Source organism: Diachasmimorpha longicaudata, chromosome 6 (assembly GCF_034640455.1).
Source record: "Diachasmimorpha longicaudata isolate KC_UGA_2023 chromosome 6, iyDiaLong2, whole genome shotgun sequence".
Lineage (NCBI taxonomy): Eukaryota > Metazoa > Arthropoda > Insecta > Hymenoptera > Braconidae > Diachasmimorpha > Diachasmimorpha longicaudata.
The window spans coordinates 4,727,493-5,304,208 of NC_087230.1; the positions used below are offsets into that span (position 1 = coordinate 4,727,493).

General features: G+C 37.8%; 18 protein-coding genes and 4 long non-coding RNA genes across 51 annotated transcripts; 14 read left to right on the top strand and 8 right to left on the bottom strand.

Moving 5' to 3' along the window:
• Positions 1-6,365: 6,365 nt before the first annotated feature.
• On the bottom strand, positions 6,366-16,380 carry Etf-qo (Electron transfer flavoprotein-ubiquinone oxidoreductase). Its single transcript, XM_064122463.1, has 7 exons — positions 16,163-16,380; positions 15,646-15,753; positions 14,316-14,971; positions 13,645-13,886; positions 12,769-13,163; positions 12,066-12,287; positions 6,366-7,168 (listed from the first exon to the last, which is right to left on the bottom strand). The coding sequence occupies exons 1-7, from the start codon at positions 16,194-16,196 to the stop codon at positions 7,005-7,007; spliced, it is 1,821 nt and encodes a 606-aa protein (XP_063978533.1). The 5' UTR covers positions 16,197-16,380; the 3' UTR covers positions 6,366-7,004.
• A 4,418-nt stretch (positions 16,381-20,798) lies between these two features.
• Positions 20,799-24,359, top strand: LOC135163628 (serine protease inhibitor dipetalogastin-like). The gene is made up of 7 exons (XM_064123222.1): positions 20,799-21,043; positions 21,401-21,544; positions 21,795-21,947; positions 22,046-22,216; positions 22,535-22,729; positions 23,409-23,567; positions 24,014-24,359. Exons 1-7 carry the CDS (start codon positions 20,842-20,844, stop codon positions 24,043-24,045), a joined length of 1,056 nt encoding a protein of 351 aa, XP_063979292.1. The 5' UTR covers positions 20,799-20,841; the 3' UTR covers positions 24,046-24,359.
• A 2,024-nt stretch (positions 24,360-26,383) lies between these two features.
• Positions 26,384-33,382, top strand: LOC135163629 (aquaporin AQPcic-like). The gene is made up of 6 exons (XM_064123224.1): positions 26,384-26,597; positions 26,914-27,080; positions 29,862-30,049; positions 30,155-30,298; positions 30,867-31,295; positions 31,446-33,382. Exons 2-6 carry the CDS (start codon positions 26,948-26,950, stop codon positions 31,449-31,451), a joined length of 900 nt encoding a protein of 299 aa, XP_063979294.1. The 5' UTR covers positions 26,384-26,597; positions 26,914-26,947; the 3' UTR covers positions 31,452-33,382.
• Positions 33,383-34,471: 1,089 nt separating this feature from the next.
• Positions 34,472-41,747, top strand: LOC135163630 (aquaporin AQPAe.a-like). Its single transcript, XM_064123225.1, has 5 exons — positions 34,472-34,677; positions 39,417-39,607; positions 39,866-40,009; positions 40,455-40,910; positions 41,063-41,747. Exons 1-5 carry the CDS (start codon positions 34,653-34,655, stop codon positions 41,069-41,071), a joined length of 825 nt encoding a protein of 274 aa, XP_063979295.1. The 5' UTR covers positions 34,472-34,652; the 3' UTR covers positions 41,072-41,747.
• Positions 39,527-48,242, bottom strand: LOC135163634 (uncharacterized). Its single transcript, XR_010299160.1, has 4 exons — positions 47,924-48,242; positions 47,392-47,704; positions 46,514-47,284; positions 39,527-39,664 (listed from the first exon to the last, which is right to left on the bottom strand). It is a non-coding gene; the product is annotated as an uncharacterized LOC135163634 (long non-coding RNA).
• Positions 48,243-63,369: 15,127 nt separating this feature from the next.
• LOC135163625 (alpha-mannosidase 2) lies at positions 63,370-151,112 on the top strand. Of its 2 annotated transcripts, XM_064123216.1 has the most exons (7): positions 63,370-63,598; positions 69,086-69,758; positions 77,611-78,072; positions 114,700-114,792; positions 124,751-124,923; positions 128,275-128,408; positions 145,837-151,112. In XM_064123216.1, the coding sequence occupies exons 3-7, from the start codon at positions 77,782-77,784 to the stop codon at positions 148,446-148,448; spliced, it is 3,303 nt and encodes a 1,100-aa protein (XP_063979286.1). In that variant the 5' UTR covers positions 63,370-63,598; positions 69,086-69,758; positions 77,611-77,781; the 3' UTR covers positions 148,449-151,112. The 2 variants fall into 2 exon arrangements, with proteins under 2 accessions (XP_063979286.1, XP_063979287.1); XM_064123217.1 differs by lacking the exons at positions 63,370-63,598; positions 69,086-69,758 and adding an exon at positions 70,751-71,115.
• On the bottom strand, positions 100,600-182,164 carry LOC135163632 (uncharacterized). Of its 4 annotated transcripts, XR_010299157.1 has the most exons (4): positions 181,490-181,621; positions 103,449-103,784; positions 101,878-101,976; positions 100,600-101,281 (listed from the first exon to the last, which is right to left on the bottom strand). XR_010299157.1 is itself a non-coding variant. In XM_064123227.1 (3 exons), exons 1-3 carry the CDS (start codon positions 181,612-181,614, stop codon positions 101,140-101,142), a joined length of 366 nt encoding a protein of 121 aa, XP_063979297.1. In that variant the 5' UTR covers positions 181,615-182,164; the 3' UTR covers positions 100,600-101,139. The 4 variants fall into 4 exon arrangements, 1 of the variants encoding a protein (XP_063979297.1); XR_010299158.1 differs by lacking the exon at positions 101,878-101,976; XM_064123227.1 differs by lacking the exon at positions 103,449-103,784 and having other exon boundaries at positions 181,490-182,164.
• LOC135163633 (uncharacterized) lies at positions 137,431-174,234 on the bottom strand. Its single transcript, XR_010299159.1, has 3 exons — positions 174,162-174,234; positions 138,371-138,496; positions 137,431-138,286 (listed from the first exon to the last, which is right to left on the bottom strand). It is a non-coding gene; the product is annotated as an uncharacterized LOC135163633 (long non-coding RNA).
• Positions 151,480-153,159, top strand: LOC135163635 (uncharacterized). The gene is made up of 3 exons (XR_010299161.1): positions 151,480-151,730; positions 151,810-151,832; positions 151,970-153,159. It is a non-coding gene; the product is annotated as an uncharacterized LOC135163635 (long non-coding RNA).
• LOC135163624 (sterol regulatory element-binding protein cleavage-activating protein) lies at positions 156,620-170,998 on the top strand. 3 transcript variants are annotated; one of them, XM_064123213.1, is made up of 9 exons: positions 156,620-157,464; positions 160,683-160,861; positions 160,959-161,192; positions 161,791-162,123; positions 162,964-164,050; positions 165,216-165,489; positions 166,244-167,624; positions 167,784-168,135; positions 168,500-170,998. In XM_064123213.1, the coding sequence occupies exons 2-9, from the start codon at positions 160,746-160,748 to the stop codon at positions 168,677-168,679; spliced, it is 3,957 nt and encodes a 1,318-aa protein (XP_063979283.1). In that variant the 5' UTR covers positions 156,620-157,464; positions 160,683-160,745; the 3' UTR covers positions 168,680-170,998. The 3 variants fall into 3 exon arrangements, with proteins under 3 accessions (XP_063979283.1, XP_063979282.1, XP_063979285.1); XM_064123212.1 differs by having other exon boundaries at positions 157,004-157,725; XM_064123215.1 differs by lacking the exon at positions 156,620-157,464 and adding an exon at positions 157,781-158,397.
• LOC135163627 (facilitated trehalose transporter Tret1-like) lies at positions 173,726-181,086 on the top strand. 3 transcript variants are annotated; one of them, XM_064123220.1, is made up of 5 exons: positions 173,726-174,082; positions 177,378-177,592; positions 177,925-178,338; positions 178,681-179,258; positions 179,637-181,086. In XM_064123220.1, exons 1-5 carry the CDS (start codon positions 174,054-174,056, stop codon positions 179,958-179,960), a joined length of 1,560 nt encoding a protein of 519 aa, XP_063979290.1. In that variant the 5' UTR covers positions 173,726-174,053; the 3' UTR covers positions 179,961-181,086. The 3 variants fall into 3 exon arrangements, with proteins under 3 accessions (XP_063979290.1, XP_063979289.1, XP_063979291.1); XM_064123219.1 differs by having other exon boundaries at positions 173,745-174,082; positions 177,375-177,592; XM_064123221.1 differs by lacking the exon at positions 173,726-174,082 and adding an exon at positions 174,776-174,797.
• Positions 182,165-182,312: 148 nt separating the features above from the next.
• On the top strand, positions 182,313-186,101 carry LOC135163626 (ATP-binding cassette sub-family F member 2). The gene is made up of 6 exons (XM_064123218.1): positions 182,313-182,457; positions 182,534-182,709; positions 183,125-183,838; positions 183,961-184,430; positions 184,727-185,122; positions 185,533-186,101. The coding sequence occupies exons 2-6, from the start codon at positions 182,544-182,546 to the stop codon at positions 185,674-185,676; spliced, it is 1,890 nt and encodes a 629-aa protein (XP_063979288.1). The 5' UTR covers positions 182,313-182,457; positions 182,534-182,543; the 3' UTR covers positions 185,677-186,101.
• A 921-nt stretch (positions 186,102-187,022) lies between these two features.
• Positions 187,023-189,074, bottom strand: LOC135163631 (transmembrane protein 98-like). The gene is made up of 4 exons (XM_064123226.1): positions 188,733-189,074; positions 188,458-188,567; positions 188,161-188,293; positions 187,023-187,991 (listed from the first exon to the last, which is right to left on the bottom strand). The coding sequence occupies exons 1-4, from the start codon at positions 188,907-188,909 to the stop codon at positions 187,716-187,718; spliced, it is 696 nt and encodes a 231-aa protein (XP_063979296.1). The 5' UTR covers positions 188,910-189,074; the 3' UTR covers positions 187,023-187,715.
• A 629-nt stretch (positions 189,075-189,703) lies between these two features.
• Positions 189,704-192,471, top strand: LOC135163389 (uncharacterized). 2 transcript variants are annotated; one of them, XM_064122788.1, is made up of 4 exons: positions 189,704-189,818; positions 190,108-190,669; positions 191,092-191,292; positions 191,387-192,471. In XM_064122788.1, coding segments are annotated over exons 1-4 (786 nt in total). In that variant the 5' UTR covers positions 189,704-189,816; the 3' UTR covers positions 191,408-192,471. The 2 variants fall into 2 exon arrangements, with proteins under 2 accessions (XP_063978858.1, XP_063978857.1); XM_064122787.1 differs by having other exon boundaries at positions 191,092-192,471.
• A 633-nt stretch (positions 192,472-193,104) lies between these two features.
• LOC135163810 (synapsin) lies at positions 193,105-264,769 on the top strand. 4 transcript variants are annotated; one of them, XM_064123626.1, is made up of 10 exons: positions 193,105-193,140; positions 203,647-204,078; positions 206,862-207,168; positions 210,510-210,763; positions 212,139-212,274; positions 212,338-212,442; positions 257,772-257,977; positions 258,082-258,346; positions 259,016-259,277; positions 261,205-264,769. In XM_064123626.1, exons 3-10 carry the CDS (start codon positions 206,920-206,922, stop codon positions 261,393-261,395), a joined length of 1,668 nt encoding a protein of 555 aa, XP_063979696.1. In that variant the 5' UTR covers positions 193,105-193,140; positions 203,647-204,078; positions 206,862-206,919; the 3' UTR covers positions 261,396-264,769. The 4 variants fall into 4 exon arrangements, with proteins under 4 accessions (XP_063979696.1, XP_063979695.1, XP_063979693.1 ...); XM_064123625.1 differs by lacking the exon at positions 193,105-193,140 and adding an exon at positions 193,449-193,697 and having other exon boundaries at positions 206,850-207,168; XM_064123623.1 differs by lacking the exon at positions 193,105-193,140 and adding an exon at positions 193,450-193,697.
• On the bottom strand, positions 212,942-247,132 carry LOC135163812 (metalloproteinase inhibitor 3). Of its 3 annotated transcripts, none has more exons than XM_064123631.1 (5): positions 246,775-247,132; positions 219,618-219,744; positions 217,751-217,833; positions 215,757-215,993; positions 212,942-214,834 (listed from the first exon to the last, which is right to left on the bottom strand). In XM_064123631.1, the coding sequence occupies exons 2-5, from the start codon at positions 219,742-219,744 to the stop codon at positions 214,613-214,615; spliced, it is 669 nt and encodes a 222-aa protein (XP_063979701.1). In that variant the 5' UTR covers positions 246,775-247,132; the 3' UTR covers positions 212,942-214,612. The 3 variants fall into 3 exon arrangements, with proteins under 3 accessions (XP_063979701.1, XP_063979702.1, XP_063979700.1); XM_064123632.1 differs by lacking the exon at positions 246,775-247,132 and adding an exon at positions 231,416-231,604 and having other exon boundaries at positions 219,618-219,751; XM_064123630.1 differs by lacking the exon at positions 246,775-247,132 and adding an exon at positions 231,416-231,602.
• A 2,393-nt stretch (positions 264,770-267,162) lies between the features above and the next one.
• On the bottom strand, positions 267,163-268,865 carry LOC135163811 (leucine-rich repeat transmembrane neuronal protein 2-like). Of its 2 annotated transcripts, none has more exons than XM_064123629.1 (2): positions 267,752-268,864; positions 267,163-267,303 (listed from the first exon to the last, which is right to left on the bottom strand). In XM_064123629.1, exon 1 carries the CDS (start codon positions 268,766-268,768, stop codon positions 267,755-267,757), a length of 1,014 nt encoding a protein of 337 aa, XP_063979699.1. In that variant the 5' UTR covers positions 268,769-268,864; the 3' UTR covers positions 267,163-267,303; positions 267,752-267,754. The 2 variants fall into 2 exon arrangements, with proteins under 2 accessions (XP_063979699.1, XP_063979698.1); XM_064123628.1 differs by having other exon boundaries at positions 267,165-267,303; positions 267,720-268,865.
• Positions 268,866-271,904: 3,039 nt separating this feature from the next.
• Positions 271,905-274,900, top strand: LOC135164116 (uncharacterized). The gene is made up of 6 exons (XM_064124190.1): positions 271,905-272,290; positions 273,036-273,191; positions 273,260-273,478; positions 273,676-273,883; positions 274,136-274,390; positions 274,616-274,900. Exons 1-6 carry the CDS (start codon positions 272,216-272,218, stop codon positions 274,705-274,707), a joined length of 1,005 nt encoding a protein of 334 aa, XP_063980260.1. The 5' UTR covers positions 271,905-272,215; the 3' UTR covers positions 274,708-274,900.
• Positions 274,901-275,075: 175 nt separating this feature from the next.
• Positions 275,076-301,096, top strand: LOC135164114 (uncharacterized protein). Of its 15 annotated transcripts, none has more exons than XM_064124181.1 (12): positions 275,076-275,645; positions 277,798-278,169; positions 278,244-278,436; positions 280,247-280,411; positions 289,252-289,379; positions 289,539-289,664; positions 291,207-291,561; positions 291,677-291,848; positions 292,072-292,358; positions 293,197-293,337; positions 293,705-293,953; positions 295,291-301,096. In XM_064124181.1, the coding sequence occupies exons 2-12, from the start codon at positions 277,834-277,836 to the stop codon at positions 299,418-299,420; spliced, it is 6,282 nt and encodes a 2,093-aa protein (XP_063980251.1). In that variant the 5' UTR covers positions 275,076-275,645; positions 277,798-277,833; the 3' UTR covers positions 299,421-301,096. The 15 variants fall into 15 exon arrangements, with proteins under 15 accessions (XP_063980251.1, XP_063980254.1, XP_063980248.1 ...); XM_064124184.1 differs by having other exon boundaries at positions 277,843-278,169; XM_064124175.1 differs by lacking the exon at positions 275,076-275,645 and adding an exon at positions 275,670-276,354 and having other exon boundaries at positions 276,470-278,169.
• Positions 301,097-318,167: 17,071 nt separating this feature from the next.
• Positions 318,168-322,809, top strand: LOC135163367 (retinoid-inducible serine carboxypeptidase-like). The gene is made up of 8 exons (XM_064122746.1): positions 318,168-318,360; positions 319,529-319,659; positions 319,735-319,818; positions 320,128-320,612; positions 320,681-320,791; positions 320,875-321,205; positions 321,281-321,525; positions 321,955-322,809. Exons 3-8 carry the CDS (start codon positions 319,782-319,784, stop codon positions 322,039-322,041), a joined length of 1,296 nt encoding a protein of 431 aa, XP_063978816.1. The 5' UTR covers positions 318,168-318,360; positions 319,529-319,659; positions 319,735-319,781; the 3' UTR covers positions 322,042-322,809.
• Positions 322,810-437,845: 115,036 nt separating this feature from the next.
• LOC135164136 (MOXD1 homolog 2) lies at positions 437,846-564,297 on the bottom strand. Its single transcript, XM_064124223.1, has 9 exons — positions 563,613-564,297; positions 498,487-498,782; positions 469,242-469,391; positions 448,471-448,665; positions 445,446-445,532; positions 444,661-444,837; positions 443,662-444,114; positions 443,144-443,337; positions 437,846-442,474 (listed from the first exon to the last, which is right to left on the bottom strand). Exons 2-9 carry the CDS (start codon positions 498,745-498,747, stop codon positions 442,012-442,014), a joined length of 1,980 nt encoding a protein of 659 aa, XP_063980293.1. The 5' UTR covers positions 498,748-498,782; positions 563,613-564,297; the 3' UTR covers positions 437,846-442,011.
• On the top strand, positions 444,013-444,768 carry LOC135164137 (uncharacterized). The gene is made up of 3 exons (XR_010299232.1): positions 444,013-444,128; positions 444,187-444,548; positions 444,640-444,768. It is a non-coding gene; the product is annotated as an uncharacterized LOC135164137 (long non-coding RNA).
• Positions 564,298-576,716: the final 12,419 nt, after the last annotated feature.

The window sequence follows — 576,716 nt, forward strand, 5'->3', positions numbered from 1 at the left end:
TTGGAATTCTTGGGGGTTGAATGCACACGGGACGAAGAGTTGGATGGAAATTTACCCGGGAAAATGCTCACCGAAAATCAATAAACGCTGTTCGTAATAGTCTTCAAGTGATAATGAACATTCTCAATATTATAAGCACTAACTCAATATTATAAGCAGTGGCAAAGAAGTACAACAAAGTAGATTGATTTATTTCTGAGTTTTTGAGCGATATCTCCGGATCTAGGGGAGATAGTGTAATTTTTGTTATAATATTTTTCTCAATACTAATACTATTCTCAATATTATAAGCAGTGGCAAAGAAGTACAACAAAGTAGATTGATTTATTTCTGAGTTTTTGAGCGATATCTCCGGATCTAGGGGAGATAGTGTAATTTTTGTTATAATATTTTTTCTAGCACACAATTTGCTCCATAGAAATGATAATAATAAAATTTTTCTCATCTTCCTTAGATCTCGAGATATTTATGAAAGTGGGTAATATTCTAAATTCACTTACCTCGTTTTAGCACTTCGCTATTGAATGTGAGGCCATTAAGAATCCGGGAATTTAAACAATTTTTAAAATTTCATGTACGTAATAAATTTATTAAAAGTAAGAAACATGTTTTATACAGGACATTATCAGAAAATAATAAAATCAATAGGTTTTATAAAGCAATAAATGAAAAAATTCCTCTGCGTTTGATTTTTTTTCTCTTTAGTTTTCATTTTTTTAAATGAGACTAAAATTATTCTATTGCCCGCGTTTAATTAAAATAATTAATTAATTAAAAATGAATTTGACCTTAATAAACAAGTTGTCAATAAAGTAGTTGTCCATTCCCATTAACCAGGTTCCAGTTGTTGATTGGTTTTTACTGAATAAGTTGGAAATCTGCAATTATGATATTCTCACCCCTTCACCGCTCAAATGGTGATCTCAAGGCCCTTCCTTCCACACCAATAGTTCCAAATATCCTAATGTATAGCTACAGCTGATCCAGTATCCCCCTTACGCACTGGACAATGGTGTTTGCTGTGAGTCACCAGAACACACATTCACACGTGCACGTGTGACACACTGTAGTGGCGTGTAAACGCTTTGGCTCGTATCCTTGCGATAAGGGCTCAACCTACACGGACACTGAGTGAGCTATACGACACTGACGTGACTGAAATTACGGTGACAATTGGCTAATGTACGCTATTACATTGATCGAGGGTACGCAGTCGAATAGGAGAATGGACGCTGCAATCTCAGTGTTTTAGAGTCTAATTGTAATTTGGCTTAATTAGGGAAATTAATCGGGAAGGAATTTCAGGTTTATTTGGACAATCTGGTGAGGATGACAAGATATTGAGGAGGATTTGGCCGGAAGCGCTGGTGGGAGAATTACTATCAACTTGAAACTAATTTTTAGTAGTTTAAATATAGCAGAACTAATTATTTGTTACACAGAGAGGAAAGTCTGAGAAAAATTATTGTGTCGGGCAGGAGAATTGAGGTACAATATACTAGAATAGGGGAATGTGTCTTACTCACATATAAAAATTACTATGAATACCGCAAATTTTGTAATTAATGATATGTGGCTTCGTAAAACGGCTCGATACGATAATTTAGACAGCAATTTCTGTATCAAAACACAACACAATTAACAAATAGCTAGTTAATTTCTACTGAAATTTTCTCTCCATAAGATAGTGAGAAATTTGAGGAATCCTGAACTGTCTAAATGTTCCCATCAATCAATTCCGAAATTAATTATGTATCCGGGAGTCAAGAAATCTAGGAATGACCATGGAATATCAAATGACATCAACTCCACGAAGAGCCCTCTCCATCTTAACTACTCCGCTTCCAACAAATTAGCCAGCGATAGCCTATCATCTTCGAGTTCATCACTGTTTATCCATTATGCCTCTCACTGAATTCGCAATATCACATTTCACAGCAGGCGATAGACTATCATTCCGCTGCAAGTTGCTCGGAAAATGAGGATTTTCATTTCCATTAATGATGGAGGGTAATTACATCTCACGAGTATCTCCAGAATCCATATCATCAGTGGACACAGGAATGTACAATAGTGTTAATACTGGAAATGCGAATGAATTATCTTATTTGATGCTCCATTTCAGCTTATGTATGCACCACATTTGAAATGATTTTGCAGCCGTGTCTGCTACTGCCTATTTCGACGTGTCAATTAATCGGATTAATTTTAGTAACATCACTGATAGGGCTTCCGGGCCAATTGGCACAGGACTGTGTACAGACTAATTGGAATTACTTGGGGCTATCGACATGTTTCATCAATCATCTGTTAATTTGTGTCTTTTCAGAGCCTACGTCTCCGTCATTCGCGATCACTGTTGATAATGTTGATTGACTGGATCACTCCGACAAATGAGTAATGGGATTAATAGTGATATGAGTGGATGTGAAGATATTTTTAGGTCATCCTCCTCCCACGTAGATTAATTTTAGTATGCGAAAGACCTCCGGAAGATCTCCCTGGTGACCCAAAAACATTCGTCACAGATCTTTAGAAGACAATTTTGGTTTACAAATATATCTAGAATATTTTTAAAAAATGATTCTCAGAGTAAAAATTAGAACATCTTTGGAAAAAAAATATTATCTTACGAAGATCTTCTTCGAAAAATCATTTTGGATCACCAGAGAGGTCCTCCGAAAATCTGTTTACGATTCCTTTGAAGATTTCCGAAGTATCTTTAGCAAACTTCAATTCTCCAAAAGAAAAATTCATTTCAAATTTTTATGTTAAATTATTTTGCTGTTCATTTGGTATGACAAAGTCTTCAAATCACAAACGATCAGTTTCAATAACCATTGAAGGAAATAAAACCTTGAGTGAAGTATTTGATGTATCATAAACATTTCTTTGAATGTTGATTATTTATATAACTGCGTGATTATTCTTCCCAACATTCACGAGAAGACAATAATTGGTGGAATCATTAATATTGTTATTGCATTGAAGATGTTCAATCGTTATTCGACGTTGTAGTTATCAGAATGATTATCATTCGTTATGCGAAGATTTGCAATTATCGCTGATGAAGTAGACACGTTTGAAGCTATTGATAGAGTACAGACTGATATCAGAAAATAAAGATACATCTCATGAAGGATAATTATTCACTCGAATGGATAAGCAGGAGAAATAGTTGACTTTGGAAAAGTCAAAGGATGTTCAGGAAATAGAATAAGAGAGCTGATTACTAATCTAACTTTGTAATGAGTCTGCCTCGAATAAACTTGGACAAATGTTTGGTTATTTCATGACTATGATTGCGTACGTCATCATCGTGATTTCTGTGGAAGACAATGATAAAAAAAAGTCACATTATTATTGGTTATCTGGAGAGAGATTTTCCGGTTGTTTCATGGCTTGGAATTATAGCTGATAGAGGAGGTAGCTTTCCTGAGGGATTATTGGATCGATACTGCTGTGAATGGATAGATAATGGAGACACATCTCATGATTGCCAATTGTCCACTTCAATGAATAATCCATGGACATGATTGACTTCGGGGAAGTCAAACAAAGTTGAAGGGATGAACTGAGACAATTTGATGCAAACTCCGACTTTGTGATGACTTGATCGTGAATCATTTCCACCACAGGATTGTCCTTCTCGTCTTCATGTTCATGAACATCCTGATACTCTTTATGAATATCTTCAAAGTATTTTCTTCATCGTTAACATTTCGGACGGAATGATTTCCTAATAATTGGTCACTCATAACAAAAACGAGTGGAGTAGACACCTCTTGCAGAGGAGTAACAGAGAGAATATTGATTGTGATACGAATGATGATGAAGCTCATGATTGACAACTGTATGCTGCGATAAATAATCCTTGGACATGATGGATTTCCGAGGAATCAAGCAAAGTTGAAAGACTAAAGAGAGAAAATTTGATCCAACCGACTTTGTGATGACCTGGTCACGAATAATCTCCTCCAAATGTTGATCATTCTCATCATCAATGCCACGGACATTTTGATGATAATCATGTTCCTCATCAGCATATTTTCTACACCAAACAATAAAAAAAAAATTACCACTACGATTATTCCAAAAATAATGAGTCTAGACGTCTTCATCAAGAGATTAACAAGATTACCACCATAAGCACATTTCATGATTAACAATTGATAACTCCAACGAGCAATTACCATACATAATTGACTTCAGAAGATTCACGGAAAATTGAAGTGATAAAATGAGAAAATTGGATTACTAATTCAACTTTACGAATAAATTCTACCAAATGTTCCTATTCAACTGGGCTCATCGTTGTCAGTGGGTAAAGTAATGAGACATTGAGTTGAAGGCCAAGCGCAACAGTGTCCACAGATGCCGGTAGCATTTTCAGGGGAGACACTGATCACATTGCGGGGGATGAGGGGCGGTGAGGGGGGCATCCAGGGGCGACGGGTAAACGCACGTACGAGTGCAACCCTCCTGCGAATTGGCAATGGGTTGCCAGTAACCATGACAACGCCATCCTAGCCCGGGAAAGTTCTGTCGACAAACCCCTGTCCACCCCCTTGCCACCCCTGCGCCGCTTTCACCCGACAGAAAGGAGAAGTTTAAGACAGAGATGGTTGAATTCAGAATTGGAGTGACGGCGAGAGTGAGGGAGTACTTCCAAGAATTTAAATTGAGTGAGTGAAACTGCGGGAGAAGGGGATTTCAGGGATGATGGGGGAATACAGGAACAAAGAAGTATTACTGGTTAGGGTGATTTAGGGTTTTTGCGAAACGAGTGGAAATTTGCATCTTTCGGACTTTTTGGAATAATTAAAAATTGCTGTGAAGGGGATTTTAATGATATTTTGGAAGATGAATTAAATTTATTTCCTCAGGGGTTGAGGTGAGGGTTCAACATTTATTGGATAATACGAGTGGAAATCAAGAGTAAATTTTTAAGATTTTGAATAGTTTATAAGTAGTAAAATCAAACATTAGAAGACTTGTAAAAAATTCGTTGTTTTTTAATCCATAAATCGAATGTTAATTTATGAAATTGAGAAGAAATTATGTGTTGGTATGAGAAAATTGTTTCCAGACATCCTCCACAAATTCAAACAATTCCCATTTTTTATTAAGGGAACAAACATTGACCCAGAAAATTGAAATAAAAAGGTTGAATTTGATATTTTTAACTAAAAAGACGAGCTGAAATTTTTAATGACTTCAGCATAAAATTAAATCTTTCTTGAAATGATTACGAATTATAATTTTTACAGGGAAATAATCAGATGCATAAAAAGTTCTCTCGTAAACCTTGTACTATCGTAATCACTCTCTTTTACATTTTCTCTCATAAGAAAGTAAAGAATTTTCATTTTGAACGGAGAATTCAATCATAAAGGCGGCAGTACCTCGTTACTGTCAATAAAAATTGAAAAAAATAAAAATCATATTGGATTCTTCCGCGTCTGTCTCAATACTCCGACTGAAGTGGTGCATATGGCGAGGGGGCGTGGAATCAGAACCAACACAAAGAAGATGACAAGCCCATCGAAATCAGTGGCCCATTATGTTTGATTACTTTCTCAAGGGGGGGAGAGAGGTTTCAACGTGATACAAATGGATCCTGACAGCAGCAAAATTACGTACACGATGACGCACCTTCCGGGTTGTATTTCATCCACTGGTTGGCATAATAAAATCCCCTTTAATATATCATGACAATTTTGGGTGAGGCGGAAGGGTAAGATTAACCCCAAGAATGATAATGACCGGAGTTTCGATAACAAATCAATACCTATGCGGTGAAATACTGCATTATCAGTGGTCAATGATTATTACTATGTGGATTCTGCGGATTTGGGCACAACTCGTAATGTCATGGCATATTCAAACACAAATAATGATCGTCAATTCGAAAATTACTGAAAAATAATGATCTTCTGTCCTATTACCTTATAAACATCGCATAAAAAGAGATTTATATGAATTGAATATTCACAAAACTACTCCCATATCTTTTGTACTAATCAAACCACAGAAATGTGAAGAGAAGTTGAAGCCATGAAATGAGAGTTTAATTACAGCTGTAACATTGTAATGACTCGGTCGTGAATAATAATCACCGAATGCTTGTCATTCCCATCTTCAATTTCATGAACGGTTCGATAATGATTATGTTCCTCTCTAATGTATTTTGAGTAGGGAATGGTGTAATAGCCTGGAAGAGAGCGGGGCAAAGTGGATCATTACGTGATCTCAGGGTGTCAGTACCTTGGTTTAAAAATGAATATTTTGTCATTTCAAGAGGATCATCACTTTGTTTTGCTTTGTGCCCTCCTTCAAGCGGAAATGATGGCTAACCCAACAGCTGTTTCAAAAATTGTGATAAATTCTTTATTCGAGTATATCAAATATAGACTTACAGTTTCAATAAACAATTTAAAACAGATTCAACATGATATAAAAGGAGATCCAACTAATTCTTCATAAAAATACCTGCCTGCCTTCACATTAATCATCCCACGAAATATTAACCTGACCTTCAAATAGATCCACCAATTTACTTTTTAATGAATATATTTACACATAGATAAGACTTTAAAGGCACTTGTGCATAGTCTCGAACATGGGATAATTCATTCAACGAATAAACCCTATTGTTTTTTCTACAGTCTTGCATTGATTGGCTTGCAGAAATTCCTAACAATCATTAGGATTAACTTAAGTTACATTAATATAAAAAAAAGACTAATATAAAAATATTTAGTACGTTCAGATTGAATAAGACGAATTCTCTCGTGCTGTGATAAAACGTAATAATTTAGACGCGCTTTCCCTGGAGTATCAATTATCGTGATGATTACCCATTCATCAGACTTCCCAATAATTATTCATTTATTTACGCTCCATCACTCCACTAATGAATTCTGATTTTCACGTTTTTACGGATGGAAGACTTGTACTTGATCATGCGATGGTTAAATCGAAGCGTCATTAATCGTCCCATCTTACATGCCATTGTAAGCAGGCCCACCACCACCCTCTGGCACCACCCAGTTGATGTTCTGGCTGGGGTCCTTGATGTCACACGTCTTGCAGTGGATACAATTTTGGGCGTTGACCTGTAGCCGCTGTCCTTCCCCCGTCTCCAAGGGTACAAACTCGTAAACGCCTGGAACAAAAGACGTTTAGAATATCAATGAATATAAATGCTAAAAAAAATCAACAACGTCAAAATAAATTATATAAAGACTCATACAGGGGTCAGGGAGGGGGAGAGTGATAGTGAGGGGTACGAGTAAAGAATGAAATCTGTATTTGTATGAATTTAGCTTCATGTGTCCAGTTTGGAAGATTTCCATTGTCCAATTGTTGATTCCCCAATTTTTTGTCAAGGGAAAAGAATTTTTTTTTTGTATTAAAATTACTTTCAAATAAATTCCAGAGAAGAATTATAATCTTACACCTGGAGAGAAATCAGTCCTAACATCAATCGATCTGCAGATTAGAATTTCACGTAAACACCTGACCCGGATTTTCTGTTTAGACATCAATTGCTGTTAAATTTCGATCTGGATTTTAGGGCAACACCGGACAGGAATTCATGTCGAAATTTGAATTCTACTTCTATCTAGGCAAAAATTTATGCCAGGACAGGCTTCCATTCGAATCACACCCCTAGAAATTCAGTTTTCGACAGATACTTGAATCTAAATATAATAAATTCCATCATAAAAAAATCTCCGACATAAATTCATGTCTGACCATGAATTTTTGTCCACAATATTTCATTCTATCGAGATATCCAATGTGAACATCCATAGCGACGAATTCGTAATCACCTCTATAATTCTCCACCCTCCTTCATTCACCCCCTTATCGCGCAATATTGAAAGTACCCGTCTGGCCAAGAATTTATATCCGAAGTTCAATTAATGCCCAGACCTGAACATCACTCTAACCCCTAGACCGCAATTTACATATCAGACATCAATTTCTGTCCTGAATTTGACTGATTAATGTTTGACCCTTAATTTTTGCTCCTAAAAATCCACATATGTGAATTCGCACTTTCTTCCCCAATAGTTCACCTCCCCCACACCTCATTCATCCTCCCCCCCCTGTCACATTATATTTCCAACATACCCTAAACATTCCGATACCATCAACTATTCATTCACCGATCGAATGAGATAGAAAAGTACCAAGTGGTGGATAGCAGTAGCATTTTACGTTTCGAAATGGCCTCTCCTATCCATTCACAATTCATGCCCGAGCGTGCTCGGGCTGTGCCTACTGACCGTGTCTGACCACCATGGAGGCAAACATCCAGTGGAAGAGCATTGTAACTTCCACTCCATAAAGCACGTATCGTTCCTCGCTGTACACCATTCCCAACCCACAATTTCCCAATGTCCAACGGGAAATCCATTTTCCCAACCAATTCGTATGGTTCTACATTCACTTCCTCTTTTTCCCGGTCTCTTCTCTTCCAGGACTTCCAGTCCAGTCATTGTTTAAATAGATCCAAAGTTTATTTCTCTCTTTCAGGGTTTTATGGAATGGTAAACGAATTGAATTCTGATACAGAGACACTTTGGAATATTTAGGGGACCGGATGAAACGATGGATGAGGTTCAGGAGCACGTAGCGTAAACTGGGGGGTGTCCTTCAGGAATTGGCTCACATGGACTGGTTGAAGTGGTCATTTCCTTGCGAAAATTTAGAGGATTTTAGAATTAATCACATTAATTGATTGGGGATTCGTACGGTACGATAATTTAGAAGATCTTAGGACGTTGCACCTCTTTCAAACATCCAGTTCACATAAAAATATGACGTCACGATTTTATGAATTGTAATCTAGAATTTCTCGATTTAAAAAGAATCTGTACAGTGAATGAATGACCGAGACATCAATTGCAATGAACTAAAAAACTTCCCTCGTACCATTCAACAACAAGAACTTCTCCCTCTGATCACTTTAATAATTGCACTGTATTCCATTCCTCCAAGTATTCTTGATAAATATGCAATAGTTTCACCGAGTTATGGACAATAAATTTACCCAACCACTTCCTTAGTTAACGATTTCCTGCTTCCGCATCTCGAGGTATATACCTCCTTTTTCTTTCCTCATTCCTTTCATTTCTCCGACGTCTCGGAGTTGCCACCCCTGTCGTCGCAATGCTACCCCAGAAGACGAATGGAGTGAGAGGGCTGCCGGGAAGTGAAACGAGTTGCTTCCTCGAGGCACTGTACCCAACCCCCTTATTCATCCAGACGAAGTTGTTGGTACGGTGGGTGGTGAGGGGTTATCGACTGTCTGAGGGGAATGAGGGAAGGAAAAAGGTATTTTCCACCGCCACTTCAACTGTCAGTTCAATTCAACTCGATTTTTACTTCATTCTCAGATCATTTATTCGATTCTGGGGATCATTTTATTAATGCAATATCGATTGGGGAAGTTTTAGGCACGCGAAGTGGACTTTGAATAGTATATTTCGCAACAAGTGGGGTAAAGGGACTTTTTACGCACGTTCGCATGTCGAAAGCGTCGTTTTCATGGAGTGCGATGAAAAAATTATTGAATACTCGTGAAGAAAGTCGTTTTCGACCCGGGGAACGGATCGCTCGTCTCCTTCTCATAGTGTAATCCTCCCACAAGGTAAAAACTGCTTTTTCCGATCAGCGTAATGAACATTCAATTATTATGATAACGACGATCTAATTGAAGGGGAAAAAAATTAACAATTGATGGACGTGGACCCATTATTCCCTAATTTCCTCAATAGCTCATTAAAAATTCTCTCAAACGTTGAAAATCTATGAAAACACTTCAATAAATACCCGAAAACTTGCTACAACGTCCAGACGAAGATGTTGAAGGAATTAATCGGTATTTCATGTTGAAATGGTCCGGGGGGATGGGAACTGGCTGGTTTTCGTGATGGGTGAAGTAACTTGCGCTTGGTCCGGGGTTGTCTAGCCGCGCGGGGCTCGTCCGGGCGAGTCAGGTTCAAGGACACCGCGGTCGATACCCCCCCACTTTTCACTGAAAGTGCTGTAGCGGGGGTGCGAAATCTACGGGTTGAAGAGAAAGAAGAGGAGTTGGGAGGAAACAAGCCAAGCTCTTCGTCTCATGAGTTACCCAGGGAATAAATTGTCGCATCCCGATAATTTTTCGGCTTGCGATATACCTTCGCGTTGCCAATGGGGTTAGAGGTTGTACAATTTATTGGTATTGCCTCTCATGTATTTTTTATCGCACTTCTTTATTTTTTCTTACTTCTTCGGACGTCAAGGTAGCCTACTTTCATGGTGATATACGGCGACGAGAATTCCTCGCAATTTTTATCAGATGAGGTTCAACTTCTGGGTAGAAATGAAGATTAAGAGCTGTTGGTGGTCACAATTGTAATGGAGTAGAGGGTTTATGAGCATAAGATATGAGAAATATTTTTTATTGGGGCTGCTTTTTCAACAGGATACGCAATATTTTTTTGCGTTAATTTTAAACTTAAATTTCTGAAAGAACGGAAATAATTTTCGTTACGTTGCAATTTTTCAATGAAATTTCGTTAAGAGGAATATGTTGTAATGTCTGAGTGAGAAAAAAATGATGATTATGAGGGAGGAATCGCACAAAACGGGACGATGGGGCAAAACGAAACCGTCCGGAATAATCAATATGGAGGGAAATTCAGATTTCTTTTACTCGACAAATGTGAACGAATAAATTATTATTGGCGGGTAGAGGCTAAATGGAAGGCATATTATGTTGCAGAGGAATGAGTTAAGTGACATAAAGTAATACTCCATCGGTTCCATCAGCTAAAAAAAATATATTTATGAAATGACATCAGATCAAGAAACCAGCCGGTTGCAAAGCATTTTCTCTCGAATATGGAATCCGATGAGGGTAGTGGAATTCTGATGAATACAACTGAAGGTCATCATCACCTATTATGTACTCGATTGTCCCCATAATTTAATATCCAACAATAACACATTTGGAATGCAACATTTTACCACTTCACCACCAACACAACGTGCGCTATTCATAGCAATTCGCAAAGAGACGAACAAGGCCTTTTTCCGTCTTTGTTGCTACCGAGAGAAACAGTAGATCCCCGAGATCTTTCAGAATAATAGAAAATGAGGAAAAAAGATAACAAAAGAACGCGAGTGTCAGCCGCAGCGTTCGCCACGGAGGGAAATTACGGTAGAATTTTCATTCTCTTGGTTTATGTCAATTGCAACATATTCCTATTTCCCATCTGTTACGTTTTACATTTAATCGAGCCTCTTGTATTCATAACGGAAGTGGCAGCTCAGACTAGAATGACTTAATAACAAACATCAAGCAAATGTTTCTCAAAATACTCAATTGAAATGTCAGTGAAACGATGATACGACGAAATCCCCCGAAAAGTACTAGAAATTTCTCCGAAAAAATTTATCAGCCTCGAATTTTAATTTTTTTTCTCAATTGATTTACGTCGTGCAATTTAAATCGTCGAGCAATCTGTCCCCGAGTAATAGTAACTCTGAACTGTCGAGTACAATTGAACATACCCGGGTGATTCCATTGGTGCGAATAAACGGCAATCGACAGAGTGATTAATGGAAACGATAAAACCAACTGCCAGTTCTGCATTTCCCTCTCACTCATTCTCAGTTTATCTTCTCACGTAGACTGGAATAAATGATTGTTTGAAGAATAGCCCCAGTGTGAATTGAAATTGTGGCTATTTGTTTTTTTATTTTTTTTTTCACCTCCATTTTTATAGAAAACATTTTGAACAGAGCCATTCGTAACCAATATCCATTTTTTCCAATTGAACTGGAATGTGAAAATCGAATTTTCCAACTGTCAATGCAATAAATTCAAGTTTCTCTCGATACGTTAGAATTTAATTCTAAGGGAGAAAGAGAATTGCAAGATTGGAAGGTGCTTTGAACTGGAATAAGTTATTAGTATGGAGATTCTAAAATTACTCCAGGGAGTTTGAATATAAATATGGAATTTCTGAAGTAGCAAAGGGAATATTGAATCAGAAACTCACCAGCAGGACAGAATCTACCCTCGGGGCCATCGTAAATGGCCAAATTCTGCTTCACTGGTATCGTATCGTTCTTCAGGGTGAGGTGAGGTGGCTGATCACCTTCGTGATTCGTTCCAGTTAATGCTACAGAGGAGAGAAGATCAAAAGACACTTCGTTGTCAGGTTTTGGGTAGTCTATAGGAGTGCAATGAGAGGCTGGCTTCAATTTGGTGTGATCAGCTCCTAGTACATATTAAAATGCAAACATTAATTAAGTAGGGAGTGGCGAGGTAAAATTAACATATTTTTATCTAAACTAGTGTGCTAGTACTGACAATGAACACTGGAATATCATTATCGAACTATAGAACAACTATGTGAAGAAAAAAATATGTTGATTTTAGTGATTTAATTACTGGATAATTGGACTGGATAATTCATGGCTGCAAAAATATCGTCTTTTTCAGCTATTTAGCAATTCAATAAATTTATCACAGGGAGTACAATGAAAACGTGGCTCAAAAATAATTTTTTTTTGTTATCGTGAACAAATTGATTCTTGAACAAATCAATAATTAAAGAAATTAATGGGTGATTTAAATATTCAACACCGACGATAGGGCTTACCAACGCCTATATCTGACAGAAGAAAAATATTCAATTCCATCTATTCCCTAGCGCACAATCAAGAATAAATGTTGTTCGATGAAAATGTGAAAATTACCTCCATGAGATAATGTCCAAGGTTCCTTGCCCCCAACGACCATGGAAAACCCGGAGTACATAAGGCCCCCATACATTCCCAGCTTGCTGTGAAAACTAGGCCTGAAGTTCCTGACTGCATACAGCTCCTTCCATATCCAACTATCTTTAATTTTATCCGTATAATTTTTGGGCTCGAGTCCAGCTGTCGCAGGAGAATTCGTCTCAGCATCGACAATCGCCTCCATTGCACTCTCAGCAGCCAACATCCCACTCTTCATGGCATTGTGGACTCCCTTGATCTTGGGAACGTTCAGAAATCCAGCTGTACAACCCACAAGACATCCTCCAGGGAACTGCAGTTTTGGGAGACTCTGGAATCCACCTTCTACAAGTGCTCTAGCACCATAAGCCACTCTGGAAAAGAACGCATTATTTTTCTGGAGGCTTTCTTCGTTTTTTTACAGATTTACTAGCGTGAGGCACTCAGTTAGCGGACGATTAAGGCGAAAACTGAGGGAAAAGTTCAGTCGTGAAAATCTTGGCACGAATCCCTGAATGTAAAGGGTGCTGGGATAATATGGGCACGAGGTAAAATGGACAGCTATGAAAAATGGTTTTACTCTCAATTTTTGAAAATATGTCATCTTTCAAAGATAAATATAAACAAATAAATGAAGTACTTCGGAATTAGTGGATTCATGAAGGGGCATTTCTCAAAAATGTAAATACCGAAGAAAAATCCGAATAATTATGGAAGTTGGTGACAGGGCTTCAAAAATTGTCTATCATATTAATGAAAATAGACATCCAACAGGATTTCATAGAAAATGATACACAGCTCATTAGAGTCTATCATAAGCTACTATACTACATCAGAGACAGTGAAATTTTTTACCTTTTTCCTCCCGCGAACGTCGGTCTGATGGCAGGATGCTGCTTAAACCTCTGGAACTCCTTGAAGGGGTGCAAGTACGGATTCCAGTAATCAAGACCGACGACAAAACCCACTGCCACTAATGGGGTTTCCTCGTTTAGATGATATAAAAAGGAACCTCCGTAGGTGTTTTTATCCAGTGGCCAGCCAATTGTGTGCTCTACTGCACCCGGCCGGTGTTTGTCCGGTTGAATCTCCCAGATCTTGGAAAAAACGTGATTAATTCGTCTTAAGTTAGTTCAAAGATTTGGTGTGATGGATGATGGAAAGAAATCCCGGATCAAAGAGTGACTCGTTTAAGAGAAATAAAGTCTTGAAAGAATTATTGTGATACACAAGAAATTTACCAATGAATCAATCTAGAATTTTTCGCGTAGAAGATAAAATAGCAGTACCGTGAAAAAAGAAATTATTTAGAGACAAAAATTGTTCGAATTCGATTTTTGAATTATTCGGAATGATTTTACTCATCTATCTGTTAACTTTCACATAAAACAACAATCGACTGGCCATAATCCTGTATTCTGCATGATTCCCAAACAAAAATAACGAATAAAAAAATCGCAGAAAAGCACTGTTGCCATTCTAAACCAAAAAATCAATTTAAAGTACAATCGGCTTTTTGGTGTTACCTCTTTCAGTCCAATTCCATAACTCTGGGGTTCACAATTAGCTCGAAGATTCAATTTATTGGTCAATTGTTTCGTCAGATGTCCATGACAGCCCTCAGCGAATATCGTGCACTTAGCATGTAACTCCATTCCCCTCTCAAAACTACTTTTCGGTGAGCCATCCTTGGCGATACCCACATCATTAGTAGCAATCCCCTTGACCGAGCCATCTTCATGATACAGAATTTCCGAAGCTGCAATACCACAGTAAATATCCACTCCAGCAGCCTCAGCCTGCTCTCCCAACCATCCAACAACATGCCCCAATCTCACAATGTAGTTGCCATGATTGTACATTGGCATTCCCTTGAATATTGGAATTGGAATTCTCCCTTTCTCAGTGAGAAGAGCGAACTTATCCTCGGTTACTGGGGTCTTCAGTGGTGCACCCAATTCCTCCCAATTTGGAATGAGTTCGTTAAGGGCCACTGGATCGATGCAAGCACCACTCAGAATATGACCGCCCACTTCTGACGCTTTTTCTACTAGAGTTACACGAATGTCTTTTCCAATTTTCTCAGCCAATTTCTTGGCTTGAATTGCTGCTGACATTCCTGCTGGACCTCCCCCGACTATGAGAATGTCGGTCTCGTCCACTGCCCTCTCCATCTCTATGTCTGCAAAATTATTAAGTCCATTATATTCGAGATTGCTTTTACTCAGAAAAAACGGGGCAGAATGAGTAGTAGACGTTGCTGAGATGTTAATACCTTTGGAACAATTTTGGGAATATTTTTGTATTCCGACCCTTTCTGCCCTTCGAAAACGAAAACATTGAATGAAAAATGAGGAGATTCACAAAATTTTTCATTCGTTTTAAAAATTCACGTAAATTGTTGGTTTTTACGATAAAACCTCATAAATTTTTCATTGAAAGTTTTAAGTTTTAATTGATTGTCAAGAGTTTGAAAATTCAGAGATGTGATTGTTTGGCTTTTCATAATTTTCAATGTCTTCCAGTACCACGTGAATTTGAAAATTGATAATTGCTTGAATACTCGAAGAATTAACTGTCAGGCTAAAAAATATCCAGCTTTTTCACTTTCAAATATGTTTTTCTACCTGGCTGAAGGCCATCGGGCAATGCCCACTTGCAGGAGATTTCGTAACGACTCACGTTAGAAATAAAAATCAATAAACATAATTTTCTAACAGTATAGAATGCAAAACGTATTTTTGACAAGCTCGTCTTCTCACTGCATTCATGAATCAAATGCCCCGCGAGTCAAACATAGTCCCCCTTAATTAACTAATCCACTTCATTAAATTATTCTAATGTCAAATTAATCACCTTTCCATCGTGGATCCGTCTCTCTAGGAACTATCGTGTAGTGAGTAGTGATTTTTGGAAAGACAGCATTGGAGTACGTTCTTTTGGACAGGTTCTGCAGTCCTCTAACTGAAAATAAACAATTCGTACAATTATTCCAGATCCACTCACTGGAGCGCATCAAATAAATGTCAAAAATGACAACCGTCTCCTCAAAAAAAGATCACAAATTCTTTTATCTCACCTCGTGAGCAGAGAAGTCTATTATATAATTCAACATATTTATGGAGGGCCTCATGTAATTACAATGTCCTAGTTTTTATTCAAAATAGTTCGCGAAAATATGCAATGAAATTCTAGGTTATGCAACGGTACAAAGGTTTCCCTAATCAACAACTAAATAATAACTCAACTAATGTCATGTCCTCCAGAACGAGTTCATTACTAATTAGTGGGGATTTACATCGTGACCGATTTTCAGTTGGAGAAGAAAATAACCCGAATAAAATAAGTGAATGACATCGGTTGGAGTACTCACCCAATCTAGCGGAATGGAGAACAGCTGAAGTCATAGTTATACACTGATAACCCACAACTCCGATGACTAGTGGCTGGCCTGCAGGTTGCCCTTAACAACTGATCAGTTGACCACCATTAAGAATGAGTCTACTACTGACCCAGAAAGGTAAATATTTTTCACTTTTATTTTCGCAAAAATATGTTTGCTGTCCAAAGGAATTGGCCAGTGGTACCCCTTCATCGGGTGTTGAATTCGTCTCGTATTGGGCGAGGAACAAGAATGTGGAATTACTGTTGGAAATGCGAGTTGCTAGAATGAGCGTCAGGGGGCAGGCCTGCGGAGGGAGTATTTGAATCGGGAGTCATAGGAAAGAGAAGCTCCATTGAAGCCACTCCATCAACGTCAGCAATCTCGCGTATAATTTCTGTGGAAACATTCAACAGGGCAAATAAACCTACAATTTTTATTTTATTTCATGGAGATACATCGATATCATATTCATTCCCGTAAACTCACCATGAACCATAAAACCGCGACGTTTTCCCCCTCCGTCCAAGTGACCCCATTCGATCGTAATTTTTTCCGAATTTTTGCTCTACATAATAACGACAAAGCTTCTATAAGTAGATACAAATTCCACATATGAAACCGATTCCTAAGACATGAACATATGAGCTATCATCTCACAAATAAACGCACAGCTGGAAAGTACCACACCAAAAAGAAAAATCATGAAAGGTCCCCGAAAATGTGACAGATTAAGTGGATCTGCATCACCAGAATGAATAATTCTCGGTTGCAAAGTCTCTTGATCCCTAGCCTCCCACTTTGTCACAAACCCACCCCGAGTCAGCCTCCTGATACCCACATTGAACGTGGATAAAAACGGGAATCCCCTTTTCACAAAAATGGTTCGCCAGTAGTGTCCCACGATTTCTCGCATAGTGTGCATCTTCAAATAAGACTGAAATATTTCCGGTTTATTTCTCGCACTTGAAATGACCACTGTATTGAGAAAACACGCGACATTATCACCAGCAATCAGTCGTTCATAGCAAAACTTGGAAGAGTATTCCGATACAGTTCGCCCAACGATTTTCTGTATAACCTCATCGTTGGACCGATTCAACAGTGAGAAATGTTCAGGATCAGTCATCACAATCAGATCGCTGTCCCCCAGTTCCTTCAGCGTATCGATTCGCTTTTCAAATGGTGGATTTGTCATGTTTTCAACAAGATGACTCTGCTGAATGGAAAGAAACAATCCTGTGAACACGATCCAACTGATGGCGAGGATCCTCTCAGACAGTCTCGAACCTACGTGATAGAACTGATGATGAATGAGCAATCGGAAGGTGTTCAGGACCGGTGCATTGATACTCTTGCAATACATGTAAATTATCGGTACTAGACAGGACAATACCAACAATGTAAATATCACAACATCAAAATTTTTGAATATCCTTATGATTTCAGGAAGAACTGCGGGCATAGGCACCACAGCGTCAGATATAAAACTTGTGTGAGGCAGAAGATACTCGACGAGATCACTAGCTTCACCCCAGATATGACTGTTACCAAGTATTTCAGAATAATTCGTAGTCAAATCGTAGGTGATGCCAATTACTGTACCATTTGGGGATGTCATTCTGTAATACTCGGCGGTAGACATCGGCCGGCTTCTGAGGTCAATCGTGAAATTCAGCCAGGATGACAGAGACAGCAACAACTCCACGTCACTGTTGGACCCCAGTTGGGAGATATTGGTCACCGATTGTGAGAGAAAGCTGTCGTACATCGATACTGCAATAGGATATCTTTGGAGATTCTTCATCTTGTTGGGGTAGAGTAAATCGGCGCCCGAGAGGATGTACACTCTCCCTTGATGTCCTTCCTCATTGTTCCAGAAGGGATCATAACTGTGGACAATCAGCTCGTGATTGACTGGATCAGGGTTTGTTGAGACGAGGATGACATTCAAGTAACCGAGGGACCAAAAGGTTCGGAAGGCACTTGTTATGAGTTCGGCGTCGACTGAAGTCGCTATCCAGAGGACGATTTTGGCCCGGGACATGCTGGATGCACCGCAGAGAGTCCTCCAATTGGTGGGATCCACGTCGGGGATGGAATCATAAATTGCAACGATGTGACGGAGCTTGGGACAGATCATGGTGATGCATGGCAGGGTGAAGCTGTCTTGTTGAACGAGGAACGTCGGTCGCAGGGATATGTATTCCTTCGTGATAATGTTCGATGTAGTGTGGTCGGTCTGGGGATTATGAAAATAGAGGTATTGGATTATTGCGGTTCATTTTATAGTCCCAGTGGCGGTTACAGAAATTAATCGACGGCGATGGCGGTAGGGTCATCCGAGGGTTTTCATAAACAAACAATATTTGGTGACGAATGTTCTTTCAGTCTCTGTAACTAGCTTTCAGTCTCCCGGAGGACTCGTAGAGCACACACGTCTCTTCCTCGTGACATTAAAAGGGAATAAGAGAAATTAAGTTTAATCCACTGCGTTTAGTATTTATTTATATATTGCATTGCATTTCTATGGGAGGAAATCAGTGATGAATTGATTGAACGAGATAACGAGATAATAGGAGATGAAATAAATATTTGTCAAGTAGTTTTTGGAAAGGATCTGTCCTCAAATGATCTAACATACCAATTAATTTTCAAGGTTTATTATAAGGAACCCTAGATGTTTATTGAAATAAAATTGCTCCACTTACTCTAGAATGTGTGATTATGTGAATGGGTGAGAGTCTCTTGACTTCCACCAAGTGACGTCCAACGAATTGTTGTATGACTCGCGTTTTAATCTTTGGAAAGTCATGAAACGCGGCTGCAGTCGTTAATGACGTGAGCATTAACTGTATTAGAGGAGCCGAAACACAAAGGAGCCGGATGATGCACATTCTTCCTTACTACAATTTTTGTTAAAAATGAGCCTACCGGTTATGGATGATATAGGGTTCCGATCACTTATGGTAATGAAAATGTCCTCGCGAGGCTCTTTGGCGAAGGTATGTTTGAATTATTGAATATGGTGGAAGGACTTATTCGGCAGGAGTGAAGGGCCCTTGCGAGGTGATGGGCAAACTGGTGATTGTCATTTAATCGGTCATGTTTTTCAATATTTGATGGACTTAGATCACCAGAGAGTGTCTCGGGGGGATTCCCCGACGCAAATGTAACCCCATATCAGAATTGCTTGAAGTGCGGATGAGGCTCATGCGCACTTGGGAAATTTTTCAATTATATAATTCAATATTTTTTTTATTTAAAGAATCTAAAAATTTTGGGTTTACCATACTGTTGGAAAAATTCTAAAGAAACCCATAAATATTGTAAACAAATAATGTAAATAACTGTAAAATCAAGATACATGACAACTGTCTTTGGATTTAAATTCAGTGAACCAGAAGCTATGGGATAATATTTTTTTTCTATTCACTTATTCAAAAACATGAAAGTGTCGACGATCAGAAACTTATCTATTGATTTCTCCGTGGATGTCTCGATCTTAAAAACAATTAAAACAATTAGGCATTCATTTCGTGAGACGACTTGTGATTTCTCTAGGGCTCTGGGAATATTCTAAAACCCTTTTTGATGGTATTTACATATTCTCTGCTCCTGGGCCTCCTACATCGACAAAAGCCTCCCAGCCCAGTGAACCACGTTCTCCGTGGTAATGCCTTACCGACAGGCACATTCACCATCCCCCTATAATATCTATGAAGTACTGTGCGCTCAGCTTATGCACTAAGCTTGCGGTTGGCAGTCGGTAAAGAAGACGCGGGTTGCGCCAGCGCTCGTGGAGAATCGGAGTCGATGAGTATCTGTAAATATCTCTATCGATGTCGCGTTAAACTATTGAAAAACATTGTTTTTTATCAATTTGCCGGCCAAACTCACACTGGATTTTTAATATTTAAAAATCGACGAAATAAATTAAAATACTTTTAATTTGCCCCCGAATTATCCAATTATTACCATTTTCCATAGCTTCATGAGAGATTTTAATTAGAAAATCATGTTTCATATTGTTATTGAAAAATTCCTGTATCATACGCTAATCTGAACGTTTGATGGTGATCGTTGTTTCTAATTGTCACCGATAACTATTTGTTGCCAATTTCTACTCAGCATCAAAATCACAAGCTTGTAATCGATTACGCGCCGCTCAGCTAATGCGCCCAAAGGGCTGTCTAGTTAATAAAGAAAAAACGTTATGCGAATTTTTTTTCAATCCTCCTTCTCCCCCCGCCCCCCGTTTCTATAAATTGGACGTTTATATTTTTGCAACAGAAGGGAAAATACAAAGAAAAAAACATAATAGTCGATTGAGCAACGGTTACATTTGACTTTTGACTTATGTTGAATAGGGTTGCCAAAAGAGATGTGGTTAGTTGGTAAATCACATGGGAATTTTCCAGGTATTCTTTTGTCTGCTACTCACTGTTTATTCAATGAATAATCAGTCCTTAAATGGAGTAATTAAGTTGGAATTGAGAAAAAAATTCGCCCGATAAACACGTACACCAGATTCACTCGGATCAAGCAAAACAGTCGTGAGTTAATTTCATGAAAAAAGCACGACTCTCAGATTTCAGAACTCGATGATTGTATAAAATTGTCATAATTATAAATTTTATGATCACACGCCTGACAGATCATTGCTCAAAATGTTCTACATTAATTATTTGACATATTTGTTTATATTTTTGTTACCGGAGATTCAGTGGGGATTGGCAGCGAAGTCTCAGGAAGATTGTGATAAGCTAAATGATAGCAGTGCGGATGGTGGTGAAGTATGTGGCACTGACGGAAACACTTACACTAATAGTAAATTTTTGGACTGTATTAACAAAGTGAAGGAGACAGACAGTAAGTATTTCTGATTCAATTATTTCTTGATAGTCTGCGAAGTGTTCCCTTGACATACGTCAAGTGAATTCTGCTCTAAGAGAAAAATATAATTTTGCCAATTAAATAATCTTCTGATGAAAATTTAAAGCGCATTGTCCAATGGAAAGTTTGGGCATTGGTTTGTTTAAAATAAATATGATTGGCAAAATTATATTTTTCTCTCCGTGTGAGGTTTAAACATTCGCTGCTGAACTTTACGCATGAGTGTGCAAAATATTCTTATAATAAAGTCTCCTCGTCTCCTATATTGTTGTAATCTCCACTATTAACTGTTTTCCATGTACATTTACTGACTATGTAATTTATTCTGTTCAGTTGCCATTGTACATGAAGGCAATTGCATTGCGGGACATGTTTATTGTGATCCGGATTTAATTTACGCACCTGTATGTGGATCTGACAATCAAACCTGGCCGAATAAGAAAGCACTCGAGTGCAACAATCAGAATGAAAAAATTGGCAAGTATCAATATTCTTATTACAAGATTTATGAAGTCGAAGGGCTTAGAAATTCATTTTCTTCATAAATATTTTGTTATAATAATTTGCAAGGATGAAATCTCAGTTGGGAAACATTTTTTTTATATTCAATTATAAATAATGTTGATGATACGTGAGCGGAGATGTCATCGCAATTTAAAAAACGTGATTAATCTTGAGATACTGCTCAATTAATGAAAAGAAAGCTTTTTCATTGCAATGATTTCAGAAACATCTATACAATTTCAAGGCGAATGTTCAAAGATTGATGATTGCTATCGTAGGGGTATCGATGAATACGGATTGAATTCCGTGTGTGCAAATAATGGTTATACTTATGACAATGCTGGACAGCTAAAATGCCTGAAAAAATCCAACAATGGTGAGTATAAATTTTCGAACTATCGACAGCTCGTGTAGAACAAATGTGATCGCCCGGACTTATTAATGAACCATCACTGGGATTCAACGGGTGCTTAGATCTGGAGATTTTACATGATGGAGGCTGTCGGGTTGAAGAAGTCTATCCGATCGTTGGCAATGGAAAGCTTGCATGTCAAATTTCCAAAGAAAGATATGAGTGGAATCCACTTTGTGCCAGCGATGGAAATACCTATCCTAATCCATTCATTTTTCTTTGTCAAAAACCAAGTGAGTATTTTCTTATCCCGTAAAATAGAAAATTATGTTCAAAATTTTGGGCTCATTCAAATAATTCCTCATTAATTATTGATGAAAGCAAAAACTCAAGATGTTAGGCGTAAAATTAGGACGTTCTCCAATTTTAACTTGAGATTATAAAGTCTTAATTTTAAGACTAATTTTCATTGCGACTTTCTAGAATCTCAAGTGGAGATTATGAACAGTTTTAATTTCAACATTTCACTCATCTCAATTTGACATTTGGTATTTGAGTCGCAAAATAGTTTTCTTTTGACTGCCCTGTTCGAGACCTGATGTTCCTTTCAGATCTCCAGGTCTTGGCAGACTGTGAATGCGACACATCTACTCAAGAAGCCTGCGTTACAGCGAATAAAAATGCTAAGATGGTAAATGGAAAGTATGTCAATGAAGATTTTTCTGCTGATGATCGAGTCTGCGGAAATGATGGCAAAACGTATAAAAGTATTTTTCATCTTCAATGCGAATCTCTTCACAATAAATGTGAGTCAACGGTTATTCACTTCTTGATTATCATAGCCATAATTTGAAGGATGATGCGCTGAAAAACCGTTTTCATGTAACAATCAAGAGTAATGGTTCGACCTATGGGACTTTCACATTTCATGAGTTAGTGTCCTTGGCCGAAAAATACCGTTAATATATGAGGAAGTAACATTATTTTTCAACGTCAGACTTGAAAAAACTGCAGTTCAATTCCTTGTTATGAAATTCAATGGAAGAACTCTTTTCCTTCCGGATGACGCACCTGGATCGGTCGATTTTCAGATTTAGCAATTTTGATGAACAATTGTATGGAGTAATCCGAAAGATAAAAATAACCTCCGGTGGTTACATCCAGGTGTGGGTATAGAAAATTTATCAATTAAGAGGCCGGAAAAATTCCAATAATTCTGCACTTTTATATGATACTAAACATTAATAAGAACAAGCTCAGTGCAAACTTTCAAGCTGATTAATTCAATAGTTTTTGAGCCAACGCATTTTAAAATATTTTCAAAAGATTTTTGAACGTTTTCAAAACTAGGGGACCCATTTTATATCTAGTTCAGATTATTGATTTTGATGTATCCGCCCTCAAAAATTCCGATATTAGGGTCAATGTGGGAAAGAAGCTATTTGTAAAGCACGTGCCTTATTAACTCCTGGAAAATCTGTATAGACCTGAACCTTCAACACGAAGGGCGATGCAGCGGTCCCGAAGATAATCCGTGTGGTGCAGTATCAATGACCCCAGACAGCATGCCGGTTTGCAGCAAAGACGGAACCACATACATCAGCATCCAAGCCCTATTCTGCGCACGAAAACGTGGAGGAAAAGGTAAACACCCTTCAGTGTATCCATTAAACTGGATATAAAAATTTGAGAGACTCGGAAGTGACGAGAAAGCCCAGATGAACCGATGATTTAACTGGCTCAAGCCAGAACAGTCTTAATTTCACAGAAAATTAATGACAGTCTACAAAAGTCTAGTAGTGCAGGTCTTTTTAATACAAATATCGTGTAAAGTCTGCATTAAAATAATAAGCTTTGGAGTAATTCACGTCATCAGAAGGAACTTGTTATAAAATATTATACTTCATGCTTTTAAAGCTTTTTGAAAAGAGTCATTCTCTCCTATATTGGGATTTACAAAACTCAGTTAAATAAGAGAAGAGAAATTCAGGTATGAGTACAATCGAAAATATAAATACTTTCGTTTTAGTTCAGTAATGGTTTCAATTTTATTAATTTACTAATTTGAACATGTATTCTATTTGTTATAGAGATCAAATATCGTCACGATGGTCCCTGCTGAGTCAATTTTGGAGCGATGAAAAGAGACGATGAATCAAAAAAAGATGCAGCAGATTAGTGGAAAATTATAATAACGAAAAAACAGATATTATTTCACTAATTAACAAAGAATGAATCAGTGCTCCACCTAAATTGTTTAAGAATGCATTGATATATCTAAAATTAAATAGCGAATGTGCAAATTAAATAGTGATGTGTGACTAGATAAATCGTCACTTTTTCAACATTATGAGAAAGATAAATCGTATTTTACAAAATAAGCGATTGAGGTAGAAAATGTGAACAAAAAATAACACTCGCAGCATTTGGCAAATATCCGATCAGAGATTATCATTGACTATCACCCTAACTGGAATATAGCCTGTTTATCTGACAATACTGTCTGATCAATATCAACGCGGTCTCCAAAAATTGGAACTACTTATCTTAGATCGACGAAATTTCGAAGGGTGTTCGACTGTAATGTGTGAACCTTTACGCAGACTCACTTATTCCACGGATATGAAAAAGGCTTGAGGTACCAGGCCAACTATTTCAGCCTTCTGCTTACCAGTATCAGCTTTTAAACTTCGATTTTATCGAGTTCTGGCTTTCCTGGCGGATCGATCAATGGTGACTCGATGAGGATCCCAAAGGAGATCGACTGGTGCCCTCGGTCGTTGGTTGGTTGATCACTGGATAGATTGTTAGACAATTAAGGGGTGATGATCAATTGTTGGTCGATTACTAGTCCATCATTGGTCAATCGTTATTTAATTGATAATCAGCCAATCGAACCGTCATCGAAGAGCACTCAACTGACTGCTCAGCTCGACTCTCATATCGAGTGCCCGAATAGGGCCGAATTCACCCATTAATCATTTTATAGAACATCTTCATTAGATAACTAATTGAAAAACAAACAAAGAAGGTTAATCTTTGAGGTGGGTAAATTTCTTTTGCCCTAAAACGTGGGCTCCTGAAGGTTTAAACCAAATTTTAAAGATCAAGTTATTGGGAACTTTATTTAATCGAAACTTCTATCGTTACTTGACGATATTAATTTTGTATTTATAATTTTTTTGCATGAAAAATTACAATTATTAAAAGTCCAGAGTTGGTATGAAGGATTGAATTATTAACTTAAACGTAATTGTCTGAGTCATTTTTTCTGTCGTCAATACTACTTATGACTTTATCATTGCGTTAGTGAATCATTAATGATGAGGAAAGTGAAAACGGAAAGATAATAAATAAACTCGTTATTAGGAATTGCAATATTTACTGACTGTACAGAGCCAACGAATTTTAATCGCATCTGACGAGCTTTAGAGTCGTCCACTTGACCAAAATTTGTGAAAATGAAATTGTTTGAACGAATGTATTACTTTGACTTCTGCAGAAACTATTTTATATGCTGCCATTTAGAAATGAGAATCACTTTTGACAAAGCTGTGTTTTGAGTTCGAAAAAGGTTTTCTTCACTGAAAATTTATTTCCGTCCTAACAGTCGGAAGGGTGCCAACGAAAGCCAAAGACTACTCACACATGTTCATGATGATACACTCGTTGAATTTCTATTTTTTTGCACCTATCAGAGGATCATAAGTGAGTATAGAAGTAAAATTTTACAGAAAACGCTCTGAAGAAAATTATTCTTCTTTAGAGGAAAAGTACCAGCCATATTAAGCAATAAAAAATGGTTTAGGGGATGTTTTTTATGAAGGTTCAAGTACCCTCCTGTTCGTTTTCCACTTTTCCTCCAATATATGGTGAACCAGTAAAAAACCGTGATTATTCCACTGAAAAGTACTGACACAGTCGTTGGATTTCAACATTTTTCACTCGTGAATCTATCAAACTTCTGGATCAAAAACATATGTCACTGAAAAGTAGCAATAAATCATTTTTAAAAAATACGAATCACAAAGAAATTATTAAAAAAACAAATAAACATAGTGGAAATCAAAGCCACACCATGAAACATCCAATGGATTGTCCTGTGGATTATCTGATTGCTATGGGGAGAGCAATTCTGAATTAAAGGACTAAAACCATTATTTATAACATAAAAAATTAGTCAAATTGCGATGAATTAAAACTTTTCCCGACTGATCCACAACCGAGTATATTTTTGCCAAAAATTCTTCCATCTCCCACAAACAAGCGTGAGAATAGAACTGCAAGTGGGTGTTGACAAAAATAAAAATATTTTCATTTCCTACGATTGTAGAGGAGCGCGTGTGTAGAGAGTTGCAAAGCCGATGGTAGTGAAATTCTCCCATTGCAGAAAAGTGTAACGTAAGGCAGGTTTTGCGGTAGTCAGTCTGTAGTGGAGGGTTTTCGACATATAGAAGGAGTGTGCGCGTTTCAAACCAATTCAGTCTCTTCCCGACCACGCGAAGGCTGAAAGCCTTGATGCAATGTTATTAACTATGATGCGACAAAATTACTTCCATTTCATTCCCCAGTGTTAGAAGATGAGCAAGTAAAAATTCGTCGTCGTGTGTTGTTGTCAGTTGTTTGTTTATAAAAAAGTTAATACGCGAGAATAATTTCGCTTGATTATTTTTGGTGAGTGATTGAGAAATTTTTCTTCATAAATTATCATGTGAAGTGATCAGTATTTTTCATGTGAACTTTTCCTCATCTGAAGAGGGTTTTTTTTCTCTGGAATTTCGACGATTCAGTGATTAAAATTACTATCTGTTATCATGCACAAATCGATCCTTAGCATGATAAGTTGATAATTATCAATGTGACTATCATTATTGACAATAAAGTAGATATCGCGAGGTCAATATTAACATTGCTAATTGCAGATACTCTTGTTTTTTTGATTCTTATAAGCACGACGGTGATAATGATTTTCCATTAATTGTCGTTTCAGATTCAGCAGGAAGAGGTTTGTCTCCACTGATATCATGGAGCAGAATAATACACCGATTGTAACGTCTAATGGTATCACCGAGACGATCAATGGAAAAGCTGACCCAACAACTATCAGGATCCCCTCAGCTGCAAGGTTTAGTAATGCTGTCAAAATCAAGACTCCTTGTAAGTGAATTATTATTTCCATATGTAATAGTGGGCACAATATTGTTGTAAATAACTGGTGAATCAGTAGCTCCAGGGTAAAACATGAAAAACGCTATTTTTCAGTAGAGAAAGTCCTTAACAAGGCTATGGACTTTCTGTGAACCAATTTTCTCTGAGCTAAACAACTTTGAAGATATCACAGATGATCATGATGATGTTGATTTCATTCTGCCATTGATTGTTGTTTATTTGAAAACTAATTTTGTTGGAAATTTAAATGAAATCTGGAGAAAAATCACCAGATTATTAGATTCTTTACTGAAAATGATGTTATTGCTTGCAATGTGTCATGTGTGTGTGTTTGCAAAAATTTTGATGAGAGAACATAGATAAAATGAGATATAAGATAACACTAGATATTAGGGGATATTTGAGTGGTGTAATAAGTAAAGAGGTCCGATACTTTATTTTTTCTTCCATTTCGCAATTAGGAAAGGAAAATTTTGAAGTATCAATGATAAAAATATGAATATAAATAGATTATAAACATTTTGTATAGACCACATGGCATTCTGATAATTTTTTATAATTTCACTGGTCATAATATCGATATCTAAAAAAAAAAGATTGGATAATCGACACATACCACGACCCAATCTGGTAGATTGAATTATAACTTTTGAATAATAATTCTATCTCATCGTGCAATTATATTCACCGAAATGTGAATGAAAAAAGAACTCTCAGAATATTATCCAAGTTATTCGGGTATTTTTGTCAAGGTTCCCCGCTGACAAACAAAGTCGTCAAGCTTCTTCATAAAAAACATTCGTGTTTGTCCCGCGTGTTTTTTTGTAATTGAAAAACTTGACTCATTCTTTAGTTTACAAGACCCCATCGAAAAATACCCCATAGTTGCAAAGGTTTTGTCATATTTCCAATAATTACGCTGGAAATATAGAAATTTTTCATTGAAATCACGATACACTACTTAATAATTTTGACATAAAATTACAACAAAGTAATTATAAGTCAGTCGGAATTTGTATCCAAATAGAAAAGAGTAAAACCGAGTAAAATCAGTCTATATATATTTCCTTTCTTAATCCTAGAATATTAATTCCAGAGTCGGTGGAAATTGAAATAAGCTGGTCCTCGTCGTCGAAAATACCGCACCAAAACAAATACACTCATTTTTTTTTCAAACCAATTTTCCTAATAGAAAAATTGGTTTTATCTCCCATCCCTCTCTTCAATATCGCAGGCGGTGCATCGCGTCACTCAATGATCCTGAGAAATTTAAATAACTTACATTGTAATAAAATCGTCAAACGTGGTGTGATGATACCGCACGTGGGCACTATTACAGATGGTCATGATTCAAGGTCTCATTAGAATTTTTTGTCGACCGTTAGAGGAGGGGGACGGGGAAATGCGAGAACTGTTATTTGTTAGACGCCCCTCGGGGCTGGTCCAGGCGGCTGGTATTGATCTTCTGGATGTTGAACGTAGGCACGTGGAAAATTACGGGCGCGGAGAGAAAAAATCTTGACAAATTACGTGCCTGTTCCGTAATCTGCCAGCTAAAACAATATTCGGTAAAAATTACGGAACTGTTACCCACTTTTCCACTTAACTTTTAAGAAAAAATCCAAATGTTGCGGAAAAAGTATGAAACGTTCAGTGGAAAAATGCCTTACTGCTCCGTAATTTTTACTGAATTCTATTTGGACTGGCAGATTACGGAACAGGTACGTCATTTTTCAAGAATTTTTCTCTCCGCAAGCGGTATATTGCAATGTCTCAAATCGGGGGCACTATTGGCCAGAAGAATTAGAAAAAGTGAAATATGGAATTTGAGTTAATCCAAGATGTAACTTGACCACATCCAACGTCACTCAGTCACGTTGGGTTTCCATGACGCCACTAGCAATCATTGGGAAGGAGTTTCCGGAATTCTACTGTAATAAGACTCACTGCGTACCCGATTCACGTAAAGTGATTTCAGGGGAATGCTGGCAACTGTAGTAAATAATGATAACGGATAATGAGGGTGTAATTATCTAATAAAATGGAGATGGCAAGAAAACGATAAATAGTGTAATCATTAATTTCGATGTGATCTGACATTCTGGAAATTGCGTAACACGGAAAAGTGGAAGATTTGGTTGCCAGTATGGTTAATGATGTTTTCCTATCTGCCAGTTTTCCTCAATGGATTTTCCCTCTGATTTTGAACTTCGTTTGGCAGAGATATCTCTGTTATTAACTGAGCAAATAGCGCCCGTCGGTATCACACCAGTTATCGAATGGCATTTGAACAATCGGACTCTTGTTGATTGTAGATAATGATCATTCTAGTGATGGAAATATTTAGCAAAATTTTACACAAGATCTTGCTTTAAAAAGTTTCAAAATCTCTGCAGGTTCTCTGCTACGAACCTGCATCTGCGATATTGACAACAAAACTGGAAAAATTGCCAAACCCCATTTTGCAATCGTGAATACTATTTGTTATTACTTCTCCAGATTTCCACTGACTATTCGTCTTCTGACTTTTCCCCTCTAACTTTCTCCTTCCACTCAACCATCAACCTTCTCGAAGAAAGTTGAGTTTATTTAAATTACGATGAATAACAATCACGTCAAGTAGTTTTCCAGTTTCTTAGACACAACCGTCTAGCAGAGTTTATTTATTTATTTATTTATTTATTTATTTATTTATTTATTTATTTAACGCCCAGAAGCTTCCGGATTTGAAGAAGCGACTGAAGTTACGAGTTTGTTGCACCTTTCCAGGGATGAAAGAGCTCCTCCACGAAGATTCCTCGATACGGGACACTTTGAAATGTGGATTAGCTGAGTTTATCGGCACTAGTCTCCTCGTATTTCTGGGATGTATGAGTTGCATCGGAAGTTTGGGTACTGCACCTGCTCTTCTCCAAATATCCCTTGTCTTCGGCTTAGCTGTCATGGTTATTATCCAGGTGAGCAATTTTATTTCGCGCAGAAATATTTCAGTGTTTAAAGGGGCCGGAGAAACGGTATGTAGAACGGGAGCAATATTATTTTATTTACGAATTTTATAATAGAGTATTGGTCACATCAGCGGTGCCCACATAAATCCGGCCATCACAGTTGGTGCGGTCATCCTGGGCAAGAAATCTCTACCTGCAGCGTCCGTGTATTTTCTGGCTCAGTGTCTAGGGGCCATCGTAGGATATGGAATGCTGAAGGTGAGTGGAGACAAAAATAATAATCATACTCTGCTCAATCGCTGATGATCACTCAATCAATGAGACTTGAGCAGAATCCTATAATAAATGAGTGATGGAACGAGAGGAGTCCAGTAGCTCAATAATAAGTTTTGATCATAATAACCTTCAGTTAAGTTGATTATTAGTTGAATAGAAATCTCTTCAATTTAACCCCTCAAGTCTCCGACTTTCTACTTCTGAATTGTTTCTATGGTCGTGCAGTAGATGACGAATATGGGGATAACGTCGATATGGTACACAGACTCCAGCTCATACCATGGGACAAGTTGTGTGTACCAACCTCGTCATCGAGGGTTTACTAATATGAAATAACGAATCAAATATACATGATAGGAAGAAGTGATGTACACCCTAATCATTCCAGAGCATATTTCCTAATTTATTGACAAATTGGTATATACAAAGTTCACGTACTAACATTCATATAAAATACTCATTCATTGGATTGGAATCATAAGAAATTTGTGCAAAAATCCTAACAGCTTCACTTGATTTTTTTTTACAGAAAATAATGTTTTTTTTTTAGATAATTACACCCCGGTTACTGCTCCACACTGGGGATCCATCTAAAATGAGTAGTTTTTGTGTCACTGAGCTTCACGTGAACATATCAGTGATTGAGGGCCTTCTAGCAGAAATAATGGCAACCGCAATACTAATGTTCATGACCTGTGCTTGTTGGGACACTCGTAATGAGAGAAATACAGACTCGGTTGCCATTAAATTCGGTTTAACTGTGGCTGTTCTCTGTATGGCTGTGGCACCTTATACAGGATGCAGCATGAATCCGGCAAGATCACTGGGACCTGCGATATGGAATAACAACTGGGGCCATCACTGGATATATTGGTTTGGGCCACTTGGAGGATCCCTCATTGCTTCCATTCTGTATAGGTCTATATTTTCACTGAGTCCTGAAGAATTTGGGAGGTCACAAGTGTCAACGAAGGCTGAAGTAATTTTGTGACAATTTATTCAATATATTCATTCACACGATAAATCATGTCATACTATTTTTAATGGCTGTTACTGTGAATTTTTAATTTGTCATAGTAAAATAAATTCCACTATTTCGTCAATTAATTTATTAATTTACATATTTCAGATTTAATGTTGTTGAGTTTGGACTGCGGTCCTGTCATTCCTAGGGGGGCAACATATCTGCAGTGATTGCAGGTCAAGTGCGACCAAAGGATGGAATCTCAGGAGTGAACTAATGAGTGAGATCCATCTGAAAATGAGGAAATGAAACTGCGAAATTAATTAGGATCTTCGTCGAGCAGGATCTTTGATGAAGTGTTCTCGCATATTAATGAGGCTTTTGCAAAGTTTAAATTTGTTATCGATAAATTATAGATTTTAAAGGCTCGTGCTGTACATACCAGTCAGAGTGAATATTTTTGTACAAAAAAAACTCATATGGAAAAGTACTATAAAAAGAATACATACTGAGATATTATTTTCGATTATAAGAAGAACGATCAACCTTTAAATTTATAAGAAATTGTTATGAGAAGATGAGTCTAAAACCTGTCAGAGAGTATTTTCCTAGAGCACAAAATCTCATAAAATATCGTACGGGAAATTTCAATGCTCGCAAAATGTCAAACTTGTTTTGTGGACGAAACGTTTTTGCTCATTACTATTCCATTCGTGTGACACAGTTATAAGCAACACCTGTATCCTTTCAGAGGCTTAATGATGATCACTCGTTAAACTATCATTCATCTCGCAGATGAGTGACACAAGGATGAAATGTCGAAATCTTTTTGTTCTAGTTAATTGTATTTTGTATAAATATGTATTATACCGAATTCATTTAATTTTGGTTTTAAAGATATTCTTTAGCGCTGAATTTTTTAGGCACATCGACTATTTTGTTCACAGATCCGTTTATTGATCAATCATTGCCAAGACAAGATAATTGCCGAAGCGACAAAGCCGTTTGAGTTGACTTATCTTTCAAAAGAATTCCTGAGAAACATCTCGAAATCCGAGGATATTTCTGTCACGGTCTTTTTCGTAATGATCAATTTATGCTAGAAAAAATATCATGATAAAAGTTTAACTATCCACCTTAGATCTCAAGAGATTGATTGATAACTAATCATTAGTGGAAATTGGCTTCAATCGTTTTACTGCTTCATTACCGTGAGGCATACGAGATGTCTATAAAAAATCAAGATTATCTGCAAACGAATTGCCGAATTAATGTTGAACTAATCTTCCACGAGTATTTCTATTTAAAGCGAAAGTGAAAAACAAAGTTAATGCGTATTTTTATCAATACTTATTGTATTTTACAGTGCTCCATAAAACATTGATTATTTAAGTTTATCGTCAAGTTTCGCAAAATCTGTTTTAGATTTTAATGGAATTAGTTGTAACGAAATAGCTACTTTGTAATGCACATTTTAGGGTATTAGATTCAATCTATTTTGAGCTATTAGAGGGGACGAGTTGAATTTTTAATTACTCTCAATCAAACTATAAATTTCATACGTCAGTGCATTATTTTGTTCACAGCCATTAAAGATATTAAATTATATACTATCTTAAATTATACATATCACCGTTCAATAAAATTCCTGTCTTGTTCTTTCTCCTTTGACGAATACTGGGATAGATTGAGATGTTCCATCATTATTTTTACTGTTCACAGATGCACTGTTATCATTATTATTATTCAACGTTTAAATGTTTTTAATATGCATTTTAATTAGTCACACGGAGTTAAGTTTATTATTCGTCAGCCACGTGTTCATATCCTCCTCGCTATTGTTATTCTATGAGCCACTAGCGTAGATAAAAGTAATGAATAACTTTCTTGTTTGAGTTTGATAATTATTATAATTGACTGTTAATAAGCCTGCAAAAGTGATATATAATGCAATGGTGGAGTAATAGAATCGTTTTAAAAATATCGAAAGGTTCGAGAATGTTCAATTATCAAATTTGCAGTGGAAATTAAATGATAACTTCATGGGAACTATTTTCTTGTCATCTTAGTTTATCCACGAATAAAAATATCGTTCACGACTAGTGCCTCAGGGATTTTTACTCACCTGGTGTGTTGATTCTCGCCTTCGGCTCGTACGAAAACGCCACCCAACTCCACGAATGCAGCTAACTTTAATAACTAATCAACTAATTAATTATCAAATTCAGCACATAGTTGATTCATCATTCCAAGTTGAAAGATTATTCGTTCAGAAAATAAGAATACACATAACGATTTTGAGCATCTTTCTAACTATTTGGCAGTCCATTATTAATTTTTGTTGACAAGGAAAGTCCTTACTGTCACGTGTTGCTTGGTTTTAATTAAAAAATTGTATGTTTATATTTTTTGGGAAGTTCTCAGTGACCAAAATGATTTGAAAACGTCACAGCTTTGCAGATGCAGAAATCAAATTTCAAAAAATCGAGAAAGCGTTCGGTAACAATTATACCTGGGTTTGAATTTGAATTTTTTTTTATTGTAAAAATTTTTGGAGTTTTGAAAGTTTGGAAACAAAGCAGTTGAGTCTCATGGCATTTTTATAAAACCATTTCATAATCAAAAAAATTTAATTAACTTCCCATTTTAAAACACCCCTACAATTATTGAATGAATTTTGTTTAATGTCGTCAAACTTCGTATAGAACTGCATTGACTGCATAAAAAACTTTTAAATATTGTTATTCTAGAAAGAAAAATGGAAATTCGTAAGAAAAATCATTATTGACCTATTGTTGCATGTTTTTTACAAATGACTCAAGAATCATTGAGGCGATTGTCTTGCTATGCAAATAAATGGAACTAATGATTGATTGTGTACATCGTAATGAAATAAGACAGAATTTCTACAGTCATCCTCTTACTCAGGTAGTCCGCCAGCGGTTGAAGTTTATGGGAGAATGTGGCATGGAACCGCAGAGAAAAATCATAAAAAACTGTCAAAATGCTTATGGAAATAGCCTCACTGAAACTCCTTTGCCCATGACATTTTTTTTTTCATCTTTTAGTACCAGACATATTCTGACCAGAGTCGAGCGAGTACGCTTGACCTCTAGCAGATAACGACTGTTCAATGGTGATGGTCTTTTTGAGGAAATGGAGGGGGCATTAATCGTAAAATCGAGGGAACTGTGCGTGCACTCGTGATAAAACTCTCAAGGCTTGTTGCTGCTGTTTCGGTTAAAGTGATATTTGACGTGTACACAAGCTCCCGCGACTATCTCGCACTTTCAAAATCACTCGCGGTCAGGGGAGTACAGTGGCAGGAATTATTTAAGTTACCGGGTGATTGACCAGTATTCCTCATCAGTAATGTCTGACGGGGGAGCAAAGAAGAGTGAGTGAACTTTTTATTATGGAATTTAGTGACAAACAAGGTTGGAATTTTCGTCATCAAAATTACTTTTCGAAGTGAAATTTAATTAAGTTTGGTGCAGTTTGCCTCTTCGTGCATTATTTCATTGATTTGATTGAATTACCGCGCGAAATAATTGGTAACATTGATTGGATAATGTAAATTTTATCCATGCGTCTAATCAACTAAATTATTTCCGAAATTAAACTTTATAATGCAGAAGTTGTTTCCGCCGAAATGTCGTATTTATTTCGATAACTTCCCGCTGAAGGATTTTCATTAAACTACAAGAATATTGTCTTCCTCATCAGTTTGTTCCCAATACAATGCAAACACCAATCGAATGATTATTAGTGTACGTGTATTGTTGCGTATGATCTGCATAAAAAATCCTATATACTAACTTTCACTTAGTTTCTAATAGAGTGCCATATGATTTGCATCATTCGTCACATTCTCGCATATTTTAGGCTCCAAAAACTATCAGTCTGCAGTCGTTAGGTAAAATCACTATTTGAATTCATGAATTTTCCTCCACAGGCTTCGTATAGTTAACAAAAGTTCGATGAATTTTTACAAAAGCTCTTTTGTGCTGACCTCATTGATTATGCATTCGATGGCTCTGACCTTCCCTTTAGCACGAAATCTCCCGTTGGACTACTCACTGGGACCCTTCGACCTCTCGTCTTATTTTATTCCCCGGCACTGTTTCGTGTCGTATATATTGGCAAAAATTTACACACACGAAGCGAAATTCTCAAATGCAGAATATTGTCAGCATTCATGAAATCCAAGCTGTTTTTATTATTCCCGTATAATAAAAATAAATGATATGATAAGAATAATAAATAAAAGAAAAATCATATTTTGAGTTTGTGGGGAAATATCTAGTGAAAACAAATGTGCAATGCAATATATTTTTTACCGAAGGATAGATTTCATAAAATGATCTTCTAATTATACACCTATAATGGTTAATGTTCTTTCTAATTACGTGGTTGAATATTTAATTGATGATATACAAAATAATCCACACGGAGAAAAAATATTATTTTTGCCGAATATCCATTGACTTCCGAAAAGTATTTATTTTTTCAAAATTATATTTCTTTGGTCTAATTGCTCCCACTGGGGATCGACTTAAGTTTAAATTGTGATAATCATATTACTCTAGAGGATGAGTATTTTGTACGTGACCTTGAATCAACTCCATTCCAGCCGTTTATTCCGTAACTATCAACTCCGTTGATAATTATTTCGTTTTTCTGAAGTTTCCTGATTTTCTTGAGGGAAGAATTTCGATGAATTATTTAATGCTCATAATTATAGCAGGAGTTCACTCAACGCTATAATTAACATAATTATGTTCTAAAACAATATAGGTGACGCAATTCAAACCTGATCAGCATTATCAGGGAATTGCTCAATTTTAGACATGAAGGATTGCAAAAATAAATACTTCTCTGAAGTAAATGGATATCCAGCAAAAATATTTTCTTTTCTCAGTGCAGTTCATAAAAACAGGATTTTTCTCAATTTGAAATGGACGATTAAACTGAGGTCTGGGTAAAATATTATCTATTCAATTCAATCAAAGGACTCGTTTGGAGTTAATGAATTGGTCGTTTTGTCTGATTAAATGACTGCAATAGTGTATTTTATTTATAATTTCTGTAAGTGAAGAGTCTTGGTAACGACTGAACTTCCTCTAGCTGCAGTAACATTGCGACATATTGACAATTAGTTATTACAACCTTGCGGTATCCTCGCAAAATTGGAAGCGCACTAGAATCATTAACCAATTTGTTCGTCTAATGACTCGAATTGATAGCCTTCGCGCACTGTCTCTGCTAATGGACAGATCGCACCGACGATATGTATTCGTTCCACGAGGCTTTTTTAATGATAGTCTAATCTTATACTCAGCATTATTGCTAATCTCCTTTCATGCTTAATATCAATTTAGTTCGGTTTGCTGTGTCTGAATTGTGTTGACCGCTCATTGAAGTTTTCAATTCATATTTCTAGTAGGTAAATTCATTGAGTCAAGTCCATTTGCGTTCAAAATCGATTTTCAGGATAAAATATTATGTTATATCAGAAATAAATGAATTTAGCAAAATGAAGAATTTAAATAGTGCTTGTCCACCGAGAGAAAAATTCTTGAAAAATTACCTGCCTGTTACGTATCCGTATCTGCCGACCAAAACAATATTCGGTAAAAATTACGGAACAGGAGAACCACTCCCAGGAAAAAGTCCAGGACATTCAAGACGAAGTATGAAACGTTCAGTGAAAAAATACGTAACTGTTCCGTACTTTTTACTGAATATTATTTTGACTGACAAATTACGAAACAGGTACGTAATTTTTCAGGAATTTTTCTCTCCGTGTCCTGTTGGCTTTATCGTGGTCCTCCTCGATTGAGTTTCCAGGCATTGAAGTCTTCTGCAATTGCTACAGGCAACTACTGATTTTTTTCTCTTTTTCATTGATTCTATAATTTTTTAAAAGGAATTCATTGGCAAAATTCAAGCTGGGAAAATTTATTGACATAACGTAGCTCGATCGATACATCAAATGTACATTTATGGAATAAACAAACTGCTCAGCAATAAGTTGCAACATATTTCTATTGCAATATATCATGCATGAATTTGCTATATTGGATTAAAGTTTTCGGGTCGAAGGTGATGACTATCACTCCTTATCAATGCACTCATTGATGAACTCATCAACAAAGAAGAAAAAAGAATAATTGTTCGATTACGCCACTAGTGATAAAAAGATTAGTTATGAAACAACCTATTGATTTAAATTTTCGCTCTTCACTTAATTTAATTGATGACTAATTTTACAGTTGCTAACATAGATCAACTTTAAAAATGAAAAGTGAATTTCTAATTATCTCAGCACCAGGATGCAACAACATTCCATTTAAACAACAAAATAATCTTCAACTTCACATTCTTAATAATATTTGCGGTTATCGTATATGTGAGAATAAATTAAAATTATCGAAGATTTATCAAATCCACTCAGAACTGCTGAAACAGTTCAATTGCAAACATTCGCTATAATAAGAACTCAATTAAATGGTATGCATTTGGGTTATTGCACATTATTTTTCTCATGAATGGGGTGATAAACTATCCAAATATGACAACAAATACCCAAAACGATCCGTTCATGTGAGATAATTTAAATCCAATTATTATAAATTACCTTATCAACAGAATTAATTTAATTACTTCAAACTTCCTCTAATCACTATCAAATTACGGAAATTTTACATAATACAATATAAAATAAACTGTGATATTTATTATTCAAAAGGGGTGTCCAGAAGAACTTATCATTTCTCACTAGAGTTTATTTTTCGTCTCAATACTCGTAACGATTTATAACCAACTCAGACGCGGTAGAAATAGATTTAATTTCATTCAATTTAGTACCGAGAGCAATAATTACTCACTTGGCAGCTCCAAACCAGCCAGTGCGAAGGCTGGAAATCCAGGTTGCAATAAATTACGAAATATCTACCGAAAAATTGATGACGACTGGGAGGAATATTATCGCCGCATTTTCCTCATCATTTGTTCTTATCTGTGTACTCTGACGTTATAGAAGACAACAATGTAGTTTCCTTTGGAAAACATAATTCTTCTCGGGATATGTGTGTCACTTTGATTTGTGGCATAGTAAAAGAGTTTCTTCAAAACGCAACGTGAATAGAAGACAACAGCTACTCAAGTCAGCGCACATGTCAATAGAGCACATTGAGTTCAAGCCTATCCTGAGTCGACATTTCTGCCCCTAATTAGGCCTCAATACTCTTGTTTAGTCATCGTTCAGAACTCAGAATCGATTTGGAACTGAAATACGAGGTTTGAATGAGTCCTTAACCAGTTTGAACCTCGATTTTAGTCTTCGTGAACTCCTGAAAAATATTCCGGGTCCTCCATGGCCTCCTAAACGTTTTGGTCTTCATTTTTGACCTCTGGCCCTTCTGTAACTTTAATTAAATTTAATTAAATTGATAATCTACAATAAACGTAAATGATAGTAAAATTGTAGTGTAAATAACAAAACGGAATAAATAAATAAGTCAATTATTCAATAGAGGTTTATTTAAACGACATGTACATGTTTTTCTTTCTGCTTGAACTATGTCAAGTAGTGCACTTTTCATTGTTTCATCTTGCCCCGTCGATCTATTTTGACAGACTCTTCCCTACAGTGGTCGTGATTTGTGATGCTAAATTGGGGACTATCCGAATAATAAAGTTTGAGACCTACGAGGGTTCAATAAGAGCCAACCGATGGCGTCGCTTAAATCTCTTGAATGATAGAAGTGAAATTATTATTTCCAGGTCTATGCGAGGTCCCAAAACTAATGCATTCTTTCGATGCCCAGATCTCACAATAGCCTCATTGCCCTCTCGTTGGAACTCAGTTTGAGACCCAATCGAAGACAAATATGTCGACTCGAGATGTTATCAAACAACATGTCTACATTGTTTTTCCAAGGGAGTTCAGTCAGTGATAAGGTGGTAAAACAGTCATATTGACTTAAACAACTTGATTGGTTGAAAAATTCATGCGATAAAATGACGCTGAGGAAGAGCACGAAGTACCACGTACATCTGTTACAGGAACTCCGACTTCAACTATTCAAACAAATGTCTCTCCGAGTTTGACTTATAATTTGTTTTGTCCAGGATGGCAGAGACTGATGCAGGGAGATGGCGATATGTGGAATATTCTTCTATGTGGAACAGCAGAAATCATGGGCTCTGCCCTTCTCATATTGCTCGCATGTGGTGGAGTTATTGGAACCACACGAGCCGGAGTACCTGGTCTCCTACAAATGACACTCAACGTTGGACTCACTGTCATGCTCATCATCCAGGTGAATGCATTCATAAATCACAGCTCGACGAGTTTCACACTTCATAGGTTTGCGAATCTATAAAATTGATTTCATCAGCTTCATGTTGAAAATTTTTGATGAACATTTAATTGTTAATGATGGAGTGGGTGGGTGGTGGATGATTGGGACATCTGTATGAATACTCTATCTCTTATATATTGGTCTCGTTTCCATTGGTTTGTAGGAAGCTTTTTGTTGCATAATGATGTGAGTAAAAATGTTGGCTGTCATTTCCAGATATTCGGCCACATCAGTGGTGCACATATCAACCCAACAATTACCCTTGCATCTCTGATACTGGGAAATATAGGCCGGACTCAAGCTGCGGTTCATATTGTTGCACAATATATTGGGACCATATTGGGCTACGGTTTACTGAGGGTAAATAAAGATACACGATATATGTTATTATAGATGAATAAAAAAACAGAACTTGATTGCACGTAACATCGATTAAATTAGAAAAATAAATCTGAAGAATGAAATTGTGGCCTATAACAGCCTGACCTCTCTAGTTCCTTACACGAGTCCCCCGACACTACCACGATTGGATGGGAGTTTCGGGGGAGTCCCAATCCCCAATTCCCACCCCAAATTTGACTCAAGATCCTCGGGGCCGTCACACTCTGCCTCCAATAACAGTTTCTGAACCACTATGACACCCCCTGTGGTCTATGGAGTTTGACAGGCACATCTTGGTCTTCCTTCAACTCTTTTTGTTCATCACACAGAACTTTCGTTAGGCGCCGTTTTCATTTCTATTAATTTTTCCAAAATTTTCGGAGTAAACCCCTACACAGAGCTTTTAAATTTCAAATGTTCTCAGCTGGCAACGCCGTCAGGAATGATGCGGGCCACGCCGCAAGAAAAGGAAGAATTATTTTGCACAACCATCCTCGCCGATAAGGTGTCACCAGCTCAAGGTGTGTTCATGGAGTTCCTGGCGACATTCATTCTTGTGCTGGTAGCTGGAGCAGTCTGGGACCAGCGAAACCACAACAATCGAGACTCGGTGCCCTTGAAGTTTGGTCTTACTGTCACGTGCTTGGCCATTGTTTTTGGGCCCTACACTGGCTGCAGCATGAATCCAGCTAGGTCTTTTGCACCTGCAATTTGGAATGGTGTGTGGCAGGAGCAGTGGATCTATTGGTTGGGACCTTATGCTGGATCTCTTGCTGGAGGTTTCCTCTATAAATGTGTTTTTAATGCTAGAGAAGTAAAAAAGTGCGACATCCCAGAGGCCATTGCACTGAATCATATTGATACAGACAAATCACAAGAGGTGCGTATTGATTGATCAGTTTCATCTAAATCACATGATACCGAGTTAAAAAACTCATTTTCTGAAGTTAAGAAAATCTTCTATATAAACAATGTCAAGAAATATTTCCAACTTCTTCTGCATGTGATCGTGGAAAATTTAATATTTTCCAGAATGTCTGATCGGGGAAAGCAGCTCACCAAATACTGTGGGTACCAAACAATTTACTGTCCCATCGCAGAAATCTAGATGTAGGCATGTGCACGACACGGATATTCTGAATACTCGTTGTATTATCGTGAGGTGTGGTTGTGCATCCAGTGATAGGGGTGAGCAACCCTTTCTGCATAAACCCCAGGGAGAGTTTACCAAACTGTACTCTACTTTCAAAGACATATAAACGTTTGTATGTGTCGTAACGCGTTTGTGTGTGCCATGACTTATATGAGGGTGTCTCACTGTCGAGTTGAAATGAAAAGGTAAAATGGTTTTAACTGGGACTTCCATTATCCACCATTGGAAACGAGAAACGCACCCTATTTTTTGAATGAAACAAGTGAAGACGAGTTCATAGGATAATGGATGCAAATGTTTTTGTGCATTGTGTACCTGGTTTTTAGTGAAGGAAACACTTGAAGATGAGAGAACATGTAGTTAAACATAGATCCATGTTATTTTAGTTTTGTTTGAGTGGCCAATATTTTCTAGGGGGATAGATTAAATATAAATTAGTGATAGATTTTGCAATGTCAATTTTTCAATTGTAGGGGTAATTTTGATCATTTTTTCATATGACACAGAATTTCATTGGTGTATATACAACTGGGGATTGTAAATAAATAATCGTTGACCCAAGAATATGATTTTTTTTTATTGATAACTCTATCGAGATCTGTGAGATTCTCAAAAATGATAAATATTCAGTTTTTGAAAGCTAGAAACAATTGTAAATGGTTGCAAAGAGCTTTTGTAGAAAATATCGCTACATTTAACACAATATTTACTAGTAGTCTCTGTTTCGGGTCAAAATAAAAATATGCTCTTCACTCCAGGGACCGAATCCTAGTTCTAATATCCTTCAGATGAGTTGATACTTTCGAATGATCTCAATTTATTAAAATTGAATAGGATGATTTTCAGATTGATTGCCATAAAAGTATCGAAGGATGAAATATTTGCCAATTTATTCGTTCCCATGAGTTCAAGAACTCTTCGTTCACTAATCGTTATACATATATATATTCTCTTTATCGCCTGCGCATGTCGATTGTGCACACGGATGTTATGATAACATTTACACTTGACAATCGATGCCTTCTGTTCGTGATGATTCTTGTTCTTATTCTCTTACGTATTCGCTTCTAACCGAATTGATTTTAGAAAATTGGCTTTTGTTCCTTAATAAAATTATTTAAATTGATATTTTATTAATCCCAGATTTCTATGCAAGCGAACTTTTCAACACATTTTTAAAATTGTTAAGCCCATTTTTATGATGAAATAACGAACATTCAATTCCTTAATTTTCACTTCTGTGCTAGTGAAACATTCTCGTATGAATTCCACAGTGAAATCAGTGAAGGGTAGCAAGACCTCCCCATTAAGACGTTGAGATGTTGCGTTCCCTGGAAGACAATCCGCCTCCTCATTTCCGTTTATACCCGGGGGGGATAGAACTCATGTGAATTTAATTGCTTCAAATTCATGCAGAGTTTCTCCTTGACATTGCGTAAGTATTTAGTAGTTTTAGTATTTAGTATTTAGTCTGATAGTCATTATAGATGTCAATAGGTATTGACGAGCAGATAGTAAGTTAATTACAATTATAAATTGCAAATCAACGTGAGTGTCAACTCTTTTCGTGGTGTCATTAAGTCAATTGAGTCTAAAACAAATATGATGGGTACTTTTTCGTTCAATACATAACCAGGTAATATACTAGGGTTTCTCCCTGGGGTTTGACCAGAAAAATGACTCAAAAAAGGACATACGACACTTGCGGTGGTCTCTACAGATCCGGAAACTGTTATTGTTTCTAGTTTTGTTCCAAACACTCCCTTCATTTTATTTTCTCCTATCTCTCTCAACGAACTTCGATTAGTGAGTACGTGAAAACCTACGAACACTGTGAATTTCATGATATTCGAAAAGTTGGTTTATTTGTGGTCGAATTTCCCCTCATCCCTTGTTATTCACCATCTCTTTCACTTTAGTATTTTCTTCCTCAACGACGACGAATGAAATAAAATTTCTTTTCGGGAGGAAAGAAAAATTGCTGCCCGGGAGTTTTATTGTCGGGTCACATTGAAAAACTTTGAAATCGGTTTTTCACTCAAGTGTACGTGTAAGAGAACAGTAGATGGAGAGAAGGAGGAAGTTAACTGGAATGAAAGTGCGTAGAAGGCGCCGGAGGGCGAGGGAGTCCTGTGTAAAATCTACTTGAGTTTCCGGACCTTGAGATTAACTTCAGAAAATGCCTTGGACATTATAATATTATTATATATATTTTTCGACAGGAAGACCGAGAAAACTTTCAGAATTAATGGGCAGAGAAGTTCTGTAATGGCGAAGTATTCTGTGTGGATTGCAAGGAAAAATTGTGTGAAATGCTTTTGATGGTCGGAAATTATATGACTCAGAGAAATTGGGATAAGATCGTGTTTGGATGAGTGATAACCTCCATCATCCTTACCCTGAGCGGTAAAAATACCTAAATTTAAAGCAACTAAATTCCTCAAAGCCGAAGAGTAATATTTGAGATCGATCCATAAACAAGTGAGAGGGTTTAGGCTCTTGGTGAATTAGTGTTCCTCACAAATGCGAGGAAGTCTAATGAGCCTTCCGGGCATTTTGCACTCTGCCATTGGCAGCCGGTTACTCCATATGTGCCAGTATGTTGACCCCCCATGCACACTCGTATAGCCCTGCTATTCCATCCCTATCAGCAAATATATCCTTGATGCAAGTGGTCCTAAAGACGTACCACCGGATGTCGTCCGGCCCACCGCATCTAGTGCTTAAGTAGTGCGGATCCTCTACTGTGAGTCCGCCTTTCGGGCATGCGAAATTGTTCACCCTGCCCCTTTTCGCCAGATAAGAGGTCAAGGCCAGTGGCCAGTGGCCAGGAATGAGTCCCACTAGCGAGCGGAGGCCTCTTTGCCCAGCCCCATCAACTCGTCAGTCAGCTTTTTCATAGGGTACCCCACAATAACAACTGCTAGCAACAAAATATACTCCACCATGAGATCATTAAATTTTTACTTCAGAGTATTCCATATTTCGTTTCTGTGATCCAGTGATTACCACAAAAAATGCAGCAGGAGAATACATCAAAATTGTGCTACAATTTCTGCACACTGGCAAAACACTCGATAACATAATTCTACAGAAATCGAGAAGTCAAAGGAGAGAACGGAAATTACGTTGAATCTGCTGGAGTTTAAAACCGTTGCAATAACGTTTGTTGTATCATCTACAAAGTGCTCGCATTCAGATAAAAGAGATTGAGCAGAGGGACGCGCTTAGTAGGGGTTGGGTGGATGGATATCAGTATAGATATCACCTAGCAACGAAACCTGATAGTTAACAAGTAATCGATAAATGTATGTATGTTGGCCTTGTCTGAGTAACACAGGTATATCAATACTTGTACACGCGCCATCGCACCTCCTTCAATCGCTTTTCACTCTTCCCCTCCACCCCCAGTATCCCCTTTTCCATTCGCGTAACACCCCTTGTACTTTGTCGTTTCACCACAGTTGACCCTCTGTACGCGCAAATACATATTTTGAGACCACCTTGTTTGGGGTACATAATACGAAATGTAATCTACGTTTTCATTAATTCACGTGCATTTGCAATGCAACCACCCCTTCGCCTCTTACGGCAAATGAATTCATGAATATATCAATGGAGGGATAAAGGACAAGTGCTTTTGTCCTTTAGCTTCGTGCTTGAATTAAACTGTGAAATGGTGGTAACAATTAGATTGTTATTGTTACGTTGCTGGGAGAATAGCTCGAACGAGTGTTGGGTCTAAATTTTCTGATCGGCGGCGACGAGAGCTCGAGAGGGGAGGAAATTTTAGGGGAAGGGCGAGCTTTAATGGGGCAATAATAGCTACATGAGAACGACCATACTACGCCCATACCCCTATCAATTTTGTGGTTTTTTTAATCATAATGAATTGATATGGCACAAAGAACTTCGTAATTCAAAAACAAAAAGTGATTCAGAATCGTTGAGTTCAATATTTGGTACAATTTTTTTTACTTTAAATTATATGGAATTTATAATTCTTGTTATTGAAGTCCTTTGAAATTACGTTTTATGGGGATGTAAACTGGTGATAGGTCGTTCAATACAATACAAGAAGAAGAGTACGATAAAGTGTCCATATGGTGCCTTGAGTAACTCAGACGAAATGCAAAGGGATACGAACAACTAGATAAAACCGAGTGGAATGTGTGTTTGTGGGTAGGTGAAGGCAATGGGGTGCGGGAAGTGAGAAGGGACCAGGATGGAAAATCAAGAGCTGGCACGCTAAGGTGTTTTATCTCTGTAATACGCCTTGCGTCGATGCCAAATCTTCACGAGACAGGAAATCTCGCGTGTTTTAAACAGTTCCTCTATAGTATTCAGTATCACATACTCCCACCAGAACTATCATAAATTGTATTATTTTAACAATGATTATAAATTGCTTTAGTCATGGCTCAGGGGAGGATTAATAATATGTGGAGTAGACTTTGAATCCTGAGGTCCTCGTGGAGATATAAAAAATAAAAAAGGAAAGCAGAGGTTGCGATCCCTTTCTTGTTTGTAAATTCTGATTTATGAAGGGCTGTGACTAATTTTTTCCTGACATGAGAACTTCTCTGACACGTTCACAGACATCTCTATTTCTGCTATTATGACTCTATGCGACAAAACATTAACGTTGGAATTCAGGAATCAGTCTTTTCCACAAATATTAAAGAATTCATTACTTTTAACGGTTGATTTAAAAAAAAAAATTTATTCAAGACCGAACAATTTTATTAATGAAGTCTTAATAAATTCGCTCTGATGTTCTCTTGATCGACCTTCAAGAGACAACAATTGTGTTATTCATTCACTCGGTCCAACATTAGTTCAACGTTGGTCCAACATTGGTTTAACGTCCGTTCAATGTTGATTTGAGGTTCGTTGAAGGTTCGTCAAGAACCATTCGAAATCGATAATTTAATAGCAAAAATAATTGTAAAATATGGAATCAAAAGCAATATTCAACGTGTCTTTTCGATTCCTTTTTTCTCCACGTGAATCGATATCAAGGCATTGAAATCGAGACTGGATACACAGAAGGAGTATGAGTATACATTGCTGGGGGCATACCATAAGTAATTAATGTAATACATAATGTGAGCATTATATTCTCTGGCAGCTCAGTGTGCAACTAACGGTTTACAGAGGATAATCGATGTCGACAGGGAAGCCCGTTCGGGAATGTGAGTCTTGCGGCATGGGTTTTAGAAAAACCAGGGCGAGGGGATTGGATGTAGGTAGAAATGACAGATGCTATATGCGGAGAGATTGCAAACAAAAAGCTTTTCATGGATTTACCCTCGGGAACGTGTACTTACCCTCGTTTGTCGGTGGTACGAGTGGTATTCGTTGGACTCGTACTCTCATTTACCCTCTTCCTCTACACACAGTCCGCCCTTATCAATCCAATTTTCCATATATCCACGCTGGTACCGAGAATCAAACGGTTTCTGTGATTGAATATCGTGATGGTCTATAGGACTGATTGCACGGCAAACAATAAATACTGCAGTATTAATTATTATTTTGTTTGAAGATATTTCAGTTTTGATATCGGTTGAAATAAAAAATAAAATAGGAGTTGAAGGGCTTTTTCTGGTCCAATTTTACTGCAGTAAAAGTGCGTCATTTCAGTTCAGGTTTAATGTAATTTATTGGAAGAACAATCGAAGTACGGAGACTTGTATGGACTTTTTCCTGAAAGTTCACTAGAAAGTGCGTAACTGTTCCGTAATTTTTACCGAATATTATTTCAACTGCCAGATTACGGAACAGGCGTAATTTTTCACGAATTTTTCTCTCCGTGTAAGTAGATTTATATATTTTAGACTGAGCATAATCCTTGTTCCATGTTATTTTGGCAGCTACGATCTAAGAAAAACACTTGTAATTTTTTCAAATAATCAAATGTAAACGTCATAGAAAATACCCTTTTACGAAGAGAAAAAAAATGATGCCAACTCTCGCGAAATTCAGCAAAAAAATACGGGATATCGTGAGATTTATTTCTCATTGAAAAGGAAGATGTTAACGCTCACTCTATAGATTATGAGGTATTATGGCGTTTTGCACGTCCCTGCCGAATACAGCTATAAAAATACATGATATTATATTACTGAAAACTCCAGAAACCAATAATCCCATCTCGCCAGATTCTGTTCTCCGATTTCGTTATTTTCTCTATTACTTCACTCACCGATGTCTTCTATATATTCTCCACTTCACCATGAAATTATATTAAAAGCGCCGCCCGTAGTGCACCAACGCTGGTCTGATTGCGAAAGTTTCTAAGTGAATTAACCGCGGGCAATGATCCTTCCCGGCCCGAAAATGTAGAGAGAACAGGACGCCTCTCAATTAGATAGGGTTTACTCCTCGAGGATCAACTCGAGGGTGGAAGGGGGTTGAATGGAGGCCGCGTAACTGGCACCGACATCCAGGGGGGTGACCATCAAAATCTGCCTCCATCTTTCGAAGTATGGAAAATGTACTTTTACCGGTTCCTGATCCTAGAATGCGACAGGGCACCGGATAGTCTAATCCCATTGTCAATAGCCTCATGAGGCTATGCTTTCTACTACCCTTAGAGAATAATATAATTTTGTCAATTAAGTATTTAAATATTTAAGTGTTTAAGTGCATTTCGGGCATTTGTTTGTGAAATAAATGTGCTTGACAAAATTATATTTTTCTCTGAGTGTATACATATAGGGCGAGAAAGAACTGACTTCCTGTGATTTACCGGATCATCAAGTTGAGACGGCGCTTGGCCTCTCAGGGTTCTAGTTCAGGAGTTCGGTCTGATCAGTGAATGGAGTTTCCACTGGTCAGCAACTCCATTTATATCCTCCGCGTGACCCTCCAACTTTCCTCCCACTCTGCGAATTTCTCTGCCCGATAACTTCTCTACCTACTTTACCGCTTCAATTGATTTTCCCTGCGATATTACCGACCGCCACTTTTATCTGGAGTTGGTAAAATTAATTTTTGATTGATTATTTTTATTTCTTGTTTTATTCTTTTAATACCATGGAAGTGGTGGCTACATCACGCCTACCAATCGATTTCTCCACCTTGAAATCAATTTAGAAACATTTGTAATGTTCTTTAGGAATTTTGGGAATTTTTTATCATTTTTTGTAAAAGGCGTTTTTTCAACTTTTTAGTCAGTTTAAAAATAACGTAATGATGACGAAAACCTGGAGTGTTTTTATGAGGTGGGTTAATAAAGTTCTATACTGGCCTCGTAAAAATTCAAACTCTCGGGCAACATTTCCGATGACGAAGGACAACGTCGGCAATATTCGGCGCTCATCGTTAACCAATCACAATGAGTTATTTCACGAAGCCACATAGGATTAATTTCAAAATTCATTACAAAATTTACGGTATTGATAGGAATTTTTATGTGTTAGTCAAAGACATTTTAGTATTCTAGCATATTGCCCCTCAATTCTAGTGCCCGGCACAGTAATTTTTCACAGACTTTTCTCTCCGTGTACTCATTCATTAGTTATCCAACAATTTTAATATCGAATAAAGTTTTTTAGAATTTCCTGAAAATTTCGTGGTCAGAAAAAGTTACGCTCATCCCGGATATAAAGATCCTTTTAAAAAGTTCTCTGACATAATTGACCTCATAAATAGTCACTAAAAGTAGTCATAATTGTGAAAATTTTCATTCTATATTAAAAATAATCTTTAATATCCATTACTATTGATATCAACTCTTCAATATTATCACAAACAATGAGTCGCCTAGTCCTCGACTGTCTAATCTAATTGTCCATTCCACCTCGACCAATCACACCCGTCATTCCATTTTCCCTGATAGAATTTTCTCCTCTCCGCATCCATTATAATCGCGACAAAAAATTTTTTGTTTAAAATCTAAAAAGAAAAAAATCTATTCCATTTAAAAGAGGAGAACAAAGGATGAAGATTAATCAAGTGAGCAAAAGAATAGCGGAATAATCATATAGATACAGATAATAATGGGCGTTTCCCTTTGTCAGTACCAACAGGAGGATAATCCCTTTGATAACGCATATCGGATTAAAATAGGGAGAGCAGACGGGCTGAAAGAGCGAGGATTTCTCTACTGAGCTTCACTGATAAACTATAGACCACTCTCACCATCTAATATTTCTTTTCCAAAGTTTTTTCAGCGTCTGTAACTCGCCGGCGAGTTTTTTAACGTTCCTTCCCAATGTGTCTATTATATTCTACAAATTATCATTTTTACACTGGGGATTTCCCCATAATTTTCCCCGATACTAAACACATTTGTTTTTATCGAATAATTTTGAAGATGAAATTCATGACATTACAGCCTCTCACCCCTTAATTACAGAGGTCTATGGGATATGGAATAAAAAAAGGTTGTGGGGGGTTTGTGCAACCTCCAGACAATTCAGGGAAATCTGACCACACCAAAGGATTCTCAAATCTAGAGCTGGCCACAACTGTTCAGTAACCAGTGGTTCATGCCTGTTCCTCTCCTTGGCCTCAAGGTTTGACTACGGAGAATGTCATATACATATATACCCTCCTGTGTTCAGTTAACCCGCACTATCTGCACCTCCTGTCCTCCAGCCTTTCCCGATTGTACACGATCGACTCGACAGACTCATCCACATATATACCCTTGGACTCGCAATTACTTTGTCCTCTGGTATATAAGGTACAGAGAGCAATATCCTCAATTCGTTTGTCCTCCGATCCGAATGATTGCTCGTACGTCTTCTGAGATCGATTTCTTGACTCTCGCAGACATTTCAAGATGACTATGGTATTATCGTTGCAGTACAGAGCGAGAAAAGTATGTGAAAAATGACTGTGACGAGCACTAGAATCGATGTGCAACATGCGAAAAATGGAATGGAATGTGTTTTACTTACACATAAAAATTCCTATCAATACCGCAAATTTTGTTATATATTTTATAATTGATAATATGTGACTTCGTAAAATTTCGTAAAAAACACTCGAATGTAAAGGTCTATAATTTTTTAATTGAGGTTAAATGAAAAATTGATAGAAGAATTGATAGAAGTTGAGCCTTCCTTCATTTTTTACTGTGCCACACGGTAATTTATCGGTAACTCATTGTGATTTGCTTAACGACGAACGCCGAATACAGCCGATTATTGCCGACGTTGGACTTCATCATGGGAAATGCTGCAGCCGACTTTAAATTTTTACGAGGCCGATGTAGAAGTTTTCCTCAGTCGCTAAAGGAAATTTACTAGATGGTATAGTAATTTTTCTCAGGCCTCCAGTTTGTGCGGAGATTGTAAGGTAGGACGGTAATTTTTACCATAATCGCACTATAAAAATTGTCAGATTATTCTCTCCGTCTAGTCGAGCATTTGTGATGGAGAATTTTTTTTCAGGTCATTATTTCCCAATAATACTGGAACTATTTTTTCCGAAGGGTTTACATTCCTGTTTTTCTCTTTGTTCTTTTGGAATGGAAGATATTTTTCTTTAGGGGGGTGAGTTGTTGGGGCAGTGGAATGGACTGATGAAGGGGAATTCTTTCTTTTGAATCTGAATCAAAGGCATTTCTTGTATTCTGGAACATTCATCCGCACTTAATGAAATCATTCATCTGTAGAGACTTTTATTACATCAATTGATTTGCTTGCATGACAAAGTTCAGATGCCCTTTGGCCTAGTTGGGACTTTACTGCTATTCTTTAATGACAATGATAATTGGTGAATGAACATACGAGGATGGAGACTGCTAACTATGTTAAGATTGATCTTTAAAAAAAGTTCAATGTGTGAGGCCAATCTGAAGGCGGGGAGAAAAAATCATGATAATGTAGTTAAAGTCGAGGTCTCAATCGACTCTCCATATCTCTCATTGCAGTGAATAATTTGTGATTTCTGATTTTTTCAGCGATTGTACCGAATTCAATTTATGCAATTCAACTGTAATTGATTTAATTTGAAAGCATCATTGAAATTCCAAATTTATGGGATTCTGGAAGAATTGGGTGAAAGTTATCATAAATAAAAGGAGAATATAAATAAATAAAAGGAGAATATGTCCCGAATTAACTAACGAAGTGGTTACAGCGCTCGGTCAAACAGCAAAACCCCGAAATAATAATTTGTTATTGTTAAATAAAGCACAAGAATATTAAAGGTCATGTGGAGTCGCAAGCCTGAGATACTAGAAATGTTGGCCGATGTTGAAATATTTTCGCAAGTTCATAACCCTTAAATTCTCTGAGATTAGCCATAATGAGTTTCCTAGACGTATTGATCCCCCTGATTACTTTTGCGAAAAAGCGCCCCAGTGAATCTCTCTATTTCTCCTGTTAGGCAATATCCCCCCGGCGCAATTACACCAGCGGAGGGATGTAGCGCCCTTTCGTTGGCTTCCGCCTTGCGCCGTTCTCTATCTCTCTCTGACGCCTGTCATCTATACCGTGCCGTAAAGCGCAGCGTTAAGTCGTCCCTTCGCTCTTCCTATTACGATGTATACACCGCAACCCATTACTTGTGATTATTACGCGGGGTGAGAAAATTCCATATTTTTTACCAATAATTTCGGTAACGAGAAATAAAAATAATTTAATTTTATTCAAATGAAGGAATAAAACAAATTGACTTGTAATTTTGGACAAATTCTTCGTCTTTGAATTCTAAGACCGCCCTTACACAGACGCACACTTTTTTTTCCACAGAATTAATTCAGCAGCACAATTTGTCATGTACGAAATTTTCATAAAAGTGCCCAATCGATTATCCTCCAATTACATTGACTCGAAAATATCATGACGATAAGACAAGCATCAGCCATCAACACACACCATAATACACAATACACATACTGCTGATAGAGTCAAGGAACGGGAGAGAGGGAACAGATGGGGATCAAAGGTAACAGGGGTGGTGAAGTGACAAGAAGGCTATCTATTCTACCAGCAGCTTGCTGGATCCACTTCTCCAACCTCTGGATATATTGAGTATCGATCGTCTGCTTTTATCTCCTTCACCTCAAGTTCACGATTTACGAGCCGACTATATCCAACGTTCTCATAAACTCGGAGATATAAACGTACTGCTAGTCTGACGATCCTGTTATTGGTATTATGATTGGAAATATGGAGGGGAGGAGGGACTCACCCTGAGCCAAGACTTGAGTTTAACGTCGGGAAAATATCTTATTAAGAAAATGTATTGCTCCTTTATGGGGAAATGGTGTACACCTGTGAATCATTCCTCAGATAATCCCCTGGTCCAGAGTTTTGCAATAACCAGATTTTTAGTTTTCACGAATATTTTGTCTCCATTCCCATGAGGCAATGCAGTCCAAAATGCACACCGAAGTGAAACCACAAAGTTAGTGAGGAAAAAAACACGAAAAAATAACGCCCCAAGAGAAACTACTGGCGACAAACAAAAGTAGCCCCAGATTACCTGGAGGGTACTGTAAAACGATTTACTAACTCCACCGAAAAGTCCGTCTGCTACGGCTAAATTACATAAATAAATCAGGCGCTAACTATCCACTCAGCACCGCGACAACCCCCACCCCTTTTTCCACTTTTCGCACTCTTTGTCCTTAGACAGTAGCTATTTAGCTCGCCATTAATGCTGACAATATACACCCAGTACATACAATGCTGCAGCATACAATGTACCCCGTGATCAAGTTATTGCTTTGGAAGGATCCGAACAGAGAGATAAATTATTTAAAAATTACGTGCCTCTTTCGTGATTTTCCAGTCACAACAGTATTCAGTCAACATTAGGAAACAGTTGCGCATTTTTTCACTGAACGTTGCGGACTTTTTTAGAATATTGTACCTCGATTCTAGTGCCCGGCACAGTAATTTTTCACAGACTTTTCTCTCCGTGTGTTCCGTAATTTTTACCGAATATTGTTTTGACTGGGAGATTACCGAGCAAGCCCGTAATTTTGAATGAATTTTTCTCTCCGTGCGCCGCTAGACATCCACCGCTAAACATTGTCAGGAATATTTCCCCTCCTTCTGGGGACCATAATGGTGTGTTTTGCACAAAAATTACTTGGGTTTGTGCTCTCATGGGAGCGCACGTGTGGCCAACCAGGGGGTATATGGGACCTTGTGACACATGTACTCAGGACATCGACCTTTACCGCTGAGGGGGTAGTGGTATAGTTATGAAAATGATGAAGCATCATAAATGACGATATACAAGAGGTATTTTCCTATATTAATTATTCAGTTTATTTCCGGAATCGCCCGAATTGGAATGATACAACACTTTTCGGGAAAGGACATCGACCTCTTCAATTGTTAAGGGTCATTCGTCCATTCGGTGTCAAAAATTGATGGGAAGATACATATTCAATCAAAAAAACGTATCTTTTATGTAATTACGGAGCGATATTTACACAGAGAAAAATAAATATTTTTGCCAAATGTCCCTTTACTTCCGAAAAGTATTTATTTTGTCAATCCTTCATTTCTGAAGTCGAGTAACTCAATACAATTTAATTGAGTCACTTATATTGTTTTAGAACATAATCATGTTAATTATAACGTTGAGTGAACTCCTGCAATAATTATAAGCATTAAATGATTCATCAAAATGAAATAATTATCAATGCAGTTGGTTCAAGGTGACGTACAAAATACTCATCCTCTAGAATAATATGATTATCACAATTTAAACCTAAGTCGATTCCCATCGAAAGTAATTAGACCAAAGAAATACAATTTTGAAAAAATAAATACTTCTCTGGAGTCAATGAATATTTGGCAAAAATATTTTTTTTCTCTCAAAATATTGTTTTTCATGTACGGTTTATATGAGAATTTTTTATATGGAGCCATACAAAGTATGGGGATGAATATATTCAGGGAGAAAATCATTCCGTTTATAATCCTTATTGTTTCTTCCTAGTTGATTCACCGTTTCATTTCGCTTATTGCTCCTGCATTTCTCTCCCTTAGCCAGGGGACAGATGATTGCAAAAATACGAGTGAGGCGGCCGACGAAAAATGCAATTCGTTAGATATTTTCCACATTTGGTAGTTTTCTCACGGACAAAAATAGTAATTTTTCCGGATTCAAAAGTGCAGATGCATGAAATGAAACACGTACAGGCTGCAATTTCAATGGTAATTGTCGGAAAACTTAAGAAACGAGAGAAAAATTTCAAATGACAGACAGATAAACATTCTTCAACTGTGTATCTCTAGTAGCACTCTATGTATGCCATTACTGATAAGCGTCGATGTGTCGGCGTCGAAGAGGGAACCATTGAGTGAAGCAACCAAATGAATCTATTAAATTTTGATAACACTCGGCAGATAACGGAGGGAAACAGAAAAATCCACCGGTCAAGGAACACATGACGTACTCTCTCATCTAGAATTGGAACTAATCAATAAATTCAACCGATTCAAATGATATTTTCCACTTGAAATCATGAATTCACGGTATCACGCTCAAATATATAAATTTAATATTATTGGACAGAATATTATAAAAAATATAATGGAGACATCATACTATAACCGTAATTATTATAACATATAATACTAATATCCTCAACATTATTTATCGATTATATTATTGGGTAAAATTTCATGCTGACATGATATTATTCGCCAAAAAATATTGTTGCTATATTGTCCATGAGTAAACAAAAAGAAACCTAAATTTCCCTGGAGCGACTATAAACACAAAGTTTTATCGGTTCCATCCCTTTAGTTGATTCGTGTCACATCATTAATTTACCCCATCCATCCACCCCTACCCATCCCCCCATTCAATTATTATTTTAACCCTCAGTCCTCTAAATATTGTCTCGAACGATTGTATTTACCGCAGCAATAAACGTCTCAATAGAATCAAAGGGGTCAACTACCACATTCTAATTCCTCCCCTCGAGTCCATGTGCTTGCAGGACACACTAGGAAACCAAGAAAGCCCTCACTTCGTGGAGAAGGGAGGGAAGCGTCATTTCACGAGGGTGTGAGCGATATAGAGGGATCTCAAGGTCGAGTTATATTCCTTTTACAACAGGGTGTATACTCCTTTCTCAGGGTATAAAAGTGCGGAGGTACACTGACAAAGGGACTTTGTAGTGTCACCCTCGTTGAAACTTCCTTCACTCGCAATTTTTCTCCCTTTATTATTATATATTCTTTCCACTTTTATCTACCTGCCACCTTCGTACCAGTCTTTTGAATCTCCTCGGGTCTGGTCGGTGCCTTTTGCCCAATGACGCGCATCTCTTTCACCCACCCCTTGTCGTAAAACTGTGTATGAGAGAAACACAAAAGCACTGGGTTTTCATGAGCCCCTAGCAGCTTGAGAACGTTTGAACCAATGAGAGCCATGCTTTCCTCTCACATTGTCCGGAAATTCTTACTATTGATTTAGGCTGTGCTGATTGATACGCTGAGAGAGAAATATAATTTTGCTAATTAAATATTCGCCTGACAAAAATTTAAAGCGAATTTTTTAATGGAAATTTCGGATATTTGCTTATCTCAAACAAATATGAATGGGAAAAATATACTTTTCTCTCAGTGTACGTAAACGTTAAGTCGCTAGATTGTTAAAAGACCGCATTCACACACGGAGAGAAATATTTAGTAAAAATTACGGAACAGTTACGTACTTTTTCAGTGAACCTTCAGGAAAAAGTCTAAAATATTTGAGAGAAAGTATGAAACGTTCAGTAAAAAAATGCGTAACTGTCCCGTAATTTTTACTGAATACTGTTTTAACTAGGAGATTACGGCACACACACGTAATTCTTAAAGAATGTTTCTCTCCGTCTACATAACAGTATCGCAATTTTTCACAGAAAGTTTAGATAAAAATTACGAAACGCTGCGAAAAAGTTTTATAATAGTTCTGTAAATTCTCCTCCATTGGACGTCGCTCCTGAATCATAAACAAGTTACGTAATTTTTATTGAACATTTTTTCCCGTGTAGGATTCCAAGATTGACAAAAAATGACAAAACAATACGGTAAAATAACCTCCATTATTTTCCTTTGCGAGCCTTCATAATCCTTCCGACATTAATTGTACCTATTCCTTACATTTCCATCCGAATTTTCTGATTTATTCATCTCGAGTATCCCCCATCGATCAGACGACTCGACTTATCACTCCTCACTCATGAGACAGTTCTCGAAATCTATTAATTCCTCACCTTTCCCATAGTTATAAAAAAATGATACCGTAATTAATTCCATCCCGAGTCAAACCAAAAATCTATAATTAAATGTCCATCTCCATCCCCAGTCTCTAGACGACAATTACTCACTAAAAAGTTCTGCATTGATTCTCAACAAGCTTGATGTAGCTCAAGCTCTAGAAATAACTAGTTAAATAGACGAAGACGTCACATTCGGAGAATTGGTGGAACGTTCCAAAACCAGACAACAAATTAACGTAATTAGGACTGAGAAAGAGAGTTGGATTTGAGTCGAAATTAGACTGGGACGTGACTTTGGGGTATTCAGCGTGTCTTCTCTCAACTTCTTCCTTCCTCTTTTCCCTCCCCCTGTCGCCCACCCGCCCTGACGGCCTGCAGTTGGCACAAGATACTGAGACAGATGGATTTCTCTCACTTGTCTCCACACTATAAATGCAATTGCGACTAAGAATGATGCGTAACGAGTGTTAATGTGGGTAAACGATCATGAATGACCGTCTGCCCGGTCCGGTTCACCCGGGGCTTCTCTACTGTACCCAGTGACTCAAGCCCGAGGTCGAATGAGTCAACAGCTCTGCACCATTCGATTGCGGAGAGAGGGGAAAAGACATTTTATTTTCAACATCGCAAAGAGGAGGTGAGAGAAAGAAGTTGGTGGTCTGACCTGTTGTTGTCTAGTCTGGCCAATGCCCTCGTGACCCCACTTGGACCACATACGAAGACTTAATTATATTTGCTAACATCGGGTGAAGCTGTTAGAGGGAAAATTACCCTTTCATGTAATTAAGAGGAGAAGGTAATGTGGGGTTAATGGGAATAAGTTATTTCTCTAAAGAATTTGGGCAGAGGGAGCGGTTGAATTAATGTGGTTGAGAACTTTGTTTTTATTTTACATTATTCTTTGTAATTTTGGACAAAAGGGTGATTCAGGAGAATGATAATTTCTTAGGGCGAAAAATAGACTGTCTAGGTTAGGACGTACTGAGCGAGCGAGAAGGCATCGAGTTTTTTGCAGTCAGGATTAAAATCATAGACAGAACTTCCTACAAAAGGTCGAGTTGTCAAGTTATTCTTACACTGATGGAACAATTTATTTATTCCAATCGAAATTGTTTAACTAGTAACGATTGGTAGAGTTCAGTATGAACCAATGAGTATTCAATGCATAGACTCGGATGGCGGATGTCATGTCAAACAAGGTCTGTCAAATATACATTGATTAATTATTTACGAGCGAACGTTTGGTGAAACCAACTGGCTTCTATAAACTAAGATAAAAATCCGTCTGTTTGTAATAATTAATCCGTTCTATCAGTGTATATATGCTATTCTACTCCAATATTCTCAATATTTAATTTATCTGTAATTTGATTATTAATGTCATAGGTAATGAGAAGATAAATTTGATGAAATCCGTTTGGAAGTGATCAAATAGAAATTGAAATAAAAAAAAAACTCGTCTGTCAAGAGTCAGTGCCATATGACTACTTTGAGAACCCTCCATCGCACCTCTTGTTTCTTCTGAAGATAGTAAATGTTTACTGGAAAATTCGTTGTCTATAATTACATTGAATTATTGATGTACTTCCTCCCCTCTTCTACATCGTTATCCTTATCGCGGATATAGGCAAATCGACTTGAATCGAATCGATAAATCGGCCTGAATCACATCAATGTCTGCGTCAAGTGGATAAATCCACTTGAAGAAGACTCTACTTCCGGTTTGTTATTGTTTGTGTTCTAAATGATTCATTTCGTCAATTCGACATGAAACCAATCGATTTCCGCCATAATTCAGTTCGACTTAATGCAGATCGATTGTGGATGTGGCTTTTGGGGTTTTTGTTGGTGAATCTTCAGTCGTTCCACACCGGATGTTCTTTTTATTGTACAACACTTCGAGATTTTTAACATATTTATCTCATTTTTTTTCAGACAATGACTTAATTCACTGCAATTTCAACGTTTCATTCGCAGTATAAATCAAGTAGTTCCTGAGACCACTGGTCGTATTTTCGCGTGTCCCCAGAGGGGGTAGCGCGGCCGCCCACGCCATATTAAAGTAACACCCGTCTAGTTCAAACCACCCAAAGGGATAGTACACTCGTAACGGAGACAAAATGTTGCGTTCCAGCGCTAATAGGCGATCAGAGAGGTCATTTGTCCTTCGGCAGACCGAGTCCAGGTCACTGGTGAAATATTGTCGATCGTTTTCAACGGGAAAAAATAATCTAGCCCTTAGTCATCCACTCATACACCTCACAATTTACAATTTCGTACATGGAAACCACCCACAAATCACCCCCCGCATTTCACTTATGGATATCCACGTCTCGCGTTCTATGTGAATTTCCAGGGGGAGAAGAAAAACAATGAAATCGTAGAAAAATTCCCACTCCCCAAGATACATTTATTTGGTTTCTTTTCATTGCCATCGAATGGGTTCATAGTTTTGCAGAGGGTTTACAAAGTGAGAAAAATTCAGTAGAAATTACCGATCCGTTGCACAGAGAGAAAAATTCTTTAAGAATTACGTTCATGTTCCGTAATTTGTCATTTAAAATATTATTCGGTAAAAATTATGGAACAATTCCCAGGAAATGTCAGTGAAAACGTTGGTAACTATTCCGTAATTTTTACTGAATACTGTGTTGACTGGCAGATTACGGAACAGGCGCGTAACTTTTCAAGAATTTTTTCCTTCGTGTGGATAATCGTGTTGCATATTGCACGACGCGAGACCTGGGTTCGATTCCCGGTGGAGTTCAAGCGAAATGTTTCACTTTCTAATTCTAATTACCTTCGAATTATTCGGCGGTAAGATCTGTGACTTTTCTCGAACGGTTCAACACCTTCTCCTAAGCAGTCGGAAAATTTTACTGTACAATAGGAGTTACTGATGAAACCATCAATCGCATTCGGTTCTTCTCGTTCGTGCTTTCATTCAAGAAGGACAAACGGTTCCATAAACACGAAACAGAGTCCTCCCGTGAAATCGTAAATCCGGTATCAAGAAATATGTCGAAAAATCTCTCCAACATGTTTCCATCGTGATGATAATAACAACGAAAAATCCACGTTATCTACTTCTCCCGAGCTCCAGTGGCAAGTTCATACGTTTTACCCGTGGGCACAGTAAACTTCCATCTTCAGTCCAACATACGAGCTGGTTTCGATCCTAAATTCAAGTACACGCCAAGCTAGTAAATATATATGTATATAAAGTCTCAGTGTGACCACATATATCCTAACTGGTGCGATGCCACTTCTATCTACCCGGGTCACAGAGTTCGCAAAACCAGCGGACTCGTGAGTACAGTGCAATGAATTTATTTACGTTTTTTTTAGTTATTCATGGTGGCTTTATTTATTCATGACGCCTTCTGATGTTCCACTATGTATTGTTCACAGTTAACCAAAGTATTGTTCATGTTTTATACTGTGAAAAAAAATGCCCCAACAGATCGATTTCTCATGAAATTATTATCACACCAACACTTGCATTGTGCTTTTTTTCCTATCACACTAGGCTTTCCCCCCTTCGCTTGGCTTTTACCCTATCAAATGCCTGAAACAACTAATAATAACATTTCAAGCTCTTGAAATACTTCTCCACTTCTCTCTCACGAAATCTTTCGTTTCATCTCTAACTGACCGCCTGAACAATATTCTTGTGATAAATATCAACTCACATCTGCTCTCATTTATATATATTATTTATGTTTTATGTTATCAATGTTTTGAATTGACCGCGTTAATTGCTCGTTGGAAGATCGGAGGTCGGAAAAAGGAAACATGGTGATTCATTCGATTTTAAGCCGCAAGACAAGTCGGTTTATTTTCACTAAAATATGTCACGATTAGATATCCTTTTGTTGAATAGCCGTTGAAATTACAGTTTATAGTTGAATTACGCAGATGAAAAACAAAAAATAATTGAGCGATGTTGAACGACGTTGAGACTGTTAATGCACAATTTGATAAAAGACGTTGAACTGGCGTAATATTCTGAGATACATAAAGTTGTCGTACTGTCACGTTGAACCATTCGAGATAGACGAAAAACTAATATATAAAATATATATATATATAAATGTATATATCTCACGGATCTAAGTTGTTTCACAACAAGTGTTTATAACATTTACTCTCAGGTCACTATTTGTTTTTTTCATGGTCTGTTTGCATAAAATAGCCCGTAAAATACACAGTGTCCCCGTCTCCGTTAATCGACTTTTCCTCTTTTATTTCTTCTCACAAGTGAAAAAGAAAGCAAAAGACTACAAAGTGAGGAGAAAACGTGCGCAGGTGTGTCGGACGTGGGTAATTGGCACGCTAATGGACGCCGACACGGGGAATTCGCGGATGTAGTGGGGGATGATAAAAGGGGTGTTGAAGGAGCGGTGAAGTGGAGAAACAAGAAGTAAAGTGAAGAAAAAAAGCTACGTAAAACCGGAAGAGCTCAGCGTGTCACGTCTGTAGGGAAATATTATTGTGGTGATGAGACACAATGAAAGGCCGTTGGGCATGTACAAGCCCTGGGGCTAATGGTTTTGCCGCGTGCATCAACGCTACTTCGTCCGCCCCCCCCCCTTTGCCCCTCCCTCCTTTCCGAGGACATTTTTGTATTAATCGTCCTGTCGTATTTTCAATCTCCGCGAGGTCCCGTCGGCTCAGACAGTCGCAGTTATTACGATTTTGCTGAGTTGGAGGGAAAAATGAGAATTTTTTTTTTCTCATGTGAAAAATTGATTTCATTTTTACTCACTGGCATGGGAAATTCCATTATACTCCGGAGGTTTATTTACTTTGATGCTTAATGGGATATTTGTGGAGAAGCGCATTTGCGGAGAGTTACGATGAGGAGTCTTGACGGATGTCATTGATTTTTATAAAATTTAAAATTATCTATTGGATTTTATTTTTTTTTCTAAATTTGGTGGTAGAAATTGGATCTTTTTACTGTTCGAGTTATTCAACCAATTGACTTTTGGATGTCGAAGCAACAGAGATAATTCAATAATCGCGTAACAACGAAGACAACGAGGATTTCCTGCTGATGCTTTATGACTGCTCTCACTTCAATCTGTCTCCTGTTCCACTATAATTTTTACGATTCGAGGGTATGAAAGGAGGAGGTTTCGTCCCCCTTTTGTCGTAATTCTCAGGTCAATCGACGTAATAAAAAGTATTTTGTCAATTTTCGGCAGATTTTTTTACGAGTCCACCTTTTTGCGTCAATGAGAGGTACGTCTGAAAGGTTTAGGATGAGGAATAGCGTCTGTGTCATGAGTGGTCCCTCTGGGCGTCGTTGGATAAACTCATTGAATGCTCGAATTTCACGAGAAAATCGAGTTACCGGCCCTTCTGTTTCACCCCTCCTGATATTTCGATAATCCAATTATTGAGAGGGTGACGATTTTTACTCTTGAAGTATATTGACATTTGGAGGAGAAGAGGAAATGTGCTGAAGGGAAAGAACAATAAAATTTTGGGGGTAAGTGATGATAAAAGATGAGTTCGAGCATTCAACTTCGGATTATACTGCAAACATCTTGGAAATGGAGGGACGTAAATGAAGTTGTCAGGGGGAATTGATAGGAATACGAAGGGAAATTTTTTATAAAAATTACCCTATCGTTTTGGAAAAGATTATCATGTCATTGTTACCTGATTTTTATACTGAAATTATGTAAAAATTGATATATTATGATGAAATATTGTTGTAGATCAGAAAAATGAGTGTCGAGTGAAACTTTAATTACATTGCAGTCAATGACAATTGAAAATAAATTGGTAAATAAAAAATTTATCTTAAAAATTGGTGGCATTTCTAGATTATTCGGAATTTTTAATTTACATCTGAGGATGAGCTGGAAGATCATTGATCCTATGCGATTTGAAACACAAAATTAATGCTAGGAAGCTGAATTAATGAGACAGAGAAAAGTAGTACATTATGTTACGAGTATGAAAAACGGGGAATATCAATACGAGTGGAGAACGTTTTTAGGAGCAGTCGCAGTCTCGGCTCTGCTCATGCTCCAGCCGCTCTTCATTCCCATCCGTCGCGTGGCTGTGAATTGTCCTACGACTGCTCCTAAAAACATCACTCAACTAAAGTCGTTGTACGACTAAAAAAGTTAGAAATGCAACTGATAAAAAAAATCAACTTTATGTGTAAAACTGCAATATACAAATCTCAGTCGAATGAGAAAATAAGAAAAACAAAATGTAAAATACCTATTGTAACATTAATGACGGTATGCATTAACAGTTTATGTATTAACAATTTTAGCAAATAAACTTTTACTTCCAAGGTGGGTATTTCCTTCTTACTTTCTGATCAAATGTGGAAAGATTTTAAACACCTTTTTATGTTATTGACATACCTTTTTAGTTAATGAAAAACGTCTGTGCAAGTAAATAAAATTTCAACTTTCATTCTTTCTGTTATTTCCACAAAAAATTGTTTACCACTAAAAAATATCCGAGTAATTGTTTGAACCCTCCCACGTCATCAAAGGTTTCGCATCAAAACGCCAATCAGAATTTTCCCTCGAACTGAAAAACCACAATCCTCCAGTCCATTGCCCACCTCAATCTTCCAAACCCCGAATAATAATAATTCTCCGCGAGGAGGACCTCCTCCATGAAAATTGAGTACACATCCTCATGAAAATCGCCATCGAATCAGTCTCAACATCTGCCAGCGAATCTCGCCCATCCACCTTGTGTAAATACTCCCCTCCCCCTCACTCTGTCGCCCTTATATCCGCCGAGTCCTCCACCACACGTATTTTTCCACTTTCGTCTATCTGTCCGTCTTGCCGGGGCGAACTACGTCTGACTCTCACTTGCCTTCTCCACTCACACACACTTTTCGGGGGAGCTTCTCGTGGCGTATCCGTGCCGACCAGATTATTGGCACATGCGCCAACGTAACGCCGTTGGGAAAAACCTCACTGCTGACGGCGTGTCAAAAGCATTCGGCTCGAGACACACCAGTCTAACGTCGTGTTCCACCCAGAATGCACGCGTCGGTGGTCTGCAAGTGAATTTATTACGAAAAATATTTATTTAACATTGAATTTAACTGAATGGTACAGTGGATATGTTGTTGTTGTACCGTTGAGAGTGAAAATCGTTGAATTGTGCCACAGCTGATGTTGTTACGATCCACATAACGGAGAGGAGAACGAAGACACGAAATACGGTATAAGAACACAATCTCTCCTGGGAAATTTTTCGAAAAGTTGACTTGGGAGTTTGGAGTTTCCCGGAGTAAAGATCAGAGCCTAGAAACTCCGGGGAGACTTTCTCATAGGACTTTCGGAGAATTCAGGTCCTTGGGGAAGGGCCAGCATTTGTATCTGCCGGCGAGACCCAGGGTCGTGAGGAAATTCGGCGAACACAAATTTTTTTCCGCTAGTCAATGTTACTTTTTGTTCTGTTGGAGTTTTTGAAAGTGAGAATTAATGTTGGGGAGGGGGAAAGATCGTTGTGTAGTGGATATGGAGAAGTGTTTGTTTCTTGTTATTGGTTTTTGGGAGCATCTTATGGCGTTGAAAATATTATTGTTTCTTTTTCTTTTGAAAATGAAAATTTTTTTAGTGTTTTCAGAATTGTATTGGTGTTTTTAGAAAAGTGGCTATTTGGAAATTGTGAGAGGTTGAGTTATGAAGCAGTTTGTTTTGGAATGGTTTCAATTTCGTTGCATGGAGACATTTTTTCATAAACAGTGATTGTTATTATGGGAAACTTGCACCGAATTTATCAAAAATTCTAGCAGATATATCGAGTTGAAGAGTATTACATTTTCTCAATACTAGAACTAGAGTTTTAAGGAGGATTTTTCTTCGTGCAGCTGTATTTACACCGCTGAGGAAGAGATCGATATTTTGTGAGGAGTTCAGGGGCGATTTTTAGGAGAGCAATGCTCGATTCAATTTCGGCAGGAAACTTTTGCTATTGAAAGAAATTATCAAATTTCACTGCAACCTTGCACAAGTGTGAAAAATTCCTAGGAACCAGAAGTCAATAATTTTCTCATTAGCATTTTCAATAGATCCAAAAGTAAAAAATAAGAGATGCAAAATTTATAGTCTCCTTTGATTGTCCTATTAAACTGTCGATTTTTTATAAATGATGATTTTTGAATTATGAAAAGTAAATGGTGTTTTTATAATTTTTGTAATTTTGGGAATGGAAATCAGTGAAGAAGGAAAGGGAACTAATTTAGCGAAGTCGACGGAACTCGATAGAAGAATAACATAATAATTATTTCAGCTTCTGCCAACGTGTAGTCGATCTCCAGAAATGTTTATCGGAGCTTCAATAGAAAATAAAAATTCACTCTAGTGAATAATCCATAAAATGTTACTCGTAGAATAACATTTTATAGATGAATTCTTTTTCAAATATACTTTGAGGTGTTGAGAATTTTATAAACATTCTGTACTTTTCCCCTTACAGGACGTTTCAATCATTCGAATTTGAGTTTAGCCATTTTGTGTATTATATCAGCCCATTATGATCAATCAGTTCCCTTCGAACGTGGGTATTATTTACACCCCATTCATTCACGATAAATAACATTATCTATACTTAATGTAATTTTGATAATCATCGTTGGAAATTGCGATTTGTTTTAATTTTTGAAAACGTGAACTTTCCAATGATTCGCTTTAATTAATTCCAGAATCTGCACGTCGATGAAATTTTCGTATTACCATTTTATGGGAGAATCACGGAGAGAGATGGATTGGTAATAAATTCATTCTGGTACATCGAAGAAAGGGAGAAATGATAAGAATAATGATAACGATGAAATTCAATTAAATTGAAAATGGAAATCTGAAAATTAGGGGGGGGGGAAGGGAGAAAAGCTCATTACTATAAATTGAACTGAAGAGTTGCATTCAATTTAGCATATTTTATACTTCAAATGAATATAATAATCTCCTTATTTTAAGTACACGTTATATTAGTACTTTTTTATGGCAATATCGATTGAGAAAATCGATTGCGCCCCGGTTCTATTATCTACTATGAATAGATTAAATAGCACAGAGACGTTTATTCTCAGTACATATGTATATGGGCCATCAAAAACGACCGTGAGATGGCGGTACTATATTCTAGTCCCTGATGACAAGGGGGCCCTAACCCCTTACTACGGTTCTGATATTGTTTTGCACGTCTCCATTCCACAACATCACGGCCCTTCTTTTATTTTTGGCGCGAAGTAGGGGAATTTAATAAAATAGATCACGTCATTCCTTATGCTGACTGATTTCAAACACTGACGAGCTAAACTATATCCAGACCTTTTCAAAATTTTCAAGCAATAGAATAGAATTGAATTAAAATTATTGGATTATCGATAGGAATTTACTGAATAATATCAAATAATTTGGCTATAAACTTCAATTCTTTATTATCGCACGCAGAAGGTATATCTTTTTCCTATGATATCTCCAGAGGAACTACCCATTAGTGACAAAAATTTTCACACTCTGGACCTATTCAACAAAAGGCCCTTGTTCTCTCGTTTCTTTCTTTTCCTTCTCTGTTTCTGTTTATCAAAACTATTCTAAACATTCCGGCACTGTTCTGAGAAAAACTATGAAATACTGATATGGAGTAAAGACAGCTATAGACCGACGATTAATTTTTGTCCACACATACCATGCACTCTCAATAAAAAAACACGATTTCATTCCTAAAAATCCGAAAAATTCTTGTCATATGCCCGTCTCTGAAAAAAAGGCTAATAAAATATTCTCTATATCTTTTTATCCTGTTTCGCGTGTGAGAGAACGAAACATAGCGAGTGTGAACTTTTCCCCTCTGTTGATTTTATTTCCTGCAAAAACTATTGAAGTGAAAATTTAGGTTGCAAAGCGGCTTCCTCTCTCCCCCACCCCCCGTCCTTGCCCCTCTCTCACCCTCTGCTGAGGTAAAACTAACTGAATGCACGACACTCGATGGCTCGAAGTAAAGTATCGGTAAACTCAATGTGTGCCTATAAACTTGGTCAAAGTTTGTTCCTCGTGACGCTTTGGTTGACAAAAATAAAGGGAATTTGCTTTTTTTACCGCAAACTTTTAACCGCAGGGACAAAAAATCGTTTGCGCGGGCGGGTAATAGGCGAGAATGTGATAGGGGAGATGGGGAAAAAAATAACATTAACGAGTAACTACTTGAATGTACCACTGGAATTAGTGGAAGGATGAATTTCGTTCTTGTAGGTTCAATCAAAAATTCAAATTTTACGAATAGTTTGGTACAATATGCGTTGGTATTCTAGAGGGACTAAAACGTAAGCGAAAAATTCCTGTGTCTGCACGGTAAAGTGGGTTCAGATGACCTTTTGTAGATGAAATGGATCGCAAAAATGTTGAAACAAACAGCGTAAAACCCTTTTTGGCAGAAACCATAAACGAAAAGAGGACGAAACGTGGAAGGAAATGACAATCAACCACTTTTTAGGTCAAGTTTTGTTGAACACGTTAGACTTGGGAGGGTAACTTTTGGAATAGAACTAACCTTCCTCCCTCGTTTCACCCCCTAGAGGTGTAATTTTTACCTAAAATTTCTTTTCGTCTATTGTTATTACTTTTTGGGTTATTAGAATTTATCTTTTTATTTCAATAAGTTTCATTGGTTATCAGCTTTTGAATGGAAGTAATTCTAGTTTTTAAGGTGATCAATACACAGAGTTTATCCACTTACTCCGATCCTTGTCGTGCACTGAAAGAAAAATATAATTTTGTCAATTAAATATTCTTCTTATAAGAATTTAAAGCGAATTTTCCAATGAAAACTTCGGGCATTGATTTGCCCCAAACAAATGTGACTGACAAAATTATATTTTTCTCTCAGTGTAATGGTATTCCATACCATATTACATACTATAAAATATAAAAATTATAAATTTATGTCATCTTACCTGACTGATTTATGTCATAGTACTTTACGTATGTAAAATTTGTCTTTCAAACTTTTATTTATGAGTTTCAACTCATAAACAAATTAGTTAACGAAACCTTTATGGCACTTACTCTAAAATGATCTGTCTCCACTAATATTTCGGCGAAAAAATATAGGATCCTATGGAATTGACCGTTGAGAGATGGAACGTGGGAATTTTTTCATCCATCACTTCACAGCTTTCTATTCTCATTTAAAATTACTATGTTGTCCAGAAAAGAAATTTCCAACAGCTCTTCTTTCCACCTTGAGTCGCTCCACAAGTAACTCCACTGCAATGAAAAGAAAAGTCAACTTACCAAGTCAATGAATACCTCGTCGTACAATTCAGCATTTCCCGAGTATAAAGACAACTGTATCCCGTGTGGTAACTCTCGATTCAAAAGATCATTTTACTTCCAACAAACGCGCTTCAAAAATTGTTGAACGATCGAGTATGCAGAATATCTCGCTCGGTTGAACCGCTATTATACACAATGTGTGTTGAATTGTTTTTTACCATTTTTTATTCCCGACTTTCCTGTTCAGTGAATTTGGAGGGATTTCCATCATGTGAGGAACAAAAAAGCTTTCAATTTTTGTTCATGTTTTATGCTACTTGAGCATCCGTGGCAATTAAAAAATGCCAGTTGAATTAGCGCAAATGACTTCTTTTGAATTTTTGTTTCACTTCTCATGTATTTCCAGTTTTCATATTTTTGGACTTTTCCGCTACAGCTTGCGACACCATTTTTTTGGCTTTTTTTAGGACGCGGAGTTTGGAGTTTTTTTTATTATGTTTGTGGGGTGAAAACATCAACGCGTTTTAGAAAGTTTTTTTGTTTACCTCAAACTACAGCGGTTTAAGTGGATGAGGGGAGAGCAGAGAGAGGTAGCAAGGGCTCAGCGAGTTTGTTCTACGCACGTTTACCAGGTTTTTTTTACCTTCTTACAGTTTCGAGGTTGACGAGGCTTTCAAAGCGGACTGAATAGTTTTTGTCATGTTTGGGGATGTTAAAAGCAATTTTTTTGTCCACGTTTGGTGCTTTAGTATTTTTATATAGTGGTGGAAAAACAGTAATGTTGGATGGAAAATTTGGGAGTAATTTTCGGAAAGGCGGTGATCAACTAGATTTTAATTTACAGTTCCATGAGACCTCATAACACAGAGAGAACAATTCTATAAAAATTGCGTGCCTGTTCCGTAATCTGCCTGTCAAAACACTATTTGATAAAAATTATGGAACAGTTTCGCATTTTTTTACTCAACGTTCCATATTTTTTCTGGAACGTTTTGAATTTTTTCGTGAAAGTTCACCGAAAAAGTGCGTAACTGATCCGTAATTTTTATTGAATTATGTGTTGACTGGTAGATTACAGAAGAAACACGTAATTTCTAAATAATTTTTCGCTCCGTGTGCCAACAAAGTCCTTTTATCCATTCATTTCTAATTCGCCTATTTTTCAAAATATTTCCAGATCTATTAAAGTATCAATATTAACACATTCTTTTCAGTGTAAAATATACTTCACTAAAATCCTCCACTACATTTTTTCCTGAACCTACTCCCCCATAAAATATGACGATAATTCATCCGAAACTTTTGCACTCAACAAATTCTTCCCCTTCCAAAACTCTCATCAAACTCTCAAATCAAACTACGCTATAAAAATAAAAATTGTTTATCCGTGAATGACCCTAATTCTCGCCTTCTTCTGTCTGTTGCAGATTGCATTATCCATGGAGCGAAAAATATACGGATCTATAATGTTGAAAAACAACAAGAAGCTGAAAAAAGCCGTCAGTGAGTGAAAGAACCGCGTGACGAAGAAATTAATCTATTTCGGGGCGTGAAGAGGAGTGAAATCAAATTACGTTCCCAGCCCCACCTATGGAGTTGCCCTTGTTCACTGACGGATGCACCAGTATCTTATAAAAAAATTCACTCGCGCTTTTTTCGTTTTTTCCTTTCGTACCCACAGTGAGTCGACAAGACGCCGGCGTCGTGTCGTCGAGTGAATCGTGATAAGTACCCTCGACACGTCGCGGTCGAGTCTACCGTGTGTCCTCACCCTCACCCCAGCAGCGCCAACAAAAATTGGTCGTCTCACAGCCTAAAAAAAAAACAAGAAAGAAAACATTTTGACAGAGTTTTGCCACAATTTTTACCCATCCAGATGGCCCCCACTATTTTTATCTCTTGAATCCGCTCCTCGGATTTTTATTTCTCACATACATCCATCTTCAATCCCCGGAAATCCTCGAGGCACCACCCAAAGAATTCTGGCTGTCCTTCTCTTGCCAGGAGTTTCAGTGAACACAAAATCTTGGTGAACTCAGCGAAAAGGAACCACTGCCGGGAGGATAACAAGATGTGAATCGTCTGCATCTGTGAAAAAAGGTAAGGAGGCCCTTCGTACGTAGAGACGTGAAAATATTTCAATTTCCATGCGAAGATTTTTAGGGTTTCAAGTTTTTATTCCTGGGGGAGTGGGGAGAACGAGGGAACGAACGTACCCGGAGAGCAATATTTTAAAAAATATTTAGTTCGAGATTTCTGTAATTCTGGGGCGAATTGCGGTTTGGTAGGAAGTTTTACGAATTATTTTGCTCAATCGGATTCCAGCCAATCAATGCGCGGTATTTGAGGTTGCGGAGAAAAAAGTATCAGAAATTTTGCAAACATGGGATTCTACTATTCCGATGGAATAGTTTCTTCCCGTCTGGGCCGCAAAAAATCATTCTGACTTTATATTTGAAATGTTTCTGCAAGAAAAAAAATCAAACTTTACCAAATGATGCGCCTTAAAGGAGCTCCATCGTCGGGTCGGTATTTTATCGACCGGAACCGTTGCTTTTCCATATTTTCAGTTGCCAAATTTTCAGACTAATTGCATGAGTAAAATTTGAAAGAAGATCGCAGGTAGTCACTGGTATCTGAATTAAATTTTGGAAGAAATTGGTATATTTCAAAACATTTCTTTTTAACAAATAAATAACAGAACTTGTTACCAAACCAGTGGATTATTTTTTATCACGAGTCGGAAAATTCCATGATTTTCTCACATCTAATGACCAGAAATTTTCGTTTTAATCTTTAACTCCAACGAAAATGTTGGTTTTCCCATAATACACTGTGTTAAGTTTCTATTTTTCAAATTTTTTGCAAAAGAGAAACAATAATTAAATCGCAGACAAAATAACGATTGCAATTATGATCGAGTGTTCTACAAATTTTGTGTACTTTTCGATATTGTTTATTGAAAGGGCTGCGCTGCTTTGAATGTATCCATAAATCGTACAGGGTATACCTCACCCATGACGGAGAGTTACCTTACCAATCCCTTACCACGTGGTACGTCTCGTTGCCCCCACTCTTCTCACCGCAGCAAGCCGTAATGTTGTTGTCGTTCACAGTGGAAAAACGCTTGATCAAACAATTCTCCTTTCGGCCCGACAATTAAGCCAATAATAATCATAGAGACGTTACCAATCCCAATGAAAATATGAAAAAGTGTCGTGAGAATAAGAATAAGAAGACGGTGAATGTAAATGTTGGCTTCGTGGCCATTATTTCCGCGGTTCGTGAATCGACCAAGGATGGATCAGCTGATGGCCGCGATTCTTTTCATCCAGTCCTGGCAGAATCGTCCAGCAATCAGTGAATAAAATAAGTGAAGGTTAATGCACTAGTGATACTAATAAAATAAGTGAGTGTTGTTGTTGTTACGGCTGATTTCTCATCCCGGAATTACAGGGTAGGCATCGATTAAATAATATCCTAAAGAATAATAAAAATAACCAAAACTCGCGGACCATTTTTTTTACTGAACTAACAATCGTCATTTCTGGATCAATTTCGTAATTTTTATCGATATTTGATGGTAAAATTTAGTACGGGATATAATATTCGTAATATGGTGGTCGTTCCATGTGATTAAAATTCAGTTTGAAATTTTTATCAGATTTTTCTCTCAATGTCGTTCGATCTCGATTTCACCTTTCAAGTCGACTTGTTCTCGGACTCTTCAACAGCCAAAACAAGAAACTCGTCATCACTGTTTTTGTTTTCTCCTCATTTGAAACGCCTGAAGGCATTCTATACATTTCTTTTATTAAAACAAACGCATTAGTCCTTTTCACTAATTATATTTCCCGTTCTCTGTGAAAAAAATACGGCAGTTTTATTCTGTAATTCAATTGATTGGATTAGAGTGGTTTTCGAGGTTACAATCGTAGTCGTCCTTTGGACTTTCGATTTTGCTGTTTGATTTCATTTTCAATGAGTCTATTCATTTGAATTTACTGTGAAAGGTCCTGTTTTCGGAGGAATAAGGATTTTCCACCGCTAAATAACTCGTGAATTCAGTTTTTTTATGGTTCACTCATCACTTATGTTGTTTTTCCGATAGAATAATATTTAATTGTAAGAGAAATGTTCGATTGAGTCTGCAATCAATAAGTTCGGTGAAACTTTTTTTTTCAAATAAGTTACCGGCTCATTATTCTATTACCGGAGTAAAAAGGCGGTAAATTACTGAGCATTGAAGTCCTCATTTATGTCCCTCAGTGTTGACATTTCTAGTTTTGTGGTTCTTCTCTAAACATTAAATCTTGATTTTTTATTCTGATTTCCTTGTTTGTTTCATGAGACAAAGGAATAAGTAGTTATGGTCAATATATTTTTATGACTGCAAAAGGATTGCAGGAGAAATATTTGAGGTTATCCCACTGGAAGATATCCGTCCGGCAACTCCTCCGTCGCGATATTCCCTGTCCTAAATATCCGTACTCCACATTTTGGGGAAAAAAATTATTTTCATCCCATTTTCGTTCCACGTATCATCTGCAATATTTATTTAACTACTCACAACCCATAAAAATCAACTTTTCATTCATGTTTGCACGTTATAAATTGAGTTTTTCTGGTTAAAAACTCGGATTTTTCCTGAAAAACTTGAAGATGTTACAGGAAACCTTCAGGGAAATGCGAGATAATTTTGAAGCCCTTGTGGTATTCTAGGGATCATTTTTCCGACCCAAATATCGGCCAATAGAATTGCACCATGAAACCAAACTCACAGTTAAGAAATAATAATTTCATAGATTTAATCTGTCAGTTTGTTCTGGGGTTACATTGACTAGATCAGATTGTTTTTATATCTAGCAACTACCAGAAAGAATAATCAAAATTACGTCAGTATAATACCGTAATATCTTGTACCACCTGACGTCGAATGGTACAGTTCTTCTATTGGTCGATATTCGCATCGGCAAAATAATCTGTGCAATTCGAAAAATTAATGAATATTGAAAATTATAAATATACGTAAACTATTCAGTCCCGAAATACAGGAAAGAATCGCATCGTTGGGGCCCTATTAGACTGGTCTTAATTTCGGGGAGTGGGGATACGCGACCCATACCTAAATTCAAGAAAGTGGGGGAGGGGGGCCCATGCCAGGCCCATTCTTATGTTGCCGTTAGTATACGTTGAGAACCGTTCGCGCATCAGTAATGCTAAATTCTGTCGGGAGAGTACTCTGGGCCTGGAAAGGGGGTACCGCCCGGTTTCTGGGTCTCACGGTATTTCTGCTCAATACTTTGCCATTTTGCCAAACGGAAAAATTGGTATTCTTATCGTTTCAGTTCACATGGTATGATATGTTCTGCGTATAACTTACCTTCCTTCGATTAAATATAAAAAAATTGATTTTCACTTTTACGAGTACGAAGAAGGGTCAGGGCCGATGGTCGAGTGAGGAAAAGTGAAAAACACACGGAGAGAAGAGTTATTGAAACATTACATGCTTGCTCCGTAATCGACCAGCCAAAATAGTATTCAGTACAAATTACGGAACAGTTACGCAGTTTTTCGCTGAACATTCCATATTTTTTTGAAACCTTTTGAAGTTTTTTCTGAAAGTTTACTGAAAAAACGCGGAACTATACCGTAATTTTTACCGAATATTGTTTTGACTGGGAGAATTATTATTGAATCTATTGGAACCGCAGGATCCAAAGAAAACAGCCCAATTCCCTTAAAAAATACCATCTTTCTAGACTAGTGCGCTAGGGATTTTAGGCGCGTGGTACGCGAGTAAGAGCGAAGATGAGATGAAATCCTAGGGGAATTGCTACACGATAGGAATTATCCGAAATTTAAATAGTTTTTTAAAATAATGTATTGCCATCACTTCCATATTTGGAATCGGTCAAAAGGACATACAAACAAATTTCGTGAGCCTTCATCCCATTGGCTGCAAATACTTCTTCTCAAGTTACCCTGAAAAAACTAAATTCCAAAAAAACGTAAAATGAAAACAATGGATTAATGAACGAAACGTTAATTGATAGCGAAGGATAGTATGTACAATATGTACATTTCCAGATGAAGATCCAGTTTCATTAATTCATTGGGGAGGAATCCACAGGAATAAAATTAAAAATTGTTATGTATACAACCACGCACATGCGTACAGGCGGTCGTAAATTGCATTTTCTCATTCATTGGAACGTGTTAGGTGAACAACGCAAAAAATACGACGCTTGAGTTTGATCGATTACAATATTTCCATCCAACAGAAAAATAAACAAAGAGAATATTCGATATTTAAGTAGATTTACTGTGCACAAAAAAATATATGACGCCACATTTGTCTGATGCTATTTTTATTATCGTGGGACACGAGTTATTTTGAGTGTTTCTGTTTGCTCAATGTTTTATTTTTTTCAACTGTTTAATTGAATCCCACTCACGTCTCTCTTGAGTGAAAAAAACCCTGAAAAATAAACTCCCTTTCACGATTACATGAATTACTTTGTGATTGTTCTCCAACTTTGTTCACAGGGAAATGAATGTTCTGTAGTTTTCTTTTACGGAGAGTAAAATAATTTTAGAATTTTTCTGGGAAAATTAAAACAAAAACTATCATGTCATCTGGTAGAGTGGATTCAATTGTCTACTATCAAAAAAATTCCCATGGTATATACACAATTAAATTTCCGGTACGGCACGATAAAAACTTCATTGCACAATAAATCCCATTGAATACTTGAAAAATAGGTATCGATTGATATCCAACATATCATCGTGTTCATTTCTTTTAACCTGCCCTTTATCGACTCTCCGATGCCCCATGAGAAGCGCAATGCGCAGCAAATCTACTAAAAGCGTTTGACAAGCAAGTGGAGCTGTTCAGCGTCCCCGGTCGATCTCTCGATGATTACTGGTCGATTGTTAATCGATAAGGAAGTGATGAACAATCACTGGATCCGCCAGTGTCCATCGATAAGCAATCGATTGTTATTCGATTATCAGTCGGTGGTGAATCGATAGCCATTTTAATGGTCGATCGTTATTCGATAGCCAGTCCTCAGTCGATCAATTAAGCAGAGATCAGCGAGTACTTGACTAGTATTTACCTGAGTGCTCAACTCCATCGCAACTGACATTTCTGACATAATCGAGAGTTCTCTTTTGTTAGTAAAAATTGTATGTCACATGAGTGCGGTCGATTCTCAACCTAGTAAACGTGACCTCCTTTCTTCAATTACTCCCGAGATATCGTGCTTTCCCCCTAGCATTCCGGCAGACTTCGTAGAGTGGTTTTATTAATATGATTAGTCCACTTTAGATTCCAGTGCTCGACCGCTAGATTTTTGGCCCATTTTTCATCCGTCTCAAGTTCATGGAAGTATTCTTCTAGTCGATGTCCGGTTTTGAAGCTTTTTGGCCGCCCCATCTGCTATTTCATTGCCTTGAAATGCTTGCGGTGATACGATCCAGATGATGGTCACGTCTTTCTTTATTGTTTCTAAATTATCTATTTTCAGATGGATAGTTTGGGTGAGGTTATTATAGGTGAATCGGTTCTAGGGTCGGGTCCGCATTTGGGATCACCCCATTTTTCGGGCATATCTCGGAAAATAATATAGATAACGCTATAAATCCAACGGCATTTGATTCGTGAGATGATTTACGATTTTTTAAAAGCTCTGGAAATATTCTAAATTCCATTTTTTTGTTTTTTGCGCTTTTCTCGGTTCTTGGGCCTTCTACGGCAAAAAAGTCCCAAATTTGGGATTACCCCATTTTTCGGCGGATATCTTGGAAGATAATTAAAATAGGGTCAGAACTCCGACAGTATTAGCTTCATTAATATATGTAAGCGTGTGTTTTTTCATAGTTTTTATAAAAATGATGGGGTACAACAGTAATTTTTCTCACTCTTTACGATACATCTTCCCTGGAAATACTATCTGTATTCACTTTACTGTACGAGTACAGTAATTTTTCTCTCCGTATTTCTCTTCATGACCAAACAAATATCAATTCATTCAAAAATAACAGCTGAACCAACTGTGATCAACGATTGCTCTTGTTCACGTGTGACTCGGTATCAGCTCGAGTTGTAATTGTGGCAACGAGACTATCGATCAGTCATAATTTTCGACTGGACGTTTAATCAACTGCCTCGATCCCTTTCCCGCACCCGACCTACACGTAATTTAAACTGCAATACAAACTGCCAGTGGGATGTGAGCGTTTTCCATTTCACTTTGCTATATTTTCTCTCAGTTCAACGCGTTTGAATGCCACAAAATGCTGGACCATTGGTTTGACGTCGGTAGAGGTTAACCCCGGAGATGTGACCTGGGCCGACGGCCCAGTGACTTTTCCATTCCCTCAACTACTTTATTCTATTCATCCAAATGTAACAAATGAGATAAGATGTGAAACCCAAAAAACAACGGTTCCATTTCTTTTGTCTTTTATTTGCAATACTGCGCAGCTAAAAGTTTTTTAACTGAAATGATTCTGTCGGTTTTTAAAAATTTTTCGTAGTATTCTCTTTCCACTGAAATTTCTAATCATTTTGCGTTATTTTCAGTCGACATTTTCCAGAAAAAAAACCTGAAAACCGTCAATTTTGATGTAATTAGTTCTTCAAAATCAATAATAATAAGAAATATTGCAGGCAATATATTTTATGTGGCTGTCGCAAACGCGTGTTTGACCGAAGGAAGTGAGCCACGGCCCAAAAAGTGATTCTGTCAGTGATAAATTCTGATAAATTTAACAAAAATATCCAAAAAAGGTTATAATAATTTATTAATTCATCATCCTCTCGTCTCCCACAAATTCTGGTTAGCTTTTGTCTTGTCTTTTGTTGGTAAAATTGATGACTTTTTAAGGCCCGAAAGAGAGAAAAACCCACCGTCTGTGAACTCAATCTGATTTTATGTTCGAGAGCGACTGAAGGAAATGGCCGAGGATATAATGTCGTTTCACATGATGGAAACGGGGGAATCCCTTTTCACAGTGAATCTACCCCTATGTGGATACATATATTCACAGTTATGTATGCATGAGAGTGTGTTACTGTGTACGAGAAATGTCTCGTCGCTTGTTCACTGTAAACGAACTCAACGTGAAATCTCCTTTCAGGGTCATTCGTGCGTTTGGTTCTGTAATCGTTTCTTCCATTTATTTTTATTTTTTTGTTATATTTTTATTTTTCTGGCGTTTTACGCAAGCGGGCAATGTACTGAGATGATTTATCTGGGGGATTATGAAGTGTTTTCTCACTGAAATGTTTTTTTTCACCCCATGGTACTACTCTTTAATGATTTGCAGTGAATTGCGAATCGTTTTTGGTTGTCTTCGCAAGACGTTGACTTGTACAGATCCTTCGACAAACAGATCTTTCTATCTCACACAAGTGTTGACGTCTTTTAACACAAAACTTCCCCACAGTGAGAAAAAAAATCATTAATATATAAATCAATATTTATTTTTTCAATCCTTTATTTCTGAGATCGCGTAACTCCCTATATTGTTCTAGAATATGATCATGTTAATTATAACTTTGAGTGAACTCCTGCAATAATTATGAGCATTGAATAATTCATCGAAATTATTCCCTCAAGAGCATCAGTAATTTAGGGCAACTAAATAATTATTAATAGAGTTCATCTAGGGTCACGCAGCAAATCGTCATCTTCTAGAGTAATATGATTAACGTTATTTAAACTTAACTTGGTCAAATATAAAGAGGAATACAATTTTCAAAAAATAAACACTTCTTTGAAGCAAATGAGTATGTGGCAAAAATATTTTTTTTACTCCGTCCAACTCAGTAAATTATTTCTCCGGATGCAATCGGTGTCGAATCGATTCGTGCGCATAATGAGCCCATAGATACCCACGTTACTTCAGTAAATAACCTTCATTAATATTTTTGTTGCAGCATAAAAACCACCGATGAAGTCTCCAGGGAACAGTGACAACTAAGGGGTTGACCACGGACTTAACCATTCCCCGAAATGGTGTGAATATTCGAAGCCAAAGCTCACTAATAATTTAGTCTTGTGTCATCACAAGTTGGATCTGACAGTGAAAAAAAAATATATTGTAAAAAATGTATAAACTACTGCGTCGCGGCTCGGGTCGTACATTTCTACTATGTGCACTACTGCTGTCGTTACTACTTTGCCTGTATTATGTCAGCCAAACACAAGCCCCCTCGTCGGGTCAAGCCCCAGCCCTTCTAGCCGCTCCCGTGGGCGTAAGATACGAGAGACCTACGACACTTGTGCCAGATTATAGTGAGGCACCTGATGCTCGTGTCTCCCTGGCCACCTGTCCATTACTGCGACCCAGACGGGCGGATATCGAGGCTCAGGAGGAATTTGATAAATTCGACTTCCAGGTTAGTGGAACAATATTCTCAGCGATATTATGCTTTAATTTTTTCTACTTTCCAATCATTATTGGAATCATGCGGTTCTGGGGTTAAGTTTCTCTAACAATAACTTCTCCAAAAAATCGTAAGAATGAATTTCTTTCCAAAATTATCCCACCAAAATTTCTCCCCTACAATGTTTTCATTGGGAAAATTCGTCAAATTTAAAACGGATAAATTATATAGCGTTCCACATCTTGCCACATCACTGAAATTTCTTCGAGGATTTTGAATTAGGGAAGAAGGGGACTAGGATAATTCTCGAAATGTTTTTACAAGAAAAATTGAAAAAGTACTGGGAATTTTTTGAATTTTTATTCACTTATATTATGAACATCCAAAACATCTGTACAAGATTTGTTGTGATGCTTCTTTCCATCTCGATCTATTATTCAAATAAGTTTTTAATGAGTATAAATAAATTGGAAGAATCTTCCCGATAATGTATTCAACATCGCATACTCCCAATTGAATAATATAATTGGGGAATTGTGAATGGTCAAAAAATCGAAAGAGTGACGATGTGGACTTGTGTTCCCAACTCGATTAAACGCCACCTCCAGCCTTCGGTGGGATTTATTTTAATCGTACGCGGAAAAAGAAATGGGGGTTGGTGCTGCCCAGCATTTATAAAGGACAGCCGTGACACATTGGTGTACACGTCGGCAAACTAAACGTGCTGCACTACTGATTGGTCGATATCTCAAGTAAAAACTATTAAAAAATCGGAAAAAGGGGGCGAAATACTAAAACCGTGAATCACTTTTAATTGAAATAGTTTTGCCATGGGTTTTTTTATTTGCCGAAATATTTCAACAATTTGAATGATATTTCATTATTTGACAGAAGACCTTCCTTGACGCGGTCTAGGTCAAGGGCTGTTGAGGCACAAGAATTCCTTTAATAACTAATCGTGAGAGTTTTTAACACTTGATTAACACGAACACAAATTTATGGTACACAGATAATTCCTTTTATTTAATTAGTTCATCCGTGGACCACAACTCGTCTTCAAATTAATTCCTCATTCAATTTAATCTTCAGATCTCTTGGAATATATGTGATTATAATTTCAACTTCCTCGTTAACTCTCCACTCATTTAAAATATCCATGAGATAGTCCCCAATTTTAGGGGCAGAGGGGGTGGAGCGAATAATTTTGCAAAAAGCCCGGAAATTACCCCGAGAATGACGAAAAAAAAATCAAAAATTGCTTGGAATCACCACCAATTCTGTTGTATTCTGTATGACGTCATTCAAAAATTGCTTCTACACATCAATGGCTCGAAAACTCAAATTTATGCCCACAAGAGTGAGACGTAAAATCACGCCTTGAAGGGGTAAAAAAATGAAAAAACTCGAGGGGGCAAAAGTAAGTGGCACTCCCCTTTAACTTCAGGGCAACCGACTGAAAATTATTTCACTCCAGAGAAACGATTACCAACTAGAGAAGAGAGGGCCCTAGTCGGAAGAAAAGCGTTTCCGCCTTTTTTTCCTCCCTGAAAAATGTCGTGAAAGAGCTTTTCGCCCTTACCTACGGTACGTCGTACTCGTAAAAATCATTATTTCTTCTTTTATCTTCTCCAACTTTTTATTCCGCTTTGTCTCCCTTAGTAGTTGAGAGACGATACGAATGCAAATTGGCCGCGCAATTTCCACCCAACGTTTTATTTTTTTATTTTATGAGTGAGAGCAGGAAAAAATAACATAAATTCGCGAGAGTATGAAGAAAAATAACGTAAATTTCTTTGTCACTTCATTATTTAAAGTTGGGAAGAAGAATTCATTCCAAGTCCTTCAATTACCAGTACAATATTATTTTTCAAAGTCATTTCAGGGAATCTACCCTCGTCCAATAATATCAATACGAAATCACCACGCAAAATCAGAAACAAATCAAAGAGAAATGATAATTATTTGGTACTTTGTACTTGGAAACTTCGAGGCGGGGAAATTTTTTTCTTTCTCAAAATCAGTTTTCCATTATGCAAGAGAGCTTTACACACTCATCTCACGTGAAATATTCCTGGCAGTACGTAAACCACTTGAAAAACTCTCGTCGATCCCCCATCTGCACTCTTCGTTACTATCATCATCCCCTAGAGGGAACAGTCATGTAGAAACAAGAAATGGATAATAGCTGGATGGCGTTGCTCTCCACTCTCACTTGTCCAGTGAATCAGGTAAATCCCTAGGAATTTTTACCATTCCCTGTATGTACACACAGCTTAACACAAATACCAATTTCCACTCGTTTCCAATGTATTGAATGTTTTACGTGTTGTCAATGTCATCGTTTCCCATTGAATCGTTTCATTGTGCAAACGAATCATTCATACGAATTGTTTCAGTGTGACTATTCACACATGAGTTGTTCTTTGTAATATGGAGTAGAAAAAAATTTGTGTGTGAAGCAAAAATTTGGCTTTTTTTGCTTTTGAATGGAGGCATTGTAATCGTCAAATTCTAGGATTCCAGTTTTTTCTGTTGGGATGACTAGGCCTGGACTATCAGAACCTAATGTTTTTAGTAAATGTCGGCATACACATATGTATTCATGTGTACACATGCCTATGTGAACAAGATAGTCCTTCAGGTGTAACATGTTCATCAGAAATGTCCTCAAAATTTCAACGCAAACAAATTTATTGATAACTATCAATAAATATTCATCGTTTAACACGAAAAAAGTTTCAATCGGATTTATTAAAATTTATTTATAGTGAGGAAGCCTATAATGTCAGTCATTTATACTGTCATTCTATTGCATTGCTCTTCTGTATACATTTATTTTCGCTGTGAGACATCATTTGTGAGATTTGTAATTCGCATTTTTTTTTATTGACAAATTTCCTTTATGAACCTATGGTCATATGCGTCGATGAACTTTTTGTCGTGTAAGGTTTGGTGCAGTTCGTTTTCTCCAGTTTTTTTGAGGAGGTCTGACATTATCAGTGAAAAGACACTAATTAACGACGAATTGAGATGGTAAATTTGCGAAAAATGGCTGAATAACTTGAAAAAACGCAGTTTTAAACAAGAAAATTGTGAAGTAAAATTTGCAAAACCCTAAGACCACACTTTATTGGTTGAGTCCAATAAACTCCCGAAATTTCAAATGATTCTCATTAATCATGGCTTTTACGATTAATCAGTCTAATCACCGTAATGCTCTGCCATTGAACATTAACTACTCTCCAACTACTAGCTTCTGAGTCAACCAGAAAACCGACTGATGTAATCTCAGTTCACAATTAATCTCCCAAGATGTTCATCTGCAGCTGCTCGTGACGAACTAAGACATTATAACCCTGAGAACGAATTTGTCTCAGGGAAATATCAGATACACGTTGAAAGTTTATGATTTGAGTGCACAAGCCTGGAATCCACAATTTTGGTTTATATCGGTGGTATATATTTATTCTATATGTGACAACAATGTCAACTGCTTCAGTGTCTGGCGTAACGACCTCGCGTGAGATACAATAATTTGCAGGAAATTTTCGTGTGTGAGAGAGGGGAAGTGCTCGAGTGGACTGTGAGGATACTGGGGAAGTTGTTGACCCCGATTCGTCACTTCACTGGTGAACCTTTTGTGCAGCAGTAGCATGTCATGATTTAATGTCTTCCTGTAACACAATTTCATAATTTTTTTTTATCATTCTTTTGTGATTTGGCAATAGTGAAGCTGATTTATTTGCGAATATATGTGAAGGGGAGGGATTTAGGGGAATTATTCATGAAGACATTTTTGCACGAAATATCATGAGCTATGAGAATAGTTTTTAGAATTTACTAGACGTTTCTAGTGGCTTTCCGTGCAAGATATTTTTTTTTCAATTGAAATTATTTCTTTCACTCATAAATACTGAAGAGAGCAGACCTGTCAAATTCTAACAAGTTTTTATTAGACGCGTATGATTCTTTGAGGTTGTTGAATAAAATATTTGCTCGAGTGTTTTCTTTCAAGTTTATATGGGGAACAGTTGAAAAAACGGATGCAAGGTGACTACTTTGTGTTTAAGATTGTCAGCTTTGAACTTGAGATTAAAATTTTGGAAATTTGGGTAACCTTCCACCTCTTGCAATGGAATTTTTATCAAATCAATGACTCGAAGGAATACAATCTAAACCATTAAAAGATTGAATCGATTGACTGTTGTGTATTTGAGGAATAATTATGGAGAGTTCATAAAGGTACATTATTAATTATACTTCCAGTGGAGAATATGTAGTTATGGTTTAGTTTTTAACGTTTTTTGTTGCAAGAAAAAATACAAGAACTGGAATTTTTCTTATAATAGGGTATGGCCTGAGGGTAAAATGAGTTGAAATTATTTATGATCAGACATATCGGCAGTTACTTAACATTAAAAATTAATCCCAATATTAACGTTTACTGTGTTTCGGGGTAGAAATGAGGTAATGATGACTAGTGATCCCGTTTTATAAAACGGTAGGGTAATATTTATCGAAAATTTGTCTCCGTGTAGGCACGTTGCCATGTTACCCCAGTGCAATCGGTGCAGTAATTATAAAATACGTTTGACTTGTCATTGAACAACAAGTCGGGGTTACATCCTTTGTTCTGCCTGAGTGGCTTTGAACCGTGATCGATTCTGATGCCCCTACAGAGCAATCTCCGTTGTGGTCGTGGAGAATTCTCTGGCTGAGACATACCATCAGTGACCCGAGACTCCGGTATAGTTTTGTCGGGAGTGAATTTCCATGAATGTTAGCAATTGCGTTTGTGGTTTTCGAGTTATTAGTTTGGGAAGTGGAATGCTGCTGTTGGTTTTGTTATCTTTGCTTGATAAATATGGAGTTTCAGTTATTTTAGGGAAAATTCAATATAGAACTGCAGATGAGAATATGAAATTAGTGAATATTTGGTGAATATGCACGGAGAAAGTTTTTTTAAGTAAAAGTATTACTAAGGGAGGAAGAGAAATGTAACTAACTTGTTGGCGAAGGAAAATTTCCAGTGCTAGTACTGGAAATTGTTCTTCATATTTTAACAAATGTTAACAATTTTCATGTGCAGTTCGATTTATTTAGATTTTCAACTAAATCATGCCTTTGGTTTACATATTTTTAACAATGCCAAAAGACGTTGCTGCAAATGTTGCTAAAGTGGTAATGGCTCGCTCTCAGATGATTGATAGTAACTATTACTTCTGTCGGAATTTTCCAGTTTTACATTCGTTTAGATAATTCCATATTTCTTTAATGTATATATCTGGTTAGTTGCATCCATGATGGATGTTCACTTGTTTCAAATTTTTAAGACATCATAGCTCCCCAGAAATTTCCGGGAATTCGACGATTGCAAATTCAACGTTTCATGGAGAATTCGTTACGAATTTAATTCAATTTTCGCCCGTTAATTGTTCAATACGAATTAATAAATTTAATCAATCGGGAGGTATATAACACATTTATAAATAATGGCCAAATACATCGTTTCACACGATCAATAAACCGGAAATCCTCTAGCGGATTCAGTCACGAATTTCCGCAGTTATAGTCACCGGAATTCGGTATCTCCGACTATTGCCACGTAACGATACGACGATAACCATTGACGATATAACGCTTCAATAATATTCGGAAAAACGACAACTACCAAAGCCCCACCCCTCCTGGTATAATATGCAGAATGTATAGAGCATTGCAATAATACCCGATCGTGAAGACATTCTCGTTTTCGATGAGAAACTTCGAAACGTATATATATTCGTAATGTCTTGCCATGCGGAATGCATGGAAGTTCGAACGAGAAAAATTCTTTTTCACGTCATTGAACTTTTCTCTCACAGTTATAGATTTCATTAAGTATTCAGCAATAAATTACTTCCCACGACTTTTTACGGTGGATAATTCAGTAGCGATCGACGAGTTCAAGTCGAGAAATTTTACCAAACTCATAACTCCTGCGGTAAAAATTCGAGTGCACTTTCTCTCCGTCAGAGGGCACCATTAGTAGGCGCTACGAATCTGCCGCTTAAGGTTGTTGGTGTGGATTAAATTTTCAATATTTTTTGATAAAATTTTTTTCATAGATAGCCCTAATGATTAACTCTAAAAAGTTCCCAAGAATATTTTTGATTTACCGCTTCAGTTCTGATATATATTTTTTCAAAGTTTTTCAACGTCCCTCGCAGACTTTTTAGAGTATTTTTTGCTTTGTGTACTGTGATTTTTGTCGAAAATTAATTTGGGTGCAGTATTCTCGTGACCAGTTGCTAAAGGAACACGTGAAGCTGGACTCCGAATGGATTACGCAGGCCGCGTCAAAGTGGTTGGATATGGTGCGCTCAGCCGTGATAAACATTGTGTATTCCTGTGTCTCCTGTAACATTGTCGTTTCAATTCGGCTCAGTGCAGGTAAATGGATAAGCGTGTACTCCCTTCGGCTGTTGCTCTCTATGTTTCAATTGTACGGCCAGGAGATGGATTCTGAGGTTTGTTACACAAATCAACCGATTCATGAGTGTCAGCCTGTAGTTGTCAGTCCGCCTGAGAAGATGGAGATACTCGGTGACTTTGAAACTCCTGAAATTTGTTTTTTTCATCTAACCTAGGGAGAAAGTACTTGGTATGCGCGCGCATATCACGTAGGGCTTTCAACTCAGATCAAATTATCATTGGGGTTTACGCACTTTTTCAGTGAACTTTCTGGAAAAAGTCCAAAATGTTCCAGAAAAAGTATGGAACGTTCAGTAAAAAAATGCATAACTGTTCAGTAATTTTTACTGAATAGTGTTTTGACTGGCAGATTACGGAACAGGCACGTAATTTTTCAAGAATTTTTCTCTCCATGTGTAGGAAAGTCTATTATTATTAGAGACTTTTATGAATTTTTATGGCATTTAATTGATTGTTCAATCCGTAATTATGAAGAGTTCCTTTTAAGTTTTTGGTTTCCCTAGTTCCCACCCTGTGAGTGCTCCAAAGTCCACCTAAGGGTCTCCCCTGACCCCCGCGAGTTCCTCCAGAGGGTTTCGTTTGATACTAATTGCCCTTCATGCCACCAACGAGGACAGCGAGGACAACGAAGGTTACCAGGAGAAGATTACTAGCTTCCCGCCCCAAAATCTCCGTCTTCGACAACACGGATTGATCCGGAAAATTTCAACAAATCCTTCACCCTCTCATTAAACTATTTCCCCACAACTCTTCTCCATTCTGTTCATTGGAAACTTTCACTCACAATGAATTGTGATGACTAGGAGACAGTTTTCTCTGGTTACTTATCGCCAGTCTGGCTATTCAATCGTTCAGGGCGGGAAACTGACACACTGGTCGTCCTCTCAGCCTCGATCCAATGTTCTTTCTCCTCTTGTCTCATTTTTACGGGTTATGCCCACAGTATATCGGGCGTTTACCCCGCTTATACACACTCCACCCCAGGCTCTTGTGACCGCTCGCACTCACATCACGCTACTCCTCTCTTGTCGTACATTCTCAACCCTCTGACAACCTAAAGCGTCGAACCTAAAGAGCCATAGAACTATTCACTGCATAATGCAAGTCCCAGGGCACCACTCGGAGACACGAAGAAGGGTAGAACTCTCACCCTTGTGTATTTTCTCTTTCTCCTTCGAAGACATCCGAGGGTACATTTTATATGGATAAATCTCAGGCTTCACAGTCAACCGTAGCATATTTGAATTTGTATTTGACTCAGGTGAAGGGACATTTAATTTTTCAAACTCACACCGCGAGAAATATTCCGTAATAATTACGGAATTCGCAGTTCGCTCACCCGATTATGGAATTGACTGGGAAATTTGATGTGAGAGTATCGTAAATTTTCACAGTCGATTCAGCTAAAAATTATGGAACTTTCAGTAATGGAAATGGGGCAAGAAATAATTGTGTGAAACGCAGTGAATTGAACTTTACTTTCTTTTATTATTAATATGGCACGAGGAAGTGTGCTGAAGCAGAAAAAAACCGGTCACTAAGACCAAAAGAATATTGTCATCTATCGACAAAGAACTCAGTTCTTTCTTCCTATGAAATCATTGTTTATGTTTATATTAACTCTCCGGATCTCTCTACATCGATTCTTTTTTGTACCAATAATGTTTATTAAATCTGCTCTCCGAAAACGATAGATAATTTTTCTTGAATCTTTCCCTCCGTGTACAATAAAAACAGGTACAATCGTACGAAGGGCCGTAGTCATGGGTAAAATTACCGAGGATGAGTTAATATAGAGGGGAAAAATGGTCGAATGAGTACACATTTTTGTTCGATAATCGTGAAGATATTGCGACAGCCGATAACATGAAAGATCACACAACCAGAGTTGGTCGTCCGCCCTTCGATTCCTTGCCAAACTCCTCCATTGAATCTTCTTCGCTTCGATAATCTCCTGGAGTCAATTTTTGTATCAAACCGAGTCCACGTCTCCTTCGCGCTTCAACGAGATCCTTAGCCATCTCCCTTTGGCCTCAGAGGGATAAGACTAACGTCGATCCGGCCGCTCGCCATATATTTTTTTTTTTCAATTTTCCTTCTCCACTTCTCTTCTGCATCTTCTCGTTTCTAGTAGAGTTCGACTGAATAAAGGACGGTATCTGGTTACATCATCTTTCTGCATTTCTCAAAGACATACCACAAATACGGTACGAATGTATTTGGTGCTCTTAAAGAAATTGAAAATGCTGAAGACACGCGCGCTCTATTTCCTCAAGGTTTCAAATTCACGGGACCTTTTACTTTCAGTGGAGCCGAGACGAATGACATTTACGTTATCGGTTATGCGGTATTGGAGAACTATCCTAATTGAAGTGGTATATCTTGAGGCGGAGGCCTTTGTCGAAGTGAGGATGTTGGAAGTTTCGTAAAACTAATTTAGGTGAAAATATCATGAGATGTTCGATGGTGAGTTGATAGGATTGTTCTGAAAATTGGAATAGAATATATTTGCATTCTGGAAAGTAGTGAATATTTGAATACTTGAATTATCCATTTTCCGTGCTCATTCTGATGTTATCAGTTATCACATTTCAATAATGTTGTCAGACTGATGAATTTGTGAAGGATATTTTTATGGAGCATTTATTAAGAATCCAATTTGATTGGAGTCAAGAACAGTTATAGACGCCAATGAACAGCGTGAAATTCTTTTCTCATGAACTCGTGCTATCAAGTTGTGATCGATTTTAGATTGTCTTTCTATATCGAGACCTGCTCCCACAATTAAACGAACAAATAACTGCAGTCAAACCGAAGGATTACTTCACTGCAGAATTTTCCTTAATGTAGTCAGGTACTTCGGTTTAACCGACATACTGGAGTGATAATTGATTGATTGGAGTGATATCAACTATTATTACACTGATTCGTCAATTACATGATGAAATACCAGTGCTAGAAATTCATCTGCACTACTGCTTCAATCCATAACAAAGCACTTAACACGACAGCTTGTCAGGTTTAGGATTAGGTTTATTTCCGGATTCATTGTGGTGGTTTTTCAAGGATATTAGTCATATGATTCCAACTCGGCATTAAAGCAGAAGCACCATTCCTTCCACCGTCGGAAACAAAACTGGATGATTTCTACTGAACTCATAAATTTAACAAAATTGTCAATCAGTGATCAGAAACTACTCGTGATCAGAAACACTCACAGTTACTTTGGCTATTTGTCATTACAAGTTATTTATGATAAAGTTCCTTATCACAATTCCTAACTCCTGAACGAATTCCTATAAATCAGATTTATATCACATGTGTGAATTCGCTCTGCTCTTATTGAAATCATAATTCAATTACGAGTCTTCTATAACTTTGGAAAATTAATTCGCAGTAAATCTATATTATTTTTATCGCCAATAACAACTTTAATGTTTCATACATTTTTCATATCTGTCATCCACATTCTGTGGATATAAATTTCTCGGTTCAATAAAATTTTCCAAGTTAGATAATTACATCTCAATATTTATGAGAATTTTTTATTGTATCATCAGTTATAGCCGGGGAAATTTATCGCTTCTCCGTTCATTATGTTCGGGTAATTTATCGCTGTTTCCAATTGCATATTGAAGTTGTAAACATAACGGAAAATACCATCACTAAACCACATCGTAAGTTCCACTTTTATAATCATTGCGTTCGTTAATATCTAAATATTCCAGAGCTTAACAGCGTTAAGGGGAATTTGGAGAGAACTATTTCCTGGTAAATTTTTAAAAATATTAACTATCATTCAGAGCTTCCAATGATCGAGATGTACAAGTCTGAGTTTGTTCTTAGTTGTTCTGCATTGATTCTAATGCGCTAATTTCACTTCAGGCCACGTTTGACACCTGCAGTCATTTCCGCCTACTCGATGTCATATTCAACTCAATGAATTTCATACTCCACGACAATTATACTGACTTTTATGCTCAATTCATCAATTAGCATCTTGATGTTGTTTTTCCTCTCTTGAATTAGAAATTATTTGTGCCTCCGACGATGGATTTATGATCTCCGAAGTTTTGAAAGCGCTCTGCACCTAGTTTTCCGTATAAATCCGTCTTAATTAGTGGATTTTATATCTGAAGCACCGAAGAGGAAGCTAATCGAACTGCTTTCTATTCTCGTCCCCTTCGACAAATTGTCCTACTTTGATTATTTCTGTCTCTTTAATATTTCAACACATTGGAGTCTGTGCTCATTAATGCTTCATAGATTTGTATAAATTTTGATGAAGTCTTATTTAAAGATCCTCAGTAATTTTTATTCGAACATTCCATGAAATCCCTGTGATAACTTCCACGAATAATTTTATCCTAAAATATTTGTGAACTTTTCATTATTTTTCCATTCATCTGAGATTCTCATTAACTTGAGAAAAGCATTCGGTTCCATTTTTGTATAGACTCAGGGATTAATTTCTAATGAAGTAATCTTTCTATTGGACCAGTATTTGTATTTTAGAGAGTTTTGAGTTTCAAGATTATATATACTATTTTTCAGATACGTAAACACATTTTTGAAATTTTCTACCGATAGATAATAAAAGGCATGTTTTACACAAAAAAAAATCTAGATGATAGTTGCCATTTTTTTTTCAAAATTCTCGTTCTAAATTTAGGGTTTAAAAGGACAGCGAAATTTTTTTCTGAAGTTCTACCCTCCGCGTGGAATCCAAAAACTCGTATCCGATCCAAAAACACTCATTTTTTTCGCTGCGCCATAAATATAACCCAGTTGTGGCCCATAAGTCGTTATAAATTTCGTTCCACCTTTCTCTACCAATATAACATTTTATCCATTGAAAATACAGGATATTTTTGATATGGTAATTTTTTTCCGATTTTTCCGTCCATTTTAATTAAGTAATTAACATCAGCTCGGATAGTTACGTTTCAGTAAATTCAATAATAATAATTTCAGCGTTATAAACATCAATCCAGAGGGGCATGGGTCCATTTTATTCGGCGAAATTTCCTCCGTTATTTAATAATTAAAATTGATTGAACGAATTCAAATGTTACGCATATGAATTGAATGTATTCCAGGTCAATCGATCGTAAATTTTTCCCACGGGAAATCCGATAATCAGTATTGCAGAATATTCTTTTGTTTGGCAAACAAATGTTCCGTAGTGGAGAAGTATATACAATATGACGAGGATTATTCAACTGTCCTCGAATTGAGATTCGAGAGTTCCGCATTCATAATAGTAGTATTCATATATGGAGTTGCATTCACACCCACACACAGGGACAAATTCACCCGGGGCTTGGATTCCCTGATGTTCCACTGTGCAATAACGTTCTGCCGGGGGGATCAACCGCGTTGTGTTATTCTCGAGATATTTGAATTCTACATATGGGACAAATTGTGGACCAATGTTGCTGAAAGTTCACCTAGATGTATTTGTGCTCGGTGTTCCGGGCTGTTGAATGAAATTCAATCCATTCGTGCATTCGGAAGGAATGGATTTTTTACTTTGAACAGGGAAAGAAACTTATTTGCATAAACAATATTTATCATTCGTTAAACTTTGAAATTTTATGGAGTGCTTTTCCACATTACGGACGGAAAAAAATTGAAGTAAATATATTTTAAACCTGATTTGAGTATATGTGTTAGACTTGGAATAAATATGGGAGCCCGAGTCGAGCCGAAGATGAGACACGAGTTGAGCGGAAAGTCAGGCCTCACTTTCGGCTCGAGGCACGTAATTTTTCAAGAATTTTTCTCAACACGTGACGAAGTCCAATATCGGCAATTGTCGGCTACATTCGGCGCTCATCGTTAACCAATCATAATAAGTTACCGAAAAATTGCTTTGTGGTACAATAAACAATGACGGAAGGCCCAATAAAATCAACTGATTTACATAGGAATTTTTGAAAGATTTCAATCAATTTTTCATTTAACCTCAAATTAAAAATGATAGACCTTTAAATTTTATAGTGCTGTTTAGTCAATTCTACGAAGTCACATATCATTAATTACAAAATTCATTATAAAATTTACGGTATTGATAAGAATTTTTATGTGTTAGTAAAACACATTCCAGTATTTTACCATTTTGCACGTCGATTCTAGTGCCCGACAACCGTAATTTATCACAGACTTTTCTTTCCGCGTATGAGCTGGTTTGAAATTTTTACCCCGAGAGATGCTTTGAAACGAAGGCCTTCATATCCAATATCTTTTTGCGCTTGCAAAGCCCATCTTTGTGAATTTATATCATATATTATGTGTCTGGCTTCAAAGGAGCTTTTGCAATTTTTTAAAACTAACTGACAATTGCGGTCTACATTTACTCTGTCTATCCACACTTTCGCCCCTATTGAGCCGAGGGGTTCAGTGTTTCAAGGGAGCTATTGATTATCTGTGGAGAATCGATTGAAAACATTTTCTAATACCAGATTGTCCGACTGCCCACTCCTCCAAAATTCTACGGCTTTCGCCTAATAATCATGGGTTAATACCTCTGAATCAATTGGACATTGATCATTATTATTCATAAAATCCCCCATCCTACATTCTAATCTACATCTTCTATCTGTTGAAATAAATTGAAAAGTAATTCTCCTATAATCCAAACCTATTTCAATCCATCTTTTCCCACTTTACCCTCATGAAAATACTCCCCAATCCTTCTGAAATGTATTTTTTATTTCCTCACTGGATAACTTTCTTGGCTCTGAATTTCGAGTCTGAGACCTATAAAGGCATGATATTGCAACCGCAAGAAGGTGGACCTTTCCACATTCCAAAACGATTTTTCCAATAAAACCTGACACTCTTGGCGAATATCGCTGTCCCTTCGACCATTCAAATGGCCTTGAGAATTTTTCAAATTGTTATCCAACACTTTTACATCGTCACTAGTATTCCAATCAATGCCCTATCCTTTTCTCCTTGTTCGTATTTCCCATAAAATTGCATAAAAAAAAAATAAAATAACGAACTCATTAAAAGTTTTATGATTGCTTCGGGAGAGACATTTAACATCCGTGACATTTTTTTTATTTTGTTACTCTCAATTATCTGGACAAGCTTCACTTCTTTATCCCTTCAGGCTGCCTCATTCTTTTTGTTGAAAGGCTTGAGCGGAACTTCAACTTTAACATCGGAAATTGTGCGGAAAATTTCGATTGGTAGGTGGGGAAGGAAATATGAGAGGTTTTTTATCAGTTCCTGAAGATCTGGATTTTCTCATTTTTTCTATTGAAACTATTTGGATTGTAGTATTGGTATATCGAAATTATTTCTTATTTAAAATTGACTCTACGATATTTTTCAATAACTGTTTTTGGGACAACGCGATGGCGAAATTGCTGACCCCCAATTTCAATATTGCGCTACATCCCTAAAAGGCCAAAGGACTTGAAAAGCGTTAGTTCAAAAGCAGCATTATTATTATTATTGCAATTATTATTACATGATTCCCCAGTATACTCTTCTTGTAAGAAAGATCACTGAACTCAGGGTTATCGATTCCGAATCTGAAACTCATTATCTCTAATTCATTTTCTAACATGTTTACTTATTAATTATCCGTCATTCACGTGACAATTTGTCTTCCAAATCATGATCACAATTGCCAACCCAACTTGATCCACACGATATATGCGATTTCATGTTTTTACAATGTTAATTCACTTTTGTTTAACATTGTTCAACGAAGAGAAATTTTTTTTTGGAATTACGTGCTTGTGCCTGAACGTTCAGTGAAAAAATTCGTGATTATTCCATAATTTTTACTGTTTTGAGTGGCAGGTTATGACATAGGCACGTCATTTTTAAAGAATTTTTTTCTCCACGTGTATATTCGAGATCGTGAGCTTTATTTGACATGAATCAGGACCTAATATATATCACTAAATAAATAATTGAAATTTAGTCGAAGTAGAAAGAAAAAGCCTTTCAGTCTCAAGGATTCATTGACATATAAAAATCCTCTGTTCAGTGAATGAGATTTTTCTTCTCTGAATTAAATGAATAAATTTCTGCCTCTCGTCGACAATTTTTTTTTCACATTTTTAGTAATCACTTCATACTAGCAGTACCTTTCTGTCCAACAATTCTCATTGTTACACCAATAAAGTGAGTGCTGCAGTACAACAATAAGCCAGGAGAACAGGTATATTTCCTACCATGACTACGACTCCTTTTGTATCGGTTTCACTGTAGCCCGTCAATGAGAATCGATTGGAATCTATCGTGCTTTATTGGAAATTAGCTCTTTGCAATTCCCCCGGTTAATTTCTAACCAGAATCGATGCAATAAAGTTACCTCAAACCAACGAATACCTCATTTTGATGAATAAAATTGCATTTGAAATTATTCAAGCGCATTTGCGATGTTTTAACATTTAAAAGGGCATGAATTAACAATTCTGGGAATTCTACGGTGGAGAAAATTTCAGTCCTCATTAAATCGTAGGACGTGAACTCACTCTGGTTCTTTGTTCACGGCGCCACATATCTTCATTTAAAACTCCTCTTCCTCCTACTATAAGTGCAAAAAGGCAGACAGAATGCGACCTGAATTCAAATTTCCTAGACTGTCAGATTTTATTTATTTTTCATACTTATTCTATCTTTATGTTTGAGGAACGCCGCATGTGTTAGTCTCGAGTAATTCAATTTTTTGAATAATGGCTTCGAGCTTTCAAACAATTCATGTGCTTTCCTTGTCAGGCTACAGAAGAGAATTTTCTATCTAATTAAAAATACCACAAACATTACGAGTGAATTCTAAACGTAACACGAAAAAACAAATTTTTACGAAATGGAAATTCTATGATTAATTCAAACGGTTCATCGATTGAGTAATCGTAAAAAAAATGCTTTTGGGTGACACCAATATTTATGTATGTCATAACCCAAATGGAGATTTTATTGTACCCAAGAGTTTTGCTTCCCATCAAATCCTCATTTTATCTCGATTGATTAAACGACTTCGTCAATCCCTTATTTAAAACCTTAATGACTCCAAAGGGATTCTCTCTCAATTCTGAATAGGGAATTCTGAATAGGGATGATTTTGGAGTAACTTTTGAGGTCATTCTGAACCTTTTTACCATCCTGGTGGGCATTGTGCCAACATTGCCCCAACAGTGGCTTGAGCCGTCGCATGGCACGCACTGTTTACGCTTTTTTCTCTCATCGAATCCGTAGGGGTGTTTTAAGGGTGGAATTTGAATAAAAATATTCAAAATGCGCCATTTTTCCTTTCATTTTCATAAAAAAAAATATTTCAGAAATGTACTCGGAAGCCATTCACCTGAAATCCCCCATCTCGCAATTTGAATAAATAATAGCCCCTTTGATATACCTCGAACAAGGGAAAAGGCACGTACATATTCCGTGCCTTTCGTTTTTCCCGTATCGTCCACTCGAACAAACTATTCTGGTTCGTAGATCGTATGCGTCCCGTAGGGAGACGAAAATAAAGGAATTGGGATGAGAGGGTACCCGTAGAGTATGCCCGCCGAGTATGTGACAAGGTAAAAGAGAAAGAGGGCACTGCAAGAATGGAGAGGCCTTTATGTACCTCGCAATATGAGGGTGTCCAGGAGAATAAAAAGAAGGGGAATGTGAAGTTCATAGTCAGCCTCCGGGACGCGTCTTATCGGTCCTTCCTCCAGGAGCACAAAAGCTGTGGCTGATATGTGCCGAGGGAGAGATCAGGAGAACAAGTACACTGCTGTGCTCAACATTTTCTCCCATTTTTTTCTCCAGGTATTTTTTGCTTCTGAATGGAAGCTTTATAATCGTGCAAAGTGAAGTTTTTAATTTTTTTGTGTTGTATCGACCTACGGTGGCCTGACAAGTTCGAAAATCCTATTTTTCGGAGGTTTCCACATTTGGAAAATATCCTGAGTTGGGATCGGTAGTTGATCTGGTTTTGATCCAGTGAATTTGCGCAAAAATAATGGCCGCAGCGCTACGGAAGAAAGCCTGATCAGAATCTCGTGGAGAGGAGATGAACTCAGTCTGCGGTCAGACAGCCAGAAATCATTCGGTTGGAAATTAAGTCATGCTCCACTGCCTTTACACAGAACTCAGATATTCTGATAGTAGTGTGAACTAAATCAGATCATACTCATCTGACTACACTACACGTTCATAAAATGGCGGACTTCTTTGATACTTTAAAATATACCCCACCTTTTAGGGAACAAGTTTTATTATTTGTTTATATTATATTATTTTATTATTTGTTTTAATTTTGTTCCTGCAATTAGTTGGAATATTTGGTATGTGAAAATATTGAGGAGCATTTCCAGTCGGTAAATTACCGACCCGAGAATTTATACCGTAAAATTTATTCTGCAATTTTAAAACAACTAGTTGATTGATGTTCGCATGATAAAAAACCGGAATTATAAAAAATTTCATAACATTTTGTTCTCTTCTTCATTCTCCTCTCAGCTCTTCTTTTCATCCCCCTTTTTTTTGCTCATCCCCTCAGGGCAGAGTCGGTTGCACTAAGCCTCTCAGCTGGACGATTCGATGATTAATGAGCTTAGATACTCGGAAGAGTTGAAAGGTTCACTACTCCCACCGAATTACCTCTACGTTTTCATTGCAGATTTACGTACAACTGTGTTTATATCTTCGTTAATAATGAAAGCACATACGCTGGATTAACGGGTATTCAACCATTTCCATTGGCTCATACGACGAATGTCTCGAATAATTTTTTTTCCTACGATCTCCGGGGATGGATTAGCAGCATCGGTAAATAAAAGTCCGATAAAATATTTGAATGAGTTATTTCATCTGGGAGTTGGAAAATGAACTTGAGAGTCCGAATTGAAGTTCCAGAATTTCCTAAAATGAGCAGTATTTTAGCTGCCGGGTATTAGCTATCGGCTGAGAAGATCAAACAGGAGTTTCTCCTGGAATATTCAACCGCCTTGTTTTCGTGATTACAAGCTGGCTTACCTTGTGATCAGAAACTCCTCCCTCAGTAAAACGTTGATCAGTAACTGCGTCAAAATTGAATTCTTTAAAAATGTAATTTCAATCAATTATTTAATATTTTATTTCAATATATTTCTTGATATATATTCATAAGTTTCCACAATTCAAGTTGAGAAAAGTCTCCATTGGATCTCATTGACCTTTTTTCATCAGTATTTCATCTCTATCATTGGGTTTAATTGATCAGAAACTGCAGCAGGTACCTTCCAACGATTTGCAGTGACTCCATTTTAATCTAAGAAAAATATTTTTTGATTCGCACGAAGAAAAATTTCGGCCGATCATTGCCGAGGTTGGACTTCGTCATGAGAAATGTTGCATGAGATGTGGAATTTTTAGAATGTTTCCTAAACTGGTAAAGAAATTTTACTATACGGTATAGTAATTTTTCTCGGGCTTGCAGTTTCCGCTGAGATAGTAACGCAGCACAGTAATTTTTATCGGAATCACACTATAAAAATTATCAGATTTTTCTCTCTCTGCACTGCCAATTTTATCAATCCATCCCCTATATCCGTCTAATCTAATTCGAAAAAAAAAACCTATTCCGTCAGTTAGGATTCAACAGCTCTCCAATTATGACGCAGACGTGTGAATGAATGAATTAAATTCATTAATTATGAATAATTGCAAAAACCTTCAACGAAAAGAAGATGGAGAATTACAACAGGCATTCACGTGCAAGATTGAAATTTCATAATTACGTGATTCATTAAAACCGAGGTGTGAATCGTTAGGTACACGCGGCCGTGCAGCACAGTAGAATAACGCGGTTTGTTTCCGTGATGGTGTCACTTGTCATTGTCGTAATTGTGTCGTCAAGGGGCGAAGCGATGCATACGACAGCCGGTGGTTTTTGTCGAGTCCCGTGTCAACGCACGTACACCCAAGTTTGCTCCTTGAAAAATAGGGACAGTGGAGCATTATGCAAGTGTCAAAACATTTTGGTTATATGTCTGTAATGCTCACGCAAGCCTATGTTCCGCCTTCATGAGGCAATTCATATTTATTGCGGAAAAAGAACAGCGGAAACTCAGACATGTGACCGTTACTGTACACGCAGAGAACAATACTCGAAAAATTACGCAACTTTTATTTATTTGCTTATGCAACTTTTATTTATTTACGGGAAAATTATACGAACTTTATTGAATTTTCACGGGTCAGATCGTAATTTTTCCCTAATATCATTAAAAAATTCAAGTTTATTTTGTTATTTTTTTTCTCAAGGACACTTCGCTTCAGAATTTTCAGACTTTTTGGGTAGTTACTACCGAACTTTTTTCTCTGTGTCTTCACCCTCACAGTATATCAGCATTTTATTGAAAAATTAGAACATTCTCAGAAAAATCTACTAAATATTGTCTCTAGAAAATCGTTAAAAAAATCTTTTTGTGTCCACAGAGAGATCTTCCAAAGATCTTTCAATAATTCTTCTGATAAATTCTGGATAATCTTCGGCAGACAATAACAATAATATTTTTTTTATCACGTAGGTGACTAAGCCCTGATCAGGTGTGTCTACTCACACCTTAGAATTTATCCGAAACACAGAAAAATTCTTTAGAAATTACTGGTTTGCCAATTGCGTAATCTTCCAGTCAAACAATATTCAGTCAACATTACGGAACAGTTATGCACTTTTTCACTGACTTTTCAGGAACGAATCCCGAAAGTTCCCGAAAAAGTATAAAACTTTCAGTGAAAAAATGCGACACTGCTCCGTAATTTGCCTGGTAGATTACGAAACGGGCGCGTAATTTTTCAAGAATTTTTCTCTCTCCGTGACAGCGAGTATCCATTGATACCCATTGAATTCCGATCTGGCATGCCATAATCAGGTATATCGTATTGATCCAGGAAAGGGCCCCTTCCCTAAACAGGGTCTCCTGGTGGATTTTTTACTCAGACTACAATTGCCCTCCCCCGCAATAACCTATGGAACCGTTCCAGCCTTCTAATAGCCAGTTTTTGTGCATCCTATTAATCTCCTATGTGCCTATTATTCCCATATATTCCAGGTGATGGGCGGCATTCAATTTCACCAAGGTTCTAGGGAGTCGGAGGGCGTGGCAGTGTGCCACCCCGGAACTCGCGTGATACCACGAATCTCGATAAACCGCCTGCACTCTCACCGTCCTGCCATGCATTATTACATTTTTAAAGGTGGCATGAGATTGGATGGCATGCGGTTACGAGAAAAACGAAATTGGATGAAAAGAGTAAAAAATACCAGGGTTTTCATGAACGGATCGAAAGCTTGAGGAAAGGGCGGTCGATTACAGTCACCACATAATCAGTCATTTCATAAATCACGTAAACTTCCGGTGAATATTTTAATTTCTTTATTAATGGTATACGGTGTGAACGGAACTTTCCAGGGGGTGGTTTTCTTCCCGGGTGAGAGGTACCAAGGGGTATGCTTGGCCCAAGGGTGGTTCTAAGGCTGGTCGAAAACTGGGCCTCATTCCGTTTTCACTCGTTAGTCATTGCAAATGTATTGTTGACTGATTGAAATGATCTAAAGTCATTATCATTATATTATTTTTGTGGTTTATTGGCGTTTAATTATAACGTATATACTACAATCAAGCATACCATATACTTCATTAAAATACATTTTTTTCCTCCGTATTTACTCATTCAGGTGACATTCGAGATGTCAAAAATTCATGAATCCACTTTTTAATACAAAACATAAACTTTCTCCAATCTCATAACTGAATATATATCTTCCAACTTTCAAAATTATATATCCATTCAATAGGATTGAATTTCCGCAACTCTGATTCATCCAATCGAATATCACAGATATCATATCCCCATACTCCACACACGGAAACTTTTATTTCCATTTGAAATGGTTAGTGCAACACGATGAAAACAAGGGGATCTAGTGAACGAATCGATACTAGCGTGAAAATCCCCTCGCCAGCATTTCCACATCAAATGTATTATCAGGAATTTAATCAAAATACGAAATCGCTCGGATGACTCGTCGTTTCTAGTGGAGTCGAGGAATGGGGGCTCAATTAAAATGGTGATGCTGGTTTTTCGGCTGACTGTCGTTTTCTTCTTTTTCAACTCTATCGAGTGGCCAACGCCCATTCGTCCATCCACCTACCTCTCCACCCTCAGTGATATTGAAACAGACTGTCGAAAGCTCACCGTCCGATAAATCGGTTCATCAACGCCAATACTCTACGAATATCCCCAGGATCCGACGATCGACAACGTTCCAACCAAATTCAATTACCCCCATTGGTATTCACATAACTTTGTTTTCACCTCTATTGCTCAAACCCTCTCACCCCCCTCTTTACCCATTCCTGCACCACCTCGCTCTTCTCCACGCGACCAACATCGTCTGCACTCCACAGTCGGGTGCATTGACTTGCCTACAGTCGATGTCATTTTGGTTGACATGTACGTGTATCCTTTGATTTCTCGCTCGAGTGACGAACTGTTTGGTAATTTATCTGGTTTTAAACAGTAGTCAATTACGGGATTTGGTCAGACGAGACGGATGAAATTGTTGGTTGAATGAGTTGAAATTGTGGGGAGTGAGAGGATGTGTCAGTTTAATTTTTTAAGGGGAGGTATTTAATTGGGCTGATTGTTGACTGAATCGGGGAGATAGAGAGAGAGATAGAGATGGGGAAAAAGAATTTTTTGGTCAGGACGTGTCGTTGATTTTGAAAAACCTGACATTAATTTTCGATGATATCCAGGATTTATCAGAATATCTGTAATTGGCAGTGGCGCATTTCTGACTTCGAGAGATATCTTTGGAAATTACTGATGATAGTACTTCCATCGAAACAGAACAGTTGGTAGCGATGTGTTGAACTGAGTGGGACCTGTTGCGGCCATTTATTATTAAAAAATCGTTAACGAACCTTTAAGTATATATGTTGATACACACCTACAGACATCTCTTGGAAAACGGTCTATAAATATTTAAAGGGCTTGAAACATGAAGATATGATAGGAAAAAGATTAAAGATTAATTTAATTAATTTGGTGCTTTATACACAACTGAGATTCAGGCATTAGCTAAGGCATTTGATTGAAATATAATAAATATGATACTGTTCGATTAATTTTTTTTCGTAAATGCACAGATAATTTGCCTGATATGATGTGCACAAGATGATTATCAATAATGAACAGTTAGAGAATCAGATGGCTAATGTGCTGGTTCCTTTAGTTTTTGAATATAAAGACGTGTTTTGAAATAGGCGACGTATCGCTCTTTCGTTATTGGTGGATTCCTGTCACTTGATGAATGGCGGGTCGCGGGAAAATTCAAATTAAGATATAAAATTCAAACATGGTTTTGAACAGAGTCATCATAGTGATGTATCTTGAAACGCGAGGACGTTGTAAAATATATGTAGGAATTAGATAAAAAAGAGAAGATTATTGTCGGATAAATCTAGTTTATTATATTAACAAAGAACTACACGTGCTTCACTCTTAAACTACTCTTTAGCGACTAGTCTTCAAGTCCTCCATACCTCCATCTCCATACCCTGGACCCTATAGTTCTCTCTCTTTCTCTCTCGCATTCATTCTCTATCCACTAAAAGCACGTGTACACCTCACGTCCATTTGTACTGCCCAGCATCTCAAAGTCTCCTTGGTTTATTGCTTTTCTGGGCCCACCGCCCTAAACACTCTTTTTCTGGTTTTGGGTTTTCCGCTACGTCAGTCCATCTACACACACACACACACACACAGCTTTATACACGATCCTACATATATTTCTAATATCAGTCTAAAGAAGGTTAGACGCAGTAACAGATGGATATTTACTGAGATAATCGGGTAATTAGCTGTAATATCATACTGATGGATCTTGAAACCGGACGAAGTTGTAAAATATACTTTTTTTGTTTATGTAAACTGAGTGGAAACATTCTGCAGCCTTCTACGTCGATTCGTTTATGTAACATTTATTCTTTCTGTAAATAATTCGAAGGAACATAGTTAAATACTGATATACAGATTAATATCATTTCTTACCAACTCTCGTTTGTAATGAAATAGTGAAATTTCTGAAATTATCAGAATTTCGTTAATTCATGACACTTGATCGCCAGTAGCTGAACATGGAATTGAAACATTTAAAACCGTTCCATCTACATTTATCACTGACGTTCGAATAATTAATCGAAGAATAATAAAATTTCTCGATGCCACCTATTTTCCTTCCGTTCCGGAGATGGTGAATCGAGATGCGTTCGCGTGCCATATATAACTCGCGTGGCACGTCGACTTTTCAAATGCAGCAATGAATGGCCATTCCCTTCTCCTTTTCCATATACTCACAATTCCTCGTACATGTGTTTTATTTGAAAGATTGCAGGATATCACGCGATTTCACAACGGCACATACCGTCATCCTTTATTTCTGACCAAAAATAAAAAACCTGGAGATTCAATGGTAATCCTGAGATATAGAACGCCGAAGTTTGTGCTCAGGTTAGATGGACAGTAATCAAATCAGATTTCATAAAATGTTGACTCATTAAGGGTTACCAGGCGTGATCAGTTCCTTATCCATTAATCTAAATTGATATGGAACACGAATGCTGTAATGTTCCGAGTGTTGATCGTCGATGACATAATCTCTTCCAGATGACCTCTCGGTAGTGCTACCGGTTCTTTGTAGCTACGACAAGTGTCATCAGTCGAAATGGATTTCCTAAAAATTTTAAATGTCATTTTGAATCGGAGAATTGCACGGAGACAAAAAATTATTTTTGCTAAATATCCATTGACTTCTCAGACGTATTTATTTTAACAAAATTCTATTTCTTCGGTATAGTTACTCCCGATGGGATCGACTTAGGTTTAAATTATGATAATCATATTACTCTAGAGGATGAATATTTTGTACGTCATCTTGAACCAACCCCATTGATAATTATTTGATTTTACTAAAGTTCTGATTTTCTTGAGGGAAGAATTTCGATGAATTATTTATATACTTAACGTTATAATTAACATGATCATATTCTAGAACAAAATTGTCAGGAAATTACTCGAGTTCAGAAATGAAGCATTGAAAAAATAATTACTTTTCTGAAGTAAATGAATATTTGTTAAAAATAATTTTTTCCTCAGTGTGGTTAATATGCCTGAGTATTTAACAATTTATTGAGTTATTGTCAATTTTTCTATTGTATATTGATCATAACGCGAACAGTAATTGACTAAAATGTTTAGTTTTCTTGCAATTATATCCTCGAGCTGAATTTATTCGGAATCGCGATACGTCTTTGGAAATATAACACGTACCCTTTTATTACAACAGTACTCCATGTTTTCAAAATATAAAAAACTTTTTCTGCCGGCTCATATCTAGACCGTTTTTCATTCCACTCGGATTTGTTCAACCTAAAATAACACAAATAATGTAAATGAGTCCGAGAAAGGTTTCCCCAAGTTTCCCTTATCTCTTCTCCAGAGTCTCTATTCAGAACATACGGTTTATCACTTTTTCCTTCGTAGAAAAAAAAATTATGTACCGCCCAAGTAGAATTCAGTGCTAAAAGGCATACCCGAGAGTAGATAGAGATAGAGAGGATTCCACCTCTCATTTTTACTTCTCGGTTCTCTCATTCTTCTTCTAACAGAGAGAGAAAAATAAAGAAAAATAGACTCAGCTGGAGAGATGTAAAAGAAGCAGAAAAAAATGAGATGAAAAAAAAAGTGAATGCACTTTATTTCACTCACTCTCACGTGTTCACTTCTGCCTCTTATTCCTGTAGTTGCTGGAAGTGATGCTTTGAGGTGAGCACAGAGTGCAAAAGAGTGAAAATCCCAAAGTGTCAGAAACGACAAAGCAAAAGAGGAGAAGGGTGAAGGTAAATGGGTGCATAATGTTGAGTATAAACTGCCAGTACTGAAAATTTCGTCGGATTCAATTTATTTGATTCGTGCCTGTCACTCTGCACGAGAAAATAGGTCAAAGGTTTTTAATTTGCATATAATTTGTGAAGCCAACTCAAGTGAAAATTCACCGAGATCTTTTAATGTTATGATCAGGTTGGCAGACAGGTTTAGGTGGTTGGAAGGAATGTAAACTAAGTGCGACAGTTTTTTATGGGAATTGATCAACAATGATCAGACACCTCTCTAATACCATAATTGATATGATTAAACATGAATAGAATGAAGCATTTAAACTTAGAGACTTCGGTATCGATCCACACCGGACGTATTACATCAGGTCTCCCAAATCCTGAATGATAAATATATCTGAATGAATCAATGATTCAGAGATAATTGAGCAAATCATTTCTCGTTATTTTCTCAACATCTCCAGTCTTGGAAATACTTTCCAATGCATGAGATATTCATGTCATTGGAAACGTTCGAGCAATTTCGTCTTTTCAAACTCCATCTTATTTAATTCATTTCGCTAATTTCCTATCGATTTTTCGTTTTCCCAAAAGCAGATAAAATGTTGATTAAAATGGTGGATGTTATTTTCAGATAATTTGTTATCTTAAATGCACGAAAGCTCTTTCCTCTCTGCATAATATATAATGTAAAATGGAATTACTCTCATATTTCTCATTGAAACCAATGTCCCATAAAAACATTACAATATTGCAGATAAAATTGGCTCGAATTCACCAGGTAATTAACAAGGTTCACCGGGGATCGTGTATTATTGGATTTCGAGTTGGCAAGCGGAAATTAGGAACGCACGATTCCACCGAATAAATATCAGGCCAATTCGGTTCAACATGCAGCTGCTAATCAAAATCCCTATTTGCTCGCCCAGATTATATGCTCTTTTTACCATTCCTGATATCCTACCCTGAATATTTTTCTCTTATTCCCACAATTTCCGAACGTACCAATACTCTTGCACCTTTTGTTCAATTGCCCATTTTCTGTACTCAATTCTTTTCAATTCATTTTTACGTCTCGTAGTATTCTCATTCAATCATTCAGTGCTTTCCACGTCTCATTGCTTCGTCATTGTACCACAGAACTCGAACATTTTGTATTGTTGAAGAAGAAATACTATTTTGTTGGTTGTTGCAACTTTCTATTGCAAGATTTTACGTGAGAGAGAGAATTGAAAACAAAATTTTCTCCTCTCCTGCACAAATAAAAATCGGATGACGATCATTCCTCAAGGGCGCGTTAATCATCAGAAGACAATTCATTCTGCTCCCTCCCCGTAAACGCTGAAAAAAAAACATAAAAACATTAATCTTAATAACCCTTTTAATGGCGTTCCTCCCGCCAACTTCAGTCCATATAAAACAACGTCACCAACGATAACATCGATAAAACTCCAACCCTTCGCCGAGTGTACCCTACGCATTATGAAACGTTTACACTGCTAAAACGTGAAAGTTAGATATTAAATTATCATTGAGAAAACAAAGGACCGGGTCCCGTGGTTTGCATTATGTAATACAGAACGACCATTATAGAGTTATAGAATATCCTGGGGGGAATTGGGCAAGGCCATTTTCCATTTATTGTTAACTCTAACGCATAACAAACGGGAGAACGGGTGAAATGTGAAGCCGTTGAGCCTCAAGCTCACCCAAAACGGTTGTAGTTTCAGGTTAATTTATCCGAAGCTTCATCTGTTTTAATCCCTTTTAATTCAATTTTCATTCATAGTTGTGCGAACAGAGATAACATCCGGTGGATGTAATTTTTCTTTAAATTCATGTGATAATTATTCTCGTAAATGAGATATTTAACAGAACTCGATAGTGGTATTGTATTTATTATAATTAATTATAAGGTAAAATGGAATTGACTTCAATGACACGCTTTCTGCAATTTCATGATAACTAGGGCGAACTTTTGGATGGGGAAATTGTTAAGATGAATTTAGTTGACCTGATCAAGTCCTAGTCCACCTGATAAAGTCCTAGTCAATCTGATAAAACACTAGTCGAACTGAAAAACTACTAGTCAATTTCATAAATTACTAGTCGACCTGATAAAGTACTAGTCAATCTCTGTTTAATTGGCCGACTCAGGATCACCTAGCAGTCGATTAACTATCAATCATTGATTGGCGATCGAGTTGCAATCAACTGTCCATCGACCATCAACTGATTGATCATCACCTACTCAATGCGTTATTATGAAAACACTCTTGTAAGGTTATGGTTTTTGGAAGACTCGCATGACCTATCGATCGACTCTACTTGTATGTTGTCAAGCACGATCATTACCTTCACAGAGAGGAACATTCAAGAAAAATTACGTATCTTTTCCGTACTTCCGGAGCGAAATACCGCTGTCGGAAATTTTACGGAACTGTCAGAGAATTTTTCCTGAAAGTTCCGTAATTTTTGGTTAAATCGACTGTGACCAAGTGCTCAAGTCGATTGGCAATCGACTTATCATCGAGTAGTCATCGAACGATCCGCCAAAGAAGGAAGCCCCGAAAGCAAGAGCTTATACAGTTTGCTTACTGAACCAAACACTAATCTGGGAGCGCCCGAAACACCAGAAGCTCCATAGCTTCTCCAACAACCTCGGTTCCATTTCTCTCTCCGCTGTTGTCATTAACAATTCTATCTGCACCCGAAGTGACCAGCAACCACTGGTTGGATTGACCGAAACGAGGTAACTGGGGCTCTCTCTCTGGTGGATATCAAACCAAAGGTGAAGAAGGGGCAGAACGGAACTAGCCCTGAGGGGCTTACCTCGCAAATCCCCAGGGGGTGACTTACGAGCTTGGGACAGGGGGTGGGAAGAAGAAAGAAAAAAAATCCATGAGAAGTTATACAGAGCCCGAGAACCCCAGGGTCTCCTGTAATAACTTGAAGAATGCTGAATAAATAAATGAAATTGTTTCATTTAAATGGTGCACGAAGTTTGAATCTTTCATGGGCTTCTGAGGTGTTTACTTTTTATTGGCCTTCGTGACTTTGAAGGGTCTCAAGTTTGATGTCTTCCTAGTGGAGTTTGCCAAATAGCGAATGTATGGCTTCGTGTTAATACAAAAAAATTGGACTTTTCATTTTCATTTGCTGACTTCAATGTAGTATTATTTTCCAAATTTCCGAATTATCTTTGTTTGTGATGGGATATCAATACGAAGTCCTGGAATTAATTATCTAAAGTATAATCAAGACCATACGATTGCCCTCTTTATGACGTCGAGTTTTAAAAAATCGATAAAAATAAGTTTGACAGACATTTGACAAAAGTCGTTATTCATTATTCAGTATTCATTTGCATCTGCCCTTGAGGGAATAGGGAAAGCTGGACGATTTTTAACGCCATTTCATTGATACACGAAGGGCCAAACAATAATCAAATCCCACGAGAATTTACAAAGAGACGAATAAATAAATGAAATTGCCTTCATTTGAATATCGCATGAAGTTTGAATCTTTCATGTGCTTTTCAGGTGTTCTCGTCTTTATTGGTCTTCGTGACTTTGAAGGGTTGGAATCTTGATAGGTATCCCTTCAGCACACACAGGCTTTGAGTAGTATGAAATGTCCGGCTTCATACAAATTCCCTTTTCTTTATTGCCCTTCCATTTCAGTATCGAATTTCGTTGTTGACGGTGCCGAACCCAACTCCAGGGTTATTGCACCACTTCGGTATGGATTCACTCTCAGTTTGAGACCCACTCCGACGATAGATGGGGATGAGGAGAGGGGTCGATGTTGATGGAAGTTTCAGAGTTCTGTCGATAGTTCCACATCACAAATGTCAGAATGTATTGAAGGTCGTTGGTAAAGTCAGTAAAGTTTTTGAACATGGATAGCACGTCTTCAAGTGCTCTCAAGCCAAAAGGCATCACTCGATCGATACATTTTTAAAGAAAATAGCTGAAAGCGTACTGACGTTTTCTGAAGGGAGTGAGGGAGTTTCGTATCTCCAGGGACTAGGTAAAAGTGAAATTTTTGATAATTTTTTAAATTAAACTGTAATTTTGTTAATAGAGGTATGTAATCGCGCTGTACACTAAACTTTCACCCTGGAATGGACCATTAATTTTCATCCTTTCGAGGAAATTGTGGAAGCTCTCGGAAAATTCGAGGTAGTGTTTCGAAAATGGATTTAGGAACATGTTTTAGTTCTACGGGAGATTCGTGAAGTCGTTATGTTCCATATAATAATACTTCATTTTCATGGAAAAGCTGGGAGTTGTAGATGGAGACGTAAACTGTCGTGAAGGTGGTAGTTCTCGGATATGCATGAGTACTCGGACTGTGTCTCACTAATTACGAATTATTTGGAAATGAAATGCAGTTTATTCCTTCTTTTACGTCCAATTAAATCATTCTTGTGCATGAAAACTATAAAATGTTCCACCTCAACTTGGTCTTTCACTTTTAAAATGGTCATACACCAAAACTGTTATTTCGTAGAGGACTGCATTTACACAAATACCTCAGGCAGCATTTTTTCACGGAAATCGAGACGCTGGCACATGCAAAACAGAACGTATGCAACAACGTAATAAAATCACTATTCAGGGTGCAGATACGACTCCATTAAGGGATGGAAATACAAATGTACGGGAAATTATTTCATCGTTCAAATGTGCTTAGACACGTGAACTGTTTTTTTAAATCATATTGTTAAAGATATTCTAAATGTGTGTGTGGTACGCTTGTCGTCATGTGTCCACAATTGAAAAAGGGACTATAGAAAGGGATAGAGAGTCCACTTTTTGGAAAAAGTCCTTGACATCTCTGAAAATGTTTTTAGGGACCTTTTTATTCGCACTATCAAGTGCTAGGGACCAAATATTCGAAATAAGTATTTGTTTAAAATTTATGTAGTTGTTTGGACAAAGGACAAGTACTGATATAACTTTGATGATAAATTTGCAAACGCTAAAACCTAATTATCAAAATCTTTATACAGCAATGTTGCCTGGATTTCCCCGCAGATCGAGTGCCTTTACCCGTAAAGCCACGGCAATATCTTTTTAAGGTTCCTCACTATAGCCACTTCCACGCCCTCGAATAGTCGCAGTGAAGTACCCCCGATGCCGAGTTTCGTTGTTAAATGCCTCATCTCCACCTCTGCCATTGGCACAACTAGTGGCCATTCTCGTGGAGTAGAGAAACAGGAAATAACAAAAAATCTAATGTAAACATTCTTGTACCAAAAAAAAGGTGATAATTTTTTCCACACACCCCGAAATTATTCAATCCATAGTCTCTAGTCTTCATACCCCATTTTCCAAGGAATTTGCGTGTGTGTATGTGTGTACCAATGTACGTACACCATTTTCATTAACGATTTCTCAATAATAAATAATGGACTCGCAGGGATCAATGACGCTATCGCTAGATCTTCACGTAACTTACTGCTGATTCGATTTTCGAATAACTAATAAACTCTATTCCCTGAGAGGCTCCTAAAACCCCAAAAGAAAATAAAACAGAACAAATTCTTGTAATGATAATTGCATTATTGCAATGAGAACGAAATCTCCAATTCAATGAGAAGCGAACAAACAGTTTCTCCCAGTGAGAGAATAATAAATTTTTCAAAGGAAAAATGTAAATCTACACGTGCAAAAGGAAGTAGAACTGAAAGAACGTAATACCGCCATTTTGAATAGAAAATTTTCCTGCGAATGGTAGCTACCCTGAACAGTTTTCGTCCATTCCACGTGAAAGTTGCAATAGTAAACGAACCATTTCTCTCAACAGCTAAAAAAAACTTTAGTGTAACCATAAAATTCTTATGCGTCCGGTGCATATAACCCAATTCTAAATTTATGAAAAACGAGTGAGTAAAATAAAAAGAAAAACGTTGTAAAAAACGAGTGGAAGGGAAAAAATAATAATGGTATTCACGAATAGCCCGATGAAAGTGTCCCCACTGAGCACTCAAGTTCAAAGCCCTCAATAAAAAATAAAGGAATAAAGGTGGAATAGACGGAAGGGATCTTTGGGTTTTAATGCCTTAGTGAGGATTCGCGAGAGGGCCGTTTACACGCTACAGAGAGAACGTTACCCTTTTTTTTTTTTTCACACCTCTCATTTTCTCATTTTTTTTCCCAACACACACTATCCATCCAGTACAACTCACCCCACTCACCCTCACTCACTCTTTCCTCTATTCTAGCGTACACTGGCAGTTTGATCTACCCCGCGGTGCGGTGGAATGCATTTCCATACATTTTCCGGCGTTACCCGTCGACATTGCACCAGACTATAAATCATAGTGCCACTATGCTGCACCTCTCCACCACCCGGGCCCTCCATCTCCCTTTCTCCTTTGCCCCTGTCGTACGGTTTTGGACGCGGTGCGATTCCACGTCTTTCGCTGGGGTGAAGGAACCAGGAGTCGAGGGGACTGTCTGGGGAGACGGCTAATGCCGATTGAATTGCCGTTCTGGGCGGGAAGCCCTTCGGTGGCGGCCTTCGATGATGATGGCGAAGACGGTGTAGTTCAACTCGGGTGGTTAATTGAATGATTTTGATCATTAATGGAGGGGTAATTGGGGGGTTGATTTTAGGCGACAATTAGTGATGATGGAGAGGGAAAAGGAGGATATTGGAATTGAGGGGATTAGAGAAATGGAGAGATGAATCTGATAATTTTTATTGGGTGATTATATAAAAGTTGGGAATCTGGTTCGTAATCTGCCGGACAAAACAATATTCGGTCAAAATTACGGAATAGTTACGCAATGCTTCAGTGAATCTTCAGGAACGTTCAGTGAAAAGACTTGATCCTCTATATTTTTTGCGTGAACATGAACAGAAAAGATTTTCAAATATGATTATAAAAAACCAGTTCTGATGTGTCAGCATTTCCAACAAAAATTAGCATATCGAAAAGAAATCGATTAAAATGCATTCCTTCAAAAGTAAAAACTGGAATTGCCGTGCGGTGATCCTCAGAATTAGAAATTTTGAATGAAAAAAGTCCTTAAAACTTTAGTGGAAATGTTCGTTGCTAAAAATCCCGAAGACCCTCCGAGAAGAGTACGATTTTTTATGGTACATTGCAATAACTCATGGACATTGGGTAGTTCAAAAAAATATCGACAATACTCTTGAATTTTGAAGGATCGTTTGAAATTTAATGGCTGAAATGAAAGGGAAATTCACAAATGGACCTCTCACAACGTTCGTCAGACCCATAGATTTTCATCGAAGTTTAACGACAGCTCTCCAATTAATACCTGAAAATATGATTGAATATGGCACTTTGAAGTTATGAATCATCTATGCACATAATTAATTCCTACTGCCTTTCTGTAGTCCCTTTATGGTTGGAGATTCTATACCATTCAATTTTACGTATAGCATGTTGATCACTTTGACGATATTAAGTGAACACGTAAAATTAGAATTACCATGTATCATTCACACAAGCATCTCTGCTGTCATTTCATTGATATCTCTGGATATTCAATGCTGTAGGATTATATTCTACGGGGCTCTCAATTATCCCGTGCGTTCTAAATTACTGTCAGTGCCATTCTGCGAAATTCAATTATTGAATCAATCACTCTATCGTCAATTAGTCAGAATTACATCATATTTCTCCTTCTTCATATATATGACTCCATTTCAATACTATAATCATAATATTTGATATCCAGGAGAATTGACAGCGTTTACTGACAGTTTTCGTGTGGCCGTTAATTTTGAGTTAAAAATAACTTATTTAAATTTCAAATCATTAAAATCTCCGGCTAAATGATCAGTATTATACAGATTCTCATGTTAATAATTGAAAGTTCGTGGGTACAACTACCTGTGGAGCAATTTTTTTGTGTTAAATAAAATCGAGTGTCACATATTTTATTTTTTCACGTTGTCTCATCCTGAGTTTATCAGCAAGATAATAAACAAAATGAATTTTGACGTAAACAATGTAGAACATCCTTAAAACTTGAATTCGGAATCGCTTGGTCAACATGGAGAGAAAAATTCTTGAAAAATTACGTGCCTGTACCGTAATGTACCAGTCAAAACAATATTCGGTAAAAATTACGGAACAATTTTGCGCTTTTTCAGAGAACTTTCCGGAAAAAGTCCAGAACATTTAGAAAAAAGTATGGTACGTTCCGTGGAAAAATTTTCAACTGTTCCGTAGATGGAGAGAAAAGTCTGTGAAAAATTACTGTGCCGGGCACTAGAATTGAGATGCAATATGACCGAATAGTGGAATGTGTTTTACTCACATATGAAAAATACTATAAATACCGGTAATTTTGTAATCAATGATCTGTGGTTTCGAGAAATTGACTAAACGGCACTATACAATTTGAAGGTCTATTATTTTTCATTTGAGATTAAATGAAAAATTGATGGAATTTAAAAAAAAATTCCTACCTAGGAGTGTTTTGTTATAGTAACATTTCCTCCCTCGGATTTTCAATTCTTTAAAAATAACATTCTAAAGTCTGCAATTCCACCGCTGAAACAGGTGAAATCCTTGATCCAAAAATATGTCAATAATAATGTACATCAATAATAATTTTCCCATAGTGTAATCCTCCATACCCCGTCATTAGATTTAATGTATTTATGCTTTCGCCAACGGATTTACGGGCAGCAATGCGTTATGCGTCCTTTAATAATGATTTACTGGAATGGATTATGGCGATGTGGAGTATAACGTTTGATTCGAGTAGTAGGAGAAAATCAGGATGCTCCTGTAACTCATGCCATCCAGATTTACTGGTGTCGTTTAGCTTCGGTATGTCGCATAGTGGCATAATAAGACAATTTGTGGGCAAGACGAGGTTGCCGGCGAACCGAGCCAAACTTCCGCCTTCGTTGGTGGAATCTTGGCTATTAACCTCAAGTTTTGCATGGATTTACGAATAGAAAAGCTCTCAACTCGGTACGATTTGATATAAAAATTTTTCATCAGACGAACATCAATATTATCTTGGATTATTACAGAAAAATCGTGAAATTTTGCGGGTTCTTTTTCCGTTGGATTTTATAGAAGAATTTTCCCGAGTTTTTTTCATTCGTGTCGAAGTCGTACTTCAAACATAACATTCGCGATAAAATATTGAGGGGAAGAAATTATGCAGGTGTTTGGGATAAATGGAGGAGGAACAGAAAGTCATCCACATGGAAATAACTATAAATATATCATTATCATATATTATATCTCGTAATAAGTAACACTTGTTCAAATATCCTGCGCTCATTAACGTATTCGAGTTCTTAGATACAAAATAAATTAATATTTAGTACTTTAATTAATTCTATATATCAAGCGATGAAATATTCAGTATTTAAAGTGGCATTTAATGAGAAAAGTCTTTAGTTTAGCTCATCATTAACAATTTTCTACGTCAGTCCAACTTTTTTTTCGTTTCAAATAAACTACAGGAGTTTCGCAGTTTGCACTTTATTTCTAATGTTGAAGACTAGAATTTTTCACGCGACTTTTTCCTCTGTGTCGTACTCATTTATATTACCTCCTCCCCACCCCCATCCCTACCGTCCCAAAGAGCAGAATTAAAATTGAATAAAGATCAAACAAATTTATTCGTTCCATCATATAACTCTCTCTTCAGTGTCCACACGTGAAAATCGATATTCACGAGACCGAGTTCTCCATCATTTCCTGGAAAACTCGTGGGGGAGGTCGGTCGTTAAAGTTCATCATATACGTGATTTCCCCATTCTCATGGAATACTCGAATTTCTAACGCTTTCCGTTATACTCCAGATATCGCATGTTCCATCAGGCGATTACGTTCACAACTTTGTGAATTACTGGCGTCATTAAAATAACCAGGTCACAATAGTATTTACGATGATAAGATGATCTCTAATTGAAACAACTTGAAAATTGATATGGAACAGACACGTAATTTTTCAAAAAATTTTTTCTTCGCGAAGGGGGAGGTTTGGGGGCTTGTGACGTAGAAAAGTTGGGGATGCGTAATGTCGTAGTGTTTATGATCGTTAGGAATTCCCTGGAAAAGGTGTATGAAAGTGCACTGTGGGAATTCTCAGTAAAATGTAAATTAAAGTTTCGAGAATTCAGCGTAATTTTAATTGTGAAACGTACGCTCAGGAAGATTAGGATAATATGAACATTTAGATTGAAATATTGGGATACGCAAGAAAATTGAAGATTCCATAATTTGGCAATGAAAACCATAGGAACATGATACCTGAAGCTAAGTTTTCACTAGAAAAGAAACTTTAGTTCAACTATATTTCCCCTAACCGTTTATCTGTTGCATAGTTTACCCTAATTCTGCGAAGGAGATTTATTTCCGACAAACATATGCGGGAAATTGTCCCACAAACTTTGACTGCAAATCTTTTCTGACACATATTTGACTTTTCCATCGCTATTTTTTCTCAGTCCTGTGATATTGACGTGCCACAAGCCAAGTTTTCTCACCAATAATAGAATAACTCGTATTCCTCCTGTGCTTCCATCGATACACAGGAGAAAGTGCATCAGTCGAAAGTCAGAAAGAGACCTGTGATCTCACCAAATATGTTCTACCCTCATTGAAAGTGTGTATAGTCAACATGGATTACACTGTACAACCTCTCCCTCCCAACGTGATTTTTATTGTTGAAAAAACCCAAAATCGTTCCCCATGCACTGAACGCTCCCCCACAGGAGCTCATTGAAGTGCAGAAAATCGATTCTGACAGTTCATTATCTCACCCTCATGGTCCTGACAAGTCTCAGTATACGCATAAGTGGTGGACCATTATCTACCCCTCCACTAGTGGAGAAATAGTTGAACAGACCAGAATGTGTCCACAGCCGAATTGCGGAGTTGGATGTCCGGCCTCGGTCACCCATAGCCCATCCATTAGTTACTGGTTTGATAACGTCGAATCGGCATTGATTGGGCCTAATTAATGAAACTTGTTCCTCACCCTCGAAACACTCAGATTTAGTCCTTCTTCCTAATCCCAAATTCCAATCCTCGTTATCCTTCTGCACCTGAGATGTGATGTCCTGATTCGAGGCCGAGGGTAGACCGATGTTTGGCCGATTTCAGGCCGAAGTTTGGCCGTTTCAACGCCATTGGCGATTCTCCCTCGGGCGAATGGAATATTAGATAGCCGTGAAAAGTTGTTAGTAATTCTCAACGACGAATTTCCGCTTCGGTTGCTATTGTCCACTTCTCTGTATTTCAAATCCATTATCAAATTCACTGGTGAAAGCACCACTAGACTAGATGTTACTGCCGGGGCGCAAATGGCCCGGAAAGCTTTCAAAACTCTTCCATAAATGGGAATGTCGGGGATAACAAATTTTCGGACACTCTTAGAAGGTTCTCGAAATCCAGTTCATACGAAATAAAATCAGATCCTACATCTTCATTAGTTTGTTGACTTAATGGTCTTGAAGTTAAGGACTGTACGAGACAGGGCAAGACATAGTAATGCTGCTTTTAAATTAAATTAAACTATTCAATCATTCGAAGTAGAGGTCTCTGATATGTTCTTTTAAAAAAAGAGCCCAAACTTTTCTTCCACTTCTCCAATACTTTCATAGTAATGCACATGAGTTTTGAATAGCATTGAAGAAGATTTGTAAATTGCCAATGGGAGTTGAATGAAAATATCTGGAATTCGAAGACCAAAGTTATTGAAGTATAATTTTTAAATTTTATCTTTGGTTATGAAAATTTTATTTCTATGAAAATAAAAGTTATAAAAAAGTGCAGATGAAGAAGTAAAAATGATTAGTGGATGAGCAAATGTAGTAACATTGGTAAGATTCTCTGGACATGAGCAACAGTCTAGTATTGGTCAATGGTTGGCCGAGTGTTGGGCGAAAACTGGTAGCACTGGTTCAATCCTTGTCCATTCCTGATCACATACGAGGGAATTTCCGTCGAATGTCCGTTGAATTGGAAGAGTTCAATTAGTTGTCTATCAAAATAAATTTTCACTCACCGAGAATCAAAATTAATTACTATATAAGAATTTCCACTAGATTTCGAAATATAAATGAAGAATCGATGTCACATGACGCAATGGGAATTTTCGTGCTTATCTCATGTATATTACAAAGTAGAACACCTGCAGAATTCACTTACAGAGATATTGTCCCGAGAGGGCTAGGACCCCAAGTATTTGATGAGATTTGCCAGATGATTAATTAGTGTCTTGCTTTTGTATTACAGCCGTCTTGGATGAGAAGCCGGGAGTACTGGGACGACAGCTTTGAAGCTAGGTACACCGAACTGCGAAAGGATTCCAAAAGGCCTCCCCTCAAGGTAATTCATCATCGCAGCGATGACAGTTTTATTTGTATTACATGTCACGGCTTCTTACAATGACCAATTAATTAAATCGTTCATATTCCAATTTTTTAATGCCCCGATCTAGGGACATTATAGTACCTCGGAACCTCGAAATCGATTCTCAACTTTCCACCACATCCTAACGTCTCAAGGTCTCTACAATCTTTATAGACCATTTTTCCAACAGATGTTTGGGAGCGTACTATCTCTGCTCGGCTTCGCCTGGGGCCGCCAACTTCACGATCATTTCAACCCCGTTGCACTTGTATCGAAATATACTAATTGCATACGATTCCGTTGATGTTGCCCGCAATAAGTTGCTGAGTCGAGGGAATGCGACACATTCAAATAATTATTTAAATGTGATGAAATATTCAGGGAATCCAAAGGAATTGTATTCCGCGATTGAAATAGTTCACTTTCTAAAACTCCTTTTATTTTAATGAAAGTCTTACAATTTTTCAAAAGGGATCCACCCTACACCTGAGGACTATATTCTAGAGAAGTATCTTCTAGAGTGGTCAGGGTAGGAGTAATGATGCTCGGGGTGTTACATGCGTCTATATTATTTATCAAAAATGCTTATCTTCTAAAGGATGTTCTGTCCTGCAGTACGTTTAGGCAGCTGCAGGCAGTTAGTGGGGAAAAATGCATTTATGAAGTTTATTTAGGAAATTGTAGATAGGAGAATTCGGATTAGGATATTTATTCGGGAAATAGTAGATAGAGGCTGAGGGCACTTAAGTGTTCCCTTTTTGAAAATATGTGAGAACTAAGGTACTTAGGTTGCTAGATAATAAAGGTTATTTGCTAAGAATCGGTACGTCTTCATACTTAGTTGCAATGCCGTTGATTACTTGGATCAAATAGTTGAGGCGTTATCCAACAGAATATACGATAGATTTGAACCCCTAAGTGATCGAATCAAAGAATAATCCGACCGTTTTACTAGATTTTACTAGACATTTTTCTGTTCGTGTAGCAACGCACCCAAATTTAATTCTCACCCCTAGTTTTTAATTAATGTCGCGTTACATTGGTTGCAGGTATTTGTACCCTTGTAGATCTCAATGTTTCTTGAAAAATGGAGTGACTTTTGCACATGCTGCAACAGTTATATCCAATGTAACAAGTAGAAAAACACCCGGTGAATAAAAGTGCTGTGGGACAATGTCGTTGTCCCTCTGAAACTGGAACGATAAATATTTCTACGAGTTTACTCAGGAGTTTCGTCTTTTGTTGCAGTAAGGCTGGAGATTCGAAAACTGTCCTTCAGTTTTCCCTCCCTCCACCTCCTCCGCCCATTTCCTTCTAACCGTGTTCCATGTTGGATAAATTGTCACACAACTTTTATACTTCTTTGGAATTAATCAACGTCTCTGCAACGGAAAATAACTTTCCCCTGGCAAACATCTAATTTTAAAAGTTTGTGATTATTCATGCAATACAGTTAAGAGGAAATAGTGAAATTACGAACTAAATATTTTTCAACAATTAATTTTCACAGATTGTGAATGTTTGGGAATTTCCAAACAATTAAACATTAAGTGCAAAATTGCATTTGTCGTGATAATTTGACGTCAAGCGAAGGAAACATCGATTTCTCGGTTATTACCACCGCCTGGAAATGAAATTACTGATGAGTAATTGCTTATATTATCAAAAAAGTTGGAAACTCATTCCTTCCAAATTCTGAAATGCGAATTATCGTAATCGAAGAACTCACTCTTCTGAAAAAAATGGTGGAAACGTGGGAGAGTGCGAGACGAAATGAACAAATTCACTACCACACGTGAGGGTTGATTGTTCCCCAATTATTTTAACCCTCTAGTGATCACGAGTGGTTGTCACCCGATCGTTTTTATTATTTTCGCTATAACTATTAAAATATTTTGAATTATCAACCGGAAATTTATGATTGAAAACAATTTTTCACGCCCTATTTATAGTAACGAGACCGAACGGGCGCCTGCGCGCGTGTGACAGTGTGTCTTCCATTGCAGATTATTAATGTGTAGTAAAGTATATACATACATGGTAATGGAAGCACGCCACTGAACATTGACTTTTTGAAAATATGTCCCTTCAAGAAATACTACCTTTCAAAAAGATATTCTCCTCGGTCAAGCACATCAGCCCTTAGCGTAACTATTTTTTTTCCAAAATAATTCTCTCACAACTGTTTTTTTATCGCAATGCGGAACAAATAAAATCGCTAGACCCTTTTTTTTGAAAAAGAAGAACTTGTCGGAAGTTTCTCGACGCTTTTAAAAATTCATTGCTGCGCTGCAACTTAACATTAAAGAATAAAATCGCTCAGCTCACCGGAGGCCATAGAATTTTTAGGGATTATTCCGCACTTGGAAAATTCATTCCTCGACTACTCATTGAGATTAAGGAATTAACTCCCGAGTGGAAATTGCTTCAGGTGGTTCTGAAGTCGGATTAGTATTGCATCAGGTAGATATCCGGTTTTCCTGATCAGCTGATTCATTATCTGAACCTAATCATTTCCGAAAAAGACATTTTCAATAATGTATGTGAAGGTATTGATCACAAACCCAATTCAATTGATTTGATGAATTATTTCACTTCACAGATTTCATTCACAATTCTGTGAAATCCCAGAATTTTCTGGTTTTCCATTAATATTCAGGGAACAATGGAATTGGAATTAAGAAGAATCAAATTAGACCTTATGGCTCACTCATTCTCCCAGACATTTATGAATTTCCAATAACGATAAGAATTGAACTTTCAATGTGAATTAAATATATAAAAAATTTTGAGAAATCCTCCAGAAAATTAAAACTAAAATTTTAAACCTTAATTTTCTGCTTTTTCTCTCAGATCTGATTATTCTTTTTGACAGTTAATAAAATAGGAAAATTTTCCCACCACCTTGAGACTTCGTCAAACAACTTCCCTATGCCTCAATGAGTAATAAATAATAAATAATAACAACGATAATACCAATAATGACATAAAATGGTTTTAGTGTTGGTTTTGTTTTCACTGAACTAATCGTGTGGATCTCAGGCGAAAATCCTGTCGTCGCAGGTAATTCTGTATTTCCTTTAACTCCGTGTGTCTTAGCTTCCAATAAATATCAGAGCCCCTCCAATATCTCTTGGAAACCCATAAAACCAACGAGAAACAATTGAATTTTCATCATTCTCACCCAGAAACGGAGGAATCTCTTAATCTCCCCCGGTGCACAAAACAAATACCTGTTTCACAGCGTGGACACAGTTATCAGTTCGTGGCTGCGAAAGTTGAAAACATTTTCCACTGATAACTTTTCTATTTTATTCGGTTCATTCCACAAAATAGAAGAACAAATGCTACGTCAAACAAAACTGCACAGAGTCACTAATCTCCAGCAAAATTAAAATAGCTGGAATTACTTCCATATGCTGTGAGCATGTCTGCCACTTCGACTCTGTAATTTCTTCTCACCCATTTAAATACTCGAGTTTCGGAAGGTAAAATTATTCTCAAGCATTTCCCTCTCTGTTGGTGAAATAAAATCCTGGTTTTGTTTCATCGTTTGCTCTGGGGATAAGGATGAGGGTCTCCGGGATAAGTCTGAGAAAGAGGTACTGAGCTTATCGCGATCAGATCCTAATCCTGAAGACTGTCTTCCTCGTCTGGTTGACAAGAATTTCTTCAACTCTAGTTACAAGTTTTCTGTCGCTTTTTAAATTGACGTTTTCAGTTTATCTTGGTGTTTTATACATCACAGAACATACGCTGATTTTTGGGAATGATGTCATAAAGTACTAATTTTCTTTTGTGTTTATTGCTTAACCATTAATTTTATTCAATTTCTGCTTTCAAACGGGTGCAGTGTCATCGTGATTTTTTTTTCGATTTGTTTATTTCCATTGGAAAAGTTGAGACATGTGAACTACGTTTTACCACTTCACTACTCATTTAAGATTTAGAAATTTGAAATGCAGGCCCATGTCGCTTGTCATCAATTCTATTTCATAAAAAATAGAACACGGTTTTACTGCATCATAAATTATATCAAGTAAATGACCCATAAATTCTGAATACATTCTTCTTTAAATTGAGGAATAATGTCAAGGTATATTTTATGACACTAATAATGGGCATTTCGCGCCCTGAATTTAGATTTTGACGTGGGGGATGTTTATTCATGAAACTGATCACCACGGAATTAGTTTTCTCTTGTGTTTGACTATAATCCTATTTTATTCCCAGCACTAGGAAAACAATATAATTCTGCTAATCAAATATTCTTCCGACAAAAAATTAAAGCGAATTTTGGTACTGAAAACATCCTGATCAGGGGCCTGAACCTAATTTGCCCGGGGATTATTATTCCCGTCTGCACCATAAGGAATTATTCACTTAATTTCAGTAGGAAACCCTTCACCATTGGCCCTGAAATCGCCTCGAATATTCCTCATTAATTTCGACGAAGAGAACCCTTGGGACCATTCATTTTTCTATCTCGTGTTTTTGCTTGGAAACTATGTTAAACGACATGAAACGTGAATATATGATATTTTTCGAAAATGTATGTACGTATCACCAATACCTCGAGATAATTTTTCGCCATTTTATTTACAAATTACAACCAAATATGACTCACAAAACCCCTGGCCTCAAGGCTTTTATTTGAAAGCTAAAATACGAGAGAAATGTACATCAACGAAATTTGTTCTGTAAATGAGTTTATTTTTCATTTACAAATCATTTTCACCTATTCACATGTTATCAATTGTATTTCATGAAGAACAGCTCACAACTTTATGACGACATAAATCTTGAAAAGAAAAAAAGATTACGGAGTGTCATGTATCCCATTTCAAGAGACATTTATTTTTAAATAATCGGCACATAAAAACATTTACGAGAATTTTATTTCCAATAAAACTAGAGCAAAATCGACACGAGGGAAAACTCAATTTTCGTTTACGTACATGCGTTCATCTAAAAAAATTGAAGTTTATTCGATTAATGGTCACCATGTCGCAGATGGACTGATCGCCGGTAATCACCTTCAGAGATCTTTTCCCCGTTTGAAATAATAATTCCTTCGCTAAAAAATTTTCATAATCCCCTGGTGCATTGAGTGGACGAGTCCGGGGGAATTGTAGTTGTCCACAGAAGCGTCCGTGAAAGCATTGATAGACAGTGAGAGAGTTTCTGGAGGGAGAGAGAATGGTCGCTCATCATGGCATTGTCATCGGGGGTACAATGGATGGCCTTCGTTGGGCCAAAACACACCATGACAATGCAACTGGGGTACTTCGTTCAAGGGATGCAGGAGGAATAGTGGGATGAACAGGTCCAGAGAATCGTAGATCGCGAATTTCGAGCGCACTATGATGGGATTTCACCGTCACCTGCACCACAAACCTCTAGTGATGGTATTGGGAGCTTTGGAGATACCAACCACCAATAATCGTGACTTGAATTGACAATATCGCCGCTCGTGCTGCTGCAAATTCATCGCACTTTCGATTCTTTCGAGAATGATTGAAGTGGAGGTCTCGTGGGGGCTACTACAATTTCGAATAATAGGGGAATTCTGATTTATGGGTATTATTGAGGGATTTGGTGAGGAAGATTAGCGAGATTTGATGGTAGATTATTTTTTGATGATTGTGATAACTGTTAGTCGTTAGGGGGAATGTGCACACGGAGAGAATAATCTGACAATTTTTATAGTGTGATTCTGATAAACATTACTGTGGTGCCTTACAATCTCGATGCAAACTGCAGACTTGAGAAAAATTACTATGCTCTGTAGTAAACTTTCTTGATCGGCTAAAGAAAACTTCTAAATCGGCCTCTTAAAAATTCAAAGTCTCATGCAACATTTACCATGGCGAAGTTCAGCGTCGGCGATAATCAGCTGTATTCGGTGCTCATCATTAACCAATCACAATGAATTACTGTAAAATTGCTGTGTGCGGAATTTTTGAAAGATTTCTATCAATTTTTCATTGAACCTCAAATAAAAAATGATAGAACTTGAAATTTTATAGTGCTGTTTAGGAAATTTTATGAAGCCACTTATCACTAATTACAAAGTTTATTACAAAATTAACGGTATTGATAGGAATTTTTATGTGTGAGTAAAACACATTCCAGTATTTTAGAATGTGGCAGCACTGTAATTTTGACCAGACTTTTCTCTCCCTGCAGGGACGACAATAGCGGTGTCAGTAATTTTCGAAAATTATTGGAAATAGTTTCGTGAACATTTCGCTGTTCCGTCATTTTTAATGAATTAAATGGAATCCTACACAAGAGGGCGATTCAGTTAGATTGGAATTCCCTCATTTCTCCTTCGTTTAAGCAAATTAAATGATCACTTTACGTAAACTTAGGTGGGTTACAATATCCACAGGGAATAAACCTTGAGGTTCAGCGGCATTTACATGAAAATAGAAAACTACCGTAGCCAACTTTAGATTCATCTCGTAATTTTATTCATGCCCCGAGCACATTGTTCGGTAGCGTTTTAATTCTATACAGTTCCTTAACTATCGAATCTATAAGCAACTTGAGAACGAATTCATTGATTATAAATAATAGCTGCTGATATTCAACCACTGAGCTGTACACAATGAACAAGTTATTTCCGGGAGTCATCAACAACTCACTGAATCTACCTGTTCAGTCTTTGAATGCCGGAACTAATTATAACTATTGATTACCACTAGATTAATTCACCGTCGTAACACGCAAAGAAAACATACTTAAATGAAGTATATTTTATATTCGCTGGTAAAATCGAGAACCAATATTGATTTCATTATTATTAGAGTTTACATTTCAAACTATTTATCAAAAATTAATTTACAGTTGTACTGAACAGGTCTTTGTACAAATTGTATTTCTTTTGATCTCGTGTTTCCACGTGACATTGGAAAACATTTTTATGGGTGAAAACAGAGGTGCATGAGTAGGACTATTGATAATGTGAGTCATCAGGTCCAGGGTGTTGTGGCCCTTTAGTCTTTTTAGTTAGTTCTTCTAAGGAAACCAATCAGAGCGGTTGTGCCTTTCGAGCGTATAAAATAAGAGAGAATAAATAACATTCACGCATGTGGAATCATTATGACTATCCCATTTCTAATAATTATTAAGTGAGATACGCATTTTGATTCATATCTATCGATTAATATATTCGCAGATTCTTATCAAAAAGTTCATGGTTTTGCTTCGAATGGGACCGTCGATGCTATCGGGTTGATCATATCCTTACGAATCATATCCATTTGTAACAGTTCATGCCCAATAATCCAACAAATCTTATACCAATCACTCGAACTCTTCAAAGCGATTGCAATTTCGTAGGTTAACCCCACCGTTAAAACACGAGACCTCAGCACTCGGGTCTTCATCTCCCCCCAATTTTACGAGAACATTAAAGGGGTTAAGACTTAGTTCATGACTTTGTGAACACCAGTATACAGGTGACCCGCCTACTCCTATTGCTCCGAAGGTTTTCAACTTAACTCTATAGTTGCACAGTTACCTGTAACGACCTTCAAACCCCGCTTGTAATTACAGTCTATTTACTGTGAAAAAGTTAGCATCAACCAGCTAGCCCTTGTTCCTTACAGTTTATTGACTTCCACCGAATTACTCCCTCGTCCATGAGGCACCATTATTGCCATCCAGATGTGTCCACGGTACATTCACACATACGTGAGGCGAGTCGTACAGAATTTGACAAAAGTTTTCGGTCTAATTCAAGCGCGCCATTCACCGGACGACTAGCGCCCAGCGTCGAACATTTTGACACCGCCGGTCTCATGACAACAACCTTAAAGATTCGAGGTAATGAATGAGAAGCCACTAATTAGTGCAATTAACCGTTCTACACAGAGCGAATAATCTGACAATGTTTATAGTGTAATTCCGATAAAATTACTGTGCTGCGTTACAATTTCGGCGCCAACTGCAGACCTGAGAAAAATTACTATGCGATCTAGTAAAATTTCTTTATCGGCTTCAAAAAATTCTATATCGGTCTTGTAAAAATTCAAAATCTAATGCATGATGGAGTCCAACGTTGGCAATAATCGATTACATTTTGCACTCTTCGTTAAATCCCAATGAATTATTGAAATATTGCTTAAATTAGAATACATTCGTTAAAAATTACCTCACAGCTCAAATAATTCTGCAAAGTCTGTATGAATCACTCAAAGTCGCGTCCTTCAAATTAATTACATAGTATAAAAATCCAGTGTGGACGTGGTGATAAACTGATTGATATTGAATGAACACCGGATGTACGCGTGACACCTTACGGTGCAGAATTATATCTTAACACCGCTTCTCTACAATAAAAACGGATTGGACATTCTGATACCCAGATTGGTGTCACAAGAACATTCAATTTTTTTCAGCGTAAAAATTGCTATTTTCACTCCAACAGGAGATCAAACCACATCAAACCACTGCATCCCAATATAGAGGTATACTCTCCCCTTTAGCAAATTTCATAACAGCATTAAAGGGGTAAGCACTTTGTCCATACCAGAGGTGGCCGTGCACAACAATCTCGGTTTATTAAAGAGCCACCCGAAAACCATGAAAATACGAGGTTTTTGAAGATGAGGGGGAACGTGCCGGTCTCACCTCCGTCTCATGCATATCAATAAGATATGTTGGAGGAGAGAGGGCCCGTCTTACTCGCACCCTTCGTGCGTTACCAACTTTGCCTCGGCTTATTAGGGCGCTGCTCCCTGGAGTCCCAGGCAATTAACACTTTGGGCTGTTCTTAGTATATCAACGGTGAATCTTCTCTCTCGTGTTTACTAGCAGATATTAAACCAGAATGTTGGTGTGTTAAACCGGTGAGCCAGAGCAATTGTTAGCTATAGGCGATATAACTTCGTACAATGTCAGGAAAAAAGATACAAATTTCGTCGGCTGTTCGCTGGGGCTTCGGTGGAACCGAGAAGCGAAACAGGACCTGTTTTCCAGGACGGCGGAGTCAGGGTTCAAGCTCCACAATTACTTGAATACTGACTCAACCATTGGCAGTGGTTCGGAACCCATTCACAAATGTAGGTCCACTCGTGTTCTCAGCAGAGGATGCGAAGATAAATAAACACTTCAGTGACGATTATAGTAGTTACGTGGAGAAGAAATTTAGCCACGAAGAGCAAGCCGATGAATGAGACAAAACAAATGTTAGTGATGCTTAGGAGGCGACTCTTTTTTTTGTTCGAACCTTGACTGAATCATGGGCCTGGATGCTGTAGCTACGTACATCGAGGTTGAGCCAAGCTTGGGCCGATTCTTCCAGCTGGGCTTTCCTGATCGAACCCCGAAAGCTTCTGGGTAAACCCAAGCGCAATTCCTTATTTCTTGGTAATTTTTTACGATATTTGTTTGATGAAGGAAGATTGCTACATTGGTATGGGTGGAACGACGTCTATTCACCCATACAATGGTATCTCTCAGTAATAGTAATCCCTCAGTACGGAATGTACAAAATAAAAGAACGATCTGTCTTATGAAGCTGAAAGCTCCATGTTTGTACTTCCCTCTGAAATCGGTGAACGGAAGTTCAAGAACGTCTGTTTCGCCTTTTTCTATCGGAGCCTTGACGAGAAGGTTCACTTTATCACTGCACCATATGATGTAGAAGGGCTAATTTTATTGAACGGTAAAAGTGAACATAAATTTATAAAACGAATTTAATCTACGAACACTCCAATCAACGAAGTTGGAAGAACTTTCATTACAATTTTACTATTCCGCAAACGCTCCAGTCTCCTCAGCATTAAAAATCCACCCAATCATGACTCACGATGAGGATAATCCATCTTTCTCCGAATCCCCAGAGCCCCGTTGAATCCCTGATACAAAACTTCAGAAGTTTCCGAACTTATTCCAGATAAATCAATCATTCTTCGCATTTCAGGTGATCCTGATGCCGCACAGCCATACAGACCCTGGTTGGTTGAAGACCTTTGAGCAGTACTTCCACAGCTCGACCCGTTCCATCCTCAATAACATGGTGACGAAGCTCCAACAGTGGCCGAATATGACGTTCATCTGGAGTGAAGTCTCCTTCCTGTCGCTCTGGTGGGAAAGGTAACGACGATTCTTCTCATTACAAATATCACCTACGCCAATAAAACCATGTCTCTCCGGAATCTGCCAGTCCAACCATATTCGATCAAAACTACGGAACAGTTACGCACGTTTTCACTGAACTTTAACGAAAAAATATGGAACATTCAGTGAAAAATTGCATAACTGTTTCGTAATTTTTACTGAATATTGTTTTGTCCAGCAGATCACGCATCAGACACATCATTTTTCAGGAATTTTTCTCTCCGTACCGCAGTCATTTCCAAATGAGTTTCTAAATCATCTATCAATTGTACTTTTTTATTGTTGTACTCAAAGTGACTGGAACAGAGTTAAATGACACTACCACAAACGCAACACATACACCTTGTGCATACTGGAATATATGTAATAATGGTTTCCTTGCGTGTGAAAATTCATTAACAAAGAGTAATAAGAATGCTGTGCAATGAAAGGCGTCTCATTTAACACGTTGTTTACTCGAGTAATCAAAACCGTTGAACGCATACGAGGCCTATGCACAATCCCTGGTAATCATAAGTGATCATGATGCAATCTAATTCACAGATGATCCATATTTTTCCTCGTTATTGATCTTCGGTGTCAGTGTCTTATGGATGTGAGCAGGTATATTTATTTCTCGCGCCGTTTCCTATTTTATTGGCATTATTATTCTGGATCTATTGGAGATCGTAGTCTCGATGGTAACGAGACCCTAACAATGATCAAACATCGCGTTCATCAACGACCAAGTCTTGGTCCTGTCTCAAAGTTGGAGAACGTTAGCCACATGTCCTCTCAACACAAATATCACCTGAACCAATAAAACTCGGCATCCGTCGCTTAAAACTTTGCAATCACTTCCAAATGAGTTTATCACGAGTGCTTGAATGGCTATTGGGAGTCCTGAGCAATCTTGAAATGGCCAACAGGCGCTTGCGTCTTATCTGCTTTTAAAAGACGCTTTTATTGGGGAGGGGATGAGTCGTTGGTGATATTACTCCATCTCTCTCACTCTCCTGGGCGCCATCACCGTATCGTAGATGGGATTGTCGTAAAAAAGAGGAAAAGGGGTATTAAAGTGGGACGAGGTATATTGCAGAACGTGAATCGAGATAAGACCAAAGGCAAAGGTATAAAGAGAGGGATGGGATGGTGGGTGAGGGGATGAGGAGAATGAGAAAAGCAGGGTTACGCGTTCTTGCACGAAACTTGCGCCACTGGTTGACGTCGTTGGTGATGCTATGCTGAGGCAATTTTCTAGTGTCCGGATAGGGAGAACGGCAAAAGTGTCAGAGAAGAATGCGGGTGCTATGGTGGAGGACAATGGACACGGAATGAAGAGTGAAACAAAGGGATGTCTTTTAATTCCTGGGGTAATGTCAAAGTTTGCTGCTTCAGGGGTTTTCAGATGAAACTCATGGGAGTGATTGGAAGATTGGGGTTTTTAGGATTCATTACCTGGAGGTGGTGGGTCGTTGATGTCTATTGAATTTCTTGAGCTCAGAATTGAGGTTCCCCCGAGTTTTTAGACAGAAAAAGTTGGGGTCCAAAGTTTTTAGAGTTTGGAGGGATATTGCATTAGACAGGGAGTCCGGTTTATAACAAAATCTTTTGCTGATGTACAGTTGATGTGAATTAATTGGGTGAGGAAATTTCGGTGGTATCTGCTAGGTCAGTTGGTAAGGGTGCCCGCATGCGCCCCTGGGAAACCTGGGTTTGGTTCCCGGCTGAGTTTCAAGGGAATTGTTTGTTTCTAATTTTAATTCTCTTCGGTTTTTTCCTTTTTATTTCCAATTGCGTTCTTTTTTGGTAGAGCAGTTCAAGAAAAACATTTGAATTATTTTATTCACGCGTACACAGACTTAACTTCCTTATTCAGAAGCTAAAATTCAAAAGACATTTTAATACCTGGCAATAAATGTTTCCGTGACAGTAACGCAATTTTTCACCGAAAATTTAGATAAAAATTACGGAACACTCCGAAAAAATTCCATACCGATTCGCTCCGCACGAAGAGAAAAATTCTTCTAAAATTACGTGCCTGTTCCGTGATTTGTCAGTCTTCAGTAAAAATTACGGAACAGTTACGCATTCTTTCACTGAGTGTTCCATACTTTTTCTTGAAAGTTTTGGGCTTTTTCTGAAAGTTCACTGAAAAAGTGCGTAACTCTTCCGTAGTTTGTACTGAATATTGTTTTAACTGGCAGATTACGGAACAGACGCGTAATTTTTAAACAATTTTTCTCTCGTTGCAGAATTCCAAAGAAGATACGTAATTTTTATTCAATATTTCTCTCCGGGTATAAAAAAAAGAAATAAAATGCATTTCCGGTCACCTCCTACTGTACCACAGTTTTTTACGATAATTTCTGAACAAATGATCGATATTGCCGTCATTAACGCCTGTCAGCACCTGAAAAATTTTCCCCTCAACAACAAAAAAACCCAGCCCTTCAGGGCTCGTCATTAAAAGTTGATAATTAACAATTAGTCATGGAAATAACGGGTTCCCCGACCTCTGATAATTCCTATTTTTCGATAACAAACGGGGAATTTAACGAACAGCGATCATAATAACTGAGTTCTGACTGCATTTTCTCCCACACAACAAACAAATTTTCACATGAACCAGACTATAAATAACGCACCATAACAGCGAAGATGACGAGAAATTGAGCGCAAGTTCTCATAAACAGAGTTTCGTTGATTACATGGACGTAAATTAACATTTTGATGAAGTTCCAAATTTGATTAATTACAGTATAAGGAGATTGCTACATTAGTACTTCTCCATCCATTCGTCTCCAGGAGATTAAAAAAAAATTAACCCCCGACTGCCAGCGGCCCTTCATCGAAAGTCGTTGGTAGCACGTTAAACTCTACGGCGTCCACCCATTATCAACTAATTAACAAAAGAGGTGATGACTGCAGGTATTAGGGGAGGGTAGATCCATTTATCTTTGCTGCAATGAGAAGCACTCGAAAAGAAAATCCAACACAAGTATCAATATCATATCATCGATATCAATACCATAACATACCATAAAGTCCTAAAAAATATTTATAATGACACTGCACTGAGAAAGAAATATAATTTTGGCAATAATATTTAGTTTAGACAAGTCAATACCCAAAATTCTCATTCAAAATTTCACATACAATTATCTTCAAACGAGTATTTGGTTGGCAAAATTATATTTTTCTCACTAAATGTATTATTTACCAATTTTTCCTTTAATTTTTTATTAATTTAATAATGACAAGATATAACGAAGATATTTGAGAATAGATGTGATTAAGTGGTGTCGTCTTATCACTCCTGGTGAACCAAAAACGATTGATTTTCAGTGCCCATCCAACCAAGAAGGCTGTGGTGAAACGTTTGGTGAAGGAGGGACGCCTGGAGATGACCACTGGCGGTTGGGTGATGACAGATGAGGCCACCTCCCACATTTACGCCATGCTCGATCAGCTTATTGAAGGTAAATCACCACATCCTCATGCTTGAACAATTTTTCAATTTGAGAGAGCGCTCCTCGGGTCTCTATCGGGGTTTTGTGGTCTTCATGAGTTGGTGAGAAATGGAGCTGATTAAAATGCATCAGGTATCGATCAGTCCTTTATCTGGTCGCGTAGCTTTGATGCATCTGTGACGAAATTTTTTTTGCCATTCCGGGTTAATCGTCAGTAGAGAGAGAAAGAGAAGGACACGATATTTTCTGTTTGTTCTCATATCTCGCGAAGTTACGTTATTTGGTGGGAGAAAATGAGAGGAAAATTCCGTAGTTTATCCACAATTTTCCCCGGTGTTATGTGTTCTTCAACAAATACCTCCGCAAAATGCGAAAGTTATATAATTACACGGATTAAATTCTCTTTCCGGCGAAGGGTGGTGGTAATTTTGATAGGAATCACCTTTCTTTCTTTGTATTTATTTCGTCTATACACGGAAAGAAAAGTCTGTATAAAATTACTGTGTTGCGCACTGGAATCGAGGTGCAACATGCGATAATACTAGAGTGTGTTGTACTTACACATAAAAATTCCTCTCAATACCGTAAATTTCGTAATGAATTTTGTAATTAATGACATGTGGTTTCGTAAAAGTGACTAAAAAGCACTATCAAATTTGAAGGTCTATCATTTTTTATTTGAAGTACGATGAAAAATTGATAGAAATCTTTTAAAAATTCTCATCTACGTCAATTTATTTTATGGGGTCTTCCTTCATTATAATATATACGCTTATTATCGATTCCCCATAAAAAACCATAAGACACTCCAAAATAATTCAGAACCAAATTCCCCACCGCCATTCATCTCGGGAATTCGAGTAACATTATCGCCAATTCTCTAATTTAAATATGAAAGTGAGAACTTTAAAGGAAAACTCTGCGGTTTTGCGGAAAGTCCCAGTGGCCACCCCAAGTTATGAGGAAAAATTAAAACTTCTAAACGAGAAGTGACATCGTACCCAAAAAGTAAAACTTGGGAACCAGAAGCGCCATTTTATGCTTAAAAATTAGCACTCGCCTTCGACTCAAACGATAATTCCCGCACCCAAAAATCATGACTCCAGTCTCCAATACCATTTTTCCGTGTTAATTTTCATTTATTCAAGTTCAGAAAGTGCCACTGCCAATCTCCAAACGATAAAAACTCAGAACGAATAATTTATCAAATCGTATTTCATATAATTTTTAATTAGCGATAATTGATTCTTTTTTCTGCCAGTCCACACCCTACCATATCATGAACTTTTTCAATTGAAATAATCCTTCAACAATTTTCCTTTCCACTTTCTCTCGCGGCTTATTTTGAAGTGAAGAGAGACGTATCAGGTGTATCGATCAAGAGACTCGTCGAAAATGCCGGAAAAAAAAGAGGGAAGAGGAAAACTGGTCTGGCCAGTGATGTCGATATCGAGCCTCAGTGCTTACACAATACGAATGCGCCCGACTATCGACACTCCCGCTGGGAGGATTGATCGCTTCTGTATGGTCTCACTGTGTGCGGAAAATTCCTACGGGTTCAAAATGTCTGGATGATCGAACGGTGTTTACCCTGTCACTCGTTGGTGGATAAACGTGTGACGGTGAATAGATGAAAGTGTAAGCTGGAGAGCAACGGGCTGAGGGAAAAATGACATTTTTTTCAACGACGACATTAGTTCGTTTTATAGGAAAACATTTGAAAGGGGGAGGGGGGGGTGGATAGAACTGAATAGCCGGATTTTATGTCCATTTAGAGGATTGAGAGAGCTTCAACGTTTTTTAGAGACGTAAAAATTGGTGAATAATTTTTTTGACGTTTGAGATGACCCTTATTTACGTGTATTCACTTACATGTGAAGGATTCATTCTCTTTTAGTTTCCGATTCTTTTTGAATTTACGTTGTTTTTAGTAGCTTTGTAGTTTTATTTATTAAAATCTTCTCCATAACATATACAAATCCGAATAAACTATTAATTTTACTGGAATTTGTGTATTCACTGCGATCTTATAGGTTTTCTACCCAGTTTCATTAATTTCCGAAATGACTCTTTTCTGAAATTTCACGATTTCTTCGTTTATGAATCCCGGCATAATTTCAATAGCGAAATTGATGCAAAAATGATGGTAAACTGGACTAGGACCTTTTCAATTTTGTTTTATTCAATAATTGATCGGCAAATATTTCTTTTTACGTATTTATTAGTTAAAAATTGAAAAATATTCTGGACAATCGTGATAGCAATCATTTCCATCTATTCGCTTTGAAAATAAACAAACGGGAAAACTCATCACAATATCGAAGCTTAATTGCCCAGTCAACTATATCCCCACAATCCACGACCATCTGCATCAAAAAAATTCGAGTGTTTGTCGATACGTGAAAATTGGAAGGGGAGATTGCTGTTCTCAACGTAGGGATTTCCACTTCATTCGTTAAATTTGCACGAAATAATCATTTCCCAGAGAGCTGACATCAATATGGCTCCATAAAAATTTAATATTTAAAGAAAAATGAGAACCGCTCGTAACTGTCTAATTTAATATCAGCCCAAGTGCACATCGATTTCAAGTACAACATGAAAGGGACAAACAAAAAGCTGAACTACAAATAAACTGTATCCTCAAAGCCTAGCATTGAATACTCATTTTCAAAATTCAAAATCAATTAAAAATATTAGCTCTTTCCCTTCTCTGTCATCCCCAAAAAGGGAGAGGTTTACAATTTTTCAGAATTTTTGATTTCATACAAATAAATAATTATTAAAAATAAAATGTAATACCAACTTTTTCGCTCATCAGTGTAGACTCATCGAATTGCAGTAGCACTGGCCCTAGATTAAGGGGAGGAAAAGGGGCAGGAGGGAATGCGAATCTCTTTTCTGTCATCCCCAGAAAGGGTGAGGTTTCCAATGTTTTTTTTATTTTTTAATTTCATACAAATAGATGATTTTTAAAGAGTAAATGAAATCCGGACAATTTTGTTTGTCACTGCAGCCTCATCGAATTACAATAGCAACGATCATGGATCTGGAGGGGGGATAGGGGGGAGGGGACTAGGGGATACGAATCCGTAGAAATTTGCGACATGTATATATTGACACCAGGGGGGATGAGGGTTTCGATAGTGAAGTGAGGGGTGAGCCATGCACACACCTCTGAGGCTTGAGTCCGTTCACGTCCATCTGCAATTATAATGTAATCAGGCGGGACTTTGGATTACTCTCCCGCGGCTCGTTGAACCAGGGGAAATTCACTATTTGACGGTGTGGTGGGCAATGAGCTACGCAGTTCATTGTAGTCACACATGACTATACTCATGGTCATCAAGTCATCCTTCATGAGAGAATTGAGTTGATATTATGAAGTACTGATTGACGAGGGAGAAATTCACGATTAAATTATTCATCTGAGAAAATGAATCTACCGAAAAATCAATATTGGTTAGGAACAAATGAATCAACAATTACGCTAACTAGGATAATTATGAGTTCAGTAATGAAGTCGACTTCTCTCAGTCGCCTTTTTCATCAAATGCTATGATTATAAGGGGAAGAGTGGAATTTTCCTGATTGCATTTGTTGTAAAACTCAATTTGCTCCACAAAATAGCGGAATTTTTCTGATTGCATTTGTTGTAGAACTCAATTCGTCCCATAAAAAATGTGTGAAAAATTACGTAAAAGTTTCAGAGTTATAATAAAATATTCCGCGATGGAGCAAATGTGATATAAAAATTGGGGATAAATTCAATGAAATCAGTAAAGGAAAATCACAAAAATCTCTAGAAATCAGAACTGGAATTTTTCCCTTGAAAGATCTTTCATTCCTATCACCATTTACTTGAGAACTGCTGCATATAAATATTTTCACGAATTAATTTATGTCCCCAGTCATGGAACCAAAATGCATAAAAAACCAAAAGGACTAACAGCCATAAACCTGTCGTGATTTTCCCAAAAAATACTACTTTCCGGTTGAATATCTACTAGCAGAAAATTGCAGGAGCTAGAGATCCCGTTGAATTCAGCAGCAACGAGTCTACCTCTGAAGCAGCAAAAAAAGTCAGAAAAAAAAGTAGAGAAATCCGACGAGAAAACACGAAATAAGACGTATCCAGTGCAAAAAATGGTAGTTCTCGTGTATCCAGCGACAAAATATATCCCCTGTGCTTTTCAGGATCTCTCATATCGGATGCAATTCGTAGCTAATGGGGAGAATCCGAGAGAAGCTCCAGACGCCCTCATACCCTCTTCTTCTTACCCATTCAATCCCACGTACCTACCAACGTACCTTCCTCATGTCGCCTGCTTCATTTGCATTGGAATGGACAAGCACATTGTACACCCATACACTCAACAACCCCTGTACAAACTCGATACACTCATACACGGAATTTGCCCTGGCATACGGGAAAGTGGAAATGGATGAAAAAAAAATTATAAACAGCGTGAAAGGGCTGCAGAGGGCCAATTTTCATCCGGAGGCATTTTTCTTTATTAAAAAATTCATCCGAATATTGGCTGGACTTTTTTTCACGCTCCCAAGTGCACTTGGAATGATAATGTTGGGTTGAGTGTCTATTTTTGGTATTTTCCAGTGCTCAAGAATTCTTGTGAGACATTTCCACGGAAAATAAGGAAAATTGAGGGTTATTGCTGGTTTATTATTCGAAATTTTTACCGAGGAATGGGGTCATGATTTTTTTCAGCAGAGTTTTATTATTTTTAATCAAGGAAGTTGAATTCATATGAGGTGCATCTGGTCTTTAAAAATTTTAGGTCAGTTTTTTTTTATTTGTTTAAAGTGTTGATGCCCAGAGCTAAGTTCTTTACACTATCTTCACTTTACAATTCACGTCCTTTCTTTAGGTTGAAATATTAAGTATTTCAAATTTTTTAATTACACGCTTTTAGATATTTACATATCTCTTTGATGTACTTATGGTCAGCAACATCCGCTAATTTTTTCCACATCAGTTTGCGAATTTTCTTAGGATAAAAAGGGCTTCAGTAGAATTTTGTGTGTGGAATGTTTTTTAACCGTTCGTCAGTTGTAAAATAAATTTGTTGCCATCGAGACACGCCGTAAAGTCTCGGGTCAAGTCGCACCTCGCAAGCTCAAAATAATAACGTCTTCAATAATGATTTTTCAACAATTAGTGGAATAATCGACTTCGATATTTTTCTGACAGTGATTTTCGCGGATATTCTCACGTTTAAAATAATCCACGTTCATGAATAAACTAGAGAGGAAGTTTATTTGATAGATAATGTACAAACACTTCAACTCAAGGTTTTTTCATTTCATAAAAGCTAAATATCATCTCCCAAGCATTTTATGCTGTACGGATATCCGAGTTAAGTCGAGTGGTGACGGAATAGGGACGCCAATGCCTTCTGAATTTTTTAAACACAATTTCCTGTCGACGTCTAAAATGCAGCTTTTGTATTCCCCTCAGTTACTGAGGGTGTCGAGAGAACGAGCAAGTGCTCAGGAAAAAAACATACCGGACTTTCTACTCATTCATTCACATCCACCCCGGGAATTTAATTAATTACGACTTCATTCGGAAATCCCATTTCGTTAATTTTATCCTCACCCTCTAACCCCCGCCCCCCCTCCCGCAACAAGTACAGAGAAAAAAAAATTGTCATTAGAAAGATAAAGATAGTGAACGATAAAAAAAAAGAACCAAAAAGAAAAAAAAAAGATTATTTTGTCGGATTTACTTAGTCTCTTTAATTACTTCATTATTTGTCTCTCTTGACACGGGTACAATAAATTTTTCCCAACTTAAGGGGGAGTGGAGTCACGAAAAAAATGATGGGATATATTTTTCTCCTTTTAACCCGACGGTTTTTCTCTTCGCGCGTTGCAGAAACTTAATTAAGCCCCCAGTGCGTTTTTCATTTGTCGCAGCATCTCTACCTTTTCTCCGAGGTTTATGAAGGTATTCTAGTCGTAGAACAACTGCGAAACGGGTCGAGTGAAGAAATATATAGAAATCAGAGAGATACAAAAGTCCAATGACATTACAATTGTCTTCTCGGGACAATGAAGTTTATTATTTTCGGTGGTTTCTTCTTGTTCTCATATTTATGTGCGAAGTCGGGGGAATAATAATGGAAACTGGGTTTGAATTAGAATAGATTACATTGGGTAAAATTAGGTAATCTTACGTCAGGATAAAATCGATCATCATGTATTAATTTTTAATGAAACCATTCTGAACCGAATTTAGTCCTGAAAGTTCACTAATGGAACCACGAAGGGAATAGAAATTTTAGACAAATCCAGAGGGTGAATCGACGGATGAAGTTTAGTTTTATCACCAAAATTAGCCTCCCAAGTCCAATTTCTCCAACAAACGACCTAAATAGTGGTTGATTGTCATTTCGTCCTACGCTTTCCCCTCTAGAGGTCTAATTATATCCAAAATATTTTTTCGCGTAATTGACGTTCCGAAACAATGAAGACGTCTGGACAAATGGCCACAAGTGTGCACACACACACACCCACACTCAGCTTCCAATAAAAATTAGCAAATCGAAAAAAATATCCCTTACAATACTTTCATTTAGAATCAATAAATTGCCGATTCGATTTTATCCAAAACGCAAATAGAAATCAGGTTTAGCTCTCCATAAAATATTTGTGACGATCTATTTCATCAAATTAGTCCAATTAATATGAATCGTTTCTCCGAGTACACAATGTATCAACCCCATTCGATTAATCCCCATTATTAGTTTTAATTTACATTCAGCTATTGGCTCCTTTACTCGAGAAATTAATTTTAATTTAACCATTGCCATTCTGATCAAACAAATCTTACCCAAAATCCCCCACTTAAACGTCAGATAACTAATGAGAACTCTGCATAACAGTCGAATGTACTATTCACAATTAGACTAGCTATTAATAAACCCAAGGCGGCCCTTAAACCCCCTTTCCTCTGTTCCCATAAACTTCATTTACCATCTCGTGTGTATACTAGATCTTCAACTAATTGGATTTTCCCAGAGCGTTGGCATTGTCCAAAGGGCCAATTTCCAAAGCCCCAGTGTACCTTTCTATCGTACCTCGAGTCCTCATAAATTTGAACCTGAATCGAACCAAGAGCTTCAATGACTCCACCCATAGAAGATGAAAAAGAAAATGAATGAGGGAGTTAAGAGGGTGAGAGAGAAGGAAGACTTCTGTTACTTTGAAATGAAAGAAACGGCAAAATGGTAGCACCGCAGAGACTCACTCAGAATTATATTTGTCTGTATGTGTGTGGTTCAATGGAACTGTTTTATGGGTCTCGCCTTATTAGATCCAACTCCGATTGCCGGGGGAATTGGAAGAGGTGAATTTGGGTGATATAGAGTCGAGTGGGTAGACAGAGACGACGTGCGATAAAGCAATTGCGGTGGAACACTCGTTTTTTTCAAGATCTGTAAGATGAGGGGTGAGGGAGTGGTGGGGTAGTTTTTACATTTTTATTTTCATCAGAATAATGATGCGCGTCATGAGGACGTTGAAGGAAATCTTGTCCTATTTATGATACCACAAGGACACAAATTAATTTATCCACATAAACCATCGGCTAACTTCATGTGTGAGACTCTTTATTGGGAAATGTAACCGCCATATATTCATATTCGAGGCGGGAAATACGAATTGGGCGCACAGAGCGTGCATTGAGTCTCGTACTATTTAAAACTATCACAGAAAACCGGAATTATGTTATTATCATTTCTAAGTTTGAGACTCTCGTGGTCATTGTTATTGTAAATCATGTTGACATCCGGATGGATGGCGCGTTGAATTTCAGCGTTGGGTACAACATTATTGTGGCTCTATTCGTTTGAGAAAATCATCGAAATGCAAATCGAAACAAATGCGAAACCCCTGACACTTTTCATAATAATAAATTATTTATCCCGTCATTTAAATAATAACATATTTCGAATATTTTCTCTGCTTGATATTGCAGTTTTTCGTTCTTCTTTTAAATTTTCCAAAAACCTTTTTTCCATTAATTTTGAGCAATATTGGAATTATTCAAATAAATGTAGTTAATTACATTGTTTGTAAAGCTGTTATTGTTGGGAATTAGTTGGCTGCAACTAATTCCCAACAATAACCGCAGTATCTAGCAATTTATACATCGAATGCGATAATGCTACCATTTGCTTGTCCACCTACGATCGGATATCAGCCACTCAGTCCTATGGCTTAGCATAATTTATCTGTATTGTATACCTAACACCCCAGAATGTAATAGCCGTCAGAGTAAGTTACCTCGACTGCTCCTCGCCACTAGAACATTACCAATAGCTATCCAATACATCCTCAATGGATTCACCTAAATATTCGTTATTCATTCCAAATTGAAATTGTGGAGAAAATGCATGAATACCGTCATTATGGCATTGATTCATATTTTTAGTTAGAGAAAAAACTTTTATGGAATATCTGCTTCGAAAAATCCCTTTCCGCGTACTAATTTTAATGCGTAAACTGGCACTTTTCCTCACACCTTCAATTTATAAACAAAAAGTTTTGTTTTATTTACTCAAACCTACAGATTTATAACGCTACTACGAAAATTTATGCCTCGTTTTTGCCCTTCACTTTTCGCTTACAGATTTCACTCCTCATTTACAAGTTTTATTGTTTATTTACAACTAGAGGTTCCTCCATATGCCACCACAATTTTTCCCCCCGTAAATGGCATTCGGTCTCACGGTCCTTAAAATTGATGGTTAGCTGTCCATGAAAATTCACTTTTTTCTGGTAGTGAAGCCCTAAAATCGATGAGAATCACTTGTTCCTGGGTAATTTTGTTGCAACATTAACTCTGCAAAACGAGAATAGTGAGAATTGAGGGAGGAAATGAACGGATGAGGAATCATCCCCCCCCCTTCCCAACCCCTCTCCCTCTTATCATTCTTCCTCCCGTGGGAATAAATCACTTGAACAGGAGAAAACGATCGATCAAGATGCAGAAAGTAATGGGAGGAATTTTTTTTTCTATCATTCAACAGACCACGAAATAGAAACTCGAAACTGACTACTGATAATAAAGGAAATATCGTACTTCAGACAATAGAGGCACTCGATAACAAGCCGTAATATAAAACTCATTGTAATGGCTCCTCCAGGGGTTTTTTTGAGTTTTCAATTTTATAGAGAGTTTTATATACGAATTGAGAGGTAGAAATTTCCGTAACGAGTTTTACCACCGGGTATTTCTTGTTCCATACCGACTACCTGTAGACAACCTTCAATGGGAAGCCATTATGGAAAGGTATAAAATTGGTAGAGAGAAGAGGTACGACGACGATATTTTTTATTCGTCGCATTGTTGGATGGAAAACATGGAAAATTCGAAATCGTTAACATGAGGTACTGCCAAGTAAATGAAAACGGCTGTCGTCTTCAGCTTCCTTCGTCTACGAAGCCATATATGATGTCAAGATGCAGTAAAAGTCATCTTCTGGTTGAGGAGAGCAGTAGTGCAAAACGATCTTTGAGATGAAGTCAGAATAGTAAGGGATCGAGAATAGTTTAGCAATTTCATTTACAATTGTAAAAATTGTAATGAGCCAGGTTTGGGCCCTACCCAATTCTCTCAAATGAGTCCGTTTAATTCATCAGCCGCAAACCGTCTCTTGAACTGCCGAATCAATTTTTATTGTCGTTCAATTGGTTTTTATTCCCCTGTACATTTTCTATCCGATCAAATGGCCCAGACGTGATCGGCTTCAGTTAGAACCCACTCGTGATAATAGCGAATGGTTCGCTGTACTCGGGTATTATGGCATTATTACCATTTACATTGGAGAGCACCGGCTGTACTCCAGCACCCCACCATCCTAAAACCAAACGGGACTTTCGTTAGTGCACACATTCTGTCTAATGAGTTATAATCGGTATTAAATCATTGACGAAGGACTTACTCACGTATGTAACAGACGTGGGGATATTATCAGGATACTTCATACCCGACTCTGTTATGGAATGATATCGGATATACAGTAGTGGTATTCAGATATCTCCTTCGAAAATGTGTTTTTCGGGTTTTCCTATTTTTTCAGATAATTTTTATTAGGTTTTAAAAATGAAAATCCATATTTTCAACATGTCCTTCAAAAGTGTGAATGAGGTAGGAAGGGGGACAGGATTAATCTCGATAGAATTTTATAAGAAAATTTTACTGATTATTTTTCCCACCCAAATTTCAGCCAATAGAATTGCACCATTTGTTGATATTTTGTATAGCCTACCTCGAATATCAGCGATAATTTTTTGAATATTTTGGTAAACAAACGACACTTAACCAAATAAACCTCTTTTCATGTCATGGCACAATTCTCTTGGCCTAAATTTGGATAGGAAAAATAATCCCCTGAATACCACTCGAGCTTCAAAATTATAGAATATTTCCCTCTAGGTTCCCTGCATACAAATGAAGTCGTCAAGTTTTTCAGGAAAAATCACTCGTGCTTCGCACTCGTGATTTTTTAGCCTGAAAAACTTGACTCCTTCATTTGTTTGCAACGAATCTATCGGGAAATATTCGATAATTTTGAACCACTTGTGGTATTATATGTGAAAAAATGAGGAGTCCAGACCGGGATTCGAACCCGTGACCTTCCGATTATGCATCGGGTGCCCTTCCAACTCGTCTGTAAATATACTATTCCCTTTAAAAAATTGAAAAATTAACAATTTAATAATTGAAACCATGGAAACTAAATACCTGAAACTAATTTCCTACGAGAAAACTAGATTCGGTTGACCTATGCATCGCCTGACGGAGATAATAATTAAATTAAGTCATAAATTATTAATTATAAACACTGATAACAAATTTTATAATAAAAAGGAACCATTGATACCCAACAATTCAACTTCTACCCTCTTATCTACCCAATTTTACATTCCGAAGTTTTATTTCTATCGCGTGGATGAATTTCACGCATCAGTTTTTTTTAAAGTCAAATATTCGTCAACATTCAACTGCCTGTCACTATTTAACGTGAGGCCAGTAGTAGTCCGTCGTAAAATCACCCCCAGATTTATAATTTATCGAGCCCATTCTGTGAAACACAACTGAGAGGTAAAAAATATCGAAAAAAATGTACAAACGCTCAAGTACGTAGTCACCCGATTATCGATTGACGGTTCAAGTAAACGACATCCGGTGCACCACCACCAAAGTGATTTGTTACTGACTCGTTTGACCGCAATTCACTTTATCCTCCCTCTCTGCTTCCGTTCACCCTCTCAGTTATTTAACGTTAGGTTTTTTTCCAATGCCATTTCTCGTCGACATCGCCCACAGTGGTATAATTGAGCTGTTAGAGAGATCAATTTTGAATTACCCGCCATATAGGGACAGCCCAGAGGGGTTTAATTTCCGAATATTTTTGGCTATTTTCACCGAGTCCTAATGGCACTCACATGAGAATCGAGAACATCTGGCGCTTAACCTCCCAAATGTAAATGTTTCAAAACTGCTAATTAACTTGCTCGTTACACTCGTTAAATGCTGACGGGGTAATTGTATTAATGAAAATCAAAGTTTGCAGTGAAGGATCGTAGGGAGATTAGGAGGTGTGATAACTGGTGTCACTTTCATTAGTCGGCAATTCCAGCAGATAAACAATCTGATTTATTAGAGATTATTGAGCTACATTAATAGTGATTTTTGATTTAGGACGTAATTAATCGATAATTACATTTATCTGTTATGAAGGGTGAGTGCTATTTATTTGGCACTTCAATTTTCTATGTTTCTACGGTACCATTTTTCCTCAGGGTCGCGTGGAAAATAATGACCGCGCGGAGAGAACAGTCTGTGAAAAATTACTGCAAATTCTATAATATTGAAATGTATTTTACTCACACGTAAAAAACCCTATCAATACTCCAAAGATTGTAATAAATTTTGCAATCAATTATACGTGGCTTTGTATTATTTACTGAACAGCACCATAAAATTTGATAGAAATTTTTAAAAAATTTCTATCTACGTCAGGTTATTCTATTGGGCCATCCTTCAATTTTTTACTGTGCCATAAAGCAATTTTTCGGTAACTCATTGTGATTGGTTAACGATGAGCGTCGAATGTAGCCGATTATTGCCGATGTTGGACGTTATGGGAAGTGTTGCATCAGACATTGAATTTTTACGAGACAGATATAGAAGTTTTCCTAAGGCAATAGAGACATTTTACTACATAAAAAGAAATTTTGGATCAAAATTACACCTCTGAGGGCCAAACATCTGACGAAATCACAATGAACCACTTTTTAGGTCAAGTTTTGTTGGAAAAATTCAACTGGGGGGGCTAATTTTCCTGATGAAACTAACCCTCGCCCCTCCTTTGGCCTGCAGTTTGCGTCAAGATTATAAGGCAGCACAGTAATTTTTATCGAAACCACACTATAAACATTGTCAAATTTTTCTCTTCGTACAAATCTCATTTCAATGTTCTTTTTCAACAAATAAATAAATTTCACGATAATCGTCGATCAGTTTATACGAAATATGAATTCTAAATTATTGATTGTCACTAACTAAATACCATTTTTCAACAATTACGTTATCATCAATTGTCATTTCCATTTGACGGCGTAAATTCGCTTATCAAAATCATATCAAACGTCATGGTTCACATTTCACATAACACAATCCATTATCATTCCTGGATTCGCCCTCTTTGAAAATCCATGAGTTGCTGGTGGCAAACCAACGAGCCTCTCCCCCATCCCTTTGCCATCTTACTCATCCTGCCTGAACCGAGGGATATCCACCGTGCATTTAGCCAGACTAGAGCGCATTGTCCAACGATAGTAATTCAGCGGGACGTTCTAATTAGATTTCGCCGCTCACAGGACCGAGCGAGGGCTCTCACCGGATATATAATACCTTTGCCGCCTAGAAACACCGTGGGAAACTCGATTCCCCCCACTCACGTTTCATCCCTGATGATAATTTGATCCAGCGAATTTCGAAAAAATTTTCATTTATTAATGGTTAATTTACAGTTGTTACTGCGCTGATGAGAAAAAACTCTTCATTTTTATGATTTTTCATCAATTTTCCCGGAATAATTAAACTGCATTTTGTAATCTCTGCATATTTCGTCACAAGATTATTACGCGTTCTGAATCGCGAAAGCCATTTCCGTTGAAAAAAAATACGTAAAACATATCGCAAAATTCAAGCTGTTCCAGATCTACACGAAAAGAAAATTTTCGATAAAAATTAAACCTCTAGAGGGCGAAACGTGGGGTAAAATGACAATCAACCACTTTTGGGGTAAAGTTTTGTTGAAAAAATTAGACTTGGGAGACTAATTTTTATGATAAAACTCACCCTCGTCCCTTATTTCACCCCCTGGAGGTCCAATTTTGACCTAAAATTTCTTTCTGTGTATCGGAGGGTGTAAATTCAAAGCACTTAATCCCCTAGTTGTAAATATCAAACGTATAAAACGATTATCAAGTGATTACGTAGATTGTATATTTAGGAAATATATCGAATAATATGAAAATCAAATCGCACCTGTTCAGGTTTTTTAATTGATCAGCTGATCAATTTAAAAACCCGGGGACGGTTTTCCAGAAAGGGTGCGCTTGATAGCTTTATTAGAAAATTGAAAAATTTTAACCCTCAGCTATTTAAACAGAAGCTGATAACAATCAAATTGTCCCCCGCCCCTTCAGATAGTTTTAATAGGGAACTCATATATAACAAAAACTACTAGAACGTAACAAGTCTTCCCCTTCACTGTAAAATCTAAAAAAAATCATAAACCTGCTCGTGAATTTAAACTTTTTATGTAAGAAAATTATACCTTCAACATTTTATCCCACTGGCAGAATTGAGAATTTCATTCTCCGCAAGCTTATGGCATGGCAAATCCCTTTCTCATAAATTCCCCTTCATTTTATAGCCTCATTATTTTTATCTAAATGTAAAAAATCTTTTGTTGCAACGCTGTTCGTCTACCGCACAATAGCCCCTGGCCAGATAAAAAAAAACAACGTATGTACGCTTTTTACGTTTGGTGGAATTAACGTTAGCCATTTGCAATTTGAACAAATACGTGTATCGAGAGAGACAGAGACAGAGAGAAAAAAAAACTTCAGTCTCAGTCGGACCATCCCGTGCGGTTGCACAAAGGGGGCGAAACACATAAAAAAAAAACACAAAGAAAAATCAATGGGAAAAAACAGGAAACACGTGCCGATCTAAAATTTATTGTTTCAGAGGACTGGGAGGGAAGGGGACGAATTGGAAAAAATGGCACCACCCACTCCTGCCAATTTTTTTTTTGAGGATGGATGAGTGCCATTTATTCTCGTTATGTAAAAAAAACGAGTTGTAGATTGTTGCCAAATGGGTCAGCGATTTTTGCTTGCTAACGATTCCGAGAGAGAAGTATCCTAAAACATTTTGACTTTAATACTATTGCCTGACAATAACTAAGGTAACTAAGGTAACTCCTGGAGTTTCTGATCAGTTAAGCCCTGAAGCCCTGTAGTGGGAATTGAAGGGAGATAAAAAAAAGTCAATCAAATCCGATTGAAATTTCTTTCCACTTGACCTGTGGATATTTATTTATAATTATGAATCAATTTGTATGAGTTAAACATTAGATAGTTAATTAAAATGAAAGTTTTAAAGGAATCAATTTAGCAGCAATTTACGATCCACGTTTTACATGTGTTAAATAGAAAATTATACGTTAATAAAAAATAATGTATTGGACTTTACATTTCAAACTGTTCATCAACAATTAATTTACAGTTGGATTGAATAGGTTTTCGTACGATTTGTATTTCATTTATTCTCGTGTTTCCACTTGAGATTGGAAAATATTTTTATGAGTGAAAATTTTGAGAAGTTTAAGGTGTGATGTGTGTGCTCTATTTTCTTGGGTCTAAGCAGAGGTACATGAGTGGGACTATTGTTAATGTGAGTCATCAGGTCCAGGGTGGGGTAGCCCTTTAGTATTTTTAGTTAATTCCCCTAATGAAACAAACCAGGCCGGTTGTCCCTTTCGAACGTTATAAAATAAAACAGAATAAAATAACATTCCCACGTTTGAATCATTATAACTATCATTTCCAATATAATCAATTCAAACAAAACATTCATTTGTAGTATTTCCATCATAAATTCGACCTCGGGAAAGATGGCTTATCAGTCGTTGAAGTAACTATAAGTATAAATAAACATTTCTTCTCCGATTGATTGATTTCATCCGCAGTCGATTGTAAATATCGGGGAATGGGTTGGGTAGGGGTCAATAGTACTGTAATCCATCGAGAAATGTATATACCAGGAGCTATGAAAGATGGAGAACGCTAGGATTGAAGAGGAAGAGAGATATTGTAGATTGAGAGAGAGAGAGACGGAGAAATAGTGAGTTCAAGGCATTGAAAGTGCTTGGTTCACGAACTCGCGTGGCACGGTTATCTGGATTAACTCCGTGGATTCCTGGAGGGAACCACTGATAAATAACAGACGATTACCAACCCTGTCGGCTCTAACCACGTATCGAAATCCTGAATTCCAGTTACACTAGCTCTTTACCCCTTCCTATCGTCATCACCCCCATGGACTGGAGATATTGATGGGAAATCCAACCGCACTATTGGGTGGGTCGGGTTACAAATGGAATGGATGCACTGGAGTGATCGAAATATTTGAACTCCTGCTGTTTTCTCGACTCATTTTCCCTCTGCATTTACGGAACGAGGGAAATGAGAGAAGGAATCAGAGACATCGGCAATAATAATAATCAAATTTTGTGGGAAGAGTGATTGCATACCTTTGACGGTTGTTTTCTACAGAAAAAATTGCTGAACTTGAGTTTGTTTATAAATTACAAAAGTGGCTAAAAAATTTTACATAACATGTTAGAAATGGGATAGATATAATGATTCAAACGTGTGAATGTTATTTTATTCTCTTTTATTTTATACGTTCGAAAGGGACAACCGCTCTGGTGCGTTTCCTTAGAGGAAGTCACTAAGAGGACTAAACGGCCACAACACCCTGGACCTGATGACTCGCATTAACAATAGTCACACTCATCCACCTCTGGTTAGACCCAAGAAAACAGAGCACACACATCACACCGTAAACTTCTCAGAGTTTTCACTCATAAAAATATTTTCCAATCTCAAGTGGAAACACCAGAATAAAAGAAATATAAATCGTAGAAAGACCTATTCAATCCAACTGTAAATTAATTTTTCATAAATAGTTTGAAATGTAGACTCCAATATAACAGTTTCGCAATTTTTTACAGAAAATTTAGGTAAAAGTTACGAAAGGCTGCGAACAAATTCGGTAATAATTCCGTGAAAGAATTATGGAAAAGACGTTTTTAGTGAATATTTCTCTCCGAAAAGTTCGTACTTTGCTGCCGCATGAGTAGGAGGAAAGTGAATACTTTCCGCGCTAGGGCAATATGACTTTTCGCCCTTGGGACACAACCTACTATTCGTCCTTTAAACCGGCCGACTTGTATCCATTTAATCACTTCCCAAGCCCTGTCTTTTACCCCATGACTTTTTTTCGCTCTCTTCGGCGCAACAAAATTGTTGACAAAAGAGATTCAACTCTGGATATCAGTTTACATGAGAAAATCCTTTGATCCACCCCTGGAATTTTGTTTAATCTCCGCCGCGTCCTTGCGATCATGTCGACACGCTAGACTAGCATCGATCCGTCTTGACCGAGGGAAAATATAGGGCCCGGATTAAACGATTCACACGGGTATAATGCCAAACGCTCCGTGAAACTTTTGAGTTAGAAACGGCGAGAGGCAGTCGAGTGGATTAAAAGATATATACCTTCACCTCTTCCAAGTTTCATACCCCGGTCCCTGTGTCTAGTGGGGGGGAAACCAGTGACAGCGAATAGCCGAAACTTCAGTCTAAATATCCGAATTAGAGTTCATTAAATTATCTGCGTAGATATTTCAAACTGTGAAGGGAGTTGCAAAGGTTTTTTGGCAGTGATTTCACTGGCATTACGCCTCGAAAAACGATCTGCTAAATATCTTCCAGAAGTCTTCAGAGGAACCATCGAAAGACCGTAAGGTCTCCTTGGGGACCCAAAAAGATTCTATAAAATTCTGTTTTTGGAAGACAATATTTCCCTCTGAGGATATTCTGAATTTAACTTTGGGAAATATTCTTAAAAAGCTCTCTCCCAGTCATAAAAATCGTCTTCTGAAGATCTTCGAAAGAATCTTTGGGGGTCACCAGGGAGATCCTCCGAGGATTCCATAATTCTTCTGAAGATTTCTCAAAGATCTTTCACAGACCGAAATTTTTCTACGCGGGATCTGTGAAAATTTTATGAAAAATAATGATTTTTATTATTCTGTTACAGGTCACCAATGGCTGAAATCGAATTTAGGCGTTATCCCCGAGTCCGGTTGGTCAGTCGATCCCTTTGGCCATGGATCCACTGTTCCCCATCTCCTGAAAGCCTCCGGAATAAGCGGGACAATAATCCAACGGATCCACTACGCCTGGAAGCAGTGGTTCGCCAAGAAGCAATACGGTGACTTCGTCTGGCTACAGCCATGGGACCAAATTGGTGCCTACGACATCCTGACCCACAACCAGCCCTTCGACATCTACAACATCAAGCATTCCTGTGGCCCGCACCCCCACGTCTGTTTGAACTTCGATTTCCGGAAGATTCGAGGCGAATACACGGAGTACTCAGTGCGAGCAGTTGACATCACTCCCAACAACGTCAAACAGATGTCAGAATTGCTGCTGGAGCAATACTCTAGAACAGGTTCACTCTTTCCCCACAATGTTGTCCTGATTCCCCTCGGTGACGACTTCAGATACGACCAACAGATCGAGTGGGATCAACAATACACCAACTACAAAATTCTGGTGGACTACATCAACAGCAGAAAGGAAGAGTACAACGCTGAGATAATTTTTGGAACTCCGAAGGACTATTTCCACGAGATTCAGAAACGAACGGAAAAATTTCCCACGTTGGGAGGGGACTTTTTCGTCTACTCCGACATCTTCAGCGAGGGAAGACCCGCCTACTGGAGTGGCTATTTTACAACTCGTCCTTACATGAAGATCCTCGACCGAGAACTCGAAGCAAATCTACGATCCGCTGAGATTCTCTACTCCATTGCTCTGAACGTGGCTCGTCAGAGTGGCCATGACATCAAACTCTACGAGACGTACTTTGAGAAACTAGTAAAGGCTAGAAGGAACCTTGGACTCTTTCAGCATCACGATGCCATCACGGGAACATCTAAATCCTTCGTCATGAAAGATTACGCCCTGAAAATGTTCGAGTCTATTTCCGACATGACAAGTCTCCAAAGTTTCGCTATACAATCCTTATCGGCGATAAAAGTAAAAACAAATTCCATCTACGTTCTACCGGAGTCTGACCGGGACAGCTATGAGAAATTACCAAAAAAGATTCCAATAACCATCAATGGTCGTGAGTCACGGAGTGTCGTATTATTCAACTCATTAGCACAACCTCGACAGGAAATAGTGAGTTTGCGAGTTAATTCTCACAGAGTTCGAGTGCTGGATCCCAAGGGTACCCCAGTACCTTATCAAATAGCACCTGTTATGAATGCAACAAGTATAACTCACGACACCTACGTTCTTCTCTTCGTGGCTGACCTAAAACCCTTGACCATAGCAACTTATCAAATTGAACACAGTGACAAGGTCCCAATGGAGTCAATTTCCACAGTCTACTGCAATAGATGCGGAAAAGACAGTGTATTTCCAATAAAACCAATGCAATCCAGTGATATACAGCTGGAGAATCACCGCATGAAGCTCCTTTTTGATGGACAAACAGGATTTTTGAAGAGAGTCACGAAAAAGTCCACTGGCAAAGTCATGCAATGCGCTATTCAGTTCGCTGCATATGCTTCAGCACAGTTTCATTCTGGTGCATATCTCTTCATGCCTGATCCAAATCTCAGGGATCAGGATAAGGATATCTTGGAGGCTTATACACCACACCAGAAGATCTACATTGTGTCAGGGAGTTTGAGTTCCAGATTGACAGCTGAGTATGGTAAGCTATTAGCTCACCATGTCTCCATCTTCCACCATGATGGTCCACTGGCAGATGCCATCTACCTCAGGAACGTCGTGGATTTCGAAACACCTCCCAAGAACAGGGAGACGGAAATGTTCATGAGAATACAGACTGATATTTTGAATGGAGATCCACCTGAATTTTATACTGATCTGAATGGACATCAGATGATCAAACGAAGGAAAATCGAGAGAATTGGAATCGAGGGGAATTATTATCCTATCACTGCCATGACTTACATCGAAGATAGTGCACACAGGCTGACACTGGTGGTCAATCATGCGCAGGGGGCGGCAAGCTATCAGCCCGGTTGGCTGGAGGTCATGTTGGATAGACGAACTCTTTACGATGATTCACGAGGAATGGGTGAAGGACTGCTTGATAATAGAAAGACTGTTATCAAGCATTGGATGCTACTGGAGGACATCAATGGGGAGAAGGACCAATACTCCAAGCCTTCTCTGTTCGCTAATCACATCAGCAATGCACTCAATTATCCCATCAATATGTTCATTGTTGATGGCAATGAAAGTGATATTAAGATGAAATCTGAAGTGAAGCTGTTGAGTCAGAGCTTTCCATGTGATCTCCATCTGCTTAATTTGAGGACCAATCATGATCAGAAACTGCCACATTTTCCAGTCAGCAGTGCTTTAATGGTCTTACACAGACAGGGATACAGTTGCGTTGTTGGCGCCGACGTAGCGTTGAAACATTGTCCACTGAGTGATAAATTGAGTTCGGGGACTGGATTTTATAAGTTGGGGAGTGTCAATGTTACGAGGACTACTGTAACTGGAACGAGAAGCAAAAAATATCTTGAGGATGGGTTTATGGGAATTAATCCTATGCCCATGGAGATCGAGACTTATAATGTGCAATTCTCACAGTGATATTCCAAGGGGGGTTGGGGACTTCATTTTTAGGGGGAGCTGGTGTCACTGAATATTTTTTATTATTGGGGAGGTAAGGGACAAATGGGAGACGAGTGTTGATGTAGCTTGCTCTGGAAATATCTTGAGAGTTCAAGAGAATTTGGGAAAATCTCTGTTTGTGATTGTTTCTGATTACCTCTATGATACACTGATAGAAGAATTCAATCGATGTTAACGAGGTTCGCTAATTGTTACTGAAAGGCGTTGGTGAATTAGAACAACTTGATATTCATGGCGTGTTCAGTCGAGGGAACCACTCGGTAAGTGTTATTGAATGGGTTAGTTGCCGTAAAAAATGAGTTGGTCTTTAATGATTAATGTGGAGTACATAATGAATTTTGGGGTAAGAGGAAGTTTTCAACTTTCAATGAGTATACAATGACCAGAGAACAAAGGACAATGATTTTGGGATGAAGTGACTTTTTTAGAGATTTGACACGATGATTCTAATGGATTGGAATTTTTCTCCTTTTTCGTACTTAATCAGTGCAGAAATGATTGAATGATTAAAAATTAATGATAAATTCAGTATTCTTTATTCTTAACCTGTCTGTTCGTCCAAGGAAATTTATTTTATTGGATTAACAAGATTGGTAGGGAATTAAAACGAATATGTAGATCATTCAGACGAACTAGAAAAAGAGATTCATTCGGTAATATCAACGGAATTCTTCTAGTAGTGTCCCTTGATAAATTTTATTGGAGTTCACTGTTTCGGAAGTACTTGCAGAATACTATATGAGAAAAACCCGAAGTTACCATTTTATCCCTCCTCAATTTGGTCATCCTGAGAGAATAAGCGGTAACACGAATGGAAAAGAGTTCTGAAGATAATCGGAAAGGGGTAATCACATTGTTGGGATTTAGTAGAAAAATTTATTAGAAATGCACTTTGGGTTTTGGGTTTGAGCTGGAAGTTTTTAGAGAAACTTATTTGATTTAATTAGGAAATTCTTTATAGTTAAGGATCCGGTTTTTGTTACTTTTGTGTGTGCATAGAGAATCATCTTCGATAAATGGTAGATAAACAATGAACACAAATTAAGTAATGAAATGATGAGAGGAGGTTACACAAAGAAAAAAAAATGCCAAGAATATGATATTGCTAATGTCCTTTTGATATTCTTAGCCGGAAAAAATATCTCCTGTGCGAAATTTTCTTTTTAAAGATTATTGAGCAAATGGCATTGAAGGAGAGGAATCGCATTCAACAAACATTATTACCGTTCTTAATGATTCACAATTAATTCACCTGAAAAACTTGAATTCGGCAAATGTGGAAGATGATAACGGGATCTCCATCAAGGTCATGTACAACCTAATAATCAATAATAATCAAGTAATAAGCTTGAAAAATATATTTTCTTCTGATAAGAATATCAATTCTTGGTTGAAATATATTTTTTCCTCAGTGTAGTTGATAACAGATTTCATACATTGATTTCATACATTTTGTTAAAACTGAACTGTTTTCAACTTTTTCATCGAATTTTTAATGAAGGATGGAGAATAATTGATAAGAAATATATTAACTATTGAATCATGGAGTTGAGGTGAACAAAATGTTGATACTGTTCTTCCAATTTTTCGGTGCGAGTGGAAGGTAATTTTTTAAAGTGCATTTTCAAGATTTAAAAATCATTTGTACATACTAGATTTAAGTATAACAATACAGGTGACATCGTGAGTGACATTGTAATGAATATCGTGCAAAGGTCTGAGTGTGATTATCTCCATTGATTTATTAATTTGTAGCAAATAATGAGAGTGAAACGTCTGTGCAATTTCATTGAATTTTAATTATGTATGGATTGGTTTAGAACATTTTTATTGTAATTTTAATTGAAGTATAAATAATACCTATTTGGGAGAAATTTCGTGAATCTCCCTCACAAAATAAAACACTAACAGCTTGAAATATTCCGACAAAATGCAATCTGCATACCTTGACACGAATAGATATTAAAAAAACATGGGATTTATTGAATGGGGTAACACACGATATTTCGGAGCTGTGAAAATAATTCACGAGCCAATAGTGTGGTGTCAGTATTTTTCTATTTCTCTCTGATCAATTTCTACAACGCAGCGCAACATCTGTATTCTCCACTTAGTTTGTATTAGTTTTGTATTTCTATTCTCTTCAGTTATTATTTTTTTTTTAGTTTATGAAGTCCAATTTCTGGAGATATTGAATTTTCTCACGGTGTGCGCCGAGATATTAGGGAAACAGTCGTTGTAAGGATAGTGTACCATACCTACGTGTTTGTGCTGTCTTTAGGTGAAAAAAAATTAAATAAAGAAAAATTAAATAACGGAACAAGAAATGAGGTAAATTGAGCTGTATGGGAGATTGAAAAAAATCAGAGATATATAAATAGTTATAAATATGATAAATATTATTATGTATAACTGAAGAGAATGAGATAAATATATATATAATATATATTTGTAACTGGTCTCGAGTGATCTCCGCTCCTGGAAAAAAAATTTAATAAACCGACGATTAAATTATGCGGAGGGACGCTCTGATGGTTATCCGAAGGGCGGATGATCTAGTATGATTATTATTATGTAACATCCAATATTTATTGAATAAAGATAAGAAGTCGTATTTTTAAATTTATTCGTCTCTACCATCATTTCATGATCTTGCCTTATCTTGAGAGGATACAGCAGTGAAATTTAAGGTTTCATTGAGCCTTGAAGATTGATATCTGTTGGAAAAATACGTGACAATAAACCCCTTCAAAAGATGAGCTTTATTTTCAATTCTAAGTTCAAAAAATTACGCCAACCAACGCTCCAACCATGACACTACCTTAAGGGTGTTCCTTAGAAGCAAGTTCACATTTTCGCTAAGAAAGATATGTGAACGTGAACCCAATGCATTCCACCATATAATTTAGATAATATTGACTACGCATCATTTTTTGTGAATTTTACTCATGCAATTCCTTCGAAAATTCGATAATTGACAGTATTCATGAGCAGCACATCCGGCCGGTAAAAAACCGACTTGAGAGTGGAGCTACTTTAAGCGTTTTAAATCATTTTCTGGTCCACATAACCTCAAACAACTGTTTCTTATTCCAAAAATAGTTGTTTGAGGTTAGGTTAGAACATCCAGAAATAAATTTTCAACCCGATGATTTCGCACAATCAATTAGCGATTATGTTTAGCGGTTATGTTTAACCTCTTGCAACGTCCAATCACGTGATTACTGGGACATCTCAAAGGTAATATGGAACATTACAAAAGTTACCCTCTTTTTTTTAATGAAGGATTTCGTATAAACAATTTTTATTTAATTTTCAGGCGAAAGTAGATCTCAGTTACAGGTAATCCCAACTCCTCCACAACTCTATATTTATTATGATTCAATGTCAATAGCATTTTTAGTTGCATGTCCTCAGCAAATACTTCACTGACATCTACTCTGGTTTTAGTTCTGAATTCTAAATGGTACCTATTTCAGGATGTTCCTGAGCACAATATCGGTACTGGTAAATGTAATTGAATTTGGAATAAGCTGGTATCTGCGAGCGAGAGAGTAAGTGCCGTTGGCAATGAGGTTAAGCGCTCTCCACTATGTGCGATAATTAAATTACATGCCCCTGGCCCTTGTCGAGTCATCCGAGGGAGACTGTACTCAGCACGCGATGTCACCCGTATACTATTAACTACCAATGATATCGATAATTAAATGCTCCGTATTATTGTTTTTTTATAATAACTTTCATAGGGGTACGCATGAATTGTTCAAATGGGGATCTATAATGAGTTCCTTGAATAGTTTCAATTCTCTACTGGGGTAATTACTCCAGCACAGACCTGAAACTATTCATTCACTCGACCCTCATTAGTTGGAGTAACTGGCCAATACATAGATGGTCGCAATTGATGATTATTCGAACAAATTAATGCTTTTGCATTTTTGGGGTGTGTGTTGGGGATTTTTTAACGTAAAAACTGTGGGAACGGCCTCTGGGAGATCGCGGGACCCCTAGATTAGTAATAATTCGGCTGAAAACTCCAAGAGACTTTGAATTATGAAGTTAGCTTAATTATCATTGGAGATTTCCGCGAAAAACCGACGTCATCTGGACTCTCGCAAGTGGTAAATGGACGAGGGTTGAAAATAGGTCTGTTAAAGGTTTATTCAAAATTCCAAATGTTGGATTAACCGCTAATCATTGCTTCCTTACACCGAACAAAGTTTTTCCCTCTTATCAGCAAATGCATTTATCCCATTTTATTGATTGGAGTATACAACGTAAAATGGTAAATCTAATAAAAACTACATTCCTATCCCCCTTGGACTGGTATTTTTCAAATGCAACTCGACTAGCGATGAATAAACTGGATTACCGGTACTCCAGTGTCAAAAGACGACGTGATTTTCCCTTTCCTAAAGAGATGAAAAAAATTGTGAAGGGACAGGGGGTGATGAAAAGCAAGGATACGTAACGAGATTGGGTCTTTCGAGACTCATATCGTGGAACTCTCTGAGGGGATGAAATGAGAATCGAGAAACACGATTTCTGCGTTATTGGATTCCGCTGTTATTAAAAAGTTCATGCGCTGAGGTAAACAGAGCTCAATGCAAAGGGAAACTGATCTGTTTTTGCTCAAGGAGATGTTTCATGATTTAATCTTGAATTCAAGGGGTTTTAATCAATTTCGAGAGGACGAATGTACAAATCTGTTTGCGAAAATAAATGAATAATTTTGCAGCAGGATTACTGGGTAGGAAAATTTTCCGCGATTATTTCACGCAACGAAAAAGACGCGATATGGCAATTGGAATTTTTTTGATGTCATATTGATGTGAGGATGAATATTCACGTTGGATAGCATAACTGCGGAAAAACTGAAAAAAAATCAATCGGACTTGAGGTGCCATCTAAACTAATTTTGTAATATTCTGTAGGTTTAGAGCAACTTTACCCGAGTTACCGCACATCGATAATAATTGAAAGATCCGGTTTTACCATCAGCTGAATATCGCCAAACAAGTGTCAATTGTTCCTGTATGGTGTTTAGTATATGTGAATTGCACTTTCACCTCTTTAATGGAATAATTTTGTTTTGCATTCTTCCTATGTTTTTTATACATCTTAAGATTTAAAAAACTACAAATATCAACAAATCCACAGGTCCACAAATATCAATTTTATTAACCTTCTCTTTGGTAAGACAAACCCAAACGTATCTTCAAGTTCATTATTAGTGAGCGCTGCTCTGCATCTATTATTAGGGTAATTTAACACAACAATTACCATAAAAATGGAATATCTAAAGCCCAAGGTCACGTCTTCGACAATTTCATAAAATACAGATAAAGATAAATTCAATGCATTTACAAAAACCCAAGACCGATAATCATTGCAAGTCCCTCCCTCTCACTTATCTCACCCCTCCGTAATACTTTATCACAAATGCATTGACGTACCTCAACTACGATAAAACTTATCTCTTATTTTTTGTTGACCCCCAACTAATCAACAACCCCAAGTGACAGGAAAAAATGAACGAATTTTGTTCTAAATTCTTTCACTATTTTTTATCAAATTCGCGAAACATGACAGGCGTGAATTAATGAATGAATGAATGAAAAATTCACATTGTATAGATACAGTGACACTCTAAAATCGAACATTAAATTATCATTTGATTGATCTCTGTTGCGTCAATGTCAGAATTACACGTAGCCTAGACAACTTTGTGTTCTATGATTATTGAATGTTCTCCACTAGTTTTTTCATTACAGTGAAAAAACAAACAAGTGAGAAGTGCGTCATATATGACATAATTACATTTGCTGATTAATTGACAGTTGACTTTCGTATAAGTCTTTTGCAAATCATTTACCTTTAGAATATCTAATTCATTATTTGTTTCATTTCATTCAATTTAATAAGTTTGTTCACATAAGATTCCGTAAGGTTGAAGAAAATTCCGTTCAAGGGTGGAAAGTACTCCTTTTCCTCCCTCTTCAGACAACAAAATACAAACTTTCCTTTGCAGAGAGATTGAAAAATCCCAAGTACCCCTCGTGCGGAAAACATGAGTTTCTGAGGAGCGGAACGTGAACCACATGTGATCCAATGAATTCCTCGGAACATTGACCTCTTAATTTTAACGAGAATCAATTCTACCATTGGATTATGCCATGATGATGGTGTGTGTAAGGAAATTTATGGGAACTGAAGGTCTCGGAGATATCGTCACTGTGGCAAGGTCACGGCCACTCTCAACCAAGTAAGACATTTATATTGTATTTACATTGGTAGTTTATCGGTGTCAAGTGTGGGAAAAATTGATTTTAATCAGCTGTTCCGGTCTTTCAGTTCATTTTATGGATACGATTGGAGGGAAGGTCGTTAAAAGAACAATAAGCAACAATAAGTAAAGAAGTTGCTATATTGCAGGATCTTCTGGACCGATTAAGATGCAAGAGCACTTCAATGTAAAGATTAATCATAGCTTTCATGAGTTGAAATTTAAAATTTTTAGCGTTAAATTCAGGTATTTATGGTAAATTTTCTAAAAATTAATCTTCACAATTTTGAATTTTCCAGCGCATACACATCGACACGATCTAAAAAAATCATTTTTTTTTTCAATTTTCATTACATTCTAAACAATTTGTAATGGAAATTAAAGAATCGAAAAATCAATCAAATACAGAAGTTCGATTCGGAAGCAAAAAATACCCGAAGGAGACAGAAAGATTATCGTCATATGTAATAGAATATTCGACGTTCAATGAAATTCCAATACAATCACATTTTATACGGAATATTTCAATACATTTATCGAAGAATCGATAACTACAGCAGCTTGAGTAATAGCTCGAGCAAGTTCCCATTCATTCTTCACAATTTTTGGAATCTGTTGTCACAATGTACGATAACTTTTCTACAAATTCTCCTCTACACGCGCTATGCTCAGATAACACTCAAAATAATCCAAGGTCAATTGAAAAATCGCTCACCACCAAACAAACACATTCTAATCCAATTCCTAGAGAAGTTTTATCTCTTTCCATAAACGTACTTTCCAAATACATCGTAACCTGCCATCAAAAAGAAAATTGCGTAACCACTTCAAGTTCAACTAAGCTCAAGGCCCATTCCACCATTCATTATTCCAAAAACTCCCGATAACTAGACAAGCTAGGTCTTATCAGTTGTCACCCCTCTGCCACAGTACCACGTGCAGTACGTCATAAGTTAAAATGAAAAAAATAATTAAATAATGCTATTCTTTAAACAAATATTGGCAATATAGGGTACAGGGAAGGAACTAGTTCAGTATAAATGACGTAAAAATTCCGTAATTTTCGAGCGAGAATAAGGGTCCGATAAAAATGGCAAAGGGTCCAATAAAGAGTACGAGTACTGCGTAAAAATTAGATAACCAATCCCACACTTTTTACTGGATCTTTCGTAATTTTTATCGGCTCCATATTCTCGTGTGGAAATTACGGAACTTCTAACTCTTTATTTTTCTAATAGACAATTAATTGATTAGTAATCAATTACGAAATTTTAAAACGAGATACGTTGACTTATCTCTCAGTTGAGTTTTTTAGCAATATCTCCGAATCTACGAGACATGGCGGAAATTTCATAACACATTTATTGTACTCAATTGCCTCCACAGAAAAGTAATAATACAAATTTACGTATCTCCCTTACATTCCGGAATATTTATCGAAAACTAATCAATAGCCCAAAGTGACTTATCTCGACTTACGAAAAAGAGAATCAAAGGAGATTCAAAGAGAGCAAAGCGCTCAAAAGAGAATCAAAGGAATTTCAAAAAATCGGTATCTGTATTATTTTTTCACACTTAAATTGTTGTATTCTATGATTGAAATAATTCACTTCCGAAAACTTCTTTTATTTTAATGAAAGTCTTACAATTTTTCAAAAGGGATCCACCCGGCACCTGAGGACTACATTCTAGAGAAGTATCTTCTAGAGTGGTCAGGACAGGAGTAATGATGCTCCGGGTGTTACAGGCGTCTATATTATTTATCAAAAATACTTATCTTCTAAGGGATGTTCTGTTCTGAACTACGGTTAGGCAGCTGCATGCAATTAGTTGGGACAAATGCATTTATGAAGTTTATTTTGAAAATTGTAGATCGGAAAATTCGCATTAGGATATTTGTTTGGGAGATAGTAGATAGAGACTAAGAGCACTTAAGTGTTCGCTTTTTGAAAATATGTAAGAACGAAGGTACTTAAAATGTTACGAAAGCCATCAAAAATACGTAATAGCGTATTTTGTACCTCAATTTATTTTCAAAAATCGTGACAATTGTTCATTATCTTCCCCTCATATTGTCAAAATAGACTCAAATTGTATCGGGACTTAGTGCATTTCATTTAATCGACTCTCCTCAAGTCGATATCATAAATCTCAATCGATACTACACCACACAACATCTACTTCCCCCACCAGTGAATTCTATTCCATAAAAACCTAAACAACTCCCCCTTCTCGTCTATCTACCTCCCCCCCTTGAGCCACAGACAAAAAAAAACGATAGACTCTCAAAAAAATACGACATAAATTCCTACCACTCACCTCCGCCTAAAAAATAAAGAAAAAAGAAACCAACGTTGACGAAGTGTTAGTTTCGACCACGTGTACTTCCCCCCTCTGCCCCTCCCCGCTCCATATCCTGCGAAAAAAACATCAAGACCACCTGGCGATTGGTCGCCGAGTGGAGGCTCGTCGCAAAATAAACCAGAGGAAAATAAGCGCTGAAAGGAATAAAAAAAATACCTCGAGGTAGAGTTATATCTCCGTCTGTGCTGGTGCCGCGAGCCCAGACTTGTGTATCCGAGTTAAATTGAAACCGGCCAGTGCACTCGTGGAGTTGTGCGTGAGTGTCCCTCTCTCTCGTCGTCGATTAAAATACAGCATAAAACCTTGGATCCAGTGCACATCGAGGTGGGATTGAAAAACTAATAAATTATTCCTCGATATTAATTTTTTTTGTTTCCTCGTTAAGTGATATGACTCGGATAAACGTGTAAACAGTGCTGTTTTGATGGATTTCCAATAAGTGAAGTTGACTACAAGAAAGATCTAACCGCATGTTTGGTGAACACGTGGGTCATTTATTTCATGTGATTGGAAAAAGTGATAAATTGTTGGCCGATTAGTTACTAAAATAGCATTTGGAGGGGTCAGGTGGATTTTACAAGAAGGGTAATTGCATATGTATTAAACATAACCTAGAAATTCACGATATTATTGGGCTTATTACGACGTAATTTAGTCGGCACTGATTTAATTATTTGTTTTTGTGTGTAGAGATTATTTGATTGTTCATTTGGGGCGTTTGTTTGTCAGATAATAGGGGAATTTTTGTGCGAATTAAATGAACACGTTGCGTCATCCAAGTTCTTGTTGGAATAGAGAAAAAAATTTGCACTGGTTTTACATGATTAATTTGTTCTGTTGGGAGATTTGATTTGGTGTTTGCGATTGGGATTAATTGAAAAATATTGATGATGAGAAAATTGGAGACTGAAATTGAGTTTTATCAATTGATTTGACGGCTTGTGCGACGGTGATTTTATTAGCCAGTGCTTACAGCGGCCTTGTCGCTAATTTTATTCGTGATTCGTTTAAGGGTCATCTTGATTCTTTTCATTTTATTTACTTGGGGAGAGTAACAGAAGTCATTCGCTTATTGCAGTTCATTGTGATTTGACGGTATCTTGTTTTTTTAATTTTCGCGTTTTCGCCAGAGTGGGGAGGCAAGAGACAGTGTTATATTTTTATCGATTTTTCTCAAAGTGCATTTTTCCGATAATGAATTACTTTCGGGTGAGGTTGATGGAAATTTTTTCAAAGCATTTTCGCTGCCACGAAAAGGTATTTTGAGATTTTTTGGTTGAGGGAATACTTTTGGAGATTGTTGGAAAATAATCGAAATGATATGACAGAAAAAGAAATCATTTTTGCGAAATATTCGTTTAGTTGAGAAAAGTATTTTTTTTTTTTTTAAATATGTCTCCGGTTTATTCATCCCCGGGAGAACTTAATTAATTCTCAATTAAGGCAATTTGATTGCTCTTGAGAATGACATTATTGCACATGACCTTGCGTGAACTCCGTTAATGATGATTCATTGTTTATAACATTCTCCTTTTTTGGAGAGAAGGATTTCCATAAACTTTTTAATGTTCGTTATTATGGAAGGACTTCACTCAAGATAATAATCGATATGATCGTGATCTAGATCGATATAATTGACAGAGTTTAAGCCGAATGAAGATCGTCTACTAACAACTCGATGGAAGAAATGTGGCATTTAAACATTAACTACTTTTCTAAAGCAACTGAATGTTTAACAAAAATAATTTTTGTTCTTATTGAACGCTAATGGTGTTTGAGATTAGGATGGGGGTACTGTACATTAGAGTTTATTTAGTGATGTCTGAGTCAAGGGGTAAAGGTTGAAGATCACGAGATCTTTTTGGAGATAAAAAGACAGATAATAGGGATTTTGACCGGACAGATATTTTGATTGTTTAAATTAAAAACCACTTATTTAAAAGATATTCAAGAATTAATTCTTATGTAGTTTGGACGCATTTTGATTTTTTGATATTTTTCATGGGGATGTGACATGCAGTAATAATGTTTAGGTGCGCAGCTCCTCTAGAAAGTACAGAAATAATATCTGATCCAAGCTGCACTTGTGGTGCTGAATTGCCGGACATTAATCACGTATTGTGGCATTGCCCTCTTCATTCTCACCAAAGGGATAAATTAGTGAACAAATTCAGTACTGAAGTGGTAAAGCGAGATAAATTCACTTATCTCTGAGTCAATTTTTGGAGCAATATCTCCAAATCTGAGAGAGATAGTGAATGTTTTGTTATGACATATGTTGTAGCACTCAACTCGCTCCATAAAAAATGTGATATCCACAGTTTTACGGTTTTCCATAGATTCCGAGATATCCTAAAAAACTGGTCAATTGTCAAAAGTGACTTATAAAGTGAACCCCCTCTCACACAACCAAAACACTTCCTGATGCAAATTTCAATTATGTAGAACAAATAGGCAACTACGTCACAGAATGTTGTGTAAATGTTTAATGTCAATGGAAGTTATAAGATGTATATAAATACCGTGCGAATATCCAATTGTTAAAGATACGCCATTCAAACTCATGCAAATAACATCGAAATTTACGAATCTTTGTCATTCATACTTTTGGTTTTCGGAGACATGAGAGAAAATCTAGAGAAGAAATCAAGACGTCTCATACAATTAATTGTCAGTGGCGTTTTTATTATCATTATCCATTCTCGTGAAGAGAGAAGAGAAAAATCTTCAATAAAAGCAACAAAAAAATAATTGACAATCGGAATCGTTCTGCATCTTATTATTTTTTTTCGTTACAATAAAAAAAAATATGAGTCTTTAAGATGTCCGGGATTAACCTTCGCGTGGACTTTTCGAAAATGTTGCCTTCTACATTTTGCATTTGTTAGTGAGTAAATACTGATCACTAATTTTGGGGTATTCAATGATAATCGATAGACTGTTTGAACGTCGTGGTGTCAATAGAAGTGTTATAGTAGAATGGGAAATAGTCGAATTGAAAAATTTGTATAAAACAGGACGTAAACAAATAAAATATCGATTGAACTGGAAATATGTAAATTTTTTTATCAAACACTTCGGTTTCTAAAGAAAATCGACGGATTACAACGGATTTATTTTGCCCGAAAAAATCCCGCTGGTATAAAAATAAATTTCTCTCATTACATGAATTATCAGTCAGCAAATGAACAATATCAAGTCCCGTCACGAAATAAAAAATTAATTCCCATGGATCCCGTGAAAAATCGCAAGTTTAAAATCAGCAGAAAATATGAAATTAAATTCATCAAAAAAGTTACTAAATGCCATCGTTGGCTCATTGGAACTACCTACGCAATTCCTCATGCGTTATACCACATTCATTATGCTAATAACACGGAAAAAAAAGATGAATTGTAAAGTCAAAATAGAAAACATGATGAGAAGAATCGCTCACTCTTTCACAATTCCTATTCATATAATTCATTTAAAATGAAAACTAAGTACTATCACCATAAACTAAATTTAAAAATTGGACTAACATATTAGTGAATATTTTTCAGTTAATGATAACCACTGAATTGTGACTGAAACGAGCAATGTTAACGAGGTAGCCTTGAGGTGAAATGTCCCGAAGCCTGCCAGATAGAGTGGCAGGGGTGTATTATGCCCATGGCCTCTTCTGCTCGTCACATCCAATTGCAGCTCTTTCACTGGCAATTACAATCGTTATACTATGTTGGTGAGTACAACTGAAATATCTAATGCTTCATAAAACCTTGTATGTAAGATGATGAATTTATAAATTTATTAATGTGTAATTGCTTTTTATTTCTCAGTTATCCACTTGTGAATCTTCCTATGCCTGGCAATGCCCCAAGGACAGTGATAAATCAAACAATTTTTGTTTCCAATGACACTACGACTTCGTCACTTTATGTTCAACAAGTTGTTTTGCGAACTGGAGTTGTACCATGGACCAACGATCTTGCCTTGTCCGATGCCTTTCGAGGACCTCTTTACGAAGTCTTCAATCTTTTAGAAATCATTCAGAATTATCAGGATCCAGAAACGTAAGCATGCTTGCCTTGAAGGACAAGGAGATATTCACTCGTTAGATTTGATCTTCCGTTTTTGAAATTAGTTGTTTATGATGATTTCCATTGCAACAGAGTGAGATACGCGATGAGAATCAGAAATCATAATTTATCGAATTAACAATATCCCTCGGAAAGATTGAACAGAGAATTTCGAAAAATTAGTCTTGAAGATTTCACATCATCTGAAACGAGAACAAATATTTTTTACTGAGCTCTGGCTATTGACATTCGTGAATTGATATTCGAATTTGCAAAACATCTCAGAGGTGCACAGATTGGGAAAATAATTTCAAAGGGCTATTTTGACAATCGTGAAATTTTCTGTACAATTATATCTTTCACTTCTTCTCAAGATCATTATTAAAATCATTTAATGACTGAAAGCCAAGGAGTAGAACATCGAAACGAATATTTCAGAATTTGACGATTTCTTGAATGATAATGTGAAGGTAGGGTTTCTTCATCGATAACTTCATCGATGATGTTATGAAAATAAACTAAAATGAAAGTGAAATATTTACATAATACAATATTTAAAAATTGACTCATCACATCCTGTTTTTAATTAAAGGTTAAAAACTCTCGGCCAAGTATGTTTGCACATAGAGGCGGTAAAAAAACGGAATGCCAATGCAAAAAAGCCAGAGGTACTTCCTGAGTACAATTGTTTAATTTTGTCACCGGCAAATCTCTGGCAACAGAGCATCGAGCTATTCAATCAGGACAATGACGTAATTGGCACGATATTCTCATACCAAAATCTTCAGAAGGGGAAAATAAGTCTTGCTGAAATGCTGTTCGGTATGAATCTCAAAGAAACCGGTGTCAAACGGTATCCAGTGAGAGTGAGACAGAGAATACTTCAATACGCAGTTACAATATTCCTCAAGGAATACGATCCTAGGTAAATATGAGGATGATAATGGTTGTGAGCAAATATTTACGGCTTAATGTGTAAATCCACTATGACATAACATGAAATTCTAGTTTACTGGAATTATTACGACAATTTCCGGATGAAAATCTGTTTGTAGAGTCCAACCAAAATTTTTTTCTGTTAAATACGATTGTTTATCTTTGATGTCACCAGAAAAACCATGAATTGACGTTTTGATTGAAATTTTAATGAATTAAAATTATTTCAACTTCAAAAATATTTAAGGGGTATTACTGAAATGAGACTGTCTTTCATTTTGACTGCTCGGTTAATACGGAAGTCTTAGGAAGCTGTTAGTTGAAGAATACAAGTTAAATATCCTCCTTTTAGTAGGGGGTTTCGAAAATATGCGTGAGAAATTGCAAAACTTACGAATATTTAGCGTCATGTAAATGACATTCTGCAGATAATGAATATTTAAAAAGCTAGTAATTATATGAAAAATATAATTTAAATGGCACTGAATATTCACGTTTTTTATATTTAAAAAATTATCAATTGGCTGAATTCATAGTGTGGAGCATACCAAACAAAAAAAATATTTACATATCCTTAATCACTCAGTAATGGCTTCAGAATCGAAAAATGTAAATGGCTGATTGTTTTCTTAAAATTGCCAAAAATACATTTGATACCGTCATTGTTTAATGAACATTAACCAAATTAACCTCCTAATTAATGGACCTCATAGACAACGATTACTTTTAACAGATTGAAAAAAACATGAGAATCGAAAAAAAATAAAATTCAAGATCATTAAAATTTCATCGTAATTAACCACGTATTATTGAAACGCCTTCTTTACAGATTCATCGGAGGATTGAAAAACAGATTGACAACGTACTACTCCCTTCATCAGCCTCAGAAAACAGAAACACCCCAGCAATTTGACGAAACCCTTCATATTTTCTATCCGGGGGAATTCAATTACAACGACTCCTTTCCCCTGATGATGACATTCTTCGCTCTCTTCGTGTATGTCTACTTCTCAGTAAGAAAGATCGAACTTGTAAAATCGAAGATCGGCGTCGCCTTCAGTGCAACTGTAACAGTTATATCATCCCTATCAATGACAGTTGGTGTTTGTTTTTTCTTCGGATTAACTCTGAGTCTCAGTGGCAAGGAAATATTTCCCTATTTGGTGATAATAGTGGGTCTTGAGAATGTTCTTGTTCTTACAAAAAGTGTGGTGAGCACGCCAGCTCATTTGGATGTTAAAATTCGAGTCGCTCAGGGTCTCTCCAAAGAGGGATGGTCAATAACAAAAAATCTCCTGACAGAAGTGACAATTTTAACGATTGGATTGTTTACTTTTGTTCCACCAATTCAGGAATTCTGTATTTTTGCTATTGTCGGTCTTCTGAATGACTTCTTCCTTCAAATGGTCTTTTTCTCGACAATTCTTGCTATGGATATTCGAAGAATGGAGCTGTCAAGTGATAATTCACGATTTCAATTTACTCACATAGCCGCTACAAGGAGACAGCAGTTTACGACAACTGTATTGAATAAAAAACCAAATTTCTTCAGATCAAAGTCTCATCCCAGGCTCAATGGTATGACAGGGCCGACTAATGTCATTGCTCCTACTACTCAGAATACTCAAACACTCGTGAAAATACCGAAGAGGCTCAAGCTTGTACATTTCTGGGCGAGAACTAGGATATTTCAGAGGGCCTTCATGGTGTGGATGGTCGTGTGGATTAGCATGATTATTTATAACTCTGGGATCATTGAACATTTGATTCATCTCAGTGACACCTTGAAACATGATAGCGAGATTGAGAGTTATACGGTTGATGGACCGCAGACTTTGAAAAGTTACGTGGAGTTTAAGACGCTGAAACCAGTCGTTGTTACAACTTCTACGAGCCCACCCAGTATTGTTGATGAGGTGAGTAGGGCTGGATGGGATAATATGGGATTATTTGGGAAGTTTGAGACTTGAGGTAGGTTTGATGAAGATATCTTTCATTTTTTTATCTGAAGAAAGGAAGTTACTAGGAGAGTTTCGGAAATTGAATGTTGCGTTATTGAAAAATATCTTTCATCATCGATATTTTCCCCAGAGGTTCGTACAATATTTCAGAATATCTTAAATATCTAGGAGACCTAAGGCCCACGAAACATATCACTCGTTAAAAATTCTGAAAATATTTTTGCACGCGCGTTCGTCACGAGGAAGATAAAACTCACTTGAGAATGTCCATAAATGCATCTTTATCTGACTAAAAATTCAAGATACTTTCCGGTAATTAATATGTAAAAAAATATAATGCGTGAATGTAAGGTAATTGAATAATTCATAATTTTTTTGCGCTCAACGGCCTAAAAACAAAAGTGGTAGTTCTTTCCCATTTATATCGACTGGCAAGAGTTTGAGGCAGTAAACTTCCTGAAATTATACAAAAACTAACGTCGAGCTAATTAACAAAAAGTTGTTGACATCTTCTAATATTCCTACGTCATAATGTTTGTCGACATAATTAGGTTTTCACTTTTGATTGAAAAATTTTATATTCACCAAACAATCTACCTTACGTGAGAAAAAAACTTGAATTTTACTGCGGCATCCCCTTCAGTACCTGCCAATTCAAATGGAGCAACAATATAAATAAATAATTACTCTGTGAATAAGTATTGACCAATTAATATAATTAACGCGCAACATACATTTCACTCTGGAATTGATTGGGTATCAGAGGCTTGTGCAATTAAGAAACTATTAAATATTGAAGTATTTATTGTTTCTCGAGCTTCGAAGTGCTAAATGAATTAATATTTAAGATTTTTATTGATTATAAATATCCAACGACGAAATATTTGCTGTTCAAAATGGCCTTAAATCATGCTAAATAATGGAAACAAATTTCATTTCATATATTGCCTAACTTTGGCCGGAAATATCACTTGAATTTACTCCCAAAAGCTCTCTTGATATGTGTTAACTATCCAATCTCAAGTCAAATGAATTTCAAAGGAACTTTTATCTGACTTCTCTGTATCTAATTACCCATGCACTATTGTATTTCTGAGTTTCTGAGTTATCATTTTTGCAGGTCTCCAATACTAATAACATAACCGAAGAGCTGAAGAAACTCCGTCCCGTAGACTTCCCACCATGGAATCGTCTATCGTTGTATCACTGGTCCTCCATTCTCATGATGTACAACATCTCGACAGCCGGTGAACAAATAACAATTCTACCGACAATAAAAATATCCCATCCAGTGAATCCAAAATTATCACGACAAATCAGCAATCCAAATGATGTACAGCATTTTCAATGGCAAAGCTTAGCAACAGCTGCCCTTGATCCCCTGGACTTTTCAGGTATGTTTGACGCAATTACATGATTTATTCAGTGAATTTCAAAGACATTCGCATCACTGCAAAATTATTAGAAGAAATAGTCGTGGGGAAAAAAAATATTGGTTGAAAGATTGAGAAGAGGAGATGACTGTTAGTCGTTCAGTAGATTTACCTTAAGGATATCGAAGTTTTCTTTATAGTGTGGGGCGTTACTATGTATCTTTATTTGTCTACCGGAGGTTAGCTGGAGTGACACTATTAATTATATGAAACTAGGGATTTGCTCAAAAGCAGGGCTACTAAAGGGATCTATCTTGATCTATAACGTTGCTATGTTTTTTTTTCTCACACATGACATAACAAATTTGACAATTAAATTGAGTGAGAAAAAATTTGAAAAAAATGAACATTGAGTGTCGTTCAAGTTGCATTTGGCATAGAATTTTTACTCTTCATTATTACTATTATTCTTTAAGAGCTCCGTCAAACTGACGGGATGCAAATTAAAAAAATGGAGTACATATATATATCACTCCTGTCCCACCGTCTTTTTTACGGCAAATAAATTTAAATGTAAAGACTATTATCACGTACTGTTGTTCGAAAAGTACGGATATTCATAATAATACAGTTTCACAACTGTAATTGATTTAAACAATATGTCGGGGGTAAATTTGAGGGGGAATCTTTTACATTTCTGTTAGCATTAAAACTGGCCATAAAAGGCCATAAGGCCTCTGATGCCTGGACTATTAATTTTATCTCGTAATTTCAGACATCGAAGTTCCGATCAGATCCGAAGGACGTGGTTTCTATACAGACACCCCCTTCGTTCCCTCCAGCCCCATGGAGATCTTCCTGGCAGCTCTTCTCTGCCTAATAAGTGTGATAGTAGTTGCCTACACAATGGTAGTTCTCTATCGATGCATCTGCACACGAAACTACGCAGAATGGCGAACGAGTTGGCATCAACAGGAGAAAACCCAGGACTCCACTGAGCTTGTCTTGGAGGCCCTCCCCATAGTCCTCGAGGGTCACTCCCAGGAGATTGAGTGTATTGCCACAGACGGTGATACAATAGCCAGTACATGTTTGGCTGGTCACATAAAAATCTGGGACATCACCACTGGCGATATGCTGACCCACATCGATCGAAAGAAAATCTTCAACTCTAGCCAAAGGGACTTGATAAATCCGACACCCGATAATGAAGAATTAATGTCCGATTACGAGAGTGGATCACCACCATCAAGAGGAGAAATCGACAACAACACTTTTGGACTTTACTCGTCACCTGGGGGACGACCAAAGTATTCACCAGGTGGAACATTACACAGGAGCTGTCAGGGGAGAAAACGACATTCGATGAACTCGTTGGACTACGACTACCAGATCAACGATTACTCCAGTGACAAGAGGAAGATTTTCACCAGGAATACAAATTCTTTTGAATTCCCCGATCTTCGTCCCTCGATCAATACAAAATTCTCAACCATCAAGTTTCAACCAAAACAACAGTGCTACGAGAGTGGATTTGATTTTGGTAATGACTATAAACAGTTATTTGATCAGTTCAGGAGCTCCATTGATGATGTGCACAAGTGTGGAGGAAGTGAAGTGTTGAATAACTGTGGGAGACTTGGGAAATTTGAGTTGAATGACAGTGCAACGTCCTTGAGCACTGATAGAACAGTGCAGACTATACAAAATGTTGCACCAATTTGGTGCATTGATTATCAGGAGAATATTTTGGTTGTGGGGTGTGCCAATGGGGTCCTAGAATTTTGGGAGGGTAGTACTGGGAGATTCAAATGTTTCTTTGATGATGGCAGTGGTTTGGGAATATCTTCGGTGAAGATCGTGGGGTGCAGGGTAGTTGCAGCTAAGTTGAATGGGTCAGTAGACTTTTTGGAATTGGAGAGGTACAGTGAAGGCCATCAGATTGATTGGGGTTTCACGTCTGGGAGGAGGACACATGTGAGAACAGGAAGTGCTGGATCACCGATGGATATTGGAGGATTTCCACATGTTGAAGAGGATTTGCGGTGTCTCAAAAAGGGATCGCACAGGGCTCATCAACAGGCTATCACGGTTCTTGATAGCGAGGGGGGACGAGTCCTCACTGGGAGCCAGGATCACACACTCAAAGTTTTTAGGTGGGTAATTCTTGATGCTCTATGATATTTTAGACGTGGAGAGGTAAAATATGAGTTTATATGAGTAGACCTACGTCTCTTTTGAACAATATCTTAAAAACTAGGAGACTCGAAGGACTATTCCTAATGATTTTTTTCTCTTTTGTATTTGTATCTCAGGTTGGAAGATCAACAACCACTTTATACTCTTCATGGACACTGCGGTCCTATCTCCTGTCTATTTATCGACAGGGCGAATCCCATGACGTCTGGAAGTGGCTCTCAGGATGGACTTCTCTGCGTTTGGGATCTATTAACAGGAACGTGTATGTACAGTATACATGCACATGATGGAGCTGTGGCAGCAATAACATGCTCAGCTTCGTACGTGATAAGCATTGGCACAGACGAGCGTCTGTGCGTTTGGGAAAGATTTCAGGGTCATCTACTCCATGCTTTACCAGCTCACAGGGCAGCATATAGTCTTCAATTAGTTATGCTCACTCATCAGTTACTCATAACTAGTAATCAGGTTAGTAAATACCAACACATAATGATATCTAAATTAGTGAAGAAAGATTAAACAATCTAAATGGAAATAGTAAAAAATTCCATTCGCTGCTGAATGTATCTAAGTTTTGACTTTTGAGTCTTAATTCAAGTGTAATTGTAAAACAAAACGTTAGGAATATTTATTATAAAAAGTTTAATATATTTCGTAGATGGGGTTCTTCAAAAAATAGATTCCTACTGAAAACTTTTGAGATATAGAAACACGATTGACATATGGCCTTTTCACTCATCTCTTTAGAGTCAGATTGATATAACAATGATCTCTGAAATGATCTTCGAAGGTGCAAAAAATAACTTCAGTCATGTAATTAATGTTTTTTCAGGGTTCTCTGGTCGTTTGGGATGTGAGAACGGGTGAACCAATGAGAGAAGTACGACTAGATCACAAAGACAGTTGTGTTTATGTTAAACAAATGATTGCACTTAGGGACAGCGTTATTTGCGATTTTGGTCGACAGCTGCGTATAGTCAGATTTCCCTTAGTCTCTGATAAGTTGGACTGAACCATTTTTATCTATACATTTTAGTAGAGAGAAAGTAAGAATCTGTACATAGATCATTCTCATAGCCCGAGTGGGACATTGCAAATTTTCTAACACAAGCAGTGCTTTAACCCTTCTCCCCACCTCACGAGATTCAAATGTATACACGAAGAAAAAATAATCAACGAATAGTTGCAAGCACAATTACGAAACTGTCCATCGAATCTATTTAGTTAGATTTTTTTGACGTTAAAATAATCTCTGTAATAATTTATTAATTCACCAAATCGACCCTAATAAACTCCAATTTTCTCAGTCGTTTACGATCGTACTTTAAAATTCAAATCAAAGGAAAAGTATAGACTGATCAGAAAATTGAACGAAAAAATCCTTCCTCCATTTATTCGCGTTTAGCGCACCGGAATTCTTCATCGGAATGTTTTACGAAACAGTTTCCGCAATGATAAAACAATAAATTTGTAGTTTTCACTGTATCCTAGGATCGAATTGTAAATCGATAGAGTTCAATCCTCGTGTTACAGATAAGCAGACTTACGCAAATCCAATTTGATTCTTTTTACTGCACACTTGTCTTGTTATCGTAGTAATCTATTAAATGCTTCAATTTTCCGTCCCTTTTGTCAACAACAGAATTATGGAATCAATCGCTTATTTTTTATTTCGAGTTTTTCTTTAATTTTCAAGGAAACGTGACCTAGATTTTGCAGTAATTTTATTGCGATATTTTTTCTTCGTGTGAACCTTCATTTACTTCTCTTGAAGTATCATTATTACTAATTATCATTGAGCGTACCGATTGTGATCGACAGGGTGTGGTTATGGAATTAATGGTATTGATGAAAATTTTGGTAATTTTAGGCGAACGGCTGTGCAAAATAATGTTTGTAGATTTATCAATGCTTGAAGCCAGATGTATATCATCCGCTCGTTTATTAATTAAATCCTCAATTAATATTATTGAATGTAATGTGGGGAGGGATATTGTTACTCGACGGTTGTCAGTGACTTTTTTCATGGTCTAGAATACTTTGCGGAAATTTTTTCAGCAACAAAATTTTGTGTGACTAGTAAGCAGTGGATGAAAATATACCTGGCTTCATTTAATTTGTAATTTTGCATTTTTAATATTTGAGAGTGCCTTTATAAAGTCCGCCACGTTGTTTTTTTTTTACTATCTCATCTTTTGAGTTTAATAGTTGAATGATGAATGGAGAGAATTTGATTTCACTTTTAAGTTATTATTGCGAAATGTCTATCAATAAAAGCAATTTTTTTGTACTATTCAATGACTGTAAGGAATAAGGCACTTGAGGCAGAGTTGCCTCACGATTTTTTTGATAAAACATGTGAGAAGAGACATTTATATCTTTATTAGATTCCAAAATAACCATCAAAAACTGCTGTGAAGGTGATAAAATCAACTTTAACAGTTTTCTATGAACATTTTTCAGTTCTAAAAATCTCAGAACATTTTTAAGAGATAGTTAACAAGTGCTAATGTTTTTAAAAGCCACAACACCTCAGTTCCATTCAGTGATTTATTAATGAATAATTTAACAATGTTCGAGACGTGAGAAAATGTTTGTTAGAGATATTCATCAAGAACTCGTGTCTTTCAGAGGGAAATTGCCTCATTCCCACTCACTAATTCATTGGATCAAAGAATAAAAACTAATTTGTACATATAGAGGTTGAGAATGACTGCATCGTCAGACAATGAATTATTTTCATATTTCATAATAAACATAAAATGATTGAAAATTGCAAATGATGACGAGAATTATTGAAGATTTTATATGAATTTAAACAAAAACCTAAAATGATATTTTGGTAAGAATTAACGTAAGAATATCGCGGGGTTCTGCAATTAGTTCTAACATAGCAATTAAATTACTGAGAGTAATAAATTGTAAACAGCATCATGAATGAGAATATATTTTTAAGTGTGTGGCAGCTGATAGTCGATGAGGGTAAAAGTTATCTGAAATTCCTTGATGTTGTTGTGCCTGCAGAAATGACAAAAATCATTCTGATTTTAGACTGAACGTAGATTCAAAGATGAAAATGATGATGGAGGTAGGGAAGAATTGATAATTGTCACCAATACGAGAACATTTTTTATTAAGAAGGGATGGTTCTCGTAGAGTTAGTATTTTCATCGACCAAAGTGAATGTTGAAGGAACGTACTTGAGACACTATTTGATTATTCATATTTTTACATTTTAATGTTGATTGATTCGTCTGTAAGCACAGTTTGATGCGAGCTGCGTGAATTTTTCTATTTATTAATTTAATAATAAATTTAGACTATCCATCAATGAGTTTGTGATTTATTTGCATTTTAAGTTGCTTCTGACTATTTGATGAGAATGATATTGAGTGAAATATCGATAACAGAATACAAAGAACGAAACCAGATCATTTAACATGTGAACTACTTCCCAAGAATCATGTTTTCAAAGATTATCTGTATGTGTGTGCATACTTGTGATTATTTATCCAGAACTATCTTTATTACTCGTGAACGATGGGTTAAACGACGCTGAAATTTTGGCTGTTAATTAGTGCTTCCATTAGGCAAATTTTGAGACTGCATTCGGTTTCATTCGTTGAACGATTCTGGAGCTATACCAATTTCTCTATATCTGATATCTCACCCTTATGTACTTAGCCAGCGGGGGGTCGAAACGAAAAGACTAACTAATATATCTATTTGTGCATTGTTAGTACATCGTGGTGAATGTATTGATTGTGTTTGTACCCCCACGGATAATTAATAATCATCATTTTAATTTTGCCCATGATGCTGGCTCGAAAAAAAATAAAAAATCAACCTTTTCAATTGATCTGTAGCTAGTTTTGTAGGGAATCGTTTGTACATCACGAATATAAAGGTTTGCTTGTTTGTATTGCACAAGACTCTTCTGATAACATCCCTCTTCATGCTGGCAAGGGATCCCGCAGTCCTTCACTAAATACCTCCAGAGGATTCACATTATTATCTGCCATATGCCACTCAACAATGACATAAATAATCCAACAACATCACGACAATTCATTATTCTGATAGCCACAGCAATTCTTCACAGAAAACACCGTGGAATTGTGTTGATTGAGGTTATGATGTCGTCTGTCAACAAACCACCGATAAAGTGGAGGAAAGACTAATGATCTCATGGGTTGGGCGACTCACGTGAATGTTAGTAATAACACCCACTGTGAGAGACGCCACGATCGATATTGGTAGCTGGCAGCGACAAAAAAACTCACCTTGGGATAGCCAGCAGGTGATCCTCAGGTCAGCAGGTAGCAGGGGCTTTTCGTAAACTGAATTAATTATGTTGTTTGTACTATGTTTGTACCGGTTTGTACTGAGTTTCAAATATTTGTAATTAAATAATGTAAGTGATGACCTCTGTGTGCGGCACAATTAATCATCATCGAAAAAATTAAAATGATGATTATTATCCGCGGAGCTATCAACAAAATCAATAGATCTACAATGATGCACTAACGATGTACAATCATGTGCATCACTTAGTTTTTCCATATGCAACCCCCTGTCAGTTAACTAAGTTGGGGTTCATATCTCATTAACCGTTTGACCGATTTTATTATTTTTTCTAAATACTCGTTACGACGGCGCCTATACCACTAAATCGAGAGAACATTCCACCTGCCGTAATCTAATTATATTCTGGTTTTTCATTTTTTCCTTACGAATCCCCATTGAAAAGTTCAGAGATATTGTCATGTTTCTATTTTCCAGTTACAATTGACTTTTAAATATTTTAATATGGGCTCAAAGTCGGGGCAGACATCTGAGCCAACGGACAGTAGCTCGAGGTGTCAAGTGACACATCAAATACTAGGGCAATATCCTCAGTATTTTACTTATGTGTAATTTGTTTATTAAAAATATCTAGATTCTCATTTCTCTAAATTTTTGTTAAATTGACGTTACGCTAATTTTCCTCGACTGGCCAGAATAGTAATTTCTATTTAATTTTCCTCTCCGCGGAGAAAATCTGTAGATAAAATAATGTCAATGCTTCCATTGCGATGGAAAAATGCAGAAAAAGAATATCTAGAACGAGCCGATTTATCTGTGGAATAATACCACAACGAAAGCTTTTTATTTTTCAGTAAAAGTGTTAATATGTTTTCCTCACGAATAATCACCTTACTTTTGCGTCTCGCGTCATTCAGTGATCCTTAAGAATAAATCCAGACAGATGTGATGAAGATTACTCGCATACAACGTAAATATAGTAATCTCTTGCTTAATTGGAAAGTATTTAGACTGGATTATGAACCTTCAGCCGACCATCAAATCAGAATGTGTATAATTTTAATTTTGCTTAGCCAATAGTTCTTAATTATTTCTGAATTCTACCGGTGATGAGTCGTTGAAACATTTTCAAAATAGAATAGAACTTGTTTCTCAAAAGGTAGATTATCTTTTATAAAGTGTTAAGAAAAGCATTGATTTATTCACATCTAACGGACAAAATATCAGATTTCAATCTCAAAAGAAAGTGTTAAGTTCTTATTTTTCAACTTTTTTTTGGGAAATAGAAATGATAATTAAATTTAGGAAAAAATTACAATTTTAAATTGTGATCGAGTTTAAGTGAAGTCCAGTTTTCATTGATTCTTCAATAAATATTTCAAAAATTACAACAATTAGTGAATTTTTGCAAAATATTTGTTTTGGAGAACGAAAAAAATAGAGCTACTGGAATCTCAGTGTCAGTGAATAAATAAATAAATCAGAACAACAATTTCTCAATATAAATACTTATAATCCAAACTGAATTCTTCTAATGTTCCCACACAACAACAATTACCGATCTGACAGGAACGCACGTGTGTAATAAATACCACGTGTACTCCTTTCATAATATTGACCCTCTCCCACACTTTCTAATCTGCTCACCTCCTTCATCGATACCAAAACCCACCCCATCCCCTATTCGAATTCGAATTTCAAAGAGTTTTCAAAGAGATATCTGACGCAACAGACGTCAGAAAAAAATGTCCACAAAAGTAGGACATAAAAAAAATATTTAGGATTAGCGAATCGAGATAAAATCTAGTGGCTGGAGGGAGTTAGCGGCTGCAGGAGGGAGTGACTGAAAGTACAAATGCTCGTGGCTTGCTACTGGCCAACGACAATAGTAATCAGTAAGTGCGTTCAGTTCAACAGGAAAGGTGCAGTCCGAAAAAAATTGCCAATTTTTAGCCGATATTTACTTCATTTCCCGAAATTAAAATTTTAAAAATTTCCAAAGTGGAAAATGTATCGGTAGTGGATTGACTATTTCCTGAAATCTAAAAAGTATCAGCAGTGGTCAGGACAATTAGTGGATAATGACGGAAACCACTGATGTCGCTATCAGGTATATTTCCACCGAAAAATCAACAAATAAAAAAATAAATTTGCATAAGTAAAAAACTGTTGGAGGTATCAATATTCACCTTCGATTAGTGTTGACATTTCTCTTGGCTTTGGATTTTAGTTATAGTTATTTTTTATTGTAACAAATTCGTATACTTTTCACATTATGTGACTCCGAACACGTTCACTTTCTGCAAATAAATCACATAATATCTTATTTCGCGAAAGACGAAGATATTGAGCAGAGTAAACACAGTGGAAAAATACGAGAAATAAAATTGATGATTAATCAATTTCAGGTGTCAGACGCGTTTCACCTGAAATAATAAAACAATCCAAAACAATATCTTGGGGGATATCATGTATTTTTTTCTTTACGGAATTAATGTAAAAATTTTAGTCTAGATCTCTCTCTGTTGATGTTTTTTTATGAAATAAAAAATTGAAAGTATTGCATGAAGTTGTGTTTATGGAATAAAAAATTTGTGAATAATTTTGACTTCAAGAATGGGATAAACAGGAGGTGGAATCCGTGAGTCCGAGTGAAAGTGACCTGTCGTCAGTTGGCATTTAGCGCGCGTATGTTAGGTAACTGGAGAGCAAATTGTACCTGACGATACTCCGTAAAAATCGTCAATTGTTTACGTTCAACAATAATCGGGAATGTTAAATTGAGTCAATACATCGGCATTTCCATTGGAATTCAATACTATGCGGTGACAATTTTGTTTCGTATGCATTTTGTATTTTGAAGATGCAAATTCCGGCAGATATGTACACAGAGAGATGCCTGGAATTTAGATATTTGTGTTTGCTGTGTAAATCGTGGAAAAATTATCTTTTTTTTTTGGGGGAAAATTTTTGTTAAAATTTTCCAAATTTGGGGTGGAACATGAAGTCTCTAATTTGACTCTGAAAATGTTCAATTATTGAGGGATTTGACATCTGCAAAAGACATATTTATCTGCCCTTCATGTTTTCAAGTGAACCCTTGGTGAGGATTATCGTTTGGAATAACACAGAGTTTGGTTTATTCTGTCTGGAGTCCTGATGCAAAACGCATCGCATCGTATTACTTTTCATTGTAATTAATAAACTGCCCCAACCGCTTAAGAAACTTGTCTCGATTCTTTCATCGCTACATACAACAGTATTATATGTTTATTAGGGAATAAAAAGAAAGATTTTATTAACCGGAAATCACTTTATTCTCTAAGAATGTTGAGTCAACTGGACGGTCAGTTGGTCCATCCTGCGATTAAATCACTCCAAATTTCAACAACCACTGCACAATTTTGTGTTTCAAAATATTTCCTGCCCGTACTTCAATCAAAATAATAGTGAATGACGCAATTTCTGGGACGACAGTTTGAAGCTTCTAAACTGAAAATTTATTCGTATAATTACTGAAATTTATTCATATAATTACCCCCTGCTGAATTAATTACACGTTTCATGATAATTGAATATTTATGCAATGATTTCTATCTTCGTGAATTCGTCATTTATTCCGCGGTTGTAACGAAAAAGTGGATTTATTAATTTTTTTTCCTTGAATTGAGATTCTCTTTTCTGCGAAGGATTTAGTCTCGAACTTAATCTTTAGCTTATCACAAATGCTTTCATAACAATTTCTGATTCATCAGAAGTGACGAACAATTTTTTTAAACCAGAAAAAGTAAAAAGTTGAAGTATAATTCGGACAGAATTTGCTATCAAATTTGCCTGAGCTTTCTATAAAAATGTTTCATACAGTCTTTCATTTTCAATAACTAAACTCCGTCTCCATGCTCTCCCCGTCATTCTCATCAATCCAGCTGATTGTCTAGAAGTAGCCACTAAAAATCAGACATAATAATGAGAAAGTAGGATTCACATTTGAATTATGTCTGGTTCTTTACAATTGGCACGAGAAAACTGTATGAGCAGCACGTTTCAGACCTCCATCAGATATCTCGATGTTTACACTTGGATGGGACAGATCTCATAAGCGCATTGGTGATAGTTCAAAGAATAAAAGGTCTTTAAACCCATTCCTCAACGTCGACAATGCTTGATATCATGACGACGTAAATTTGTAATCAGCGTTTGCAAACACAAAACTGTCAATTAAAGTAGATCTACTCTCAGGTACATCTCGTTGTGGGCATTTTCATGGAGTAGACCATAGAAATTCATTCGGAAATACTTGCCACTTTATCCTCTTCCCGTTACTTTTATAATTATCATTTAAATTCAAGAATTCTACAAAAACGATGAAAAACCCATAATTTCTATAGCCAAGAACAATAAAATCGTGTTGATTTAAAAAAGATAATAAATAACTCTAAAGCTCAGTGTTCTTCCTCTTACACATGGCGAAAAAATAGAGGAAAAAGTACGTGACTAGTCACGTAATCGTGGACCGGAGAATCATTTGTCATTGTTATCTAAAATTATGGGAAAAAATAACAGACTGCCAGTAAATTTTATTTTTTGCTCCGGAAAATTTATCGTACGGTCAGGTACATTTTTTCGCACTTATAAAACTAACAGAGTTTTAAATAAAAAGAACGCTATAGAACATAAAAATTACTCAATTTCTGGTTAATTTTCCTACTCGTGTGGTCATTCCCGGTTGATTTTCAGGCCACTAGCACATTCTTGATACTTTGTTTCCCCTTCGAAAGTAGGAAACCAAGAAAAAATGATCAAGGAGTGGTGCTATTGAACCTGTCACCGGATGTCTAGTTAATAGCGTTACCAAATCCGCAATTCCCCCTTTTATGATCGTAATTTCGTTACCGGATACTCTAAACTCAGATCTAATCCACGCTCAAAGCAAACTGGTCATTTTAACGGCCATCAACTCGAAGTAACATACTTATTAGAACGTATTAGAACTATTACTGAAGGTCTCTGCATTTCCTCCACTAGTTAGTAAATCAAATCTAGGTGAAGGTAAAATCAGCGAAGAGGAATAAAGTTTTTAAATCCATTTAAAGATCTCGAGAAAAAAATCTTGAGGCCACAATAATCCCGTCAATAGAATTTTTCGATCACGTCCAAACAAAATGTTAAGAGGCATCGAAAACAAGAAACGATTGAATTTTCGTTATAATCTGTAGATTGGCATCCCAGAAATTGATTCAATAGAATGATTGATGTTATCAGATCATGGTCACACGTGTATTAAATTGAATTTGAAAGCGAACATACCCTGACCGTGAATAATCTCTTAATCGTAAATTTGATGATCAAAGAGTAATTTATGCAAATGTCTGAGAAATTATTCATATGATTATTATCCCCAGCAGAGAGAAGCTACCATCTCACGATCACAACGGAAATGAGGAGAAGAAGTACTATTCCACCTGGAGGCAGGCAGCACCGCAGGTGTGTGCTGTCATGGCAAAGAATCTTCTGCTATTGACGTTTGGATCAACTTTAGGCTTCCCAACGATTCTCCTTCCAGCCCTGCAGAAGGATGATCCTGACGTTCCAGTGACAATGGAAGACCTCACGTGGATCAGTGAGTTAAAATATCGATCAATTTCAATTTGATAATTACATTTTTTATAATTTAATGCAGAATCTGCAAAGGTACAAATATTAACTAGATTATCCGTTATTCAGAAAAACTCCAAAATTATAAATCTGGTTAGTAAGAAAAGTGTAAAATAATTTGGCCAGTTTGAGAGAATGTTCTATAGATAGTGGCCCAGAGTCTTAAACTCGCCTTAATTGATTATTGGTTGACATTCATTTAAATCAAGACTCCATCTGAATTGGGACGCAACAACCGCAGTCCACAGGAAGAGCATAAAGACACGAATTTGATATTCATATTTTTTTTTATAACAGGCAGTATAAATTTGTTTGCTGTGCCACTGGGCTGTTTGGTGAGTGGTCCGATCTCCCAATACCTTGGGAGAAGAAAAACAATGCTCATATCGAACATCCCATTCGTAGCATCCTGGATTATCCTTCACTATTCGACTAATGCACCAATGTTATTCATCGCCCTATCCCTGACTGGTCTCACGGGTGGGTTAACTGAAGCACCAGTACTGACTTATGTTGCTGAGGTGACCCAGCCACACCTGCGTGGCATGCTGTCAGCGACTTCAACAATGTCAGTTATCCTTGGTATTTTCACACAATTGCTGACAGGAAGTCTAACGGATTGGAGGACAGCCTGTCTCATCAATCTTACTTATCCTGTGCTCTGCTTTGTTACACTTGCTATTGTACCTGAGAGTCCTTACTGGCTAGCAGGTGACTATCTACTGTGATGCCACAGTCTGATGACTAATTATAACTAAAAAAACTAGCCAATAAACTAATATAGGAAATGCATAAGCTAGTGGTAAGACCAAGAACTTCACGAAACATCACAAGACAGTCGTTAGAAGAAATTATTTCGGTCCCTGGACCCCGATTTTTCCCGGGGATGAGGTCTTTAAGTTCCTGGTAAAATGCTCCATTAAATTAAATCAGACCTCACGAAATTATTAAAAATGTACAACATTATTCCCACGAATTGATCAGACAAGACTTCCCTTGTCCCCACAATGCCAATTAAATCGGAAGCTCCAATAAATTATCTCCCAAATACAGGTAAAAATAGGATGGAGGATGCAGAGAAATCCCTGAGATGGCTTCGAGGCTGGGTCCCGTCGTCCAGCGTACGGGAAGAGCTGCAGCTCATCTTGAAGACCATTCGCCATCCTCAAACTGATGAAGAACATCCAAAAGAAAGTCATTGGTCTCCATTCTTCAGACGGACATTCATCGTCCCCTTCATGCTTGTCAGCCTCGTCTTCTTCCTTGCAGCCTTCGGCGGCTCCGCAACTCTCCAAACATTTGCGGTCTCCATATTTGATAAAGTCGAGGTACCAATGAACAAGTACACAGCAACACTGATCCTGGGAGTAGCTGAGCTTCTTGGAACTGCCATTTGTGTTGCCTCGATCCATTTCGTAGGGAAGAGGAGGCTCAACTGGGTGTCCATCAGTGGAACTGGCTTATGCTTCTTGGGCAGTGCCATTTATATTTATTTGCTCGAGTTAAAGCAGATTGAGAGAGGGACTTACAGCTGGATCCCAACGACATTCCTCATTGGGTCTGCTTTCATCTCTCATATGGGAATCCGACAGCTTGCTTGGATCCTCGCTGGCGAAGTCTTTCCAGCAAATGTGAGTGTTAATTATATCGGTGACCGGGCTCAATCGGATGACAATTCTATTGTTGTGTTGATGATATCAACGACCTGGTTCCAGGTTTAATTCCCGGCTCGATCGAGTTTTGACTAAAGGGCTCGATCAGGGCGACTAAGAATTTATTTTTTAATATCTTTCATTGTCACAATTATTGGACTCATTGCTTCTTTCACATCCTCAGATTTCTCTTCATTTAGAAGTCTCATAATTACTCTCACTGTCCCCTTTTCCTGAGCTGCTTCTTTTCAAAATCCTGTGTTGGACAATAACCGCCTCTTCGGCTTCTCGCATGAAAATAGTACCAGGAAAAAAATGTTATTGTTATTCACAATATTTGTATTTTTTTCCTTGTAGATAAGAAGTTCTGCAACTGGAATAGCAGCAGCAGTAAGTTACATCTTTATGTCCGTCGTAAACAAGATATTTCTGTATATGGTCAATGCGCTGGGCCTATCAGGAACATTTCTGTTCTACGCTGGTATGAATCTGGCCGGTGGTATCGCACTTTATCTATCATTGCCGGAGACTGAGGGTAGAACGCTCAAGGAAATTGAAGAGCATTTCGCTGGCATTCAGAGTCTTCATCACAGACCGAAAAAGGATGGATTCGAGGATAAAGAGAAATGGGCAAGCGCCAATCCGGCCATGGTCCTCGACGATGTTGAGAGCAAACTATGATCACTTTTCGGGCTCATATGCTGACGTGATATATTAGTTTCGCTGGTGATGAAAAATTTGGGGCATCGGATATTATCAGGAGTAATGAAATGTATGACATTGCGCAATAAGGTGTCCGGCAGGGAGAAAATTTTCATTGGCCACCCCCTCAAATTGTGATACTATGGTCCGGGAACGTCTCTGAAGTAAATCTTTCGGGGAAAAAAACAGGACAGTTCTCTTTTTAAAATTTTTTCCGCGCAAATCTGTTTAAGGTTGTTGTCATGTAGATTAAGCTGTCGACATTTTCTAATGATTTTTTTTCGTAGATAATCCTGACGATTTCCTTTAAAAAGTTCGTCGGATTATTTTTTAGTTACCGCCGCAGTCCTGAGATATATTTTTTTCTTTTTAATTTTTAAAACGTTTTTTTCAATAAAAATTGAAATTATTATTCATTGTTCAGAGCTTTGACTGAGCTCAATCAATTCATTTATGGTTATAAGTAGTTTTCAAAAAGTCTGATGAGCCGTCTTACCCCATCCCCACGTATACGGCAGACTTAGGGGATTCCCTATTGCCGGTGGGATTGGAATGTTTCTTGTTCAATGATGTTCTGATTTGTTAGTCTAATATTAAATGTTAATTTCTTTATCGCTCTCATTAAATTTAATTCTCTAATTTCCTTTACAAGACAGAATATATCAGGTGTAGGGGAAGCCAGTCTTATGTGACGTCACAAGATGTGGAACGCTAAATAAATTTCCCGTCTTACATGTGAAAAATAGTGGAGAAGCAAAATCGTGAAGCGTTCTACGTTTTTCCAGATGGTGACCAAGCAGAATTGCCAGATGGCTATTTTTTTAAAAACATCACATTGATTTTACACAGTCATGATCAATGGCAGAAAGTCAATAATGCAAATGATTGACGTTTCACGAACGACGTTATGGACATCTCATTGAGATTTCCTTATAATGTACTCGATAAGAAAAATCAAACAGAATTTTGAAAAAATCGTCATTTAGCCTTTAACTAAGACCTAAGCAAAAAAACTGATTCTGATCAATTTTATATTCCTCAGTCATCAAGAAAGATGTCACAGAATCGAAAATTTAGTTCAATAAAACAATTTTTATTGCAAAAATTTATGATCCCAAACTTTCCCTATTTAATTAAACAAACTTTAACCCGTCTTGTTATTCTTCTTCAACTTTGCTTCAAAGTTCCAAGCCGATACTCTCTCGATCGGTTTGAAGAACCTTGTGACAAGCTTCATGAATCTATCATGACGCAGAAGGGACAACACCCTGAAAACCTTTCTCGGGACAAATGGCATAACGGCCTCTTCATTGATGATCTTCACCGATAATTTATTCGGCTTATTAAGTCGGTTATTCTTCACGGCTTTCCTTCTGAGGGTCATTTTAGTCTGTGTCTTCGTGGAACTAGACGAAAACATCACATGCAGAAATTCTCCCCCCTTAGGTTATGTCATGCAAAGCAAAGCCATGAATAATACTTAAATAATGAACGATTATCAAACTCACCTAGTTAACGACTTCTTCAATTTCTTCGCAACTTCCGCCGTGTTCCAAGGCTGATGAGTCTCTTGGTGAACTTCCCGCTCTATTATTTCCTTCTGCCTAACGTGTTGTGCTCCGTCATACGCCATATTTATCACAATTGAATCCAAATCACGGGGAAAACTGATAAGAATTTTAGTAAAAAATCGAGGGAAAGACGGTTGACATAATAACAATCATAAAATTTCAATAGTCAATTTTTGAAAAAAAAACAAAAGGATTCAGTATCGCACTCTAGTGAGATTGATGGCAACTTCGAAATATTCGAAGTGCAAGTGAACAATTTGCGATTTTTCTTACGACTAGAAACCACTACACTCATTTGTTCCAAAATTTGATCGGCACTAAGCCACATGAAGAGCTATCGATTGCGTAATTGATCGGTACGATCGATTCCGTCATCCCCCAGTTAACAATTCTGCACAAATTTGACAACGCGATGTGACATTTGAATGACCGCGGTACACATCGGAGAGAACAATGGCTGACATGGGGACCCTAGATCCCACTGCTGCCCCCTCAAGAAAAATCATGATCCATCGGTATTTGACGGCTGTGAGCCCTTTCATGCATACACGTGAAGCTGTCGTGTCGCTGGTATCCCTCGTTTTGGCGCACAATAGGGTAAATCATTGCAATTAATCGTTAATTAATTCACCAAGCATCCTAGAACCCCTCCCTAGACGTCCTTCGTCCTTCTAAAATCAAGTGTTGTCCCGAAATCATCGTGTTAAATGTAAAAAACAACAAATTACCTGGCGGAGGTCGAGCACACGTTTCTGGTGACCAGACGGCGTGCATTAAAAATTCAGCACGTTTCCATGCGGTTGCATATCTATTTTCGAGTCAACTCCATCGGAGATCTTCAAAATGACGGTTGTGGCTTAATCGACCATCAAAACCACTGATTCACCCCTAAAAATCATCATTACGTAATGGAAATGAAATCCATGCCAGGTTATATCCTCGAGAATATTCTGGGTGATTAATTTTTTTTGTCATTTCCAGTTGAAGCAGAATGCCGTCCGACGCCAAGAAGAAGCAACAGCAGAAGAAGAAGGAGGCTGCCAAGGCCAGGCAAACAGGCAAAAAACCAATCGCACAGGCCAAAGCTGAGGATGTGAAAGAAGGCACTCCACCAGGAGAAGTGCAAAATGGTACCAACGGGGTTATCTCTGCCGAAGGTAATAGAATAAAACTTTTACGGTCATTTGACATCTACTCTTTTCCTTCCATTATCACTATCAATGTCTCTTTTTAGTCATGACAAGTATTGCAGGAAGCATTTTTATTAGTCCTGAGGAAATAAATTTACCTTGATATATGTACAGAATATTGTGGAAGATATTTTAATGAATTTTTCGAGTCGTTTAAAAAATAACTCAATCAGAGAAAAAAGAAATTGGAATGCTCTGGTGTAACAATTCTTTTAAAAATTGGAATAACAAACACGATATTTTTCAATGGTGTCAACAGAATAAGTTCTTGACGCTATGAAATATGTGAACGCTTTCAATGGATGCCGTGATTAAACCGTAAACTTTAATCGTTGATTCTGAGGGCTCCAAACATCATTCGATCAACCCCTTATCTTTTCAGAGGCTCTCTGTATGAAGCTAGAGGCAGACGCCCGCCTGAACGCCGAGGCTCGTTCCTGCACTGGAACTCTTGCGTCTCATCCCCGCAGTCGAGACATAAAGATCTCCACCTTCTCCATAACCTTCCACGGTTGTGAACTTCTCCAGGACACAATGCTGGAATTGAATTGTGGCAGACGTTACGGTCTTCTGGGTCTCAATGGCTCCGGTAAATCCACTCTCCTCTCAGTTGTGGGTAACCGTGAGGTACCAATTCCCGATCAGATCGACATATTCCATCTCTCCCGAGAGATGCCAGCCAGCAATAAAACAGCTCTCGAATGCGTTATGGAAGTCGATGAGGAGCGAGTTCGTCTTGAGAAATTAGCGGAGGAGTTGGTGGATTGTCCTGAGGAAGACGCCCAGGAACAGCTGATGGATGTTTACGAAAGATTGGACGATATGTCTGCTGATACTGCTGAGGCACGTGCTGCTCACATTCTTCATGGTCTTGGTTTCACTCCAAAGATGCAGAGAACTCCTACCAAAGATTTCTCCGGTGGTTGGAGAATGCGCATCGCTTTAGCACGTGCCCTCTACGTTAAACCTCATCTACTTCTTTTAGACGAGCCGACGAATCATCTGGATCTTGACGCCTGCGTCTGGCTGGAGGAGGAGCTGAAGACGTACAAACGCATTCTCGTTATCATATCTCATTCACAGGATTTCCTGAATGGTGAGCATGTGTCCTGGTTTATGATGATTATCTAGTTGGAACACTGGGGAAAATAGTGGTATCAGGGATATATTTGTATACTTAGGATTATTCCTCATGTAACATAAAATCCATAATTCCAGGTATTTGCACGAATATCATTCATCTCAATAAAAAGCAACTGAAATACTACACTGGAAACTACGAGGCATTCGGTAAAACTAGAATGGAACTCCTGGAAAATCAAGCTAAGCAGTACAACTGGGAGCAGGATCAGATAGCTCATATGAAAAATTACATCGCCAGGTTTGGACACGGTTCAGCTAAACTTGCGCGACAGGCTCAGTCCAAGGAGAAGACACTGGCGAAGATGGTGGCACAAGGATTGACTGAGAAAGTCACCAATGACAAAGTGCTCAATTTTTATTTCCCAAGCTGCGGAGGAATCCCTCCTCCCGTAATCATGGTGCAGAATGTAAGCTTTCGATATAAGGATGATGCTCCCTGGATTTATAAGAATCTTGAGTTTGGAATTGATTTGGATACGAGACTGGCCCTCGTCGGACCCAATGGAGCAGGAAAGAGTACACTGTTGAAGCTGCTTTATGGAGATGTAAGGATTAATCGCCCCTATGGGACTAGAAATATAGAGAGGGGGACATTTTTTATATTGAAGTCTCAGTGAAATCTGAACCTCTTATGGGAATTAATCTATTTTCGTACATTTTTGTGTCGTTGAAAGATATGATAATATCATGTATATCTTTTCTGTTACATGATAGCAACAAAAATATCGTCAATTGACTTTTTATTTTTTTAGCGTTCTAGTTAAACAATTAAAGAATAATCCATTTTCGGTCTCTGACGCCACTGTTAGTATTAAATTGATCTCGTTATTTTCATGTTTAGTTGGTCCCAAGTAGTGGAATGATTCGCAAGAACTCTCATCTCCGAATTGCGAGATACCACCAACATCTTCATGAATTACTGGACCTCGACATGTCCCCCCTTGATTACATGCTGAAGGCTTTCCCGGAAGTGAAGGAGAGAGAAGAGATGAGAAAAATCATTGGACGTTATGGGCTCACTGGTCGTCAGCAAGTCTGCCCAATCAGACAATTGTCCGATGGACAGCGTTGTCGAGTTGTGTTTGCATGGCTTGCCTGGCAAGTACCACATCTCCTTCTGATGGACGAACCGACGAATCACTTGGACATGGAGACAATCGATGCACTTGCTGATGCTATCAATGATTTTGACGGTGGAATGGTTCTTGTTTCTCACGATTTCAGGCTAATTAATCAAGTAAGTCATTAACCATTTTTAAGAAAATAATTCCATCCTGTTTATTTCCTTTATTTTTTCATATTGTGCCTTTATATTAATTAATTCTCTAATTTTTCGATATAAATCTAGACATTACAATCGAATTTATACAAACATTGATTTTAATTTTTTTAAATTGATGTATTAAAAATTCGAATATAAAAGGGGTTCACCTTTGCCGCGTGTGTGTTTTATGTGGCACCCACGCCTTCTCCAAGTGAATACATTATTTTTTAAACATTAACTCAACTTCAAGATGACTCCGATAGACAGAAGTCTAAAAGACGTTCAAAACTTTTTTACTAACTTTCGTTCATTCATTCAACGGTTGATTCTAAAGGTGCGGTCTATTTTCGAAAAAAATTATATCTTAATTTATATCATTCCAGGTTGCTGAAGAGATTTGGGTATGTGAGAATGGAACAGTGACTAAATGGCAAGGTGGAATATTGAATTATAAGGAGCACCTTAAGTCTAAAGTGCTGAAGGACAACCAGAAGAGAGAAAAGGAATTCACGAACCGAGGAAAATAATAATGTCCATTTTTGAAGAACGAAAACTGAAAATCCGAAATGAACGATATCCACTTCTTGGTTTCATTGCCGTCAATCACATCCACTGTATGAATCGGAATTCATTCATCGTTTGATTTAGCGCTGCTATGTAGCGTTCAAACGGATGGGTTCATGCTTACCTAGCTAATTTATTTAAATAAAATGAAAAAAAATGATTTTGTCCGGGCAAGTATCTGCAAAAAATCATTATCAGTGAGTTTTGAATGATGAGAAATGTGCGGATAAAATTTGCGGATACATTTAACTTGTGACTATCGCAATTAATTTTCCATGATCACTTTCCCCCCACTCTGGAACATAACAAATTGATTAATGACATTTCAAAATAATTACTACTGTATTAAATAAAGACACACCGTTTGAGGGAGAATTTAATAACGTCATATTGTATTCTTATTTTGTTTGTAACCGTAACATTTTGAGATAGATTGTTAGAAATTTTTCGCTGAAATTTTAGGACCACATTGTGGAGTGTTTTATCAAACTATAGATTCATTAAATTTGTAAGGAATTTAGGTGTTGAATAAATAGATATATATTCTTTGATTTTCAATAAAATTTTAATTCAGTGTGATTTTCACGTTTTTTTGGAAATTAAAATTGTGGCGGTTAAGGTGTACGAAGATGCAATTAATAACTGCGGTTTGTAGAATATAAAGGTTGTGGATTTGAAAGATTGTTTTTACTTAGAATCTGAGTAGTCGACAGATATTTATATGTGACCGGGTTTAACTAGCCGACTCTGATGATTAAAGTAGCTGTACCCTCTTAGTTAATTCTAAGATTATCGAAAATTACACAAAATTTCTAGAAAACTAACACATTTGGAATCAATTTTTTCCTGAATTTAATAATCGTTAGTCTAAAGAAAAAAATGTGAAAATCATTTCCGTTGTAGCCGAAGATTAAAATCGACATTTTTTATTAAACGCGCAAAAATCAGTACTTTTTACCACTTCGTAAAAGATCATCCACCGTTTGGTAAAACGAAGTTGTATTATTTGTTTATAAGAAGGAAATGTTTACAAAAATGTCAGTACTTTGCGAAATTGAATTCCATATCACGTTAATAAGAAATTTGGATTGACTTCGAGGGCTGTTGTCCTGGAGAAAATCTCTCTACAATCAAATGCCTGCGAGAAACCCTTCAAGGATGAAGAGAAGGAAATCCAAATTCCGAAATGCTGAAACCCATGCTCCATTATGTGACGAGACAGAGAAGGTGTAATCACACGAAAGAGCGTTCGATTTCGTCATAAAAAAAATACACGATCGTAGAGCAGAAAATCATGACGCAGTAGAAATCTTTTTAATTAAAACTTTTACGTTTATTCAACAGTTGTATAATATTCAAACAATAACAAATACTCTGGAATAAATTTTTTGAATTGTGAACTTATGGTATTTCCATTTTTTCATGTCGTGGATATGCCTTCAGAAGAACCAGTTTCAATCAATTTTTAACATTTTTGAAATTTAAAAGCAGATCATGTGTGATATTGTTCGCTGAGTGACTTCTTCACAATTGGAGAACAATGTAGTGATTGAATAATGGATTATGGAATCAATTTCATGCAGTCTTGCATAGTAATTTGTATAAACTGGAAGACCAAATGGAAGAACTGGAATTGTAATTAATTAGTTATAAATATTTCTAGGGCCTAAATTCATGAAAAATTTCAAAACTTTTTCAGTGAAGCAAATACGTCGATAGAAATCCCTTACTTTATATGACTTCTTTTCTCTGATTTATTTTGTCAACGAGTAACGCCACTCGAATTTTATTTTGAGTTTTCTCCCGTATTATAACGTTACGAGAATTTTATTTCTAATTTAGTTTTGTTTCGTCTTTACGTTTCATGCCGCGAAACCCATAAATAATATATACAATGTTTCAGAAATAGTGTTTTACTATTTTCAGTAATATCAAAGGTAATTATAGAAAATGAAGAGAAAAAATATCAAAAATTGTCGACGAATACTGTTAACATCGGAGATTAAACTGGGGTGGAGGCAGGTATGCTGCACGCTGTTTCCTGTGCGAGTGCAGCATTTCTGAGGACGAGGAGATGAGAATCCATGTCCTGTAGTGCCTGATCGATAAACGCCAATTTTCGTGCCTGACTTTTTGGGATTCCATGTTTGGTGACGAGGGCTAGATGAGTGACAGCTAGAACTAGAGCTGCAACTCTCGCTTCGAGGAGTCTGGCATCCAGGGGCGGGTAAAGACTACGAACAACGTCATCTACACGAGGGGGAATGCGTCGTGCAACCTGGAGAAATAATAAATTCAATGAACTATTGATTTTAGTGAAGTCAATAAAATCGATTACTAGAAATTCATTGATCGTTATTGTTCCGGTTTAAGTGGAAAAATTCAAAAATGAAATTATAGTTTCAGTTTGGAAACTGTCAACTGAATAGAGAAATGATGCAACTCACATCGACAATTTCCAGGGGCACAGTATTGCTGTTAACTGTTCCAGCAATTGCTGTTAGGCTTGCAGCTAGTGAATGACAGGATCTCAGGACAGCAATGCAAGGTGGTGCCAAGCCAGTGGCATCGTCAACCCATCTGAATCCCAGAAAATCAATCTGATTGAATTTTAAATTAATAAGAAGAAAGCGAAATCTCATAACCCTTTTTTGCCTTATCAGCCTTTCTTCCGGCCCTGCGCTTAGCTGATCAGAAACCTCAGCATTTACTTTAAAGGACAAATTAAATTACTGAAAATACACCTTTCAGCTCCAGCAATCCACTCCTCTCCTTCCCACACGTCCAACCCAAGTCCCAGTCCGTTCTCACCCTCGAGGAGATCAGAATTCAGATCATTGGAGTCTTTCTGAGTCTAAAATGGAAAAAAAACCATCAAAATTTCCACTGTTTCCCCAATTCTTCGTCATTTTCCATCCTCAACACGGCCATAAACCTGTGGATCTTGATCCAAACCGGCCGGACCCATTAATGTAGAGCTACAGTAAACATCAATTAATTATCTCCATCATTAACGTACATAATAACATCGTTGTCTCTTGCAGATGACAAGGAGAACAATCAGAGCCCCTAGGAAGACTGCAGCGAGAGCTCCCAGTGCAACAGCCACAACGGTTTCCATTCCAGGTGCCCCTGTGGAAACATTGGAGCTGCTGAACGACAGTGGAGAGCTCATCATTGACACCACATTTGACATTTGACTTTTCACAAAAAAAAGAGAAACATGAAACTAAAAATCGTAGCTGGAGTGTATTATCACATTTGGTCACTAAATCATCACAATGAAATCTCCTGGCGCAAGCAGCTGACGCGCCATTCCAGAGAATTACAATCAGTGGGAGGCGGTGACAGTCACCAGCAAAGAGGACAGACGGTAGAGGCAAAGATTATAGGGGGGATTGCTGGCGCTTATGCAGCGGCTACAACCGCAAAATTGAGTAGCGGTGGCGCATGAACTACCTCGGTGAACGTGCCTGTCGGTAAGGGATTACCACGGAGACCGAGGGTAACTGGCTTGGGGTGCTTTGGGCTGTAGGACGACCAGGAGCCGAGAAAAATGCGAAAAACGAAAAAATCGATTTTAGAAAATTCCCGGACCCCCAGAAAAATCGGAAATCGTCTCACGAATCCAATGGCGCCAGCCAAATTGTCCTAGCTATGATATTTCCAAAGATATGGACGAAAGAAGGGTTGATCCCAAATCCGGGCCCTTTTTGCTCTAGGAGGCCCAGGAGCCGAGAAAAATGCGAAAAACGAAAAAATCGATTTTAGCATAGCCATGGAGCCTTAAAAGATTCACAAATAATCTGCCCCGAATGGTATGCCACGTAGTTCCGCTGTGAGACATACCCGCAGTTACTTCCACTCTCCTAAATGATATAATATTCTGATCAGTAAACTGGCCGATGTCGATTCAATAATATCAACTATGAATAAAATCAACTTTCTACTTTCATCTACAGTCGGATTTGCCCACTTGAAATGCCAAAAATTCCGCTAAAATTCCCAACGAAAACTCAGTAGTCCTTGTTCCCGCCATTTTCACTGTTCTATTGTAGTCCGAACTGATCCCATACGTCCACTTGGGACAGCGATATTTCACAATGTAAGTACCTAAACCCCCTGAAACTTATTCATGACTGATACTGGGGACTGTAGAATTATCTCAAAGTATGCGAGGACACATGAAAGTTCATGTTTCCATCCAAATAGGAAGATCAATTAATGCCTACTAAAACCTAACCTTTGCCGAAATTGTTGATCATGGGATGCTAAAGATCAGGACATGATCTTTGGCATTACTTCAATTCAATTGATAACGAGACGAGATATGAGGAATAAAAAATTGATCTCTATAATTTCACTGTACGATGATGAATGATCATTCATTACAGGTCCTCACCTAAGCGACAAAAAATCGTGGCCTATACAGAGGAACAGCTTCAGCAAGCCCTTTCTGAAGTGAAGAAGAACATGTCGATACGTCACGCCGCTAGAAAATTCCACATTCCATACTCTACATTGCTGACCAAAGTGAAGAAACTTTCAAGTCCTAGGATTCATAAACGAGGTCATGTGCGTATTCTTAGCCAAGAACATGAAGAACAATTGGTGCAGGGAATTCTTCACAGACGTATCAATGGTTTTCCTATCACGAAACGCCAAATCTATGACAGTATTACAGCGCTTTTCAAGGCTCTTAAAATTATCACATGTTTCCCAGACAATGGTCCAGGAGCGACCTGGTACAAAAGTTTTCGCAAGAGACATAAACTCACTGAGACAACGTTGCAAAATGTCGACACTTGTCGAAAGGCAGGAACTGAAGAGTCCCTGAAGAATTGGTTCACAAATGTGAAGAACTTTCTCGGTTGTCGTGGTCTACTGGACATTGATGCATCTCGTGTGTTCAATTGTGATGAAGCAGGTTTCATTCTTACCCCAAGACTAAAAAAGGTGTCTAATTATATTTTCTATTACTTTAGAAATTGTTGGGAGATTTTCAAACAAGTTTCAAGGGCTAGCACACATTCGCATCTCTTCGAACCTTCCTGAGTCATTAACTAACGGCAAATCGAAAAAATGTTTTCTTTTTTATTTAAATACTCAGTGTTTTTCACTCGTGCCACCTGAATAAGTCCAATGACTTGGTCGAGGCTTGATGAATTATCACCTTATACCTTATTTTCATTCTCATTCCAATTCTTAAATGTAAATTCGTTTCATCCAATATAAATCATATCGTTGATAATTCAGATCTCTACCTTCTCACATTTCTTCCTCGTTAGTTCTGCAGATGGAAGTCTTGTACCAATTCGTGTCGGTAAATTTTGAATTTCAAAATGCCGAAACTTTGAGATAAATTAAATTTTTTACAGGGGTTGGTTCGTCGAAAAGAGAAGACTGATTACAGTTTTATCCCTGGTGATGAAAACGAATGTGTTGCTGCAATGATATGCGGGAATGCCGAAGGACAGTTGGCTCCACCCTTGGTAATGCTTTCATGTGCTCGGATGTCTCATACTCTTACTGAATCAGTACCAGAATTGTGGGCAATAGGGAAATCAGGAAATGGTTGGGTAAATAGCGACTCATTCTTCACATGGCTGACAGCTTACTTTCACCCTTGGTTGAAGAACAACAATATCAAGTTCCCCATCGTTTTGTATTTAGACGGATACAGACCCTATGTGACATTGGAGGTCACTAATTTCTGTGAAGCGAATAGTATAATACTCGTAAATCTCCATCGCAATACAGCACACCTCATCCAGCCCTTTGATGATGGCATTTTTAGACCAATGAGACTTGCCTGGAATGACGCAGTCTGTCATTGGAAAATGGAGAACAACGGAGAACGTCTGACCTTTGAAAATTTTGCTCCAGTTCTGCAGAGGGCTATCGATTACTTGGATTTGCAGCAACTCCTTCCTAGTGCTTTTAGAACAACAGGATTATGTCCTTTCTCACCTGAGGCTGTGGATTATCAGAAGTTTTTCAAGAATTTAGCCGTCAGTGCTCCTGTTGATGCTGGGGGCTATCAAAGTACTCCTCCATTTCCTGAGTATGTTACAATCTTCGATGAAAACTTGGAATGGATCTTGTAGGGGTTTTTTGTAGAGTTAGAGAGAGGGATCCTTAGACAGGAGATGAAAAGTATGAGATTCTATTCCAAATATGGCAGAAATTGAGAATGCGAGCATCCAGAGATCGCCCGATTGACGCCGATGAAACGGAGGCAGACGAGGAGCGACACAGTGGATCGACAGTTGATCCCAAAGTGTCGGAATGATTTTTTATCGTTATCGGTCTATGTGCAATTGCCGACTCGTTTTACCGATTTTTTTGAAACATTCCAAGGCTAGTTAAACTCAGATCTCCGCAGTCATTTACTTCGCCACACATTAAATACATATCAACATCCAAGAATTCATTAAATGTAAAAAAATTAAGGAATTTTTTACACTTCGTGAAAACTAGTCCACCGCTTGGGAAACTACTTCTGTGATTTATTTATGAGGAGGAAATGATGAGGAAAGTATCAATCCTTTCCGAAATTTAATTTATATAATATTGACGATACATGAATTTTTACGAATTTCACTCTTGAAATTGTTGGAAAATTTTGCGACCAAAAATATTCAAAAGCAGCCCGTCCGGTTGGTAAAATACCGATTTGAGGGTTACAGCTCCTTTAAAGTTATCATGTTCATTATCAAATTCAATGTATAAAATAGTAAAACAATTATTTTTCGCAATCACTTAATTTATTTTCCTATTTTTGAAAATGATCATAAAACAGCCCATTCGCGAAAACAACTGAAGAATTCAAATTAAAATTGAAAAAATAAACAAATCCATCAACCTATTCGCAAACTAATAGATAACAAGTTACGAAACGTATGTATATAATATAAACACCCATACACAGTCAAAAAATGCCATTCTCGAACTTTTTGAATAAGTTAATATACTACAAAAATACTTATAAGGCTCCCATTCGGAATATAAAATACTTCACCCGCGTTAATTTGACCCAGTCTGCAGGTTAAAGGTTAACCAATCAAGGTTACAATACCCTAATCCCTGGGAACAAGTGTCACCCCCCAATTTTCCATCCTAATGAATTCAGCGCCCCTCTCTCTCCCGAAATAAACACGCGAAATTCCCACTTTCTCCCACCCAGTAGTACAAGTCGATTGCGCACCGGCGAGCCCCCGTTTGTTGTTCACCGATTTTGTCGCTGCAATCGCATTCGTGCCATTTTACCCCACAGCCTACATATTGCGCCACCCCAGTGATACGCTGTGTGCGCAATCGCTGGGTCTATCGATCCTGGGAATACCCCGGGTGACACCCTCCCAACACCACCGCTAGCTTCACTGCTTCACCGGCAAACTAGTGAGTAGTACACGCACACGACATAGGTAAGTCGAACTGAGCGGATCTCCTGCTCATCCCCAGTGTTGAAAATTTCGTGTTGTCATTATTTTTTCTCTGCCATATTGACGAATATGATATTGCAAAAATTTTTTAAATCCTGCAAAATAATAGCGTAATATTTAAATTGATTAAAAAAAATATTTTCACATTTTTTTCATCGGTTTTTACGATTTTTCATTGAAAATTTTTGAACCAACGTTTGCGCGATTTCGAACTCGCCGCAAAGACGCTGGCCATGATTGCTGGGGGGACCAAGTGCGCAAGCCGACGACTAGGAGCGACGCAGACGAATCGCTAGTACCAGTTTCACGTGATCGTTTCAACCCACTATCGTCTCCGTCTTTTCTCGAGTCAATTGGAAATTTTTTTCGTCGGTTTAAAAAATAGGTGAAGGACCGATTTTTCGAGAAATATTTGTGGGTCATTGGGGGATTTTTTTTTGTTGAAACGGTGGGAGTTTGAGGTGCGGTTTGTTGGTTCGGAGATTGTGAAATAGTCAGACGAGGTTTTGAGGTGTTTAAAGTGGAAGCGGATCGTGAAGGTAAGACTTTCGGAAAATGGGTGATTTTCTGGACGCGGTTGGGGATTCCAGGGGCTGGGAGAGATGCATGAAATTTTTATGAGGTTGACCGGCTTTTTTTTAGATGGAGATGATGAGGGGTTTGTGGGGCAATGGGTGTGACACTGGGGGGTGTAAATGTGCCAGGAGGGGAAAGATTTTTTTTCAATAGGGGTGAGTTTTTTTGATTTTTTGGAGTTTTAGGGGGTCCCCATTTTTTCAGGGATAAATTTTGGAAAAATGGGGGGAGAGGGGGTTTTAGAAAGCACTAGTATCTCGCGAATGGCCGATTGCTAACAATAAAACGGAATATTTTTGAAGTTTAGGACATTTTCGTCATGACTTCAGATGAAAAAAAAATTTATTAGGGTAACGAGAAGGTTTTAAAAGATTAAATAAATGGATTTACAATTTTTTTGTCACTCGGGCAAAAGGACATTCAAAATAATTTTTTTAAACCTTCATCCGATTGGGTGCGAACGTTTTTTAAAGTTATCATAAAGAAATTAAATTTGAAAAAATGGACTTTGGTCGATAAACTGAAAAATTGTTGATGAAAAGGGTTTTTATTGATGGCGAAGGCTAAAGGGGTAGAGAAATTTCTGTCCGGCAAAGATCTTTCAGAAATCTTCAGAAGAATCATCGAAAGATCTTTGGAAGATTACCCTGGTGACCCAAAATGATTCGTCCGAAGATCTTGGGAAGATCATTTTTATTTGAAGACATGTTCCCAGAAGAGCTTTTAAAAATATTTCTCAACATAAAATGCTGAACATCTTCAGAAACCAAATTTGTCTGTTGAAATTCGCTCGCATAATCTTTTTAGAGCATCAGGGAGATGTTCTGAAGATTTTCCGATGATTCTTCTGAACAATTCTGGAAAATCTTTGGCAGATAACAGTATAATATTTTTTTATGTGGGTAGGGCCCAACAACACATACACTTCAAAGATCAGATTTAATTCCATCGAGTCATCCGAGGGGTTGTTTACGGCCAAATGTCATGACACAATGATTTCCTATTTCACTAATGACTTCCATAGCTTAGGAACAACTAAGATCTTGTATGAAGATCTTGCATGACGTTGCATGAGATTCACCCTCCAAGGAATCAATAAATAGCTCATCAGTTCCCAAACCTGGCTGATTTCCGGTTGTAAATTTCTGACACGAAGTTTTTGAATTTGCAATAACGAAAAAATTGAACTTTCAATGGAAATTAAATGTGTTAAAAATTTTTGGGAACTGTACCACAAAATTCAGACTAAAATTTGCAACAGTGTCTGTAATTGTATTTTAGAGATTTTAACAAATAAATTGTCGTGCTCGTTAAAGTCAATGATATGCAACGAAGGTTGACCGGCTACAGCCAGAATCAATTAAACGGATGTACAACTTCGCTACTGAATTTTAATTGCATAATTCGAATAATTCAGTTATCAAGGTTTCACGTACAATTCAATGACATTTCTTCGTCTCTTTTTTTCGAAAATTCATAAATTTTAATTACTGGTGCTGCCGTTACCCAAAACTGCACGAAATTATCGCCCCATGATTTTCCCTCTTGCTCAAAGGGTAATAATCGACACGTAAATCCCAAATTAAATCAAATAATTATTAATTACGAATTTACTCAAATTAATTAATGTTCCATTAGCCTCATAGGTTCATCGGCATTTTCCGCTGATTTTCACAATAATTGTACTGATTGTTGGTATCTGGTGGTCTCATCATAACTGAAGTCATTAAAAATTAATTCAACGATTCAGCTCAGCTGTGCGTACCTTCGTTATCAATTTGATTCCGTGCAGGATAAGTAAATTCAATTTCGTGTATGTGCACATTCGTCTAGGGCTCTTCATCATCATCTCTCTCAATTCCTGTTTGATATATCCCCAGAATTAATTGAATCTTTAATTAATTCCTCCATCTGTAGAATGTGAACTGAAACTTCTGAATTACTTTCTGAAATATTTGAAGACAATTCCTTTTATCGAAGACTTTATTTTAAACAAATTGCATCTTTCTTTTACTCCGGGCAGGAAAGTTTTGCGCCACTGGGAATTACCGAAGTAAATCAACTTTTCTGATATATGTAGAGCGGAAAATTCAGAACAAATGTCGAGAGAATATAAACTGGAAGAAGTTTAAACTTCACCTCAAAATTTAATTTTCCATCCGATTATGAAAAATGTAGAATTTATGGAAAAACTATTTTTTTGCGATTAAATGTCGACAGCAGACGATTTTTGATTGATTGACGGGCGTAAGTGATATAAGTTCCATGCTCAAGCTTGTTTTTTATTTATTATTAAAGGGTGACTTTATCGTATCAGGACCTATTTAATGCAACTGTAAATTAATTTTTGATAAACAATTTGAAATGTAAACTCCTATAAAAACATTCGAAAAACGTAACAAAACAGAATGTGAATAGAATTTTCCATTGAATCAATTACAAAATTTTGAAGTCAATGGATCATCAAATATAGATTTTCGTACGATGATCACCATCATTGTACCTCGGTAATGATAATTGCTTTGACGTTATCATGACATTTTGTTCACTGATCCCCGACGTAACTCTTGTTTTCTTTGACCGCGATAATCACAGTGGAAATCACTGGAGCAGTTTGAGCTTCACAGAAATTTCGAGGGAGCAAAAGCTTGACTGCTAGCCAAAAGCGTCGGGAGGCGAACAATTGCGAGTGAAATGTGGTAACGCATTCCCGTAATTTTCAATATTCAAGAATGAACTTTGCCGGGTAAAATTGTATCGTACCACAGTACGAATGACAGAAAGAATATTTTTCCAATTTCTTATGCAGTCGTGAAGCCATCACATTTCGCTAAAGTTTGGAAGTTCCACCGGAATAGGTAAACGTTTCGTATATGGAATGAGGGGACAAGAAGCAGAGAATAAAAATGGCATACTCGCAATATCTCAGATGCTCGGCATTTTAAATGTATGCAGATAAAGTTTGCGGCCAATAACTTTCATTCGATTGTGTGTTAGCTAGCTTCTGAACATGAAGTCATCGTAAATCTTAGGGAAGTTTTAAATTCGATGCGCAGTTCTGAATAATTTTTAAAACCACATTTTTCAAGATTAACCCAATTGCCACATTATTTTTGTTTTTTAAACTACACGGTTACAAGTTTTGCCAGAAATTTTTAACACCTTTAGTTTTTTTGAAGCTTAGTCTTTTTCGTTATGGAAATTCACGAATATCAGTGTCAATGAATGCTAACCACTATTTTCGGTCGCATTCTTCCCTGGAAATTACTGGAAAAGCAGCAAATTCTGGTACACATGTACGCGAACTTTTAGAACAGTGACATTGACTAACGGTTACGGAAGAAAATATAAAATTGGAGGAATTGCGAAAAATTCAGTGCAATTGGGTACTGAATATTTGAATTCTCTCTGAAATTTTGATGGACTGAAATTTTTCATCTTCATGCTATTTAAAATTCTCGGATTTCACAGAATTTTCCCAGTCAAATCTGAAATCTCATAATTTGCCTTCCCCTAAATCGCATTCAGTGTTACGGTCCTGAAAATCAATGGTCAACTGTCCGTATAAATTCATTTCTTTTAACAGTGAAAAGAAATCTGTAAAGTGCTCCGAAGCTTTCTGGGTTTTTCTCAAAAATTTTCACACTTCATATCGATTTATGTTCTCCAAAAAGACACGATTGAATTTACCGGCCCGTTACCATTAATTTCAAAGAATTTCCCGAGTTTTGATCAATCTTTACGCCCTTATTACACTGAAATGAACATTTACTTACAACTGTCCGATAAAACAGCGAAGTCTCACTGCCCGAATAATTAAAACTGTCCCTGTGTTTGTCTCTTGACTAAAATTTCAACAAATTAGCAATAGATTAGTTCCCGCGACGCTCACAGAATAATAAGTTCTTTAACGATACCAAAACTTTTCCCAAATTACATTTTCTCCACAGTGTACCGAATTTTCCTTTATTATTATCACTTTCCTCGCGTGACAAAACATCCCCCACAGTCTCTCCGGCATGATAAAATCCTCATTTTTTATCTTCCATTCATTCTAGCGTTATTGCCAGTGACAACAGGCTTCGAGTTACCTAACGAACTTTTACACCCGAACGAGCTTGCTGCACTGCGCCCCATTATGATAGTTTACAAACTCCGGGCTCACGTTTAACCTTTCAGTCAGGCAAAAAAGCGCGGAACACGCAGAACCTCTCATCCCGTTGAAATTAAAACAAATATCCGAGTCCCATTCTCCTATTTAACAATACCGAGTATCAATTAATTTCCGGAATTCGCATCCCACTTCTGCGATAAAACTCTAGTGATAATGATTACGAAGGAATCAGTCGTTTGGAAATTACCCAGCGATAAAAACATATTTCAATAATTTCAATGAGCACATGATATTTGATTGTACAATTGCTCAACACAAATGACATGTGTCTCTGCTATTAAAATGCCAATAATGGACTAGTAACTAATTATTATATTGCATGTGGGATTTGAATAGTTAGGAATAGGATATATATTCAATGGAAAATTTTGGATATATATATTTGAGTAAATTAACACGATAGTTTACTGCTAACAAAAGTTAGTCTTCATCTGCATTCACGATCCGTCAACTTCGATCTCCAACTCAAAACTGACACGATCTTAATTCCCTCATTTTTTAACTGGCGGTTTTTTCAAAGAATTCTTTTGAATTGTTTTTAGAATAGGGGATATTATAATGAAGTTTCGGGGAAATATAAATAATGTCGGTTGAAAAACGGTAATTATTCGTGTTATGAACGCCATCCGATTGATTGCGATTGTATAAAATGAACAAAATGATTTTAAAAAACCAGACAACTGGCGATTCTGATCTGAAGCACAACAGCGACCTTACTGAGGGTCATATGGGCCCTCCGTCATCCAAGAAGTACACAAAATCCTAACCCAACTGTAATAAAATTGTCACACGACACAAACAGTTTTCCTGTTACATGACAATTGCTTATGCTACAGATACACTTTTTCGAGACTGAAAAATTTGATGTGTCTCCTATTGCGTTTAACTCATACTCGTAAATTAAATCGTGACATATTGCCCTTTAATTGATTCACAACAAACCCTTTTTGCAATGAAAGAATAAAATATAAATATATTTTATTTTATTATGTATTGGATTAATTTAATCCAGTTAATTAGTTCTCAAAATTCTTTGTTCCGGGCAACAGTATACAGTATAGTTAATAATTAATTAATTTTACGGAGATAAAGGTCGAGCTTTGAAATTCCATGACAATAGTTTTTCCAACGTCAAGAATTCTCATTTCTCAGGGTGAATTACCGTAAAAGATATTATGAGACTCCCCTATTTTCGTATACCCACAGTGTGTTTTTAGACTGTCATATATCCAGATACATAAATCTTGCAGTAAGGCCATTGAAGTGCGTCCCGAAGTGGGAACCTCAATCCCAAGGGGGATTGATTTTTCCGTAGCAATAAGAGCCCCATACACTACCATTTGTTCCGATCCAAGAACCCTTCGCTCTTTGTTTCCGACATTTTATTCTGCTATTGATCTCGAAAGACACAAAATAGTGCTATCAAAATTCACAAAGCTCGTCGACTAGAAAATTTCACCGTCAATTTTTCCGGAGTAAGACATCGAATTCTCTCATTTCTGCATTGTTTTTTTCACCTCAATCTTAATATCGAAATCAGGTTTATTAAAGCCAGGAATAAAGGAGTATTAGTACACAGAATTATGTGAATATGTGCATCTAATGAGAATCATGTGAAGAATTTATTTCATGAGCCCACGAAAAGAAATTTTGGGTAAAAATTAGATATTTGGAGGGCGAAACGTGGGACGAAATGACAATGAGCCACTTTTTAGGACCAGTTTTGATGGAATAATTAGATTCGGGAGGATAATTTTCGTGAGAAAACTAAGCTTCGTCTCTTGTTTCGCCTCCTGGAGGTTTAATTTTTACCCAAAATTTTTTTCCCCGTAAAATGAAAAATTTATCAGTCGGAGATCATATTAAGTTTAAAAAATCAACCCTTTCATTCTTGTGGTGAATATACATATATGACTCGACTCTCAGAGCTGTTTTATTTCATTCAAGTAAATATAACTCGTCGAGAAAACCTTAATATTCCCCGTACGATCTTATCTACTTCAAATAAATCTTACTAACTGATACCGATCTCAACCAAAAAATAGCTTCATCAAAATCATTTTTCCCATCACTCTAAACATTTCCAGTTCCAAATTCAATCGAAATCGCCCAATTCACCGATTGAAACTGAACCCCCCTCAAACTTCATAAATGATCTTCTCCAAATCCCCCTAATGACATCCCACCCCCTGAAATACCCTCCAAATGACACATTGATCACCTGCACATCATCATCCCCTCCACCAGTGTTCAACCTCTGGCCCTCATCCCTCATAACTCCCAATCCCCAAATCTCTCCCACAATTTCCCAGATTACTTGAAAAGTTCGTTACCATCCTCATCAACGACCTCCCCCCCCACCCTTCCATCATTCCCGAAAAGTTTAACCCCATTCCTACCCCCAAAGGGACAAGCGAAAGAGCCCAAAAAAAGTTTAACCCTCGATCGTGTATTAATAGTTCTCCCGTCGGCGGTGGGCAATTTCGTGTAGTTCACAAGTTTCAGTTTGTGAAAAAAAAAAAACAATGACAAAGAAAAAAACATTCCGTGATAGGTTGAGAATCTAGATGTGGCTTGAGGCGATTCATATCGAAATGGTGAAAGAGTGAGAAAATCACCGAGTGTGTGGATCGATAAGAGCTGGAGCGATTCCAGATGAGAAAGTGAGACAGAGTTCAATATATGCTTTTCAAAGGAATTGGAATGGGGGGGTTGGAGGGGGGACGTGGGGGTGGTGGTGGGTGGGTGTCTCAGTGGAATGGGAGTGAGTGAGGATTAGTGACGTTGCGGGCGTTGGCTTCTACCATTTCCGTGTCCTTTTTTTTTTCACTCTGAACTAGTAGCCCCTTGAAACGCTTACATTTCAACGTTACTGTATACAACGGGGGTTGAGGGATGGGGCGGGGGGTGGAGTTTTCACTTGGTCGGTACATTTGCTCCTTTATGTGTACAGTGTACATACCAGACATCCCGTTCTCAACAGCTACCTGAGTGCTGTTACTGGTGCAATGAGGGTTGATGCACCCGAGGAGTCAAGGAGAAAGACCAAAAGGAGGGAGGGATTCAAGATTTGGGGATAAATCTAGCGTGGGTGGGAAATTTGTTGGTGAAACAATAAACAAGGAGTGGGATAGGGGCTTGTGATGGTAGCCATATGATAGTTATTCCTGTCTCTATATATTTTTGTCACTGAAGTATATATATACATTTGTCACCTTCAGCCCGTGTCAAAAAGTCCCTTTTTGGTTACTTGTATACAAAAGGTCGACGTTTGTAAAGGAAAGACGTTTCGTTTACTGAAATTATTGTCCGGATTGCTCGGTTGTATACAGACGAATCATCGCTTAGCTGGGGGGAACACATCATTAATCCAATACTTCTATCGGAATGACCCTAAACGGAGAGAAATCGTTCTCGGATATTACCTTACCTCTTGTAAAAGTGAATCGAGTCATCGTTACGTCATTTGTACCCTCGATTTTGGTGAAAATGAATATGGGATGATTAATTGTTATTCTGGGATAGAGGATTAAGTCTGACTTGTTGTGAATTTTCCACTAGCATAGCACAGTAATTTTTATTTTACCGGTACAGCAGATTTCATTTTTATTCGGCCAAATTTTCGCTAACCTATAAGACTAGTTGATTATGATGTACTTATAGGAGGGGGTAGGAGGGATGATGAATATTATGAACATCTAAATAAGAAATTAAGTAAATTCAGTACGAAATTATATACAAATCATTTAATTCTGAAAGAAACATAAAAATTATGACGTTCTTACGACGACCTTAAGAGGTTTAAAACAAAATAAGAGGGGAAATCAACGTAAACTCATTTTCCGAAACTTAAATTTTTCATTTTCATTATCTCTGTAAGTGAGCTGTGAAATTACATAATTACATTTAAAGCCCATAGGCCTTGAAATTCTCATCAAGGAAATTTACATAAATTTCTTTGTTCATCTTCAATATGCGTCGAAGAGGAAGTCTATCCTTTTTGATATGTGTTCTCAATTCTTCAAGAACGGTCGTAAGAGGACTCTACTAGATTTCATCTCCTGATGACCAGAGGAATCCCGTCTATTGCTCATTACGTAGTCCCCCTCCCCCAATGTTTTGGGAGAGTTATTGTATCGTTATTCGCACGATAAATCTCAGGGAATTAAAGTAGAAGAATTGAAGTAGAAGTTCAGTAGCACTTGGCCTGGTGGCTTCCTTTTATTGGGGACATTTATCACAGACACTGGAGAGGCGAAAAAAGGGTGTTTGTTGTGGCTATCCTCCACTCGAGTGCGTTAACGAACCAGCGGGGTTTCTTCCTTGGTTAAGTGAGCAGTGAAAGTTGCCAGAAATTATGGGAGGGTTTGCAAACAATTCGGTAGTTTGCGTAATGGTACTGATGCGTGAGAAAAATTGGCTCAGCGGGGGTTAAACAAAGGGGGTGGAAAGCGAGAATTGAGGATGAGAAGAGCTTACGTGCACATTCAGGACACGTATATCGGTGCTCCAATATCGAGTAAGCACAATTGAAAACAGAAATTCTTCTTTCATAATAATCATTATATTGAATGTCGAGGGTTTAAGGGGGATATGAAGTTGAAGTGGGGCTGTGGGGAGAGAAAAGTTAAAATTACCTACAAAATCTAATGGGCTCATGAAATTTTAAAAGAAAACATCACGACTTGTACCGTAATTCATCTTTTTTGTGTCGCTCAAGTGTAATAAATAGACGAAAAATATACTTGAATCAAGTATTCTGTGCATAGATTGAACCATTAATCTTTAATATGTATTCTGAATCCTGTCAAAACGGCCACGAGGTGGCTCCACTGGGTTTTATCCTCTGATGACCAAAGAAATTCCTTCTACTGGTCATTACGTTCTCTCCCCCTCCCGTGGCCCCTTCCGCCATGTTTCGGTGGACGCCATTCCATCATCATATCGTTACCCAAGTTTGTTTGATGGATTAGTGAGTTTTATGAAATAGGTCGTATTAATTAATGATAGAGTAGTTAGAAATGGAGAAAACAGTTACGTTGAAGATCCCTAATGTCAAATAAGTCCACAAAGAGTGGCCCCTACTGCCCCAAATCCTTCATGGTAAACCCTTTTAGTCATATTTTACTCGAAATTTTCCCGTCAGTTATGAGGGCTTGATTGCACCTATTAAACGTTTCTGTGTTACTGAATCCATTCATTAGCTTATCGATTGGTTATCGTTTTTACCATTAAAAATCCACTTAAAATAAGAATAAAAAATATACTTGATTAAGATATTCTTTTTTCCGAAAAACCCCAGCAAAACTGAAATGTTGAAAAACATTCTAAGGATATGAATATACATCACCCCACAAAAAAAATTCTTTTTAATTTTTTAGTACTTTATTGCACCCCAATCAATACAGTCGATCCTCCAAAACTTCGTTTTTATCACCTTTCAAACAATTAGAACTAAAAAACGAGAAAAATTGAATTTCAATTAATTTAACTCCAATATATCGAAAACATGAATCAACCATTTCAGGGTTAACAAATGAGTCAAAGACATATATTCTTATCTCTCTCTCTTCCTGTGTATCAAAAGCCCTTTCTAATGAACCATCAACTTCTCATGTCTCTGACATTTACAGAATATCACAAAACATCCGTCGGATTTAGTGTAAATTAAACTTCATCCAACTTTTCGAAGATAATGAAAGCACTTTAATGAAATTTTCGTTGTCTTTCTGTTTCAGATTTCAAGTTGGATTGTTTATTTTCTCCTTCTTCACCTCTCTTAGTTCACCCTTTGATTTACAGTTAATTTACGTTCAAGTTTCTCCAACAACTTTTCAAGAAGCGTAAAAAAATCTAACAGCAACAAGAAACAAGTTGAAGTGTCGAACACCCAGCGAACAAAAGTAACTCAGAGTAAAGACCCACGGAGCCAAGACAAATTAAATATAAAAAAAACACTAGGAAGGGATAATATAGGAGGCACTTTGTCAACATTGTAAAGAGAAAGAACACCGAGAAATTTTCATTGGGACATCCGCGACATCCACCAGCAAGATTACCGGTCGCGGCGGCTGCGCCAAGTATTGTGGGACTGCTCCATCACCCGGCAACATTTCATTCTCCAGCTTCCGCCAATCCTTCACTACCAATGTCAACTACCTGAAACGAAGGTAAATTTTTATCTTGAAATCTTGTCACTTTACTCACAGAAAATCCCTCGACATTTCACAATCTCAGCGAGCACACTGGCGATAATGAGTCATTTGGAGAAAAATAATTGTCAGATATTTTTTGGCTACCATTTTGATCCTCAGGTCGTCCTTTTCCGAAGTAATTGCAATCTTTTAAACATTAGTTTCGGTATCAGGGATTTTATGAGTGAAAAACTCCTATAAAAAGTTTTGCTGTTTCCATCGCTCATAGTAGTGTTAAGGAGGAGAAACCTCGAAAATTTCTCCCCAAAGTATTGTTTAAACAATTCAAATCCGCAGGGTAATCGTTTTTACTCCACATCTCGGTAAATTTCGAGTAAAAAATGTTCGTCTAAGATCGACTCCAATTGGAGAGCATAAAGTGCTAGATCAACCACTTTCATTCATTCCATCAATGCATCATTTTCCAATTCAATTCCTGAAATTTGCTCCACTAAATTCATTAGAAGTCCCTCAGAAGTTCTCCCCATGTCTTCATCACCCTCAACGAGGAAAATCAAAACTTCCTCTGAATCCTAAAAATGCAATTTCTCAGAATGATCAGAAACATCTTGAACGTGTACCATTATTCCATCAACCTTGACTCGCCTCAATTTTTCCCGATTCATCCGCTGGAAAAGAGCGTTTTGAGTCACGTCACAAAACTCTCAGCAATGCTGTATATCCAAGATACCGGGAATTCTTGAACTAGTTGGCAAACTGCCACAGGAATACTTCATGCAGAATGTACGATAGAGTCATCTCGACATTCATTAACGCTGTGTAATCTTATGAGGCGTGAATTAAAGTTTTTTCTTCCCATCTGTCTCCTCCTGTATAATAAAATTATAGAGCGATGACGGACGCCCCTTAGCTAACGACAGATGCTTCTGAGCTACCTTCTCATATAATGAAGCTTTTATTCTACTAAAAAGTCGATTGTTATGAGAAATACCGATCGAAGGGGAGACCTCACGAAAAAAAACTTCTGACGTTCAAATAGCTCGTACAATCGATGAGAAAATTTTTTGTTTCTCTGGTAAAGCACATGATAAGACAGGGAATCATGAAAATACTGAGATTACACAAAGAAAAGAGTAATGTCAGAGAGAACAATATGAATATTCATATAGGAGCGTTCTGTAATTTTTATCTTAATTTTCTGGGAAAGATTACGATACCTCCACATAAATATTTCTAGTGATTTATTCCGTAATTGGTATATGAACTGGAATTCCGTAATTTGGACTATATATTTCGATTACCAACTTCACTCTGCTTTCTATTACATTGATTATCGATGATTTCCCCCAATTTCACTGATTCTCATGAGCCATCAACAAGGGAAATACCAAGAAAGATGTGTTTGCGAGATTTCTCACTCAATGATTATCATTTGATTACCAATTTTGTAAACATATCACTCGCTTTTACGACTTCGCTGTTGATTTCTTCTGTCGTATAATTTCCATTATTACATAATTGGCAATAGAAAACGGTGACTTTTTCGCTGAAGTGCCATTTCCATATGTTTTAGGATTAAATACCTGAATAGTCTTTTCGCAATTTTTTTCGGTTCCCTGCAAAAGACATTGAGTCCTCTTGAATTGAAAACGAGTTATGTGTAATTACTTGGCGTCCTCTGATAAGATGATAACATTCCGGTTTCATGATAGGTGTTGGCATGTAGCCATTCCCCATCCCTTTCGCATTTCCACTTGACCATAAATCCATGGCATTTCCACGAGGAGACGAATACCAGAGCAAGCATCTACCAAAGCCATCATGCAGGACTGTATGTCTCGATTAAGGACCTTCGAACCCTTGATCACTTGCTCCATAATAGATAGAGCATCGTCACACCCCAAAAAACTTTTCGATTCCCGGTAACAGTTTCTCACTGAGTGAATAATCCTCTCACTCCCTTCCATAAAATCGCCAACAAAGAACAAAACTTCTTCGCTTCCGCAACAGCGGGACAATATTGGAATCTTCACAACGGGTCTTATTTTGAGAAGTAACAAAATTTCGGTTCTGGGTGGTGATCCAGCCGAGTGAAAGCCGCGTTAAACGCAATTGCATTCAGATCTTCACGAGAGCAACATCTGCACGAAAATAAATATTACATTTTATACTGAGTTTCAGTATATTTTTTAGTTGATCACAGGATATTCGATTTTCAATGACAATATTGTGAAGAAATTAATTTTCCCTCGGGTCTAAAATCCACTGTAAGTAGATCAAACAGTTCGAAAACATTTATCTTCAATATGTGTACTCAATGTTTTGGAAACAATCGCAAGATGGCTTCAATAGATTTCATCTCCTGATGACCAGAAGAGTCACTTCTACCGCTCATTACATCTCCCCCCCACCTGCTGTGTTTTGGTCGACGCCATTGCACCACAATATTGTTACTCTCAAGTTTGTTTGATGGATCAGAAAATTTGGTGAAATAGTTCGCAATTGTTAGTAATAACATGGTTAGTAATTGATAGAGTGCATCGACAATCAGTTAACAAATAAAGAAGATGACAAATCTACCGAGTGGTTGGAATTATGGCACATTCAGCCATTTCTAAATTATTCTCCATGGTAAACGCTTTTCTCTTTTGTGAATAAATATTTGGCAATGATATTTGTTTTTATCACAATCAGTGCACGATATATCTATTTTACTCAATCCCTTGGGCACTTAATACACAATATAACCCAAGGGCCAATTGTCAGGATCACAGCAGCCACTGTAGTTTGCCTTCCAGGTTCTCCTCGGGGGACTTGAGCTCCGAGCTTGACGATGAGCCCAGCGTTGAGCCTGGGATGGCCTCCGTGGTACGGCAGGACTCCAGTCAGCCATATCAGGGGGCCCCGGATCGTCCACTCCAGTGTCAACCAGCCCCTATACCACCGCCATCGCAACCACCAGTTCCTGGGGCACCACCTGGAGGTGACTTGAGCCTCAATCTGAGACCGAGTTCGAGAACTACAAGTGCACCCTCGTCACCGGCGAAGACAAGGGAGAGTCTACTGCAGAGGGTTCAGAGTCTTACGGGAGCTGCACGGGATCAGGTATTTGTTTTGCTATATTTATAGTTAATTCGGTAGCGGAGCGTAAATGATTTGAGACAATTTTTTCGAAAGCGATTTTTTCGGGTCAATAAACTCTTGAAGATGCAATACATTTGTTGCAGAAATAATTTGAGTTTGAGAATAAATTTAGCGATTTTGTAAAAATAAATGAAACGGGTTAAGTCGTAGTTTCGCATTAAATAAATTTTCAAACAGTTATTTTCATAGTCTCATAAAAAATCATTAAAGGAAAGTGCTACCGTTAATCTGACTTCTGCCAAATTTTCCACAAATCCCCAGAAATTCTTCCGAAAATCCCGAGAAATTTTCCCTTAATAACATTAATTTTTTTTACAACCGATGAATTGTAATTTATTTTCGTCCTCATACTAGAAGTTTCATAGATTTCATATATTATTTCACCACTATTATCACCTGTTATTTTTCACTGACGGAACGCCAACACTATAAAATCAAAATTCATAATATTGTCCACCAGGGAAAATGTCAAAACATTCTGATAAGAGTTAAAAAACTAACATATTCATGTCAAACTCCTGTCAGTTTTTCCAAATTATACTAAAATACGCCTCCCCTTTGATGATATCACTGATGATGGGTCTTTTACCTGCCCCAACTGTTCACCTCTTTGGGAACACACGCGATTTCTGAAATTACCGAAGTTACGATGTTTGCCCCGAACCAAATACTAGTTCATCGATCTTTAGAATACCTCTGTTCGCTCGGTAATATCAACAGGACGGGCTTCAGTTTTGAAACGGCGACGAGCGGTTATCGGAAACCATTGAAGCCCACACCTCCACCCATAAAAAAAGTCAAATCGGATAGAACAGGTCCATTAAAACTGAGATAAAATACCAAATAAATTTTCCCAGTTTATTTTTAAATTCTTTCAGCTTTCGCGTTATCATTATGGAAAATCTGAACTACAGGCGGGGTTGGAAATAAAGCTCAATAGTTTTAGTTATTCATTTATTCACTCGAGGGATAGGGATGAATTGTTGAAATAATTCAAAAGTTAGAAAGGTGCAAGACTTGTAACTTGACGGCTAGAAAAACATTTCAGTTCTGGAGTTGACACTTTAGTTGGAGAGAAAGTGAATTTTTCTCCCCTTTTAGGAAAAATTCACAACCACCCTCCTCTATTAAAAACAGCAGTGTAATGGTTTTCGTGATCGACCTATGTCCCTTAGTTTAAACTTGAAGTTAAAGTAAAACATTTAAAAAATAGATTATTCATTCTAATTATCTATTTAATATTGTTGTTTATATACAAGTAAATACATAATAAGAGAATTATGTAATATAATCCATCTTTAATGTATAACGTACACTCATTATTTTGTCATTTTATATCTCAAGCCTTTGTAAGCTCAGGAAGAGAATTCCTCCTCAGTTTATTTCATTATTTAGTAGAAAACATAACTTTACACAGCTCTTTAATTTTGAGACAGCATTGTACACTACGACACACCCATTAAGGATAATTAATATATAATTCCATTACGTTTGAATTATTCGGGGCTCTCCATCCATGTTCTCCACTAGAATCCCAAAATTCCGAAGCATTTTCCCAAAACTTCATAGGAAAATTTTATACCCTTTAAAATCTTGCATCGTATCCCTTTAAATTTGTCATACCCAGCGCTTTGCCTCGAAATTAATCTCTTTTAACATCAGAACGTCAAATTCCGCATATACGAGATTACTACGTCCTGCACTATGTCAATCACGCTATGCGGAGACCAAACGCTGAATACAGATACAATTGTAATGCACTAGTTAGGCGCCCACAGAACTGTTTGCCGAAATCCTACCACCAGCTAAATCCCCGTTATGTCAAAGGAGTTTAATTATAAGTAAACCCACTGGCAATAGTGAAATTCACGAATACATCACCTGAATCTCTACTACATTCAATAATTCAAGAGTATTTTACCAAAACTACCCCCTACATACCCTCTTCATCTCTCTCCTGGAATTGATTGTTTTTCATCGTCCATTAACTCCATATTTACTTCAATAAATAATCCTTCCGGTTGGCGTCGTTTTAATAGACAAGCCCTTGTGTAATTTCCATTCGATTTTTTTTTTATTTACACAGACAAAAATGTGTTTTACGGCATTCAATAACTTATGTTATGAAGAATTATTTGGATACGCCGACAATGAGGGAACAATGAATTATTTAATTGTTTAATTTGCTGAATTTATCCGCGTCACGCATCACCAATGAATTCTCATTTATGATCATAATTCCTCATTCCGTCATTGATATATTGCACATTGAAATATTTTTGCTAATAAATTAGCAATTTGTTTTGAAATACGGTTCCTGTCGAGATACTTTTTCATAAAGTTTATTACCCATCAAGAATTGAATTTGAATTGTTAACTTTGCATTCGATTTTTGGCTGATACTAGAGTTAACATATCGCTTTTTTCCAAAAATTATTTTTAATTTTACGAGAATAAGGTAAATCTCGATAAAGTCACGAGGAAATAGCAGTTACGTTCTTTGAAAAACGTAATTCATTCACGTCATGTTGAAAATCGGCAGCAAGGTGGTAAACCGATATGAGTTGACTTATCTCGTAATCGACTTTTTGAGCGACAACTTCGAATTGAAGGGAGATAATGGAATTTTAATAATTACATTCGTTGTAGAACTTAATTTGCTCCGCAATAGAGATTCTGATAACAATTTTATTGTCTTAGATTCTACGATATAAAATAAAAAGTGACTTATCTCGTTTTACCACTTCGCTACTGAAATCAATAAGACTAGCACATTAACGCGTGCCTTTCATGATTTCACGATTAATTAGAGACGTAGCACCCCAAGTCAATCTAGTAGTGGAATATAAATAGCACAGACAAATAGTTTTTATAACTGTTCCAGTCCATTTGAATGGGATACATGTGGGTTGGAGTTGAATATAAATATTGTTAATGTTATAAAATATAGTTGTTCCATATATTATCGTATATTATTTTATATTATCTTCTACTATCTTACAGCGTTATGTATTGACATATTTCATGGCACTTTTACATCGTGGATATCCCATCTGCAGTTTACAAATTCCAAAATCCACGTTATAAATCACTCAGACCACATAACCCCTTATTTAACCATTCACCTGCCCAACAATGCACCTCACCTCTCATTCTAAAATTTAACCGACCACACACCATACTTCCCCCTCCACCAATTTGTAGTGTACTCCCTCCGATAAATAATTTCCCAGATTGGTGCAGTAACAATTTCCATTCCAAAATCCCATACCAATACATTTAAACTTCTCTTTTTCTCTCAGGGTGCATCAATACTCGGTGCAGCTGTCGGTGGTGCAACTCGTGGCTCATCCTATAACAAGGATCGTTGTTTCACTCTGCTAGTGATCGATGATCAGAATACAGACTGGAGCAAGTACTTCCGTGGACGTAGAATTCATGGTGATTACGAGATCCGCGTTGAACAGGCTGAGTTCCGGGAGTTGTCTCTCACGGCTTGTGAAGCAGGCGCCACCGTGTCCATGGCTGTCTTCCGCAATGGGACCAAGGTTATCAGGTAAGAAGAGACGAGTTTCGTTGGAGAGTTGTTTTATCGTTGTTGATGATTTTTTTTAGAAGTGCATGAGGAATTTATTCACCAGATATTCGCGCTCGGGGGAAATGTAACGAGATGGGAGACGTGATTGTAGGGGTTGATGGGGGAGGGGGGGGGTAATGGGAAATTATTCATGGTTGTAATGCTGGCCAGTGGGGCCTTTGTTGAGATCCGAAATGGCGAAATAAATCGGTTTAATCTATGGTGTCAGATGTGATGGTACAGCGAGGTTTATGAGTGTCAAGGGAATCTGCTGTGTTTATGGAATACGATTTCAATCGTATTTATTATTTAAGGTAAATATTGTTCACTTTAGATATATAATTTCACGTTTACAGTGTTGCTACCTCGAGTTACCACAAACAATAAATAAATAGAATAAAAAGGGAAGTTCAGAGAAAACTACGAGCTTTAAAATTCACGGGCTATTGGAGCATTTTTCGGGTATTAGAGAACAATTACAGATGCAACAAAATGAATTTAAAGATTTGTGAAAAAATCATTGTCCGGTTGTTTTTTGGTCCTGGTGATGCTGAACATGTGAGGAGTAGTTTGAGGATAAGGGACAGGGAAGAGGGTTGCTCCCTTGGAGACGAGCGCATTTTAACGGGGGGAAAGTACTTGGAATTCAACAGGGCTAGCGAAAAGTACGTTGATGGCATGGGTAAAACCTGGAGGGATAAAAAACGAGTCAGAGCCGGGGCTTCGGGAAAATTTTATGACTGTCATTTGGATAGGAAGAGGGGTGGACTGGTCAATCTAAGAGAAAATCATTTTTTGTACAGTCGAGTTGACATGGATTTTCAGGAGAGAAAATATCAGGATTTTATGACTTGTACGTGCGTAAACTGAATGTGAAGGGACTAAAAATGTATTCTTCTGGTGCATGGGGAAATACGAAATTGGGGAATGACTAAAGAAGTTCGAAGAGAGGAAAGAATTTAGTGATGGTCTTAAATATTATTATATACGTGCGCCTGACACCCTCTATTTTCAAAGCTATAGAGTTTTTTGTACTACCTTTGAAGAAATTTTTTTTGAAAACTTTTCACGAATGGTGTACAGTAACAATAATGAAAGTTCCTTTCGATTCATCTTTCATCCAATTCATATCATTACTTGTTGGAAATGCGTTAATTTCAAAGCTGCTGAAAAGAGCAAAATAGATTTTTAGAAAAAATGCGCCAAGCCAAAGTTTTACCCCTCTGCCAGTGATAATTCTTCATTAAAAAAATAATTAAGCGATTAATTAAAACGCGAATGTTCGATCAGTCAATTAAGAAACGTCGCTTGAGGGGGATGAAGCGCAGTTGTAAAATAATTATTAATTTTCCAGATCGTTTAAACCCGATTTTGCCCTGGTCCGGCAAAACCTTCGTGACGCTGGGGAAGACAATAGAAATCTTCTTCTGGGACTTATGTATGGCAGCATTCCGAGTGTTAACAACCTCACGGCGATATACAACTTCCAGGTAAGCAGCCACAAATGATACTTTATTATCCTGATACACTAATAATCAATTTGAATGGTGCAGGATAAACCATGGGTGTTTGCCCACCTGCTGGGTCTCCAGCGTCGTCTCGGCAAGGATAATTTCCCCCTCATAGATCAGACGTTCTATCCGAATCATCGGGAGATGGTGAGTCATGATTTTCATTGTTCTCATCAATTCACGATTTCGATATGAGTGCACGTTTCGCCCCCATGCATGACCACGAAAAAAGCACCTGATAAAATAGACCGAAAAGAGCTGTACACCGTCTGTACAGTTCGATGTGAAAAATGATCATTAACGGTCCAGAAAAATTGGAGCCGGCGCAAAAGAGCCAATTTCAAGATCGGAATAACAGACAATCCGATCAGAGACAGCATAATCTATTTTTCCGTACGGATATTCACTTTTCCTCGGCCAGGGGTTGGTATCGCCCCTTCCTTGAGCTCGATAAAGGGAAAATTACTATACCTAAACATATCGTCGATGACTATTCTCCTTTCGTCCCGAACAATGTCAGGCGAGTAAATATCGTACGTCACTGGTCCTGAAATATACTATTTTCTCAGCGTATTTCACTTGCGGAATATTTAAAAGATCTCCGTAAAAACGATTGCGTTATGTACTAAATTAGGCAGCGAATAAATTCATTTAAACTCATTTTAATTGTCTTCATTAGATTACAAATTTTGGTCGTACAAAGTGAGAAGATTCAAATAATTTCCAATTACAATGTAACAGGAAGGCAGCCATAACTTAAGATCATAAATATCGTGACACAACATCAAGATAATATTGCAGTACTGAAGTGAAGCATTTGTATTCCCCACAAAGGGGAAAAATTTTTCTGCTTTCTCAATGTTTTCTTTTGAAAAACTTCCCTTCACTTTCTCTTCTGAGTAGGATGTGAATTGTGGGTTGAACGCATATCGGAAATCGAAGGGAAACTTGCGGAGACTAGTGCGGAGTTGAGAAAAAGAAGGAAGAGGTTGATATCGTTGGATAATAAAAGAAGTTGGTGGGCGTCTTTGGAAGGGTGGTTTCATCAAAGGATAGTATTCAGAATTTCTGATATTCCCAGAAGCGACCCATTTCACTGAAATCATTCACGTGGGGTGAAATTCCATATGGAATTGAATAATAGTACCACGTATAATCCATTAATGAACCCATTAAAGTGATCGTTTTTCTCAGCTATCTATTTTCACTTGTAATAGATAACATATAATATAATATACGACGTAAATTGAAAAAAAAAATATTTATAACTAAAAATGAACGGAATTCCAGTTTATTAAAAAATTTGATCGTTTTTTAGTTTTGTTTGAAGATTTGCAGACCTTAACTGAGAATTTATAAAAATAATCGAACAATCATGAAACTTTGTGAGCTACTGAATGACGATTAAATCTAAAAATAGTCTATTTCTTTGCATGAATTTAATCCACTACTTCTCGATAGGGTTCTCCTCGTAGAAAATATTCATGTTTAGATGAAAAATTGAAGGGAGTTCGATAGTTTTGATTTTTCCGCAGTTCAAAAATTGAAAATGTCATCTGAAATCTAAAATTTGATGATTCATTCATAGCACTTCGAGAACACGAACGCCATTCTGATAGCCATTTTTTATCAATTTTCCTGTGAATTTAACATTCTTCCCAATACATCGATTCAGGAATCGTGTATGAGTCTATTAATCATGTCCTCTAAAAGTATTTAATGATACACGACATGAAAACGCGATTTTAAATTGTAAAATTCCCTCTATCACTCAGGAAAATGTAGTTGCGACTCGATCAGTACAGGAGTAAACATCTCACGATTATTAGTAACTTAGAATCTACTCGTTACGGTATAGAATAATTTAAATATTCAATGTACATCGAAAATAGTAATAACCAAAACAGAATTCTTAAATATTTACAGTGTGAAATAAGCTAATCTTTTTTTCACAATAAAACTTGAATTCACCACACCTCTCTCTCCAAATAATATTCTGTCTCTCTGATACATCAAGCCCCCATTCGTTCATAACTTTAACATTCCGTAATTATCTCTGAAATTGATAAATTTAGGAAAAGTCTTTTGACATAATTTCTTCAGTAAAATTTCTACCGCAAAAACTCCTGTTATTTTATACTCAGAGATGAGTACCTTCGAAAAATATTAACAATAAAAACGGAATATGATCTATTCATTAATGATCTATATAATGAATCAACTCTCATGTCTGCCCGCAGTAAAAAAATCTTTTCATTAAATAAAATAATGATCTTAAGTTCAATTAAAAGAATTTCATTCATGATCCGCTAGCACGTTAAGGTTCTCTATCGAGTTTCTGGTTCCTCTCGCGTTGATGTTGGTTAAGACACTTTTTATATACAGGAGAAAGTTCCCATGAGCAGCCGCTTTTCCCCATTCTGCATATGCCATATCTCTCTTGGCAGTGTGTTGGTCCTGGTTCACTCTCCCACAGACATCCTTTACCAGCAGTAGAATTGAAGACTTGGCCTTTGTTACGCCACTGGGTATAGATGATCTAAAGATGCACAGGAACAAAGAGAAAGTTCTTGTTTTATCATTCGAGTGATTTTCATTAAGAAAATGAAAGATTAAAGAGATAGTGATGTTGGTGAATTGAAGGTGATGCTGACAGTGTTTGACAAGTTCACGAAGACAAATATTTACAATAATAGATTATCATGATGGAATGATTAGTTATTACAAACGAATGGATTTCAGCGGCAGGTTACCACCCATTTGGTTCTGCCAAATGTGCATTTTCTAATAGTTAACGAATGCGTACTAGATAAATGTACATAGTAACAGGCCCCCTAGTTGACTGGTGACATTTACCCGATTTAGGTGCATGAGAAAAATCACTACACAACGTAGTAATAAAGTCAATGTAATATAGTGAACGCTAAACAATACGTTGAATAATTTTCCCCCAATAGGGAAAATAGTAGAACGACTAGCTCTCATAACTATCGTAACCCTTATCATATATTTAATAGTTATCATTGTATCGAGAATAGTAAAGCGTTGTGCAAATAGTTTACAATATCCACAATAGTAAAGCATCCCATAATAATTCGTAATGATTGCTACAGTAAATAGTAACCTTTACTATGGTCACATAATATTAATTACTGTAGAGCAGTCATTTCGACTACTTTATATGATAAAAATTACTACTAAAATGAAGCGGAAAAATGATCTACTATATTCTTCTACTGGAATCACCCATATTATAGTTGTCTGACTAAAAAAAGTTACACGAAACTGGAAAACAATTTATTGCAATATAGTTAACCGTCTAGTCTCCTAGTAAAGCGATTAGGAACGTTTTACCGCTTCACTGGTAAATCCGAGTTTTAGGAATCGATCAAAATTCCCAATTAGATGAGGAAATTTGATGAGGGTAAATTATCTAAAGTTTGTTGTCCTGATGTACTCACGGGGCAAACACAGCTTTCATTGTATAACCCCCGGAAGCCTTTACGTTGTCTAACAGTAACTTCCGACCAGCGCATTGCCAGATCGCATAGAACTGTGTAGGGTTTACCATCCTTTATTCTACCACCAATAACCCAAGTTTCGTTTGGTAGTATGCCCATATGTTTACACGTACTGTCCGAAGGCGATGTCCACAGCATTGGGTGTTTCTTTAAAGCCTTTTCTGCTTCCGGAGTAGCCTGTTACATTGATGCATAAAAGATTTTTAGTGCTGTTGGGGTGAAGTGACCCTGCTTTCAAACGATTTTCAGATTAAAGGAATATAAGAGTGATGGAATGAATTTTTTTTCCCGGGTGATGTTGGAATTAAATTTTAAGGGAAAATCTGGGATTCAGGGGTGAATTTGCATTCTATTTCAGAGTAGATCTCATGGGAAAATATGAAATTAAATAGAACGTATGGTTATTTCAGGATTATACTGAGAAAAAAAATTATTTTCGTCGATAATATGCACTGAGATACAAAATTTATTATGCCAAGAATATTTGATAATTGCAAGAAAATTTACTCGCCATCAGCATGTCTTGCGGAAATATTTAGGGAGATTTACTGGCATTCAGTAAATTAATTTAGCAAAAGAAATGAAGAGAAAAGGGAAGAAACGGAAAGAACAATATTTTTTTCCCCGATGTAGAAGGATTTTTTGAACGTGCCTTTAAGGTCTTTTAATACTGAAACTGCATTTGTGTCAGACATGGCGAATATGCGAAATGAGATTTGTTTCCACGAAGTGAAGAATTGATTGTCCCTCCGTATGGTACCTTCATCAATTGATCTATTTGTTCCTGAGTCATGAGCATGAGAAAAGAATTTTCAAACGTTGATTTCATCCTGCCCTTCCCCGACACATACTCTTTCTTTCAATAGAATGACTCATCAGAAAAATAATGGAAAAAGTAACAAGCTTCCCCCCCCCCCTTGGAAAGACTGATTGTACCCCCGAGTGGTGGGAGATGTTGAATGAAGGGAAATTTGTGAGAGTGGGGGTATCGATCTTGGTAAGGATCAAAAGTAGTAGGTAAGGACTATAGCTCCAGTGTTTTATCATGTTCGATGAAGAATCGAGTCAATCAGCCAAACAATACCCAACTCACGTACTCATTCTGGGATTCCCCCGATTCTCTCCAATACCATTCGCGTTTTGTTGTTCTTCCATAACGATTTGAAATCAATCTCATTTGCTCTCATGGGAATCACTCAAGTACTCTCGTATCGTCGATAAATTCCAATGGCACCATTGGTGGTATACGTATCCAAATCAAATGGGAACACACGATCATGGGTGGGAATTACTGCCAACTTTCACGAGACAGTATTCAAGCGCAAAAGGAGAAGGTGACCAAGTACATATAACGCATCTGATAACGAATGAACGGAAGTTGTTGGACAGGGCCCCGAATATGTATTGAGGACATCATGTCCATGTTTGAAGAGGTTCACTGGAGTCTGATTGCAATCAATGGAGAGAACTTATCCTACTTTGAATGGAGTTGTATTCAAGAGTTCTCAGCTAGTTTATACATCAAGATCTTGCATTTGGAGAGATATTTGCGGGAAGAAAATTCAGGTCGATGGGTCTTTCATTGTTGGCTGGGGAAATCAATGGGGGAAAAGTTGAGAGTATTTTGAATTTTATATTGCGAGAAAATTCCGATATTTTTTATGTATTTTTACTTAAAAACAATTTTGAAGCGATCCGGGTCAACGACCCTAACTCTTTAATATTCGATCCTTTATTCCAGTCCTATTTGTTCTTAAGTTTCCAGACATTTTCTAATGATGGTATCATTTAACAATTTACGTACTTCATTGCATAATTTGATATTGGAATTTTTCGGAATATGTAGAGCGGTGGATAAAAATCTTTTAATACTCTTAAAGGGGCCGATATCATAATCTGAAACTATCTTCCCTTTGTAGGAAGATTGTATTTACCTTGAATATCTTCCGAAGCTTGATCGTGTAAGCAGCTTCATCTTTACTGAGCTCCTCAAGAGTTTTTATCGTGACCCGGGCAACTGCAATAGATCGAAGAAATACAATTTAATAATTGATTTCAGTGATATCCTTCATCTCTTGAAAATTACACATTATAAAGTCCCCCAACGTATTTCCTTCAGCTCCGAGGAAATGAAGGAGTTTACGGAGAAAAGAAATATCCTTCCGGAGATAGTAATCTCCGGTTCCAACTGAAGCTCTAGAGAGTGCTACAGAAATAAAAAAAAAATCTTCCATCTAGTTTTTCCAATGATTATGTTTCTTTAGTTTCTTTCAACTCTCGAGTTTTTCCAACTGGAAACGTGTTTGTTTTCGGTTGTTACATAAATGCTCGGACTCGTTGAGGGGCAATAAATTCACCGATGGAGTCGGCAAACAATTTCCGCTCACTAATTTTCGTGCGATAATTAGTCGAATTGCATTGGATTTTTAGGGGAGTATTCGGAATTTATTGTAGTACATCGGTTTGGAGATTTATCTCGGAAATTTTATTCGAATGTTTATTCGAAATTTTTTCATCTGCGTTAATGGAAACTTTCGCTGTTCCTGGAGTTCAAATTCTTCTCAGTACTTGTAATTAAACTGTAGAAACTTTCATTGTAGCGTTATTTTATCGTAGATTACATGGATATAGGAACGTACTGAAATGAAAATCAGTTTGTCTTGGGAGAAAAGAGTTGTTTAAATATTTTCAGATCTCGAAGGCAGTGCACTTGAGATGCATTGTAAATTAGACGATATTTATAATTACATGAAAAATAATATACTTCATTGAAATATATATTATACTTAAATTAAGTTTATTTAATTTTCGACGACAATAGTGCGAAAAAACAACAATTTTCCTCGCTCATGAAATTGTCTATAAAAAACTTAAATCACTCTGTCCTGTAACTCCACCCGGAGAAAAATCGAACAAACCATCTGTCTTCACGAATGTAATTGGCTACCAATTTCCGGTCAGTGATTCATTACAGTAATGATCCGATACTCCACGAATTTTCGACTTTTCCGTTAATTCCATTGTCAGGTTTACCGTATATCACGAGCGCTGCCATCGTGAATTTAACAATAGACTCGAAATTACCATATTAGTTGACTTTATCACTACGGGGAGTCATGGTCGTGCCAAGGAAATTCATTCATGACCTCCAGAGAGTTAGCAAACACTCGCGAATCTCGAGGTTCATAATTCAAGGACGTGCGCACGGTAAAAAAGTACTCTTGTGTCTTTTCGTTTGTCCTCGAGGGCGCTAGGAATGAAAGGCTCTTGCCTCTTTAGCATAATTGGGTTACCGATTTTTTTTATTGAATGGAAACACGAAAAACTGATTGTTGGAATATTCGAGAGTACCGTCGTTGTTGGTAAAAAACTAGTCGACAACTATTTATCACATACTGGGGAACACAGTTTTGGGAAAGGACTCGATGAGGAAAGAGTTCCTCATCGAGTGTATTCCGAAATCGATAACGGTTTAAATAGCTCTATCCCTAATTATATATTTTGTTAAAAAATCCGAACTTAACATACTATCTTAAGGGAAACTTAACATTTCCGTTGTATTCAACGGTTAAAATAGGAAATAAAATTAAGGCATTTTTTGACAGATCGAAGAAGATAACATCGCATCGTTTGGAAAAATAAATTCTATTATTTCTTTATAGGAAGGAAGTGTTTAAAAATATAAATACTTGCTGAAAGTTAATTTAATACTAACTGATTTAAGATAGTACTGACTATTTCGGAGTCAAATAAAAAAGTTTCTATCAGAAAGTTGGAAGAAGGAACCATGTTTATAATTACCCCAATCTGCTCTACAAAATTGCTTCTGGGGATGCGGCCTTTCGCAGGAGCAAGCCTCAGCATTCTCGATCGTGTACGCTGATATGAGAAGAATTATCAGGGGACTCCAACACGTTAACCGCCGCATCTGAAATCAAAAGAAATCCGAAAATGATAAGAGACTTTATCCATAAATGAAAAGAATTTCAGAATTCAGAGGATTCTCATAAAATTGCAAATGATCAAGGAAAAAAATCAATGTATATATGCTATATTAATTCAAGTATATTTTTTATTTGGTCCTGGTATATTGAAATTTCGATGTCAATATTGACAACGAAATATTTTTCCCCCAGGACTCTATTCGCGACTGTAAATAGTCTAGAGCCTAAAATCCTGGGGAAATCAATTTCTCATCGATTTTGTTACAAATATAAAACAAATATAAAATAGATTTACAATAAATATGATAATATACTCGATTTAAAAATTTTCTCTTTCTGTCATACTGATGTTTCATGAAATCATGAATGTCACCTGCAGCTTTTTTACAGAAAATTTTGTGTTTCAATATCATTTTCTGGTTATTTGCCTAAACTAATAATAATTCATTCAATACATGGGTGTGATCTCAACTGCGCCATTACTCCACTGCTCGAATAAATAGATACAGCAAAGATATAAAGTACATAAATGTCATTGAATATGTAAATTGGGAAACATGCAGCAGCATGAGTAAATATCAATTGCCCTCGCTGATTTAACAAGAGCAAATGTATTGATTCTTCTTTCCAAATGAATATTTATATACGTTCATCCCCGAAACAAGGGATTTTAATCGAAAATTGTAGACAAAAGCGTTGAAATTTCCCTCTGACAGACATAACAAATTTCCAATTATTCGGACAATTCCAAATTTCAATTTCATTTAGCAATAGTTTCGGATCAGGAAGTTGAGAAAAAAATGGACAATATCAAGTCCGTTAATTGACACAACATAATCGATAAATAGAGCTGCCTCATCCCCCTAAATGATAATTCCTTGTTAATTAATTCCTCCCTCTGCGTTCAGCAAAAATTAGTGTGGAATTTTCGTTCAAAATTTCCTATCAACCGTGTTACAGTTTAAAGATCCGACAAATTCATCGTTCTCACGTTAGATATCTGTGTTAATCCGTCTGAGTTTATTGACGCCAGCTGTTACATTCTCGCATCATCCTAAACATAGACACATGAGAGTATAAACGAATTGAAAACCTCATGCTCCACTTAGAATAGAATCCAGAGGATCGAATACGCTGTCCCATTGATGCGTAACCACTGTTTGTATTTTCTCACTCGTGATTAATTACTTTTCCAGAATGAAACAGTTCTGTCATGATTGCTATCTGATAAAGTTCCTATTTATTGCGTCCAATCGATACAATAGCGCTATTGTATTATGAGACATTTTTTGCAATAACTTCCTATATCTCTTATTTTTTTTCTGGTGAATTGTTTTCATTCTGCTGAAGTTCATCTCAAGTTTTAATTGCAGACGTAATTTATCGTTTACTTCCTCATATTTTCCATAAATTTTATTGCTTAAACATCGCAGGTTTCAATTTTAATTTTAATATTGAACCATTGGCAAGAATTTTCAGAAAACCCCCAGCAAAAATAGAAATTTTTGAATATTTGAATATTAATAGTTAACGAACGTATATTTGATAAATCTTGTTTGACTTGACTTTCAATATTCAACTGAGTTATTTGTTAACTATTAACGAATATTCATTTGTCACATACACAGAAAAAAACTTGAATCAAGTACTCAAGTACTTAATACTTGATTTGCATATGTAAGTTATACTTACAACAAATATAATTATATATTTGATTGAAATAAGTACAATAATATACTTATGTTGAGTTCTTTTCGTTTCGTGAACATTCCAAATAGTATCATTTCAAGTCTTTCGAAATCCCCTCGATCATAAAAAAAAATCCAATCTCTGAAAACGAAAGATTGCGTAAATGCCCCTAAGCGTTATTGAGGATCGGCCCTTATCCACCAGTTAACCGAATAAATACCGATAGTTCGGCCGTAAATTCCGAATGATATATCCAGGGAATCCGTTTGCACGCACAGGATGGTGGTGAAGTACGATCAGAGGAAGTACTTCAAAAGAAAAGAAAGATTGAACCGATCGTTAAAGACGATTGAGTTCAGAATCCGTCTATGAATCGCGAGACACAAAATGCTGTTTCGATGCCGTATATGTATACACCTGTGTTGCAGACTGTGCGTAAATAATAATACGAGATGAGGATCTGGAGTGTGATTATGGCGGTTGTACCCGATAATCATCATTTATTATATATATTCATACGGTTTTATCACCTGCTAGTATCGCAACCTTGAATTATAAGCGGTAAAAACAAGTACGTGACGAGTGAAAATTATTCTGATGATTATGGTGGTTTTTTTCTTTTTCATGAGCGAGAAGAATTATGTACTTAATCGTCTCGCTTGGATTATTTTTGATAATGCTTTTTTTATGTAGAAAAAATAATTGTTCAATGAATTTTTCATTATTATGCTTCAATTTTTATGATAAATAGTGTACGTTTTGAAATTGAAATAGAAATTTGGAAAATTTTTAAAGTAGTTCAACCCTCTTCAACATTCGGTTTAAATTAATGTCATGCAATTCAGTTGGTAAATAAATAATTTAAAATCTTTAAGAGGATTACTTCAAGTTTCGGGATATGAATGGTGAAAGTCTGGAAAACATTTTTGTTGCAAAATGTTTTTCAACTATATGAAATACCGTGTGACATTTTCCGATGAATCCACTAGTGTCCGAGATATTTACAAAAAGATATCCAAGAGCAACCCCCGACTCCCATTTCACCGCAAGTTTCAATGTTTTGAAATCCATTTCCCCAGGAATAGCGGAAAAATTTCCCAGAAGTCTATTCACTCTCTGATGGTTGAAAAATAAAAGTATGAAAATGTTTACCATTTCCATTCGGTGTGAGTCCAAGCTTGCACCCCCATCCCCTTAGAACAGCGGAAACAAAGTAGCCACTATGAACCGGACGCATATTCGAGGGTATAGATTTTTTTCATGGGGTGAAAAAAAAAACTTTTCAACGTAGTTATACGTAGTTATTTCTCTGCCGGGTGAGAATGAAAAGCACCCCCAAGTGGAGAGGGAAAAACGTTAGCGGCCAAGTGAAAAATCGTGACTGAATGAGAAAAGCATTTTTAAATCTCTCAGTCCGCGGACATTCACAATTCAACATTCATCATTCAACGCATTGCTCGAGCTTTTTTTTACGGCTTGCATGTAAAATCTGATTAGTTTGGCACGGAAAAAATGAATACAGAGAAAAAATTCAATCTCGGGTATAAAAGACTTTTTACAAAACTATTTTCAATTTTAATATTTTTTTTCACTGTTCTCGCTATGTACAATAAAAGTTTATGAATCCTCCAGTTTAATCTGGAAAACGTCAGAAAGCTCAACGGTGCGGGCTAAAACGTTCTGCTCTCTCCTAAAGTCAAATATTGATGTAGTTATTCGAGCAAAATTGTGGAACATTAGAATTTTATTGATGAACTTTTGGTGAGAATTTGAAAATTTCTACGTAACTTTTCTTTTATTTATTCCCGTCGATGTATCTCTATAATCGGTTACTTAAATATTTCCAAATAAACTTGGTGCATTTTCTCGTATCGTGAAAAATCACCCTCAGTTCGATTTACTCAGATTCCCCATATTTCGGAAACGCCCGCGGACACGGACGACGCGAAATTGTCCGCATAAGAACAGACGAACTCTCCAAAAAAAAAATTATCTTCTCACCTCATAACTATTCCGCAGAACAAATTTCCTCCTTCACTGCATCATCCCCATAATCCGCGAATTACCACCGTCTGCAAATGACGTAGAAAACCCACAACAACAGTCCGAATCAAAACACCTTTCCAATCTTCTCAAAAGGGCGGAAATGACGGGGAAAAAACCGTTCAACTTCTGAGAAATAAAAGGTTCTTCGCTCCAGCTTTTATCGTCACCGAAGTGAATTTCCTCCACTTAACTCAGCCCAGTCTTCCAGCAATTTCTTCTTGTCCAAACGGAAGAGCCGAGGGAGTTGCAGGGAAAAGTATGGGTGAAGCGACTCAGTGTTATCTTCGCGAGAATTATTCCGAGTATCGATTTCACGACTGTACGCATGGGAAATTCTGTTCTCCCCAGCCCTCCCTCCCACCCCCCACCCCCTTTCCCCTAGTTTTTTCCCACTCCCCCCTTTCTGCAATTTATCTTCACTCTCAATACCTCATCTGCACCCTGAGATAAAGAATTTTAGTATTTCATGGTGGGTAAATTGCAGGAATTGAGTTGGTGGTCATCACACCGTGAAACTTATATCCACGATGAACATTTAGGGGGTCCCGGGGAGTTGTAAGCCAAATAAGGGTCTACCGTTGGGCCTCAGTATGTCAGGGCTTATCTTTATTACACGTTCGTTCACAGCCTGGTATTATTGGACTACCGTCGGATGCTGTTATTTTCATCTCTTATTTTTCTCCTCTCTCTTGTTCCGTTTTTTTATTCATTCGTTTTTTTTTACAATTCCCATCTCACTTTAACTCACGTACAATTTTTTTAATAGTAGAGTTGTGTCTCGCTTGTTGCACACCTGGGAGTGCAAAATTACAGGAGCAATGGAGTCCCTGGTGGGTCCAGCCTGAGCGTGACGAACGTAACACGGTTTATCGGCGAGCAATGCAATGGAATATTGCTGGAGGTTACATTGACCGTATGACGATCTTCTAGTGAAGAATTTTACGACGTTAAACGTCACGAATTGAAGATCGATGGGAATAAACTTGTGGAGAAAAATTTATTTATTTATTCGATTTTTTTGAGGGATTTGTAGATTTTGGAGAGTTGCACATTTTGCAAATCTGTTGTTTTGGCCCTCTGGGGGAGGGGGAGGGCGGGGGCGGTGCATGAAGATTGAAACGAAAATTATTTTGAAATGAAAAAACAAATGAATTTTCCGTTCAGTAAAAAAAAGGGAAGTTGGAATGCTCCGGGTGTTAAATTTTCAATTTTTGATGAATTTAAGTTTGACGCGAATTCGAGATTTTAATTTTGAGATAATTAACTAATGAAAATAAAAAATTACTGATTTGTAATCTGATTCCAACTGGAGTTATGAAATTTATTCATGCATTAGAACTCAAACAAAACAATATCACCAATAAAAAAAATGTAACAATATCTCCATCCGACAATTGTCAACGTCCCGAGACAATGCGAGAAATTCGATCCCAATCGATACCGTAACGTATCTCCGTTAATCGATACACAGACGACGGAATGTCGTTGTAATGCTTGTACACACGTACAGTTAACAACGTGAAATGCATCGCCAATGAAAAACCCGTTGGGTACATGTACAAACCCGGCCAGTGATATCGCACTAACATGAGCGTTTGGTGCGTTCATTTATATATCCAATTCGCCCATTGGCGATGACAAACGTTTGGCATGTGTGTTTAAAAACGTGTACACAAACATTAGCATCGTACAAACTCCACTCCCTATATCATCTCGTGACGCATCGATGAGTTTCTCTACCTTAGTGAGCAATTTTCTACCGGGTATTTTGCTTGTGTTAGTTTTTTTTCGGCATCGATGAGGTCACTTTGGATTCGTCGATTGTGCGGACGAGAAGATAAATAAATAGAAATTCGGTTGTAGTTGTTTTGACAATCGAGTTGAATTGGAGAGAATTTCGTTAATTTATTTCGTTGGTTGAAATTGTGTTCTCGATTTTTGGTGATTAAAAATATTACTGTAATTGGATTTACGTAGGGGTTCGAAGCCTTGGGCGAAGTTGGACTCCGTCATGGGCAGCCATTGGGCGGCCATCTCCTCGTCGCCCACTAGACTTTGAATTTTGCCGGGACAGATATAAAAGTTTTCCTAATCCGACAAAGAAATTTTACTAGATCGCATAGTAATTTTTCTCAGGCCTGCAATTTTCACCGAGATTATCAGGCAGCATAGTAATTTTTATAAACATCACACCATAAAAATTCTCTGATTTTTCTCTCCGTGTACGAGCAAAAACAAAAAATCGATATGACACATTTTCTTTTATAAAACCCTGAGTTTTTTACTTTTTCCCTCGGTAATATTTTTATCAATTACCTTTCACCTCTACTTTTCTCACCCGTCTGCCCCTTTAACGCGAGTGCGTTAAATTTATGTTGATTCGTCTGTAGCATTTAGTCCGGAGGTAGCGCACACCGCATGACTGCACAAAGGGAAAGATCCCCTCGAATGAACAAGACAAATCGAAAAAAAAAATATATAAAAAGAAATAGGATGGGTAACATTCAAAAGAGGATGCTACTCGTGATGATCTTGCAAGGATATTTCATGGGGTGTTGAACATGAATGACGCAGGTGAAATTGCTTTGCATAAAAAGCCTCGAGTTCGAATATATCTGAAGTGAGTGCATGCCTCAGTCATATTGCGAGTCTCGAAATATCCTCGTACTCCATCAAATTTCAGGAATACCTGAGGTAGTTCTCACCGTTTCGCAAATATGTTCCTCGGAGGCCGGCGAAAAAGGCGAAATCAAAGAGTTAAAATTCATTTTTATCTTCGTTTTTTTCTCCCATTTTACTGTGAAATACAAACACGACGAATGAAAATCATTTCAACTTCGATTTATTTATATTTTTATGTATTTTTCTTTTATTTATTTTTTTTCTTTTACTTTGAGTAATGGTTGAGAGTGAAAGCCACAAACTGAAGGGTCGAACGTTGGACAACTCCGAGGGCTAATATTTATGCTAATGTAATGACTAGAATATCAGAATGACAAATAATATTGCCAACACCTGCATTACCTGCTCATAATTTTTTACCATTAGTGGGGAAAATAGTGTAAAGAAAATAAACTCTGCGTTACACTGATGTATTTTCTTTTTTTTTTGTTGACTGACAGAACAATGAACCATTGTCAGCGATTTTTATAAACGCGAGAAAGAATTTCCGTTAGTGACAAGTGAAGTTTTAACGCTGAGAGAGGAGAAAAAAATAATGGAAAATAAAGGGTTGGGTATGAGTGGTGCATTTGTCGAGTTGAGCTGCGGTGGAAAAACTCGAACGAATAGTGCCACGGTGACCAGGCTCAACATCATGACAAAATGAAATTTATCCCTCAGGGATGAGAGAAGAGAAGGGGGTAATGAGAAGAGGATAATTGGGTTCTTCGGTTCTTAGCGTTTGTTTTCCAGAGACTAAAATAAATATTGTTTCGGAGGTTTTCGCTGATAGTCGGTTAAAAGACCGATTACTCTAAGGGAAATTTGGTTTTACAAATTGATGGAGTAGGAGAGACCTGGGGTAACATGGGAGTTCCGGGCAATACGGGACACTATAGCGTTTTTGACTCATTTCCACTCACTTTTTTCTGATAAATCAAATTGGAAACTGTTTGACAGTTTATGACATAGCTACATACCATATTATCTGATACATATATAATATAACGGATAAAGTAAAATGGTATAGTATAAAATTTTTTGGTTGACGAAAAAATCTAAAAAAGCATCAAATTTTGACTTTTTAAACGTGAAATTTCCAATACATCGATTTTAATTCTGAAATTCTCTGTGGAAAAATGTAAATTACAAAGATCGTCAAGTATTTTCCAACGGCAAATTTCCACGCTCACAAACAAAAATGTTCACAATTTATAAAAAAAAACAAAAATTTCGATTTTTTCTATTCCTGTACCACATTATTCTCAGCAATTTGATCGAACGGTGTTCAATTACCCTTTAATACACCCCGAGCCCATAAATTCGCTCCCCTATCTAATCAAGAATCTCCAGAATCTGAAATTCAAACGAGTTCCACGGAGGTGTGAACATATTACACTTTACGACTATCCAATCACGCCTTAAATTTCGCTCTAGCAATCACCGGAGCAAATAAAATCCAATCAACACGTACTATCGTAGACACCGAGCATATCTCAATGATTATTACTTAATTATCAATTAGCCCAGGGCGAGTCTCGCTGATTCTAATGATCACTTTGAATACGAGTGGGTGTCTCCATAATAATCTCGGCAATCGACGAAAATCGAATTTATGGCCCCAGTCGCTCTATAAATTGTCATGATTCATTTCCTCGATTGAACATGTCATTTTATTTCAACGGTACATGGAAATACAATTGAGAGATAAATACTCGCGGGCCAATTGAAGTGTTAATAGTCTGCATCGTGATCGTAAGATATCATATATCTATCTGTCTCGTTTTATTCCTCGCGACGCATAATGGACACGTCGATTACGTGTTACTGCGTCTGATGGTAATTATCGCCTGATACGGGAAGTAACGCTTATCGACTTACGACGTGTATTCACATGTCTCCGCACTTTTAATTGGATTATAATGATTAGAATGTTGCTGCACGATCGTGAAATTAATGGAACATGTTGAAGCATGAAGAACAACCAGTGAATGAAATTAAAGCGTTAATTTGGCCTACATTTTATGGAAGAAAAATTGTTGAATTCGAAGCATTTTATGCTCGATCTAATACTTGATTTTGTGCAGTGGTTTGCGCGGAAAACTGTTTGATAAATAAATAGAAATAAATAAGAGCGGCAAACCAAAGTTCTGTTTGATGGAACAAAATAGTTGAAGGAAAATCGAAATTCCGGGCGCAGATCTTTTTACATTACTTTCTGTTAAACCGTATAGCATCAGTTTAATTTTCCATTTTGTAATCCACGACCACTTTCTATAACAAGGTTAAAGTAATTTTCAGTACCTGAAATTGAGACCATAAGGCGTACGTTGGGGCTATTCTTGGTTCACTCGAGGGCTATTTGTTCCAAACTCATGATGTCTTACTTATTTTAGCAAGAAGGTCATTTCTTTTTTCTCATCTCCGATGGTAAAGATTAACGAATTTTGAGGTCTATTTTGCATCCATTTTAATTTAGCACTACATGGAAAGAAATTTTGGATGAAACTTAAACCTCTAGAGGGCGAAACGTGGAACGAAATGACAATCTACCGCTTTTTAGGTCAAGTTTCGTTGGAAAAATTAGACTGGGGAGGGTAATTTTTGGGATAAAACTACCCTTCGACCGTCGTTTCGCCGTCTGGAGGTCTAATTTATACCTAAAATTTCTTTCCGTGTAGACAGAGAGAAAAAATCTCTAAAAGTTACGTACCTGTCAGTAAGAAATACGGAATAATTACGCATGTTTTTCACTGAGCGTTTCATACTTTCTCTGAAAGACTTTGGACTTTTTTCTGAAAGTTCACTGAAAAAGTGGGTAAATGTTCCGTAATTCTTACCAAATATTATTTTTACTGGCTGATTACGGAACACACAGATCATTTTCAAGGAATTTTTCTCTCCGTGTAGCTCTTGCAATCCTGACATGAGAAAATTATTCCATTTGTCATTTTTGATTTTTGAGAAATCACTTTTGTGGTGATTTTTCGTTCAACGCATTTTATAAATTTTTGACAGCCCCTAAAATTAACGCAAGACCACTCAAATCATTCCCAGAACAATGAAAATGTTCGATTTTATTTTGCCCTCGACAATCGATAGTATCAATTACCACCGTCTGCAGCGACCGATTAAATTCTCTTCCTCGAATCATCCGAAACATTTCAATGTCATCTTCTGACTGACACTCAAGCACTACAAGGTACTCTCAGACGTTATGAAGTTACATGAGAAAATGTTAACACCCAACGGACTATTCGTTTTTTAATTGATCTCCTTTCCCAGATTCGTAGACCGAATGTACAGTGAAAACCCGAAGAAATTCTATTTCGAGAATTGCGGGTGTTTAGCTTGTAAGGTTTCGCGATGATAACACTAACGGCCTCGAGGTTAAATCGCAATCATCGTGGAATTGCTACTGTGACATCATACGTGATAATGTCATCCTGGATAATCAAGATACTTTGAGAGATTCCGTCTTGGATTTTATCTAAAACTTTGATTAATTTCATTCTCCACCTTGATAAATCTATTTGGTTTTAGTTATCAAATTATTATCCCATTTAGTTTGATTAAATCTACTTGAAAAATTAATTTTCCAATAATTATAGCTATTAATGACGAAACTAATGTCATCTGTCTCCATTTAGATAAGCGGTAAATTTCAGTAAACTTAATTGATAGGCAGATAAATAGATAGACAATCAGCACTTTATTGAGAGGAAAATATAATTTTCCGAACAACATTAGTTTTGGACAAACCAATGCCCGAAATTTCCATTGGAAAATGCGCATGAAATTCTTGTCATCAAAATATTAAGTGGCGAAATTATATTTTTCTCTTAATGTTCACCATTTATATGTGATTACTTTGTTTATCCAATAAAAATATCACTAATGAGCCCTAATCAATCAAATTGATATATGTTCATCAATATCAATGATGTTATAGATAATTTGTAATCCTATTTTAACGATTTAATATTAAAGTTGATTAATTTCTTTCACTGCTCATCTCCACGAAATTTTGTGAATTTTTCCAACCCAATAATTACTACTGAAATAAACTCTTCACCATGAAAATACAGAATGACGGGATTATATAGTCTCACAAATATGTTAACGCAACGTTAAATCCGCAAATAGAGCCATCGAAATTAGTAAAATTTTCGAAAGAGCGTTTCCGATAACAAACAATTCATGGCGTTATACATTATTTATGAATTACATGAGTCACTCTATTTTCAATATCTCGTAGCATTCCAAATACGAGTATCTGTCATTCGTACACTCATATAAACACACGAGTAATAGTTTGCAAATGCATGAGTAAACACCTGTGGGTGCAATCCAGATTGGATGAGCTTGAAGGCTCCTAATGTCAAGCGGTGGCACGATTTCCGATAAATCAATTTTACCGGAATTTCAGTCGTAACTGATGTGATCGCATTAACTCGTCGGAGATATGTTCCCTGAGATTTTCAATTTGAGTAATTGATTCTGAGCGGCGGAGAGAGCAGGAGTATAATCGATGAAATGGAATAGATAATTTTTAGTTTTTGATGGACTTTAGCGCCGGGAGAAGATAAACGAAGAAATTTTCTTATTAGGGTATCGCCCGAGGACCTTCAGCTAAATTGGAAAAGTGTTGAAATTTATCAATGAACATATATTGAGGGCTTCCTAATTATCCGGTCATTATCCAGTAATTCCGGATATTTACGTTAATCTATAAACTGCACGAAAAAATAACAAAATTGACGTAAATTATTAAAGACTCAGAACAGCACATTATTTTTTCCGATAAAATTTAACCCCTGAAATGGTTTTCGATTTGAATTTTCCTCACAAAAATTTTTCCCCCAATGTGATCCAATGAATTCTCATCCAATAAATTCTCTCCTAAAATACTGATAAACTCAACGAAGAATTTAGTGACAGCGATTGACACAAAATGCTGAAAATATTTCACCTGAACGCGCTGAAATAAAATATTGAAGTTCACTAATTGCATTTACTTCTGAGCCTCTCATGAAACGCACTATAAGAATCCCGTCCAGACTCAGTAAAATCAGCAGCACTCAATATTTTATCACGATTCATCATCAAAAAAACTTGGCATCATCGCACACATGAAAAATTATCGAACTAAGAAGTTCATTAAATTTGACACCCCAAAACGAGCCGGAAGTGCTAAAAAAAATTATTCGGTCTTGTCGAAAGCCTTCAAAATTTTAAAATAAACAGTCGGCAACTTACTTTTAACTTCAAGAAAGTAATCCAAGGTCAGTGAATAAGTATCCAAATAAATATTTGAATTATATCACTAAATATGCAACGACTCTTTTCTTCGATTGGAGATTAGCGAAGTAGTGTAACACCGCTTGGATGCGCGTCACCGCAAGACTGGCCCAGTTCCATCGTATTACCAGCGCTATTATATTCCGGGCCAGCACTAGCATCCCGGTCTGCTTGTGAACCAACTGCGTGCACAATATTCCACCTCTCTTTTCTTCGACGTTCGTACACATAAATGAAGTTTAAACACACACTTGCATTCCATTGCACACCTCCGAGATTCGTCCGACGAGGCAAATGCAGAAATGCAGAAATGGGAAATGCAGGAAGATAAAAAAAAATGCTTTCTGGCAAGACAGGTTAAATAATAATTGAATGGATCACGGATCATGCAACAAAAGATCATTGACCATTATGTCGTTACTTAAAACAATAATAATAATAAGCCTCAGAGACGGGAAACGTCAAGATTGATTAAACAATTTCTATAAAACGTTTTATTATTTTTATTGCTAGTTTCAGGGCTAACATACAAAAATGTTGTCCCGGATATATTGTTTAAATAAATTACTGTTGGGGAGTGCGGCGCACACTTTCGGGCGCTAATATTGCTGATTGGATTGTTTTAATTACCGAAAATTTTAGATCTTTTTTGTTCGTAATTTTATAAAAAATTATTTCGTATTTTTGTTTTTTTTCCTTCATTATCGATATTTATCGAGATACGGAATAAGAACGAAAGAATGGCGAAGTCCAATTGTTGGAACAATACTTCAGATGAGTTTGGGAGGGAGTTTTTGGTCTTTCTCTACATTAACATTAATGCGAGCGATAGAAATAGAAATTTTTTTTCAGTTTTTCGAATCAAAAAACTTCTGGCGCTTGAAGTTTAAGACGTACATTTTACGGAACTGTTATGATTTTTTTTACAGTATGTCGTAATTTTTACTGGATATTTCTCTCCGTGTATTTAGTAGAATTCTTGCAAGGCTTCAATTTGAAGAATCGCTCGTCTCATTAGTTTATTTATGCGCCCAATTTTCTAGCGCTAAAGAAAATGAGAAAAAAGCAAATCTGTTCTGTATTGTAACTTTCCATTCGGGTTTTCAGTGGAGAACACGTGTCACCGGCGTCGAATAATTGGAATTCAGTGAAATTAAATTTTCATTAGTTTCAATCGGTATTTTATAGCTTTTAATACATTCTTTAGATAAAAATAATATATTAAAAATGAAAAAGATGTCTTTTCTGATGTAACAAAAGCATAAAACATGTAATTATAAAGACATATAGTGTGTAATCACCAAATGATCATTAAAAGTATTTTAGGTAAAAATACTTTTATATCTATTTATATTTACAATAAAATTGTACATTTTCATAAACTGAATAATATAATATAGTATAATATTCAATATAACATTAAATTTCAATACATTTCAATATACATATTCCACGTAACTCTACCCTTTTAGTAAATTCAAAGATTATCGAAAACTACCCAAAATTGTTGCAAAACTCAATCAAAATCGTAATTATTTCCTTAATTTAATGATCGCGTTTTTTGTTTTTCAAAAAGGAGAAAGTTGATAATTCAAAGTTGATACTGAACATTTTTTTCACAGTTCTGAAATGTTTATTTAGTTGGCAAATCATAAATAACATTTGTGAATAATGAATGCTTGTACCCAACACCAGTAACCGCACTACCCAACATGTCAGAACTTGCCGGCAATAAAACAGGTTTTTCTCATTATTGGGATGCGAATTTCAATATTCTTCACGGAGGAAAAAAAGTTTTACATAAAGTTTATGTAAATGGTAAATAATAATAAACGATCATTGCCGAGCGAGCCGAAGGTTCCGCACCCGAACGATTAAACACCGTAAACCCCAACGGTGTAGTTTGGGAATTGTCAGGGCATTCTTCAAGTTCTTTGCACTGTAATTTTCACCCTTTTTGCTTTTTTAATTATCTCCCTTGGTACACCAGACGTTAAACTATTAAACAATAAATTTAATTTTCCTGACAATGATGGCCGGAGATATTTTATCACTCCAGTCCGTCAGGAAATTAAAATAATAAAAAATGACTATTTCAGAAACGAAGAATTCATCATAATCATCAGTCAAAAAGATGGTCACTTTCTAGTTCTAACATAATTCCATTAAAGAACGTGACGTTCAATTTTTTATTTTGAATTTCATTTTAAAAAATAAAACTCGCAGAGAAAATATTGATATTCCACGTAAGATGTCACGCATTTCAAATTAGTTCTAGTAATTGTTACTCGCCTCAACTCAAAATATTTTAATAAATATTATTTTGCATTTAAATATGCCATCTACTTCGATGCATAAAATTTTTAAAAATGAATGCAAGACATAATGAAAAATTTTGAGAATTCCATTGAAAATTTGCGGCAAAAATTAGACTGTCCTAGAATTAAAAAAAATGAAAATTTATATCCCCCATATACCATACAGTTTAGTACCCTCAGGCCGCGAGATCGTAAGTAAAGAAGAATCACAAAACAAAAATAAATTGTAATGATTTAATGAATAGATTTGATGCTTATGCTTTTCACTGACTATTTGTTTTACTGAATGAGCCACTTGAGTGTTTATGCGCTTGAGGTCTGGTATTATACACGTCCTCATCTCCGGTGGTCGACTCGTATTCATATCGATAATCACTGGGTTTAGAAATCTAGGAGGCTGGCGATAGCAGCAAATAAAATAAGTAATATGGGATGAATTTAAATCTGCTATCTGTCACGATTCATCATGTCATTCCTGGCTCCATTGATCTCCCGACCATTTACCAGTTGAATGGAGTTAAAGGGGAAAGGGAAAAAAATTGTGGTGTGCCACACGTCAGTCACAATCGACCTCCACATCCGCTCGATTTAGGGTTTCATTCATTTTTTTTTCTGTTTATCATGCATTTAGAATTTCAGAAAGGGGAGAAGTGAGGAGGAGGGAGGAATTATTGGTGAGTCAGGAGTCGCTGGAATTTTCCAATTGTTGAGTGATGGCGGGTGATAAAATCGTGTATTTTATTGGAGAAAGATGATTAATGATTCATGGAAGTCGAGAGCAGGAAATGGGTTTGACAAATTCACGGAAATTGTTCTCGCGATGAATGAGAGCGAAATTTTGCGAATCATTCCGCTGCAGGCAGAGGACGAATTATTTCTGCCGAAACTTTATTTCCTCGTGAAGGGATTTTTGAGGGGTGAAATTATTTACTTGCGGATAGAAATGAAAATTTCTATCAAAAGATAATATAATACATGATGGTCACATTTTTCTTAGATTAGAGAAATTTTTTCTGATAAAAATGAGAATTACCGTACTGATAAAGAACAACAGTTATTGATCGTTCTAGAGCTTTCGTTGCGTACACAACAATTGCTGAACTGAAAGTGGAAATTTATTACAAGAATAGAATGAAATTTTTCTAAGAATATCAATAAATCATGAGCTAATTTTTTCAAAATTTCGGGATCGAAACGAGGTAACGACTTGTTTAAACTCACGACTATTTCACGGTATTTCATCTAGAGTTCCGTGTTCATATTGGTTTCGTTTCGATGGTACCCTCATATTATTTGACTAAATCCAATATTTTTAGTTATCAACCAATACACATATTTTGATATAATTGAAAAGATTCTTCCATCTCTGAATAATAGAAATGTTTATTCTTTAATAGAACTCCCCATGCCTGACGATCCAATTTGTCGTGGAAATCAGATTGAATTTTTTAAGTTTCTTGTCAAGTGTTATTAATCGAGGGAATTATGATTTCCATCATGCGAGGAAGGTCGCATACCACCCGGGAGTGCTTTTATAAACTTTTTCTGATATGATCAAACTGGAAATATGCAAGTTAATAGATCTGCATTATTACTTCTTGGAACCGCCAATTGATTCAGGAAATAATTTTCCTGTGAACGACCTTAAGAGTCGTAATTCGATTTATTAAAATATTTCCAACGTAAACCCGACACAATTAATTCCAAAACCATTCGTCACCTCCAAAAGTCGGCGATCTAACACTCTCTAATTCAAAAAAATCCATTAAAATTCATCTGTTGACACAGCTCCCTCCGGTGATCCTACAATTGCCTCGATTCATTCAAGAATCCAATCAATTCAACTTGATCCTCTGATTCCATTTAATTCAGCGATTACACGATTAAAAAATGAATGAAAATATCCTCACACTCTGGGAGGTCTTAATTAAAGTCTGACGGGTTTAGATACACCTTTGAGCGTGTCTGTGAACGACGGAAAAAGTCGCCATGTGGATGGGTGGGGTGGGGTGGGCGGTGGTAGGACGGAGGGAGAACTATTGAAGCCGTAACGCCGTTACGGTTAACTCGCCCGGGGGAAAAATCGATATTTCGTTTCTAAAACAGGAACAGAGGCCCGGGGTTATGATCCACCTACGGTGTCCGACAGCTATCGCCGAGAGGTGAAATCATACTCGGGCGAATTGTGCGTTGCAACGTGTGGGCGACTCTCTTGATGCGTTTGTATGACCGGTAACACGAATTTTCGGATTGGCGCACACTGCAGATTTTGCGTGGTGACCTCATCTCTCTCTTCCATTACCATTTCGCATGGTTTGTTGGACAATACTTCGGTATCGACTATTTTTCGTGGGGGAAAAAGTTTCGGGGATTTTTTTTTTTATTCACGGTCATGACGCGAAGGTAAACACGAGAGTTGACAGAGTTGTATTGACATTCCCGGGATATTTTTCGTTTTTGTTATGAAATGCGTTTATTTGGATAGGAGTCTGTGGAAAAATTAATTACAATGGCGGATGAATTCTTTCATGTGGTATTTTGCTTCGGTACATTTTTTTATCAGTGATTCAGTTTTGGTTGAGTGTTCCTGATGGATGGGGCGAGGGGAACAAAACTCAATTTCAGGAATTTAATTTTTTTATTGAATTTAACTCTGGAAATGGGTCAGAGGGAAATTACAGGGGCGGTTAAAAGGTGGACACGAGAGATGGATGATCTGATTTTATTTTGAAGAATGGGGGATGTGGATGATGGGAAAAATGATTTTTATTGAGGTACTGATCAATCAGCTGAGTACAGTACATTACGAACTGCGATTAGAGTTAATGAAATTAGAAAATCAAAACTTAATTTTACTGTACTGCCTCATAATTTCCTTATGTCTCATTTATGAAATACCTTTAATTTACCAAATACATATAAAACCGTCTGAGGCTTTAAACGGACTCCCCATTCTAAATAAAGTCCGCATTTTCCTCACTTGACGACTGTTTCCAATCCTCAGACAGACCCGTAAAAAAACTCCACTTCTCAATTTCCTCTTTTATACCATTTTTCAAGGTTCATGTACCCTAAAGGGACTCTCCCCTATTAGTAGTCCTAAGTCTACCTCTCAAGGTGCGACATCTCCTCAAGTTTGGAGACTCAATATTAGAATAAATCAATACTAATCAGCACCTCGTGTCTCCAGTTTTTCTAAATAAAATCTATCAAATATTTCTATCAAACTACAACACTTTCAAGACCTTAATATTTGTCTTAAATTTGACTCTTAAAAGAATAGCAATTTCTGTCGGTCATTGGGAGGGGGTGAGGGGGAGGCTCGTGTATAAGATGTAAAATGATACACAAATACAAATTCATTATGACTGGTCATAACACAAAAAAACGTAAATTTAGTAGTAAATTCTGAAGTAAAAAAAATGAATGAATTTGCGACTATTCAATTTTTCATTAATTAAACTATCAAAGTATTCGTAAGTAGTGAGCAGTCAGCGATATATAGCGGCATTGAAATACGCACATTCAACAAAATTTTCATTCATTTCACTGCCGCGAATCGCGTTGGGTTTCGTGAATGAAATAGTTCATTGCTGACTCATCTGTGGAAGTTATGGTGTACGGTCGTATCTCCAGCTAGATCGTATGGAACGTAAAAATACGTGGGTGGATCAAATTGTGGAATGCGAACGGGGTTTGATTCACGACCTCGAGACATACACCTAATATACACATGTAAATAAATTCCCCCGGAATTTAACAACGTCGGCGAGGGTGTATTCTCAAGAATTTACTCGTCTTCGAGACACTGGCATTAAAACGCCTTCGTTTTTTTTTATTCTCACAAATATCTGTTTATTTCTCCATTTCATTGCCGTGAATCAATGAATAAAAACGAGTCTCAACATCCACGCGGAGATCATAAAACACTCTGGATTACCAGTGATCATATGAAGTGTTAGAGTTCTTCGAAGATTTCTACTAGCGCATCGTTATAAATCTAATACGACATTTATTTGAAAATAATAAGGGAAAAGATGAGAGGAATAGAAAATTTCTCAAAAATTGGGAACAGTCAATTTGCAGATGAAAAATTAATTGGCATCTCCACACGTTCCATAATCTACGAATCAAAACAATATTCGGTACAAATTACGGAACATTCAAAGTCCTTTTTCACTGAACTTTCAGAAAAAAGTCCAGAACGTTCCAGAAAACGTATGGAACGTTCAGTGAAAAAATGCGTAACTCTTCCGTAATTTTTACTGTTTTGACTGGCAGATACGGAGCAGGCACGTAATTTTTTAAGAATTTTTCTCTTCATGCAAAATAACTCTACTCCGGTCATCACTAACCAATCTATAACTAACTATTACGAACTATTTCACCACATTGCCCGATCCATTGAAGAAACTAAAGATGTTATTGTGGAATCGAGGCATTCAAAACAACATCAGGAGCGTACAACATAGTGAACTCCCTGGGTATCGCAACTCATTTTCCTGACATCCGCAGAATGAAGAGATTCAACGCAAAACGCCAGGGAAATTTTTTTATAGATTTTAATGTGCAAAAAAATGGCTGACTTGCGCTCACTCATTCCCATGGCGCTGATGGGATGACGAGATAAGCATATTGGGATTTATTTTTTTTTCTCTCATTACGAAATTATCTTAATAGACATCGATTCCACGATGACACAGCGGACTACCTTTAAGGCAGAGAATTTTATAAACTCCAATAAAGATTTATGAACTTTCCTTATCGTGACTTTTAAAGCCACGAGTAGACTATAAAAAATCTCAATTACTGACGATCACAAAATGTATCGAAATTCATGGAAATATCTCTTCGATTTTATAAATTGAATCACTACTCGATATTTTTCAAACACGACAGTTAAAGCCACGAGGAAAAAACCATAAAAAAACCTTTAATTAGCATTGATCCCGGAAATTTAAATTCTCAGGCAATTTCCATTATTTTATGATCATAAATCCTTCAAGATATTTATCATAAAACAATGCCGCAGGAAAATCGGAGAAATTATCCGAATAAAAAATAAAATTGCAATAAACATTTGAATTGCAATGACGGATGATTAAAAGCGGTACATAACGAAATATACATTTTCCATGGTTTATTACAGTTTATTACAGATGCGGTTTATAGATGCCGCGAGCTCGACGCAACACAACCGCTCTGTGGTTATAAATTTTAATACCAACTGCTGTAACTGCATCTTCTAAAGAACCTCGTTATTCGCATTCTCTCATGTTTATTTTCTCTACACTTCTGGAGCAAAGTGATGAAGAGCGGAAGATAACTCCGAAAAATTCATACGAATTATTTCGCTGATAACTCGGCTACGAATGGGTTTACGGGAAAGTGTCAATTGAAATTTTTTGTAGTTCATAAAATTCTGTGGGCAAAGTTCTGACGATGATCGCCATCACGATTTGTTATTACAGTGACAATAAGAGTGCGATTCAGGAAAAATAATTCGGAGACTGTCCACAAAGGACTGAATTTTTTTTAGTAAAGAATGTTTAACAATTCCGTTGGCTGAGCATAAAATAATAAGAAGAGTTCGTTGCTGAAGATTAAATTACAAAAAAATGCTCTTTTTAATTGAACTGAGTCTAGTGACAGCCAGGATATGCATAAAATACTCGATTAACACGTACCCTCTCGTGTGACAAAGAAATTTGGTTAAAAATTTCGAGCACCCGAGGAATTCCTGGCGCTTCCACAAACGTTAAAGCATTACGTAACGGGAGAAACCACAGAGGATCCTCAGGCTCAACAGACCCAGCATCCGCTTCGGCAATTTCGTAATCTCCGTCTCTCGTGCTTCGAAGCTCTCATATTCACTCAAAATAAGAAATAAACCATTGAACGGTGCGATGAAAACTCCATGAATTATTTACACCCGTTGCTGAAATTATTTTGGCACAGACTCAGTTATTTATTTTTCTATCTCCGCTACTAGACCTATTTTAAGTCCTTCCCCTGCTTCATTTCACGATCGAATCGACCTCGGCCTTGGGGAATAAACGTCATTCGAATCACTAAAAATTGTGGTCTGATATCGTGAGACGTAAAATGAATAAATTTATATTGGTCGTTCGGTAAATAAATCACTCCAGTTAATGGGGCGAGTTTATTATTCTCGTACTCTTTAAGAAAAATTTACGGAGTCCCGTTGATTATTAGTAGATTCTCAGTATCATTAAAACACGGATAAAAATTTCGGGTGAAACCCGAAAACCTCCCGAGGGCGAAGCCCGGGATAAAATGACAACCAAACACGTTTTAGGTGAAGTTTTGTTGGAAAAACGAGACTTGGGAGGTTTTCTTTTGGAGTAAAACTAACCTTCGTCCCTTCTTTCGCCTCCTGGAGGTCTAATTTCGACCTAAAAGTTCTTTCCCTGCAAAGAATCGCAGATATTGAATTGATGTGATCACAGATCATTGATAATTGATTGGCACCATTTCGACTACGGCGATCACTTTAGGCCCAGGTGGGAAATGCTCATCCTGATGAAGCCTGGGAAAGCGTGGAAGCAATCTTAACTCCATCGTTGAATCCTGTATTGATCGAACATGAGTCATATGTGGTCCTGGAATCCCAATTCACTCTTGAAACCGTCTTGTTCGTCCAGATCCAGGATAGAATGAAACCTTTATTTCATGTTATGATCATTTTGGCCAAAGTCAAAATTTAATTACTAGAGTTGTCAACAGTTTCGTTATTCCGACTCCAAAGAAATTATTAAACATCTTTGGCAAAACAGCTCCTTTCGAACGTTTCTATGTTTTCATCATCAAAACTGATCATTACATCATCGGATCATGTGTTTGGCTCCCGTTCGAATGAATCCCAATCAATCATTTGTTAGCAAATCAATCCGCACGACGACTGAATTAATCATCACTATTTTCTCCTGAAGCGTAAATCCATAGCCTTGAACTTCGTCGCAATGACGCCGATGAGACGAAAATAATACGTAACCATAGAGAACCAAAATGATCAAGACGTGAAGGAAATTGGAGCGTAACAAATTTACGGTTGACCAACGCTGGAATCGTTGGAATGGAATTTGGCACGAAATGTTCAGCACGTACTACCTTTAATTCGTGCTGTTGAATCGTCAAAAAGTTCGTTGAATGTCACTGCGGTGTACGTGTATGTGTGAGCAACCAGCCACCGACACGGAGATAGATTCAACGGATTAGCCTGAGTGAGTCTTTGGGTTTGCCAGAAAGTTTTCGGGACTACGTTGAGAGTGACGATAACGAGAAAGCCATTAGTCGTGGAAGGTAATCAACTTGAGGAAAATCGGTAAATTGTAATTGGTCTCATTGACCTCCGCCTGACAAACCGGCTGGGTCCATCATCTTGAAGTCGCTCTATTTTTAATTGAAACTGGGTATTCACAATAAATAAAATTCAATTAAAAATCCGCGTAACAGACAGGAAAAAATCTAATCGAAAAATTAAGTGTTTTAGATCGGATTTTGATTGGACTTTATTGGAAATGGGTTATTTGACATAATAGTTCTGGAAATAATTGAAACTATTTCTCTACTTTATTACGTAACTCGAATAATTGTGCTTGGAAGGCACATCCGCTCAGTACCGATTCCTTAGAGGAACTAACTAGATTTACAAAGGGAAACAACACCCTGGACCTTTTAGTCACATGCTCTCAAAGAGTCCTATTCATTCCACTTTGTCTACATACTTAAAATCAAACCTAAACATCATACCTCACACTTCTCAGAATTCCAGTCCATAAAAATGTTTTTTCAATTTAAAGTATAAACACTAAGAAGAGAATAAGATTGATTTTTGCTTCTATTTATTTATTTCATGAAAAATCCAACAGACTTTTTAACAGTTTTTGAGACGACTGGGTTGAAAGGCTGAATGTTGGTGAAAATGTTCTGTGGAAAATCTGACAAGAATCGAACATATTTTTTTATGTAATTGCATTTCAGTAGCAAAGTAGTTTAACATTAGACATTGACTCACCTCTGAGTCGTGTTTTTGAGCGACAGCTTCGACTGTAAAAGAGATATTCGTAATTGATGCGCCGATAATTTATCCAGAAAAAACAGAATTTTGTGAGTAAACGCTGCAGGCGGTACTCGATATGAATTATCAAAGATCTTGGTAAATATTGAGGTAAAATGGTTCACCACCGAACATTTTGCGGCTAAAACTTCCCCAACAATCTCTCCAATCTGCATAAATTATTTTTCCAGCAATTTAATTTCCATCAACTTAAGATGATTAAAATTCCCAATCCTGAAATTTTCCCGCAGCAAGTCACGTACACCATTTCAAATGAAATAACGTATACATTTATTCAGGATTAAAAAAATCAGTATTATGTACCGAGAGGAAACAAGAAAGTAAGAGAGAGAAGGGCGAACGGTTGTATCTACACTTTACTCTTCAGACTCTCGCTCTCTCTCTGAGTCTGGCGCCATAGAGTGCTTTTCCACATGGGCATTAACCAACGGTAATATCACGTAAACGTAATATTATACGCGGATTCCATGACGCTGCCGAGTACACGAGATGACACTGACATTAATACGTAAGATCTTCGACAGTAGAGAAAATAAAAATCGAGAGCTCATCAATTTATTGGTTGGGAAAGGAAAGTTCAGCGAATGGGAAATTATCATCAGGTTTCAGGTGTTTACGGATAAAAACACTCGTTTGCATTTGTAAACAGCGAATATAAAAGGCCAAGAGAGCCAGTGCAAATACAGAAGAGAAGAAAAGCGGTGAAGACGAGCGTAAATTCCCGGAGAGTCGTAACTCATTTTTAAACCCTTGGCATTTGTCTCCGAGGTTTTTGAATTTTAGATGCAGTTGGTGTATAAAAATTAGGGTCTACGTGACGTCTGAATTTAGAACATCAGAAACAAAAATGTCCGGCTTACTTTGTGATGCCTGAAATTTTGAATGTCTGAAGATAAGACATTTTTACTTCTAAAGGGAACTATTACATTCATCAAATCTAAAAAAAATTGTTTAATGGGACTCAATACCATTTAGCCTATAGTTTTTATTTAATAATTTTATTCAATAGTTTTTCTCCTCATTTTTCTGGGTCCGGGAAAGTTCGGTGTGGTGCGATGATTTTCATGGTTTTTGTTGAATTTTTCGTGAAATAAATAAATAGAAAGCAAAAATCAATCTCATTCTCTTCTGAGTGTTTATACTTTAAATTGAAAAATCATTTTTATGGACTGGAATTGTGAGAAGTGTGAGGTATGGTGTTTAGGTTTGATTTTACGTACGTAGAAAAAGTGGGATGAATAGGACTCTTTGAGAGCATGTGACTAAAAGGTCCAGGGTGTTGTTTCCCTTTGTAAATGTAGTTAGTTCCTCTAAGGAATCGGTACAGAGCGGATGTCTTCCAAGCACAATTATTTGAGTTAAATAATAAAGTAGAGAAATAGTTTCAATTATTTCCAGAATATTGTTATTTCAAATGACCCATTTCCAAGAGTTTTTTTCACAGTTTGTGAGTCTTTTTAAAAGTTTATGCAAACGCAGAATTAACAAAGGATTCAAAAAACGGAGACCTTATAAGTTTGAAATAAGATATGCTCCAGTAAAGCCTCCAGACCCTCTGGAACGCATGTTTTTGGATCTTAGTTCAAGACACTAAATTTGAATTTTGAAACACAAATCTTGACGCACCAGTTTTTTTCAACGGAATGGGAATATGTAATGAAGACTATTCCATAATAATTGAGTGATGTCGATAGTTCTTATGCCTCTAATTGAGGCACCGGATGTTGTGCACGAGGGGGGAGGGACGTGCGTCCTTCTCTCGGGTCAGATCGATCATTACGTCCGCTGGTTGGTAACCTCAGTTGAGAGGGTGTCAGTCACAATTAGATGTAATGCTTTGTTTAATATGCACAATTCTCTTGGAGAGATTCACAACATAATGATAAGTGTCAGACAATCGATGTTCGAGCACGTAACATCAGGTTGAAGCTAGGAACATCGATACTTTTGATTAATCGAATTTCATGGTTTTTTATCGAATTTCATGGTTTATTTATTTTTATTTAAATCGATCAAAAAATAATCGATTCTCGAATTTGGATGTTTCGATAATGCTGCATCTGTTTCTTCGGCAATACGGATACAGCTACTTAAACATTTACTGTCCTCATGCCCTCGGCTCAATCTCAAATTTTTTGAAAATAAATTTGGAATCATTGTTCAACATGCTTGAGGTGAACGGACGTTTATACACAATAAATACTGTTGTGGTTTCTTCCACTGGTCTACGTGATTTCTCTGAAATGCCACCAAAAAATCCGAGGTTCGTGATTCTCGAGCTTATTTGAGTGCAGCACACAAGCCACTTCTGCCAAATAATTTTCACTCGAGTTTCACGTGGATTCTTGGAAAGCCCTCGTAGACGAGGCAAAACGACAAGACCCCCCGCTCAGCCCTCCTGTTCGCGTTTTGCCGTTATGTACATATAGGTATGAAAAGCGGCGAGACATCCCAGTGAAAATCTTGGGGAAAGTTTATTGCGCACCGACGTATATTTTCGGTGGTGAAGTAGAGAAGGTTTATACGTCTAGTCTCCTATATGGAATACCCGTTTGCTCAGTCGCTTTGTGGGAGGAAATTATTTCACAAATATGAACTATGTAAATTCAACTCTACTCTGTAAGCTTGACTGAGTAACTACGGGATTTTGCGGATATTACGTTCATAAACATGGAAACGTTTTCTGGAATTTTTCGCAGATCAAAGAGTTCTCTAGGGTTTTTTTATCGAGGGAAATGAAAATGGGGAGAAAATTCATATAAGATACTTTTCGAGAATTGCTTTTTGCATCAGGATATATTCGACTACTCGTAACATAGGAGAGCTCCGGGTAAAATGGGACATGGGGCGAAACGGGGGCCTAGAGGAAAAGTGTGTTCAATCAACACAGAGAATCGAATGTATTGAAAGTTTAATTTAGGGCCCAATGGGGTACTATAGAAAATGAAAAATAATTTTTTTTGCTGATCTGTATTTACATAGTTAAAATGCTTTTCACATAATATAATATAATATAATGTAATGAAAATTAAAGTCCATTCGTGAGGCTTCAAATCCACTGTATTTTCCACTTTCATATAAATTATTTTATGAATATCTGTGACTACTAGCTTTAACGAACCCCATCAAAAGATCTCTTTCGTTGTCGATGAATTTCGCTGCAAGAAATCTCTTAATAAATTTCCCTAAACCCCTTCCATTCCATGGCATCCACAAACTAATCAACAAACTCATTTCAAAGTTTCAAGACTTCGCTCCCCTCAAATATATTTCAAAAGAATTGAATTTAAAAAATTCCATCCTTGATGCCACTCAGCTCACAGTATTTAATGAAATCCAATAAATTTTCATTTCTTACTACTTGCAAAACTTCTCCTGTATAAACCCACCGTATCTGTTTAATTAATGAAGTAATTAGAAATTAGTAGAACCATAACAATGTCGAAATTTTTATTTTCGAAATAAAGAAGCAGGGAAATGAATTCAACGTGAGGTAAACAGCATAGATAAATTCTCCGCTCATTATCAGATTCACAGAAGTTGAATCTAATTCTATAATCATCGGATTAATCCACTCAGAGATATATCTAGAGATAAGGCATCTGCGGTACTAAACATCCGGTGGTGAGAGTGTGCGAGAAAGTGCAGTTGGTGGGGAGCCCCATCGCCAACAATATCCACAATGTTCCACTGGAACTAATGAGAACGATGATAATAACAAGCATAAACTACTTCGCGAATTTTCGAGAGTTCCTCGCACACCCGGAGAAATGCTTTATTGCAATTAAATTAATTGGTATTGGATGACATGGATAGGTTTACTGAAGTTTGTAGAAAAACATTTCATTCTATTTTGTTTCAGTTCATTTGATTTTTGTTTAAAAAACGACCCAACAGCCCGAAGCCAATTACAGGATTAAATACTGACATAAAAAAAAATTTTGGAAAATGAAATTATTATATGTATACACTGGCATATCATATATTACATATAATATTATATATTATGTCAGCTACACCCATCGTATGGAATTAATTTTCCTTTAATTTTCCTCTACGTGCATCAGAATCGAGAATAAAGTGCTCTTAGTTCATTAAACAGTTGTCTGCCTCTAATATACAAGGCTACTCAACAAATACCTCAGATTCCACACTTTGAACTCTTCCCTTTACCGCAGGAATCCGATTGATGAGTTAATACGCTTGGCAAAAGAAGAAATTCAATATCCATCTCATCAAATTCCTAGAATTTCATTGATGTTCCACATCTAAAGTGCCTCATTACCCCAATGATAATTAAGTGAGGCAGTAAACATGAAATTACATCACTACAAACACTTGTCGAGAGAAAAATCTACTCATGTCAACGGCATTATAATAATTATGAAAGTTGAAGTAAAAATTGTCGGAGAACTGGGTGTAGTAGCTCTCGAGCAAAACTGTGTCACGTACGTAATAAAAATCATTCGGTGAAAAGCTGTTAAAGCGACAAATTGCCATCCAAGATCATCGGAGAATTCCGTATCAAAACAGCATCCCCATAGTATTACATGATCGTTGGATCATAGAACTATTATGGGTTCATAAAGGCAAGAGGAATGAAATACGAAATACATTTTCTTACGAAACAGAAACGGAAAACCAAAAGATAAAATACAAACGGGAGCTGGAGAAGTGCATTAATAAAAATTAAGGCTTGTCAAATGAGCCCTATAAATTATCCATGAATCGGGTGTATTTGGGATCAATCGACCTTCCAAAATTTTTGGCGACTTAATCAACACTCAAATACTGTTGGACAAAAACCTTTGAATACTTTAACCACATTTACTGCTCAATATGAAGTGCGGTAGGACCCAAAAACAATAAAAAAGTCAGTCAAATTTAAAAAATAGTACCTTCAATTCTAAAAGATCTCTCCCTCAACCTTTGTGTCAGTCGTTTCCCAGGCGGTTCAGAAAATCTTCAATCTCAACTTCAATACCCACTTATCTTGAATAGTCCATCAACAGTCCGCAAATCAACTTCCAAAATAAACTAATAAATTCACACCCAAAAATCGGCAACAATTTTCAGAAATGTTTCAAAAAATTAAACGTAATCCATGAATTATTGTTTGCCACCGATCAATGAACAAGTAAAATTTTCCGATTTTTTATCAACTCTTCAACTTGTTTTAACGACCGCCGGAACGTAATACAAAAAGTATAACCGTTCGCGCACGAGCTTCGAAAAGCAATGGCCAGCGGCATCAGAGATGAACACTGCTCCGGCTGTTACTTCCCTCACCGGGTTATACAGACTCAGGGGGGCCACACACTCTCGTCTGCTGAACAAGAGCCACACACGATATCTTATTATCGTTCTTTCACTTCTCCTCCCGTGGGACTAAAGATGACAGCCTCCTTGTTCAACCGGACGTCTTATCTCTCACCACCGGTTACCGCACGGTATCGCACCGTCTCCCTTTCACGGAGCTGTTCGAGTAAGCGCCACGCGTCCGCACCGGTGATCAGAAGCCCGAAGGTCCACAACACCCACGTGTCCCAGGAACTTGAGAACCGAGTAATGGGAATTATAGGCGGCTTTATAGGGAGATATTGAAAACCGGTATGTGGAGCGATGTTAACCGGTCACTGCGTCACACGTGATGTATGATACTCTGGACGAACAAGAAACGGCAAATTTGCATTGCGAGAGGGGATGAAAGAGGAAGGGTAGGAAGAGCTTTCATATCATTGCACATATTTTTCCCCGATTATGGTGCCTTCAAGAGATAACGGACGCGATCCCATCCAGGGTTTAATCAGGGGGTTCATTTAGGGTTCAGCCACCAAATCCATTAACGGTTCAATGATTTTACTGATCTTTTTTCGTTGGTTCTCTCCAACAGAAACGACATTCGCATCAACTATCACCGGTATTAGTAAATAGTTATGCATAAAAAGTTAATTATCAAGTAAAGTCTCTGTAAGTACCCCCCTGGGACTACAAAGTCTGATCAGGAATTACGTGACCCTTCGGCTGTGACCGTTGATTGGATCCCCAAGGAGGAAAGAGAACGTAGATGTTGATTAATCATCCTCATGGCGGCTTTAACTGCAGGACAGACTTCTGCAGTGTAATTTGTATATGAAAACAACCCTTCAGGTTATGATTTTCGAACAAACCCACGAACCCTCTGGAGGCACCACTTTTCAGAAAATCCCGACATCGCCCCCGCGGGGAACCTTTGGCAGGTAGTTCATGGCGTACACCCGGATATGCAGGACCTCTCATGAGTGAAAACTGCCCCTCAATGGCCCATTTCCCAAATCCACAAAAGATATGTTATTATCAAAAACATCTGATGGAATTCAGGACTCAGTGAGGTATCATTTCGAATATTTTGGGTTTCGTGATTATAACAACACGTCCAATGCTTCATAACACCCTAAATTCAGTTGGTTTTCATGATCTTTTGTGGACATTATTATTCTTGGGGGGTAAGGCGCCCACTAAATCGGAATAAAGATTGTGACATTTAATTAAATAGTGAAAGTTATTTATTTCCTATAGTTGTTGAAATACCAGTCACCTTTCCCTGATGCTCAGTAACAATTTCCTTTGAATAAATCAATAACGGTGGGCCATTACCCCCTTGATTATTTTATCACGATAGAAATATCCCGGAAGCCCACCGGAAATTTTAACTACAGTTATTTAACCTTTCATACATCTGATCGTTCACCGATTGTATTGGTCGTAAAACAATTATAATTTCATAAATGGCTCGAGCCCATTATCGACGCCTGCCCACGACATCAAAGAGCAATACCTAATGCATGTTCTATCAGCTCCGTAATGACTCTCCCCACAAATATACACCAATCATGTAACAGAGTCAGATACGTGACCTACATGTGGATAATTTTGCACACCTCTGTTATGGCAACATGATTCCGACATTAATTCACCCGGTGATCAGGAAACAATATTACTTTCTCCCAATAATATTATTTTTGCTTCCCCATGGAGGCATTGGAATCGTTCAATTCTTCGATTCTCTAACTTTACTTGGAAATTATGAAATAAGTTCGAGCAAAATATTATTACTGAATAATTTTCTAAATAATTAGCATTCATCTTCTCGTTGTCTATTTAATTGCGAATTTTTGAGAAGCCGAGATTTTTTCTAAGTCAATAAAGAAATTTTACGTCGAGAGTGTAAGACAGTGCAGCAACTTTTATTGGAATCTCATTATAAAAATTTATAGATTTATCTCAACACGTATCTGAGTAATTAGAAAAGTCGCGTTTTAATTGAGTTTGGAAATCCGCGAATGGGACTTTAAACTCATTTGAAAGATTATCGGTCACTTCTCCTGTCAGATTGTTAGCTGTCTCCTTTTCTCCAATTCCGGAATGCGAGGGAATCCATAAAAGTAAAATGTCAGTTTAGGAATTTTTCGGTTTTATATCAGTCTGCTTTCTAACGTCGATAATGTACGAGTTTTGCAGAACTTTTTTTAATCAGAAAGATTATGAAAACTGAATTTATAATGAAATATTGAATCTGATAGGGAAAAGGGCACATTGACAAAGGTCAATACCCCGTTCCTTTGCGGTCGGGGTGGCGCTAGTGAATGCCCAATACGTGTTGATATCGCCATATTGGATAAAAAAAAGTTACACAGCACACAGAAGAAATGGCGGTGAAATAACAAAAGGGGAGTTTCTGCAAGTCTTTTAGACGCCGAACAAGTCGTTTCGCAATGAAATAAGTGCTAATTATTGACTCTTTGTATTGATTCCTGGTCATTGGCCCCGCTTGTGTTTCTGGAGTGGTTCAACTAACCTCTGATACTTGCCTGTGTACTTCACTGGATGCATGTGTATGTCTGAACTCTATTGCACATGACTGTATATGTGCTCGGAAGATCCTCGTATTTGCTCTTCTGAGATTCCAAACCTCCCTTTCAACTTTGATATTTTCGATGATTTTTTTATCTCTTCCTGAGATAAATTCCGATTTTAGCTTTTGTCTTGGTTTTTTTAACATGTGGATTGAATGTTTGACCACACCACACACAATTGCATGTATCCCCCCGATATATCTGATAAATTTGCAAACATTTATCTTTATTTACCCAAGATTTTTTTATAGAAAAAAAATGATTGACTCTTGACTGTTGGGTACCACGTTATTTCCCCCATTTTTTTCCGACAAAAAGAGTTTCATATTAATTTAGCAATGATCCTTCAAAAAATATTAAACTGGATTTTTAAAAATACGAAATTCAATTATAATATATTATTTTAAGAATTTAAATGTAACAGGAATAGTTATTCCTGTTTTTTAAAAAAATCCACAACCGACGTTGAGTTTTGTTCTCGAAAAACCTGGTCTTTCTCATCCATAATCACCCGAAGGAGGTAGTATTTCCCAGGTGAAGTTCCATTGAATCACCCACTTACCCTCTTTTCACATGCCCACCCACGCCCAACATCATTCCACTGCACTTTCCCCCATAATTCTCTCTCCGTTCTTTGAAAACCAAATGAAACGAATTTGTCCCAAACACGTACTTCCCATTCTTCGATGGATTTCTCCATTGAGAAACCTGAAGAGCCACCAACCAAACGATGTGGCTCCCGTTCCTGTGGTTGAATGCATAATACCTCTTTCCCCCTTTTTGGTTTCATCACGTGAAACGAAGCCTGGGGTAGGCGATGGGAACGGGGTGGGCTGGTGATTGTGGCATACTCACGCGCATCATCAGCAGACCTGGGTACTGGGTTGGGTTCACTATAATTCCAACCAGAAATCAACCTGAATGGCTGCTGACACGAAACACGACATAATACATATATCCCCAGAGAATTGAGATATACCGCAATTGGATCTGCATTCCAAATGGATTGAAACTTCTACAGTGGTTCGGATATATTTCTCGTGATGATATTTGTGGATGAAAATGTTTTGATACAAAACGAAGTTGATGAGGAAGTGATGATGCCCCGGTAAAAATATCAAGCAGGGGTTGTAAACTTTTTGGTAAAAGCCCTTTGGCCCGTGCAGAGAGAAATACTCAGTAGTAACACCACAGGAGCTTGAAAATTATGGAGATTTGGGCATCGGCCAAGAGAAAGTTTTGACTTGATTTTTAATAATTATCCAGAGCAGGGAAAATTCCGCGGATTTGTTGATCAATAATTTGTAAGCAATTTTCTCTAAGGAAATCGGTGAGTACAAATATCTTGACTTTTTATAATATGATGGGCTATTACGTAATATCTATAACAAAAATACGATATTGTGAGGAAAAATCATAACTCCAGTGACATTTTCACAATCGGCTACAAAATTTATTCTTCCTCGTCCTCACATCCATAAAAAAAACAATTTGTATATTTTATGGATAGACATGACGCTGACTCGATACATTATCAATCGTCCCACATTTTCTCATCATTCAGGTTCACCACAAAGTTTATAGTCTCTTTAAAAAAACCTACAAACAGCGTTTTTTACCTTGAGATTTACTATTTCTCAAAAAAATCCAATGTGTCACGTTGATTTGAAATTCATGGTACAGAGTTCAGCTAGAAGGCTTTGCAATTGGAAAGGGCTTCCTCGAGTAATCAAACCACGATGCCAGAATATACGATCGTTTTATAGTTGCGATGCAACGAGTGAGTGTTCACCATTCAGTTTAACGTTGGAATACTCCGCTGCTTCTGTGTTATGTAAATCACGGTGGAAGCTGCACCAATCCTTTCCAGGGATAGTCAAAATGCAAGAGGCGGAGCTCGGGATTTTTGTGGGGAATCTTTCACACGTAATCCTGAAAAACAAAAGAAATGGTTGAGCAGTCGTGTTCATTTTATCGTTTAATCTCGTGGTTCATGAAAAATTGAGAATTTCCCGTCGTACGTTTCAGGTGCCTTTAAAATCCATTGCCAATTTTTTTTATTTTTGAACCATCTCAGGAATCAGAAACTCTCTCGAGTCATTGAAATTTAATAGTTAGTTTAATTTGGAAATAAACACCGGATCGTGAACAAAATTCTCATGGATTTTTATTGAATTTTGTATTATTTGTTCGCGAATCCATTAAAATGTTCAAATATTCTGCGAAAATTTCATTCGAAGGGTTGACTTGACCTTTATTTGATTATAATCTCGGAAGTGTTATCTAATCTAATAAAAGAAAACGACACATTTTTGAAGCTGTTAATTTTACAAGAAAATATCGAAAGCCTTTCTTTCCAACAAATGCCGCTTCGCACAAAAAATGTTTGTTGATAAAATTGCCAAACTCAGTTCAGAGAGACCAACAAAGCCCTGTGCAATATCCTGAATAACACATGAAAAATTCAGTGATTTCACAGGTAGCATTTCCCGTGCGATTTTTTAAAACAAAAATTCCATTGATAAATCTGCCTGACCCTCCGCCGAAGCTATTCACAAAATAATCAACAACTAATTTAACCGAAACAATGAAATGGAAAAATTCTTCTGTCGTGAATTTGGAACATTTTCGACTGTAGAAATATTCAACAAATAGTCTGTTACAAATTGTACCATAAACCACCATGAAATTGGCACGAATAAGTTAATAGACACGCTGATGCAAAGCTTCAAAAACCCAACCCCCGTAGTTCCAAAGGGTGAAATATCTGCAATATTTCCCGAACGAAAAAAAATGATTTCTCATAACCGAGCCATTCGTTGGATTATCAGAGCTCTTTCAACAATTGTTAACAATTCTCGATAATTGAATCTCTCGGAGTTAATTGACCAGCAAATAAAACACTCATTCACTACAATATACGATCACCCAACTACACATTCCTACACACTCCCACATTACATGATGTTCAAGCGATCGCAACACCGATAGTTCCTGTCGGGTGACAATTTTATCGCGTCAATCTCCGGTAATTATCCGTCAACTCCACGAGCCATCAATATTCCCTCGACTGATTTTTATAATCTCCCGGGAGCTCAAGACTAAAAGACAATTTTAAGTGAAAAAAAATTGAACATGCGATTTTCTTGGAGCGATATATACTGAGTACGCCCATCATACTTTCCACAGCAGTTCAAGACACCGGTGAGTAAGAGCTATGGAAGGCCATGGCCCTGTGGCCTACGGGGTTTTTCTGGAGAGATATACGACGCGGTCGGCATGAACGTTACGACATTTTTTATGTTTCTGGGTGTACTGAGATAAGATTCTTGGCTCGAGGTATATTTCTTTTGTATTTTAACAGGACGGCAAAAGAAAAAAAAGTCTTATTACTTTGCATAAAAGAATATTTCATAAGTTTCATATGATTAGAAGTTTTCATCCGTTTATACCATTGATTCTTCAGCATTTTTTCTTCGAGAATTTTCCTCTTTTCGTGGATTTTATAATGTGAATATCTGTCCTCTACGTGACGACACGTAGTCCTATTATAAAAAGGATCAACATTGATACTATCGATATTTCGACAGTTTCGACGCGCTGATTGCTAATTGGTTTCCAGCTGTATAAAGTAACTAATTTGGATTCAGAACTCATTTCATTTTCAAATTTTTTATAATTACACAGCGGTAGCGCGTGCTGGGTTTCATAATCATTACTATAGTTGTATGTTATAGTAATGATTACAATATGTTATGGTAACAGTCACCAAAGGACTGGTAAGACTCTATATGGTAATGGATTCGATAGATAGTGTGAAGAATATCATTTCGCATGGTAACGTTTACCATGATATACAGTAAACTACTCGATAGTTAGGTAGTGAAATTTACCGTAGGTGAATGGGGATAATTACTATACAACATAGCAATAAAGCCTATATGACATAGTAAATGATAAATAATGCTTCAAGAAATGAGACAAATAATCCAACGACTAGCCCCCATAACTATGATAACTTTTATCATTTGTTCAGTAGTTACCACTACATCAAGTATGGTGAAGGGCTCGATTATGCCGATAGTTACATTTACGATATTCCTAATGATGAAACATCGCACAATAACTATTAGTTACAATAGACTACATGGTAGAAATTACTATGAAGGTCAATTAGAAAATAGTCTATATTATAGTAATTTTTAGTATTCGCTTTTCTTCGTGTAAACGGAGGGAAGTCAAAACACTATTCAGTAAAAATTACGCAACGTCGTGAACGTTTTCCGGAAACTTCACGTGAAAAAGTGCGTAACTGTTCCGTAATTTTTACCGAATACTGTTGTGACCGGCAGATTACGGAACAGGTACGTAATTTTTAGAGAACTTTTCTCTTCGTGTATGCACTGAAATTATTCAAGGAGAGTCCAAGACGACTATGGAACTATGTAACATACCAAACTCAAGTTTGAGTTTCTGTCTTTGTCTGGGTGTATATATATGTCTATGAAAATCATCAGTATCTCGATATTCAATAATAGTCCTCCTTTCGCCACAAATCACAGGCAATCTCCCTGATCTAGGACCTAGACGTGCCAATTACGGCAACTCCTCGATGCTCTCCACGTATTCCTCCCCATCATCGTCAAGTAGCTTATTAAGTCCTCATAGTTGATCGATGAACGTCACGACTATTGTTGCCACGAGAGAAGTTGAAAAAAATGTCAGTTTAGAACAAAGCGCGTGGGATCCCAACGTCGTGAGCCAGTCAATACCATTCTTGAGGATGTGTTGGATGTGTTGGACAGTGAGCTTCAACCAGGCTTTAAGTGGCCAGAATCATTCCAGTAGCTTATGCTCTAGCGGAAAGTGGTTCGTGTAGGCGCGCACTCGAGGCAGACTAACGAGTTTCTAGAAGCCAAGATAGTACCTCTCGATAATATTGGACGTATTGATAGGTGGTAACGAGAGTGAGAATCGAAGGCAATCCAATGAGATCAAAACGTTTACCTGTCACTTGTCTCCTGATGCTATTATGTGTCCTCCTGTCCTGGTATCTTGTTGTTATGATGTGGCGATGGTTGAGCTTATAAATGGCTCAAGTCATTTATAACGACTCATAAATGGTCCATGTTTGAATGCCATTAGAGGGACACATTTGTCTTCGAGCGTGACAACTAAATTCTGGGGGGAAAATGTGAATTATTACGGTCATTAAAAAATTCCAGCGAAAAATTACGTTTAATTTTCTGAGAAATTTTACCAGAATTATATCAACATTTTGTTGGGCATTTTTCGGTCATTTTCACGCCCCTTTTCCTAATAGTTGTCTAACACTATTCTGACAAAATCTCGGAGCTTTTTTTAATAATTTATCCAATGACAATATCGAGAAGAAAAATATTGATGTTTTCCTTTTTCTATCCACGTTATTCTTTTGAGTCCTCTTCTTCCTTTTCTCGTATTCTTTTATGATTACATTCCCCAATATTTGGTATTGGATATTCATTTCGGAGAATTCTAGAGGTAAAATATGAGTTAGTAATATCATCCAGTTTGATTACATCAATAATTGATGGAGAAAATGAAATGCGATATTTTCTTTCTCCCTTTTCTCTTCATTATAATGGAGAAGAGAGGAGTTTTAACAAGGGGCTTACCCCCTTTGTTCTTCCTTTATCCTCAATGCTCTTCTCGCCTGCATTATCTATGATCATGTTTAAAAGTCTCGTTCGCTCATAAAAGTACCATCATTTATTCGAACGTTAGAAAGCCTTTCAGAGCATCAAAACATAAAAATGGAATGTACCATGTATTTCACTGTCATGCTTATATGCTCTTAACGGTATGGATAATAATGAATAATGCGATTTTCGAGAGGCCTTTGTTCTTATGGGTCAGGATGAAAGTAGACCCATTAATGTATGAATTATGAGATTCGATTTTTTTGGTTTAAATTTCTGATACCATTTTTACGAAAGACACTCATTGTCTTGGATTTTCCGTTCTAGTTTAGCCTAAGCAAATCGTGGATCAAGACTTAAGGTAGCTCTGCCCTCAGGTCGGTATATTACCGACCGCATACGGTATTATCTACATTACATTTGGGAAAGTATTAAAATCATTTAAAACATTGCCTCTTTATAAACAAATAATAACACCTGCTTTCGGACGGAGGATTACTTTTTACGAAGTGTCAACAAATTTATTGACTTTATTACTTCTAATAAATAAAAAATATAGCTTATCTACTATAATTCTTATCGCAAGGTGCCGTCGAAGGGCAATTATCGAGAATCGTGGAGATTCTGCATCAGTTTGTCACTCTTTTCTCATGCCAGTAGAATTTTTATCAAAAATATTTCTCCCTCTCCAGACTCTCCTTCACTTTCTTTCTCTTTTCACCCTCAATTTATTTTCCCTGGTATATGTCTAGTTCGTTTGAAACTCAAGGACGAAGGGTAGAAAATACTACCTGCATTTCAATTGTCCATTCACATTCCCCAGTGGCAATCGAACCTGAAATTCAATTAGAATTTCAAAGTGTCTTATATTTCTAGTACCATATTTCCCTCCAACAGTACAATTGATTTATTACGGATGGAAATTCAATGGTAGGCGATGGGTTGTGTCACTATTACACGAATTTCAGACTTCTGTTTGTACAATATTCTCAACAAACAGAACAATTGATTTATTATTGGTGGAAATTCAATAACAGACGACGCCCTGTACCATTGTTAATTAACTTTGTCGCTAGCACATTCCTGGCAAAGTGAATACTTCGTTGACAACGTACGCTCAATAGATTGCTGACAATGGATGTGTTATAAACGCTGGTGAAGAGCAACGGATTGGAGTAAATAATTTTCCGGAAAACAATTAACTTTGATTATTGAAGTGGAAGGAAAGAGAATTGAAGATTAAATGGAATTCAAATGGCAGGGGGGGGGGGGTGTGATCAATTTGCTTCGGCACCGGTTTGGAGAGACGAGTGGATGTAGGATAATAATTCACACGACCGAACGTCACAGATCAATACCGGGTAGCATTAAAATGGTTAAACTTTCTGTGGGCCAAGTGCGTGACGGACGTAATGGATCAAGATAATTGGCTTAAAAATGCATTTTTATTGGGATCGGTAGTTCCCCGAGCACGATTTCGCGAATTGTTATCCAGTGTTATCGATGTTATTGGACTCCTGGGGAACGACACTCACGTTTAGTAAGAATGACTATATTTTAGTGAGCATTACTATGTTATTGTGATGATGACTATGTATGCTGTAGTAACGGTTAGAATAGGGCATGTTAAGGCTTTTAATGGTAGTGGACTCGACGAACATAGTAAAAAATACAATTTTGCTGTTTTACACAATAAAATTATTATGACGGTCTATTGGGAAAACCGTTTACCGTATTATTATATGGAAATAAATTGTGGATAAAAATTAGACTCCTAGAGGGCGAAACGTGGGGGGAAATGACAATCAAACGTTAACTATTAACGAATAGTAGAGTTCAATATGGACAAATGAATATTTGTGAGTAGTTAACGAATCGCTCATTCGGATGGTGAATGCCAAGTCGATCAAAGTTTATCAACTATGGAATGTCCATAATAGTTTTCAGTTAAATAGATCGTTTGCAAACTATTTTTTTATATTTTTTTTACACAGGAGTTTATAAATCAAAATCGTCGTGGATGACTTTTCCAGTCAGTCTCTCGTGTTAAGATAATCTTTTATAACGAAATTCGAAAATAAAGTGACATGAAAAAACGGGGTTTAAAAAAATCCTGGAGTTTCTTTTTAAAAAACGTACGTCGCACCTTTCTCCTAAAATATCTCATGCGTAAAACTTCCTAGTTTCAAAGACACGTGCACAATAATGTTAATGAAATTTATGAAGTTTTTCATCGTTCTCCTATCCCTTTGAAACAATAAAAAAAATGTAATAAATCTTTTATGGATGATGAAAGAATACTTTTTTCTTATGCTTCAGGTCTCAGCACCTCGTTACCCAGCAGTCGTAAAACTTGGCCATGCACACGGTGGGGTTGGTAAAGCTCGTGCCGAGAACAATCAGGAATTCCAAGATTTAGCATCACTGGCAGCACTAACAACTACATACAGCACATCGGAGCCTTACATCGACACAAAATACGATGTTCATGTGCAGAAAATCGGAAACAATTACAAGGCATTCATGTGAGTAGTTTCCGGAATATAATTTTCAGTTCAATTGCACGATTTAATTATCCCTAAATTTAATTCACCAATTGTTCCCTCATTTTTCCAATAAATTTCATTAGGCGAAAGAGCATCAGCGGTAATTGGAAATCCAATACGGGATCGGCAATGTTGGAGCAAGCATCTATGGCCGAGAGATATCGAGGATGGGTTGACCATGTTTCTAATTTATTCGGGGGTCTTGATATTTGTGCGATTGAATTATTGGTGGGTAAGGATGGCAGGGAATATATCATTGAAGTTAATGACAGTGCATTGTCGTTGATGGGAGACTCGCAGGAAGAGGACAGACGTCAAATTGCTGATCTTGTTACTGCGAAAATGCAAGTGAGTGGCAATTCAATTATGCTATGGTACGGTAGATAAAGGTGGCATTAATGAAAATTAATTCAGCAATTAAGTCAATTCAAACAAGTGGATATGTTAATTTTTGGGAAGTCAGCAGGGCGTACAAAAATTATTAGTGGAAACTGAGAAATCGCGATGTCTCGAAAATTTTTAATGACGAGGTATATACGTTATGTTTCGAACAAATATAACTGAATGTTTCAATAAAATTGAGTATATAATTAGATATATACTTACTTAAACTTATTTATAAACTTGAACAGTTGTAATAATATAATTACGTTAAGTGTATTTTATGGTGTATTCAAATTAGACCCAAAATTGGTAAATTAATTCAACATCGATGGAAGAATAGCCGTCCGATAGATGAAAATATCTTGCATCACATATCGAAATTATTAATTTAAATATATTTTTTAGTTGATGGTAGTGGATTTGATTTTCAATGACATGTCATATTTTATCTTGGTAGGTTTAAATTCCATGTTTACCTATGAAGATGTTTCGTTAATAGTTGAAAATTCAACGAGACAGAAAAATCGTTTCCACCCCAATCTCTACAAATTGCGATTTCATAAAAAATTTAACAGCATTAATTTTGGGATTCTGCGGAAAGTGTCTGCAAGTGTATTTTACTTATTTTCGAAGGCTTGCTGTAGACCACACAGTGTCTTAACCAAGACAGCATCCAGAGGATCAATGTCAGGTGCGAGTCAAGCTACGAGTCCTGCGGATGAGCGCGGACCACCATCTGGGCCTCCGCCTGGACCGGCGCCAGTACTGGGTGCTCATCCACCCATTGGCTCGATGAGCTCCATGGGCAGCATAGGCTCAAGCATCGGTGCGACCACCGGCGCTGATGTTACGAAATCTGATAGCCATGGACAACTCGTACGACGGGATTCCCAAGGTAGAGATAATTTTTTTAAATTTTTATTCCTTTTCATCTCATTATCAGCTGCACTTTGTCTCCTTTATTTATGTATTAACCGACAATGGGTGTTTTACAGTCATTTGGGTTAATACTACACATTACCTCCTGTGTGGCAAAAGGTCGTATGAACCCCGCTAAGGGAATATGAAATCGGGGCGATGTGAGTTCTTTGAAATAATTCGATCTCAACCTTTGAGGACACTTTATTTTTCGTACATATGACCTTTTTCCATAAATGTGTCTTGAATATTGAAACAAGTAGCGACCGACGTTCTCTGACAGAAGTGATTTGTTTGCGATTTGTTCCCATCCCACCCCGTAACCCTCTGTACTGCATTCGTCAAAGACGGGAAAGCCTCGCCCTGAGGGAAAAACTTGCCCAGATACATTTGTGTCTTTGACGAGACTACTGAAAAAACATTGAGATTTATTTTTAAAAAATATAAGACAAAGATGCGGGCGGTCATTTTTCATATTAAAAATATACATAACATCTCCCATAAAATATTTTATGAAAATTGCAAATCAATGTCATCATTTTTCTCTCTAATGAAACTTCTGAAGTAGAATTTTTTTATACACGTCTGAATATAAATCCTCTTACGAAGTCTTATAAAACTTCATTTTTATAGCTGTCAGCCCTCGGTCACATCTGCTGTAAAAATAGTAGCATTGAGCTTCCTGACACGATTCCTGACGGGGAGAATCTCATAAAAAATTTCTCCGCGCCTTTCCCATTTCCATGCATTTTCTATCATGATTATACGACAAAGAGTTCTCTGATCAGTGATCAATGACTTCGCCCTCAAATATGAGGAGCTCCACCGTAAAATGTCAAGGTAAATTGACTTAAATATTGGCCAGAAAATTCAGTCATGTAAATCCTAATGGTTTACATCAAACACATCAACTCGTTCTGATTCAATAAACAGGACAGAGAAGTCTGCAGCCGCAGTTTGTCGGTAATTGACTATCGACCACACTAATACTTCTTCAAACTATCCCCCCACACATATCCATAACTGAATTCACGATAGACGTGAGCTGTCCTGTCTGAATTGGGCGTGTCCTGCATACAATTACCCACGAGTAATTGCCCAGGTTTCTCCCCCTTTTCTGGGTGGCTGTTGGCAGAAGTTATGCTGTTCGCTTATCAAGTACTGGCCAACGGGTTTTTCCTACGTGAATAGTTTGATCTTTGTGAGATTATTCAAATCCCTCTGAGTAAAAAGTGCATTAAACAATCGTGGATTAAATATCTTTAACAGAGTATTTTTAAGAATTTTTCCCTTCATGATTTCTCAGTTAAAAATAGGGGTTGTACTTTAAGAGCCTCAAAACATTAAGTGGCAATCCAGTCCGATAAGGACCCACTTATCGCCCTGGGTATGTTAAAGGGCCAGATTGGTCGAACCGAGTAACAGAAAGCATGACTCATAGGAAAATGATTTTTATTTAGATATTTTTTCCTCAAGATAAACATCAATTACTAGCACCTGCGCTGCCACTTCACACGACAACAAAGCAGCGAAAATGACAGCTTATCCGACTGATTTTGATGGCCTTCCGGTCATATTAACCATATGATTCTGAGTGAAAATTAAAGTAGAACAACCATTTTTCCCCCAGTCGGTAGCAAAACTGCGATAATTTCCAAAAAGTTCACGAAATGATCAAAAATGTGATTTAGTGATCAGAAATTACTTATGATCGGAAATACCCCCAGTTACCTCACCTTAAGGTGCGGCGCGACATTTTCTTTTTTTTTTCAGATCGCTTTTCCTACAGTACAATTTGCCACGATTGTGTAGACAACTTTCATCTATTCTTTCTCTTCGGGTCTTGTCCAAATAATCTGTGTAAGACTGTCTTCAATACCGTAGTTTCCTATTTTTAATTACAGCGTCCCAATCAAGCACAGTGAGCAGTGCTCCGTCAACTGGACGTCGTACCGACGAGCCGCCGCCCCTCCCCCCATCGCGAGTGCCATTTCATCGTCAAGGAAGTCAATCGCAGCCGTCGACTGGGGAAGACAGCGAGGACACCATGAAAAATCTCCGGAAGACATTTGCTGGTATTTTCGGAGAAATGTAGAATGGGTAAATAAAAAAAAAACATTACATTATTCATAATCCTGGCTGATGCGATGATAGAGTTAAGTTTTGGGCATTAAAATATAATGAAGAGATAATTAAAAACGAGGGGAAGAATGAAAATAATAATTAAACCGGTATTCTAATGAGGGGCAATGGGAAAGAGAGAAGGAATCATGGCGTCTGGACGAGTTGCGATCACCTCGACGTGGAACATTAAATCCTGGAAGATTAAAGCTCACTCGTCCGACAGTACTTACTCATATATTCGCAGATTATACCGGGGAGAATTGTATATTTGTGGCGAGAATTTTTTGAGTTGATCGCAGCCGAATGAACTTTTTTCGTACTGAACTTCATTTTTTCTCAGTCAGAAATTGCTAGTAGTTGTTTCCGAAATTTATGGAAGAGAATGTTACTGCAGGAAATAAGTTGCGATAAATTTCGCCCTTCAGAGGACGAAACGTCGGACGAAATGAAATTTAATCACGTTTTATCGGAAAAATTACACTTGGGAGTCTTGTTTTTGCAATAAAACTCATCCTTGTCTCACATTTCACCCTCTGAAAGTCCAATTTTGGTCAATACTCGAACGCGAATTTTCAATTAAATCCAAAATTTCAGAACTTTTTTCTGCTTAAATCGCTTTCAGTGCCACATGGAGAGAAATATTCCATCTAAATGACGGAACTGGAGCTCGCGTATTGTTTACTACAATAACTAATGAAATTCAATTGGCTGTATCGTAATTTCTCATTGAAAATTGTAATAAAAATTACAAAATGTTAAATGATTTTCAATATCAGGATGTTCTGAAGTTTCACTGAAATACGGAGACGGTGGAAATGTTCAGAATTTGTGGCAGGAAATTTAGACAGACTTTTCCAAGAGTGCATGCTTCCCTAGAATTTTTATAAAAAATTACATCAAGGTTCCCCCACTAAAATTCAAAAATAATTTTCGTTGTATTTTTTGTTTTGCCAATATTGCGATAACGTTTAATGGCAAACGCGTATATTTTATCGCGATTCGGTCGTCACCTCAACACACTGCACCGAAAATTCGAGATAACATCGCGACAACGATTGAGAATCCAGTGAACAATGATAAACCCGATCGATCCGAGTTATTATTTGCATTATTTTGTAAAATAATATTATCGGAGATAGGACGTATTTGCGAGGAGGTACTGCAAACGCACAAGTAGTTGTTAAGCACTTTCGGCCCTCAAAAATGTCAAAATTCGTGTTGCCATTGAAAAAATAAAAAAAAACCAACAGAGCGACTTAAAATAGCAGTTGAAAAGTCGTAACCAAATTCTTTAATGATAATCGGTATGATCTGCTGATTGCGTGAAAAGTGGTACGAAGGACAGTCCAAGAAATTAACATGAGTAATAAATGATAAAACAGTTTGGCCTATCTGCAGTAATTGCATTTGCGAATAAAACCAAAGTAAATGCAAATGAAATAAACGGAGTTGAGTGAAGATAATCAAAATGAATGGAGAGAAAATTCGAGGGGGTTGTTAATAATGAGTATGAAGGATCGATGAATGCAAGCGCGCAGCCTCGGTTAATGATAAGAAAAATCTCAGGGGTGCTATTCAGTGCACTAGGTAAAACGTTAAGAAAATAAACACAAAACAAATCTTCTTTAAAAAAAACGAACAGATGATAAAAATAGACCAGCCAATTGTGTTGTAGCTGAATGAGATCTTTCTACATAATAGAGGCCGATAAAACAAAAAAAAAAACGAAGAGATTAACGAACAAAAAATAAGCGCTGAATAAAAGTCATTAAGAGCCCGATAAAAAATTCCCTTCTAACCAAAAAAATAACAAAGAATTAGCAGAATGAAATGCGAATAAAAGTGACCTAAGACATATAAAAATAGTTGAAGTATCAAAAAAAGAGGAAGATATAAAACAGAAAAACGAAACTAATGGAAAAAAAAATTAATACAAAAAGCCCACAGTGCCATGTTGCTTAGATGAATGAAAAAAATTGTTAACTTCTCCAAATTCTCGTGTTACGTGCTATAATCATTTATTCAATGAATGATTAACAACAAATCTACCTGAATAATCTCTAGATACAAAGGAGAGAGCACAAGCACGCAGAGTTGGATTTTTAAATGGCTGAAGTTTAAAGGCACGAAGTTGAAATAACTCAAGTGTTACCATAGATCATAACTTGATAAGAAAAGTTGTTGAAAAAATAATAAATCGTGTATCAGAATTTTTATAAATAATTTCGTTAAGTTTACTTCCAAAGCCGCATTTAGCAACATTTCAACAATTGTTTTCTTCATCCAATGGACCGAAAAAAAAGAACGAAAAAATCATTTATTTATATCATGTATTGGTAACAATAATGAAAACTTAGCAATATCGTTGAAAAATACTCAATTATAATAATTGTTAATTATGTAATAGTAAAAATTTTCTACGCGTCGCGGCTCTACTACGAATAATTGTTACAGTTAACAGTCTCATTATTTTCATGAATAATTCGTGAATATTTTGCTCATTTCTCCCTCTCGAGATTATTTTTACCTTCATTATTAATTCTTATCTATGATCGTGATGTCAAATATAATTAATTTAAACCTACCCTTTCCAATTCCCGCCCCATCCTGATATCCTCGAAACTAATTTTACCTGGTAATTAAGGGTGCTTGTGAAGTATATAATGATTTTATGAGCCTCATATACATAGAAATTAGATTACCTGAGAATGGAGGTGAGGGAGGCTGCCGCGACACAGATTTTATTATCTGTGGTCTCTCTCTCGCTATCTCTATTTTCAATTTATTCATCATCTTCTCCAGTACTTCGTCCTGCAACGAAACTACGTATAGAAAAAAAACCACAAAAAGAGTATAGAAAAAAAAATGACGAATTTAGGAATAGACTTTCAATGTCGACTGAATAATCTCATCTGTTACTGCATTTAATGATACTCGAGGGATGAATTTCTTGTGAACATAACATGAGAGCTTCAATTCCAGAGTAATAGATTCTAACTTCTCGTGCATGTATCTCAATGCTATTATAATAATACAATTATTAGTTTCTACGTGGAAACTGATGAAATTTCAAAAAAAAGACAAATAACAAATAGTAACAGTAGACGGATTGAGGCGTAATAAATTGCCCACAATAACCGTTAAATGTTACCCTCTTGATTTCAAGCGCGTGCTAGTCACATACATATATTAACAATAAAACACTATATGAGAATGGTTATTGCATTGTAAGCCACCATTCTCATTTATTATCATGATATATGTGTCATATGTGTGTTATTTAATCTCGTAGCTACGTGTCGACCATTCCAATGCGCCGATTAAATTGAAATTAAAAAAAAAAAATAATAATGAATGCACAAAAATTCACAAAATTATCGTTTGCCGATTAAAAATTGATACTGCATATTCACGAAAAGGAAATATCAAATAAAAAAATAATAATGAAATTGTGGTGTTGCTGGCGCGGCAGGCATTACTCCAAAATAATTTCACACATCAGGATTAATTCAGTGCAAAATTAACAACGAAATTTGCATCACAGGATGCTGTTCAATAATCAATTAGACGATGAAAGACTTAATTGAATGGAGAATTTTGTGAAAATTGATAAAATCTATTGATATTGTTCAGCAGCCTGTTAATTAAACGTTCGCATAGCTTATCAGCGAAACAAATATCTTAATTATGTGATTATTGATAAATACAGTAGCTGCAGGCACACTAATTATTTAATAACCCAGAATAACTACTGACTAACTGATTAAAAAATTTAAACAAAACCACGAAAATACCAAAGATGAAAAATATTGTTAAGAGGAAGATAAGTTGAGGGAAGGATTAAATCATACTTAAAATGCGAGTTCTATCTGTCATCGTTATTATTAAGAATTATCGGAGTTTGGAAAAACTCTAAAATTAGGATTAATTATGTATTAAGAGTATAAACATTTAGTGTGAGGGCGTAGAACAATACTTATGGATAGTGATGTGAAAATTCTACGAAAAATGAGTGTAATGAATTAATGAATTATGTAATGGGCCCAGTATAGATGTATCAAGGTGCTTGATACTTGAACTTTCATATGAATTATCAAATTTCACTGGTTGAAATACCATTTATTCTGATGCATTAGGGCTTAATGTTTAATCTCCCTGTGAGGATGAACTTCGATTGTCACAATTGCAAGCCAAACTCCAGCGCATCATCAGAAATGTGAAATTGTTCATTTGTGATTTCAATCTCTTGTGGATATGAGCCACTGGAAGTTTGATAAATCGTTGATATCCTCAATTTGGAGAGATACTCGAGTCATCACATAGATATGTTGAAGCACATTTGTGCGCTCCAGTTCTCGTCTCATGGGGTAATTGATGATTTATTTGCTTTAGTGATAGTGTCTACGATTATTCACCTTGTAATTGCATTAGATTATAAAATGATTATAGAATGAACAATTGATGGCACATAGATGTGGAGAAAAAATAATAATTCATCAAACACGACGGAGGAAAGTCTATTATTTACGAATCGACGTTAAATTTTTAATCCAATACATAAATAGATACTTAAAGATTATCGGTAAATCGATATGTACTGTATAATTATCGAAATTATGGGGAATTTTCACTGTTGGTAATCGGTCTACGTTGATTAGATGAAAAAAAAAGGAAGAAAAAAAATGTATTATTTGAAACGTGTGTTTCGCATGCCGTATACTTATTGAAAAATGAATAATTGAAACTCACGAGTGTGTATTATTTTTATCAATTTTGAGGAAAGACAAAAATGATAAGTAATTATTAATCAAATTAATGACGTTACCGGCTGTCGTAATAATAAACAAATATATATATATATAATGCTATCTATAGACAATTGAAATACGTTTACATATTGATAAACGATTTATTTATAAGAAATGCACTGTTATAACAAGATACTTGAAGTGTAATTTAAACGGTCATTTGTGTGTACGATGAGAGAAGCTGTGCCACTTTTATCCACTCGATATCATCCCTGAGAAAAGAATCGAAAGATTATGGGGATGATTGGGGGAAGTGTGAGTGGTGCATCTTCAGACCGAATTTAGAGTTGGCACGTTATATATTGAGATGCCGATTAGAATGATCTGTTAAATTATTATTGATATATTAATATACCATAAGATAATGTAACAGCAGAATAAAAAAAACATGGGGTCGCAACAATGTCAGATGTGTTATTATTTTTCCAGACTCAAGGTATAAGAATAGTACTTCAACGGTATTATTCTTCCTGATAAATCGTAAGTGACATATATAAAATGTTATGATGATTTCATGCGATGACGAGAACAAAAAGAATGTGATTCTGTCGATGAGCCAACTCCAGTGCTCTATTTGCATCACTTCGTTACAATTCAGTGGATACGGTAAATCGAATTGAAAAAAAATCCTTTTTCTCGTTTTGCAACTCGACTGCAAAATTTTTGGATATCTTTGTGGCTATAAGATCAGCATTTGGATAGAATTGCAATAGAATAATTAATAGAATGTTCCATAGAAATTCAATGGAATAGATTTTTCTATTAAATTTTTTCATCCACGACCCGTTGCTGTATTCCTTTGACGATTTCATCTGGAAGTTGTTGTATTGACATCGTTGGGTGTTTACGGGTCGTTGCATCAGAAAAATGTCTTATCGAGCTCCGTATTCAGGGAACAATTGCGGTACATGCCACCGCGACTTAGTTGATTGCTGAAGGTGGTGGTGCGTGGGTAGAACGTCGTTGGTACCGTGTGAATTGTTGGGGTGTACCAGCCGTAGTCCATTGATGTGCTGCGGTAGCAAGGATGGGGTTTCGATGCTTCTGTTTGTCGGTAGCCTTTGAAAACACCTGAAATTTAACGAGGAAATTTAGATGAGTTGAGTTTAATTGGAGTTTAACCCTTCAATGAGGCTCTTTCATTTCTGAATCTATAGCGGGCTTAATACATTGCAAATTTCATCACATTGACAGATGGAGAACTATAAAAACAATACACAAATGATGCTATAGTAAGGGAGATCGGAGCATGACGGGGTAACTGGGACTTCAAAGAGCTCGAAAATAAAATCATAAAAAATGAAAGAATTGGATAAAATACAACTTCATAAATAGGAAATGTAGGAATGAAGACAAATATGATCTATGTCCTTTTTCTAATGGGAGAATATAATCAACTTTCGGTATACGAACACCCCCTCTGACTCTCTCCAATAACTCAAGACTTTTAAAACTCACAATATTCAGTAATCAATTATTAATCCAACCTTAATCTTATCTAAAGCACATCAATTCCCACCGTTTAAACTTCTTCACAACTGTAAGGCTCCTCACTTCCAGTGCTCTCACACCTCACCATTCCCCTGACAACCGTCAAATTACTGCTCAAAGTTCCATCAATGATAAACCCGGGTTCAATCGAAACTTTCCTCATCATCTCGAAAATTGCCATATCAACGGATTCAAGTTCATTTCCACTGAGAAACAGAAACGACAAACACTCGAGTCCATCGAAGCAACCAGTCTGCAGTGAGGCAATACGATTTGCATTGAGCCACAATGAATGCAATGAAGCCATATTCCGGAAGAGTCCACTGGGAATCGTGACAATCCGATTTCTGGATAAATCGAGTTCATTGAGTTCTGTCAAGCCACGAAATACATCCTGATGAAGTGAAACTATTTCATTTCTGGAGAGATAGAGAAGATCCATATGTGGAAGACCATTGAATGTGCCAGTGGGTATTTCGGAAATCTCATTGGCATCAAGAGCCAATGTCTCCAGTTGTCTCAGTCCTCTGAATATATTTTTCCTCAGGACAATTGAATTGTTGGTAGCGTAGAGCTCCCTGAGGGATGTCAATCCCTTCCAAATAGTTGGTCCCAATCTCGTTATGCGATTACCATCGATCAGAAGTGTCTCGAGGCTCGACAGTCTCACAAATGCACTGTCCTCAATTTCATTGATATCGTTGTTTTTGAGATCGAGATATGTCAATTGATCGAGTGCATGGAAATAATACTTTCTGATGACTCGAAGCCGATTGTCAGACATGTAGAGGGCTGTGGTATTTCTCACGTCATAGAACGATCTCTCTGACGTATCAGTGATATCGAGTGACTCGATATGCAGTTCGATATCGTCGATTGTTTGTACTGCATTTGCGTCCTCGAATGCGAGATTTTGGAGGTGATTGAGATCGTTCAGGCAGATGTACAGATGATTGTGAATACGACAGTCCGTTGTACCCAGTGGGTTTGATGAGCTGGTGGTGAAGACACGGAGGAGAATGAGGAGAATTGCCGAGAGATTCATGACGCGGTAATCACTTCGGACACACTGATTTCACCATTGGGGCAACTCATTGACTTCTGATGGAATAAGCAATCGAAGGGGAGAGAGGCTCAGTTGTGGTGGCTTGATAATTTCAGAACTGGTGGGAATTTATGTGGACTGAGCAACCTGAATGCTGTTTCAGTAGCGACATGGTAAATTGAGATGATTTACATTTGTCTTTTGATCCCTTTTTGATGGATAGGGGAGGATGGAGAGAAGGACAACCAGTTTAGTTCATCCATCATCTCCAAATCTCTTCGTTTCGAATCATTTTTAATGCTGCAATGGTTAATTCATAATGGGGTACTAAAAAATGGAGAAGATTTTCTTTTTTGTTTATTGATATATATTTGTAGAGTTGTTTTTTAATATTCGATCGACAATTCTTGATCAACCCTTCGAATCGCCTGATCATTCCCCAATAATTAATTATCATTGATAACTCCTTCGAGTATTTTTGGGGAATATAATTAGGTATATGGAGGTACGTAATTTATGAATCTAATAATCATATGGGCTGGCTGGAACATTTACGTCTGAATGTGATAGTGGATTCGACAACGAAATCAAGCTTCATTTTATCCAGGACCCTCCAGTCTGGAAAAGCCAGATAGTTTCAAGATTGGGTGGAGATTCAAAGGAACATACATCGCTGAAGTTGGATCAATTGATCCCATCGCCAGAATAGACATTTCTCACCTGGGGTCTATATCACGAAGAGAAGAACAAATAACTGGAGTTTGTGGATGAGACCCTCATTGGGACATTACCTAATTTTTTTTTGGGCTCTTAAGTCGAAAAATTAGTCACAGGGGCATTGCCTATTTTTTTTGGGCTCTGAAATCGAAAAATTAGGCAATGCCCCAGTGAGGCTCTCATTCACAAGCTACAAGATATAAGTATGAGACAGTTTCTGTTGACCATTTCCATAGAATTAACTAAAAACGAGTAGAATAATGTTTTTTAAATTGCGCCGATTTGTTTACCGAAATTCCCAAATATTATCACTAATTTTTTTCATCCGTGAATGCTTCTATTCGGAGCTCAAATCTCAACATCCCACTCTAAAATCGTTCGTCAAGCAAATTTGATCGGCGGAGCTGTCTAGTTTTCTCATTGCAACGCTATATCGAATATTATGAGAAAATTTAATACACAATTGATTAGATAATTTCAAATGTCTCATTGTTTATATTTGTTTTACTCACTAGACTTATAATTAGATAAAAAAATTATGAGAGCGGATAAGAGCCTCGGGGCATTGCTCGTTACGCTCTCGTGCATACCGTTATCAATGAAAAAAACGCGAAAAAATGTGATACAGCACATGGAAATTATAGAACACAGTGCAGTTAACACTTTCCACAAATTATAGGGAGATCGTGGAGAGGGAGTTTTCATATTCATGGGAAACTGTGACAACTTACGTGGATACATAAATCTCAGTGGGAGATTGGTTGTACGATAAGTCTCGTCTGTACGTGGACCCGGAGGCTGATAACTTTCTTCGTTCGCATACGTTGTCTGGGTATCGCTGCATGAGCGCGGAATTTCAAGCATTTTTTTTGTTTACTGTACAAAAATTACCAGAAATTGGCGATCTCTCTTGGGTTGGAATTCCGGATAGCTGTTGTTTGGGAATTGTCGAAATGTGTTTGTTCCGTTTCCATGGGAATCATTGTAAACTTTCCAATACCTCCATTTGTCTATACACTAGGGAAAATAGAATTTCATTGTTTCGACATTTTAAATGTTGACTTTACCAGCGCCGGTTCCCTCGAGAACCCAGATAATGACGTAGTTGTATGAAAATGAGTCATTAGTCCATTGAAAATATCTGATTGCAACCGCTTCCGTTGATGGTGTCTACAATAAGCTTTAAGATCGACGGAGTGCGATATGTTCGAATGAAAATGGATAATACGATAGATTTGAACCCCATGTGGTTTGGAGTCCTCCGAATCAACGATTGAAACGGACAATTTAATCACGTAATCCATAAAATGTGCCCAGCAATTTCGTATCTATTGGCATCCTGCAAAAACTAATTAATTTAACTAATGAATTTTCACAACAAAATACTATTAATAAAATAACTGAATGAATAAAATATTAAGTAATGACAGTGGATAAGTCTCATGAATGCCTAGACCAATCAACGGTACTAAGTTTATCAAGAGAATTTCATCTGGACTCATTATTAATATCTCCTCAGGATCTCTCAGCTGAGATGGGTTTTTATTAAAAGAAATAGAATTTCTCCCACGATCAGTATGAACTCACTGTTATCTCAAAGTCAATTAGTGTGATTTTCGAGATAAATGAAGATTGAAAAAACGCCGAATTCTTCGCGCAGAAATTTAAATTCCAAATAAAAATAAAGAGTTCACCAAAGCTTCGAGATGTCGCTCATGCTCGATCACACACATGGCTCCATCTGTCATGAACCGTCAGTACCATTACTACAGAAGACATTAAAGAATTTCCTGGACCCGAATAACCCCAATGTACTTACCCTGCGAAGAATTGCAAATGGAAAAACTAACTAATGTAGATGGTTGTTAATCGTTAGTACATTATTGTTCATTATTGTTCAACATATGCTCAACCTGTGGCGACCTCTGTATGCCACAGGTTGAACGTATACAGTACTGTACAGCACAGTACAGTATACTGTTTTGGCAAAGGGGATAGACTGACGTAGAGGCGTACGCCAATGCTAGTACTGACCCCGGTGGTAAGAGGCACTATCGTCAATTCTGGCGACAGGGTGAGCAGCTCGAAAATTCGCTTGCTTATTAAAAAAATTTCCATATATTCCTAATTAATATTAAGTGATGAAACCAACGCTCTTTAGAGGAGAATTAAATTTCCCTTCGTCAACCCAAGTTTCATCGCTTAATCTCGAAAAATTAACATTAAAGCTCAATTTAAATAGTTGATTTTTTTTCCGGCCAACATCATGGGTAAAATTAAAATGATGATTGTTACTTATCCAAGGGGCTACAAACCAAATAAATATATGTACAATGATGTGCGAACGATGTACAATCATCTATATTAATTAGTTTTTTCGTTTGCAACTCCTCGCGAGCTAAGTGGATTGGGATGACTGAATGTTTACATTCTGAAGAATTTCATCAGCAGGCCTACATCTACGACATAGTTGTCCAAGGAAAGCCCTTAATTCCCATTCAACATTTTTCGAAAAAAACTCGACAAAAACTAATCAAGCATCGTAACAACGATGTCGTGTCACGATAACGGTGTACAAAGTATCGAGGAGATTCGTTACGGATGTTTACGCACACCAAGCTAAGAATTAAATACAAAACAGTGTTGTTTGAGTGTCCATTGCACTTTGGAAAGGAGTAAATAATTTTTCTACTTTGATAAACACCATCAGGAGGGTTAAACATTGGCAGAATGCAACAGGAGGGAACACCTAAGTTCCTGAAGTATCATCAGGGTAGCGTGAGAAGCGTCGCATTCAGTCCAAGGGTATTTTAAGAAATGAAAATATTTATTTTTAGCGTTATTAAGATAAAAAAGGTTCAGGTAGAGTTCATAATCCAGTTGCATGCGTGTGGTTTTTTTGACTCAGGGGAATCCTAATTATGTCAGGAATTATTCATGGCACAGTAAAATGACAGCTGGGATTTTTATTTTGGATTTTAGCAGATATGACACAGTTTTTTGACATTTCCTACTGATGTGAGTGTAGGTGATGATTATTACATGGTTGCACTAACAAAATAAAATTGAAATTTTAGAAAAATTAATTGTACCATAATTTTCACACTTTCACGTTTTTATGCACAACAAGACGAATTTTCTCTTATACTCCCTTTTTTTTTATTGATAGATAAATAGAACTCTGAATTCTCGTGGACTTCTTAATGAAAACTAATTTTTCTTTCCACAATTTCCATCTGCTTAGAGACACCTTGACAATTGTCATTTTTATAAAATTATGAAAAGCCTACTGAATCTTCTTTCAAGAGAAAACGAATGAAATTCCAGAAATTTCTATTTTTTTTCAAAATACAATTTTCCAGCAATGTAGCAACTTAATAATAGCGATGTGTAAAAACATTAATACACAGAAATGAATGAACTTAACAATTTTGCATGCATGTCCTCCATTTTTACATAATACTTATAAAAACTTATTTAAGTACGTCTAACAATAGCGCTACATCTCCCTAAAATTAGTGACATATGATCCATATGTTGACTCTTCCAGGAAAGGTACTTATTTTGCTCCGGAGGTTACGATGGAAAAATTATATTCTACTCTGCCCTGCGGATGGAGTCACTCATGCACTATCAGATAACACCGCATTATATCACCCAGGCCAAGAACGTCAATGCTGTTAAATTCACCTCAGATGGATCCAAAGTAGGAATTTTAGTTTATTAAAATCTGCTTATTTGCTGCCAGTTAATCTATTTTCATCCAATTATCAGGTCATTGCAGTTACCAATGCTCGTAGATTAGTGGTAATTGATGTTGAGAGAGGGACACAATTGTTGAGTTACGACAATTGTGCATTTGGGGGAAAGGACCGCACTGGATTGGCCACTGATCCTGCTCGGCCGAATTTAGCTATTTCTGTTGCTGTCAATGGAAAAGGATTGACACTGGTTGACCTCAGGATGCCTCTGCCACTAGATTTTATTTATGACGTAAGATTCACACTTTTAAAATTTTTTTTTCCATTTGGAGGGCAGAATAATAAATAATAATAAAATTAATTTTTCTCTTGGTACAGGAAAATATTGAATGATGAGGCTACACTTTGTTGTACATTTTTCTAACGAACCGCTTCTGTTTTTTAATTTCATTGAATGACTCAATTTCATGATGGTCTTGTCCTCCACAGTTACATCGCTCTGTCATAAGGGATATATGCTTTTTGCCGTCCTCGTGGCCATGGCAAAATTCAATATTGACCGGTGGTACCGATGGTACATGTAAAGTATCATCCCCCGAGGGACGGGTGTTGCATTCTTTTCAGACTGGACACAGTGTCAACACTGTTTGTGTCACACCAGAGCCTTTCAGCAGAACCGCTGAAGATGGATATTACAGTATGTTTACTATTGAGTACTAAATTGACACTAAATTGATCGGAAATGTTTGATCGATTTCGTCGATATCAACAATTTTACGGTTCATTCGAATAATCATTTGCATACATAACTAATTGCATTTTACAATCAATTAATCAATATCGAATTGACCGAATTATTTGAGTTGAAAGGATTGAATGGGATTGAACTGATTTCATGTGCACGAAACCTCTGGGAAAAATGAGTAATATTTTATTTATATCTTTCCAGGTTTAATAATGAGTGGAGGTGAACTTGTATCCGCTTACGTACCAAACACTGGTATCCAGCAATTGCTCAAGGAACACAAAGACTCACCAGTATGGAAGTTGCGTTATACTTCCAATGGAAGTACTTTATATTCTGTCTGTGACGGAGGAATTCTGAGACGTTACAGGAGGTACCCTGATCACCATGAGCACATTGGTGAGGTCTATCGTCACAAGGGAGATATTCAGGACCTTGATGTCTCCGCCTGGGACGAATGTATCCTTTCAAAATATTTAAAGCTTTACTTGCATTGAAAAACGTCAAGGCATTTACGGCGCCATCAGGGAGAATAACAAAAGTCAAGATCTTACTGATTTTTGGGGGACTACGTTCCTTGATTTATTATTTGACATTCATTTTGGTTTTGCTATACACTTCTTATTTATGCAATAGCCCCTTTTTGATATAGAAATAAGGCTCTTTCTTAACAATAAAAATCAGACGTTATCACGGCTTCCAAAGATCGCAGCGTTGGAATTCTTCTTCTCGGCTCGCCCAATCACGGTTTCACAGAGTACACTGAACTCACCTGATGTCTAAAAACAGTAAACTCCGTCCTGTCCACCGATGTCAGCCGAACAAGCCCGAAATTAATGTTAAGAATATTATTCATGTTGAATATAAATTTTTGTAACTTAATATTAAAAATAAGACGTTGTTATTTTAGTACATAAGGAATTTATTGAGATATTGTACAGTGAAGGGAATTGGAAGGAAATAAAAGAGGAGATGAGTCCACAGGGAAGGATTTATCTTTTTCTCGGAATATCTCGTGAGGTAGGTGATGCAGAAATGTTAAAATACTTCCTGAACTGCCAAATTGTGTTTTAATATATTTTTCCGATTTTTATGGCTTCCGAGGTATTTTGCAAGATGAATTCAATTTTTCAATTGATTTCCTACTGAACGTCTAATTGATGAATATTAAATTATGCCATTATGCAATTTTTTGTCAGAAAACAAATTGCAGCAAGACAATTCCCCAATTTTTCGTGCAAAATTCAGACAAAATTGTCAGACAATTTTAAATTGTGCAGTTTAGCCCTTCCACACCTTTATTTTTTTCCATTTTCGACATCAACACAAGACTTTGTTGACAATTGATAACGATTAATCACTCTCGTACGAAAGTTTGAAAAAAAACGTTCACGAGTGTCCCCGACTGGTTATCGTATTCGAAATAAGAAATGTGTTAGATACGGGTTGCCTTCCTTTTCCTTGCCGATCCGGAAGGGGTCAATGAGCCAATGGTGACAAGCCAACCGCTGTTGACTATTCCTACCACCTGCATAGAAGTTTTGGTGGCTGACAATTGTTAGTGTTCAAACATGAGGTGTTTATGTTCGCTCCAAATCATTTTGACAAAATTTGATCGGATGAGCACAGCACATAAAGCAAGTGACAAAAAATTTAATATTATTTCCACTCATTTACCGTTATTTTACTATGGAAATTGGGGGTTTATTCGGAGGTGAGTGTTGTTCTATTTTTTTTGCATGTCTCCCCACTACTTCTTCAACAGCACAACGTGTGTGTAAGGCTTAATCAAATGTATTATTATCAACGCGTCCAGTTGCGGTCTGGACAGTACGAAAGTATTCATTATTTTACACTACGAGAGTTTAATTATTCTTAATTTCAATTCCAGGTAATTTAAAACTGAAAAAATAGTTGAATAATCATATAAATTATAAGTGCATAATTTTAGATTAACTTTGGATCGAAAAGTCAAAAGAAAAGGTGAAAAAATGTCGAAATGTAATTTTGGGGAGAATTATCTCAGAGAATGAATAGAACACAATATTTTGGGGGAAATTCACCGTTTTTGGGAACATATAGTGTATTTTATCGTCAATTGCGTCACTCCACTAAGAGTGACCTTCAAGTATTGCTGTTCGAATTTTTGTCCTGGAAACGTTAAAAGAAAATCGGATAATCGTAAATATCATGCGGCCACTGTTGGAAGAAGATAATTCAAAAATTAATGTTGAAGCTGTTATGTACCGATCCGAGACTGATAACGATTTTGGGGCATAATGGGATGCCCTTAACAAATTTAAACAAAATAAAATTCAATTTTTCTCGTTTTTTAACTTTAGCTATCCGAAAGATGATAAAAAAGAAGTTTCTAATCAATACAGAGGGTCAAATGTACTGCTATTTCCATTGAAAATATTAAGGTAAAACCAAATAGTAAATATATTTTTTGTCGTCGTCTCCAGGGAATCATAATCAACAATAATTCAGTGTGATATGTAACAAGTGCATAATTCTGGTTTATGTTCTCGCATGCAGGGCAAGCCGATCGTAAAAGTTCATTAAATTGTTCCAGCAGATAAAATTCATACGCTATATTTTTTCGCTCGAAATAAATCCAATCACCTGGGATTTTTACACTGCTGATAAATCAGTGGAACAATAGGGGAGAAACGAGGGACTTGTAAATGTATTGGGTTAGTTAATGCTTCAGTATGATGGACGATCATAAAGTAAATTCTGTGATGAAGTAAAAGGTCAAGGCTACATCATGCAGCATCTCAAGTTCATCAGGGTGATTGGAATTCCCATTCGATTTCCACTGTTTACTGTCTTATCAGCTTATTTCATTAAGGTCGTATCGTGTGGATCAAATTATCGAAATTTTTCTCATAAATAGCCGTGATGGATGCCATTAGAAAGTACCCTACAAAATTTTGGATTCTCGGTCACAATCCGGAGATATATTTATATTTTTGCACAACTATGACTTTGTTCTGTGATTTAATTAATAATAATTCAGTTATAAGACTTGAACTTGAAAAAAAAATGAAAATTGAAGGAATAACGCAAACTAAAAATAAAAGAATTGCAAATATTTTTTTTCATTAGATATAGAAGTCCGTCTTTCAATTCATTTTCGAACTTTCCAGTAACTCAAACGAATTGTTACGTTGTTTGACAATGGTTGTTCTGATTTTGAACGCAACACAATTTTAAGTACAATAAATCATTGTTTATTGCTGGGTTCAGGATACGAGACACTTCGTTTGTTTTTAGTCACGTGTCAAGAAGACGTTTGGTACTAAGCGGTTATCAACGTGTGATTTTTTTTAATTTAAATAAACTAAAGTTAAACGACAGTGAAATCAATAAAATTAAAACAAACTAAGCCACCGACTAATCAACTAAACTGCGATAAAATTCGTCGAAAATTTATCTTTCTTTGTGAAGTATGAAATTAGTGACTAGTGTGATTTGAAAAGTTGATGAGATTATGTAATATTAATTCATTATTGATTGGAAATACATAAATAATAATCCGTGAAGATATCAGTCACTAGCATACGACAAATAGTTTGACGAACTTAAAACATTGCATTTTAAAAGTGAAAATTTCTTCATTCAATTGACTAAACTTTCTCATTATCCACCTTCTCATTCTCATCACTGAGCTTAATTGATCAGAAATTAGAGCAATGACCTTGTCTCCCTCAAAATAATTCGGCGTTCTCAATAAACTCACCCCTTTGTCTGCCGTCTATTAAAAAAAATCGGAAATTTTCCTATTTTGTGCTGTGAAAATTCGTTGAATTGTGACCAAGACACCAACAACTATTTTTCAATTTTCCATTGCATAAATGCAGTTGCACCTGGTGAAACAAAACAATTCAATAGTGATAATGCCTCAGAACCGGGACATTGAACTGACATACAGAATGAAATATTACACAGTGGAGAATGAGAAACTCTTTGGTGACATAATTGTGACCCATCAGACAGTGGATGGAATATCTTTATCGCAAAATATCCGATGTACAGCTGTCTATAAACGCCGACGACGGAACCTGACCCAAGAAACACTAGATACACCAGACTTCATGGCACTCAATCGAAAAGCCGAGAAAAATTATCAGAGGAGCAGAGCTGTTGATAACACAGCGAATTGTCAGGGTATTGAGTATGATGAGAAGATTTGTCATGGAAATAAGGAGACTGATGATGTCCGGAAGCCGAGGGTAATGATTTAATGGTCCACTGAGCTTTTCCTCTTTTTTCCTGAGGTTTATTGGGGGTAATTGATACTTTGCAGATCTACCCCTTGCCCATGCTGAGGGAGTTGAGTCCTGAAGGGGCAATTTCATCGTTAGTTGACCAATTACTCCTGGATATCTACGGGTGCCCCAGGGCCAATCGTTCTAGGTCTGAGAGTGAGTCCACTGTGTCGTCATTCAGGCCCACACCGCAGCATCGGTATTTGCAAAAGGCTAGATTGCGACGAAAGAGTAAGTACATTAATTGTTTTATATTAACATTAATAATGTAGAATAAAACTGAAGTTTTGAAGGGTGAACATGGAAAATATACAGATGGAGGTACTTGGTCAGGTACTTGTACTGAAGTGTATTATGAATCAGGTGTATTTTGTATCTGCTCCTAGTATGATCGATTTTCAATGGTTAAATCGATGAACAATTGATTTTTTTACGATTCTGGTACACATAGAGAAATTTTCTATAAAAATTCTAATACGGATACGGGAAAATCTTGTAATTCTTTGGGTATAAACAAATCTATATTGTTAAAGTAAAATTTCTGGGGATTTCTGGTGAATTTTCATGCAGTCCTGCATCACGCAGAGATGCAAAGAGAGGGAAAATATGCGGAAAAAAATTTAAGAAACAAATAAAAATATGGAACCTGAATTTTTTAATTTGCACTGGATTTTTTCCTAGTCCAGGACTTTGCCCCTCATTTCCCGTGCTGGCGCCTTAATATTTATTAAAAATTTCTCTCGGTGTATCCAATATAAACGTTGTCTTACATTAGTACACAAAATTATCTGGAATATTTTGAGCGCAATAAATATATTTTCAGCTCAGGATTTTTTTTACTCAGAGCCGAGCCTAACCCACAGTCAGCGGAAGTCAGTCTCTGGCTTATCGAGTCACACAGACATGTACCAGCTCAATTTCCGTTACCAATCTATTCGACGGAAGTTGAGAGTCACCTTGATTGAAATGATAATTCACACTTCACGAAACTGTGATAGAAAATTCATTGATTAAATTTCTTAGCCCTGCAGCGTTAATTGTTCGTAAATGCGAGGGTTATTGTGGCTCTGTTTATGTTTGAGGGTAAGAGATGGAAATGAAAATCGACGAAAATTCAAAACCTCCTGTGCTTTGATCATATGGAGAATCAATTAGTACGAGTCTCCCTGTTATCTCAGAATCTATTAGGGTGAACGTCGATATAAATGAAAATCGAACGAAATGTCAAACCCCTTGATCTTTTAATAATAAATATGGACTTGATGTCTGGTGGAGAAAAGATTATGCATTGAGCGCCCACGGACCATCTACGAGAGTTGATAATGCCCTGTCAAGTTCATTCAACAATATTATTATTACTGCCTCTACGTGACGCACGTTTTCACCTCGTGCACGTAAATGTAAAACTATAAATTTCACCTTTTCTTCGAGAAATAAAAATGAGTAGTTCATTTTATGATGGAGTTCTTGCGTACTGAGATAAATCAAATTGACTGAGAAATTTTTTATACTCTTGAGTTATGAGAGAAACAAATGGGGGAATTTAGCAGCTGTGGAATTAGGTTTGGGGAATGATGTGAAGATTACCCGATAATTGAATATCCACATTGTTAATAATTTCCGCAAATATTATATAATTTCCTAATAAAAATATATCCGGTCTTTTTAATTTATATCTTACGATAATTGCAATCAATGCAAAGCCGGTAATGCCTGATTTGGTGGGTGAGGGGGGAGTAAAGGGGAAGTGTTATAAAAGTAAAAGATTTCCTGATGGGTTCATGGAGCATTATTTAACAATATTGTTCCTTGAAAAATTATTAAATATTTATAGATTTTTTAAAATTATTCTAGCCTGACCGTTAAATGTCTGGAACCCTGGAAATTATAAAATTTTAATTGAGGTGGTGATTAATTATCACTTTGCAATCTACCAGATAGCAGTATGAATTCGGCCACCCCTCGGCGAGAAAGAAAAAAAACAAACAAAAGATTGAAACCCGATACATTTAAAGTTACAATGCTCCTCCATGTGTTTCAGGTACTGAAGAACTGACCATAGTACTGGAAACCCTACGCTCTCATGTTAATCACGCCGGTGGTCTTCTCATTCGTCAGCTCCGGAGGAGAGATTATCTTCACACTAAACGCGACAGACAGTACGACGTAATTACAGCTCATCTTCAGGCTCACAGCAACAAAAGAAGTATGTCACCAACAGAAGTAAAGCTTTTCACATTTTTCCTTGTCTATTTATCCCCAGGTTGTCCCGGGTGTTCCGACCACTCGCTATTTTCATTTATTTTTTGTTACCTCTTGTATTTTTCCCGGAGGACAAAAGTGGTTGTTTTGTCAGTATTAATAATTGAGTGCAAGAAATAGGTATGGTTGGAGCCAGTCCGGCTGTATCAATAGACTATGAGCTCTCGTTTTTATAAAGCGACTACAGCGTGGACTGCAGGACTTTAATCCACTCTGTACGTTGAACAGGAAATCGTCCTGAGTTCTTGAGTAGTTACTGCCGATATCAGTAGCATTTTTGGGGTACCATGAATCACTTGTACAGGAAAAAATGGAGCGTTTTGAGATTTAATAATTATTCAATGCCTCAACAAAGTTCTAGTCGTGCAGCCATTTTTCTCATAAATCGATTAAAAAATCATCGATTCTTCGACTTTGATAATTCCAGAATACTGCATCTTCTCCTTCAGTAATATTCGATCCAACATGATGTTCATAAACATCGATTATTTCCATAAATCGATTAAAAAACCATCGTCTCTCCAAATTCGATAATTCGAAAATACCAGATTTTCTCCGTTAGCGATATGGGTCGCTATACATTATGCATCACAAGAGAAAATAATTTTCCACTTATTTTAAAATGCCTGTTCTTCAATTGGAACATGGGAGTGAAATCCTCTCCACTTTTTTCCTCCTCTTTTATTAATCTCTTCATCCAAGTTTCTGACATCATCTTCATAAGTCTTAATTACCATTAATCCCTCCATCTGAAAACCTTCTCCGAGTACTCCTAATCCCTCCTTTCCAATTTCTGCCGCATTATTTCATGCAAGAAAACTCGAGGAAAATCCACGACCAGTCTTAGTGTCATTGAAAAGTCTAACATTGTCTCGGTGAATTGCCCCACTTCCCCAAGTTTTTGGTCTCGACTAGTCTCAAGAAGATTTCTCTACTCCGTTTCAGTGCCGAAGATCAATGGCCTCTGCATTGCAGAGATGGGTTTGTCATTCCCAAATAAATTCGCCGAATAGTCGATACAACAAATTTTTGTCTAGTGATTTCTGTCTTCTTTTTGCTCATGATGAGCAGTAATATTTGTGTGCGTCGAAAGTGCACTCGTTTTGGCAAAAAAAAATTTCATTGAAAAAGGAACAGCGTGTGAACTGGCACGCGATGCGGAGCCTCAGAGAATGATGACTCTAGTGTGAGACGCTGCACTGATCAATAATTACACTTTCGACGATCGACCATCACGCATGCCCCGGTATATTTCCTATCGAAGGGTATGGTATGGGTTTTATTTTACTTTGTGGGAAAAAAAGGAATTAAAACCCGATTTTTATTGGATCATGACGATCAACGACATCAGAGCTTCAGAACCAGTGATGACACTGAGGATATTATTATCTTCGGTGCCATAACCGGGCCATTTTACGTAACAAAATCGATTAAGGATTAAATGAGTCAAATAGTTAGCAGTTATCATTATAAAATTATATTTACCTTGGTGGTCACGTGAAAGGTTCCGAGTTCAAAAGTCGGTTACACTGAGAGAGAAAAAATTAATTTTATCAAGAGAATTTCAATTGGAACGATTATCGTTAGTTGGGTAATTTTCAAATGGAAGTGATTCTATAATGAACACATGTTATCTTCTCTCGGAGATGGATTTTATTGGAAGAAACAAAACTGTTATAAAATTGAAAATCCTTTCATTTATCGGAATAACGAGAGGATCTAATTTCTAGCGCACCACAAATTTAGTTATTCAGAAATTCTTTGAAGTCTCTGAGAACCAAAATTATTCTCATGATTAAATACGCGGTTACAATAATCAATACCTTTCTACGTTTTTTCAAGTAAATTCTGATTAAACGGAGAAATTCATATGGTGAATTTTGTGGTACACCAACAAATTCTTAATTCAATGATTATATGCTCTGTAAAATTGATTTTATTATCTCCGAGCATGTGTTACGGCATTCTGGGATGTTGGGATGGTGTCGGTTTCTAGGGGGAAAAGTTGGTGTCCTGCGACAACGAATAACATGATTGCAAAAGTTTTAATGACATAATTCAATTAATTTGGAATTGCAGTAATGAGAAGTAAAATTTTATATCAATAGCAGAGCAAGGGATTTGCATACTAATGTCCGGAGCTTTTCCTGTTGAAAAAAAAACCCAATGAATAAATAAGGACAAGTTTTCTTGGCAATTTTCCGCTGAATTATTAATTCAGTCGCTTTACAACTTCTGCAATAATTCAGAATATTGAAAAATTAAAAAAAAGGATTTCATTTCCATTTTTCTTATCCCCTTGATTGAAGTAAAATCAATAAATGCAATTGAATAAAATAGCAGGGATGTCTGTCGAGGAACATTCCGGCGTTATTTTCCATTGACTGACCTACAAAATTTTACCTTTCCGTAAATGAATAAAACATATTCGGCAGGCAAATAAATTCGATGAGTTTTTTCAATCTCCTTTGGTACACGAGTGAGCCCTTCACCACTTGAAATTGTCTGAGAGTCTTATTCTACTCAAAAACCGTAGATAAATAAGTGATGAAAGGGGTACGTACATCAGACGTTTTCACGTACCAGAACGCTGGATAAAATCTCTTGAACCCACAACGAACCCGAATCGTGAAAAAAGCTTGAGATAAAAAAGGAATTTATGAAGAGCCCAGGGAACCCGAGCGAACGACCTCAGCAATAGATGATGTGACGAACAAAAAATTTCGTGTACATCTCAGAAAATCTAATGACAGAACGTTCACTCGGTCGTACGAAAACAACAAAAAATGGGAGAGCAATGTGGGCGAGGGTCTCGGGTTCGATTTTTTGGCTAATTTTCGGGTGATTCTGATGACATGGCTGACGCATTAAGCCTTGTTCCACTGCTGTTGAATTGTCTTAAAAATATATATTTAATTTGTTTTATTAATATATAAATATTATTAAATGATCAATTCAATGTATAATATATACTTTACAGATATTGTGTATATAGTATATATATTATATACACGGATACTTACACATACACATATTTATGATATCATGATATTTAATGATAAAAAAGCGTCTCATATTATATGATACCGTATCAAAATGAAACGATAACACGAAACGTTACGCGAGTTTTTTCACGAAGAACATTTGGTATATTTTTTATCAGTTGCATCTGAAAATTTCTCAGTCATGAAAGGTCACCCACAGCGGTATCTTCCCCTGTAAAAAAACCCAAAAAATTCTCCGGCAAGTTCCACTTCTGTCCTCTCTATGACCAACATAAAAGAGTTGATGCTCATGGACTTCGGATCCTGGGATATTTTCCACTTTATGAAGCTCGTAGATTTACAAAATCATTGAAAAAATGATGTATCCAAGTACTGATCATATTGATTAACCAAAGTAACATTAAACACTAAATCTGTATAAAACAACAAAATCTTACGCTATCGTAAACCTCCATTTTAATTTTTTTTTTATTTCATTATATTGTTAATATAACTTATCATATTGTACATATCTGTATACCCTGTAGGTTTAGATAAGTTTACATAAGAAAAAAAAAGTTCTACGCCTAATGCTCCACCAGCGCAGTGAAAAATCCCCTTTCACGGCAGCCACTGATCCGTTAGTAGTGGGGGACATTCAAGAGCGGGCGCGCGCACGTTGTTTGCGCCCCTCGACTCCTGTGTCTGATCGCTCAGCTGACTCTCTGAGGCCGTCACGTAACGTTGGCCCTACCACGGTCCCGGTTCTGCTTCGATAAAGTTATTCTGAGTATTTGCCATCCCCAAAAATCCCCTACAGTGTCGCCAATCTCAAAAAATTGTGCCAAAGTGAAGTGGTAAAACTCCAAAAATCAGACGGTGCATTGTGGCGAGCCTTGTCTGCCCGATAAGTGGACAATCCCCTGGGCTGACTAGTGCGTGTGTCGAATTCTCCGTTAAATCCCCTCCCTTCGCAGTAAAAATAAATTAACTCCCACTCACTCCTCCCCCTTCACCCCGGCCATTAATTGCTCGATTTCATTCGCGAGAAAGTCATAGTGAACAATAATTAACACGGAATGAACAGTAACGAGAGGTTATCGTCTTCATCATATCCCAGTGCTGGGTTATCCTCGTGGATTTATTTCGTTGCGCATGTGTTGGTGCACGAGGGCCGTGGGGTAACAGCCCAAGTTCGTGGGCGACAGTGTAGCGTGTGCGACAGCTGTGGGGTGGGGTGGCATTAGACGGGGATTTAAGGGTGAATGTGAGGGTGGTTTATATTTCCATCGAAAGCTGGGGAAGGCAACGACGATAGTCTTCACCGATTCTTCGACCTCTCTAGAGTCACACGAAGCTTTTTTTCATTGTCTGATTATGTGATTAATAATGATACTGATTATGTTTTTTTTTCTCACGCTTTAACAATTGTTCAGTGACTTATTATTCATTGGAGGTGTGATAATTCGCTGGAAAAACTGCTGATAATTTCCTCGGTGGATAGTGATGATTATAAATGTTGGGAAGAACGTCATTAATTATTTTTTATTAATCAAGACTTATGTGAAAAAAAATCGAGGATTTAGAATAGTCTGAAATGGAAAATAATTCATTGAAGGGTGATAAGTAATAAATAACTTTCAAATCTTGTTAATTGTTCTTATTGTTGTCGAAAATTAAACGGTGGAATATATCGAATGTTTGCCATTTCAATTCGAGGTACTATCGTTATTTCTGATAACAAGGATTGTAGCAGTTATTGTTGTAAAATTATTTATTAAGCCGTGACGATTAACGGGGAGTAGGCATGACGGGAATCAAATCAATAAAAATTCTTCCAGTGAATAATAAGATAAAATAAAATAAAATATTTGGATAATTCATACTATTAATATTTTGTATATTTGTCGAAAAGTCCGAAAGAGAAAAGAGCTCATGAAAATTCACTAGGAAGGAAATATCGCAGGAGTTAAATCACTGGCGATCCTTTCCGTGAACAACGACAAAGAATAAAACGGCAGACTAATTGATACAGTTAATCTTTTTTATTTTTATCAAAAATTGCCACGGAACAAAGACTTTTAATTCTGGGAATTCAGACTAGTGACTCGTATTGTTGATGACAATACTACAATCGTAATAATTAAGAAATTGCTTATTAAATAGTGATAAATGATCAACAAAATAGTAATACTGATGAGTAATTTTTTTCCATTAATAGTTAAGAGAAAAAAATCTTAATTGAACTGGTTACTGTTAACTCAAGTCATAATAATTAATATAACTTCGTTAATTGCTCCGCAATAATTAAGTACAAAGCAAAAGTCATCAATACTTTAATTAATGAAGATTATTGCAGCAAATAGTGGTGAAATATCACTTTTTGTTAGATAAGAAATACACGAGAATAATTATTATTATTAATGTTTAAAATTTTTATCAACAACTGTGACCTACTAAAGAATTTTAAACTTTCAAATTTAGCTTTGAGCAGCTCATATCATCCGTAATAATAAAAATAATACTGCTAATTGAGAAATAATTTACTGAACCGTGATAATTAATTGGAAAGATCGCGATTGTGCTCGTGGAAGCGAAACATCAAGTGAATTTAAATTAATGAACATCTTTAGAACTAACAATAACGATGACAATAATTGTGAGGGAATTGAGGTGCTAGAGGAGTTGTGTTGTGTGAATTATGTGATGAAGGGATTAGCATGAAGGTCAAGGGTACTGGATCAACATTCGCTGATTGGACGAAAGAATTGTGAAGCGATGTGGCTCAAGGAGTTTCGGTGGGACAAGAAGTTGTTCGAGAATTATTCGTATTGTGTAAGAAAATGAGGGGGAGAATTGATGGGGAGTTCCAGAGGGTGAGTGAGGGAGGAGGGCTTTCTCGGTTCGTTTAAAGTTGAATATTGAAGGGGGATGGTGACGAAAGGAGTGGATGTTTCATTTGGAGAATGAGCGGATTTTTTAACTCACTCAAGAGCCTCGCGTCTGGAGCCGCGAACGCTGCTAAGTACCAGGAGGACGAGGAGGACGAAGGTTAGTTTTTGATGAGGGTTGGGGGGAGGGGGAGGAGGTAATGCGTTGCGTTGTTTTGATAATTTGCCGGTGTTGCTTTTTTTTGTTTAAAGTGTTGAAATCTATGCATAAGATTAATTTACACTGTCGATTTAATATTAAATTCTTAACTTACATTGATTTTAATATTGATAAATTATTTGTATATACTTAATGTTCCATTTGCAAATTTGTTCACTGTATGAAGAGATGTACAGATAGACCTCCTGGGTCTGGTTAGCAATTTGTTTCTTTGGATTTGGAAATTCGGGTTACTATAGGATGTGGTAGAAATCTTGAGATTCCACTCCGTATGAGCAGACCGGATCATTTATAATTCCAACCCGGTGTAATGATGCTCCTAAATGGTAATGGTTTGCTCAGGTGAGGAATGTCCATTCTGGCGATGGACACAGGGTAGATTCAGAATTGGAGATCGAGTCTGGGAGACCCAGCGCGGAAGCAATCTTGATTCCATCTTTGAATTCTATTCAAATTTTTATAGAAAATTTCCCTTTGTATACCATTTTTTGTTTATTAAACCAAATCTACACGGCGAAACATTTTAGATAAAAATTAGCTCTCCAGAGGGCAAGACGTGGACTGAAATGATAATCAACCACTTTTTAGGTGAAGTTTTTCTAGAAAAATTAGACTTGGGAGGCTAATTTTTGTAATAAAACAAACCTTCGTCCCTCGTTTCGCCCCTTGTAGCTCTAATTTTTATCTAAAGTTCCTCTCCGTGTAGTATATCTCCCCCGTATTTTTTTATTTTAACATTCATAATTGATAAAACGATTTTTCAATGATTTTTTCTCTTCCATCAAGTGGCAAAATTTATGTGCATAGTGATAGCCTAATGAATCCAGAGATAGAAATTTCTGAAAATAGAGTGTTTCTGCGTGGATTTCAAGGGCGGTATGATAATACGTGGGATTTATACAGAAAATCCCAGGGGTGACGTAAGTCCACCTGAACATCGTGGGGGAACAATGAGGCTGAAAGAATGAGAGATATTCAGGCGTGGGGTAGTTTATATACTCTCTTAGTGGGTTGTTACTAAAGTTAAGGATCACTTTGCAATGAATCACACGTTTTTAAAGTACAATTGGTGATTTGACATATTTTCTGCATTTATTGTGTAGCGTTGTAAGTTAATTTTGTTATGGACTAAGAATTATATTTATTACTATTTGAAAGTATCTCTGAAGAACGGAATTATGATATTATCCTTGTTTGCCATAAAATATTGACAGATTACATGGAATGACGGACAAATAGAAATTTAAAAAATCAACATTTTAGTCCGTCATAAATGCTGATTCATTTAAGATGATCACGTAATCATCGCGTAATGATGACCATGGTTATATGGATCATGGAACCTTTTCACAGTCAGGGATGATATTTATATTATATAAATTAGGTTTCAATGAATATCTCTGGTTTTGTCAGCCAATAAAAAAATCATTGAAACGACTCCTTAAACCAATCTGTTTCCTCCACTCATTCACTACAATTGTTTCGATTTATCGACCACCAAGATTGACTGCTTTGTGGAAAACTTTACGACAGAACGTCTCACTAAATTAATTCAATTCATTTTATGGTTCTTCCCGACACAGGTAATTTATTGAGTGAAGCCGACTCAATTCGAAGTACTAATAAATTCTCGAGTGTCTGAGCTTCACTTTACACACTTTCGTTTCAATATTGTTGTGCCCCGTTCAAATGCCTTTGATCTTCGAACTCTGAGTCTCGCTGAGCATTTCATCCATTCGAGAAATAGATTTTTTTTTAATCAGCTGTGACTGCAGAAACACTGAGATCTGTAGAAATTTTTGTAGTCACGTGCTCTGCAATTTACAAAAGTTTGCACTTTGAGAAAAATTGGTGTGTTAACCCGATGCCAAGTTTTCCTTGGTGTGTTTGCTCGTGCATCCTCGGCACATAGTCCGGAACGGGACAAGTGTGGGGAATATAAATTTATCGTCAGTCCTCTCCATTGTTTGTTCTTCTTGAGTTTAAAAGCAAACAAATAAACTGGACGGCCAAAAAAAAGGTTCGGACTTTCCTAGCGCGATTAATTCGTTCTGAGTTGAGAACATGAAAGCAAATGTAATGAGAACCCATTTTGCCCCATTCAATTAATATTGAAGTAGAAAATTTGTCATGTAGGTATACATGACTACTTAAACATTTATAAGCCCGGAATAAATAATATTATAAATTATTATATCCACTCAACACTAAAAATCGGCGAACACAAGAGATTCAGTAGTAAAGACGGTAAATAGTCAGACGAGTTTTGATTTTCATCAATTATTCTTGGGTATTCGTTATGATATTTTAATTCCATAAAAAAATTAATATTCAGCATAATTGTTCTTAAACGCGAGCGTTATTGTACCAGTTTTAATAATTTATAGAATCCTCGGATTTAAATCGTGTTAAAGTCTCGAATTTTCTGGAATTATCCGCGAAATCGGAAATTTTATTTTCTTCTACCAGTCTAGCACCTACATGCCCGTGATGTCTTAAAGATTCTGATTTCACGAATCCCTAAGATTGAAAGCGAAGGATTCATCTCTAAATAATTTTCCATTCTCCATTTCTGTACCCAAATACTCATAAAAAATAACACGATAAAAGCTCCCGCTCATAATTTCCACAACCTAAAAGAGAAGAAACCAATTTCCAGGAAAATTAATTTCCCTATCTTTCTCAACAGGCGAAGACACAAGGATGCGCTTCAGTCTGACTCCCCAGCCAGGTGAGAGTGGATTTACACAATGGTTGGATGCTATGAAAATGGTTGCCAGATTGCCCGAGGGAATTCCCCCTGAGTTTCGCAAGAGGGTGAGTTGTGTCGCAATGAATCATGAAAAACAGCCACAAGTCTCACAAAGAAAGCAACAAGAGAAACTAAAACTGTTAAAGATTATTACAAATGGTTCTTTAAACCCATCTCTCTCTGAAACTCCGAAAATTATGATTAATGTTAATAAATTTTGACAGTTGTGGCTGACGTTGGCAGAACGCCATCTTGAACAGCGCGCGGTGGACTGGAAGCAGGCGGAGAAGTTGTGTTTCAACGAGTGGAGTAATCCAGATGATGAGGAGCTGGGCATACAGATTGTGAAGGTAAAATTCTAGGGTATTATGGGCCCTTCTCAGCAGCATCCGATCCTGAGAAACACTCAGGAGGTCCTCGGTTCAATATCCGAATTCATTTCGAGGGGATATTCTCTTCTCGTGATATTTTCAATTGCAAAATTGCGAAAACCTGAAAAGCATTGATGGAAGTAATGGGCCATTGGATTGGTCCAGATCCAATCCTTCCCTCTCTATTATCCGAGAGCTTTCGGCGGTTGGTTGCTGATTAGCAGGGGAGGGTCGGGTAAAATGGAGCGTTAGATGGACAAAAAATATATTTGAAGCATATTTTGTGCTCAGAATCCATTATTATTGTTACGATATATCAAAAAATCCTCCCCAAGCCTATTAATTCGCCGCTTGATATTCCACTTGCGTCTGTTCACCTCTATCTATACTCAACCTGTCCTCATTCACTTATCGAGAAACGTGGGATGATTTAAAGGCCCAACGGGTGGCCCGGCATCATTTGAAAGCCCAGGGGTATGTTTTGTGGGATAAAGTGAGGTGCGAAACCCCCGGTGATGGGTAAAATAGTGTCGAGGGGAAAACTGAACGAGGAGATTTCAAATACAAACAGAACTGCGCTGAACACAATTTGCCATTTTATCTCGTGAGGATATTTACTCGTTTGAAATCATGTTTGGAGAGGTTTAGATTTTGCACGAATTACCGGAGGGGTTCTAATGTACATAATGGGAATCGATAATTTATTCATCATGAATCTTGGTTTGAATAAAAATTATATTACAATGTCATTACGGAGGGAGGCAGACGATGTCATATCAATTTAATAAAGCGTTTCTCAGAAATTAGTGAAAAACTTGGAAAATTTCTACTCAATTTTTATTTCCGTGTGATATACTCCCTCACATTCAACTCTCCAGGCAAACGTGACCTCTAGAACAGTCGAAATAATTGATTTTCATGCACAAAGTTACAATTATTACTTAAACGTTTCTCTGACCAGTCCCAAATACGTTAAATTTCCATTACACTAACAACTCAGAAATGTTCATTAATTGAAAATGAATCAATCAAATTAAAAGACCTAAATGTTTCATCAAATCATCAGTTTGTGCATTTTCCATTTCTCAGTACCGCATTCACCAGGCAAATGCATATTTTCCTAAAATTCTGCAGTAACGAGTTTTCAACAAACTGAATTATATCTCCAGAGTGGAATTATATCGGAAAAATCGTTATCGACGATTGCCTGTTAACCCCTCGCCCCATATTAAAAGAAAAAACGAGAATTTGATCGAAGAAAAATCACCAGAACTCATTAACCCAATGATTGATGGCTCCTCTTCACGCAAATATACCTCAGATATTGACTTATTTCCCTTCACCTCTCGACGCGGTCACGACTTTATGAACACAGTCTACCCCTAACAACTCGGTCAACTGAGAATGAAAAGAACTCGAAGAAAATGAAAACAAACCCATCATTTACCTTTTCACTGAGCCACACGTGTGTTTGCACATGACCCAATTACCATCTTCATTGTTGCTGCTCCCCTATTCCAGGATCTCCATAGAACTGGCTGTAGTCTGTTTTGCGGTGCAGCCGGCCGGGACAACCAGGCGGTATTGCGCCGTGTTTTGCTGGGTTTTGCCAGATGGAACAAGTCCGTTGGTTACTGCCAGGGACTCAATGTACTCGCTGCCCTTGTACTTCAGGTGACAGATCGAGCGGAATCATCAGCGGTCAAGGTCATGATTTATCTCATCGAGGGCGTCCTACCTGAGGGTTATTTTGCCGACAATCTTCGGGGGTTGTCCATTGACATGGCAGTTTTCCGCGATTTATTGAGAATGAGATTACCCAAGTTGTCAAAACATCTGGAGACTCTGCAGTGCGATGCTAAGGATAAAGCAACAGGTGAAATTCTCTTTTATTTTTTTGCAAGAATATTGGCGATAATTTATGATAATTTTCATAGGTTTATTGATGAGTTGTATAAGTGTGGGATGTAACTATGTATTTTAAAATGCAGGGAGCAGTTATGAACCACCGCTCACAAACGTATTCACAATGCAATGGTTCCTCACCCTCTTCTGTCACTGTCTTCCCCAGGATGTTGTCCTTCGAGTCTGGGATTTGATATTTCTCGAGGGTGACGAGGTACTTCTACGAACAGCCCTCGCTATTTGGGAGGGAATATCAGAGTAAGTCAATTTTTTTGTTATTAAAAGAACAAGTGATTTGACATTGGTTTCAATCATTAATGTCATCGTAATTTGTAATCGTAACTGCGTTTTTTCGTAGTACTTTCAAACAGTAATAACAATGATGTGTCTGCAGTATTTTGCGCTAATTAATCGTGAATCGTATTGATTTCATTAATCAACAAGGCACTCATAATAAATTCTATTATTTTCTTAATTTCAGTCGAATTATGACAGTGACATCCGCAGACGAATTTTACAGTATTATGGGAGTTTTGACGAGGGAAATGCTCGAATTTACTGACACGAATAATTTGATTAAGACAATTGTCAGTATGGGACCCCTCGCTGGGGTCACAGATCTCCGGGAAAAACACAGGTACAATATAACTCCCTGGGCAAGACGCCTCAGTGATGATGAAGACACTGATACCGAGGAGGAAGAGAAACTTGCTGTGGCAGCTGCTATGTATGGCGTACATCACAGGCTTAAGAAAGGTTACAAGAAAGGTTGCAAGGACATTAAACAAAACTGAGAGGGAAATTTCATTTGTGAAGGGGATAGGGAAAACTATTGGGGAGAAAATTGAATAGATATCGGAGATCTAATAATCTTTCGATTTTCCGGTACGTGAGAAAAATACAGTCGAGCAATCCAGTACATTCAATTGAAAATTCCATTGGAATTCTACTGGATGTTTTATTTTTTTGTCAAGTCTATTGAAAAATTCCGCAGCTCTCATAGGAAGGAATGAACAAATTCGATTTTGTATATATCTATTTCTTCTATGAAAATTCATCAGTCTCAATTTGTTTGTTTTTTTTATCGTTTTTTTCTCATATGCAAATTAAAAAAAATGGAAATGGAATTGGACTTTTGATTAAAAATTAGCAATTTAGTGAGAAATGACCAATTTTTTTTAATACACAAGATTTTATGAGAGTAATGGTGAAGTTTATAATTCGTCTATTAAAGATATTTAAGAATAAAAATACAAATCGCAAGAAATAAAAGAAAAATACGTAATTGAATCGCTAGAAAAAAATCTGGATATCCAGGCAAAAGTTGACTTATCGCGTTCTCTCCACTCAAATTCTAAATAGTTAACGTGATAATAGCTTAAAATTGTTATCAAGATACACAAATAACTTCATCTCTAAGTATACAGATTATTTTGCACATGAACTATTCTTTATAAACATCCTTGAAGTTGTATTAATAATGTCGTATAAATTCAGAGATAAAAATCTTCTCTTCAGAACTTCTCACTCTTCAGAAAATAGATTTGTCTCTCCGTGAACTAATTTCCGAGCAAATTGACTCTATCACGAAATGAAATACTTACAGGCTCCTCGATAGCAGCAGGAACATTGCAGGCAATCAATCAAGGGGCGGATAAAGACAGATTAGCACTGGACATCAGTACCTTGAAGCATCAGTACGCCAAATTGAGGGAGAGACAGAGACAGGCTCATATCATTTTATCCGGTAAAATAGACTCATTAAATAATAAGTCACAGTCATCATTGCCCCATTTCGTCTTGCACTGAATTCAATCTCCACGTTCATCCGAAAAAATAGCTCTCATGTGGTTATATTCATTGAGATCATTTTATTTTATCTTCACATCCATCTTAACACCCCAATGATGGGTGTTCTACACCCTTTCCCCCAAAAGTCATGTTTTGTTTATTTGTTTAATATTTTTTGTTCATTCACCTGATTGTGATTATGTTCACTGCTAGCAGTAATGCAATACATTTTGAGGTGCAGTCGGAGTCTTCGAGGCTGGTTCAGTGAACTCATTTACCATGAAATAATGATAACAGTGATAATAACGAGATTAATGTTGCAGCGGCGTGTGCAAGACAGTCGATGGTGACGCCAGCCACATCTCAAGCGATGAATCATCTTCTGGTGGGAAAAAGTGCTCTAGTAAGTGCCAAAACTCGGCAGTTAGGCCCTCCTCCTGGTGCAATACCTCCGAAATCAAGATTCACTTCATTACGAAGCCCAAGAAATCAAATACGGAAGGATAAACAGGGAGTTACATTACACTGGAAGGATACGAAGAAGCTAAGAGAGACAAAAAATGAACCTGCAGGTAAATATCCAATGTTTATTCTCTAAGAAAGTCTGTTTCTTCGTGCAATTTCTCATCGAGCTGAAGACGATCCTTTATTTGACTTCTCTATTAGAAATATTCTATTTTCAAAACACCTGCACGGACCATTCGTCCTTTGTTTCCTGATGAGCGTGCTCACTTTTCGTCCTAAGCTGGGAAGCTGCTTCCAAGGGCAGAGAATCTTGAGTTTACGCTCGAGTATGAATGAATGCGTTAAGATAAATAATTTATAAGTTATAATCAGAGCAGACAATATCTTTTTGAGACTGGGGCAGTTTTAAAAATTTATGATTTTTAGAGCGAGACCTTTAAACTGAAGGCTCGAATTTTTTTTTCAATGCAACACATAATTTTGCCTACCATCCCTTATCCTATTATCGACCCCCCGCTCGATAATACTCCACCCTGTGAGCTTCTGGAATTTTATCCAACGTCGGTAAAATCGCGCTCAGGAACCATCACCCAATAAACTACCCCCGAAACCCTTGAAAAAGACATTTCAGTACCAACAAGTGTTGAGTATTGACGCAGGTGTGGCGGGGTCAACAACCGCCCCAGTTCAACCCCCGAGACTACATTCACAATACCAACACCACCTGTTTTCTCTCCTCAGTGACGTAAGAGCAGTTGTTTGAATGAAATATCTAACTCTGACATTTGCCAATCCCATTCTGTCATTTCCATCCTCAATTATCCGTTTAAATATTTCCTCCGGCGATTGAATTATTGAATGATTAATCCAAAGTGCCATTCAGTGCTACCTCAAACCATAATAAATGAAATAAAGCTGTGAAGATGGGCAGATCACTTTTGTCCATTCCACGATCCAATATTTTTCTATCATTTTCATTATCCAACAATAATTATAAATTGTGGATTTGTTAAGTCAACGTGAAGTGCCTTAAAGCTAAATGTTTTTCTCTTCTCACCAATTCCACGTATTTTTTCCTATTAACAAATTTCGTTTGTGACAACTCGTTCGACAAGAAATCAATAATTTTTGATTCATGGAAATGCTGATGATGCACCTTCATGGAAATTTTTTTTATAAACATATTCTACGAATTTTATTTGACAATCTCCAATATTATTTTCTTCTATCATGACTGTAAATTTTTTATTCTCCATTTCTTCATTTATTTGGGTACCATAATTCTATTTTACCTCAAGTTTACTCTTCTCATTAATTTCACACTGTTTTCCACAACTTATTTATGTATCTTTATTTATCCCTTCATGATTTATGTATTTTTCTGCTAAAATTTTATTCCCTGATTGAGATCACCCATTTGATAAATTTTCTTTCTACATTACAGTGACAGATGACGTTGACACGGAGCTGGTACAATCTCCTGAGAGTATGTCCGTCAGTCTTCGATCACTGAGACGCAGTAGTGCTGACAGTGACAGTGACAGTACATCAACCGAGCTATGTGACGATCCTGATCGTCTGAGTGACAGTGAGGAACCAACATCGACATCCGATTGTTATATAATGGCAACAGATGACGAAAAAAGTCCTCGACCGGGCTCCTCTCCCACTCGAAATATCCCTGAAATTATCAGGGGTGGTTTGGACGACCCAAGCAGAAGTGTTGATCCGGTAGACATAGAAACAACAGCATCAATTGCGAAGATAACTGATCAAATAAGAAGGTTATCAGCCGGTGATGACAATAATTCCATTGCTCTACCTGTATCAACGAGTTTTGATAGAAGAGAGAGTAAAGTAGACGTCGATAATGGAGGATATGATAAGGAGATCGAGACGAAGGATGTTACCTCAGTGCCAGTAGATAGTGACAATTTTATACCTAGTAATGAGCGCCAATTAGAGAGAGTAGTGAAATTACACGAGAAGTATAGTATTCTTGGTGATGATGTACGTATGTCTATGGAGACAACACCAGGTGCCCCAATGGCAGATACTCCAGTCGATGATCAGTTTAGAGTTGATTTGGACATGAAGTTTTTGACACAATCACTAGATGTGTCTGAAGGGATTGAGACAAAGTCGTTGGGTAAAATTTCAACACCTGAAGATATTCCTCCCGACACTAACTACTTTCCTCGGGGTTACGTCATAGGACACTTACCCATATCCCCGCTCACTGTTGATCAGAAGCTGACTAAATTAGGAGTGATGACTCCGATATCCAAAATATCTGCAATTGAAGAACCGAAGTTCCCCGCTGTCATCCAATCTAGAGTAGCTCATTTGAGTCTTGATTACAGCCAGAGTTTGAAGCCTTACGAAGATGTGAAGAGAAGCCCGAAGACTCCAGATAGTGCGAAGTCTTTCAGCTCTGGCGAGACGATGGGCCCAGACTCAAAAGTGTCGAGTCTCACGACAAGCCCCAGAACTCCAGTTCGAGCGGATTCGTGTCAACTTCGGAGTGATAAATCTCACTCGTCAGCCAGTTCAGATGACAAGACATTAACAATGAGATCCATCGACACTGACATCGGACCCTCGAGATCCAAAGTGCAGTCGAGATGCTCCTCAGATAACGGTAGCCCGTCGACGACGATAAGTGTTGATTCCCTGAAGAAGTCGGAAATAAGTCCAACTAAGATTGTCGTTAGCAGTTCGAGTGAGTCCTACTGTCCCGGAGCGATAAAATCCACGGAATTATCGTCATTCAGCTCTGAACTTCATTCTTCAACAAGTGCCAATTCAATAAAATATACGTCCACTTATAAGGACTCAGAGACTTTGTCAGAGACGCCAGGGGATCTCCACATAACATCCCCATTTTACCCGATTTCTTCACCAGACCAGAAGGCAACATCACCGAGGAATCCCGCAAAAATCCAGAACGCAACTCTCTTAAACTATAAATTAGAAGAATCTTCAAGGTTTTCCAAGCCGTCCGACACCAAGATTCCCAAAAAAATTGACGACTATGACTCGGGTAGATCTTTCGAAGCAGAATTAGCCCTAACTCTTTCTCTTTCATCAAAGTCTGAAAGAACCCCATCAACAATCATAGGAGTGCACCAACGAGACTCGACTAACGACTCAAAGCTTGATAAGTACGAAGCAACGCTCAACAAGGAGGCGTTGGTGGAGCACTTCCTGGAGGATGATACAGTTTCCCCTCTGCCACGGGACAAATACATGAATCTCCAGTTGTCGGAGGACCACTTGGAGGATCTGCCATCGCAGAAAAGAACGCCAACAAAGTTTGAGCGCAGTTACAGTGTTTTGGAGAAAAAATTCACAGAGTTGAAGTTGTCCACTTCAACCGAGGACTTCATAGGTACGAAGAAACGTTCTAGTGATATCCTAGATGATTTGAGACACATGGAGGCAACGGCATTAGAAAGTAGCGTCACGAATGACACAAATATGACGAGAAAAACTGGTTACGACTGGGAGGATCTGAAGAGTCTTGAGGCGAGACGACAGGACACGTTTAGCGACTCAGCAAGTGGTTTCTCTCAGGCCAGGTTGGATTTACCAGGGATAACAATATCAAATGAAGGCAGAAAGACATACGTTGTCGAGCCTAGGATCCAAATGGATGAAGCTAGTGACAGTATTCTGAAGAACTACACGAAGAGAAAAGAGAATGGAGAACCGGATGATGACAAGGAGTCAAAGCTTGGTGTTTGGACCAAAGTCAAACCACGTAAAATTGGGGAAAATGGTCGTCGTAGTAGCAGCGACAGAGCACTAAAAATCATTCAAGAAAATTCAGCTATTCTCCACAAAATCTTGACATGTCAAGCTAAAAAACGCCTCCCAGATCTCGAGGAAATATCCAAGGAAATTACGATAAGCCCCATAAACGAAGAGATTTCGAAAATCTTCAGTCCCATTTTGGAAAAGATGGGACTCAACGAACAAGAGATCAACGAGGAACTAGCTAGGATAAACTTCAAGGATTTCGACCAGATGAAAACAACAAATGGCTCTGAATTCGACGCCAAGATGCACGATGAGCTTTCAAAACTATCGATAATTGATGATAACGAGGAGATCAATCATCTCGATGTGGATGAGATGATATCAGGTGATTATTTAAACACAAGAGAAGCCTTGATCGATAAACAGATAAACGAGGAGTTATCGAAATTGCTGGCTAACTACGACAAGGTATCACCCATCAGTTTAGATCCCTACGACAAAGGTTCATCGAGCCAGAACGACATTGAGGGGATGGATTTGACCAGCATATCCACAAACGTCTTCTCCTACAACTCTTCTAATGACTCTATCGAGACTAAAAGTGACCTTGGTCCAATCCAAGACTCCTCAGCAGTAGAAAAATTCCATCACTACACAGACATAACAAAGACCTATCAACCTTCAACAAAATACGATCTCCAGAGTATTGAGGGTCTTTCTCCAAAAAGTGATCTTGACATTTATCGTGAACTTGAGAAGCTCAATAAAATCTCATCAGTTCACGTTCTTCCTACACCAAATATCTCACAACAGATCGTTTCACCAGGTGCTTATGGATCAGACTTACCGTCCTATGAGCCACAACTACCGTCCGTAGATTACATGAAACCCGAGAAACCCTTCGAGGACTCCCTAAAAAGTCCTTACGACACTTACAAACCCTACGCTTTTACAGCATCTAAAGTATCACCCCTTAAGCCCTCAAATCCTTTTCCCAGGACTTATGATAAATCAATGCATGACGAGGGACTGGGAATTCTCAGTGATATTGATCGACCCAGTATGAGGAACTATGAAATTGGTAAACGTCAGCTGTTATCCAAAGAGACACTGGAGTTTCGAGTTAGATACGACGAGGATAATGTACCGAGTGAGGAGATGCGGGAGGAGTTATCATATAGGGGTTATCCTGGTGACTTAGATCGTGGTGTGTCATACTACGATGATGAATCAGTTTCGATCAATCGTAGTAACAAAGAGGAAAGGAGATTACCATTGACCTCACCCACAGATTATTTATTCGAGAAAGCTGAGTACAGGGCCAAGTACCTTGCGAAAGCCCGTGAGGATTACTTCCTGCAGTCTGATTACGAGAGGACGAGTTATAAACGGACACCTCCTAATGGTGATCGTGACATTGGAGCATATATTCCGATGACCCACCGAAGGGATGTTTCCCCCAATTATCAATTTGAGGAGAGGAGTTATGGAAAAACTGTCACCTACAACTCGAAACTCTCGTGTCTCGATCCTGTCGAGGGTAAGACTGGTGAGATGAGTGATGATCCTGGCAGGATGCAGTTTGAGGTACCGTCTAGGGAGTTGATCGCTTATCGGAAGGCCTCGATGACACTTGGGCCGTTGGAAAATGTCACCAGAGTCTCCAGTGGGTACGATACTGGAGCGAGTCCCAAAGGTCAGTTCAATCCATTTCCAGTGAGAAATACCACGAGAAAACCAAAGGAATTGGGACTCAAACTTGGATTGTATTCACCATCGAGTCCAGGAGCTAGCCAGGGGAAACGATCATAGTTTGGCGGAGTTTTTACTTTACGATATAGTTTTTGGGACAGTGTACCAATTAGAACTGTTTGATGACTTTCTTTCGCGAGCGATTATGAAAATTCGAAAATCAGGTCTGTAGCATATCCCGGTACAGATTATCTAATACATCTACCACAAGCATAGGGTAAGGTACCTTGCGCCATCCCTCGAGGATTCTATAATTATCCTGACATCCAACTATAAGAGGAAGAGCTGTAGCCAGAATATGATCTTGAGAGTGGTTCGTACCATCCAATGACTCACTGAAGAGATCTCACTTCTAATTATCAACTCGAGAAGGGGCGATCGCTTACTGCAGAGCTTCCGTTCGTGGATAGGTTTATCAGAGTCTCTGGTGGCTACGATGGCCGAACCAGTCTTAAAGGTCAATGCAATGATTGCCAGTGAAAAATATCATGAGAAATTCACAGGAATTGCGAACTCACATTTCGACAGCAGTCACCATCCAATGAGGCGACTACTCAGGAAAGAGGATGGTAGATTATTGATTATAACTTTTTACATTGTGATTTTGGAATCATTTAGGAATTATACTGCTCTGTGGAATCACATTCCAAATCTGGTAAGAGGGGAAGAGCAGTAAAGTAACGCTCGCCTATCATGACTTTGAGATTAGTTCATTCTTTCTGATGATATACCGAAGACATCTAGGGTTGCTTCGTGCAGGATTGTCAGAGAAGTATGTTAGAAACTTCCGAAATATTCGATTGAACATTTGAAGCGGCCTAATCCAATTATCCACTAGCGATGGAACCTTCAAGGGTTTCTGTCACCTCTAGAGCAATTTGAAAAAAATTACTAACAGCTTAATACAGAGAGAAATAATAATTCTACTGCTCCCATGAATTTGCATTGTAGTTGATTTTGACCCATCAATTTTAAAAGTTTTCTCTCGCCCGTTAATTGACAATGGCTCCAGTTACAGTATTTTTTTTTCTCGCTACCATTTGATAAATCTATCACCCCTCAATTAACAGTGGCCATGAATTACGTGGAAATGAATAGTGGTGCAATCAAATGAATTATCAATTTCTGATAATTGTTGACTCCCCAAAGAGCAAAAAATCGAGTGGATTGTTTTTTTTTCCATCTCGAACTAATTGTCACGTGTACAAAATGGAAATGTAATTTTTGTTTATCACTACTGTTATTGTTTTTTCAATGTAAAAAAAAGTCTAATAGAAATTGAAGATCGATTTGAACAGAATGTATTGGTATGAGAATATTTGATAGATTACGAGTGTTGTTGGACTGAAACTGAATGAACGAGTGAATAGAAAGCCATTGGGGAAAAGGTAATTGGGATGTGTGGAGATAAAATATCATGGTTCGCGTAATTATGATGAGTGGCAAAGGATGCTGTTAGCTAATTACCAATTGATGAAAAAAATTATGATGAATGTTTGGTATGTTGATATTGCTTAATTCACTGAAACATGGCAGTGGCAATTGACGATGAATAACTGAAATGGCAATTAAACGATTCAATGATTGATATTAATCGATGAATAAATTTGTGATGCTTCATTGTCAAACAATGTAAATATTTATAGTCTACGAGCACGATTAACTGCGGATACAAGACTGTAATATAATTGAAAGAATAAAGCATTATATAAGAGATTATAATTAACAAAAGATAATCATCCGTAGTTATCACTTTAATTAAATGTGAAAAATTGTCTATTTGTTTGAAAGAATTAATGGAAATGAAATGAATGGGTCTTTTGAGGTGAGGTCCCTTGGTAGAAACTTCACACTCCCTGAACTTAAAATGTCCCATAAATGTAGGTGGTGCAGCTGTAGAGGCCATTCCCATTTCATTAGTTGGTTACTCAATGGAATAAAAAAAAACCTCAAGTTTCCTGGGAAAAGTTTGAAAGTGGTGGCTATTGCCAGCTCGAATCGCCACAAATGGCCCTACCATCCTGAAAAGTACTTCGTTGAACTTGAAAAAGCGTTTGATCATCTTCTTCTGCACAAGTTTTAGTTACCCCTCAGCAGACGTAACCACCTAGTACACCTCCTTACTGTAAAGTTATCCTGGATGAGTTAACAATCAAGTTAAGGACTGTCCGCATCACGTACGCAGCTGGAGGGATTTAATTTAAGTTTTACACTTAAACATGTATACCTGGTAACTTCTTGAGATAAGTGGAACGTCAGGATTAATTGTCGAGGTATTGCAGTTTAAAAGTTTTAAGCGTGAAGTAATTGGATTTTTCGAAATTACTGTTTTGGGGATTGTGGGGAACAGTCGTAGGACAGTTCTTCATTTTCATAGTATCATTTTCAGTGAACGTAGATCTTGATGGACTCTCGTTATTAAATTATGCTACGTCCATACCAATACTTGTACTCGGATAGTTCGAAAAAATTACTAATTACGTCGCTCGCTGTTTATTACCATTTCGAAGGAGTAGTCGAAATTTTTTAAATTTTCCACTACTCGCACTAACGTCTTTAAGAAATTTTTTTTGCAAACTATAGGGGTTCAAAAATATTTATCATTGATCGACTTGAATTAGAAAATTGGTTCAGATTAACTGCAGGCCTAACAATTGCAGGATCAACTTCCTATAAATTCCTTCAAATCCATCGTAGCATGAAATTAGTTTCATTTACATATCACATGTCCTTCTCAACAATATTTCTTGAAATTCTATAGTTGATAATTTTTCTTTTGAACTTCAAAGCTTCGTCTATTGACGACGACATCTCCCGAATGCTCAATGGCATTCAAAATCCCAAGTTGGCAGCTCTTAACGTTTCTAGAGAAATTACTGAAATTTCGCGACACCCCTTAACGCAACCATTATCAAGACAATGCCCATTGTCTCAATCGTTGATTCAAGTAGAACTCAAGACGTTATTTCACTCACTCAAGGTGGGATCACTCGATATCCACAATCTCTTGAATCTTGAAACTCCATTTATATCCCTTTACTTTATTTAATTACCATTGTCTTGAGAGAACTAGAGTTTTCGTCGGTTATCTACGTTCCCGAAGCACTCAGCAATTGTATAATATTTATTATACGCTGAATACCATTAATCCGAATGGATTATGAGATTCGTGAAAGTTGATAATCCAATTTATTCACCTGCAATCCATTACAGACCTCGTTATTTTACCAATTTAATTCCCAGAAATCTACAACTTTGAACTTCTCTCATTCTTTATTGAAGAATACTTTGAAATTTTCTGTTCTAAATTCACCACTCGGCGGTGTAGTTTATCTCAGTAACGCATCCTGAATCTTTTGAAGTTGCATGGAACTGGGGGAAGAAAATAAGATATTCTCTAAAAGTTGATGACACATAGAGACAGATACTGTGTACGTGCTGCAACTTGAATTTTTAATCAAAGAACCACATCCATCAGCCAACCATTTTACCTTCACCTACATTACTCTACGCATTTTTATTATAATAATGAAGTAACAACCTTCAACTTTATGTTTACGTTGTGATTTAAATTTTCTTGAATGCGATTAAAATGCAAAAATATGAAGATTACTTTGCCTATGGGTGGAACTGACCAAGTGAACCTCTCCGTGTGCCTTTTCACCCTTCATTCTCCCTTAATTTAAAATGCACATCGGAATATCCTGTTTAGTGTCCACTCAGGGTAGAGCCTTGTTCTACAATTACTGCGTTGTGTTTATTTTCATCAACGATAAACCGGAAAGAATGGACTTTCCGGAAGGCTAGAGTGAAGTTGTCAATGACATTAGTTTTAGGTTTAAATTTGCGTTCTAATTTGTATTTTGAGGACTGGAAGCTCAAAGGGCAATTAAACTTCAGGAAGACAATAAAAAAATAATTCATTGAGACGAACTTCCCATTAAATGTTGTTGATAATAACACATCTTTTGTGGCTAGAGTAACAATTGAAATTTTAATGACAATGTCAAGTGCTAAAATACTCGAATTGTTCTGTTATTTATATTCCTATTATTCAAGAGTAAATTTAAAGAATTATTCTTGCTCGTCTAAACCTACTAATCGACGTCTGAATAACATGATTCCTACAACAGTAGAATACGTAACAAAAGAGGAATGGAAGTCCCCAAAGTGATCGGGGAAGAGCACCAGTGGGACTTTTGCGAATAGGAAGAGAGTGTTCGTAGCAATTCAACGCTTTCTAATCGTGAATAGGTGGCAAATTGGAGACTGGTAGAATGTCTGGAATAAAGGAAATACCACACTGAGTTGGGCTTGGACTGTCGACATTTTCAAGCCTCCATGGGCAGAATGATGGTGCGAGACAAATGTAAGAAAAGAGTTTGGAGAAGGGGGAAAATTCTCAACTCACACCGACTGAGAGAGGGACACAACTTTGCTGACCCTTTATTCGAGTTTCTCGATTTCCCTCTCTCCCTTCACCCCGATTCCCATTCTCTACTATTCCTTCTGGGTACACTCTGGCCAACCAAGCGAGCGAATTTCTCCTCATCTTCAGACGAATTCAATCTCCATCCATTTCCATTTACCGGAGGGAAAGGCACATTGAAAGGCAAGCGTTCGCACTCCCTTCCACCATGGAATAGCAACCATCCCTCTTATTCACTTTATTTTTTTTTTCACGTTTTTTTCATTCTCTCTCAGTGTCCTTAACTCCTCCTTTGAGTCCTTATGGTACCTCTTTTAGACGGTGGACGAAAAAAGAGGTGAGTCTTCAAGCCTCTGAGATCCCAGATCGAGATGTAGATGATCCGTTCCTTGCGAGTGTAATCCCAAGCCAATTCCACCAGCTTACGGTTTCACAATCTGTGGGTATGAAAGCAATGGGTGAGCTTTCTCATTTACGGGATTTCTTTTCGAAGGGAGCTTTTTATGAAAAGATCGAAATATTTTGAATAGGAAGGGATGAGCAGCGATGTGGAGGGTAGAATGGATATTTCAGGGCGGAGAGAGAGCTAGTCATTTTAATATATTTCGGGTAATGGTCTGGATTTGAATACGTTATTTTTAGAAATTCTGGGTGGTAGCAGTTATGATAATATTGTAGCAACTCGACAGGTTCATAATAACAGCGACACTGCACACAAAATTGTAGACAACAAAGATAGATTTACTTATCCAGTAAAAGAGTGGAAATTATTAACTAGAGATTTCAGTGGTAGGAGAACAGACTAAGTGAGACGATTCGCGGTGGCAAGGGGGGAGGGAATTTTCCGCCTCATTTTGGAACATTTTGAAATTGAAATCGAATAGAAATTAAATCCTCAAGCAAATTCGCGGACGTTAACTCTCGGAAATTTCCGCATTTGATTTCATTGAATTGAAAAAATGAAGATCGAGATATTTTCATTGATAATAAAGGGTGGCCCTGAAATAGATTAAAAATGCAATCACAGGGGTATGAATGCACAGCAGAGATATGTGAGAGTCTGCATTTATTTGTTTGTGCAAAAATAAATAGAAAAATACTCGCTCGTATAATAAGCCTGAAAAGGCCCAGGGCAATAGGGCCTCGAGTTTAGATAAGCACTGCTAGGATGATTCACGACGAGTGCCAGGCTGATGGGTGGCTTCATTGTGCATTTCCATCGGAGTACTATCGGCGCGATTCAAAGCTGAATCGGGAGCCTTCACATATACTAGTGCCCAGCGATGCTTTTTTACACATTTCCCTCTCTCTCTCTCTCTTTCTCGCTTCCATGTATAGCAAGCGACTGTAATTTACACTAAGCCAGGGGTATCGTCCATGACTCTCTCGCTTTGTGATATGGATTCTCAAAAGCCCTTTCAATGCGTCTATAAAGGTATATTTCCATTTCACGCGATAAAATGATGGAATTTTTTTTTCTCGGTTTTCTTGTTTTCTTTTTTTTTTAATAATCCCTTTCGTACGTTCCGAGGGGCTTTGACAATTTTTGATGGTATTAAAATGTAACTTTTAATGGATACTTAATCTGGGTTCGCAGATTTTGTCTGTTTCCGAGAGATTTTTTCATCTTCCAGGACAGTTCCATTTCTCTTGCTTATGTTTTGAGTAAATGACGTTATGTACAGTGAGAAAAATAATAATTTCTGTTCCCCTTTTTGTTTCACTTTAAGGAGGGACATGGAGGGGGGAGAAATATTTCACTGGAGTTCGGGACTGAATGAGTGACCTTTGATAAATCATTAGTTATGTTATAAAGTGAGAAAAACCAAGATTCCAATCGATCCTGCCCCATACAGGTTCGAGAAGCAACGTTTTACATGCTTTCAGCTGCAAATGGTTCCTCTTACGACAATTTCCATTCGATTAAAATTTTTTTTCAACTTCGTAAGATTCCCATAACTAAATTTGAAAATCCGCTCAACCGTTCGTTACTTGAACAATTAAAAGATCTAAAAAAATGAAAAAACAAATTGAACATTCAATGAAATATGGAATCGTCTATCCATCGACTGGCCCCTCCCTTCACTCCAAATATTTCAAAATAAATATATCAACAATATAACTCTTTCACTCACAACAATGATACCAATTCCACCAGCAGAAATCGTCTTAAAATATCGACTACCTCCCCCAATTCCCCACTCCCATGAAATCCTCGAATTGCCATTTTACCGTTGTTCCAAGAACCAATTACCCCAGTAGACAACTCCCCCAAGAACTTACGGAATAACCCGTTGTCTGAGTATTCCCAGAACTTGATTTTCAGTATACAACAATTAATTACCCCATACTGAGAGTTACTGAGCTCAACTTTAAGGATCCCAAGACCAGCGGGAAGTGAATACAAGAAGCAAGAAGGAGAACAACCAACCCCCTCAGAGAGTACCTCGTCTCTCGATCACGACATCACAATTCACCCAAGATGGAAAGAGAGGGGTACCCACCACCCCCACCCCCCCCTATCCGAGTAACGCTCGAGGGCTGTACACGTGACTCACTCAAGCTACGTTTATAATACCGAAAACTATATGCTTTTCGATAAACTTCCACGAGTTCTCTACCCGTGTAATAAAGTCTTTAATGAGTTTTCCTGTTGGCTGGGCCCAACTGTGTGCGTCTTTAAGAGCCTTTTAGGGCTTGTCCTCTGACGATAATGATGTAATGATCCACCCCACCCTTTTCCTCCTCCCACCGTTCCAACGTCACCCCAATGCCATTGTCCTAAGTTATTAACTACACTAAAATTTAACAATAGCAGAACTTATTGAAAAACCCCCACCTCGTCGTTAAAACTATTAATATTAATATTCTCGTTATCTTACGCTTCCCTCGTCTCTCACTATTTCTTTTTTCCTCATTCTTCCTTTCTGTCTCTCTATCTCGTTCTCCACTTTATTCACTGGAGCAAGTGGTGAGTGCTCGGCTAGATGGAAAAGTAGAGGAGTCTCTCTCGATCCTCCACTTCCGCTTTTCCACCTTCCAACCAGCAAGTTTCAATTTCGTGAGCCAAATAGGTTTACTACTTTTTCCCCTTTCCCTCGGCCCAAGTAAGACAAACCTATTATAGTGAGGGACGGGGGGGATGGGGTTGAGTGGAAGGGTGAGAGGGGGGTGTGGGCTTAGAATGGGCTTTCTGTTTGAAAACAATGGAATGGAACAATTGTAGAATTGTATGTTTGACGTCACGATGGAGGAGATGCCATCTCGGAGATTTTCTCAGGCGTATTAAATTAGAAAACTTAAGCTCCTTTTTGATAAATGGTAAATTCATTATGAGTGAGGGGCGGGGGAGGGACGCTGGCACTTTGAGGGGCTTTGTTGTGTTGATAATGAAAGGGGTAATGCAGTTTTGAATAAATGAGGGAATGAGGGTGGCATTGATAAATGAATGTTCAGTAATAATTGGTGATGGGTGCGTGAAAATCTGTGATGTGGTGTGGAAAATCGAAGAAAATCGACGAAATTATTTGGGTAAGTTGAATTAGATTATTTTTATTTATTTTATTTGGTTGAAATGGTAGAACTTGAATTTATTTGGAGACGTCAGGTGATATGGAATGCTATGTCAATTTGTTGTCTTACATATGGGATCGAGGAATCCAATTCCGTTGGATTGGTGGTTAATTCACAGGACATAAGCAAAATCCTGGGGCTCCTCTCCCCAAGTGCAACCAGGATCGTTAATCTTCCTATTTGAGAAAGAGGAATTTTTGTAAACAGGTGTTTGGAGATAGATTCAATATTGGGTGAGTGTTGTTTGGTGTGACAGGAAATCTCCCAGTCGAGTATTATTTAAACCATCACTACTGGTCCTCTGAACTGTACATTTTATTCTCTCCCAGCTCACACCACGTTTTGTCAATATACAATGATAAATGTTCAAATTGAATAGTGTGGTTTAGTAAATTTTATCAAACTGTACGTTAATTGATTAACTCAATACTATTTAGCCTCAGAGCCCTATTAAACACTAAATAATGAATACATCCTTGAATGACTCACAAGTTATGGTGATTTTTTTTTTACAAGAAAATACTCTTAACGAATCTTCTGGATTATCTTTCGGAAATATTTTTGAGAGTCGGTTTGAACCTCTCTGAGAGACCAAAATCTTTCTACGTGAGAATATTGTACACTAAATGCGAATGGGGACAATTAACTCGGTGTGTACATCACTACAGGGAAATGAAAAAAATCGTGCGACCATAAACCCGTGATATCCAATTTTTGTCATTGTCCATGCGCATGAATATTAATATGCAAGCAATCTCCGATGATTTCACACTGAATTCAGAGAGAAAATTTACATAAATACTCGTGTCCTACGAATTTCCCGACAACATCATGGAAAATCCATTCAACTCCAGCCCTTTTGGGTTTTCGTGGGAGAAGTTTCCGAAAGAGGTATGGGAATGGGGGTGAAAGGGTGGAAGGGAGCTTGTCCGGAATATCATGGGTGTTGGAGAATTTCGAATGGATGTAGGAATTTCAATAGATAACGATATAACTTGAAGTGGTCTTCTCGTCGCTTTCCAAGTGGAATATACCGAAAACTCTTTGCATCGAAGGGAACTCGTTAAAATTTTGGTAACGAGTTCAAGGAAAAAAGCTCTAACCCCTATCCACCTCAATCTCGCTCTATCTACCATTTACCTTTGAAATAATCGTTTGGATAAAAATACGAGAAGAATGAAATGGAAAAAAGGGAAAGGGAAAGAAATCCTCGATTCCTCGTGTGGTTGCACGCGATAGTCGCATCTCGTGAGTACAAATTCAACTTGCTTATCAGTTTTTTTTTCTCTTTTTCTTTCAAACGACCAGCGTTGTAGATAGGGATTCACATGAAAAAGTTTGTTTTTATGGTAAATCTCTCGATGCAAGTAAAGCCGCAGCAATAGCAGTTTAATGTTATCTTCAGTATTTAATGATGGAATTTCGGAGATTTGGGAGATTTTATGAGATGAAAATATTCTGTGAGTCTTTACGCCATTGTGATATGCCTGATTTTTTTTTATCCTCTCTTTGCTCCTATACTGCCTTCGTCATAGAGGAAGCGTAAATTCTTCACATTATTACTGGATTATCTTAATTCCTCGTTGTACCCACTCTAACTCCCCCACCACCCTTATCATTCTCTTTTTCAATTCATTTTTTCTATTACCAACATTCTGAAATATTTTTCTTGGTATGACGTTGGGCTCTCGTGTGCAGAAAAGATAAATCATAACTGAACGGAAGAAGTTCACCGACCCTGTTCCACGATAAAAGAGGAACTTTCGACAATTTATGGATAGAAAAGTTCTATTCAACTGGCGTTTATTACTTTCCCCTCATATTTTTTCACGTTCACGATTACCCTGGGAGTTCCCCTTCCCGCCAACCCCACCATGTCTGAGGGTTTTTTTTTCTTTGACTTCATCTGGAGAAAAGTTGACCGCTTAAATTTCATCTCAATCTTTGAACGAGATCAACGGACAACTTTCGATCTGAATCTTAAGTTGGGGAGTTGGAAATTATTTTTATTTCAGCGGGTGAAATTTGTGATTTGCTAAGAGTCTACATGTCTGCGAACTAAATCAATAAATATGGACATCCATGTCTACCAGCGCTTTATTGACGTTTTTTTTAATTTGGAAAATTGTTAATAGAAAGCGGAAAGACTCATGGACACGAAAAGCAAAATTAAGGGTTGAATGATTTCATTTGTATTTATATTTCCTGATTATTTTATTCATTAATTTTGAAATTTACCAGTAAATCTTTGAGTGGAGGGAATGATAAACAGAAAACACTAAATCCGCCTGAACCGTTCCTTGATGTTTCAAATAAAAAACTCAGCGAATTTCCAACCATTAAATTAATTCAATTTCGTCTGGACTTCACAAGACATAAAATAAGCTCTGAATTAGTGATGAAACGTAGTCAAAAGCGAGAGAAAAACCGGTAGAAAAAAAGCCCTCCGGTAAGATAAGTGTCGTATTGTAATACTGACAGTAAATTTTTTCGTTGAAATTTCATTTATTCAATGTTTGCTTTATTAAAACTGTCTAGGTTACGTTACAACAGCCGACGGCTCTCGTGCAATGGAGATTGCTAAGTGGAATGAGGAGCACAGTGACGTCTGCGGAACAGTGGAATACACCTTGGAATGTAAATAAAACTTAGCAAAGAGGATTTCGCACCGGAGACTACTTCCCTCTTTTGTGAGAGACTCCTTCCTTTATTTATTTTTCCCGGTTTTTTTAGCTTCTCCTGTTTGCTCCAGTGTGTAACCCAGCAACGAGTACTCAAGAATTACGTTGTAGGGCGGAACGTCAGGGTGATGAGGACTAGGAGCACGCTAGCTTTAATATCTTTTACTGGAGTTGGTTAAGAACTAGGGGTGGGTGAGAATAAAATGTTCAGGCTGAAAGATCGACTAGAATGATGGCTTTTTTGCTGTAGTGGGGTAGTTAAGGAAGAACTCATTATTTTTTTGTAATTTTTCAGGTGATGAGGATTGAAGAATTCCAAAGAGGTTGATGGATAGAGATTTTGAGGAATTCTCGGATGATAAACAGAAAATAATCATAATTGCCGTGAATTTTTTTAAACTTGATTTGTGTTTACACGTTAAATTTGACAAAAGGGGGATACTATAACAAACTTCTTCCAAAATTAATTGCAGATAATTGGTTTATTCTAGAACATCATTTTTTGCTCATTTTTTAAAGCATCTTCTGTTCTATATTTTGATATTCTTATTTTTTTTATATTTAATTCGTGGTTTAGTTGACGTTTTTTTGTCGTTTTTTTTTCGTTTAGAGTTATTCGTACATGAAGTTATTTATGTATGGATTTTATGATTTTTACTTCCTACGTATTGGTATTTATAATCCCCCATAAAATCTTCATTCCAGAATATCACCTGAAACATAATTACACCCCTCTTAACCAGCTTCGTCCATTCCCCTAATATTTTCCGTAAAACTCTCCTACACCTCAAGCACTGTCAGAAACAATTTCCACACCTGTTAAAAAATATTTCCCCTAGAAAATATTTTCTCTCTGAAATAAAATGAAGTCAATTGATTGAAGTTATATTTATTTATCTGAAAAAAACATCGTAAAAAGTGTCCTGTCCCATCGAATTCTCTCCCGTGGATAAACCCCCAGCAGGAAGACCCCCAGCAAGAGAAAATTGAAAATAAATAAACCTGGAAAAAAAATCACAAAGAAAATAAACTCAGTGGAAAGAGACGACGAGAAGACCCAGCAATTTTTCTCAGCTCTGACAATACGTTTGTGCCCCCTCACGAGTGAAGAAAATACGATGAATTCGGGGGATAGATTGTCGCAAAGCCAGACGAACAGGTCGATGCATTGGTCCGCGACTGTCACATTGTTAAGAAAATACATCAAAGAAGAATCAATAAATAAAAAAATGATTTTTCAAAAATCCTCAAAGCCATCTCGCACGACTCTGATGAGAATGAAAAATATATTCTCAATCATTCTAGTCTTTCCTCAATCCCTCAAGAGCAGTTACACTCGGAAAGGATTGAGTATCGATTCACGAGAGGGGAAAAAAATTCTAGTAAAATGAGGATGAAGGGAGAATGAGTGGAGAAAGCTCGTTTTCAATAAGCATTGATCTCAATAAAGTGGATAGAAGGCAATCCAGTCGGTCATTGGAGCTTCTGAGAATCCGTCTTAGATTGGTTGATCCAACAAAGCTCAGTGAATCGTAAGCACTAGTAGATTTTGTCTCTTTCCCTTTCTACGCTCTTATATCCACAGGCCTTCAACCCCTCGCCATCGCTCGTATATCCGGCGACACTGCAACACTCGACTGTTGGAAGTGTCTATCGTTGTGCTTTTTTTATTAACGAAGTTCCGGCAAGATATAAAAATGGAGCCAAATGTTTAAAAATTTGTTTAAACATTCTGAAACATTCTTAGTCATGAAATTCACTGATCATTTTTACTGTGTAATAATAACTTTCAATAATTCTCCCAGCTGAAATTATCACTTATCACTCCGACGTCGTCAATTTAAATTAATCGCAGTCAAAACAGTTAATTAAATGCGATCATGTAAAATCAGTCCAAACACATGTATAAAATATAGTCTGAAATCCTGCCTGAATCCCCTTGAATTTCCTGATATATTTCTGCTTTTTCAACCGGAAAAAATTGAATCTCATTTTTTTAGTCGCTTAAAACCACCCCATTGTGCCCCAGTACATTGGAGACGAAAATTTAATCATTTCAGAATTAACCAATGACTCTGAACCCACCGAAACGTCAGCCCTTCTCTCAGATATCTCTTCATCCCCCACCCGCCCCTCCTAAAAATTTCCAAAACCGATAAATATTTGCTAAAATAATCCTCCCAAAAAATTCAATTCACCCTTTTGAAATTCAATTAACGATCAGATTCAACCAGGTATGTGCGATAATTAGATAAAAAGAGGAGCTGCACCCCCCCGTAAATCTCTCGAAGTAGAGAAACTGAAGAGGAGATGAAATTGCCAAGAGCGAAACAAGGGCACAAGGGAGTAAGGTAAGCGGCATATTTATTGCGCGACAACCGAGTTTCGAACTCCACAATCCGCTGCTATCTCACTCACCCTCATTCAACTACCCGCCGTATCAAAAGTCACTGTCTCTCTCAGGGCTGAAACAGGGCGGAATCCGCAGCAGAGCTTTTGTGACCTCTATGGGCTGATCCCCCGGAATTACCGACGGCTATCCTTGACTAAAGTTACGTAACCCCTGCCTCTCCTCTCTCTCCCTCTTCCACACCCTCTCCCGCCCACGCTGCGGGGCCCCCCCTCCTCCTGTGCTCGTCCTTCCGCATCCTACCAACGAAGAGCTTCTGTTCGTGTGGTGAGAACGCTGAGGATGGGTAGAAAGATGAAAGGATGAAGGGGATATGCATCTAGAAGATGTAACTGGGATTAAAGCCAACTGCATGAAAATCGCCGTGGAATTTTGACATTCGGCTTGTTAAGTGACGGAAAAATCTTTTGAGGGGGAAATCTTTATCAGGTTGACGGTACAAAGTGGTGAAGGAAGGGGGGCAGGGTTTGCTGATTTTACAAGGGGATGAAATGTGAATGATGCCCCCCCTGGAGTTCCTGGAGGGGTTTTCGTTATCAAAATTATTGGTGAGTAGACTCTGCCGATATATGGTGTATTACCTCGGCTGATGGGGTAGGATTTACAGAGGGAAACGTCCCTTTTAGAACACGAGGTATTGGCGCGTATTTTATGGTATGTGGTAAAAGAAAAAAGAGCATGAAATGGCTTTTAAATAAATAAATGAAGAATTTTTCGAAATGGAATTACAGGTGTGAAGAATGAGCGCATGTTGCTGCTTAAAAATACATATTTTTTATGGTTTTAAATTTTTTATTAAGTTTATAATATATATTATGTATGTAGTATCGGGAATTTTTATATAGTGACCATTTCTGGGAAAATACGTTCCTCATAACTTAATAATTTTATTTTCGAGTAGGATTAACGCGTTTTAGAATTTATATAAAAGTTTCAATATTTATATAAAAGTATTAAAAATACGAAAGTCCTTTAACCAATGCATTCCAATTATATATAATATGACTGAAATATACATATCATTCCATTAAAGGAGACTATCGAATGTATCGATTTTTTTATTGATCGTTTCCTCATGTCTTAAAATATGACAATAATTTCATCTCATCACAATGACTTTCCACAATTGTCTCCACAAATGATAAAATATTCCATTCGTCACATGTTCCCATTATCTCAAGTAATTAACGCTCGTTTTGTCGCGGTAATTCTCACAACAAAGTTATCTCTACGCGAAGGGAATATTTGACAAGTGAAAAATCCATAAAATTTCTCTCCAAGTGTTGTAATAAATCTCAAACAAAGGTGGATTATATGACAAGGGCATAACCCACTTCTACGAAAGGAGTAACATCCACAGTGCGATTAATTACACCGACATGTCGTGGATGTTTCAACCCTTACTTGCCATCTCGTATCTCTTGATGTTCTCATTGGTCTGCCACGACTAGTTACACCGGCCCTCCACTATCCACTGGCAGTGTTCGTTCCGCTCGCTCGAGTTTCTCCTTGTTCAGAATCTCATGTCTATACGGTTTCATCCTCCTTTTCAGACCTCCCTTGTTTCCTCTATACCCTTCTCTTACCTATCTTCATTCCACTATGTATCCTATTCCCCGTATATATACCCCATCCCTCGGCTTGAATTCAGCAAGCTTTCATTCCTATCTCTACTCGCCTTTATCCCCCAACCCTCCTATTCCCTTGCCAAGGATCATTCTATATTTAGTATCATACTGTTTTCTGGTAGTTTAGTCTGCATGTCTGAGTTCCCTCAAGACAATTGTCCTTTTTTCGTATCATAGGGGATGTTAATATTTATGGAGACTCATGTTTTAATAGGAATGAGGTATCTTGAGGTTGAGGGAGAGAAATCTTGTTTTGAAATTTATTTGGAGATTTTTGGTGGGAATTGTATGAATGAAAGTTTAGTGTGGAGATGGATATTTTGACAACATGGAAAAGGGGAGAATAGGATGGTTTGAGGCCCTGCGGGGCCAGCGCACGGGGAAAGAGGAACAGTTACGCACTTTTTTAGTGAAGTTTAACGAAAAAGTCCAGAATGTTCACGAAAAAGTGGGGAACGTTGGATGAAAAAATGCGTAACTGTTTCGTAATTTTGACTAAATTGTGGTTTGACGGTTTTGTAATTAAAAAAAAAATTTTCGCTCTCTGTGGGGGCGGAATGATCTCCATCCCCCTTAAATTCTATTGTTGTGGAATATGAAGAATTTCAATCAATAATTATTATTTGTTCATAATCATGTCAACTATGGTGCAAATATCGTCGTGCCTTTTTTCACATTAAGCAAAATTCTATTTGTTAGCAGTTTCACTTAATAAACTAATTTAATATGTGAATCTGCGTATAATAGAAAAGCTCAAATAAATTTATGTTCTGATCAATGAAATTGTCAGGACTCAAACAGGACAATTAACTTCCTGCTCAGAATTTTTTCTCTTTATACCCAAAATTATTGGCACTTTACGGTTTGTCTCATGAGATGAATGACTGAAATTTTTTCGAGCGCAAAATTTGAGTGGAACTGTCGATTTTTCAATTTCGCTAGTCTCCCCCTCAACTGAAAGAAATGGAGAAAAAAAAGTACTTGACACAGTTCAAAACAGTTCTTTCCATCCTTAAAAATCGAATTGCCAGATCAATTCTTACGAATTATACCGTTCGTATGAAATGGAGCGGAACAAGAATTCTTACATTCTGTTCACGTATCCTCGAGCTCAGTGTTCGTTATACATCGAGTAACGAGTAACGAGTCTTTCCCATCGCTCGCACACTGGAAAAGCCCTGGATTCAGTCGTGTGTGGGGTTAGACATACACAGTTGCCCTTTATTCATTCATTCATTTTCAGGAATATCTGGAAAATTGAATAGTCATTCGTATGCATGATATCGAAATGATATCTCGGAATTAAATTTCAGTTAAGCGAATACAACCGGATGAATATGCTATCATTGTTTTTTTATTTGTTCCCCGCCATTTAAAATTGTTTAATATTTGCGGATCGGGTCAGTTGATGCAGGGCTTTCGGAACATACGAAAAAAATTGGTGTTGATTTACATTCTCATATTCGATTCTCGAATGTATTGCCAATATTTGAATTAATAAACTAGGGAATTATTCGTATGCAGGAAAAAGGAAAGAAAATTAAAACCGTTGAAAAGGGAATATTCTGTGAATTTATTGTGATTGCATGTACAAATAGCAAAATTAAACAGAAAATTTCCGGTTACTAATCTACTTTTTACGATTTATTAGCCCTGAAGTGCTGCTAATCTTGTTGAGGAATGTATCACAGAAAAACATTATTATGATATTATCCTCGTTTGTTATAGAATATTGATATATTGTACAATACAATGGACAATAGGATAGGATTGTACAATATAATTGACAAATTAGAGACCAATAAGTTGATTTTTAATCAACAGAATCTGTTATGAATGATTTTTTTTTAATTTTTCCTGCCACTCACTATTTTTTTTCCTATTCGTTATTAAGAGGAAAAAAGGTTCCCAAAATGTTGAATAAATTAAAAAAAATGAATTTCGCAATTTTACCCTAATCTTTTGATGCCTTCATATGAGCCAAATGCTGGTGTCCAGTCAGCCCTTTTCCATCAGTGAGAGGATAGAAAGAAGGGAGGTACGAGGTTGTTCACATTAGTATCGGCTATTTCCTCTGCTCGTTCTAATTGAAAGCTCTCCCAGGTCAAAAGGCCAATTCTTTGTAGTATTCCGGGTTCCGTAAAAATATCCAGCCCCTTCTCCATCTCCACCGACGCATCCAACACGTATTGGACTCCGTTCACTCCCATTATATCTCCTGTACCGAATGAACCTTTTCCATTTTACTGCTTTTATTCCACTCCTTCTGTATCTCATCCTCAACACGTTTTGACTCGTTTCCCTTTTTGATATTTGAGATATCAGGATAACGTACCGTCTGTATTTCCAACGATTTTTATCACATCGGACTATCTTTGATCAATGTTCCTACAAACTTGTTTTATCTACGGGAAACATTGTGATGTGTTTCAGCCTCAATTTTCCACTTTCGTTAAGTGAATATGGTCCAAGAAAAATCGGCACAGAAACACATCAGATTTCATTTATATTCTCAGTAAAAATCGGGACATCGTATCATTTTTATTCTTGATGCACCGATGTTAAAGTTGTCGTTGTGTGAATTAAGTTGTTGATATATTTTGATGATTACCTTTGACAAGCTTCTGAGAGTATTTTCGATTTTCCATCTCAGTCCGAGATATATTTTTTCACTTTTAACATGGGGGTAAAGGCCATTTCAATGTTTTATTTTTTTTACAACAATCACTCGACATCTTTTAATGGAAATCTAATAGAGTGTAGAACTGGTGTAAATGAATCTCCAGAAAAAACTCCGAAAAGAGAAATATTCAGCAAACATTACGGAACATGTAGGACAAATTCCATAAAAATTACTTCAACTGCAGTTTACTTCGCAATCACAGAAAAGATACGTAATTTATCCTGAATATTCCCCTCCATATAATTGAATTTCTTCGCAGGGAAATCGTCGCAATAATACAAGTCAGGTTTCCTTTATATTTTGACTAAAAATACGACATAACATTGTGCCAGCTCCAATCGTCGATCGACTGCTGTAAAAACGCTTATTTTTAAAGAGAAAGAGGAAGGGAAATTCAATTTGATACACAGCAGAGGTATCATGATTTTTCCACCCATTTTTCATCCACCAGCCATTGTCTGTAGGTCATGAATGGAGCTCGATCCTAACACAATTCGATTCTGCAGTACATTTTTCTATCTCGAATTTTTTTTATTTATTTTCCACCGCTCACCACCGCCGGAGGGGGCAGAAGGCGAGTGACATTATCGTATCTAAATACATTGAGTTGAATATATAGGGAGTTGGCTGTATTCATTCATGTAACCGTACCCACGGGAGACTTTAGCAGGTGATGCAGTACTTGAATCGAATATATGTACTGGGATAAAGAAAATGAATAGCCCCCGGGCTTTTTCAAATACGTGGCTTTCTCTCAGGGAAATTGCTTCGATAGTTTTGACTTTATTGGATTTTTGATTCATCAGCCAGTGAAATTGTTTCAATTTGATAGAATTATTTGTCATTTAGAGATGTCCCGTACTTTTTGATTTACGAGAGAAAAATTATGTTATCAATAAAATTCGATTTAAATGGAGACGATTTTAGAATTATTATCAATTATCTGCTTTTGAGTTACTACTGATTCTATCTAATTTTGTCTAATCTAATTTTTCTCTTTCAAAATTGATACAACAATTATTGCATACTATCGCACAATTCATCACACCATTTTGTTATTATATAATTCAACAGAACTTCTTTAATTATTACTCAGTTCGTTGCTCGTAACTCCTTTAATTATAGCAGAAAATCGTGAACAGTTCATTGTATTAGATACAGACGAGTATCGTATCAAAAATCGATATATTGATTCTCCTTTCCGTGTTTACATCGAAGAGTCTACTATCAGATGTAATGGAAATATTAAATATAAATATTGTGAACCCAGTAATTGAATAGTCACGGAATAAACACGATTGCAGTGAAACTGTCCCTATCATAAATAGAGCTGTAATGAATCTATCCTCCAATGATTTTTTGTAATAAAATGAAGGGGAGAAATGAAGGGGCATAACGAGCTACCTGGTGCTTGAAAATATTAGAAATTTCCAACTTGTATTTGCAGATTAGACGTATGGTTCTGATTCTAGAAGAGAAAAATAATCGATATTTCTTGGGGAGGGGAACTGAACTGAGTAGGCCAAAATTTTTCGAGAATATCGATAGTGAGTGGTGATGATTTGTGAAGAGAGCATCCGTTACCAGTTGTTATAGGTGTGGAATTTTGTGCCAAAAATAAGCTGAATATTTATGTTATAACGATTGTTGGTTCGATATGAGTGCATTTGAATGTACTGAATTATCATGTCATTCAGATTATTGATTTGTTAGGATTGTATTTGATGTTGGATTTCTGGTTTTGTTTGCTCGATTCCTAGGGGGAGGTTTTTTGATGGATTATTTTTCCCATCCAAATCTTGGCCAATAGGATTGCACCATTCGACGTTATTTTGTATAGTCAACACGGTATTTCAGCGGATATTCTTGAAAATTACACTGGAAATTTTGCATGTTGATATATATAAAAAAAAACAAATGTTGAAGTAACCCTCAATTGTATCTGACAGATTAAATGGCAATTCGTTGAAAATTATGTCTCATGGTGCAATTCTATCGGCCAAGATTTGGATGCAAAAAATAATCCCCCGAATACCACTCGAACTTCGAAATTATCTGATATTTCCCTCAAGGTTCCCTGCAAACAAATAAGCTCGTCAAGTTTTCCAGAAAAATCACTCGCGCTTCGCGCTCGTGATTTTTAAACTGGAAAACTTGACACGTTCATTTGTTTGCAACGAACCTATCGGGAAATATCCGATAATTTCGGAGCTCTTGTGGTATTACATGCGAATATTTTCTTGATGGATTTTTTTACATACGATTCCTTTTCATCGACCCGTTATTTTTTGCTATTAATTCCTTACTCGTATTAACGATAATTGTTATCAGGACTTTTTTATGGTTCATTCAATTATGTTACCACCAAAATGCGGAAATGTACGTGCTAAAAATTCCGGTATTATATGTCTACGTGGACGTTATCATATTGTTATCTAGTTGACTAAATGATCTGGTAGAAATTTATTAATTAAAAGGGTTATTTAATGAAATACCTTTGTCGTGTGAGTCTCAGATCAGTCGTCAAAGTGGTTCAGCGCAAGTCTGGGTAATTCGATCTCACATCTGAAGTATAAAAATCACATATCGCCGATTGCCTTCGCGATTTTCTTATGAGAAGGAGTAGAAGAGAGACAGCTTAGAAAAAATCAGTTGTCGACATTGATACATAACATACTCTCATTTTACCATTAGCTAACAGATTGTTATTATATTGACCTTATTATTATTAAGAAAATAATATTTGCCTTTCTACATATTGAAGGAACTCCTTATGGAATAGAAGCTAACAGTTCAGGAAATTCCGGCAGGACACACCGGTCCTTGAGAAGCCACTGTTTATATCGATTATCTGAACCCATTACAAGTCATCCTCACCACGAAAAATCTCCGCAGGTTCGAATCTTATAACTTCGATCGTTACCCAAACATCAATAGAATGTTCTAATATTCCCATTCAAACTGTTGCAGTTTGAAGTGTAAAACGGGGATCATACGTCACCGAATCAATAATAGTTATGCGGTGGTGGACGTGGCTGTGGCTTCTATTTCAACGTAAGATAATAGTAAAATAGAAGTCCATTTGTCAATCTGAATGATTCATCACAAGTTAAAAAAATATTGTCAACCTTCCAAGGAGTGAATGCATCAGCAGGAGGAATCGATCAATTACTACACTGAGAGAAAAATATAATTTTTGCCAATTAAATATTCTTCTGATAACAATTTAAAGCGGATTTTCCAACGGAAATTTCAGACAGTTGTTTTTCCAAAACAAATGTGATTGACAATATTATATTTTTCTCTCAGTGTACGGTTATATTTCTCGTACTCAGCTATAAGACAGCTCATCTTATGTAACAGCTCCAGATTATGGCATACGAATCTCACCAGGTTTTGGTAGAAGTCCACAGGATTGGGGATTAGAAGAGACTAGAAGTGGTGCTTCGATGTTTTGGTGGTTGTACTTTGTCCATCCACCAGGGGGACCACCGAGTTACGATGTTGTCTCACGACCATTGGTAGTGTGGCTGGACGGAGGTCCTGGTGATGGTGGCAGTGGTAGTGGAAATTTTCTTCAAATCGGCCCTCTACACCTTAATGGAACGATTCGCGAAACATCGTGGGTCAACGACTTCAACGTTCTGTACATTGATGCTCCAGCTGGTTCAGGTTTCAGTCGTATCTCACCAAACGGCCAGAGCCCCACCGGGAAAAATGAAGCTTTGGATGTTCGCGATTGCTTGTTGGGTTTTCTGAACACACACAAAGAATTCAGGGAGGTTCCAATGTACATATTTGGTCATTCCTACGGTGGTAAATTGGCTGTTAAAGTTGCAGAGCTTGCGGTAAGTTACCTTCAATTCTCTCTGATTCTGCGTTATCCACACATCATTTGTCTGATGATTATCGTCAGATTAGCAGTTCTGGATTGCCTTGGAGTAACTTAAAGGGTGTGGGGTTGAGCAGCCCTTACATATCACCGGCGGATACCTCTTGGACACTAAGAACATTTTATAACGAAAGGGTATGAACATAAATCCCTTCTCAATCCCTTCTCTGCGATGCTAATCACGAGTCTTAAATTACAATGATCGATATTGATTTCAGGGATATCTGAACGCCACCCAGAACGTTGCTATTGATAAGATATATAAATTAATGAGACAAAATCTAGCAAACCAGAAGTGGACTGAGGCTTTTAACGGAATGGCGGAGCTCTTGGGTATGGTATCAAAGCATCCGGAGTGCCGTGATTTGGAAACAGTTTACGAAAGTGTAGAACGTAAATTCAAAGATTTTTACGACTCTGACCAAATCAACGATTTCATGAATACCAAAGTGAAACCGGCGATAGGTGTACCCAGGACTTATGGTGTCCAAACCATGGAAGTGTATAATGCTACACTTCCTGAATTCATGAAGCCTATGATCTCTTCTGGTGAGTAACAAGTGATACTTATGCGTGGGGATTGACCACTGCCAAACAATTCATCAATTTTTCTCTGATTGTTAGTCCGGAATATATTGAAGAACAGTGACCTGAAGATGATTATTTTGAGTGGTGGAAGAGACGGATTAATCCCCGCTAGTTCAACCGCGACGTGGGTGGATAAAGTCTTTGAGAATGAAGATGGATGGATGGATGATGGATGGGTTTATACCCAGAGAGCAGCACTGGTGGTGGACAATGTAATCGAAGCATATGGAAGACGTTACAAGGATTTCACTCTCTATTTCTTTCCAGACGCAGGGCATTTGGTAAGGAAATTCCAGATTTCATTATCATAAACTGATAGAATCGATAAGTAATTTTGAACGAATGGATTTTCATTTTTAGGGCCCATTTGGTTCCACGAAACGTTCATTCGTTAATAGTTAATGAATAGAAATTTAATAAACCTTGTTTGACTTTATATTTGCCAGTCAGATGAGTCGTTCATTAACTATTAGTGAATATTCATCTGGTCATTTTCACCTCTACCATTCGTTAATAGTTAACGAACGTATATTTGATGAGTCTTTTTTGACTTGACAGTTGCCCGCCTCGTGAGCTGATCATTAACTATTAACGAATATTCATTTGATCATACTGACCTGTACCATTCCTTAACAGCTCACGAATTTCGTTTGTGAAGAGAATTAGTGAAGAGTAAACATTCATAGATCATGATGAATCATGGTTTTCAGGTGACACGTGATAGTGGAAAAGCTGTTCGAGTCCTATTGAACATATTTACGGATACGCAAGCAATAAATTACAAGACCCACAATTAAACTACAAATAAATTTCATCGAGCGTTTTATGTTTTAAATGGAGGGAATAACACATCATGAAATATTACCGGTTCAAACTAGTAATCACATGTGATGTGGGAACATTCAGATTCAGAGTCGATTGGATTTTAATGGTCGTAAATGTTGTGATCGATAAGAACATGAATGCGAAAAACAATTGCCCTTGTAGACAGAAAAAAGATTACTAATTTGGCAATCATACAGATGATGTAACGTAAATCACATGACAATTAGTGGCGACATTACTTTATTGCGAAAGTCAAACAATCTCTTGAGTTTAATAGAAAAACAAATGGTCAGGCAGATCACTTATCATATACATTAATTTTTAGAAATTTTGGAAACAGACGTACAGAACGAATGAATAATGAAACTTTTGTGAAACGGTAGAATAATTTTTATTTAAATTGCTGTTCGTGTGCGATAACATCAAAATATCATATTTATGGTCATTAGATTGAGATTGAGAACACAATACCCAGAAATGTTAACAATGTTGCATAGTTAGTAGGAGCGTTAAATAAACTGTCTCCGAACTGTCCAGTTTTTATCAACTACATGTTATATTATTATTACACTTATTAGTGGTATTCACTCACACATGATTTGAGAGGGTGAAACTGCTCTGTGAGGGTGACCACCTCTTGGAGTATTTTTTCAATTATGGATTTAACGAGAATTTTTAGGAAAATGTTTTTAAATGTATCAAGAATAATAGAGAATAATAAAACGAGAATTTTATGATGATCGGGAGGTGGAAAAAATTAAGGGTATACCCACCCCATGAATATTCCTTTTTCTGAATTCATAAAAAATACGGTCTCTCCCTCTCATCTTCTTTTATTGGGTTAACGACAGCAAAATGTATTTATAATTTACTTTCCACAATTCCACTGATTTCAATAATTCCTGGGAAAGCGATTCTGGAAATCACCCTCTCACTCAATAAAACTCAATCCTCCTTCACCTAATCCGTTTTCTCTTCCAATAAAAGTCCCTGGATTGAGTTAGAAAAAGGAAAATAAAACAAGAGAAGAACGGAAATGAGAAGAAAGGAAAAGAAACATTCGATCAAGCAGTTTATGCAAATTGCATGGATCACACCTGCCTCCCTCGAGGCAATGGCGATGTAGTCCCCCAGGGGTTGGAGTCGCTGGACGACCTCCCACAACTACCATCTAAAACCTCCGAAATCGAGACGTGGAGCGCAGCTGGAGTCGAATGAGAGAGGATTCATCGAATCAAAATCCCGTGCGACAGCTGCCCTCGCTTTTAGTCCATCACTGGTGCTGAATCTTTTTTCGATCCCATCAACATTTTGTGGCGGTAACTGGGAGTCAGTTCTTGATACTGTTCGACCATTTCTGTTTATACGATCGGCTCCGTACTCTGCATTTGAAATAGGTAGAGAATTGTGAAATCCTTTTCGGAACGGGGAACATTTCACCTGCTGTCGTATTTTTAAAACATGGAAAAGGAGTTGTTGGCTTTTTTCGAGGGAATTTTTTTAATCCGATAAATTGGGGAAAAAAATACCAGAGACATTGCAAACGTTGAATATTCAGTTTCAATTTTTTTCCTTGTGAAAAATTTACATTGAGGGATGAAAATGTCAGATATTTTTATGAATAAATGGTGAGTTTTAGTTATAGCAGAAATTGATTGATCTTCTCTTTTTACGTTTTGAAAATTAATAAGTTTTGAGAATTTTGAGATCGAACTTTAGGTCAATTTATTTTTAAAAAGTGGAGAAAACACTTGTGGAAAACGTTATTATCTATTGATTGCGGTGTTTAATTAAATATAAAACGCAGTAGATTTATTATTATAATTTCTTTATTAACTAATTGGCCACGAGGAAGCCTCGTCTGTACTCCACGGTCCAGTCAGAAAGATCAAAAGAATATTCATCACCCTAAAAAGACTCTCTGCTCTCTCTCCTTATGGAGTCATTGTTTATGTAAAATGAGTGGAAACACTCTGGAGTCTTCCGCGTCGATTTCTTTTTGCAATAGTTATTCTTTCTGTAAATAATTCTAAAAAATATACCTCAATACTCCTACACTATCCGAAATAATATTTTTACTATATATATCGAGTCCATTACAATCGCGTCTTATCGTTATCTATGGTAATCATTACTATTACCATATGGTAATTAACTATAACATAATAACGCTTACTAATTTATCGTCATTTTTACTGGGCATAAATATTCATATGATTCTCTCTACCATGTGAACAAATGAGAAATTTCCTGGGATGAAAATTTTCGTTTCATATTATTGTAAAACAGTTTCTTGACCGACCAGAAGTAATTCATTTTTAGAGTACAGGTTGAAGACTTTTCACAAGTGCTGGGACCTAATAATTAGGCGTGAAAATGTTAGTACGTACGAAAGGAGATACCGTATTTCAATAAGTATTCACAGGCCGGAGGTAAAATTTTTGCATATCTCTTTCCAACCCTAAGGTACACCAGGCTCGGAGTAATTGGCTAGCCAAGGAGGGACGTTAGGGGCCGATGGTGAAGGCATATCGTTTCACCAGTAGGACGAACGCCTCAAAGCAGATTCGAAGATTCGATGGATCGATAGCACCACCGGTTAACGGGTAAATATAGAGCTTGAGAGATATTCTTGATTTATCATCCTTCACCAAGCGTCGAAGATATTTCGAGATTGTTACCTGCGAAGGGAGGGAAAATATTGAGTAATAAAAATACGTCACTCTGCACTGCATTATCGAGATGAAAATAGTCATTACAATGGAGAAATGGTTTGATTTCATGTCAAGTGATGACGAGTATTTTCAGCTACATTAATGCGTCTGATTTTCTACTGCTACTTTGGTGAATTCATTTGCTGCGTTCCTTACTTCTCGATATATTTGGAAGTTAAATGCTAAGTTCAGAGAAGAAGAGAAGAGAATATGGTGAGTTGTGATTTAGCAGTGGGAAGAACACGCTGAACCAGATATTACATATGTTTCTGACAATTAGACGTACAATCAAAATTCTCAGATTTTTTTCTCCGTATAGAAATCGACAATTACAAGTTCGGAAAAATGGTCAACAGATGTCTGGAGACAAAAGACATATGTGTGCATTGCATACTCGAGGAATGATGAAATGGACAGTGAAAATAAAAGGAAGTAAATAGGAACAAAATTGATTGTTGAATTCGGTGGATTTGAAATATCTGTTATTTTTAGGATATTGAAAGTAACAATCGGCGATGGTTTCCATAGAATATTCCATCCACGGTGATGAATTAATATTCCACACAGTGATGGACGTGGCTTTTATCGAATGGCTGTTGAAACTTTATAGTTATGATGGAGTGACCAGAATAAAAAAAAGGGATGAAATTTTATTGCCCTGTGAAACGGAACAAATAACACCGAGAAGATCGTTGCAAGTTCATTGATTACTCAGTTATTCCTGCGGCACGCGAAGAATTAGGTTGAATGCGCAATGTAAATATACGTGAGTCCATAAATCATCAGCCATTAGCATACGTAACATCTAGAAATTCAATATTTATGTCTCCGATGAACGATTGAAGGAAATTCTCGAGTTTCTGAAATAAAAAGTCCCTCTTTTTTGTAATTATGAGGAATGCACGATTGGAATCGGTAAATATAGTGCCTTCTGTGCTGAGCGAAAAAATTATCGAGTGAATTTCTCGAGATCCCAGTAATTTAGTCGGTTAAAGTGCCCGACACGTCCTTGGAAGGGCTGGGATTCGGTTCAGGTGATCAGATCTGAATTTGTTAAAAACGATGGAAGACCCTGGTCTGAAGACTCCCACATTGATTTTTCATCAGGTATTTTAATAATTATGTTCCAGTGACTGTTACCTTATTTATGTAATACACACGTCATCACATGTATACAGAAGATATATGATGTATGTTTGGTCGGAAGGAACAATACTGGAAAAAGTACATGAATTTACTGTACCATTTTTTTTTGTCCTCCGTTATGTCCCGGCCTGCCCTCCTCTTCCAGCGGACTGTAACACGTTGCAGATTATAGATTAAAGAATGAAAATTACAAAGTACATTTTTCCATCTCACATCGAAACCCTTTCAGAGGTCTCGAACTTCTTTGCTTAATGGATCGTAAATTATTCATTAATTTCAGCGAAATTTCAAATCCCATCAAAGACGAGTAAATATCTCCCAAAACTTTATACATTGCTAATTGGGGAGTGGGGTAAAAGCTCTCGAAACGAAGACTCCTAGGGGAGAATAACGGAAGTACATGGTGAAGTAGAATATGTGTAATTTCTCGCCAACCAATTCTATCTATATGGGTAATCTCCAGGGAATTTCTGCTTTCTGGTGTCCGGCTATAATTTATTCTGAGAAAATTCATTCTCTTCCGGCTTCCACACTCTCTTCTACACGATGAAATTATCTGTAACTTTATGGCTACCATCTAATTTGGAATTTGATAATATTTTGCTGGTAAATTATATGAGAAGGAAGAAGGATTCAGGTGAAACGATAATAAACGGCCTTCATAGGCTATAATTAAAATTAATTTTCAATGCATTATACACGATTGAAGGCGAGAGGTAGCTCCTTTCTTTATTGGGCGAAGAGAAGTAGATAAATAAAAAAAATCAATTTTATATGAAATCGATTGGGGGTGGGCGCCATTGCTGTCACTGAAGCAGTCGTAGAAATCAAAATGGATTTCTTTATTTTTTACAATAAAAAATCGTGAACAGTCAATAGTTTTTGGGAAACTGGCGAGCTATTGATTATGCCGTCTTTAATAGATGCTGTATAATGGATCACCTCATAATCTCTTGTAAATATAAATTTTGCACTTTTTGTATTTTCTATCAGTAATTTTTTTATTAAAAATAATTTGAACTCTCAATGGAAAGTAAATCTGTCAGAAATTTTTGGGAAGTGCAGTGTAAATGAGACTTGGATAAGACTTCGGCAATATTCACTGTATTGAATTGTCATTGGCAATGAGTAAGACAAATATCTATATCCGTCTCCACATATCACTATTCTCTCCCATCTGAAACTCCTTTATCCACCCATGTACCTTTCAGTCTAAAGCATAGCCCGAACAAACCCAGAATTTTATGGTGAAGAGGTGGATGTTGGCTTGTTGTAGTGCAGAAAACGGCGGTAAAGAAGGAACGGTTTAGCTTTACTAGAAAGAATGGCAGTTTCACTTACACACCCGGTCGTTCTTTTTACCCCACTCGCTTTCCAGATGGAGTGCATAAAATATTGAAATCGTGCTTATAGCCTGCAGCTTCTACCACTCCGAATGCTGGATTGAAACACATTGCAGTTGGTATATCGGGGTCCACTCATTTCCGGGGATATCGGGTCGATGCTGACTCACTGCCATTTTTCACTCCTTCAAGATCAATTTGTTCATTTTGTAAACAAAAATGGAGTGGGACAAGAAATTGTGTAAAATCTTTCTGAGTGCTGTAGTTACTTGAGGAGATTTAAATTGATCTTCAATGGATTATCAACAATAAAAAGCAAAAATAGATACACATTTTCAAATTTAGCTCTATTTACAATTGTCCATAGATCATATCATATCATAATGTATCATATGTACAAAATTGTTTTATTGATGTTAGAGTCATTTACCACGTGAAAACATTTTGAAAAATTTCAATGTAACTCAGTAAAGAGGTTGAAATTCTAGGTTTTTTTTTAAATTAGGAAAAATCGAAGAACGTCAGTGATTCATAAGCCAGTAAAAATGCAAAACTAATAAAACACCGAATTTTCAATGACAAAATTCGGTGAAGTGTTTAATTAATTTTTCATAAATAATTTCTTCGTATAAATTACATCCATTAAACCTTTCCAATCTATTGATGCATTCCCTTCCCTTGAATTAAGTCTGTCCATCAGAATTTGGAATCAATGGCTCACTCGATTCCCAGCACAACTCCTAAATTCGCCTCCCCCCATAAATCTCTCCCCCAATTTCGTCCACGATCGTGACGTATTCAACGATAGGGAACCTTGCTCCGTAAACATTATGCAAATGTACCAGTGGAGCATCAGCGTGCATTCAAGTATATACCGTTGATACTGTTAAAATCCACGGATCCACCCCATCCCCCTAGCCCCCTGGTAAATTCCAATGAGTGAGAGAGAACCGACAATTTGTGATTTTTCTTCAGCTGCATGAGACTGTCTCCTGGCACACGTTGAATTTCATCCACCTCCGGATTAGTTTCGCAAGAATCCCGGGAACTCCTTCGCATTAGTAAACATCAGATACAACGGAAAAGAGTATTGCGATATTTCGAGTCACGTCACACAATAAATTGTTCGGAGATATAATATAGTAAGGGCTGCAGTTGAGATTGAAAGGATCAGATATCATGAATTCGCTGGCATGCTAATGAGTTTATTTGCCCAACTGCATCATAATTTTGAACTAAATATAGATGAAAATCGGAGATCGATGTAACCAAAGTTGTGTCAAACTATCGTATTGTATCGAAGTCTGAAAGTTGCGGGATAGATCGACATATTCTCCTCAATAACCCTCAGCCCTGAAGATCGAAAAACATCAAAAATTTCTTCTAACGGACTCAGCGCTCATATTATTTTCCAACAAGAACCAACAAAACCACCCTGACAGCCTGTCTCCCTTCAGGTCGGTATAATTTTCTCGTAAAACCGTTATTCTCACCCCCTCCCACCCCCTCAGAAGCTGCCACCTCCAGCACAATGTCTATTTATCTTCACTCACGTATTTGTTCAAGAAACTAGACAACTCATCCGTCCTCTAATTTAAGCACAGGGTAAAATTTCATGAGCCCGGTGGCAAATTCAAGAATCACGAGTGGATGAGGGTGAAAATACCAGGGGATACATTATATAACGTGTGCAGAAATTTACCGAAATGAATGTAAAGACAGAAAGAAACTGCTGAAAGTGAGACAGAACGATGAAAGTGGAAGTTTCTCATTGAGGCCATGTGCAACACTAGTTCCTTACTGTTAATTCTCACTACTTCGAGTACTTAACGTCGACAATTCTGAGGTGGTGAAGCAACTGTTTGCCTCATGGGAAACTGCCGGGTGATACTGCTTCCAATCTACCCTCGCCTGACTCCCTTTTGGCCTCGTACTCATTGCTCTTGGCCCAACGGAGACCTCTAACTTTCACGTCTTCTCGCTGAGGAATGGAAGAAAAAAATATATATATAAAAGTAACAGAGAAAAGTGCAAGGGGAGGGTGAGTGTGGTGATCGTGGTTCACCCTCTGTCTAACTCTCGTTAACAGTTTTCACCAACCTAAAAGTACTAGACCTGAGTTTTCTTGCACACTCAGCATTAGGGCTTGAGGAATTGTACGGCCAACGCCAGCACATTTTCACCAGGAAGTGTATACCTCGCACCTTCGTCATTTAGGGTGGGGAAGAGGGAGGGAGGAGAAAGAGAGAGAGAGGGGAGTTTCACCCCCTCCGTTCAGCGTCGTAGTCTATAAAGCTCGAAAGGAAAAAGTTGTTCCTTGTTACTTGCAGACCGACGAGCACGAAATTGTATTCCGCGGAAAGAGAGGTCTCCTAAGTAACCGTCGAGGCTGAATTTAGAAGTTTTTTTATTTGAAATTTTTTTAATGCACTTACGCAAACGAGAGATGATTAGAGTTTTAGTTTTAATGGAGTTTTCTTTTGTCCAGTGAGAGTGTAATTGGATGGAGAAAGAGGGTGAGGGGTGGGATCGATGGGGGAGGGATAGTTTGTAATTTTTTAATAGCAGTTTTAAGGGGAATTGTCATTATTAAGAGTAGAGGAGCTCTGGGGGGTGGGACAGTGATAGAACGATTTATTTATTCCAAACGAAAGCCGAATATAGTATGTAATATATAATATGTAATATATGCAGTTGAGCTATGCACCCACATGGAGAGAAAAGTCTGTGAAAAATTACTGTTGTCGGGCACTAGAACCGAGGGGCAAAATGCTAGAATACTTGATGTGTTGTACTCACACATAGAAATTCCTATCAATACCGTAAATTTTATAATTAATGATATGTGGCTTCGTAAAAATTAGTAAACAGTACATGGCGTCACTTATGAGGGGGATACATTATGATCATGTTAATTATAGTGTTGAGTAAACTCCTGCAATAATTATGAGCATTAAATAATTCCTCGAAATTCTTTCCTCGAGAAAATCAAAAATTTAGGAAAAACTAAATTCTTATTAATAGAGTTCATTCAGGGTCACGTAGAAAATACTCGTATTCTAGAGTAATATGATTATCGTAATGTAAAACTAACTCGCTTCCCCTTTGCAGTGATTAGACCGGAGAAATACAATTTTCAAAAAATTAATTCTTCTCAAAAATAAATGGATATTTAGCAAAAATATTTTTTTCTCTCCGTAAGGAGCTGATAAAAATTGTTACATTTTTTTTAAGGACTATAAAATCTATTAAAAATCCATCAATTCATGTTGCGACGTTCAGATAGACGAGGCTATATGGTGAGAAACGCCATGACATACCCCGAAACATTGTAATGTATGTACCTGGCAGAACAATTGGAACTGTTGGAGGGCTGTTTCGAGGCAGTGGGATCGGGAGGACAAATAAACTGGGAATCTACTTTAGGAGTTATTGATGAAGCACTTTGTATCCTCTTATTTGAGGAGCTAGGGGGATGATGGGGTGTTTGAAGTTTCGGTGATTCGAGAGAGATGGTATATTATTTTTTATGTAGTTGGAGTTTGATGGGGATTGAATGGCTATACGACGCTTTTGTTGGATCTGCTCTCGTTGATTAAACATTTTGGTGGAGAAATTTTGATAAAGGAGATTGATGGGGTGGAGGGGCAAACACGGCGATAAATTCATTTTTTTTTCGTGATTTATAGGAACGATAAGATTATACCATTACCATATTTTTTTAATACTGGTATAATGTATCTTGACAATATTTATCAGTAACGCACAATGTTTCATTTTTTTTTGGAAAATATAAAATAATTTATAGTCCCAAATCGCAAAATCCTAATCAATTCTTTTCAAATTCTATTTCATGTGTGTTTGAAAACCGCCATAACTCGTTTGTAAATAGTGGCTGTCAATTACTGACCCTTGGAAAATCGATAAACCCGATTTCTTAGAGTTTACTTCCCAGAGGTGTTATTTTTGTTATACTACAAGGATTCCAAGCAATCATCCCTGAGTAGGGAGTAAACTGGGTAAATCACGTCAATTTTCATCACAATAGTATAAAAATATCTTTATCTCAGTAGTCGACGAATGTTTAAATATATCATGAACTTTGGAAATCGAGGTGAAGGGTCGGACAACGAAAATACAACACATATGAAATTTGCCAGCAAAAGGAGATCAGATCAGTTAATCATTCTCAGATATTGAAAAAATATATTTTTATTCCACTCTGTGCCTTCTATTGTAAACTCGAACTCGTCGGTTTCAGCCAAGCTCACCCCAATATCAGTGTTCTGTACAATTATACAGAATTATCAATGAAATGTGTTAAAACCTTTTACATTACAAACTCGTCAATTAAGCCGCCCAAAATATTCTCCACACACAAAAAGTAGAATAAAAGACAATTGTCAAGATTGATCGTCCAAATCATGCGTTCCACATAGCTTTGTTAGGGATTGAGTGACATAGTAACGTTATTGTTATAACCCATTAGTTCGAATAACACAAAATGTCCTGAATATACCAACAATGCAGTGTTACATTCTGCAACAAGGTTTTTTTCTATTCATAATGCATCTGGCTACCGGAAAAATACAAGCTATTGCCAACGTGAGTGACATGGGCCGTCACCTGCCTCTGATGAAAGTGAAATAAATGACAAAAAACACGCGAACTTTGACTCATTCATAGTACCACACGCATACACAACCTTGATTGTAATTGAGTCCAGTTCATGGTACCAACTCATTCCAACCCCCTCAATTCCAGTTCAAACATACACATTGCAATTACTGCTGATGCTATGCGCGTATAATTAATGCAAATGCAGCGTGTTTAGTCGAAAAGCATAAATAATTAATCCGACATTATGAGCTCTGGGGATAGGTGGGAAAGCCATTTAAGTTGACCTGCTACTGACGTGATTTAGCTTGTTAAGAAATAGGGTAGGTAGAAACATAAATATGCACAAAATAAGGTGTATAAATTATGGAATTTACTAGGTTTATGGTATTTCAGGGCATGACGACAGCGAGCAAATTTGTGAGAAGTTATTTTTGAAGAACTTGAGGGTACATTGAAGCGACTGCACATGTGATACTTAACATCAAAGAAAAGCAAAGGCTTGTGATGAAGGCGTAATAAATTTTTGACTTAAAATTTCACTACATTTGTTGAAACCATTCCTGTTACATGCCGTTATTAATTCAAGACTTTTTTTCAAGGATTTTTTGTTTTTAGAAAAACAAAAAAAATGGGAAAAATGTCGTGATTAAAATTTCACCATTTGGTTTAGAGGGTCAGAAAACTAAAATTTTAATCCAATTGTTACCTTAAAAATTCAGTTGACTTTTGAATTGCATTATTCAATATCAATTTTATAAAATGGAAAAATGCCAAATTATGTTTGTAAATATTTTCAAAATTTCACATTAATGATAACTAATTATGGGACAAAGATGATCATTTTAATTCACCTTTGTAAAGGTTTTCACCTACACTCTTTCCACGAAAATCAATTTATCCTATCGCTGAAGAAAAACTGTTTGGAAAAATGAAACGACATGTATCACTTGAAAAAAAAATCCATTGAAATAGAAATAGGAAGCCAGTGAGATGTGAAATAAAGGAATCCTACGAAGAAGTAGCATCACCCATCAAACGGTGAAAGGTTTTTGGTGGAATTTTCTTCTGGAAGTAAATCGATTCCATTCACCAAAAGCTTTTGATACTAAAACTTGGAAAAGTGAAGATACGGCCGTAACCCAGAATCAATAGTCCTCGTGTATGAGTATTTCTTTCATATTCTCATTGTGCGAAAGATATATCAAGGCTTTGTTTTTATTGAAAGGTTTCGGTTAACCGAAGACAAGGGAAGATAAATATTATTTTTATCCTCCTGTAATGAGAAATTGAAGAGTGAAAGGAGACAAGACTTCTTTTTACATTCAATTAATTTGATTAAATCCTGATATTGGAATCACGAGTACAATTAAATGTAACTTGATACTACAAACTATACATATATAAACTATGTGTTTTAAGTAAATGAAAGAGCTATTCAAACAATTATTAATTTATTGGATAAAGAAAATTTATATTTGCCGAAATGGGACCTTCGAGGATTGCCTTATCAGGTCCAGATCCATTCAACCTGATGAGGCCCCGGCTCGGACTTAACAGTGCGTTGCGCTCCAGATAAGGTCCTGATGCGCCAGGCCCTAGGAAATTGGACGAGAACCTGACTTTTGAAATCAGACCACCTTATCCGGACCTGATGTGACCCGCATTGATTTTTCTAGTCGGGTGGTGTACCCTTCTAGTGAATCAGACAGACAGGTACAGTGGGACCCTGTCCTACCGGCCGAGTATACGGTAGGGCTTTTCCATGGTTTCCCTCGACTCTTGTGTAAACGCAGTACAGTTGGAGAAAAAGCCGGTGTCCCATGGCACCGCTGGGGAAGGGGGTGCAAGAATGCAAGGCAAGAGGGCAACAAAAGGGCAAAGGCATTGACAGAGAGGCCGACAGGAGTCGCCGTAAAACAAAGAAAAACGTTTGTAACATCAAAGGAAATAGTGAATAAAAAAAATATATTCATTTCTTGATATTCAACTCTATCATTCGTTAATAATTAACGAATGTCCCTTGAAATAAATAAACCGTTCCATCAGTGTCATCGTGCGACAATGTGAATACCCAATATCTGCATCCAACACTTTGAGACAGAAAAAAGGCGGATGTGTAAGTAGAGAAAAGCTGCATTCAAATTGAATGAATTTACCGGAATAGTGGAAGTCCTGAGATGCACGTTCAACGTATTCCGAATGTTCACATATCACCAGCAGAATAATACCCTCGCCCATGGCACTGACGTTCTCCCGTTGCCGATAAATACTGAATGTGTCTTAATATCCCATCCCACTGTTGAAATTTTTTATCCCTTATCTCCCGGATGTTCCAACCCCTACCACCCTCTTTTCAATTCCGTCGAGTCCGTTGAAAGCAGTCAGTTGGTAATTCATATGCGTGTAAATATTACATGAACCGACGCTTCGTTAGTCTACTACTTTTGGCTCAACTCGGAGATCCAGTGGAAAATACCTAGCTACGTTCTCATTATATTTGTAAAATCCTGCAGATGAGAAAAAACAATTTTGCAGCAAATTCCAAAGTTTTTCATGTCACTCCGTTAACTCCGACTGCAAATAAAATTGTGTAATTATTGAGGGAAATTTCATTTGTCCACATCCGAGGATAAACGTGGAATTCATCATCTTCGTACATCGGAGCTTTCCTTTTTCTTCGTTATCACTGTGAAGATTTTACGTTACGGCAAATAGAACCGCAAGAGTATTTTTCCTCGACGATTTTTGTCCGTTGGTAAAGCCCTTATGAAGTATCTAAGTAGATCTTCAGGAGAAATGCAAGAAGTTTCGTCGAGAAATGAGTCGAAAAATTCCGCTGCTCTCCGCTCTTCCTCGAGCTTGGGCTGTTCATTGTGAAATATATAAAGTGCACCTCACGAATACGCTGCCTCACAAATATGGTTTTTACGAGATTCAGGGAGGGGGGAGGTTAGATTGGGCTTTGTTGTATGGTAGCTGAAGGGAGAATCTTATAAAGTTCTTTCAACCTCATGTAAAATAGTAACCAATTCTTCTTTTATGCCCTCATTCTTGTGATATCTGAGAAACGTCGAAGGGTTGATTTTGTTCAATAAAATTTTATTCCCAAATGATAAACTCGAAAATTGATTAACTCATTGATTGATCAATTTATCCGATGCATTTTATGCTCCCAAACCATCCAAATTGTCGTCCTGCCCCCCAAGATTCACAATTTCCACAAAAGATCTTGAAAATATACTGAACTTTGTAAAAAATCTATAAAATCAAAATTTAGCCCTCCGGAGGTTTAAATTTAGTTGCACTGTCTCACGTGAATTACTCATGACTTTGCACTTCGCCGCACAATTAGTCTTCCAGTGGGTTAATTTTGGGTTGAATTTTATTTCCGTGCGTGCATCAAGCGCACCTCAGGTTCCAATACCATCAAGCCCCTGGACTACTATGACAGCGTCTTGCCTCACCTCACGTCATTCTCACAATCAATCATTCTCTATGTGTCCACCTAATGCCTTCACCCTCCTCAATTAATTACCGCGATACATTAATTGATGTAAATGTGTGAGAGAAAGTGGCGCATTGCTGTGGAACCTTTATCATCGATCTGCGCATTCCATACCCATAATTTCATTGTCACCAGTGCCGTCAACTATGGGGGAGTCGTAGAGCGAAGGAGACAACTGGCGAACTCAATTAGAAAGCCTTTATTACAACACTCAGACAGTTGGATGCGCCTCCAAGCCCTTTCAGACTCGCTGGGGTTGCCCCGAGTTGCATTTGATACAGTCCTAATTTTCTGTATTGAATAGAATTACCAGAGTGTCAGCCACCTTCAACTATTCACGAACGACCTTTTCGTGTCAATTACTTGGGTTATTTCTGCCTTCACATCTTCGATGATATTATTAACACTAGAACATAATTGAATCGTTGGATTTTCTTGGGTTATTAGATATGATAAAAATGAATTAAGGTACAGGTATCCTTCTTCAAACGAGAAGGATGTGTTCCTGATTGAATTATTCATTAAAAAAGAAGAAGTAATCTTTTCTTTTGCTCTCTCCCATTGTGGTGACCATTTTGAAGGTGTCATGCAGTGACCTTGCCTTAAAATCTTGATGGCAATCGCTAAATGGAATAGGTACGGTGCCATCATTGGAACCGCCTAGAACTTCCCTTGCCAGACGATCAGCCTCCTCGTTACCACCCACTCCACCATCACAACATAGTAGTTAATAAAACCGGCAGCTTGTCAGGTTCATGGTATTTCATGATTTATTTTGGCAGGTTTGAAGCATACACGAAAAGGAATTTTGGGAAAAAATTAGACCTCCAGAGGGCGAAACGAGGGACGAAGGTTTGTTTCATCACAATAATTAGCTTTCCAAGTCTAATTTTTCCAACAAAACTTGACCTAAAAAAGGGTTCATTGTTATTTCATTCCACGTTTCACCCTCTAGAGTTCTAATTTTTATTACTCATATAATTTCGAGCGAGAATTGAACCAAAAACCCTATTCTTTCCGCGGTCGGTAACAAAACTGTTGATAATTTCAACAAAACTCACAAAATTGGCAAAAAAAGCAACTCAATGATCAAAAATACCCACAATTCCCTTAATATTAGGTGCCCAGGTGATATATCAAATATCCAAAACCTAAAATTCACGGATTCCAAAGCTTCCACTTGTTTATAAATAATCGGAACCCCCTGATTCCAATGATTCCAATGATTTCGCGTAATGGCCAATCATAAAATTCCGGAAATCCTCCCCCAAATTAAAACAATATCATTTACCTCAACAGAAGCACGCAAATTTTCATTGTAATTCAAATTCACGCGTCAGCAATCGCAGATAATCCACTTTCCATTACGACGAATAAGGATTTCAAGGGGTAATTGAAAGCATGTCCTTATCGGGTTGGGATTTTCCCACTTGCATTTCACTCCTCGATACGTATAAAATATGCATGTTTGCCAATGGAGTGGAGGTGTCGGGGGTCACTCATCACGAGTGATCCACCCCTTCTCATTCCTCCCCTGAATTCGCTATTCGCCTCTTGGCAAATATGCCTGGACTGTACGAACAGTTTACACGAGGGTCCATGCAAACATAAGGGAATACCCGGAGTCTTTGACCAGTTGGGGTACCCCCTTCAACGACTATACAGTTTCAAGTGACCCTGGTACGACAAAACTGTTTGCTTCATTGGTGCCAAAATCCTTGAATAAATACCAACTATATTATCTTTCACTGGTGACGGCTCAAAACAAGTTTATTTACATTTACATTACTCACAATTCGATTTTCCTTTTTCAAAAAAGGAAATGCACTCTTCTTGTCAGCTTTTTTGGGCGCATATCGAAGTATATGTATATCATGTACTATATATTATGTGTTCTATAAAAGTTATTTACTGCAGGGGGTGATGTAAATTGAATGAACGTTTGGTGCGAGCAAACAGGCTCTATATAACGTACAATCAAAATTCAATCGTTTGGAATAACTACACGAAGAGAAAAACTTTAAACATGATGTGCCCGTTCCGTAATCTGCCAGTAAAAAGAACATTCAATAAAAATTACGCAACAGTTACGCATTGTTTCAATGAACTTTCAAGAAAAAGTCGAAAGTGTTCCAGAAAAAGTACCTTTACACTGACAGAAAAAAATTATTTTTGCCAAATATCCATTGACTTTTCTGACAATTTTGATTGAGTTTAAATCGCGTCAGTTATATTGTTCTAGAATATGCTCATATTATTTATAAATTTGAGTATTTTCCTTCAATAATTATGAGCATTAAAGAATTCACCGAAATTCTTCCCTCAAGAAAGTTAGAAATTTAGAACACGTAAATAATTAGTAATAGAGTTCATTCAGGGTCACGTAGTGAAAATACTCATCATTTAGATTAATACGATTATCGTATTCTCTGAAGTAAACGGACATTTGACCAAAAAAAAATTTTTTCCATGCAGTTAAAAATGCTAATAATTCCGTAATTGTTACTGAATACTATTTTTACTGGTAGATTCCGGCAGAGGCGCGTAATTGATAAAAATTTCTCTTCGTGTAATCCCTTATATCAATGATTGATCATAAAAATAAACATCGGTGTAATGTTATACAAAGGATTAAATTTCCTCTCCTCCGTGAATAAAATTAATCCACGATTGATTGATCCGGAAGAGTACCTACAGCATCATCATTACGAATTAACAAAACTTTAATGGACGGATATATATGTGTTTGACTAATGGGTATGTACCCCTTGTTGTAACGGAACGGTACTAGACTCTTGAAATATTCACCGAAAACGCACCGACAGTATAGACGGGGGGAGTGGAGGGGGGTATGCACACAAACCAGAATTCCGGATGTGGAATTATTAACGAAGGTATGAGGGCTTTACGCAATAAATGCTGACGGGGCTATTGATCATCTCAAGCATATTCTTCGTTCATGCAGTTATAGTTAGATGAGATGATAGTGAAATCAAAATTATAGTCCACAAATAATTCCTACAAAAGGTTTTAAATTTTTTATCCCTAGTTTTACTGTCACCTGACAGAAATATTAAAAATTCTCAGTGGTAATACCCCAAGACCTTCAAAATTATCGGATATTTCCCGAGAGTTTCGTTGCGTAGCAACGAGAGGGATAAGGTTCGCAGGTTAAAAAACCCGAGCGCGAAGCGCGAGGGTTTTTCTGCGAATCTTATCCCGATCGGTGCTACGCAGGGAAACTGGAGGGAAATATCCGATTAATTTTGAAGGTCGAGGGGTATTTGGCTGGATTATTTTTTTCATTCCAATTTCAAACAATTAAATGTGTGGCATTTCACGTCATATAGTATGGTTGTTCACTCGTAGTCGTGGCTTCTCCAGCGTATATTTTTTGTCTGCACAAAATGCAGAGAATTATTTCCAAATTGTGGCTTTTGTCTTCACTGTATTATTAGGAACATTTTAAAAAAATTTTTGATCAATAATCTCCAAGGATTCCCGTCCAAATCTGCTCATGTCGAGGTAAAGTCATTGAACTTGATTTTTTGTAATGACAGTTTTGGGGTTTGAAACGCGTACAAATTGTTTATCGGATATTTTCATTGCTTAGCAACAAACAGGGAAATATCCGAAAAATATCCGAAGTAAAACTCTCTTACTTGCACCACGTGACGGGAAATGCCACCATTTGATTGGTTGAAATTGGGATGAAAAAAATAATCCCTTAAATTTCCCTCGGATAAATTCCTTAAACAAATTACAGTTGCGCTTTTCTATCTCTGATTCAATTGTTATCATAAAAAAAAATGTTCAGATTTTTTTTTGTTCGTAATTTTACAAGCAACAATTTTCTAGTCATATATTTTTTCTTTATTGTCAATATTTATCGAGATATGGAATGAACACAATAAATTCGCAAATTCCAATTGTTTAAACAATACTTCCATCGTGAATTTGGGAGAGGGGGGGGGAGAAATTTTTCATCTTTCTCTTTCTTAATATTAATATAAGCGATGGAAACCGAAAACCTTTTTATAGAAATTTTTCAACTCAAAAAGCCCCCTGACGCCTGAACTCCACGTGCCCTTACCCCGACTATTTCCTTTTGTCCCTTTTCTCAAGTCTCCTTCCATTTTCTTTCCAATCCTTTTGTCCCTCTCATTCGCAAACCGCCGAGTATTTTGTCTTTGCCTTTCTCGATACATTTAAGAAGTATCCTGCATAAGCAGCACTTGCTGGCCATGTCGAAGCGGCCTGTAGTGGGCCCTCCGCCTTGGGACAGGACGATTTATCGGCCCAACTCGATGGAGAAATTCTGGTTGGCGAAGGGAAGCCAAGTCAGAAAGAGGAAGAAAACCACAGCTACTGTTGAGAGAGGTAAACCAGCAAACGTGAGCATCCGTAGCAATGGCAAATTCGGAATAAGAATCACCTCATTCTCAATGCCATTCGTGAATACCCCCACTGTTACATCGTATACAGAGTTCGGCGATTCTCTCTTTATATCCAGTGTCTTTCTCTCGTCGTATACACCATCAGTAGAACCAAACCTACCTCCAGGGCACATCCCAATGGCTTATTATACGAATGCGTATGCGTGCAAAACGTGCGTTGACTGCACTACCAGGGAAGTTAGGAATGTCACGAGATATATATTTTATCCATTTATTTTTCATTTATCTTCTGCCTTCTTTTCATCTTCAGTTTGCTGGGTACGGGATAACGAAGTATCCAATTCCAATCAGGAGAATTCTTACATGGCATTGTGAATTCTCTCTGGGCTTCACTGGCTCCTGTTATTCGCAAATTATTAAAGTTAGATCAAAGGACTCATTGGTTACTCTCTTTGAATGTTTTGAGGGTATGTCGATCGTAATGATGTTGCTGATGCTGGGTCACTGGGAGAGGGAATTTTTATTGAGCTCTTGGATGACATACGAGACGAATGCCAAGTTTCTATTAGTGGGTAGAATTTCTACGTCTCTGAGTCAACCACTCGATTGGGAATTTTTCTACTCCTTTGATAATTTTCAGGGGGGGTTTGCCATGTGGTTTTGGGATTTTTATATCAGGATTGAAGGTAAAAGTGCATAATTTGTTGGAAAAATTAATCCATATGGAAGATAAAAAGGAAAACAACTGGTGACACATTTATTGGCCTTTTCATCCACACAAATATGTGGCATCATTCAAGACCAAATATTGATCTTTGCACTTGAAACCCAATTAACTTGATAAATTTTTCCATTCTCTCTAATCTTGTGTGATTAACTCCAACCTTTCCTGTGTTTCATATTAATTTAATTCTGAATTCGTTTCACTCGATTATTCGTTTTTTCTGACTCTATCCCATCACCTCATCGATTGAATACTCACGTAATTTTTGATAACAGGAAATATTACGCCAGCATAATGAGCCAATTTCCCGGATTTCATAAGTGATAATTTATTAAAAATAATGAGAGCTAGAGGATACCGAGTATTTCAAAATTGTTAAACTGAAATCACTGAATTCGTATGATTTCCAAAGCTCTCACTCCCTCGCCCCCCCCCCCCCAATCGAGTCCGGATAATTCCAATATTATTGATAATTGTCTCGCTAATTGGAATAACGAGATTCATCTCTCCCATAATCCTACACTTTTCAAAATAGTTATACCAAAAAGCACATTCAGAATTGTTCTGCATAGGCCAATAAATTTCCAATTGAAATTTATCCTCTCATACTTTTTATTCAAAAATGGTGGGAATGGCACGTATGTTTCACAATACGCAATTGAACGATGGAAATTCTCCCGGCAATCGTAAACAAGGTAAATCCCACACAGCTATTCAGTTATGCCCAGATCAATGGATCCAGGATAATGTTACAGAGGTTGCAAACACCACTGGGTAAAGTGTCAATGACATCCTCCAAACTCAATCCCATGTAACTTAGAGTACAAACAATTATTATCGTACAACAGTCATGTCTGTTACTTTCACCACGAAAAGCATTGTCCTGACGCACCCCTGTCACCGCCTACACCCCCATCCCCTTGTCAGCGCACGTTACGTGTAATTTAAACACTTGAAACTGTCATACATTGAAAATCACGTGAATATAGGAAGTGAATTGTTCCGTGTATTTCCTTCCATTCGCGAATTGCCAATTGCTTTCAGTTCCATTTGCATTGGATGGGAGATAAATATTGATTGTCATGGTGACAATAAAAATAGTGAAAAAAATGGGGTGGAGAAAAAAAATAGGGTGGCGGAGGGAGGGGGGTAAATGCATAGACGGATTTGGAAATCCACTGGGGCCCAGGTGGGGACTCCAGTGGCAACAACAAAGCAATTTCTAAATGGAGCCATCGGACAAAATGGACTGTCCTTCAACATCCCCCATTGGTGACTAAACCAAATAACATGTGTGACGAGTTCGTCACGTAAACACTCATCCGGTTGTTTAGTTTGTCCTGTCTGGATATCCAATTCAAATCGTAAAAGTTTGATTTTTTTTCGATGTTTTTACTTCTTCTTGATGGATGAAATCTAGATTACTACACGGAGAGAAAAGTCAATGAAGAATTACTGTGTAGGAATAAAAATTCCTGTCAATACGGTCAATGTTGTAATTAATAATATGTGGCTTCGGAAAATTTACTAAACAGCACTATAAAATTTGAAGGTCTATTATTTTTTATTTGAGGTTAAATGAAAAATTGCTGGAAATCTTTTAAAAATTCCTATCTGGGTCTGTTTATTTTATTGACCCTTCCTGAATTTTTTACTGTACCACCCACCAATTTTTTGGTAACTCATTGTGATAGGTTAACGATGAGGGCTGAATGTAGCATATTATTACCAACGTTGGACTTTGTTATGGGAAATGTTGCATGAGACTTTCCCACTATAGAAATCCCCAGATTTTTCTCTCCTTGTAAAGGCGAACATGCCGTATAACCGAATTATCGAATTTCGTTCTAGTGTTTATTTATTCAACAGTTGTTTATGGAGATACATGTAAAGTGAGGATTACGTTTGATGACAATAAAAATTGAAATATCTTCTTTCAACTGCAGTGAATGGAGATATTAATTAAAAATGCAAAATATAAGAGAAATATTTCCAATACTTCATTGAGGATGAGAGAGATTTGATGCGTCGAAATACGAATGGAAATAAATATGAAGAGCTTGAGCCATACATTTGTAAAGCAGTTGGACCATTTTTTTGTTGAAGGGGGAGACCTGCGACCTTTTTAATCATCAGTATCTCACGATTTAGTGAGAGGAAGTTTGTGCAAGTCTGAACCACTTGGAGGTTTTTTATGTGAGCACTCAAACGAGATTAACTTTTTCCAATTCTTTCTCTTAGTTTTGGAGAGCTTGAGGTTATAAAAGGGTTAGTTATCCAGAGTTCATATCTATATAAGGATCAAATTTTTTTAATGAAATAGTGACTCCTACCAGAGAGATATTATAAGCAGACAATATTCTGAAAATTACTATCGCTTTGTAGAAAAGGTGAATATGCAATCACGAAATGAAAAAAAAACTCAAAGCAAATATACTTGATCTATTCATAATGCATATACTTAAATCAAGTACATAAAATACACGTGAAATGAGTAAGCTCGCAGTCACGGAAATCATTTTTTTTCTTTTTTTTTTCTTTTTTTTCTTGTTAAATTGCATTTGTGAACCGTTGGAATAGTTCCAAATGGTATACCCATCGTTATAATTCAGTAATGAAAGAATCATTCAAGTAATTACTAATTTATTGGACAAGGCCAATTCCCATTTGCTAGAATGGAACCTTAGAAGGTTCCCTTATCAGCTCCAGAGTCACTCAACCTGATCAGGCCCGGGCTTGACTCCAGCTAAAATCCTGATCTGCTAAGCCCTATGTAACTCGAACTCCGAAATCAGAAAACTTTCCCTCGGCCTGATTTGATCCATATTTATTTGTCTAGTCGAGTACTACTACTTGACTGGGTCCACTTCATCCCCCCATTCAAACCATCCCCCATGGCATCCATAGTTTCCACCAAGAAATTGATGCATTGGTACCATCAAACCTCATTCCCATCCACACAATTCAACTACTCGATGAGTCGATACATACCTGAGATAATAGTCGTCCATCGGTAATAGTCTAGACATTGTACATCACTGATCACTCAATTATTCACATCACGCGTTAAGCACATTAGTGAGAAAGCACGCCACTCATTCTACATATCCTGTAGAACAGTAGGATACCACAAAGTTACGAGCACCAATCGCTGTGACTGCGGCATTCAAAGGGAAATGGGGGATTTGCATTTGCGGCTTATCGTTGAGAATTTGCTGAAGTTAAGAGAAAGGGTGGTAGAAGGTGGAAGGGAATGAGAAGACGGGAAGGGGGGTGACCAGAACGCAGGAGAGTTTGAATGTGTATGCAACTCGGTAGTATGGTTGATAGTTCACACAAGAGGGTTGTTGAGGTGGAGGAGAGGATTGAGAAGTTAAGTGAATGGGAGAAAAACGGAATTGTCAAGTGGTAGAAGTGAAAGACAGGGTGGAGAAATGTATGTCTACATAGGTATATGTATGGATAAAGCAATGCATATATCTCATCTACTATTCTGACTTTGCCACCGTCTTCCTCTTGTACGTCTGAGATATAGAATTTTGGAAAAGACGCTGTGGCTGTTGAGTTAGCGACAAGGAATGGCGTATTCCCTTGGTGATGCTGAAGCACTGTGAGACGAAATAGATGGGGGTGAAAGGGGTTGGGTGGGGAGGGGGGAGGGAGGGAGGGATAAGAAATGTAAAGGTATATTAGATGTGTGGGGAGGAATTGTGAGATAGAGGGAATCACGGAGGGATAGACAATACTACCGGAGTTTATAGAATCAAGGATTGCTAGATTGTGGAAATTGGTATCAGTGAATAGCCACTTTTGGATGGAAACTTGCATCGGGTCAGCGAACTCGACTTTGTGGAGTTGGAGAGCTGTTTCAGGATTTTACGGTGAATGAGGGAAATGTTGGGAAATTGTTGTCGTTTGGAATCGTGGCTTATCGTGGTTTATAGTTTCAAGGATTTTGGGGATGATGGAAACTTGTTACGGAAGTTTTTTTTTGTGGTTGAAGTTTTTGATGATTTTTGGAATTTCAGGGGTGGAAAGGGCTTTGTTTATGGAGGATGTGTTTCCAGGTGGAGATGAAGTCTTGAGAGGTTGGATGTCCGGGAGAGGGTTAAGTTGATGAGGCTGGGTAATGTAGGGAAGTTGATTTTGTTTTATTTTATTTTATGACTTGTCCGAGGGTCGGAGCGAATGTGGACAGAATTTTGGGGATATTGTTGAATTAATTTATATCCTAGATTGTTTATCTAGCTTGTAATATATTCTGGGCCAACGCTTGGGTGAGTATTGCTCCTGTGACTAATTGCTGTCATCTTTTTTTTATTGTTATATTACATAGGGGTAGAAATGTATATTATATTCCTTTGGATTCGTTGAATATTTAATCACATTTCAATAGTTATTTGAATATATGGTATTTCGTCCGAAATATATTCCGTAGAAACCACGCCATTTTCCTCTCGGTGTGAGACTTCGAAATGTTTTCGAAAATCTATTCAATTGATTGTTTTTGTTTGAGTAACAATTTCAGCTCGTCTCGAAAATTTGTCCCTCTCCTATTGTCTCCCATTGAAACTAAACTCACCCGCATTCTCACCTACAACAAGACGTCTTTTTTCTCGACCTTCTCGGTCTATTCAACAACTTATTCCCGCTCGTTTTCATCCCCCTTTTGCACACGGCTGGCCCCAATGGCCTACAGCCACTGCCGAATACTTCCCAGAGATGTGGGAAAACTCTGTCGATGGTGCACGTGGGGACACATTTTGAGTACAGAGAAGGCGAAATCGAACGTGTCTTGAATTATGAGACATTGGACGAACCTGAAAAAGTTTGTCGTCTCTTTGTATCCACCCCTTGTGCCTCCTCCTCATCCTCTCACGTCACAGTGAATGCCCACTCTCAGGATACTTCTCGCATCTCTTCCGGATCGGATGTGAACCAAGTGAGAAAAGAAACTGAGTGGTGCAGGAGAGGAAAAAAATATTAAAAGGATTTCAAACGTAACTGCTTCTGAAATTTTATGATCCTGTGATTTTATTTTTTCATCGTTGCTATGAGTAAATGTTATTACATTTCTTTTCTGGCTATTTCTATTCTGAGTGACGCTTGCGTGTTGGGGGAAATGAAACATCATTTCTTGGTGGTACGTACTGCAATTTTTAAGACTAGCTTACGGTGAGATTCTATTGCTTGACAAGCAGAAGAAAATTGAGTGAGTAAATAAAATATACTTTGGGTTGATTTTTTGTGGTTGTTAGAAATTTTATCCCCACAATATTCTCTTTGAAAAAACTTTTTGGGAAACGTTTCCCAGTGGATCAACCTTTACATGATTTACACTATCTTAATTTTACAAAACACATTTTTCCCTACAAATTTTCCTTTTTCCTCGTCCGGAGATCGTCCTGGGTCTTCCTCGAACTCGAAAAAGTGAAAATTACTGGGGAAAAGATTTTCTGAAACGATTTTTTTGCAAAATTTTTTCTCAGAAATTCTTGCAGAGGACACTTGTTGAATTTTTATAAATTTTCCTTATCAAGAAAATTAGGAGTAAAAATCGGTAAAAATAGTCCAGGAAATTGAATATTGCAACAAAGATGATGCCACAGTATCCACTGTACTGGCAATTTATTTAAGAAAAATTGGGGCGTTTGAGAGAACGCTCGGGTGTCTCAGCGTTGTTGATAATAAAAAAATAAAAAGTTTATGGATACGATAAATATGATCAAAACGCTCATTGAGTTGTAACCAATTTTCATCGTGTCTAAGGCTATCAGGTACTGAGAACGACCTCTCCGATCCCCACCCCCCTGCCACACTGCTGACTTCTTTCCTTCTTCTTTTATCCTTTTCTCTCCTTAGATTCTGCTGCCATACGCGTCCACATCAAAGGGGAGGTTCTAGAGGATGGGAAAAAAGCTCGAGGCAAAAGAACCTTGTAATCCGGAATGAAAAGGTTGTCAAGGCGTATAACGGCTGGTGGTACGCTATGGCAGCGGCTTTCGTCGAGGATGAGATGTGTACGTAGAATGAGGACGGTGATATTAGTTATACTCAGGTACAATGTTATGGGATGTCCTCTAAAAATGATACTAAAAATTCAGTGAATGGCGTTAATGGAAATATTTAGTAAGCAGCAGTTCACATAATGGAAACATTATTTCTTGTGGCGATGGTTTCATAAAAAATTCGTATCTGGGAATTTTTACGGAACCCGAATATCATTAATCGGATTGACTAACTCAAATCGTCATAGATTACTAAGAATTTCTTCAATGAAAATTGATAATTATGTGAAAGAATCATTTGGGGTTGTTGTCACGCGACAGTCTCTGTAAAAAGTTTATCGGCTGTAACGGTCAATCGATATAATTTTTATTTGCTATATTCAATGATGCGATTTCTCCCCCAACAGATTTTTATTAGGAGAATTATCGAGTCGTTGATTTTTAAAAAATTCTCGTAATCTTGTAAATTCTTTACACAACAACAACCTTAAACCTGTGCTTGATCGCCGTCGCCGGAAGTCGAACCCGGATCGAGTGCCATTCGACTAAGACCGTCTCAAACTCATTAGAAATCACGATTTCCACACCGGTAACTCATAATTACGATAATTGCCCTTGCCTCATTATCCCGAACGCCAGAACCCACCAAAAATTTAATTTTCATCGTCGAATAAAATTCAGATGCACAACCGAATTGATCTCCTCCCCCATCAGCCTCCCTTAATCGCTGCGATTATAATCGAGCCTCTCTGCACTGAATTTCGTGTCATTATCCCTTCGATTGACCGTAGGGCCTTTGATGCTATAAACCGAGGGAACTGCTAATCGACGTTGGCTACACGCCTGTTCCTTATGATCTTGTCTCCAAAACTGGAGGATGCACCTGCCACTGGAGTGATTGCTTTTGCCCGCCAGCAATTGCGCCCGGATGGGTTTAAAAAAAAATGAGGCGGCAAAACGATCATAAAATTGTCCGAAGTACTTTAAGAAGAATTTTATAAAATTATCATTCACTTTATTTTTAGGCAATTTTTTCCCCAACCAAATCGAGGCTCTACAGATTCGATGATATATTTTTTTCAAAAGTCCGTAATAAGACTTATATTTAATGGGTTTTAATACTGGAGATTGTGAACATACGTTTGCCATAATGGAGACTCCTTTTCATCCTGAGGGGGTTGGGGAAGGGGGGCTTTATGTGAGGAACGACCATCATATCATGGAGTCGTGGGGCTTTTCATAAAACGAATATCCCCTGCTCAATGAAACGAGGTAATAATAGTTTGATTGGTTATCGATTGTTCGCAAAAATATTTTCGTACTTTCTTTTTTTACATTTATATGGAGCAGTGATCCATGAATATTGTCGCATTCTCGATGATGGTACTGTGGGTTTTTCTTTCTGGATCGGAGAAGATTTGATGGATGGCATTGTTGGAATGTTCAATAAAGGGTTCAATAGAAGGACACATATCAAAGAAACTGCACAAGAAGTGCAGAGGTTTTTTCCTATCCGGAGATATATACGAATTTTGTCAGTATCAATGGGGCTATTACGAGCAGTAATTTCATTTTATTACTTCCAATGAATCTTTCGTTGATGCCACTATTAGAATTTCACCACTAGATTTAACGGGAGAGGCGAAATATCGAATGCGGAGGGAATCGTCAAATTTACCGAGAGCACTGAAATCGAGCGGTTCCATCTCTTTGAAATTATCTTTGAAATTATCTCTGTAATAAGGTTGAAGTTATGGAAAATACGGTAACCTAATTGAAGTTTGTACATCAGAAAGATGGTTTAGGTGGTAAGTTTTCCGGAATGTTTAGATCGTCGGGAATCATCGGAGAGAAATATCTGAGTCCATGATGACCATAGGGACCCGAACGCCTCATTACAGTTTCTGTGATTGATCAGTGAATTTCATGGAATAATTTGCTATAGTTAATCATAGAATAGTTAGTAATTGACGGAGCAAAGTTATTTTGAGATGTCAAAGGTAAAGTGAATCGACAATGAGTGAGCAAACAAAAAAGACTACAAATCCTTTTACCCATATTTCATGCGATTTTTTTCCATTTTTCAGAAGAAGTTGAGTAAACACATTGATGATAAATGGTTTTGCGTTATTTTGTCTACTCATAGCAGATAATAGATAAATCGGAAAATCAATTTTCTATCGATTTGCGTTGAAAATCTCACATACTCGAATCCAGCGTAAAACACTTGAAATATTTCTATCTGAATATATTTGTTGTTACTATATTTTATACTCGACTGAAGTATTTTTCTCATCTCGTATATCTTCTCATCCCTTTAAATGTCTGCAGCCGACTGAAGGTATGTCATACCCCATCCAGGAATAACATTTTCATTCATCCGGAATCATAAAGCGACGAAAAGACAAGTGCAAGTGATCCAGAGACACCAAAAATACTTTCACTAGTCTTCTGATCTTTCGGCGTATCCGTTTGGTGTCGCAGTCAGTGGCATCTCGCCGGTCACGATCGTAATCCCAGTGGCACCCCATTCTCCCCATCACAATGTGGAATTTTCTGACGCCAGTGAGACTTGAAAGATTCAATGAAGCTTGGTGATGCCATCGCCAAGCTTCGCCTGGTACAGATCCAGCTCAGGGAATAAATTGCGTGCTCTCCTCTTTTATTTATCCTGTACACGCGAGCCCCCGGACCAGTAACAAAGCTGTTACGTTTACCTCAAACCTCAAGTGCTCACAAACTCGTAAGAACGAATGGGTTTTCGGGGAGAATGAGATATTCCTTTCGTACGAAAACAAATTTATGTCTCATTTTGAAGTTTTAATGAACGGAAATGGATACCGAGTTCCGTTGAATTTTGTGTCCATGGATTTCATGTGGTTTTCGAGGATCCGATGTTGACTTTTATGTTTCATATCGATTTTGCTTTCTTTTTTTTTTATTTCATTGTCCCATGGAGCCCAACCGCCCAATTTTAAAGTGAAAAGAGCTCAGTGTGCGATGTATGGGAACGGATATCCTTGTGCTACATTCCTCTTCAGCTACTGCTGAAGGTACCGGTTGATATGACACTCATGGGTGAATAATTTCCATCAGTTTTACTAAAAATGTATCAACTTTTGGCCAAAACAAATGTTGGCATTTCTTTCATCTTCAGCGATTTTTTATCCCTTATTTTTTGCTACTGTCTGCATGAACGAATGACCAATGTGTACACCCTTCTTTTAGTATTTTGCTCCTACTGTTTTCCCTTTTTTTCACCAAATTTTTGTTTTTCTCGTATTTTCATTCCCCTATAAAGTCGACAAAACGCACCAGACGGGGTTACAACGTCGGTATGCCGAGAACAAGCCGCGACTACCAGTCGAGCTGTTCCCGTGGGGCGTTTGCTCCTATATTTATCCACTGTCGTAGTTGGAAGCGTGAAAGTAACATCGGTTCGTTGAGCTTCTTCGTGTTCCGTTGAGAAATAGAAAAAAAATCTAGTGAAGAGAATGACAAAATGGGAATGAGAAGAGTCAGATGTATGTGGTGTGGCACGTGGCCGGGTGCTTCGAGAAGTGAGGGCCCTAATTCAGAGGCGTTCTGGGGTATTTAGAATGCACACCACAGCCTGTACGGTGTCCAACGTCATCATCAAAGAACACTGCCTCCGGGGCTCTCTCTGTTCCCATCGCCTTACGTGGTTTTACGTTCTGTTTTAAATTAAATTCCGCTGATGTTTTTTTGGGTCATTCCTGTATTTTGCATAGTAAAGTGATGGAAATGAATGGTGGAGAATAAATGTTGTCATAGGATGTGAAATATTTGTCGTTGGTGTAATTACCTCCCGAAGGGCACTTCCGGACAAGTGGCTTGAGTTAAAATCAGAAATGCTGCGGGTCAGGTTTATATGATCAGGTCGGTCCTGGTCAGAATTGATCTGGTTTGATCCAGGTAATTTGATTAAAAATAATGGCAGCAGGCAGCAGAAATCCCCTCACATGAAGTAAAGAAAAAACAAGACGAAGAATGATTTTCCCATCAAGACCTGACAGTTTTCTGAAGACATTGTCAGTCACATCAGACTAGTAAAATAACTGCACGACTATGCCAGGGAAAGACGGTTCATTTCTAAAGTAGATATACAGAAATGAGACAGGGGAAATGAAAAATAAAACATTGAGTCGCGTTAACCAAGCCCTGTGATTAATAACAGTCGTCACAAAAGTTGCCAACCGATAGGAGAACTCGTTGCCACCTGGCATCGTATATATTCCTGACATTCATCTCGGTACCGCTTTCCAACAGCGATATGACGAATGACGCAACTCACGCTACGATCATTTTTCACAAGTCCTGTTCTCTTATCCATTCGCTTGTTCCCTCGAGACGGTCAAGCGATGCAAGTGTTTTCCAATTTTTGATATTACCATTTTTTAAGATAACATGCATAAATGAGAGGGTGTTTACATAGACTCTCGGCTTCTGAATTTCAACCAGTGAAAGGGCAGTAGTTAATATTCTGCCACGGAATGGGAGGGAAATATTTCTATAGAGAATTGGCGAATGGTTTATGCATATCATTGATCAAAGTTATATTATTATTTTGTTGTATTATAAATTTAACAAATTTATAAATTTAGTTTTGAATTGATGGAACTGGAGAAGCGAAGTACTATTAACACACTATTAACACCAGATCGTTAATTTTTGAAGTGAGACTTTTTAGATTCTGGGAATTTTTAGGGGTGTGCAAAGGTAGAAGGGTGATTTGGAACTGATGCTAAGGGAGAGTTCTTCTACGGACCATGCCCTCAAAATAATGACGGAAATGTGGAATTTCAGGAGTGGGAGTTTTGAGAGTTCCAAATAACAATTTGGGTCCATCTGAGTATCTGCGGACTTATTTTGTTAGAATGGTGGGTACGTGTGAGGATGTCAGAAATGAAGAGGTCAGGAGGATATACAATAATTCATTATTGTTCATATCGTCTTTTACAATCGTTTATAAAAACCAGTGGAGCAGATGAGAAATAAAATTGGATTTTTAAGGATTTATGGAGAATAATTGATTGCCAGCCAGACCCCGAGGCATTCGGCACAATCCAAGTAAAAATCATCAAAAATTATTCAAAACAACCTTGTATTTATTGATCCAAGTCCGACTCTTTCGATTGCCATGGGGAAAACTCCACGAATAAAAGGGGTTGCGTCCAATTATTTCTATTCAATCAACAACCATAAAAATAATTGCATTCATTTAAAAAAGCATTTCAATCAAAATTTTCCCTTCGATCATACTATTTTTACTCAATATCCATTAATTGATATCCCATTCTGAAAACCCCAAACTCCCATTTGATGAACAATCAACAATTACAGTTGGCAGAGAAATGAAAATTAGACTCCAACGGGCGTAAAATTGACAAACCGGTTGTATCTCCATACCAGACCAAACACATTTAATAATTCATTTGGGTCACCGAGCCTTTCAAACTGAAATTAATGAATCCATCAAACTCCAAAACTTTCCCACCTCTCCCCTATCCCCCCTGTCCCCCACCCCACCGGATCTTTATTCAATCCCAACACCCGAACTATTAAATATACTTGCCTGTCCACAAATTGATACATCAACTCCGTCTGAATAGTTTCAACACCACATCATCCACAACTATGGACATTTACATTGGAAACAGGGGTTGGGTGATGTGGACGGGGTCAAGAACCGGGTACAACCATTTTCCTGAAATTCCATCCGCCGAAATATCTCGTGGGATTTTAATACACCACTCCCGAGGCGATTTTGCTTTCTCACCTGCACCAGACGACATGTCTCTCTTCTTTCCCCCCATCGGCTATGCTAATATCAATCAGAAACCCTGCAGCTAGCGAGTGAAATGAATGGAGAGGAGCGAGAACCAGGGGAAATGAGGATGAGAGAGAGGGAAAATTGTCCGGGTATCCACTTTGCCCAAGAAACACTTCTCTCTGGAGGCACGCGATCACCCCCGTCGTCTTAATTGGTGCGTTCCTTCCACTATATCGGTTACCTTTTCAGACAGCGCCCCAGGTATCTCACAAGACTGCAACGATACTCCGGGTTATTCGAGACACGTTGGGCACGTTCGATATCCTAATGAAGCTAATTTGCATCCACACGCGAAATGCGTGCGACGAAAATTATTGAGGGGGAAAAATTACGTTTTTAAGGGGGGAATTAATTGAATATATGGGAAAATATTTTTTGAGAATTTTGTGGAGTGAGGGGGTGAAATTATTGGGGAATAAAAAGAGAGGGAAATGAATTTCTGGGGACAGAAAGTTAATATATATTTGATGCTCGAAGAGCTGAAATGTTTTTTTTCTTTTAAGTGAAATGAAAATTTTTGTTTGAAGTTTTCGGTGTGAGGAACTCGTAAAATTTCATTTTTCAGTGAATTCAATATTGGTTGAAACTATTGATTTGTTTGTGTTAGCAAATTTGAGAGAGTGAAATTTTTGGTGGAATATGGGATGTAGAATTGGGAAGCAATGAGTGAAATCCATTTCGGAGCAATCAATTTATTTATTTTCAGGTCTAACCGTACCACCACCGAAGAACAACTTTTCCGCACTTGTATCGAAGTATACTATTTCATTGCGTGTATTAATTATCGCAGAGATGAATGCGTCTGGCCAGTGGAAGGCCTGGACACTGAGCTGCATGATAATGATTCAGTTGCAGTCTGTTGATCCAGTGCAGGGGACAATTCGCCACGCCTAACGCGTGCAACAGAGATTGTACCAACATTACGAAGCAACCGCCACACACCATCACGAGGATGGAGTCTCACTGAATTCATCCCCTTCTCCCCCTCCACCGCCCCTTCGTTATCATACGGGAGAATCCATAATTCAACTACACCATCGAATCCTAGGGATTATTGGGCGCAGCTGCTGTTGTGGAAACAGAGTCTAAACTTAGGGAAATTGATCGATCTTCGTGTCCGTGCCACTTTGAATTGTCCATCTCATCTCGTATAATGTCGTGTATGTTGAGTTGTCATTGCGAGCAAGATCCACTGCCTCCCGATGACAAGCATGATTTAATGGTCCCAGTGTACATCATCAATATGAATCGATTATCCTCGAGACAATTGAGTCTTAAATGGTCTTCACATATTTATTTTCTACTCATCGACGGAAAAAAAATCAGTTCTCGATCAAATATTTTCTGTACACTTGTCTCTATTTCGCACAGTGCATTTCGATCATTTATCAGTGATTAGGTAAGTGTATTCTGTGATGGTTGTTCAGGTATTTTTTCATCTGTCAAAAGCTCTTTGACACCGGTAAGAAAATTTAAGCTGAATTTTCCAGGAAAAGTTATTGAAGTCCATTCAAGGGGAAGAGGTCAGTAAAAGGTCAGGCTTTTCTCAAAATTTAAAAGTTTTGTGTTAATGGCAATGGAGGGAGGGAAATTCACTAAGGTAGGAATTTTCAACTTTGAATGACTTGCAGATCCAAACGGATCTCAATTTTAAAAACATATGTCCAGGAATTTTATTGATTTTTCCCAATTTCCTGAAATTTTAAAAAAAATTTATTGATTTGGTGTTGTAATTATAAAATTCAATAAAATCGGTAAATTTTCCGTTAAATTAAATTAATTAAATTAATTTTTATGCTTCATTTCCGTGAAAAATGACATCATTAAAAATATCTTTACTTTGAAGATTCCAAAATCTCAAAAAGTATCTAAAACTGGTTTAATTTGAACCACTAATATTTTCCATCGTAACAAAACCACCTGAGACACTGAAATAACTGATAATTCCAATTACGTACCTCCGTAAATTCTCCTCCAATCACAATTCCCTCCAATTCATAATGGAAAGATAAATGAAGCACGTAATATCGAAGTTAATAGCATCAGAATCTCCTCAACAATTCCATAAATTGTAGAATCAATCAATAAACCTCCTTACCTCGATTTCTCATTTCACCAGCCACTAACGTCTCCCGCAATCTCCAAATGAATATAATTTCCAACTCTCGCCCCCTGCCCCTTCCCCACTTTACGATACAAGTAGTTCTCCTCAAGATAACGACGACAATTAAACTAAACTGTCGCTCAAGTCCCTTATCTCCCGGCATCACGTCATTTCGTAAAATTTCCCGTCCATCTGTTTCATTATCTCGTGAGATGACATCTTGAGAATTTTGACAGCCGACTTAACACCCCTGTTGGCGTCACCTCTCACAGCAGATCGAAAATTCAACGTACAAACATCCCCTCCTCATCCTCCACCACCACTGCCGGTCATAGCCGACCCGACAAGGACTCGGAGTTTAGTTAGCAGTCGAGTCCACGTCTCCATGCTAGACTGATTATTCAGAGCCCCAGATGTGTGGCTTGTTGTTTTAACCGAGATAACAACGAGCTACTGCCACTGCTCCAGGGAACGAGAGGAAGAGAGTGACTCGGGACGGGGGTGAGGGGTAAGAGAGATAGGCGCTCGAGTTGAGTATCGCAAGCACCAAAGCATCCCACTATTCCCCGAGGAGGATGACTCGCTTTTGCGGTTACAATGTATTTCTCACATGTAAACTCATATCCAATTAAGGCTGAATACGTGCACATGCAGTCGTAACGACCTACATGTGATGTCCCGCAGGCACACACCCAACACCCCAACCCACCCTCGGCCGGCTACTCCATCACCACCCCCCTTACGGCTGCCATGACCACAGGAATTAAATCCTGGCCATGACTTCAACGGTTGGATTCGTTAGGTCTGGATGGGTTGAATTTTGGGACTGCGAGAGGATTTTGCCTGCCCTGAAGAAGGGTAGGGAGCTGGAGATTCTTCTTGGATTCTTGTCGATAGACGATGAGAAAAATTCTTGAAAAATTATGTATTCAATCGCAATTGTAGAACCGTCATGTAACAATATTTAGTATATGGGAATGACGGACCGGAGGAATGATAATATCATTCATTATGGGGAGGAAGTCTTACAGCTGTTGGCCTTGAATGACAGTTAATTAATTTATATTTCCATGGAATGCAGAAAAATGTAAAATATTTATTTTTCTAATCTTATTGCCGGCGAACCCAATAACATTTACCTTGGCTTCTCAAAAATACTCTCCTCTCAACATTTGATAGACACTTGTTTTGATGCTGTACATCACTGCAAATCCATTCTTCCGACATTGTCACAGTAAAAGTGAACAGAACTTGCAGTGTCAGCGTTTCATAAAATCTCATATTCAAATAGATTCATCTTTTGCACACTTCCCCTCACCGTATTTACATCTGTGTCATAAGATAGATTTACTGGGGCTCTCAATAACCTGCCTCCTGTAAATTTTCTACATCATTTTTACGAGGTTAATACCTTTTGATTTTTCATCAGGCAAAACTGCTTGAACAAGGAAATACTGAAAAAATGGGATGAACGTGAGGAAACGTTTATCGCTCGGTTTTCATTTGTTTTTACGATACTGCCCAGTTTATACGATCGTACCGCACATTTGGCTTGTGCAAAACAAAGCTGTAAAGCTCCGAGAAATTTTCGAGCGAGGGAGGTGTGTTTTTTCGCTCCTCTCTCTTCCTTTTTTTTTTGAGTATGTCGGGTCTTTTTTTTACGAGCGATCGTTCCGACGATGGCTGGCTCCGTGGGGAGTGCTTTTATTTCGACGGATTTTCGTCACCCTGTGTAACTCGTGTCGTGACGCTGATCCGGTGTATTGAATCATTCGTTGGTTCATGGTGAATATTGTTTTTATAGGGGAATTGATGGTAATCTCGGGATTTTTGGGGGCTTTTGGGAAGGAAACGCTCATTAATGCTTTTCACCAATTTGACGGTATGAAATTGGGGTCTTTTTGGGGCAATTGGGTGCTCTGATGATGTATCTATCAATTTCTCCCTCAACAGTTCACATTTATTCAAATGAATCGTTAACGAAGATCTTCCGATTCCATACGAAGAGGAAATTCGCTGATAAATGTAATTACAAAATTGAAAAATGCAACTGGAAAAGTCTTTGGAAAGGTTCGAAACTCAAATCTAATAGTTTAATTTTCAAGAAAAAAAATCCTCACTGGTACTAAAACCAAAACATTTGAATAATCGTCACCAATCAGTTTCGATCCCCGCTACCCCAGAAATCAATAAAATTTTACACCCACATTTGCATAAATTCTGATGGTTGTCATTAAAATAGTACGATATTTGGTGCACGTTTATGAGTATTTGCTATAAAGCGTGAAATGTACACACTGTTTCTGGTTAGTGCATTGAAACTTTGCCACCTCTGGAGCCAAAGCAATACCATTGGGAGAGTGAGATAGCATATATACATCCCCCGGAAAACCCATCGTCAAAGCTAGAATGGGAATGCGAGAAAGGGGTGTCTAGTGTACGACCGTAATAGAATAATTAAGTGTTGCATTGCACAGTCCCAGGGAGCCACTATCCAATGGGTTATCCCCACCTAACGTTCCCTCTCGCTCCTTTCGCTCATTCTCACAATCTATTCTTGTCTCTTTCTTTGAAATTTCCTCGCCCTCTCCCCTCTCCACTGGGGGAAGTTGTGCTTCAACCGCATCGTTGCCAATGGTTGGAAATTTCAACCCACAAGTTTGACACGGGCCTAGCCCTAATTCATTGCGATCAGGGCAAATCTTCATTTTATTGTTTAATTGTTTCATCAATTGCCCTTGTTACCCGGGTATTCACCCTATCAATTTTACGCCAGTTGATCAAGACACACTGTGCGGGGGAGGATGAGGGTGAGGGGAATTAAACTGTTCACTGTGATGATAACAATGTGTCAATCACGTGGCTTTTTAATTCGAATTTGTTATTTGAGGGGAGATGAATTGGATGGATTCAATGGAGGTAATGAAATGATGTTGTCGATGGTTTCAATGATTTTGGGCACATTGGGAGATCGATTGGCGAAAATTTTTGGTAAAAATTACGGTTTCATTTACTAAATGGTTATTTTTGAAAATTGTCGACGAAGCTCGCAGTTTACTTACCCATTACGTAATCGACTTGGAAATTTTACATGATCGTATCGTGATTTTTCACAGACAATTCAGACCAAAATTACATGAAGTTCAGAGAAAATTGCGTGATAATTTCGTAAAATTTCTCATGACTGCACTTCGCTCTCAATTTACGGAAAAGATAGATAATTTTTACTGAACATTTTTCTCTGTACAATTCATTCAGACAATTCGATTCGTCAGCGGCTCTTCAGTAGTCATTTATAGTGTTTCCCTTTGATATCCTTTTGTAATCAGTGTGTGAGAGGTAAATAAAAAGTGACACTCGAACTGATAAATTATTTTCTCTCTAAAAATAAATATCTCCGTACAATTCCCCAATTTAATTCTTTAAATGAGTTCACATGATCAGTAATCTCCGATAATGACACACTGAATTATGGATTTTTATCCCTTTGAATTAAGCAAATGACTTCTATTCACAATTTTAAATGACAGGGATATCATTCCACCTCGAAGTTGGCCGTCGAATCACGGCAAATTCACCCCCCCGTAAACACAAACACTCTGATTGGCCCTCGAAGGTCGCCAGTGGCACCCTAACCGCACTGATTAAACGGGTCAATCTGCAGTTCCTCGGTAACTGGCAAGACTACGCCAGTCCCCAAGTCCCCCCAGTAGTCACGGCTTGGTTGACAGGGGCTGCATACCACTCCCAAATCCACTGGAGGCATCCGTGTGCTCTAAGATTATGTTTGGAATAGGTTTCATGAAAATTCATGAGTTCAAGTACAACCTGACGTTCGACAACTAGTCTACGTCAGGTGGAGCCACTGAATCTTCCGTAAACTTGTGAATGCATTAAATTACAGATCTTGACATGTGTAATACAAAGTAACTTGTTTAATGACCAACATTCAATGCTATCTCTCTATCGGTGAAGGGAATGAAATTGTGGTGGGAAGATGTAGCTGGTGCCTCACGCATGGAAAACGATGTATATGTATGTGCAATGATGTGAGCACATACGTATCTATGTATTACACGCATGTATTCCCTATATGTGATCTATACAATGTATTTACAATTTTATATTTGCGTGCAGTCCTGCGTGAGTCCTACCTTAGTCAATTCCTTCTAATTTATTGACTATCTCCTCAAACAATGAATTAAAAAATAAATGCAACTATGAGAATGCCATCAGGTTCCCGACCCCAGGCTGAGATCAGTCGACTCCATCAGATCCTGATCAGGATTTCCTCAGTATTGCTGTCATTACTATGAACCAAACCTGATCAATTTTCGATGAAAACCGAACTGATCAGACGATCCCAACTACGATCGGATTAATTTTGATCCCACCTGAGAGCACCTGATCCACCTTCCCCTCAGCTAAATAATATATGACCATCACCAAAAGGTCACCTAAATTCAACTCATAAACACAACTATTAAGATACACCAATATTACTCACGAATCATTTTCCCCACCATCAAACCCTTTTCACCAAAATTCCAAGAATTATCGAAAACAAATCATTCCAAACCATCAAAAATTCTCTCCTCTCTCATCCCCCAATTCTCCCCCTCCGCAACCCGAAAATTCCTGAAATTACCTCCAAATACCCAAATGGGCCTTTCGATTTTACATTGAATCGGCCTTCCTGCGCCTTTGATAAAATTACTTGAGTTCGTAGACGGGGAATTGAACTGGAATGCACGTAGGAACGTAGGACCGAGGCGAAACCTGTCGTGGATGGCCACCGATGAGTTTCGCCCCAATGGCCAATGGCATCAGTTGACTGTACTCAACACAACCATCCACCCTCTCTCGCCCCTCACTCCCTCCGGGGGGTTGTATCTCCTCCCTCACGTTCAATGACTATCTCTCTATGTTCAATTCACCTCTTGAACGCCAACGAAGACATCGAACGTTGCGCATAATTGAAACGACATGGTGCGCTTAGCGTTATTGCGGAACGACGTTAATTAAATCAATTAGGAGGGTAGAGTGTATGCAATTGGTATGCACGCAAAGCCAAGTGCGAGAGAGATGTACAGTGCAGTTTAAACTGTTGTGAGGATAGCGATTGGGTGGGGGAAGTGAGGGCCAAGCAAAGGGTTGCAGAGTGGCGAGATGGGGGGGGGGGGGGGTGAGGGTGGGGGAGGGGGAGAGGGAAGGCCCTGGTAACGATAAAGGAGGACGGAGGGTATTGCCGTTGGTCGGAAGCGACGTGGACACGATTACACACAGCCTAACTAGCAATCAGGAAGCTGTCGGCCAAGTTGCGCACGGCCAACTTAACTTCGGTCTCCTACTGAGGGCTTGGAAAAGCGTTGGGGGAAGGTGGGAGGGAGGAAGGGGACGGGTGAGGGGTGTATATACGGGAGTTAAATCCCTGGTTACCACAATCTCGGACAATGAAACGATAAACTTCAGGAGTGCCAGAGCATTTAGGTTCAACTTTATTGACTGAAACTTTGTGGTATTTTGGTAATTACGGGAATATTAATTTATATTTTATGTGGGGGAAAGAATAGTTGGGAGGGGGAGGGGGTGGTTGGTGATGTGGTTATTTGGATTGGAATGGAGATTCATTCGTGACGAGTTGTGGAGATTTTATTTTTGGAGTAATTTTGGGATTAGTGGAGAGGGAAAGTTGTGGTGGATGTGAATGGAGCTTGGATTTGCGGGGTGGGGGGCTGATTTTGGGGGTTGGGTGAATCAGAGAGGTGATTGATATTATTTTGAGAGGAAGGATATTCAGGTGGATACTTTAAACTGTTAATTAGATATTAATTTAGGAATTAGATAGAATAGGGCTTTGTGCGATTTGTATTTATTTCGTTATCGTGTTTCCAGTGGAAATCGAAAAATATTTCTATGGGTGGAAATTGTGAGAGGTTTGGCGTGGTGTGCGTGCTCTGTGGTCTAAACAGGGGTGCACAAGTGGGACCACTTAATTTGAGTCATCAGGTGTAGGGTGTCGTATCCCTTTTGTCACTTTAGTCAGTTCCTGTAAGGAAATGAACCAGAGAGGTTGTCATACCTCCTTTAGGCATCAAATAATTCTAAGAGAATTAGAATTAAAGAGTAAAAATGGTCTTGTTGCAAAGCGATGTAGATTCATGGACAATGGACATGTTAGCAGTTAAAATATTTTTATCCTATGAATCGATGAATTTAACGGTAAATGTAATTAGTCAAGATGAAATAATTGCAGCGGCTCGTCTCTGAAAATTACTTTCAAATTTTCACCAAGATCTCGCCGCAGGTCTTGGCACATTATTGTCACGATATACCTGTCTGAAAGTGGGAGACTGAAGAGTTCGAGCCAACAATTTTATTTCCTCAGACAAACGTCCTCACGATGACTGCCATCCGGTCGATTATCCGGTGGGAGAATACTCCGTTGAGCATCGACAGCCCAGGGAGTGTATTAGCGAACTTTACCGATCGGTAAGATGGACCTAAAAATAGTTCGGCACGTCGATAAGAATCTTTCTCTTCTTTTTTTTTATCTGTGGGGATTTCCTTTCAAGTTGACGAGGAAGGGAGGAGAGAAGAAGGGAAGGCTTAGAGTGCAGCAAGGTACTCAGGAGTTGAAATCGAACGGAGAAATGGAGTGAAGAGGGAGAAAAGAGGAAGACGGGCTAAAGAAAGTGAGCTGGGCAATGCAGTTTGTGAACAGTTGTAAGAAAGTGCAACAGCAATTACCGTGAAAAAAAAAATTGTGAAGTGAGAAATGACGCTTTTGAGTTTTTTGAGTGTATAAATGCCGGATGAAGTTGCACATTTTTTTTAAATAATAAAATACCTTTGATGCTTCTCATTCTGAATTCATGAGCTGCTACTTTTTCTTCTCACTTCACTTGAAAATATGTCATTGGGGTACACTAAATCTCTGTCGACGGTGAGATTGTTTGCCAACGTTGGCACTTTATTGTTGAGCCATCAACTCCCCGCTATGACCATTCTTTATCCAGATTGTATAAAAATTTTCCTCTTGAAATATGTCAAGAACACGTTGGACCTTCTTGTGGATGGAGGTCGCCTTTTGTTCGCTTGAATCTTTATTACAGTGACGTTATACTCACTCGTTCCTCATTCTAGTCACCCTTGGTATACCGGTAAAAAATTCAATATCTGGAAAATTCTCGGGATATTTACATTACACCAGAATGCAAGGTACTGATTTGTTAATTGTTAAATCATTTGATAGAATTTTTTTACATTTTCTTATGTCCCAATCAAAAAAAAATTAGTCAGTTCATAGCGAGCATTCATCCTGTAAGTCCCTCATGATTGTCTTTGCTGAGTTCCCCGGACGATGCGAATGGATTTCGTAGTGCATCACATGGTGTCCATGACCTTGAATGGATTTCGTAAATGATTATTAATTTTTCCTAACTTTCGGGTTATGTAAGAGAGAAATATTTAGTAAAAATTACGGAACACAGGTGATTAAAATAATTTTACTGGTATCGTAATTTGGTATAGAAAATCCGGATAACAGTTACCCAATGCTCCGAAAAACCATCATAACAGTTTTGCAAAATTTTTTTAAGTACATTTCCTTCTGGAATTACAGAAAAGATCTCTCCGCAAGAATTTTGATGAATTTTTTAATGTTCATAATTACTGAAGGACTCTTTTCAAGGTTATAAACTAACATGATCGTATTCTAGAATAGTATGAGTGGTACAATTTAAACCTAATGAAAATTACCTAGTACTGACTCGACTGAAGAAACACGGAACGGAGTAAATGGACATGTGGTAAAAATGATTTTTTTTATCACTGATGTTTTTGCGGATGTTCGTTACGGTAATCAGTAGTTGACGGACAGAGATAGCTCTGCAATTAGTGGCTCTTCGAGGGGTTAAAACGAGGGGGGAGGGGATAAACTACATTGATTAATTTTTTTTGTGTGGTAAAAAAAAGCGACAGATAAACACTGGATAATTCTACGTAACCAGATGCACGAGGAAGACCATGAAAATGATTACGGGAGAGAAATATGAACTTTTTCTCCGAAATTGTAGTTATGATCTGAGATAAATAACGTTTTAACTGTGTCTTCATCGAGCATCAATTCCATCTAATCAATTTCTAAGGAAAAAGGCCGTTCCCCAATTGTCAGATCCTGATCGAATTATTTGATCACTTTTCGATCAATCGTCAGGTCTGGTTTGATGTGACTTTGATCTGAACCTGAGTTGAATTTCCACTCCGGTATTCTCACTGTTTTTTTTTTACAAATCCGTATGAATCAAGTACAGTACCGGATAACGGAGTACAATTTTCTTAATTCGAGAATCATTTGTTCTCTGTGGAGCAGAGGACGAAGTCGTTTTTTATTCAACAAAAAGAAAAAGAAAAATAGTGGGAGTGGGACAGTTACAAATTGGTCTAGTGCATTAAATTGGATGAACTTTGATCGTTACGTGACGACACGTTGAACTGCAAAAAAAAATCGGAAGGGTCGCCGTCGCTATTTCCAGTCGTAAAGAAAGTACTTCTATGCTGCATCGCTTCAAATCGGCAAAAGGAATCTTCTCATTGCAGTACGGGCTCGTTGTTCAATTGAGCTCGTAAGACCTTATCCGGATCTTTTCACCAATTCCACGGACGAGCGATTGCGTCTCCTTTTTGCTCATATCGAGAATTCGAATAAAGCTATTAGCGTTTTATACGTTCAATTTTTTACCTGGACTGGAATTCTGGGAAGACTGGATTCACCGGAATTGCTATCACAGATCTTTATTCCTCGACTCATATATTAAACAGATTTTATAATTAAACTCTTCTTTTTAGAAAGTCAAAAAAAAAAAGTGGATAAAGTTTGGTAAATATAATTTTATCCTCCAATTAAAATCGATTTGAGAAATGAATCAACTGGGGCAGTTTCCATCCACGAATTTCAATATTTTGTTCATTAATTAAGCTACCGAAATGACGGATACGTGGAAAAATGCCAAAATTTTCATTTTCATTAAATAAATTGGCATCGAAGCCAGTAAGATGCCATTTTAGCTCATAATTGCATTTATGCTACTCTTCTTCATTATAAATAGCCCTTTGCTGGTGGATTTATGTTTGGGGATGGAACCTATGGCTGAACAATTATTGAAAATCAACTGGAAGAATAATTAATTTTTGATCATATGTATAGCATTGGAATAAAATTTTTATCATCAGTCGATGCAATTTAAATGTTCCCGAAGTTAAATTGGAAATAAATCCATCTGCAAATTACGATTGAAAATCGGAATGTATTGAGAATTAACAATTCATAATAATGTTAAAAAACATTTTGCTTTCGGTGTGTTGAATACCCAGAACACACCGAAAGCATCGTTCAGTCGTTTTTAATTTCAAAAAATAATCAATTATTGATTTCTGAATGGAAATAGTATGTCCGTAATAGATTATTACGTTTGAAATGCTCTTTCAATTAAAAATTAATTGAGAATTGTTTGATCAGAACTGAATGGTCAAATATTGAGTTAATTCTTCTCATGTAATGAGATTCTTAAGGCTCCTTAACTCTCAGTCAATACTCAACATTGAAAAATAGTAATTCCGCGAAGAATTTAATTTAATTGACACTAAAAACTCAGCAAATTGTTTACTGTATTCAGTGTTTTGTCGATGTGTCCAAACTTAATATTTAAATATTTTGTTAATTAAACTCTCGTAAAAACAATTCCCAAAGAATTTCCAATGATTCTTATTTCATACAAACAAATTGGTGCAGAAATCAATAAAATAATAACTCAGTCATCATAATTACCTTTATGATACCTTCATCGAAAATTTGGATGGGATTTTTTTTATTCAACAAGACTGGATGCAAACCATTGTTCCAATTTAATTCCGTAAAATAATTAATGTTGAAATTGAGAATTTAAATCAAATTTCCATAATGATTCGGTACTGCTGCAATTTGATACGACACTGAAAATGAAATTGAGAAGTGTTGTAAACAGGGTTAAATATTTTAACGAAGCTCTGTTAACAACAATTCTAAAAAAAATTGTACATCGTATTTCACTGAAATAAATTGGATTTTAATTAATTGAAGTAACCAGTCCCCATCACCAACACGTTCATAATGTATCCAATATGATTTTTTAACTGATAAATATGAGACCAATTTCACGATTATAATGCAACTTAGCCTTCTGACTAACAAATTGAATTGAATTGGTTCAGCAAAAAAACATAATTTGTATAATCACTTCAAATTCCCTTTTCTTCAGCTATCAACGAATAAAATTACAATAGACAATTTGAAGTAGCTCTAGTCGTTCGATTATTAATAAATAATTCACAACTTAGCAAAGTCAATCAAGCGAAGGTACTACAAATGATGACATAATTAACACAAGATTAATTCCCTCGATTGACCTTCCTCATAAATTCCCCAAGAAAACCCCATAACATTTCGTTGCAATAAATCACCCTCAAAATAATTAAGACCCCCACTTTCCCGCGTAATAACATTAATGATGCATCCCCAGAAACTGCTGTTGCAAAAAAAAAAATTGTAAAAATAAAAACCGTTAAAAACGTAATGTACGAGCCAACGCCCCAAAGCGCATCCCAGTTATATTCCCAGTGTTTTATATAAACCACCCAGCGCGTTTGATTCTTTATTGCTCTCGTGTACATTCTCATGTATCGTGGAAAATTATGATTAATTGGCACCGACGTAACTGCCACCCCTGGTTAATTTATACGTCGCGCCTACGGAATTGTACTGGAAAATTGTTCTAAAACTCGTACATCATTCGAAAATTAAATGGACGCCGGGCACTCCCTTTTTCCCCCGTGTTCGGGCTTTTCGTGCATTTTCCTATTTCACCTTCGTGTCATCCCATTCACTATCAATGAAACCGGCATCAGAAATTAACAGCCAAATGCAGCGATAATACTTATCAGCAATATTCACGAATACTCACTGACGTGTAATTCAATTTTTACCGAAATGTTGTGTCTCGCTGTCGCTTTTATTTCAATACCCTTCATCCACTCTCATTTCATTATTATTATTTGTCAAACGTGTCTCCCATTTTTGGGGAGGGAGGGAGTGTGTATATTTTGACGTTAATTATCACTTGGGTACACGAGTATAATCCCTCTCCCCCCTTCACCCCCTGCCATCAGTGTTTGAGTTAATTGAGAATGATGGTGAAGATTAATGGGAAAATTTTCGTCATAACGCTTACAATTGCATTTACTCACCAGCCTGGACCACTCTAATCATCGAAATGGTGTTTTATTTTTGGAGGGGGTAGGGGGTTATGAATATTTTATCACAGGTGCATTAAAGGGAATGGATATATTTTTGGAGAACTGGGGATTACGAACTTTCGGGGCTTAATGAGTGATTCACAGATCGAGTTTCATTGGATTTTTGTTAAGCTTTTTTAGAGAGTAGAGGAAAAAAATTTAAAAGGGGAGAGTGTGAATAATTCTGATGATGGTTTCGGTAAGGGAATTTAATGGAGTTGAGCTGTCGGCATCAAATGGAAATGTGTGACATTTTTAGGTTTCAAGAGATCAATTATTTTCGATGGTCAGCTGTGATATTTTGAGCTGAAATTTCGGTTCTGTTTTCGGTTCAGTTTTGGAGGTGCTAATATCGTCGGCCTTGGGGCCTCTCTTCATCTATTTGGTGAACTTTTGTCTAGATATGAAATGTAAGATAGATGTAAATACCTAAAAGCTTGTATTTTAAAAAATTGACATACTTAATATTTTAAACTAAAATAATGTACGTGAATTGTGAAATAAAGATAAAGTGTAAATAACCAAACTCCAGGGTGTCAGCACTTTCGTTTACGAAGCTTCATTCGTTTATTATTCGTTAATTTATTTACTATTCATTATTATTTCAATAACAGTGAACAAATTTGCCAATTTTCTCCGTAAACTTCCGCGAAAATTGACAAAAACCGAAAAAAATGGGAAGATTCCGGCAACAATTCCTCAATGTCGAGGTTGAAAAGGAATTGGCGAATTGAAATGGGATTAGACACTTATCATTTCGTCGTACGAGTTATCGTCATTGCCTTTAGATCGTCAAAAGATCATTTATGAGATAATAATTTGTGAATGCATTGAGAGCCCCGATGTCCCCTGAGCGATAAATTCAGCACAAGCCCCGAGATATCAGAAATTCCACTATCAAAGTTTATTATACGTCTACTCTTCCAGAAACTCCTGAATTACAAACCCGCATGTTGCTATTACACAGTCCACCATAACCCTACCAACAAAGATATCACAGAATGAGACTCATACATTCGCATTATATCCAGCTGTTGACATGCTGAGGATCGTAACATGAAAGGAGTAATAGCCGAAGCAACAACTATAAATTTTAGATCCAATTTTCTTAAATGCAAGGGACCAAACGTGCCCTCACTACGCCTAAGAATATTCCAGGAAAATTTTGGGGTGGAGTTATGGGCATTAGTTATGCTCTGCCCTCTGCGAAATGTTTCCCTGTTCTCATATGAAAAAGTAATCTTGAGAAATAAGAGAAGTGAAGGAGACTACACTTTTATCGTCGAATACGCGATGAAATAGGAATGATTTCAGTATTTTATCTTTTGGAAACAAAGGTCATAAATTAAGATGTTGAGGGATGAGTTGATGCTATTGTACATTGAGAAAAAAATGTAGTAAAAGGAATGAATAATTTTTTTATTTAAATACATAGTGTTTTTCAATAAGGCCCATGAAATGAGTGCTTGAAGTTTCAAAATATCGGGGTAGTTTACTGGATTGCGTGATTGAAAAATATGACTTTTGGCTAAAAGAGTGTCGAATATCTCGCATTGATTATCTCCCGGGATTGTGACTGTCTTTTAGGGGAGGGTGCGGCTAAATGGATGGGGGAGGTAAAACGAAGGGTGCGGCAAAATGGTCGGGAAGGATAATAAATGATTATAGAAATCCCACAGAATCGCGAATTTAGTCATAAGTGAGGGTAAAATGCACTTTTTTTTCAATGCAATATCTTATTTTAGTAAATTTTCCATTGTACTTTTTGTTGACAGCTTTCTTTTCCATATGATATTTTTCGAACCTGACCAAACTGAAGTCCTCTCTATGTATTAGCAATCTAATTATCTCTGGAAACGGAAATATTGAAAAAATCACGGAATTCAACGTTGACACCTTAATGAATTTTCGATTCTCACCTTCGGGCGACATTCGAAGATTCTCATGTATCATTCACGGTCTCTGATGCCAAAATGTCGAAAATTCATTCCCTCTCAATAATTCAATTTGCTTCACCACCCGATAGTAACCCACTCCCACGACCACTCACGATGCACCGAGTTCATCCCTCTGTTAGCGTTCTATATTCAGGCACTTTGGGACACATTCATTCATATTGATGTCAAACTTCAATGGAGTAATTTATGGAATTCTTGAGAGATGATAAAGGGCCATCGAGTTGACCTCCAATTGATGAGTAATGAGGATTCTGTGAATAGGGAGCGTCAAGTGATTTGAATTACACATATTTGTTTGGAAGAAAAATAGGTAACTGTGTAGATTAGAATTTATTCGCGCAACGAGTTTAAGTTTTCTAACGTTTAGAAAATTCAAAGATCATCGAAAATTATACAACATTTTGAAAAAAGTTGATGACATTTTAAATCGTAATTTTTCCCTCAATTTAATTATCGTTTTTGTTTTTGAAATCAGAACTTTCGATCATTTGATATAAAGAAATCACGCAATTTTTTGACACTTCGTTTGTTTATGAGAAGGAAATAGTTTTCAAAATGTCACTATGTACCGATATTAAATTTCGATAGTGCTGATAGTGCTGAGTATCAGATTACAGAATAAGCCCGTAATTTTTCAAAAACTTTTCTCTCTGTATTGAATAGATTATGATCAGAATAAAAAATGTTACATCACCGCATAATTTACACGTAAAGAACAACAATAATGCACATGTCGAAAATTTAATTTTCTGTGATGAGCTCATTGAAAATTGCCAGCCTATCGACCCAGATATTCGCGGGTGTATCGACTGGAAAATTCGCCAGTTTTCGCAGGTGTATGCCAGCCAAATGGACACGGCTCACCAATAAATTCGGGCGATAGCATATTTCATAGCAATCCTGGGGGTTTCGATGGAGCCGCTACCCCAGCCTCGAGCGCTTTTCACGGAAATATAACTCCTTCGGGATCACATCCTTTCGCATTCCTCTGCACCAGGTGCATATACTATAGATCGCGCCCGCTAGCACTGGAAAACGGTGAGGTATAGAATTGGCTGGAGGTGCAGTACGGAGAGAAAAAAATTCTCGGGTTTTAACTCCACTGAGTATTTTAATATTCACTCATAAACTGGGTGGGAAAAATTAAAAATTCATATTCGGAATATTTAAAACCCTAGGGTTCTCCACCATCGCTCTGAACTCCTTTAGTTTCTTCCGTAAAAAGCCAATTTCTATATTCAAGAGCAGTTGTGTAGTGTAAACTTTTGAACATTTATCGTCGTCCAAAATGGACACTTGTTTCAAAAAACCTGATGAGTAAAAAAAATTTGGAGATTTTCAAAAACAAACGGAAAAACCACTGGATGGGAAGAGAGTCTTTGTTTGCTTTAAAAAATATTTCAGACTTTCTGTACCTGAGTCTTATTTGTTGCTTTCTATTTTCACTTTCTATTCATTTTTTTTCTTTTTCAAGTTTCCGCCTTTTATTATTTTTTATGATGTTCTTCCGCCGTACGCTGGATTTATGACAACGGAAAATGGACGGAAACGGAAGGCGAAAGACACTGTAAAATACTGGAAAGTATTTTTTTTGTTCAATTTCTGGGATTGTGCACTTCCCCCTATCTTAATTGGTAATGGACGAACATTTAACTCACTCTTCCATAACATCAATCGAATATTTGAATTTTTCAAAAATTATCAATCTTCATAATCGCCCGTTGATAAGTGTCTGATAAGGGTCAGTACAGATAACCGTCAAATTTTTTCTTACGCAAATCCGTGTGGACAGTTGATTTGGAACTTGAGAAACAAATTTCGAAATCATTCAGAGAATGTTTTCCAAAAAATCGACTCTACTTGCCATTTCCTGCTACTCCATATACTTGCTGTGGACGCACCTTAAGGTTTTCCTTCCTCATTCGAAATTTTCCCGGAAATTCCTTGAAAATTGATGGGAAATCCCACGAAACTTTACGTCAACCAAAATTTTACCACAATTAGATCACCTCACTAATGAAATTAGTTGAAACATCAGTGTTATCATAGCACAGCGCAAATTTCCGAAAAGTTTACTCTAGATTTCAGTCACAAATTTTCAACAATGTAACAACTCATTATCAATACAAATAGCATTTATTAAATATTCTCTCATGCCGTGCGTCCGCCTTCGCCAGTGATTATTCAATTAAATTTCGGCAGTGCTGCGCGAGTTTACGAATGGCTGATATCGTTATATAGGCTATCATGGTTATATTTTGCAAAAGCAACAATGCTCGCATATTTATCATTTCCGGATACCAGCAATGGTATACGATAACGTTTGCTATTGTTCAAACTATTTCACACGAAGAGGGAAAGAGGGTGGGGCGGACGGAAGTCCTGTGGGCGAATGGCTGGACAGAAGATGGCGAGACTGGACAAGAGCTATCGGCCCAGTGACTTTAGTTATATATAAAAATAATTCAGTGGATAAAAGATGGATAATTGATACTTCAGTGACAGAATCACTTCAACGAATAATTACCAGTATTCGTCCATTACACACACACATACAATTTTCCACGTGTTTCACTCAAACACGAAGATACACCTTCTGCGTGGGATAAATAAAAAATTACAGTTCATCGAATCGTTTTGATATTATTTAACAATCCGAGTGCATAATCCAATGCTTTCCCTGATTAATAGCGGAGGCTTTAGGCTTTTGGTGAAGTAGCGTCCCTCTTCAATGCGAGTGGGTCCTATGGGCCTTCCCGCCATTTTGCACTCCGCCATTGGCAGCCGCTTAGTCCATAGGTGCCAGTATGTTGGCTCTCCGAGAAATCTCGGAGAGCCCTACTATTTAGTCCTTATCAACATATACATATATCCTGGATGCAGGTGGTCCTGAAGACATTTCACCGAATATCGTCCTGACCACTGCATCTACTGCAGTCCTCTGCCGAGTGCCATCTCTCCGCCCGTTCCTGCATCATGCCCTTTACATAGTCTATGTGCATCCCCACCAGATCCTTCCCGGTAGGCGCGTCCTTTGGACAACCCTTCATGGCCAGATCATCAGCTTCACTATTGAGGAGGATGCCTGCCGTGGGGTCCAGGCCGCCTCTAGCTGATTGTGCACAGCCATCTTCTCCATCAGCTCCCTGCAGCTATTCACCAGCCGCGAATAGCTTTCAAATTAATACCATAATATTAATTAATATCATCCATTCAGAATTGCAAAAAATTGCAATAGCCTCCAACACTTTCCACTCACTCAAAAAAATCCCTCAACTCTTCTCATCGCTCACATCTACCGCAAACAAAACAAAATGAAAATACGAAATTCAAATGCGTTCATGAAACAATCATTACGGTTTATTCGCCCACCCCGCACTGTTCTTAATCACCCGCACAGATTTCCGCGCACTGTATTTTCTCATTAACCCCGAACCCCGCCAGGCATGTACAAACCTCTTTATATTTCGTTCTCCATCCCTCTACCCATCGTCTTCCGTTATTTCACAAACTGAATGGGGCGCATACACTGCCACCTTACCAATGCCACCCCGATACTCCCACCACTTGAAACTTTCAACGGATATCAAAACGTAATTACGGTACGTGTAAATGAGTTTTGCTGCAGGTGGAAGTTATTGCGTATGCGAATTAAATTTTCCACCGGTGGTGACGCTCAGGTCCTTCCCAGATGGCGCCGCATGGCTGGATGTACCAATGTGTACATTACCCTCATCACCCCTTTCCCTCCAACCCCACCGCCCCCACCAGACGATAAGTAAACACGAAGTTTCATGATCCCGATGGAGTACAATCAATTTTTCCTTCTGTAATTTTACATCATGAAATTTAATCGGGAGAGCACAATTACCGATTATTATCTCAATTATTCAATCCCCACTCCTCCAATTAGTTCTAGTTATTGTTTAATCCATGATGTGAAATGCGAATAATCATATTTAATTACTTCAGTTCTTGTTCACTGATTTGTATTTCAAATTCATCAAAAGGAAATTTTCTGAGGGGAAACCAAATAGAAAGGTTCGTTAAAGAATGCTTCTCATTATTTTTCTTGCAGCGTTAGGGGTGGGGAGCGCAAGAAGGGAAAGAAATATTGATGAATGGAGAGACTGTGGTACAAAGAAATCCCCGCGATTCTGTTCCCAGGAAAGGCATAATAGTCTACTTCGTGGGGTAATGATCCAATTGAGGGATATGTATATGCCAAGTTTCTCATTATGAAAACGTGGAAGTTTTTCGTAGGAAGTGTTACTGATGGGTTAAAATGGGCTTTTGCGATGTTGAAGATTTTACCTATGGATGCAGTTATGGATTATGGAAAATGGATAACAAGGGGAGGAAGGACATGTTTTATTCATGTGGGGGAATTGAGAATAATATTATTTTATAATGAATTCTGCAGTTACAAAATGATCAATGCGGGATATTTTAATGGTTGAGAAGAAAAAGTGAGAAAATGTTTAGTGTGCGGTAGAGTTTGCTGTGAGTTTTTGTTGGAGAAACCAATTATCATTGGAGTATACGGAGAGAAAAATATGACAATTTTCATAGCGTGATTCCAATAAAAATTACTGTGCTGCGTTACAATCTCAGCGCAAACTGCAGCTCTGAGAAAAATTACTATGCCGTCTAGTAAAATTTCTATATCTGCATCGTAAAAGTTCAAAGTCTCATGTAACATTTCCCATGACGAAGTCCAACGTCGGCAATAATCGACTACACTCGGCACTCATTCAGCCATTCACAATGAGTGACCGAAAAATTGGTGTGTGGTACAGTAAAAAATGAAGGAAGGCCCAATAAAATAAACAGACCCAGATATAAATTTTTAAAAGATTTCCATCAATTTTTCATTTAACCTCAAATGAAATGAATGATAGACCTTGAAATTTTATAGTGCTGTTTACGAAATTTGCCCAAGTCACACATTATTAATGCATCGGGAATTTCAATCCCAAAATTTGGACGAGACCGTCCGGTTACTCTATCCCCCACCATATTTAAAAATTAATAAAAAAATGTTTCCAAAATATCATTCCCCGTAAATTCAAAATAACCAGTTATTTTGGATATACATTACGTTCTCCGATGAACTCACATGTTCTATTTTCAATAAAAATATAAAAAGAGTCCCTCCCTTTACAGAACATTTCAATTCCGTCCGTGTGCGTCAATCCTCATACAGTCGATTTACAGTTCCATTGATATTTTCATGGAAAGATAGAAGCGAAAGGAAATGAGGGTAACAGATCTTCTCCACTGCAAGTATCGATTTTGAAAGTTGGTGGGATGCGGAAGGGCAAATGGGTGGGGGAGGGAATTGGCGGGAAACGCATCGAAACACGTACCTTTCAGCACGTAGTAGTTGTAAACCTTTGGAGGAGCTGAGGACTTTCCTCTGCAGTGAATGTACCTCCTGTGTTTGATGTTTCTGCATTGGAATTTTGCCGGTGCATTCGTCAGTTTATTGTGAATTCTCAACAATTAAATTCATCAGTTAATGATTCTCGTGGAAATACGGAGCGAGAGAGACAGAGAAAGATATTCAGGAAAGAACAATTGTGAGATGATAAGAGACTGCTGTTGTTATAATGGAGGAATTTAATTAACATTGAAAGAAGTGTTTGGAATGAGTATTCATTATATTGCTCTGTCTCCCAGGTACGTCCTGAGGAACGGGTCAAGGTTCGCCCAGCATTCGGCCGGTCATACGCCAACCCAGTACTATAGTACTATAATCTTATGAGATCTAAAATAGTTTGCCCGCAGGTATCGCAGAAATATGTGTGCACAGTGACATTTCACGTACGCTCCGCGAAAAATTCAGACCAAATATTTTAATAATTAATGGCGCCTTCAATTTTCAGAACGCAAATCCTCGAGCCAACTTTATGCTTCATGCCTTGATACTTCATCGTAAAGCTCACAAATTTCCTCAGTGATCTCCCTTTAATGTAATAAAATTTCCAAAGATCTGAAATTTTCTTTTTATTTGCATTCATCTCAAGACTCAATAACTTTCCAATACGCCCAGGACTGTACCACAGACTTTATGGAAAATACTCAGTGATACGTCACCGTTCAAACGCATATAAGTATTTCCGGATTTTATGAACCCACTGAGCTCAGCGCCATCAACTCAATTCACCGCGAAAGTACGAAAAAAAAAAATTCCCAATCGAATATTTTATGAAAAATCGATTGTCAACTTGAACCCGTAAAATCGGTTTCTCATCAATCCTCGAATTTCGCATCTTTCTTCATTTATTTCCTCTGCGAACGTTCAATTATCTGAGTTACATCATCAGAAAGAATGAGGAAGCAGAAGAAATGCGTAATGAAGTAGCCAGAGGTGGAAAAAAAAATGAAAGAGTAAAAGGAAATAAACAAAAAATTCCGAGGGACTCATCGTGGAATGTTAAAAGAAAGAGATGTGATCCCCTGTTCAGTTAGGGTGGTCGTTGGGTTTCACGCACCGGTGCTTAAAGTCTCACTGAAGGGAAGCCAGTTCTCGCTTCTGCGTAAGCCAGTCATTATAAAGCCATTATCGAAAGACGTCGTGCAGCCGCAAAAATACAACGTCAATTGCCCTCTCGCATATTCATAGGGCCCTTCTCAACAGATGCCCTGTGGTGTGGGCACTGATAAATTGAGATTTTTATTTTACGTACCGAATATGATGAGAGATACCCGGGGATAAGAGATCGAGGGAGGATTTGTTTAACGACGATGTACGAAGTAATGGTCGAACTCGTTCATTCTGCATTCACTACTTGAGACTGGATATAATTATGCAGTTGGATAAATATTTGTTGGAAATCGAATTAACATTTTGAACTGAAATTTTTTATTTCGGGATTAAATATAGAATGACGTTGAGTAAAAGAGTTATTCGTTCATATCGATTATTTTTATCGAGAGTAATTGAGCAATAATTACATGGGAAAAAATTTTAGGTGAAATTTAGTCCACCAGGGGATGAAGCGAGGGACGAAATTAGTTTTGTCACAAAAATTATCTTCCCAAGTCTAATTTTTCCAATAAAATGTGATTTAAATAGTGGTTAATTGTCATTTCGTCCCGTGTTTCGCAATTTAGAAACCTGAAGTTTCTCCTCCGTTTGATTCAGAATTACTTTAAGTAACTATTTGTCAAGAAAATTTCCAAAAAGAACTTGGATTTTAGTCGAACGATAAAAACTCCGTAGATTAACACTTCTGCATTTATTCTAATCCAACATGTGAAACTAAATTAAAGGAGATAATTATTTACTATGAAGATAATTATCATTTTCCGTCTCAACATCCAGAAAACAAACTAATGCGTTCATTCGATTTTTGGGGTGATTTGTAACTTTCTTTCGTTGGAAATTTGATAATAACTTGGTGGACCTCTTAAAATAGTAAAATCGTTCATTAAAATCTTTGCTGTAACGTTTAAAATCGTATTACATGCTTTATAATTTTACGTTTCCCCCTGCAAGCTGAATTTCCGAGGTACATATACCAGTCTGCAATACGTAGTACACACATGGTCCAATAATTCATGGGTGGCTCGAGTGTTTGCTTTAAACTACCAGTAAGTACGCCTGTAATTCTGGAATAATATTCAATATTGACCGAGCGAGATTTTCCGAGCTAAGGCTAGTGGTGGTATTTGACAGTGGCTAAATAAAACCTTTCAAGAATTCCATCCTCCCTCGAAAATACCTCCTCCAACCATAATATTTTAGAAATCAAATTTCAGAGTTCATTTCAATATGAAAATACACCGAGTGCCTTGCAACTGACGTCTCTGAAGGACTTTAAAAATGTAAACGGATAAAAAAAAATATTTTCATTGAAACGCCTTTCTCTTGACATAACTATTAACTGAAACTAATTTCAACTGAATACAATTCTTCGCTACTAACGAATTATTTATCAAGTTGCGTTGAAACTCCTATAATGGATGGTCAGCAATTTATTTTTATCGTAGAAATTTTTGACGCCGGATATTTTTGTCGTAGGAATTTCCTTCTGTGGCCTTCCGGATTTTTTTACGGCAATTTTGACGTGGAATATAAATTTGGTGACCCTTTTTTCATGAATTTTCCAGAATTTTGAAACCTCTCGAAGAAAAAATCTCCTGTAAATATTTTTTACGAATTTCTTTGTCACGTGAAGATCAGAAGGTTCTTCTCAATTTTTTGGGTAGCATGTCGACTCGACGGCTCGAATTACTCTCATGAATGAAAGCGGAAATTCCTTCAGCACACCCCCAATTCAGCTCCCTCAGCGTCTCTTTATACTCCAGTGAGACCAGGGTGTCATTGCAGCTCGTGTGTACCTATAATACAAGAGAATAGAGTTCTCGTCAAGACAAATGAAACCAAAATATTGGGACAAGTTTGACAAAGGTCTTGGGATTCCTTTGATGGTGAAATTGTATGAGTGCATGCAGCTCTCATTCAACTGCCTTCGACATGTATATGTAACAATGGAGGGGTTAAAGATAGGGTTTTATTTTTGGTCCATTTATATAAATTATTCATTTGATATTCTGTCCACGATTATGGATGGAGAATGTTATAGACAGTTGGAGGGGTTCGTGAAAATATACCTGACATTACGTCTCTCTCGTAAGGAGTTTTATATTTTGGCGGGAAATGATCAAGTACATGTCAAATAAAAAATGTATACGTAATTCGATATGACCTACCTACCGGAAAGGGGTTAGGGTGCGATATTATGTTTTGACAGGCGTGTTCCTCGTCATTGGGGATCTATTATTCAGGTGGTGATCTTCAATTCCACAAGTGCTGGTATTACGATCTGGTCCAGGCACCTGAAGGCTTTATTCGATCTGGTGGATATTTTATGCTGTGGGCCGGGTCTGGGAGGACAATCGAGCGGTTGGACACCTGCTGAAGAACATTACGAGCTGTTTTGGTGAGTTGTGAATAGGTCATTCAAGACAGATATTCGAATTTTATGATGAACGAATCATTAACCCTCAAGTGTTTGTACAATGGGGGGATTCCCCGTAACTTCCCGCGCTTTTCCTTTTACGCTTTTGTTTTTCTTGACGTTTTATGGAGATAAAATTTAAAAAATTAGGATTTACTGTTTCAGATGTATTGAAAATACAAACGGATTTTTATAATAGAAAATGACAGCGATTCATTATTAAATTCGAATTTATCTCACATCAAAATAAAAAATGAAAATTCAATTTTTGAAAAGAGCATTTCAGTTGTATGGGAAATATGGGGGAAATATTTAGGAGAAATTACGTAGAATTTTCGTTCTTTTTAGTCCAAAATACAGATTTAATAAAAATTACGGAAGACCCGGCGAAAAATACCGAACGGACTACGTAATTTTTTACTAAGCGTTGCGTTCTTTTTATTGGACCTTTCGAATTATTTATAAGACATAATTGAATAGATGTGATTTCTGTTGATGCTGCTAATAAATATCCATCTCAGAGAACCACATTCCTTAAACTATCCATAAAACATCATTTGTTAAAAATTTATAAAGAGTACATGGGTAATTGGCAAAAATTTCAAATAATTCCCTCTCGTAAAAGAAACTTTCCCCAACTTCTTCATCAACCTCAACTTATTTCCTCCCAAAGTAAGTGATGAGTGAAAATTTTCTGGAGAAATGTAGTCGTTGCATCGTCGAGTTTAATGTGAACCTAGTAAAGCTAACTCATGGTGACCTCCTGGGGGCTGTTGAGCAACAGGAAAAAAAAGAGCCGTAGAAACGTGTGCTAAATTCACACGGTTCGCTGGACCGTACAAATTGTTTCACGACAATGCTGATGTTGACCTCCCTCGGAGGCGTTGTTTTTTTTTTTTTATTTGCACTGGGGATGAAAAAGTTTTTGACACCCACCGGCTCATTGAAACAACTTTTCCAGCAAAACACTCCATTTTGTTGGAAAAATATTTTTACTCCATTGTTTTTTATTCTCCCGTTGTTTTAGCTGAATCAGCGGATTTTCCCTGAATCGTTTGGCTGAAATCCTCGATAGATTTCCATTTATTTTCGGAGTTTGGTCCTGAGGGGTGGGGGTGAGGCGGAAGGTCGTGTAAATCGCTTTAAAACGAAATTTACATTTTACGTCAGAAAGATATCGGACGGAAATAGCAAATAATTGAGGGTAAAGGGCGATGCCTCGGAATGTCCTCCGGTGTTTTAGCTCTTTCTCTTTCTCTCCCACTGATATTTGTCTTCCCGGGAAACGAGCGAACAACGGCTGAACACTGTGTACCCGGAGATGAAGGAAGAAGGGTAGAGATGATTTTCATAGTTATAGTGGATTATCGCGCAGCTAGATGGCAGTGGTGTACTATGGCTACACACCCGGAGGGGGCGAAGGATTCCCTGTGGACACGGGAAAAATAGAATTGAGAGGAAGGAAGCGATAAAAGAGAACTCCAGACACTGGGAGAAACTCTCTTGTCGAGTCCAATTGAGCTTCAATAATTCGTGGACCTCTGCCAACGAGACCTGTCCTCGTGTCTCAGGATTAATTTTGATTGGTAAAAATTAGGGTACGATGTTCCACGTGACATAATGTTAAATGTGACTCGAAACCACAATTTGGGACAATCGCCTCTTGTTTTTCCTTAATTTTTCCCTATCCCAAGTGAGAAATGTCCATTCTGACGATGGAAACCAGGTGGGTCCAGGATTGGAGATCGAGCCTCGGAGATCCAGCAGGGAAGCCATCTTGATTCCATTGTTAAATCTTATATTGATTCAACTTGAGTCGTGTGTGCTTCTTAGGGAGAGGAAAAATCTTTAAAAATGACGTGATTGTCTCGTAATCTGCCAGTCCAAACAGTTCAGTAAAAATTATGGAACAATTACGCATTTGCCACTGAACCTTTCAGACTTTTTCCCGAAAATTTACGGAAAAAGTGCGTAATTGTTCAGTAATTTTTACCGAATATTGTTTTGACTGGTTCATTAGAGAACAGACACGTAATTTTAAAGAATTTTTTTCTTCGTGTTCGAATCTCAATCCAATCCAGACGTAAATGTTCTATTCAGCCCATATAGTTATGAGGTTCATTAATAACGTATCTCAATGTACCTCGTTATTTTCCACTAAAATACTTCAAGGACTCATCCATGATAATCAATTATTGAGGAATTATCGGGTGACTCGAAGGGTTGATCAAGACTTCACACTTCAACGATCAAGGATCAACACTTGGTGAGTTTTCATCGCCCTGTCGAGGTTTCCATCAATAGATCCTGAGAAACGTATTTTTTTCAATCTAATTTTTTATTTGTGACATTTTTACCATGACATCCTCTTCATGACCTATTTAATCAGTTTCTCCCTCTGATTTGTGCAACGAGGATAAATTTGAATAAGAAAAATGTCGCAATATGAAGAGCATCGAGGGGAAGTAGAGCTCGAATGACTGAGTATCGTTTTACATCGAACGATTTATTCTTGTGCGTATAGTACGTACTGAGAATCGGAGCCGGCAGTGATTGCAGCCGACGAAATTGTGGATTAAAACGCTTCATTTAACCAGAACGTGAGTTTTAACGAGGCGTCTGAATATCCATTCATAAATTTCCATTGCGTCTCCTCGTTTCACACTCGCGAAATGCGATACCAACGTTTGCACTCATATTTTTCATTTCTCTTTCAGCAGAAAAATACTTTTTCCCATCGTTAAAAAATCATTATCCCACCGTCGTATTCTTCTCATTACACTTTTACTCGGTTCTTTTTTCCGGTGTACGGTGATTTTTTTTTTCTCATGAATCGATCACAAACTCGGTGACAAATTGTTAATCATCCGTTCATCAACCAAAACCCAACATCAAAGAAAGCTCCAACTACTGTCGTACGAGCCAAAGGCGATGGTACTCTAAAAAGAAACTGAACAAATCCCAGCCGGTAGTCACGTTTAATCTCAAAATCAATAATTATCAGAGAAACTCGTGAAGCGTTTGGATGCCTCTGAAAATTCGTAGCGCGAGAGAAATCCAAATGCTCACTCGGCTGTAAAATCTTTCTCCAGAGGTTCGTTTATCGTTTTCCTTCCTATTCCCGCTTTCTCCACGGATGAAAAAAATAAAATGAGGAAGATCCAAGTCTCTCTCGCTCACTCAAAAAGTACATCTTGCCTCCCCTGAATCGATTCAGAATAGCCACTGAAGAGCACCAGCTTTAGCGAAAACTTTCCATCAACTTTTATCCCCCAAACGTTTGACCTCGTTGTCTAACAATTCTCAAGCTCGAGCATATTTGTGGTTTTTCTAGGCAGAAAACTGGAAATAAAAGAAGAAGGATGAAATCGGAAGAGCTATAAGTGGCTGCTACCTTCGGATTTTGGATCAAGATTACTAAAAATTGTTGGACTATGCAAAAAACGAAGAATATTGCGTTTGTATGAATATTGCGGGACTTTCAGGCGGCCCAGAAATTTTTTTCGCAATTACAGTATAAAAATAGTCAGACTCTTCTTTTCATGTGTTGAAAAACACTGAGTGTCTGAATAAAAAAATAATCCCTCCGTTTTACAACGTTTTTCTCCCACTGTGGCATTGAAAATATGCCATCCGTTTAGAATCCTAGGGGCGTTCATCCAAGGTGTTAAATTCCATCAGTGAATTTCGTAGACAATTTCCCCAGGATGTGGGAGTAAGGTCGAAACGAACGGTCGAGTTGCTATTTGGTCGGTTGGGTACGGGCCAAACAATTTGAGGCCTGGAACGAAGCGGGATTTCAACGTTAGAGAACCAAGATGCATTGCCCAACCACCGAGTCAGATGAAAAGTGTGGGGATCGGTCAACAGACAACTCCAGGCACGTTGGCTTCAGTGTTAGGTACTGTGACAAATGAAATCCATGAATCTTTCCATCTACCCACAAATGATACTAATCTAGGTTACTGTTGATTAAAGTCATTAGCAGAAATTAGAGGGATTCGTGAATGAAGTACTTTTATTCAAAAAGATAAATTGTTCATGCAAACCACACAGTTTAAAGTAATTAAATTAATGATTTAATTTCGATATACGCGGTCTGGACAGAAATTTTCTGTATCAACTGAAGAATGAATTTTGAAAATATTTGGATACTTGACCAGAAGAATTTTCACTTCAAAATAATTTAATGATGTTGTCATTAATTTCTGATTGAGGGTATGGTGTAATGACTTTTGTATTCTTTACAATTGGATTTGTTTTGCCCATAATAAGGCATTAAACAATAATTTTGATTTATCATTTCATTTCGAGATTTTTGTTCAGTTTATTTTGTAAATGTTTTCAATGATTATTTAACGAACAGATCGAAGATAATTATCACTTAACATTTATCATTTACGTAGCGATATCAAGACGGCAAATACCTAACAATAATAATCGAAGAGTGACGAACGAATTTCGTGAGAAAAAATGAATAAAAGTTACCAGAAAAAAGCGTAAAAATTACGGTTCGATACGTAATCCACGGGGAAAGTAAAATTCAATAAAATGAGAGTCAGAACTGAAATTGTACGAATTGCCACGTAAATTCTACGATATGTTCCGTAAAATTTAACCACCGGTCTGACAACTCACCGCTGTGAGGATAACAAGTCGTTCCAGAATTTTTCCCCGACGATTGAAAAATTTTATGGAACGGAACGTAAAAATAACGTATCATTGTAAAAATGGTTGAACCTTTAAAAAAATTTGATTTTGGCGGCACGGTAACTCGAAAAATTCTCATCAAGTTTTTATAATTTTCTGTTATCCCCAAATTGAAAATAAAATTCTTAATTTTACTACAGTTCTTCACACAATATTATCATTCTATCTATCCACCAAATGGAGTGCTATTCCCCAAACATTTCCATTAAATTTTCTCATTACAAAGTCCATCCATCCCAATTACCGGAATTGCAAAGCGACCTCATGTAAACTAGTTTACAATAATACCCTGGAAAATCTCCATATCCAGTCTGGCAATGGTGTGTCAAAAAAACACCCTCAATGTCCCATTTCCCAGATCCATCAAACTCTCCACAAGGCGTCCCTTTAATTTCCTTTGACTCGTTCGAGTGCGTTTGAAATACAGTGAAAGGCATCAAGAGTGGACTGGTCAAAGAGCTACATCCCTAAAAAATGTGTATATGAATATATTTGTCACTAAAAAGAGTGTCCAACTAGCCAGAACCAAAGTGCTTTTATAGCGATGTGTATTATGAACTTTTCATATCAAATACCATAAGCCATACTGTCATATGCCGCCCTAAAATAAGTGGCCTACGTTTACACAAAGAAAAAAGTCATGGTAAAGACGACTACATGAATATTTATACTTAATAAGCATTACTACATCATAGTAATGCATTGCTATGTCATACTATGGAATTACTACGTGCCCGTAATTAATTCACATCAATAAACTTTACTGGAAAAATGTTTATTTAATTTATTCTATCCATAAAATACTAAATATAATATATTATATAATGTATGAAATCATTTGAATAAATCTTCATTAATCCATTCAAATCTAATTTCAATTAAATTTTTTTGTTAAATTCTCATGAAAATTCCATTCTTCATCGAAACAGGTACCGATCACTGTTTATACTTTTTTTAAATAGAGGAACAGTGAAATTTCCCTTTCTCCTCACCCCAAAAATTTCCCTTAAATTTCAACATTTCCACAACTTCATTTAATTTTTCATAACAAATACAAGAAATTCGTCATTCCGTCTCCCTTTATTCACCAAGTTTTTCCCTAAAAACTTTTCCAACCCTTCTCCTGATCCATAAATTCCCTCCTATCATCCCCTCCCCCTCTCGTAAACCCATGTGGCCACTTATCGTTCGATGAAACAGCCCCTCGCCCATTAAATTGTCCAATTCAATTATTCATTTACATCTCCAATTTCAGATGAAAACTCCAGTCAAACAACTACACCCATAAAATAATATCCACCCTTCCCTGTCCAACCCCCTCCCTCCCCCCGAGCCCCGCCTCCTCGGCCAAAACCCACAACACAGTTTAATCCACAAAGTTTCCCGGAAATTATCATTCACCAAATGTTCCAGTATAATTATTAAAGTTCAGTCCACCTGGGTAAATGCCTAAATTTATAATTAATCCACTCGATGAGCCATAATACTCAATAATCATCTTGAACTATCAAGGCATCACCTGTCGATAACATCAACCTTCGCCTCCTCTTCACCCTCCACCCCCCCCCCTCTTGCCAAACTCCAGGCCCAATTGACTTTATCGATCGGCTTTATTCAGCCATCACGCCACCTCGGGATGAATCGTAGGATACTACGAACACATGTGTGAGGGTGCAGACAACCCCCTCCCCCGCTCGATTGTGTCACCTTAATCATGTCACTTGACCCATCACACCGTCACATTACAAATCGGAGTATGCCATCTATATCCAGTTCTAATCAACCCATCAACCGTGGGATATTATTGTTATTGGATAGACTATTGGCGATTCAAAATTAGGGAGGATTCATTAGAGGGGATTGTGAGGCATTTGTGGATGATGATTGATGACGATGCGGGTGATTTGTTATATTCGGTTGACTGAAGGCAATTCGAATCGATTGTTATCAGCATTTTATTTGAAATTCTGGGGTAATGTAAAGCGTGACAAATCTCGTGCCGCAAATTGACGCTGAATTAGTTCTGTGATTTGATAAAAATGAGTGTAAATACTGTTAGAAAAAAATTGGAATGTCATGGAGAGTTGATTATTACTTCGGTACTTGTTGATTACTAGAGTAGTGGCCTTGAGTGTGATTTAGGAGTTGAGAAGTCCTAAAATCTCAGATTTCTTTGGAAATTCAGGAGAATTCTGGAATCACAAGCTCGACATATTAAAAAAAATTGTTGCCCAACAAAACAGTATTGCATTAAGTTTATGTCCAATTACTGATAAAAAGAAGTCCGAAAAATTCTACGTGCATGTGCTAAAAATTCTAAACTTATTGTTACCCTCAACCCCATGAAAAATACTACCCTCCAAAAAACTATCTACTAATTTAATAAACTCATAACAATAGTTTTCCGGGCAATTGAGCCAATTTTTTTCTCCCCAGCCTTCAATTCTCTATGAACATTCGTACTGCACTGAACCCCACCCACCCCTCGACCATCCCCCACCCCCTTTTCTCTCCCAATTTTGTACATCCAACCAAGACAATAGAGATCTCTCCCATTAAATTCTCACAATAAATTAGTACCCATAAATACAGTCTCCATACTGCATACACTGTTGTAAACTAAAACCACAAGCCACTGCATACACCACGACAGTTTCCACTAACTTTTCTATTATTCTTTTTCTCCTTGATGGCGCAGAGCGCCAGAGCTGAGGGGTAAAGAGGAAAGGGTTTGCACCCAGCGGGAAGACCCCGACGCGGCGACCCGTCTCGGTTTACATCTTTTCTCTCGGTTGTTCGCCAACTTTTTAAAAAGACCCTTACCCTCGTTGCAATAAACTCACTAGAGCATTATACCATCTTTCCTTTTCCTTCCGCTTTTTTGTCCCACTACTCTCACCCCACCCCCCAAGCCCCTTTCACCCCCTCACACTTCTCTCACATACTTTTTTCACCCCCTTTTCCTTGACTCCATCGCACTGGCACATACGTTTCGCATATCAAGACAGAAGTTTTACATAAAATTCAACGTTTGTCGCATTGCGACCCACCCCATTTCTCCCATTTTTTAAATACGTAAATACTTACACCAACGACACACCTGTGAATGAAAATATTAAAGTTTGTATAAAATAACCCAGCAACATATGACTGAACTCGTTATTATTGCATCATTTTTGTTTTCTTTGTTGTTATTCAGGTGTGTGAGAAATTTATTGGAGCATAGCTGTGGCACAACTATACATATTATTATGTAATTTTGCCGTGTGTATTTCCCTCACGGTCCAGAAGTTTCCAGCCCTCCCCCCTGCCCCTAACCTCCTCGACGCGCACCCCCCGCCCAGCCCTTACTTTACTACGTGCAGTGAAACGCTTGCTCCTGAACGCTATCTGGAAATGTGTGTAGATGGTGCAGTGGAGAGGTTACCTTAGCCCGTCATTCACCTCAGAGCCGAAATGTCGAGAAATGTTGCGTTGAATTCTGCATGAAGACAGGTGGCACCGCGTGCAAGTACATCACAGTGGCATGGGGAAGGGCTTGTCCCTGCGTCCTGACACTGGGTGGGTTCTTAGGAGGCACTTTACGACGCGTAACGCCTGCTGGTAACGATTCCGGTAAAGTGCCTCGGCTACTGGTACGAGTGCTAGTCACTTTGTTCCGTTGACTAAGGGTGAGTGAAGGGGGATAAAGGGGAGGGGTGCGGAAGGTGATAAGAGGAGGGGGATTTGCGAAAAATTGGGTGACACTTTTTGGTGAATTTCTGATTGAAGGAGAGAAATGGAAATTAATCTTGTATTTTGGGTTTACAGTTATTTGGAGAAAACAAAAACCAAAAAGTTTAATAAACTAATATCGAGCAAAATTCAAACAGTTTTGGGCTTCTGATGTGAACGTAAAAATATAAATCGATATTGAGTTACTGCGATTTCGATCAGAGACTGATGGACCCTCGATAATTACTGAAGGATATGGTAATTTTTACTGAATTTTTCAGTCTGGAAAAGTTCTCTTCGTCATTGCGAAAAGCTTCCAATTTGAATTTGGCCAACGACCCGCATTCGTGACCCTCACCCTCAAATCCCCGTCGAAGTACAACAGCAAACAGCTGATGAGAGAATGAATGAGGTATGACACGGTGTCCCATCAAAGTGTGTGTGAGCACGCAAATATAAACATGTTGTATCTGTCCCTCGAGTTAGGAACATGCCGAATGTATGTGTGGAAGAACCTTCAAGTGAGAATGAAATTTCAATTGACGTGAGAGCCCGTACTCCAACTGTTGACTCTGCTCGACTTCCAACTTCTCCATCAAACATTGGTGGATATGTGCTGCGAATGTACGTGAATATTCGTTGAGAAATATCTAGGAGCCATTACCCGTGTGGAAAATCTGATCAGGTGACCGAGTAGGATGGGGAATTAATCTGACCGAAGTCAGGTTTCACCTGATCAGATGGGGCATCATCAGAAATTGATCAGGTTGTGATCCAGTTGATTTCTGATGAAAATCTCATGACAAACGCCAGAACGTTACACAATTGATCAGAACTTGCTCCAATTATTCAATCACTTTTTGATCCATCGTCAGGACTGATTTAACGTGACTTCGATCTGAACCTGAACTGTATTTCCACTTGGATAACACTTGGATAAATTTAACCCTCAGCATTTTGGTATATGGAGCAGGCACTGTGGAAGTAGCGTATCCTGATCTCATCTTCTCGCGTGACAAACCGAGTGTGGCCATTCACATGTACGAAGAGACGAGGTTTATTGTTGCATGGATGATGTATGGGCGGACACAACGTCACGGGAATATGGGATATGCATCATTTCATTGTACGTATGAATGAGCTGATCTAGTACAGCGAAAAAAAAAATATATCAAGTCGTTCCATCAACCGAAGGAGAGAAGAGAAGAATTGAATTGTTGATTTTATTGTTGTCCTTGTGAAACGATGATGGACATTTTTTTTGAATAAATACTTGTGAATCAATTGAAATGGCGATCAGAAATATCTCGATCCACTCAAATAAAGTCAAACCACTTCGATCCATATATTTTATCCCACCGTCCAGGTGCACTCGGTGATAATCATCCGAGCCTGATAAAATTCTATTGAACCGAAAACAATTCACACCAACTCGAAATTCTACGTCATTTTAAACAATGAAAATGTCACCATATATCCCCACCTCTCTTTTACATACTGTCCACGCCGGAAGTGCGATCTCAGTGATCGATAGCGTCCGGTTTATATCGGCTGGCCATGCTCGAAACTATTAATTTATGAATTTAGGAACAGCTGGCGTGCGTTCTGAATGTGATGATGAGTGGAAATATTGTATTGGAAATTATATCGAACTATGCGGTAATTATGTTTTGGTATTCATTCATCGTCAGTGGACTACGAATTAATTAAGCTGCCGCGGATTTGTTCTTGCAGAGAATACCTCTTGTCCGCCAAAGTTCGTTCGGGAATTTTAAGAAAAATCATCAAAAAACCTTCGCATGATTTCTCCAAACCGGAAAAATTTTGTCGAACAATTTTCCAATGATGAGAATAGCCGAATATATATATTTTTAATGTGTTTCATAAATTGTAATGTTTAATATTAACAGGGAATTCGATATATTTTATAAAAATACATTACGGTACGTCACAAACTGACGATTGCGATCTGACGAAAATAATCGAAATTTCGGGAAAATGAATTTTTTTGCTATTGCTGTGGAATGATATTTTTATCGACCTGATTAATGAAACGACTAAAAATACCGGTGGAAAAAATATCTTCAAATTATTAGGTATTTAGGATAATTTTCCAATGACGAAACTCGATTTTCCATGAAATCATAAATGATGTTTGAAATAGCAAAGTTTAAACCCAAAATTAACTTGGCTGCCATGATATCACATATCATGATTAATCGAAAATCGTGGACAAGATACGTTAGTTCTCCGTGAATATTTGCTAAATATAAATATTTGACCCCATTAATAATTGTGTCGATGCACTCCACAGTATTGAATATCACAAAAGTCGAGTAATGATTCCTCTCCATGGAGAGAATTTTTCGATAAAAATTGTAGTACGAGTACCAGCAAAAATTTCATACTGACAATCTAAAGGGTTTCAGGATTTCTCCTCAAAGTTCAATTAATTTCTGATAAATTTCTACAGAACTTCGGGAGATATTTACATTTAAAATTTATGTCTATAATAAAATTTTTAGAGCCAGCGCTGGAATTTGTTCCTAAATTATTCATAGAATTTCCCTTCATAGAGCCAGAAAATTCGTTAATATATTTTTAATCTGATTATCCCAATAAAAAAATTCAGGTCATCTAAACAACTTACAAGAAAACTTATTTTCATTCCATAATAAAACTGCAACCCAATTAATTCTCCCTCGTAATTAATTTGCATGTTTAACTGCATTAAACAAACCATTTATAAAATCTGAAAATATTTATTCTTCTACCCATCGACTTTATGAATTAAAAATGAGATCATTTGTCAGATTATCAGCAGAAGGCATTAATAAACATAACATAATCCGTCCCTCAGATTAGATAAATTATTCATTCCTTACTAATGAATCCATTTCTTTCACATAACGGTAATAAAACATTCGCATGGAGAGAAAAATTCCATGAAAAATATTACAAGGAAAAACAAAAAATTATATTTCGAAAAACAATTCACCAGCGAAGTGAAATTCAATAAAAACTCCTGGTGAAATTGGAATTGAACGAATCGCAACATAAATTCTATGGTTCGTACCGTAAAAATTAATTACCCGTCTGATAACTCACTGCTGTGATATATTTTAGATTCTTATAAATGTCGGCTGCAAAACAATTCAGTTTTACGAATATTTCGGAGCTAGTTGCTCAATTCCAACGAAAATTGGTTGAAATACCTTGTAAAACCAAGCGGACACTGAGTTTGTCGTCTTCAACTCGACAATAATTACCCAAATTTATTGGTTCTAAGCGGATAAAATAGCACTTGAAGTATCTCATTTGTATCCACCGTTTAGTACACTTGTACCATTCACGAAACGCACAATTTCCCTCGTTGAGTACAATTGAATACTGTGTTACAACTCCTGGTGAATCGTCACGTCTCACTGTGTACGCCCCTCCAGTTGTTTCGATAACGAGGGTATAAAGTGTTACTGCCGCCATGCAAAACCTATAACTGGAAAGAGCCCTTCCTTTAACGCTCCAAGGTTTGATAAGAATCTTTCGTATTACGCGTTAACCTTTTACAGCATCAACATCTTCAAGTGGTACTGCACTCTCCTGCAATAAAATATTCAATTGCCAGAGGAAAATATACACTGAATTGTTATGAATTGAAATAGCAACGAGAAAAAATTTCCCATAAAATACAGTGAAGGAGTGAATTTAAACGAGAAAATTTTCTTCAATTTATCCCAGTCCTGCGTTGAAAGATCCTCATCCTTGATTGACGAATGATTGATTTCACGAGGGACTCTTGTACGTCAAATATTTACAGGTCAACGAGTATATTCCCAGTCAAATCGTTGTACCAATGTCTATTGACCTGTAAAACCTTTCATTTGGAATACGTACCAACCCTATTCGGCGTCAGGAACACGTCTGACTGAGTCCTGAGGGCCTTTGCTCTAAAGGGAGATACTACTTCGAGATATCTATTTTAGTACAGCTGGTATCGATATCCAACCACGTCCAGATAGCCCCCTCAGCGAAACCATTATTTTTTTTTATCAACTGGGGAGAACACATTCACCTCGTTTTTCGCGTTGACAGCGAAAAAAATCCTGGAGAACTAGTTCAAATCAAGGGAGGTTTAAAAAATTTTCTCTGAAATTTATGATACCTTGAAATTTTCACATCATTAACATTTCACAGAGAGTTCAAGAAATTTTGTCATTAAAAATTGATAGTTCGAGGAGAGCAGTTAAGGGAAAGAACAAATTTTAGTCTAATTTTTCTGCAAGAATTACTTAAAATCTGCAATATTGTACGTTCTACCCGGGCTCACATACGTCAGAAAGATAACGTCAAAATACTGGATCAGGTCCCACATGCTAGAAATGTTTCGCACTGCAAATTCCTCTTCACGATGGAGAACTCGTTACGTAAAACAACCAAAGTAAGTTCACAAAATTCTGATTTAATGGTTTATGTTGTTTTTCTTTTGTCACGTGTGATATGTATATTTCGTTGGCTCAAGATGTAGCACACGTGTAGTACAGTAGTGCATATCCTGCACCCATAAAATTCCATGAGCTAGAATTCACCTCAAGCACAACGCTCACGAAATATTATAAAGCACTTAATGTTTCCGGCCGTCCGAGGGTTGAATACATTATGTCTGTAAACGCTACTTGTGGAGAACAAAAAAAGTGGTTTTCCTCGAGGGTTAAAAAAACTTCAACTCGGTGGCTGCAGTCTGGCTGTGAATCCATATTCAAGTTGTTTTTTCAAAGATATGGGGGAGAGTATTATTGGAGATTGTTAAGTTTATTGCTTGTTCTTTGTTGAATGAGTACACAGGATTGAATGGGCCAGGATGTACAGGTGTCTTTATTATTATAGGGTCAGTACAATGTAGAGCTGTTGGGAGTTATTTCGATGAAATATTTTTCTGGAAGCCGAAGGTTTGGGTTTTAATTACACGTCTTTTGTTGCCTTGTTTGGGGCATTGGAGATCCCTTGGTAGGAGATGAAAAAAGAAAACTATTTGAAAACATTGTAAAAGTATGAAAAATTTGATGAATTATCATCACCAGTACTTCCTCAGCAGTCGGTGAGGAACGGGCCAGTGCTGGCAGTAATGAGCTGACACTTGACCAGCGATGGGCCGCACTGGGCCGTTCCACCGAGAGAGAACGCGGGAGCTAGAGAAGTCCAGTTAGACAGAAATAACAATAACAAAATTCTAAGAGAATTAGAATTGGAGAGACCAAATGTCCGTTTACTTCGGTCCTCGTCTTCGGCTCGGATGCCGATGCCACACGAGTAAAAATCTTTAAGGTACTAGTCACTAGAAAAGCTAGAGCCAATCGCCCGAACGCGGGAAAGTGAAGTTTATACGGAAAATTGACGAAATCGCAGAACAAAAATTGTGGAATGTTCGCTAAAGATTATCTACGTTTTTCGGAAAAATTGTCCAGCAGCGGTGCCCTTTTAATTAAATGGGTGAATAATTTTCATTTATCACTAGAAAAATTTTGCTGAACGATCGGGTAATATTCCAGGAAGTAATAAAAACCGAGGAAAATTGCCAAACAATTAGGTAATTTCTGATGAATTTTTCTCTCCGTGTAGGACCTCATTTACCAGTGAGTTACTAGTTATATAAGCACATCATGTCCTCACCAAAGCATGCATTAAAGTTACATTTGAAGCCCCCCGGGTATCTGATGTGCCTCACATGCATTCGCACGAGGGCGTTGGTATATCGCATGCTACCAAACATCCCGACAATGTCCCGGGTGCGTAATATGCACGACTTCCAGCCTGTGAGTATATAAAGGCGCATGATCTCCAAGACAGCTCTCGTGCACACTTGCATATCTCCACTACCTTTGTAGCTACACCAGGTGGATTACAAGCAATTAGTTAGCCCGGGGCATGTGACTCTCCTGAGACACGTGGTTTTCTCAAAAAATCATTTTTTATGTCGCCGCGCCGGATAAAACGCGTTTTTGGACGTAAAATGGTATGATAGCCACGGCCTAAAAAGTGACGCTGACAAATGCGCTCTATAATCCTCGTCTTTGGCACTTTTTCCGGCCTGGGCGTGAAAAATAGTTTTTCCTTATTTATGTCCAGTTTGAAAATTTTTTTAGGACGTAGAATGGCGTTCTAACATCTCGAGGGCCGTCACCTGCCTGCAGAACGTTAAAAAATACTTTTTGCGTTCTGGCAGCTGTGCGCAGTGACAATGCGCAGTCTGAATCAAACCGTTTTCTCAGACTGAACAGAACGTGAATTGAGTAGAGATGTAAAGGACTTGTTCAAATATTTTACGTGAGTCATCGTAAATAACAAAGGGAAAAGTCAAAAACTGTGATTTAATGAAGATCGAGACAAACAAAAAAAATAGAAATATGAATAGTTCAGTCTAGTTTAAGTTGCCAATAATAATAAATTACAAGTTACTGTGTGATTTTTTAATTTTGTTAGTTAGAAAAAATAATATGTCTGACGGCTGAAGTCCTCGAATCTCAGTCTTATGACATAAGATACTATTTTTCTTGTTTGCAGTGGAGCTGTTGATCCAGTCAAGAACTTTTCGGAAACGTCAATTTTCAAAGTTTTTCGTGTAAACTTGAGCCTCGCATGCTTGCGGGTCTTATCGCGTGTTTTCGGATAGCATTGTGATTTATCTCGGCGATTTTTATGATCAACATTTACCTTTGATTCGACTGGCTCCGGGTGACTCTAGGGACAACGAACTTTTGATGGTTTTCCTTGTTGGTTATTGACTTTTAGAGGGAATTCAATCAAGGGAAACAACTAAGTGAAAATGAATATGAAGGGGGTGGCTTCTTAATTTATACGGTCTCGATCTTTGTGGAATAGAAAGAAAATAGAAACTGGAGATGAACTTTGAAGTTAAAAGTTTTACTTCAAAGGTACGGAAATATTTATACGAAAAATCTAGAGAACTCGATGGAAACTTATGTTGGATACTGTAGTAATGGAAAAAGATCAGATTCGTCGGGGGAATATTATTTAAAGAAACCATCATTTCACCAGCATTTAATCGGGGATTTTTTAATCAATAGGATTGGATTGTAGGTCGAGGTGAATTGAAGTCGTAAATAAAATTGTCCAATTGCGGAACCAACAAACACTCAAATGATTATTTTTAAATCAACAATCGAACTCTTCAACGTCACAAACGTTCCAACAAGTTTTGAGCAACTTATTTCAGGTACTACCTTCTTAGAAAATACAAAAAAAATTTTTTTTCAGTATTTCGTATATTTTCGAAGATCCTGTGGTGCCCCAAGTCTCTGTCATGCCCCGGTCTACCCTATCAATCCAACTGTAAACCTCAAAATCGCCACTGCACACGAATTTTTCAATGAAAAAAATGAAACAGATAAAATAACCGAACAAAAACGTATTGAAAGGTTTTTGCGATCAATACGCATCATGCAAACGCCAGTGTCCGAATATTCGCCCGAGGTAAATCGAGGGAAGAGTTCCGTGAAGATCCCTCTCACATGCACTGAGTGAGCTCGATGATTACTCCCATTTATGCGGATGGGCTCGCGGCCACCCTTTTATTTTTTATTCCTTATTCTGGCACACTCGAGTCTGCCTCGCGGACATGGTTTTTTCCGCAATTTTTTTTCAACCACCGGCGGGACAAAAAGTCCCGCAGATGTACTAGCCAAGAGCACTTGGCGCTTTTCTTGGTCTCGTTCATATTCTTTGTGCAACCATCATCAGTACATTCAAAAATATAATCCATATGACTCGAGGGCTTTCTCCTCTGAATCTCTGAATCTCTTCTGCACCAGTATTTTCCAGTATTTTTTTGTGTGAGAATTGTAAATGATGATTTACTTTTGGATTGTAAAACTGCAAATTGGGATGACTGGGTGATTTGTGTTTTTGTCGGGAATGCTTTGGTCAGGATTTTGTTACTTTAAAGAGTTTTTTTATGCACTGAAACAGAATTTCAGGGGATGTGATCCAAAAAAGCGCGGAAAATTTCGAAATCTGAGCAATATTTGGGAGGACAAAAATTCATCTGGAAAAATTATGTTGTCTGAAGAAATTATTTGTTATGTTTAATAAATTTAGCAGTGGAAAGAAGGAAATAAATAATTTTGTTAAGAATTTCTTACCTGGAGAATAGTTATAGCGCGAAATTCAAAGTCACCACAAACTAATGGCGCGAGAGGGCGCGCTGATGGTACTCTAATATATCCTAAGTATAAGTCACCAGATGTCGCTGGAAGATTACGTACTTCTCAGTGGTAATTATTCCCCCTATTCTTATTGGTCATTTTCCTCGGTTTTCGCACGAAAAATCACGAGTGAAGGAATTAAAAATGTCGGCATTATTTAAAAACAATTTTCTCAACTGCTCAAGCCCCAGTTTTTCTAAGTAAAATGGCGATGAAGAAAAAAAAATGCAATTTAGGGCAGTCACTTGGGAAATCAAATCCTCTTCAGCGAGTGAAAAGTTCAGTGGGCGAACCCGGAAGATTTTAAATACTTTCAGGTGAGATACGGTAGCGAGAATATAAATTCTCAAACAGAGTTCCGCACTTAGCTCACGGCGGTAGAATGAACGGAGGGATGGACTTGGAAAAAAAGCCCCTGTGCAGTTTTTTACGCGGGCGTTTTAACCTTGTCGTCGGGAGTGAAGCTAGTCAAATAAGTCATCGTTATGCGCTTGGGGAGTTGAGGAGAAGATTCTCACCTTTGGCTTGGAGAGGTTGAATCGATTTTTTTTATTATCATTTTTTTCCTTTATCACTTTTGAATCTTCTACGGGGAGGCAAATCAAGGACTTCGGAAGTTGTTAATTCGACTGTGCAAACTTTGAAGGTTTAATGGGGATTGTTTGAGCACTTCGATTGGAGGAAGGGGGAGATTGGCAATTGAGTTCATGTGCTCGGAGTGGGGCATTTGTCTACTCGAGTATCATGAACCTGATTGGTTTCATTTTCTTTCGCGATTTCGATGGTTTTTTTTGTATTAAAACATTATCAGACGTCATTTAATGCCTGAAAAATGGTTAAGGGTAGGTAATTACAAGATTTGGTCAATTGTTGAGGGATTATTCTAAATGAGTAGTTGTAATACGATTTTGTCACTTCACAGAGTCCAATGTACCGCAAGGAGTGATGGCCTGCAGTTATTATAGAATCATCCTAATTCAAAAATTTAAAACCAAATATTAGTCGATTTGAATAACAATATCTTGGTGTGAAGAATAAATGAGGCCGTAAATTCCCAGAATCCAAAATTATTTGAAGTCAATTTACGAGGATAGATCTCTCAGCTTTAACAGCTGAGGCGACCGAATATGAGATTCGGAAATCACTCAAGCAAAGTGAGAAATGATCCGTAATGCATTCAATGTCCACAGAGAGCTGGTGAGAAATTCGTGGAGACCAGGTCAACCATAACGGTGAGATAAGTTTACCATTCTTGATGACGTAAGTCAATTTCCCATTCTAAATTCAGTAGTGGAGTGGTAAAACGCTTCTTGCTGAACGTAAATTCTCCGCTATTATGCACTCATCCCAGGGGCCAGGAACTCCAGTGAACAGCATTCGCAAACCTGTTCTGAAGATGAATAAAAAAAAAACTTCCCCTCATCGGGAGTGTCATCCAGCGATTTCTCATAAAATCACTCATTACGAGGGATAATTGCATAATTATGCAGATGTGACAGATCGACGTGAGGAGGGGGGAAAAAAATTCGAGGAAATTTGTTGAATTTATTATCGTGCGCATTAAGGAATCTCTACACGGTTTATTGCATTTTTAAAATCGCTCCCTCGATTGATGGAAAAAAGATATGATCTCTGATGGCCCTCGCAGTGTAAACCAATCACGCACTTGCCCTCTACCCCAACCCTCCAACAAGGTCATAAATCATTGATTCGAATACTTGCCCCTACGGGCCTTATACGTCGCATTACTATAGGCGACGAAGGTGAGGATGTTCTCGACAGTGAAGAATTTCATAACCTCTTAATTGCACATACCGCGAAAGCACCACTCATTTACATTTATATATCGCATTCCGATATTGCATAGCGGTTCCAACATAGTTGTCGAGTTTTTTCTTTATTGTAATGATAGATCAGAGAATCTTCGATACTGATGACAATAACGTAATTCTTGGACTGATAAATATTTGTGGGAAAATCCCAGTTATGAGGGAAGCACGACTTCGACGAAACTCCAAAATTCCAGAAAAATCATAAAAAAATTAACGGCTGTAGTAACACCATGAGAATTTTCGATCAAAATCAGCTCTCAAACTGAAAATAGTTTATTGTAAGAAGGAGATTAATTGAATAGATCACAAAAATTTATGTGAAAAAATATTATCAAAATATTTTTCGGCACATAAATCATTGATTCGTAATTAATTGAGTCATTCAGTTTATGTTCAACGACTAAGGTATCCAATGACGAAGCAGACTGACTTATTTATTTATAAATGAATCATTAACATATTTTTAATGTCATATATAATATATTTTTTAAAGTAAAAGTAGGCAACTGGAGAACTATAAAATGTATTTAATTCTCCTTAAATTTGAAATATTCCAGTCCTTTAAAAATTCGGGAAGAACCCTTTTAGTAAAATTGATTACTCCTATCAGCGCAGGGTACTGCAATTTTTAAAATAATAACTCACAAAAGTGCGGCTCCTTCCACACAAGTTCGTTTGAATTTATCATTCCCACTAATTCCACTGAATCAATTAATTAACGAAATGCTCACTCGAATGATTAAAACAAAATTAATGGTTTCAATCACTATCAGAGCATTGCACAGGCCAATTGAAATTCAAATTAACAATATTTAACACGGTAATGGACCACTCAATCTCACTAAGTATTTTCTATATTCCCATACTTACCGAAACCAGTGAAAAGAAATCGAGGGGGATTGAAGCCCGCACGAGTGGCACGCTAATTCATGAAGAATCATGCCACGACATTGCATAATACCAGCTAATACGTATCCGGTGTTCCTGTAAATTGCCATCCGTGCAATTTTTTACCCCCCAGCCGCGTGATGCAAAATCCCCACTGGTGTATTTCGCGTGTAATGCTACCAGCGTTCAAAAACATCGTGCCAATACCCCGTAATGCACTCGCGGATGGTGACCGTTAGATATTAATTCGCGATTGCCATTTATAGCTTTTGCGACATTTATACCCAATTGCTCAATTATGTCGATAATTTTCGTACACTCAATCATGCAATTTTTCGTCATAATTGTACATTATGCGGAGTGATTTTTTTTAATTTAAAGGAATACTATGAATACACGCAAGAACAAAAATAATTTCCTCTTTAACGTTATTATTATTTTGAGAAAGTTTAATGGAAGCTTTAGAGACTTTGCATGTGGCCATTACCCTGAGGTTTTGAAATAGTTCCAGCCTTTTGGTAAATTCAAAGATTATGGAAAATTGTACAAAATTGCTGGTAAACTCGATGACATTGGGAATTGCAATTCTTTCATCAACTTAATTATAGTTTTTGCTCTGAAAAAATATTCCAAAACATTGTGTAATACACATCTGAACAAGTGATATATTTTGTCCGACAAAACAAGCTAAATACACCCTGCAAAATGACAAAGATCCTCTGGTGAATATTCCCAAAATGGATGTGAACCATTACTGTCTACCTCCATTATCCTCCTAATGATTGAACAAGTACAAAGGAATTCACGAAATTATCTTGCACACCGAGCACATATAACAACATATCCATTGTCTTGAGCGCAGCATATTCCTCAACTACCTGGCAATCCTCACGTGAATTGTTTCATTAGAGAGGTCACGATAGACAATAAAGCCGCCCCCTCCCCCCCTATCTCTAAATTTACAGCTATAGTTCAGCAGTAATGACACACCCCTTGGATCACAGTCTCGCTGGAGCTTTGATGATTGAGATAGTGCAATGCGTACTATATTGCCTGGACTCTCAAGATATCTCAGATGGAATATTCCAAGCGTCTCCTGTACATCCAGAAATACCACTGCGTCTTGTGAAGGTAAGTAATGATCACAAATTCAAGACTGATGAATAACCACTACGCTAATTCATAAATAAACCAGAGAAATTTCACGACGACGTATTCTCAACATAATTATCTCTACTAATGCTGATGCTCATCTATGAATTTATCTCGCTACACACGTCGCCAGAGTGTGATTGGAGGATTTCTCATGTACAATGTACGTTCTAACCCTCAACCTCGGGGAAATAGTCAACGGATGGCTGAGTATATCTCAGTACTGGCTTTCCAACGATGGAATCCACTAATTGGTTTTCCACGCACGTCTCTGCATATGTATAAATTCACCCCCTCCTCCCGCCATCAACCACCCAACCAGTTATATAAGTGGATTTATCACTGATTTCGACGAGATTCTGGGTTGGCATGGGACATGAAAAGTGTTTTTGCAAATTAACCCCTCAGATAATTGCAAAACCCCGTACACAGGGATATGGTGCATGGCCATGAAACTCGATTGAGGGAGAGTTAGGGTCAGGTAGTCTGAGTTGCGATCAGTAATTGATGCGATTGTAGTCAGGTGTCATGTGATCAGGCTGGTCGTCATGGGAAATTGATCAGGTTTTGATCCTGTTAATTTAATTAAAAATAATGGCAGCAGTGCTGAGGAGATCCTGATCAGAATCTCATGGAGATGGTCATGCCCTGCTGCTTCTACTCAGAAGTCAGATATTCTGAAAGTACTATGATCTGAATATGACCTCACTACAGTTTTCAGAGGATATATTGTGGAATTGTCACTAGATTTAATTAACTTTTCATTCGTTCTGTGATTAGTATTCATGGAATATATATTTAGAAATGAGGAGGTGACTTATTACTATAAAATTGTTCTACAAAAATGTTTAAAATAGAAAAAATCTTCGCAATAAAAAAAATTGGCATATCTTCCTTCCACCTAAGCCACAAGAACGACTCGGAGGTGCACAACCGTCTCTAGTGAGGAATAAAGTTGCTTATTTAATTTTAATAAAGTTTATTTAATTTATTCCCCTGAGCAAAAAGTTGATGAGACTCTGTTAGTGGCAGTGATACATGTACGCTATCTTGTTCCAGGGCCCGCATAACCGTTATGCTGATGAATGCCATTTACGTGACGATTTCTGGTTAATTAAATCCTGTACTTCCTACTTATTACAAGTGATTTTCAGGGTTGATGAGAAACTTTTTTTTTCTTAATTAAATTTTTTCACCAGCTCATCACTGTTTTTTATACGAGCAAACGGGTATAGAATTTTTAAGTGGTGATACCGTGAAATGTATGAAGAAGTATCATTGAATAACTAAGTGACTTGAACAATCTGTTCTAGTTCTATTTCTTTATCGAGACCATTGAATTTCAGTATTTCTTCATCGATTGCATTGAAAAATAATATTATTATGTTGACAAAATAAATAAAGTCGGCCTTTCCTGTAGAGTTCATTATATTTAAATATATTATACACAGATCCCTCTTATTATTATTGCGTATTTATTTAAACATTTCACGCTGAAAACTTGAAATCAGAAATAATTATTCGCAAAAAAAACTTTCTTTTTCGTTGGACCTAGTCAGGACAAGATATTGAAAGTTAAATATAACAAAATATAATGACATGTTTCATCACACTTACGCGTAAAGTTCACTTGTGTGTCCTCCCTTTGAGCTTCAATTTGTCTTTCTGACGAATAGCATTTGCTATCTTCATTTTTTTCATTCTTCTCAGTGGCACTGTAATTTGTTTCAGGAAGAGGATTTAACAACTCCGACGTATGTCTCGGCATTTTTCAAGTGGGAAAGGGAAAAATACGAAACAAATCATCGTAGTTGCTGACACTGGCTGTAAGCACCGGCTATATTGTACTATATCTCCCGGGAAAAATAAAAGATGAAAATACGTTGACGGAGGTGAGCGGAAGGAGGTAGCATAAGAAATGAAGAATGAAAAAAAGTGGGAGAGGAAATAAAGAAGAGGAGAGACCAGAGAGCAAGAGAGAGAGAGAGTGAAAAAAAAAAGAATTGAAATCGTCGAGTGAGTGACGACGTCGCAGTGACTGTCGCTGTATGGGTTGTATGCCAACAGTAGAAGGGAAAAAAGTAGCGAATACGTCACTGAAATGCTGCCTTGATGCTCACAAAACGCCGGAAATATATAAACAGACGTGCGCCCGCAATACTTCTGGGAACTGCCGTTCTTTAGCATAAATAGCACATACTTCAGCGTTCAGCAGATTGGTTAAAGGGTTGGGTGGTGGCTTTCTCCACTTTCACGGTTTATACTCATACTACTGTATTATTTATTTTGTAATAATACTTGGGAGGGACATAAATCACGAATCTTTGGAATTGCAGGGTCATGAACAATTTACGCTCCATCAGAAAATTAGGACGTACCGGGAGGCAGCTGTTTCGATTTGTTCGATGGTATTTCAATAAATATTTTTAACAGAAGTCTCGGAGAACAGAAGTCGCGGAGGGGATGCAGCGATGTCAAGGTAATTGTCTAGTTAAAAAGGGATCAATTTACTCGGATTTTCTCCATTTATTATGGACGATATTTGTCTTGAGCTGAGGTACGGCAACTTATGCTTAAGGTAGTCCTGAGACAGGTTGTGTCAAAATTTTTTCCTCCAGGCGTTAGCACCCGCTGAACGGCGCCCTTGGATTAGACTGAAAATTTTTGTCAAATTCTGTACAACTCGCCGCACGTATGCGCGAGTGCGCCGTGCGCAGAAATCTAACGTCACGACCGATATCTCGACACCCAATGGTGTTGCGTACTCAATTGAATTGGCCCGCCCACTATGAAAAAACCCCCCAATGTCTCTAGTTATTAGACTTAGATAGTTAGCCTTTTCTTTAAATCGAAGAAAATCCAAGTAGTAAGTTTCAAATTCTAAATTAACAAAAAAAAATCATCAATTTTTTTCTCTCTTTCGTTGTGTAATTATTTGTCAGTAATACATTTTTGTTCTCAATACACATAATTTTTAGCGGCCCTTTCTCTTATTTGGAATACGTGGTTATAAATGCACGTAACATTTGACACGATGAGAATCGACTAGTACCGTTAAAACATAAATTTGCATAAATTGTTATATCTTGTACTCCCTTGAGCACTCAAAAGGATGCATTGAATCTCCGTACATTCACCGTAATACGTACATATAATACACGAACGTTACAGCAATACTACTGAGAACGACCACTGTGCTTCGTCCAAAGTACATGTTTCAATATTTGGGCGCAGAAGTTGCTCGACCATTTGCCTACCAAATGTGCACTGAAGTAGCAACGTCATCATGCGCAAATGCACTACAAACATGTATTTAGAATACACACTTGTGCGATTTGCGCAGCGCACTTGGAACCGACGATTTCATCCCCTTCTCCTCTAGCTCCAGCAAGTTTTCACCCCCTCAGACACACTGTAAACCCACTGTGCTAGAATGAAATTTGACTCAACCGAAATGCATCTAGGAGGTGGTAGGTATGGGTTTGAATGAGAAACATGGTGGAGAAAACGATCGCTCTGGGGATACCCTCCTGAGAACACTCTACACCACTACCGCCAACATTTTCAACTTGGCTATTTCCGGGAAATTCATGAACACGTTTTCCACGGATGTAGTGCTTGGTGAATCATTCGGGACTTGGTGAGATATACTTCAGAGTGACTTCATGATTTTGTAAGGATACCTGGGGTATACTTGAGAATTTTTCTTAGGGGATGTGATAAAAAATGCCGATTTTAAATGCATGGAGATAAATAAATAAATAAATTGGGTAAACGTGGAGGCTGATTATGTTTCACGAGTTATTTAGTCTGAATTGAGGCCAATGCTACAATTAACGTTAAGAGTAGTGTGTAGTAATGAGAGTTTATATGTGCAAACAATTGTAATGCTATGTAATGAGATGTGAAATCGGAGAGGGTGTACATATGATCAATAAAATAATAATAGTATGAATTGAGAATAATTTTCGAGATGAATTTGTGAATTTCCTCTGTTATTAAAATGAGGATAACATTTTTTGTTAGTGATCGGTTTCTATAGGATCTATGGTATAATATATATTGGAGTTGACATTTCGAATTGCGCGGAGGAAAAAATTATTTTTGCTAAATATCCATTTACTTCATAGAAGTATTTATTTTTTGAAAAGTGTACTTCTCCGGTCTAATCACTGCACATGGGGACCGAGTTAGGTTTGAATTACGATAATCATATTACTCTAGAAGATGAGTATTTTCTACGTGACCCTAAATGAACTCTATCAATAATTATTTAGTTTTTCTAAATTTCTAATTTTCTTTTAAGAAAGAACATCGATGAATTATTGAAAAAAGTTTGTCCTCGCCTCGTAATGAAATATGCTAGTGAATACTAGTAATACTAGCGAATTCTGTCCGCACACAATTGATAGATCTAAATGATGTGAATTTCCTCGAAATTTTCAACGCATGAAATTCATTGAAATCAAATACATGCTTCCTCTTCCAATTAATTCAAGCAATTCCAATATAATTAAAATTGACCATTTCCTCCACTCTCGGCGAATGCAAATAGTTTAATTAACCCTAATCATAATATTGATGGTAGCAAAACCTATTAAATGAGGTTTTGAACGATCCTGCGGTCGCCGTTCGCCCTCCGGGGGCTTTGCGTAAGTATGCAGTACGTGCTCGAATATTTTATAATAACGCACGGTCAATAATCGCCCTCACCAACCCGGAAGATTGAGGCTGCGTGCGGTCAGTTACAAGAGAAGTGAAAGGTCACTGGCATCCAACGACCAGCTTACCCTGAGCAAAAAAATGCAACACTGAATCGTATGGACTTGACGCATAAACATTATTATATCACGAATCTCGTAATTTCATGGTGTCATCGGGGACGAGAAGTAATTAACATCGTTGCCTGGTGCCTCCTACTAGTTTTATGAATTTTTATAATAAAAATTGAAAAGTCATCACGAGTCGATTGATTTTCCATAACTTGATTGTTAAAATTGTTAAGAGATTGTTAAAATTCATAAAATTCATAATCCCAATCGTTATCGTAAAATAGAAGAGTACACAAAACTTTTTTATGGCGTGTTTTCCACAAAAAATTGTTTTTGTTATTTTTGGATAGAGGGTTTAATTGAATATAAAAAACACAGTGGATTTACTGTTATTATTTTTTTATTCGATAATTGGCACGAGGAAGAAACGTGTAAACCGAGATTTAAAAAGGCTCTTTATTCTTTCTCCCTATACAGTCATTGTTTATGTTTATGTGAACTGAATGGAAATACTTCGCAGGGGTAGGCGAAACCTTCTAAATACAAATCGCAAATTATGAAATAATGCAATAATCAAATATACACATACTCATATATAGGTAAAAAAGAATTCAACATAAAGCATAGCAATTATAATCAAATAAATAGTTAATTATCCAGCGGTTGGGAACCCATTCAAAAATGTACGTCCACTCGTGTCCTCCGTTGAGGATGCGAGGCAAAACAAACATTAAAGCTGCAATGTCGTTACGTAGGCAAATACCCTAGCAAAAAGAGCAAGCTGATGAATGAGACAAATAAATTCTGGTATGCAATTGCGAGGTACAACATGATCTAAGGCACCATGACATTGATGTTCAGGAGGCAGCTCTTTTTTTCTAAGCGGAAATTGTTGGATTTTTCATGAAATAAATAAATAAACAGCAAAAATCAATCTCATTCTCCTCTGAGTGTGGTGTTTAGGTTTGATTTTAAGTATGTAGACGAAGTGAAATGATTAGGACTCTTTGAGTGCATGTGACTAAAAGGTCCAGGGTGTTGTTTCCCTTTGTAAATCTAGTTAGTTCCTCTAAGGAATCGGTACAGAGCGGATGTGTCTTCCAAGCACAATTATTTGCGTTAAATAATAAAGTAGAAAAATAGTTTCAGATATTTCCAGCATTATTATTTCAAATAACTCATTTCCAATAGAAATACTTTGGAGCCTTCAACGTCGATTGGCTTCTGTAACAGTTATTCTGTCTGTAAATAATTCTAAGAAATATACCTAAATACTCCTGTAATTGTTTTGGTCTCACACACAAAAGCATGATAATGGAAAATACATGGATAAAAATTTCTCAACTGAAGACTTGAATATTAAAAGTTGAAAGGGCGCCTCAAGCACGTCTGGTTAACGGAACCTTCACGTACCTTTTTACCATCCGGCGTCAACAAGTGCAATCTCATCTGAGTAACCGAGCGTCAACGGTATATCCACACCAATGGTGTACAGGGTCGTGTGAAATTAATCTGCAGTATATCGTTGTAAGGATCGTCCACGAGTACCGCTATGTCCCGCCAAGTTGTTCGTTAAATAATCAACATGCGGAGGAAGGATATTAAATAAAAATTGAAAGATAAAAAAATTATAATGCTGCAGAGAGTGGAAATGGTAAGTGGACGGATCGATATACACCAACGACCCCCTGAACTTACAAAGTGTATAGTGCCATTCGGTAGACAGTCAGGTGGCCGATGTACACCTTTCATGGACAGGAACTTCTATTCATCCAATAGTTTCAGGTATAGAATGCCATGAACGGGAGTTTCCTCTGGGGCGATAGCTTGTAACTGTGTGTGGCGTATCGTCTGCCGCAATGTACCAAACCCTCCCTCACCCCTTGCCCCTTTTACCCGATATCGAATTCAATATCATTTGGTATAGGGAGTTAATCAAAACTTTTCCATCATGATGGGGCTTGAGGCAATGGTGCCAAGTTTTTTTATTCCATTACATTGATTAATAATTTTAGAAGTGATCGGTCAGTGTCAAGCTGTCAGAAATTGATGAATATTTCAATGTTTCGAAAAGTTTATGAGTGAATTGTTTAGTTTAAAATCCACTATTAAGAAATTTGGTAGAATTTTAGAAGACTAGCGGCGAATTTCGGAGTGAGTTCCTGGGATTCCCAGTAGCTCAGTCGGTAAGAATGGTCGGCATGAAAGTGGAAGTCACGGGTTCGATTCCCAGTGGAGGTGAAATGGAAATTTGTGTCTCAATTCCAAGAAATCAAGTGGGCGATCTTTTTTTTCTGGATGAACTGCATCAGGTCATAAATTAAATGAAGATCCCTGTCAAAATGACAGGACAAAAGAAGGTGATGAGGTATTATGAAACCGTCGATACCTTTAGTAGACTATTGGGTGGCTCCCATCTGGATTGATGACAGTTGAGATCAAATTTTTACTGTGCAAAGTGGAATTTTTAAAAGGCAACATAGGAATCCCACTGTCACTAGACAATGGCATCCACTTTGCCAGACGCTACGGTAATTTTTACCTGAATTTCCCCAGACAATTGTGGAACTTTTTTCTCCATGCACGAACACCAAGTCAACGTGACCAGATGATTTATTTCGTCGCCTCTTCTAGCCTCTCCGCCGAGTGATACCTCTACACGCAAAGTCTAGGTCGATGCTTTTTATTACATTGATTGAATGAAATATTTTTATTGTGCTACAGAATTTCCTTGCGCTGTACTAATTTTTTTGGAGCTGCATGCCAGCGTCGACTGACATTTACTCCATTCTAAATACTATCTCGCTCTTTCTTACCACCTCCAGTTCCAACCATTTGAATGCCTTTATGAACAAACAACATTTAAACTTATTCGACCCTTGATTTTTAATATACAACATGAGAAAAAAAATCGTCGCTGAAAGCGCGTCAGTTTTCTCGTCACCATAAAATTGTGAACACGTCTTCACCTGGCACCGGGGGCAGAATTTTTTCCCGATGAGTCTTGTTACTCCATCATTTATTCATCAACTCCCCCATGAAGTTGTTCAGCATGACACAAGCTCGGGAAAAAAAAGTGGAATGTTAAATCAAAACTTGAGGGAAACTTCCACCCTATTCAGTTTCTACCTTGTTGTCTCCGATTATTAAGCGAAACTAACGGACAACTGGTGATATACCATGAAGATCAGATATACCTATGCGTTGAACTCTGTACACATAACCCTTTGGATACATTTCGGGAAGCGATACGAAGTAGAGTGTATAGCTAAACAAACGTACAAGCTGAGGATCGGGTTCCAAGTGCCTAAGTATTTGCACAGGTAGTTGCGCAGAATTGTAGCATGCGACCAGCATGTGCTGGCAAATATGTTTGTGTTGTACGGTATGCGTTAGATAACGCTGATGCACATGGTATATACCCACGGCAAAAGCCCTCAGCAACGAAAATTTCAGCGACAGTTGATACTCAGACATTTCCTACGTGATAACAATCCCATGTAATTAAATTAACGGTGAGCATTGAACTGTAAAGGGACGCGGTGAGTAGCGCGGGGAGGGGGTGGGTGGATAGTAGCCGTATGTTATAATTTGATTAAATGAAGGAAAACTAAATAATAACGTACGCGTTTACGATTAATTAGTGGTGTGAGGGAGAAAGTCAATGTTGTTATCGAATATAACTAACGGAATAATTGTTTTTATTAATAGTTTATAGGCAAACGGAATTATGATACTATCCTCGTTTGTTATAAATTATTGGCAATTTGAAGGACAATTAGATGTTTTAAAAATTAATATTTTAGGGGATGAAAATTTGGATTAGTTCGAGATGGTCCATAATTCTTTTTTTGACGATATTTTTATTTTAAAAAATGGATTTTTAGCGCAGTAATGCTGATTGTTCGTAAACGCGAGTATCATTTGGGCTTTATTTATGTTTTTGGGAAAATCATCAAAATGAGAATGGAAAAAATGCTAAACTCTTTGGTATTTTAATAATAATGGATTCTGAATATGTTCACCGGTAGTTTTCAATCGCAATGAAGTTGCTGACAATCACTCTATATATGCCAGCCACGTTTAATCATAGATCCAATACGTTCCAATCATCGAGCAGTGAAGGAGGTAATCGGGTCGACGTAGAGTCAGCATTAATTCCCGAAACGATCCATCTTTTTCTCGACACTTCGCATCCACGAGGCATATCCATTATAGTCGCACGTTAACAATGTATTTCCTACCGGCACGTGGCTCGGCACAATTTTCGCTTCTCGTGTCTGGCCGTGGCGTCTTCAATTATCGCTACACGCAATGTGAGCCTCTTTCTCATGGATTACATTCGGTGCATGAAAGATAATCGGTTTGAATGAAATATTCTTCTTTTTTCGTTGTGCATGTGAAAATTATCATTTGGGATATTAGTGTTATTTTATGGTCAATTTGATAAGTGATGCATCCTGTTTATAGGACAGTGACCGCCTGCAATTAATGCTCTCTTGGCTTTGTGCTTCTTATCATTTCTGAGAAATCTGGTGTGATTGACAATTCGTGCAATTAAAGACAATGGTCCTAAGCTCGGTTAATTGGGAGAAATTCATGACTAAACCAATATTCTTTGGCCACGGAAAAAAAGAAAACACTTTTCTTATAATTTTTTAAAATTCGCTGCATTACCAATAAAACCCCTAATATTATACTTCTTCAACCCCAAAATCACATTTAATGTATTGCCCTGAAAATGAATAGTCAACCATTCATGAAACATCATTTTTCGTTTAACAGTGTAGTTAAACCTTGAAGTTTTGAAAATTAAGACCCTCGGTCAGACGATGAATGAAGCGGGAAAAATGATCGTAAGGTCAAATCGACCTGATCTATTTGTTATCATCAAAATGATGAATGCGAAGGGACAAATTGTAGCCAGATCAGACTGGCCTCATCAATATTTTGTCGAGAGCTACCTCAATGTGAATTCTCTGTTCAATAATCAATAGGTGGAAATATAGTTCACCTAGTATGCGCAACTACATTCAGCAGAGGGGCTCGAGAGACCATCCGTGACCCATCGTAGCATCCCTGCGATTCATGCTGCCATTTACATTTTAATTACATTACGTTTGATAGCCGTATTAATTTTATCTCTGCGACCGAACGCCACGCTATTCCGGTTATCTTCGTACGGCATAAGACTCCCTATTGATGTCCTGTAATGGCTCCATACACGCCTACATCGCCATCTCTAAGTACTTCGGGATCCTCCATAAATAGTTTGGTGAAATGTCGAGTGAAATTGGGAGTGAACACCTACATAATCTAATTATGATATTGAGAATTGTGAGAGTTGTCCGGAGAAAATCGAATATGAGGAGTTGATGTATCAATTATGCATCAGTCGGATGGATCAACGTCTACGAGAATATATTTTTCGTGGGGGCTTGTCTGTTGTATTTTGAGGAGTTGAAAAAGGTCACCTCCGGAAACAAAAAATAGTGCCGAAAAAAAATGATATTTATTGGATTGACTAATAATTTTAAGTGGAGATACAGTAAATTCCTCCTCCAGGGGGAGGGAGAGGAGAAGGTGGGGTTAACCCCGAACCCCAGAGAACTGAAACGAAATCAAGAGTAAATTATCATCGGAAAATTTTTCCTAAGTAATCAAAACTTGAACTTGATGTTGATTCATTCTTGAAGCCATAGACATAAAAATCAATTCACAGAAGAAAGCAGAAAGAAAAATATATCATGTCAAGGTGTCCAGATCCTCAGTTAAAAACAAACGTCCAAATTCCTCAACAAATATTCAAAATTATTGATTCCAAAAGTAAAGAAAAAGTTTCTCCATTCACTACATCAAACTTCGATACAACAAACTCCAATCCCCTCCCTCTCATGAAGATTCCACCACCATTCACCGTATCGCAAGTTACACGACTCGTTCGGCATTTACCGCACATCGCACTGAGCAATAAACAGGCGCCATACTTGGAGGGTTAATATTCGTTAATGGATCTATCCAACATGTGGCCACTGCGGCGTTCACCTACGTATATTATGGAAATCCCTCATAATAACCTCATCAAAGCCTCGAAGCGTTTCTTCCCGTGTTGCAAAAACCGGGTAAACGATCGCAAAAACGATAAAAAAAATCCACCAAGATGCGTATCGTATTTATGCTAATTACAGTAGCGTTTAGGGATCATACATTTAAATAATAATTCATCGAACTTCCTTACCCGCAGTACCTGCGAAAGCATTTGAAGTTGATCAGGGCAATAAAGTTGAACAACCTTGTTACAAAATTCATGGCATGTAGAATCAAGCCCTATTACAAAAGCAAGATATATTGACATTAATTCCCAGTCCTTGACAGATTAAAATCCACTCACCCCTCCACCTCCACCCCTCACCACCCTCCACCCAAGTTGAGTGTGTTGATCGACAATGTACACGGGGAGTTCATCTCGGTTAGTATATCGGTACAAGCAAACGACATACAGGCCAACGTTATAATGACACGTATTGTATTACGGATAATTAACCCCTTTGACAATCAACGTGCATGGTGAAGCTACATGTAGAGTGGCACTCTCTCTCGTTCTCTGTCGTCGTGTTGTTTACGCAATTACCGATTATGCGAGAGGCTTTGCGATGAGCCGCGGGAAGCATGCTAATTAAGAACAAAGGAGAGGAGCAGTTGCCGGGGTGAATATTGGGGACAAGATGAGGTGGCTTAATATTCTTATGGTGAAGGTATTTTCAGAGTGATGGAACGTGGGGGAATGAGAGAGATCATTAACGTGATAATTTTTTACAGGACAATCCCGTGTATGAAAACAACCTCGCAGATTATGATTTTCAGACAAACTCCTGGAGGGTCTTGGCCGCTTCTGAGAAAATCGAGATCGGCTGGCGAGATGGAGGGCACTTCTCTACGATGGCACCCCGATGGAATCTCGGGTAGTCCATGGCATACGTCGAGATATGTAGAACTTGGCAGCAGTGAATACCGCCCCCCTCAATGCTCCATTTCCCAAATCCATAAAGGATGTGTTATGATCAAGGACATCTTATGGGATTCAGGAATCAGTGGGGTACCATTTTGACATCTTATGGGATTCAGGAATCAGTGGGGTGCCATTTTGAATGGTTTGGTTCTCATGATTATAATAATAGTTCCAATGAAAAAAATGCTACGTTCAGAGCGGGATTCGAACCCAGGAATTTCTGATTATGGATCGGGTGCCTTTCCAACTGCGCTATCCGGCTGTTAGTCACTCTTTCATTTCAGATTTCTTGTACACATCCTGGAAGCCGCATTCGTTAAATGATACTTTTATTGCCTGATGACATCATGTACTATCTCTCGTGCATCAGATAAATTGTCCCATGAGAATTCATCAACAATCCGACAGCTATCACGTGTCCCCAATGCCCGCGATTGAATTATCCACTTTCCAACTTGACTATCCAGATACACCAAGTTTATTTCATCCTTATAAAACTACCTCTACGAAAAGTAGATATTTCTAACGTTAACCCGATGAAAAAGTTTCTTTATATTTTCATTCGAATTGAAACGAAAATTTCAGGTAAGGGATGAGCTGAAAGTAAAGTTCTCTTTTAAAACCAATTAAGCCAATATAAACTTTCAAGTCTGGGTAGTTGTCCACCAACTCTTGGTCCCCCTCGATGTGGATGTAGTCGAGCAGAGTCCTGGGGGTGAGGGGTGGAGAAGTGGAACGAAACTGAAAAATACAAAGGGACGAGCAGAGATGGGTCAGCGCAGCTGGGATGTATTTAATTCTTCAGGAGAAAAATTCAAGTGGAATAATCAAGCCAACGCTTCCAACAATCTACCCAGTTTTCGTTCGTTTTGTTGTTGAAAGAGGCGTCAGTCGCCATTTTCATTAGCTTTTATGCGCCCCTGGGGGAGTTGGTCTATTATATTGATGATCAGAACTTTGTTATTGATGTACTGAGGGGAATAAACGATGAAATATCGGAAAAATTTCTTGTGTAATAGAAGGAGATATTTTTATTGATCGATAGAGGGATGAATTAAGAAATTATGTGATTTAAGATTATACTACCGCGGGGTTAGTCTCCGCGCTTAGTCTTGCTTCCATTGCAATGCTTAGTCTTCTTTCCATTTCTTGAAATAACCTTTTAAATCTTGGAAAATTTGGTTTGCGCACGTACTAGTCATAAATTCTCCAAATTTAATTTTAGAAAACCCGTATCAACAACTTCATATAAAAAATCATTTTTCATGAAAATTTAGTCACAGGACATATTTGTAAACCATATGACCATCCTAATTCTACTCGAAGATGATTCTGACTCCTGTTTTTTTTTTATAAAAGACCTACCCTCTCTATTCTGACTCTGTATGTGAAAATTTTAGATGTAGATAGTTAGTTATTTAGGAGATTTCGAAGAGCCAACATCTAGTGAGCTCGGTTTTTCAAACCAGTTTTACCCGGAGCAAGTTCAGTTTAAAAATAGCCTTTTGAAGTTTCACATTCATATTTTAAAATTAGTGCAACAGTGTAACTCGTTTCAATTCATCCTTTTTAGTTTTCAACCGCTGTTTTATTGATAATAAGCAAAGTATTGAAGTAAATTGTAATTAACTTATTTCTGTTTTTCATTTAAACTCTTTATCACCTCTTCGCTTTCGTGTTCCTCACAGTTAGTGACAAATATCGTTAAAAATATTGACGTACCACAGAGTATACCAGAGCCTTACAACTTCAGAGAAGGGTCAATAACAAAATTAAATTAAATTTGACTATCGTGCCAATAAAACGATATTACAGCATGAACTTTTACCTATGAAAATGCTCCATGTTTCCACTAATTAAGTATCAAATACTCGATTATAAAAATAATCAGTAAAATCATCGATTATCTCCATGAATCCGCCATGTTCGATTAGCGACCCGTGTGACTTTTTACTTAGGTCTGTCACAACCCCGCTCACTGATCCAACATGGCGGATTTCATAAAGAAAATCGATTATGTCATAGTCACGATCGATCATCTACTAGTGTCGTTTTTTTGTGAAAAATTAAAAGCTTTACATGACGATTTACGCGGTAATTGGTGGTTGTCCAAAATAGGGTTGAAATTTCTCTCTCCTTTTGGTGGCACTCGTAAAACTAATTTACATCTCTCACGCCTCGAGGGTCTCTCAATCTTTGGGCGAGACGCGGAGCAACTGGAGTTACAAATCGCTTTGGTCGTCGGTGTAGGCAGGTACCAGTGGTTAGCCGCATGTTACAGTATCATAGAATTGTTATAAGGGGCCGGGGGTGGGAGGGAGGCGAAGTACCGAAAGAGAATAGAAGGGGGATAAATCCCAGTGCCGGTGGGTGTTTGAGGGTAAGTGGAGAAACTGCACGAAATGCGAACGAGTCCAAACGTTGTTAAGATGGCGTCAGATTGATGTTCCCATTAATTAGACGCTATCTTAACTGGGGTTGGGCTGTGGCGATCGACCATATTCTCACCCCTGAAAGGTGCTGGAATGCATTGTTTCGCATTTTATGGGGAGAAACTGATGATTACCTTAAGGGAGAGAATTATTTGATGAGCCAGCGCATGGAGAAAAATTATCCGGGAGTCTTTACAAATGTTTGGGGAGGAAAAGTCGATGTTTATTTTATTCTGTCTGCCCTGATACAAATTCGATGTCATTTGTCATGAAAACTTGGAAACAGTGTCATGAGGGGAAGGTTTTTTTTCCATGAAAGGTCTTTCCCTGGAAATACCTGGGAATATTCTCATTCTTGAAACATTTTTCAGAATTTTTCTGTTTGAATGAATCAAAAGGGTTGAAAAACTGGAGAATACGTTCTTATCTCCGGAGAATGGAGCTATCGTAGAAGAACTAGTTTTAATTAACAAATCGAAATCAAGACAATTATTATTAGATTTTTAATTCGATGGATTACGCAATATTTATACTTTTTTTCTGAATGTGGACAATTATGAATGGACCACAAACTTTTGTTTGGGACACAACAAATTCAGGATTATTTCGCCATCAAAAATCTTGGAGTTATACTTACCATTAAATTTAGCTTCAAAGTCCTGTTGGCCAGGGTCACGTGATCATAAATCACGACCATAAATAGTTGTATTAGAATCAGATATAATTCTCAGTCTACGAAAAAATGAATAACCGTTCCTAAAAGACTACTACTTGTCAAGTACATATTTTCTCAGTTGAAATAAATCCCAATATTTGCATCTCAATAATTCATTAAAATTCAACAATTCCGATCTTACTCGATCAGTTAGCGTTAGGGAGTCATGCTTTACTCATGTCGACGTTTTCAGATTTAATTGCGCCCATATATTTCCAGTGGCTCCGGTAATACGCGATTAACCGGGACGTTTAACCCTTGGAAACATGGAGAGGGTAGAGGGAGAGAGAGTGAGAAAGTGAGAGAAGGAAAAGGAAGCCTTATTGCATCCGTGACTCACGCTACCTGCGTGATATATACCTATATGAGCCAGTTCGGGAGGGAAAAATGAATAGAGATCAAGTTTATTCCTGCAAATTTGATGGCACAGTTACCACGAGTGAAGTTACTCATGTCGACGTTTAATTGGATTTCACCATTGAAAGGAGAAGGACAAATATTTGGTGGATCGAGGATGACTAATGAATTTATAATATCATGACATGATTAAATGTTCTAATGCTATCTCTATTCAATTGATTACTCAATTTCCGGAGAATAGCTAACAGATTAATATTAGCAGGAAGGATTAATTGCAGTTTCCGGCATTGATTGGAATTTATAATTGATTGAGTTATTTATGTTGAAGCTATTGATGGGGAATAGTTTCGGCGAATTCGGTATGTTTTGTGGAAAACGATCATTTTGTACCATTTTACTCCGCAAAAATGATCATCAAATGTAAAGGGACCTCAGAAATGCATCTGTTTAAAGGTGCAACGCATATCGATTTTTCCGTAAAACATTGAATGGTAAATATGTAATATTATGTTATGTATTATGTACATGTAATGTATGTAGTATATGTATAGGGTAACTGGGTAAATTTTAGAGTTTTGACTTGTCTTTTTTATTGTTCTATTAGGCGTTAGGATTAGGTCCAATTCAGGTGGAATTAATTAAGTTGGACAATTTTTGGCGCCACGGAAGCGGAAATTGGGAGTATTTGGGATGAAAACTAAAAATTTTCGGGCTAAATACTCCTAATTTCCGCTCCTGTGGCGCCAAAAAATCGCCGAGCTTAATTCATCATCAACTGAAACAAGTATTTTAAGTTAATGAAATTGTAAAAATTCTCAAAGACTTTAATGCTACAGCGGTACCTCATTTGATGCTGACGGAGAGAAAGGGCGGGCAAGGTGCCCCATTTCGTAAACTCGTAAATCCAGTAATAAGACGGCATTTTCGCTTTGTAGTTTACCCACCCCAAGCAGTTGCAATGTACGCGGGCAAATACCTTCCACCGTCTCGTTAGACACCTACACAATTACCCCTGTATTTCTCTTCGTGTTGCTAACTCGAAGTCCTTCAGCTATACCATCCATTACTATCCATGTTTACGATGTGCACTTGTCGACACTTTGCACCTTACGGAACGTAAACCTGAGACGATGTAAAAATAACAGAAAGAGTGAATAAAAACAGATGAGTGGGTGTGTTAAAAAAAAGGGGTGGTGAACAATGGATAATGTGTAACGTGAAAATTTTTTATTCCCGAGGTAACAAATATTTCAGTGTGTACCATCTCGGAATAATACAACACCGGTGCAACAATGCTGACCAAGTGGTGAAAAAGGGATGGAAAATTAAAAGAAAAAAGTTGGAGGGGGATGAAAAATAACAATCAAATGAGGAAAAGTATTCGCCGGCGCTTTTCGTGCATTTACCAATTTTTTTAAACGTTTTTTTCCCCGACGACCAGGTATGCACTTTAATTTTGCGGCTCATGTTACTAATGAGAAACAAGTTTTTTATTTACGATCATCTGGAGCTTTTTCATGTGCGCAACCGCTGATGAATTATTTTTCAGGGAGTCGGGCAATTTTGTGTCTATTAAATGGCTCTCGGTCACGGCTACATTAAAAGGAGCGCCTTGTGGTGCGGTGATTTAATCCGTGAGGATAAAATATTGTGTATTGCATGAGATATTATTCAAAATTTTATATCAACATTTTCAAATCCAGAAAAATGGGTTTTTTCAATGGACTCAAAATGTTTACTTTGAATTTTTTAATTATGTTCATTGGAGTATTAAGTTGGTTTTATATGTCGAAATGTCGATTACCAATTAATCGACGTCGACACCAGAAAGTTACCCGAATCGAAAAAAAATCGAACGATTTGACTTTTATAAATTATGTTGTGAGTCATTTTACTTTTTTTCAGTGATGTGTGCAATAAAAAAAGATATTTTGAGTGCTCATGTTCAATGTAATTCAAAATAGCGAAGAAATTTAATAGCTCTGCAAATTAATTAATCTCGAGAGGTTCTTCACAAGGCAATAGCATGAAAAATATATAAAGTTGAAAATTCTCAATCTCCAAAACTCCGTAGTTCACGAGGATGGAGGGCCATGAGCAGAAGTACGTCGGGGTAGATACGTGAGACGGTTATCTGGAATGAAAATTTGCATAATCATTTAATTTGCATGAGTTTATTAAAATTTGAACTGAAGCTGTAAAGCAGGGAGCACTCACAGGTCGTCTCGTAACGTTTACTCACCGAGCCCAGATGGGTATAATGTTTTTTCATGTTGTTATTGGCTTTTTTTTTATAGCAAATACTTTGAGGTCGAGTGGATCCCTTCAGATGCTGATAGAACACCACTTTAATATGCAATTCTTCAGTTAATCATATTATTAATCCAGTATTTTCATCGAAATTTGCATGGAAATGAAATTTTTTTAATTGACTATCAGAATGTCAAACATTCAACAACAAAATTTAATCCAATTATTCGTATTAATTAATGATTTCGTGAGTGGACATGAAATGTCGCTCACTGGTTTGCCTGTGCATTTGATGTAATGCTCCAATTGGACTCTAATGATGTTAACAATGTGAGAAGGGAAGATTCCAATTAATTATATCCTACATATACCATTCTATCACATACCAAACGACCACATATAGCGCGTATCAGAATCACCAGAACCCGAAGGTATGAGGATCTATGAGGGTAACAATGAATTAACAAAATAAATCTTTGTAAACGTTTCAAGTGTTTTAACCCACAATCTGCCACTTTTTTAAAATTTGTCTACTAATTTAGCTATTTTGCTGGAAGGATCCTTAGTCTTCCAGTTTCGGTGTTATTTTTAACAAATTTATTAATTATTATAAAATTTTTATCATTATTAAAACTCAGTAGCGAAGGACTATGACGAAATAAGTCGCCTTCTTTTTCAGTCGAAATTATATCTCCGAATATCTCTGAATCTAAGAGATGGCGGAATTTTTGTTAAGTCATCTGTTGTAGATCTTAACTCGCCCTTCAAAAAAGTCTATGATAAAAATATTACTCTTTGGATTGCAAAATATTTATAAAAAATTGGTTAATAGTCCAAGTTATCGATTCTAGCATGTCACAATTGATTTGGAGAACAAGAGAGCAGGATCCAGTGCATCACACACTGATGGAACAGATTACTTACTATAGTTAATAGTTAACAAATGTATGTTTGATAAACGTTGTTTGATTCAATATTGATCACCTAAATGAGCCATTAGTTAACCATGAGAGATAATGTATTTGTTCATATTCAACTCCTGTCCGTTAATAGTTGATGGGTTTCGTTTGGAATACATAGATCGGTCGATCCGTGCACCAAATTAAATCATAATAATTACTTCAATCATATCCACTGTTAGAATGATGAAAATGTGGCGGCTCACGTCCTTTAGCACGACCTAGAATCAAACAAATTGGCGAAATAAATCATTTCCCATGTTTTGTTTCCATGCCTGATTTTTATGAACGTTTTAACGATCATTTTGATGATTCCCCGTTTGAAGAATAGTATTCACGAGATTCCAGGGGATTTTCATTGCCAATACCGTAACAGCCATACGTAAATTTTACGATCCCCAACCACTTGTCCTAACTATCCTGTAATTGTAGAGCCATATGCTGGTTCCTGACGTACACACAGCACGCAAGAATTATAGTCAAAACTTACCGGTTATCTACACCATTCATCCGGAGTGCACATTATCTTGTCATTGTTTGATATTTTCCGCCCCCTATCTCACCTATGTTACTGGTAAAATATAATTCTCGGAAATTGCGCAACGGTTCTTCAACTTTTCCGCAATGAGATGCAACTTTCCGGATTCCTCAGCGCTTTCAAAAAATTTTTTTACTCATTTTTCGTGCCAAATATTCTGAAAGTTTTCATCACATTCAACTGCTAATGAAATTTATAGCAGCCAGGTCATTGAAAAATTAAATACTCTATAGTGTTTATTTTTAAATGATCTGTAATAAAAAAAATCAACGGCGACATAAATGAATTCCTTGATTTTTCACTCCATTTTCTTGCTGAAAATTCTGAAAAATTAGAAACCTCTTCAGGAATAGAAATTTTCGAAAAAAATCGACCTATCTTTCTATAAAAATCCATTATGAGTCCTTGCTCCCCTATTCCTGTGTCGGGACATAATAACAATTAATATATGACGACCAATTATATATCCAGATCAGAGAAATTTTCATCCTGGCTCACAATAAATGTCCTCCCTTCTTCAACAATTTTTATCCAGACAGCGAATATTCCAAAGCAATTGGTAAATCCCACCCCATCGGCAAAGTAGTTTTCCCGTTTATCAGCATAAAAATTCTCTAACCTAAAAAAATTGGCTCATAACCCATTAATTTCTCCCAAATTCATCACTCAATAAAGTACGTTTTACGGTACATTTATTTCCATCCGCGTAATTAGTCTCTGACTTTTCCTCCCACTTGAGTCTTACAGACCATTCGCATAATTTCAACTGAACTATTCCTCTTCGTGCACGATAAAACGGCCAGAGGTGACATATTTCAACCCATTCACATCCCTCCGACACTAGGATACATCTGGTGCGTGTGGAAGGCTGATGTCCCCTGAACTGTACCTCCAATTTCAACGTCTGAGCTTCGGCTTTCTTCTCCCAATACTCTTGTCTCACCTCCCACCACCCACCAGTCCGAGAGACGAACGGTAAAAGAGAATTTACCCCTCCCTCTCTTATCTCATCCACCCTCCCCTTGTCGTCCCTTCCCACCACCTTTCTCTTTACCTCCAGTGCCTCGCAAATCCTCGAGGACTTCCGCGGGATTTGAGCTAGACGGATTTGCGGCGTGTGGCACGTCGAAATGGAATAGAACGCTCGTCGTCGTCGTCTCGTTCGTTGGAAGGAAAGAAGTCTAGTAGAGTAGTTGGAGTCTGCATCGGATCAGACCGAGAGGGATCCGTTACTTTGCCGTTTCCTGCCAATCTCGAGGCAACGATGTACATCCTTTGTTCGTGCTGATTCAATTCAACCGGAAGTTTTCTGAAGTTTCAATGCTGGATGGACGACAGAATCGCATTTGAAATCGATTACCGTAGTCTTTCGGATTTACGATGGATCGGTATGATTGCGCCATTGGTTTCTTCACGGAAAAATGAGAATTCTGGAGTGAGTTATGCATTACTTGTCATGCAATTTTTTGACTGATGGATGTCTTCAATTCGGAGCTTGATTCCAACTGCGCTCAAGTCCCAATGGATTTGGTCCCAGTCAATCGCAAATTACAATAATCACATGCCCTACCCCTCCAAACGAACAAAAAATATTTATCGATTAAAGATGCACGAAAACTTGAATCGCCAAATGCAGTCGAAATTTCAAACGTTAAATGCGGAAATAAAATTCTCACGTTCATTCTCACTCCCCCGCACTCCGTGAGAGCGCAGTTCACTGGTGGAAAATTCCCATAAACCCTTCGGAAAAAGATGCAAAATTATGCATAATATTCAGGTGCACCCCCTTGTGCCAGTTTACGACTTCAGTGCACCCGGTAAAATATACGGAAAAAGAAAATGCCGAGGTTTGCTTACATGCGACGTTCCATCCCATCCCTCCAACTCCCTTTTTCTCTCTTCCTCTTTGCGATTATTTTCCCTTGAGCATTTTTTTCCCCTTGTGTTTGCGGATTTCAGTGTTTTTTCCACAGTCAGATGCCACCTATTTACACATGCATTTGTACGACTTCGCTATCCTTTCCCCGTGGTAATATTTTTAACTTCACGTTGGATTATAATTCTTCGTCTTTTATTTTCGAAATCTGAATAAAAAACATGAGCCAATTGTGGTGCTTCGTTATTTGTAATTCTTCGAGTTTTAACGATGCATTGAGCAACGAGAGAGGAATACATGAATATTATTAAACGAGTGTATTTGGTATACGTCGAAACAATGTGGATTCGAGTCAGGAAATTTTACCCTGCATCCCCGCCTGAGCCGCAGGGAATTTCCATAATTCGTTGAAAAGATTAATGTTGCAAAGTGTTTTCCCTCTAAATATTCTCACTTGCGCTCATCCCCTCGAACGAGGGGTGCATTGTCTACTCTTCTTATTCGCTGAGGGAAAATATAATTTTGCCAATAATATTTCCTTTGGACAAACAAATGCCGGAAATTTCCAGTGGAAAATTCGCTTTAAATTCTTGTCAAAAAAATTTTTAATTCGCAAAATTATATTTCCATTTGTATTATTAGGGGCTCGTTTTTGAATTCAGGTGCGTTGGTGCCGGTGCTTTGAAGTGGATTTCACCGGTTGGGGTTGGACTATGACCTTCCCGATTCGCCTATTCCGCAGGGGAGTTCAAAAGGACTCGGTAAAAAATGGTGGTATCAAAATAATAGTATTGATATTATTATTTTGATACCAAATATAATTGCTTAATATTATTTTCCATAATATCTACTGGAATTTCAAGCATTTGGGTCGCCGGAATTTGCATAAACAGTTGGGAAAAACTTTTCGAAAAGATAGAAAAACTGAGAATCATGTTTTCATGGTAAAAAATTCAATTTCATTCAATTTGCTAATTCAATCCACCGGTCTTTACTGATGTCTCTACTAATAAAAAAAGCTCTCGACTCGTTGGAGAAAGACTCTACGGGGTTTATGTGGAATCGATATAGAATGCAATCTAGTGTACAGTGAAATAAAAACTTCTGAATTTTTCAATTTTCTTTTTTATTCCTCAATGAGCAATCTCATCTGCAACTTCTCGATAAGACTGTGAAATATGCTGTGGACGCAGTGGCAAAAGTCAGCCAAGATTCATTTAAAGGCTTTCACAGTAAAAGAAATCATCTCCCACCCAGACGTAGAAAGGAAAAACGAGGGGGGAACATTGAGAAGAAGAAGTATAAAAAAAAGAGGGAGACGATTGAAAACGGTTGGAGTAGAAACGCGAGAGTTTTTCGGGCTAGAGTTGGAGGAAAACAGTTAGGATATGCCACGAGATAATGGTGAGGTTTTCACCACCAACCCGAGAGTAAAAGTTTCAACTTTTGATATTTTATTCTCTCCCGGAATAAATTTTAATATCCGCTTCTTACTTATATCAGGAAAAATAAGAGAAGGAAGGGAGTCATATCCCTTTCTATCTTCGTGCCTGTGAGTAGTTCATTCTACTTTTCTCAGCTCCTTCAACTTCGTCGCCCCTTATTTCACCCTCATCACTGGATATCACTTTTGTGCGATGGTAGGACGAAGAGGTAAAACGGTTTTGTGATGGAGGATTAGAGGGAGATGGAATGCCGGGGAAATTCTGGCTTTGCTCGAGTTTAATAGAGAATTCGGGAGTTTTGGAAAATTGAAAAAATGTAAATGTGAAAGGGTTGACGGGTTATGTTCAGCATGTGAAGTGGAACTTCAGGTATTCCAGTTCAGCAATATGTGAAGTTAGATAACGGTGCGATCTCCGATTATTTCAATCATTTGATTTTTGGAGCTGACAGTTGAAAATTTTCAATTTGAACATAGAGAACTGATGCGAATGCATATTTCATGTAGAGCTGGCGCTAAAGTCGACTTATATAAGTAATGGAGAGGTCGGAGACACTAAAAATTGTATAATGTATCGATTGTTCAGATATCGAAGTGATAATTAAACGATACAACTCTAGTTATTCCCGCTTATAAATTATCTAATTTAACTTCCATTAAAACTCGAATAATTCTCCGTCTTCACATAACATATTCTGGAAATATGGGACAACAATGAAAAAGAATCTTGAAATAATGCCAAATGGTCCCTTTGTATAAAACAAGAATGATATTTAATGAATATTGTGGCCATAAATCGACGCCAAAAAAATCATAACAACAAAAAGTTCATTCCCACATTCCTCATTGCGATCTAAATCAAGGTTGGCTGACTCTCCACAAATCGTAAACTTCCAACTTGGCCGCAGACACGGAATATTATGAAATGTTAACTAGTTTTGAAACTCAGATGGCAACTTGAGTTTCTTCGAAGTTCAGGGAGCCAGTAAATTATTCGCGATATACATTATATCTCTTTAAACATTGCTCAATACAACTACTAACACAATTGTCCCACTCGGCTTAAATTGCTGAATGTTCTTTTCTCGGTTGAGATCTCGGTGGAACGAGCTGTCTCTCCTGTCGATTCAATTTCATTTCTGGTACTCGTACAACTCAACAAAATTCTTTGTCATTCTAATTGTTGTCTCGTTTAACCACTCATCATTACGAATTATTATGCATTCAGGATGGACTGACTATTGTTACATCATTTGACTCGAGATTTTAATGAGAGGACTCCGAGAGAATTTCGTTGGAGAATAAATCGTTGAAGAGCTTCAGAGTATCTTGAGACATTTTCGTTGTATTCATTGGCTGAGAGAATTGTTCTAATGAATTTCAAGCATTTTCTTTAATTTTGTGAGTAAAGCGTAAGAATAACTCCAGTACTGGCAGTGGATAATTTATGGGTCAGGGCTTTTTACTTGTTCATTCCGAGGAAAATTGTCGGAGGGTCGTGGAGACTTTTTTGATGAACATAATTGAATTATTTTTTCAATTCCCTAGATCTTCCGATGATGGAAAATAAGAGACGCAATTGGAAGCCAACTGAGTGATTAAAATTATTTATTAACTCCTATTGGGTCGACATCATGAAAAATTGACAATCATTTTTTTTAATTTGTTCATTAGATCATTGAATTTTTGCCCATGGAATTAATAATCGGCTTTCGAATGGATCCATCACAATTCCAATTCAAAACAAAATTGACAGTTTTTCATTTTCATCCATCAAGTAAGATTAACTCAATTGTTTCCAAGAAATAATTGACGTTTCCAAATTATTTGAGATATTTCCCATCTCTTCGATTTTGCCCCAATCTCCCCACCCCCCTCTAAAACCCATCCCTTCAAATTTGGACGACATACAAATCTCACAAATCCAATGTCTCCAATCGAGACCCAAAAGTCCCCAAAAGTGTCACAAATTCCACCACCAGTCTCTCTAATACATTTCTATGCCCCCAATCATGAACAAAATTACCAAAATCTCATTCTCTTCATCAAATATAGGGACCCCATCCCTAAATGATCCCCATATTGTCTCGTCGGCGTGAAAATTATGACCCCCAATCACCATGAAATTCATAAATATTAACAGATCCATAAATAAATGGGACAGTTGATATCTTGTCACTTGAAATCGTCTACTTTGCACACAATCTGTATATATGTATGAGCCAGCGTGACGCGGTCATACCGACTAATGGCAATGTGACATAGGAGAGCAATAGAGGGGCCTCGACCGGTTGCATCCTAATGCGAGAGTTGCATGTCACTCGACATGCACAACGAATTTTGCGACCTCAATGGTTGTATGCATCGTTGGACATCCCATACCCAATGCCCACAGTCAATATTGTACTTTGCAGATAGATATGTAGTGGATTATAGCATAAAAAGACGGTTTACATACGGAGTATGAGGAAAAATCGAATGAGAATAGTGGCGATGTCAATATACGAGTTTTACGTCACATTATCGAAAAAATATGCCTCCACTGTGGTGGTGGCTTGGTGATTCGCTCGGGATTTTACGATCATCTTGGGGTGGAGTAATTTTTATTATGGTTGTAAATTTTTTTATTCACTGGCGCCCCGACATTCGAGTATCTCAATGACATTTATGCGCGAAAAACTACGTGTTTGGGAATTTTTCAGTTGAAAAATAATGAATTCATGAAAAGTCAGTTCAGACACATAATCATGTTATATATTAGGTTGGATACATAATGTATCGCTGTCTGATGTCTTAAATGAAAAACATTTGTGAGACCCCCCTCTTCCACTACCTCGTCATAACGAGGAGGTGACCCCTTCGTATCTCACTTCCTCACGCAAACCACGCGATGTCGGGTGTGACGTACGTCCTCAAGTGTATAAACTTCTCGTTCACCTAAGATGAAACTTCCAAACCATCTTAGAGGTACGAAGCCGGGGTTTGCTCTAGGTGTATCACGCTCGAGATAATCCACAAGGGTAAAGGTGTTCATGCCCCAATAACCACCTATTTGCAAGATAAAAATCTACCACCGACGTTTGGAATTAACGAGAAGCCCTCCAGATGAATATATAACCTACCCAGGATTACGTCAACTCCTCAACGAATCGTCATTCGAGAACCCATGTAAATGACGATATCACTATCACCATATCCCCAAACTGTAATTTAAACTTCACATTACACGCTACGTGTTCAATTCAGGTCTGTTGGATTGCGATTAATTATATTCTCATGTTTCCCAAACCACCAAATGAATCCCATTAAACCGTATTCAATTCTCTAATTATAATCAGGGATACAGCTGTTAAAATATTCGTACGATTTTATTGTCTGTAGCAGTCACACTTCTCATTTAACAATAAATTCCCCGGTTGTTCAAGAAGAATTGAAGGATAAATTAAGGCGCATTACAGTAATTATTGACCCCATAGTTGGTTGGTCCAATTTACCATAGATCCACGAGGAAACTTACAGAGGTAAACCGAAAAAATATTTCCTCCCATCAAAAAATCACTCCCCACCTAAAATAATTCCTTTTCTCACACCACGCATTCCCCCACCATAAATTCAATCATGAAACTACCCCATACATACGATTAATAACTCCGCAAAAGAATCAATACCTTCATATCGCCCCTCTTGCCCTCTCCTCCTCCCTTCAAACGTTCCACATCCCTTTGAACGTTGAATTAAAAAAAAATTAAACCATCAAACTCCGACCTCTCAGCACAAAAAAATCTCCCCCCCCGTCCGCCCGAAAAAAAAAAACAAAATTGTTGACAATATTTCCTCCCCGATCGGTCAATCAAACCGCAGGTACCACATAACTGACATTTATTCCATGGACTCTGATGGAAACCATTCCAACCGACTCACTGTGTCTCGATGGAATGTCAAGAGTTACTTCAAGCCACTATAACGACACAACCAATAGTTGACCAGTGAAGTATATACCGAGAGGGTAGGTAGAGGGTAGGTAGTTGGAGTTGTGTTATCGGTGGAATCCGGTAGCGTGCCTCACCAGGCTGTACGTCACTGACCACAGGGAGCTCTCCTAGCCCCCTCCCCCTCCCAAGCCCTCAGGAAAATCGAGGTAAAGAGAGCGAGCGAATGATCGAATGAAAGAGAAAGAGAGAAACAGACATCAGCTGATTCCCCGAGAGGCATCAGGAAGTTGGCTTTCCACCCCTCTTTGCCTTTCTCCTCCATGAATTCACACACTCTCTCTTACACAATCGACGACTGCATTGCCCCGGTCGATTCCTCTGACCCCTCATTCCCCCCCCCCCCATTAGTCCTCTCGACCCCCTTTCTGGTCCTCCTCATCCCCTCGTCTGCACGCCACGCGCCCGGAATTTACCGTTCTGCAGATTGCTGAGAACAAACGACTCACCATCAACCCTGCCTTCTTCTTCCAATAAAAAGGGAGAACTGAAATTTGGATGGGATGGAGTGGGGGTGGAAAGGGGATGAAGAGTCACTCTGCATATCGTACGGTCTCTGGGCGAGCTTAACAAACTTCTTCCGCGATTATATATTAAAGAGAATGGGGGTGGTTTATGAGAAAAAGTTTTTGGAAAATTAAGAAATTCAAGTGTGCAGAGGGGATAATTATCTCTTCACTCTTCGCTGGCCTATCTTCGGTTACGTTACGTTTCATTTGGAAGAATGAGAATGCCCGGTTGATGGTATGAATGCGGAGTTCTGAGGGGTTGGGGGTGGGCACTGGCAGCCGGCCAATCTTGAAATGGTGGGGTTTTACGTTGTTGATAATAGTAATGAGGATTTTTGGAGGGGTTTTCTGGTGTGGGACGGGGCGGTGGGCGGTTTATCGGGGGGTGACGCGGAGAGAATATTACGTGGAAAACGATATTTGGTAAAAATGACGGAATAGTAAATTTTTGGAAATTAAAAATTCAAATCATTTTTTAAGCTATATAATATATAATGCATTATGCATAACAGCTTAACTATAATGGTTACTATGCATTAGTATAATGCAGTAATGGGTCGTTAATGATATCGGTTCTTACTAGACATTAATATCTGTGACAGGGGAAATAAAATTGATTTTATTTTCAAAATAGAACGGTAATTCCGACACCCAAAAATCTCCCCATCTCTGACGAGCGGATGAGTGCGAGGGAATAGTCCTGGGTGAGTCTCTAAATGACATTCTCCTATTTCTGATTAACAATTATCCCTCTTCAGGACAACACATAATTTTTTTTTAGAAAATCTATTCTCTTCTACATTTGAATCCCCATAAAAAAAACTATATTTTGATCTAACTTTCTCATTTCACTTTTAAATTGTTTTTTCACAATACATTTAGGAAAAATTCCCTAGAATAGACCAGTTTTCGACTGTTACTGGAGGGCAACAGTAATCTCATTGTCTCGGTAATTTTTATACCAGTTAAACTTTTCAATGCAATATCGCCACAACACCGTGTCCGTCAGTTTGCCCCGGTCTTTTCCACGCAGTAAAACCAACTGAGACCTCAAACTTTCCTCCATTTTTTGTTGGTTAACAAGAGCTTTTATCTATCGTATAATGAAAGTTTGCGATGGATTTTTACATTTAAATGGGCACATCGTTGTGCAGCGAATGTTACATAAAATTAGATAATGGATCGAGTACTCGTGAGTAACCCCAGGGCTCGGGGAAAAAATTATTTATGCCCAGTCGATCAATATCGCTAGTGCTCCTCATCATTTCGGGCCCTCTCTTGCGGCAACGTAATCGCTCATTGTGCGTCACAGATGCTTTCGAACGATAAATCGATACTGTCGTCTAATTATGCTGGACGATGAAGTGCACGATGGTGAAAGAGATTTTTTTTTCTTTCCTCAATGTCTCCCTCACTCTTTCCCTCTATCGTTCTCTCTCACTCCTTTGTCCGTCCCAATTACCGCACACCGCCCTCACCCCCTCACGGCGTTATACAGTTTTCCATTTGGCGGATGTTTTTTTTTTTATAAACTTCTTTTTTCACCTTTATTACCTCATCCTTCACTTTAGTTTTACAATCCATCCAATTAACGAATAATGTCATCAGTCTGATGATGGAACTACGAGGTTTGCCAGATGAAAATAAAACTGCGGTTTGTTCACTCGTGAGGGATTTTTTTTTTCACTGTATGAAAATTATGAATGTTTAATTTTGTCGGGAATGCTATTTCACTGGAATGTGGGGCACTGAAAGCCTTTGGACAAATTTGAAATTTGGAAATTTTTTTAATGGACAAATCGCCACGGGGTTTTTCGAACTTTGGTAATGGGCAAAACGATTTTTTTCATTTTTAGATTATTCATGAGACTGTGGAAATACGTGTCTCTATTCGATGTTTGGTTAATTCGAAAATTGTTGTGGGCGTTTGCAAAGGTACATATAGAATAGATTGTTTGGAGAGATGATTTAAATTGGAGGTTTTTTATGGTATCCGACATATTGCAGTTTGCAAACGAATTGGATATTTTATTTGGAGATATTGCGACTTTTTTGGGGCTTTTTCGAGATGGGTAATTTTTAAAAACGAAGTGACCCTGCCGTTGAGAGAATTTTATGGAGATAGAGGGATGCTTTTTATTAATTATAGGGAGTGCATGGAGATTTCTTTTTTTTTTACGAATTTGTGATTTTTTCTTTTAATTCACTTACTATTTATTTTTTCTTTTTTCTTATGCCAATGAGAACTGTAAATTTGAATTGCCAATTTCACTTGTTTAAATAATACTTCAGTCTTTGTTATCCTTAATATCAACATATGCGATAGAAACAGAAAAACATTCTATAGGAATTTTTCAACTCCAAAAATTCCTGAGCCCTGCACTAAACCGAATATTTTTTAATCTGACATCAAATAGGTGAACATTTTGTTTTTATCAGCGCAACTGCAGTACAAGAATGAATTGAGTATGTGTCTGTTGAATATTTGGAATTGTCATTAATTCCATCGAACATCCAATTCATTGGAATAAAGTATAATAAAATATTCAACCGAATGCATTCGGCAACATCAGTTGAATTCCTCTATCAGTGAATGCAAAAATTACAGAATTCAGAGATAAAATAACAAAATATTCCCCCTCCCCCCTTCCCCCACTATTATTACAACCATAAAGTGAGATATAAAAACAGGTTGATACGTCTTCTTCGGTCTAACATGAAGCTCGCAATTTTCTGCTTATCGTACCCACCACTACCGAGGCTTTATCTCTCCGTAATATATAGTGTACGCGTGTTTCAGGTAGAGTACTTGATTTTTTTCCAGCTTTTTTCCCTCATATTGTGGCATTTCCGAAGCGAACGAACCCCCTCACTTCAGTGGGCGAGAAGCGTTGAGGCTTTTTCCTCCCTCACCAACCCCTCGGAGTTCGCTTCATCATTTCACCAGTCATGGTCTGCTCGATAAAAAAAAAATGTACAGCGGGTGCTTCATAAAACAGTGCATACACGTGGGGATATGGATCGATTTGTTGAATCATGGAATTAACAATGCAGCAGAGGGAATATTGCACGGTGGAATTGCCATTTTGTAACGGATAATTGGGATATATCTCTTTAATGGGGATATATGCTCGGACACATTTTCAACGTTTCATGTGGTACATGAATTTTTCATATTCAGTGTACTGCGTCTAGAAAAATTATTCTATTCGTACGCAATGAAACTGTAAATTCATTTCAAATTTGCCATTTTAAGAGTATTTGCGCAGGGAGAGATATAGTTCGATAATAGTTATGGAAAAGTTCCGTAATTTTCAAGTTAATGGATAGAAAAGTCTGTGAAAATTTACTGTGTGTTACTCACACATAAAAATACCTATCCAAAGCGTATATTTTGTAATAAATTTTGTAATTAATGATATGCTAGGGGGCATATCCGTAATTTTTATCGAAATGGTTTTTACTGACAGATTACGAAACAGGAGCATAATTTTTTAGTAATTTTTCGCTCCGTGAATGATAAAAATGACGGAGAAATCGGCAAATAATGCGAAACACTCCGCAAAAATTATGTAACTCACTGCGAATTATCGACAGTTTGAATAAACAAATATTGAACCATAATATGTCAAAGATATTATTTATATACGTTATATATGGTATGTTATATATGGTATGTTATATATTATTTCACAAATTTTAGGAACTATTTCTCCTCCGTGATAATGACTAGGTCTTAATAAACTTACCTGAGGCAATTAGATGACAAATAACTTCAAAAGAGCGTTCGTAAAACTTGGCGAAAAGTTTCGTGTCACTTCGTAAAATTTATAACACAATTACCGGGGGAAATTGATTGGGCTTTATTGAAGGCTTGTTGGAGCTTCTCCCTCTCGGTCCCGTACCAACAGGAGCTAATGAATTATTTAGGTATCTAGCCAGTAAGAAACTCTGACCGATTCTAGGTGGACAGGTTGACTGACTCAGTAGAATTTTCCTGAGTCACGCGAGTACGTGTCTGTTGGCCATTTGTTGTTGGCAAACTGCAGCCTTTCGCGGGGCAACCAAAAAGCACATGGATAAAAGTGAAGAAAAAAATGAGTTCAGTAGTGGTTTACGTATATTAAAGTGAAAGAAGAAAGTTCTAAAGCACTTTGATGTACATGAAAATGCATACGAGACTCTGTGAGAAAAACAAAGTGCCGGAGATATGGATGGGTTGAACAATTTTCAAAATGTTTGTAATGATGTCTGTGAACAATTTTCAGAGATGAGTCTGTAGAATTTTTTATGACAATGTTGATGAAGTTATTCAGGGAGCGAGAATTTACGTAAATGCGTATGCAGCGAAGTTAGATTTTTATTTTTCATTCAAATAATTGTTCTGTTAAGGTAGATCTACCCTTTGACTAAATTCAAAGATTATTGAATGTTATTAAAGAGTGATCCTTTAAACAAAATCACGAAAAAGCTAAATTTCTCTCGAAAATTCAAAAAACTTCTACGACTCTGAAAAAATGTCGACATCTTCCAGCAATCTTCAAGACAATTTTTCGTTTGACATATGTTCGAGCTTCAAGAATATTTTCCAAACTCAAATTCAGAACGTGTGCAGAAAAAAAGTCGCCCAATAAATGTATTTGGGTCGCCGAATCTTCCGAAACTTATTCGATAATTCTTTTGAAGAATTCTGGAAGATCGTTGGCTGACAATAATTTTTCAACGCGAAGACATGATCAAATTTATTCACTAAGTGAATACGCTATTGGAAAACTGAATAATTATTTACAGTAAATTAATATTCGGTAATTTTTTGCCCTTAGTGCAGTCCACAGGGACGAATAAAACCATTCGCGATATCTTAGATCCGGAGACCCTCAAGATTATTAAAATCGTGAACTTAACAACTTTCATTCTCTTCAGAGAATTGATCACATTGTGATATGGAGTCACGCGATTTAGCCCTAGCTAGTCTACTCAATTTATAAATTAAGCTTGCACTCAGCGAATGAGTCCTCGAATGAACGTTGGAATAATTCGCCTTTGAAGTGTTTCTGATTCTATCATTAAAAATGAGTTTGAAATGGAGGAGCTCTTGATATTCCTCATTAAGTCGTGTCCTCTCGTTGGTAAATACGTTTGCCATGTCTTTGACGTAATAGGGGCTGAAGTGCCAGTATGAAATGCTCGAAATATCAGTCGCAATTTAGTGCATTTTCCAGGTACCAACGGCAGAGGGAGTGAAGTCAAAAAGCTTTTTCGCATCGATTATTGTTCGGGAAACGCTAAATTCGATACGGAAATTCTCGACGAATTGCGATATTTGGGTCAGGGGTTATCTCTGTGAAAGTCAGTGGGGATGAAACGATGGAGGCAAGTGGTTGTACACAAGAGGAAAAGTGGAATGCAGATCAGAGGATGAGAGAGGGCGCGCGAAAAGCTGAGGTTTCAAAGTGCATTTGCCGGTTGTATTCGTAAAATCTGGGGAACGTCCATACAAGCTTCTGTAATGGGCCATATTTTCACAGAAGGTTTGCAATACACTTTCTCGTAATTTTTTATTATATTACGATGCACGACAAATTGAAAGAATTTAATCATTTCCATTAGAGCATTGGATTGACAAAAAATGCTTTTGGGAAATATCCATTTAATTCAGAGGAGGATTTATCTTTCCATTTTGTGTTTCCCCAGTTTAATTGTTATTAAATTCCTGAGGGGAAATTCAGGTCAGGTTCAGATCAAAACCGCCAACAAAAAATTTTTTTTCATTTAGTTAAAGCTCCCAACAGTAAAAAACTGCACCAAAAGTTTTTATTTTATGCGTTTTCAAATCCATAAAATCGCCACAAAACCCACACGAAAAAACAAATTATTTTTTCAAATATCCATTTACTTCAGAGAGGTATTCATTTTTCCAAAATTGTAGTTCTTCGTTCTAATGGCTCCCGGTGGGGATCAACTTGAATTTAAATTATGATAATCATAGTACTATACAGAATGAGTCTTTGTACGTGACTTTGAATGAGCTCCATTGATAATTATTAAGTTTTTCTAAATTTCTCATTTTCTTGGGGAAAGAATTTCAATGAATTATTTAATGCTCATAATTATATTATAAACGTATTATGTTCTCAGTGCATTAAAACGTATATTCCCTCTCATAAAAAATAAGTCAAGTTTTTACTGCCAAAATTTCAAAAATTCTAAACCCAAACCCTCTCAAACCAACAACAATATCCCTAATTCCCGTACATTTCTCCTCCCCCTGAATCATGGACTATCAATGCGGGTGAAAGTAGTCACCGGAATTCAGTTCAAATTCAGATGGGTATTTCCAGCGTTTCTGAATCGTAACCAGCCCTGAGGAGGGATACCCGTTGGTGGCAGTAGGCAACCCTCTGGTGAGGGGGGAGGGGTCTACGTATATTGAAGTGGTCTCTTGAAATGTGAATGACGCTGTACTATTGGGAGGAAGTACCAAACGGGGAGGAATCAATCAAGTCAAAGAAAGGGGCGCGCCTGCATTGGCATTTTGTGGAAAAACCTATCGACAATTCCAGGGTCCCCAGGGCGTCGAGTCGAGGTTTGAGTGATTGAAAATTCCATGAGTTTTTTTCTCCTTCACAACTCAATTCTCCCCCCCCCTCCAATCCACCCACCCCTTCCCGCCCCTAGAGCTCGTTCCCATGTTTTTTTACCACAGGACATAATACAATTTTTATCTCCTACTCGGAAAAAAAATGTTCACCTACATATAATTTTGCAGTACCACCGATTTGACAATTCAGAGTTGCAAAATCACTTGTAAAATTTTTTTTCTTCACTCGACAATTCTGTTATTCTGAAAGGGTAGGTTTATCAGACTTCTTCATGATGTTGGACACTTTTTCTACTTTACCTCATTTTTTTTTATTCCAGATTCTCGTTTTCCCTTGGCTCTTTATTCCTGACTGAAGTACTCAGCACGCTTCCCTCCCCTTCCTCCCCCAACTCACCCACCACCTACGTCGCAGTTGGGGTTCTTGAAGCCCGGGGTCAACACTCCTGTTAACCTCCGGCTGGGGTTTTAATAAAAAAGTTGAAGAGAGCCCACCCTTCACACAGTTATGTCTGCTCGTCACACCAATGGGATGTAACGCTCATTCACCAGTACTAGTCCAACCCTCCTTCCCCCTGGCGGTCCCCCTTGCCCCTCAACCTTTGCCACCATCTTTAATATCTCATATTCCAGCAGCCCAAGTTCAATCGTTCTTAATAACACTTTATCCTCAGGTTGGTGAAAAAAAAATTCCTGAGAATTTTAATATTCTGAGAAAATTTTTTAATCTTCCTCAGGTTTACCGGCACGAGTTGCATTTCCAGACGAAAGTGTATTCTTCAAGTTTTTACTGGAGGCAAAATGACTGGAAATTAACCGTTGAGTATCAGCCTACCGTGTACGGTATCGCAGATCAGGCGAATTGTAAATGCGAATGTTTCCAAATTTATTTATTTAATGATTTGGGTGTGTGGTAACCGGTGTAACAAAATTAATTTTTAGTGAAGATTTTTCAGAATTCTTTAGAAGGATAATGGCGAAAATTCGTGGAGGATCTGTCTGGTGATCTAAACAGAATCTTTGATTTTTCGAAAGACACTATTTTTATCTGAGAATGTTCTGCTTTAATTTTGAAAATAATATCTGCAGAAGGTTCTCTTCTGAACATATTTGTAAATAAAATTGTCTCTCGAAGATGATGCGAAGAATCTTTGGGGCTCACCAGAGAGATCTTAAACAGATCATTCAAGGATTCCTTCAAAAATTTTTGGAAGACCGACAGACAAAAATTTTGCAAGATTTTCATTTGTTCTTTAATAATTGTAATGACTGAATGACTTCATTATCAATTATAATTATGATAATCATATTATAGAATAATACAATTGACACTTCAACCCTAATGATGATTATTTGTAATGTAAAATAATTTTTTTCTGTTTACTGACGAACGCGGTTTGCACTGATCGCTCAAAATTGTTGCATCCAAGGTTACATTACACCAAAAAAACCAAAACTTAATTTTGAACTATTACAACGTTTATATTCAGAAGCAAAAAGACACCCGCATCAGTGAAGACTGGACAACTAACGCAGGAGATAAAAAATTCCACAAGAATCTTAATACTCCAACAAATTATTTTAATCTTTCTCAGAAATGCCGGGACAAGATGAATTTTTAACTGAAAAACATAACCTCAAGTTTTTTTTCCCGGCGTCGAAATGACTGGGGGAATTCCCCGTTGTCTGTGGCTGCCAACACCCAGAAGCAAAATATTAAAAATTTAAACTACACATTTCATATACAAGTTATACTTTGCCATACTCAACTTCTCCACACACGCATTTTACATAATGCCAAAGTGGCCGGTAATTACCCTCCATAATACTTATGTGTACTCCCGATAATTTTCCGGTATGCAGAACGAACGACTTAGCAGCAGTTTGTGCGCAAGGAAGTTGCATATACCCGCTGAGGTGCAACTCGTAGAGCTCCAACACTTGGCAATACTCAAGTTATTTGCGTACACAGTGTACTGGTAATTTGGGACAATATGTTTCTCATGTATATGTTTGGGTAATGGGTAATCCATACGGTGGGATTTGGCGGATAACAAAAGTTCTACATCTGGAACTACTCGGCGTTCATTAAGTTTTGATTCTATGGTGAAAATCCTACCGCTTGTTGCTGAGATCCAATTGCTGTTATCGACAAAGGGGAGAAAATGCCAGAGGCTTTGTGTGTGAAATTATTACGTATTCGAGGCATTACACCGATGGAAAATATTCTTGTAATGTTACGTAATAAATTTAGTCATATGCGAGCGATCACCAGCCTCTGCCACAACGTTTGTCGGTCTCGGAGATTAAGTAAATATTTCGCAAAAATGATTTTTCCTCTCAATGCGAAACTCCAGAAAAAATCTCCGTCATATTATTGAATTTCCATTCCGTAGAATTGATTCATATTTCGCAAAAATGACTTTTTTCTCAGTGCAAAATCCCCGGAAAAATCCCCCTCACGTCATTGAATTTCCCTTCCGTCGAATTAATTACGACACACCTACCCCTCTTCATTTACCTTTAATCTCCGGATTGACACAGCGACAAGGACATCAGCAAGACAGATACTCCAGAAAATAGAATTAGAATGACCTCCTTCTCATTCCCTCTATCGACTAATGGTAATTAATGTATCACGAGGAGAAAATAAAGGTGAATGGCTGGAGGAAAAGCAGGACGGTGGGCATAATGAAGCATAAAAGGAACACTACAGGGTTGGGGGGCTGGGGGTTGATCAAGTGCGGATCCTGGACGTTCCGGAAGATTCACTGGAGGGGTTGGCAATGGGGTAGTTGTGCATCAATGGGGGATAGACTGTCTCTCCATACTCTACCCTTGGTATATCGCGACTAGCACTTTTAAACAATGAAGCCTGATTGAATCCCACCCTTCACCCCTTCAGACTCTATCGACAATTGTAGTTGTACTCGGACAATTTCTCGATTCTCAAACCGAGTTAATGCAAGCGTAGACACACATACAGCTGTAACATTTGTACGTGTCGCAAAAGCTAGCTTTCAACTCGATCTGTTGGCCAGGGTGGGGGGTGGCGTTGAGTGGGCGGGCGAGGGGGGATGGGGTGGTGTGGAGAGGGGAGAGTATACCGTGGTGAACAGGTATAACCTGGACTTGGTCTACTGCCGGAAACGGTATATCTACTTACGAAGTCCCCGGGCATCGTTTATCTCTTCCGGTGGAGTACGATCGTTTCCACTGTGAGCTCCCAATACGATCAACCAAATCCCAGCGCTGGTGATACCAAATTTCAAGTGTTTTAGGGGATTTTAGGGGGAGAATAAGTGGGGTTTTTCGGGTTATCAGAGGGTGAGGGATAATTTCGGATGGTTCTGGGTCACAGGATTGAGAATGAAATGAGTTGACGAGCGAATTTTTTTGTGACTCGCTTAGTCGAGGATGCGAAAAAAAATCCGATAGAAATTTTTCGTTGAAATTTGCGGTACATTTTGGGGTGAGTTTTTTGATATTTGTTAGAAATTACTGAAATTCTGTGGAAAAGTGGACTTTAGGTGTTTCGTCGCGAGTGAAGTAGTTTTACACTTTCACAGTCGACGATGGAATCCTAATTTTCAAGTATTGTTAAGAATTGATAATTAATAATTTTTCTAAAAATGGTTCTTCAAATTCCTGCGGAGTTTTTTTCTCTGAAATATCATGTACTACAACAAATCATTTCTCTCCCTCGTTTGTCTCAATTATTTCGTCAATTTTACTGGCGAATTCAATCAATTTCAAAAAACAATGTTTTTGTGTTTAATTTTGAAATAAACATGATTCAATACTCTCTCCAGTTTAATTCAATCCGTATGATGAATGATAGTGTGAAATATTTTATAAGAGAAACAAGAAAAGAGGCGAGTGGATTTCAATCAAATTCAGTGGCCTGATTCAATTGAAAATCCCTCCGATTTCCCATGAAAGCTAAACCGATAGTACCATATACATACAAAAACTCTCGTACATAGTGAAGTATTTTCAGTCGTGAATGAAGAGAAGGGGGGAGAGGAAGGAGGATGAGAGGGGGCAAAAAGCATAAATGCCGGACGCGTTCCGGTTGATTGAAATTTATGTTTTAATTCATACTCGAACGGTGTGGTCGTACAAACAACAAGACGGGGGTGGAACGAGGAAAAACACAGCGTTTGGTCATTGGCCGTGTGAGCTCGGGGGGTCATTTCGTTCTCTCTGTTTGCTGTTAATTTACAGTGACGCACCATGGGCGGTTGCGTCTCTTGCTAATAAATTGTAAAGTGTGAAAGAGGCATTGAACGAAATGAGAGAGAGAGAGGGAGGGAGCGGTGTGATTTTATGATTTCTCTGTGATCATATTTTTTCAATTTCACTTCAACTTAATTGCGAGATTTTCAGCATATGAACGCTGCAGAAATCTTTTCTATTTCAAATAGAAATTTGGCAATTGGGTTTTGTCATTAAGTTGCTGATGATCCACGCAATGACGCCCAAATTTTGAATTTCATTTTTATAGCCAGGACGTGGAAAATTTGAATGAAGTGAATCGCTGTACTGATTCGTTTCGTAATCTAGGGAAGTTATAGGAATTAACGAGAAAATAAAATCTGGATCTTTTATGTTTTGTTCTAGGCTATTCGGTCTTCAATGTTTAAATGAAAAGGCTTTGATTAGGATAATATTTAACAATCAAACAACACGCCATCACTGAACATTAACCGCTGTAGTGATTTATTTATGATGAGCATCAGCCTCAGGATCAGGAGAATAATTCAGTAGTGACATGGTAAAACGAAATAAACCGATTGATCCCTGAGTCGAGTTTTTGAGCGATATCTCGGAATCTAAAAGAGATAACGAAATTTTGGTGATAACATGTATTGTAGTGTTCAATTAACTCCACAAAAAAGTTCCCGATAAAAATTTTGCTATTTCCCCCAGATTTTGAGATATTCATCAAAAACTGATTGCCAGTGAAGAGGAATTGTTGTCGTTTTACCACTTCGCTACTAAATTTCTAAAAACAGAAACAGAAAGAGAGTCAATAAGGGCTTTTCGTCAAATGAATCCAGAGCCTGAAAACTTTCGCTGCTAACAGTTATTTGATCTGGAAAACTCATATAAGAGAAATATACATTTTGAGTGCATTTAAATAAAACTTAAAGTGTAAGCTGAATTAATTTCGCTCCATAATCCAATATTTACGTTGTGGAAATTTTTCAAAAAAATTATACCCGAAATTACTAGCTGCAATTACATGATGCCAACAAGAAGAACTACATAACCAAATCACTTGCCTATATTCTTATACTATAACCACCATAATTTCATCTATCTCTCCAACAACACACATCAATCGCAATTCTCTTTATCTCGTTGAAATGTGGAAAAACATTTGACAGTGTGGCGTAAAAAATAACATAACAAATATCTATGGAAATTTGTTTTCCGCAAGAAAGATAGATGGTTCATCTGACAGCTGATGCATCGTGATTTATTTTTTTGGTTGAAAAAAAAAACCCCGAAAATAAATGAGAACACCAGGAGTGAGAAGAAAAATTTGTCTCTTCGCTCCCCCCTCCACTGCATGCATATGCGATATGTTTGTTGTATGAAATTGCTGTGCATAGACGTCATACACGTTGAAATATGTGACGGTAGTTTAACGATAAATTTTCATCGAAAACAGGTGCGAGGGAGGGGGGAGGGGGCAAAATCTTTGTGGCGTGAAATACTACAGGAGCGTAAACAGATTATATTCAGTGATTTTGATGTGACTGGAGTGTGGAAATACTGAAAATCATTGAACTGTTCATACGATATCAGAATTCTAAAATATCTCCGTATTTTTCCCGTCAATGAGAGTTGAATGGCCCCCGACAATTTGTCATTCTCCGTCAAGAAAAACGTGAACATACTTCTCCTCAGGCGAAAAATTTTTTCCAATAAACCCATCGAATTTCTACATCCCCCTAAAACAGAAATCTGAGTAAAAACAACTCCATAATTCTGCCATTGTTACCCCCGTAACAGTATAGACGAGAATAAAAAAAAAACTTTTATTTATCCCTGGAAAAGCTAGTGTGGCACACACGCGACATCGATAGATCCGTGAAACGTGAGCGAGCTTCTCAAAGAGTTGCCTATTCGCTTGCACAGCAGACTTTGATAAATTGGAAAGTATAAAGAGAAACGTGGTACGGCAGAGAGTTGAAACGCTTGCTTGTAGTTTTACGCACGTGATACTGAAATAGCGAAATTTCGATAGTGGTATATAAATTGTTTTCCATGCCTTCGCTCTCACCCCCGGCCACCGAACCCCCTCCATAGTTTACCCCTTTTTTTTTCATCCTCTCAAACGTGGCCCGTGGAAAATGAACGAGGGAAAATTCACGAAGGTGAATGAATTGATTTGACGGTGTGTTAGAAAGAGCAACAGCATATTTCAAATAAACTGTCAAACATGGAAATGGAAATGAAGGTGCCAACAGCAGATGAAACTGTTTAATGCATTCACCAGTTTACCCACATATGTGAATGTGACATTTTGGCGTTATAATGTAATTGCATGATTGAGATTTACCCTGACGGGTGTGACGTATTTGGTAATGGTTCAGGGTACAAATGGTTGAAATATTGGAATAGAGTTCATTCAACTGATTAACGTCAGTGTTTTAATCTTCACTATTTGGTAATTAACTTGGTACAAGAGTTTGCTTTTCGGTGTATCAATCTGTAGAGTTGATGGAGATTTATTTTATCGCGAGAGTAGGAGAGGCCGAAGGGTGAGGGGTTTTCTGAGAGAAGGACAGTCATTTTGATTCATCCATCGTGGTCCCATCTCCACTTTTCGACTCATTTTTTAATTGTGAACTGGATAATTGACGCCCTGCCCAGTGGACACTTTATTTCGGTGCGATAATAGAGGTGAAGAACCCAAAAGGCAGGAAAATGATGGAGACTTTGGAAAATTCCAACCCCCAATGTCAGGGTGTCTCCTGACTTTCAGGAAATGCGTCGCATGACGGACATGACGAGACCTCGTGCTCTAGGTACCCCATCATACTCTGGTCACCCTTAAATGACGCTAATGGTACTCCATTGAGGAAGGGATTTAGGTCATTGAATGATGAGAAAATCAAATTCTTTAGAAAAACATTTACATATTTATATATATAAAATATAATACAATTTGTTACAGTGTAGTTGATAGTGTAGCATCCGGTTATTCTCCAGTTTTTTCCATAATCCTTCAGTACATCATTAAAGATGGCGTGGGCAGGTAGTACAAAGATTTCGAAGAGCTGTCATAAGGACTCGAGGGCGGCGGATAATACGTGTAAATGAATAACGCCTAAACGAGATATCTTCACATGTTAACTCGCTCTTTTTTTCAATCCTTCAAAATAACTATCTACTTAAATTAATAGGTATTCAAAAGCCTGCCATTGTCTCTGACGATGGAATTCTACATAATATTAAAGCTATATACAATTTTCATTATCAGTAATATCTCTCTATTTACACACATTCTAATCATTCTCCCGCGTCCTAGTGAGAGACGTTTTCATTCAATATTTCTTGAATTCGCTACATACAGTACATACAAAGTCAGTGGCTTTTCATTTATTTATTTTCATTATTATTTACGGAGAGTCACCACGATACCAATCGACGAATTTATTTCCTCCAATGGACTGTTTTCAATTTTTAAAAATATCGATGGTACTTGAAAACGAACAGTCAACCACCAGTCAATGGCGGTGCTCGACAGGAAAAAAAAATCTGTATTTATAGGATTTCTCGTTTTCTATGAGTTACTGGGTCAAGTAGATTGATATTGTGGTTAAACCTACGATTTACAGTCATTGTTAGAAAAGAACTAACCGTACACAATGATGCAAGATCTTTGAGTATAAATTCATGATATTTTTCTCGCTTTCATTTGTCCCTCATATCTAACATCATTTAATTTTCCATTTAATAAATCGTGAGAATAATACGCGTCATAATTTGCTGATTGTTCTGGTACATATCACCGGCAGTTTCACATTTTATTTTTTTATTATACCCAAAATAATGCCTATCCTCTGTTGCCTTGCAATAAGGGCGTTCAACCTTATGGCGATTTCAGTCGATTTCTCATCGCGTACATCGATATCTATTCATTATTCATTGTAAGCCTTTCAGGAGGGGTAATCACTCCCCCACGAATTTTACAGTAAAATATTTTTAAATTAAAATTCGGGAGGTATTGATATTTTTTCAAAAATTTACTTCGTGTAAACAAATACTAGAACTTGTTTTCTAAACGGTGAATTATTCTTATGAAGTGTCAAAAAATTACTTCATTCCATACAATTCAAAACAACTTTCGTGAATTCCATCAGAAAACGATTGCAATTCCAAACAATTTCAGAAGTATCAGTATCCATACACCAGCTGTTACGAGTGATCACCCCCCAGTGTCATCCTCCGTTTAAAGGACAAAAAAATTTATGAACTAGATCCATAACTGTATTTCCTCTGTAAACGATGACCTTACTGTCATTAGACTCATCATTCTTTGTTTTGTTAAATCATAAATGTTACAAATTCACCCAGAACTGAACGTACAACGGCAATAATTGAGTTTGCGTTGGTCAAATCGATTGGTAGTTACGCCAAAACGAATCCCTATTAACTGTCCCCCTCAACCCCCTCCCCCCTAAACCCGGAACTTTCAATCCTCACTACAACACCCCCTCGTGCTACTGCGTGTTTTCAGCCCGTGCTCACGGGAAATCGGAAATCCGTGCGGGTCCAGGCCGATAACAACGAGTTGATAATTATATTACACGCAGTACTGTCAGCTTTTGATGCGATTTGTCTCGCACCCACATACCAATTCATCCCTCCCCCCATCCTCCCCCTATGATTGCTGGATTAAATCCAATGCCGGGAGTATTGGCGACCAGTCGGCGGTAGTCGATTGAATTGTCGAAACTTCTGAAGCAATATCGACTGTGTTAATATTTTTTTTTATTTGTCACGGCAATATCGACGACAAACGATTTTTCAATGAAACCCCATAATCAGTTTACATTACTCTTTTATCTTTAATGGTTTTTTTTTATTTTCCTTAATTTTTTTTCTTTAGATAAATTCGCTGCCCTACGGCACTACAACACACAGATCCCTATGACATTTACGAATAACCGTATTAAATTGTAAAATATGTTCTACTGGATTTTTTAAAGTTATATTGAATTATCGACTACAGAAATCGTTATGCTTTTTTTATTAAATTTCTTTTATTCATTTTCGAGAAAAATCAATTTGTCATAGTCGTTTCAGGTATAGAATTCAGTAGTGAAATCGCAGATGTGGATTAACATTTTTAATGACAATGTTGGAGTATCGGTGTTGTTTTGGCTGGTCCTAACATTGAAAAAGGTGGAGAGGAGGCTAAGAAAATGAAAATTACATCTGCCAGACTAGAATATTCGCTGGCCATTTTACACTCTTTTTTATTTACTTTTTTTTCTTCTTATTCACTGTTATTTCCGTTCTTGTCGTCCAAATCGTTAAAAGCTCATTACTACAGGCGCAAAGCCTTTGGTTGAACAGAGAGTACTTGAACGTAAAAAAAGAGAATAAAAAAATGCAGGTAAATCTACTAGTGCTGGTGAGGACGGGGGGAGAGAATCGCTAAAGAGAAATCGATTTTCAGGAATAATTCAGCCACGAAATTTTGTGCGCGAAGGGTTCCATACACAAATTGTGCTTTTATTTGTGTGTACAGATGCGAATAGATATTTAATTTCTCTGGTCGATGCACGATAACAAAGTAATATGGACAATTTTAACTCGAATTATTCAATGAAACTGATAATTGAAAATAATTTAACGTTTGAAAATAATCTCCCTCTTTACAATAATCATCAAATAAAAAAATAAATAATTATTTATATTTACGTTTTCCTACTTAATTATGGTATACGAAATAATTATATAATTTTATATAGAATCACCTGTACAAAATGTTACAAAAATTGTGGGAAAAGTTTGGGTCAAGTTGCTATCGTTAGCTGGGAAAAATATTTTATCTCGTTGACTTTATGCCAATTGTAGATATTTTATTGAAACAAAAAAAAACAAACGTTTCGAAGTGATAAAATCCATTTTTCCGATCCACAGTCCAAGAAAATCGACCCATACTTGTACATACCCCTCAAAAAAAATGAAACACGATATCGATAATAATCTAATTAACAAAATATACAAAATTTGCGCAGGGAACCGTGCAAGGGACGATATTAATTTAGTTAAACCCGTGTTGTAAACTTGTCTCGCCGAGTCAGCGCGATATAGCTGACCATTTTAAAAGCATAGAAACGGCCGAGTAGTGCTTGCGTGTGTGGTTTTCAGCAAAATGAATTGCTAAAACGTGATAGTGTGTTACTATTTAATATAAATATCTCTTAATATTTTCCACGTGAGATATACACCATTTGCATTTACCATCGGCCCCGCCGAATCCCTGACTGCGCATAAACAGCCAACATTTTTTTTTCACCGCCTCGATCAATCACTCGTTAAATTACCCAAGAAGCTGTAAAAATTCTACCTTGCAACAAGGTAACTCATTGATAAATCGTACAATATCCCCCTCTCGATGGGAACCGGGGGATAAATATCAACAATTCAGTATTGCAGTGGTAAAACGACATAACATATCTCCGCGTTGACTTTTTGGGGAATATCTCTGAATGTAAGACAGATAGCGCAATTTTTGTGCTGACCTTTGTTGTAGCACTCAATTTTCTCCACAAAAAGGTCACCACGAAAATTTGTGTATCTCCCTTAGATTTCGAGATATTCATAAAAAAACTTGTCAGTAGTCAAAAGTGATTTATCTCGGTTAACCCCTCCACTACTGAATTAGAATTCAAATTAAATAGTCATCTGCACTGACGATAAAGTAAAGCAATCAAATCTCAAGACATTCCAATCATCCCCGTATTTCTGACGAATTATGAACGTCGAATGAGAGCAGCGAAGAAATATAAAGCGTATGTGTAATCGTCATTATGTCTCGAAACTTACGCCATTTGTTTTCCAGCCACAGCGTCATTATTTAGGATGTACGCAGTAAATTAGCGTAATAGATTGCACACGAGCCTGAGTGGAGAAAATTTCACACATTTCATCATTTTTTTTTCATAATTTATCCCCTCCCCCCTCGTTTTAAATCGCAACACCAGACAGTAACACAGTGTTTTGTGCACTCAACAGTCACTTTCGGTCACAATACACATTTATAATGTTCATCTGAATGCAGCAACCATGACAGCGAGTACAAGAACAACTGGCGCTCTCGTAACACCGGAACTACCGGCAACGGGACCCTCACTACTACGTGACACTTTACTCCGTACCAATTGGCCCCTTTCAACAGCATTAGCTTCATCACTGTCTGGATCAACTGGTGCAGGAAGATCACCATCCTCACCGAATAAACGTGATAATTTATTTCTCGGTGTTTTTTTAGCACACGGTAGCATTGTTTCCTTGTATGGACGTAGTATACGTGGATAATGAGCTTCCTGTACATCGGTATTTGGTAGAAGTTCACCTTTGCGATTCCAACAGAGGGGCTTGAATGTACCACGATGAGTTGCCTCTTGAAAACTTTGGAAACTCGTCTCCCAGTTGTAACGCATCAATCGCTCTTCTAGGGTCATTCCAGCTAGCTCAGCTGGGGCTTCTATTATTACCGGAGTTGCTCCCCTGGAAACATACCGTAAAACAGGCATTTAACACACACTTAGGAAGAGCATTTCGGTTGGAAACTTTTATCGTTGCATTATAGAATGAATTAATTAAATCAAGGGAATACAACTGAATTTTAGTAAATAACAGTTGATTCTAAAGAGAGAGAGTTACAGTTGATGATTTTGGGGTGAAATTTCGCTTATTAATACCGACGTAAATTAGTACGAGTTCGGGTCTAATCCACCTGTGTACACCTTCTTCAAAGATTCTCTTCCAAATTCTTAAATCAAATTTCTGAAAATACGCAATCCACTGTAGAGGAAATTTCAATAATTTCCTGTCAATGCGAATTGAGCATGAATTTCCAGTCTAATCGATAACACTCGAGCTCGATCAAAACTCTGAGGTGGTCCTCGCTTAATAACACTTGAATGACAATCAACAGGGTTATATTGGCCTGACCCAGTTGCTCCAATCAACGTTATGCGTCTGTATTAGCCAGCGCGGAGGGTCGTTAACAGGCAATATACAATGAACGTGAGACACATTGGGGTGTCATTTCCCCTCCCTCTCCTACAGATTTTGTTCATAAAAGCCGACTTTCCTCTCGTCGATTTCACCCCAAAACACTTAATATCAACATCATTGATAGTGGTAAGCTAGAAATTACTCAAGTGGACTTACTGCTTGAGCTTCTGAATTCCCAGGCTCTGAAGGACTGTTGGTAATGAGGGTAGTGAGTAACAGAGAGATAGCTCAATACGGGGATAGTACAATGCTGATACTAGACAGGATTCCTCACGTGTTGTTAGACCACCCAGAGTGATAGTCTGCCTGCTCTCGGATGAGTACGTACACTCAGCAACAAGATGATCTCCCTGAAGCAGAATTAGTAATTCCCATGTTATTTTACTCCCTTCTCATCAACAACAATAATACGGAAAATTCACGATACTTTTAATTGACTCCACGTTCAATAATGAATGAACTTCATCAGGAAATGCGAGAACATCGTAATTAATTTATAATTAACGTTTAATGAGTTCCTTGAGACCGAAGTTGATAGTCAGCAGAATCAATCACAAAAAAAGTACCAGAAACAACTTTCATCAGATTAAATTACTCGATTACTCGTTCCAACTACTAATCATCATTTACACAGCTACTGTAACTAATCATGATATTCATAAATGTAAACTCACCGGATAAACTTTGGCTGGACGTTGCAATCTCCTGTACTCCTGATAATTCGGATCGTAATTTGTATCGGATGCAATCGGTGGTAATTCCTCACCTGCTCGTATTTGCCTCAATCTGACCTTTCTACCCAGCTGATGTGTATGCATTATAACGGCAAACATATTGACCCCACTCTCGGGTATCGTCTGACCAGTGCAGTCTGTTACACAGTGACCCTCTGAGACAACCTCCCGCTGTCCTGGTGGTATTATGTGACGCCAGTTAGGATCGATGCCAACACTGAGAATACCAGCATCGTGAGTACGAAGTTGATTAGTGTATACCAGTCTCAATCCTGAACTGTCAGTTATAAAGTTGTCCAGTAAGGGATTTGTGTAGTGTGTCTCAAGCATGTAATAACGTGGTCCAGACTCTGGATCAAGGGCATATCCAGCTTCGGGGGGATAATTGAAGCCCTGGAAAATAAGACGTAAGACAAAAACATAAGAATTGATGTGCAAGAGGATGATTTTATTTTTGTTCACCAGTTTGTTTATTTCTGATGGCCGATCAAAGTGAAATACGATGTCGGGGGAGAAGACGAAATGGAGGGGGGCAACGGACGACCGAACGTGCCTTTGGTCTCAAGAACCTGATGACGTTCGAATGAGGGTGAGCAGGAGAAGTTGGAAGGCGTGAGGTTGAGTGTATTGGTGACAAAAGCCACGGGTTGCTCTCACTGGTATCTCCACCAACGGGAGAGCTCACGTTTCTGACGACAGAGCAATTGCGGTGGCTTTTGCGGTCGTTGAAGGCTTTCATTGGTATGCATTAAACGATCCACAGGATTATTACCGAGTACGTTATACCATCAAAATCGATTGGAGAGAGAGTCTATTTGTTTTTTTAGGTGATGTTCTTTGGTTATTCATTATTCATTCTGGTTTATTCAAATGATTGGTGAGATGGAGTGTAAGGAGTTATGGGAATGATAATTTTAGGTGGCTTTGTTGGTAATTTACCTCCGATCCTAGGTTCCACGTGGCTGCTATTGAAGTACACAGGAGTGATGGATGGTCACCCTGATAGCAGACTGTACCATTGGTTGCTGCCTCCAAGTCCGATTCCTTTCCACGACACTCGTACAGGGTCATATGGTGCAGGTACTGCTGATTACCCGGTTGAATAACTGGCTCGTACTGAAATACATTAATAATAAAAAAATTTCAATCATTTGTCGGGCAGTTTGTTATTCTATTCGGTAACTGGTTATCAAGTTATCTGTAAAACAATTTCAAGTTGATTTGATTGCGTCTTCTATCGACGAATCACAAATGCATTTTAGATCATTCAGTCATAAACGATTTTTTTTCTCCTCTTCTTTTCTTTTTCATCAATAAAATTTTATGATTACCCTCCTCCAACCACCCTCCCATCGTCTGTATATAACATTTTCCCTTACGTTCTGGCACATACTACAACTGGATATCTTAGACCAATTCTCTTTTCTCTTTCATTCGTCCGACAGCCATAGAAACACGATGCAATGGCATTCAGCATTACGGTCACGTACAATTGAGTTCGCGATCCGGGTAGTTGGTGACTTTGGTAACGTAGCAAACTGAAACTATACCGAAGAGTACCAAAACCCTTTCTCCTTTGGTGGAAAGCACAGTCGTACTTTTCTTAGAAACAATCGCGACAAAAACTCTCAAGATCACAGGTGACGCGAACCAGGTGAAAAGTTGAGGGAATTTTTTCCGAAAATTCTGTGTTATAAGAATTCATATCTAAATTATGATTTTACCTTTATGACGTGATGTTTACGGCTCAAACGCGGCATTTCAACGACTCTGCACCATAGGAGGGTGTCTTCCTCCATCGGCAATTTAACCTGAAACATAAATTTTATGGAAATCTGTTAATTATTGCAGTTTAATCAGCTGTGGAATTTATCGTAATAATCATGAGGCGGCTAATAATAATCCGTTTGCAACAGGGCGATTAAACTTTTTGGTGAGAAAACCTATTATATTACAGCACATTTTATGGGTCTTAACAAGCTATTACCGAGAAAAATAAGTGAATAGTGAGAGATATCAATGTGGAAATGCAATATTTTTGTTATTATGGTTTAATGAGCTACGGAAGTCATTGCGGTAATTGTGAGAATACTAAATAATCTGTCTGCAATGCGATGAATGGAATAAAAAAATCGATAAGGCCAGAGATAGAAGAGGAAAAGATAAATAAGTTGTTCGAAGTATTTTGTTCCATCATTGGTGGCCATTCTCGTACAAATATCAATGGGAAGGATCGGTTAACCGTCGCACCCGTCACTGATACCAGTCGCTCAACGAGATGCTCACAGCACCGGAAAACCAAATATCGAAGCGAGGGATTCAATTATCGGTAGCACTCATTTCTCTTTTCCAGTCTGTCTCACCTCCCCATTGCATTCACATTGAACGGAAGAGAGAGGGAGGGAGAGAGAGAGAATAAAAAGGTAACATTGTGCATTTCGTAATTAGAGCATCGAGTTTTCCCATCCGTATCTACGTAAATCATGCTTTGATAGACCGATTCATTTATTATGAAGAAATCAATTTTGTTGAGCATTTTTTAGGAGGAAAAAAGTCGATCGATTGCCTCTCGCCTCTCGTTAACTATTAATGAATGATATATTTAACTGAATTCTCACCTCGCATTTGCACCATTCGTTAATTATTAATGAATATGTGCATGTTCATATTCAATCGTCCCGTTCGTTGATGGTTAACGAATTTTATATGGAATCAATGAATTGTTCTATCAGTGGGAAATGCTTAATACAGCAACTTGTGATCAGTTGAATAATAGGGAAAATGATTCAATAATGCTGGTATGAAGCTATTTCCATCGTAAAACATTAGCATCAAGAATTGCCCTGAGGCTTATGAATTTTGTTCTCAAGTTTGAAGGGAGGGCCAAGATTAATATTGCCGTAATTCTTATGTTAACTCTTGGAAAGCTTCGAAAAGTTGAACTAGAAACTACCTGAAATTCAACCACTCATTGTTCATTAGAATCTTCTCACTGAATTTCTACTTCTGCATGGATGAATAAATTTACAGTTGACTTAATAATCACCTGATTTTTTACTCTAAAGTTTACGAACGAAACTTCAGGATATTTTCAATGCATCAATGGCTGTGATACACATCATAAACGAATAGATGAAAGCTTTGAGCACAACAATTGATAGGAATCGATAGGCTTTTTCATTATTTGTTTTGTTTCTAAATAAATTAACTAATCTAAATTAAACCGTACACTGAATCATAAAATAATGGCATCTTTAAATTATTCTGGAGCGATAATACCGACAACATAAAACTTCTTGGGTTTATCGCAAATTTCCTGAGTGAACTTGATAGATTTTCACGTGATTTTTCCCTGCAATATTCAAGAGCGAGACTTCAAAATGTATTCCCCCAAAGTTTTCCCAAATTTTTCTGAAATCAACACAACAATGGCAGATAAACTTTCCTCCATAAATCAAGAGAATGAAGCATTGAAAACTCGCGACTTGTGAAAAATAAAATTCGCAAAAAGTTATTCAGTCTCCAAATTTCTTGGCAATAATTTCCCAAATAATTCACGAAAACTTCCCTGAATAATGCCACTACAATCAGGTGACTATAGTTCGTAAACACTACCACAATGTGATTCACTATTTAAAGATTTATGATGATAATAATGTACCAGCACGTGACGGTGAAGTATTTCGTTGAATCAGAATGAACAAACAACAATTATAGAGTCACCGGATGTTCGTGATGGTAAATTCGCTGTTTCATTTATTGAAGTCTCGTAAAATTTTTTAATACCCACGTAGTATTGATTAATCGTTACCAATAAACCGAGAAATTCCAATGGTTTAAACCTGATAGAGAATCCACTCGGTGATTCAACTTCGACGTTTAAAAATTTTTACGTAATTCAATTTCAATCGTTATTGTCGATTTTCCGGTGAGATCAGACTGATTCTGGGGCGGGTAGAGTTGTGCTGAATCGCCACTGCCACAATGCCTCTCGTAAAAGTGATATTACCCGGTGAAAAAAAAATCAAGAAATAGAGATAAAGAAAATGCCGAAGTACTCCCTTTTCCCTTATATATTTTTTTCTCACCCATTCTCTACCCTTTCAATATCCTCGTTTTTCTCCCCACTGTTATTGCATGTTATCCGCAGTAGCGGAATGAGACGCGTGCGGAGGCACGGTTACGTGGCACGTGATACGAGTGTTAAAGTGTATTTGCCCTCTTGCGAAAAGAGAAAAGAGATATGGGGGAAAAATATTTTTATGGAATGCAGCGTAACACATCCAGCATTGTTCATTATTTCGATCGATGTGCAATGCACTGGCTATTGGCTTCCGGCGAGCAGGAAAAGTATGATGGCAACAAAATTTGGTTTTATTTTCGACAGAAAAAGAACTTCAATTTATTTTAAGAAAAAAAAACAGCCAATGGAATTTTTTCTAACGCCACATTCATCGGATTCACGTTTCCCACCGTAGGCGTAAAAAATACTATTTCTGTTTTCATTGGAAGATTAACAAATTGACAAAGAAAACTCAAAACTCTATATCTGAAGCTATGTTCATACCAGAAAATCAGTTTTAGTGGGAAATTAAGAATTTTCATTGGTAAAATTCCTTTAAATGTCACATACTTATCGAATATGTCAGCAATAATTTTAACACACTTCGTAAACCAGAAAGATTTGCATTGAAAGATAGTTCGGAATGAAAACATGAAAAAGGGGAATGAGTTGTTGATTTATTTTACCTGTTGATTTAACACGTCCCACGTTTTTATGGTCGATGGCACCTCTTGATTTCGTGCTGTGCGCTTTGGTGGTGAGTCCCTCTGAACGAGGTACAGCGGACGGGAGCCACGGACAGCCCCGTGGGGTGGCAATACACCGGCTGCTGACACTGGCTCCTCCACGTGGTACTGCCAGACGACCTGCATCGTGTCGTTCTGAAACCATACAAAAAATCCAACATTGAGTGATATGAGTAACCATCCGCTATAATTAATTCGCAGTGTTGGAATTTACATCGGAAAATACTTTTAAAAAAACCGAAAGGTACACTAGGACCCTGTACTATCGATCGATGGTACGGTCGACGTTTTCCCATGGTTTCCCTCAGGTCCCGACCAAATAGTGTACGGTTGGGCGAAAAGGCGGTCCCATGGCACCGAAGGGGAAGGGAACACAATATGAAAATCAGGGAAAATTCTGAAATTTAGGGTATGGTGTCGAGGGTTTGTTTTTTGGGCCTGACCAGAGTTGTCCGAGTGGGACCTTTATTAATGTAAGAAATCTGGTCCGTAGGGTTGTGTATCTTTGTCATTTCAGCGAGTTTTTGTGTGAAAACAAATCGAAGCGGATGTGACTTCCGAGCGGATAAAAAGAATTTACTTTTTCATTTATTTACTCATTTGAATTATTTAATATTATCTCATTTCCAAGACGCAGTAATTCATGGGAGGTTTTGGAGGCGCGTTGTGAATAAATATCCACAGATGGGGAAATCAATATCAAGACGTCTCTGTCGAGAACATATGATAATGGGTATATATTATTTTGGAAGAGAATAATTATTCATCCCAGACAGGTACATGATTTAAGTTTTTGGGAGGCTATTAACTGGCATGGATAGTATACATGTATCTTAGATTGAAACACTTAATCATCTCGGTTTCAGTTGAATTGAGACGTGATGTCATGGGTATTTCGATACTATTTTTCACACGTGAGATTCAATTCAATTTGAGAGAGGAATAAAATGTGTGGATCACCTCTGTCCACTGTATGAATATAAATATTCAAGACTAAATTATACTGACTTTGGAATTTATTTCATTCGTTTCAGTTCACTCTGGGGATAATCATTGAATAATTGAATAATGATGACATTCATTGAAAATTTAATGTAGTTACAATAGAATGAAAGTATCCGGAAGTGGAAAAACTGAAAGTTCAATGTAGTCGTTTTCAGAAACTTCTAAAATTAGTTTAGGAAATTACATCCCCAGTATTAAAATTTTAAGTCTAAATATCCCGGAACTTCTTAACACATTTAATTTCCATTGAAAATTCAGCTTTTTTTAGTTACTGAAAATTCAGAAATCCCTTGAAGAATGAATGTTAATTATAAATTTCAATTCCCTTCTTCCCTGAAACCCAAGAAATTCTGGCATACACGTACTCGAATTTACTTCCATACTTCGTCGACCCAAATTTCTTAAACTCCTATCAATTATTCCGGACAACCTGACCCTTTTCTCCCTCGGATATTTTACCACGATTTTTCTCACACTCTAGACTAAGGTCCCCGGTGCGCGTCATGCGCTACACAAACAGAAAAATTATTTAAATATTACGTGCCACCGAACATTCTTGTAACTGACCAATTACCAAACAGACACGTACTTTTCCAAGAATTTCTCTCTCCGTCTGGTAAATCCAAAAATTATCATCAATGTATAATCAAAAACCCATCTACCTGTCCCTAATAAACCATCGCGAACCCCTACAACATGAATAACCCCCGAGATTGCGTAATAAAAAGTCTACCATCCATACCATATCCACCGATATTAGAGTGTCTATCTTCGGTACACGTAAAGGGTAAATAAAACCCGTTGAAATCTACGGGTTTTCCGGAAATTGGCAAACAGGAGGTTGGATGGAAAGAAGCGAGAATCTGGAAATCTCATCGTAGGTTACCTACACCCCCTCCCCTTCTGTTCACCACGGTATGTGAACAAGTTTATATATATTTGGCATTATTCCAATATCTGAGAGATACTGCATAAGTCATGTGTATAAAGAGAGCACGGTGGATGGGCCCCTCGGGCGCAATCGTGATGCGGTACAGTAAAATCCTCGCCACCACCCTCCTCCCCCACCCCAAGTTTGTATTATTGATCCAACAAGTCATGGATGAATAAGAGGTACGGAAGTTCTCGGTTATACGGAGTACAATTAATACTGAAATAACGAATGTGTGTGTTTAAGTTGCGTGCCTGGTGAAGTGGACACTAGACTGGTGAGGGTTAAGGGAGTCGGGGGTTATGATGAAGGCCTTGGATTCAGTGTGAAACACCTGGATCATTCCCAAGGGCTGCTCGATCCCCCATTCGCCAGGTTTTTTTTTCTCTCATCATGGTCAGGAGGAGCATCCGTTAATGAAGGATAACAGAGATGAAAGAGACTGGAGATTATCCCTCGGACACAGGTCCAATGCAGCCATACATTTCCCACGTTCCGTTGTTATCTCTGAATGTCCAGTTGATTCAGAACAGTCGTCTGGTGACTCCTGATTATCGACATTCAAGTCTCCCCGATGATGATGATGATGATCGAAGGGCTGAAGACGATTTCATTGGATTGGAAGACAATGACAAGGTGATTGCACCGTCACATTGAGGAACGAAAATAGATACTGATGGAGGGGTAAAATGGTGGATTGATTCCATGGAGATATGACTCGTGGTGTATCGTTACCGTACATGAACTTTTGAATCACTCATAATTTTAAAGCAATGTCAGGGGTTATGGGGTAGAACTGTGGGGAGTAGAGACACGTGGAGGTCTTTGGTGTACTCCAACACTGTAATTTACAACCCCCGGCGTCTTTACATGTAGGGGGAGAGGAAGAGGGGAGGGTGAATAACAGTGGAGAGGGCAAACGAGGGGTGGATAAGCGCATTCAAGCATAACCTCGTTTGTTACAAGTTCATACCAATCACGGATGTGTCATCGTCGGGGTCGTTACTTGGTTATGAATACATTAGGTTGAACTGCTGGAAGTTTATACGAAATCATTAATGGACATTACTTCCAGGTAAATCATGTCTGAAGCACTAATTGTAGGTGAAGTTAACATCCGTTTGCTTTTTAGCCGTTTGCGTCCGGAAATTGGAGTAATTTCCAGGGATAACAAAACGTGGTAGATATTCTGGGTATCATACTCGAGAATCTTTTGCAGTGAAGTCATGATGTCTCAATTGGATTTCTAAATACTTCATGTGTTTTCTCTCAATCATTGACCTCGTTTCGTAATAGGAGCCAATCATGGACGGGTTCACCATGTGTTGAGCAACATCGACAAGGATTTGTCCAGAGGATAGTCTTTAAGACGATTGGCAAGTCTTGTCACCCTAATGACTCCATTAATCCACTACCCCAATATATTCGATGGGAATGTGTAAGATAAAAATATCTTATCATTCTGTGCTTTAGTGGAATAATGGGTTATCATGATAGGTCCGTCCTAAATAGCGACAGACTGAACTGATCAATCGTCGTGAGTTTCAGACGAGAAAATATCTATGAAAAGTCTGACTCTTGTGGGGTAAAGAGTTTTATTTCTGCATCCGATGTCTTAAATTAAGGCGCTCTAAACGTCGATGATTTGTCAATTCGTGTAAATCAAATCAACCGGAAAGAACTATCTCATTCCTGAAAGCTCTTCATGAATGACTCCACCAGCGGTTATTAATGATGACACCTAATCTCACTTGTTAAGTGATAAAAAGACTACGAAACCTCCATTACCATCAGTACCTCCTACTAAAAGCTATATGAGGTAAAAGCGCGGGTTGAGCGCTAACGATGCGATAATTCGTGGTCTGAATGGGAATCATGAGAGAGGCTCTCTAGTTGGTGGCGTGCACGATAACGAGTAGAAGTGTCCTGTTACCTGTCGACGAGATGATCGAGGGAGCGATTTTCGGGGTAGAGAGGTTACATTTTTGAATAAATGTTCCAGGTCGAGCATTCGGGTCATTCGTGCGGCTATTCTAGCAAACCACTCCATCGATTTCGGCGTAAACGAGGCGACCGGAAGGTATTTAAAAGTCTCTGCTAGTAGAGGAGACACTGTCTCCACTTCTTTGTCCATTCATCGATGATTACATGAACTGAACTTTTTTTAATGGAATGCCTCGGAAAAACTGGTGGCTTCAATGGCCACAAATTTGTCGTCTTTCTCAAAACGTACCGTATCATCAAGTTGATCATGGTACCAACTAATTGATCATCATTACCAGGTGAATACTATTCATATTCGATCGCATATGGAGCATAGTTATTCAGATGACCGTTGAAGATCTTTCGTCTTTCCCAATTTAATGATAGAAAATCCTTGTCAGCAACTTCATATTAAAATTTTTTTTCCATGAAAATATGGCCACAGAATGATGATGTACTTCATCAGAATGATTCCGTGATGATGGACAGGTGTGAACTATCCACAACGAACTCTGCCACATCATCCTCATTCCGAGTGTCACGACCAGAATTAAACAATTTCCATGAGGCAATGTAAACGTTAAAATTGGCTTGATAATTGCCCCAGAAGTTGGACGGATGTAATGAGAAACGAGAGATGGCCCGTCAGCATATACCGCTTCTTTAATTGCTTCTTAAAAGCAAAAACTTGGTACGCCCTTTCCACACCCCCTAACCCACCGACCCTTACCATCCAACCCATCTCACTTACTTTTACGCTACTTTGGGCTACAATTCTTAGAGAGAAAATACCCAGTAAACGCTTGCTTGTCTCGTGCACAACTACTTTCACATTCTACTTGGGAATGTTCAATATTAGTTTTCTCTATCGAATTACGTTGAAAGTAGGGGCTCAAGTCTGTCCCTTTTACTCGCTGGTGTTACCCTGGTGGATCTTTCCTTCATTCCAGTGAGTCCCCAATAGCTGTCGTGTGTGAGCTACCGCTGGTCTAGTGATTTCCATCGGTCCTTGGGTAACCAGCCTCTTCCGTTTACTCAATTCTCGTTCCTCTCACTACGTTTTACCGACGATTTTCCTTTCATCTTTTCTTCAGTAATTAACAATGCTTCTGGAACTAATGCCACTTCCGTTGGTTTTTCTTCTCGTTGACGTTTTATTTCTACGGCAATGGCCGCAGGACGTCTTGCACCAGGCGCTTTTGCAAAGTGAGTAGAAATCTTGAACCAGTTTTCCAAGATTTTGCGCCTTGTTTTTATTAATGTTTTATGATGTTTCCTTTGGGTTTTGTTTTACATTTTGTCGAGTACGACTCAACAGTTGTGAGGAAGTCGTAAAGTTCGTCCTGATTGCTAGGAGCTTTTTGTCGTTGATAGAGAAAAATTCTCAGGGACTTTGTTGCTACTCTGTCAGGACAGTCAGAGGACTTTTTGTGAATTATTAATCTATAAATTACCGCTGATTTGGTTTGTGCGAAATCCAAGTTGATTCTTGAATTTAGAAAGAATTCTAAATTTGCTTTTTCATGCTTCTCATTAATTTACATTGTCTCTGAAATTTTTATGAAAATGAAAATTTTACTTCTCATTCTTATCTAAAATATCTTCACTTTAAAGATGATTTCGAAGGGGGAACCGATATCACTCCATAATCGTTCATCTTGACAATAATTTTTACATGATTCAATGTAAAAATATGTCTCTGAGATTTTAAGCAAAATTTCCTCGCCTATTAAAATTATTCAATGAAAAAAAATTGAAAGCCCACTAAAAGCCATCATTTTTCACGACAAATATGATTAGAGTCTCTCGTCTTCCGCCCCAACAAACAGCCTCCCCCCCCCATCCCTTCCTAAAATTCAATTATTTCACCAGTCTAAAACAATTACCCGACATTTGCATAGGGATATTCCGGTATCAGCACGAGGTCGATAGGTCTCCAGTGTGTTGGCCTAAATCTCCTCACGATCGAAACAATTTCCGAAAAAGTAGGAATTTCACGTACCCCAGAAGCCTTGGCACAACTGGCAAACAGAATTGGAAACGAAATGTCTCCCAATATCTTTATTTCAAACGAAATTTTCTCCTCTCCCATTTTAAGAAAATAACAACAGCACCAGTATCCAGCAGTGAAACAGTACAGATAGACTCTCTTTCTCTCTCATTCTCCATTTCTCTACCTGGAATACTCCATTTCACCGATTTTGTCACGATTTAATTTCCTGAATTTCGTTATCCGACTGTGAAATTCCACCGTGGAGACATTTCCATCTGATACACATTGGAAATGCTATTAGTTGGTTTAACATGATACCAGTCTGGGGGATTTCAAGTGACTGCCACTGGAATCACGGAGTCTCTCGTTTTATTCGATTTCTTCCTATTTACTTCTATATTTCCTCATTCCTTTTTTTTTCTCCCTCGACTTCTCGACTAGTATTCACGATCGTCGAGACCACCAATGCGGCTTCTTGCCATCAGTCGTCTCTTCCCTTCATCATTGCCAATTGGAGAAATAAAAAGTATTGGTATTCTTCATAACCAGATGCCGGGGAACTGAATATCTCAATGTCTATCAATACCATATCGTACAGAAAAAAATTATTTTACGAAACTGAAAGTAAGAGTTGCATTGAAACAATAGGACTTTTACGTGAAACAGGTCTTGCATCGTTAAAAGATTCAGGAAAGTTCTCATGTAAGTGGAAAATTTAATAAAATGGATCGATAAATTAGTGAAATGGATTTTGGTATGCCATATAAAATTGTTAAACTATTGAATTTTCATTAAATAATTTATTCAGAAGAGGTGATGTGTGCACTGTAATGATTTGATGATTTTTGATAACTAAAAGAGATGGAAGTTCATCTTTAATGGAATATTGAAAAAGCTTATTGATTTGTTGACGAAGAAATATTTGAGAATTTAACGTAAATCAATCGTTTTGAAAAATTTAAACATTTCGCTTGAAATAGCAAAAATAATTTTCTAGTAAATTGTTTAAAAGAGCGAACCTACACTATCTTATCTCAAAATCATGAGACAATGGAAAATTTAACACCATTTAATACGAAAAATCAAGAATTGATGTTAAAGCTCGTTCTGTGCCCTTCAACCATTCAAAGTACTCGACCAATGCAAGCCCAATTACACCACCAATACCCGGAATTCGGTAATGAAAGCAACACTGCGGTAAAATCCAATTAGACCCCTCGACTCATTGAAAGTGAGTCCTGATGTGGGATACATGTGAACGAACTCTACGACTCCATCAAATTAATTTTCCCCCGGATTACAACTTGAATATCACCAAGCAATCCTGGAATCCGCCAATAACACGGGGTTGGCATGAGAGTATCTGTACAAACGTGGTTGAAGTTTCTCGGGAAAAGTGGATATTGGATTTTTAGATGTCTTCGGAGACGATGCTATTTGTACGTTTGAGATGTACGAGGGATAACGGTGTGACGACGGATCAAATATTTAATTTCATTTGCCAGATGGGGGATATAACTCGTATCATTTCCGCTTTCGAACCGATTGCGGTTGCGTTTAACGAGATTTCAAGAAAATTCTTTAGTGATTGAGTACATTTTTTATGGTGTTGTGTACCGGGAATGAGAGAGTCAAGAGAAGGTTGATTTTAATGTTAATTGGAAATTTAGTTAGTAATCATTAATTTTCATTAATTGTTAAATTTTTATCTGATTCATTTTTTTGTGTAAATAAATTAATTGGTCTACTAAACAAAGTTACTTTTACTATTTTAGTATTTTTAATACTTATGTTATATATATATTTTCAATATTTTGGATAATCGAATGTGTTAAGTATTTTTACTGTTCGCACTTTTTTTAATATAAAAAAAAATTCTCTCCTAGTTAATGTCTTAAATTAAGACGACTCATATAACATTACTCTTTACAAGTGTGTCCGCCATCATAAACAATCCTCACTGTTTATCCCCCGCTAATGAAAAAGATAATGAACCCTCGAATGTAGAGAAGTCGCCGTAATTAAGCGTTGCGAGAGGGTGCGTTTGAATTCAATGAAAGAATAACATTTTTCTTTTCGTTAATTCAGTTTGATATATATCAACGCGAAGGAGGACTCAAGGGGTGATAGTTAACCCAGGGGATGGCCTCTTTTCTCGGACTACTTTTTTCCACCCGGTGGGAGGGCGAAGGGAGGAATTCGCTGCACCACCACAATCCAGAGATTGGATTGTTCCAAAAGCACAAGGTCTTCGGGCGTTTCTAACGCAACGGTAAAAATAACTTCTCGGGTAAAATGGAATTCTCCATTACCGGATCTTGGTGGGTGCTTGTGCCGGTGTGTGGTGGGAAGGAAGTGGAGAGAATAAAAGCGGTGGAGAGGAGTGAGGTTATCCGGCGCGGGCGTTATCTTAATGGCACTTATTGTCTTGACGTATAGCTCTGCACAAGCTTCAACCCTCTTCTACGGACAGGGGGAGGGTGGGAAAGGGGCAAAATGGGATGGTGGTTAACGCCCCGGTGGACTCGGTGGTGCACGGAGTTGTCTGGTTCCTTTTTTAGGGAGACGATGCGAATGCTTGGGTTCATCATCGTCTGAAGAAAAATTGAAGTACTTCGGGGGAAAATAAATGTGGGGTAGAACGGAATTCTATTGACAATAGCTTTGGATTTGAGGTAATTTTCTTGCTAAAAAAATTGAGGGAGAATAATTATTATGGGAAATTTCACGCTGGATTCGAAATCGATCTGGAAAATGGAAATTTTTTTTATTTTAGCAGTCGGCAAGTTACGATGAATTTCGTGGTAACTGACAGTTCGGGAATAAGTTTCAATTTTACAGAATTCTATAGAAGAGTGTTTAGCCTTAAGGCTTCATTTTTCATTTCAATATTAAAAAAAATAGATAGGATTATTCGAAAAGCCAATTACATTTTGAAACGAATTGTTTTTTGGTGTTTAATCGTCTTTTTTAGTTCGATAACTGAAAATGTTTAACGCATATTTGAGTTTTAGTGCTGCAATAATGTATCTACAAAGAAAACCATTTTTACAATTTCCTTTTTGTCAGAATCATTCAATAACTCGAGTTACAACAATATAAAAAAATGAAATTTCCCAAATCGATTGAAGTAAAATTTACGATGATGGTAATAAAACGTTGAATTTTCATCAGGGAAATATCTCGAAATTCGTACAATTTCGAAATATCCCTCGTTAAAACTAAAAACCGTAGTTCCCCCTGAAATTTCGCACTCAATAAAATATTAATACCGCCCACAGTCCCAGAACTATTACAAATTCTCAATCTCCCCATAGTTGAATATTCTGTAACGGCATGCATGTGATGTATTTTGCGAGTACCATACGCTCGACTGCCAGCTACCGATATCGTTCGCCAAAGTTTGATTAAAATTTTTTTTTTTTTCATTCCATTTTACGATGGCGAGTGCAACGTAGTGAGCGAGACGAACAGATTTGAGTGGGTAAAGGGGTCGAAAGGGAAATAGTCCGAGAGGTTCCCTAGTTTATTACGTTGGATGTGGAATGGGGGTGTGGAACGGGTTATCCCAGCGGCAGGATCACTTGGTGTGGCTTCGTTGATCCCGGTTGGCATATAGTCCCGAAACGAGAAGGTCTCTGAAGACTGTTGCACCCAGTGAGACTTAAGCCCAAAGTCCCTTTATCCAAAGCCGTAAAAGAACATCCGGACGTGTGCGCTTTTGAAGCTGTCACTGGACTCAATTCTACTTTCATTTTATTTTTAGTCGCCATGGGGATGTTTTTTTTTGTTCCCTAAGTGGTACAACTTTTTTTATGTGCCTTCGGCTGGGTATCATTGGAGGGTTTTTTTTGTCGTGATATGTGAGATTCGTTGGACTATTTTTGGACGGAAGAAACCGCTGGCAGATAGAATTTTTTTTATCTTCAGGAGAGGAGCGATTAATATTTAATCTCGTGTCGTTGTGTCTGGGGAAATTTTTCAACGACTTTTTAAAGCCACATTTATTTCTGCTATACTATTACAGTCGATGTTGAGGATTATTGAGAGGATTTCAGAATGTCAGATACAGGATAATTGATTCTTTAATCGAGAAAATGTATCGCTGAGTTTTTTATCTTTAAATTCATCGCTGATACTGAAGGAAATATTGAGAGCTTGAGGATGGAGGGATGAATTTAATGAATTGATCGATTTTTCTTTTTTCAATTACCCCGGGAATATCTTGTTGGCGGATAAGATGTAGACAGAATTTTATTTATCAGAATGATAAGGCATTAAAAAATATCATTATTCTTTCCCACTGACAGAAATTGATACGTTCGCAGTCCAGAATTTAAATCGGAAAACGAACTTTTACATTGGAATTTTATACGTTGGGAAATTATCAATAAGCAGAAATGCGGAACTTTGGATATGTAAGTTCAGTTCATCATTTCAAAACATGATTAGTTAACTATTAAGGTGGTTCGGGCGACCGTCTCGATAAAAAGTGTATGCACTGGACAACAGATGGAACCGAAACGATCAATTCTTTTGTATTTGAAAATTTATCCAACACTTGACTTTTAAATAATCCTAGTTCTCGACTTTTTTCAACAGCTCAGTATAAAGATTTTAATAAACTGTCGAGTAAATATTTTACGCAAGAACAACCTACAGAAATGCTCCTGTTTATCCTCCAATAATCACAGAGATAAATTGTTCAGAAAAAAAGTCAAAAGACTTCTCTTATTAAAATGAGACCCACATCCAGCTCGTCATCGGTAGAAATATATGATACGATATTAATTGATGCCAAAACAGTTCTTTTGTAGAGTCGCCAGTACTTGTTGGATTATTTTTAAATGGAAAAAATAACTTTCATATTGGTATTGAATTCATGTCTGGAAAAATTATTAACGAGTATGAATGCAGAGTTATTTCTCGGTTATTTATTTCCAATTTACGTTGAGGATATTATTGGAAGGATTTTAAAATGTCAGAAATAGAATGATTGATTGCTTAATCGAGAAAATATATCGCTGAATTTTTTTTCACTGTTACATTCGTCTCTGATCCTCGAGGAAATATTGAGGGCTTAAGAGTTGAGGGACGAATTCAATCAATCGATTGATATTTTCTCTTTCCATTATTCTAGAAAGAATTTGTTCGAGAATAAAGTGGCAAAAGATTTCTCTCGTTAAAATGATGGACGTCTGACGGGTAGAAAATTACTACAACAATCACAGTACAGTTAAACATAAATATCAATTGAAAATAAATATTATCCAACTGAAAAAAAAATCAAATAGACCATTAACGATCTGTGATAAGAAGAAGATAAACAATTAAAGAAGGTATTGCTAATTTACCCGACCCCGTCGCAATTTATTTCAATCAACTCAGGAACGACTTCCCCCCCGATGGCAACAAAATATAAAAATATAATCAGTCTCCCCCATCAAAAACCCCACCCCGACGAATATAATGAAAATAGAAAGACAATCATACCGTTCATCGGCCCTCAAGGCGTCGCTCCACGGTTCCCTGGACCCTTTGAAAGTTAAACGAAAACCTTAATCCCTGCCAAATATCTCAAAATCATAACGATACTGTTCAAGCAAAACTCGCATAAGCGAAAAGTTGAGAGAGTAAACGAGTAAAATTTTTTTTTTTTTATAAATACAGAACTTTTGAAAGAGGATGGAGATTGCACGACGTTGGCATACCCCCGGGTACAGCAAGGGATTAAACTTTCGGTGGCAGGGTGATAGCGTCAACATTTCAAACTAATACTTCATAGTTGTATTTTCAGCTCAGTTGGCATAAAAAAAATAATTACAAAAAATCCTGTAACTGTGCCATGATTTTACGCTCGGAGTATCTCGTTGACGTTCGAACAATATCGGAAATGTCAGCGGCTACGTGATTAACGCGTCCGTAGTTCCGTCGTAATCAAGAAGACAAGTTTTTTTTTCTTCATTCGTTCTATTTTTCCTCCCCGGCGTTTAGTGAAAAAAATTACTTGCTCCGGTGCATTACAGACACGCGTCAATAAATCGTGTAAGCCAACATTCACCCCTCCTACACTCGGTGAGGATATGCGTCATAGTTTTCATCGATTTATAGCTTCTGCGCGTCTCAGTCATCGGTGAAGTATCGATGAAATACTGACCTGATGAAAATTTATCGGATCGAGATTTTTTTTTTATGGATTTTTGTATCATCGGGCTGTCTTAAATTCCGTGAATTATTGGACGGTGAAAAATGGGGGGTAGTAATTTTTACGGTGATGGGAGGAAAAATTAGGGGTGAGTGGAGAGGAATTGATGGAGAAATGGTCTTTCTGCATAAACACGGAACGAAAATATATTTAAATCAAGTATAAAATATACTGAATTGGATATACAAATGTTTATTCGATAGCCGATGGTAAAATTGAGAAGAAATCTAATTTGCAACGATTTTATTATTTACTAAGAATAGATAAAGATTAAGTAACATAAAAATATTTATCATCAACATCTGCACTCGGCTTCTTATAAATGAAGGAAAAAATATCAGTGAACAGATTCACCGAGGAGGATCTTCCGAAATGATTCCAAGTGCCATAATTTAAAAAATGCAATAAATTTGTAGTAAATGTCGGTAATAAAATCATCACATAACAAACTATTTCAAAATTTAATTTCCTTATTTTCTTCGTTTTTTAAATTTCCTATTTCTTTATTCAAATCTCAATAAATTTAACAAACGGATATCGTAAAAAATAACAATCAAAAGGATTCCATCAGTTGTTTTTTCGATCCATCATAACGAAAATCTTTCTTTCATTCCCAATTAAACAATTTACCGCTAGTCAACGTACGAATCCGAGGAAGAAATGTACAATACTAATTCACCACACCTCAATTAATGAAACCCCCAGAAACCGGTTTAATTGCGTTATCTCTCGCATTCCCATCGTCCAACTATATTATATTACACAGCCGAAGAATTTGGAAATCGAGTCTGACGGCGCGTGCCACTTCGAAAACAACATTTCGGAATGAAAGGATAACTCAGAAGAGGGGATTGCACTGAGAAATTCCGACATTAAAAATGAAACCCAAAAGACACTCGAGACGATAGTATTGCATCATGTCTGACCAATCTCACTGGCGGCCATTAGCGCACTAATCAACTTCACAGCCACCTCCAAAGACAGCCGCGAGATTAATTACACCAGGAGATAACGAGAATATTCATGGCTTGAGATTAGGTTTTTTTCTTTTATTTTCCGTCTTCCTCAACTTCCCGGGACTTTCATCATTACGAATGGGGAAATGATCGAATGAAAAATGTTTCATTCATAAGTATAGACAGAACAAAAAGGAAATAACAAAAAGCCGGATTAATGATTCATTATTCTGGCATAGAAAGTGAAAATTATAACATCCGAGAATTTCGAGTATTATGTTCTACATTTTGATGGGCGGATGAAAATGTAAAAGAATTCCCCAAAAAAATCGAACCCGTGGTTCCCAATAAATCAAATTCTCTTCTTATTCCTCTGAATGAAAACAAGTTCAATTCTCGATAATTTTTATTTCCTTAATCAAAGCGATATCAGACAACAGATAACTGATATTCATTGTAGAATCACTTTCCCTTGAAAATTTTCCCCCTAACGATAGTCACTCAAAATTAAATTCTCTTGATAAAATTAATTTTTTTCCATCACCGTGACATCGAGTGAAATAAAATTCAAGAAAACTCGGTATAAAGTATGAGAGAGAATTTGACTCAGTGGTGGATACGGTTGGCAGGTTGAATGGAGAAGTTTTTCTCTCGCTAGTTAAAAATTTCTCTCCAACCAGAAGATATAAGGAGAAAAAAAAAGTGAAACGAGGGGTGAGAAGGGGTGGAAATCACAGTGGTCGCTCTATGACGATGCCTCGGGGCATCACAAGAGTAAACTCTTCAAAGTAAATGCTATCTACTGAGTTTTCTTACAATTGGAAGGGCTCACAAAAGAGCCAGTTGTGCCTTTTGAAACTGTCATTAAATACGGACAAGTAAGTTCGATCAATTTATTTCGCTAAATCGATGGTACAGCAAATTAAAGGGGATCGTTGTATATAATGCAGCAATGTTTTACTATTGTTCACCTTTATTACTCATCAATTAATCGTACGCACAGCGATAAAAAAATATATATCATCGATATATTTGTAAGGGTGGTCAGAATTGTTCATAATTAAATATCAATCAATATTAAGTCCCATAATTTAGACATATATTTGAAATCAGTCCTTTTTCACTCACTCTATCCATTCCCGGATGAAGAGATTAACGTAAATCCTCCCGCACGTATATTATTATTATTATTATTATTATTATTATTACTATTATTATCATTATTATTACTATGAGTATTTAGACAGAATTTTAGACATTTCATATATTGGATTTTAATTTAATTCTTCACGCTCCAAAAGCAAATTGAATTGAAATTGCGATTACGTTCGAGAGGTGACAATCGTTAATTCCATTTCCCATTGAATTTTTGTCCTTTCAGTTTTACATTAACTTCGATGCTCATATTATAGAGGCGTTAAAAAATAAAGGGTGAGGGGGAGGGGTGGGATAACAGGGAGGGAAACATCCGTGTGGTTGAAAAACGTCACGTTTCCAATTCCTCCTGTGCTGATTTTGCATGTCACATATCGAGGGATACGACAGCATTTCATTACATTCTAGGTCATTGACGGGGCTCATGTGAAAATGTCAATATTTCATGTCTTTAACATTGATCTGTCGAGTTGAAAAATGTAGAGTATGTTCATCGGAGACCGATCGATTTACCAAAATTACTTGCACAGTAATATCTCCGAATTGAGAAATAATTTAATAGCGAAGTGGTAGAACGAGATAAGTGGCTATTGATTATTGATTAGTTTTTGACGAATATCTCGAAATCTGGGGGAGATAGCAAAGTTTTTAATAGGAAGCTTTTTGTGGGGTGAATTGAGTACTACAATAAATGTTATGACAAAAATTCTACTATCTCTTTTAGGTTCGGAATTATTGTCCAAAAATTGGAGTCAGGAATAAGTGAACTCATTTCGTTTTACTATTTCGCGATTGATTTCGTCCCCAGGAGAATTACTCCCCCGTAAAGTGAATCATAAAAATCACGATAACCATACTCACAATAATAATATAGTCATTAATAATAATAGTGACCAATAAATCGATATTCAGGAAAAATATTCATTTTTTTCCGTAACGATATTCTGGCGACAGCAATATTAATATCTGATGAAAATACGGTGTGGTAAATTCCATTGCTACGCTTAATTTCACGCTTATTCCATTAGACCTAGCCCAAATGTTGTTCCATATATCGCACATTGCCAATGGTCTCTGCATATGAATTTCCAATTCGTGTTGTCTAGTTCCACAAACGCATTCTCAATCGATTCCCCGAGAGCGTCAGCAGGATTAGGTGAATACCCGGAGACAGTTACTACACGTTACATTCACCAATTTAACTTGCCAATTTACACCTACGTGGACAACTCCATAGCCGAGTGGATGCTGATATTAATTTTAATTAAATGTGGCCTGAATATGAGAGAAGTTTCCAATAAAGTTTGAGTTTCCGTTTCTATTTTCGAATCGAGGCCTGCGTAAACGACAAAAAATCACCCGCCATGCATTATCCACTAATTGCTATCTGACGAGATATTTTTAGAGATATTAGTGAGTGCTAGACATGTACAAAGACATTTTTGGTTTTTAATCTCTTTACCTTCCTATTTATCTAGGGCGGGTCGGGATTGGACGATTGCAACGCTCAAAAATTTCTTTGAATCACCTCTTGACGAAAATGTCTGATTCGAACCGCAAACGAGTGACTAAAAATGAGTCAACAGAGTTGAGTCACACTTTGACTCAGTGAACCTCGTGTACTGTCGATAAATCCACTGCTAATTTTCACTCTAAAGTTGTCTAGCGAAGCTCACAGGGCTCGACCTACTCATCAGATAATACTGTCCCTGGAAACAACGTATATTGAGCTGAGCCACCCACAGGGGTTGCGAGGGTGAGTATGGCATAGGAGTTTATGTACACAATTCAGACACGAAGGATTAACCGTTACGCGTTCAAGCAATCACGGGGTGGGTTTCCACACTGGTGTGTGTATTACGCACTACAACCAAGCGAATATCGGCGTAATCAAGCCCAACGTGAGGGCACATGCGTGCCTAAACGTAATGAGAGTCAGGGAATATATCCAATGGGTTTAAAGTCAAAAGGGGGAGTTCCTAAGTGTATGCTGTGCGGGATATAAATTTGTTTGGTTAATGGATTTTGATAAAACTTTGTTATTTTCAGATGAAGAGGAGTTTTATCTTTCCACATTTTCTTGAAAAAATAGTCGAATATTCATTTTCATTAGAATTTTTTTAATCAATAAAAGAGGGAGAGAGAATGGAAATGTATGATTTAGGGGTGGAAAATATGGGATTAATTTGAAATTTTATACTTTTCATTTTGAAACTTTTTACAAATTTTTATTTTATTTTTTTAAATGTCTTGGAACTGGCTTATTTTATTCTTAATTTATTTTTTTTCAAATGGACAATTCAAAATTGGATATTTAGATCGGTTACTTTAATAATATAATAAGTCTATAATAATTTCTATTCCTTTCTAACCAAATAAATATGTTTAAACTGACCGACAAACTAACCACCGGTTCCTCAAAATCCGTAACAAACTTCTGACAACCAAAACAACTCTATCTCCGTGATTTTTTTTTTATTTTCCAATTTCCAGTCCACAACCTACTTCACCCACATCCCTTCATTCACGTCCATCAAAAACAATTGATTTGACTGCAGATAACTTGAAACCTCAAAGAGCTAAACCTCGTTGAATATGAAAAACCTCATGTTTACATTGTGACGATGATTGAAGAGATGTCTCCATTGACCCGTACCAACATATTACACTCACCTAGGGGTCACATCAAGATTTACCCAGATAAATTGAACAAAAAAAAAACGTCCTAACGTTTAACAAAACACAGGACAATGCAAAGAGCCGTCCCTCAATATGTCACGCGATGCAAATAGACGAGAGCCGTACTGGATCTATTGTGATGGTTTGTCATTGTGCTGATAAAATTGTACCCAGTGTATGTCGTCTGCCCGACTTTTTAATCCCGCCCAGTATTGTTTCGGGATGAATCAATCAACTGGAGTAATTTTCGGTGATGGAGGAAGAAAATAATTACTGGCAAGGTCGGACAATCTGAACACAAACTCTCGCATCGCTATTCGGGTAAAAAATATCTGTCTTTGAAATGTCTTCCGAAAAGATCAAAAGCATATTCCAGACAGGTTTGCCAAATGAATATTTTTTCCAAAAATTATTTTGATTTGTTATAAATAATAAACATTACTGTGAAGTTTCAATGAAATCAGTAGCGAAGTGGTAAAAGGAGATGATTTGATTCATCTTTGAGTCTATTTTTTGCTGAATTACTCCGAATTACAGAGAAATAGTAGAATTTTTATTTTTTTTAATCGTCAGTCATTATTTTATTTGGAATTTTCAATTATCTTTAAAAATAATACTTGATTTATGGTTAAAAATGTTCTGAAAATACACTACTTCCATACGAAAGGATAATTTTGGATAAACTGGGACAGAAAAAAAACTAAAATTATGTTATAGCAAAATTCGAAAACATTAGCAGCTTTCAAAACGGCACCGTTCAATCCTCCGGAAATACTTGATCGTTTCAGTATTACGTCCAGATTCGTCTGATCGCTAATGAACCCCCAAGTTAATTTTTACTACACAAACAATATGCAAAAATCCGCATTTTATCTCTGAAAATTTCAAAGTCCTTCGTGTGCCCGGATGCCTTCGCCATTTTTTAAAAGAAAGAAAAAGAAAATGGCAACGAGATCTCGTATTTATTCAGAGAGGCGTGAGGCTCAAGTTGGCGAGTGTCTGGGGCACCCGTCGGATACGTCTGGATCTGAAGAATATTGAAACAGAAAGATCTCGATCGTCATACGGTTTCTCCCGGGTTTCGGGTTACGTCTGCGGCGAGAAACGCACAGCGGGAATGAATGGAGACGAGTGGGAAGAAAAAAAAATTAAGTTGAGATTATTCATGAGATGATGTACCACTGGGCGGCAAATGTCGATGTTTATCGGGAGAACAAGACATCGATACTTGTCACTGAAAATGGTAGATTGATTTCACTCGGACTAAGTGATTTTCATCTTGTGTCATTATGCAAAAGTAGTGGTGTTGACTCGACGTCATTAGAAATGGACTGTGTTGTTCCCTTGCTGGGGGAAAAAGAAAAAATATTTCATGGACAGGTGACTAGTTATACACTGGGGGAGTGGCACTTGATTCAATTTGGGGGGAAAATAACGAATTTTCAGGGCATTTGAATTTTCAAATATAACATGAATATTCACTGTCAAATTACGTCAATTATCTTCTATAGAGTGACTGATGATTTGTCCTGTCCCACAGCAAATGAAAAAGACATTTTTTTAGCGAATTATTATTTCCGATTTTTAAATTCCTCATTTTCAAGCTAATGTCTACAAACACTCCCAAAAAATCCCATAACATCGCCACAAAAAATGATCCATTTGCCTCACTCTCTGCCAACGGTTCGCAAGAAGCCATTACTTCTGTCCATTACACGACAGAACGAAAAGGACCGCAGTAATTTCCAAAAAAATCAGAAAAAATGGAAGTTTCAATAAATTGAAAGATTTAATGATCCACCGCTGCACATCGAGATAAAACCCATCGATACCTATCCGATGTAACATAACATCAGTGACGCAAAACCGGTGTAATGGACGCGGAGTAATTAAACCCCAAAAACCGGTGAAAGAGTCGCAGGAAAAAAGGTCGAAATGTGAGTGACCGAGTGTTTAGAGTCAACGAGCGAGACACAGATGGGTGGAGTTGGCTAAGGAGGAAAAGAAATAAACGAACCGTGACTGCAGTTAGCGAATAAAACGAAGGAGGGTGAAAAAAGGCGGGTATCTACAACTTGGGACGAATTGGTATCATAACCGGTGTACCAAGTCGTAAAATGCAAATCGATCTCTTTCATCCAAACGATCCAATTTACCCCACCGCACTACCACTCCCGATACAGAAATATCGTGGATATATTCAAGTGCAACTATGAATGAATGTGTGTGAAATTCCCGTGGGCAATTCCCTTCTGCATTTTTCCCAGAATGACCTGAGGGCTATATCAAAAACAGGGGTAACAAAAAAAAAATTGATAAAAAAGTTTCCCTGCAACGTCAGCTACGTGTCTTACCACAAAAGACGGGAGACAATTTTCTTTTCGTGCACAAATGCAAATCCCGGGTGCCGTTGTGATAAGGTTAGGGAGGGAGAGATACGGGAGAAAGAAAATTTTACCGGGGTGAGGGGTAAATGCGAAGATTTTCCTGTGACACGGGGAAATTGTTTCCGTTCTGACATTCTAATTTAACGAAACGTCGCCTGTGGCGTACGTATAGCAGATTGCAGGAGATTTTCCTGCATTAGCTGATGGCTTTTTAAATCATCGGAAAATTGTATTTTGATCAGTCACATTCAAGGAGATAGACACACGATCCGTAAAGTGGAGCGTCTTAAGGTTATTGTCGTGTAAAATATTTAATTGATAATCCAGCAATTATGAATTTCACCAAAAACCGAGAGATAAGTTGTACTTTTTCATTTGTTTTTGTAATTTATTAGGGACATTCGTCACAGGAATCAACACTTGATAATTTATTTTAGATCAGTTACAATTTTATGAGTTATATGGACTGAGGTGTGGCCTCCTGAGTTACAAATTCTCTTTTTTTACATTAAAAATGGTCCTGTCCAAATTTAAGTTATTCATATACTACTAGATAAGAACTGCAAATTATCTAATTGACTCAAATTAAATACACACTAAAAATAAGAATAAATGCATGAGTACATATTAGAATCAGAATACAATCACATTATATTCGATCAAAAATGGTATAAACACATAAGAATCGAAAAAAATATCCATTTGATAAATAAGAGAACTAAACTCTACTGATCTCTAGTCAGCTCGATGAGGAAAGATGAATTTTTTTTCCAAAACTCGTGGTCTCTTTATCCCCTCTCCTATCACTATCGATCTGAGGTGTAAGGGGACAAGCAGGAGATACACATTGGGGCCGATACATACATTTTTCAATTAATATCCCCTTTTCACCCCCATATCCACTACAAAGTTCCAAAAATTTAATAAACCTCTAGTTCCTCAAATTGCCGGAATGATTATGTTTCCAACAAAGAAATAATTTGTATTCATTTCCCACGTAAGTGGTCGGAGCACATCCCCAGTCCTAACATATTCAAACTCATGATAAAAAATCGTAATAAAGAAATTCCTTCATCACGATATGATTTCCCCTCAACTCGGTCACTCATGAAACTAACGTAATCGCGTCACGTATTTTCTCCCTGCATAAATATAAATGTTTCCCCGCGTTGTTCATGCTCACAGTCAGAGTTTAGAGAGTCCCGGAAAGTGGCCATTTACCCGCCCCAACCGAGCAAAGTCAGAGTGGTATAAAAGGGTAGGAAGATGATGCCGTAGAAAATAATCATGATACCCGAGAAATCCCTCGTATTTCTGATGCCTCATAATACGTATAACCGTGAGCAATGGTTGTAAAAATGTGTTACCATAACCAGATGAGAAATTTTTCTTAAAAATATTAACCAACATCACTTACCGTGATCTTGAGGTCCCGTGGATCACATGTATCGTACTGACGACTGAATCGCAGTACAGTGTGAGTTTTGTTCTCATATCCCAACAGCAGGTGGTAGTCCTGACTGGAATCCATCTGGGGATCTCGGTTTGAGTCCTTTACATGCCGATCCTGAAACAAAAAAACCGTTCAAGGATGATTAATCGCCCTGTCAAAATACTTCTTCGAGAAAAAATTACTGACGAAGACAATTGGGTGTGGGAGAAAAAAAAATTGTGGGTCGGACGTGAATGACATCGGAATTGATGCAGCGATGGTAATTAACGGAGTTGAAACGATTTTATCTACATCTGGAAGACGTTTTTCTCCACGAATTTACGCTGCTTTAAGTGCACTAAATTGAGATATCAAGTGCAACCGCAAATATTTAAACAAAAAATGTGTGGTAAATATTTTATGTGGTAACAAGTGTAATTAACGAGTTTAAAATCCGGCAGCTCGCGGAAGTATTTCATCGGAATTTCCGCAGTCGTTGGGGTTCTCATGTTCTCCCACATTGTTGAGACGGTAGGACTATCTGGTGTTGAGGGACGACTTTTGCATACGCACGAATGTTGAACCAAGGGAAGCCCGATAGTGGCAGGACGAAATTGATAGTCCAGTGTCTTTGACCGGCCTCTCTTCCCAGCCGTTGTACAAAACCCTCGTGAGATTGCGTTACGCTTTCGAATGGTTAGTAATATTGGGTAGAAGAGGAATTTCCGCGAAGTAGGAGATTGGGTTTCGAATGGTGTGAATTTAATCCGTTGGGGACTACGAATTTAGTAGAGTATTATACGTTCTGTAGGAGAAAAATGATTTACTTTGATTGATCAAACTTCAATTACATGGAGAAAAAAAATTATTTTTGCCAAATATCCATTTACTTCAGAAAAGTATTTATTTTTTGAAAATTGTATTTCTCCGCTCTAGAGGATGAATATTTTTACGTGACCTTAAATGGACTCTATTAATAATTATTTAGTTTTTCTACATTTGGGAATTTCTTGAAGAAAGACTTTCGATGAATTATAATAATTGCAAGAGTTCACTCCAAGTTATTATTATCATCATTTCATCATTTTCTAACACATTATAATTGACGCAACTCAAACCTAATTAGAATCGTCAGGGAGTTACTCGGTTTCAGAAATGAAAGGTTGAAAAAAGAAATAGTTCCCTGAAGGATATGGATCGTTGGCAAAAATATTTATTTCTCTCAATGTATATAAAATCCATATATAACGAAATTTTGGAGAAAATTTTGACCCCGAGAGGACCAGACTTGGAACGAAGGTTAGATTTATCACAAATTAGCCTCCCAAGTCTAACTTTCCCAACAAAACTTGACCTAAGAGGTGGTTGATTGGTATTTCACCCTCTAGAGGCCTAATTTTTCCAACGAATTTTCACCAAAAAAGGCCCCATTTCATTCTAGAAAAATTCAAAACGAAAGTGAAAACCCGCACCCTCTCAACGCTTGTAAATATCAATCTCATAAATTTAAAAATAGACGGAAGGAAAAACAAATAGATAAATCAAACAACGAGGTGTGAAAGAAAAATAAATAATTTCTTCAGCCACTGGCAGATTTTCTCTGTAAACTAAAGTGGCCTTGTCATAAAAAAAATAGGTAGAAAAACGCTTTACCGCGAGTAGAAAGAGGCGAGAATAACGTATATACTACGAGATCGATCGTTAAGACGCTTTTTTTGACACCAGTCTCTCTTGTTTTATCCAGTAGCACCCTGTTCTCCACTTCCAGCGAATGTCACACTTCTTTCCCTCTATTATGGGCAGCCGATAGTCCCCGGGGGCCTTGAGTCACGAAAACATAGACCACCCGTTTCGCCGACACACAGCTGAATCCACTCGGAATCAATTTTATGCACAGAAATGCATTGGCATAACTCGTCTCACATCAGTGGTACGTGTTGTGAGTGAAGAGGGAATTGATAATGCTGGTGAGATAGAAAGATGATGGCATAAAAACTGAGTAGTTCTCGCCGACGATGGAAGACAAGTTTTTGCCAGTTGAGGGATTCCGGACTGCCGCCTTCGATAATAATTACGGAGAGGGGGGGGGGGAGGGGGAGTGCGGCAACTGATGGTACGTCCAAACAAAATAGTTATTGATGATCTGTGTTTCGGGTCCGAGGAAAAATATGTTCTCCAGGGATCGAGAACTGGGTCTAATGTCCTTCAGTTGCGTTAATGCCTTTCGATGCCAACTTATCGAAGCAAAATTGGATGAGTATCAGGTTGTTGGTATTAAAATAGCGGAAGAATCCATATTAGTAAAGGAGAAGATATGGTATTCTCGAATTATGGAATTTCGAGAATCGATGGTTTTTTTATCGATCTATAAAAATGATCGATGTTTATCAATGTCATATCCGGTGGAACCGTCAGAATGCGGGTCTATCCATATTGGTAAAGGAGACGATGCAGTATTCTCGAATTATCGAATTTCAAGATCCGATAATCGATTTATGAAAATAAACGATATTTGTGTACACCATATCCGATCGAACTACAGAGTGGTTATAGCACTCCTGCCCTATCCATCCTATATAAAAAACAACACGAGTTACTAATCGAATATAGCGGATTTCCTCGAGATAATCGATTATGCCATCGTCAAAATTGATAATTTAACGAGAAAAACTGAAGATCAAGTCGGAAAAACGATTTTCTAACGCATTCATTAAAATTCCTCGCGAGGATTATCCACTCACAAATCGTTATATACATTCTCTTTATCAACTACCCGTTTTTATTGTCCACTATGAATCAAATTTAAGAATTTATACCGTTGGGGTTAACTCCTCCCCCACCCCCTCGGCGTCTCTGCCGGTGGCCAAAAACACGGACACGTCGAGGACATAATGCAAAACAATTATGCCCGGGTTTATTTATGGCACAATGTGCACCTCAACGTGTGTGATAGCCCATCCCCCCCCCCTCGACGCCCTTTTGCTTTCGGTGTACAACCCAACCTCATACCATCATCCTTTGTAGCCACCAACCGGGTTGAGGTACATTTTTTTTTCTTCTTCATACACAGTCGGTGTGTCACGGAGCTGGAGAAGGGTGTGAAACCATCGCGTGCTCTCGCGATAATAAACACTCTCGAGGGCGGCCCGTTCTCGCTGTATGCCGTGCCCAATTGTTTTCAGCATCGCTTGTGAATAAAAAGGAAAAACATTGGTGTATGGAAAAGAAATAAAAAAAAGAAGAAAATGTGAAAGAAAGTGTACGGATTAAATTTATGACTGAAATCCGTCGTAAAGGGGCATAACAGAGGAGAAATAACTATTTGGCCGCTCTTCGGAATGTTTTATTTTTATTGTCTTTATTTATCGTGATTTTTATTCACTCGATTTTTTTTTTATCACGAGAACAATACGACGGGAGTGGCATTGAGAATTGGTACACGTGTGAGGATGAGATGTTGGTGTAAGGGGGTATCAAATGATTTAACATGAAAAATTCCATTGGTGTCAAACGGTCGAAGTTCAAAGTCCACAATGTGCAGTGGTTTGCCGAGTCCTCGGATGAATTCTCCCGGGTTTCATCGACTTCCTCTCGACTAAGAGCCGAAAAATCCTGGGATTTTTTTACGCACCCACAGAGGTAGAGAAGGCGAGAAGCCAAACAAGAGTGGAAGAAGAATAAAAATACCGTCTGAGGAGAGAATAATACGCGTGACTCGGGTGGAATCACGTGGCCGAAGGGGAACTTCTCGGGTTGTCGATACAAGATGGGAACTTTCGGAAAAAATTGGCTTATCGGTCGATAAAAACTAACGTCACTTTTCTTTTATCCGTGGAAATGCACCATGTTTTCAGTATCGATTATCAAATGATCGATTATGACTATGAAATGGGGGATTTTATACTCGGATGTATCATGTTACCTCATTCCCATTCCGACATTCGGTAAAAATTACGTTCTGATAATTATATAATTAGGCCACTTGCGAATTTTCGCGTGTAAATGACTAGTGGCCGATATTAATTCATGTCACTGTTTGTCAGTTGTCAGTTTTTTTCCATAATATTGTCAGCAGAACCAACTGCAGTCGAATGACTTCACGAAATTATTTTTCCATCAAAAAGACTTTTTTAAATTATTATTCACATGTGATGAAAACATTTTCGTTTAAATAAATTTGAGTTATTGAATTTCGATGGAAGGACAGGTGAAATTAAGAGGAAATGTTCAAATGGAGCATTTAATTTAATTGAAATAAATTAATTCTGAATCAACATTATTATTGATGTAACGAACTTTGGATATTCCGGTAATTCTCGAATTCAAATTATTTGACTATCAAGCAGAGTTCATCGAGTGTTTGTGCGAATCATGATTATATAATGACCTGTTTCTAGATTTTCCGATAAAATTGACTATTCTCCAACAGAAACTCGTTCTGTCATTTGTCAAATAATTGTTGTTAGAAAAAAGGTTCTTAGAATTTCTACGAAAAATATTCCATTCTAATATATAATATATAATATAAAAAATTAACTTTCGATGATTACTCCTATTAAAACTAAAGGGAAACACTGGAATGAAACAGTTTATTCAATTAAAATTGATTCACTTTGGACTGAAATTTATTAACGGCGTAACTTCTCACCGGAAGCTCTCGTAATCGTGGTATTTAAATAATTCAGCAGTCAATCACGTTTTACCGAGTATTCCTGGCAATCCTGATTACATTATTCAGTTGTTTATGGATTTTCCGATCACACTGACTGATGCCTCGTATTTCCTCAATTATTCGTCAATAAAAGTTTTAGTGGATGATATCCTCGCGCGTGAAACATTTCATCGAAATCGGAGAAAAATTTTTTAACATAATAAAAGAAAGATATTTTGTATTCTGTCAATGCACTTTCCACTGACCTTGATTTCATTTAATTCGAAACACTACCCTAATTTACCCCGAAATATCAACCCCCAAGATCATTTCAACGCTTATTTTAATTAATTTCCATGGGATTCCTCCATACGAAATACGAAAAATTATCCAAATATTCTCCTGATTCGCAAAATTAAAAAAATGACCACATCACAGGGCAATTTCACCCCCCAATCCCGCACATGATCCATGAAAAAAACGTGTCCCATAATTTTAACTCATTCACCCCATTTCCAAATTTCTAATCAACTACCTGATGTTCCTCATCACCATAAATTTCCCTCAATGAATTCTCAACCCCAAAATTCCCCGAAAATTCCTCTTGTCAATTGATTTATCCCCACAACATCTTTCCCGCACAATTCTCCTCAACAATAATAATTACCCTCGATTCGTTACACCGCAATTATACCAATTACCACTATCCCCAACAATTGATTTCCCTTCCTCTTTTTGCCAGTCTCTCTTGCATTTTAAAACCCCTTTTAACCCAAGCGGCAAACATCATAGACTTGCTGTTTTTTTAATGAAAAAAAAGAGCGCCTCGACAAACCTCTCCTTAAAATCCTCCTCTCTCGCACACACATATACCGCCTTGGGGATATACTATACGATGCAAATGCCGGTTGAGTCGTTTATTTCATGGGAGGCATTGAGAGTCCAAAGAAAGCCAAGAATAATCGTCCGTTTGTCCACGGGAGAAATACACCAATGGGGGGGATATATTCAGAGAATGGGAATATTCAAGAGCAAAAGATATATCGTCAATTTTTTTTTCCTCCTTTACTTCCCTTCTGCCACCCCGGAATCTTCTTTTTTACGTTCTACCTATGGTGCTTCTAATGCCCGCTGTATATTGTCGAGATTGTATCATTGATTTTACAGCTGATAGAGGATTGCAGGTAATACATCATTCATTTATGGGGTTTTTATGGGAGTACTATCTGTTACACGTGAATAAACTTTACGGGAGGGTTGGGGGGGGATGTATTCTTTGGTCATGCGGTGGAAAAGGTGGATTTACATTGGGGTTTATTGGATTACGCACAGGAATTGTTGAATAGACGAAGAGCAATATTCAATCAAAATTACGTCTTTTTCGTAACTTCGGAGCCACATGTGGCGGAGGAAAATTGTGGCCAAATTTCATACAAAGTGATTAAAAAAATTTGCAACCTCGAGCCTTGTTTCCATCGACAGAATGGACATTCCCACCTGACTCCTGAAGCTATTGACCTGAAACTCCTAGTTTTCACCGACGATCCGCTCCAACTCAAACCTGAGCACCAAAATAGCGGAAAAAACGAGGAAATATTTCCGGGAAAACAATTCAACCGTGTCAAACTGCTCCCAATCAGAAAACCAACCCCCAATTCACCTCTCAATTGCCCTCTCCTTTTTCCTGCATTTCAAATGAAAAAAAAAATATATTCATCATCATTGTTCCCCTGCATGACACTGCAAAATGACCCCCAATCAACGCTCAACAGAACCTAACCGCCCCTCCCTCACCCCTGGCTTTCCAACTCTATTCTCCCCCTCTAAAATCGTAAAATTGATAAGTGATAATGCTGATACGCTGATAACGTAACAAGTACGACGAACATGTCCTGTGTTAAAGTCACACACGCAGAGCTGTACCGATGCATCGACACGCGACCCCCGACGTTGAAAAAAACACGGGATTACCTTTTATACGGTGGCTGTTTAAGGGTATAAAAAGCCGTCGGTAGGGCGCCATCGTTCGGTTGAAATAATCATTTGTACATGGAATACCCGTCGTACTCTACACAAATGCTTTTATCATGTACCCATGAATATATAAAATTCACCGGGAAGGACAGATAACAACAAAAAAAAAATTAGAAAAATAATAACCAAGAAAAAAAAATGTTGAAATAGGGAATAAGTAGAATGCTGCGGCATTATAATCCCGTTGTTCGTCTCGTGACAATGTACAACGACCAGAGTATTATTTTTTTTCATTTTCCTCCCCCAACCCGGTGTCAAGGGATATCAATAATTTATTTTGCCTTTCCGCGCAAACGACTGAGAGAATAATCGAGGAGTGAAATAAAAATGTATGAAATAGTACAGTGCAGGACAGTGTAGGGCCGATTCAGTATTGTAGACACCCTGGAAATCGATATTCCCCCCTTCTCCTCGCACTCGCCACCCCCCTGCCGATGAATACAATGGGCGGGCGGGAGGAGGGGAGGATGAGAAGAGCAGCGACGATTTATCGGGCTTTCTCACCCAGTGCGGAGCCTCTAGGCGCGTACGTATACTTTATACATCGTTATATCATACTGATCGAGATTTATTTTTTTTTTCATGACGGAAGGTCATTCCCTCGGCGGAGAGAGGTGCAGAGGCTGGAGATGGGTGGAGATAGTTGGAATCACGTCGTCTAGAAGAGAAGGGGAAATTACCGGAATTTGTGACGGAGACTGAGGGAGGTTTCATTCAACGCTCAATTATTATTGAGGTAAAATGGTGAAACAATTTGGGTCATAGAATGCAGGTCAATTATTATTGTTTTCACTTATTGATGATGGTAATTATCAGGGATAATGATTTAATGAAGAATATTAAATTTAAAAAATGGTAAAACAAAAAAAAACAAGTAAATACATTTACTTGTATCAGTATACGCTGAGGCGCGAATAAATTAATAACAATGACACTGCATAAGGGTGAGTCCCAAAAAAAAAATTCTGAAAATGTATCCCGTGTCATGTGTAGACGCGTGAGGCCCATAGGGAATCGAATTCCCTGATGCGTGATGCCGGTTCGACGCATCACCTGTTACCTCATCCCTGCAATATCCAGGGGTCCTCTGACATAATTTCTTTCCCCTCCTTTTTATCTCCCTCTGTCATCCCACCAACCTCTCCTCTATCCTCCGGACGTTGTTACATACACAACACAATAGGCCCTCGTTAATTAAAGCTTACGTTTATTGCTGTGAACAGAGACTGCGCGGGGATTTGAGAACGTCATTCAAATTGAATAAGTGAGATAGATCGGTACCGCCTCACTTTAATGCGCCCTATTTAGCCGGTTTTGAAAAATAATAAAAATATTGTAAAAAATTCCAGCCGTCGATGGAGCGAATAAATGAACTTTTTCCACTCGTACGAAGAACCGGAAAAATCAGCATAAAGTACGAAAGGTACTCTGCATTTACCCTCAATTCTCTCATCATTAATCCCTCGATTTTGCATATTATAATTAAACCCGACGTTATTTCACTAAACACCTTCGACCCCACCGGAAATGTATCGTTTCCCCTCGATTCACGGAGACGAAAAATTTATTCAACTGTGACGTGGGAGGTTTTTGCAATTCCCTTTCAGTATTTTTGTGCTGTAGGGCATTGCCTTGTATTTTTACGTGAATAATTAATCTTCATTAATTTAATCATCCTTCGATGTTGGAAACATTTTTTATTCTGAGAGAAATTTAATGCTTTTTAGTTTAGCGATTTGTTGATGTTTTTAAATATTTCAGCGAAAAGAGATTTTTTCGCTGACACAATTAATTTTTGGCATAAAATTACACGGAATTGTTTATTAGTTAAAGTAAACTTGATCGTTGAATAGAAAAAATATATTATTGCATGTTAATAAACTTTTCATGTCTGTTCTCCAATACTTGAATTTCTATTCGTCAATTAAACGGAAATTTTGGGAAATCGGCTATTTAAAAATTATCTTTAATTGAAAAAACCATGAAAATCAGAATTTAAAAAGGAAAGAAATAAACAATTCTGAAACAATGAATTTCAACACCGGAGCATAAAACCCATGTATTTCATGTGAATAAAACCGTAAAATCAAGTTGGTGTTTGAATAACACCTTGAAATTCCTTCATTAATTCAAACACCCCATTTCTCTCGTCATTTAATCCACCAGTTGCCCTCAACCACTGGACAATGAGCTATTCCTCCAATTTCCCCAAGCCCTCAAACAATACTCTCCAATCTCCGCATATGAAAATTAAATGTCGCAAATAAACCGATCCACCATTTTTATAGGCCCCTCCAACACCGAAGCCAATAAAATTTCGGTGGAAAGACTCTCAGGATTTTATCCTCAGCTCGCCCCCTCCCCCCTCCTCCCCCGTCCTGGCTAACCCACGACAGTCGGGACTCGAAAATCGATTGTTTTCAAATCGATTGATAAAAATTATGCCGAATGCATGATGATAATCGATTATTTCACAGCCATACTCGATCATTAACAATCGATCATTTCAGTGCCACAATCGACCAATCGATAATCGATTGCTCCAAACGTGAAGCATTTACCATAACTAGAAAGGTCAAGCGCTCATAAATCGAACATGACTGCTTCATTTAATAATCGATTACTTCAGTTTCATAATCGATCAATCGATTACTTCAAACATGAGACACATTCATGAGAAAGTAAACAAAAAACAGATATAAACTCTGCGGCCATGGTGGCGCTAGTGTATGTACAACAGAGACATAAGATGGTTCGGCTGACGCTCCCGCCGAAGAGATACGAGGGGGTTCGGCATTTCTCCACGTCGGTTCCTTATCGGTTTCAGCATACCACCACGGATCTTGTTCAAACGTATATACTCCTACTGATGCCCCCTCTGTCCCACCCTCCTCCCTCTTGGCCCCCCTCATCGGGTTCTGCTTCTGGATGGCGGTTTTGTGTCCCTTTGGGGGCCGTACTTCATGTCGTATATATAAAGGATCAGAGAAGGTGAAGAGAGAAATTGTGAAAGCTTGAGAGAGATGGCTAGAGGATGAGAGAAGACGTCCGGACGTTTATACCCTTTACGCTCTTATGTGAACGCTGGCAAAAGAGGCGCACATTCCTAAGGCCTCGCGTGACGTTCCGGGAACGTCCGCCTTATTCGGCTCTCATGTCCCGGAGACGTGGTGACTTTTAATCAGTGGTGGAAAAATTTTGAAAATTACGGAAGAGTCTCCTTTGATCCGGAAACTATTAGTTTTTTTTGGTGGTGTATGGGACATTTTTCAAGGGTATTAAAATGAAAGGAATTTTAATAACTTTGGGTGGTTCGATGGAAAAACAAGTGAAATATCTGCGTGACTTTAATTTGAAGGGGGGACGATAATTTATTTGAAGTTGATAGAGCTTATTTCAAGTACATAAATTTTAGGTAATTTTTATTCATTGTTAATTAATCGTTTTTTGGGGACAGGTGGGTTAGAGATAGGTATCGAGATATTATCGGTTAGAATTTATGAACATGTGATAATTGTTTATGTGAATGGAATAAATTGATTGTTTATCTTGAATGAAAGATTTATTTATGATGATTGTTCATTTCGTTTGATTGAAATTTTACTGTAAACTGGATGAGGAAAAATTTGGGTCAAGTTTCAGTGGAGTTTTGAAACAAAAGGGCTCTCGATGCAGAGGAATAGGTGGAGTGAATCTCAAACATTATTTGAATTTAAAATAATTGTTGTTTGTTAATTAAATAGTTATTAAAATTTTATAATTATAAGTTTAAAGTGGATATTTATTCGCATTTTTCTTTATTTTCAACGGGTTGTTTAGCACTTTTATTTCTCCGTGTAAAGATGAAAAAAGCTAATTTAAAAGATTTTAATGCATCATTCCTCCGAGTGTAATGAATTAAAATGGAAATCCCCACGTGTTTCCATAGCGTCAAAGTTCGCAGTTGATGCTTGAAAATCACCATAAAACTTCTTCGTCTTGATGGCAGAGACTGGGACACTCTTCCGTGAGACAATTTTATCGCTTTAAAACGAGTTAATTTGGAGTTAACTAATTGGGTTGGAATTTTCATTCCCACCGAATTAATCTTTTTTTCCTATGAACAACTATTTCCTTGATAAGGATCAAGATTTAACGGTTTGAATTTATAAATACGTTCTAATCATTTGAATTAAAGAAATAGTTTGTTCAAAATTAATAAATTCAGTTATGATTGAAATTCACACCATTTCAAGATATTCCGCCAAACACAATGAATTAAAATGAGAATGTTCATGAGAATGCACCATAAAAATTTTTCATCTTGATTGCAGAGACTGGGACATTATTCCGTGAGACTATTTTACCGCTTTAAAACGAGTTACTACGGTACAAACAAATTGAGATGGAATTTAAACTCACATCGAATTCATTTTTTTTTACTATGAACAAGAATTTTTCTATGATAAGCATCGAGATGCTATCAGTTAGGATTTATACACGAGTAATAATGTTTCATTGACATCAAATAAACCGTGTCTCCATTTCTAATAAAAGATTCATCTAATGCAGACAGATCAGTGATTTTATCTAATTGGAAACGTCAACAATTTACCAAATTTTAATACATCACGTTGTGAAAACGATACCATAGCTGACGCATTTCCGACTCGACGTTTGGAGCAATATCTCCGAATCTAAAAGAGCTATCGGAATTTTGCAGATAACTTTTATTGTAGTACTCATTCCGCTCCACAAAAAAGGTTATAACAAAAATTTTGCTGTCCTCCCCAGATTCGGAGATATTCATCAAAAACTGATCAATAGTTAAAAGTGACTGATCTTGTTTTACTTGGCATCACACGCTTTTGATAAAAATAACAATAAAAATGTGTAAAAGTTGGGAAGTTTTAATTTTTCAATGCATCAATTCCCCTCGTATAATGAATTAACGTGAGAATCCCCACGTGTTCTCATAACACCGAAAGTTCGTAGTTGATCCTTGACAATCACCATAGGAGTTCTCCGTCTTGACTGCAGAGACTGGGACATTGTCCGTGAGACAGTTTTATCGCTTTGGCTCGTTGTAATGTCCGCACAGGGATCGTTTCTCGGGTGATGTAGTAAGCCAGCACACATAAATACCGAATACCCTGTGCATATACACGTGAATTGAGAGTCACACATACACAAGGAGACGAGCGCACAGGTAGACTCGAGGAACTACCGAATATGAATGGCCTTGGCTGCAACGATAAATCTGTATTACCTCGCGTTTATCTATGTACAGTCGTGAGAGTAACTCGAGTAACGGAGACACGAATATCAAACGATGAATCAACGAAGGGACAAATCGCTCCTTAATGAAATAAAATTACGTGACCAAATTAATTCACAAGGGAAATCTGACTCTGTCAAATCTTCGAGGAAATAAAATTTCAGACAATTGCTCATGATTTCATACATGGAGAGAAAAATTCTCTAAAAATTACGTGCCTGTTCTGTAATCTGCCTGATGTTAAAACAGTATTCAGTAAAAATTACGGAGCAGTTAAGCGTTTTTTTCACTGAAAATTCCATAATTTTTCTGAAACGTTTTGGACTTTTTCCTGAGCATTCACTGAAAAAGGTTGTCACTGTTCAGTAATTTTTATCGAATATTGTTTTGACTGGCAGATTATGGAACAGGTACGTAATTTTTAAAGAATTTTTCTCTCTTTGCAAATTTGAAAACAAGGAAAGACGACTAGATAAGGAGTAAATGGATGATATGAATTATTTTTCAAAATTTAAGATGAAAGAAGACAATGACCGAACTTTGATGAGGAACCAGTAAATGAAAATTTGACATTATATTGCCGTGAAGTGGTAATATACCGGCGATTAAATAATAAACACATTTTCAACGCATAATTAAACGGATAGAAATCAGAAAAAAGAAATAAAATAAATTCGTAATAGTTCGTGTAGAATACACACGAACGTGGGGCGATGAGTTAACGAGGAAATAAATCGCTCCTTAATGAAATAAAATTACGTGACTGGATTAATGGAACAGTCAAGTGGAGAGTGACTCCCTCACTTTTCAGGAAGTGGAGATTTAGAAAATTTATTGAGTAGAGAAAAAAGGCGTATTTATATCGATGATATAATTATGGATCGTTAATTACGAAAGCTATATCGTAAAGTTGCCTGAAATTTTTCAGTTTTACAGCACCATAAGAACGAAAAATGTCAATATATTCTATTCCTGAGGAGAAATTTACTATTTTCACTGGCCCCTTTATGGAATGAGAAAACTTTCATGAACGAACCACAACATAAATATAAATTAAAAATTATAAAATGAAAAAAATAAACAAAAATAAATTGATAAAGAATCATTCAAAATACCTACGAATGAGAAACGAGTAAACGAGAATACAAATCGTTGCTTAATGAAATAAAATTACGTGACGGAATTAATTGAAGGAACGGGATAAGACTGGCTCCGTCAACTCGTTAAGGCAATAAAAACCTTTAAAAAAAATGTATCGAACAAAGAGAAAATAACGAGTCAATGCATCGGTATTCCATTGGGAGGTTCCAAGTATCCAAACTCACTGTCTCTCTCGGCAATTACTCAAGTTCAAAGTTTCGAACCCAGTGAAATACCTGTATCTAACTCACAGAGAGTTGAAAGTGTATCCCGATCGTTGCATTGGTCTGCCCTATCCCGAGTTGATCTCTCTCTCGTAGTATCACCCCCGCTCTCCTCACCTCACCCCTTCATCCACGATGAGTTTTTCCAGCCCTCGGGAGTCACTCTGCGCACTGGGCTAACCCCTGGGACAAGTCTGGGAATCGTACCGAGGAGAGGAGAGTGAGTGCAGACGATATTACGACACACGGGAAAAATAAAATATTTATAGTTGTCGGGGAGAAGTCCGATAGAATCGAGTGCACCAAAGAGACTAGCCTTGCTAACACTTTTTAGTCCCCTTTCAAAAAAAAAAAACTCATTCATATAAATGCAGAGTTCTCTTATATTTACCTTTCCCAGTTGCATCGAACATATCGGGAAATTCTGGGAGGCCGGAGCATCTAGAAGGATTTGCAGGGAAAATCTCGGTGAAAATAAAATAGTTCGACGCTTTGTGATTCAAAAAAGGCACATTCTTAGGCAACTTCACAAGTGGGTCAAATGGGGGGGCGGGATTGAAATTCGAGAGATAATGAAGCAGGAATTTTCGGGAAGGAAAAAATCACCGGGAAATATCGATGGATTTTTGAAATTTTGGGAGAGAAAGGTGAGTGGTTTTTTGTTATTTGAATTTGTTATTAGGAAATTAAGATTTTACGGCAAATTAATGAAAAAAATGGAAAATATGTTTAGTCGGAACTGACACATTTAATTCGTAAAAAAACGATGAAAAAATTGTATACTAAAGTTCGTAGAAAAGAATTTTTATTTAATAACATTAAACTAATTTTTGTAACCCTAGAAATTTGAGAATTTTATCGCTATGAAAAAAAATATGAAAAAAAATCCTCTCGATCCTCTGCGGTAGGCAGTGAAAATCTTTTGGCCTCTTCATATTACCCGGGAGCTGCATTGGGGCGTGCGCACACTCCCCCCTCAATCCCTCCCCATCCCACAATCCGCCTTTTAAAAACCCGCGCCGAATGCCACCCACATCAGATAATATTTAAATTAATGATAAACATTTATAATAGCGTTTTGTTATCCAGAAAACATATTTGGATCATTGTGAAGTCGTGGGCGGGGGTTTGAGGGCTTATGAATTCCGAAAGAGAGAGATAGGGTGGGCGAGGGGGGAGGAGAGTCATTGTACAGTGGCCCACTCATCTCCATAACGGGTTGCCATCCCTCTCGCTCCGTTTTTTTTCTCCTCTTCGTCCTTTCTCCTCCCTCCCGGCCCCCCCAAGACCCTCTCGCCGTTGGGGCTCGTCCACATGCCTTTTTACTCATTTTTTTGACTCTCCTCTTTCTCGGTCCGGTCCTTTTTTTATTATCCATCCCAGTTTCATACCACCTACCAACAGTCTACCCCTTCAGCTACTGCACTGCAAGGACCTCAAGGCCCCAGCTCTCATTCCCTTTGTGACCGGTTAAAACTCGACTCGATTCGATTCTCCCGATTGTTTTCATTCTGCCTTAAATTGTCCAAATAAACCCACCTCGGCTCCCTTGTGGTAGCCATCACTAATACAACCGTAAACTTTTTATTTTAACGTTGAGTGTATAGTTGGATAAGTTGGTGTACGGTGACATTAATCGTGACTGCCGGAATAGAGAGATCCTATCGTTAGCTCGAGGGCCTTAACAAAAGGGAAGTCGAGATTTTGGTCCCCCGAAATGATGACAACATCGAGGCAAATTATTATGAGAAACGTGTGCCCAGGGGGTATCGTTTGTGAAGAGCTTCAGTGGTGATTTTTTATTCTATTGAATTATTAAGTTGAATTTTTATATTCCGAAATGACGGTTACAAGAACGAGTCGACCTGGACGGGCTCAGAGAGCCACCCGAGAGAACGTTTTGGATGAATGGATTCAATATTGAATTAACAGTACAAACCTCATTTCTTTGTAAATAAATTTTCTCAGTTTTTGAAACTCTCACAATTTTGTTGGAGTTTTTCATCGAATCGGGTTTTTAAATAATTTGAATAATTGAATCTTTTTAGATAATTGGAGGAGGAGGAAGAGAACATTTTTGTTTTTTTTCAGGAATATAAAAAAACCATGGAGGTGAGGAAATAAAAAATGAAGTTTTAACCTAGGAAATTCGAGAAAGGGATCAGGTCCGAGATTCCCTGGACGATAAAGTTGGACAAATAAAATTGATGTGTCCGTTACGGCCCAACGCCTCCAAGAAACACTGGAGTCCAACATGTTGGAATACTTCATAAGCTTAATGTTTGTTCTACGAAGCCACTTTCTCCCGAAAGAGAAACATGAATGGAGTCCTCCATTGAAAGTATCCGAAGAAAAATGGTTGATGAGGAATTTTAAGGTGAAAACTAATAAATTTTCTGGTAGTGGAACCTTTAACGAAAACTCGTTAACGGCACTCGGACATTGTAAGTCAATTCGGCAACATTTGTCTCGAAATGACAAGACACGTGACTTCCCCCAGATTTTCTTGTTTTTTTTAACTACCTAAAAAAATAATTACTTAATCTTCCATTTTGCATTTTAAAAAATCACATGAAGATATTGGGGGTTAATTAACACCCGTTTCATTTATATACATTGTGGCCTTGAGAAGTCTTGAGAATTTTCGCAAGAATTTCCTCTTCATGCCCTCCGAAAATCGGGGGTAGATTAATGTTCCAACATTGGAAATACTGATGATGGTTGCGGTTAAAGGGGAAACGACAGGCGTTATGAGAGAGAGAGAGAGAGGGAGCTGGGGCTTGCTAAGTAAGCTTGAGCGTATGATTAATAAATTATTATACACCCGAGACGTTAATTACTTGTGGAGCCGTCACGCGATTGATACAGGGAGGGCGATGTGCGTTTACCCAGTGTCTACACAGGGTTCCAGCGCGATGATGTACACACTCCGGAAGGCGGAAGAAATTTCTAATTATGGAGTTTGGTGGGGGACAGGAGGTGAAAAATTAACGATAAGTAAAGGTGAAAAAAGAGTTATGGAATCGATCGATTATGTAATCTGGGATTTTGATAGACAATGGGACAGAAGCTGAGGTGATTTTAATCAGAAAACTATCTAAAAATAATAATAATCCATTATTTATAGACTGTGGGACCAGTGGCTTAACCGAGTAACAAAATGCAAACATTTTCAGTCATTGATATTCTTCATAAAAATATTGCTAACTTTATCTGAAAAATTTGTTTAAAAAATTGGAATGTGGGAGGCATCCTGTTACCATTGGATTATACAAGCTAGAGGTTACATATACAGTTCTCTCAACTAATAACCGTGGAATCGGATCAGCAAAAGTAATCAAGAATTTCATAACTACTTTCACTGACCGAACCCCCATTGTTCCACTGCAGTCACTGTTGCCACAAAATTATTAAAAAAATTCATCCAACCCCGGAATGTCTCCCAAAATACAACCAAAGATGATAAATAAACTCTTTCACTTATGAATAAACTAAAATTTATAAAAAATCAGTTTACGTATTACTTAACCTAAAAAAATTCTTGGAATCTCGTAAAACCAGTGGCTTTTACGACGCAACTTTCCGGTCGCTGACTGAAATTGACATTTTTCCAAGAGCTAATACATTTTGCAACGCGCCAACTTCGTCAAAGGTTAGAGTACATCGACATAGTTGAATTTTCACCCGAAAATGCGACTAAAATTCATAAAATTCTGTTCCATTGGCGTGTAAATTAAATCACAAAACTTTTACGCCCTGGAAAATAATAAAAACTACATATATTGACAAGCAACTGGGATTTTACAGCCCCCCATTAAATTCCCCTCGTTCACCCCCCTCCCATCCCACCCTCCCTCCCCCATCTCACCGCTACCAGCCCCAAACGGCGAAATCGATATTACACGAAACATAATCATAAAATGCAGCAAAGTTTTGGGGCTGCCCCATTTGGATTATACGAAAGGAGGTGGAAATTGTCGAGAGGGTCTCACGGTAATGGTTAGTCTCCAGATTCTACTTTCCTTCAACGGTTAAGCTACAATAACCCACACACATACGCGCCTGAAGATCGGGTTATCCACCCGCACAACCCGTTAACTCCCATTGGGTACACTTTATATAGTTTATCGTTGGAGCGTTAAGTAGCCAGGGTGAAAACCCGAGTGGATAAAATTAGCCAGTGAATTGACTTCTCTCAGTGCCTTTGGGCACTGCCAGGCGCCAAGAGGATCGTTCATCTTGCTTATGGACCAGGTCATACATGATTCAGTGATGGCGTCTCATAACTCACTCACCCGAGCCCTCTGAAACCACTCGAAAAAAAAACCGTCTCAAAGATAACAAAATAACAAAAATCAAGAACTGAGAGTGTAGCAGCTGAAGCCTAAACTTAACTTCAACGATATGATATCCATTTCTGATCATTTGAATCAGCACGAGAGATTTGTGTTGTCTCTATTTTATTCGGGACTGTCAACTATAATTTTTTTTATTTTATAGATGCAATAAATAAACTGCGAATTTTTTTTACATAGACAACATGAAAATCAAGGTTAATACCCTTTTTTTAAATAGTGATGGAACTGATTAGTTATTACAAACGGTTGAACGAATGGATTTTAGTTGTTGGTAAGAGTCTATTTGGTTCCAATAAACGTTTGTTCATTAATAGTTAACGACTGTATATGTGATGAAGTTTAGTTGACTTTTGCCATTCAGGCGAGCCACTCGTTAATTATTAAAGAATATCAATTTGATTACAGTCAAGTCTACCATTCGTTAATAGGTAACGACCATCGTCAACGACAATTAAACCTAAATTCCTTACACGCACTAAATCAATCCCAAAATTTGTCCCAATTTATTCTCCAGTTTTTCCATTCCACGCATGTTCCCATTTCTGCATTAATTTTCCTGAAATCGCATGAACCGCCATTCCGTATAAAAATCGACCAGCAATGCATATTGAAATTCAAAGAGGTAGGAAAACCACTCGGATTTCGCTCAGCGGAAAGACCCATAAATCGGAAACCCGATGACCATTCCAACGACCTTCTGCATCATCACGAAAACGTACAATTGAATACTATCACGGATGAGGTACATAGCCAGCAAAAAAAAAACCGAGAAATAATGGTACGATCGAGGGGGTGGAGAGGGCTAAAAAGGAATCAAAAATGGCAGGGAGGGACACGATAACCGAGTCATCCAGGTCAAAAGAGCTGGCGAATGGGTTTGTGTTCCTTTCGTTATACCATCACATTTTCTGGTCTTTTATCTTTCCTCGTTCTATCCTGACTCACGTATCCAAACAAACACGCACACATGTGCAATTCACCCCATATACTCCATGATTTTTCCCCACGATAGTTGGCACACCCATCCAATGTCTCAAAATGCTTCTGGTTTTTATTCGCTTTCCGGTTCGTCTCATTGCGCTGGATTAACACGCGGAACCGCGGCTGACGAGCCGTGAGATCTTCCACTTTCAATTTCCATCGGGGTAATTAACCGTCGACAGCCATCACACATCTCGGGACTAAATTGTCCATATTATTTTGCTGGAAACCCGTTGAGGACGTCTTAATTGCATCAAAAATATTTATTCACCTCCCATTTGGCGCGAGCGAGAGTGGCGCCACCACCAGCGATCAAAGAGAAGGCGAAAATTGTCAGTGGAAAGGGAAAACTGATGAATATCCGTTACGATCCAATCATCCGATGCACCTGCTTCCCTAAATAAATATAAATCCCCGTGCTTTTTCAGCATAAAATTCATTACATTTCATCCCTCGATTCAAGACTCGATATTTTACATTTCGTTTTTTATTGTTTATCGTCAACGATGAATTGGCCGAACGTATGTAACCCATGTACATAATCACCGTTATATGGTTATCGTTTGTTTGTTGGAAAAAGGGTGAGCGCACACGGGCGTCATAAAAATTGAGTCATTAACCCCATTTGGTTTACTCCCTCCGATGATTAGCTGTAATTTGAGTCAAGTAGCCAAATAGTCGGGAATTCACGTTGATTGAGCGAAATGGATAACAAGTGGCGGTGTAAGCGTTTGCATTTTTCATTCTCTTTTTATCTTTCTTCTTATCTCATTTGATCTTGTTCACGTGACGCAGCTCACTCTCATCGCATTAATTATTATCACTCGGGAGATATTTGATGATGTGAGGGAGAAAAAAAAAGCGAGTGATATGCACCGAGTCGATGTCAACAGTTGATTATAATTCATTGACGGGCATTATTCCCATACGTCAATCCATTTGACTGGATAATAGCATCCATCACTTGTCAGAAGAATCCAAAGTACGCCACTCGATATTTTACTCCATCCTTCTTGGTTCCAGCATCATACACCGGCACATGTCCACTCCTTTCATCATTCTGAATTGAGGACAAAAGGAATTACGACATTGGGAGGGGAGTGAATACAAGTGGGCAATGGATTGAAGTTGTCCATGGGTTATTGTCTGTATGGAACGGTAAGAGGATGATGTCAACGAATCAATGCAGAGAAGTATGTCACAGGGACTCGAGGGAGAGAAATCGTTGAGTCCAAATGCGTTAATCGATGCTCAGTATTTTCTGGTATGGCATGTGAAAAGGGGTCTGAAGAGCTTTAGCGAATCAACTCCGATTATGACAAACCGATTTCAGAAGTTGGAGGGAAACATGTGGAGGACAATTAGGATGGAGATGGCTATAGCTCTCAGAGACGCTATTTGAGATGATGGGAACTGTTGTTGAACTGGATAAAGATAACTCCGATGACACTTTCAGAAGAAACAAGTGAGAAGAATTTGGATAACAAGTTACTTGTAACAATAACAATTAGAGCAATTCGAGAAATCATGATTTTGGAGGACCTGTGAAGTCCTTTGGATTTTCACGAGTAAGCTTGAGGTCTTATTGAAATATGCGATAAAGTCAATGCTCCAAATAGTGCGACGCCACTGAAACTTATTTACCCCATTTAAAATGAGCAGCCGTCCCATTATACAACGTACAAGGCACAAGCTTCCCCCAGCACATTAAATTCACATGTGTGTGAGTAAGTTTGTGGCCTCAGATTGCTGGCTCACACGGATATAATGGTGAATCTTATACACAGTGGTCAGCAGTAGAAAATGAGTGAAAAAATAAAGAAAAAGAGGATGAGGAAATCCACTCTTGGGCTACCCGAAGATCATTGCTTGGCTATATATGCCGCATAGTCGTGGTTAAAGAGCGAAGAAGAGTCCGGTGTTGTGAGAGAGCAAACCTTGGGAGAAGCTATCACTGCATCTCCTCATTATCATAACTAGTTTCTTGGCCTTTTCCTGTCTTTCTCTGCTCCACTTTGCGTTTACTCCTGGTGTCTCGGAGTTTACCCCTCATCCCCTTTGGGCCCCCCTCCGGTGGACCTAAACCCGTGTATCATTCTTCTGATATACATTCAGCCAACCAATGCTCCAAGACGGTCATAAGAGGCCACAAGTTCTTTTCATCTTCCTCACATTGAATTTTTAGTCTCAATTCACTACTAAAAACCACTATGAGAATTTATTGCTCCAGTTTGACTCGGGATTTTAATAATGAAAGCGAGTTTATTTTTTATACGACAAATTAACCTTGTTTTCCTTGTTTGAATACCACAGCAAATTGTCTGTTCAACCTATCTGATCCTCTTAATAATCAACTCGTAAAGATTTAAAGATTTTACAATTTAAAATTGAAAATCCACTCGAAACCAGTTTTTAAGATGCAAACGATTAATTTATCTTTGCCAACTGTATCAAGTTGAAGTTCATGTATTTGTGAAGGTGCAATGACTCAGGTTGGAGTGAATTTATGATACCAGTGGAAAGCCACTGGCATTCTCGTGGTCCAGTGGAGAATTCACCAGCCAAATAATGAAGCACCCCCCACTGGAAATTGGAACTCCAGTCGGTGAAACAGATGAATGGCTGAAGTGGGCCATTGTGAAAGGGGTTCACATCTATTTGTCTATCGATCCCACCTTCTCAATGCTTCCGTTATCCTCTTCCTTTTTTTCCTACTTCATTCAAACCCCTCAAGGTTCGCTCATTTTTTTTCACGTGACTTCCACTCAGTGCCAGGGCACGAGGATCGTTGGTCGGAAGATTCGTGGATACGATAGCGAATCCCCGTGGAAACTTGTACATTTTTGCTGTACTACCCCAACCCAATTCGAAAAGAACTAGAGAGTTTTGCGAGTTGAAGCCACATCCCGAGTTTCTCTCATCCCTCCAACACATTCATGCTTTTTTTTCTGCTTCTTTTCTATTTCATTCTGCTTTTTTTTGTTTTTCTCAGGGTGTGCAAGGTGCTTTACCAAGTACTTTAGGAGCATTGACGCCGCGGATGAGAGTGACGAGGGTATAAGAGAGAGGGAAAAATACAAGTGGAAAAAAAAATGTAGAGAAAGTGGTTGGGTTGAGGATGCGGGCTGGAGTGGCTCGGGTTTGAAGAGGGTAGTGACCGTGGAGATCAGCGGAGTAGACGGGGAAATACGCGAGGATTGAGTGGAAAAGATTGGTGTATGCGAAATGGCAAGAGAGATAGAGAATAAAACTCTCCGCTGACTTGGCAGTCTTTACACCGATGCTACAAGGGGATGTTGGTGATATGGAACCTGGTGGTGGTGGGGTCAGAGGGAAAAAAGATTGGTTGAAGAGATGAACACTGGAATTCTAGTACATATGTAGACAATTCAAAGGCTGAAAGGTAAGTCCCTTGAATGTCTGTGTGTATTTCGAGTTTGTGGTAAAAGGATCCTCTTCTTTTTGGTACAAGTGTCCCTATGGTTGTCCGCCCAATGGATCCCTCTTCCTGGCTCCGCTAGATCGTAGACTCGAGAAAAGAGGATCTAGTAAGCCACTATTTCCCTCGAGGAGGGAGGGGGAGAAATCTCTACGTCCTAAGCTGGGTCGTTAAAAGCTCGCAGATTTGATCCTTTGCGTCTCTCCGCATTTCCAACCACATCCCCGAGTACAACCACTTCCCTCAAAACCATACTTTCCAACCCTTTACTTTTTCACATGCATCTCTCACAACTTCACTCACTCCAGAAGTTTTTTCTACTGGAATTCTCTTTACCATTTTTTCTTTTTTAACAAACTTACCCTCGTCTCAATGCTCTCATGAACCTTCATGCTCAACTCGCCTGCACGTTCACCACAATTTTCTACCTGAGTGAATGGAACCTTCTCCTGTTTTTCTTGTCACTTGTGGGGGAGAAATGTGTGGATGCCGGATGCCGGTACGCGGTAGCTCCAGGATTCAGGTTTTTTTTTTTTACGTTTCCCGATTTCCGACGTTTTCTTCTCCTATTTTTATCACTCATCATGTGATTCTGTCCTAATCCACCTCGAGTTTCTCTCAACTGTTCATGAAGATTCCGGGAGGGAGGCGAGATCTTCTCGGAAAATAATAAAATCTCTCTAGTGCAAGCTTGTTTCCGTGGGAAATGGAATTTTGCAAGTGAAGTATACGAATGGAGATGAAAAACGATAAAACCTGAGAAAATGTGGATCGATTTGTATTGAGAGGTTTGTATTAAAGTAGAGAATCCAGGCCGGAACAAGTCATTCGTATTTTATACATTTCTCTCCCCTATCTTCTTGGTCTTTGAGTGTATCTTTGACTCCAGTTTTCCACAATGATGATAGCAATCATTAGATGTTTCAACTCGTCTATCGACTGTTATATCTGCGGTTATATCTACGAGTCTTTCACCAGACGTCGTCAGTTCCGCTAAACTTGAGGATAATGACATTTCCAATTACTCAATTACAGTCCTAAAACTTCCAGTATCAATTCAATCATCCGAAACACTCGACTACCGGATAGTTATTCCCAGGGAAAAAATCCAGGAGGAAATTTCTCAGAGTAAAATTTTTTGGGTAATTTTTTTCCAGAAAGATAATTCCTAGATTCGAAATACTGCAGGGGGTAGAAAAAAAATTGCTCACCCTTGGTTGATTTGTGAGAGGTGTGAAATATATGGGGATCGGGTTGTGTGTGATCTGTTTGCTTATCAGTTTTGGTCGCACGTATACGATAACAGAAAACGAAATAGCAGTAGAATGATGCACGTGACATCCGGACAAAGATACGAGGATGACACATGTCCATGCTGATACAGTCATTCCAAAATTACTGTACCTCATCTACGATTCCCCTTCAGTTTCTCCAATTTTACGATTTAAATCGGACATTATTCACCTCGATAAATTCATACCAATTTGGGGGTATGAAGATTCATCCGCAGAGAGTAAAAAGAATGTACTTTTAACTGAACCAATGAAAAATTATATACTTTTCGTTTACTATCCCAGAGAATATCTGTCTACCGATTCAATGCCACAATGGAACAGTGAGCATCACCTCTTGCTGACGGCGATTGTACGATTAAATATCGATTTTCATTAAAACTAAACGAGCCTTTCCCACCCGTGCGACATCGTTCAAATTAATTTGCGCACACAGGAATACCGTTGCCCTCACCCGGATATTTTTTTTTTTCACCTTCTTTTTTCATCAGAGCTCAGTAGTGCGCGTGAATTGTTTCACTTTCCCCATGGCAACCCGGGTTAACGCCAACGTATCGAATACGTGATATAATCAAAAGAGTGGAAATTTTAGCGAATACTGCGACAGTGATACCATGTTGATCTTCAATCTAGGGGTTCACAATCCAGGAATAATTGTTCGTTCGGGGGAAGAATTAATTCTGATGAATTTATACCGAAGAGATTCCTCTTTATACTTCAGAGAAAGTCTGGAAATATTGATTCCTCGTTATGAAATTCACCTGAGAAATCCGGAGTAATTCAGTGGAATTATTCCCTCAACTTTGAAAATTGATAATTCAACTCTCCTGCTTTTCCAAAATGTGAACCAAATGGGACCACGTTAAAAGGCCCAAAAATAACCTTAACTATTCAATTATGAGTGCAACCCTCCATACCTGAAAAAAAAACTCATAAAATATTAATTCAACCCCCTCGAAGGGCTATTTCCCTGCCCTTTCCCCCATAATCACTCACCCCTTCCAACTCTGGTACCACAACCAATGAATTCTAGGCGCCAGTGGTTACGTGGTCCCAGTGGAGTACTTTTTCACAACCGCATGTATGAGAGTTGGGACAGTATCAGTCGCCCTGATCGAGACGAAAGTAGTTCTGGTGGTCAGTTCCCAGTGTGGAGAACAAAAAGACTCACGCAGAGTCGAGGGGATCCCCTAATATCGATCTATATTCAGGTAATGGGTTACGATCCATCATTCACTCGTTTCCCCTAACCCCTATCCAAACCATGTTCCCTGTGCGCTACCACAGGACCTGCTTTTCTCCCTTCTCCCCCCTTTCCTTTCTGTCCATTCGATCTTCTTATTTTATTGTTTCTGAAGATTGGCTTGCCCTGTAGCCCCTGTCCATGTGGGACATTGGCTGTATGCCTCCAGACACCGAGTAATGCAATCCACGAGGGGTCTTCAGGCCGCTATTCCAAGGCGTCCAAAGATGTAAACTATATTGGCATACAGGTTTATGATGGCATAAAAGTGCAATGACGCAGGAATGAAGTTGTAGAATGGTAGATGGCGCGAGTAACCTGATTCCAGATTGATATGATGCTTCTTGGTTTTTTGAAGAGTTCCGCTACTTGTTGGATTTCAAAAGTTTTTGTGCTCCAGCCACTGGTGATACTATTTTTTTTCCATCCAGGTGTCGAGATCGTAAAATTTATGTCCCAACATGGTACTTAAACCTCGTACATCTACCCAACTTTGACACAGTACCATTACAAATGTTCCACGATTACTTGCAACTTTTGCTGGAGGTGATTCTCCTTTCTGCTCCTCCCGGAAAGTGACTGATACTGCAAGTTGAGTTTGGGGATTCCACATTTAGGGGGGATGTGAGATGTGCTGCCAGATGGAGCGTATTATGGAATGATTGTGGGAGGAGCTGGTCCTGGGGACAATTAGGTCGGTTCATCTTGGTCTGCTTCAAGGTAGGACGAGCAGATTTTTACGAAGGAAAAATTATGGCGACGTTAGTTGAGGTCCAGGGTGTTGTACGTCTTTGTTACTTATGTCAGTTCCTCCAAGGAATTGGTGACGAGCGGATGCGTCTTCCGGGCGATTAATTAATAAAGTCTTTCAAGCTAATTATTTCACAGTTTCGTTGTTTGAAATTTCCTATTTCCATTAGAGATGAGTGGAGGTAACGACAAGGGCCATGGACTGGTTTCATGCGTAAGATTTTTTTTTATATTTATCATGTTAAAAGCCGTTTTCATAGACAATTGCGCACGATCCGCGCCATCAGTCTCGTTGTAATAAAGTCAACAGGAAGATGCATGCTTCATAAGATTCTATGGGGCCATTCAATAGGGGAGAGGGAGGTTTGTTGGGTAGACGCTGGGCAGTTATGTTACAATATGTATCACGTGCGGCCCGCTGATTCGCATTAACATATAACCAGTCTTAACGAGAACCAGGGGCACACCTCGAGGGACAGGGTAGAACAACGTGGGCAGCGACCCAGTGAAAGATACGGGGATACGATGGTCATGAGTCTCTGTACTCTTCAACTCTCGTTGTTGTACATTCTTTATAGTTATCTAATTTTTATTTGTCGGTGGTTAATTTGAAAGGACTGAACCGGTTGCTGATGGTCAGCATTACTTCACGTTGAAAATAGGGGGAAGAGACGAATGAAATTTCAGGGACTTTTGTGTGGGATAATCAGTGTGAACGATCCGGGAGGGAAATTTTTACCTCAACAGCAGCTAAATTTGTCATTGACCCGAGACTGATTTTACAAAAAAATTAAGTCATTTTGACTAATGGAAATAGGACACAGCAATATCCACAATCAAAACTAACGATATGGTTTCATCTACTAATTAGCGAGAAATTAAGAAAAGTGGTTATGTAGACACGAAAAATAGAAGATTCAAATTTGATGATGACACTCTGTTTCCATTTGAAACAAAAAAAATGATAATTTTTCATGAAAAATCTCCGGCTCTTCTCTCTGGGTATGCTCTAAACGCTGTTCATTATCCATCACATTCTGAAATCAGAAATGAATCTCCTGGCCACAATGTAATTAGCTACCTTCAAAATCCTCCAGGATTTTCCTCTCTGAAAATACCAGCTAATCCCCCCGGTGATGTAAATTCCCATGCGTAAACTTTGCCATTTGTGTAAACCACGGAAGTGAGAGTAATTGGAACTCACGTTGGTTAGATTGCTTCAGGTTGGGGCTCATCTATCTCCCGTTTATGCATAAACTCATGTGTTTCAACTCCACTGCCTAGAATATCCCAGTGGTTGGTTCAACAGTACAAAAGATTTAAAAAAAATAAACAAGTGGAGTCATCATCTCCAGAGCTCACTGCTGGAGATATTTCACCTGGGAGACGGTTTCTTGTAGCATCAAGACACGTGAAACAATCATCAGGGGGCTTCAATTCCCATTTCTTGAAACAATTTTAAACGTTCTTTTTGCCGGTGAAAACGAGCACTGCTGAATGGGCCCTCTTAAGGGTTCCGAAGCGATAAAAAAAAAAAGAGCACTTGGCTTTTAGGGGAAGATTAATTATTTCGCCGGGCGATTACTCTCCAACATTCTCTCCTTTTCCAAAAACCAGGGAGAAACTTGCATACCATTTAAGCATACCAGAAATTTCTAACGCAAGAACACCGACGCCCCCCCCTTTTTTCTTTTATTTATTTTTCCCATTTTTTTAATCGTATCCTGTTGAACTTTCGCCAGGTTCTACGTTTTGTCTGAACATATCTCATTGTCTTTTCCAACCCACTGGTGGTGTAGTTTTTTGTCATCCAGTACAGCGGAAATGGGGCCATGGAATTTCGGGGCCAAAGCAAACGTGGTGAATGCATACGAGTATCCTTGGAAATCCCGTGAGTTACAGCAGATAAAAACATGAAAACTATGCCCTCTCCCCCACCCCCAGTGTCCGCAAAATGAGCAATGAAGTGCCCATATTTTCTCCCAGTGCTGTAATCTTCTGCGGGGAAATAAATTACAAAACCGTTCCCATCAGATCATCAAAGGACCATTTCAATCCGATAAATATCAGGCTCAATCTTCCTGATTATTTCCCCAAGATTTAAACCGACAGAATATCCTCCGTTGAAGGAAGAATAACTATCTGTCCTGCAAAAAGTGCTATTTAAAGCTGAACTTAACGCAGGGAGTCTGTTATTTTTACCTTCATTTTTTCTCATTCCCATTTTTTTTCCTCATCCGGTAAGCACGAAGGATGGATGAAGAGAGAAAAACAAATCACAGGACTATTTCAGTGGAAGCATAAGAAAATTAAATGCTGCACATGGACGTATGTACTCGAACAATTCCTACATAACACTGAGTTACTTCACCGTGAATGTCTACTTGTATTTTAAAAATACCCAAAGCCAGTCATCCATGGTGTTGTATTTCTCAATAACAACGAGACGTAAAGATACAAGGAAGAAATAATAGTTGTGGCAATCCTCCGGCTAGTCTGGTTACCAAGATTACGATCATAACGAAAAAACTTCTCTCATTCTCACCAGCCTATTGGTCTATCCAACCCTAGATGCCTGTTGTACATTGAGAGCGATGTCCTTCTCGTCAGAAAGAGCCAGTACAAGTGAAGATGAGAGAAGTTGTGAGGGAATGTCTGGTAGATGGAAGTATATGAGACATCAGAAGAGTGCAATGCCGCACACTGTTGCCACTGCAACTGAGGCATGCATTATGGAACGGGCGTGCAGCGATTCTGCTGGAAAAATTGCGGACACGCGAGATGAACGCGATCTGCAGTCTGACTACCAACGTTACGACCTACTCGCCCTCCTCTGTCTTTTTCCACTTTTTTCCCCCCCTCCTCGCCCGCGCGCCCCCTTATTCCACCCTGTGTACTCCTAACCTACCACTTGGTACTAAGCCATGGGTTACTTCGTCCCACCTCTCGAGTTTCCAACGACAGCCAGACGACTGGAGAAATATGATCAAAGGGAAAAAAAAGGAAAACAGAAAGAGGATGAAATGGAAAAAAAGGACAATAGAGCGGATTGCTTTCCACCATCTCCGTGTCTTCACTGAGTGTGGTTTCAATTTTGTTATAAGAAAATTCAGATATTCCGTAGATATTCCACCCAATACGGATACCTTTATTTCTACAGCAGTGAATCCAACTTGAGTCGCAAAATCCAATCGATCAGCCGTTGCATTTATAAAGGGGAATAAGAACGAGAATGTTTTATGTACAAATCTGAGATTGGTTTGTGCAACAGAGTATTTCAAGGCTGGAGTGAGGATTTATTCGGGAATTATGATGATGGTGAGTGTCGTTTTAAGAATAAAAAATGATTCAAGTGAGTGCGTAATGACAGGGCGCGGAAACATCTCAATAGTTGTATCGAAATTGATAACTATCCGATTCACCGATCGAAACTGGACACCCGTTACTTAGTAACACAAGTACTATCATTATGGGCCTTTTTATTCGGTGTTCACCTTCCGCCGTCATTATAATATTTCGTCTCCGGTAGTGTACGGTAGCGCGTAGGGGATAATCATGAAAAATTCCTCGAGTGCCGTTTGAAGATAACATGAGGGACTAATTTCACGAGTTTTATTAATTTCATTAGTTCGTCTTTTTGGCGAAGGACTTTACCGAAGGCTATAACGTGCTCAACGGGTTACCAGCCAAGACCATAATTCAGACCGGAGGGGACGAAACTCCAGACAAGGATCTCGAGGCTGGGTCAAGAATGCACTCAATTATCAACGAATGCTGGGGGAATTTTCGGTGATTTTTCGGTCATATGTGGAGTCAAACTTACGGAACATTTCATCACGTATTTCAAAACAATGTACTCACCTGAAGATGAACCTGGCCGTTGTTATCGACCCAACCGATGACCATGTCGGCACCAACATGCCTGTCGTCTCTTGTGAAGCCAAGACCCACGTATCCCTGAGTCTTAACTTGTACCTCGAATACAATGTCTCTCTCTCCTGGTGTCCAGAGTACCAGGAAGTTGTTGTCCAACACAGCGCTATTCTTCCACTCGAGGGACGTGACAATGTTCACAAGAGGTAGGAGGGCCAAAATGAGACGGTATCCCACAAAGGCATTCATTTTGCTGGTTAGCTTTTATGTTACACACTCAGCATCTGCAACAAAAAATTGGATTGAATTTAGTTAAATGCAATAGAATTTATGAGAGGGAATGAAAAATCAAGGCTTTGGCCAAATGTAGGATATCAAATTTTCACAGTAACTTTTCCTTTTCCTCATTTTGGTGTTCGGGGATTGAGGTGAAAAAGGAAGGCCTTTTGCACGGAAATTTTGTCTTGATTGGTAATTTTGTTTCAGTTTTGTGAAGTGGGATACACTGGAAAGGTGAGAGACGAGAAACAAATGGCGAAATTTCAGACGAACAAAGGTGTTAATTTTATAATTGATAGTTGAAAAGCAGATGAACTTTCAATACTTTCAAGAGTTTCTTAAGATACGTCTTCATTATTGTGAAGTATTGAGTGGCATAAATAATGGATTTTTTAATGGATAATATGAGATAAGTGTCGAAGAAGGGGATTATAATTTTCCTGATTAAAAATGCTGATAAATAAGAAATTTTATTTTAAATGATATTAAGAATTTTGTAATCAGAACGAATCCAGAAATTCAATAAATAGAACGAAAGTGGATAAGAAAACGTCTCATGATTGCATGGTTTAATGAGCTTAAAAACTGGAATTATATTGAAAAAATATTTTATCCATCAAACGTCATTTAGATATTTTTATCTCTAATCTGTTGCATTGAAACGCCTTCAAGAAGCCAGACATCACTGGATAATGAACCCATTTTTATTATTTTCACCACTTTACTGAAAATTATGAACCATAAAATAAACATTTTTTACATCTCTGAATAAGTGATCAGCTTGAAGATGATGACCTCGCGTGTTGTGAATATTATATCCTACAGAACCTTCTACCATGTACCAAGTGTAACCAGAGTATCCGGCAATCTGGGTAGCAATCGATTCAATTAACAGTAATGGCGGTGTAATACTGGAAGAGGCAGAAGTGGAAATGGAGAGGGATTTTGATGCATTGATGGTAGCAGCTGTCGAGTTAAAATTATCGGACCGTGATGCCAGAGGCGTCAACTAGAAAATCAGAGGGAGACAGGGGAGGGATTTGAAGCGCGTGATAAAGAGACGAGGCACAAGTTTGGCAAGGATCAAACGTTTCAAGGGGGCTAAAGGGGGTAGGGTAGGGGTACAAAGATGGCGTTGGTTAGCGCCAAGAGTGTGAGATGGTTTGATTTGTGGGGTTGTCGATTCAGTCGATTGCATTCAAATTGCGTTCTCAACAGACTGATGGAATTTCGAGTATTCTATCACACCATTTTATTTAGCCATCACCATCCTGATGAGCCAATTTTTCACCTCCTAAATTACAACTGCCTGTCTCCCCGTAATGATTCAATTAAGCTGAAGTCCCTTCAACTCGCCACCACTATCTCGAAATTAAATTGAAATGGAAAAATAATCAGAGCCCGGAAATCAAGTCCGTTCCGGGGATGAACGAAGACGACTTGTGGATTGTGAACGTGATGACCAGAAATGTCGAATCAAAGACTTCAGATCGGTGTGAGAAGTTGGCGCGTCCAGTGACTGGACGTAACCGAGGATTTAGAAAAGGGGATCGTTAGTAGATGACGTGACAACGTGAAAAGACGCTAGTCTTCCACCGAGACATTGGCCACGTCAATTAGGAACAAAGACCCTTTACCCTACAGCAAAAGCGAAAGAGACTTATATCACTTCTTGGATTTAGCTTCTTCACATCTTCAATTTTCCCGTAAAGTTTTCCCGGCATTTGAAAATAGAGTGACAAGAAGAAGGTCGAGAGAAAGAGGTTAACGAACAAATATCACTGGGCAACGGAGGATTGACGCTAATCGGCAGAGTTATCCATCAGTTTGAAGGACTATCTGTCGAATTGAAGGTGAAAAAACGAACGGCGGTAGAAGGGAAAAAGCTCCAGTTGTTGAGAACTTCAGTGGGACCAATTAACAATCCAGACGTTGAGGATTGGCGTGGCACAATTCTATGTGTCTCCTCGACCCTCTCCGTCTCTCTCTCACTCACCAGGTACACCTTGATTGGCTGAGGAGTGACGTAATGGCCAACGGATGAGGTACTCAACAAAAGATTAATGAGTGAGAGAGGGAGAAAGAGCTTTTGTCTCTCAACAATGTATTCTTCAATTTCACTGAAGTTGTCCATCAAATTTTCGTACATCTTGACTTTTATTATAGACATTTTCCAAGCCGCAATCCTCTTTTCAGTTTACTTCACTGAACACTGGGCACTTCGCCAGCCCTTACCGTAAACTCTCAACGACCCAGTTTTGTGGTTTTCGACGGTTTTATAAAATGACCGGCTGTACAACTTTCAGCCTTCTGCCTCTTGTTCTCTCTCACCGTATCCACCAAACGTTAGCAATCACGGTATTCATAATTCCAACGAGTTGGTGCAGTGTCAGAGGAAGAAGGTGGAGTGAAGAATAAAAAAAAAATGGGGATGAAATTCAACGTCTCTCCAAGGGAAAACTCGGTGGTGGACCACGAAAAGACGATGTACGAGGAAAGTAATGTGGCCACCTCTCTTCTTTGGTCAGACTTGTGAGAAAGATAAACTTGAAAAGTTAAAAGTGACTTTTTCCCGGTGAAGAGGAGGAATAAGAATAAGAGGAGGAAGAGTTGTGAAAATGCTCAGCGGATCGCGGAAGCCGCGCAAACGAAGCGAGTGGAGAGGAAAAAGGAAGATGGAGTTGGCCATTGAGAAGGTATATAGGAGAGAGAGTAAAAGTTATCAGAGAGGAGAATACCGGTGGTGTGCAGTTTATTTGGCAGGCTTGGATAGAAGAGGCGGGAAATATTCAAAAATAACCGTTGGAGGGGTTAAAAAAGAAATAAATAGAGGCGTTTGGTGGAAGTGAGGTAGGGACCAAGCTTCACACCGTTTGGGTAAATTTATTCGTTCACGGGCTCTCGCACTACTGGAGTCGTTATTTATGATTAATTTCCATTTTACGGACAGTGGTTGAAATATTACGAATACATTGCGATAAATTTATTTCTACCTATATTCAATGGTACATTGAAATGAAAAATCATATGTTCTATCTCGATACACGAAAAAAAATGTATCCTTGAATTAAGTATAAAATATTACTGGAAATCGGATATTTTAAATAACGAAACGGTGAAATAATTAGCTTGAAATACTTTCTTAATTAATCGCTCGGAAGGAACTAGCTTACGTGACAAAAACGTACAACACCCTGGACCTCATTCGAGTCTGTTTAGGCTCAAGAAGAGAACATAAATATCATAGAGTGCACACTTTTCAAAATGCTACTCAATAAAAATAGTACGAAAAATATCAGATTTAATTTTTCCTTCGTATATTAAGTTTTATACAATTGATTTATATAATTGATTTAAGTTTTTTTTCTCCCTGTGTGTTCTATCTGGACAAAATTGAAATATTTGAAACAACAAAATTATTTATCATTCAGTCGTTAAACTGTTTTACCGGTTGAATTACTCACTAGAGTTATGCCTAATTATTCTTCAATAGAATACAACGTGACGGTGGGAGAAGTGAAATTAGTGCATAATGAAGGCATCTATGCGAGAGTTACTGGGTACCAACTACTACGCTTTTATCGGGTATGCATAATAGGTTATTTAGCTCTGCTATTCGTGAGGTAATTTAAACTATTATCTGTAGCAGCCACTGTATGCCAGTACATATAGTTTAAACTGTACAGATGTGCAACCACAGTGAATCCCTGTGTGTGATGAAAAACTTTTTTTCCAACACTGACTCTTCTCCCATTCTCCCTGTTCAAGCTTTCAGGGGTGTTCATTATATCACGTGCTCATACCACAATTTCAATTGACTCAGAAGTGGTGGCTTAAGTAGCTGGAATAAATTCATGGTAGATCACCGGTGTACTGAATATTTTATGATTATTAACTGTTCCAATTATTCTGCGCGCTTCCCCCACTAAATTTGGTAAAAATTTTCAATTCAACTACCAGTTTCACTGAATTTTCAAGGAATAAAATCATTGAAATTTCATTCATCTCTTGATTTTCTACTTCAAAAATTTGGAAAGTGGTCAAATAATTAAAACAATCGTTCTTGGAATCTCATTGTGTTTGGAAAATCAATGCCCATCAATATCTTGGCTTGAAACCCCTAAATGATTTGCAGTCTATCCCGCGAATGTCCCAAAAACCTACAAAAATGCCTGATTTTTCAACCCCCGTTAGATTCCGCCCCAAAAAACCATGCAATCATCAAAGATGAAAATCCATTTCCCCTCCAAAAACGAAAAACCGACGATTTTTCATTCTCCCAATGCGACGAAAGTTTCCGGTAGCTGGTAGTGATGTCCCCTCATCCCTTATAACCTGATTGTATTCCATACATAACTCGCACTACATCAGGATGTTGAATTACCCAGCTATCTTCGAGAAGGGGGTGACAAGGGGAACGTTCAGCACAGTCGCATATAATTAAGGCGGTCTTTTGGACACGCCCTCTCCCGAATGACCCATTACATCCATCCACATCACGCATATCACGTACATACAGTCGAGGGGGTGGGGGGGACCTTGCGAGTGATTTCCCCCTGCCTTCCTCAAAATGGCGTCGTTAAAAAGAGCCACCGGATTGGCCCAAGTCACTCAACCGTATTACCCCGACACTTGGTTAACCATTTCCCCTGCATATGTGTACAGTTTAATGAAAAAAAAAAGTAAAGGGCTTGGGGCATCAGGAAACTCACGGTGCCTGAGGCTAAGAGACAGTGAAAAGAGAGAAAAAAAAATGTGAGCGATGAAGAAGGACGGAAGACACCTGCGGGAACGGAAGCAGAACGGGTCGAGCACGCACCCGTGAAAAGAAACGAGAAGGCCATCTGGATTGAGCGTATGTAACCACAGTAGCGGGCCTGGAGAACAGAAAATATATGTACAATCACTCGTCTCCATCGGTCTAGTGTGCAGAAGAATTTTCTGCAGTCGTTTTGAACGGAAATCATTACTAAAAGCCATGAGAACGAGAACTACAGCAACACATCAGCTCCATTGTCTGATAACGTCAATTGAATCATTAATATGTCCTGTAATGACAATTATGAATACGAGTGTGAACCAGAAAAGCTTTACGAGGAATCTGATAAAGGCAATCTAGGAATTCGTGTTCTGGGTTCACCAGTCGGAAGGTAAATTAATGAATTTTCCGCACTGCGTACTCTCGTCAGCGATAAACGAACGTAAGGAAAGGAATTTTGGATCAAAATTAGACCTCCGGAGGGCGAAAAGTCGGACGACGGTTGCTTTTATCGCAAAAATTAGACCCCCAATTCTAGGCTTTCCGACAAAACTTGACCTGAAAAGTAGCTGAATGTCATTGCGTTCCATATTTCAACCTCTAAACATCTCATTTTTATCCAAATTTTTTTCCGCGCGGAAAAACTCATCCATAGGCCAATCATTCTTTTAATCCTTTAATGAACACCAGAACGGGGAAAACTCCGAGCGGTAATGAAGGACGTAATCCAGTTTGTTGAAAAATTAGTAGATTGATACTAAACTACCTCAATTTTTCCATTTCCATCAATACAACCATCTTCCCTTCCATTTTCACCAGCATCCCAACTAAAACTGAATAGTTTGTGTTACTCATGCACATTTGCACGCAGGAAACAACTTTTCACGGTATAGTACAACCGGCAACAAGCACGAACGAGAAACTTTCGTAATTATCAATTAGCGGTCTTGGTCTGATCGTTTGGACAGTCCCTTCCCCCTATCCTGCCCAGAGGTTCAAAGTGAAACAGTGGCTTCTCAGTCAACAGCACACATGGACAGAACATGGGGTGGGGTAATAGCGAATGGAAAGCTAGAAACATCTAGTGATATTAGCTTAATTGGAACACCAGTCGAGGTGACAGTTTTGTGTTTACGTGATTACTGAGCACAACAACTGCGATCATAACAATGGACTCCAAGACTTTTAGCTTGATGATGCGAATCAAACGAATGGGAATGTATGTCAGGCGATTCCTTTTACCTTCTCTCTACCCCTTCATCGGACGGATGAGACAAAACGGAAATGTAACTCTCTGTGTACACACGCCTTGTGTTATATAAACCTGGGTGAGTATCCTCAAGCAGGCATTGCACGTACGGTAAACACAAACCGACTATGCTTTCACTGTCCCGGCTAATTGCACAAGTCCTACGGCGATGAACTATCCTACGAACATTCGTAACAAGTTTCATGAGAAATACCAAGATATACCGGAAACGTGATCAAGCCGATGAGTTGAGAATTATTTGGATATCGTCTAACGGACAGAGGAGCTTCATTTCTGTGCTATGATAAGGGTGTACGGTCCAAAAAGTGCGAGGGACTGAAGGAAGCTTCGGGAAAGTTCAACCTCCAGGAGCTGGACGTCATCTGGCTTTCGCGAAATGAACTTGATACTGTGAAGATGCTTCGAGTGTTCCGTCAGTGGGGGAATTATTTGGATGAAAAGGGTTCACTGGGTTGACGATTGATGGGATATTGTCAGGGTGAAGAAGGTTTTTCTTGTTTCGATTTGATGTTTGATCGAGCCTATCTGGTTATCTCTAGCTAGGATAGGATTAAGTGGTGGTCATAGTCGGCTGGTAATTCCGTCAGGCTTTATTTAAATGGGACGGAGGGAGGGCGGAATGATGAGTGACTGATGTCGAGTTGGATGTTTCGAAGGTTGAGATACAGAGATGACATTTTGGGACTTGTGATGAATGCTGTAATGTGGGGTCTGATGATCCGTTAGGAGGTGATGAGGAAGGAAATTTGGTGGACCAGAATTTATGATGGACGCAAGAGTTGGAGGTAATTTACTTTGTGACATTCGATTGATGTTAACGGAAAGACTTAAGATGTGGGATCTTGATGGCGATGAGTTGGTTTGAGGATTTTAGGCCACAGCGGATGCTAATGTTGGTCGCTTGTGAGTGCGATCTGGTGCAACGTTGGTCAGTATTGTGATAATATTTTATTAAATGTTATTGCAAAATAGCCACTCATTTGAATCATCTTCGGACATGCTAAAGTGTTTTGGGCAGCCCAGAAATATTGAAGAGGACGACAATCTCATTTGGAATGCGGCAATGTTATAATGTCAGGTCAATGTTGCAGAACTTTCTAAAATTCAAAGGGAAAATAAATCTTGAACAATTTCGAAAAAAATCACCACTTAAAAAACCAGTCACTCACCTCAAATTTCCAGTTACAAATAATCATTCGAACTTTCCGACTGAATGAAAACATAATCCCCGACGTGAGGAGTATTTACGACATAATTGGTTGTAACACAATCTCTCCATATCATTTAAATCATGAAAACGACCACAGGGACACATGTCATCCGTGAATAGGTACGAGTGGGCGAGCCTAGAAACACGGGACTTTCCCCATTTACACGGTGATTCATTAAAAAGCATTAATGATCCCCACGAATTCAATTGAATTGTCACCCAATAAAGCCAACAACTGCCGCCGATATTGAAAAAAAATATCGGGCTAATCTCACTGGCTAATTACGCATCACCAGCTCAATTAATAATCCCCTCCCAACATATGTAATCATAATCCAACCGATATCCAAATCTCATGCAGATCTCCAGCAATGATGACACTCACTGGACAATATCCGTCCATCGCAATTGGCTCATTTTGGGTTGTAGAGGTCTCAATTAGGGCAGATGTATTCTATGTATGTGCGGCTCGCGCGTGGCTGCTCCAATTTTCGGGGATTGCACATCAGCGGGCAATTACTGTACGCACACACCATGCGAAACTGCGGAAAACTGCCCGCAGGGATTATAAATTTACCATACACTGCCTTGGCCAGTTGACGATTTCAGCAGCGAGTGCACATTTCCCGGGTGGGGTTATGAGAGGGTGGAAGTGAGAGAATGAGTATTGTTGTGTGGAATCACTTCAACGGGCCCCAGTAATATCGAATATGTCTCTCAACGACAGTAGTAACGACGATAATTCAATTAAACTCAAGCATTTCAATAATATTATTGAGTCATATGTCGAGAATGTTATTCCAGGCTGGATAAACACGATTTTTGTTATGTCAATATTTCTCTTGAGTAACAGTGTTATTTTTTCGGGTTATATTAACCTAAAATTCACTTGAATTATGAATATCAAGAGTGCAGTGATCATTTTGGGGGAGAAAAAAGAATAACAGAATTGTGTTTATCCAAATTTTAAAGGTTTAAAGCTTAACTATTCTTGTAAATTCAAAAATTGAAAAATTACATCAAATTTATAGAAAATTCGATCACATCTGGAATCCCCATTTTTTCCACGATTTAATTATCGTTTCAGTTTGAAAAAAAGGAAATAATCAGAACTTAACGCTTTGAAATGCGAATTATCATTAAATGTGAGAAAAAAAAGGAGATTTTGGCACTTTGTAAAGTTGTGAATGTTTGAAAAAATATTTTTTAGCACACACTGATTTATTCTACAAGTATAGCACAAGCTTTGAGATCACGTGACACGAGTATACCTAAAATAATTGATAACGTTCGAGGGTGACTGGAGGAGTGCTCCGTTCGAAGGTCAAGGCCCCAATGCCCTCCGGTCTTCACGGTCTATCCAGTCATCCTCTCGGGTCTTTATTTTCGGCCCAACGTCCCTAAGGAATGCCAAAATGTCATTTTTCCCGTCATGCCTCGGGTTTTCGCTTATCCCCGACTCAACGCAAAACTTTTCCGCTTCATAATTAACAAATGGCTCACTTGATGGCTCTGATAGAACGATTTATGGACCTTAACTTCTACCGAAAATCCATTCGTTCCATCAGTGTAAATAACTCCAAAAAGAACTTCCACCGAAATAAATGGAAACGAATAACAATTTTAATACAAAAAAAAAAACTTTATACACATGTGGACATCACTCTTCTCGATAGACATAATTTTTTTCATCTCAGTGCATTCAGAGGATGAGAAATTATGATGATATCACCGAAGGGAAATGGCCAAAGCCATTCAGACGAACAAAGACATTCCCATGTTCGATTACACTCGTAGACAAAAGAAATGAAATTCTCCCCCCATCGATTGAATCGATTAAACCTTACAAAATTCTGCAGAGTCACAGTAACTTGTGTTTAAACTCTTCTTTGTACTCAAAGAGAGGCAGAACGATGTGAATTGACCAATTGGATTGGTGCGCTGTTGTAGTCCAGGGATACGAATAAAATTCTTTTCTTTCTATTCACCTCTTTTTAATACTCGATACACGATATGTCGTAATCGATGGATGCAATTTAAAGCCGATCGGTTGTGATGTAGCCACTGTAGCCCACGGGAAAAAGAGAAAACACATTCTATCGTATATGAATTGGAATGCTCATCTGCGGACAGTGGTCGCCCGGGGTGCCATATCACGAGAGATCGGTGAATTTGAATTGCCCTCGATCAGCCGACATCATCGAGTGCATCATAATTTCAGCCTTCTCGGGAGCAAAATACCCGATACCCCCAAATTTCAGAATAAAAAGAAAATAATACATTCCATTCAGCTGCTATTATACCCGGATTAATGATTTATGTAGAGCAAATCAAGGTTAGTTAAACAATATGCAATAAATTTTTCTCGACGGTAAGTGAATATTGATTTAAAGTTAACAAACTATTATAAAATTTTGAATACATTAATGATCGGAGGGTATCTGACTTGGAAAGTTATTTGTTTAAAATAAATGAATTGTTTATGCAATATAATAAATGTTTTAGTTGACAACAATTTTAAACAATTTTTTGTGTCCCAATGAATTATCGCAAATCCAATTGTTTAGGGATTTTTACCCTCAAACTGATAGAATAATTCGGTAGATGGAACGGAATGAATTCAGAAATAATTATTATCTAATTATTAGTAAATGATTAATTAAAGCCCGCACCTCTTCAAATGAATAAAGAAAAGAAAATTTATTGCAAATAAATAAATTATCCATTTCATTCAAAAATGATTGATTCCCAATAAATAAATTGTTTGTTCAGAATAATTGAAGGCTTTGCCTCACAAGAAGAAAAAAAATTCCAATAAAGATTTTTATTTCGTAAGAAAAAAACATTTTTCCTACTGCATCTTGAAATGTCAGTCTCGAGGTTTTACAACTATATAAAATGTACATAGACGCTTGTTATCGTGAAGTTGGCTAGACATTTTCCCTCGTTTCTGTCTCAACGATTGGACGCGCGACGATCGTTCCAGACTAAAATACCACTGGTGTCTAGGTGACTACAATCTCCTACCCCTTTTTCTCTTATATACCACCGGGCACCCTGCCGTGAGCATTGTCCCTTAACAACATTTTCTCGATTTTTCGGAAAAGAAAATAACGGGGGATGTGCCAGGTTCTCCAAGGGTTATGCGGGTGTACAAATGCAACGATGGAAAGGGGAGAGCTGAGGAAAATGTGGAGAACTGGAAGGTGGCAGAATAACTCAGCTGATTATATTTTGTGTTTCAATGGAGTTCAAGAATTCTAAATTTATCTGATGGAATTATGGAGAGCGGTGGCAATACGAAACGTCTTTTATCATCAGTGACTGGGAATCGATACGTAGATCAAATTAAAACACAATATTAATTTAATCTGTTATCAAAATATTGGTATTCAATCAAATCACTGATTTCATTAATTATTACCACAAATTCCAGACCAAAGTGGTGAAATAGGTTGACTCATCTCTGAGCCAAGTTTCTAAGCAATTATCCAATTTATTAATTTAAATAACACTCCACACCCCGAGTCAACATTTCTGCCCCTGACTAGGCCTCAATACTCTCGTTTAGTCTTCGTTATCCAGATCTCACAATAATCTCACACACCCTTCGTTGGAACTCAGTCTGAGGTCCAATCGAATACAAATATGTCGACTCGGGGCTCAATATACGGTGGATCGATTCTGAATATTTACTCTGACATTCAAAAAATAAACAAAAATTATGTTGACCATAAATATATCCCATTTAATTTATCCCACACCTTACCGGAAGTTCTCCAGTCCCCGGAAAATGGCCCTAGCCATTGACTTACGATGCATTAAAGTCACCGCCCCCCCCTTTCCCCTTCAACTTTTATTCATCTCACTGTCACCGAAAGGCAATTAAAAGAACAAGCAAGTGCTCCACGAATATGATTACCATGAAAGCCCCATAAATTTTCGTCACAACTGGCGAGTGGAATACAACTCGAAAAAAAAAAAATGTGGTCGATGTATTACGACTACAGTTTTAACGATTCAAAGGCCGGAATTTCAAGGATCCAACGGTGAAAATCGGTGAAGTTAGAATGAATACAGTTGGACCATTGGCCATGACATTACCACTCACAAATATTCATACACGGAAAGAAAAAATTGACAATTTTGGCTGACAGTTCGTCTCATGTTTGGCCCTCTGGAGATCAAATTTTTATCCAAAATTTCTTTTCGTGTAGGAAATTTTATGTACGTGCGAGTTAAACAGATTCCAGTTCTGTAACATGTTGCACCTTGATTTTAGTGCGCGGTAATTTTTTACATACTTTTGTCTCCATGTACATGGTAATACTACCGAAATGACACGCGCGACTGTGCACGCGTGCCATCGATTCCTCACCCACATGATTTCACGATAACGCGCATTTGCGTCTATCGTTTGCCATTCACCTTCAATTTCGTATCTCCCTTTCTCTCGATCTCTTGCTATTCGGGGTAATTTCGCGGCTTTTTTTAGAGCTCCTCTCGCTCGCCCATCGTCCGCACTCTTAACGCCATTCAACGTTCAGCCTGTTACTCCTCTAGTTTACGACGTGTTCGTTCCTTTCGAAAAGTCGTCGCCAAACGACCAATTTGTCCGCTCAAACCGACTGTTTTCAGCCGTCTCCCGAGTATTATTATACCCCCCAGTTGTCTTTTCTCTCCCGATAAGGCAGTTTCTATGGTAATCGAATCACTTATCCCACCTACGAGAGCAACCGGGCGAATGATCACTCGGTAATACGATGGAATATTTATTATTTTTTTTTTTCGGTGACAAATTGGGAATAAATATGGGGTTTCATTGGCTTTAAATGTCTGGGATAATCGGTCGCTGGAGACGATTTCGGTCTTCAATGATTTTTGGATTTTTTGAGGATCAGGAGAAGAGAATTTCGCAATCGATTAGTAGTTTTAATTTACTATGATGTCGGGAGGTGTTGCAGGGATTTTTAAGATTTATATTTTATATTATAGTTTGTAACATATAGTAATGCAATGACTGTAACATAGTAATGATTCCATAGTACGCATATGTAATTTTTAAAATAAAAATCTCCATTTCAAATTCATCTCATCTTGTCAATAAAAATGTTTTTACTGGATGAGGCAGTTTCTATGTTAATCGAATCACTTATGGTCGATGTCCCACCTTCGAGACCAATCGAACCGATGGCTTCGCTCCGAAATACCGTAGAATTTTTATTATTGTCATTATTATTATTATTTGTTTGACAAATTATGCATAAATACTGGAATTCATTGGCTTTAAAAGTCTGGGATAACAATTTGCGGGAGATTACCGGACCTTTTAGAGTCCGCGAGTTCGTTAATGCACCTGGGTCGTGGGTTCAGAGAATAAATTATTGAAATGACATTTTTACGTGGATCATGCACCAAAGACCTTGAACAAGAAACGCGGATTTGGCTTTTACTTGGGTGTATTTTTCGAAATTCGAGACTTTAAAATTGTCGAGAAACTCCGGCAAAACTTATTGACAACTGCATTCTGACTGGGTTTAAGAGTATCGTATTCGCTTTGGCGATCTCTGAGTGACTTTTCCAGTTCACATTTGACTTCATCCAGTTTTTGTGTTTATTTATATTTTCTCACTAGCTGTATTTTTCTATCTTTGGGATTATAACGGCACTCGAGAACTGACGGCTCTAAAAATAGAGCGGGATTTAGACCCCGAGGGTTGCACTGGAATAACACCATTTGCTGTAAATTTGTCAACTGTTCCTGAGTGATTAACGAAACTGTCTTATTGGATAATTAGCTGAGCTGAGGTGTTAGTATTTCAGAGTGACATGGGCTGATAGGATAAATAACGAAATTCTCGGAAATTTTTTAATGAATACAAGGAGAGAAAAATTCCTTAAAAATTATTTGCCAGTTCCGTAATCTGTCGGTTAAAACAATATTCAGTAAACATTTCGATAAAAAAAAGTCCAAAACGTTCCAAAAAATGATGGAACGTTCTCTGAAAAAATCGCACCTCGATTAAAAATAAATCGGAAACTCTAAGATTATTGACCCCTCCCCAATTCTAAAACCAAATTTTCAATAAAAAAAAAAATCTCTCACGATTTCTAAAGCCCGTGGGTGGGGCTCTAACGAAAGCCCCCTCTAATCCCCTTCCCGTATCTTTTCAAGAATTTCTTCCCAATATTTGTCGAGCCACGAGCGATTAAGTCAGAATCGATTTTCACGCGTGGGCTGGTGTTGCGACGTGTCGAGGTGTCGATGGAATGCGGTTAGGATGGTCTACCGCAGTTGGAGGTGTGGGGGGAGAATTTAGTCAAGACGCACACACCTGAAATGGACACTCGAGATGGCCCAGGGAGTGCGGGGAGAGAGGCTGTGCGGTGGAGTCAGGAAAGATCATCCCAACCGTCCACCCATGGGACAATTTATCTGACAAACACCTTTGTACCGTTTGCCTTTTATAAAACGCTTTTTTCGGCATTAGCAGTGGGTCTACATGATTTCTCGAGCAAACAAATGGGGTAGACGGCAAACGAGAGATCGAGGGGGGGGGGGGGGAAATAGAGAATAAATACCTGGAGACTTTTTACGGAATTTTACGCCCAGAAATTGGTTATCTCACGGCGGCAAGAAATCCAGTGACAAATCATCGTCGTTACCGGTGGGTAAAATCAATATTTACCTCTCCCCCCCTTCCCCCTGGACAGGATGTGCGGTCATTCGCATCACTGACTTGTAATTCTACTAACGTATCAAACATTGACAACCGCAGTGTGATATTTCCCATCTGCGGCGGTTAAATGCGCTTCAGACATATGTTGGTATTTAAAATTTGTACAGTGAATGGAATTAAATCGAACAGAATGAAATTAAATATTCAATTAAAATTGATTGCGGAAGCGTAAACGAATGTTTTTTTTTTTGCAATCACGGGAAGTCAACAGGATTTAATCAAACTGTTGTCGCTGATATTTTTTCGCTTTTTTGGGGAGAAAAGAGAAGGGGGAGGGGGAGTTTTATGGGTACATTCAGAGGGGTATTTTCACATGGAAGATGAAATTTTTTTCCATATTTCATTCCGACTTTATCCCACTTTTATCTTTAATTTACCGTCGTGTCAACGCTGAATCCCTTCTCCGGAGGATGAAAAATTGTTTAACAATGTAAAAACTGGGGTGTAGAGGGCGGTGGGAGTGATGCAATATAACTGAACAAAGGCAATTCCTCACGATGTACAATGAAATATGGTGGGGTGAGAGTGAGGATGGAGAAATGGAGGGAAATTCCACTGGTGCCTTAGCATAATGAGATTTCCAGAGAGTTCACTGGTGGTGGTATGGAGTGGTTATATACTTGAACCAATATAACCATTCGTGACGTTTGCACCGGGTTTTCAGTCTTTGACTGGCATCATGATGTCATTATGGGAGACATCCAAGTGTCCCAGATACAGTGAAATCCAAAATCCCTTGGCTGTTAAGTTCATGGACTAGACGTGGAATACGAGAATTCTGGATTGGTATTCACCGCAGTTGCAACGGGGACTATCAATTATTAATGTTGCGATGGTTGAGGAGCTATGAGGGTATCCGGAGGAATTCTGGAGTGAGAGTGACGATTTTTGATGATTTTTGTCCTGTGTAATGTTGAAAATAATTCCAAATTTCGAGGAATGGGAGTAATTTTCATGAAAATGACAATTTCATAAGTTATCCAAATTCACAATCGAATTCATACATTATTGACATCTCCACACAGAATGTTAACAGAATTATAAACCCCTCCCCACCCCAATTTACCCCCTAAATCGAAACCACCGTCACTGAAAATTCGCACTAAAATAACGAAATAATTTCAATGCTCGTCACTATTGCATTTGCATCGCTCTCAATCTAATAAAAAAATTTCAACCCCTTTCTCAAACCTCTTCCAGCATATCACCCTGAAAATACATAATCAATTTTCTAATCCCACCAACCCCAGCACTAAAACCAGATATTTAATCCACTTGAAAGTGCACTGAGCCAAAGACATCCCCATCAAAAGTCTATAAATCACCTCAACGACTCTCCCCGATAAAACTTCATCCCTCTTTATTTTCACTCATTCTCACACTATCCAAGGATCGTTACGCGAATAATACACCCTCCCTCCCCCCTGGGGAGGAGGGGGGTCTGTGCATATAATATGTATCTCGTCACCCCAGCACTTCTGTCTCGTCGTCATGCCAACGAAACTCGTCCCTCTCACCTCGTCGTTTTTTTTCTACCCAGAATGATTTTACATCCGCGCTCGATTACTCTCTCCCTCACCCATTCTTTTTTTTTTTCACCCAGCTAACGAGAAAATCTAGAGGGATGAGCCCACCCTCACCGCACTGTCTCACGGTATTGCGAAAGTAGACAACACGATTCAGCCCAGGGGATGAGGTAGGAAGGGGGTACGGAGGACGTTTTGCATTGAATCACTGGGTGGGTGTGTAACAAGGAGAATAAAGGAACCGAAGGGGGGTAGGTGTAGACAGGCAAAGGGGTTGGAAAAGCAATGGAGGAGGACGAGAGAGGTTTGCATAATGCTAGCCGCTCAAGTGCGAAGCGTAAGCTGTTCTACCATTTCCATCGGCAATAATCCTGATAAAATATTATTCTGAAGTTGTACAGGTGGAGAAGAGGGAGGTACAAAGGGTGGAAAACAATATTGACTGTCAAATTCCCTTGAATTTTTCAAGAATTCCGCAAAAACTATTGGAAATTTCAGAAACTTTTTTCTATCAAATTCTTCGACAATTTGAACAAATGTCATTCAATCGGAATTTTTCGCGTAGAGACAAAGCTACCAATCGTTCTAGTATTTCCATCATCCCCTGTCCAATACCTAATAGCCTGCGCAATAAAGTTAATTATAACGTCAGAGAAAAAACCGTAAAACTAAAAATACCCTACCACATATCAATATTTCCTCAAGTCACGACACAGAAATCACTAAACGATGACACATAATATCCTTTTTCGAAACCATAGGATCATTTTTATGAAAAATCTCTCTCCCCCTTCACCAGGGAGTGAAGTAGGGGGATGAAAACGCGAAGCTGATGGTTACTCTGTTTCTCGTTTTGTCTTGTTTCCGTTTCACGTGCCTCACACAACGCAATTCCCTTGCTGTCTCACTCTGCATGATTGCGGCAGTGTCACCCCCAACCCCTTCCCTCCTCCCCCCCACGTAGAAGCACCACCCCCGTTGCACCCTTCCGCGCTTGTCGCTTGTGTGTGCCCTCGACAAACACCCAGGGAAAGCCGGTAGTGAGCGCACAGGGGCGAGCAGGTGTGCCAACATCACTTGTGTTAATCCCGACGTCCATAACTCACTCCCTTGGGCACGACCTTGCTGGATAAACAATTGGTATTGGTAGAGTTTGTGTTTCATATGTATAAGTGTGAGATTGGGATGTGGGTATCGATTGGGGAGGGGATGAGGGAGAGGGGGGGTTCATGTTCATGTCAGGTTGATCGCTCATTGTAGTGTTTGAGAAGAGGGTGAGGGGAATTTTTTTATTCTGAGATAAAAACTACTTTTGTCAAAATATTTGAGAGTGAATTTCATTGGGATGTGGTAGCTCAGTCGGTAAGTGTCGACCGGGCGTGTTTATTTAAATGTGATTCATCTCTGGATAATTATCATTATTTTGCGAGTAGCGAGGTATTATGCAATGCAGGAGAAATCTGGAGGATAGATAATTTTAGTCGTAGATTGACTAGAAATTATTAGAACGAGATGAAATCAATAGTTAATGACACTATTGAGTCGTTAAATATTTTCGCCTCTAATGAAGGTGTTCGTAGAGCTCATTGGAGTTACATAAAACTGAACTCACTTATGTAAAACTGAAAAAGATTTAAAAATCCTCGTTTGACAATTTTCAATCGTGCGAAGTTGAGTATTTTAGAGATTCTTGGAAGAAATCTCAATAATTTCTATCGAATTTCTAATAAATATTGATTGCTGTTGATCGTTATATCGACGAACTGGTGCTGCGTCGCTTCACATACGAACGATTGAGCAAAAATAATAATAATAAAAGCTCTAAAAAAATTTCTCTTTTTATAAATTCTTTCACATAAAAACATGTTTATTCGGTACCAAAAAAATTTATCTCGAATAAATGATTTATCGTCAATAAAAACACAATAAAGCACAGTAAGCCAAACCTATCGATAAAAAATCTATTTCTTTAATGTTTGATCGCTACTGGAGCCCGACGGGTGTTCTCATCCAATGACCCAACATACTAAACTGTTCACGAATGACCAGAAATATTCATGATTTGTGGAGAATTTCTTTGTCCGCATGAGAGCGTAAAAAATTGATGTTAATACGTTGAATATTCAAATGTTCCAGTATATATCATCTTAATTGAGGTGGAAGTTAGTGAGAGGGGTCTAGTACATTCATCACATTGAAATCCAGAACTTAAATAACGTTGAATACTAAATCACGTGGAATTCTGGAAAATTAACAAGAAACCAAGATTAAACTAATGAATGGTTTTCCTTTTGCAGCGGATATTTTCCATCCAGAGTTGAGTATTTACACAACTACGTAAATCATGTTTATATGGATGTTCTTTCTCCAGAGTTATTTAACGAGGGTAAATGTGAATAGTAAAAAAAGGGGCAAAAGTTCATGTTCAAAAACCGTCTGGTTACGAGATGTAGAAACAAATATGTTTGAATCCTTTCAAATTGTGCCTGTCAGTGAAGGAAAAACCGGAAACTCACCGGGTCTCATTTTCCCCTAAATGCATACAGTCATTCACGAGATGGAACAAGAAAAAAAATATATATTGCGGTGGAATCACCACTGAATGGGGTTGAAGCAAAGAGGGATCGTTTTAAATCTCTCTCAATGGAAATATTTATATTTTCAGTTTCTCCACAATAATAAATAGAAGAATAAGGGAGACATTGAACAACGAGATCTACTCGGGATCTTCTGTCACCCCCTGGTGATGGTGAACATCAGTTATTCATGGAAAAGTTTGACGAGGGAACAATTGCCAGTATTTACCGGACCTTTTCACGCCCCCGAGAATGACAACAAAGAGAGGGAGAGAAAAAATTGTTCAATTCAACCGCACACTTTTTTTTTTCCAACTATTTTCCGTGTTATTTTCCGTGTGTACCTGTGCGTTATTTACTACACAGTATGTCAATTTCCTTTTTTTTTCTAGTACTAGTTTTTCGCATGAGATGAACCCATTCACCCGTGAACCCAGGACATCTGCCATGGCTGGGCCACTCGTCCGTACGATAACGTAGAATCATATTTTTTTTCCTTGGTTTGATGTTTTTGGGTTTTTTAATTCAACGGAGGGGGGAGGGGGATTACAGGGATGGTTCTCTCAGGGTAAAAGGGCAGTTCAGAGAAAATTTCCTTTCATTGTGTCTTTTAAATTGTGAATTCAAGGAGCGATGAGAAAAATGAAAAGATTTTTTTACGTAATTTTAATTGTTTTAATGAAGCAGAAGGAAAATGTTTGAATCAAATTTAATTTCGTGATTATAACTACCATGGAGATTGGTATATTCGATTGCTTTGACCTCATTTTGAAATGAACGCAATGGAAATGTGGAATTATTAAGTAATACCCTGCTCTCGATTGAATAATTTTGAATGGGAATTAAACGAATTAAGCTAAAAGTATTGGGAAAAACTTGGAGAGCTCGCTTTTCACTCGTGAATTACCGCAGAAGTTGCAAAATTCAATTTTGTTCGAATTTGAATTAAAAATGAATTTTTTCCGGAATGTTCATCCTCCTAAAACTTCCAAATCCAGAAAAACTGAATACATATTTCACGTAACAATTTCCTCGCTCCATATTTACATTTTCCAACGATATAAATCCAAAGATAAGGAACTACCCAAGACCCCCCATACCAAAAACCACTAATTAAAATTCTTGAGAATTCTCACCTCACACCTGAAAACTACTCTCCATTCGCCACCCCAGGAGGTACCTTAGTATTCCCAGCCAAGATTGTCCGCTCTTAGCGATACCGTCACCACTTTCCGGTGGTATGATTTTCCCTCTCGCCCACCGGAACAGCCGAAAAATATCGTATGCAGCCCCTGGTCCTTCGTTATTCACTCCTGTGTGGCCCCCACCAATTGCTTCATTTTTTACGCCCCCGCCCGCATCTCAATCGACTGAACCCGGTCCCCAAAACTTATACCCAATACGTGCCAAATCTCAATAACCCGATCTACCCGATGTGCCAAGTATTACGTGTACCGTATGCATACGATCTTTAAAACTCTCACCCCCTGAAGAGAAAGAAAAAAGTTTAAAAAAAGGCAATAACTCGGCACAGAAGAGGCAGTGAGATGCGTCAGCATCCGGAGTACACCTCAACTGTTTTATCCGGGGTATCTTAATAAAATTCATGAACACGAGCCCCCCGTAAGTGTCGACGAAAAGTTGTTCTTATACACCGATGGTAGATTCACGATAAGAAACAAATTACCTGCCTTCTGAGCTGTCTGCAAGGAGTTGTGGAACAGCGGTGTCATGGGAGAACTTGGTGGTGAAGGGGGCCTGTGACAGCGGGTGGCTGACTCCCTCCTCACGCAGTGGTAAACCGCAAAAAGTTAAGGGAGACAGGAGACAGTATGTGGATAAAGGACTTTTGGATAATTTTAGGGATTATAGATTTATCAATGTCAGGGTTATTATGCGCAGTGATGACAAGGAAAAAATTCAAAAGCTGTCACTGGGTTTCTCATAGGGGAGAACACGTTTTTTTAAATCCGAAATTGTTGAAAATCTTCCGCATTGTGTTACCCATTTAACAATATTCGATTTAAATTAACATTTAGTCAAAAAAATCGTAATTTCGGAGCTTTCCCCTAGAATTCTTGAACTTAATTCTTCAATTAAAAATTCTTTATGTTGAATGTAAATCAAGTGCTGCAGTTGACAATAAATATTCGCCTTTTAAAATAACATTTTCCATGGCTGAATGGTACCCTAGAATCTCGCCATCAAGAATTGAGTTTCGATTTCAAAATATTTCGTTCGTGATAAAAAATTATATATCTGCGATCAAATAATCAACGTCTGAATAAAAAAGTTTTCGCTATCGGTCGGTTCATTCACAATTATAAAATAGGCGTTCCCCTTTCGCCACTTCCCTCCCCCGCCCCCCCTCTCATATACAGCGAAAAGTTGCCACATCCGAAGAAAAAACCAATTTCATAACACTCCCAAGCACTTCCGTCCGATTTCAAGAATAATACATTAATCAATGCCACTATTAACCCACTTAAATTAATTCATGAATTCAATTTTTCTTTCATGTACCAAACACAATCACCATCACCTCTAAAGATATACGAAGTCCTGCAGGGCGCGGGGTGGGAGGGATTTTAATACCAATTTGCTCGAGTGAATTTAATGAATGACCTCTGAAAAATCAGCCCCAACAAAACTAGAGATATTAATTTCGACGTTCTCAGCTGATTGAATTTACCAATATATTTTCCACCTTTTGAACTCCGAGTCAATCAATCAATCAACAAAAAATGAGTGAAACCATTCGATACCGTTAAAAAAAAATGGTAAACTCATTTCGCTGTGAAGTTTGTGAACAAAATTAATTTAATTAAATTCCAACATCAACAGGGGGTTTGAAGGACAAGAGGATGAGATAGGGGAGAGGAGTGGAGACAAAAATTCCAACGACAATGTAAAAGTTAATAAAATTAATCCCACGTCGAATGGGGATGTGAGAGAGGATAGGCAGGTGCACTTTAGACTGGAAAAAAAAGGATGAGAAAAAAATTTTTATCCACCGAGCATTAACCGATCCACAAAGCTGCATGCCATATACCGTCAGTTTACATGCACTCGTACACTTTCAGAACGCCACCCCCCTCCCTCCAACCGCCCCCTCCGGCCCCTTCAGTGTAACGCGATTCGCTACACACGCTGCGACAGCCGTCGGTTGCGAGATGAAAAAAAAAAAATGTGGAGGAGAAAAAAAGAGAGAAGGGACAGGCGAGAACCCTCCGCCAAAGCGGATCCTAATCCGGGGGATTTATTTCCAGGTCTGAATTCTGGTTGGCAGTGCGCGCGTCACTCTGTATAACTTCGACGTGTGCGATGCTCATTGTTGTTATCCATAGTATCATTTAGTGAGCAATTCGTTCTGTGTATGATTTTTTTTTTAACAAAGGGATTCGATAGAAATCAATTGATAAATTGCATCTGCTTTGGGGAGCGAATGAGATGCCAGAAATATGGGCCACTTTGGAGGGGGGGATTACGTTCTGGAGTATTGACTCCAGGGTTAATAGTACGTGGAGATGGAATGACGGTGAGAAGGAAGGAGACGGTTAGGTAGGATGGGAATATCGAAATTTCGGAAGTAGAATGATCGGAGTTATTGAATGGGAGAGAAATTTCGAAATATCCCCTGGAATTTATGATTTAACGGCGAAATATTGTTGATATTTTCGTATATGTAGAATTGTTGAATAGAAAGTAAAATTTAGTTTGACAGTATCACCCTGAGAATTTGTGATTCGATAGTGGAATTTTTGTTCCAGAATTTTCCCCTGAAATCATTGGTGATTCAAGAATATTCCCCTAGACCTTACAAATGATTAATTGAAAGTTCCGGATTTCCCTGGAAGCCCTCACATGACTACTATTACCATCACCCCTCGCTAAAGCGTGCAGTCCTTTCTGTCGCAACTCGTCTAATGGAATTCCCCGCACTTAATCAACAGGATCGATATCTCTCCTCAGGCCCGAGGTACACGAGGCTCTCGATTTTAATTGAATCAGATACACCGACAAGAGAGTCATGGCCAAATGGTACAGAGACACAACTGAAAATCCCTTGTTGCACCGATCTTAAACTATCCTTATTCCACCCGCTGACGCAGCGACCTCGCTCCGAATCTGTCAGGGTCTCACCACGTACCATCGCCAGAATTGGACCGCATCGGAAAGGTGATGCTGTACACACGGTCTCTGTTCTATTCCCCAGTCCCTCTATTCGCCCTTACACCGAGAAGGGTCATGACAGAAAGAATTATATGAATCAAATACTTGGAATTGATCGATTCTTTTCATAAATCGATTAACAATCAATCAATTCTCGAAATTTGATAATTCGAGGATTCCGTATTTTTTTTTAGCAGTAAGTGGATCGAAATAGAAACAATAAGTTGTCGAATTCGGAGTAATGCAATTAATCACCCAAAAAAAATTATTCATTTCTGAAAATACTTTCATTACAACAATTGAAACAATTCAGCAGCAAATTGGTAAAACGAGATAAATGGACTTGTCTCTGACTTCATTTTTTGAGCAATATCTCGGAATCTAAGAAAAATAGCAACATTTTCGTCATAACATTTATTATAGTCCTCAATTTCCTCCACAAAAAAGGTTCTGATAAAAATTTGGCTGTGTCCCATAGATTTCGAGATATTCATTAGAAATTGGTCACCCGTCAAAAGTGACTTATCTCGTTTTACCACGTCGATGAAACTTTCGTAAAAACTTCTCTTCTCATCTCATGTTCAGTGGCAAATACTAGTCGAATATCTCTGGTATTCCATCACGGACTATCTCATAAAGTAGTTCCAGCGATCTTTCAACTATGAATCATCCTTTACATAATTGATTCCCTGAAGACAATCCATTTAGTTATTTTCGTGGTGCCACGTGTTGTACCGCTTCTGTCCAATTTTTTTTGTGATATCGTACCTCCAGGTGATACATCATCAGTGGGCATAATTGATTTCACTCGTAATCGTCGAATAATCGCGATTGAAACTAATGCCACATCGCAATGTTGAATTCATGAAGGCGAACAAAAAAAATTCATTTCATTGTCCGGTGAAATCTCGAGTGAAGTCTTTCGAGAACTTCTCACGCGGTATCTCATCTTGAATATCTTGCGAATGCCTCCCGGTGTTGAATCATCATAATGTGTAATGAATTCATGGAGCATAATCACAATCTAAATTTGATTGAGAACAGTGTGATAATAACTTCAACACCTTTAAATCAAATTCAAGATTTTTTATTTATGAAGAATTCTCGAGGGAGAGGATTAATTTCCAGGCGATTGTCAACGTCGAAGGCCCGAATACGTCGTTTTGCGGTTTATTTAAGTCTCGGGTAATCCCCTATCATCGGTGGAGCTTAAGTGAATCTAATCCTCGAAAAAATGTACCGAATCCTCGAGATTTTTGGGAACCGATATACCGGGATCGGGCGTTAGTTCATGCGTGGACCAGAACAGAACAGCGTGAGATCTTTTTCAAAGACTGGGACCGAACGTAGGTGAATGGCTCGTGGTTTTTTTTTCTTGGTGAGATGAAAGAAGAGGAAGGAAATTGAACAGGAAACATGAGAGAAAACTCCAACGATTCAGTATTCGATACAGTTTTCTCGAAGATGAGGAGAATTATTGCGGTATCCGGTATTTCTTTGGCGATTTTTTCGCAACTTGTGGGGCTAAAAATATACTTGTTATGAACAATTGTTATAATGGAGGATTATTATAAAATTGTGAAACAAGTGATAGTTAATTTTTCACGTAAGACTCGTAATGTTACCCAGAAAACTCATACAAAAATACAGAACTTTCAGGTAAAATTCCGTGACAGGAGGTCATTTTTATTGAATATTTCTCTTTGTGTAACCACTCGCCCGAGTCATTGAAAATTACACCCCCCCCCCGCAGTCGGATGAATTACACGATAATAATTAATCATCCTCTCGTTTCCCCGGAGAATAATAAAATCCGTGACGAAGGAAATTGGAATAAATTGAGGTCTTCGAGCCAAAAAATTTTCCGGCATCAAATCAATATTGTACATTGAGTGAAAAACGCCGAGTTCTCTCACCCCCTCCCTCACTCCTTCCATTGCCCGCGGCTAGAGGTATAGAATTCACGATCAGAATGATTAACGACTTCCGCTCAAGAGTTTCGAATTCAGGATCAGCCGCAGTGAGGAATGGGTGGAGGAGGTAAATGAGATTCTAATTAAAACGAGGAGACAGTCGAGGGAGATGGAGAGAGATAACTGAGAGAGGCAGAGGGATTTTAAACGAAGGTGAGGATGAGGGAGGTTAGTGAAAACGGGTTCACCTCGACAAAACGATTACAAAAGAAAGGACCCACAGTGGATGGAAGGGGGAGGGAGGAACGGGCGGGGATATTTCAATAGTCTGACCGAGCGACCGACCGACTGACCAACCGCAAAAACCTCACAGTGAAAACCGCCCTGCACGCGGGGGATGAGAGTGAAAAGAAAGTGGATGAGTCGGGTAAAAAAAAAAAGGCGGAAAGAAAGTGACGCAGGGAGAGACAAAAACTAACGAGTTCTGGAACGAGTCGTGTTTGGGGCAACAAAATTGTCGGGTGAAAGTTTAAAAAATGATCGATTGGTTATTAACGTTTTTCGATAGTTAGGGACGTAAAAGAAAGGGACTGTCTGTTTTTTTTTATGTGAAAAATGTTAACAATTTGGATTCTATTTGCTTACAGATGTTCAAAGGAGTTAGAGAATAATTGAAAAAATGCAGTAAATTTTGGGCGGTGGGTGGAAGGGGGAGGTGTCTTCCTTCGATCATCAACCCCCATGAAATTTCCCAAAAATTCCGAATATGATAGAATTTGCTGGGATGTTATCGTACATTTTATTCAACTTTTATCTGTGTCCGGGATGAAGGCGATAGCCGCAGGGAAAAACTCTTCGATGTAGGTGGGCGGTTACGAGAGACGAGTCATTAAAACAATTAGAGAACAGGGTAGCTCTTTCGAGGGCCATGCCTCCCGGGGTTCTTGCTTTTCCATCCACTGTTTGTTCAGAGAGGGGGAAGGGCACACGGTATAATGTAAGATGTCGTCTAAATCCCTTTCGGAACGTACGGTACTGGTACAGTTCACGGCTTTTCCGGGATAAATCTCGTTAACCGTTGTAACCTCGTCATGGGAACTTGTCTCCTGTTACGTCTGAGGGGAGGTTTTGAGGATGGCTAATACTGAATTTTTTTTTTACGAGTTCGATGAAGGTCGCGGGGGAGTTCAGCGGGAAATTGAAAAAAAAAATTTGTAATTTCTAATCTTTTAAAGTTAATGTGACGCACAATGAATTTTGAAAGTTCATTACTCTTTCTCACAAATTATTCAATTCAATGTCAAAAGCTGTGATTCTCGAAAAATCCATGAATTTCAATCATACATGCAATTGAATAGAGTAAAAATAAACTCCACTTACTGAGAAATAAATGATGTATTAAAGACCTCCAGTGATTACTGAAGACGATTGAATCACTTTCCTTACCAATTCGTCCAATCAATGGTCTTTTGAAAGTTTAAAATCTAATGAATAGATAATGGCACTTGGTTATTCCCTTTGAGAGAATCACCGACAACCCCAAGACTCCAAAGTGTTAAAGAAGGTGCTTACCTGAAACAAAAAAGAAAAAGCACATTCCATTAATCATTCCCGAAGTCTTCGTAGCTGAGGGATAGTTTATTATTGTTGAGTTAAGAAGCATCAGAGAAGTAATTATCGATCACAATCGAGCCATCCCTTGCATAAACTTTTTCTCTCTCTTTCGTTTCAATCGAGCCGAGGCTTTAGTGATGAGAATGACCCAGGAAATATCTCGTCATCATGACTAGATTTTCATCAAGTTGTGATAATAACTCCCCGGGTTACACGGAATAACCCAGCAGGTGGAGGTCATCATCTGGGGCACATTAAAATCCTCGAGATTCATTATGACTTCCACAATTTACTCATTCATTTTCCCCTAATGACTTTAATTAAAGCAGAAAAAAAATGAGGGAAAGAATTTTTTTAATTATTTCAAGTCTGTTGTGAAACTGGAGCAAAGAAAAATTTATTTTTCATTAATTTTTAAATACTTTTCAATTATTAACAGTATTCTTCATTAATCATTAACAGCTTGATTGTATGAAAACATTTCCGTAGCTCTCATACCTTGAGAATTCACACTAAATAATTGACAGAATTAACGATAATAAAAAAAAGATTAAAAGAATTTCTTATGACGTGAGAACTTTACTCAATTGATTTATTAAATTTGAGTTCATCAATCAATTAATTCAAATTCAAAATTAAAATAATTTAAACTCAGGATATTTCTCTAAAAATCATTTCCAAAATTCTCAATCTCCCTCCAAAAAAATGTTTGTGATTGAAAAATAGAATCAAACAGTTTATCACGGATTCCATTAAAGTCCTCGTCATTCATTACAAATTCCCCAATTACTTCCTTAATTCCCCCTAACAATCTCAATTAAAACCGAAAAAAAAGGAATGAAAAAAAAATTTCAATTATTCAAAATCCCCGAAAAAAACGGGAAAAAACTATTCGAAGTTAGACCCCATAAAAAGATCCCCCAGAAAGGCCAATAATTCCCATCAACGCGACCCGTAATCTGACCCAATTTGACTTGCCATATTCCATTGTCGTGCCCCCCCTCTCCCTCCACCCGACCCCGCCCGCCCTCCCGTCCCTATTTCACTGCAGTTGGTTATGTACTGTACATCGCAGTTCGGAGGAATATTCACGTATCGTGAACTGCGCCAAATTATCCTCCTCTGCATCCAAACATCTGGTTCATATACACAGCCCCCAGTTGGATAATAGGATAATACACATTGGACTCGCGTAACAACGAAGCCGCCATAATTGGCCCCGGGACCGTCGTTTTCGTAAACTCTCTGTCTCTCTCTCTCTCTCTCTCTCCCTCTGTCATATCCAGGGGTGAATGTGTCGAGAGTACCAATAAGCGGCAGGGAAATGAGAGTGAAAGAGGCTTTATCACCTCAATTCACTCACAACAGTCATCGCGAGTGTCTCCAGTGTTCTCTTGACTCGATCGAGAGGTATCAACGATGCCACCAATTTCTGCCAATTGCTTCAGTCAACACAATTGTTGAAAAACTGGCATCAATTGACTGAGCACAAATGACCGATTCGCATGGAAGAAATTTCATTACAAAATTGATCAGAACCTGATTCAATTAATTGATCACTTTGATCTGGAGCTGAACTGATTCTCCACTTCGGTAGTTTGAACAAGTCAGAACGATTGCTTTCTACCTCAACTGGATATTCCTCTGAATAAATGAAAAAGGTCAGAGTACATCGATACACTGTCTAATTGACGGATCAATGGATGACCCTTCGTCCTGCAGTTCAGCTGAAAATATCACGTGCATTTATTCTCCAGTAGTCGATGGTCTATTGAGAGGCCCTCAGGAAATATCTAAAAAAGGAGACAAGTCTGGGAGACTGGTGAATAGAGCTGTAGTTCACGGAACATTCAGGTGAATGCAGCATTTTATCCTTCCAGGATCCACTAAACAGCCGTTTGACGTACGAGGCTATTGTCGGTTGCACTAGCCAACGACAATGGCCGACTATCTCGAATGATGCTTCGTCTTATCGTTGGGATTTATTGAGCTGGGTTATTACTGCTGAAGGAAGAAGATTCCTTGGGTGGGATCGAAAGGGTTATGTATGGCAACATATTGTGTAATATAACATTATATTGAACAATAAGTTGCTCTACATAATCCTTAACGGAACTTTATACTGAATGTGTGACCGTAATTATTGGTTGAAGCAGTGGGATTAGCACTCGAGTCGACATGTCTGCCCCTCAGCGGGCCTCAATACTCTCATTTAGTCTTAGTTCAGACCTCAGGATCGATTTAGAACTCAGATACGAGAAATGAAAAAATACGAGATGTGAAAAAATGTTTTCACTCATCTACTCATGTCAATTTAACCGGAAATGAACATGCTGCACAAGTTTCCCGCAAAATCCTGCATTTTCAATATCAAAATCTTCTCAAAATTCCGTGAAATTCCGGGAACAATGGATGAAAAAAAAAATAATTTCTTCCTGCAGCTCTTCACCATCAACCTTTTAATCCCATCAGCAATATTCCCAATGCCGCAATGATCTCCCTCAATCTCATCCTCTATTACACCTTTTATAGTCGACTCATACCAGTACTGTTACCCGAGGCATTCATGATTCGTCATTCGCCACGAAACGAGGAAAATCCCGTTACGACGCACCAGGAATCACATGAAAGGCGCTCTGAGGCCACGAGACATCACAACTCAAGACCCAACACAACATCCATACTAATCTTTATTCTCGAATTAAAATCTCCCGTCGTGTTTAACGACTACAAAACCCGACAACAAAAATAAATCGGTCATACCCCAATCCTCCATCCCCTCACCCGTCAGCCACGTTTCCGGAATATGTGAAATTCATTAAGAAGGGTAAACAAGAAGATGGCAAGAAATAAAAAATGGACAACATGAGCGTGACGAACGGCGAAGATGTTTAAGGTAGGTCAGTGTAACACGAAGAGGCGATGAACGCGCGATTTTTGGCTCGTTACACGGCCATTAAAGCTGCCCCATCCGAACTTTCATTCGCTCTTTATCCAACAATTTTGCGAGTCTCCCCCCTCCCACCTTCAAATTGAAAAACAGCGATTTAGCGTAAGAGGGAGAGGGAGATACACAACCCCCCCCCCTTCTTCCCATGAAATCAGACACACGCGATCAAGTGCACTGATTACGTGGATGATGAGACCACGAATTTTTTTTTTAGCTTATTCAGCCGGAAAAATGTCAAGTAGAAGATGCCGACTGGTTGTCATTTGAAACCCCAGAGCAGAATCATGAGCTCGAGATGAAAGCCAACTCATGTGACAAAATGTCAATGATATGGTTTCAGATTTTATGAAGATAATTAGATGTATAATTACTCCAATTACTGTTGTATAATTTTATTAAATATTTTATTTCGTTTTTTATTAAATATTTCTCCTCGTCGGATGTCTCCCTCAATGACATAATTTTCCAAATATTTTCATTCCATAACCAATGCAATCCATGGAAAGAAATTAAATGGATTAAAGGAATTGAATTAAAATTAAACATCTAGGGGACGAAACGTGGGATGCAATGACAATCAGCCATTTTTCAAGTCAAGTCTTGTTACAAAAATGACACTTGAGAGGTTAATTTTTGTGATAAAACTAAACCTTCATCTCTTATTTCATCCCCTAAAGGTCTAACTTTCACCTCAAATTTATTTCCATGTATAACCCTTAATTTTTCAAGTCCCTTATAACAACTCCTATCATATATTACCGCCTATACCCGAAACATCGTTTGAATTTTGTCACTCAAAAATTGATTTTCCATTTTCTTCTCCCTTGAAATTGCCACTAATAAAAAACCAAAACGATTACACCCCTCCTACCTTCCCCCATCAATTTCCCATTGCAAAAGATTTTTCACTCTCCCCCAAACCACCCTCTCCCACCCCACTACAAAACCTCCCGACATCAGCACCTGCTATTGCTACTGAACTACCAAAACACTTGTGTCAGTGTGTGGGACTGGCAGTGGGTATCCTGTATCCCGTCAGGACATCGCGTGAAGTTAACACGAAATCTCCAACGGACCAGGACGACACATTTACCATCCTAGACACTTCTCTCTCTCTCTCTCTCTCTCTCTCTCTCTCTCTCTCTCTCTCTCTCTCTCTCTCCCTCTTCCACCACTTAGAGATAGTCGTGCGACAAGATTGCAGTTATACAGTTTGGTGAACATCTCGCCTTTCCCACGTCTCCCTTTTCACATCGATAAATATAACCTGAATGGCTACCTCCTTGCTGATTGTGGGTACAAACACACCACACCACACCATTGGCTAGATTCGCAAGAGATTGTGGAATTAATTTTTTTTTTAATTCAAGACTGATCAGAGAAATGGACATGAGGACCCTGGCGAGAGATCTCGATGGTAACCCAAGAAGTCTGAATAATAGCGATCTCGTTGAAATTCCCCGCCCCTCCCTCCCCCGCCCCCGTCATCCATCCCCACCTGATGGGTTTACCGGTGTTAATGCAACACTGGTGCATGTTACTGTGTATCCTGATGTTGAAGGGAGAGTTTGCTGATCCCCGAGGACCAGCGATAACGCACGATACACGCCCCGTTCGCGATGACGAGAACCGATACAACGGACGCCAGAGAAAAGGAAGGGGCCCGGGGGGGGGGGAGAGGAGGGGGGAGAAAGGGTTAAATGAGAATGCAGGATTATTTAGTAACACTGCGTGTAAAAGACCGAGGGGCACAATACCGAGGAGGTCAAGTCCGCCTTGACAGAGGTCAACAACGACTGGTGACTCCACTTCGTTCCTGGCCTCTTGCATGCGCCAGAGAGAAATTTCTCAATGTACCGTAAGAGTCCTCTTTTCGAGCAATCACTTCCTATTGCAAATCACTTGGTGAATGATGTTTGAATCTCTTGAGAAGTAATTAAATAGAATTTTTTTATGGTGATGATAATTGAATGGGGGGAGAGGGACGAACACCCGAGACGAGGGGTGGATACTGATAGAAGAGGATTTTGCGGTGTGAATTGATTGAAGATTCAAACAATTAACAATATCAATTCAAAAAAATTTCAAAAACTCAACTATCAAACTGCTAAACCTCTAAAAACCTGACCTTAACCCACCAACTGAAATTCAATCCCCTCCCCCACCCCCCCAACCCCCAATTTCCTCATCTCTTCCTTTTGTCACGTGTCTGTATGTACACCAGAGTGGTTTGTAACAAGTTAGCCGGAATTTTCGAGGAAGTGTATCGTACAAACGTTCGTGTTATCTGACTTATGCATGTTTCCCCGAAGCCATCAGTACACGCGAGTGAGCGAGTGAAATCCTTTAAAAAAAAAAAAAAAACAAGTGGAGAAAGGGTTCGCGAGATAGAGCGCAGGGGGCGGGGGAGGTTGCGCCAACAGAAAAAAAAAAGAATCTCCTGTGACTTGCAACTGTTGGTGGAATACGTGACTGGGGGCTCTCGGTGATACGTGTAGATGTTGTTGTCCTGAAAATAATCTACATGGAGACTGGTATATGCGATGTACGAAAAATACGGGATAGCGTGTGCGGGAGAGAAATCCACCGCCACCGCTCTTATCCCCTATCTCCCTCCCTCTCTCTCCCTCTCTCTCTTCTCGTGAGCGAATTAAACGGCACATCTAGACTTACACGTTGTTAGTCCCTTCTCTCTTGTTACACACGACTGGAAGAGCCGGGGAGGGGGGGGGGCTCGCCGAGGGGAGTAGAAAGGGAGGAGGGGAGCGGGCGGGAAAGGGGTAACGGTACAAAATCCAAAGGGGTGAAGGGATATTCGTGGAGATGGTACAACATGGGGATGACCCTGGCTGTGTAAATGCTCGACCTCGACTGGGACCCTATACACCGCTACACACGTACCCCGGGGCCCGCGTCGCCGCCGCCGCCCCCCCCCCCTCGTCCACAGGCCCTCCTCTACCCCTCACTCGTTTACCAGAACCATAGATATGCACGTGAGACTCCATACCTCTTGTGTTCTAGGCGTCTCACTTGCACCCAAGGTTGGCAAACATCGGAGCTTCCCCTCCCTCACTAGCCCCCCCCCCCGCCCCTCCGCTGCCGCAGTGGCCAACACTGTGACTCCAGTGGCTTTGGCCATATCCCTCCTCCCCCATTCCCCCTTGTGAGATGCGACCCAATCTACCCTGGAGCGTATCGTGTATACGTATAAACCTCTCCACTTCTATCCGTAGTCAGCCGACATTGTACAAACGTGGTACGGTATGTAGTTACACGCAACTGCCGTGACCGCCGATCGTAGCCCGATCACCCATATATTCCTAACGGGCATAGGGGAATCCGTGAGAGAACACGAAACAACACAGCGGGTAAGATGTATGTAATCACGAGTAACTACGATGATGATGGGATTGACTCGTGGCGAGGGGGATGAGGAGGGAGGTGGGAAGGGGGGCTTCAGGAAATTAGGAGAATTTGTTTTCCTGCGGTGTGGCGAGGGAATTAGAATGGTGGCAAGTGGTCAGTTGGAGGTATTTGTTAGAGGAATTTATGTGGTATGAAATTAATTTAAATATTATTTATCCTTTGTGAGGTTAATAATTTATTGTGGGAATTTTGTGAGAGAAATATGTCGGGAATTCTTTGCGTTTGGGTAACGTAGACAGTATTTTTCGAAAACTGGATCACATTTGAAATTTTAATTGTCGAGTCAGTTATGGTTTATGTGTTTTAGTGGACAAAGTTGAAGAGTTAGATGTTCCGTTTGTGAATGGATTGATGTCTGTGAATAACAATTTGTGTAGAATTTTTTTAATTCAAAAAAATATTTTGAATAAAAGGAATATTATTTTAGAGAGTTGTAAAAACAAAAGGACAATTGAGAACAATTCTAAGCATTTGATGGTCTCTCAATTTTTTTTTTGTCGCACCTCTTAAATATTATCCTTGAGTTATAAGAATTCTATGGGAAGAGTCGTTTGACCCGGTGATCGAGTTTTCACGGGATTGTCGTATAGCACCAATGGAATACCTCAAGTGGAGATAAAAGGGGTTTGGGTAAGATAATCGAATGGAAGGGAGTAAGAGGATGGCGAATAAATTCCTTTAACTCTCTCGAGGGGGGGAGAGTAGGGGGATAAATTTTCACCCAGAACACACCCACACAAGCCTCAGTCCCCTCATTCCATCCAACGACCTCGTTCCATTTCTCCTCATACCCCCACGTACTGTACCTCGAGGGGGTTAAGATCGTCGTGATAAATTTTGGCATAATTGCAGGCAATGAGTTCCTGCCGGGTCGCGTCGTAGAGACGAGCACTGGCAATGAGGTGGAAGGGTCATGAAGCCGGGGAAAACGGGAGAATGAAGTGAATACTTTAACCCCATTGACTGCCTTTTTTGTTCAATTAATCGTTAATTAGAATTGAAACATGGAGTGATGCTTTTAAAGCAATTTCTAAAGTCGTGTATCGTTTCGCAATTAGTATTACTCCATCTCTCTAATTTATGAACTCATTCATCTTCTGATTATTTCATATTCGCTGGAACTGTTGAGTTCCAATTAATGAATTGTTTGGAGTCAATTGTTGTCTATTGTTTATAAATAAATGTTGAATTAGACGCGGTAATCTCGTTGAATTTATTTCAATTCTAAGTCACGATCAGTCATCGGAGAGTCATCAATGACTAAGTGAATCAACAGTCTTCACATATCACAAAAAGATAGCAAAAGACATTTCGAGAGTTTTATTTTATCTTAATGTTACGATGTGCCATTGTTTCACGTTATGATCGAACAGTCATGGTTGTCATCGGAGAGTCATCATCAATGACTAATGAATCCATAGTCTTCTAACATCATGAGTGACAACCGAACACAGGTTTCCAATTTGATCACATTAGGTCAAACTCATCATCAGGTCTTCCACAACGTCAAAATGACTAACATCAGAGAGTTTAAGCCCCCATATTATCAAAGTCGATGTTTACTAATTAAGACCAACCTGAATGTCCACCAAATATCCTCCAAAAAGCTATCAGTCATTTCATGATATTATAATTCACTGAAATTACATTTTCCCGAAATCATGGAAATCGATGCTGTAATTTTAGAAAATCCACTTCATTACGATATCATCATACCTCATTACTTCACCTAATAATGATCTTCTGCCAATGGACGGCTATCACAAATCACTAGTAACCAAATCATCTCCAATAATCTTGAATTATAACAGAAGACAAGTTTCCAATTCTATCACATGACAATTCTATCAAAGTCAGTTCCAAAAAGCCTTTCACAATGTCAATTACGAATGAAGTGGAAGTCGAACAATCATTCCCTCATCAACCTTTCTCTCCGCTTCATATGATTATCGCAATCATCATAATTACATCTCTCCAACATCATAATAATATTTCGTTCTCCATTTTCCTGATGCATCATCATCAGACAGCTGTCACAAGCGTCCACTTCCCGGAGTTTCTTGAAGATCATGAATGACTTTAACAATTCCGTCACTCGAACTCATCATCCAAGTCATCATCCAAATGCCACAATGTCAAAATTGCCAGCAACACGAAGGTACAGCCTCCCCCATCATCAGTGTCCATCCTCATAAACCGAGAACGACACGGAAGTCGACCAAATATCTCTCAGCAACGACTCATCAACGAAAAACATAAATAACTCCACCCCCTTCCCCAGAAAAAATATCTCCCCAACCCCAATAATTCGCGCAAATACCCCCCGTATCATTACTCTCCACTAAAACGTGAAAAGTCCTGTGTTTCTTATTCTCATCTGCAATACCACTCAAAGCTCCAATTCTTTTACCGCACCATTCTCACCTCTCTCCCATCAAAGCAGTCACAATCCGCTTCCACCTCTTCACGTTAATAGCCAACACCGGAGCAACTTGGCAGGGCACTACCATCGAACAAGAAATGGCCCTTTGAGACATCCACCACCGCCGCAATGGAAACCTGATTCCTAAACGATTGAAATTTCTGCACCGCTGATCTCCCACGGCGAGAAAGTACCTCGTTTCTCTCCTCCCTCCTCCTCCTCCCACCCCCCAAATTTCCAAACTGATAATCAGTTGTATAAAGACTGAGTTCACAAGAAAGTGATGAATTTCCAATATCAAAGTAGCCTCTAGAATTGATCACCCGGTTCATCACAAAAAGAAAGAGAAAAAAAGAAAAACCGCCCCGATGTGAGAAAAAAAAGACAAATGTTGGAAGATGAGAGTAGAGTTTCTCTATCTTTCACAAAATCCGACAAGAACATATATCCAGTGGGATTAGCTCGACATGTGACAGAAAGAAAGATCCTTTCCTTTCTCGTCGACATGTTACCCTAGGGGTCAGACAACTCTCAGATCTTGCACTTAATCGCCCAGTAATCGTTTACCCCCCCCTCAACCCCTATAAAACACGGTATAAATCCGTAAACGTGTCTGTAAGTCCCAAATGTACACCAATTCCAGTCGGAGTTTGATGAAAAAATAGTCCAATAGCCCCAAGGGAATGTTCGTCTTTTCTGTTAATTCCCAGTAGAGATCTGATTGATGAATGCTATGACAGTGGTGTTTCTTGAAGAATACAGTGTATCGTAAATGAAGATTTTAGTGGTCTATCGAGGTCATCGGAGGTCGAGAAGGAAAATAACTTATTGCAATAACAGGAGATGAGACGAAGGATATGTTGGCCAAATCAGTTACTGGCCAATGGTGACAATCTAATCGGAATAACGCTGTATTATCCCGTGACAAGTATCAATTACCATTTCGATAGATAGGAAATTGGATCGATACGGGGGATACGAGATTAACGATACATCTGCAGTTGTCGTCCATTTGGTTCTGCACGTACGCGTTAACTCACCGACGTGTTCCACGAACCAAGTTGTCCAAGGAGTTGGAGAAGGGGGTTGATACAGTTGGTTATGCCAGAGTGACCTGCACGTACAGAGTTACCCGAGGGTTCACTCCGGTCAATGATAAAGATCCCAATTTTGCCTCGTGGTACGTGAAAAACTTCAGTCTCTTTCTGTTCATGATTACGAAAATTGTTTTGGAAACAGAATTATCAAGATTTCTGATAATCATCAATTACGAAAAGTTTCTGGATTTTTGGTTTGTGAATTTGTGTTTGGAATTTTTACGGTTGATTAATTCCTTTTGATGAGTGGATTATGAATGTTTACATCGGCTTTTTGGAAGACTGAGGTAAATGTAATGCTTGAAATTATGGAAATGATGGAACAGTCTTTTGCATTATTACCGTGAAATGTTTCACAAACTACGAGATTTTCATCTTCAAAGAGACACTCGTTCGTTTGTTGTGGCATCATGAAGGCTTCTACATGCATCCGGGGGATTTGCTCATGTGCTCCCTCTATGGTTTGCACAAAACCACGGAAACAAACGTGAGAGTTTACCAAAACAACATGCGAATGTCAGGCTTCATTTCTGTGTTATTATTGTACAAATAGGGAATTTTTTTATGGTGATGAAAATAAGGGGGACATTTTAATTTATTTGTTAGAGGACTTTGAGATACTTTTGAGTTTCAAACATCAATTTGTAACGCCAAAAATAGCCAAGTTAAATAACAAAAAATTATAAAAAACTATTCGTTCGAAATAAATGGAAATTATTCAATGTCGCCCAAATTTTCCAAACAAATTGAATTTCATATAACTGAAGGACGATATCGAAAATTCTGGAAGACCTCACCTCCATATCAATTCTCAAAATGTGCCAAAAATTTGAGTCAACTGATATCGTTGATCACTTGAAATCAAAAATTATCTTTAAATAAGTTTCAGACTCCTCATCTCTCCGACCAAAAATTTCAAGCACCAATTGAACCTCATTTCTATTTCCACCAATGAATGATCTCCGACATACATCAATCTTTTAACTTTCTCCTCTCCCATTAAATAAATTGAAATAGTCTATAAATTTCAACCTAAATACGACCAATTCTCGTTAACCACAAACCCATACCTCAAATTCCTTAGTTTCCAGTCAACAAAGAACAACCTTCGAAGGATGATTTCAATTTCATGACATCGGGGTCATCAAAAATGACCTCGTTAATGCTCAATGTAATTGCAGTTTAATTGAGATCCAATGGGATAAAAGTAATGAGAAGACGAGAAATTCTTTTTCATCGTGGGGAAGTGAATGATGAACTCATGTCCCGAAGGGTATCCGAAGGCGAACGAAAATTCTCAAGAAATGACATAATTGTCGTTATTAGAGTTTGCCTATAATCGTGGAGGACCACAGAGAGGACCATCAGTTGAGTAGCGAGGGGAGTGGAGGGGTGGTGGCAGGGGGCAGGCCATCAGTAAATTACTTACAAAGACGAACGGGGATAATAAGGTGGGATGGATCGACGTACACTTAGTTCACGAAAGTTGTGAGAGAGAAAGAGAAAAAGGGAAAGAGAGAGAGAGAGAGAGTGAAAAAATCATGAGACCCCGGAGTCGCGTAAAAGGGTCGCAATAAAACTCGTGTCAAAGTACGTTCGGTGCCTGTCACAGCGAACTTAACGATTTTACAAAGAAAAAACATAATATCTGGCAAAAAAACGCCCATTGCTTTTGCGTGAGTCGCATAATTTTAGTAATAAAAGTGGTAAAAAGCCCCTTGAACTTCCCTCCTACCCCTCCCGGCGCCCCTCGTTCAAGTCAACAAACAAGAGAACACAGTTGTTTGAAGAGGCGAAATTGCAGTACAAAAAAATCCTGGTGAATTTATTCTTCATCTCATTATGAGTATCAGCGGGCCAATGATTGTGGAGAACATTGAATTTGCGACTAGTACTCGCATCGTGAATCATTAACAATATCTTATTGCATGGGATTCCATTGATATCGTCTACAATAAGTTTTCTGATCAACGAAAGGCGATACATTGAAATAACTGTTAACATTCGACGACATATTCGGGGAAATACGAACCAATATACGATAGATTAGAACCCTCATTTGATCGAAACATGAGGTTCGTGCTCGGAGCCCTGAGAATTAATGATCGAAGGATATTTCAATCCCAGAGTCCTCTAGAAGTACCGACATATTGCATTATATCGATTAATTATTCCGTTGGTACTGTTGAACGCGACCGAATGGTGGGGCGAAAAAATAATCGATCCATATATTTCACCAAATTTCTCTCGGTGTAGATATTCTGAAATTGGTAATGGAAATGAAGAGAGCGAGAGAGAGAGAAAGAGAACTCGCGGTAATTATGTACAACTAAATCCTAGGCATTGGATATTACCGCTAAAGAGGTTTCGGGTTCTAGCGTTGACGTTTGCGATATCCGACGTTTCGAGGGAGGGGGTGGGGGCTCAATAACGTAACTGCTGTACGACTAGTTTTATCCATTAGTGTGGCGCATTCAGAATTCGATGAGCTTTGTTCAACGTTGACATATCAGATTCAATTAATTCACTTGATTTCGTCTGGTGTAATTATCTTGAAAGACTTGTTTTACGATTTTTTAGACATGAGACGAACTGCCAATGAGCGACTTTTTTGGTCAAGTTTTGTTCCAAACCAAATTTCTACCAGTGCACCCCAAAATAATCGATATTTTTGTGCATGAATTCACGTCACTCGGTAAATAACTCGTTCTATATACCCCCCCCCCCCATAAATCTGATACGCATGCGCAACTATTGAGAAACAGGTCAAAATCGTAGTTTACCGCATTTGCAGCGTCAACTCATTTGAATGGCTGTAAATGTCCCTGTCCCAAATGCTCACAGAGACGTAAATCTTTTATTCAACTCACTCCCTCTCCGCCTCTCACCCCACGAGTTATTCATATTTTTCACACCCATATCTCATTGAATATGCTACGATGCACTTTTCCTGTTTCATAACTTCCACAGGATAATAATCATCGTGTCAATTCCCCCTCTAATGCATCGAGACAGGTGTAAAACAATTGTCCATTCACAATCCGTCTCTCGTTGGCACGATCGTTTGTCTTATTAACATCCTGTTAACGCTCGACAGTTGCTGAGACACGTTTCCCTCCCTGGCATTAAATCCAATGGGGTATTGGTCCCCTTTGCCACCCCCCTGGCCCCAAATCCCCCCCTGGCCCCTTATACACTTGGGCCATGGTAAATGCGAGCTGGTTGCGCCGGAAAATCACGTTTCAACCCCCTCTGCCATTCCTTCATTACATTAGATTGTACGATGCATGAAATGGTGTGCATATATATACGTGGAAAAGCTCTGTAGATGTGTGTAATATGCTGGATCCTTGGAGTAAACCATATAACATCACTACCACAAGTTATATCTGAAGCCCTCGAAATCCATGTATGTTGGCTTTCAACCAGTGAATTATACGTAATTGTTATTTCTAGGGGAGCGACTGGGGGCTCTTTCCCATTAATTAAATGTACAATGTCCAACCTATGTGTATGATTAACGTATAATGCAGGTAAAAATTTATATCAAATGATTTTAGAAATGAATTTAAAACGTACACTGAGAGAAAAATATAATTTTGCCAATTAAATATTTTTATAAAAATTTTAAGTGAATGCTCCAATGGGCCTTTCGGCCATTTGTTTGTCCAAAACAATTATTGTGAAAATTATACTTTTTTGTCAGTGTAATAATAATATCCATCAACTACAAAAATTTCATCCCAACCTTTTTCGCAGTACATTAACATCCCCCTAATTTATAAAAAAAAAAATCACGATCCACCGATAAAACCCAAAAAATAATCTAAAAAAGTCGGAAAATACCGGATGAAAAAATATAAAAAATTCCAGAATTTATGGTATAAAATGAAAAACATGTAATATCGATTTTTATGTTTCAGAATTGACATATTTCACGGTGATTTGCATCGTTGACGTGTGTACATAGGTTTGATTTTGGCTGGGTTTTGCCTTTCACGCTGCGTCGTTTTATTTTTTCCCATGCACCAGTCATTCCCCCTTACCCTTGCTCCTCCTCCTCCTCCCTCGCCCTCTCCCACCCACATGGGATTTTTTTTCCTACCGTCATGTCAAGACTCGATCGATCGCATGCGATCGCGATAGGTCGGAGAGACGCATCGCCCGTCTACTCGGTTTATATCGTACACACACGTCCCCCCCTCCTCCCTCTCACCCTCCTCCCACCCCATGAAATCGTATCCTCTCTCATTTTTGCATCCTCTGTATTTTTAAATTGCCATTTTACTTCCTCTGTCGGTACGAGAATCGACTGGGCGTAACTGCACCCACGGCGATGCCTTGTATAATTACAATGGACCGTTGCCACATGACTTAGACACAATGTAACGTATGAAAGAGGATAATACTTTTATTTCGAAATGCAGTTGAAGATCATTCGAACCGCGAATTAAAGGTGATATGCTTGACGGTATTCACGGTATCGTACCCTCCCTGAATGATTTTTTTTTATGGGCTGAGCCATTAAGACGCAAATTTAAAATTATTCAGGTAATTTTTACAGTTTAATGTCAAATTATTTTGAGGGATCAAATTCGTAAATTAAAATGTGGGAGAATGATTTATAAAAAAAGAGGATTTGGGAATGGTGAAGTGCATTTTGGATTGATATTGAAATTCTATATGTTTAAATGAAGGATAAAATAAAATAAATATGATTTAAAGTGACTGGTGAATGTTTTCTATAGGGGAATAAAATCATTGGGAAATATCCGGACACTCGAGGTCAATGGGACTCTAATGACAGACTTGGTGTTTAACCACAAAAATACAAAAGCATTTCACGGAAGAATAAATCGAAGGATGGAAGAAACGAGGAGTTCATCGGAATTTTATGATTATAAATTCAGAATTTTATAAAAATATTTATGAAAAATGAAAATTTCTAGTCAAATATTTCATAGGAATTTCCCTCAATCAGGAAAATGGTAGTGAAAAAATTCTCCAATGTTTAGTCCATTGAGTCTAATCATTAAGGACACCAATTTCAGACGATTGTAATCCCAATTCATCTCGAAAGGCTTCTGCATCGTAAATTATTAATTAACAAATGAAAAAATGCAAATTCCCAAACTTTTTCAACCCCAATCATCGCAAAGTCGTCCATTAAAGCACATTATCCTCGCCAGTGTCTAGAACGACGTCGTCCTTAAGCCCCTGGCTCTCACCGTAAAACACTAACCAAAATGAAACTTCAAAAGACGTCCTAGAAGATATTCTAAGAAGCTCCAAACGAGTAAGAAAAAAAAATGCCAAGAGTGCAAAAGCGTTGCATGCCCCAAAGGGGAGAGAGGTACAAGTGAATTCAGCTCGTCGTTTTCATAGTCGTGACTGTTCGAGCGTGAATAATGACTACGGTGACGGAGCAATCGGCTGAAGTACCTCTAAGTTTTCTCCACTCATACACTCCCCTCTCAATTTATTTATTTTTCCTCATCTTAGTTCAAACGGAAAAGTACCGGGAAGTATTGAAAGACTGCTAAAGGCATCGGAGAAAATAGTCCGAGGGAATAGATAAGTCAGTTGGAATACTGAGAAAATAAATTTTGATGGTCACGGACACGTCGTTGATTATCAGGAATTTATCACAATTGTTGAGGTGATGCATTGGTAATGCGCTGATGCATCTATACTTTTGAGGAATTTATCACTAGTGAATATATATAAGTGAATATTTTCCCTATTCATTAGGTAGCATCTCAATTACTCTTATTTTTAATTTTGGTATTTTTAATTCATATTCTTTGAGAGATTTATAATTAAATTATCGAGTAAATTCTGTTCAACTTTTTTTAAAGGCTCTATTATATTATTGCAAAAATGCACTATATTATTAATTAATCATTATAAACAGTAATAATCAAAAAATAATGTAATAATGTATCTTACTGCACTTCTATTCCCATGCTTAATAACAATTAATATATAATATATACAAATTTTATTTTGATTCAGAGAAATTTATTTCTAGGTTAGAGAAAATTATATCTCGATGAAGAAGGAAATTACTGTACCGATCGGGTTATTTTATTGAAAAAATTATCTCTGTATGATTTTAAATAAATACCTGACTAATATTAATATTAAATTCCTAAAAATCCATAACATGACGTTGAAAGAAAACTTTTCTTCTATCAGAATTATTTGATCTTTTCGGGAAATGATCATTCAGGAATATTTGATTAATTTGTTAATTGATTCTCTTTCACAAGTGAGCTTCACCATTCCCTCATGATAATAATTTATCGCATATCGTTTATGTGTCATGAGGCGAGGTTAAATTTTGCTGGTGGATTTTCACGCGTCTTTTACCCTCTTGCACCATGAAAACCGGGTATATGAGGCAAAACCTCTTTCTTCCCTCTCCCAGAAATGGCAGGCAATATGAGGTATAAGGGGAAAGGGGGAGAGAATCGTGGAGGAGAGGGTTCTAATGAGAACAATCTCGCCTCGGTGCGTAATTACGAAGTTAATTGGACGGCGCGCGCGGCGCCCAGTGAGGGAAGCCCAGGGACTGAGTAAAACGCGAGTGCGCGCGAGCTTTTCCCTCTTAACGGACTCGAGAAATAATTGGATAAGACTGGAAGGAGCATCCTACGTACTACCGTCCTTCATGTTTGTTACCCCAAAAAACTATCTCATTGGAATTTTAATTATTATTTTTATATCTCAATAACAATTCCTTTGTTAATTCAAATTACGTTGCTACATCAACTCCGAAACGTGTTCTTTCACCTGTTTGAATGTTGTGGAGATTATTATATCTAGTGGTAGTATCTTTTTTGTGAGAATAAAAATTTTTAATTTCGTTAGTAATTTTTTAGGAGGCGAATAAAAAAAAATCACGAGGCGACTTTTATTTTTACGATTTTAGGTAGATTTTATGGGAAAAATTGCATGAAATGTATAATTTTCCATGACGTTATCATAAAGTATTAAATTTTCAATACTAAAATTTCATTAAATTGAGAAACTTCAAACGTTGTAACCTAATTAGCAGTAGTGTCATTAATCTAAAGTTAGTGCAATTTAATAACTAGTGTCATTAAATTCCAGTGCAATAATTAAATTATCATCATTTATTTCATAAATGAATGCACTTCTGGTACCAATTTATTAACAAAAACATGTCCGTGTATTTCTTTGAAATCTTTAACCTAAATTTAAATCACGTAATTCTATGTAAATATTTCACTGAAATCATAACGTACAACATTAAATTAAAAACTCTGCGAATACCAAAAATTCCGCAACTCAACGATAAAGCGGAAAATAATGAAAAAATTTCACCAAATGGAAAACGAAAATAACACAAATAACGTTGAATTAATGGCATAAATTTATGTCCTTCATCATTGTGATCAAAAAACTCATTTCAACCGAATTTGAATAATTACTTCAACATCCCAATTACAATTCCATTATTAATTCAAATTACACACCTACATTAACCCCAAAACATCCTCCTCCACTGTTTTAAACGTTGAAGAGATGATTATTTCTAATGGCGACATTTTTTTCTCTCCCAGCAGATGATAATCTCTGAGATTACCCACACTAATATCGTAATCCCTACCGCGGGAATCTCCCACCCCCTCCCACCGCATTTTCTTTTTTTTTTCGCCCCCATCTCTCTCATGCAGAATCAACGTGACTTACGTCCCCTTTGGGGAATGCTCCCAGATACCTAGGCGATCGTACACACGATATACTCGTGGCTCGTGCCAGGATAAATTCCATCTCTCGCATCCCACCTTGCTCTCCCTTTTATTCAAACATGCATTTGTGTACTTCATTGGACAAGAGGGTAATTGTGCAGTGAAGTGAGAAGGAAAGAATGAAGAATAGAGTTCTCTATGGGACTAGCACATGTAATTACCCGAGACGCACCTAAACACCACCCACGAGCGCCCACACAATTCTCAATTTCCAATGTAACTGAATTTTTTGCCATTTCGAAAGGAAAAATTATTTGACATCTTGAAATACGATTTTTTTCAAAGCATTGATTGATAATTCTGTCGAGGATTATGGGAATAACGGCTGTGAGGCCATTGAAGGATTAAAGTTGGTCGTAATCTAAAAAATATTTGAGGCTATTTCATAATTTGGGACACTCAGTAGATTATTTTTTTTATTTAAGTAATTGTAAATCTTGTTTGAAACTATTGATTAGATTTTATAGCAGTAATCGGATAATTACTATTACGAATCACTGCTAACACCTTTTTGTCAATATTTGTGTTTACGTTTCACTGTTTTATTGAAATTTATCTAATTATTTGTTAATCTTCATTGAACGATGTACATTAACTGCATAAAAAAAATATTTAGATAATAATTAGACCTCCAGGAGAGGAACGAGGGACGAAGGTCAGTTTTATCACAAAAATTAGCCTCCGAAGTCTGATTTTTCCAACCTTTTAGACCTAAAAAGTGATTAATTGTCATTTCGTCTCACGTTTCGCCCTGTGCAGGTTCAATTTTCACCCAAAATTCCTTTCAGTATAGGCCTTCAACAATACCAATTTTTCCATTCAATAATCCTTCCATAATCAAAATTCTGTACCTCCCAATTACCGATTTGAACCCACTATTTTTTTCTATTACATTAATAACCTACTGAGAATTTACAATTAATTTCATCTGATTTTCCAAATCTTCTCCTGCAGTTCCCTAATAATCCGGAACAACTCCCATCCACCTCAAAAAATCTCCCAAAAAACTAGTCCTTCATCCCAAACTATTCCAAACACAATAAAAAGAAATCCTAAAACAACGAAAAACATAATATATGGATGAAAAACTTCTGAAACTGTTTTTCCTCCAAGAAAATTTCTACTCCGTTTTAACGACGAGAGATGAGAGAACGAAAACACGAGTATGAGAAGAAAATGTTGTTCAAAAGTTGACACAGGCGACGTCATAAAACTTGACTCCTGTTCCTGTTCTTTTACCTATATACTGAACCCCTTTGGAACTCATACCAGAATAATGCATTACTGCGACGCTCTCGGAATTATTATAAACATGTGCCTACGTGAATATCGTGTAGGAGGGGGTTGAAAAGCCGTGCGAACTTTAACGCGCATGACGACAATAAACCAAGAAAAAAAAAAAAAGGTGACACGGGTGAAGAGGTAAAGGGAGGGTTATTCATCTCCCCATATACGTGACTCTTAACCAACCTCTCGTCTCCCTCACGATGTCGTAATTCGAAACTTCCACCAGCGTCACTCAAGAGACTCCAGTGTTGCTTGCTATGATATCTCATCGGTATTTTGTAACGTGGGCGGAAGTCTTTCGCAATGTAACGAGTGTATTGCACCGAGAAAGATTGTAATCGGAAAACCGAACAATTTTTTTCTTTCTCTTCTCTTCGTATTCAACTTCTCTTTTATTCCTTCCTTTCATCAATATTCCCGAAGAGTGAGACTGTCTCTCATTCTCTCATCCCCCTTCAGCCCCCTCTCCCACAGGTCTATTTTTCCCACGGTAATTGCTAGTCCTGCTTTACATTTGAAATAATTCGAGAAGGTTGGAACGAGAATGAATAAAATCGAGGTAAAAAATTCAATTGAGCGGTCGATAGTACTTCACGGGGGCCTCTTTTTTTTTCACATTGAGTGCCGCACCATTTTTTTTCGAGTGCAAGTTGCTCACAATCGCTCTTTACTGAGCAAACGCGGGATTTAGGGTCTCGTTTAGAGGTAGTACTGAGAATTTTCTACATACTTCTACTTCTGATGGAATATTATCATTGTTTCCATAATTTTGCGACAGCAAAAGAGAATTCAGAAGCGAAAAATATGAAATTATGTCTCGTAATATTATATCCATCTTCGTTAAGAGACGCTTCATATTAAAATTCTGAATCAATTAAACTACCAAATTTTGCCACTTGGCAATTCGTTTTCGATACCGATCATTAGAATTTTTCCCCAATTTTTTTTAGTACCCAGTCATCAGTCAAACGAAGGTTATAAATTCCCTCAAACATTCAGTTCTTCTGGAATTGATTTCTATTTTCCATCGAGTCTATCAGCATTTTTTCACGTGAAATGCTGTTCCCCCAGTCCCTGTTTATCTCGCGAGTTTGCTCTTTAGTGTCTCATTTCAGTTTACAACTCCGTATTTCGCACACACTAACTTTTGCCGGAAAATGCTCCTCATTGCCATGATTTTGCCTCGGCAAAATGAAATAAACCAGAAAAAATCCCAGAATACCCCGTCAAGTTATTTCGCATTTTGCAAAAATAAAAAAAAAAAGAGAGACTAAAATTTCCGGAAATTGAAGTCATTAGAATAGACAAGAGAGTCAGAGCTCCGGCAAGAAAATTATTGTAAACTATCGGGAGTAAAGGGAACAAGGGGAAGCCGGCAATTGTTGGTGCGGTTGTATCTATCGGAGCGTAGCAAGAAGCAAGACCCATTCTACCCCCCCTTCCCTCCCCAACTTGCCCCATTCCCCATCCTCATTCGGCTCATCTCTTAGTGGAATATTTTCGCTGTTACTGCTGGAGGTTTTACGAGCCGACGCACAGCACTTCTCGTCTCACCTACGGGGCGTCCTATTCCCTTTACCCTATCCTCATCATCCCGATGCAACACGTAAAACGATAACGCCTGGTGGTGGTTTGTACGATGCACAGAGCGTTATTTATGATGCGACGCGTAATGGGATGTCGGGATACTAATGAGTGTTCCATGTTAAATTCTACTGGAAATGGGACCTAATCCCCTTTATATCGTCGATATCCGAGTTTATTGGATACGGTGAAGAGGAGTTTGTTAATTTTTTGCCTAATACGCGATAAAAAATGAACTTTTCAAGACGTTGGAAGGAAAAAATTTCTCGCCAAGTGGTATATAAAACTCAATGGGTCAGTTCTGACTATCGACCACTATTTGATGAATATCTCGAAATCTGGGAAAGATATCAAAATTTTGATAAGAACCTTTTTTGTGGAGCAAATTGAGAGCTACAAGAAATGTCATGACAAGAATTTTATTATCTGCTTTAGATCCGGAGATATCGCGATAATAAAAACTTTGCATCTCTCTTCAATTTCGAGATATTCGTCGAAAATTAATTAATAGTGAAAAGTAATTTATCTCGTTTTGTCACTTAGCTACTGAATTGATATGAACGTATCCACTGTTTTGTGACTTCGACAGCACTAAACTGTCATTCACTCATTATTTCTGTATCTAAGAAAATTTTCGAACTGCAGAAACTGCTGATTCATCGAAACTTAAAAGAGGAACAAGTCCTCATCTCCTCAACTGATGCTCCAACAAAGAAGCCCTTAAATTCTTAAGTGAAAAATCTCACAATATTGATTGTTGCTATCCTTGTTGTAAAGCTAGAATGTACCTGAAACTTCGGTGAATGGGATTTCCCAACTTGGGAATTTTCACCAATCAATGATAAAAAATTTGTCATTCCTCCCAACTCGTTCCTAATATACCAATACATTTTCGAAAATTCTGGGAAAAAATTTTCCCTCTTTTCTCCGGGATAAATCGTCCGATCATTCGATGAAGTTTTTGTCCCCATTCTTTCATTCATTCTTCTTTGTTTCTGCGATTGGATACACTATCCAATACATCAGGTCCAGCCGGACGTGTCTTCTTGCGACAATCTCCCGGATGAACAACATTTGTTATCGTTCTTCCTCGTCACTCTTCCGTTATCAATTTTCGTCGTACATTTTTTTTTGCAGACGTATGGGTTCCGAGGGGATCGATGACGTGAGATGAAAAATTAGACGGAGGGGGAAATATTTCTGGATGAGGCCTGAGTGAGTGGATAATTATTCCTGTTTCCGCTGACTCGACGGCCACTTGACTCTTCAACGAGATGCAAAGGCCATTTTCAATAAATAGATGAGAATTTTTTTTCACACCGATGACTCTTCATGGCATGATCATTAGATTTACTAGGGGATAGGGTAAAATGGTGGTTATGAACGACCTACACGAGTGGAAATGCGGGTCAGGTGCCTTGAGTTAGGATTAGTTTGGTCTCTTCAAGTGGATAATCATCAAAAATTGATCAGATTTTGATCACTGTGAAGATGTTGATCAGAATCAGTAGATCATGTCCACCATGATCTCAGTCTGAGATCAGTCAGTCTAAATTTCAGCTAAATCCACTCCGACATATTTAACGAATCAATAAACGACTAAATATTTTTTCTCGTATTAGTTTAACAACAAAATCCCCAACAGCTATTTTTCATTAATTAAATCGAGTAATTTATATATCTTCCAAGAGAAAAATTCTCTTCTCCACCGGTATGTGAGCCTCGTGCAGATGGTGTCCTACATCCCACCACGCGCCAAGCACGTCTCATCCCTCGAGGAAAGTACAGGGAGTAAGAGAGAAGAGGCGAAGGGGGGGCTGGCGGTGAAAAAAAAAATGCCTGATAAATCACAGGGTTTCACAAGAAAATTCTCCTGCATCATCGTGAAATCCCTCTCTTCCGGGTCTTCTCTCATCTTTACCCATCGTGTGCCCAACGGATTAGCCAGTTTCACCGAGCCAAGCTTTTCGCATCAGTTGACCCAACGAGAAATTCAACTCATGGTATCCAAAATTACGGATAAATGGGGTCAAATGTACAGGAAATATCTCAAACTCAAAAAATAATGAGAGACTAAAAATGAAATTCCAGGTAAATTTGTGGAGAAAATTCTTTGAAAGACTTTTATTTCACCTTTTAATTTACCGAGTCATTCCATTGTCCAGTCAGAAAAAATTCACTAGTACGTGACGTTGTTACCCCCTTCATCCTCCACTCTCCCCGCCCACTTTCCAACCCCTCTCCCTCCTCCGCCACCCCCCTCGAAACGACCCTTCTCCATTGCAATAGAGTAGCGAATACCATGGCGTTTCCATAAAGCACGAGAAAAAAAATAAAAGGGGCGATTTTATATTCTTTCATCCCCGTTGTTTTATATTTTTCACTTTTTGTTTTGACTCAACGAGAGAAGCATGAGTCTCGGGGTCGTGCTCTTTCGCCCCGTTGACACGCTGTACCACTCGACAGACTCTTCCACTTCATCCCTCCGTGCAGTCCCCTCACTTTTCCCTTTTAGTTTTTTTTTTATTCCAACGGAGCTCAGTGTTGTTTTTTTTGTTTTAACAAACTATTTTCTCCCTTTTCTCCGTCTCTCGGTGAGTCAAATATTAATTCCACGCTCGATGCTTCCACTTTTCGCCGCCCCCTGTCGGTCCCTCACTCTGGATATACACTTCTGTATAAAGTGTGGGTAACAGAGAAAAGGTGAAATTATACCGAGCAGCATGAATCTCAACACGAAGTTGATAAAAAAAATGAGATGGGACTCTTTTTTATTCCTTCAGATTATGGGTCTTAATTACATTTCTTTGTACTCTTCGGGCGTTTCTGGAGTTGTCCCTCGGTAGTGAATGAATTATTTGAAATTGTAACAATGGGATTTGAACATTCTCATTGAGTTTTTAAAATTTTTCGTAATGAAAGTTAATATATGATACGATTCAATTATTTTAAATGAGTTCAATATGTTTAGAACATTCATTTCAGTATGTTAACATTAATAATTAATGTATAATTCTAAAATCATATCCTAATTACGTATAAATAATTAAATTTTTTCTAATTAACAGTTCAATTTTTTCCAAATTTATTTTTGACGATTACAACAGAAATATATTTTTCATTGGAAACGCAAAATTTTCTCCCTTCGAACCGATTAATTTCCCTTCACAGTAAACTTCTTTCACATCATGTATTCTATTAATCCAATGTTACCCAGAAAATAAACCGAAAAAAGCTTTCACAGACCAAGAAAATGCGAAATTACCCCCAGCAGCATAAATCTCAACACGAGGTGTAGAAAAATAGAGACAATCTTCTTTACTTCCTCAGCTTATGGGTCTTAATTACATTTCTCCTCATCTCTTTTTTCCCCACTTCATCACAACCAGTACCATTACCCCTCCGTCCATTAAGCCCGTCAAAAGTTAAGTACAGAGACGTGATATCTCCACTATATTTTCCACTGTTTGAGTGTAAATACAGGTGAGAAAAAAAAAATATATATAGATATATATTCCGGGGAAAAATGAACACGCATTAGGTGGTGGGTATTAAAATCATGTCCCTTTTCACTTTGCCCCTCAAGTCAAGCTATAGTTCTTACTGCTGAGGAGGTTGCGGTTCTCTCATTTTCTTTCATCTTCCTCGGCTTTTGTGGAAGAAATACTCTTGAAATGCCTCCCACGCCTCACCATCGTGCCACACCCTCTGCTCAGTATCTTAATTATATTTTATCGCAGAGCTCTGTCACTCTTATTTAAATTCAAATAGTCCACCCTGCTATTATCTGATGACCCGTTTCTCCTCTGTCATTTCCTCTTTATTACATTCCAATGGATAATTATGGAATTATATTCTTTTCAATTATTATGGTAATTCATATCCGCGAGATAAAAATAGGAAGAAAAGTTCTGTCTGCATTGTTAAAAAATTTTGATTTTAAATTTCCGGAGGACTTTCTCTTAAATTTTTACTCTCGTTGTTGAAATTTCAAACAAAAATTAGACACAGATATTCAGAGAAGATTAGAAAAATTCTGGTGATACATTTTTGAATTTCTAATTGAATTTCAAGGCTGTCAACAATCTGATTCTCATTAAAAATCCAATAAAACTCGAAATTTCGTAGTTTTTTATTTTTAAAATCCCTTTTCATTCCATATTCGTGAAATTGAATGCGCTTTGTATCGCAATGAATTCAACCCAATCAAAATAACTAAATAAATCAATTTCAATCACCTCTAACGAAACAATCAATCGAAAATTTAAAGAAAACCGTTTTCCAAATCAAAAATTTCTCGTCAATGAAACGACTCCACATTGTTCGGATTACAAATTCATAAACTCGTATGGCGAATGGAAATAATTCATTTAAAAATTAATATTTTTACAAAATCTACTTTTCGCGTTATTTGCATTCCTCCCCATTAATTACCCCGAGCACTTTCAATTGTGCATTCTGTAAAAAATAAATCCCTCCATTTACATCGTCCTTGAGTCAAACAATACCGTGAAATCACTGAAACAATTCCCCAATGTCAAACTAATTTTTCCCCAGAAGCTTAAACCGAAGAGTTCGAAATAAACTAAAGAAACTTTTAAAAATTCCGAAACAATTACCGCATTTTTTGCGATAATCCTTGCGGCACTGATTCTCTGAAGTGTTTCTCTTTGCCGGGGTACGAGGCAACGGGACCGATGAGACCAAGAAGTGGAATGAGATGAGAATCACAGGAAAGGGCGAGAGTGAAAGAGATAACGAATTTAAAGAAAGAGAAAGAAATATCCATGAAGTGAGGTCGAGGGCCGGCCCACACGCGCGATGCATTCTTTTATATTCCTCCGCTTCGCCGCCAAAGATCCACATGTATACAATAACATATGTACACATATGCCCATATGAAATATAAAAGTGAATGAGAAAAAAATAACAGAAAAGGGATAAATAATAATTGCTGTGTATTTGCAAAGCTCGACATTTGCGTTTCTCCGGGTACATATCAAGGGATAATTTTCTAATGGGGGGGCCTATCGTGCATATACAACTTCCACATGACTGTAATTACATCAGGACGTAGTGTCCCTGTATAATGATTCAAACGGAAGAGGATTATGAAGGCTCTAGGTAATAAATGACATGCCTGGAGGTTCGCGAAAGGAACAATAATTGTCGTAGAAATAAAATTTTTCTGTCTCCCGCGATTTCCTCCCCAACGAGCCATTTTTTCAGAAAAAATCAAAAGACATTTTATGTCGGAAATTTCATCAGCTGCAAACAATATCCTTTGTCATTTTTCGATAGAATCCATCGTTATCGAGATAATTCAGTGGAACGAATGAGGTAATTACAGTCACCAAAATAGTTTTCCATTATTATTTTTTGCGAATTATCTCAGCAACGAGTGCGCTGAACGAAAAATTCATTAGAATCTTTTTTAAAGCTCAGGAAATTCCCTGTAAATCAGTTTATGAGATATTTTCGTCTAAAACCGATCAGAAACGAATTATTTTCATTTCAATTCATAACTCGAGCCCCCAAACCATTTTTCTCATTAAAATTACGACATACGAGAGTGAAGTCACTCCGGCTGGAATAATGTAGTGCCTAATGGTCTCGAATCAGAGTCACCTTCATACAGCCCAAGTTGGTAAGGGTATATTGGGTGCACTGTTGAACCAGAGAGCGATCGATTTTAAGGCCGAGTGGCAGCATTATCCCTCTTAATCAATGATGCTCTGGCTACGGACATTTCCCGAGGTACTACACTACATCCGAGGTATTCACGCCCTAGTCTCATCATCCCAAAGGCTCCCGTTCATTGAAATGATATCGCACCTCTAAGAAACAATTAAAACTCCAATTTTCCGAGGGAAAAATAACATCTCAGTGAAGACATTCGCATACTTTATCTATTTTTTCCAAAGATTTAATTTTTCCTCCGATAGTTAACTGCCCTTGAATTTTTCATTTTTTTTCATTTGAATATTTATATTCACCGACGAAAATTCCTTCAATTATACGAAATCTATATTCCATCAACTGCGGAGTAATTTTCGATGTAAATTAAACCAATTATTCAGTTATTTAATCAGAATTGAAATCCCTAATCACTGAATTTTCTTCGCTATCAATTGATTTTGGTTGTGACTGATAAAATCCAGTTGAGTAAAGGAAATTTTATTTAATTTGAATAAATAATTTCAGTGGGGAATTTTACTAAATATTTCTCTCCGTATAAGACTGAAGTGAAATTCTTGGAAAAAATCCCGACGAAAAGTCGTACAACAGCAACTGGTTGTTGCATTGCGCTAGGTATTGTCGAACAAGTCGGTATAAATGCATCGCCCACGGGGCAACATCGGCACGTGGGTGTACAAGGACCTTCATTCCTCTCCCTCTATCCAATCCTTCCCTTCATACGCATACATTACCATTATTCTAAAATTTTTATTGTACATTTTCTTTTCTCCCCGTGTTTACTCTCCTCTCTTCCCTGAGTTGTCTCTACTCATTTCCTTTTTTTTTTTTCACCAATGTCTCTTCGTATTTTCTACCCGCACTCAGTGTTCTTCATTCCGGGATGGATTTATAGCGTTGTAAAATAAACCTCTCAAATCCATCCCGCAAACGATGAGAATGAATTTTATATATTTACATACGTGTTTTATGCGGTTGTTAAAATAGTTTTTTTGAGTTATTAGAAATAATTTTGTTTCTGTATTCGCAATGGTTATTAATGACTAGCAGTAACATTACCGTCATGACAAAAACATTGAAATATTACCCTGTCCTTCGGAGAAAAAATATATTTGAAAAAATTGTATAGTAATTTATCGGGTTTTTCCACTTCTCAAGATTAAAGAATCATTATTACGCGTCCAGGAAATAACCGGAATATTGAAGACACTCGTGATGCTTAAACCCATCTTCAAGGTTAGTTTAATTATCCAGAGGTATATTAGTTTACAAAAAATGATTTTTAGACAGTATTTACTGGAAATTGTCTTCGAAAGTACTGAATTATTATTTAATTTTCTTTCAAACCAGACATTTTATATAAAACCTTTCACTCTCATAAATTATTAATATATATCGCCTAAGGCTCTATGAATAACAAACCAATTTATTAAAGATAAACAAAAAATCAAATGTTTTTTACCCGAAAAAAAAAAATTTCCTCCCATTTAAATGAACTCATTCATTTGTTTCAAATAAATCATTCCTCAGACTGACTGCATTCAACCAAATAAATTTGAAATACCAAACATTTTTGTTTTTGTCTTCACAATAATTATTAATACCCAGAATAATCATTACCATCATGACAAAACATTGAAATATTGCCCTGTCCCCTTTAAAAATTATAATGAAGAAATTCTCCTCGTCTTTTTTTTTCCATTTCTCAACGCCAACAAATGATTATTAAACATCAAGGAAATGACTGGAAGCTTAAAAAATCCTCATGTTGTTTGAACCCATCCCCAAGGTCAGTGCAATTACCCACAGATGTGTCGGTCTATCGCCCTCTCTCCCACCGCACATCACTAATTAAGGAAACGAAAGAGCAAAATAAAAAAAAAAAATAAGAGAGAAGACTGATTAGGGGCGTTAACGTGATGAGGATCGGTGGCTCATTACCCCTCGACTTATTGAATTTTCGTTGATTCATAAGCATAAATTAGAAATGTACATTTTAAGTGGGCATTAAATGTTCACGGTCGCCTCAATTCATTAGCAATATCTCCGAGGATGAAAAAAAAAGGAAATCTCATCGGGACAAATGGCCGGGGAAAAAGTGGGAGGGAGGAGGAAGGGGGTAAACAAGTGCTTTTGCCTCGTCCCTTTGCTTCCGTCAGACAAACGGACGACGAACAGAGGTAGTGTGTTCACGGCTGTGTAACGGAGGCAGGGAGAAGGTCTTGTTCGACAAAGTTGAGAAAATTGCGTCGTGCAAACACCCTTTCAACTAATTAAATCCTGTCCCAGATTGCTTATAACGTGCACAACGGAGGAAAAAAAAACTGGAGAACAGTGAGCCACTTTCAGAACTCACAGACACCCTTTTCCCTTGATCAATGAAGAAACGCGGAAGTAAACGCTTGAACGATTTTTATGTCACGTACTGATGTAAAGAAGATGATACGAGACGTGAAATTGTTTTTGCATCGAAATAGATCCATAAGGGATTGATATTAATGATCGATATACTGATCGATGAATGGAGTTGCGGAAAAAATGGGCGTCAATAACCGATCAAATAATTTTTTCCCACTGATCTTCAAGTTTTCTCGCCCGGGAACTGACATTGGCCCTTCCTCAAACATGAAAAAGTTAAAATCACTGGGGAAAATTTTCTTTCATAACTAGTGCCCTAGGGATTTTTATTCGCGTGGAAGGTCACGCGACGGAAAATCCCTATGACACTCGTTCTGAAATATCGTACATCGCGTGAATTTTTTCCGATAGTTTATCGATCATCTCTACGATCATCTCTACGATTCGTCAACTTCGTAAATCGTTACTTTTCATTTTTGTTTCATCATCCGATCATATCTCGCCACAAAGTGATTCGATTCGGATGTACCGCATCGCGTTTTAAAGCTTGAAAAAGCACTCCGAAGACGAAAAAAGAAATTTCACTCTACCGTTCTAAAGTTACTGACAACTGACTATCGATCGTTTACTTCGTTGACACCACAAATAAGTCTAGTCGTAGATGAATTTTCATAGTCAATGAACGGAGTCGTTCCCGGAAGAGGCTGTCGAAATAGAATAGACACACTCGCCTCGTGTTAAAAGTCATCAAGGCAATTTTCGTCACTTGTCAAACGGTCCAACGAGGCCGCTGCACCCGATCACTTCTCAAGTACAAAATCGTTTCGGGGGAGGAGGAGAAATTTTTTTTTTATTTTTTCTTCAGAAAAACAAGATGAGAGGAGAGCACGGGAAGTGAGGACAGCCCAGTGAGTTTGCGTGTCATCGCTTCTCGATTAACATCAACCCCTCAACCCTCCGCACCAACCCACCCACCCCCTTTCCACCTCACACTAGAGCTAAAAAAGACAAAAGATGCGGAGAGACAGATGTTAAAAAAGAAGAAAACTGACGACCCGAGAAATATGGAGGATTTTTTCTCGCGTGTCTCGTCACTTACAGCATAGGGACTGATACCGACAGCAAATAAACGAGTCTCATGGTCGAGTGTTTGCGATGAAAAGCCCACCGGACGTTCGCGTGTTGTCAGTCGATGAATGAAGACCCCCGAGGGGGAAAAAAAAGTGATGAGAGATGTGAAAAAAAAAAATGAGAATTATCGAGAAGAAAGAGAGATCGTGAAACCGAAATGGAATAAATTCCATTTGGTGAATAGAAATCGCCACTGAGTTGCGTGCTATCATCGCACATATGTATTCATATGTATGAGAATAAAATAAAAAAATGTATATCTTACGGTTGGTGTGTCATGTGTGCAAAATAGTGAGACTAAAAAATAAACAAAGAAAGTGGAATTGAATTCCCGATAATCACAGCCCTCTTGTCATCTCGTACGTCAAATATCTGACTGTTACGTCGCTATTTTTTTTTTCTTCATTTTACACTGGCGAAATGAACAGAGGAGTTGGGTCTGATAATTGAGTGAGACAATACGGTACTCCAGAGTGGTGGGGTAGGATCGCCCTCTGGCCAACGTCAATGCAGCTGAATCGATGATTCAAGCGGATATCAAAGAGAATAAACGTCAGCTCTTTCATTTCACACATCTTTTATAAAGTTGAGCTGGGTTTACACTTTTCTATTCGTCCGAAAATCCGAATGAATGTCATTTAATTTGTTTAATATTCACTTGAAAAACGGATCCCTCAAATTGCGATTCGTTCGCTCCAATTTTAAAATGAAGAAAAATAAATAAAAATTTGCGTTTTTCTAATTAAAAAAAAAAATTCCTAAATCAATTATCCTCCTTGTAAAATTCAATTCACTCTCATCACTGGTTAATTCCTCACTGACAATCTCCATGTTGCCAGCCTCTTGATTTGTAGACACTCGTGTCTCATAGCCAAGTTCTCCCACTCATGAAGGGATATAACGACGATGCTATACATTCTATTGCCCAATGACGCGTGATCCTCGAGTCAAAGGTTGATCGAACCTCTCTGCATTTCCCCGTGCAATGACATGAATGCACACTCAACCTGCCAAGTGTACACCCCATTCTGCCCCTCACTTCTCATTTACCCCATACCCCTGTCCAGTCGATCTCTTGTCTTTATCGAGCGAAGAGGGTATTCACTGAAATTATACAACCGCCCGAACTAAGGCCACGGTAAGCAATGCACAAATACATACTCATACGCCCTTCCGTATACCTTTCGTGTGTACATACCTTTACCTTTGAATAAGGTACAATGGTAGCTTTGTAAATCGGCGCACCATGATTATCGGGTAATTTCATACATCCCAACAATTGAATAAAATTGTTCTTAATGCGATAGACATGAGCTGGGAGATAATTCGAAGAATGTTAACCGATTCATTGTCGTGATTTTAGAGGTTATAAATTATCTATTGTGTACGTTTTAAATTATTCTACTTGAAAACTTTTTTTTCAACCATTTTTTTTCGTTATTCAATGGGAAAGATTTTGTAGAAGTGAACGATTACTTGATCTTCTCAAGTTTTAACGGAAATGATAGTAATGAGAGTCTAATTTTTTCGATAAAAGTACGTCCTCCGATATTTTACCCTCCGATGGCCTAATTTTTATAGATAATTTCTATGCGTCTACAGAAATAACCTCCCCTTCCCAGTATTTAATAATCCCCTTATTTTTTCAATAAAAACCTCCGTCCAATTTCTCTCGTTGTCTCCAACGTCAGATTCTCATCGTCTTCAATTACCCCAAATGCCCTATCAATAAGACAAACCAATTCCCCCCAATTCTCCGGTCATCAACCCGCGCTGATAGAACAATTTATTTATTCCAACCGAAATTTTGTTAACTACTTACGAATACTAGAGTTGAATATGACCGTCAAATGAATATTCATTACTGCACTCATAGAAATATTTAGTTACACCAAACGTGATTCCTTAACTATTACTCCAATTTATTAATAGTTAACGGATCATGATACGCTAACAATACGATTCATTTATTCCAAATGAAGTTCGTTAACTATTAATGAATGGTAGAGTTAAATATGAACAAATGAATATTTGTTAATATTCAACGAAGAGCTGGAACCGAATAGACTCTAACCTGCAATAAAAATTCGTTCCTTCTCCGATTTACAACCCCCCTTTTCTAAGAAGGAACATTCAGGGGGTTGGAGACCGATCGAGCCCAGGATTATCCTGAGAGGATCCCAGGGCCCTATCCTCCTGATACCCACTTCCAACGAATGAAGACTGATCGATTTCCTATCAGCTTTTCATATAATTCATTTTTGAAAAATCAAATTTTCCAGGACTATCTAGTCATAGTGCACTCTACTCCCACCATCTAAACAAATAATTTTTCTCTAACTCAATCCCCACTCCCTCCCTAACCTCATCCCTTCAAACCCCCTCTCTCATATCCCGTAAAATAGTGTCCTCCAGTAACAGATAACTTCGGCTTCACTCAACGTAGGCGTGTCATTGCTATTTATGGCCGATGGACGAGTGCAGAGTGTGTCGTATACGGTGACACACCAGACGCGTCCCTCTTGTATTCACTACGGACTTGGTATCCTCTCACCCTCTCACACTCTGTCACATCTTTCCCCTTTACCAAAGGCACTAAATGTCCCCCTGTCCAACACTACAATTTCACTTCCATGTGTTCCCTATAAATAAACATCTCGTCGTTGGACTCTGAAGTGGAATAATATAATTATCCTTATGATATATGAGGGCACTCCGGCCTTTTCTTGCCGCGACATTTGTCACACCAAGTCACGGGGTCTGAGGGGGGAAGAGGGTAAAGGCGCGAAGACGAACCCATTCGTCGGACTATCTCTCTATTCCCCGGTTTCAAATAAACAAAAGAACATGTCCCCTTCTGTTCTTTGTCGCCTCTTCCCGGTTTAGCGGGCCCTATTCATCCGTTTGTCGCCCTCCGTCATATCTTGAAAAGGGCGCGGGGGTTGCGGACTTGGCGCGGAGGGGGGGGGGCGAATCGGTGACAGAGGAAGGGGGAGACTTATGAGGGATGCGAGGGGATCAGAAGCCGCAGAACCGGGTTTCACTTTGATCGAAGATTTATTCCGGAAATACCGCTAGAGAGCGCGTCAACTCGTTCACTTCATTTTTAGATCTCCTGTTTTCTTCATTCGTTTTTGCTACTGGCTTCCTCCTTAGATCTTCGAGTTGTTTTTATTACGAATGAGCAACATATCAACTTCCGTTGGCCTCATGAATAATGGAATTTTTTCAATGTTGGCTTTTTAATGAATATCTTGAAATGTAGGAGAATTCCAGTTGGAGTTAATTAATTATTCAATCAGCATTGGAGCTTGTTATTACTTTTGACGGATTGAGTGATACATTTTGGGAATGTGTTGTTAACACATTTGTATTTGGATACTTGAGAGGATGAGAGACGTGAGTAATTCGACTGAGTGAATATGTCGGAATAGTGTATAAATGAGAAGGGGAGAGATATGTTGGGGGTAGGGGGAATGAAAATAAACGGATGAACAAATGAATTTGATTATTCCTGGTGATGATTTAGGAATTTATTCGGATCTTTTGGTAAATAATTTTACGTTTTTTATCGATTCCCGTGTAATTTTCCAAATAATTGGATTAGGACCTGTGATAAGTTCAAAATTGAGGAAGGGTGTAATCAAAATAATCTGATTTCGTCAGATAATAAGACAACTCTTGAAGTTTTTCCCAATTTTTTTTATGAAAAAAGCGACCGAACCGCGAAGTGAATACAAAAATATCGAAAATTCATTTTTTTTGCATAATAGCATTGAAGAGGATTACTCTTATGGGTTTAATTTTTACCACCAATTCCATCGATTAATTGAATTAAACATCACGCTGCAATACCTCGAATTTCCAAAAAAATAGGTTCCGAATAACTGAAATTCTCTGGGTGGCACATGCGCCGATAAATTTTCAATTCAAAAAAATTAGCAATTCAAAATATCAGCAGTTACATACACCAGACTTATTGTTAATCCCCCGAATTCTCAGTCTGGAATCAACGAAAATTCTTGATAATACCGAGGCAGAGGTTGTACCCCTGGAAATGATGGTCTTTTGGGGCGGACTTAATTTGGTCGCCCCTTCGAAAATTATCGGGTCCTCCCTGTTGTCTCTCTCTGATCTCCACTCCCCTCAACATGTCTCGCTACAAGCGCTTAATTTCATTCGCAGTAAATATCGATACCCGTCAGAAAGACCGAATCAACGGAATGGAGGAGGTAGGAAGAGATGAGGGCTTTTGGGAATTGAGAAAAGACGAAATTATAGGCGGCTAGAGTCAAGTGGGAAATTGCACTCACCTCTGGGCTGTTTATGGCTGTGCATAGAGTCACATCACTGGCATTTCACGCAACTGAAGAGAATAGAAGTGAAGTGTTCGCACGCCAACGTGCAATTTATTCCTCAATTAACGCGTGGGACGGTAGTCAGAAGTTTTTTTTCTTTCATCCTTTATTCCAGTTTTTTTTTTCATAAAGGATTGTTGACATTTACCGATGTGGAATCGCACACGGAAGAACAATTTATTTAAACTGAATCAATAGGTACGTTCAAATGCAAATTTAATTTTAATTTTCGATATATATTTGAGAGAAAACTTTGAAAAATATAAAAATGGGGTTTCATTTGTTCGAAATGAAGATTTTATTAGTTTAGAATTAGATCATGAACAAAACAGACACAATTTCGACCAAAAAAAATATTAAAATTATTATTGAACGTTTGAAACGAGATTATATTTTAAATCAATCAAATATATGATTTTTTATTTTCAAAAAAATTTCTTGAATTGAAAAGAAAAGTCTTGAATGAGATTACTCGTCGGTAGTTATTTTTTAAATCCATTACTTTCATTTTATTCATGAGGGATTGTTGACATTTACCGATATGCGATCACACACGGAAGAACAATTTATTCAAATTGAATCAATAGGTGTGTTCAAACGTGAATTTAATGGTAATTATTTTTTCAATCATTCTAAATACCGTTTCTTAATAACAAATGAAAATGTTCAAATGTATCGAGTAATAAAATCCTGTGGTTGCGACAACGGACTCTCATTGACTTTTGGATGTTAGCTTTTACGATGGAATGGAGAATTTCTCGTTGGCGGTAGTCATGAGAATGTGCATACGTTAATTCACCGGCAATTAACACGTGTGACAAGCCGCCGGTGTATACATGAATGTCTAAATGCCCTGGCTACTTGTTTTCCACCTCACCGTTGGAGGTTTTAAAGTATCCAACACTTCAACAGCTCAATTGTGATACACCTCACGTACAGAAAAAAAAACGACACCAGGACAATATGGATGTTACGCCGCGCCCGAAAATAGAGAAATTCAATTTCCTCAACGGTTTTTTTTATATTTTTTACTGTCAGGAAATCGATGAGGAAGTGTAAAATACTTTTTATGGACTTGGATTTGCCCCGGAAATTGTTGGCTTCAAGAGGCAATAACAAAATATGTTCGTTTACTCTCACTCGAGTGTGTGGAAAAGTCCACTTTTCGCACTGTGCGGGGAAATGCCACTTTTTAAAGAAGATTCGGGTACTGAAAAGATCTCTCTTCCCAATGCCTCCCCTCCCCAATAATTGCAATTAAATTCCCATTGTCCCTTGAATCCAAAAACCTCAAATAATTTATATAATTAAAAAACTATCCAACATAATCCCCGTCAAAATTTAAAAAAAACTACAACCGTCACGTTTTCAAATATTGCAAATGTAAATTCATAACGCACCCCCAAGCAACCCTTCCCTCATCCGTGATAACCGCACGTTTGATCGTTAACGAATGTAATCCCCCAGATTCCACTAATTATTATCCCAGATATATCATTAATCTATAGACTGATTGGTCCATTCGTTTTAGCGGTACAACGAAAGAGTGAAACTTGCGTAATTGGTTGTGCATCAACGATTTGTTGAAACGCGGGGACAAAATGATGGGATAATGCCGGAGGGACGTTCCCGGGCATTGCTTTTTAGAATTTGTTTCCTTTATATTTATTTCACTCGCGTTTTTTTTACCTCCTCCGTTTCTTCATTCCTCGGCTTTTTTTTACCTCTTCTCGGCGTAAACCCCGAGCGAATTGTGGGGGGGGGAGGACTTTCGTGGAAGTGAGAGGGCAGCGGTAGCGTTCTGGATCAGCTTGAAGGAGATATAAACGAAACGAAGGCCACGAAAACTTGAGACGTGGAGAAACAGGAGGACAGGAAGAAAGGGGTAGGGGATTGGGGGTTGGTGGGATGGGGGGGAGGTGAAGGAGAGATTACGTGGTTGCACCTACCCGGTTACCTCCTTTTCTCTTTTCAGAGGCTAATGTACGACGGCTTAAACTCAGGGAGAGCTCCTCGTGGATATCCATCCCCCCTCCCCCTCAGCCCCAATGCTATCTCCGGAGTAACCCTCCCACTACAACACCCCCATTGCCCCAACGGTACGAGAACGTACGAGGCGACGCTACGTCCCCGACGACAATCTTTTCTCACTTTGCGGGAGGGGAAGAACCGCCATTTTTCAACTTATGGAAATTGCGTCCTTTCGACAGTGCGAAACTTGCCACTAGTATCTTCAGGGAAAAGTTGAACGGTTTTGCAAACATGTTTTTTTGGGGATTTTCTTTTAGATTTAATATCGCTCGATATTATTTAATGGTCATTTAGGGGAAGGGGGAGGGTATGGAGAGCTGAAATTATCGGCTTCAGATATGTCCGGTGGTTGTGGGGAAATTATTGTTGTTAATGTCGGCAATAGATTCTCGAAATTTTCAATGTATTAAAGATTGAATTCAATTAAATTTTTATGATGTAAAAATTTCGCAATGAGAAGTCTTCTGAACTTTAAAGATGAAGGGGAAATTGAGGAAACGGTATCGATTAAAATTGAATGGAAACTCAGTATTAAATATTCAGATAACATTGTAACTGAAATTTCACGTAATTTTTAATAATGTGAACTTTAGAAATTCTGAAAATTATTCGAATAAAATGAAAATCGGTCGAAAATGAATGAAATTGTTGAAGCGTTTGTTCGCCTGAAAGTTCGAAAAATTTTTCGTTCTATACAGACGTTTTTTTGTGTACGAAAAACATTAGCAAAAGTTGTGTGACATTCTGACATCTCCAATTTTCATTTATCTCATAATGAACTTTTTGGCCGAGAAGATATTTTTTGTCAATACGTTTTCTATAGCGCAATCTATCCAATTGATATTTTAAATATTTCTATGAGGATTTTAAGAGCTTACACGATGTGGAGAAAAAAAAACATAAAAAAGTCGTAATAATGACCAATTACAACATGAAAATGTCACGCGATATAAAAAATAATTGCATCCATATATCATCCCGTCAATACTTTCATTTCCATCGTCACCCAATGGATAAAATCCGTAGATCGGAGTGTGTATTCCAGATTTGTCCCTTATTCATTATCCACCCCCTGCGATTTATATCCCAGTATAAACTACTGTGGCCCATTTCTTCCATTTTACCCCTCCGGTTTTAACGCGATTGCCTGTAATTTCATTTGGTTGGTCGAGGGGTCAGTCGTGATTCTACCCGAAATATCCTGAATTTTTGACAATGAATCGACATCGATTGACACTAAATAACACCCCTCTGGGATACTCTGGGACACGTGTCCCTGAAATTTTCTATTTACGATATTCTCAGAACTGTGACGAATGGAGAATGTAAATATCAACAATTCCATTGTCTTCGTGCCATCCCCACTGAATTTATCATCCTAATCAGCGTACCAACAGCGGCAAATTAGTTCTGCCGAGAAATTATATATTTATCGGTGAAAATCCTTTGTCGTACCGCATCAATTTATTTACGGAGAAGATAAAAGTAGCTATCAAAATATGAAACGATTTATAGAAAAACGTCGGTCAATGGCGATCCACAAAAACAATGAAACAGATAATAAAATGAAAGATCATTATCGATACGTGTTTCCCCATCAAAAAGATGACGATTTTCCATAAATTTCCTGATGTTTCACCTGAAATCCCGAAAATTTGACGGTATAAACTCTACGATAAAATTCCGAGAATTTAAATAAACCTCAACACCATTAGATTTTTTCATAGCCCAACATTTGTTATCGTAAATTTATCATATCTCTAACGCAAAAAATCTCAAATCAAACGATTTATAGAAAATCGTCGGTCAATGGCGATACGCGAAAAACAAAGAAACAGCAAAATGAAAAATGATTATCGGTACGTGTTTCGCAATACCAGAGATGATGATTCCCATTGGATGATGGGCCGATCTGACGGATATTTACGATGCCGACATCGAACAATTCCGAGGATATCGACGGAAAGAACGAGTTGATTTACCGGTTTTCCGAGCACGTTCGATGCACCCCTCACTCCCCCTCGCAAAAGTGTGTATTATGGTGCAGGATTATTGAAGGATGGAAAGGATAACGATATACCGGTTCACGTGAAAGACGGCTTCCGATTGTGCCCCGTTTACGAGTGCATCAGCATCCAAAGGAGCAGATGATCCCACAAAAATCGTGAGAGGAAACGATCTCCACACACAATCCCCCTCCCCCCTGGACTGGGTTTTTCATCATATTTTTCAATTAACGATCATTTGGAGGTGTTTGACCCATTACCCACTCCAACCCCTCCCGAAAAAACTCCATTCTCAAGTGGATTTTTATCGCTTCAAACCCATCGCCATCTAAATTCAAGTGTTAATGGGCCCATTTTTTTACGAACAATAATAAACTATTTTTTCAAATCTTTCATAATTTTCATAGCGTGTCACTCGCGTCATTATCCACCACAAATGTCCAATATTTTTTTCGTTGATTCATGAATGAAAGTCAGCGAACCACTGACACACGAGGGTATGAATGAATTATCGATTCTTATCACGCGATACAACAACAACTGTGAAAAATAATACAACGCACGAAATTGGAAAATTGTTTTGCCGTTCGGTGAACAGGTATGCGATGTTTTGAAAGCACATGGGGAGAAGAATTTTACGAAAAAAAAACCCACATAAAATATCGGCTGAGTAAGAAGGGTTCAACAAGATTGTGTACCTCTTTACAGACAAAAGTCTTTTTCTCATCCTCGAGGGCTCAATCGAGGGAGAGATTCCGCCTGAAGGGCCACTTGAACGTTTTCAACTACACGCATCACGATTTTCCACCATTTTTTTTTTCAAGACGCTTTCTCATTGTGACGCAACACAGTGTGGCCATGACTAGACCGCACACCACAATGTCAACGGTAGAAATACCAAATAATCAAAAAAAAACAAAAGCACTTACCACATGAACGAAAACAGCTCCAAAACTCTCCGTTAACGATCCTGCAGCGGGGGTCGCTCAGTGTTTTCTGCTCGAAACAAATCACCACTGAAATAATCCGTTTATCACCCGATAACACCCACCAGTTATGAAACCATAAATAACAAATAAAACTCGCACCAAATCACTGTATCAAGTAACCCACGATCACTGTCACTCTAACCACGTTAACAGGCCAATTGAGGTGGCCCAAATCACGAGCTCTCCAAAGCCCCCCTCTAAAAAAAAAGCCAAACAATTGCCCGAAAATATTCACAAGTACGTAAGGGCCACTCTAGCCCCGATAAATCCACCTGTGATATAAATTTTTCCCCAGAGGCGAGAGACCTCTCCCGTATCGACTATAAAAATGTGTGCAGTCCCTCGAACACCTCGACCCAAGCTGCCAAAAACTAGGACACAGTTTCTCCCAAAAAATATTATAAATAATTTCTCCAATTTCCTCTCAATTTTCGCACATATTCTCAATCAATAAAATTCCTCCAATTTCTCTTCACCGTTATCTTCCCAACATACAAAACTTCGTCATTAAATTTGACTTGTTACGCGTTGATTATTGTTTACCAGCGAAACACGATACACGCGTTACGGCACTCGCCCGAAAACTGAACACGTCCCGACGCGACCTGAGACCGGGACTCGACTAGTTTCTGCTGGGTTACCCCCACTCCCTGATCACCCGCCAACCCCTCCGTCTCTATCCCCACCGCGGTGCGCTTCTGTGTTTTGTGTGCGTTCATCCCCTCCCTCACTCGCACCACTCTGCCGGTGTCTCTGACTCTCGCACTATCGTGCGCCCTTTTCTCCCGACCATAGCCGAATCCACACGCTTCAGCTGTCTGAAAAACCCTGCACGCGTCCTCCCCATACTTTTGCACCCTTCTCCCTGTGGCAAGGAGCATCCTCTTCATTCCTGTGCGTCTATCCTCATTTTTTTTGTCCTTTATTTCCCCCTTGTGCCGTTGCCCCCTCAATCCTCGAGAAATCAACCCCTTTGCATCGGCACGTATTACGAGCCTTCTCCCCACCGCGTGGTGGATCAAAGAGGGGGTTGGGGGGGTGGAAGTGAGACTTACCCCCGGCTGAAGAGAAGGCACCCGGAGTGAGAAATTGTGGCTTCCGTCGATCTGTGAAAAGACCAAATGGGATGTGAATTTAATGAAATTGGCCACCATCCATTCTCCGCTCTTTCTTTCAGAACTCTCAGTTCAGCTAGACACGTAACAAATACTGTTTAGGTTTTTTTTTTGGGTGGGGGGATGAGTTCGGCAGTACTTCTTTCCCGTGGAGTTTTGGAAAAGCGTGAAAATATGTATCTGTTGTTGACGTCCGGGGCTGTAACAGGGTGAATTTTCGGTGTAGTTTTCAACAAAATCTGGTATATTGTGGAGAGTTCGTCCCTTTGATGTGACTGATTCAGTTTGCAAAGTTTCTTTTGTCGTGGAGCGTGTGGATGATGAAAATATACACTTGTTTCTTTCTTTGATGGACGTGGAAAAAAAAGTTTTCACCCGGGAGGTACTCTGGCGATGAATGTTATAACAAAAATGTCAGCGAAGGGAGTTCGCAGTTTTTGGATGATTGGGTATTTATAGGGGGAGTATGCAGCAGATAGACCAAATATTTTTGCAGAATCATGGGAGTCTCATTCGGCCGGATGTAGTTTGATGTTGGTAAATATATTTTCGGGGAAATACGGGGATAGTTCGAGGAAAAATTGATGTACAATGGGAGAATTTTCATTTTTCCCCCGGGAATAATGGAAAAAAATAGGTATTGGATATGTCGATTCAATAGAATTTGTTTTTTTTTTCGTTGAAAAGCATTTAATTGTTGGCAGGGTGAATGTAAAATAGTTGACTCCGATAAAATCGATTTTTGTAATTATTAAAAAGTAAATGAAGGAGGAGAAAAAAATATTCGGCAAGTACTGACCAATAAAAATGTGTACATTTTCATTTGTTTATATACTTGTAATTTTGAAAAAGTGAAAAGCGTTCTGCTCACGAGTCTATCAATCCACTGATTTCTCAAATACTTCGATTATCCATTTATGGTCACTGGAATAAAGAAATGAACTCCTAACTAAAGGCTGACAATTCATTACAAATCATTAATCCAAAGTTTTTATCCCGCCCTAACACTAGAGTTTTTCTCATAAATTTCTCTCCATGCTGGACAATTATGTCATGAAAATTTCCCAAAAGTATACGGCGTTTTTTCTTCAGAATTAAATCGGCCGTAATTGTGTGCCCAACCATTATTTCATTTCGTTTGACAAAATGCAAGTATTTCATAATGATGAAAGTCATCTATAGGTGGTGTGAACAAATGAGGGGCGAGTGTTACGATAAAGTGTCGGGTGTAAAAAAGAGGTGAATCAAAAAAGCGTTTCCAGGGTTGGATCACTCCCTCGGGAGAGATTATCAAAGATCACGTGGAATTTATCACGATATTCTCACCCTCCTGCCGTGCGGTTCCCCATGCACAGGCCAAAATCGTCCCGCTGAGTATAAGCGGGGGCTTTATATACCGTAAACCATCAAGAGTACGACATTCATTTTCAGTGAATCGAGCAATGGAAAACGCCTTGAAGTAGTTTAATAATCGTCGGGGTGAGAGGAGACGTTTTTTTTTTCATCTAAAAGCTAGACACACTGAGTGCTCTTAATCGAGGAGTTCACTGGGTTACAATCCCCGACACGTGTACACCACGTGATCGTAATTGAGTTTCAATGTAGCGGAGTATTTCGTGAAGGATTTTGGGTGACAGTTTTTGGGATAGTTTATTGCTTGATAAGACGTCGACTTTGGGATTCGAGAAATGGGTAATGATGCGGAATAAGGAGAGCGAGATTATATTCTCAATATATATGGAGTGCTACGGGATTGTGATTGGACGGGGGCTTTGCAACGAAAATGGTTTTCCAAAAGGCGGAGGTGCGGTAGTGGCGCAGCGCCAAGTGCACGAGACGCTACCGTACGCCTGTACAGCTCGGCTAGATCCACGGAAGATCAGTTGTCGAGCACACATGTGGATCCCGGCACGGAAAGGGCCCATACAGGGACAAATAAATAGCAAAGTGATAAAACAAGATAATTCGGATTATCTCATCGTCGACTTTCTCAGCCATATGTCCCAATCTAACACAGATAGCGAAATTTATGAATAGACATTAAACCGGACATACACCGATACAGATAACTCCAATACAATTCAATCCAATTCGTACAGCTATCCTCATATACCAATAAATTCATCGACTCAAGTATTTTTTTGAGTTGAATTTGATTGTTCCCTAAACTTAAAGATTTTTCATCCCCGGTCCAGCCCCATCACGTGATTAAACCTTTCCGGAGGGAATTCCCATGAAAGCTTTGAGCTATTTGATTACCCTCCCAGTCGCCAATTTAATTTAATTTCATAACCGCAACCCTTCACCGCTCTCCTTACCCCAATCGTCATTCAGCTGGTTGACAGGCGGATACAAATGATGCGACATGAAACAACATGAACGAAGAAGAAAGGCATTGACAGACAAGACGCCGGTACACACAGAGAAAAATCAGTGAAAAATTACTGTGCCGAGCACTAGAATCGAGGTGCCATATGCTAGAATACTCAAATGTGTTTTACCGACACATAAAAATTACTATCAATACCGTAAATTTTGTAATTAATGATATGCAGCTCCGTAAAATTTATTAAACAACATTTTAAAATTTGAGGATCCATCATTTGTTATTGGAGGTTAAATGAAAAATTGATAAGCATCTTTTCAAAATTCCTATGTAGGTCAGTTTATTTTATTGGACCTTCGTTCATTGTTTACTGTGCCACACAGCAATTTTCCGAATGCAGCCGATTATTGTCGACGTTGGACTTCGCCATGAAAAATGCCGCATCAGAAATTTTACGAGACCGATATAGAAGTTTTCCTAAACTGATAAAGATATTTTCCCATGCGGCATAGTCATTTTCCTCAGCCCTGCAGTTTGCTCCGAAAGTGTAAGTCAGCCCAGTATTTTTTATCAGAATCACACTATAAAAATTGTCAGATTTTTCTCTCCATGTAAGTGTACATCAAGAGTGGTTGTTTATCCAACAACATCCAATACACACCACCACAACAAAAAAATCCCATTCGAAAAACGGGTTTTGTAACGAGAACGTAAGAGTAGTGGGTGCGAAAGTACATCGATCCTACCAGTATTGCAATTTCATCGATTACCAACTTGGCAATACCTCGGCCCGCCAGGCTTTTAGGATTGAGGATGAACGAAATGTTTGAGACGGAGCACGTGTCTCGAGGGCGAGAAGTGTTTCTACTGTGCAATGGAGAAAACCCACGCGTGCAAAAGCCCTCCGTCTCAATCAATCAGACCTTACGATGGCGAAGTGGTAAGGGTGAAGGAGGAGGAGGAGAGGGGGATACAGTTGAGGTAGAAAGAGTCGAATGGGGGGTGAGTAGGATCGAGTGTACAACCCAACTCGGTGGCAATAAACGATGCTACCCCCACTGCCCCTTTCCATCTTTTCACCCTCACTTGCTCATCCAACAGAGAATCTAATCGAGGTCTTCCGCGAAAACGTGATGCGCCGCCGGCAGGAGTTAGTGAACGTCAGCCAAAGTTGGCCGAACCTAGAGGGCCACATAGGATTGGGCGGACGGTAAGGGGAGGAAGGGTGAGGACGGTGGTGGGTATGTATTGTAGCAAGGTAGGAAATCTACAATACAACCGGAATATACCGGAGGCTTCGGCCGAGTTTGTGAACTCGATTCTATCGGTTACTGGCAACTATTTTGGAAATAGTGAATATGGGGAGAACAGAGTGGATTTTCGGGGTATCCTAAAAGCTTTCTGTCTATACTGGGATGTTGTGTGTGTACATCGTATATCAATCCCTTTGGCAATTCACAATTTAACACGTACGACGAGGGGACTTTATTTTCATGGAATTGAGAATTAATTTGACGATATAATTAATATCGTCGTGATTGTGAGTTGGTGGGGGAAACCAGATAGGCGGAGATTTTGATTTTGAATTGATGATGTTATGATGTATTTCATGGTGCTATAGTGTATGATTTATTTTTCTAATGAGTAAATCTGATATTACTAATTTTAATGGATAGCTCTGTTTTATATGGATTTAATTACTTTTAATTTCTCCCCCGAATTGTCCAATGATCTCCGGGGCGTGTTTGTCTAATAATTCAAAACACCGTAAAATTCATCAGAGTTCAGTTTTGTTATGTATTTACTTTACCGTATCACAATACACTCCCAGCGAGCCGATAATCCCCGATGAATTGATTTTCAGTTTTAGCCAATTTTCGATCAATATCTCGCTATCTAAAAGACACTGAATTTTTTTTCTAACTTTTTAAAAATAATTCTCAATTGACGGTACAAAACAGATCAATTCCCATCAAGATCAAGCAAAAAAAAATCATTTACCATTTTCTCCAAATATCATATGTGATGAAAGAATAATTTACCCAAATCTCCACTTCTCGTGATGAATGACTTCAACGATTTTTCTATCCACACCGCAACGAATGTTGTAAATTACTGGGGCGACTGGTCTCAATGAATCGGTTTTTATCACCCCCCCTTACTCACCCCCCTGGACGCTCTCATTCTTCTCGTACATTGTCACTCTCACCTTCTACATTTGCGCTCTAATGTTCGTATACGATTACATTGATCGGGTGCCTTAAAGGTTGAGATTCTATAGCAGTGTTATGGATGCAATGAGGGTTGAAATGTGAGTAACGATCGTGGAACGAGGGAGAACAGAGTTATATACAATCGTAAAAAGGCTTTAGTTGTGCTGAGGCAGGTCTTGTCATAAATGATGGGTACACTGCGAAGGGTTGGTAGGAGAGGAAAAAAAAATATGACGACGGGGGGGGGTATGAGGAGGGGGAGATGTTATGTACCCGGGGCACAAAAGTATTTGCACGCCATATGGCTGGGGAGACTCAACGGCAAAGTGCATTATGGCACATTATAACTATATAAACCCATATCCGGTGGGTGATAACTCTTTTTCACAATATTTCATAATTTCAGGGAGTCCTAATTGTCCTGTAGTTCTTCGAGGACATTTTTTATGGCGAGGGGTTGAAATGCTGGCGTTTGGGTAGCTTCCGGATGATAGTGAAACCCGGAGGGGTACCAATAAAGCAGACGGTTTTATTTTTTACAACATATTTTCTTTTCTTTGGGTTAATGTCTGTTTAGTACGGTGAGAGGAGTTGAGAATACGTTTTTTCCAAAAGTGGTTGTGGGTAATTTTTTTAAAGTATAAATTCTGAATTTCTTGGCAGGGGAGTGGACATGGGATAGAGGGCGCTGTGATGATCAACATCATTATGAAAAATGGCGAAGTTAGAAGAATTTTGAGGTCGAATTCGTCGTGTGCAGAGAATTTTTTTTTGTCAAGATTTATTTGTTACAGAGAAATGTTGATTTTTTAAATAACATATTTCTTCAGTCGAGTGATTTCTGGGTAATATTAAATAAATTTGAGTGATGCCAAGTACGTAACAATATAATTAAAAAATATATATACTTATATGAACTAAATGCGTATTTGCAAAAAAATTATGTTTTGGCGCGTGATTCACGAACGATCAAAAAAAAAGTCAATAAAAAATATGAGTGGGAACAGCAGCAACGTTATGATTTTCTACATTTTTTCGGCTCTCTCTACGACAAATAATTTAAAATGTAAAATAATTTCGTATCTTAATCATTTCACAGCTCGAGGAATTTTTTTTATGACGACTGGTTGCACCACCGCTGTTTCGGTAGCTTCCAGATGACACCGAAACTCTGAGGGGGACCAATAAAACTGACGGTTTCATTTTTCACAACATATTTTCCTTTTTTCGCACAATGTCTGCTGGTGACCTTCGAATTTGGACTCACTGATCGTCTCGGTCAGACTCCGAGTGATGGGTCTATTCTAAAATCACTGGTTTTCTCTTTTTTTTTTTTCTATGACTACTTTATTCTACCTTATTCCTCCGGACTTTCGCTTTTACGATGCGGCCGACCGAGTCTTTGGAACTCTGACGGTGGAAAAAAAATTTATGGGGCCGAATGAAATACCGGGAAGCCTGAAATGTTGAAATTGTTTCTCAAAAATGTAAATCCTCAGTGGCTTGAGATTTTTGGGCATAATTGTACGAGGGTTATAAAAGCAACTTTTGTATTTTGTATTTGGCAAATAGTGGGGTATTAAAAGGTATTTTATGAGTCGTTTCCTTTTTACCTCTTTAGCGCTTTTGGAAGAGGCTCGTGGATTTATTTCGCAACATGACAATTAGTTGCCATTAGCATCGACGATGGGATTAACTCTTAGACGTTTAGTACGTATTTCATTTCATCTACGCAGGAATATTTTTCAAAATTAATCCAATCCGCAATTTTTAACCCGTCAGACGACGCGTTATTTAAAATAATTTCGAGTCTTAATCGAGCCAAAACGCACTGAAAATTTCAAAACTTTTCTTTTTTTCCTGATCCTATAATCATGTGCTGTCGGTTCAGTTTTGACACAGCGGTAAATCAAAAATAAAACACCAAAAAATCTGAAAGCGTCTGAAAATAATGGCAAACGTAATCTCAATCATTTACAGCCCCAACCCTGATTTTCCTTTTTTGTCCTGTATTCTCCGATATTGATCGATCTATTTGAGAATCTCAGCATTGAATTATTTACAAAACATTGAGCACCGACGGCGTTCGATAAATAATGATTTATCCAAATATTTTATTGATAATTCTATTCTTGTACACGAAGTCTGTCACTTTCCGTAACAACTTTCATCTCATCATTCAAATCATCCATATAATTTCCTTTTCCTATGATTATAGATGTATTTAAATCATTATTTAAACACCTGAGTTCCTTATGAATAAAACCATCTTTGTGATTTTTCACGGCAGACAAATTCCATTCATAAATAATATCTCTTCATTCTATTAAAGTCGGTTAAAAATTCTTTTCCTAAATTCGAAGCCTGTCTCACCCCATGGCAAATTCTTCTCCATAGAATCAATATTCGACCCACATCGAAGTCCTTTCGCGGTCTAAACACACAACAATATCAATGAATCATTGAACCGTATGAATAACTGATTGCGAATACTCCGAAACTTCCAAAGCCGAGGAAAAACGAAATAAAAAAGCTGAAGAATTTTAATTCTCTGTTTTTCCCACCACTCGGATATTATTCTCTCTTATTTCAGTTTTCTTCACTCCCTATTGCACATAGTAGTCTCCCAGTGAGGATTTCATTTTCCTCCACCGACCTCGTTCTCGTACCGAGATTCAACAGTGGTAAGAGAAATGTTGAGGATTGAAGGTGTTGGGTAAAAAGGGACAAATGTAAGTAATGCAAATGCTTCAGATGTTGCTTGGGTTTTCGTGGATACTGGACTCAGTGTGAAAGGGAGTGGTAGAGGGTGGGAGGGTGCAAAACTCCGACTAAAATGCAAAGCCAGAGGGATCCTCCGGCCGCAGGAAAGAGGGAGGAGGGATTACGATGATGGTGAAGCCAGTACGCCTGTACCTAGTGCAGAATGAGAAAGTGTAATTACAACAGGAGGTATTATAACTCCAGATGAACACCCTCATCACCATCACCTCTTCCTCGCGCCGGCAACGCACATTTCCCCCGTCTTACGGTTTCGGTGTCTTTTGCATTTCTCTGTACTTTTGTTTTTGTGTCCAGGTGAGAAATGTCCATCAATTTTTTCTTTGATGGAGTTTAATGCATCGGATACAACAAAATATCACAACAATCGTTTTCAACCCTCACTATGCAACGTATCCTCATCAGGTTCATTCAAACTTCCTAATCGAAGAGTGAAGACTATGACAAACGAATCAGTTTTTTGAAATAATACTTTGTTCCTCACATAAAAAGTTCAATTCCTGCTTGAATTAGGGGTTTTTACAGTTGTATATGAGTCACATGGAAGGTCCTGCTTCCAGTTCGATCGAATTATATTGTTGTTAAAATATCAGTTCATCTCACAAACGAGAACAACAATTTTTTAATAAATCCAATGATGAGAAAAATAGGAAAGAGCTTCAAGAAATTGTACTTTACCTTCAGCCGGCAAATTAATTAGCCCAGAGGTTTAACAAATATAAATATCAATATTAACCAAGTTTAATATCATTCGGAAAAATAAATATTATTTGTCGATCACTGCAGTCCACATACCAATGTACACACCTGAGAATAATTTCATTCAAGTGGTCCCCGGCGACATGATTAATTCCCTTTTTAACCTCCTTTAATGAATATGGTAAACTGGCACACGACACCATTCCAGTCCTGGAGATCATTACTTGGAGAAGGGACATCATCCATATCCCAGAAGGAACGGGAGTCCTCAGCCGACGGAAATGTTTATCCCCCCGAAGCCGTGAGATTTGGAATGCTGCCACTTACTCTACATACGTGAACCGCAGTGCCAAGCAGCCCTCTATACCTCCACCCCTCGTCCATCCACCAAACCCCACCCCACTCAACGGACCACCCCTTAGTTGGCTTCGTGGTCTTTGTGTAACTCACGATTTACACGAGGATTGCATTATAGACTTAACGGACAAGGCACAAAGCCACAAAACGGATTTACCAAAATCATTAGAATGCATTTTCTTTCGTCTACCATTCGTCACCTAAAAAATCCCTTGAAAAGCCGCTTCACTTTGATAATTCTGTCCTTCCGCTCGAATCACGTATTCTTTCATGGTCATTACCATTGAACAAATTCACCTCTCCCTTTCCCGTTTAATCAATTTATCCCAGTACACGATACCGTAAGAAATCAAACTTGAATCACTCACTTGAATTAAATTTCACTGATTCGAAAAATTTCAATCAACCTTTTCCCTCGTAACCGGCGGTTGATATGAAATTGTAGAAGACGATTACATCGATTCAGTGGACTGAATTTATCGAGTTATAATTTGTGGTATTATAATTGAAAACGATTGCGTGATTCTGTGTTATCAACTCGAAGGTAAGAGATGCCATGAACAAATAAAGGATTCACTGGTAACGGAAAAATCGAATGCCATCGTAAAATCGAGTTACGATTCTGGAATTGGAGTCATGAGCTTTTGGGGGGATTACGGTGCAGTGCAGGGGGATTGGTTTAAAGCTGAGGAGACGTTAGACAAGAGAGATGAAGGAGGGGTGCAACCGAGATTATTTTATTGGGGGCAGACGGTAAATAGTCGGGAGTTTCAGGTACATGTCATTGATTTTCAGGCACATCGCACTGATCTTCGAGAATTTAATGACGATGATCCCATCGGTACATTAATAACCGACAATTCCATAAGATCATCGAACTGTTGGCAAATTAATTCCGTTACAATTAGGTGATAACATGAATTATCACATGTCCTGTGGTCCCACACCAAAAAATATTGTCAAAAAAAATCATCTGAATTTTTTTTTCTCTTCAAAATACCTCTAATTAACGTGTTTAGGTAAAACAATAGTATATAATATATCATATATAATACATTATATATTTTTTCTACTCAGAGAAAAAAATATTCCAATAATCCCCATAAGTCCGGGCCTCCACCCTCATTCAATCCATATTCACCGCTGATTTCAACCCAAGATAACCCCCCCACACACACACCTGGTGCCTCATTACTTCCACCGATATCTCCCCACGCGTCTCAGAAAATTCCCACATCACCCTTGTCTCGTCGTTCGGCCACAACGCACACACGAATCAACGACAGGGGTTAAGTTTTGTTACACTCCAACACCTCATTCGCTTTCATACGCACCGTTGCTAATGCATTGCTATATTGACGCAATACTCAGTCGTGTCTGTACACCCTATCCACCCAGAACAATGGTGACCCTGCGGTGATGGAGAATAACCCCCTCCACCCCTCTTCCTCACCACCCGGGGGTTCTTTCCCCCTGCGCATCGCCACCCCTTCACGGTAGCAACACGCGAGAAGTGGAAAGCCAGTGTTCCAAGGGAGGAAAGAGGGATGAACGTCGGGATTGAAAGCACTGTTCCGAGTATTTGACGCGTTTGTTCGACACTCGAAACAACGCAGCTATCCACTCGACGTTGTACGCGGGAATGAGTATGGTGGTTGGGGGAGGTAGGGGAGGAGGGGGTTTGGGGGCTTTTGGAAAGGACCCGTCGAAACCTCTAGGATACAGTGGTCTCTCCGGTCGAGTCATTCCATCTCGCATCAAGCATTTGGGTAGAACTCAAGCATTCTCAACGATATTCCATTCGTTCCAGTGGGTTTGACCCGGAGACACCTAAAGTGCATTTGCAGTTAAAAAATGTCGGGCTAAATTTGAAGAAAATTATTTGCTCTGGGAATTTTGCTTTGTTTTGAGGAAATAAAAATCGCGATTTGATTTTATAGGTGGAGAGTAATGTGGAAAATAGGGGGTAATGCCGATTGAAGGGGTATAAATTAGGTTTATGGTTCTTTGTGTGTTGCAGGACTATTTTTTATGGGAAATACTTAATGGTGCGTTAGGTGGGGGGAATGTTGAAGAGGCGACACGAAGAATTCTGGTGAGTCTTGTCATCGTTGGTCTGAGCAGGAGTCACGGTTCGTAAATAGTGAGACATCTCCTTTAATCAGGGGATGTCTTCTTTGCGTATAATAATTTTTCAAAGCTGACAGAATTTGTGTAAAAATCGGCTTTAGAAAATTAGAAAAATTACGAAAAATAGAAAATGTTCACGATCCCTGAAAAATTGTCGGTCTGTCTTAATTTAGGAAAAAAAAGTCAGAACGGAAGCCACCCTCACTAATATTCCACTTATGTCCTTTACTGGGTTTGACCCAGAGACACCTGAAATACATTTACGACCTACTGTCCCCATTTCCTTCGGTTGAATTTTCCTCACAAATTTTCACGCCACTAGTTACCTATTTTCCAGGGAACCGACGCGGCAAGGGGTCTGTCAATGGTCAAAATCGCCCGATGAATAGCAATCGCTGCTGACGACCCCCTGGATGAGGCCCGAAACAAAGCGGAAGAGGACGGACGGAAACTTTCTCCTGCCCCCTGCGGATCACCGACGCACGGTAGCAAAAATAACCCCCAGGAAACCCTGGAGCCATTACGCTTTTTCCACAATGAATCCCTATTTACATGCCTGTCAATGGGATATTTATGCTGGCTGATATTGCGTTACCGAGCGAGTAATTGAAAAATTTTCCGATATAACCGTACCACCAATCCTATCGCTCGTTCTATGCCCCGCGGCATCTCCTTCCGTTCGTGGTGAAATTGTATATCTGTATCGTGATATTATCCAGGTTGATACATATTTTTCTTGTGCCTTCGTCATTGGTCTTCTTATTTTTGTCTGTGCATAGTGGTGGCTTCGGTGAGTGACAAAATTTCGGGGGATTTGTAGTGCACCGAAGGCTTTCCGGGGAATTTTCGGGAAAAAGGGAAAGTTTTACCGCAGGGGTTACAGCATTCTGATGTCGCGTGGTGATAATTTCTGGGAAATTATCGAGGTGCCGGTGTGGAAAGGGGGAGGGGGAAGCGAGAGCGTTGGTTTTCAGTAGTTTTTTAATTTTAAGGGGATTGGCTTAAAGGTTTGGAGAGTGAGAATGATATCGAGATTATTGGACACTTCTTCATTAATGAGATGTTTAATTTATTGATTAATTACTGAAATACTGCATTTTATCGTTATTTAATCACTCACAAAGTTTAAAAATGATTCCAACATTATCCTGCGTTTTTTTAACTTTCAAAAAGAATCACAAAACGCAAAGAAAATATATTTTTTTGTGATTAATCCAATAGACAATTTACCCGAAAAGTTGAATAATCATACATTTGAGCAAATATTACAAAAATCTACTAAAAAATTGTACGTTACACACGTTACATTCAGATAAAAATTACGATATGTTTAGACAAAATGCCGTGACAGTTTCCTAAAATTTCCAGCGCTTCTCTTCAGAATTCCAAAAAAATGCAATTTTTCCTGAATATCTCCCTCCGC

Bases quoted from the DNA above. Each gene is read 5' to 3' on its own strand.
- LOC135163632 (XM_064123227.1), bottom strand. From the start codon at position 181,614: ATGGCGTATGACGGAGCACAACACGTTAGGCAGAAGGAAATAATAGAG. The intron at 101,977-181,489 runs GTGAGTTTGATA...GTGTTATTTTAG, and splicing joins TTGAAGAAGTCGTTAACTAG to GTTGAACAAATCCGAGTGGA. The intron at 101,282-101,877 runs GTACGTGTTATA...TAAAATTTTTAG, and splicing joins AGTACTGTTGTAATAAAAGG to GAAATCCATTTCGACTGATG.
- LOC135164114 (XM_064124174.1), top strand. From the start codon at position 277,792: ATGCAGTTGCACCTGGTGAAACAAAACAATTCAATAGTGATAATGCCT. The intron at 278,170-278,243 runs GTAATGATTTAA...GATACTTTGCAG, and splicing joins ATGATGTCCGGAAGCCGAGG to ATCTACCCCTTGCCCATGCT. The intron at 291,849-292,071 runs GTAAGTCAATTT...TCTTAATTTCAG, and splicing joins ATTTGGGAGGGAATATCAGA to TCGAATTATGACAGTGACAT.
- LOC135163625 (XM_064123216.1), top strand. From the start codon at position 77,782: ATGTATAAACTACTGCGTCGCGGCTCGGGTCGTACATTTCTACTATGT. The intron at 114,793-124,750 runs GTAATTCATCAT...TTCGCATTTCAG, and splicing joins CCAAAAGGCCTCCCCTCAAG to GTGATCCTGATGCCGCACAG. The intron at 124,924-128,274 runs GTAACGACGATT...ATTGATTTTCAG, and splicing joins CTGTCGCTCTGGTGGGAAAG to TGCCCATCCAACCAAGAAGG.
- LOC135163626 (XM_064123218.1), top strand. From the start codon at position 182,544: ATGCCGTCCGACGCCAAGAAGAAGCAACAGCAGAAGAAGAAGGAGGCT. The intron at 183,839-183,960 runs GTGAGCATGTGT...CCATAATTCCAG, and splicing joins TTCACAGGATTTCCTGAATG to GTATTTGCACGAATATCATT. The intron at 185,123-185,532 runs GTAAGTCATTAA...ATATCATTCCAG, and splicing joins ATTTCAGGCTAATTAATCAA to GTTGCTGAAGAGATTTGGGT.
- LOC135163627 (XM_064123219.1), top strand. From the start codon at position 174,054: ATGACGGAAACCACTGATGTCGCTATCAG. The intron at 177,593-177,924 runs GTGAGTTAAAAT...TTTTTATAACAG, and splicing joins GGAAGACCTCACGTGGATCA to GCAGTATAAATTTGTTTGCT. The intron at 178,339-178,680 runs GTGACTATCTAC...TCCCAAATACAG, and splicing joins GAGTCCTTACTGGCTAGCAG to GTAAAAATAGGATGGAGGAT.
- Etf-qo (XM_064122463.1), bottom strand. From the start codon at position 16,196: ATGACTTCAGCTGTTCTCCATTCCGCTAGATTGG. The intron at 14,972-15,645 runs GTGATTAATTTG...ATAATTTTGCAG, and splicing joins GACGGATCCACGATGGAAAG to ACATAGAGATGGAGAGGGCA. The intron at 13,164-13,644 runs GTAAAAAATTTC...GTTCTTTTCCAG, and splicing joins ACGTTCGCGGGAGGAAAAAG to AGTGGCTTATGGTGCTAGAG.
- LOC135164136 (XM_064124223.1), bottom strand. From the start codon at position 498,747: ATGAATGCCTTTGTGGGATACCGTCTCATTTTGGCCCTCCTACCTCTT. The intron at 444,115-444,660 runs GTAAATTACCAA...CTTATTTTCCAG, and splicing joins CGTGGAACCTAGGATCGGAG to GGCTTCAATTATCCCCCCGA. The intron at 443,338-443,661 runs GTGAGTTTACAT...ATTCTGCTTCAG, and splicing joins GTCCAGCCAAAGTTTATCCG to GGAGATCATCTTGTTGCTGA.
- LOC135163629 (XM_064123224.1), top strand. From the start codon at position 26,948: ATGGAGCAGAATAATACACCGATTGTAACGTCTAATGGTATCACCGAG. The intron at 27,081-29,861 runs GTAAGTGAATTA...GCACCTTTCCAG, and splicing joins TGTCAAAATCAAGACTCCTT to GGATGAAAGAGCTCCTCCAC. The intron at 30,299-30,866 runs GTGAGTGGAGAC...TTTTTTTTTTAG, and splicing joins TAGGATATGGAATGCTGAAG to ATAATTACACCCCGGTTACT.
- LOC135163624 (XM_064123213.1), top strand. From the start codon at position 160,746: ATGTCCCGAAGCCTGCCAGATAGAGTGGCAGGGGTGTATTATGCCCAT. The intron at 165,490-166,243 runs GTATGTTTGACG...TCGTAATTTCAG, and splicing joins TGATCCCCTGGACTTTTCAG to ACATCGAAGTTCCGATCAGA. The intron at 168,136-168,499 runs GTTAGTAAATAC...ATGTTTTTTCAG, and splicing joins TACTCATAACTAGTAATCAG to GGTTCTCTGGTCGTTTGGGA.
- LOC135163630 (XM_064123225.1), top strand. From the start codon at position 34,653: ATGTCTGACGGGGGAGCAAAGAAGA. The intron at 39,608-39,865 runs GTGAATGCATTC...TGTCATTTCCAG, and splicing joins CTGTCATGCTCATCATCCAG to ATATTCGGCCACATCAGTGG. The intron at 40,010-40,454 runs GTAAATAAAGAT...AAATGTTCTCAG, and splicing joins TGGGCTACGGTTTACTGAGG to CTGGCAACGCCGTCAGGAAT.
- LOC135163628 (XM_064123222.1), top strand. From the start codon at position 20,842: ATGTTCTACATTAATTATTTGACATATTTGTTTATATTTTTGTTACCG. The intron at 21,044-21,400 runs GTAAGTATTTCT...TATTCTGTTCAG, and splicing joins CAAAGTGAAGGAGACAGACA to TTGCCATTGTACATGAAGGC. The intron at 23,568-24,013 runs GTAAACACCCTT...TATTTGTTATAG, and splicing joins ACGAAAACGTGGAGGAAAAG to AGATCAAATATCGTCACGAT.
- LOC135163631 (XM_064123226.1), bottom strand. From the start codon at position 188,909: ATGTCAAATGTGGTGTCAATGATGAGCTCTCCACTGTCGTTCAGCAGC. The intron at 188,568-188,732 runs GTACGTTAATGA...TTTCCATTTTAG, and splicing joins AGAGACAACGATGTTATTAT to ACTCAGAAAGACTCCAATGA. The intron at 188,294-188,457 runs GTGTATTTTCAG...TCTGGGATTCAG, and splicing joins TGGATTGCTGGAGCTGAAAG to ATGGGTTGACGATGCCACTG.
- LOC135163810 (XM_064123626.1), top strand. From the start codon at position 206,920: ATGGCCTCCGTGGTACGGCAGGACTCCAGTCAGCCATATCAGGGGGCC. The intron at 212,275-212,337 runs GTAAGCAGCCAC...TGAATGGTGCAG, and splicing joins CGGCGATATACAACTTCCAG to GATAAACCATGGGTGTTTGC. The intron at 257,978-258,081 runs GTGAGTAGTTTC...AAATTTCATTAG, and splicing joins AACAATTACAAGGCATTCAT to GCGAAAGAGCATCAGCGGTA.
- LOC135163812 (XM_064123631.1), bottom strand. From the start codon at position 219,744: ATGCGGCGGTTAACGTGTTGGAGTCCCCTGATAATTCTTCTCATATCA. The intron at 217,834-219,617 runs GTAATTATAAAC...GATCTATTGCAG, and splicing joins ATTTTGTAGAGCAGATTGGG to TTGCCCGGGTCACGATAAAA. The intron at 214,835-215,756 runs GTGAGTACATCA...GTGCATCTTTAG, and splicing joins ATGAAAGCTGTGTTTGCCCC to ATCATCTATACCCAGTGGCG.
- LOC135164116 (XM_064124190.1), top strand. From the start codon at position 272,216: ATGCAACAGGAGGGAACACCTAAGTTCCTGAAGTATCATCAGGGTAGC. The intron at 272,291-273,035 runs GTATTTTAAGAA...TGACTCTTCCAG, and splicing joins GCGTCGCATTCAGTCCAAGG to GAAAGGTACTTATTTTGCTC. The intron at 274,391-274,615 runs GTATCCTTTCAA...AATAAAAATCAG, and splicing joins TGTCTCCGCCTGGGACGAAT to ACGTTATCACGGCTTCCAAA.
- LOC135163811 (XM_064123629.1), bottom strand. From the start codon at position 268,768: ATGAATCTCTCGGCAATTCTCCTCATTCTCCTCCGTGTCTTCACCACC.
- LOC135163389 (XM_064122787.1), top strand. The intron at 190,670-191,091 runs GTGTCTAATTAT...AATTTTTTACAG, and splicing joins TTACCCCAAGACTAAAAAAG to GGGTTGGTTCGTCGAAAAGA.
- LOC135163367 (XM_064122746.1), top strand. From the start codon at position 319,782: ATGCGGTGGTGGACGTGGCTGTGGCTTCTATTTCAAC. The intron at 319,819-320,127 runs GTAAGATAATAG...CTTATGTAACAG, and splicing joins GCTGTGGCTTCTATTTCAAC to CTCCAGATTATGGCATACGA. The intron at 320,613-320,680 runs GTAAGTTACCTT...GATTATCGTCAG, and splicing joins TTAAAGTTGCAGAGCTTGCG to ATTAGCAGTTCTGGATTGCC.